The following is a 529,406-nucleotide window of genomic DNA, read 5'->3' as shown; positions in this document are numbered from 1 at the left end:
CTCGCTCTCTCCCCCTCTCTCTCTCTCTGATAAATAAATAAAATCTTAAAAAAAAAAAAAAAAAGAAATGTCAAGGTCAAGAAAGACAGCAGCTAAGGAATTGTTCCAGATTAAAGGAGACTAAAGAGTCATGAGAATTACATGCAGTATGTGATCCTGGACCTGGAAAAATGTATGTAATTTCAAAAAGTTATTGTTGGAGAAACCAACGAAATTTAAATACAGATGGTGGTTATGTAAGAGAATGTTCGTTATTTTAGGAAATACATCCTGAAGTATAGGGTTACAGGGCTGTGTGTTTGCATTATGAACTCTCAAACAGTTCTGAAAAAGTATGTGTGTATGTGTAAAAGTATGTGTATATATTATATATTTATACAGAGGAGGAGAAGGGAGAGAGCGTGGGGCAAACATTAACTATTGGTGCCTCTAGAAGATGAGAGTTTCTTGTACTTTTTTGGAACTTTTCCGTAAGTTTGAAATTATATCAAAATAAAAATCATGCCCCCAACCTTGAAAAAAGACCTATGGGAACAAACACCAAAATAAACCTAGGAAAAAGCAGTGTTCCAGAACGCTTGCTTATAAATTTAGTATGACTCTGTCCTTCCAGTCATTCAGATCTCTGTTCCTCTGTTACCTTGTCAGAGGAGCCCTGGTTGGTCCCCTCCTCTAACATAGCCCCCAACCACCACTGTCAGACCCTGTCCATCATATTACCTGCTTTCTTACTCTCATAGCACTTTGTTAGCATGTAAAATTATCCTTGTTCGGGGCGCCTGGGTGGCTCAGTGGGTTAAGCCGCTGCCTTCGGCTCAGGTCATGATCTCAGGGTCCTGGGATCGAGCCCCGCATCGGGCTCTCTGCTCGGCAGGGAGCCTGCTTCCTCCTCTCTCTCTCTGCCTGCCTCTCTGCCTACTTGTAATCTCTCTCTGTCAAATAAATAAATAAATCTTAAAAAAAAATAATAAAATAAAATAAAATTATCCTTGTTCATGTATTTGTCCTCTCCTTTATTTTCTGCCCCCACTAGAATGTAAACTTTGTAAGTATAGACATCTTTTTTCTGTCTTAATACATCCCCCAATAGAGTGCCTAACATGTAAGAGGCACCTTGGAGGTTTATGTTCCATGAATGAACAACCAAACAGATCTATATATCTGAGTCTCCATTTTTTCATCTGCAGGACAAGGGGGCTCTATAATTCAAAACCCAGACTCCTTCCCAGCCCTGACACTAACAGAGTCTGGCAATGTAAGAGTTTAGTGAGCATCTAAAATGTCCTAGGCTTTTTTTTTTTTAATATTTTTTTTTAGACATAATCTTTGTACCCAGCATGGGGCTCAAACTCATAACCCTGAGATCGCAAATCGCATGTCCTACTGACTGAGCCAGCCAGACACCCTGAAGATGCCCTAGGCTTTTATTGACAGGCTCTCACTTAACCTCCGCAATAATCCTGCAGCACTGGTGATGGTACCCTTGTTCCACTGATTCATTTGACAGATGTGGACTGAGTGCCAGTTGCCTACGAGGTACAAAGGAAACAGTAATTAACACAGCAGTCCCCCGCCCTAGTCCCATGTAGCATGCTGCATTCACAAGAGCTGACTGAGAAAACCAAGGCTCAGAAAGGTTGCCCAAGTTGTTGTAGTCACACAGCCAGCACAGGGACAGCTGGGAAGGTGACCAACATCTCGGTCCAAAGCCCAAGCTCTCCAATTACTGCTGACAAGCCACCTCAAGGGAAGGAAGTTTCTGTGAGTCAGCCCACTCCTCAGGTAGCTCCCTCAGAGCTGTCACACCACCTATGTCCTGTGACCTAATTCTCACAGTGCCCCTTTCATCGGCACGGAAACAGAGCGTGCTATATCTTAGCTATTGCTGATTACATTTTTGATCATTCCATAGCCTCTTGGTCCCATTTACTTCAGATAAGCAAGAGCCTGTTCTGCTTCACTGGCCAAAGGTCAAGATAAATTCAGCCGAAGAAATCCTCTAAGTTGGAGATGTGATCAAATAGCCTTGCCAGAAAAATAACTGAAAAAGCAAAAACTCAGAAACAAAATTAAAACCCACTTCAAAGAATGTTTAATGAAGAGACTGAGCATGAAGAATTAAAACAATGTAAGGGAGTGGGAAAACTTCCTGAAGGGTGTTTAATTTTTCTTCAGCTCATTGATCCTTTCCCTCCTTGAAAGCTTTCTTTGCCAATTAATCACTCAACTCATTACCAGGCCCTGTTTCCCTGTTTATAATTTTCAGCCTCAAGAATCCCTCTGTAAGGACCACAGTAAATTTTCCTGGTTAGCAAGACAAACATTTGTCTTAGAGGATCAATTACTATGCTGGGAGGTCTCAAATTCCTGGGATTTAGTGCATGCTTTTGCCCTTGATTTGTTGGGTGACCTTCGTTTCTCTGCCTTGGTTTCTGAAACTACACAAGGAAAACAATGTTACCCCCTGAGTCGTGTCCTGAAATTGCTCTGGGTTCCCTGTTGGAAAGTAGAAGAGGGTATTTGGCCAAGGATATGATTTATCTATGTCCATAAATGCTCTCCTTCTTCTGGAAGTTACTTAATTATGTTAAGAATTGAAAACGCATTCTCTATGGGCATCTAAAGTAGATTCCTTTCAGGAATGTCTAGCGGGTGAGTGAATAAAAGAGACACATTAACAGAGTTTTGTTATTCCAAAAGAAAATGTCCTATCTCCACTTTTTTGTGGCCACAAAGTTCAGAGTTAGGGAGAGGGGTGGACAAGAAAGCAGTATTGTTCTTTAAAACTACGACTCATAGTTTGCTTACCCACGAGAAGCTTTTTTGTTGCTGTTGAGTCACCTTTTTTCATGTGAGCCAGGCAGCTAACTGACCACTGGGTGGATGATGAAATGACCCACCTTTGCATTTAGTGAGTTCCCTGTCGTTAGAGGTAAGAATAAGCTGGATGTACTCTCAGCAGAGGGCTGGGTAGAGAAAGTTCAAGCATCAGGAGAGAGCTTCAGCTAAGTAACATCCCTTCTCATCCAACCCTGAGACTCAGGGATCTTGGTCCCTTTCAGTGTCACAGCTCTTCTGAATAGATGGAGCTGTGCAGCAGCACTTGGGGATAAAGGTGATGACAGATGAGCTCATGGGCAGATTTGAGATTCAAATCCCTGAAAGAAAGGATGGCTTTATATCTGCTACAAAGCATGAACTAGAATTAGGATCCCAGGAGAAGAGGCTAAGTAGGGTACTGTGTATTTGAGGACACACATTTCAATAGGGAATGCAGCATGGACCATGAACTCCAGCCTAAAAGGAATTTGGTGTGGCCACTATATTCTCTCTGGAGCTTCCTCTGGAGTTTTCAGCCACAGATGCCCCATCACTGATTAGAGGAGGACCCCCAGTGTCAAAGATCTAGAGAGTGTGAACACAGTGGTGGAAACTGGGGCAGTATCAGCTATTAATCAGGCACTTATTTTTAGAATAAATTATAACCACAATAACAGTAAGATTTGCCAATTGTTGCTCATCTGCTATGTGCAGGCCTGACGCACGGTCTGCTTCACCTGCATAGTTCTTCAAGCCAGGTGCTATCTGCCTATTTGACAGATGGGGAAACTGAGGCATACAGAGAGAGGAAGTGCCTTGCCTTGCCAACGGCAGTGCCAGCATTCAAACTCAAGCCTGTCTGACTCAAGATTCATGTTCTTTCCATTGTGTCCCCAGCCTTCACTTAAAGCTAGGAACTTAAATTTTAAAAAATAAAATAAAGGTAGGAATTATTAACTCCATTTTTGCTGATAGAAAAACAACTCAGAAAGTGGAGGTAGTATCAAACAAACTTAAAACTGACTGGCTCCAGACCCCCGCCGGATGGCCTGTGAGGGGAATTGTTGTACTTTGTAGAATGCCGAAACTGGGGGCAGCCCCTAGGGTTGGCTGATCACATGCTTTCAGTCTGTGAAGGAGAATCTGACTCAGAGGTGGGAAGTGAGCAGCTCAGGGGCACAAGGCAAGGCAGTGGCAGGCAGGACAAAGAGCCCCTGTCCCCGGACTCTGGGCTGTGCTGAGTGAATTGCTTTCGGGTAGATAGGTGCTGACCACACTCTGGATGTCTTTGGGCCTGGTATGGAAGCCCTGCCCAGAGGCTGGGATGGAGGCATGTCACCACAGAGGATCCAAGAGGCTAGTGTAGGCTGGATGTCTGGCAGGGAAGCTGACTCTCTGTGTGGGGATACGAACCAGCAGGCAGGGCCCTGGGATCAAGGTCACCGGCCCAGCAGCTACCCACACTGGTGAACCTAGGAAAGCTAGGGGGAAATCAAGTGGGGGCAAACAACAAAAGTAAAACTTCATTTGGGAATGTAAGCCATTACCTCTGAAATAGATGCCCCTGCTCATCCTGCTCCTTTTTGAAAGCTCTGCCTATAGTGCGAAGCCTCTCTGAATCTATCTGAACTCCCTTCTTTCTTTTTCTTTTTTTTTTTTTTTAAAGATTTTTTCTTTATTTATCTGACAGAGATCACAAGTAGGCAGAGAGGCAGGCAGAGAGAGAGGAGGAAGCAGGCTCCCTGCAGCGCAGAGAGCCTGATGTGGGGCTCGATCCCAGGACCCTGGGATCATGACCTGAGCCGAAGGCAGAGGCTTAACCCACTGAGCCACCCAGGTGCCCCTGAACTCCCTTCTTTCCTTCTGGCTGCAAAAGCCATAATGCTGTCTGCTGTTTCTAGAAGCCACTTAAGTGCCAGGCCCTAGGCACGCAGACTCTGGTGGTACAGAGTAATGCACGGTAATCCGTGCATCCTAGAATTTCCGTAAAGGAAACTCAGAGCAGGGTCAGTCTTCAATATAGCTCCCTCTGTTGCCCAGCATGGTCCAAGTTCATGAATGTTCTGTTTATTGGATCATTACCATCCATTCTACTCATGAACTCTCATTTTCATGAACTCTCATTTCAACTGGAATTCTACAAATTACAATAGAACTGCATCTAAACTTTACTGGCTATAATTGCTTTTTGCTTTCATGATTCAGGATGTAGTTTCACATCTCACAGAGTGCTAAGTCAAAATAATGAGTTTTGGGGGCACCTGGGTGGCTCAGTGGGTTAAAGCCTCTGCCTTCGGCTCAGGTCATGATCCCAGGATCCTGGGATCGAGCCCCACATCAGGCTCTCTGCTCAGCAGGGAGCCTGCTTACTTCTCTCTCTCTGCCTGCCTCTCCACCTACTTGTGATCTCTGTCAAATAAATAAATAAAATCTTAAAAAAAAAAAAAAAGAAAGAAAGAAAGCCATCACATCATCAGCCTTGTTGGAGTGATTGATTATTACTGTTCGTGGTAGCAATCATAGCCACTTACTGAATGGGAGCAGTCTACTTCAGTGGTGACAGTGAGCTAGGGAGCCCCATACCCTGGGTTTGAATCCATCATGAATTAACTGTGCAATCTTGGACAAGAAACTTAATCTCTCAGAGTCCCTGTTTCTCACTGTGAAGAGGAAATAATAATAGACCTGCATTTTCCCGGTATTGCACTCAGAGGATTTGATGCCATGATTTCTTCACAGGGATTATGGGGTAACAAACACAGTAGTTCCTATCTTTAATAGAGAAGTTTTGCAAAAGATACACAGAGGTTTGCCTGGCAACTATCTCTCACAAACCCTGTAGGAGTTTGAGCAGACTGCCCAGGAAGCGCCTATAGGTTACATGAATTAAGGGCATATATTTTTTAAACAATAATTGAGGCAAAGAGCAGTTATAGAAGACAAATAGATTTATTAAACAGGATTCTACTCATTGGCAATGGGCAAAAGGTAATTTCAACTGGCTTAGGGGAAAAAATGAGTGGGGGAGGGAGCTGATTGTAGATAAGACTGCATCCAGGAGCTCAAGCAAGAGGACCAGAAATCTGCCCTGCTACAACCCTGGCACTGCTTTACTTGCTGTTGACTCTGTTCTGGGCCAGGTGCTCCCTTCAATGGTGGCAAAATGACCACAGCAGCACCAAGTGGACATTCTACAGTTTAGCCATCCTGCCTCTCACCCAAAATTTCAACCCAGCTCCCTGGATTTCTGATGGGCCTGGCCCACATCATGTGCCCCTTTCAACTACGAGGCCTGACTGGTCAGGCCTGAAGTCACTTGGAAAGAAAACAGATATGGGGCTGAGCCCATGGCCAGATGCCTTTAGTTCCTCCTATTTCTTTCAGTTTCTGGATCCTTGTTTCCATCTTCAGCTGGTCCATACCTTTCTAGGCTTCGCAGCAGCACCTCATTCTGGCTCCAGGGAAGAAATGGCCACATCATCTAGAGAGGTGTTCTAAATTGACTGGGGCCTCTCTGTTGGCTTAAAAGTAGATTCAGGAGACACCAGTTCCAATAAAGGGGGACAGTGTGGTGTGTGACAACAGGATGGCAGAGGAGTTGTTATTTTATGCACCAATTACAATTAAGAGCGGCTGTCTTGAAGAGGATGCAGAGTCTAGACTCAGAGGGAAAGGAAGCCATGATTGATTAATAATTCCTGCCAGGAGCACTAAAATAGGTAACTGTGGCTGACATGCAATGTATTTGCCACGCCTCATTAAAGAAACAGCATGAATCACAGAGTGCAACAGCCCTGTTCATAGTCACCTTCGCCTCTTAGTCCTGTGATCACAGTGTGGTGACTTAGCCTTATAAGCAATAATTCCCCATTTGCACAATGAGAATGTTTATCTTGAAGAGCTTCTAAAAGAATCAATAGAGATAGTGTGCATGAGGTGCTGACCATGTTGCACCACAAATGGAGGCTTTGGTTTTTAACAGAGGTAGGAAGTCATCCCATTTTTCCAGGGGCCTCTTCTCAAAAGTGCCAAAATTGCCTATGAAATCTTAGTTAGGAAAATTTTCATGGTTTGAACTTCTTTTTTGAAAGATGCACTCTTGGTTCCATATCCTTATCTCAACTGGCCTTGGAGGTTCACTGCATCTAGGCACAACTTCCAGCAGCCAGCATCTACTTCTCGTTGCCTTTCCTGCCAACAGCACCTTAGCCAGCACCACCATATGAGAACTTGCAAAGGGTCTGACTTATCTTCCTAAGATCCCACATGACCTTGTCTTATACCAAGGGACCCACTTAATGGCAAAGGATGGATGATAGTGGGCACACAATCACAGGACCTGTTGATCTTCCCATGGAATGTATCCCTGGAAGCTACTGTTGATCTGCTAGAATGTTGGAAGGGCATCTTAAAAGCAAAGTTAAGATGCCATCCTAGGAGTGATATCGTTTAAAATTGGGAGTGTTGTATTTTTTATTGAGGTCAGAGTCACAAAACATAAAATTCACTGTTTTAGCCTTTTTAATGTTACAATTCAGTGGCTTTTAGTACATTCATAATACTGTGCAGCCATCACCACTATCTAATTCCAGAACATTCTCAGAACCCCCCAAAGAAACCTCATATGCATTCAGCAGAGCAGTCCATCCTTATTTCTCCCTTTCACCCCAGCCCCTAACAACTAATCTGCTATCTGTCTCTGTGGACTCATCTATTGTGGACATTGACACAAATGAAATAATACAAGACGTGGGGTTTTGTGTGTGTCCTTCACTTAGCATAATACTTTCAACATCCATCCATGTTGAAATGGAGTCAGTATTTCATTACTTTTCATGGCCCAATAGTATTCCATTGTCTGGATATATATTTTGTTTATCCACTTACCCACTGATAAATATTAGGTTGTTTCTGCCTTTTGGTTATTGTGAGTAGTGCTGCCAAGAAATCTTTGTAGAAGCTTTTGTTTGAACATCTGCTTTCAATTATTTTGGGTATATACCTAAGAGTAGAATTGCCAGATCACATGGTAATTTTATGTTTAACTTTCAGAGGAACAGCCAGACTCTTTCCCAGCAGCTGCACTATTTTACATTCCCACCAGAAATGTATATTAAGAGTTCCAATTTCCTGATTTCTTTGCCAATATGTGTTCTTTTTCTTTATTTTTTTATATTTCTCATTTTTTAAAATTATAGCCATCCTAGAGGGTGTGAAGTGATATCTCATTGTGGTTTGGATTAGTATTTCCATCATGACTAATGATAGCAGGCATCTTTTCATGTGCTTATTGGCCATTGCTGTATCTTCTTAGGAGTAATGTCTATTCAAGCCTTTTGCCCATTTTTTAATTGAGTTGTTTTGTTGTTGTTGTTGAGTTATAGCACTTCTTCATATATTCTAGATTTTGTCTTATCAGATACATGGTTTACAAATATTTTTTCCCATTCTGTAGGTTACCCTTTCAACTTTCTTGATTATACTCTTTCATACAGAATTTTTCATCATAATCAAGTTCAATTTATCTGTTTTTTTTTTTTTTTGCTTTGCTGCAATGTCTAGGAATTTATTGCCAAATCCAAAGTCATGAAGGTTAACCCCTGTGTTCCCTTCTAAGAATTTTATAGTTTTAGCTCTTATGTTTAGGGCTTGGATCCATTTTGAGTTAATTTTTTAATATTGCATGAGATAAGGATCTAATTCATTCTTTGCATGTGGTTATCTAGTGGCTCCATCACCACTTGTTGAAAAGACTATTCTTTCTTGGAATAGGGTCTTGGAACCCATTTTGAAAATCAGTTGACCATGGATATATGGATTTATTTCTAGATTCTCAATTCTATTTTGCAGTGATTGTTAGATCTATCCTTATGCTGGTAGAATACTGTTTTGATTACTGTAGCATTTTAGTAAGTTTTAAAATTGAGAAGTGTGAATTCTCCAACTTTGTACCTTTCTCAAGATTGCTGAATTTTGTAAGATTCTTTCTCTGCATCAACTGAGATGGTCACAGGTGTTTTTGTTTGTTTCATTCTATTAATATGGTATATTATATTGACTAATTTTTTTAAGATTTTATTTATTTATCAGATAGAGATCACAAGTAGGCAGAGAGGCAGGCAGTGGGGGACGGGGGAGCAGGCTCCCTGCTGAGCAGAAAACCCGATGCAGGGCTTCATCCCAGGATGCTGGGATCATGACCTGAGCCGAAGGCAGAGGCTTTAACCCACTGAGCCACCCAGGAGCCCCATATATTGACTAATTTTTATATGTAGAACTACTTTCCCATTCTTGGGATAAATTCACTTGGTTGTGGTATATAATTCTCTGTATATGCTGCTAAAATCTGTTTATTAGTAATTTTTGAGGATTTTTTGCATCTATATCTTAGGGATATTGGTCTTTAGTTTTCTTTGATATCTGAGTGCTTTGCAATCAGAATAATGCTGGCTTCATAGAATGAGTTAAGAAATGTTTCCTCTTTGATTGTTTGGAAGAGTTGAGTGAGAGGATTGGTGTTAATTCTTGAAACATTTGGTAGAATTCACCAATGAAGCTATCTGGTCCTGAGCTTTCCTTTGTTGGAAATTTTTTAATTACAGATTTAATCTTTTTGTTTGTAATGGGTCTGTTGAGAGTTTCTATGCCTTTTTGAGTCAGTTTTGGTATTTTGTGTGTTTCTAGGAGTTTGTCCATTTCATTAAATGATCTACTTTGTTGGCTTGAAGGTATTCATTGTTTGCTCTTATTATCCTTTTTCATTTCTGTAAAGTTGTTTGTAGTGTCCCTACTTTCATTCCTGCTTTTGGCAATCTGGCTTCACAGTCCCGACTCTTAACCACCATGCCATTTGTTGTATCCATTTGCTTTCTTAGTCTTGCCAAAGGTTTGTCAATTTTTAAAAAAATTTTCAAGGAACCAACTTTTGATTTCATTGATTCTATTTTTCTTTTTTCTTTTTTTTTTAAGATTTTATTTATTTATTTGATAGACAGAGATCACAAGTAGGCAGAGAGGCAGGCAGATAGAGAGAGGGGGAAGCAGGATCTCTGCTGAGCAGAGAGCCGGATGCGGGGCTGGATCCCAAGACCCTGGGACCATGACCTGAGCTGAAGGCAGAGGCTATAACCCACTGAGCCACCCAGGTGCCCCTCATTCTATTTTTCTATTCTCAATTTCATTCATCTCTTCTCTTCATTATTTTCTTCCTTCTACTTGTTTTGGTTTAGATTCTCTTCTTTTCCTAGATGGTTCATAGTGTTGTTCAAGCCTTCTATTTCTTTTTTATGTTTTCTCTAGTCATTCTATTCATTATGGAAAGTGAAGTGTTGAAATCTCAAATTATTGTAGAACAATCTACTTCTCCCTTTAATTCTGTCAATTTCTATCTCCTATATTTTAGAATTCTGTTGTTAGGTGCATATATGCTTAAATTGTTATATCTTCTTAATATATTGACTCTTTTATCATTATATAACATCCTTCTTTGTCTAGTTACAATTTATATCTTAAAGACTATTTTATCTGATATCAGTATTACCACTCCAACTCTCTTTTGGTTATTGTTTACATAAAATATATTTTTCCATCCTTTCACTTTCAACCTATTTATGTCTTTGGGTCTAAATTAGGTCTTTTGCAGATGGCATATAGACCATTCTTAAAAATCTATTCTGCCAAAGTCTGTCTTTTAATTATAGAGTTTAAACCATTTACATTTGTTATAACTACTGATGAGGATGGCCTTACTTCTGCCATTTTGCTATTTTTTATATGTCAGTATGTTTTATTCCTCATTTCCTCCATTACATTACTACCTTTTGTGTTAGATGTTTTCTAGTATACCATTTTGATTCCTCTCTCATTTATCTTACTAGATGTATTTTTAAATTATTTTCTTAATTAACATCCTACTTCATAAAAATCCATTTCAAGTTAGTACTAATCTCAATAGTATGTTAAAGATTGATCCTACATAATTCTGTCCCCCCACTTATGTTGTTATTGTCTCAAATGACATCTTTATACATTGTGTGCCCATCAATATATTTATATTGTTGTTTTATGTATCTTTAGCTAGGAAAAAAATGAGGAGTTACAAACCACAAATATCTTAATACCGACTTTTATATTTACCCCTATAATTACCTTTACCAGTGTTCTTTATTTCTTCATGTTGACACAGTTGCTATTTAATGTTTTCTCATTTAAGCCTGAGAGGTCTCCTTCAGTATTTCTTGTTGAATAGATCTACTAACAATAAACTCTGTTTTTGTTTATCTGAGAAAGTCTTAATTTCTCTTTCAATTTGAAGGTCGGGTTTCTTAGGTATAGAATTTGTGGTTGACCATTTTATTCTTTCAATTCTTTGAGTATGTTATGTCATGAACTTCTGGCCTACATGATTTCTGAGGAGAAATTAGCAATCAATCTTACTGAGGATGCCTTGTATGTGATAAATTATCTCTCTTGCTACTTTTAGGATTCTATCCTTGGCTTTAAGCAGTTTATGTGTTTCATTGAGGATCTTGAGGTTTATTGAGATTCTTGGATATGTATATTCCTGTTTTTCATCAAATTTGCAAAGATTTTGGCCATTATTCAGGTATTCTTTCCATTCTTTTCTCGTTGCTCTCCTTCTGGAACTCCCATTGTACATATATTGGTATACTTGATGCTGTACCACAGGTCTCTTAGGCTCTATTCATTTTTGTCTATTATTTTTTCTTTCTTCTCTTCAGACTGGGAAATCTCATTGACCTGTTTTCAAGTTTGCTGATTCTTTCTTCTGCCCGCTCAAATATTCTATTTATTCTATTTCAGGATTTTTCATTTTCATTATTGTACTTTTCAGCTTTAGAATTTCTCTTTAGTCCCTCTTATAATTTCTATTTTTGTATTGATATTCTGTATTTGTTGGGCTTTTTTAATGTTTTCTATTTGTTGACCCATCATTCTCATGGTTTCCTTTAGCTCTCTGAGCATATTTTAAGTAGTTGATTAGTAGGTTTTTAAAAAATTTTTGGCTTTTTTTTTTTTTTAAGTAATCACAATATCTTGGCTTCCCCAGAGCACATTTCTGTTAATTTCTTTTTTCCTGTGTATGGGCTACATTTTCTTGTTTCTTTGTATGACTCATTTTGTTGTTGTTGTTGCTGAAAACTGGATAGTTTGAATATAATGTGGCAACTCTGAAAATCATATTCTCATTCTTTAAGGTTTATCATTGCTGCCTGTTGCAGTTGTTATTTGTATGCTCGGTTCTCCTTTCTGAATTAATTTTGTAAAGTCTATTTTCTTTGTTATCTATAGCCACTGAAATCTCTATTCTGTGAGCTTGTCCTAAGCTAGTGATTTGACAGAGATTTCCGTGACTATACATGACAAAGATTTCTATCTTTTGCCTGGAATAACATAAAATCTCCTAATGTATATAAATAGACTCTTGTGTGTATGTTGGGCCATACCTTCAATGCTCAGCCAGGCATTTCATTATCGTGCCTTGGAGAACCTCAAGGTCAGCCATAGGTGAGAGCTTAGAGCTTTCTCAGATCTTTCCTGAGCATGTACCCAGCCCTGGGCATGGAGATGGTCTTCTAGATTTCCAGCTATATGTGAGAGCTTTTCCAAAACTCTTATTCCCCAAAGTGTCTCAATCTCCAGTTTTGTCTATAGTCTGTTCCAACTATTTTTTTAAAGATTTTATTTATTTATTTATTTATTTATTTGACAGACAGAGATCACAAGCAGGTAGAGAGGGAGGCGGGGGCCAGGGGGAAGCAGGCTCCCCGCTGAGCAGAGAGCCCAACATGGGGCTCGATCCCAGGACCCCAAGATCATGACCTGAGCTGAAGGCAGAGGCCTAACCCATTGAGTCACCCAGGTGCCACCCTGTTTGTTCCAACTATTATCACTTGCCTCAGTGGCAGCATGTTTTACATTTGCCTTTAAATATTTTTGACAAATGTCCCCTAGGTAGTCCCTCGGTCCTGAGAATTTAATAGTAGGTGAAATAAAGGTAAGTCCTTTGGATTAGTCTTTCCGGTAGCAACAAGACAGACAAAACAACCAGGATTCTTTGAGAATTAGATCCATTCTGTTCACTTATATACTCAGCACCTATATCAGGAATGTAGGCAGTTGTCTTCCAAGCCACTGCTGAGTCAGGGAAGTCAAATTACCCCAGAGCTCCACTTACTATCAAGATTCTGGGGGGGAGGGGTTCCCCCCCTCAATTAAGCATTCTCCTGGTTGTTGTAAACTTTTCATTTGTTTCTCAAGTTCCAATAAGGTGGATTCTCACAACTTTTGCCAGCTTATTTGCTCCTTTTATGTAGGAATGAGATTTTCTAGTTTCCTACTCTGCCATTTTCACTCCAGGGTGCTGTCTTTTAAGATTCAATGTGTACTTCAAGGGGTACCTGAGTGGCTCAGTCAGTTAAGCATCTGACTCTTGGTTTTAGCTCAGGTTATGATCTCAGGGTCTTGGGATAGAGACTTACATTGGGTTCCCTGCTCAGAGGGAAGTCTTTTTCCCCTCTGTCTCTCCCTTCGCCCCTCCCCCTGCTCATGTACACTCTCTTTTTCTCTTTCTCTCTCTTTCAAATAAATAAATAAATCTTTTTAAAGGAAGATTCAACATGTACTTTGAAATAGCAGTCATTATATGGTGCTGGGACTCCATCAGGTAGAATACATGGGAACCAAGGAGTGGAAGTAGAAGGGTCCTTGTCACCATCATGTCCAATGACTCACTTCAGGAATTCCTGTAACTTTTGGCTCTGCTAGAGTAGTAGTCTTATTCCTGGCTGGATGGATTAATGGGGAGGAAGAACTTCTCCCAAGGACACCTAAAGCTATGGCTGCCCTATGTCATTTTAGCCTCCTCATACCAACAGAGCAGGAGGCAAAGAAAGGAGTTTCTACACTGAGAAGGATATCAGATCCTAATTATCATGAAGAGATAAGCCTGTTCATAGATAGTAGAATCAGGGAAGAATATGTCCAGAACTCAGGGGATTCATTAGGGCTGCTCTTGGTGGAGGAGCCCAGAGACTGCCCAGAGACTATCAATATGGGCAATTGTAGCAACTATAGTTTGGCCAGTGTATAGTGACCAGGGGCTCAGAACTTCCAGGGATGTGGGTCCAGTTATTTCACCAGACTAGCAACCTCAATATGCAGGAGTGCTGTTCAAGTGCTGTTGTCTGGAATGAGTAGTGATACAAGGAGATAATGAACACCAATTATGACCTTGGAGACAACTGCAGCAGTGAGGCCTGTAGCTTGTCCCACAAACCCGTTTGTGTTCTTTGTAGAAAGTATAACTGGCAACCAGCTAGAAGAACTGGTATCAGCAAGGAGTGGAACTTAATGTAGGGCATCAGCACCCCACCCAAACCTCTCCAGGTCTTACCATTTTAGTGCAAGCTGCCCTGACTTCCAACTACCAGCACCTACATCTCTACCTGGCAGCTTTCTCTGGCTGCTGAAGCTTGCTCTAACCATAAGCATGGTGGTCTATTACTACCAGAATATTAATAAATATCCCCAACCTTCAGCTGCTCCCCCTCCCCAGATAGGATATCACTAAAGATATCAGGACACCACTGTACTCTATGCTGGCTCCCAGAGTTCCCTGTGAAATTAAGCTCTAGTTGCCTACAGATCTTGTGTGACTTGTGTGATATTACCTACATTATTGGCTCCTTCCCTCTCTATCTCAGTTCCTACTCTCATGCAAGTGATTCCTGGGATGAAATAAACTACTTGCACTCAAATCCTTGGCTCAAGATCTGCTTCTCAGAGAACCCAGGTTAAGACAAACCATGTCTGTCTTTTTTCCTTCAAAAAGCTTAGTCTCTTCCTTCTGACTATTTTCCTTTCCTTTTAAGCCTAAACATGGTGGGCACTTAGATGGACATAATATTTTGCTCATTGCATTTGCTTATTGCCCATTGCATTTGAATGAAAAGCCAAAACCAAAAGCCTCTTTAACACAGTCTACAGGACCCTGCACGATCTGACCTTAGCTTCCTTCCATTCCCCCTTAGGCCCCTGTCCCTTTCACTCACTGGACCCAGCCCCATCCAGCCTTCCTCCAGATTTATAACATACTGTTTCTTGTTCCACTGCAGAGCCTTTGCACATGTTCTTGTACCTGCGATGATCTTTCCATCATTTACCACTTGGTAAATTCAGATTTTAGCTTTAAAACCACTTTTCCAAAAAATTGTCTTCTCCAAACCTCTAATATAAACCATTTCCCTTCATTATTCTCTTTCAAAGAGCATTGTTCTTCTCCATTTTCTGCTTATATTAAGTTGTCTTCATATATTTTTTGGTGCATTTATCTAATTATCTTTTTTAAATTTTTTACAGAGAGAGAGCAGGGGGTAGGGACAGAGGGAGAGGGAGAGGGCGATAAAGAGAATCTTAAGCAGGCTCCATACCCAGATACAGGGCTCAATCTCACAACCCAAGCAGAAATTAAGAGTTAGACACCTAACTGACTGAGCCACCCAGGCACCCCTGATTAATATCTTTCTTTTAACCAAAGTGCACAGACTGTTGAGATGGGTTGTGAAAGTCTCCAAAGCGGATGGGTGGCAGTGATGAGGCTCTGAGTATTCAAAAGGAGGCAGGGGGCCTTGCAAGGAGCACACAGAACTCTGAGGCCTGGCATTTACTCCTGGTGATGGGGATATTCAGGTGGGGGTGGATCAGCCCTTCAGAAGCTTTGAGAGGCAACTTCTGTATTGACTCTATAAGTCCCTCTAGCTAGTGCCTCATTTCTCTGTTCCTCTTGACAGAAAAAGTCTACAAAAAAATTGTCTTCACCTCCTTTCTCAAATTGCTCTCCTCCCAGTCTCAAAATCAGGCTTTTGTACCCATTACTTCACTGAAACTGCCCATCAAGGCCAGCGATGGCTTCCAAGTTGCTAAATCATATGGTCAGTGGTCACTCCTCATTCTTTCTTGATTGATCAGCATCAGTGGACAATGCTGTTGACTCCCTGCTTCCTGAAGCACTCTTTCTCCTTCCAGATGACCACACTCACTCCCTTGGTGATCTCATTCTGCCTAGTGTAGGTCTTAAGTGCTTCTTATCAGTTGACAACTCCCAAATCACTATCACTATCTTGGACCTCCTCCCTTGGGCTCTATACTCCATGTTCAGCTGCCTGCTTCCCATCTCCACTTAGATAATTGTATATTTTGTCAACTTTAACATGTCCAAACCAAACTCCCAATTCTCTCTTCACCCCAGCCTGTTCTTCCTGTATTTTTTCCACCTCAGCAAATGGAAGCCCCATCTGTCCACTAGCTCAAAACACTTGTGGTCTCCCTTGACTCCTCCCTACAACCAGTCCACCAGCACTCTAAGAGTTTCTCCTGCTTTTGCCTTCCTATAGTCCTTTCTCAACCCTGCAGCCTGAGTGCCCTTTCAAAAGGTGAGTCCAGCCATGTCAGTTCTTGGCCCACAAAACTCTAGCTACTCCCATCTATTCAGAATAAATCTGAAGTCCCACCACCAGTGCACATGGCCCTGCATGATCTGCCCCCATCTCTCTTGTTTTGCCTCCTATCCCTCTTACCTCTCTCCCTTGACTCCAGCCCCACTGGTTTCCCTGATGGTCCTTAAATATACCAATCTCACTTCTGCCTCAGGGTTTTTGCACTATTTCTTTTTTGCCTGCAGTACTCCCCACAGATACTTCCAAGGCTCGCTCCTTTATTTCTTCAGATTTCTGCCCAAATGCCATCTTTTGTACTACACCTTCCTCCCGCATCCCACATCCTCAGAACCTCCCATGCCTTTCCTCTGCTTTATTTTTTCAAAACACTTCTCACCATCTACTATTCTTTATATTCAATATTCTAATTTGTTCTGTATTCATTAAGTTCTGTATTCTCTACATTCCACATCCTGATTTATTATCCATCCTCTCTTCTCCAGGCTAGAATGTGAGTTCCATGAAGATGGAAGCTAGATGTCTGGTTCACCTCCATAGCCCTCTGGAGCAGAGTCTGCTAAAGGAATGAATCAGGCTGTGCTCAATATTTATAGAATAAATCAATGAGTAATTGGATAAATCCAGTGAATAAGTGGATTTATCATCATTCTCATGTGGACCTCAGGAATATATTAAGGAAATCATTTAGTAATTAGAGTTGTGAAATAGGCTTCTGTTTTTTCTTAATCATTTGTCTGTTATGAAAATATTTTATATTTCATATGTAGCAGAGCAGCTCTGTTACTGTGATTCATTGAAAGTCAGCGCATGGGGCACCTGGGTGGTTCAGTCAGTTAAGCATCTGCCTTCGGCTCAGGTCATGGTCCTGGGTCCTCGGATCAAGCCCCACACTGGGCTCCCTGCTAAGTGAGAAGTCTACGTTTCCCTCTCCAGCTCCCTGCTGCTTGTGCTCTCTCTCTGTGTGTCAAAGAAATAAATAAAATCTAAGAAAGAAAGAAAGAAAGAGAGAGAGAGAGAAAGAAAGGAAGAAAGAAGCGGGGGGAGGAAGGAAGGAAGGAAGGAAAGTAAATCAGCCTGTGCATAAGGATTTGGGAAGAAAGAAAGAAAGAAAGAGGAAAAAATACTTTGTAGTTTTGCTACTCTAACTATGGGGTTATATAAACATTCATTTATTTAACATTATAACTTGTTTGGAGACAACTATGAAGTATGTGTGTGTCACAATTAATTCTAAGTACACTTTTCCTTGGGCTTTTTAATGAAGATTTTATTTATTTATTTATTTATTTATTTGAGAGAGAGTGTGTGTAAGCAGGGGGAGTAGCAGAGGGAGATGGAGAAGCAGGCTTTCTGCTGAGCAGGTAGCCCAATTCGGGGCTCGATCCCAGAACCCTGGGATTATGAGATCATGACCTGAGCCAAAGGCAGATGCTTAACCAGCTGAGCCACCCAGGCATCCCTTCCTTAAACTTTTTATTTTACTTATTTTTATTTAGTAAAAACATTGTTTTATCATGATGTTGTGCTCGAGTTTAATTTTTGTGTGACTATCACCTGAAGAAGAAATGACATTTTCTTCAGAGTGGAACTTTAAACTGAATTTCCAATAGCCTTCACAATGTCAAACATAGTACCTTTGGCTGAACGAACTTCAGTGAATTGGACTTAAAAAAAACCAACACCATTGGAACCAAGCACTTTTCTATTTGAATCTTGTAATGCCATCGATAGAAAACTATGATCATTTGGGGCTCCTGGGTGGCTCAGTTGGTTGAGCGTCCCACTCTTGGTTTCTGCTCAGATCATGATCTCAAGGTTGTGAGGTTGAGCCCCACACCAGCTCCACACTGAGCATGGAGTCTACTGGATATTCTCTCCCTCTCCCTCTGCCCCTATGCCTGCCCCACACCCCCACTCATGCTCTGTCTCTCTCTCTTTCTCTGTCTCCCAAAATAAACAAATTTTTTTTAAAAAAGCCATGATCATTTAATAGTTCACAGTGTTCTTTTTTTTTTTTTTTAAAGATTTTATTTATTTATTTGACAGAGAGAGATCACAAGCAGGCAGAGAGAGAGGAGGAAGCAGGCTCCCCGCCGAGCAGAGAGCCCGATGCGGGCCTCGATCCCAGGACCCTGAGATCATGACCTGAGCCAAAGGCAGCGGCTTAACCCACTGAGCCACCCAGGCGCCCTGTTCTTTTTTTTTTAAAGGTGTTTTTTTTTTGTTTGTTCGTTTGTTTTAAAGTAATCTCTACACCCATTGTAGGGCTCAAACTCACAACCCTGAGATCGAGAGTCACATGTTCTACCAATTGAGTCAGCCTGATGCCCCACAATGTTCTTTTTCTAATGGAGCTAATAGCTATCATTGTCATTTTCTTTTTCACATGTACACACCAAGAAAACTGAAACTGAAAATGACTGAGGTTATTTTTCAAATACAAACATTCGATATAGACAAAGAATCATGTTTCAACTGGGATTTTACAGAAATACATCATCTCTGACTTCCTGTTCACCCCTTTATGTTTTAAAGGCAGAAAAGCAAAACATTCACATCCCCAAAGATTTGCTCCTCCTTAAAGCCTGGTCTTGTTAGTAGAGGGCAAAGGGGCCCTTGTTTTTCTTCTAGACCTGAGTCTCTGATGCCATCTCCCTGTAGGACCTTGGGCAAGTCCTGTCTTCTTGTTGGGCCTCATTTTCTCCCTCTGTAAAGCCTCCAAGGTCTTCCAGTTCTGGTGTTCGTGGTTTATTTCCACCTGGGAAGATGGCCATGGTACTGATATTTGACCTCACTGGGAAAATATGTCAGATAAGGAGGCCCTGCTATCTCTACAACCTTCATATTCACCTCCATTCCCTCACATGAAACCCAATGCCAGAGTTTTGGGACAACCTCCCTCATTGATAAAGTGTCCCATAACTTCTCAATGAGCCCACACACTGTAACTGCAATGATAACAGGCTATATCTGGCTCGTCCGGAATCCTGCCCATGTTCCCCAGAGTGCTATGGCTATCCATTATCTGCTGAACATGAATGACCAGAGGCAGAAAAGCACAAGGAGCCTGTGCTGTTGAGAAGTGGAAGTGATTAATTTATGTCGCCTGCTCCAGTGCTGGTCTTTAGCAAGTGATAGGCAGAATGTATGTTGACAGCTGCCTTGGAATTCACACCACACCGTCAGCTCTCCGCAGGAAACAGATTATTTCAGTGCAGCTCTCAAGCTTGTTGACAGCTCGAGCTTTCTGATAAGGCTGTCAGAAGATGAAAAGGACAGTCCCTAGGAAGTTGAGAGCTTCCTAGCCATGGATGGGATGTAAAAGAGGTTGCAAATGCACCAAGTGGAGAGACAGGGACTGTCATGTTCTCCATGATGCTATCATAACCGAGCACAGCACCTCCCCTTCCTGCTCAGAGGTTTGGGGCCAAGGCTTATCTACCAGGCATCAGTTAGGGCCACAGAGGCAGTGAAACAAAAGGGAGGTAGAGAGCAAGGTAGTCTAACCATTAAAAGGAGAGCCAGGACTCAAGAGTCAGGAAGGGGACAAATCCAGATATGACCAGAAAGAGGAAGGAATTCAGGGCAGGGAGAGAAGAATTCACCATGGGGGGGAGGAGATATGCTGACAAGAAGTGAAGATCAAATCAGATTGGAGGACCGAGATACTAACTGGTCACTTTGATAAGCCTGACTGGATGAGATGCCTGGTGTGTTTTAAAAATGCCCAGCAGTGGAGCACTTATTGTGTCTGCCGTTAACACTTAACTGTCGAGGACGGATGAGCACCTGCTCAGGAAGGCTCATTCAGAAAAATGGAGATGCCTAAGGGTCATTCCTCCTACTACCCCAACCACACACAAACTTAAAATGAAAATACCTCTTGTTAACTCCCACGAGAAAAAAGAATATTCTTCTAACTTCAATTATATTCTTTATACCATACCCGCTGGAGAATCGGAACTACTTTTAACCACTTGAGTGTTGCTCTCTAGGCCCATTTGAGAAGAAGCCATAGAGTGGCAGCTCTCCAATCTTTCTTCTCAATATAGCCCAAGCAATAAGCTCTCTCAGGCCCCTTTGGGCCATCCATGTGATCTTCTCTTTCCCACAGAATTTCAGGTAGTTGAACTGCAGCCCTGGAGAAAGTGTGTAAGCTGTATGGCTGTGGAAGGAGCCCACAACTCTGACCCTACCCACTCAGCTTGCATATTCTCTTGATGGCTCCGCACCTAATCTTATTCCTGTTGATTCAAAGTTTTCGGGCTGGCCAGTAAGAGCATTAAAAGCTCTTCCCCCACCCTGCCCAATAGCTTGAGGCCGCTGGGGCTTTGGCATCAGTCTGAAAAGATACTGTTCTCTTTTTCTACTCAGAGCATGTCCCAGGAGAAAGCCTGACCTGGGTGGGGTGATTTGAGGAAGCTGGATGACTGCCCAGCCTCTCATGAGTCAGGTGTTCATGGCCTCATTCTTTTGTTCAAAGTAAATTCCTGGAACGTAACCCGTTTTCTGATATCAATGCAAAAACACCTTCAGAGCCAAGTGGTGTCCTTTGGGGTCACATCAGTGGACCCAACAGGCAGCCTGCTCTTCACAAGGAGAGAGGTGGGCAAGCAGAGGCAGGCAGGAGTCCATTTCTGTGGGGCCTCCAAGGCAATGGTGAGGAGTTTGAATCTTGAGCAATGGAAAGTTATTAGCGAGTTTAAAGCAGTGACAGGCCATGATCTGGTACTCATTTTTAAAAGATGCTTCTGTCAGCAGAGTGGCTAAGGGACTGGAGGGAACAAGCCGATGAGGGAAACTGGTGAGGAGGAGAGTCATTCATTCTCCAAGTAGGTGCTGTACTCCAGCTCTGTGGGCAGAAGGCACTGGGGATAAGTCTCCCTACCTTCCTGTAGCACAAAAGGCAGAAGGAAAACAAATGAATAAAATTCAGCAATCAAAGAAAAGAGATCAGTTCAAACTGGGATAGATGTTCTTCAGAAAATAAAACACATGCTATGATAAAGAATGACTAAGGCGTGAGGCGACAGTCATGTTAGGGGGTAGAAGGGATGGCCCTTCTGAGGAAGTGACATTCTTGCTGAGACCTAAATAATGGGAATGAGTGAGTCATGTGACAATGTGGAGTGGGGATGAGGGTGGGCTGGTTGAGGCAGAGGAAACAGCTAGTGCAAAGGCCCATGTGCAACTGGGGGCTGGTGAGTGAGGACTGGGTCCTACACAAGCATGGAGAGGTTGGCAGGGGCCAGTCCAGGGAGCTCTTTGACATCCGTGGTTAGGAGCTTGGGCTTTAGGGGGTGCCAGGATGGCTAGGTTAAGTTTCTGACTTTTGATCTCTGATCAGGTTTGATTTTAGGATTGTAAGTTCAAGTCCCAGGTTGGGCTCCAGGCTGGGCAGGTAGCCTACCTAAGAAAACAAAAAAGACAGGAGTTCAGGCTTTATTCTGTGAGGAGGAGAAGCCATTACAGGCTTTCAAACAGAGGCACCAGTGAGCAATGAGCTACAGCCCTCTCGGACCAAATCCAGTCTGCTGCCTATTTGTTCATAAATTAAGTTTTATTGGAACTCAGACTGACCCATTCATTTCCATATTGTTCATGGCTACTTTCATGCTAAAAGGCAGAGCTGAAATTGGGAATGAGACCACCTGGCCCACAAAACCTAAAATGGTTAGTCTCTGGCCCTTAATAGAATAGTGTGCTAACCCCTGATCTAACTGATGTTTTCAGAAGGTTATTCGGCTCCTCTATGAGGTAGGGCCATGGAGTAAGGATTCAAGGTACTGCAGGACACAGAGGAAGGTGAGGACTTTTTTTTTTTTTAAGATTTTTATTTATTTATTTATTTAAGAGAGAAAGGGAGAGAGAGAATGCAGGGGGAGAGGCAGAGGGAGAAGGCTGATGTTCTCTCCAACATCAGAGAGATATGGCTTGACTGGTGGGGTCATCACTCTGAGAGCACACTGCTCTAAAGACAGAGATGATGTCTGCACAGGGAATGCTGCCTGGTGTACTGTGGCCAGCCAAGCCGACTCTGCTTTGCCTGGTGAACTTGGCAAGAGGAGTTAATCGTTGCTCGTGGGGCCTCCACCCAAACCATAACTGCCTTTTGTCTGCGGCACCTCGTCACCAATTTGGGGCTTAGAGACAGTGCAAGCCAAGCAGCTGTTTCCCATTACCTGCTTGTCCCATTTCAGCAGCCTGTTGTGACTGCCAAGCATGCCCACACCACTCCCAACAGAGGGAGAGACACTGTGAGAAAGGGATCTCATTTCCAAATTTTAGGGCAGATTGGTTTTGTTTTGTTTCTTGAGAAAAACATCAAATAAGTGAAATAAGTTGTGCATTGTGTTAAAAAAAAACTAACCCCAAACATCTGGGTTCTTTGTACCATGGGAGCTTATTTTCATTCCTTTGGTTGTAACTGATAAATATTCACAGAATAATTGAGTTGGTACATTTTTCAGGAAGAAAGCCATCTGTGTTACATAAAGAAATGGTGAAGATGAGGGCAGGGCAAGAGAAGATTCTGGGTGACAGAACAACTATCCCTAAGTAGCTCACTATAGGTGGATGGGCAGAATGTACTTCAAATTTATTTTGACAAGCATTTACTGAGCACCTACTCTTTGCCAACCACTGCTAAGTGCTGGGGAATCTAGGTTGAATAAAACGAGGTTCCCCGGGGTCATCTGAGTGGCTCAGTCTGTTAAGCATCTGCCTTTGTCTCGGGTCATGATCCCGGAGTCCTGGAATTGAGCCCCACGTCAGGGTCCCTGCTCAGCCGAGAGCCTGCTTCTCCCTCTGCCTGCTGTTCCCCCCTGCTTGTGCTCTCTCTCTCTCTCTCACTCTCACTCTATCTCAAATAGATAAATAAAATATTTTAAAAATAAATAAATAAAAACAAGATCCCTGCTGTCTGGGGCCTCACAGTCCAGTAACAAATAGAACAGCGACAATATGGCAAAACAAAAACAAAGCACTTGTAATGGCTCTTTCATTCCTATAACATCCCTCTCACATGGGAATCATCGTTCCAACTTTAAATTGATATTTGGAGAATAAATGCTGGAATCGGGATTTGAAACCATGAGAGTCTTTCCCTGCCTCTCAGATTGGTGGAACTAGAGCAATCAGTGTAAGCTCCACCAAGGTAGGTTTCAGCTTAGGAACAAAAGGGGCTGCTTTGGAAGGTGATGAGCTCTGAGTGAAGGGCAGTGTGTAAGTAAAAGCATATGGAGGCATGGCTGGATCCAGAGCCTCAAAGGATATTGTCAGAAATTAGTCTCTCTTCACATCTTGGTGCCACTTTCCCCTAGTTTGGCTCCATATCAAGTAGATCCTTCCCCCATAGAGTGGCCATGGTGCCCCAGCACCTCTAGGCTAACCTTTTAAGTGCTCAGTAGCCTCAACAGAAAGAGGGCAATTTTCCCCAATAGTTCCAGCAAAAGTCCCAGGATCAGCTCTGGCCTGACTGAGTCACATGGCCATCTCTGAGCCAATCCCTGCAACGATGAATGTAGGACCCTTGTTGAGTAAATTCACCCAACCACATGGACCGAGAGCGGTCCTTGTTCCCATTTTCTGAGGTCCCTCAGCACAGCTCTTCTTAATGTTATGAAGGTACTGGCTCTTTGGAAACTTTTGGTAGTTCAATGGGCTTGGCTGGTCACTCACTGTGACTTTGAGTAGATACCATCCTCTCTCTCTCTGAGCTTCATCCATAAGCTAGGAATTCATTGCACCTTGCTGGCTGTAGCATGATTAAATTGGTACTCACCACAGTGCCTGGCCCAGGAAATGATTTCCAACACCCCCAGGGAGGGACTTATGTGAGAGGAGATGTGGGGGCCCAGGCTAATCTCAGGATCAGGATGCAGGGATGGGTAAGTGTGGGCGGCCAGTGATTTGGCCAGGTTGACAGTTGTTAGGTCAGGTCTAAATGCACGACGGATGCTGCATTTCTATATTGAGCTCCTGGAATAGGAGTCACTCAGACAAGGGCTGTTTGTAAAGGCCCAGCCAAGTCTGTTTCCCTCTTCAGCTTCTCAAGCTCCAGCCGGGATCACCAGAAAGCAACATTCTCAGAATGAACTGGCTCAGCTCCTTGCAGAAATACTGCCAGAAAAGGACAATTAGCTATGGGCTCTTGGCTTTTCTAGGGGTCTGCCTTAGACACAACTGAGTGGGAGGAAACACACATTCAGGGTCTTCTTTGTGGCACCATTAGAGGAAAGGTGGGACAGCGTGGCGCAGCAAGCCTGAGGCCACAACCAGGCTGCCTGTGGTGGATCCTGGCTTGGCCACTTGCCAGCCCTGTGACCCTGAGCAGGACCTCACTTTTCTTATCCGTAGAACAGGAGAGATGATAATAAAAATTGTATCTGCCTGAAAGGTTGATTGTAAGGATCACACATATTAGCTCAAACCACTTTACAAGTCAAAACACACTGCTGTCAGCAATTTCATATGGTTAACCTAGAGTTCTTGATCCAGAGTATGTGTTAACTATTGACATACACTATCTGTGGCCCTCACAACAATCTTACAGAGAAGGTACTGTCATGTCTGTGCCACAGGCCAGAGAGTAGAAGGGCAATGCAGCCACCTTCATGAAGGGTGCACTCTGTGCCAGCCAGTAGGAAAACCGAAGGTCAGAGAGGAAGCACTCCATCCCCAGAGACCCACAGACACAGAGCCGGGCCTGCAACCTGGGGCTGACAATTTTTCTCCGCTTACACATTGCTGGCTCCTGTAGCAGGATTGTTTCTAGAAGACATGATCTTTTATTCTAACCAGAGTCCCTTATATGAGGATCTACGTGATAAATTTCTCTTAGAAGTCAATGCCAAGAAAAACAAATTTGTCCGTTCTAATGAGTGGTAACTTTCCTGTTATCCGAGAAGCCTCTGAGGACAGGGAAGATACCTGGGCTGGTTTCCAGAGATAGGTGAATTTTTATTATTATTTTTATTATACCTACCATGCTGGGGCATTTATTGTGTACTAAGACATAGCACTAAGTGCATTACATGAGCAATCTCCTTGCTACTCCAAGTGTAATCCATGGACCAGCAGCAATGGCCATCATCGGGGAGCATTTCAGATATGTAGAATCTCCAGGCCTTCTTGAATGCTGCTGAATCCAAAACTGCACTTTAACAAGATGGACAGATAACTTGTAGGTGCATTTCCTATTGAGGCATCTTGCATTGTGGCCTTTAATCCCCACCACATCCAATGAGGTAAAGACTATTGAGGCCATGTGACAGATAAGTAGTTGATTTAGTGAGGTGAAGCCACCTGGCTCAAACCACACAACTGGGATTCTAACTGATTCTGGAGCTTACACTGTTACCAGACCCTCGGAAGTAGGAGGAAATGTCATGAGCAAAGGCCTAGGGCAAGACTGAGAACCTTCGGACAGACAGATTATCAACAGTGTTCCTAGCGACCATAAAGCCCTGGACACCTTACCCAAAGATTCCAGGAACTTAGACCTGGCAGAACTCCTACGTGCCCAAGTTCAGGTGATAGTCAGCAGTCCCAGAACCAAACCCTAACGTGGAGGTGAAGAGGGTAGGCTTTGGGGTTGAATCAAAACCCACCAGCTAAGTATCCTCAGGCCTGTTGTATAACCTCGCTGAGTCTCAGTTTCTTCACTTGTAAATGGGGCCAGGGGTATCCATTGTGTCAAATAACAGGGAATATAAAACAATCTCATGGCATTAAATTCCTTCAACCAGTGTGTAACAAGGTTAGCATAATAAATGTTAACTGCAATGAATGAATGAACACGCACACACAAACACACACAAGGGAGCCCTCTTATTCATAGCATGGAGTTCCCAAAGGAGGCACAAATAATTTGAAGCTGACATAATGAGCTGAATTTTCCCCCATGCAATAGAAAGTGGGCAGGCAATGTTCAGGTGAAAAATATGACCTTGCTCTTGAGGCTGCTTAGTGGATGTGGTCCAACCCCATGGGGGTCCTGCTCTTCCCAGGATGTTTTTGTACTGTCTTTGCCTAGTTTGGTATCAGGTAGTTTGATACCAAACTTTGCTTAGTTTGGTATCATGCTAGCTTTAAAAGATGAGTCGAGAAGGGTTCCCTCTTTGTGATGATCAGTTTTACGTGTCAACTTGGTTAGGCTCCAGCCCCTTGTTATTCGGTCAAACACTAGGTGTTGCTGTGAAGGTATTTTGCAGATCTGATTAATACTCATAATCAGATCATTTTAAGTAAAGGAGTTTGTCCTAGATAATCTATGACATCCTGCTTCAGTCAGTTGAAAGGCCTTAAAAGCAGATGGAGGTTTCTTTGAAGGAGAAGAAATTCTGCCTGTGGACTACAGCTTCAGTTGATACCCAAATCCTGACAGCCTGCCCTATGGATTCCAGACTTGCCTAGACAGCATCCACAGATATCAATTCCTTGCTAATTCCTTGCAGTATATACTCATACAGACAGACAGACAGACAGATGTAGACATACGGTTCTGTCTCTCTGGTTGAACCTAACAGCTACAGACTTTGGAACCAGAAGGGATTCTGGGGGAATATAATCTCAAGGAAGAGTTTTTGAATTGGTTCTGGGTTTTCTAAAATTGGTTCTCTAATGTGATTATATTTAAAAACACCAATGACTCTATTTCCATGGTAAAGAGGATGCCAGTAGACCATGGTTTGATGCGGCAATCCAGATATGCAAAATATGACCATTGCATAATACAAGGAAAGTATGTCTGGAATGTATGAGATCCATTCGGATGTCTCTTAGCACCATCATATCCTGTGGTTAAAGGAAATGGAAAACCACAACAACCCAATTCAGGGAGAGCTACTAGTGGCCTAGACCATTCAGGAGTGAAGATTTGGGTCACCCCACCTGATAAAGAACCATGAGCAGCTGAGGGCAAATAGAATATGGAATATGGAATGGGTAATAGAAGTAGGTCATTATAAACACCAGCCACAATCATCTGACCAGTTGCAGAAACAAGGACTATTATAGTTATGAGTACTTCTTCCTTATTTCGTTATAAATATGTTTGTATAGATCTATTAGGCAAATATTTTTGTTTTGGTTATGGGTCCATGTTCCTTGGTCCATGTGTTATGCCCCCCCAATAATGGGTCCGTGATTAAAAGAGCGAGACTGATACAAAGCGAAGGTCAAGCAAAGCTTTATTTCGCACCAGGCATCAAGAATCAGACTGACCAGCCAGGGCTGCGCCTCTTACAGAGAGGATGACCCTTCTCTGTTTCACAGACTAGCTTTTAAGGGCAAAGGCCATGCAGTTGGACCTGGCCACGCACAGGTGGCCAATGAAATTTTAACACACGGTGAAAGCTGCACAGTGATGCTAGGTGACCAATTGAATTAAAATTTACCCTATAGTAGACATTTGACCCAGTCTATCACCTTGGTTAGAATTGGTGCCCAAAAGACTCTCAAAGGGCGGGGCCCATACTCCTTGGTAGCTAGGGAGACAGTATGCAACCCCCCCACTGATCGGATGTCTCCACCTGGCCTGACCGACCCTTGTATCTGGCTTTGTTACCTGGGGCTGGTTTCCAGGACTTGTTTTTAAGTAAGTCCCCTGGGAGAAGGGGAGCAGGGATAGTTTAAGGGTTAAACGACATTATTGTTGTTTAACCCTTAATGGAAGCCTCTGGTTAAATAGGTCCTTACACATGTCCACTTACCATCTAACATAAGAAGTATTAATAATAGTTAACTTAACATCATGTTATTTAAGTTACAAGATATCAAAGAGTAGAAAACACAATTGACCATAATAATGCAATGTTTTATTTGTTGGATTCTGTTTCACTGATCGAATTCTGACTAATACATGCCTCTTCTATAGTCAGGAAGAGAATGTGTAGAATGGGTAATGATTCTTATTTGAGTGTTTGGTAGATTCTCCAGTAAAACTACAGGAGCTGAGAGATTTCTTTTTTGAGAGTTTTTAAAATTATTTATTTTATTTCCTTAATAGTTACTGTGCTGTTGAAATTATTTCATATTGAGTGAGTTGTAGTAGTTTGTGTTTTCCAAGAAATTGGTCCATTGTCTAATTTATGTAGGTGGATGTTTTGTACCATTCCCTTATTATTCTCTTGATGAAATGCAAAGAATGTAGTAATATCCTCTATTTCATTGCTAATGTTGATAATTTATGCCTTTTTTTTTTTTCTGTCTGTCTTGCTAGAAGCTTGGCAATTTTATTTATCTTGTTCAGAGCCATATTTCTGTTTGGTTAATTTTCTATATTTTTAAATACCTTTCTGCCCCATTTTATTGAGACATAAGTGAAATATAACATTATATAACTTTAAGGTGTGCAATGTAATGATTTCATGTATGGACATATGCTGAAGTGTAAGTCTATCATCCATCATCTCACATAATTATAGGGATTTTTTCTTGTGATGAGAACTTTAAGGTCTACTCTCTTAGCAACTTTCAAATAAACAATACAGTATTGCTAACTATAGTCACCATGCTGTATATTATATCCCCAGAACAGGAAGTTTGTACCCTTTAACTCCCTTCATCCATTTCTCTACTCCAACAGGGACAATCACCAAAGTATTCTGTTTCTATGAGTTGTTTTTTTTTTTTTAAGATTTCAGATTCCACATAGATGTGAAGTCATATGATATTTTTCTTTCTCTGACTTATTTCACATAGTGTAATGCCTTCAAGATCCATCTGTGCTGTTGCAAATGACAGGATTACTTATAAATATATATGTGTATGTGTACATGTATGTGTAAATCACATGTTCTTTATCCATTCATCCATTGACAGACCCTTAGGTTGTTTCCATATCTTGGCTGTTGCAAATAATACTGTAATGAATATGGGAGTACATATATCTCTGAGTGATTTCATTTCCTTCAGATTTATACTCAGAAGTGGAATTGCTTGATCATATGGTAGTTCTATTTTTAATTTTTTGAGCAAACTCCATACTGTTTTCTGCAGTGACTGCACCAATTTTACATTCCCACCCACAGCGCATGAAGATTCCTATTTGTCCATATCCTCACCAACACTTGTTATTTCTTGTCTTTTTGATATTATCCATCCTAACTGGTGTGAGGTGATATCTCATTGTGGATTTGGTTTGCATTTCCCTGATCATTAATGATGTCAAGCACCTTTTTATGTACCTGTTAGTCATTTGTCTTTTACTTTATTTTATTTAAAATCAATTGATTGATATATAGTATATTATTAGTTTTGTATTATTTAGTTTCAGAGGTAGGGTATAGTGATTCATCAGTTGTGTATAACATTCAGGCTCACTACATCAGGTACCTTCCTATATGCCCGTGACCCAACTACCCCATCCCCCTACCCACCTCCTCTCCAGCAACCGTGTTTGTTTCCCAAAGTTAAGAGTATGTCTTCTTTATAAATATGTTTCTTTGGAAAATGTCTATTCAGATCTTCTGCCCATTTTGAAATCAGATTGAAGTTTTTGCTATTGCATTGTATGAGTTCTTTATATATATGGATATTAACCCCTTTTCAGATATTTTTTTCCCAACTGGTAGGTTGCCTTTTCACTTTCTAATGGTTTCCTGTGCTATGTAGAAGCTTTTTAGTTTGAGGTAGCTCCACTAGTTTATTTTTGGTTTTGGTGTCAAGGGCAAAAAAATCATTGCCAAGACTGATGTCAAGGAGCTTACCCCCTGTATTTTTTTCCCATGAGTTTTATATTTCAGGTCTTATATTCGAGTCTTTAATTCATTTTGAGTTTATTTTTGTGTATGGTGTAAAATAGGGGTCCTGTTTCATTCTTCCGCATATGGCTGTCCAGGTTTTCTAACCATTTATTGAAGAGAGTATCCTTCCCCCATTGTATATTGGCTCTTTTATCATAAATTAATTGACCATATATACATGGGTTTATTTCTGTTCCATTGGCATATATGTCTGCTTTTATGCTTATAGTATACTGTATTGACACTATAATATTGTAATATAGTTTGAAATCAAAAAGTTTGATATAGATTTTATCTATTTTTAATCTCTTTGATGTCTATTACTTAGTAATTTATTCTTTCTGTTCTGCTTTGGGTTTATTTTGCTCTTTTTTCCTAAGTTCTTGATATGGAAACTTAGATTATTGATCTGAGACTTTTCCTCTTTTAAAACTTATGCATTTAATTTGTAAATTTTCTTCTCAACACTATGTTAGCTCTTTCCCATAAATTTTGATATGTTGTGTTTTTTCATCCAGTTCCGTGTACTTTTTATTTCCCTTGACACTTCCTCTCTAACTCAGGGATTTCTTGGAAATATGTTTTTTAGTTTCCAAGTGTTTGGAGCTTTCCATGTTATTTTTCTCTTATGAATTTATAGTTGATTCCACTGTGGTCAGGGAATATATCCTGTATGATTTCAATTTTTTAAAATTTGTTGAATTTTTTATGATCCAGGATATAGTCTATCTTGATATATTTCTGTGGGCACTTGAAAATAATGTATATTCTGCTGGTGGTGGCAGAGCGTTGGTTGATGGTGTTGCATTTTATTACACATCATTGCTGATTTTCTGTTCAGTTGTTTTAGCCACTGTTGAAAGAAGAGTGTTGAAGTCTCCAACTGTAATTATGCATTTGTCTATTACTCTTCTTAGTTCTATTACTCTGTTTAGTTCTATTTTTTGCTTAATGCATTTTGCTGCTCTTTTTTGGTGCACACACATTTAGGATTGCTCTGCCTTCTAGGTAGTCTGATTCTTTTATCATTATATAATGTTCCACTCTGTCTCTGGTAATTTCTTTTCCCCTGGAGTCTACTTTACTGGACATTAATATAGACTTTCCTTTGGTTTAAGAAATGTTTTTATGTTGTGTCTTTTTCCATCCTTTTGCTTCTAACCTGTCTATATCATTATATTTGGGTTTTTTAATTTTTTTTTTATTTGAGTACAGTTGACACACAATATTACATTAGTTTCAGGTATCTCTACTTGGAGAGTAGTGTAAGAAGCATGTTGTTAATTTTTTTCTTAAACTCTGTTATTGACATATTCTTAATTAATAATACAATTTAATTACCATTTTAGCAATCCAAATTAAGTTATAGTTGCATCCTAGTTTCTGTCCATTTCTCCTTTTTAAATTTTTTTAATTTAAATTCAGTTTAGTTACCATATAGTGTATTATTAGTTTCAGAGGTAGAATTTAGAGATTCATCAGTTGCACATAACACCTAGTGCTCATTCTATCAAGTGCCCTCCCTAATGCCCATCACCCAGTTACCCCATCCCCCTACCCTCCTCCCCTCCAGTAACCCTCAATTTGTTTTCTATGATTAAGAATCTCTTATGGGAGCATCTGGGTGGCTCAGTGGGTTAAGACTCTGCCTTCAGCTCAGGTCATGATCTCAGGGTCCTGGGATTGAGCCCCACATCGGGCTCTCTGCTCCGCAGGGAGCCTGCTTCCTCTTCTCTCTCTCTCTCTCTCTGCTTGCCTCTCTGCCCACTTGTGATCTCTCTCTGTCAAATAAATAAAATCTTAAAAAAAAAAAAAAAAGAATCTCTTATGGTTTGTCTCCCTCTCTGATTTCATCGTGTTTCATTTTTTCCTCTCTTCCCCTATGGTCCTCTGTTTTGTTTCTTAAATTCCACATATGAGTGAAATCATGATATTTGTCTTTCTCTGACTGACTTGTTTCACTTGGCATAATACCCTCTAGTTCCATCCACATCATTGCAAATGGCAAGATTTCATACTTTTGGGTAACTGAGTAATATTCCATTGTATATATATAGACCACATCTTCTCTATCCATTCATCTGGCTCTTTCCATAGTTTGGCTATTGTGAACATTGCTGCTGCTATAAACATCGGGGTCCATATGTCCCTTTGAATTACTATGTTTGTATCTTTTGGATAAATACCAAATAGTGCAATTGCTTGGTCATAGGGTAGCTCTATTTTTAACTTCTTGAGAGACCTTCATACTGTTTTCCAGAGTGGGTGCACCATTTGCATTACCACCAATGGTGTAAGAGGGTTCCTCTTTCTCTGCATCCTCACCAACATCTGTTGTTTCCTGAGTTGTTTATTTTAGCCATTCTGACTGGTGTGAGGTGGTATCTCATTGTGGTTTTGATTTGTATTTTCCTGATGCCGGGCAATGTGGAGCATTTTTTCATATGCTTCTTGGTCATTTGTATGTCTTTGGAGAAATGTCTGTTCATGTCTTCTACTCATTTCTTGACTGAATTTTTTTGGTGTTTGGGTGTTGAATTTGATAAGTTCTTTATAGATTTTGGATACTGGCTCTTTATCTGACAAGAAATTTGCAAATATCTTCTCTCATTTGGTAGGTTGCCTTTTAGTTTTTCGGCTGTTTCCTTTGCTGTGCAAAAGCTTTTTATCTTGATAAAGTCCCAATAGTTCATTTTTGCTTTTGTTCCCCTTGCCTTTGAATATGTGTCTAGCAAGAAGTTGCTGTGGCTGAGGTCAGAGAGGTTGCTGCCTGTGTTCTCCTCTAGGATTTTGATAGATTCTTGTCTCACATGTTGGTCTTTCATTCATTTTGAGTTTATTTTTGTGTATGGTGTAAGAAAGTGGTCCAATTTCATTCTTCTACATGTGGCTGTTCAATTTTCTCAACACCATTTGTTGAAGAGACTTTTCCCCATTAGATATCCTTTCCTGCTTTGTTGAATATTAGCTGACCATAGGGTTGAGGGTCCATTTCTGAGTTCTCTATTCTGTTTCATTATCTATATGTCTGTTTTTGTGCCAGTACCATGATGGCAGGTTTGTAATATAGCTTATAGTCCAGAATTGTGATGCCTCCAGCTTTGATTTTCTTTTTCAACATTCCTTTGGCTATTTGGGGTCTTTTCTGGTTCCATACAAATTTTAGGATTATTTGTTCCAGCTCTGTGAAAAATGTTGATGGTATCTTGATAGGGATTGCATTAAATGTGTAGATTGCTCTAGGTAGAACTGACACTTTAACACTATTTTTTCTTTCAATTCATGAGCATGGAATATTTTTCCATTTATTTATGTTCTTTTCAACTTCTTCATAAGTGTTCTATAGTTTTCAGAGTAGATACTTTACTTCTTTGGTTAAGTTTTATCCTAGATATCTTATGGCTTTGGGTCCAATTGTAAATGGAATTGATTCCTTGATTTCTTTTTCTTCTGCCTCATTGTTTGTTTATAGAAATGCAAGTGACTTCTGTACATTGATTTTACTGAATTCCTGTATCAGTTCTAGCAATTTTGGGGTGGTGTCTTTTCAGTTTTCTGCATAGAGTATCATCTGAGAAGAGTGAAGTTTGAGTTCTTTTTTGCCAATTTGGATGCTTTTTATTTCTTTTTGTTGTCTGATTTCTGAGGTTGGGACTTCCAGTACTATGTTGAACAACAGTGGTGAGACTGGACATTGCTGTTGTGTTCTGGACCTTAGGGGAAAAGTTCTCTGTTTTTCCCTGGTAAGGATGATATTCGCTGTGGGCTTTTCATATATGACTTTTATGTATATCATTATATTTGAAATGAGTTTCTTATAGATAGTATAGAGTTGGTTTCTGTTTTTAAATGCATTCTGTTAATCTCTGTCTATTAAATTAGTTAGTATAGTTAGGCTATTTAAATTTAGTGTAAATAATGATTTATAGGGCTTCAGTCTGCCACTTTATTTTTTTGTTTGTTTGTTTGTTTTCTGTTTTCAATTTATTTGTTTGCTCTTTCTTGCCTGGTGGTGGGTTGCTTGAGCACTTTTTTGGAGCTCCACTCTGATACTGTTTCTAAGTATAGAAACACTATAAGTCTATATAGACTTTTTACTGGTTGTTCTAAGTAATGTATTGTACATACATAACTTATCAGTCTATTGATATCATCATTTTACCAGTTGAAGTATAGAAACCTTGTGTCCTTCATGTCCTTTTACCCTCACCTATTTATAATATTTATAATACAACTTTCTAAAATGTTTCTTCTGTATACATGTAGAACCACAGCAACCAGTGTTATAATTTCTGCTTCACCCACCAGAAAAAAATTGGGGAAGCTCAAAAGAAGAAGGAAAGTCTATTTTATTTACCCATAGTTTTGCTTACTGTGTTCTTACTTTCCTTTTCCTGTGTTTCAAAGTTCCTGACTATTATTATCATTATTATTACGTTTCTGTTTCGAGAACTTCCTTTAGCCATTCTTTTCAGGTAAATATGCTGGTACAAATTCTCTTAATTTCCCTTCATCTGAGAATGACTTGATATCTTCTTCATTCCTAAAGAATATTTTTACTGGTTATAGGATTCTGGGTTGACAGTTCTTTTCTTGAAAAATACTACCCTGCTGGTCTGGCTTCCATTGTTTCTGATGAGAAATCTGCTGTCATTCAAATTCCTTTTTCTTTAGAGGTAAAGTATAGTTTTTCTCTGATTGCTTTTAAGATGTTTTTCTTTGTTTTTAGTTTTCATAAGTTTAACTGTTATGTGTCTTATTGTGGATTTCTTTGGATTTATCTTATTTGAGATTCACTAAGCTTACTTCTGTTGCCAAACTTGTGAAATTTTCAGCTGTTATTTCTTTTCTTCCCTTCCTGCTTTATTTAGGCATAGCTGATATACAAAAAATAAAACAAAAACAAAAATAAAAATAAAAAACCCCTGTGTATAGTGAATGCATAAATTTGGTGAGTTTGGGCATATATACACACTTGCATTACCATCACCATAATCAAGATAAACATAATAAACATCTGATCACTTCTAAAAATTTCCTTGTGTTCCTTTTTTGTTGATTTGTTTGTTTAGTTGTTTGTTTTGTGGTAAGAACGCTTAGCATGAGGTCTACCCTCTTAACAAATTTTTAAATGCAACATTGTGCATTCACATTTCTTCTAGTGCTTTTTCAGCCCCATGCCCTTTCTCCTCCCCTTCTGGGAACTCTGATGACACAAATGTTAGATCTTTTGTGATAGTCCCACCAATCCCTAGTGCTCTGTCCTCTTTTCCTTTCCTGTTTATTTTCTCTCTGTTGTTCAAATTGGCTACTTTCTATTGTTCTATCTTCTAGTTCACTGATTCTTTCCTCTGTCCCCCCCCTTCTCTGCTGAGTCCATCTTCTGAGCTTTTTATTTAGGTTATTTTATTGTATTTAGAACTTACATTTCTAAAATTCCCATTTAGTTCTCCTTTATATTCTCTACTGCTTTGTTGAGTTTTTCTACTTATTTCAGTGATTTTGAGTTTATTCATAATTGCCCATTGAAGCCTTCTTAGTGATGGCTGTTTTAAGATCTTTGTCAGATTCTCTCCATCATCTTGGTGTAGGCATACAGTTGGGGTTTTTATTCATTCAATTTGAAATCATCCTGGTTCTTGGTGTGATGAATGATTTCCTATTGAAGCCTGGTTATTTTTGTATTATTTAAACCTTCTGTTTGGCTGGGTTTCTTTGCCACCATTTCCACAGGAGAAAGTAGAGGGGAGCACATCCTCATTACTGACTGTAGGAGCTAGAAGTCCAGGTTTCCCACTCAGCCTGCATTAAAATCCTAGGGGGAAGGTTCCTCACTACTGCTAGGTTGAGATGAGAGGCCTTGCTCCCCATGTGGTCTCTATTGACACTTTGTGGAGGTAGCTTTATTACTGCTAGGAGATGATGAAAGCCTGACCCTCCACTAGACCTCCTCTGACACCACCCCAACGGGAAGTGGGAGGAATACCTTATTAGTCCCAGATGGTGGTAGAATTCCAGGCCCCCTACTGAAGTAGCAGCAAGGAGGTATTAAGGACAAGCATAGATGAAAATCCCAGATCCCTGCTTGGCCTTCTCTGACATCGCCTCAGCAGGGATGTGGGATGCCTTGTTATAGCCTCACACATGTCAAAAATGTAGCTCCCTTTTACCCCTTTCTGATATGGTTTCTATGATGTTTAACTAGGGTAGAACAGTTATTGTCTAAAAATTTTCTGTCTTGCTCAACTGTCCTCTTCCTGGTCATGGGGCTAGAGAGAGCAGGCCTTTGTTGGGACTTTTTTTGTTTTTCCCCACTGGTGTTCCCAAGTCACCAGATTTTTCTGCTAAGTCTCTTTCTAGGACATTTTGATTCCTGTCTGAGCTTGGGGTGTCTGTGCCCACATTGAATGGGACTGTTTTTCTTATTTTGTTTTGCTTTTTGTTTTATGTTTTAGGGTTTATTTATTTATTTGTTAGAGAAAAAGCACACAAACCGGGGGAGTGGCCAGCAGAGGGAGAAGCAGGCTCCTCCTGAGCAAGGAGCCCTGGAATCATGACCTGAGCAGAAAGCAGTTGCTTAACTAACTGAGCCACCCAGGTGTACCTGTATGGGGCTGTTTTAACAGCTCTGTGAGTCTCCTGGAAGACCATGTGGGTGCTGTCTGCCCCAAGGGGCCTCCTGAACATGGACAGAGATAACCATGGTTTACAGACAGGAAGATAACATGGATAATGGAGGCAGGGGGCAGCGGGATGGGTCATTTGTACTTTCTTCAGGTATGTTTTTGGTGTTTAAAGGGTGATTTTGTTCACTCTTCACCATATGTCTAACTTTTATTATTTCTTTTGTTGTTGTCATTATTATGAAGAGTTCACAGATGTTTTAGGAAAAACATGAAACTAATGTTGATGAAAAAGAAGTTAACCTAAATCCCATCACCAGAGAAGACTATCAACTTTTTGGTGCATGTCCTTGCCATCTTTTACTTTGAATATGTATACACACAAGCATAAATATATGTATATCTGTTTTTAAAATCAAAAAGAATAACTTTAAATGTAGTTTTATTCAGTCTTATATTTTAAAATAATTTCAAAGTAACAGAAAGTTGCAAGAATAAGATACTAAGAACTCTCATATCCCTATTACCAAGATTCACCAAGTGTTTCCATGTTACCCCATTTCTTCACCCTTTTCTGTCTTTCTTCCAGTCTCTTTACTTTTTACTCCTAAATATTTCAATGTCTATTTTCTAAGAACAAGGGTGCTTATTTGCATAACCACACAGGACAATTAGCGTCATTAAAATAGTGTTATCTAATCTATAAACCATTGTTCAAATATTGCCAATTGTCCTAATAATATTTGTTTAGCTTTTTTTTTTCTGGTCCAGTACTCATTCTGAAATCATATGCTATATTTAGTTTTCATGTCTCTTTAGTTTCCTTTAATCTGGAACCATTCTTCAGCCTTTATTTGTCTTTCTTGACTTTAAAATTTTTAAGGAATACAGGCCAGGTATGTCACAAAATGCATCTCCATCTGGGTTTGTCCGATCTTTCCTCTTGATCAGACTCAGGTAATGCCTTTTAACAGGAATACCGCTGAAGTGATGTTGTGTCCTTCTCTGGGCATCTTTTTTTTTTTTTTAAGACTTTATTTATTTATTTGACAGAGATCACAAGTAGCAGTCAGAGAGAGAGGAAGGGAAGCAGGCTCATACCAAGCAGAGAGCCTGATGCGAGGCTGGATCCCAGGACTCTGGGATCATGACCTGAGCAGAGGGCAGAGGCTTTAACCCATTGAGCCACCCAAGTGCCCCTTCTCTGGGCCTCTTATTAAGAGGCACTTGATACTAGTTTTGGTAATAGTTAACTATGTTAACTATTATCTCTTGGTTAAAATGGTATGTACCATGTCTCTCCCTGTAAAGTTACTATTTTCTCCTTTGTATTAGTAGATTATTTGTGGAATGATACTTTGAGACTGTGTAAATATCCTCTACCTCATCAAATATTCACCCATAAGTTTTAGCAATGGATATTGCATGAATCAGTTGTTACCGTGATGGTTGAAAAAAGGTTATTTTCTCATTTCAATAATCTATTCTACATGTATTAATTGGCATTCTATTATAAGGATGTGGTTTCTCTTAATGCATTTTTCATTAAAAAAAAGTTAATGCTGGGGGGCGCCTGAGTGGCTCAGTGGGTTAAGCTGCTGCCTTCGGCTCAGGTCCTGGAGGGTCCTGGGATCTAGTCCCACGTCAGGCTCTCTGCTCAGTAGGGAGCCTGCTTCCCTCTATCTCTCTCTGCCTGCCTCTCTGTCTACTTGTGATCTCTGTCTGTCAAATAAACAAATAAAATCTTTTTAAAAAAATGTTAATGCAGGGGCACCTGGGTGGTTCAGTGGGTTAAAGCCTCTGCCTTTGGCTCAGGTCATGATCCCAGGGTCCCAGGATCGAGCCCTGCATCGGGCTTTCTGCTCAGCGGGGAGCCTGCTCCCCTGCCCCAACTCTGCCTGCCTCTCTGCCTATTTGTGATTTCCCTGTCAGATAAATAAACAAAATCTTAAAAAAAAAAAAAGTTACTGCCTATTGCAATATCACAATGCAGTTTTGGTACTAACTACCTAGAGTTATCAAAGGTTAAGGGCACAGCTTCCAACCATACTGTCCTCACTTCAGACCCCAAGTCACCCACTATTTTGACCAACAAGTTGCAAATTTGGGAGGTTCACATGACCCCCCTCAGGTTTGATGGTTTGCTAGAAAGACTCACAGATTTTAGGAAAGTGTTATACTTATGATTACAATTGTATTATGGAGGATATAGATTAGGACCTGCCAAAGTGACATAGCGTGAGATTTGAAAGTGTTTCTTCCCTACAACTCTTTGATGTTATCTGCCTGGTGCCAGGTGTTACGCTGAGTTAGGCAATGGAGACACAAGTCAGACCCAGGGAACAGATCTGCCGCCTGCTGATGAGAAGGAGGGAAGACCACACAGGCAGAGGGAATGGCATTACAAAGATGCAAAGACCATGTGGTGCTCTTTAACATGATTAGAACATTGGTGAGAACATTATATATAATATTGGGTGACGGCCTTGTGGAGAAGGAGGCTGTGCCCTGAAGTTTGTACCTTTCCCTGTGGGCCAGGAGGGAGCAGAGTCTGTGAAAGGAAGTGAGCAGGACAGTGACAGGATCATAGCTATGTGACATAATTAGATTTCTGCACATCACAGAGGATGGATTGCCAGGAGAGGAGCTTCAGAAACTGCCAGAGGTTTTTAGAGATGATGAAGGGTACAATCTAAAGTGGGAGCCGTGGGCACGCACAGCAGGGGTGGGTTAAGGTGAGGAGAGGTACTCTAGGAGAGGCATCAAGGAAACCACACTGGGGTGTGTGTGCTCTCTTGTCTGGCCCCAGATCCCTCTGATTAGAAGCCTTCTCATTGGCATCCATCTTAGAGTCCCATGTGCCTCCTTTTCTTATTTTACCTGCTTGCTAATTTCCCAAACAGGATAAACCCAAAGAAATCTGCACAAAGACATATTGTAATTAAACTTCTGAAAACCAAAGACAAAAATTTGGAAACTAGGTCAGATGCAGTATAGCTGATTTACAGAGTTAATAATAACTCCCACAAGTGAGCACAGAGCAGGAAACTCTTCATTAATGTGCTATTTTTGCAAGGTTTTTGGTATCAAAGCTATGCTGGTTTCATAAAAGGGACTTGGAAGCTTTCCTTTTTTCTCTCTGCACTGAAATGCTTTAAATAGCATTGAAGTTATCATTTCTCTAAGGATGTGGTTGAGCTCACTGATGGTCCTGGTAATTTCTTCTTTTTTTAATATCTTTATTAAGATGTTCTCATGAAACTGTCACTACAATCAACATGGCCTTAGATCTTACCCAAGTGACTTCTCCTGGGTCACATATCAGGTAGGTGACATCCCACAAAATTTCCTTGTGCCCCCTTGCAATCCACCCCTCCTCTACTCTTATCCCCAGGCAACCCTGACCTGCTTTCTCCTATTATGGATTAGCTTGCATATTCTAGAATTTATGTAAGTAGAATCAAAGAGTATGGACTCTATTTGGCTTCCATCACTCAGCCTACTTATTTTGAAACACACCCATGTTGTGTATCAGTAGTTCATTTTTATTGCCGAATAGAATGCATTATATGAAGATACACCATCTGTCCATACATTCACCAGTTGAGTGATATTTGAGTTGTTTCCACTTGGGGTCTATTATAAATACAGTGCTCTAAACATTCATATACCAGTCTTTGCACATATGTTACTTAGGAGTGGAAATATTGGGCCACACGGTAGGTATATATTTAACTTTTTAAGAAACTGCCAAACTGTTCCCAAGTGGTTCCATTTTACATTCTCACGAGCAGTGTACAAGAGTGGCAGTCGCTCTGTATCCTCACCAACACTGGGGTAACACCAGTCCTCCTATGAGTCTTTGGTGGCGATTTGACAACTTTCTTAATTTCTTCTCTTGATCTGAGGCTTGGGTTGCCTAGACAAAAGAGATGGGCATAACTTAGGTACTGGTGTTTCATTGAAGTTTAGGGGTGGGGAGTACAGATTGAGGGAAAACTGGAAGGGAATCAGGGAAGGAAAGAAAAGTGAACTCAAAGTGGTGCATTGTTGAGCTAGTCACAGGTATACAAGAAAACACAGTAGGTCACTCAGCCACCTGATGTCTCTAGAGAAGCCATATGCAACTGGAACATCTTGGAAGAGTCTATCGTTAAGAAAGGGAAAGGAATTTATCCACCAATGGTTTTCCATCTCCTGTTTTTCTTGGTCCAAATTTGCTTCATGGAGGCTTAATTGCCCTGAAGGTGTTGTGTGGCCCCTTTGGACAACAGCTAGGGAAACAGATCTGACACTCCAGAGCATAGTGTGGCCACCCCAGGGCACAGTGGTTGACCTGAGAACCAAGAGACTCTGGGCAACCAGTTTGGTTGGACCAGGACATCAGGGCCATGTGCATCTTGCAGTGGAGGTTAAGGGGATGCTGTGCTGGAGCCCAGATAGGGCTCTGTAGGAGGCTCCCACTCTGTTGCTGCTCCCACAGAAGTTAGGAGATGAACTGGTGGTGGAGCCAGAACTCCACTGAGCAAGAAAATGAGGCAGGGGTGGTGGCATAGCCAATGGAGTGGAACAAATTGAGTACAATATTCTGAGACAGTTTACATCTTAGTGCCTCTGATCTTTGACATAGCCCTGAGATGTAGGCAGGTATTTATAGCATGCATTTCAGAGAAAGGAAGTTGGGTCTTACCAAGTGGTTTGTCCAGGATCATATGTCAGATGGGTGACACACCTGGGGCTCTGTCTGGACCCAGTACCTATCCATGTGCTATAGAGATGCCATATTCTCAGACGTACATTTTGGAGACAGTGTCTGGTTTGGAGCACCTTCCAGATGTGAACGAAGCACATCTCAAATCTTCTGTTGGTTCATTTTTTGGCCAGTTTGGGGAAGTAAAGCTGCAGAAGGTCCATATAATGAGGCTGCCGTGGGAAGGAGGTTGGAGAATTTTGGGGTTTAGTCCTACTTCATGTGACCTTAGACTAATAATTATTCCCTTTGGACCTCTGTTCACTCAATCAGCAGTATATGAGAGTATATGCACTGTGTGCCATACATTGTGCTAATTGTAGGAAATATCAAAATGAGTACAATGGTCCCTGCCCTAACGAAATTTCAAATCCTGACCCTCCCCTATACTTGTGCCTCTTGTCAAGTAGTAGTCTCTTTCTCTTTTCCCTTGAATATGGGATGAATAGGGAAATATTGATCTGGCCAATGAATTTAACTTCTTACCCTGTGACTTCAGTACCATCATATGAAGAAGCTCTGAGCTAACCTGAAGAATGATGAGAGATATAGGATTAGCCATCCCTATCCACCCAGCTGACAGTCAGTCCTCAGAAGCACAGTCAGCCTGCTGGTCTGCAGTTAACCACAGGCACATTAGAGATCCAGTTAATACCTGAAGAACTGCCTAACTGAGCCCAGCCTACATTACCAGCCCACAGAATTATAAACTACATAAATGATTGTGGTTATAAGTCACAAATTTTAAATTGTTTTATTATACAACAACAGCTAACCAATACAACATGTAAAATGCTTAGCCCAATAATCACAGTTTAATGAATGGAGATGGTGATAATGATGATGATGATGATGATAGTGGTGATGATGACAGTATCTATGCTCAGGCCACTGTTGGGAATAGAAGAGAAGGTGATTTCATGACTTTTGCCCTTAAAGGAGCTCATGGCATGACATTATTCACAAGAAAAGAAGGCAACAAATAACGACTTCTAATCCACTCCCACTCACTTATTTGTTCTTCAAAGTCGTGACAAATCATGAAGAGCTCAAGCCCCTGCTGAGGAAATTTGAGTTCACGTCCACTCTGAAGATACACTGACAGATTCCAAGCTGGGATTGGGGAATAAGGGCCATTTTGGGAAGATCCTGCAGTGAGCAGGAAGGGTCAGGGAGAAAGATGGCCTAAAGGAGGGAGAAGGCCAATGTCAGCCTCTTCCTTAAGTCTTTCATAGCGCCCAGGACCCTCATAATAACTCTACAGGGCCTGGTGTGACTAGCCCTCTATCTTCTTTTATCTTTCTTCCCCATTCTCACTCTGCTCCACCCACTGGTTTCTCTTAGTTCCTTAGACATGACCTGACTTATCTCCCCTCAGTGCCTTTGCACATGCTGTTCTGCTGTCTTCCCTTCTTTCCTGTGTCACTTGTGCTCATCCTTCAAATTTCTGTAACTCACATATCTCTGAATCCTTAATCTAAACGAGGTCACCCTTAAATACCCACCAAAAACCTATGTTTTTCTTCTGTGGCAGCTCCATGGTTTATACTTGCATATGTAATATAGGAGTGATGATCTGATGGGCATCTATCTCCTCCACCAGACTATGAGCTCTGCTGGGTCTGTCTTACTCATTGTTATACCCAGAGCCTGGCCCAATGCATGGTGTGTACCAGACAAGAACAAAATGGATGTAAAATGAATGGATGCCCTTACGTGAAAACTCTTTGTGGCAGAATATCCATGCTCACTTAGACTCTGTCTGTCCTGAAATGACAAGAGAGAAATAGGGAGAGAACAAGGCCACAATCCTTAGAGTTCTTCCTTGGGGAAAAACTGGTCTTATCCTGGAAGTGTCACCAGGACTCCCAGCTCCAGTTTTGTAGCCAGAGGACACATTTAATCCAGACAATAAATAATCCATCCCAACAGCTCTGGTGGCTGAGCAGAAGGTCCTTAAGGAGAAACTAACACTGATGTGGAACATTGAGTTCCCCAACCTCAAGGACACAGAAATCTCCTGCAGGGTTTTAATCATCTATTTGAACAAGGAATGCTTCCCCAAGCCTTGCTTCATAAACAAGTCTGTGATCAGAGGCAAACAAACAGCCCCTGTGTGGACATCTGACGCCTGGAAGATTTCATCTGGGCAGCAATAGAGAGATTTCACAAAGAAACACACAGAACTAAAAAGCAAGGAAAACCTTTGTGGCCTTAGTCTTTTGTTCTCAAATAGGATCGTCACTAACATCTCTCCCCTTCCTTTTCCAGAATTCTTCTTGCAATTGGAGCTTCTGGCTTACATATAAATTTTTTTATAGTTTTATGTGTCCCTATCTTTCCATTCCTCCCACTAGACCTTAAGTTGCATGAGGGCAAAGGGTAAGGATAGATCTCATTCATCCATTTTTTCCTTGTCCTCATCCATAACTCATTGGCTGGCACAGAGCTGGCTCCATAAATGTTTGCTGGTTGGACAATGAACAATGAAAGGTTGAGTTACAAGTGGGATGGAGAGAGGGCAAACAGTCTGAGGATGGGCTCATGTATACTTTCTGTAGTTGGAAGCCTAGTAGAGAAATGGAGTGGAGATTGCATCTCTGGGTCAAGTCATGCCTGAAACCTTGACCATCACTGGAGTTTTCAGTCATTTGTGCCAGAATATTCCCTTTTTTTATTAACCCATGTCTACACTTTATATAAACACTCATAACATCTATATTCATGATAGTTAAAAACTGAAAATAGCCTAAATGTCCATCAGCAGGCAAATGAACAAATTAATTGAGATATAACCATATAACAGAGTACTACTCAGCAACCCAGCAATAAAAGGAGTGAACTACTGACATGTACAATATCGGTGAATCTTATAAACATGATGCTGAGCATGATAAGCCACATTCAAAAGACCACATACTGTTTGATTCTGTTTAAAAGAATTTCTAGGATGACTTAAAAACTATGATGAAATGATTCAGATTAGTGGTTGGTTGCCATTGGTGACTGGAAAGGGAAGTGAAGGTACTTCCCAAGGAGCTGGAAATATTTTATATCTTGATCTGGGTGATAGTTACATACATGTACACATATGTAAAAGCTGTACATGTAAAAGGTATGCATTTGGGGGCACCTGGGTGGCACAATTGGTTAAGCATCCGACTCTTGGTTTCAGTTTAGGTCATGATCTCAAGGTCATGGAATTGAGCTCCACGTTGGACTCTAAGCTCAGTGCAGAGTCCGTTTGAAATTCTCTCTCCCTCTGCCCCTCCTGCTCATGCTCTCTCTCTCTCTCTCTCTCAAATAAATAAGTAAATCTTTAAAAATGATTTAAAAAATAAAATGTATGCATTTTACTGTATGTAAATTACACCTTATTTTTTTTTAAGCTTTGGATTAGATTCTCTCTGAAGTCCGTTTAATTCTCTTGAGTTTAGGATCCTAGGGTAATTGTTCCCCATTTCTGAGTCCCTTTCGTGTCCTATAGCTAGAAGATATTAGGATAGAAATCCAGAGATCTGGGCAGTGGCCAGACAGAGTTGTGGGGCAGCAGAAACTGAGTAAAAGCAGAGGAAGCCAGCTGGTGGCCAGAAGAAGAAGCAGAGACACAAAGAGAAGGAAGAGAGGGAGGAAAAGAGGAATGAGAGACAGACAAAAGAAGACAAAGAGAGACTGGAAGAAGGGCAAGAAGACGAAGATGCAGAGTGAGACAGAGAGAGATGCACAGAGTCCCAGAACAGATGACAGAAGGAGACTAAGAGAGACAGAGAAAAGATAAAGAGCTAGGAACCCAGAGAGAGGATTTGTGGAGGGGAGATGGGAAGACGAAGAGGGAGAGAGAAGAAAAGGGAGAAGAGAGAAGAAGACAGACACACAGGGAGAGATAAGGAAAGAAACTTAGATTACTGTATGTGGCCCCAGCGAGGTAGCCATTTTGGCTTTTACCAGATTTCTCCACTCACTGCCATATCCCTGTAGGGACCACCGGATGCCACACCTGTCCTTGAATCTCTCCAAACTCCAGCTGTGCCTGCTTCCTGTGAAGAACTGCTTCTTTTGTGCTGACTTCCTTGTGTAGCCCTGAAAGTCCCCCCCAAAAGCTGTGTGGTTATTCTTCCTTTGTGTGCCATCCAGAGCGCAGAGACCTGCTATCATTAGGCTCATCTTCCAATCTTCCACACCTGTGCCCAGCAGGCAAGGGTCAACTGGTCAAGCAGACACATCAGTTCATTTTTCCTACCAGGAAGTAGTCAAGGGTGTTGCAAGATCCTTACACCTTTCAGTTGTGTTTGGGACAGTAGCCCCAGCCCCTGGGCCAACCCATCAGATCCTGGTTGTAGGGCTAGGAGAACCTGGTGGGGGCAGTGTCTGCCCCCGTTGGGGAGTTGTGTTGTTATACAAGACAAAAGGAGTGGTGAAATCAGGAAGCCCAGATCAGAAAGCAGTGGAGTGTCAGCCAAAGCACGTGGGTCCTAAATGGGAAAATCAATCACAGAGTGAGCCCAGAAGCATTCAGAAAGTGGAGCTTGCTTGGGCAAGAGGTACAGGGCTACAACTGAATTAAGTAAAGGTGTAGGAAGGTCTCTTGGGGCTGGTGTACTGGAAAGGCCCGTGGGCGGGCATGGTGTGTGTCTGTTACACAATTTCCCAGTGGCCATTGAACTTGGGCCGAGCAACCATGACCAAGATCCTCCTTCCTCCCTCTTCCTTCCAGGCAGCCAGAAAGCCCAGGGTACCAGCTGAGTGGATTAACTACTAAATCATCACATAAGAAGCCCAATTTAAGTCTTAAGGGATGGCACCAAGTATGGATTTTGCTAGACCTTCTCTCATCCACTGCCAAGATAGCTTCCTCTGAGGACAGCCCTAATCACATGTTGGCCATGCCTCAGTTTGGTATCCAAGATGACTGGTGCCCACAGTCTCTCCTATGGACTGACACTTGTCTGACAGCACAGCTCTGAGATCTGGGATTTTCCATCTTTTTGTTCCCAGATGGCCTCATCTGAGGCCCTAGACCTTTAGGAATGTGTTTTGCCTGGGTCCCAGGGGTGACGCTAATGAGTTCTGAGTTCTCTTCCGTTCTCCCTGGCTGGGATGTGGTTCTGAGTGTGGGTGGAAGAATTCTTGAATGTGGTTCTTGTTTGCATCTTTGGAAATCCTCTGGCAGGAAGAGAGGCCAGAACTGGGTATCTGTTCTAACAGGAGCTGCACTGGGGATTCTAGTTGACGGGGAGGTGGATCTTTGAAGAACTGGGGAGGAAACAGAAGTGGCTTTTATTTCTCCTCCCATCCCTACATTTGTTTCATGCTGTTGCACTGCCTGTTCCAGGGATTTAAAAAAAATTTTGGTCTACCACTCATTCATTATGTGACCTGGGGCCACCCACTTGCATCTCTCTCTGTGCCTCAAGTACTTCACCTGTCTCTGCTTCTTCCAACTTAGTGATTCAAGGCTTCTCTGAGCTCCAAACCAGCCAGTCCTCTGAAAAAAAAAAAAAAAAATCACTTTTTTCCTCACTTTCCAAAAACAAAGGACAAGAGCCAGTATGCAATTTGTTATTTCTTTGCCTCCAACAGTGAGCATGGTTTCTCAGCAGGCAGAAGTAGCATGATGGTCTCCTAGCTGTAGAGAAGAAGAAATGCTGTAACAATCTTGAAAGGGATTTGCAAACTGAAATGAGTGATGCAAATATGTACATCAATATCTGCCCCAAACCTCTGCCAGGCACCCCATGCTATATCCTCTTTTTTTTCCCCTGTGTGTGTGTGTGTGTGAGTGTGTGTTGATATATGTATTTGGCATGTATGTATTGGTGCGGCTGTATGTTGTGTGTGTGTGCATGTGCCTGGCATATGTGTTTATCAGTGTGGCCATGTGTCTTATGTGTGTATCTGTATGTGGAGCCAGTGAGTTATTGCATGTAAAGCCCTGGGCCTAGAATATAGTAAATTCTCAAAAATCTGAGTTATTATGAAAGCTTAGAACTTCTGGGTTGGTTTGTTTGGGGTTTTTTTTTTTTTTTACCTTATTTTTCTTATCAAGGTTAACATTCAGTAAAGTGCACAGATCTTAGCTGTAGAGCTTGACGGATTTTTGCATGTGTATACATGCATGCAACCATCACCCTGATCAAGATATAGGGCACATCCGGCTCCTAGCAGCTTTCCTGCAGCATCAGTATCTCCACTCTTCTGACTTCTGTCATCGTAGATATGTTGTTCATGGTTTCAGATGTCACATAAATGGGGCCACAGAGTATATACCCTTCCATGTCTGGCTTCTTCAGTTCAGCATATTGCTTATGAGAATCCATGTTGTGTTTGGCAGCAGCTTTTCTCTTTTAACTTCCAGAGTGGTGTGGCCTTATATGAACTTATCACCATGTGCTCATTCATTGTTCCATTGATGGCCATTCGGTCAGTTGCCAGTTTGGGCCATCATGAGTAAAGCTATGTGAACAAGGCTTTAGTGGACATAAGCACTGATTTCAGTTCGGTATCTATCCAGAAGAGAATTTCCCTGGGTCATAGGGTATATGCAACCTTGGTTTTAGAAGATGCTGCAAGTTTTCTGAAGTGGTTTTAAGTTACCATCCAAACAGCAATAATGGGGATTTCCAGTTGCTTCACATCCATCTACATCCTTGCTGTCACAGTGGGTTTCACCAGAGGCAGTTGCTGTGAAACTTGTCTGGGTGAAAGTTGTCTGGATGGCAAGGTATCTGTTAGGGGTCAGCACCTGTGAAAAGGAAGAGGAGGAACAGAACTGGGCAGAGGGAGATGCTGATCTGTGATGCAGGCCAACAGAGCCCCAGTCATCATTTCCATAACTCATGATACTTTTGTACTTCTTGGCCATTTGAATATCTTCTTTTGTGCAGTGCCTATTCAGATTTTTGCCCATGAAAAAAAATTGTGGTGTTTATCTTTTTCTTATTTTATTAAGATTTATTTATTTATTTATTTTGAGATAGAGAAAGAGAGAGCAGGCACTCAAGCATAGGGTTGGGGAGGGCAGAGGGAGAGGGAGAGATCCTCTTATGCAGACTCCTTGCTGAGCGCTGAGCCCTACTTGGGGTTCGATCTCATTAGCCTGAGATCATGACCCAAGCAGAAACCTAGAGTCTGATGCCCAGCTAACTGTGCTGCCTATCTTTTTCTTTTTCTTTCTTTTTTTTTAAAAGATTTTGTTTATTTATTTGACAGAGAGAGATCACAAGTAGGCAGACAGGCAGGCAGAGAGAGAGGAGGAAGCAGGCTCCCTGCTGAGCAGAGAGCCCGATGCGGGGCTCGATCCCAGAACCCTGAGATCATGACCTGAGCCGAAGGCAGAGGCTTAACCCACTGAGCCACCCAGGTGCCCCAGCCTATCTTTTTCTTACTAATTTGTAAAAGTTCTTTATGTAGGGCAGGTAGGAATTATTTTTCATCTTCTCTCAACCTGTTTTGTTTAGGAAATTTTTTTCTTATCTCAGGGTCCTGAAGATACTCTATTTTTTTTCTAAGTTTATCATTTTACTTTATTTTTTAAAAGATTTTACTTAATTATTTGAGAGAGAGAGAATGGCAGAGGGAGAAGCAGGCTCCCCACTGAGCAGGGAGCCTAAAGTGGGGATTGATCCCAGGACTCTGGGTTCATGATATGAGCAGAAAGCAAATGCTTAATTGGCTGAACCACTCAAGTGCCCCTTTACTTTAGATCTATGATCCGTCTCAAATTAATATTTGTATATGGTATGAGGTAGGTTTGTTTTTTCCCCATATGGAAATTCAGTTGAGCTAATACTATTCACTAAAAGGATCCTCTTTCCTCAACTGGATTATAGAGCATCTTTACTGTAAAGCAGCTAATGGAACATGTGTTGGTCTCTTTCTGGGCTCCTTATTCTCTTGACATTTGGTAGTGTTAAGTCTTCCAACTTTTTTCTTTTCTGAGACTGGCCTTGCCTATTCTAGGTCCTTTGAATCTCCATGTAAATTTTAAAATCAACTTGCCAGTTTCCTCAAAAATATCTGCCAGAATATTGATCTGCATTGGGTCTACATTGAGTTTGCAAATCTATTTTGGGAGACTTGATTGGCCAATCAGTGACTATAGTATAGTTCTCCATTTCATCCTTCATCAGTTTCTCTGCAATGTTTTATAGCTTTTAGCATAGAGATCTTGTACCTCTTTCATTAGATTTATTCATAAGTATTTGATGATTTTTAGTGTTAATATAAATGATATTTAAAGGTTTTCATTTTCTGGTTGTTGCTAGTATCTGTAGAAATTCAATTGATTGCGTATATTAATTATGTTCACCGGCCTTGCTAAATCTACTCATTCATTCTAACAATTTGCAGATTGTTTGGAATTTTCCATATAATATTATCATCTGAAATAATAACTGTACGTTTCCTTTCCAATCCTTATCTGTTTTATTTTTATTTTTCTTGCCTTATTGAAATGACTGGGTCTCACCCTACAACATTAGATAAAATGTTAGTGGTCAACATCCTTTTCTTGGTCCTGTCCTTAGGCGAAAAGCATTCAATATTTCACCATTAATGATGATATTAGCTCTGTGTATGTGTGCATGCATGTATGTGTGCATGTGTGTCTATCTGTGTGTGTGTGTGTGTGTGTGTGTGTGTGTGTGTGTGCTTGGCAGATTCCCTTTATCAGATTAAGAAAGTTCTATTTGATATTCTTTACTGAGAATTTTTATCATGAGCAGGCATTGAATTTTAACAAATATTCCTTCTGTATCTATTGGTTTTAGCTCACATCTAAGGTGCAGCTCTCAAAAGCTGGGACATGGCTTGTGACTTGGGTCAGGCCAGAGGTTTCTGAGGGAGTTGGGCCCTCATGGGGGCCAGACGAGATGATTGCAGGATGCCAGGAATGTGAGGTACCCCAAAGAGATAAGCCAGGGACACCTGCAGTCACCCATCTGAGCCTTCATGGATTCCTGCTCTGCTCATTCCCAACAAGCACTTGGAATCTGTTTTCTGAGCGGGAACCAGACCCTTTATGAGAGCCCTGTGGCAGGCATTATGTTAGTCATCATCGGGTAGCACTCGACACAGGTACTCCAGGGCCCCCTGGGATCGTCCTGTGTCATGTCTTCGTGCAGCTCTTAGAAGGAAGCAAATTTGGGCTAGAACCAGCAGGCCTGTGTCTCTCTCCTTTACTCCCACAGCATCTTCTGCCAGGGACCAAGGGCTCTTGGGAGCAGCTGGACTATGTACAAAGAGGGAAAGAACAGTGGAAAATGCATCAAATCATCCCCACCCTCACCATTTCATCCCCTGCCTAGTTGTCTTGTGGATACTTGGCTTTCCCAGTGCGGTCTGGGAAGACTTAGAAAGTTTCCTTCCAGAGCCCCAGGAAGCCAAGAACGGGAGCTGCCCCAGGCCATTTCTGTCCCTGGGTCTCCTTTCAAAGGATTTCTGGATAGATGAGAGAGATTGTGACTTGTGGGCAGTCAGGAAAGAAGGCCTATCGTTTCAGATTTCTGGCTTGGCTCAAAGATTCAAACTCTCTAATTCCCAGACTAGACGCCTCAGTCCACTGGGAATAAAGCTTTCTCTTCAAAGAATGGCCATCGTATTTGTTGCTTCTTGTTGCCTTTGCTGCTTTCCCTTTCCTGCTTTCCATAACAGGTCTCTGCCCCAGCCAGATTAATGTGGAAATTAGGATTTGGGGGTTACAAATAACAGAAACAGATGGCAGACTAGCCCACCACTCCAAAGAGGGGAAATTCGTCAGTTCACAGATCTAAAAATTCTAGAGGGAGAATCTAGGTGCTCAAACATTGTTATCAGGAATGTGACTCTCTCCATCTTTGGCTCTTGTTTCTCCTACATGGTCTTTATTCTCAGGGAAGCTCTTTCTTTACAATGGCAAAGATCTGGTCTACATCCTCCCAGGTTGGTAGCTACAATGGAAATACAGAACTCCTTTTCCATAGATGAGGCAAAAATACCAGGAAAGGCGCTCACTGGCTCAGGTTAATTGACACACCCATATTGAGAATCAGCCCCACTGGAAACACATAGCTAGAGAATGTGGGAAGGGTGGATCCTGAGAGGAGAAAAGGAAATGATTTGCAACTAGAATTAAATGTGCCAGGCAGGCAAAATCAGTGGGCACCGCCTCTTCCAACTGTCCCTGCCCATGTCCATGCTTTGTTCACATGTTTCCCTTTCTGGAATGTTCTCTTTCCCAGGCCTAATGTTTATCAAAATATAAAGACGAAATCCCATTACCCACAGAGGCTTCTCAGGGGAAGTGACACTGTGCTGGGGTCGGGTCTGAGGTTTGAACAGAAATGAGGCAGGAGTGGATGGACCAAAACCAGGAATGTTTCAGGGTAAGGAACCTGCTCATGCAAAGACTGAAGGGATCTGAGGAAGTGAAAGCAGCTTGGCGAGTAGAAATGGAGTGAAAGAGGGTAAGAGAGACGGTTGGCACAAGAGGGCTGTGGCAAGAAGGTTGGCTTTTATTCTACATGATATGGGAAGCTCCTGAAGGACATTAATCAAGGAGACTGGTGTTTGGGACAGCTCTCTGGGCTATAGAGTGGAGATGGCAGTGGGACAAGTTTGGAACTTGGGAGGCCAGTGTGGTCACCCAGGCTAGGGGTGATGCTGGTTCTGCTTAAGGTGGTATCTTTGAAGAGAGAGGAGTGGGCGGATTGGGGTGGGGGAGAAGGGTTGGGATATATCTAGGTTTCTGGCTTGAGCAGCTGTGTGGATGGGGTTCATTTACTGCCATGGGGAAAATGGGAAGTAACAGACATTTTCTCTAGATAAATACCCAGAATAGATTTATACTCACACTTGACATAAATTGCACAGAATTGCTTTGATTAGTGCTCTTTTCTCAACTGAGCATCTTTTCCATATCACTAATATTTCTTAATAGCATCCTTGACGATAACCGTGAACTATTCCATATGACATACTATAATTTTTTTTAAACTCCCCCATGTGGGAACTTAAGTTGTTTCTGGACTGCCCATTTAGAACTTTACTGGCTGTCAACTTGCTTCATTTCTCAAGTCATCAGTCCCTTTCATCGGCAACTTTCCCAGGCCCAGGGACCGCACCCTCTCTCTGCTCCTTCCTTCCGTGTCTGATGTTTTGGCCACTAGATGGTGGTGTCGCCTCGTATCTTCTGGTGGCTCCTGCCCACTCCAGTCTCCCACAGGAGTTCCAGGGAAGGGCACCCAACCTCCCGACAGGGGCAGTGGCTTCTGAAATATGGTATTCAAATTACTGCTGGGGCCTGAAATGGTTTGAGGGGGTGCTGGGACCTACATTACCAAAGCTTATTTCCTTGTTTTTAGGAAAACAGTAGGTTTTCGAATTCATTTCACAGTTACCATTATTATTTAGAATAGGGTTAAGTTAAAACAAAATAATAATAATAATAATAATTTAACTTAAGTTTTAAATTTAAAGAAAACTCATAGTGCAGGTAGCACACAGATAAATCATTGGCTTCATTACAAATCATGGGCCTAGATGAGAAGCTATGATGGATTCCTGAAATCTTAGAATGACTGAATTTTAAAAGCCTGCACCCTAGAAAACATCAAGTCTTAAACTCTTGGAGCCCTGGAAGTAGAGTTTTCAAGCAGCAGTATCTTTGGTCGGATTTTCAAAAACACCACGGAAAGACAATATTTAATAAAATAATCATGCAATTCCTAGAATCCATGAGAACTTGGGATCTGAACCTCTTGGAAGATTAACCATAAGGGATCGTAGGCTCCTAGAGCACGAGCATGAAGAGGTGTGCCTCAGATCTCTTCTTGGGCAGAAGAGAAAATTGCAGTCCAAAAAGAGAGACTAAGAGACGTGCAAGAAGCTCTGCTGAATGGTGGCCCTCAAGGCTCTGACCCTCTTACTCCTGCTTCAGTCTCACCCTTCCCCGGTGACCACAGATCTTTCTCTGCCCCTTGATGCTCAGGGCTTCCAACTGTGGGGTCTCACACAGGGATTTTCACACTCTCTCTTTCTTTTCTCTTTGTCAATGCTTACTTACCCAGCTTCTTTCTCTATGCTAGCTAATCCGGATGGGTTCATTCACCCGTGCCACCTCAGATTAATAGGCAAAGGAGTAATTCACACAAACATGTGTCCTTTCTCACGAGTAACGTATGCTTCCTACAGACTCCTTGCAATCCCCAGGGTGCTGCTGAATTCAAAGCAGTATGGCCGGCCAATGAAACAGTATCTTGAGGGTCTGGTGTCTTTAGGTGTCCTTCACATCACCACCTACTTAGAGCCTCAATTTTTGTTCTTCATTCCTACCCAGAAATGAAGAGACTGGATTTGGGATTGCAGACTGGACACCCAGGGAAAACTCCTTGCTGTTATGTCCATTCTGACCTCAATGTTCAGATGCCCAACTGGAGATCACACTTTTAAGCTTCTAGAATTCTGAACTTTTATAAATCCTTCCCATCTTTATAAATCCTTTCCCATCAGCTCAGGTATCACTTCCCTTAGGAAGGCTTCCAGGATTATTCTCCCCATAAAGCTGAACATCTTTCAAGGGCTTTGTGTGGTACCCCACATTTGTCTCTCAGCTATATACTCCAAACTGTGTTCACATTAATCCCCATGGAGTGATTAGTCCCCAGTGCCCTTCTAACATCTTAGAATTATCACCCACACTTTGCCAACCCAAGGGTCCAGAGAGCTCAGTTCAAAATGCTGGAAACTGCAGAAAACCACAGGATTTATCAGAGTGATTTCTCCTCACCCCAGCTAGTGAGGCCATCTGGAAATGAGGGCCCAACATTATCAAGCTTTATGGTTTTACTGGTAATCTGGATTTTTAAAGTAAAATCTACCAATTAAAAATGTTGATAATAAAGTTAGAGGATCCTGCACCCACATTACTGAAGGTATGAAGTCAAGTCAGTTTGAAAGCATGACTCCCAAATTCTTTGAGACTCCTTACATTAAGACACAAAGTGTAACATAGACCCTCCTTCCCCTGAATCTGGACATTTTAGTCCCTTGACCAAGAGAGTATGGCAGAAGTGTCATATTTCTGTGCCAATTTCTGGGACACTGGCTTTTAGAATCCAGCAGCCCTAAGCAAATCCCAGCAGCCTGGGAAGAGACCCTTTGGAGAAGAATGAGACCCCACCCTCCTCTCCAGCTGAGCTGCCCCCAGCAGCCCTGTGTCTGTCATCTTGGAAATCAGTCTTCTAGTTGAACAGCCCCAGGGCACACTGCTGGAGCAGAGACCAGCTTTCCCCACTCTTGGGAACAAAATAAAGAACTGACCTTTTAAAAGCTACTAAGTATAGAGATTGTTACATAGCCATAGATAACTGAAACATGGAGGGAGCTGAGTTCAAATCCGGGCTCCCTTAGTCACGGACTCTAGGATCTCAGAACTTTTTCCTCCCTGGACTAAGTTTCCTCATTTAGGAAGTGAAGCTGTGGTCTGCCGTCAAGCATTAGTTAGAACGTGCAATCTCTCCCATGCAGCTATGGAGTAGCTGGGGAGACTGTGGAGTAGCATCACCCCTTGGAAAGCAGAGGGCATCATCTAGGGAAGCCAAGATGCTCAGACCCTGTGCCCAGCCATGGCGCCCCTGACCCACATTGGCAGCTGATTTGTGAGGGCAAGTGATTGGAAATAGCCCAGCCATCCATGAGTGGGAGAAGGACTGGTGAACCGCAGGGTATTTAGAAGCTGCCAGTGGATGGGTTCAAGCTCTGTGGAGCAGTGTGGAGCAGCCTCGCTAACTCGAAGCTGAGTCAGAAACCCAAGCTGCAGAGTGACTCACCCAGCACAGCCTCATTCATAGTTTGATAACAAGCAAACACCAGCAACATTTAGAGGTGCAGATGTATGTTTGAAAGCAATATGGAGAGGTTACAATCCAGATTCAGGGGGTGATCTTCCTCAGGAGGGAGGGAGAGAAGTGTAATCTGTGAGCGATACCCCGGCGGCTCCCACTGTATCTCTACTGAGACTCTTGAAGACCGAGGAGGAGCGGGAGGAAGAGGAGGAACACGTTAGAATTCAACAGAGCTGAACAAGGAATCTGTGGACACTTTTTATATTATTCTCTGCACTTCTCTTTGCGTTTGAAATATTCCATATTTTAGAAGAGCAGAATTCACAATGAAGGATTGAGGCAGGTGACGATTGAAGACTCTTCCAGTTTGAGTGACCAAGAAGCTTACGGCAGTCCACGGATGAGGCATCTGTGTCCCCTACTTTGTCTAGCACACAGTGGCTCTGGATCACATCTCCCAACCCTAGAACTGAATAGCTAGTATGGGATCCTCACCGTGGCTACTTCTAGAGTGTGTGCGCACACATGCATGCATGTGTCCATGCCCCATCCTTCCAACTACCTCCTGGTCATGAGGCCCCTCTTCCCTCTGCATATTTCCTTCCAGGGCTATGCAAGAAGCTGCTCGTGTGGTGGTGCTGGTTCAGTGGACTGAGAGCCTGGATCCCTGTGTGGTTCCCCAGGCTCCCTTGCCTCATTGCTGTGTTACCTTGAGTTTTCAAGTCCTTATCTACAAAGTATGTATAGGGATATGTCCACCAGTCTCAAGTTTTCTTCTGGACTCTGGCATGCTCTTAATCTCTAAGCCCTAGATAGCCGCCCCCACCAATGAGACACTGTTTCTTGAGCCCCTGTTTATTGAACACCTGATAATGGGGTTATCTCACTGAATCCCCACAACAGCCTCCTGATGGCTCTGACAGATGAGAAACCTGAGGGTCAGAGAGGCCCTGTAGTTTACCCTTGGAAATGTAGAGGAGCTGGGGTTTTTAGGAGTGGAGGGAAGAGGCCTGCCTTTGCGTACGCCTCTGCCCACCCAGCCTTCCAGTCACGCAGACCACAGTTCCTCCCACTCAGCCCCAGGCTCTGGATCCCCACCAATGCCTGAATCCTTCACCAGGAAGGTTTGGCTGGACAGGACTCTCGCCAGATGGACTTTGGCCGGCCAGGAGCTCTGGGAGCTAGGCCTGGGGAGGCTGGGGGCAACAAGCAGAGGCCCTGAGATCCCATACATACCAGACCCCTCAGCCCCAAGGCTGCCAACAGTCTGGCCTCAGAGATACAGGCATTGGATGGAAGAGCCTGCATGCTGTACAGAACGCATCATCCATTTCCTCCCCTGTAACACGACAGTACAGCTCACATCTGTTGGGTACCAGGAGCCAATACCCCTGTGTGAATCTTTTTTTTTTTTTTAAGATTTTATTTATTTATCTGACAGACAGAGATCACAAGTAGACACAGAGGCGGTGGGGGGGGGGGGAAGCAGACCCCCTGCCGAGCAGAAAGCCCGATGCTGGCTGGTCCCAGGACCCCGAGATCACAACCCCTAGTTGAAGGCTGAGGCCCAACCCACTGAGCCACACAGGCGTGTCCCTCCACCCCCTGTGGGAATCTTATGCGTAGTAATTAACTGCAATCTCTCAATGGTCCTATCAAGTCCGTTCTGTGGTCACCCCCATTTTACAGATACACAAGCTGAGACACAGAGAGGTCAGGTAACTTCCCCAGGCCACACTACCAGGGAACAACAGAGGCAGAATCTAATACCTGGAATTCTGTCCGGGAGTCTATACCCTAAAGCCCATGACAGCCCTGTCCTCACAGCAACCAGACTGAGAGGCTGGACTCTGACCATTCCCCTGATGCAGATGAAGAAGGTGAGGCTGAGAGTTTCTGCTCAGGCTCAAGTCTCACTGCTGGTCGTGATGGAGTCTGGGCCGGAAGCCTGGCTACTAAGAGGGTGCGGGGAAGGGAAGGAGGAACTAGAGGGTAAGGGTACTGGGGTAAAGGAGTGGTCCTTTCCTTCTGGGGAGCCCTCCCTCACTGCAGTGCTCCCCAGCCCCTCCTACCTGCCATCTCCAGTCTCTCCACACAGGACAGGGGAAGCCTGGAGGTGACAGCAAACCTGGCACAGGGTTGAGAAATCTGCTTTGTAAGACCGCCGCTCCCTGTAGGGTCCTACTTCAACAGCCCAGCTCCTGCCTTGTCAGCCACTTTAAGGCAGCATGGCCCAAAAAAGAGAGAACTCAAATCCTGGCCCCACCATCGCTTGGCTGTGTGACCTTGTGCAAGCTGCTTGGCCTCTCTGAGCCCTCGTTTCCTCCTTCATGAAGTAGAACGGACCTCTCTTGAGTCATTGGGCCAAAGAGGAAGTCTTGAGATTGTCGGGGAAAAAGCTGGCTAGATGCGGCTTTGCCTTATCTCAGCTGGAGCTGCAAAGCTGAGAATAACAGGAGACAGGCACCCCCACAGTCTGAGGAGAGGTGTAAGAGAACATTCTACAAAGTGGCCCATCCTCCACCTACAGTCTCAGATCAAGAAGAGAGCTTGGAAGAGTAAGGTTAGAGGCTGCAGGTTGAAGCATCCCCCATCTCATGTGAAGCCAGGCAAAATCCCCTGATTTCAGGACCTCTAGAGGACCAGGGAGTACATGGGTAGAAACATCTTCCCTGTGGAGCATGAGGGGCATAGGACTGAGACGCAGCCCCTGCCTGGACCAATCTAAAGGGATCCAAAGGCCGCCAGCATAGGCAGAGAAGAGACAGGCAGTTTGTGGTTTAAGAGGGGGCTAGGAATATGGCTAAGCTGAGCTTGTCCTCGGCGACCCATCCAAAGAGAATTGGGATGAGGGGACTTAAGTAGAAGTGGATTTTGTGGGGTGTCGAATAAAGGCAGGTGCCTAGGGGCCTTAGGAGTGACCATGCCAGGTGGGGTGGGGGGTTCCTAAAAACACACAAAGCACCCCTGAGAGTGAGGACCTATGTGGAGGCAGCTGCCCTGAGAGAACGAGATGCCAGGTAACAGTAACACTGCCTGAAGGTCCCTTTCTTTTTTTTTATTATGTCTCATTAGCCACTGTTGAGCATAGTTTTTGATGTCGTGTTCAATGTTCAGTGATCCATTAGTTACATATAACATCCAGTGCATATCACAACGTGCGCCTCCTTAACACCCCACGAGTCCCTTTCTGCCCCCTACCACCGTGCACCCCCCACCTTTGAGGAGCCAGGACTGGCCTGCAGGACTCACTATCAGACCTTAGCAGTGATGCAGTGATGCAGGTCTCCATTTGGACATAAAATCCAAATGTTGATTTAATTTTGACCAGCTGGACTTCCTAAAATACCTAAAATGAGACCTCTAATGAGGCCGAGGCCTCTAATGGAATGGCTACAAGGTCTGTGGGACATTGCTGAGGGGTGGGGAAAGACCTCCAACAGACCTCATTTAAAAGCCCTGAGGACAGAGTAAAATGGTTTCAACTCGCCCCCTCCTGCCATTGCCCAGTCCTCCTTCAGCTCCCAGCCCATCAGGTAAAGCCACTGCCTGGCATCATGGGGCCCACTGTGAGCGGCAGGCTTCCGCTGACCTGGGGGAACTCTCAGTCCCTGCCAGGGGCTGTGCCTGAGAAATTCATGGCCCGCCCATTCCCACGGTGGCCTCCCAGGAAGTCCTGAGAATGTTGACACCTTCAAACCCATGAGATGGCCTGCCTGTCCTCTGACCTCACCACACCCTCAACAGGTAAACCGCGCTGCTTACATCCACTCAGAGGAGACCCAGGCTCAACGAGGTCCATCTCAGGTAAGAGGCCAGTCCACATTCCTTTTGTTTGCTTACTTGATTTTTAACTGTGTAAAAATGTACATAACATAAAATTTACCATTTTAACCATTTCTAAGCGTGCAGTTCTGTGCCAATAGTATATTCACACTGCTGAGGAATCATCTCCACCATTGGTCTCCAGAACATTTTCATCTGCCTAAACTGAAATTCCATCCGCATTAAATACTGACTTCCCGTTCCCTCCTCACTTCCACTCCCAGCAGCCTCCATGCTGCTCGCTGTCTCTGGGAATTTGACTGAGATACCACACAAAAGCGGAATCCTACAGTGTGTGTCTCTCTGTCCTTTTGTGACTGCTTAATCTCATTGAGCACCATGTCCTCAGAGTTCATGCATGTGGTAGCATGTGACAGAATTTCCTCCCTTTTGAAGGCTGAATAATATTCCAGTGTCTGTATATGCCACATTTCGTTTATTCATTCATCCATATCCATCGATGGACACTTAGACCCCTTTGACCTTTTGGCTACTGTGAATAATGCTTCTGGGAATAAGGGTGCACAAATATCTCTTGGAGACACCGCTTTCAATTCTTTGGGGTACCTAACCAGAAGTGGAATTGCTAGATCCTCTGATGATCCTATTTTTAGTTTCTTGAGGAGCCACCATACTGCTTTCCAAAGCATGGATGCGCCTCGTCACATCCCCACCAGCAGTCACGTACGTGCCAACGTCTCCACAGCCTTCCAACATTTGTCATTTTGTTTTCAATGACAGCCACGCTCAGGGCCATGAGGTGGTATCCCTTTGGTTTTGATTTGCATTTCCCTGCTGTCCAATGATGCTAAACATCATCCCAAATACTTCCTGGCCATTCCAATGTCAATGTCTTCTTTGGAGACTTACCTATCAAAGCCCTTTGCTTACTTTTGAATCTGGCTAGTTTTGGTGGTAGTTGTTGTTTTTGTTGTTGTTGAGTGGTAGGTGTTCCTTCTGTGTTTTCTAACACAGGCAATTCATAAAACTTTCTCCCATTGTGTTGGTTGCCTTCCTTTCTTTTTTTTTTTTAAATAAACCTTTGATTAAAGTATAATATGCATTCAGAAATATGCTCAAAACACAAGGATACAACTTGATGAGTTGTCACAAAATGAGCACACCTGTGTGACTGCAAGTTCCCTTTCATTCCCCGCTTCCAGTCTCTTCCCTTCCCTTCCCTTTCCTGGGCTACGATCCCAACTTCTAATACCATAGATTAGTTTTGCCTATTTTTAAACTCTAATGAATGGAATATTACAGCATGTAATTTTTCCCCTTGGCTTTTTTTGCTTTTCACTCTTGGAGTTTTTCATCATCACCATCACTGTAATTTGGTCTCATTCATTGCTATATAATCTTCCACGGGTGGGTCTGCCCCAGATTACCCTTTGACCTATTGATGGACATTTGGGCTATTGTGCCAACTTTCTGAAGCCACTGCCAGTGAAGAAACCTCTACCTGTGCCTGTCGGCACCTCCAAGCAGGCTCTGGGAGGAGGAGACGATTATGCTCCCCATCTAAGGGGAGGAACGGGAGGGTACAAGGAGAGACTGGGACCGCCTGCCAAGCCCAGAGCTGGCGTTCTGCCCAAGACTGACCAGCCTGCCCCAGCTGAGGCCGGCTCACACCCTTTCACCATCTCCTTTACATCACACTCTGTCTGTCATCTGCCTGCGCTTCCCTGGCGAGCTCCATGAGGAAGTTCAGTGTCTAGGTGTGCTGCCTGCCTGACCACACCGCCTCCTTCTCTTCTCTCCACCAGTCTGAGAGGCCTCCAGGCTGGAGGGCCTTCCTCTTCCTCGATCCTAGGCCAGCACGGGGCCTAGCCCAGCATCTGCTGTGTGGGATTCTGGTCAGGAGATCCAAGGTGGAAATCAGTGTGGTTGGGCCAGAAGCCCTGGGTGTGACAGTGCTGCCAACTCCACGAACGACCTTAGCCAAGTCACTTCACCTCCATGCCTGGGTCCCCCCTTTGTACAGCGCTGTGGTTGTGAGGTTATATAAGTTAGTCCCTGAGAAGTGCTTGGCTACGTGCCTGGGTAAGTGACTCTGTTTATCACCACCATTCACTGTTGTCATGGAGATGAAGGAGGCGTCCATCCCTAGGTCCTACAGCTAGAGCTGGGTGTCCTCCCTGCCCGATCAATTACTCTTTTGTGTTTCTAGTCTCCTTCCAGCTTAGGGAAGTAGCACCTTCCTGATAAAATCTTCATCCCTAGCAAACTGCCCCTCTCCCTTGCGAACTGGAGTGTTGAGGCTCTCTGAACCAACAGATGGCTCCTCTCTCTCCCCAGGGCCTCAGGTCTGATTCTAAGCTTTTCAAAAAAATTAAAAAGTTTTAAAAGGTGATAGACGTCTTCAATTTAAAATGTGAAAGTCTCGAGATGAAAGCTGAAAAAAATCAAGCTTCCTCTCTCTTTCTCTCAACCCTGGGCCCTTGCCACCCAGTCTCCTCCTTTGTATATGTTTCTAGAAAGAGTCTGCCAGACAGGAATTACTCCTGCATTTACATTTCACACAAATGGAACTCTCTCCACAGACATTCTTCACTTTGCTATTATTTTTTTTACAGCGAAAAAAGCAAAGCAATACCAAACCATTACTACTTTTAATTTTTTTATTTTGAAATAGTTCAAGACTCATAGAAGTTGCAAAAATAGTACAGAGAGTTCCCATGGACCTTTCACCCAGCTTCCCCCAGCTCCCTGTACCCCCCCCCACCCCATGATAACATCTTACATAATCATAGTGCATTGTCAAGACCAGGAAATTGACCTTGGTACAATTTTATTAACTCAAAATCAGACCTTATTTGGGTTTCACCAGTTTTTACATGCAATAATTGTTTTGTTTTGTTTTGTTTTCCGGGGGATAGTTCAGTGAAATGTTATCACATGGATAGATTTTGTAACCATCAGGATATAGAATTGTTCCAGTCACCAAAAGAGACTCCCTCATGCTAACACTTTATAATCATGCCCTTCCCCAACTCTTTCCCCTCACAACCGCCACTCTCTTATCCATCACTGTAACTATGTTACTTGACAGGTGTGTATAAATGGAACCATACACTGTGTAAGCTTTGAGGATTGGCACTTTTTGCTCAGCATAATGCCCTTAAGATCAATTTGTTGTATTTATCAATAATCCATTCCTTTCTATTGCTCCGTAGTATTCCATTTAATGGAGTCCCACTTTTTGGGTATCCAGGCGCCCGTGGAAGAACATCGGGTTGTTTCCGGTTTGGGAAGATTACAAACCGAGCTACCATGAATGTTCACATACAGGTTTTTGCATGAACGTGGCTTCCTTTTTCTAGGATATGTACAATTGCTTAGGTGTATGGTAAATGTATGCTTAACTGGGTAAGAAACCACCAGAACATTTTCCAGAGTGACTGCACCTTTTTACATTCCTACTGGCAGTGTTTAAGAGTTCCAGCTGCACTGTGTCCTTGTCAGATCTTGATACTGCTCATACTTTTTTATTTTAGTCGTTGGAATAACTTTGTGGTGCTATCTCCTTGGAGCTTCATTTGGCATTTCCCCAATGGCTAATGATGGGGAACATGTTTTCTTACATTTATTTTCCATCTGTGGATCCTGTTTGTTGAACATATATTCTCTCTCTTTGTTGAACCATCTGTTCAAATTTTTTGCCCATTTTCTAATTGTTTTCTTACTATCGAGTTTAGAGTATTCTTTATATATTCTAGATACAAGTCCTTCTTGAAATAGAAGGTTAGCAAACACTTTCTCCTACTCCGAAGCTTGTCTTTCATCCTCTTAGCAGAGTCTTTGCAGAGCAAACACTTCTGATTTTGATGCGGTCCAATCTATCCATTTTTCTTTTTAGGGATAGTACCTTTGGCATCACTTTAATGTTTCTCGTAGATCTTTCCCTATCAGCATTTACATGCATTTACAGCATTACTTCCTTGTTATGTTTTTGTGGCCACGGGTATGCCAATAAACAAATAAAACATAACTTTATTTCACAAGTGCCTATCAGGGGACCTGACTGTTCAAACTTGTGTCATTATGAATAGTAATGCAGTAAATCACCTGAGCCTATACTGTTCTCATGCTGTGGCTTCCACATGCCTGTAGGATAGATTCTCACAAGTAGGGTTGCTGGTCAGAGGGTTCAGGCATTCATAGTATCAGTAGTATCTTCCCCTGGCCCTCCCACGAAGATGTCTGAATGGTTAACTCTGCCCCCCACGTCTTACCAACACAGGATTTTGTCAGCTTGTTTGGTGTTTACCAATCTGAGTCGTGAAGAATCATTTCTCCAGATGGTTCTAGTTTAGCTCTCTCTTTATGAGCTCTTGTGTTTTCCTTCCTGTGAATGTTCAGTTCTTCTGTGGTACTTTCCTTCTTGGCTTCTGGCTTGATTGATTAGGAGCTCACCCTTCACTTTCGGAATGGGGCAGGCTGCAGGACACAGGAACTCTCTCCCAGACAAGTCCTCATATGCTAATGGGGCTGAGACCTGGGTTCATGCTTTGCTCCTTACCCGCTGCTGTGAGTCTCACCCCAAGTGGATCAGGGTACCCATCTAGGAAATGGGGATAAGAATAGCACCTACACATAGGACTGTTAAGATTTCTGGACTAAATAGGCCTTAGAACAGTGCCTGGTCCACAGTGGGTGGTATAGAAGTATTAGTTCCATAGTTAATTCTAGTTAATAATAGTATTGGATTATATATTTGAAAGTTGCCAAGAGAATAGATCTTAAAAGTTCTTATCACAAGGGCACCTGGGTGGCTCGGTGGATTAAGTCTCTGCCTTCGGCTCAGGTCATGATCTCAGGGTCCTGGGATCGGGTCCTGGGATCAAGTCCCTCATCAGACTCTCTGCTCAGCAGGGAGCCTGCTTCCTCCTCTCTCTGTCTCTGCCTGCCTCTCTGCCTACTTGTGATCTCTCTATGTCAAATAAATAAATAAAATCTTTAAAAAAAAAAGTTCTCATCAGAAGAAAACAAATTGTATCTCTATGTGGTGATGGATATTAACTAGACTTATCCCGGTGATCATTTCCCAACACATACACATATTGAATCATGTTGTACACCTGCAACTAACATAATGTTCTATGTCAGTTATATCTGAATCTTTTAAAAAAGACATGTTAGCATGTTAGCTCTTTTATTGTCATCTGAAGGAACAGGATTTCCTACAGCCCTCCTCAAAGTGGTTATCCAGCCTGCTCTGGACTCTCCCAGTGTCTGGGGGATTCCTGCCTCCCGGACAGTTTTGTTCCAACTCAGAGGTTTGCAGACAGCCACCAGACGGCTCACATTGCCAGAGGAGCCCCTGTGAAGGCTGCTTCCTCATGGTGGCTGCAACCTGTCACCTTTGATTGCTCTGTCCCTGAGGGAGATCCTACTGCCATCTCCCTCCTACATGCCCCGTGGTGTCATGGACAAGCCTATCTGGAGCTTGACCACGAACAGGGTAGGGACAGGAAATTCTGTAGTCAAAACTAGGGAAGGAACTGCTTGGATATTGTGACAGGGCCCGAGAAAGTCCCCCTGCGTGAGGGTATTGGCCTGGGTCACATCTCAACAAGAAGATCAGGGCATCCCTCCTGCCCTTGGCCTTTTTCCCTCATGACCTTCTGGGACCCTCATCCTCCGAGAGGTGAGGCAAGGGAAACCCAGGGAGGACCAGTTGGGGAAGCAGGTCAGTGTCCCCACCAAGAGCTTGGGTTTAGGCGTATTGATTTGAATCCTGGTTCTTGACTGTATGACCTTGGGAGAATCATTTCACCTCTCTGAACCATGGTTTCCTCATCTGTAATACAGTGCTGACAGAAGTCTTTGCATCCGAGAGTGGCTTTGAGTTAAACGGGATAGTGTCTGTGAAATGTTTAGCTTGTGCCTGGCCCAGAGAGGTGGTAATGGTGGTAGTCTTAGTTGTTCCTGTTGTTATTGAGGACAGGGATCTCAGGCCTTTGTAGCTACTTGTGCCCTCTACCTGGAGCACCTTCCTTACTCCTTCCACCTGACTAATCCCATCCACATTTCAGGTCTCAGCCTAACCAAGGACCCACCATGAGTTGGGTCCTACGAACCTGGTGGGGAGTAGCACACTGCCTCCCCCCACAGAACGTTTTCTGTAGCTGCTTCTTACAGGGGCCAGCCTGGGCAGGAATCAGATGACTTGGGTTCTTGTTCTACATCTCCCAACTTCCTGGGTGCTCAGGCAAGGCATTTCTCACAGGCCTCAGTTTACTGAACAAGGGGTCTAAGTAGAGCCCTGAACACTTTTCCCCCCTCCCCACAGTCAGCATCCTGACCATGACGGGCACACATCCTCTTTTCATGTGGTTGTTGGGCCAGAAGATTCCCAAGGGCCCCCATGACTGCCTGGAGATAGAACAAGTCTTTCTGGCATCTCCTCTCTGCTCTGCTCTCCCAGGGGTGTCATTGGGAACAACTCAGCCTCATTGACTCATGGGGGCATCCGCACCAATTCACTCATGGGAAATTCCTCACTGCCTCTTCACCAAGGGATGGATTTCCTGGGAAGCCATTACCATGGCCACATGTTTATTAAGGAGAGCCTGCATTCCCAAGAGGTCCCAAGTATCTGAGAAGTCCTGCCTTGGGGGCTTTCTACCAGACCATGAGAGGTTGGGGTTTATGTCCCTGCTTTGCTCTTACGTGAGTTGATTCTCTTGCAGTTTTTTGTTTGTGTTGGAAGACCTGGCTCAAAGGATTGTGTTGGGGCAGGGGGAGGGCACTTATTGATTTTTATAATGGCAAGTTCTGGGCTTTCAGGCATGGCTGGAGCCAGGTCCTCAAATGATGTCCCCACTTGACAGATGAAGACACTGAGGCCTACAATTTGTCTGAGTACCTAGCAAGGAAGCCTCTTCTCTTGACTCTGATTTCCTCTGTGTTGCTTCATTCTCAGTCAGGCTTACCCTTGTTGATGGGAAGGAAGCTGCCAGCAGCTCCAGGGCACTCTTAATCAGCAGACAGAAAATGCCTATTTCTCCCAAGCGTTTCAGGAGAAGTGCCACAGATGGCTGTCCCTGACCACGCTGGGGACACCCAGCCATCCCTGAACAATGGGCCGGAGGATCTAGGCTGTGAATGGTCACACATGTGGCATCCACTCACCTCTGATGCATAGTCCTTTGATGGGAGCTACCCTACTTGAGCCACCTAGAGAGCTATAGAAGGGTCTAGACACATGGGGGCTTGGCTTGGGGGTGTCCCTGGAAGCTGGAATCTTTGGGCCAACTGTGCTGGACAGTAGAGGCCTGGGGGTAGAGCAAGGAGGACTCTCCAGGCCCCATGACTGAGTTGGGTAGGAGCAGGTGGGAGGGGGTGGTCTTCCTCATCTTCTCAGAGACACCCCAACACTGTACCATCCTCTCACATAAGTACACATAACCACACCAACTGGAGTACAGCCCCTGGCACATTTACTAGACACCTACTATGTGCCAGGCACCTAATCAGGTGCCAGACAGACATTATTTGGAATCCTTGCAACAATCCCAAGAGGGAGCAGGTATATGCCCATTGGACAGATGAGCTGAGGCTCATAGAGCTGGTTTGCCCAAGGTATAGATCTGGTAGAGGGGGTAGATCCAGACATAAAAAGGTACTTTGTAACTCAGTTTGGGCCAGGAAGAGAACTGAAGCAGCTCCAATGTAGAGAGGATTTGCAGAAGAGGGGGTTGTGGCTGGTCAAGCTGGGCTCTGGGAGTAGGGGACTCCCAGAGGTGAAGTTTTCAAGAAGGACACCCTTCAGCACAATCTGGAGGGTTTCCACTAGAGAAACTGTAGTGAGGAGGTTGAAGGGTGTGCTGAACTGCAGACACAGCGTGGACAAAGGCCCAGAGGTGTGAAACTGCAAGAAATGTGTACTAGAATGGGAACTAGAAGCTGCTGGATATTTCTGGGTAGAACACAGACAGTGGAGGGGAGAAGTTGACGCTGAATAGAGGGAGGTACCAGCTCAGAGTCCCTGGGCCTTAGAGCCCCATGGGGCTGGCCTGCAGAGCCTACCAACCACCAGGACAGTGGCAGGAGCAGCGGGACTGAGCTCATTACTAGGACAGGAAAACCGAGGAAAAAAGAGGCCCAGGACCCAAGAGTTTGAGTGTGTGGGATTTGTGGGTCACCTTCCTGGTCTGGATGGGATAGGGAGGTCCAGCTTTTCCCTGGTGAATGGTGAATGGCAGTGAATGCCACCACCACTAATCGAGCAGCCACTATGCACCTCAGTGCCCTCACTCTCTTGACACTCTGAATACTCAGCAGAGACCCATTAAGGGGCAGGTCATTGTCCATATTGTTTAGAGGGAAAGCTGAGGTTCAGAGAGGGAAAGTAACTTGCTCTAGGGTACACAGCTGGAATAAGGCATAGTAGGACTTGAACCCAGGACTTCCTGACTCTTTCTCCTCCGGGACACCCATCTTCCCTGAGCAAGCTTTAGACCATGCTTACCTGTTGCCACTGCACCCCTGGAGATATCTTGAGAGCCTTTCACTGACAATGTTTGCTCGGTTGGCTTCTTTAAAATTACTATAGAACTAATAAATGCTCATGGTAAAAATATTAAAATAGTACAGAAGAATCCAAAATGGAAAGTGAAAAATGTCTTACCTCTCTGGCCCCGAGAGCAGACGTTGTTGGTGCCTGGCTCAGATTCTCTCAGGCCCCTTCCCCTGACTTCTTTGCGCCTTGCTTCTCTGCACTTGGCCTGTGCCTGTGATTTTCTCCAAAGGACTGTCCTTGAGTTGCTAGAGACACTGTGCCCATGTGTGCAGAGAGTTGGGAGTGTCTGGGAACTCATGACCCCTCCCCAACCTTATGAGGCCTCTGGCCCATGACTGGCAGATCGAAGAGTCAGAACAAACTCTGAGTTGTTACCTAGTTGTATAAATAATGAATGCGATATCATGTGCAGCAGGGGGAATATAATCAATAATATAGTATTAACTTTGCAGGGTGATAGACAGTAACTAGACTTGTGAGGACCATTTTGTAAAGTATATAAATATAGAGTCACTATGTATGCTGAAAACAGGATAATATTGTATGTCAATTAAACTTCAGTAAATTAAAAAAAGAAATATTGACCAACTTTTTAAAAACCATACACCTATAAGGAGTAACTTACCCTGAAGCCTTCCTGCAGGATCAGCCTGGGGCTGCCACTTTGCCTGGTCACACCCCAGTATGTTTCTCTTCTTCCTACCAATTGCCCCCTGGGAGCACTGCCATATTGAGTCACTCATACACGAATCCCGATCCCAGAGTTGACTTTTGTAGAAAACGACTACAGCAGGTTGCAAAAACAGCTCCTTTTCTTCACCTCTCCCTGTATCCATGCCTTGGCTCATCCCTTGGCAGCCTCTGTCCACTTAGATGCTGGGCTTGGCCATGTGACTTGATTTAGCCAAAGGAACATGCAAGCAGAGGCTTGAAAGCATTTTACACAATCAAGCTTGCCTACTCTTGTGCATCTGCTATTGCCATTACATGTCTAGGCTAGTGGGCTGGAGGATGAGATACATGGTACCAAACTGAACCGCTCCAGTTGTCCTCATCAAGGCCATCCTCCATCAGCCAGTAGCCAGCAGACCCCAGACATTGAGCAAGCTCAACCATGATCCGCAGAGTGGCTTGGACCTACATCTAGAGTAGTTGCCTCCAGGCTAGTGAGCAATCATTGCTTATTATTGTATGCCACTGCCAGTTTGGGGACTATTTGTTACATGGCATCATTGCAGCAAAGCTAACTAATACACTTTCCATTCTCTCAGGTATCTTTGTGGTTGATGGGTTACACACATGTGAAAGCATACTTCCATGCTATTCTTGCTGCAGACCACTCTTCCCCTTGATATGATCTTGGCCATCCTCCCCTTGGCACACATGGTTCCCTCTGAGTCCTTTCAAGGTGTGCATGGTCACCATTTATGTGAACATGCCAACTTATACCCAGTCCTTTACTGATAGGCATTTGGGTTTTACTGTATTTTCAGTGTAATACATGCCCCTGCATTGAGACCCTTGTGCATTCATCTTTGAGCACTTACCTAAGGACCTACATAAGGAGCACTTACATAAAGATACAGTTCTCACCGTGAACTTAAAGATCAATGGATATTTGTATTTCAAGGTTTGGTAGATACTGCTCAATTGTGATTTTCACAATCCCAAACCACCCTCCAATATTGAATCTGTCAAGGAAGGACAAAAAAAGGCCTGGGGGCTTAGGGGGCCAGGTGGAAATACAATGCAAAAGATGAGCATTCTAAGTGTTTAGAGCCTCTATCCAACCATCCACTCATTCCTTCATCCAATAAATATTTATTGAGTACCCACTATGTGCCAGGTGAAACAACTAAACAAGCAAAACATTGAGGATATTAGGTAATGATGCTACAGAGAAAAATAGGCAGGGAAAAGGAATAGAGACCACTGAAAGGCAGACAGAAGGATGAGTTGTAATCTTTAAAAATACAGCAAGGGGTCTATATCTGTTACAAAGGACCACAGATGGGTGGCTTAAATAACAGAAACTCGTTTTCTCACAGTTCTGGAGACCAGAAGTCAGATCAAGGTGTCAGCAGGGTTGTTTTCTTCTGAGGTTCCTCTCCTTAACTGGTAGATGGCCATCTTCTCTTTGTATCCTCACATCCGTCATCCCTCTGCACATATCTGTGTCCTAGTCTGCTGTTCTTATGAGGGCACCATTCCTGTTGGATTTGGGCCCACCCAAATGAGCTCATTCGAACTTAGCTAGCTCTATAAAGACTCTCTCTCCAATTATGGTCATATTGTGAGGTACTGGGGGTTAGGACTTCAACATGATTTTTTGGTGGGGGTTGGGGACAAAATTCAGCCCATAACAAGAAGGCTTCACTGTACCTGGAAGTAAGGAGTGATGATGGGACTGAGGGAATGAGGCCCTCCCTTTGGATGAGCATTCCAGAGAGAAGAGCAGAAGTGAAAACTATAATGGAAGAGCATGTCTGGTTGTTTGAGAAAGAGCAAGGAGATGAGAGCAGAGAGAAATGAGTGAAGGAGTAGAGCCCTGAGGGGTCCCAGGGAACAGATTGTTCCTGACCTCATAGGTCATGCTGGGGACTCTGATATTCATTCAAGGGAGGCTGGAGCCACAGGGGCTTCAGAGCAGAGGAGGGATGCAACCTCGCTTATGCTTTAACAGAATCCCTCCAGCTGCTGTTTGGAGGAGTTGAAGGGGGTTGTGGTTGTCATTAATGCTATTCACCAGGTGTTTTCAGTTCTTCTTATCAGTGTTGCTCTTCCCTGACCCTTTGAGGCAGGCATGACCTATGACTTGCCATGGTTAATGAAGCATGAGCAGAGTGATGTCATCACTTCCAGTGGAATAGTTGAGTATACTCAAGCTATACTCTCTCTTTCCCCTTCAGCGGTGACTGGCAGTATTCTAGAGAGTCGGAATCTAAACTGGGTGCCTCACCAACCTGGTCCCAGATGGTAGATCGTGAGGATATGAAAGAGAGCTTCTAACCAGAGGAACATGTAGCAGGAGCAAGAAATAAACCTTGGTGTTTACACCACTGAGTTAAGAGGATTGTTTGTTACCACCATATAACATAGCCGGTCCTGACGAATAGAGGAACAGGTGGAAATGAAGACACAGTGAAGTGACCGAGTTGTCCATGTGAGAGATGATGGGGCTTCAGGCACGGTGATGCCAGTGGGGATGGTAAAGACAGGTTGGACTCTGGTCATATGTTGAAGGTAGAGCCAGTAGGATTTGCTGACCGACGGGATATGGATCATGAGAGAGAAGAGTCAAGGATGACTCCAAGGTTTGTGCTCTGAGCAATAGAACGAAGTGGAGGAGCCATCAGTTAAAGTTGCACAGACCAAAGGAGGATGGAGCCATGTGGACTTGGGGAGTTCTATTTAACTGACCTAGTGGAAGAGGGGAAGAGGGCTATGTGTTGAAATAGGAGGTTTTCTGTGGAGACCTGAGATCCCTTCCCCCCTCTAAATATGGGGCTTCTGAGGAGGTGGAATTGGTGCAAACCACTGGGAATGACACCAACACACAGAAGTAGTTGGTATTATGATAAATTAATCATTAATGACTGATTCAAGGGACTCCAGTCCCGTCCATTTTTCCCCCAGTGGGAAGTATGGCTGATGGAGGCCCAGCACAGATGGATAAATAGTCTGCCCTGACAAGGATGGATCCGACTTAGTGCTGTCCCAACTGACCGAGAGAAAGATGGCCACTCTCCACAGCCCCACAATGCTTCACAGCATCAGGGACTGCCCACGAGCTTCATACAGCCCCTGGAGGTTATTATCAGCATTCCTAGAGGAGGAAAACACTGCAGTCCAAGTAGGGAAATGACTTGACCACCTGGGAATGCAGCCTCGGGCTCCTGCCTCCACACCAGCTGCTCTCCCAGTACATCCTGTGGCCTGAGGGTCTCACACTTGGTTTCCACAAGGCCCAACCCTGAGAAGCACCGTGGTGCATCTCGGTAGTTGGCAGACTGTGGTGTGTGTGTGTGTGTGTCTGTGTGTCTGTGCGTCTGTGTGTCTTTTAAAGCAGGGGTGTGCTTGCTTTGAACTAAAACAGAACTGCTCTAGGTGGCACTGAGATGGGGCCTGTCCCACCTCTGCCCCTACCCTGCTTTCTGCTATGGCTGCTCCCAAAGGACCCTAGGGGATGAGCTGAAGATGGTGGGCACACTGGAGAGTCCAGGTTAGAAGATGTGGATTTATACATCCAAAGGAAACCAAATCACCATCTCAGAGAGATCTGAAACCCCGTGTTCACTGCAACATTATTTACAATGGGCAAGGCATAGAAATGACCTAAATGTCCATCAACGGATGGATAAAGAAAACGTCACACACACACACACACACTAGAATACTATCCAGTCATAAAAAAGAATGAAATCTGTGACCACGTGGATGCGCCCTTAAGGGCATTCTGCTAAAACAAAGAAGTCAGATAAAAGAGAAGGACAAATAGTGTATGATTTCATTTGTATGCAGAATCTTAAAAAAAAAAAGAAAGAAAGAAAGAAAAATAAGCCTAACCAAACTCATTGAAAAAGAGCTCATACTTGTGGTTACCAGAGGCAGGGGTTGAGGGAAGGAGGAATGGGATGAAGATGTTCTAAAAGTCCAGAGTCCCAGGTGTTAGAGAAACAAGGACTAGGGACGTCACGTATGGAGTAGTAACGGTAGGTAACACTGCTCTATGGTATACTTGAAAGTTGCTAAGAGACAAAATCCTAAAACATCTCATCACAAGGAAATAATATTTTTTTCCTTTTTTCTTTGTGTGACTCTCTGAAGTGATAGATGTTAACTGAACTTAGAGTGGTGATCATTTTGTAATGCATGTAAGTCAAGTCATTATGCTATACTCCTTAAACTGTATGTTAACTGTATCTAAAATTGGGGGAGGAAATGTGGATTTTTGGTTTGACTCTGCCACCACCTTGCTAGGTGAGCTTGGACAAATTCTTACCCCTCTCATTTTCAGGGATCTTTTTTTCTTTTTTCTTTTTTCTTTTTTTTCTGTGTAATGAGATACTGGACCAGAATGGTCTCTGTCCACATATATCTCATCGTATTTAAGTGAGAGAAAATGAACTCAAATTGGTTTCAATTGTTAAAAAGGAATTTATTGATCCTTGTAATTGAACAACAACAACAAAAATATTCAAGGCTAACTTGGATTTTAGGTCCAGCTGGTTCCCGGCAGGAGTGTCTCTTTCTTCCTTTCTCAGCTCTTCCTTCCCAGTTAATGGGTTTGTACTTATGCTCTCCCCTTGGGATAGCAAACCTAGCCCCAGCAACTCCAGGGTAATATCCTACCCTTATGCAGTCCTCAAGGAAAGTGACAGCTTTTTTCCCGAACACTCAACTAAGTCCTCTGCCAGTCCACATGACAGCTAGGTGAAAACAGAGAAAAATGAGCAGGCACAGTCCTATACCAGGCAAGGGGCTTAACAAGCAAAACGTAAAAACAAATTTTACCTTCCATTCACCTCAGCTGAATGTACTTGCCCAGTGTACAACCTGGACAACTCTCCACAGCAGACCTGGCTCAAGCAAATGGTCTGGGAAGGCTCTCTTTGGCCAGGCTTGGGTCATCCCTGAACCAATGCGCATCCCTGAACCAATCACTGTGGCTTGAAGGATGTGATATTCTGACTGGCTGGACCTAAGTCTCAAGGCCTCTTTGAAGCTGGGAGTGAAATGAGCTATTAAACCACCATGGCCTGAGAGAGACTCTGATTCCTAGGTGGAAAATAGGGGGCGAGTGGAGGAGACTCTAGCCAGAAGAGGATTCTGGGTGGGCAGAGCTAACTGAGGCCCTCCAGTCTTTGAGGAAATGAGGCTGGAGCACTAGGCAGGGATGTTGCAGCAAGGATCCATGGCCAGTCCCAAGAAGGGGACGGGTAAGGGAGCAGGAACAGCTCAGTGAATGTTTGTGGACTAAAGTAGCGAGAGTTAGGACTTACAGGAGCTGCCTGGCATCTGCCCATGCTGTTTCCCTCATCCTTGAACCAGAGCACCCTAGTTCCCCACTTTGATCCTCACCCACCCCATCTCTTCCCACTATAGACCATGACTTCCTGTATAACTACTTCTGTTTCTCTGGGCTCAGTGAAGCCTGGCCCTGGGGATGCTCCTTCAAGCTTTCCAGTCCCCCACCTCTCACATGCCCCCAACTTCCATTCACCTGGCCTTGGCCATGCCTATGTGGCTGAGCTGGGAGAAAAGCAGACAGAGGAGGAGCGTGTCCTAGGTCCAGAGAGCTGTAAGGGGGCAAAGGCACCATGAGAAGGCTCACAGAGTGGGAAGACCATGGGGGTAGATCCAGGGGAGGAGCTGTCAGGGCTGTTCAGAGATGGGCAGCTGCCTGGGAGGGAGTAACCCTCACCCACCATCAACAAGAAGTGTGGAAGTAGCAGGGGAGTGTGCTGTAGAAGTGATTTTGGAGAAGTCTGAGCTTGACCAGTCTGCCGTGCATTACCAGAGGGCCCTTGTTTAAATGCAGATTCCTGAGCCCTGCCCCCAGAGATGCTAGCTCATTGGGTCTTTGAGGTGCCTGGGAATCTGCATTTAATGGCAACTCAGGAAATTCCCATGGGAACCACTGGCCTGGGAACATCTGGGAGTTTTTCCCAGCTCTGAAGTTCTGGGAAACCATCTGTGCCTGGAGGTCAGGATCAGCCAGTGTTACCCAAGAGCTTTCTGGCCTTCCCCTTAAGGTGGGGCTCCCCAGGAAATCATGAGGATGGCATACTGTGGGAGGGAGGCTGTCTGAGCTTGGGGAGGGACCTGAGGGTCAACAGAGAATCCTGGATGGGCGGCTGGATGGGTGGAGTGAGTGTAGGTTCCCTTAATCCAGTGTTAACAACAGGGGAGGGGTGGGGACTGTTGGTGTGTGGGGACCACAGAGACTGTGAAGCCACTCATGCCTTCTGGGGACACATGTTCTAAGTTTTAAGCCTGAGTGATGCAAAGGGAAATACAGGCACAACATGGAGGGAAGTCTTGAAATCAAGTTCACAGGCTCAGCACTGTGTGGTTGAGGGCGGGAGGTGTCCCAGCTTCCTATGGGCCCAGTGGTGGCCTGTCACTGAGGACGGGGCATGGAAGGAAGCATCACGTGCATGTGATGGGAGTGGATGAGACAGGTGGGTTTTAAACAGGGAATAGCATGAGCTGAGATGTGGTTTGGCAGTATTGGTGCAGATGTGGAAGCATCTGGAAGATGTGGAAGGCTGAAAGGCAGTAGTAACGCCAGACATGGCCGGGAAGTAAAATTCTGAGCACTTTCAGGGTCTGTTAAGGCTCAGCTGGAGCAGAGGCCTGAGACTCTCACTCTCAGAGGCAGACCTTCATATTAACTGCAGGTCAACAAATACCTACTAGACATCCGCCACATTGGGACTGTTCCTGTCTTTACCCAGTGTAGCTGATGATGGATGTTCAGGCAGACTGACAAGCCATTGCAGGAAATATTTTGGTCCAGAGGACTTATTCCTGTCCTCTGACCCAGCCTGGGCCCTAAGAGCCTATGAGCTGTCCTTAGGGACCTCAGACCACTCTGCCCTTGGAACTAGGAGAAGACCCAGGTGTGTGAAAGAATTGCTCTGCAGAGAAATCCCAGGAGAGTCAAACACATCTCCATCTCAGCCACTGACGTGGATTGAAGCATGCTCTTACAGGCAGGCCTTACTGCGTGGAGGGCGTTACCCACGGAGCAGTAGTCTGGAGGGGCCTTGCCAGAGCACTTTAGAGAGATCATCAACCTTGCCCCTCATTTAACAGAGAGGGCAGGAGACTGTCTGAGGCCACACATCACCAGCTGGTGAACACAGAACTGGAACCAGGGCCTTTGTACTGGGAAGCAGTGACTTTGCAATGGGCAGCAGAGGCACAGCATGGAGCAGGCTTTTCTAATTGGTCCCACTGCCTTAGACCCAGCCTCAGGTCCTTTGTAACAGGTGCCCAGTGAACGTCTCTCAGATGTTCACTGTTGCCTCCAGAGATGGAAACCCTGTGCCATCCCTCCTTGGCATTGAAAGCGCAGTTTCCGACATCCTTGGGAAGAGATGTATATCCTTCTCCACTCCAGGTCACCCTCAGGCCACAGGAGGCTGAGGGTTAGGACCAGGTGGGGACACCCCAGTGGAGGAAGCAGGAAGGCAGGCAAGGGGAGGCAACGAGGGTGTGGGCTGGTAGTGACAGGCAGAGCCAGGCCCCTTACCTCGCGTTCCCTTGGATAGTATGATATAGTTACTCCGCAAATACCTCGCGTTCCCTTGGATAGTAATGATAATGGTTACTCCGCAAATACCTCGCGTTCCCTTGGATAGTAATGATAATGGTTACTCCGCAAATACCTCGCGTTCCCTTGGATAGTAATAATATAGTTACTCCGCAAACCCCTTGGAAGGGGATGCAAAATTGGGTGGGTTTGTGCACTGGAGTTAGGGATGGGGGCTCTCAGATTTTAGTTTTTAGAGTCAGATACGTGAAATACCCTACAATTCTAAAAGGCAGAGTCACGGATTTGCTTTTTTCACGCGTGCGGGCGGTATGCTGAGCACTTTTCATGCTCTGTGTATGGTGCGGTGGGTTAGAGCACCCCTCAGGGCCAGCATGCTGAGCAATCCTATCTTAGCCATGGGTTCGTGTATGACCTTGGACATGTAGTGTTGCCCTAAAAATGCTCCAGAAGGGTTAGTTGTTTGTATCATCTCATTCTTTCATAAAAGCCCAATGCCTGAGGTGTTATGGGCTGCAAGTAACAGAACATCCATCTAGGAGTGGCCTAAATGAGAAATTCAGAGGTCACTGCAGAGATGGTTCTGCATTTCAAGGACATCCTCAAGGACTTCCTCATGAATGCAGACTCCTTCCGTCTTTGTGCTCTGCATCTCATTAGCAAGTGGCCAGACATATTGAGGGGAGGGCCCAACAGGTACCACTGGCACCAGGTGACCCACGCAAGATCCCTCAGTGCTTGTAGTCAGAGACAGAGGTGCCAGGAGCATTTGAGAAGGTAGAAAAGACCTTGCAACAGAATGAATCATTGATCCCACTCCTTCAGCATCTGTGCATGGATGGAAGGTCTCATCTAGGAGGGAGTACACTTTCCTGCCCTTGACTTTGGACTTGACCATGTGACTTCCTTTGGCCAGGAGAAGGAAGCAGATGTGATAAGGTGTCAGTTCTGGTAATGGACCCTGAGGGATCTGTGTGCTTTTCTTCACCTGCTTGCTTGTGTCTTTTCCACCACCATGAGAAACAATTCCAGCTACCCACTAGTCCAGGAAGAATGAAAGGCACAAGAGGCAGAGTTGTCCTGGCCACTGCCATAGACCCACAGGGTCAGCAGAGCCACCCTAGCCACTGCACCCTGAGGCAGACCACCCTGCAGAACCCAGCCTAGCCCAAAGACCAATAGAACCATGGATTCATGTGAAAAGATGGCTCTTGTTTCAAGCCACTGAGTTTTGGGGTGGTTTGTTACATGGCATTATTCTGCCATCACTGACTGATAGATCCTCCCTAGTTAGATTGTTGTTCAGAGATCCCAGCAATCCCATTAACTGTCTGCCTGGCTCCCCTCTACCTGAACCCCCTTCCTATTATGAACCCATCCCCTCACCAATGGAGTCTCGGGGCAGGGAGGGGGGGAAGAGCCCATCTCCCACCCTGAAAGCCAAAGGGGCAAGATAATCCCTTTTTTTTTTTTTTTTCCTTCCAGATTCCCTGAGCCATGGGACTCTGAATGTTTTGTGACAGGTGCAAAAATGCAGGGGAAGTGGAGCAATTACTCGTGGAGGTGGTGGTGGCCACAATTCTTCTAGCAGTGGCAAAGATCCAGTTCTCACCAGTGTTCTCAGCTCATGCCCTCAGAGGTACCACTTCCACCATCCCTCTCCTGGCTCTTACCTGTGTTTCTGAGCCTCATCCTCCTGACTTCCCAAAGATTCCATGAGCCACCTGACATCCTGCTGATGATTTCTTTTTCCTCCTAGGATGGCCAGGCTTGACCTCATTGCGTGCACACCTGAGCCCTATGGGTATACACTGGAAATGGGTTACTCAATCTGTCCATGCCTCAGATTCCTTGCATGAAATGCAGGAACAATAATAATAGTACCTCTTTCACAGGACTGAACCCAAGCACTCTGTGCTGAGAGCCTAGGATGTCACAGGCACTCATATGCTAGCTGTCATTATCCCATTTACCCTAGCTTCCAGAGAGCTCAAGGGAAAAAAATATAAGGGTTCTCAAAGCCACACATGTCTCTGTCTCCTTTAAAGTTATCTCAGGTGCTCCTGGCGGGCTCCATCCATGGAGCACGTGACCCTTGATCTTGGGGCCATGAGTTTGAGCCCCACCTTGAGTGTAGAGATTACTAAGGGAAAAAAAAAACTTACCCCAGAACCCCAGAGGGCCACACCCACCTGTCAAGGAATGCTGGAAGTGACAGTGATGACAGTGACAGTGAAGCTAGCTAACACCTGTGTCGTGTGTTTTCACTGCCAGGCCCTTTTCCAAGTGCTGACAAATTTTATTGCATCTAATTTTCACAACCACACCACGAGGGAGGAACTGTTATTTCCCCATGTTACAAATGAGAACACTAAGTAAGGTGCAGAGAACTGACATGACTTACCCAAGGTCACACAAATCATAAGCAATCAGCAATCTGGCTCCAGAGTCTATGCTGGCAGAATAAGCCATGGAGACCACAGTAGGCACTCAGAAGTGGTTGCTTGTATGCAAGAGACAGAGGCAGAGGGCTCCCTCCCTCTTGTACTTAGTCTGCCTCCATGCCCACTAGGACTAGAAGTCCTGGCAGCCTCGGCTGAGTCATTGGCCTTGGAGACCTGCAGATTTGGGCCCACGGTCGGAGCTAGCCAGGAGAGCCAGTCCTTAGCATGAGGCTGTGGTTTCCTCAGGTTTCTGCACTACAGGGCTGCTGCAAGTGTTGTTGGGGGAGGGGGACAGTCTCCCTCCAGGGGCAGAAATGCAACCTCTCCACCCTCAGCCTCCACCTCCACCCCAAGCCTCTGGGCCTGGCTGTGCTGCCATCTGCCATCTAGACACTGGGATTTGTGCCAGAGAGCAGCTGGCAGCCCGATATGACCAATGGGGCTGAGGTCACTTGCCTGGGGCCTCACAGTTACTCAGTGGTGGAGCCAGGATTTGAACCCACGTCTGCCAACTCCAAAGCCTCCAAGGCTGTAACCAAAAGGAGCATGTGGCATCTGTTAGGCTCACATCCGGTCAACAGTGGCTTATATTTGTGTTCTTTTATAACAAACAATTAAAAAAAAAATCGCTGACTTTTATAGAGTGTTAGTTACTGAGAGCCAAGCCCTTACAGGGGTGACATCATATAATCCCCTCAGTTCCCCTCAAAAGGCCAGACCATTTTCAGCCCTGTTTACAGAGGACAAAACTGAGGCACAGGGAGGTAAAGTGACACAGTGGCCATTTGCTTTCCTTGCCTGCCTAACATTCTCCGCCCTTTTTCCTGGGAGGAGCACCCCAATTTTCTTTTGGGGCACCTGCATTCTCTCAGTGTTAGCAATCAGGTCAAGATGGTCCATCAGGGTGCCCTGCTCCCCTCAGACTAATCGGCACGTGATCCAGGCTTAGCCAGGGTGATCCTGTCTCCTGGGACTTTGACTCTTAAATCCTGCGATGTGTCCTCACCTTGAAGATGTGTGTCTACTGATCCTTGCTCCTCTCTTCCCCTTATCTGAGCCCTACAGATCTTGAGACTTTGATTCCGAGAGTGAGCTCCGATTCTCCCGATAAGGGCCAGGGGTCTTTGGCAGAAGTCAGCTGAGCTCATTTCCATTGCTTGAAAGCCTGAGTCCTCACCAGTACAAGGGAGCTCCTGAAGTTCACACAGGCAACGACCGACTCAAACCATTCTTAGCCACTGCCTGGGGTTGGACCTCTCAGGTGAAACAGGAGCAAACAATTCTGGGGCCCAGGGACTCTGCCCAAAGTGGCTGTGAAATTTCCATTTTCTGCCACAATTAACCACTGTTTTTGTAAAAGGGTAACATTTTGAATTCTGCAGAAGTTGCTTTTCACTGTCCTTAATCTTCAGCCTTCACAAACCCCACAGACCAGATCCTGGTATCCCAAAAGGTGTATGCACCCCAGTTTAAGCTACTCACCTGAAGGACATTTGCTGCACACTAGGCCTTTGCTCAGAACACTTCCCCCTCCACCAACCGCTCCGGAGTCCTTGGCAGAGTCTGGGCCCACAGGAACCCCTTCAGGCTTCGGGGTGGACACGGTCCAGCCTGACAGCACTTCTCAGAATCTGGGAGATCTACTTGCCTAGTCCTCCCTGGCTCTAGGCATTCTCACCCTGACTCCACTATTTTGTCATATCCAAAGTCCCTCTTGTTCTATCCTTTCTTAATGTTTTGTGTTAAATTGACACACATTCATTCTTTACTTAAAGCCATTAAAACCTCGGGAGGACTTCATTCATCTCCCTGCCGGAAGGGACACTGGTATCGCTGTGCATAAACTGAGTACAACAGAGCCCAGAAGACAGGGTGCATTCCAGTCCAACCCCACAATGAGGCCTGCCCCAGGTGCCACATCAGCCAGGGCTTTGCCAGGGAAGCCCGCAGGGGCCAGGGAGGTGTTAAGGATGCCCAGCGCTGCACTGACCCTTCCTCCCCAGTCGGCATCAGAAAGAAGGGTCCAAAGCGAATCAGAAAAGAATCCCTGTCTCTATGTGGGGGCTGATGTGACTTCAGGCCAGGTCGTGAGCCCCATCCTTCTCATTTCAAAACACACAGGGCCTTGTAACGGAGAGGCAGAGTCTTGTCTAAGGCCAAATGAGGTATCAGAGGAAGAGACTGGAAGGGAGCTCTCCTACCTACATCCTAATTCTTTCCATGGTACCTTGCTTTTTCCCTTTAAAACATTGCAGACGCTCCCAGCCACTCCTGATGATCTGGGACCACATTTTAATCTCCAGTAGGCCCTCCCCTCCCATCTATTGTTTTGGGGCCCTCCTCCTCACCCCCACACCTCCACTGCACCCACAGCACCAGTTGGTGTGGGCTCTACAAATGCAAACTCATTTAAATGTCAGCTGGAGCAACATGGAGCTAGAAAGGCAAACAGGTGACAAAAATAGAAGTGACAATCACAGTATCCTAGACTGTCAGCGGGCATTTCCAGGCCCTCTTAACCCTTCCAGGGGCAAGTAGCCCTTTAAGAATCAGGATAGTTATGAACTCCAGTCCAGGGAAAATTCAGGCACACATTTTGCACGAAGTTTTGGACGGGTCATGGGCCCACCCCGTCTTGACAGGGTTCCAAGGAAGAATTTGTTTGAAAAAGTGACCTGATGCCAAGAATTTGGAAACAACCGAAGTAACTGGTCTCGGTGATTTTTCAGGCAGCTCCCAGTTAATGAGCCGTGAAGAAAGGCTCAAGTCCACTTCAGAAGCAGAGGTTCAGGGTCCATCTTTTATAACCAGAAACTTCCCCCCTCCCCAACTTATCTCTTTGGGATGGGAGCCTTAGGTTTTATCTTAAAGGCTGGGGCACTTCTGTAGCGTCAGTAAAACTTGGCCACTTTGAAGAGGATCCAAGGTGAACACTCAGCAGGGGAGGAGACCCTCATCTCCATTCCCAGCCTCCACAGCTGGGGCCCCTGCCCCCTGCCTGCCCTGGCCCAGGACGCCATCTGCAAGGAACACAAAAGCGGCCACGCCCTCTGGCTTATGCAACTCTGAGGTCCTGGCCAAGGTCCTGAGTGGCCTTAATGTGTGCCTTGCCTTTGTCACCTCTGTTCCCCCCTTTCACAAAAGGAGAGAGTGGATGGTTGGGACCAGGACCACCCCACACTCTGGGGTCTTGGCATCGCTCCATGTGAAATCTCTGTCCTTGGGGTGGCTTTGCTTCTCAGCAAGAATTTGGGTAAACAATGTCCCCCTTGAGAAGAAGTGGTAGGGACATTAGGGCATTAGGACTGGAAGGAGAGGCTCCCAGGACAGGAAGGATGGGTGATTAATGAGAAGGGAAGGACGGATGGTTAAGAAGTGCCTGTAGGGAGAGCAGCAGAGTACGGACGGTGTCTGTCCCAGCCCCAGCAGTCCGGAGACTGGAGGGATGGGGGCCTAGGAGGGTGTCATGTGATTGGGAAGGGGCAATTTCCACCTGCAACTGGGGGCTGCCATGAAACCTGATCGGATGGCATGGTGCTAATGGCCTCAGGGAGCCAGCACGATGCAGGTGAGGCTGAGAAGCCGGCTCCTGCGGCAAGCAGGAGGAAGAGGCATGTCATGTCTGCTGGGTCCTCGCAGTGGCCCCCTTGCCCCCTTGGGGTCTCCTGCACAGTATTCGCCATAGAATGCACTCTCTGGCCAGGACTGTTGGGCTCCAATGTGGACCCAAGTACAGGATCCGAGGAGGACAGATGTCACGTGCTTGGCCATCATGATGTGGGGCTACTCGTCTCCAGTGAAGCTGGGAATCAGAGAGAGGTGGTGGGTGTGGAGTGTCCACCCAGGGTCAGGGAGAGAGGTGGTGGGTGTGGAGTGTCCACCCAGAGTCAGGGAGAGAGGTGGTGGGTGTGGAGTGTCCATCCAAGGTCAGGGAGCAGCCTTTTCCTCAGGGCAGCTGGCAGACCCAGTGGATGACCTCCTTGGACCACTGTTCAGAGGTCGCAACTCAGATGCCTGTTGCTCTTGAAAATGAGGGTATACTCCTGGCTGGTGGTTGCCTCTTCAGCCCCAGGACCAGTCCTCCCACCGTCGAGGGGCAGAATAGCAGAGTGACCATGAGTGTAGCCTTGGGAACCAAATCCAGGTCCAAATCTAGGTTCTGCCACTTCCCAATGGTAAACCTCTGAATCTCCGTCTCCTCATCTATAAAGGGATTCATATACATCATTGGCAAATAGCATACCTTCTGCTCTCTTCTCCTGCATGGACAGTAGACATTGCTAATCAATCGAGGCATCTGTTTTCTCCTTTTGCACAGCAGAAAACTTTGCGAATTGATCAAGGTATTGCTTCTCACTGAGCTTCCAAATCCTTGTGTCCAGAGCTCCAGGCAGCCACTCCCAAGAGATAAGATTTGGCATTTGAGATGACTGTTGTAATGCCTATAGAGCACAATTCCTGGCACACAGCTGACCATGTATAAAGTCAGTTACCCTTCAGTCTGTGCTCATGCAGGAATCCTCATCCATTATCTCCAACTTCTGCTTGCTCACCTCCAGTGACAGGGAGCTCACTATTTCTTTAAGTTGGCCATTCTATTGCTGGACAGTTCTGATAATTAGAAGTCTTCAAATTTCCCTCCCTGAGCCTCTTCTTTCCCTCAAACAGTCTATAATTCTATGGCAAAATGCTCCCTTTTTTCCTGGATTAGCTGCCATTAGGGATTGAGGTGATTTATTTTTAGGTGATAAATTTAAACCACCTGATGAGTAAAACCTTCTCTCAGCTTGCATATATTTGATCCTAGACTAGCTAAGCAGCTTCTGTGTTTGATGGACACGTTTGAGGGAGTATGTGAGCGTGTGTGTGTGTGTGTGTGTGTGTGTGTGTGTTAGAATGTGTGGGTGAGGGAGAGATTGAGAGAGAGAAAGGAAAGGGAGGGGGATGTATTTTAAAGCCTCCTAATACACCAGGCCAATGTCACTCCTTATATAAACCTAATAGCTTCTCTGAGGATTGGGGTTGCTTTCAGGGCCCCATCATTAGCTGATTAAACCTGATTATTCTGAGGGTAGGAACAGTGAAGAGGGACATGAAGTTACATAACTCTCCATTTATTTGGATTTAATCCATGCTTCTAAATTTAGGAGATGGAAGGCTTCAAAGATGAGCCCCCGTCACTCAGAGGTGGTGCTGGGCTCACAGGGGAGGTGTGTCTGGTGAGTGCTGGAGCCCCATGTTTCCCGGGGGCACCGGGGGGGGGTGGGGGGGTGGGGTGTCCTGTGGTGGTCAGGACAAAAGCCCAGTCTCTCACTGCCAAAAGAGCTTGTGTGGGGGCCCAGGACTCTTCACACCCCAGAGCCTATGAATAGGCAATGCAGATGGGGAGGAGGGATGGGCTGGACAGCATGGTAATGAGGCAGGGAATTGGAGCCCATTGTCCTGATGGGCTGGGAAGTTCTAGGAAAGCCTAGACAGTTGTGGTCACCCCTGGGGTACAGCTGGTGTTTCAGTGTGGTCCAATGTGGCCACTTCCAAACAGATCTCCTTTCTGCTGGGGCTCATAGCTTCGCTGTTCTAAATATTTCATTCAGGGCACAGAAAATCATTATGTCATTCAGCTTGTACCCTGTCTGAGGGCCCGGCATCCTAGTGAGCACCTCTCATGTGGAAGATAGCACACATTCACATATGTAGGACGCTAATTGTTCACAGATGGTCTCCCAGGACGCTTTAACAGAATTGTTATTAAAATGCTTTTCTGGAAGCTGGAAGTCAAGTGACTTGAGCAAATGGAGCCTTTTTCTGATTGGCGCAAAGGCAGTGTCCTGGCTATTGCAGCAACTGGGCCCTAGCTGAATCCAACTCGGAGTTCAGTCATTCAGGAAGAAGCAGCTGCAGAGCTGTGACTACTCACTCATTCAAGGTCTCAGAGACTTTTCCCAGGCCATTGCAAAGAGGTGATAACACTCCGTAATAGCACAGGAGATAAGGTGCAGATAAAAGCACTTTATTAACTTGAAAGAATCCACACCCATTTAAGGAAGTGCTATGAAGTCCTGCTATAGCAGAACATGAGCCAGGCTTGGGCTCAGCCACTTTCCAGCTCTGTAACAAGGGATGAAGCACTTCACCTTTCTGGCCTTCAGTTCAATCTGCTGGAAGATGGAAATCAGGCATCTCCACCACCATTTAAGAGATCAAATGGAAAATGATTATGCAAAGTCCTCTCCCAGAGCCTAGCTCACAGTGAAGGCTCTAGAAAGGCTTAATTTTTAGCTCAACAGTACTCTAAAGTATCCAGGCCACTTGAACCTGGTATTTTTGAATGTGGCATTTTTGTTGAAATCCTATGTACTTAGAGCAAAATTCAGATTCAATATCCTGATTTTTTCTTGCATGTCTTACTCCCCACCCCACCCCCCAGTCTCATCTTGGCCCTTACCCCTCTCCCAGCTCACTGCACTCCTTGCTCTTTCTTGAACATGCCAGGCCTGTCTACCTCAGGGCCTTTGCACTTGCTGTCTCTCTGCCTGAATGCTCTTCTTCCCATCTCATCTTCCCATGACTGGCTCCTTTTAGCCAGTCAGGTCTCAGCACAAATGTCACCTCCACAAGGTAAGTAGGCCCTGGAGCTTTCTACCACTCACCTTGACTTAATTTTCTGCATTGTCATTTATTAATTTCTCTCACTTTCTTTCTTTGCTCGTTTATTTTCTGTCTTCACCACCAACATCTAAGTTGCACAAGAACAGAGATTTTTGTCTGTCTTGTTCCCCACTCTATCCCAAACCACAGGTGTCTGGTAAATGTTTGTTGATGCATGAACAGTGTTTTTAACCACTATGAAGAGAAGTCAGCTCCTTCCAAGCACAGCGTGCCTATCTCCACTTCATCCTGCCTTGCTCTCTCACTCTTTCTTCTCCCCAGCTCCCTAGCTCTCCACTGGATCCCTTCTCCTTTTGTCCATGTCTCTCTCTTCCTGTACTCAGTGACTTCCTGTGCTCTTTCCTGATTCCCTGGCTTGTCCAACAGAGAGCTTAACACATCTTGTTCTTTCTGTTTTCCAGATTCGGGTGACTTTAACCTTGCATCTTTCTTGTCTTTTGGAATCTCTGCCTGTCGGCCTGGGTCCTCTTCTCTCTGGAGAAGGGGGCATGGGGAGTCCATGTGAGAGTCATGGGTGGGAGGAGGTTTTAGATGACTAGGGAGCCTCTGGCCTCCAGAGGTACTAAAATCCCCATCCCTGAGGCTGTGAACAAAGGTCCAATAACCACTTCCTTGAGATCCTCCCAAGGCTACCCTCTGGAGAGAGCTGCACCCCAACTACTGCTGCCACTGCCGACAAGGTTCCTCCTCATCTTAAAACCAGGTTTTTACAAATCTGCTAAGCAGGGGCTTGAGCAAATTGGTTTGACTTATGCCAACTGTTATTCGGACCAACACACTTGAACAGCACTTACTTTACAGTTTACAAGTCTTTTTCCGAGGTCATTTGTTCAACGAATGTTAACCCCTTGGGTGTCAGAAAATGGTCCTAGTGCTTTTCATACAATTTATTCATAAAGCAGGTACTAGGATTATCATTATCCCTGTTTTACTGATGAGGAAACTGGTCCCGAGTTAGGTTTACTATAAAGCTCATTGTCTTAGTCTGTTGGGGCTGCTACAAAAAAATACCACAGATGGGTGGCTTATAAACAGCAAAAAATGTATTGCTCACAGTTCTGAGGGCTGGAAGTCTGGATCAAGTTGCCAGCCTGGTCAACTGAGTGCCCTCTGCTAGGTCATGGACTGCTCGGAGGTCTCCTCCCCTGTTGGAAGGGGCTAGGGAGCTCCTGTACTTTTAGAACAGGAATCCCATTCAGGAGGGCTCCACCTTCAGGACCTAATCACCTCCCAAAGGCCCCATCTCCTAACACCAGCACTTCTGGGTATTAGGATTCAACATAAAAACTGGGGGGAGATACATTCAAACCATAACACCTAGAAAACTTAAGTTTTCAGTTTCTCCTGCGCATAGACTCCTTCCTTGTGCCCAGATCGTGCCCCAGCACTATGTTTGCTGGTCACATGTGCAAAATTTGCAAAAGTAATACATTTCATTGGTCAGCTAAGACTGGTGTCTCTTCCTGCTACTAATCTCACCTCTCTCTGTGTCTCTCTGTCTCTCTCTCTCTTTCTCAGTAAGGTTGGAATGGCTGTGGGCATTTTGGGGACCCACCTTAGGGAAAACTAGATTGGAGATATATATTTGAGTTCACTGAGATAAGGGTGTGTGGCTTAAAGTCATTTCATACATAGTCTAGCTATTGCCAGCCATCTGAGTATAGAAGACAGCTTCCAAGAACACCCTCCAGCTCCCGGTGCCCACTTGTCTGGATGGGTCATGTGAATATGCTCTACGTCACCCAGCACAGAGAGTATGCAGAAAGTGAAGGAAAATTCGGTCTGGAATGTGAGAAGCCAGAAGCTGTTCCGTAGAAACTTCTCCCATCAGACATGGGAAATTGTGAATGGAAGCTTTGCTTCTCAGTGCTGTGTCCTGGATGCCTGATCCAAACCCAAGTTCTCTCCCTGCAGGAATAGACTGGATAATGAAGCATATACAACCAGAACCACAATCCTTTTTTTTCTTCTTCTTCTTCTTCTTTGGGAAAGATCATGCAAAATACAATTTATCAGAATTTCTGTGTTTATGGGGCACAAAGTTAAAGCTGTACTAAAAACAACCAAGGTGTCTATAAGGGGTCACATAGGAAAAAGCTTGATGGAGGTTATTCCAAACTTAACAAATTGTGCTAAAATGTGAGTGTATTTATATGAAACAAAATATTTCCAGTGTCACACCTTGTGACACTGAAACATTCCTAAATGGTAATAAAAATTTTCTTTAACAGTCCATGTTAGAGGAGAGACTGAATTATCTTTTAAGTTCCTGTAAACAATACGACAAAACTATCATCATATAAGGGTGACCAATGAAATGTTGGGGGAAAAGGATTATGAAGGTATGACAGGAAGCTGATTAGTAAAAATACTGTGTTACTCTTCCGGAGTTTGTCATGTTTGTGGCAGTTGTTAGCTTTCTGATATTTTCTATCTATCTAGATATTTCTATCTAGATATATTTCTATCTTTCTATGACTCCTCTGCTCATTCTAAATCTCACCTTTTGCACCCTATTTTCTATTCTTAAGGGGCCCCCCAAACTCTACTGGTTTTACGTCTAAACTCTATGGCACAGTTACCAGGATAGGCAGGCTTCCTGACGCAAATACAAGCTCATAACAATCCGTATTCTTTTTCTGCCCTTTAGGGCACAAAAAGTAACTCACAAATCACAATGGCAGTGGCGCTAGCGGTGCAGCAGAACGAGGGCAGGGTGAGTGGGGATGCTACCGCGGTCGTGTGGGGCGGCAGCGCGGTGGTAGTGGGGGGAGGCAGCGCGGTGGCTGGATCCCCGGTGGCGGGGTGGGGGGCGCAGGTTGGGGGGAAGCAGCTGGATCTGGACTCGGTTCCGAGTGTCAGCAGGAGGTGCTGACAAAGCCGGAGGTGGAGAGAGCTTGAGCCGGCCGGTCTGTTCTTCCCTCGCAGGCGATGACAGGAGTCCGGGTTCTGGGAAGGCTGCTGTGGGCGGAAGGGGGGAGCGCCAGTCACCGGCCGACTGGCCGGCAGCCGCAGCCCCCGCGCTCCCGCAGCGCCCGCCCCGGGGCCGCCGCCCACGCGGGGCCTAGAGCAGCCCGGGAAGTGCGCCCGCGGCCCGGCGCCAGCTGCCCGCCGCGGCCTGCCCGACCCTCCCCGAGCCTTCTGCGCCGGCGGCCGGCGTGGGCGGACACGTGCGGCCCCGCGTGCGCTCCCCGGCCCCGCGCGGCAGCCAGCTCCGGGAGAGAGAGGACGACGGAGAGGACGGACGCCTGCAGAGATGGGCCAGCGCCGGGGCCGCGGCTGGGGTCGGGGGGCGGGGAGAGTCTCCGTGTTCCCCGCCCCAGCCGGTGCCACCTGCACTGCCTTCTCCCAGTGCGGGCTGAAGATAGCTCCTTCCTGCAGGAGCCCGCCGCGGCTGGGGGAGCTTTCCTAGGGCTCAGAAGATGACAACAGTGAGGATAAAATAGTAATAATCATAAAGGCAAACTCTGGCGGAGGGCTGACTCCGTGCAAGGCACGGTTCCCAGCACGCTACTCATATAATCTATAATCCCCGCCGCAAACCCATGATGGTAGCTGGCTCTTTTATTGGCCCCATTTTACCAGTGAGGAAGGAAAGGTAAGAGGGACACTCCTATTGCTGGTTGTTATTACTGCTAGTAATCATAAAACAATGCCTTATCGGCAGTAGCGATACCGATGGGGCGATGGCTTTTGGAGGGCTTGCCCTGTGCAAGCAATTGACAGACAGGAGCACACCAGATCCCTGTAAACTGTCGCCCTCTTACAGAGGAAGACAGAGTCTCAGGGAACTAAAGTCACTTGCCCACGAAGACACTGTTGGTCAAGGGGCAGGGCTGGCACTGGAACCACGTTCCTGAAGGGGCCTCTCATCTGTAAGTTGGCATCACCTCCCTTTGTCCCTGTCCTTAATCAAGTAGGGCAGTTATGGTCTGTGACCACAGGGTGATCGTGCTAAGGCTTCTCCGGAAACGGGGCTGCTTTGCCCAAGATTACTGGGCAGAGGAGGAACCGGACTGAAAGTAGGGCATGAGACTCACCACTCACCACACATTGTCTGGAGCCTGTTTCCTGTCTCTGAACTCAGGTGAAGGACCCCAGAAGAGTCACTTCTTGTAAATGTCCTCCTCTTATAGATTTTGGTCTGGCCACCCTGCCAAAGACACCTGTCTTCCCTTCCTGCCAGGTCCCTGATGGTCTTGCCATCCCCCCTTGACCCGCCCCCCACCACCCGCCCATCACAGACTCTGGAATTGGAAGGCTTCTGAGGACTGGGCACCATGCCCACTTGCTCAGAAGCCTCCCAGTTGTGGCTGCAGCCCACTCTGGAAAACCCTGTTTCCCTCCCATCCCTTGCAGACCCCTGGCACCCCGGCCCAGCCCAGAGAGCCCCTGGGACTTGTCAGAAATCTGGATCATGGAACCTGATGAGGCAGATGGGGAGGGACCATACAAGGTCATGCAGCAACCAAGAGGCTGAGGCCATTGTCTTCCACCTGTAAGGGACTGGATGTGGGGTTTCTGGCCTCCCACTCCTAAAGCTGGCTATGGGGCCTAGCAGTGTTGCCCAGCCTCTAGCTGCTGGAACATAAATTAAGGACCAAACTGGGGCTCAGCGTAGGCCCTCAGTGACTGACCCAGGGCTGACTGGGATCCTCTGCACACTGATGTCTTCCTCCTCCCACCACAGCCTTGACCTGAGAGATCTCATTCCTTGGTGAGGTTGTAAGGCAGTAAGGTCTTCTTCGTATGTGAGGGGGGTGTGCCAAGAACTCCTGAATATGGAAGAGGCAGTGTGGTGGGTGAGGGAGCCTTGGCCAGGCCCTGAATGTTATCGGGCCAAGTGCCGGGGGCCAGCTGGCCAGGGACAGAAAGACCTAGAACCTAGGACTCAGGCCTCTGCCTCCTGCTGCAGTGCTCTTCCCACACTCTCTGTTCCACACTGTGAAGATGTCTCACAGAGAAGATGTCTCTCAGGGGGCTCTCTGAGTGATGGATACATGTGCCTTCTGTAGACAGGTTTTGGGTTTTGTTGTTTTTTTATTTGTTTGTTTGTTTTTAAGTATTTTTTAGAGCATTTTTCGGTTCAGCAAAACTGAGAGGAGTGTGTAGATTTCCCATCCCCTCCAAGCCTACCCATGCACAGCCTCCTCCAACAGATTGGTACATTTGCTGCAGTGCTCGGACCTACACTAACATGTCATTGTCACCCAGTCCATAGTTCACATGGAGGTTCACTCTAGGTGGTGGGCATTCTGTGGGTCTGGACACATGTATAAAGACACGGATCCACCATTGCAGCAGAATACTGAGTTGTTTCACTGCACATCCTCTGTGCCCAGCCTATTCTTTCTTGCCTCTTTTTTTTTTTTTTAACTGTATTTCTCCATTTGCTAAATACAAATGACTTCACTGAGGTTTCTGCTGACCTTACAATCATGCCCGGAGTTTCCTTCTTTAAGATGCTCTTCCATTCCGGGCATCGGCAAGGCTAAGGACACGGGCTGCATTTAATTCCGTGCGTTGTATGTCTGCGTAAACATAAGCCCTGTGTGATGATGAGGGCTGAGCACATGAGAGGTCCCAGGAGCCAGTTCCAGCACTGACTGGAGTGCCTAGTGTGTGCCTGACCCCACTGTACAATTTCATCCTCACAGCCACACTCATGATCAGTAGCTCTAATTCACAGATGAGAAAACTGAGGCTCACAGGTCCCAACGATAGTAAGCATCAGAGCTGGGGTATAAAGCCCACGTCTGACTGAGCTGACATCTCTGCACTTTGAAAAGCAGACAGCATTTTGGTCTCTGAGGAATTCCTCTCTTGCACCGTGGCCCTGGGGATGGAGATTCTGAGCCAGTATGGAAAGACCCTGAAGACACAGTTTGCCTCATGACTGAGCCCCTAAAGGTGGAGTGGGAGGCCTCAGCAGCAGAAGCCTCAGAGGGAAGGGAGGGTCGTCCCAGCTCATGTCCACAGGACAGATGTCAGCAGAAAGTGTACACCCACTCAGAGGAATGCACTGTCACATTCTACACACTCACATATGCACACTCTTACCCTCACGACATTCAAAGTTCTCTCCTCACCATTATCACATTTAGGCCTCCAATCAGGGCTGCCTCCTACAGTTGCCCACGCTGTGCACTGCACAATTGTAAGAAGGACCAGTCACAAGGACTGTGATGTGAACAGCACCCCCTGCAGTAGTCTAACACAGCGGCCCTGTTCACAGTAACCTGGGAGTGAGCCAGGGAGACTTGGCCCATTTTGTAGCTAGTGGAAACTGAAGCTCAGAGACAGCCAGTGACTTACCCATGGGTCAAAGAGTGAGTCAGTGGTTGGAACAAAATCTATGTCATCCTTTGTCTCCCTTCCCCCAGGCATTTCACAAAGAATTCTTCTTTCTTTCTAAAACTTTGATTTACTTTTAAAAAACAAATCATTTTTAAACTTCTATCTCTTTTTGAAGAGGAGCCCTATTCATGTGATATGGAATCTTAAGGATCCAAAAGGGTATAAAGAGAAAGCTTTCCCCACCCACCCCGACCTCCAAGCAGCCACGGCTGCTGTCCTGTGCACCCTTCCTGTGACCCACAAGTGGGCATGTACAGTGCTGTGCACACCTTGCTGTTTTCACGTTATATGTCCGGCAATGTATGAAAACGTTTCATGCTGTGGGAGTCTTTGTTTTACCTGTGAACAGAATTCAATCATGTGGAGGCCTTGACAGCTGCTTAAGAAGGACCCACTGGTATTCGCTCAGGATGCTTCCAGTCTCTCGCTCAAGCAAACAATGCCAGATGGTCTCTGCTCCTCCGGCACATGTATGCTTTCATAAATCAGAAAACACACCTGACCCGTACATTCTTCATTTCCTTAAAATCGAAATGTTCCATTTTTGAAACAAAATTAAAACATCATGAAAGGACACATCATAAAATACAAGAGATTGCCCAGCCCTACTTCCTGGAAGTGACCAATAGTTCATATTTTTCATGGTGTGGCTTAATATATATGGTTGGTTGTAAAACCAGCCACAATCTCTTACACCTCTTTGTCTCCATGCGCTTTCCCTTGTGGCTTTGCAACTCCTCCCACTGAAAGTCAGAGTCTGTTTCTCCTTACCTGGAATCTAGTGTTGGCCCTATGCCTTGCTTTGGCCATTAGAATGTGGAGGTGATGGGGTGCTGGTTGCAAGCCTAGGCCTCAAGAAGCTTTGCATGCTTCTGCTAACTCTCTGGGAGCCTTGCTGCCCCATGGGAATAAGCCCAGGCTAGCCTGCTGGAGGACGAGAGACACTTGGAGCAGGGGCAAGTCATCCCAGGTGCCCCAGTCAAAGCTCCCGAGCCACTCCTTGAAATGTAACCTGACCTCTCAGCTCCAACCCTACCCCCTACCCCATGCCAGCTTCCCCAGCAAAATCAGAGCCCTCCATTCAAACCAGGGGTCAAGTGTAGGGGCCTAGGGGGCTCTATAGAGGTGAGGGGGACGGGGCTTGGAGGAAGCCATATGTGCCCACTCAATTTGTATTGGATGGAATTGGAACTAAAGTCCACATGTCTTTTGAATGAATTACATATAGGAAAGAGAAAAGAAAGGGCATCTGGGTGGCTCGGTCGGTTAAGAGAGCAGAAGCCTTTCCAAACACATCTTTGGGAGAAGAGTTGTAAGATGAACACCAGAGATTGCCCCCACCCCTCCTGCCTGCTTTACATGGTCTCTCACTCACTCCACACACTTTTGTTGAGCACCTACTAAATACCTGGTGCTATTCTAGGTTCCAGGGATTTGGCCATGAGTAAAACTGACACATTCTCTGCAAGTTACATGCTAAATGAATGAGATAGAAAATAAGCATTTAAGCCCACGATTATATAATATGTCAGGGATTATATAATATGTCATATATAATATGTCACGATTATATAATATATATAACATATATATTATATATAATATTATAATATCATATTATTATAATATATATAATATAACATATAATATATGTTATATAATAAGTGTTCAGAAAGAAAGAAAGCATGATGAAGAGACAGGGGTGACGGGATAGCCAAGGAAGGCCCATCCAGGAAGGGATATGTGAGCAGACACTAGAACGATAACAAGGAGTGAGCCCTGCAGACAAGAGGAGAGGCATTCTAGGCCATGGGTACAGCACATGCAAAGGCCCGGAGGCAGGAGTGAGTGTGCAGAAATGCGGGAGGAACAGCCAGGAGGCAGGTTTGGCTGGAGCAGAGTGAGCCAGGGGTGCAGGGAGTGGCAAAAGAGTAGAAGTGTCTTCTGTCACTGCATTCTCTCCTCCAATCCTCAACACCACCACCACCACCACCATCTGCAAACAGACCTCTGCATCCTTTTTCCTCTTGTACAAGGCTAGTACCTTCTCCGAGGGTCTGGATCCCATTTAGCACTTCCCGCCTGCTCAGATGGCTCATGCCTCACACCAGCCCTAGATTCTTAGCACACATCCTTCCCTTTGCCTCCCATCTGCCCCACTCCTTCTCATCGGGCTATGAGCATCTTTTCAGGTCCAGGCAGGCCCTGCATTCCCTTGAAGGTTTCTCTGGTGCCCCAGGCTGGGTCGGGAGCTCAGTGGGCTCCTTCAGTTGCCTGAGCTTCCCCTGTTGACAAGTCATGAGCTCGCAGGGCCTAGAGAATGTCTTTGCATACCCAGTTCTGAGTATAGGGTTTGGCCAGGTGTGCAGATGACACTCCGATGGCTTCAGGCTAAGACCTCTGGCTCTGCAGGTCCCCTTTCTCACTGTCTCCCCAGCAACACAATAACACACATGCACGCAGAGGTTTGGGGAGCCCCAAAGCTAAGGAAATCCTGTAGCTTTTGAAGCATTTAGTTAGCACCTACTGTATACCAGGCACACACCACCACAACACTAGCAAGGGTGCTGTAGGTGGCCTTGGCATGCCCCTTAGCCTCCTGAAGCCTTGGTTGCCTCAGCTGGAAGGAAAAGATAATGATACTGTCCACCTCAATATCATGTAGACAAGGAACAGGCTAAACACCACAGACTGGGGCTCATCCAGGTGGGCAAATGTTCGTCCCAGTGGGCAAAGTACTGGTCAGGAACCAAAACCCAAAGAGATTTGTGAAAATTAAATAAGTTGGCTTCTCCAAATCTTAGGACATTTTTCTCAATTTCATGTCATGGAATGGATGGAATTGGAACTAAAGTCCACATGTCTTTTGAATGAATTACATATAGGAAAGAGAAAAGAAAGGGCATCTGGGTGGCTCGGTCGGTTAAGCGGCTGCCTTCAGCTCAGGTCATGACCCAGGGGGCCTGGGATGGAGCCCCACATCAGGCTCTGTGCTTGGCGGGGAGCCTGCTTCTCCCTCTCCTTCTCCCCTTGCCTGTGTTCTCTCTCTCTCTCTCTCTCAAGTAAATAAAATCTTTAAAAAAGGGGGGGAGAAGAAGAAAAACAATTCATGCTGATTACTCATAATAGCTGAGATATGGAAACAACTTAAGCGACCATAGATGGATAAAGGGATAAGAAGATGTGGTTCGCATATACAACGGAATATTATTCAGCCATGAGAAGGAAGGCAAGCCTGCCATTTGTGGTGGCTTGGATGAAACTCGAGAGCATGATGCTAAGCCAGATAACTCAGACAGAGAAAAACAAATACTGCATGATCTCAGTTGTATGTGGAATCTAAAAAAAGTCAAACTCAGAGGAACAGAGTAGAGTGGTAGTTGCCAGGGATCAGGAGCACGGAAAATGGAGAGCTATTGATCAAAGGTAAACTCCCAGGCCTAAGATAAACAAGTTCTGGGGATCTAATGTACAGCACAGTGATTACAGCTGCTTGAATGTTCTCACCACTAAGCACTTTAAACTTACAAAATGTCATGTGTCCATTTTATCTTCAGCTGGAGGGGGAAAACATGAAGGGAAAGAAGGAACGTATGCTGAAGTGTGTAATAAGCCATCAAGGAAGTGATAAACCAAGATGAAGGAGTGAACAAAATATTTCCTCCTAGCCCAGGCTTGCCCTTTGACCCTCTTAAGCATGTCTTTTGATGTTGTTAATTTCAATCAGGTACAACCTGTGTATTCCTTCTTTTCTAGTTGAGGGCGACTTGTCCCCTGTTGGCGATTCCTTGCCTTTCGAAGGCCATGAAGACTGCCTCCAACGCTTCACGCAGCAGTCCGTCATCCACATTGGATCATCTTTATGCACAGAATGGAGTAGAGGTCAAGGTTTGTGGTTTTCCATATGATGTCCGGTCATTCCAGCATGACGTGCTGAAAATCACTCCTTTTCCCCACTGAACTGCTATGGTGCTTTCTGGGTAGGAAACCCTACCAGGCAAAGAACGCAAGAAGCTACTGCCTCACAGGACGGCAGGGGTACACATTCTGTAGATTTCATGGCAAATGAGAGAAGCCAGACACAAAGGAATGTGCTGCATTATTCCATTTATGGGACGTTCCAGTGACGGGGTGATGGTGGATGCCTTGGGGTGGGGCTGGGCCGGGCTAGGGATCCTTCCGGGGTGTGGAAATGTTCTTTCTCTCCACCTGGGTGATGGCTCCCCAGATGTCTGCAAATGAAAACAAAGTCAGTGAGCTGTGCCATTAAGAACATTCTTTTACCCCTGGGGATAAAAATATATGTTTATAAAAAATAAAAAATTAATTAAAAAAAATAAAAGAACATTCTTTTAAAATTCATGTGCAAACAGCCACCGCTTGTATGCTATACACTAATTTAAAAGAACGTTCTTGGAGCAAAGGGGAAGAAATGCTGCATTCAGATAGAGGATGTTCACTGGGGAAGTTGTGAAGAGGCTTTTCAGAGCTGGAGAAAGAAAATGAGAGGCAGCCCCTGGAAGCTGGCCTGGCTCCTCGCTGGGCCGTGCTGTTCCCCTGTGGGACGTGAACAAGCTCACAAAACACCAGCCTCAGCTGAAGTCCCTCTGGGACAATGAGAGAGTGAGACACAGCAAGGCCATGTCGCAACTGTGTCTCAGCATAGACAAAACAGGGTCTCCGGGCCACCCAGGCAAAACAAAACACCAGGCAGCCCCTCTCCCTGGGCCTCTCATTAAGCTAAAACAAAAACATATTTACCAGTTATCATCTTTATCAGCATTATCATCTTTCAGTCTCCCTTCTCTATAGACGACATGGATTGAGATCCTCAGTCGTACAAGTGCTTCTGCTTTCTGGCAGTATCCAGTCTGGCGAGCCCCTGCTACCTTAGGTCCTCCCCTAGATCACCCAGCCAGAGCCCAAATCCTCTAATAGGTTCTTTCTAGCACTCTGCAGAGAACCCACAGTCCCCGTGAGTGTTTCTTACTTGCTGAAGCAAGAAGCAAACCCACACTGTTTAAAGGCAGGTGGCTCCGGGTGGCCTGGCTGGAGGGCATCTGGACATTTGACCCAAGTCCTGCAGAAGAATCAGGTGTTTGCCCCGCAGAGAAGGAGGAAAAAGAGATCTGAGCAAAAGGCGTAGATGAGCAGATACTCTTGCAGAATGTGGAGGGACCCTGTCTGTGTACAGGGCTGGGGTGGGGGGACAGAGTGGGGGTAGGCTGGGGCAGAACATGAGTGTTGAATGCCACACTACAGAATGGGGCTGAGACCAGGGTGAAGACCATAAGGTCTGACCCTGGCAGAGTGAGCACCTCTTTCAGCTTTGCACTCTAGACATCTCACTCCACTCCCCCTAATCCTGACTCCACCAGAGTTTCTGGAACTACCTCTAATTCAGGGCCAGCCCCAGCCCTGAGCCAGCAGCTGGCCAGGACTCGGTCCATGGGGATATCAGTGGGCAGAGCTGTCACCAGTGCCATCTCAACAGCCAGCCCCTTTCTGCCACTATCTGTAACTGCTTCTAGCCTTCAACTTGGACCACACATTGTCACCCCAGTTCCTGGCTACACCAGGAGTCATTATAGAATCGTGCACAGGGGACCATCAGTCTCCCACCCCCACTTGCCAACCCCCCAGGCTACTTGGCCTCTGCCCTCGACCCCCCATCCCTCCGCTAGGCCCTCCTGTCAAAGACCCAGCCTCGCTGGTCAGCTTGGGGCTCAATTTGGGTCCTCTCTGACCCCTGGCTCCTAGAGGCAGTTTTCTCTTTGGGGGTCTGGACCCACTTGCCTGGTTCTCTTCAACCCTAGGCCTCTATGGGGCTGACCGCTGACTGGTAAGCCTGGAATGCTGGGGCTCAGGTAGGCTGTGTTCTCAGCTTTATGTTTTTCTTGGGTGACCTTACTTGCTCTGCTGGTTCCTATGACCTTGAGACCCCCAGATCTCTCTCCCAGTCTCCAGACCACTGAATCCTACCATAAGATAGATGCTTTCATTGGAGCCCCCAGGACTCCCAACACCCATCTCAGGCTTGGTTCTTTGTGTCAAAGCTTCATGCTCTAGGGATGCACTGGGAAGAACCCCCAGGAGAATCTGGTAAGGGCTCCGGGGAAGCAGAATCTGGAAGAGGAGGAAGCTGAGCAAGGACCCCCCAGAGGGCAGCTCTGGCCTGATGCCCTGGTTGCTCTGGAGAGTAGATCACATCACAAGCCTGCCATGACTGGAGGCAAGGGGGTTGGGCTTTTGTACTCTTGTGTCCATAGTCCGGTGCTGGGCTTCCCCGGACCATTCCAAGCCGCAGCTGGGTCCAGAAGAAGGAGCCTGCCTAGGAAGAGATGCAGGAATGGAACATGCCAGGACACAAATCCCATCCAAGCAGGTGGGGAATACAAAGGGCCAGGAGGAGACCCCATCCACCATCCCTCCAAGCTGCTTCCCCTTCCGGATTCGTCACCTCCACAAGTTGCAAAGTCTGGGACCCACAAGTTGCAAAGTCTGGGACCCAGGCCCCAAAACAGGAACCACCCTCTGGCCCTGTTCAGGTGTGTTCAAGCATCTGGGCCAGCTCCCCACTCTGTTACCTGCATTGGGAGGTGGCACAGAGAAGCCCAACGAGGCCCCCACCCAGGAAGCCCGGTCTATTAGGACCAACAAGTAACAGGAAAAGAGATGCCATCACTCCTTCACCACTACTCCACGTGGGGATGGAATTCTGCTACAGGGGCCTAAAGAGAGTCAGTTTAGAATTGGGGCAGAAAGACAGGCCTGGAGCCACAAAGGTGTCACAAAATCAGAAGGCATTGATCAAGAAGTGAAGGAATGACTCAAGCAAGAGGTAGGAGTACAGGACGCAGCCCGTTTTACCAAGAATTTTCACAACTTTATTCCATATGCCTCCTGCACTGTTTTTTAACCTAACAATTTTCCCTAAAGAATTCTCATTTAGGGGGCACCTGGGTGGCTCGGTGGGTTAATCTTCTGCCTTCAGCAGCTCAGGTCATGATTCTAGGGTCCTGGGATCGAGCCTTGCATCAGGCTTTCTGCTCAGCAGGGAGCCTGCTTCCCTCTCTCTCTGCCTACCTCTCTGCCTACTTATGATCGCTCTCTGTCAAACAAATAAATAAAATAAAAAAATTTTTAAAAAAGAACTCTCATTTAAAGAAAACAAAAAACTTAAATAAGTTTATTGCAAAAGGAAATTTTGTATTACCTCAAGCAGAAAGTGACTAGCACTTGGCTAGAAAGAGAGAGAGGGCGTTGTCCAGGACACATGGATCTGGGGCCTGGTGGTGGGGGAAGAGGACAGGAGATGCACATTTGGGGTGATGGCAGCCTGAGCCCCCAGGGCATCCCAACAAGTTAGGGAGCAGAAGAGACCAGATGAGCAGCAGAGGGCCATTCTGCAGCTGAGGGGTCCCTATAGCAGGCGGTGCACGGAGCTGAGGGAGAGGGGCTGCCCAGGAGCTGGTCCCCTCACAGGGAGCCTAGAGCCCCTGGAGAAGAACATACAGCCCACCGTGGATTACAGAAGCACCGCATCAGATTCCCCCTTTAGGAACCCAGCCTCAGCATTTTGCCAGAAAATGCTTTTCCTACCTCTCCCATAAAAGTAAACTTTCTTTAAACAAAAATATTTTTTAGACGAAAAAAACCAGTGATGATTGATATCTTTCCAAGGGATTAAGTAACTAAAAACCAGCTTTTACTTGATGCAGAAGTTGATATCTTCAACACATCCCTTTCCAAAAATAACAATAACACAACACAACACAAGCAGGGTAGGGTGGACACCAAAGCAGGAAAGTTTCCAGAAAAATAAAAAAATATTTGTCTAAGGTTTTAACAACCAAACTGACACCCCCCTGACCTTGGCTTCCATGCTCTAATCAGAGCTAACAATGGAGTGAAGACAAGCCTGTTTTCCCCGAGGTACAGGCGGTGTCAGCAGATTAACCAGTGGGGTGTCTGATCCTCTCCAGCTTCACACTCCTGGGCTGGTCGGCAGAGCAACTCTGCTGGTTGGTTTCCTCGCTTGAGTTTGGGGTGTCTGTACTGCCCCACACGGTAGATGGCCTGCTGTTCCAAGAGACCCCAGGTCTGACCACAACGGGCCAGTCTCAGTGGATTTTAGCTAAGGACCTCTAACTCCTTGGGCTGGGTCATGGCTCTCCCCAGCCTTCCAAGACTCCCCTCCTCGAGATTCAGCCCTTCCCTACATGCTGCTTCTCGGGGTTCCCCACCTGAACTTTAACAGCTGCTGTTTCCCTGTCTGGTACACTCTTAACCGCCACTTCTCCCCAGTCTCCACGTAGTCAAAATAATACCATCTCCCAAGACCCAGGTAGCCAAAGAATCCAACTGACCGTCCACAGTCCTGGTTTATACCTTTGGGAGGCCCTGTGATTATTAACAGTGTCCCCTTTTGATGTGGTTTTGGAATATAGGTGAATTTTGGTGGGGTAAGGTCCAGAGCAGATAGCCAAGCAAGAATTCTTGAGACGTCTTTGGTGCAAAATGGTGGTTTGTTAAAACACGAGAACAGCAACCAATTGCAGCAAGAGCTCAGACAGTGGGGTCTGTGAGGGGTGGCTGATTATATATATACACACATGGGGTTGGGGGAGTAAGGAAAAAGGAAGTTTTAAAAGAACTTTCATATGCTAAAGAGGACCTACAGGGTACCCTGGTCCTGCCATTGTCAAGTTAAGGTTGTTTTTCCCCCTCTGGCAAGGCATTAACATTAAGATAGTTGGGAGATTCCTGGAAGAATGTGACACAGGTCCCACCCAGGAGTGGGGGTTGGGGAGACTGCAGGGAATCAACTAGTGCTTTGTGTTCAGCCAGCCTTCTGAGCCCTCATCACTTTCACTTTCATAAATATGTATCCTGGCTCAGACAACAGATTGCTTAGTCACCTGACTGAGGCCCAGATCAAATGCCTTCTCTAGGAAGCCACCCCTGATTTACAGAGCAAGGTCTTCTTTTTCCTCAACTCGCACAGTCCCTGAATACATCACACACATTATGGTGGGCACTCTCCCCTGGTGGCAGGCCTTGCTCCTCTGCTTGGAGGAGGTCTCTTTATTAAAATACGATCTCTGTATTGAAAGCATTTACAAACATAGTATTACAGGTTAGACTGTGTGTCCCCCAAAAGATAACATTGACCTCTTCATCCCTGTGAATGGCATTTGGAAATAGTCTGCAGTTTTAACCAGGTTAAGAGAAAGTCTTTTGGGTAGGTCCTAAGCCAGTATGACAATGTCCTTATAAAGAGGGGAAATTGGAATACAGAGACAGAGACAGGGAGAACCCTACCGTGTGACGGGAGGAAGGTGTCCACAAGCCAGGGACGCTGAGGGCTCCCAGCAAACACCAGAAGCTGGAAGAGGCGAGGAAGCATCCTCCCCGAGAGCTGTCAGAGGGACCACAACCCTGCAGACACCCAGCTCTGGGACTTCCGAGCCTCCCAACCAATGAGACAATCGGTTTCTATTGCTTTAAGCCACCCTGTTTGGGGTGTTTTGCTATAGAAGACTTAGGAAATGAATACATACAGTAACCCCTCTTTTAAATAACTGCTTCATTGAGGTACAATCCATATAGTATAAAATTCACCCTGTTAAGGTGTATGACCCCACAGTTTCTGGTATATTCACAGAGTAGTATAACTATCTCCACTACCTGAATTTAGAGTATTTTATCATCTCCTCCCGCCCCTGCAAAAGAAACAAAAAACCCACTAGTTAGCAGCCACTCCTTATTCAGGCAACCACTAAACTGCTTTCTGTCCCTGTGGCTTTGCCTACACTAGATATTTCATACAATAAGCGGCATTTTGTGATTGGCTTCTCTCACTTGGCATGATTTTCTGTACTTTACTCCTTTTTATGACTGAATAATATTCCATTGTGTTGCTAGACCACATTTTATGTACTCCTTCATCAGTTGAAGGACATTGGGGCTGTTACCACATTTTGGCTCTGACGAGTAAGGCTGCTCCATGATTGTTCATGTACAAGTTTTTGCATGGACATGTATTTTATTTTCTTGGGTAAGAAACTTTGGGAAAGAAAAAAATTTATTTACCTATTTGAGAGAGAGAACACAAGCGCAGGGAGAGGCAGAAGGAGAGAGAGAAACTTTAATAGATGGTGCACTGTGTGCAGAGCCTGACTCGAAGGTCGATGCCATGACCTTGAGATCATGACCAGAGCCGAAACCAAGAACTGGATGCTCAGCTGAATGAGCCACCCAGGGGCCCCAGATAAGAAACTTATGGAAAAATAAGGCCTGCACGTGGTAAACAAAACTGACGGAGGTATTAAATAAATAAATATATACACATAGAGAGAGAGAGAGAGAGATGTGTATATATATATAGATATATCTATATATATATACACTCATACAGTTAAAAGCCACTCCTTCTTTCTTTCCTTTTTTTTTTTTTTTAAGATTTTATTCATTTATCAGTCAGAGAGAACGTGCCCATACAAGCAGGGGGATCAGCAGGCAGAGGGAGAAGCAGCCTCCCTGCTAAGCAGGGAGCCTGCTACAGGACTCCATTTTAAGACCCCAGAATCCTGACCTGAGCCCAGAGTAGACTCCTGATGGAATCACCTAGGTGTCCCATAAAATAATAATTTTCAAGAGGTTGGACACCTTCAACTTTAAAACCAGCCAGACTAGGGCTGCCTAAGTGGTTCTGTCTGTTAAGTATCTGTAACCAGCTGAGGCAATGATCTTGGGATTGAGCCCTGAGTCTAGTTGGGGGCGTCCCTGCCCAGCTGGGGGTCTGCTTCTCCCTCTGCCCCTCACTCTGCTTGTACTCTCTCAAATAAATAGAATAAGAAATAAAAAATAAAACCAGCCAGATTAACAAAAGTAATCTTTCTGAATTATGAATTTAGGGTTATGGTATAGAAGGGTTTTTTTTTTCCATCTTGCTGACACAAAGACAGGCTTAGAAAACAAATTTCATTGACTTTGCACCCGTTGTTTTCCAAAAGGACAAAGGTTTTTTGACAAATCAATTTTATTATACAGCATGTCTTAAAAGTGGAGAGAATCAGGTGAGGGCAACTCTATCCCAGCCCTGACACCAAATTAGCCTGGTGACCTTGAGAATGTTATCTTCACTAGGTAGCAATTTGCTTAACAAGAAAGGGAGAGGCTAGATAAAACTGAGAGCCCGAGATCCTCAGCTTCTCAATCAAGCTAATCTCTGTTCTGGATGGTGCCTACGTGCCTGTTGGTAGACAGGGAGTCCTCACTTCTCATCGGAAACCTTCACCTCAGGCAAGCAGTGAATGTCAGGTTTACCTTCCACACCTCGCTTGAACTTGAAGTGCAGACACAGGGTTAATGTCATATTTCATCATTCAGATGGCCCTTCGGGGACCTTATTTGCCTAGATAAACTAGAACCAAGCTTCTTTAGCCTGTGCAGGTACCTTTGGCAGAAGTTTCCGGGTGGGGAAGGGATCCGGGAGTGGCCCAGGGATTACAGATGAATTAGCATTTCTTTCCCTGGCTCATTACCGGTAGATAAAGGCGCCTCCCGCAGCTCCCAGCAGGTTGGGAGCAGGAAGTTGGGTGGTTTGGGCGGCAGGAATCTGGCTCCACAAAGGCCCCTGAAAAGCCATTGTTCCAGGGCTTAAGAGGGCCCTTCTGTTGGCAGCTCCCTCAGGTCTCAACTGGAGCCAAAGTCTTCACCCAGACGCTGATAAACAACACAGTCGGTGCCAGAATAAGCTTCATCCACTCCCCTGCCAGTCACTCCCCTGCTCCAGAACCCTCAATAACTCCCTGTTGCCCACCCACTCTTTGCTTGGCACTCCGCAAGTTGACCACAGTCCAGACCAATTACCTGGCTAAACCTATTGCCCACTACTTTGCAGTGTTTTATGGTAGCCAGCATCTGCCTGGCATCTCATCTGATCCAGCCACTGGGCCAAGGGCTATGTGAGCATCATCTTGTTTCATCTTGATGGGCATTCTTAAAGCAGGTTTTGTCCCCCTTGCGTAGATGGTGAAACTGAGCCCAGAGCAGCTAAAACAGTCTGCCTAATGCCTCATAGTCAGAAAGTCAACCAAGAGCCAATGCAATCCCTGGGTGAGGTCTCCCTTGCTGTCTGAGGTTGGGGCCCGGTACCCAAAACTGATGCAGGAGAGACATTAGGGTTCAAAGCCAATGGCTAAGAAAGAATTCTCGGGACATCTTGGGTGCAAAAAGTCAGTTTTATTAAAGCACAGGGACAGGACCCATGGGCAGAAAGAGCTACACTAGGGTTATGAGGAGTGGTCCATTATTTACTTTCAAGTTGGTAGAGGTCTCGGGGATAGCAAAAGTCTCTAAGGAATTCTGGAAGCAAGGTTTCCAGGATCTCAAGGGAGCTAGCTGTTGTTGGGAAGAAGTCATTTATTACAGTCTAGCAAAACCTTAGTCATATGGATATCAGTGTATATCAGATGTGTATCAGTGGATCATATGCTTGGGTGGGGGTGATTGCCAACAGGTATCTTTGGAGGTTTAGAGATAAAGGAAATTTCTAAAGGAATTTTTATATGTTAAAGTAGACTTACGGGATCCTGGGGGGTTGGGCTAAGGTTGCCTTTTGACCTTAGCAAAGTATTACCATCGAGGCAATTGAGTCCCTGGAAGAATGTCACTCTGCCTGTTTCAAGGACTTGTTAATGGGCTGTAGGTAGTAAGGAAATTTAATAATTTCTCTTCTGCTTTTGTTTCCCACATGAATAACCAGTGTGAGCAAGGCAGAAATGGAGGGATTCTGAGGGGGTGATGCTGAATGATGAGAGGGGAAAGCTAGGTGACAAGGGGGAAGAACAGAGAAAGACAGAGAAAACAGCAGACAAAGGCCTTCCTTCTGGGTTCCGTTCCTTATCTGTCAAAATGTGGGTGTATGTGGTGAGAAGGTGTTACTTTCTGGTTGTGTGATTTTCCTTGCACCCTAAAACACCCAAAATTTCTTGGAATCTGCCCGCAGAATCAGCGAGCGAATGGTGGATGCCTCTTTAAATGCTGCGTCCTAGGTGCCTTGCTTGCCTCACCCCTAGACCCATCAGGCTGCTGGCTGCAATCACCTTGCAACCTGATTCAGGAAATAAATAAACAGACTGGCTGAGATTGGGGAACTGGGGGTGGGGAGGACTGGAAAGGGATCTCCTGGCAAAAGTCAGCCAGACCTGAGCAAGGGTTGCTCCCTCGAGACAGGGCACGGTCTCAGTACACTTCCTTATGAATCAGGTTGGTCTTATGCATCTTGATCCCCTGCAAGGCCCAGGTAGCAATTTGAGCGTGCAACTCCCAGGCAGCCTGTTTCGCCAGGAAAATGAGGACTCTTTTTTCCATTTCTAGGCTCCTTAACACATCTCTGGCAACTGCGTTACATCTCATTGGCTGGTTTTCATTCTTCTTGCTTTCTTGCCCTATCATGTCCTCTTCTCTCCCTCCACACTCTCTCTTCTCAGTACCCCCTCCCAAATCCCCCTCTCACCCCTGCTTACTTCTCTATCACACCTTGTCTAAATGGTCTTTGACATAAGAAGCCTATCAGGGGTCAGCAAGGGCTTCAATGAGATGGCAGCCCTTGAGCTGAGCTTTTGGGGGTGAACAAGAGTTTATCAAGTAGAGAAGTAAGGAAGGAGCGAGAGCCCCACATGCTTCAGTACAAGGGCTGGATTCATACAGGCCAGCTTTGATTTGTGGCTTCTTTACTCTTAATCTCTGTGATCTGGGCCCAATTGTATCACCCCATCAACCTCAGTTACCTCATCAGTAGGATGGGAATTTCTCTATCACTGAGAAGGGCTGAGCTCAGGCTGCAATGAGAAAATTTCGTGGTCCAGGCCTGGTGCCTGATTTACAGAAGGCACTCAATAGAAATTTGGTAATGAATGAATAGATATTCCAGGCAGAGAGGACAGCATAAAGAAAGGTCTGGAGATGAGACCAAGCACAGCATGTTTGGGAAATGGTCCTCTTGCCAGAATCTGTGGCAGAGCCTGGTCTTACTGGCTTCCTAGAGCCAATCATGAGCAACTCTTTCCAACACTGCATTCAGTGATGTCAGCCCAGGAGCTTGGAATGCACCACCATGCAAGCCTTTGCGCTGTGGAAATTGGCAAACACTGTAGGTCAGAGCTTTCCTTCCCCCTCCAGTGAGCCATGAGCCGGTTTACCAGTACACCAACCCCTGTAAACTCGGGAGACAGGCTAGGGTTAGATTTCAAGGGGCCTTGGATTTCAAGGGACTGGTGATGTTCTGTCCACTCTGTTTGTTGTAGGACTTCAGAGAGACTGTTTAACCTTACTTGACCTGAGAAAGATGTGTTTTTTAAAACCAAAGAAGTCCATGAATTGAATTCCTAAAAAAAATCCAAGTATATGACCACTTTACCGTCACATAAGTCTAAAAAAAGACCATCAGTTTAATTTTTTTAAAAAATCATTTATTTCTATTGATTAGCAAAACTTGAATTAGAAAATCACTTAATTCCCAAGTTGAAAAATCGGGTTTTTAACAAGGAGAAATGGGTGTGGGAGGCCCAGTGTGAGAGGGTGGCAACAGCCAGGCCATACATAATTTTGTGGGAAAGGATGTAGACTTTGATCCTGAAAGCAGTTGGGAAATCACTGGAGGGTTTGAAGCAAATTAATGGTATGATCAGATTCTGGTCTTGGAAAAGATTCTTCTCACTCCTCTGTGAAAAGCCTGGATGGGGCCAAAATGGATTCAAAGACACTAAGCAAGAGATGATGGGGAATGGATAAACATTTTTCTGGAAAGTCAAGACCACTGTTCACCTTACTTCCTTTTTCTCCCAAGACACTTGAATAGACTACATTTCCCAGCCTCCTCTGAAATTAGGAGGGGTCATGGGATTCAGTTCTAGCCAATAGAATATGAGAGGAAGTGATATAAGCCACTTCCTGGTCCTGGCCCTAGACACCTCCTATACAATTGTGTAGATTGTTTCTCTTGCCCTCACACCTTTTTGCCAAGGATCCAATGGAGGACTCCAAGGCCTGGGTACTGCAGAGCCACAAGCTGGAAGAAGCCTGGGTCGCCGATTGGCTTTTTGGAGCAGAGCTGCACCATCTCCCTCCACTGGACTGTGCTGAAAGGAACAAAGATTCCTTGTGTTAAACCATGACATCTGAAGTTGCTTGTTATAGCAGCTGACCTGACTTGTGTAGAGGGAATGGAAGCAGAGATAGGTGCACACACCTGACAGCTTTTCAAGGTAGAATTGTGGGACTTGTGATTGGTTGGAAATGGAATGAGGGAAGAAGAGGCATTAGAGACAATGTTTCTTGCTGAACAAAGGTGACTTTAACTGAGAAAACACTGTGGGGAGACCATCAGGTACATCTGAGACACCGGAGTGGAGAAATCAAGAGACTCTTCTTTTGGCCTCTGCAACCCAAAGCAATTTGGAAGTACATTATGGTGGCAAAGGCCACCTGTCACTAATGGTGGGACAGACACGGGGAACCTCTCTCTGTCTGTGGAGCCATCATGCTATCCTTGGCCGAAGCCTACCCATGAGGTCAATGGAAATGCTAACTGCTTCCTTTCCACTCTAGCACACACCCCACCATGTCCAGACCTGACCCTCAGCTATAGCAAGGCTAATGTTGAAACATAATCTATTCTTTTTCTCCCATTTCAACAAATATTTCCTGAGGAACTACTAGAATAATAATGTTAAACTATCATTCATGGAGCACTTAGTATGTTCCAGACCTTATGCCAAGTGCTTTACTACATGACTGTGTTTAATCTTCAATCAACAGAGATGAGAATTATTAGTGATCCCATTTGACAGGTGGGAAAACTGAGACTCAGAGAAGTCACAGGCAGTCCCTCACAATTCAGTCCCTTACAGTTCTTATTCCTCTCAATTGGGTAGTGACTGTTTTCTGCCCCCCAACACATTGGCACATCCTGGATCCCACGTCTTTTGTCTTTAAGGAAGCCTAGGGCCAGGACACCATGTTTCATTTCCCTCCCCCAGAGGGGACTGTCATTGTGCCAGGTTGTAGGGCCTAAATTACTGGCCCAACCACTGTTGGCATCATAAAAAAATCATATCACCAAATTATGGTACCTGATGAACACAGATCAAAGTCACTGTTCTCAGAATAGGGCCTTGGGCCTAGTATCTAGAGCAGTTCCTGGGCTAGTTTAGAAACGCATTTGAACCAGCTTAGCCCAAAAGCAGGGTTTAAGGCATCACAGAATCCAAGGGAAGGTTGAACCAAAACCTAGAATCAGGTACCCAGATACCACCACAATACTCTCTACACCACTTACCTTCTTCTTGAGAACTGTCACAGCACGAAATAGGTGATTGCCCACCCGAATTCCCTTCTCATTTAAAAGAGCCCTGGGGCACCTGGGTGGCTCATTGGGTTAAGCCTCTGCCTTCCACTCAGGTCATGATCTCAGGGTCCTAGGATCAAGCCCCACATCTGGCTCTCTGATAAGCAGGGAGCCTGCTTTCCCCTCTCTCTCTACCTGCCTCTCTGTCTATTTGTGATCTCACTCTCTGTCAAATAGATAAATAAATAAATAAGTAATAAATAAATAAAAGAGCCCTGATTCAGGGGCACCTGGATGGCTCTGTCAATTAAGCATCTGACTCTTGATTTCAGCTCAGGTCATGATCTCAGGGTCATGAATGGAGCTTGGTGTCAGGCTCCACGCTGAGCATGGAGCCTGCTAGGGATTTTCCCTTCTTCTTCTTCTGCCCCTCTCTGCTCACATGCTCTCTCTCTCTCTAAAAAAATAAAATAAAATAAATTTCTTTTAAAAAAAAATAAAAATAGGGGCGCCAGTGTGGCTCAGTCCTTAAGTGTCTGCCTTTACCTCAAGTCGTGATCCCAGGGTCCTGGGATTGAGCTCCACATCGGCCTCCCTGCTTGGCAGGAAGCCTGCTTCTCCCCCTCCCACTCCCACTGCTTATGTTCCCTCTCTTGCTATCTCTCTCTGTCAAATAAATAAATAAAATCTTTTAAAAATAAAAATAAAAAAATAAAAGAGCCCTGATTTTGTTCAGCAATGCACTCAGTTAAATATTCTTTTCCAGCTTCCTTTACTGTAGCCATGAGACGTAGTTTTGATCAATGAGATGTTAGCAGATAACTGCTGTGAGCTCTGGAAAGGTTTTTCTTCTTCTTCTTCTTCTCCTTCCTCCTCCTCCTTCTTCTTCTTCTTCTTCTTCTTCTTCTTCTTCTTCTTCTTCTTCTTCTTCTTCTTCTTCTTCTTCTTCTTCTTCTTCTTCTTCTTCTTCTTCTTCTATAAAAGGCATTAAACACAGTTGGCCTAGTCCTTCTCCCCTTCATCCTTTCATGAGTGCAGATATGATGGCTGGAGCAGCAGCAACCATTTCATAGCCATGAGGAAAAGGCTAGAAAATCACTAAGTTCTGGTTCTGACATCATTGAGTGACTGAACCGATGCCCATGATCACCTTACTCTAAATTTCTTATCATATAAGAGAAATGTAAGTTTATTTATTAAGCCATTGATGGTCAGATTCATTTTGACTTGCAAGCAAAAGCTGTCCTATTGGAGACGATTGCTATGACTTTCACTGGGGCTGCATAAGTGGAAGCATAACTGCCCCTGGCCCCTGAGTTTTGCATTTTACAGTATCTGAACTCAACATTCTAAGTCCCAAGTTCAGAAAAAACATTCCTAGATGAGGACTCATTGGCCCTGTGTAGATTGCTTATGCCTGGGCCAATCACTGGGCCAAGGAGGGCAGACTGTGACTGGTCCAGTTGGTGCCAACCCCTAGACCAATCAACCACAGCCAGTACAGGAGTGGGAGGAATTCCATGTAACATGACAGTAAGAAAGGCTCTGGGCAGCTTAACCTATCAGTGTGTGCTCTGGTCACCTAGCAGAGGGGACGGACCTAGTCATCCCCACTTATCCCTTCCCGCTTTCAGCCATTCCACCATGTTTCTAGTCCTTCATGGCATGTGCTGCATGGTGCTGGGCCAGGGCAGAGTTGTAACGGGGTCCACCATCTGGCCCATTGTCCCAGCCAGACCCCTATGGCTGCCTGGCTTTATGTAGCCTTTGGACTCAGTTTATTGGATTCCAATGTGTACTCTACCTCTCCCTGGCTGGTGACAACCGTCTCCCACTGCAGTTTAGTGTCCTCATCTATGGCGGGTGGGGACACTATGCTAATCGGAGCCCTCTCCTGGCTTCAGTGAACTTCAGAGTCAGCAGACCAGATTCCGTTGCCCAGCCTGCCCCTTCCTGACTGTGTGACCTTGGGACAGCCGCCTTGCTTCTCTGTGTATGAGCTCTCTGTCTGTAGACTGAGGGGATAATCCTGACCTCCTGGGTTGTGAGGGTAAGATGATTCTGAGATAACTCTGGTCATATAGGAGGTGCTCGGTAAATCCTAAAAATAAAAATGTAATGGCCCCAGGGGAATGGCGTCATAGGCAGAGGCTCCTGAGACCAGCTGCCCAGGAGGACATCAGGCGCTGGGTGGGATCCAACACCCCCAGCCCCCAGCCTGGAGATGCTGCTGGGGCCATCAGATGGAACAAGCAAAGGGTCTCTGACCCTGTCGCAGGCCCGCTTAAGCTCATGGGACTGGTTGGCAGATGTGGGTCAGTGGTGCATGCCAGTCCCCAGGGCAAGGGCGACAGAAAGCTGTTCCTGTCCATCTGAGGGCTGGCAGCCACCAGGGCCACATCCACGTCACAGAGAGAAACCAAGGGCAGCACTTGGGTCCTTCCACGACAGCTGCTAGCCACAGAAGACAGGCTGACCCTCTCTGTGTCCCCTGGGAGCTGGGCAGGCCTGGGTGGGTGGACAGTAGCTCCAAGCCAGGCATTTAGGCAACCCAGCCCTCCTCAACAGCAGGCCAGGGGCTATGTGGAGGACAAAGCTTCCTGTCCACGCTAGGCACCTACCGCCACCTTCCTGGACCAGGCGCTGGGCTGGGGTTGCTGAGAAGGGCTTGCTCTGTTTGCAGGATCCTCAGTCACTTACCAATGGGAGATAGTAACTAGAGGTTGAATTGGAATATCTCTCTTTATCAGGCATCTACTGTGTGTCAGGCACAGTGGCACATCCACAAACATGCCATTATTGCTCACCGTGACCCTAGAAAAGAGAACCTATTATTATCCCCATTTTATAGAAAAGGAAACTGAGGCTGGGAGAGATGGGCTGGCTTGCCTGGGGTCACACTGTCAGACAGTGGAAAACTGAGATTCCAGACCAAGCCTGTCCAACCCTCAAGAGTGTTTTCTTTCTCATGTATGACAAAGAGTTGAAATGGCGTCATGGTGTCATGGGAAGCAGTTAGGTTGGGGATCAGAGAGAGCTGCTCCTTGTTCTCCCCAAATCCCTACAGCCTGGCATAACTGCCTGCTGAAACAGGTGCACATTTCTTCCCTCTCCCCAGCTAAGCTTCTCAGCCACCTCCTGGTTTCTGTTTAGATGCTTCCTCCTCTGGGAAGTCCCCCTTGATTTTCCCCAGGTTGTGGCTCATTTTTCGTCACCCACAGCCCCCTCTGTCTGAACCCATCTGTCTGCCTTGGAAGAATCTGAATTCCAGAGGGCAAAACTATTTCTGTCAAATCCTCCACAATATCTTCAGGGTGTAGCAAGGTACTTGGCACATAGTAGGCCTTCAATAAGTAAAAGACTTTGACCAAAAAGAGCACAGACCCTTGTGGAGGGGTTGGGGGGGGGCGGTGGGAGGGAAAGAAACTGCATCTCTGGATGAAGGGGAACAGAACACAACAGACCACAGGAATCCCAGAGGTCCCAGGGACTGCCACTCAGGACCCTGTCCCCCACCCAGGGTGAGATGAGTCCCCAGAGCCCAGCCCATTGAATTTTTTCCTGCCGACTCACTCTGTGATTCATTCTCAGCCCCTGGCATGCCTGGGTCTACCCAGAAGCCACGGGCCCCAGTGCTAAGTATAGTGACTGCAAAATGTCCCCGTGAAATTCCAGGCAGAGCCAGGGGGCTGGTGGCACATTCCACAGAGCTTCCTTGGGCCCTTCTGCGGAGCTCTGAGGCCTGAAAGGGAACCAAGCGTGCTTCCAGTGAATGGCCTGGAAGGGCTGAGTCCTCATCTCAGTGCTTTGACCAGAGGCCACAGAGCTCAAGGGCAAAGGTGTCCAATGTCAGAGGAGCTTGGTGTGGAGAGATGGGAGTCTCTTTGAATGACATATGACAATGGAAAGGGGCTTGTCAAGATTCAGGGCAAGCCCCTCTCCCTGGGAATCCTATTGGACAATCCACACTTTCTTGCTGAGGGCTGGGGTCTGACTCCCTGTGCCTCGCTAAGAGATAAAAGCATCCCAACTCTACACTTTGGGCCTCAGACCTACCTGTATCCTGCCCTTCATTGGACAGGACCCCCAGCCCTCTCCCTGCTATGCAGCCCCCTCCACATTTTTTCCTGTCTGCTCTGTCCCTCTCCCAGAGATAGGCAAAAGACCCCCAACAGGACGGGGTGGAGGAGAGGTTATGAGACATATGGGAGAAGGACCCCTATCAAATCCCCACAGTTTCTTCCTGTCTTCTGTACACAGTAGAAACTATATATACACCATGAAGGCAGTGAAGGGGATCTTAAGTTACCTTGTTGACCTGGATGGAGCCTGTGGCCCACTGAGACCAGCAGATCTTGTTCACACGAATATGTTCTCTGGCAGGTGTCCCCCAGTCTGCATTTGGGCAATTGGTTTCAATCCATTCCTCCTCCACTTAGGTCTTTCCAAATAGAAGAAACCACATCTCCCTTATCTTCATTCAGAAGCCCCAGTCTCACGGCTAGATTGTCAGTTCAACGGTGGTGGGAAGGAGTTGTCAGCTCACTACATTCTCCCAAGCACCAAGCACAATATTGCTCTCTGAGGCAGTGAGATAGATCTGAAATATATATATATACAACACACACACACACACATATACAAAAGAGAATCATAACAGTTCAGAGAGTGATAATTTTAAAATAATAAACCAAGGCATTAAGTCAACTCAATGGGGAAAGAAATTATGCTTTCAACCAATGGAAAAAATAGGATATCAGGGGGAAAAAAATCTCAACTGCTACCTCACTCCATATACAAAAATCAGTTTGCAAATAATAAGAATTATAGGAGGAAGAAGAAACTTCAGGGGGTTATGGATACATCTAAGGCCTTGTTGATGGTGATGGTTTCATGGGCGTATTCTTAACCCCTAACTTGTTGAATTGTATACATTAAATAGGTACAGCTTTGTACATGTAAAAAATGAATCAATCTGAAATGGATCATAGACTTAAATGTAAAAAGCAGAACCAAAATTCCAGAGGACACAGAGACGAATATCTTTGCTACACTAGGGAAGCAAAGCATTAACCTAAACCAAAAAGAAAAAGAAAAAAAAATTGGATCTCATCCACATTGAGATTTTCTGCTCATTAAAAGACACCATTAACAAAACTAATAGACAAGACAAAAACCGGAAAAAATAGTCAGTGTGTGTATGTGCCTGCGTGCATGTGTATGTGGTCTGACAAAGGACTTATTCCCAGAACATATAAATAGCTATCAATCAACAGTAACCAAATGCACAGCCCAGTTGTAAAAAAACAGAAGACTTGAACAGATACTACAAAAGGAGCTGTACAAACGGCCAGTAAGGAAAACGGGGCTAGACCCCAAGGATCTACAAATTATCTGAGTTCCCATTAAAACCAGATACCAGCATGGCTGAGAATCTCCTGGCTGAGAGTTTTTTGTAAAGCTTACGACCCTGAGCACCGCGGTGTGTCGAGGTGAGGGTCACTACAGCTCTCCCGCTCTGCTGGAGGAAATACAGGATGGACAGATCCTCCACAAAAACTGTCGGGCAGTTTCCGATAAAGCTGGGCAGGTAGGGAGTTTTTCGAGTTGCCTAAAACGAAGCACACGTCTGTGGCATGACTCAATCATTCTGCCGCTAGCTATTTACCCGGAGAAATGAAAACACGGGCCTGCACAGAGACTTGGGTGAAGGTGCTCCCAGCAACTCTGTTCTTGTTACCCAAGACAGAAACAAACCAAAGTCTATCACCAGGGAAGTGGATAAATAAACTGAGGAACAGCCACACGATGGAATACTACCCAGCAGCAACAACCCACGGCCACGGGCAACGTGGATGAATCCCGAACATCGCCAGCGGAGGGGAAGGAGCCAAACCCCAAAGAATGCGTCTTGCACAAATCCTTTTATGTGAAACCCCAGGATGGGCAGAGCTAGCCTATGGTGAAGGACACCAGGGCAGCAAGGGGTGACCCCAAGTGGTTAGAAGGGAAGTTTCCGCAGGTGCTGGAAATGTTCTGTGTCTTGCTCAGGTGAAAATTATGATGGTGGGTTCAAGTGTAAAAACACATCAAAACGAGCACTTAAGATGGCTGCAATTTATTCTCTGGTGATGATATTTTGCTTCAGCAAAATAGATCTTAAAAAAAAAAAAAACCTGGCTATTTCGTTTTCTTTCTTTCTTTCCTTTTTTTTTTAAGAGAGAAATCGTGGGGGGCGAGGGAGGGGCAGAGGGCAACAGAGAAAGAATGCAGGCAGATTCCCTGCTGAGTATGGAGTCCGATAAGATCACAACCCCAGCTGAAATCAAGAGTTAGATGCTCAACCAACTGAGCCACCCAGGCACATGTATGATATATTTTAATATATCTATTAAAATAAAAAAATTGGGATAACTCATATCATCCATAATAAATTTAAATAATAATAACGTAGCAAACTGGGCAGTTCTGTTACCCAGCTCAAGAGGTAGAACACCACCTGGGCACTTGGGTGGCTCAGTCGTTAAGGTCTGCATTTAGCTCAGGTCTTGGTCCGGGGGCCGTGGGATCAAGCCCCACATTGGGCTCCTTGCTCTGTGGGAAGCCTGCTTCTCCCTCTCCTATTCCCCCTGCTTGTGTTCCCTGTATCACGGTGTCTCTCTCTGTCAGATAAATAAATAAAATCTTTTTAAAAAAAAAAGAGAGAGAGAGAGAGAGAGAGAGCATCACCACTCTCTTGGAATCTTCACATTTTCCTCCCTTTCTCAGAGGTAAGCACTAGCTGGAATTTTGTGTTCACTATTCCTCTGCTTTTCCTCTTAATTATAATGCCTCTACCCAGTTCCTTAAATGGGTTATTGTTTAGCAGGTCTGCTTGGGGACACCATATAAAAGGGATTGTTCCATCTCTATTCTTCTGACACTTGCTTTTTTCACTTACATTGCATCTCCGAACTTCATTCCTGGTGTATGAACCTGCAGCTCAGTCGTTATCATTGCCATATAGTATTCTGGTGTGGTGCTACAGTACAATTGGTTTATCATTCCCCTGTCTATGGACATGGGGTTATCTCTGGTACACATGGGCACATGTATTGTCTAGGGTATAAACACAGGGAAGGAGATCCTGGGTTATGGTAAATGCATGTCTTCAATTTACAAATGATTCCAACTTCACTAGAAATTACCGGATAGTCTCCAAAGTGACCCAACACAACTCTTGGTAAGTTACACTGTCACCACAAAGTATAAAAATTCCAGCTGCTCCACATCCTCACCAAACTTTGGAATTATTAGACTTTTAAATGTTTGTAAAGGAGGATAAGACTCAAACTCAGATGCCTTGGAGGCCACTTAAGTAGCCAGTGATTGGATGGGGGGCACATCAAGGGAGGTGGGGACTACAGCAAACTAGAACACGTGCATCCTCTCTGAAAGACGTGGCCTTGGCTCTGTCCCCTGACTATGGTTGGGAGGGAATGCAGAACCCAGGGCTGCCAGAGTTCTGGAATATTCCAAAGAAGCCAGAAATCCAGATTTTTACATGAAATCTGATCTTGAAATGTCAGCAACTGTTTCAGATTTGTTTAAAACACTATATTGTACCAAGTACATGTGTGTGCCAAACCCTAAGTATTCTAATAGATAGAGTTCATTACAATTCAATTCCACTTAATTTATAGCTATTGGAACTTACTGGAACTTTGGAGAGTGACCTCAACTCTCCATGGCGTAAGTGCTGATGTGCTCTATAGATTGCCATTCTTTATTGGTGGGAGCTCACCATTTTCTCTTCTGAATTTATTATTCAGAAAGCTCAGATTTCCAGAAGCCCACTGTCTCAAAGGAACAAGGGTAATGAGATACTGTTCCAATCTGCCGTTAAGTTAAACCTTATTCATTTCAAGCTACTGGAAGAAATCATTCCCTTCTTCATCACTGTAGTCCTCCTGTAACTTGTTCTCCACTCAGCAGCCAGATGGATTCTTTCCGAATATAAATCAGATGGTGTGCTTCCCTTGCTTGAGCCTTTCAGTCTGTATCTGCCATCCTCATGGACAGTGCAAACTCCTGTCTTTGCCGCATACTCTCCAAGCTCAGTCTCAGTGTCCTGTGCAATGCCTTTCCCCTTCATTATCTCCCTTTCCTCTGATTTTCTGTGGCTGGTTCGTTCTTAGCCTCCAGGTCTGGCATAAATCTCACCTTGCACAAAGGCCTCCCTGACTCTTTATCTAAATAGCAAACCACTCCCTGTGGTGCCCTCCCTCAAGGCCCCCTGGGGATGTCCTTCTTTGCACTCCACCATCTGGAATCATCTGACATCATTTGGGTCCCTGTTGCTAGCGACCTCCAATACCACGGGGTCAGAATCTGTTCCATGCCGCACGACCCATCCCGCCCCCGTGTGGGGCCTGGCATATTAGTAGCTTTTGTGTGAAGCACCTACTGTGTGCAGGACCCCTGCCCTGGGGGGAAACAGAGCATCATCTTGGCCCAGACCTTGGGGAGAGAGGACTGAGGAGATAAGGCTAAATCATCCATAAAGATACATTGTGCAAGGCAGGGGCATGGGCCAGGTGGCCTGACAGGGCCCAGTTGGCTGTTTGCAGCTACCAACTATTCCAGTGGGTTACTGCAGCCTGACAGTTCAATGTTCTAATGTTCTTTCCTGGATAGAGGTAGAGGTGAGAGCAAAATGTGGCAGAGAAGAAACGACTTAGGGGCCGATGAGCACTGGGCACAGGGTCAGAACCCCAACCCTATGGTCTTGGGAAGTCTCCCTGGAGACAAGGGATGGACACCCCCGTTCCCACCATTAGGGAGAAGTCAGCACGCTCCTATGTGTAAAAGAAGTTGGTCGATGCTCTGATGCACTGGCGGCCGGTCCTGCCAGGAGTTGCGAGGCCCAAAGGAAGGAGTGGACGGGTAGGGACTGGGGTGCCTTCCTGGCAGATAGAAGGGAGTAAGCAGGGGCCAAGTAAGCAGGTAGGCGATGGGGGGCTGAGATGCAGGAAGGTACCAGGGTATCCAGGCCTCCCTCAGGCCCTGTGATGTTCCCATCTGCCCTCTGACAGCCCTGGGATTTAATTTAAATGCCCTCCTCTCAACACTCAGGGGACTTCCTCTCTGAATCTGAGATACTGCACCTGTGGGCTTTCCTGTGGGAGACGGGGGGAGGGGGATGGCTCATCCCAGGGGATCACGTGACCTCTCTGCAGGCTCAGTGACCTCCAGGGGCCACCCTGTGGGCAGTGGGCTGGGCAGGGGAACATGCCTAAGAAGGTAGGGAAAGGATCACGTTTATGGAGCACCTGGCGTATCCCAGTGAGGTTAAGGGAGTTGCCCAGGGTCACCCAGCAACAAATAAGGAGGCTTGAACTCAGTTCTTCCGATCCCAGGTCCTGGGGTCATGATATAATGTGCCAGCAATCTGCCCAGTACTGTGTGGGAATCTACACATGTAGAGGTTAGCACATATGATCCTTGTAGCAGCCCTGTGAGCCAAATAGAGTGACTACCTCAGGTTTTCATAAGTTAAGAAATAGGGGTAAATGGTTAACTCAGAATGACAACGACACTTCTAGTAATAGCAGTAGCAATGAGAGCGAACACTTACACAGTGATTACTCTGTGCCTGGGACCGACCTAGGTGCTTTGCATATGAAGCCAACTTTTTTTTTCTTTTTGATTTCTTTCTTTCTCTTTCTTTCTTCCTTTCCTTCCTTCCTCCCTTTCTTTCCCCCTTCCTTCCTTCCTTCTTTTGAGCACAAGCTGGGAGCAGGGGCAGAGGGAAAAGGAGAAGCAGACTCCACGTTAAGCTGAGAGCCTAATGCGGATCTCGACACCATGACCCTGAGATCACAATCCCAGCCAAAAGTCAGAGTCGGATGCTTAACCAACTGAGCTACCCAGGTGCCTCTGCAGCTAACCTTTTTAATTCTCACAGCCAGCCTTCCCAATATAACTCTCCCCTTCCACAGCGCCGCCACCCCCACCACCCCCCCGCGCCCCGCCACCAACCCACTTTACAAATCAGAAAACAGAGGGAGTAGAGGTTAAGTCTGAGCCCAGGTCTGTCTGAGTCTTGAGCCTGGACTATATGAGTCAGCTAGTGGCCCAGCCCCCCATGTTCTGAAACAACCAACTCAGACTCATTCTGCTGTCCTGGAAGGCAGCACCAAGACCACCTTGAGAAGTGACTAGTCCCTCTTCTCAGGGTGGGGGTGGTATGCAAACTGAGGAAGTCAAGGATGCTGTGGGATGGGGTCTGGATGGAGGTGCTCTTTGCATTCTGTGCAGTGTGAGGGGAAATGTCCATGTTTCATAGCCCGCTTTGACCCCCCAGCTGGTGGCTTATGCTGTCGAAGTAGGGACCAGCGGGGGCACAGTGGGACTGTCTCAGAACACATCAGCCACCCCAGAGGGGTGAGCCCCAAATTCTGGAAGCCCCATAGGGCCCAGTCCTGCCCTGCCCTTGCCTTTGGAAAGCAGTGACCTCCCCTGAGCCAGGGCTGGGCACCCAGGAGTGCCTGGCAGCCAGCAAAGCGGAAAACATTGCTCTAATTAGTCCAATATGTGCGCTATGTGCAGTGCGCATCTGGGACAGCCCCCAAATGTTGGAGGTTCCTGTCCCACAGTGGCCCAGCTGGGCCTGCCTGCTTGGTAGGAAGCCTGAGGCCTGCCAGGCTGGAGACTCCTGTGGGGCCTCCTCCCTTCCTTTTCTTCCCCTACACAGGTATTGAGCATCTACTGTTTGCCAGGTACACCCCGTCTTGGGTCCTAAATGTTGGTGTTCATATCTTAGTTCCATCTCTTAGAGTTCCTGAGGTGGGGACTGCCTCCTCTCTTCCAGTCTTCTGTGTTGGACAGCAGGGCTCTGACAGCTCTGGTTTCGAATTCAGGGACCACCCTTTGCTCACTGCATAACCTCAGGTCAGTAAAATGCTCTGTAAAATGGGCTGACAACTCAGCCTGTGCCAGGCGTGGCCATGGGGGCCCCTTTCAAGGTAGGTTAAAGTCTCACCTCCTTCTGGAAGTCCTCCTGGACTTTATGGATCCTCAAACCCAAATAGCTTCTCCCTGCTGGACTTTGGCAGTGCCTGCCCTCACCACACACTGGGAACCACTGGGGCGGAAAGGCTAAGAGATTCCTGAGCTCAACCCCTCCCTCCACATGTTGCCCAGGGGGAACTGAGACCCTCCCTGGGGGCTCGCCGGAGATAACACAGCGAACTAATGGCATACTAGAGCTGAGGCCTCAGGACTCCCTTTCCAGTGCTCTTCTCCAAATAGCGCTTTCTGGAGGCAACTCAGCTGGTGCTGGAGAGCCCTGCTTGGTAGTCTGACAATGAGTCTGAATCCCATTTGCCCCACGTCTCAGCTAGGGGGCCTGGGCTGCTCATTTCATCTTGCCGGACCTCAGTCTCCGAATCTATAAACGGGGATGAGCGTTATATTGTTGTTAGAATGTTTGTTGCAGCCGGCCCATCGGGGAAGCCCAGGGTATGAGGTTCACTGGCTCCTCTGGGCCTCGTCTGGGAATACTCCCCGTTCTGGGAAGCCAGAGGTGAGGATGGTCACGATGAGCATGAGAAAGACCGTGGGCCCTGGAGACGTACTGGTTCAAAGCCTGGCTTTGTTCCTTCTCAGCTGTGTGACATTGGGCAAATTACTAAACCCCTCCGGGCCTCAGTTTCCCCATCTGCTAAAATAAAGTTAATACAGAAACTCTCCTTATTGAGGGTGGAGTAAGTTAGTATTTGTGAAGTGCTTGGAGCAGTACCCAGAGGCCTGCTTACCGGTTAAAGAAAATCCAAATGTCCACCTTGTGTCCCTCTCCCTGATCCATACACCGTGGGAGACCCAATGCCTTCCTTCCTAGAGGGTTCATGAGGAAGTGGTGGAGCCCACGGGACGGGGCACCTGAGACATTGGCCCCTGGCCCAGTCCCCACTCAGCTATCTCTTGGGTGGAGGGTAAGCTCTGGGCCCGGCAGGGGGAGGTGCTGAACAGCAGTCACTGAGTGAGCAAAGATGGGAATGCCTGTGTCTACTCATGATCTTTTTTAAAAATTCCATTTGAGTATGTGCTCTCTAGTGTCCCTAATAGGCTAGTTCAGTAACACATCTATACTTGTAAGTAAATACTCCTCTGTAGGGACTGTGTGCTCATTCAGGCGTGGAGACCATTTGACCTAAATTAATAACAGTCATTGCCAGGATGCAGACTCCACACGGAGCCCCTCACCTGCATCTTCTCACTGGACCCTCCCATGACCAGAGGAGGTGAGTGCTGCTGTTGCCGCTCCTTTCCAGGGGAGGCAAGGAGGAGAGTGAGGTGAGCCTTCCAAATCCTGACGCTGGAGGCAGCCCAGGGTTCGCACCCCCACAGGCTGGCCCCAGTGTCTGGGACCAAGGGCTGAGCAGCTGATTTTAACCTAAAAGGTCTAAAATGAAAGAAACGATCACCTTCATGAGGACGAATTTTCTTCCTGCATTCCCTAACAGGCTCACACACATCACCACCAACTAACTTGTTCTCCTTCTGGCTTGTTAGCGAAAACCTGATGTTCCTTCTACTGGCATTAACTGTGGCCCCACTTCCTGTGAACACAGAGCCCAGCTTGGTCAGCAGGCGGAGTGGCCTCCCGTGGCAATGACCCAATCTCGAGTTACATCCCCTTTTCTGGATTCACAAGGCTCATCCCCAGCCCACCCTGCGGTGGGGACGGATTTTTGCTGGCTGCGGTAGGACCGGAAGGGAACACAGAGGAGCCGAGCCCAGGGCTGGCATGCAGTAGGTCCATTTGTCTGTCTGTGGGCGGCAGCCCATCCATCTCTCTGCTCCCTGGCGCTGGCTGGTGGAGCCCGTCTGATACCTCTTTGCAGTTGCTCGCAGGAGGGGCCAGGAAATGCTTCCTGTGAGAAGAAATGGAAGAGCCAGCTCTGTGAGGGTCCTCTTCTGTGAAAACAAAATGTCCAATCCAGTCCCCAGAAAGCAGACCAGGGGTCAGATTGGGTCCCACTGTTGGCTGAGTTCAGAATTAAGCTCCCAAGGCAATTCTTAGGACATAAGAGGAAAGCAAAGGGACTGTGAGAGGCCAGTGCCTCTCACCACTCAAGCTCATTTTACAGAAGGGGATACTGAGGCCAGAGGGACACTGTGAGTTGGGTAGACTCTCTGGCAAGCCCGGGGTGGCCTGCGTCACCGGATGACGAGCGTGGACAGAGCAGAGCCTGCCCCTCGCCAAGGACTGAATCCTGACCATGACCCTGCCCCAGAGCTTAGAGGAAAGGGCTTCAAGGACGTGGCAGGAGGAGGTCCGTTGCCTGGAGCCTCAGAGGGGCCTTGGTCTGAGGAGGTCCGTTGCCTGGAGCCTCAGAGGGGCCTGGGGATCAACCATGGCTTGGTCTGAGCCATCTCACCCCCTGCGGCGGGAGGGAGGTTCGGGAGCTGGGGTCCTCCCTGCAGTCCCAAGAACAAGGCCTGGCCGCCTGGTTCAGACAAACCTGCCTCAGCCCTGGTGCTACCCCTTCGATGTGGCCTTGGGCCGGGAGCAGCTCCTCTCTCCAAGCCTCAGTTTCTCCATGTGTGTAACAGGAGTGATAACAAAGTGACAGTTCCACTAATAACAGCAGTGCCCGTCCTGCAATGCTCACCCACTGAGCACCCAGGCGGTCCTGTGGGGCGTGTCGAGGACTGTCATTGTCCCCATTGGCAGTGATAAATTGGAGGCTTTTTTTTTTTTTCTTTTTTGGAGTAACATGCCCACCTTTGCACAGCCTTTGGCCCAAACAAACAAACGAACCAACCGATGTACAAAGGGTTAGTGTCATGCCTGACCCAGGGAAGCATTGTGGAGATGGTGGCGTCTCGGTTGCCGTTGTCGTTATGATTGTGACTCGGTTTATGGTCTAAACACTGCAGGCTCTGCAGTGCACAGAAATGCCCCTGAGCTCCAGAAGGAGACATCGGTCAAGGAAGTGTGGCCTGGACACGGAATCATTCCGTCTCTCTCTCTCTCTCTCTCTGAGGTGGTAATTGTCGGTCCTTCTAGGACCTAGTGCCTCAAATGAAACATATTTGCCTTTGGGCACCAGTGCCCTTCTGCCATCGTCCTGTGCAATGCCTGTTTCCTTATCTTCTCTCAACCCCCACTTGTCACCCTCTGCGGCAGAAGCCACCATCCGCCCGTGCGCAATGCCTGCCCCTTTGTGTGTGTTCTAGCAAAGTGTGTATGCTTCCAGTTTTCAGGACGCTTGTTCAGAGGAAGTCATTCATACAGAAAAGGGCAGAAAGGACGCCCCCGAGAGGGTTATGAATCCTCACAACCCGAACCCACCCATGTCCCCCAGATCAGGAAGCAGCAGCCTCCAAGGGCTGTGTCACCAAAGCTCCCACGTGCCCCTCACCCCCCAAAAGAAGGGCCACCTTCCTGACTTCTCACACCATAGAATCGCCTCAGCTGTTTGAACTTTATACCAATGGGATTGCGTGCTGCATACCCCCTCAGGTCTGGCTTCTTTTACTCAAGAGCATGCCTGCAAGATGTATGCAGGTTGGTGAAGAGTTCACGCCAGTTCATCTGTTCTCTTTGCTGTGTGTTCTTCCCTCACATGAAACCACTACAGAGCATTTGCCTGTTCTCCTGTTCGGGACGCATGGAGCCTTTCCAGCAAATGGGGCCACACATTCTTGAACAAGGTTTCCGGCGATCGTAGTGTGTATCTCTGTTGGGTAAATAGCTCGCAGTGGAATTGCCAGGTCCCATACGTGTACGCTCAGCTTTGGTAGTTCTGCCAAAGTTTCCAAATGCCTGCACCATTTTACACTCCCACCGGCCGTGTGGGAGAGTGTCAGATGCTCCACTTCCTCACCAACCTGCTTCTGTCTGTCCTTATCACAGCCAGTGTGATGGGCGCACCTGGAATGATAATTCTTGCAAACGATCATGTTTCACGGTTCTCATTTTATTTTACTCTTTTCCCCCACGCAGCCCCTGCATCTCTCCTAAGAGCTGGAAGCAACGGCTGAGCACTCTATATCCACCAGGATTCAGAGCTTAATCCTATGTCTATTACCTCACTCTAGCCTCCCAGACACCCTACGAGGGAAGCACCATTTTACCGAGGATGAAACTGAGGCCCAGAGAGGGAAAGACCCCTCCCCAGACACAGCTCATCGTTGCAGCTGGCAGGAGGGGAAGGGGTCAAGGTGAAAACCTTCAGCATGACTTAGGGGTGCTGTGACCTGACCTCTCCTTTGCTTAAAAGGTAACTGAAGGGCAGACGGGGTGCCTGTGCTTGTCCTCACTGCCCTAATTCAGGGAAAATCCTAGTCCTTCCCCACCCTCAGTCTTCCCATCTATAAAATGAAAGTGTCAGGTGTCAGGCACAAAGAAACACGTGTCTGCTGCACTAAATGACATCCACGATCTCGTATGTGACGGGGTCTGGACGTGTTATGCCGTTTGCTTCTCACACAGTCCCTTCAAACTACATATGGAAATCTCGCGGTCACAGCCAAGGACATTGAGTTCCAGAGAGGACACAGTCAGGCAGAGTCACAGAGCAGGTGACAATGCTGGGATTTTGAACTCACATGACTCGCTGGTATGCCCGATCCCCTCAAGAATCCCCTCTTTGGGGCTTAGCTTTGTGGAAGTTACAAGAGTGCTTAGGTGTTGGAATGTGTTTTTAAATTGTTAAAAAAAGATATTGTTCATATTTACCCCAAATTAAGAGGCAGCAGATTGTTAGCGACAGAGTTATCATGTTTCAGCAATTCATTCCTAGGTGTGTACTTGAGAAGTGAAGACCTAAGTCCATATAGCGGTATTTATAGGAACATTATTCCTAAGAGCTAAAAGTTAGTCACAAAACCATATATCTATTGATTAATGAAAAAACGAAATTCAGTGTAGACACACAATGGAATATTACTTGGCAATAAAAAGAAATATGGTCCTGACCCATGTCATAGCATCAGTGGACCTTGAACAGATGATGAGAAGTGAAAGAAGCCAGTCACAAAAGGCCACAGATGGCAGGAGTCCACTTGTATGGAAAATGCAGACAAGTTCAATCAGAGGAAGTAGATTCATGATCGCCTAGAGCTGACGGTGGGGAGGTAGGGATGGGGAGTGAGTGCTAAGGGATGCAAGGTTTCTTTTGGCATGATGAAAATATGCTAAAATTAGATAGCAGTAATAGTTGCACAATTCTGGAGCTATGCTAAAAAGCACTGAATTGCACATTTTAAATGGATGAATTTTATGGCACAGGATTCTATCTCAGTAAAGCTGTTTTTTAAAAAAACTAAAAAGTGGGGCGCCTGGGTGGCTCAGTGGGTTAAAGCCTCTGCCTTCGGCTCAGGTCATGGTCCCAGGGTCCTGGGATCGAGCCCCACATCAGGCTCTCTGCTCGGCAGGGAGCCTGCTTCCTCCTCTCTCTGTCTCTGCCTGCTTCTCTGCCTACTTGTGACCTCTGTCTGTCAAATAAATAAAATCTTTAAAAAAAAAAAAACAACTAAAAATTAGTGTCTGATCATGAAACATGCTGGACAGGACACCCTCCAGAGGGCTTTCTGCAAGCTTGTTACTGCCTTCACTCCCCATAGCCTGCTTCTTGAGTTGGGCAACATGCCCCTTGCCACCCTGTCCTGCCAAATGTTTTGAGTGCATAACAAAGGGTCATCGGATTGAATTCGGTGTCCGGGCTTTGCTCCCTGTGGTCTCATTTGCAGGAAAAATTCTTGGCCATCGTCCTTGTTGTTTGTCTTTCTAGGCCCCGAACCATTTTTTTTGGCTCCGTCATTTTTTTGTTTATTCATCAAGCATTTATTGAGCACCTACTGTGTATAAGGTTCTGGGATGGTCATGAGACAAATAAAATCCAGTTCCTGACCTCTGGGAGTAAACATGCTGTCAGCGAAAGAGACCCAGAAAGAGAAATGGGGGATCCAATATACATCTCGCCATGTATTTGATGACTGTTTATTGAGTACCTACTAGATACTGAGCATATGTTATGGGCTGGAGACCTCATGGTGCGAGAGAAGCAGCATGGCCATGACTTGGGTGCCCAGACCCCAGCTGCACTGCCAGGGTTCAAGTTCTGACTCTGCCACTCACCAGTTATATGACCCTCTCTGTAGAGTGGGGATGAAAATAACATCTATGTTTCAAGGATACAGTTAAAACGAAATGACTCCACATATGTTAAGTGCCTGGAAAGTGCCTTGTCCCGACTAAGGACCAGGCACACGCCGGCCATCATCACAACTGTCTTTGTAGTTCTGCTAGATGTGGACCATCTGGGGGAAGACTTTCAGGTAATGGTAGACAAAGGATGTCACAAGCAGAGGGGACAGCTTGGCCAGGGGCCTTAGGCAGGGCGATGGCAGGGGCAGAATGCACAGAAGTTGTGGTAAGGATGAGAGATGAGATAGATTCTGTGGAGCCTGGGAAACCCCGGTTCTCTCTGTGCCCACCTTGCATCTACTCTGACCCGGGGCAGGGGGGCGCTCCCTCCAGGCCTCTAAGCAACCTCACAGCCTTAAAGCCAGGAAAGGCCTCTGGAGCCAGCCCAGGGGGAAGGGGCCAATGCACGTAGGTAGAGAGAGGCTGGGGACAGAGCTGGAAGCCAGCTGCCAAGGGTCCAAGTGGGCAATGGGCTTCATGGATTTCCTCCATCCATCATCACTATGAAGTGGCCCTATCATTATTCCCGCTTAACAAATGAGAAGTCTGAGGTTTGGGGAAAGAAAGCACCTGGCCAAGTTCACCCAGCCAGGGAGGGGAGGTGATGAGGCTTAAACCCAAATCTATCTCCCTGATCCCCACATCCTTAGCCCCCAAACTGGGGAGGAGGGCGGCGGCTGCCCAGGCTGGAGCCTTGCGTTAGGGTCAGACTTAAGCCTTGCATCAGACTAGGATTAGACTTCCCATGAGTCCCAAGAAGCCCCTGCCTCTCCCTGGGCCTCAGTTTCCTTCTCTGCAAAATGGAAGCAGCAACATTCTCACCTACCAGGTAGCCCAAGGAGCCTATGAAAATGCCAGGTGCCATCAAAGCAACCGGGACAGACACTCTGTCTATGTGACCTCAAACAAAGCCTTCTGCTCTCTGGGCCTTGGGTCACAGATGGGGAAATGTGATTCAACTGTGAGAGCACTTAAGTTCGTTTCGGTGTTACTGTCTAGAGGGGAAGCATGCAGACTGAGCAGGAGTATGGTTGCCAGATTTAGCAAATAAAAATAAAGGATACCCAATTAAGTTTGAATTTCAGATAAACGTCACACACTTGTTTTGTATAAGTATGTCCTCATGTAATCGTTGGGCTATACTTATCCTTAAAATATAGAATTGTTTTTCTGAAATTCACATTGAACTGGGCCTCCTGTGTTTGATCCTAAAGCCTTCATGGGGGTAGGTTGAATGTCTGCCCAAAAGACCCACATGTTGGTCTCTCCACACCAGAAAAACATGGCCATGAGAAGCCAGAGGCTTTGCAGTAGAGGGTAGGAAAGTCAGAAAGTCAGCGGGGGAAACAAATCTCCCCCTCCAGCACCCTCCCTTCCTCTGTTGTTGTTGTTCTGAAACTCACCCCTGCTGTTGGCTAAGCATTGGCTCCCTTGCTCCCTCACTCCATCCGCTGCTGGGGGCCTGAAGAGATGTGATGTAAGATGAGCCTTTATCAGATGGGCAGGCTCAGAATGGCTGCTTGGGTGCTTGGGACCAGGGTACGGGTGGGTGGGGCCAGTAGCCCCAGGGACTTGGAAGGCTCCAGACCCCGAGTAATTCCTGCCACCCCCTCCTGCCTGCCACTCCTCCACTGACTGAAACACAATGAGCACCCTGGGTTGAAGGGTTTGAGGACACCCCGTGCCCTATGATCTGGGCTACAGCTTGGGTGGGGTCTCAGAGCACTCCCTTCTCTCTGCGCCCTGTTTCCCCCACCTGTGAAATAGGGTTTAATTTCTCTGAGCATTCCAGGCAGGGAGGGGTTGGTTTCCTAAGCCCCTCTAGCCTGTGCCTGGTGCACAGTGGTTTGCTCCCTGTCAGTGTCCCTCTGTCCAGCCAGACCGCCTGCCCTGAGTTCCTCACACATGCTCTGTTCCTGGGCTGGTTGCATAATTCAGAGGCCCCCTAGTTCCCATTCAAAAGCCAGGAACAAAGTATCATTAAAGGGACTAAGAGAAAAACTTCTTCCGTTCTTCCATAATCTTTCTTTTTCTCTATTCTTTCTATCCATCTCTTTCTCATGGGGCTACTTAGTGTCACACCCCCTTGAGTGCAGAAACGCTCATGGGGAACCCACACCTGCACCTGGCGTTGCCCCACAACCCAGCATTCACATGCCCACAGACTTCCAGCTTGCCCTTCCCACTGTGCCTGAACCCAGACAGGGGCGGCAGACCAAACCAGACATCTCACCTTCCTGGGCCTGCCACCGCAACCCACTGTGACAGGCAACCCACAGGGTACTGTACCTTCGCTGTTGGGGCAGTATCCTTCTGCACTAGGTACCCACCATGTGCCTTCTGCTGTTGTCAGCCTGGGGCCAGAAGACCTATTGCTCTGCCCTTCACTGAGATGCCGTGGGTGTGGGACCTTCACTCTCCCTCTGCCAGTACCCAAGCCCCTGGCAGAAGACACATCAGTGGGATGGGGTCTGGGGAGCCAGGGGGTGGGGTCCTGGCAGGACCTTGAGTGTCCTAGAGGGGTGGCAGGAGGTGGGACCACATGCCCGCATGCCCGCCGAGCCTCCAAGTCCCCCAGTACACACTCCATGTTGCACTTCAGCAACACAGATTCAAAGATAAAAAATTGTGATGAATCTCAAGGCAGCAACTGGGAGCTTTAAAATCCAAGTACGGGGCTCTTCCAAGCAACTGCACTGGGCAGGTACCCATCATGGCGGCCTGTGCTGCTCCCTCCTGCTTCCTGGCCTCTGCAGGGGCTGCTCTCTCTCTGCCTGGAATGCTCTTCCCTCCCTTCCTTCCCCAATTCACTCATACACACTCAGCGCTGGTCTAGGTAACCCCACCCCTGCGGGGTCCTGCATCCATTCTCCTCCCAGATGGAGGCTTAGGAGAGCAGGAGACAGGTTTTAGCTGTTTGTCCCCAGAGTCCATAGCGCCTATCATCCAGAAGGCGCTCAGTAGTATGAAATGAGTGACCAGCTGATTGAGTGGCCAGGGGGAGGTGGAATGGGAAGTGTGTACCCCAGGCCCTGGAGACCCGCGAGGTGGCTGCCCGGGAGCCTCAGGAGCCTGGTGTGTCTGGGAGAATGTTACACCCTGGGTCAGAAGGCAGGTGAAGGGCTGGTGGGAAAAGATGCACAATGTCAAGTTGGGGTCAAACTGTCAAGAGCCTTGAAGGTTAGGCTAAGGATTCAGGCTGTGTCCTGGAGAGGGCAGAGTCCTCCCAGGGGAATCTAGCAGGGGCATGCTAGGGTCACAGCTGTGCCGAGGGCAGGCGGATTGGAGAGGGTTAAGCCTGGGGGCAGGGAGCCTGGTGGAGGCTGGTACGATTGTCCAGACCCGAAGGACATGAAGGAGGAGGGAGAGCAGAGCCCTTCAGCAGCTGCCCCAGGGCTGGGTCCCACACAGCCTAATCTGTTTCTCTGGCACATGTTAGAATGAGGTGCTTAAATGTCATGTGGCAGCCGAGCCCCATGCTATGGGATTATGGTACGCTGATGGATGACTCGGGCCCCAAGGAGCATGCAGCCCCCTCTGAATCTCATGGCGGCCACGGAGCTTTTCTCATCCGATCTAGGGTCCAGATTTAGCTCTGAGTTTGAAACCCCACTCCTAGAATGAGAACCCTGGAGATCTGGCTGGCCATCGGAAGAGGGAGCGTGGAGAGAGATGGGCAGAGGAGAGTAAGTGATCATTCCAGGAGCCTGGCAGGGGCAGAGTCTAATCTCAGTTTGAAGGGTTTGCCCTCTGAACAGAGTGGCACCCTAGACAGGCAGAGATGCTGGGGTTGGGGAGCAAGTCAATAGAAGGGGTATGAACACCAGGTGAGGGCAGTAGGTGGGGAATCCAAGATCTCTGAGTTTACTGGGTCCCATTCAGTTCTGAGTGATGTCCCGGTTTGGGGAGAGACTGTGGGCTAGCCCGTCCCCATGTCCATGCCAGGACACAGCTGACTGGCACCCAAAAGGAAGTGGGGAGCGACTTGCCAGATCCTGGTGGAAGTGCGAGGTAGTCAGTATATCAAGAGTATAACAGAGAACTTCTTAAATGAGTTAATTGACTAAATGGTGTTTCAGAACTGCCCAGCACCATGGTAAGGCCCTGGGAAGAACAAGACAATCAGATGCTGCTTCTGCCCTCAAGGAGCTTCTGGTACCTTCAAGACAAAAAAGGCCATTGACTTCACCACTGGGATGCTGGAGGAGGGAAGCTTGAAGCTAGAAGATGCTTTGCCTTGAGCAAGGGGACAACTGGGGCCTCAGTGTCCTCTCTCACCCTGGACAGAAGCAGGGGTTCTTAGCCCTGCTGGAGCCTAGGATCCTGGGGGCTTGTGACCCACCCCCAGAGCATCTGATTCTGTAGGTCTGAGGAGGGGCCAGGAAGGGGCATTTCTAACAGGTTCCAGAAGCTGCTGCTAGTGGTCCTGGGACCCCGCCTTGAGAACCAGCATACTCAAGGAAGGGTTTTCCGACATTGCTTCAACCCCATAACCTGTCTTCATGAAACCCTACTCCTATAAGCAGCTCTAAAAGAGAGGTGCAGGGGTATGGGGGAAAGCGTGGACACCTTCCCCCATTTGGGTGACAGTTAACCGCTGTTGTGTGTTCTCAGCAGCCCGGAGGGAGGGCCCCAGGGACATCACAGGCTTCAGACAAGGTCAGCTGCCTACAAGATGACCTTGGGTAAAGAGCCTGTGCCCTCCCTGGCCCTCCATTTCCCCCTCTGTGGAATGGGTCGTGGAGGGGAGTGCGAGAGCCATGGAGCTGTGGGGCGTCCTGTCGGCAGTTGGGCTGTCGGCCTTCTCCCTCCATCCTTGGGCGGCTGCGTTGGCTTCTGGGGCTCATGGCCAAGAATCCAGCTGGATTCGGCCCCCAACACCCCAAACCACAGGCATGTGCCGCCCCCACCGGGGAGGAGCAGACCCCTGGCTCCTGGCTTTGGGACAGGGTGGATATTTCCAGTTACAGAACCTCCCAGAGCAGCGGCTGTCTGGGGTATGCTTATCCGTCTGCCCACCCCTTGCAAAGCCCCTCAGGCAGAGGCTGTCACGGGGGTGTTGTTCGGTGTTTTGTGGTGTTTTGTTACCGAATTCTTGTTCTTGAAGAAAGGACCCACTGTGTCAGGCGGCAGCGCCTGGAGGCTGGCGGGGCAAGAGGGTCAGCCTCCTCCCCCCTCCTTCCAGGGCTTGTTGCTGAGGCTAGAGAGAGTTCCAGGCGCTCAGTTTGCCTCTCCCAAACTCTCCTTCCTCTAAGGGGCATTTTCCAAAAAGTCACAATACTTCCTGATGCCCTTGTCTTGTGCTTGGCATTCGAGGTCCCTAGAACCCAATCCCTCCTCTTTCTTCCCACTCCTCTCTGCTCCCCAGACCCAGAAGGGCTTCCACAAGCCAAGTAGCCAGATCTGCCACTCACACACTTTCATTTCCACCTTCCAGCCTTTGCTGGGGCTGGGCCTCCCACCTGCTTTGCTCTCCCTTCACTTGAGAGGGACCAACAGGCCCAAGGAGTCCAGGACTAAGGTTTCCAGAATTCATGGCTTCCAGGGTCCGGGCTGGGACTGTCCCAGACAAATGGGATGAGTTAGTTACCCTACTTCTCTCTACCTGTACCAAAGCAAGACCCTACTCACCCATAGCAGGATGGGGGCCCAGACCCAGAATGGAACACAATTGAGAGTCCAGTGATCCAAGTAGACCCTGGTCCAGGTGACGCAGCATCCTCCCAGGTACAAGGCTCTGCCCATCCTCTCCCACCCCACGCTTTGCTTCCTGGGGTCTGGGATTTGTTTTACAGAGAGAGAAGCAGATGTTAGGGAAGTCATGGGGGCAGAGACAGAGCCAGGAGGGGAAGCCAAGGGTGTGGACTTAGACGTGAATTTGAAGTCTCCATCCGTTGATGCTGCTGTGTGGAGTTGGGCAGGCCACTTCCCTTTCTGAGCCGTTTCCCCAACTGGAAAATCAGCCTTTGATACTATACCTGTAGGGGCATTAATAAATAGCAGATCATATTATAATGAAGTTTAACCAGTAGCCCACAGCAGAGAGAGGATCTGGAATCCTGTAGGCCAATGACGTATGTTCCCTGCATATTTAGGATGTGAAACTCTGGGTCCAATAGAAGAGACGTCCCCTCCCAGGCCCTGATACCACTCAGGGTTTAAATGTACAGCAGGACTGGGCTGACCTCATGCCTCCTGGGATGCTCAGGAAAGGCCTCTTTGAGAAAGTGACATTTAGGCTGAGACTGAAAGAAAGGGAATAACAAAAATCTGGGGGAAGTACATTCCAGGTAGAAGAAACAGCCAGTGCAAAGGCCCTGAGGTTAGAACTAGCTGGATGTGGCTGAGGTCAATGGGGTCAGAGTGGGAGACAAGATCAGGAAGCTCAGGGTGGGTCAGGTCATACAAATGAATGAGTGCAACAGATGTGAGCCTAGAGAAATCCTGGGACCCACCTGGGGTCACACACATCCAGCTCAGGAGTATGAGGCTGACGTGGGAGTCATGCAAGATTGGGGATGGGCCCTCAGAGCCTCCCTCAGAGCCCGGCTAGCCTGGGCCCAGCAGAGGATGATGCTTTTCTAATGCTCATGTGCCAAAGAATGTCAGGGTACAAGGTGTTATCCCCCAACACTCCACTCGGCTAGGGTAGGGCACCTAGATCTGACTCAGATACAGCCTCAGGATGGTGGCCTAAGCAAGGAGCAGATCCAAGATCCCCTGGAGATACAGGACAGAAGGCAGAGAAGGGCCAGCCACACTTTTTGGACCAGAGGACTAGATTCCAGGTGTTTCCGGATAGCATGTGATATGTCAGCAAGATATGAGAGTGAGGGTACTCGCCTACTCATTCCTTCATTCATTCATTTATCCTTTTACTCACTTGATTCACTCACTCACTCATTCATTCACTCAAAAAACTTTAATGAAGTGCCAGGCTCTGAATCAGAACTTTATTTTTAGCCACAGTGCCTCAGCTCCCAATAAGACTCTTCCAAAAAAAAAAAAAAAAAATCCCAAGATGGACTTATCCCTGAGAAAGGATCCCCAGAGGTGAGGACATGTGCACAAAGGCTGCAGGCGGTACTGGGCTTCAGGTACAGACTGCAAGGGCACAGTGAACTGTCAAAGCCTCTAGTGGCTGGGAACAGGACGGCCCAGGCATGATTGCATCACAGGGTACAGGGAATTGTGGGAGAGTAGGAGGGGACGAGGAGGTGTGAACAAGACTGGGGGACTTGATGTCATGGATGCTGGGGAGCCACCAAGGGAACGCTACTACTGGCTCCACAACTCCAGGCCGCGTCTGAGCTGAGCCCAGGACCCCAGCACCCTGGCTCCCTTTGACAGCTCAGCCACTTCTGCTTCTCCCTTCCTCCAAACCTGGGCTCACACTTATCTTTTTCCCCCCAACGGCCAGTCCCCATAAATCAAACCTGCTCATCCTTGAGTTATTTTTTTCACTGCGGAGACATAACCTTGCACATGCTTGGCCTAGAGCCACCCATTTGCTGGAAGGAGATATCAAGGCTCATGTTGCTCAAAGCTCTACTGGCCTCTCCTGCCCCAGCAAAGCTGGGAAGGGCAACTAAGCTGAGAACATTCCTATACCTTAGTCATTAAACATGTACAGAACAAGGGGCGGGCCCATTGAGGGGCTCAGTGCCCACTGGTGGTGTCAAGAGAACAAGATGAGGCTCATTCTCCACCCCAATATACAATCAAGTGAGGTAAGGAAGGTCCTCAGAGGACCTCCCTCATTTACATAGAGGTGGAGCCTTTAACATCTTCACATTTCCGTCTTAAGCCCCCCACTTTCCTTTCTCAGTTCAGCAGGGTCTTATCCTGGTTGAAGTAACAAGGGTATTAATGTCCACTAAAGCATTAGCCGAACAAGAGGATGGTAGGTGATAAGCAAAGTGTTAACTGAGAGGTAAGGTGTTTTGCTGAAAGTAAAGACGTAAGTTTGCTAATTAAGACATTAGCTACAAAACAAGAAGTTAGCTCATCCCTAAGGTGTGAGCCCATGTTTTAAGATCTTGGCTAAAAGTCAGGGCTGGTGAATAACTTGAGTGTTAGTTGATAACCAAGATGTTGGCTGAAACACTGAGCTGTCAACCATAACTAAGGTTGAAGCTCAGATGTTAATGAAAAAGACAGGTTTTTGGGGAGCCTGGGTGGCGCAGTTGGTTAAGGGACAGCCTTCAGCTTGGGTCATTTCCAAAGGATCGAGTCCCGCATCGGGCTCCCTGCTCAGCGGGGAGTCTGCTTCTCCCTCTGCCCCTCCCCCTTCTCGCACTTGCTCTCTAAAATAAATAAATAAATAAATAAATAAATAAATAAATAAAATAAATAAAAACTTTTTAAAAAAAAGGTCAGGTTTTCATAACTCAGTCATGAATGACTGCCCAATTATTGAGGCAGAAACTCTAAGAGATAGTTGTACACCAATATTCATCTCAGCATGATTCACAAGAGTTAAAACCCGACATCGATGGATGCCTGGCGAAACACAATGTGGTCTAGCCGTCCCATGGAGTATTCTTCAACCATAGGAAGGAAGGGAATTGTGACCCTGCTACAACATGTAACCTCAAGGACATTGCGCTCAGTGAAATAAGCCAGTCACAAAAGGACAAACACTAAGGTAGTCAAATTCATATGCACAGAAAGTAGGATGGTGGCTGCCAGGGGTTGGAGGAGGGGAATGGGCGGTTAGCGTTCAGTAGGGACAGAGTTTCAGTTTGGGAAGACGAAAATGTTCTGGAGACAGATAGTGGGGATTGCTGCACAACACTGGGAATGTACTTAATGACCCTGAACGAAACACCTAAAATGGCAAATTTTATGTTACGTCTCTTTTCCACAGTGAAAAAAAAAATGACAACCCACTTGGCAAAAGGAAAGAAATATGGTAGCCAATAAGCACATGGAAAAGATGCTCAACATTACTAGGCAATGGGGAAATGTGAGTTGAGCCACAATGCCATCCCAGCACACATAGCCTTTGGAGCTAGAGTCAGAAAGACTGGCCACATCAAGGGTTGATGAGGAGATGGAGCCCTCAGAACTCTCACGCACAGCTGGTGGGGTTGTGAAATGGCACAATCACTGTGGAGAACATTTGAAGGGTAAACATCTGCTCACCATTCAACCCAGTAATCCAGCCCCTTGGTAGGGATACCTAAGAGAAATGGAAACAGGTGGCCACACAAAGACCTAGGTCCAAATGTTTCTAGAACTTTTATCTTATTAACCCCCAACCTGGAAACCACCTAAACGTCCCTCACAAGGATCACTACTGACAACAAAAGGGAACAAACGGCTCATGGGCACAACAAGGAAGAACCCTGAAATCATTTTGTTGAGCGGGGGAGGCTAGACCCCAAATAGTACACACTGAGTTATTCCATTTATGTGGAAGTCTAGAAAGGACTAATCGAATTGATAGTGACATGAGGGGTAGAGGTAGGAATGGTCCACAAAGAGACACGAGGGTAATGTTTTTGAAGTGATGACTTGCATCTTGATTGTGCCATTTGCTCCTCTGGTGTATACCTTTGTCAAAACTCAGCAGAGCATAGATGTGAAAGGGTTATGTACTATGTCTCCACCTGACTGAATTCATATGTTGCAGTCCTAAACCTCAGCCTCTTAGAATGTGACTCTGTCTGGAGGTAGGGACTTTAAAGAAGTGATTAAGAGATGCCTGGGTGGTTCAGTCCATTAAGCATCTGACTTTGGCTCAGGTCATGATCCTAAGGTCCTGGGTTCAAGTCCTACATTGGGCTACTTGCTCAGCAGGGAGCCTGCTTCTCCCTCTGCCTGATGCTCCCCCTGCTTGTACTCTCTCTTTCTCTCTGACAAGTAAATAAAATATTAAAAAGAAGGGTGGAAAAGGTGATTAAGTTAAAATGAGTTCTGTATCGACATTCTTCCAAAGAAGACATACAGATGGCCCACGGGGACATGATAAGTTGCTCATCTTCCCTAATCATCAGGGAAAAGCAAATTACTACCACAATGGGATATTACCTCACACCTGTTAGAATGGCTAGTATCAAAAACAAAACAAAACAAACAAACAAAAAAAGAAACAAGTTTTGGCAAGGATGTATAGAAAAGGGAACCATTGTGCACCATAGGTGGGAATGCAGATTGGTGCAGCCTCTATGGAAAATGGTATGGCAGTCCCTCAAAAAGTTAAAAATAGAATTATCATATGAGCCAGCAACCCCACTTCTGGGTATATATCCAAAGGAAATGAAATCACTATCTCCAAGAGACATCTGCGTCCTAGGGCTCACTGTAGCATTATTCACAATAGCACAAAAACAGTCAAAGTTTCCTTAGATTTGAGGCACAAAACAATCTACGTTTCCTTCAGTGGATGAATGGACCAAAAAATGTCCACTGTGCATAAATACAGTGGAATATTATTGAGCCATAAAAAAGGAAATCCTGCCCTCTGCCACACTGTGGATGGACCTGGAGGGCATGATGTTAAGTGAAATAAATCAGAGAAAGGCAAATACCATATGATCTCACTTACCTGTGCTGTTTTAAGAAGTCAGACTCACAGCACTGGAGAGTCGAAGAGGGGTTGTGGGGGGCCAGAAGGTCAGGGAAAGGGGAAATGTTAGTCGAGGTCACAAACTTTCCATCGTAACATGAGTCCGGCTGAGGATCCAACGTAGAGCGTGGTGACTGTAATTAACAATCCTGTATCGTGTACCTGAAATTTGCTGAGACGGTAGATCTTAAATGTTCTCACCACAAAAAAGAGGTAAGTATGCGAGGTGATGGATGTGTTGACTGATTTTATTGTGGTGATCATTGCACAACATATACATATATCAAATCATTATGTTGTATACCTTCAACTTCTACAGTTTTATTCGTCAGTTATAACTCAATAAAGCCGCAGAGGGAGAGAAGTTAAAATGAGGTCGAATGGGTGTGCCCTGATCTAACAGGACTGCGTCTTTATGAAAAGAGGAGATTGGGACCCAGAGGCATGGATGGGAGGGATGGATGACCACAGGAGGACACAAGGAGAAGGACATAGGCCTGAGAAGAAACCAACCCTGCAAACACCTTGGTCTTTGAACTTGCCAGCCTCCAGAACAGTGAGAAAATAAATTTCAGGAGCTGAAGCCCCCCTAATCTATGGTATTTGTTATAGCAGCTCTAGTAAGCTAATCCAGGGTTATATACATTTTAATGTATATAAGTTACAGCTCTATAAAATAAAATTAAAGGAAAAGAAAAAGAAGAGCAAGGTTGGGAGATAGCTGGATTGATTATATGGTAACTCTTCAGGGCTGGGACACCCTGGCACTCGGCTCCATTCCTAGCAAGCCTTCCGTAAATGCAAAAAATGCTAACTTAAAGTCCCCAAGGTGCCTGAAGTATTAAGTGATCATGGAGGTGCTCCCTTCCCTTCTCCAAAAGATTCTGGGATTTTTAAAAATCCTCCCCAGTAGGAACAGGAAGCAGAATTGTGGTTGGCGGGGGGAGGGGGGGTTGGAGGGGCTGGAGGGGCAGGGGAGTAAGGACTTAGCATCTAGGGGGTGCGGAGTTTCAGTTTGGCAAGAGGGAAAGAATTATGGAGACGGATGGTGGAGACAGCTGCAAACAACATGATGAATGTGTTTAATACCACCAAACTGTACCCTTAAAAATGGCTAAGACGGCACCTTATATGTTATGTGTATTTTACCATGATTTTCAATATTGAAGGAAAAAAAGCTTCTCCAGTCCAGAGCAATACTTACTACATGCCAGATTAATGTGCAATAATGGTCAAAGGACACAGTGGTTTGCAAACCCCATGAGGCAGTTGTTTTCTTTATTTGAAGATTTTATTTATTTATTTATTTATTTGAGAAAGAGCATGAAGTGGGGGTGGGGGGTGCAGCTGGGGAGGAAGAGGTTTAGTAACTGGAAGCCCAGGGGATGCATCTTGGTTGTTGTGGGGGAGGGTGGTCACATCCCTGAGACCCATGGAGACGTGGCCGCCCTGGAGAAGGCTGTGACCTTGGGCATTCCTCTCAGGCCTCCTTTTCCTTACTTCATGTCATGTCTTCTGGGCAGCTGGCCCTGACCCCAGCAGGTCGGAGGGGGTCCCCCTGGGCTGCTTATGGGCTGCTCACTGAACCTCCTGCTTTCAACTATGTGTAGACCTTTCTTGTCCCCGCAGACCGTGAGCTCTGAGCCAGCTCCGGCCTTCCCAGTGAGCGCCCCCATGACAGCCACAGTTACAGGGAGGCTGGACAGGGAGGGGGACAAACACAAGAGCTAGAGTCAGACCTGTCATCAGCTCTCAGCTCACGTACCTACTTACCATGGGACCCCAACAAATCACCACATCGTTTGGAGGCCTCAGTTTCCACTTCTGTCAAATGGGGCCACCCAGGATGGTCCTGACTCTCTGACTGCAGATGACTGGACGTGGATTACAGAGGCCCCGTGGATGGAGACGGTGGACCAGGAAGGCCTGGGGACTCTCTCCAGCAGAGTCTCAGTGGGCTTCAGGGAGGAGGACATTCCCTGAGCAGGTCTTTGAAGACCACCACTGGGAGGAGTCGTACTAAGAATCATCCTAATGATCATAAGGGCAGGCATTTCTTGAGGCCATGCTCTGTGCTAGGAACTGTTCTAAGTGCTTTTCACAGATGCACTTATTTGAAACTCAAAATACCCTTGAATTTCGTCCCTCTCATGAGCCCAATTTACAGGAAGGCCAAAGCCCAGAGAAGCTACATAATTTGCCTAAGTAGGAGTTCACCAAAGTAGGGCTTTGCAAGCTAAGGGGACAGCCTAGAGGAAGGTGCAGAGATAAGACACAGACCAGTGCGTGGAGTGCTGGTGGTAGGTTGACATAGCATTGTTTCCCCACAGATCACACCTTCCTGTATTTTTGCCCTGGTATAGCCCCCTCCCCCGCAGACTCCCGGCTCAGCCTGGTGACTTGCCTTGGTCAGTGGAACAGCAGCAAATGGGATGTCCACAGATGTTTGGAAAGAGGGATGCCCAAGGCCCATGAAGACTTGCGCTGGGAAATGCCGGATCCAATGGAGAAGCTCAGGTTAGCCTGTTGGAGACGTGTGACTCAGCCACCAGTCCCACCGCCAGACCTAAGGGATGACATCTTTTACCCTCTGGCCCCAAGGTGTCTACAGCTGCCTGAGTGAGCCCAAACAAAGCCGCAGAAGTGTCCAGCTGCACCCAGATCAGATGGCGGGGCTAGTAAGTGGTTGCTATTTTAAGTTTCTAAGTTTAGGGACAGTTTTAATGCATCCATAGATCATTAAGACAAACTTCTAAGTGTCTGGTGTTTCAATGGCAAGAGACAGGCAATGTGGTACAAGGTGACATAGCAGATGACTATAAGGTGTCCTGCCCTGGGGAGCATCATGGGAAGAAAAGGCTTAACTGGGGAATTCTGGGGCTCTGGTTCGCTGACATCTGTAGCCCCCTAAGGAGGTATCAAGGATTTGCCCCCTCCTCCAAACTCCGGACCGCAAAAAGAAGCCTAGCCTCCCGCATCACTATTTCCAAAGTACCTTGGTATCCTCAAAGGCTGTTGGCTCCCCTATTTATCTAGCACCCAGCATGAGTCCAGGCATATAGTAGTTGCTCTACAAATAGTCAAATGATAGAGGATGCGCAGGTTCTCATGTCCCCATTCTGTTCTCTGAGTCACTGTGGTAATACTACATTTCTGCTGCCTTGGGATTCAGGGTGTGTCCTCCCCAAGAATGTATGGATTTGTTTGTCTCTCTCATTAGACCAAATCGGGGGTCTCTTCTGGCCCCCCTCCCAGAGGCCCCCCCTCTGATCCCCCTTGGATCTTCCTGGGGAATGAATGGGGGTGTCTGTATCCATCCCCCAGGATGGATAAGGTAATCTGCCTTCCTCCTTAGATGTTATGGAATGTCTACCTAGTCCCTTACACTGGGCAGGATTAGCCAACCTCCCCTTTGGGACTGGGAGATCCTTGAGGGCAGGGTGCCCACTTCATCCAGCCCTGTAGCGCCACACACAGCACAGGACGTGGCCCTGAGGCTCTGCACCGTTATTTTATGTGTGATATTAGTGACTGCATACTCCCAACAACACAGCAGTCAAGGAAGGGACAGCATTTATTAAGTGCCAACTGTATACTTATCCTCATTTGCAGCAGTGGGATGGAGAGGGTTTGTTTTTATTTTGTAGTATGGTTGACATACAACATTATATTAATTTCAGGTGCACAACATAGCAATTCAACAATTCTATATGTTACACAAAACTCACCACCGTGTGTCACCATCTGTCACCATTCATTATTGCAATATTATTGACAATACTCCCAATGTTGTATTTTTCATCTCTGTGACTTATTTGTTTTAAACTGGAAGTTCGTACTTCTTTTTTTTTTTTTAAGATTTTATTTATTTATTTGACACAGACAGAGCACAAGTAGGCAGAGAGGCAGGCAGAAAGAGAGGGGGAAAAAAAAAAGAGGGGGGGGGGAAGCAGGCCCCCCGCTGAGCAGAAAGCCCGCTGCGGGGCTCGATCCCAGGACCCTGAGACCATGACCCGAGCCGAAGGCAGAGGCTTTAACCCACTGAATCACCCAGGTGCCCCAAGTTCGTACTTCTTAATACCCTTCACCTATTTCCCCCACCCCTGGCAACCACCAGTTTGTTCTCTGTATTTATGAGTCTGTTTCCATTTTCTTGCTTGTTTATTGTTCTTCTAGATTCCACATATAAATGAAATCACATGGTATTTGTCTTTCTCTTATTTCACTTAGCATAATACCCTCTGGGTCCATATATGTTGTTGTAAATGGCAAGAGCTCATTCTTTTTTATGGCTGAGTAATATTCCTATGTGTATATTTAGAAATTATATATATATATATACACACGATATGAGATATATATATATATATACATATTATATATATAACATATATATGTTCTATAACATATAACATATGTATATGTATATCTCACATCATGTTTATCCATTCATCTATCTGCAGACACTTGGGCTTCTTCCATACCTTGACTGTTGTAAATGATGCTTTGGGGTGCATATGTCTTTTTCAATTAGAGTTTTCATTTTCTTTGGGTAAATACCCAGTAGTGGAATTACTGGATTGTAGGGCATTTCTATTTTTAAAATTTGAGGCACCTCCATACTGTTTCCCACAGTGACTTCACCAATTTTTCTTCCCACCAGCAGTGCACAAGCGTTCCTTTCTCTCTACATGCCCACCAATGCTTATTTCTTGTCTTTTTGATACTAGCCATTCTGAGTGGTATATAGGTAAGTTCTCAACAGTCATCTCCTTCACTCTGCACAAGTGCCCATCTGAGCTCTGAGAGGGAAAGTGACTTGCCACCTCTGCCTGACTCTCAGATTCATTTCCCAATGCCATAAGAACTCATAAGAGGAGTGGTGGTGGGAGGAGGGGGGGCAGTTTATCTCTAGAGACATCCACTGAGAAGCCCTTCACCCGCCACCAACAGAATGTGGGCTCTAATGCACATGATATATGCCTGTTGAATGTAAGGTGGAATGGATGAATGTCAGGCTCGCTGGTAGCGCTCTGCAAGCACTCACTCCACTTACTGAGTGAGTGGATGGATGGGTGGTTGGATGGATGCATGCATGCACAGATAGCTGGGTAGATGGGTGGGTGGATGGATGGATGGTTGGATGGATAAATACATACATGGATGGGTGGACAGATGGGTGGGTGGATGGATGGGTGAATGGATGGATGGGTGAATGGATGGATGGGTAGGTAGATGGATGGATGGATGGATGCATGCATGGATGGATGTGTGTGTGGGTGGGTGGATGATTGTCAAGAGGATTCCTTAAAGGCTCCTAGCCTCTGACCTTAGACAGGAGGCCTGGAGCAGTCTGCTTCCCTGCCCCCAGCACCATGTGTTCTCTCTTTCCCTTCTTATTTCTCTGGCAGAGCCACCTGCTCACCTCTGTTTCTGCTTTGGCAGTTATTGTTTCTGCCTCCCTCTGTCCCTTGCCTCTCAAAGCTAGTTCCATGATCCATTCCTTCAAGGACATTTCTTGACTGAGGAAGGAGCATAGATGGGCTATCTTGGTTCCTTTCTAGAGGGTAGGTTCACACTTCAAAGGGGGCAGTCTTGAGACACCTGAATCTGAGGACTTGGTGTATGGTCTGGCAGCATCCAGGATTGGGGCTCAGTCTGGGGCTGGGCTTAAAGCTCATTGTGTAACCAGGGAAAAGGCTCAGCTGAATCTAGAATAATGTGTCATCCAGGGATGAAGTTAGTGCTCAGTCTTTAACCAGGAACAAGGCTCAGTTTTTGACCAGAGTTGGGGTTCATTTAGGAACTGAGATTAGAGGTCATCTAGGGATCATGATCAGAGCTGAAGATAGTCTATAACCTGCATTAGGCTTCAGCTGGGTTAATGTTTGGGATCAGATGAGGAAAAAGATCAGGTTTGAGTATACAGTTGTGATCAGGGCTCAGTTCATTCCATGAACCATGATTAAGGATTAGTCTAAAGTTAACATCAGAGCTCTGTGTAAGACCAAGGTCAGGCCTAATTCTATGGCCAGAACTAGGGCTCAGTCTGCGACCTCAAACCCAAGTCCTTCTATGACCAAAGTCAAGGCCCAGGTTATGATCAGAAACAGGGCTCATCCCTAAAGGTCAGGACACAGTCTATTTTTAGGGTGAGGGCCCAGGCCATGACTAGGGTCAGGCTTCAGTCTGTGATGAGGATCAATGGAAAAATTATGAACAAAATAGGCCTTATCGGAGGGAAAAATTCAGGCCTTAGGCCTATTATAGCTAGGACTGGGGTTCAGTGTGGAACCAGGGCCAGAGCCAGAGCTCAATCTGTGACCAGGATCAAGGCCCAAGTTATATCCAGATCAGGGCTCAGTTTGTATCTGAGGCTATGTTTATAACCAAGCTATGATTGGCACAACAAGTCTGTCTGAAACCGTGATCAGGACTCAGCCTACATCAGTGTTTAGAAAGAAGCTCCTCGATGGATTTCTAATGACATCAAAGAGTGAATGCAGCTTCCAGAACAACTTAGCTCTCTCCCAAAATGTGGACCCCTCAGGAGCCAACTGAATGTTTCTTCTATTCCTTAGAAACCTAGCTTCTTTCTAGCAGGCACTATCCTGGTACTCCCCATGCCACGAGGGGAGCTGTCTCAATGTCCCCGCCCAGACCCTGTCTCCCCCATCCCTGCCAAGGAGCCTCCTGGCTCCAGGGTTATTAAGGAAGGAATCTGTGGGAAGAAGAGGGTAAACAAAATCCGTCACGCGGGGCTGGGGCAGGCGCCCGTTCCTCCTGTGGCTCCACCAGCTGACTCCGAGGGAAAGCAGCAGCCCTGAGCCGGTGATGTTGATAGGAGACTTAAAGAAATCCAGAGGGAGGGGCCCTGGCAGGGCCCACCTGGAAGGAGGCCCAAGATGGCAATTAAATTAATTCTGGTATATGTCCCAACAAGCGCAGAAGCAAGGGCCGGGGCCAGGGTCCATTCGCCGAAGGCTCCAGGAGTTTGTCATAATTATAGGGAAAAATAAGTTTCAGAACTTACGTAACCCCACTGCTTGGGCCCCAAGGGTGAGGCCCAAATTGTTTTTCTTTTCCAGGAAATGCACACACTGCAAAGCTGCACCTGCACACCAGGGTCAGCTCTGTGGTCACAGGACGTGAAAGAGCACAGAGCAAGAACTTAGTTCTTCTCCCCATTTCTCAGATGAGGCAAAGTGAGGCTCAGGGAGCAAAAGCTCTTTTCAGAGTTATGTGATGGGGACCATCAAGCCCCAGAACCCTGTTGTGTTGCCTTAAAGCCTCTCCACTGTGGAACTGTGGACAACCAGGGGAAGGGGAGACTCATTCCAAGGAGCAGAGCTCTGGAAGGCTTCCTTTAAGGAGGAGTTACAGCTGGTCAGGCTTAGAAGAGGAGTGGCATACCAGGCAGAGGAAACAGCAAATGCAAAGGCATGGTGGCTGGAAAGAACACGGCATGATGAGAGGAAGGGGTCATCCCATCAGACTGAGCGCTTGCTCAAGGGCAGGGCTGGAGGAGGAAGCTGAGGCGGGGTGGCAAAGAGCCGCACACACAGCCACAGAAAGTTCTCTTATTTAATCTCACACGGCCCCATGAGCTACATGCTTTCATTGGTCCCATCTGACAGATGAATAAACTGAAGCTCAAGTGATTTTAGACATTTGTACAAAGCAACACAGCCAGAAAGTGGTGTAGCTGGGATTTGAACCCACATCTATTGCGTTCAAAATTGCTTCCTTAAACACGTTTATTTCCTGCTTTCCTGCACCTCTCCTCCTCCAGCACTTTCCCAAGCTTCCCAATTCTGCTCAGCCTGGGTGCCAAGGCACAAGATGCCTTTGGCCCTGGGTGGAAAGCCATCAGGATAGCCAGGAAAAGAGGAGGAACAATGGGACCAACAGTGCAGGAGCAGGGTAGTAGCAGGGAGCTGGTTGTGGAACCCAAGCCTCTACAGGGCTGTCTGCAGGGTGAAGAAGCAGAGAAGTCTGGGGGCACAAGACCCAGGGCGGTGGGTGCGGGGTGGGGGTGGGGCAGTCCAGTTCAACTATGGGCTCCTCGACCAGGAAGTCAGCATCCCACCCAAGAAGCTATCTAGGCCAGGCATGGACAGAGAAGCAGGAGAAGGCATTTCTGGGTGGGTCCCTCTGCATCTGCATATCAGGTTCTCAGGAGCCCCTGCTTCTCCTGGGGAAAGCCATCCCTGGTGTTCGGCAATTGAAGGATGTCATCAAATGAAGCTCTTGGAAGGAGCAAGGCCTGCCCGAGGGATCTGTTGGCTTTCAGAGGGTTTCCCTCCTTGAAAACAGCACCCGAGTAGAAGCTGAAAAAAAAAGTCCTTAGCTTATGGAGCCCTCTCTGTGGGTTCAGTCTCCTCGCTGAGCTGGAGGCACTCAATAGCACAGAGAAGGGCAGCGACTGACCAGGCATCTCGTAGCACAGTCCAGGTGGGTCTCCTGGAGAAGGGGTGTGTCCGGGCTCAACCCCCCAGCCCAGGCCCTCTCATGTGGGTCAGAGGATCCTTGATGTTGCCCTTAATCAGGAATGAGAGTGTTTGTTTTCAGCTAAATATTTCCCCCAACCACAGACAAGATGGGACTGCACATTCCAGATTCCTGGCAGCTTGGGAAACTGTACTGTGGGTCCTGCCTGGTCACTTCTCCTCCTCCTGGTGGCCTCATGCCCACCCCCAGGGCCCTGGGGTTTGGCTGCCAGCTCGGATGGGGTTTGGCTACTTGGGGCAAAAGGTGCTGGCAATTTCCAACTGCCTGTCCTTTACCTGTCCTTCCAGATGCCACTATTCCCTCCCCTCAGATCTCATCTCCATAGATGCTAACTTCGGTCATTGGAGTTTCACCAGACACAGTGAGAATAAGCATTCCAGGCAGGGGAACAGCATGTGCTGCAGCCCAGAGGTGTGACGAGGCTGCAAGGGTGCAGCTTCCTTGGAGAAGGCATGTGATCTCTGTAGCTAAAGTAAGAGGCTCCTGGCCAGCGAGGAGGTGTGGGTGATGAGACGGGGCAGGCATGGGCTGGCTTGCTGAAGGCCCAGAGCACTGAGGACCTGTGTTTTATCTTACAGCCTCAGGGAGCCATAGAAGTTAAGCAGGGAGTGCCAAGGTCAGAAATGTGTCCCTGAGAGCACCCTTGGGCGGGGGGCCACGGGGGTGGATTACACAGGTGGGAGTGCAGCATCCAGGAAATCAGGGAGGAAAGTAGAGTGAGGGCCCAAACCAAGCCAGGTGAGGGCCCCTCCAAAAGATGAGATCGGCAGCATGGTGCCATCAGCTGGTCATGAGACTGGCAGACATGTGTATTAGGGCCCTGGTTTTACAGAAGAGAACATGGAGGCTTAGAAAAAAGAGACTTGCCCAAGGTCACTTGTCCAGGGAGTGATGGAGCACTGTAGACTCCAAGTCCAGCATGGTTTGTCTCTCAAGCAGCCTCCTTTACCACCTGTGCCTGGGATTTCGGAGGTGATTCACATCTCCAGCCAGGGCCCTGGCCAGAGGGGGCACATCTGTACCCCCGTTCCCTCCAAGGCCCTGGCTCCCACCACCCCTGAAGTGAGCCCCATTCTCCTGCATGGTCTGTTTCTCCCCTTCTACTCTTTGGTGGGGTCCATTTTGAGAAGTTCAGGGGTCAGCCTCCTTGCTTTCAACCAACTTAAATTTGCCCTTCCCTCTCCAGCCCCGTCCTAATTTAGGCCCCCATCATTACTCACCTGAACAACAGAGCAACTTTCTCCCAAGCAATGCACCATTGACTCCCCTGCACTCTACCACCTTAGTGACACCAAACTGTTGCCCAACAGCATGAAGAGCATGCACTTCAATATGGCCATGACTTTGTACTTGCTGTTCTCTCTCGCTAGTTCACGTTTCCTGGTGAACTCCTATTCATCCCTTGATACCCAGCTAAAAACCACCTCCTCAGTCTGCCCTCTCACACTGCTACAGACAGAATCCTCTCTCTCTGGTCCAGATCCTAGGGAGGTTGCTTGTTCATCTGCCCCACCACCAGGAAAGGCCTTAGGGACCTGTCTCATCTCTGCCTCCTTAGCATCCAGAACAAGACCAGGTATAGAGCAAGTACTCAGTAAATGCCTACTGTGGCTGATTAGAGAGAGATGAATGAAGGCACGAGTAAGTAGATGAAGGAATGTCTCAGTGCTTACACTCCAAAAGCACAAATGGTCAAATACAGGTTTTAAAGCCAGATCCCCACTCTGCCTTTGGCCCTCTGAGCCTTAGTTTCCCCTCCCATACATTGAGGGCAATCAACCTCACTATGCAGCCTAAAGAACACATTAAGTCACACACCAGCACAGCCGGGCCCTGGAAAGCATGCTCCATGATGTCAGCCGCCCTATTTGCCTCCGCCACTTACCAGCTGTGTGAGCTTGAACAAATTACTTGACTGCCTCGGTTTCCCCTACCGGAGAATAACAGTGCTGACCTCCTAGGGTTATCTGGAGGATCAAAAGAGGAAATGCATGTAACATGCTTACAACAGAATGAGGCCAGTGTTGAGAGCCAGGCACACACTTGTTTCCTAAGCTTGTCCGTGAAGCACCTGACACAGGCTGTGGGCTTGACACGGGTGAGTGTGCTGGCTCTCTCACCCCCCACCTCTTCCCTGTGCTGCAGGGGAGAGGGGCTTCTCATGAATCGTCATAGCCTCATAGCTACAGCCCCAGCCTACAGAAACATCAGGGAACTAAACGCAGAGGGATCTGCTGTTTTTCCAAACAGAGATCACACGCAGACATGGAGCAAGCCCCCCATAGCAACAGTAATGGTGCTCGGTTACCAGGTTTCCGCGGAGAAGGGAGGTACAGGTCATGCTCAGAGGGAACTCCGGCTTAATGGGTTTCTGCCTTAATAGGTTTGAGCTCCGAAAGCTCTCTTCAATGTGCTCCTTTTGAATTCCAGATCCAAGTGCTCCCTTCTACTCTGCAAGGCTGATATTGCTGCAAGCACGACAGCTTTGTTGTGTGCTGTTGTTTGTGCTCTAAATACCGGATCATTTGCTCCAATTATGACTTAATCCCTTTAGTCCATGACAAGAGTATCATTCCCAGTGGGCACAGGAGGAGATCGAGGCTCAGAAAGGTTGCCCAGCTAGCGCAGTGGTAGGAATTGAACCTGAGAGTGAGTGTCTGACTCCGAAGGCAGTGCTTTCAGCACTGGTTCTCAGCACTGGCTACACACTGGCATCAGCTGGGGAGCTTTGCAAATGCTGGCTGTGGGGTACGGCCTGGACAGCTGGTTTTAGAAAGCTCTCCAGGAGATCCACCAGGTAGCCAGGCTGGCAGGAGAGGTCCAGGGGACAGAGGAGCATGACCAGGGGAAACGCATCTAACACAAGATGCAAAATCTACAGGGCACATGAGTGGTTCAGTCAGTTAAGTGTCTGCCTTCGGCTCGGGTCATGATCCCAGAGTCCTGGGATCGAGTCCCACATCAGGATCCCTGCTCAGTGGGGAGTCTGCTTCTCCCTCTCCCTGTTTCCCCCACTTGAGTTCTCCTCCCTCTCTCTCAAATAAACAAATAAAATCTTTAAAAAGGTGGGGGGAGAAGATACACAATCCGCGTGGCTCTAATCCCTCCCCCAGCAAAGACAGGATGACCCCCTGTGCCTTGGTGAGACAGCTCGACCCAGCCTGCCAGTGACAATTTCATCATTAAAGACCAGACCCCATCCAGACACAGGTCTAGAACTTCCAGAAAGCTGCAACTCTGCCAAGAGTCAGCAAGAAGGAAGTATGTCTTGGGGCAGAATTTGTTCTAGGAGCCCCTACTGACCCCCCACTCTCACCTGGGCTGGAGGCTTAGCATGTGGTCCCCTGATCTGGCCTGGGCATCTGTCCACTCTCATGGTTCAGCTTGGGCACAGCTTTCTCACCTTTTAGTCCTTTATTAGCATGGGATCATCGCTTCAAAGGAAATCTCAGCAATTTGGTTTCTCCAGACTTTGACTGGAGCCCATTCATTTTGACGTCCCAATGAAATGCAGTCCACAGCCCCTCGAAGAATTTAAGTTCTAATCCTGGTTCTGCCACTTTTGAACTGAGTGGCCATGGGCTGGTTGCTTAACTTCTCTGCATCTCAGTTTCATCATCTGTAAAATGGGCACTTACCTCATACTCAGACAAAGATGACCAGGATTCAATGAGATAGTAATGTAACGTTCTTAGCCAGTGGCCGGCATGCAGGAAGCGCTCAATAAAGACAACTGTTACTAGCTTGATTGTAATAAGAGAGGGATAGCAAACCCGGAGTCCCACAGGTCCGCAATGGTCCTGGGGATTCCTAGCCTATGTGGCCCACAGCTGTGAGGCTGTGTCATTGTCCTGCTGCTGGAGATGGATCCCTGGCGGTCATTGTCTGGATCAGAGGCTGGCCGGCTCCTCCGGATACACTGCCCACCTTCTCTCTGCACTGGCTATAATAATGAATAGAATGAACCTGAGTCCTGAGAAACCCACCAGGAGCCACCAGCCCTCACAAGACTGCTATGGCTTTCTTGTTCCATTCCCCACTGCCACTACCCTAGTTCTTATTCCCACCCTGCCTCGAGCCTCAGGCCCACGAGTGCTTTCTCGACCCAGCTGAAGCCACATAAATCATTTTAAAACCCTGTGATCATCTGGTTACAATTTTCCATGGTTCCCCAGTCCTTCCATCTCAGCCAGCCTCTAGAGGCTTCTTGTGACCCGACCTCTCCATGGTCCCTGGCCTCTGCTATGTGTTCCGTGCATCCCACACCTCTTGGAGCTGCCCAAATGTGTCAAGCTTTCTCTTGCCCCTGAGCCTTTGTATATGCTGTTTCTTCTGTCTCCTGGAATCCCTATTCCCTCTCTCCTCCGCTGACCAACTCCTGTCCATCTTTCAGCTCAGGAGGCTGGGGCCTCAAATCTTTCCTTTATGGGCCTCCACAGATCACCTGGGCTTCCTCACAGCATAGTGGTTGAATTCCAAGTGCGAGTGTCCCCAGCAAACCAGAGAGAGGATATACTGCCCTTATGGCCTTGAAGTCACATGGCATCACTGTCTTTATCACAGGCCCACCCAGACTTAAGGGGAGAGAATATGTGGCCCTCACCTGTCCAAGTGAGGAGGGTCCATAAGTCCCATCACAAGACGAGACTGTGCAATGGGGAGCTGGTGGTGGCCATTCTTGGAAAATACAAAATGGCACAGGGGGGAAGGTAAATGTCACAACCACATAAGCACAGCAACGGGGGACCCTCTGTGTGGGGACAAATGTCTGGGACCCTCACTGTCTTACAACTAATGCCTTGGTGGATGGTGTGGCCTGGCTCTGTTGGGGAAACTTGGCTGTTAGGCCTGTCTGCAAAATGGAGGACGTGTGGGGGAACATTTGCAATGTAGCAGGTTTTGAGTTGGAAAACATTAGTGATCTTAAAAGCTGACAGCAGGACGTGGGCCACAAGTGACTGCAAAGAGGCAGGAAAGATGGGAAACTTTGCAATTATGCCGCAACTACACCAGGCCAGCTAAGGATTGAGTCCTCTGAGGTTATCAGGAGAAAAGGGTCCGCCTGGCATCTACCCTTCGGAACACGGAAGGGGCCTGGGTTCTGGGTTGCTCCTCCAGTGGGTTTGGGTGTGCACACATTCCATGCAGAGCTTACAGAAGGGAATTACAGGCTTGGCAGGGTAGGGTGCCGGCAGGGGCGGGACGAGCCCAGATGTCCTATCTTCTTTCTCACCATGGGCCTCGCCTCTTTTTTCCTCCTCCCGGTTGAACCCAAAGCATCCAGATTTCCAGACTGTGAGGAATTCTTCAGGACCCCATGGTTTGGTCCCTGACCCAGATTGTGGCTGTTTTCTATGGAGAACCCCCACTCACCCTCAGGCGTTTGGTTGCCCATGTGGGTCTCCTAGGCCTCCAGCATTGACATCTGTTGTCTCCTTGCCCAGGAAAGGCAAAGCTATGTTACTCAGAGCATGTCCTCTCACCTCTCCGAACCACTCCTTAACAGCAGCCCCTGAGCCGCTAGTCTTACCGGGCTGTTAGGGACTAACAACACAAAAGTGCTTCGCATCGGAACCGGAACCAGCTGTGTGGTCAGTGCTCAGTGTCAGTAATGCAGCCCCAGTGCCAAGACCAGAGCAGGAGTGTGGAAAAACAAAGGGTTTCAGGATCAGAAAGCATGAGCTCTTCTGCTTCCAAGAGTGAGCAAACCTTTCACTGAGGACTTATCCAGTACCCATGGTATGCTGTGCCCCAGGCAGTAGAGTGGGCACAATGACACACACAATGGGTGCGGCCCCCGCACTTGAGGGCTCACAATCTGGATGGTTCCAGAAACAGGGGGTGTCTAAGTAGACACCTGCAAGATGAAGAATTAGCCAGAGAATGGGGAGATATGGTCTTCCATGTAGAGGGAACAGAATGCACGAGGGCCCTGGAATCAGGGATACAGAGATTTCTGGAGCACAGAGCTTGAGCCCAGAGGCAGAGCTAGACAGGGAATAAATAATAACAAAAACAAAGAAAATATGCAAAAATGTTAAGAAGTGGTAATTGTTGAAAAGAAAACTAAAGCAGGAAAGGGACTGAGTGTGTTGGGGTAGGGACGAGCACTGCTATCTTAAATAGGGGAAAGGCTGTACTAACAAGAGGACCTTTGAATAGAGGCCAAAGAAGTGAGATGGATTCATGTGTATATGGGGAAGAGTATTCCAGGCCAGGGGAAGTAAGTGCAAAGGTCCTGAGGCAGAGGTTCCTATACCTGGGAGGAATAACCAGGAGGCCAGTGCAGTGGGAGCGCAGAGGAGGGGAGGGAGTCTCCGGCATAATGGGGCACAGACTGTCCAGGCTGTGTGGGCTACTGAGAGGACTTCGGCCTTTTCCCCATGGGAATGGTGGGACTGTTGAGCAGAGGAAGGCAAGAGTTGACTAGGTTTGAACTGGATCCCTCTGGTCCTGTGAGAAGAGGCCGAAGGGCAAGAGAGGAAGCAAGAGAGATTCTGGTAGCTCAACCACATGGTACCGGTGGGTATGGTAAGAGGAGATTGGGTTCCGGGTAGGCTGGGAAAGTGAAGTCATTAGAAATCGGAGAGAGAGAGAGGGGTGCCTGGGTGGCTCAGTTGGTTAAGCATCTGCCTTTGGCTCAGGTCATGTTCCCAGGGTCCTGGGATCAAGCCCCGCATCAGTCTCCTTGCTCTGCGGGGAACCTGCTTCCCCCTATCCTTCTACCTACTACTCTGCTTGCTTGTGCTCTCTCTGTCAAATAAATACATTAAAATTCTTAAAGAAAAAAGAAAGCCAGAGAGAGAGAGAAGACAAGATGGAGAGGAGGGGGGAGGGGAGAGGAGGAGAGAGCGGCAAAGCCATGGTACACATACCTGTTCACTCCTGGATTCCTGACAGGCCTCATTAACTGTAACCTTTTCCCCCTCGATCCCAGACTGATCTTCAGACTCCTCCTCAGCCCAAATCTACAGGCTATCACTCCCACCAATCAGAGTCGAAGACCCAGTGAGGTTGGAAGGCAGTCTTGGCTCACACAGGGATGGAAACCATTATTTGTGGGTATCTCCCACGGGCTAGTTGCCTTTTCCGAAATTAATTTATTATTATTATATTCAGCTTTACTGAGGTTGTAACTGACATATGGTAGTTGCTTTTTCAAATTCTCTCATTTTAAGGTCCACATCAGAAACTGGGGTGTTGGTGTTAGTATCCCCATTTCACAGATGAGGAAATGGAGGCTCCGGGAGGTCCAGAGACTGGCCCCGGAACTCTCTTGTTAGGAAATTTAGCATCAGAACCCAAACACGGCTGTCATTGATCCCCGTGCCAGCATCAGGTCCCCACCAGAGACACCCTTCCCCACCCCACTCAGGCCTCACTCCCATGCCTGGGCTTCCTGGCCCTGCCAGGACTCTATGTTCCAACAGGTTGGTAGAGGCAGGTGTGGGCAAAGCACACCTGGAGGCTGAGAATGCCTCCTGCCAATCCTCAGGCCAGGCAGGATGGCACGAAGGGGTGCATGCTCCAGTGTCAGGAGCCAGGCGCTGACTGGGGTCTGGCCCAGCCCAGCCCAGGGGCTGAGGGCTAAGTGAGGCCAAGGTCCTCGGTTTCTTCTCCCCTCTGACGCACATACAAGTTCAGAGTCAAAAGTTATTATGTAAAGAGTAGAGCTGAGGACATGGCATCATTGGTGCCTGGCAATGGGGTCGTTCCCTGTCACCTGGGCCACACTCCTTCTCCATCTTCCACATAATTAGGAAGTCGATATATCTGTCTGTCCCGATGGACAGTGGGGTCTCTAAGAGGCTGTGATGACTTAGGAGGACAAAGAGGCTCAGGATTTCATAGGGGCCTCCAGAGCCTGAACTGGGCTACTGCTCTGTCACTTACCTGCTGTGCAGCCTTGGGCTAGTTACTTTCCCTCTCTGGGACTCTTTCTATGTAAAAAGGAGATAGTAATAGTATCTACCCAATAAGAATTTTGTGAGTGTGGTGAGCGGCCATGCACATGAAACATTAACACATTATTATTATTATTATTATTACTATTATTATCATTATCATTATTATTATTACTCATTCCTGACTCTTCAAGGTTCATATGGCTCTGGGCAGGCACCCAGTCAGTCTGTGGAGAAAAAGTGCAACCACCCAAGGTGGTACTCAGCTAGAGGGTCACGAAGAAGAGAAGGGAAGGAGGAGGGAGCTAGGTAAAAAGCCCATGTCAGCAACGGCCTTGCTGTATGACCTTGGGCAAGTCTAGTGCCCCTTCTAGATTCATACATGACAGCCCTCCTGGCTTGGCAACTCTGTGACTAGACTTTTTTTGGGCACCTACTGTAGGCCCAGCCCAGGGCCAGGCACTTGGTAAGGCCTTGATATCAGAGTTAGAGGGAGGCTTGGGATACCTGGGCCTCCCAGTCTCAGAGGGGTGCTTGTTTTCCAAGGAGGAGGACAGGGTCTCGTCATTGGGTTTCTGCCACCCCATGCATGTGCTTCCTACCTCCCACTGGTCTGTAAGTTCCAAGGCTGAACCATGCTCTCTCTCAGTGCCCGGCAAGGCCCAAGCCTCAGTACCAGGCCTGCTCCTCCTCCACCTTCTAGTCTCAGGTTGGGTTTCTCTTGCTCCAGGAAGCCTTCCTTGACTCAGGCTCAGTTAGCTGCCTTCCTGGGCCTCCTCAGGGCCCATGCTTCTCCCTTCCACAAGCTGGTCAGGTTTGGGGTCCATCTCCCTCACAGACAGCTATCTTGGTAGGTGGGGGCCGTGGCTGGCCCATTGCCACAACCTGGGTCCTCGCAGAGGACTGGCCACAGCAGGGTTGGGGAACCCTTGACGAATGGTGGATGAATGAGCGGAGGCCGCCTAAGGCTCCCACCTCAGAAGGAAGGGATCTTTGACACCACCTTATGGGGTGGACGGTGCTGAGAAATGGGCCGAAAATGAGGAGGCCCAAGGATCCAGATCGAAACCCTGGCTCTGCCTTGTGCCATCTGGGCAGACTCCCACACTGAGTCTCTGTTTCCTTATCTGCCCAAAGAAGCCAATTCTTACTGCCTCTCACGCAGGCCCACGCCAAAGCCTGGTCCCCTGCAGTCCTGGAGACAGCATGGGTGTGGTACTGAAGGCTCTGTGCTGAGTGAGTTTCCGTGTGCTCCCCACCAGTCATGGGCTCCCCCCAACCCACGCTGCCTCCCGGGCTCAGCTTCCTGTCGTCAGGCTAGCTCCGCACCCGTCCAGCCTCCTGTGCTAAGCGAGGGTTAAGAGCCCTGCAGTGGCCTGTGGAACCAGCTGGTTCCAGCAAAGTGTCTGCAAGAGGCCGAGGAGAAATCCAGGCAGGCTGGGTAGCCCCTGCCTCTCCCACCCTGGCTGGGCAACCGCAGAAAGTGACCAACACCTCAGAGCCTCCGTTCTGTCACCTGTTACAAGGGGACGCTCAGCATCATCTCAGGGATGGACAGAGTTACAGACAGAGAGCCTTGCATGGCTCTAAGGAGAGGGAGCTCTTCCCTTTGCTAATGTCTTTGGTCCCCTGGAACTCGGAGCAGCGCTGGGTGTCCTGGATGCCTCTCAGCCACTTGGTACTCTGTCCTGTAGCAGACCAGAGGCAAGTCTCTGGCCTGGAAATCTCCCAACGTATCAGCATCTAGAGAAAAGGATAAAATCACAGTCTGTCTTGTATTGTAGTTGTCTTTCTGGCACCTTCTGTTTATAGCAGCCATTTCTCACATGTGACAGAGTTTTTTCTTTTTAAATCTGCTGACCTAAGCAACGGTGTCAAGTAGCAGCTAGGAGTTCAAGCCCAGGGAGTGTGGGGCCAGGGGGTCCCGGTTCAAATCCCAGCTCTGCGTGTTCACTGCCACATGCTCCCAGACAGTTCTCGCCTCTGCCCCCTCGCCTGTACAGCACAAGGACAGCCCCGGGACCCCTGTCTGGCCTGAGAGCTGTTCTGAGGGTTGATGCGTGCAAAGTGCTTATTAGAGCTGGGCCTAGGGCAGTCAGGTTACCTTCTGCCGCAGAAAACATTTTACCAAGGGAGTTGACACAGAGCGAATGTGTTGGGTAAAGCTGGTGACTTGCAGAAATCATGGCCTGGGAAGCACTGGCCCAGGCCACCCGCTCTGCTTGCTCTGCCTGCTGTTACCTGCCTCCCTGGTAAGCCCCCTGGCAGCAGCGTCACCTTTAATCCCTAGGCTGGTAAACATGCGATCAGATTTCCCAGGCTTTGTCCTGTTACTTGGAGAGCTTCTCAGGCCCTGCGCCCTCCTCCCAACGGTCCTCCCCACCAGCCTGACTCCAAAAGCCCCAGATTCCCTCAGCCACGGACCTCTGCCTCAGTTTTCTCATCTGTGAAATGGGCAGTGAGACCTACCTCTCACCCACTCAATGGGCACAACACTGCTCTGACCTTGTAAGCGGTGATGAGAAACGGAGCTGCCACTCTCTCACGCGTTGTTGCCGTGCTTTGGCTGCCTTAGACACCCGCTGCGGGGCCCCAGGCCCATGCCCTCTACTGCACTTACTCACCTCTCAGCCTGTTCCTGAGCTGGGACCCTCACCCAGAAGGCCCTTCCCATTCTTCGTCCGCTCAGCTTCCCCAGCACTGTGAACATACCACGGTGTGGGGACCAAGGGCACGACCTGCCCCCTGACAGGTGGGCTGCGCAGAGACCAGTCAGACCCTGTTACCGACTGCCGGGGGGCTGGGGAAGGGCACTCCACAACTGCACCGACCACATGGGTAACCATCGCCTCCTCGTGAGGTTATCCGGGTAACCTCATTTGCCATGTGCCTGGCAGACACACTCAGCCTCTCACTGTGTTCACTGGCCTCATGCATCTATGTGAGTCCGAAACGGGGAGGAAATCCTGCCTTCTGTGGGGTGGTTTCTGGCACTGTCTTTGCTCTTAGCACACACGGAAAAATTGACCCTACCGCATCGTCTCCGCACACAGCTCCCTTGGCAGGGTGGCCGGCGCTCCTCACCCAACCATCTCCACGGCCCCCACCTGTCCCCGTAACTTCCGGACCCTACATCTGACCTGCTCCCCCCACCCCGCTCCTGCCCTCTCACTGCACCTCACTGTCCTCACCTCTCCCGGCCACTTACCCTCTGCCCCCACCGGAGCCAGGGCCAGGCCCCATGACGTCTGATTCCCCACATATGCCTCGTGCTTTCCCAGCTGGGCCTCCGGCCCAGAGGCCTCTTGGGCCAGCCCTGTCCTGTCACCTGCTGAATTCTTACTTATACTTCAAGGCCTTGGACTCGCCACCTTCCTGGACAGAGCTAGGGGCCCCAGGTCAGCCAGGCCTGCCCCTGAATCATGGTTTCCACCTCTGATGTGCTGCCTGATCTTGGCTAAGTCACCTTTCTTCCTAGAGCCTCAGTTTCTCCAGCTGGAGATTAAGGATAACACAATTTATCAGGTGGTTCTGATGCTCCAGGCACCCAGCCAAACATTTCACCAGCATGATTTCATTTTCTCTTTCCAGCTGCACCCTGACGTGGGTGACGACTGTCATTTAAGAGCAATGACTCTGTGTCAAGCCCTGGTCCAAGCGTTTCATATCTATTCATTCATGTAATCTGTAAAACAAAGCCAGAGTGTCTCTCTCTCTCTCTCTCTCTCTCTCCATTTTACATAGCAGAAATTAAGTCATGGGATGGTGAAGTGACCAGCCCAAGGTCACATCCCAACAAATGATAGAATGGGGCAGTCTGGTACATCTGGTTAGATGTACTAACCACTTAGTGATGTGATATCTACATATACCCATTTCAAATAAGGAAACTGAGACCCAGAGAGGGAAAGTGATTTGTCCAAGTCCAGTGGCTAGGGCATAACAGAACTGAGTCCCAGGCTGGATTGTTCCAAAATGCACACGCACTGTCCTATTCTGTGCCTGGCACAAGGCCAGCCAGGTACTTAGCAGAGCCTCTGCAGGGAGGGTTGAATGGGGCTGCCACTGTCTAAAGGAAGATCGCTCTCCCTAGGAATCTATGGGCTCCACTTTGGGACCTCTAAGCCTTTCTGCCTAAGCAGGGAATGAGGTAACTCTCCTAACCTACCTGGAGTCTCCTCGATGAAAGGGGCTTTGCTTCATTCATCCATCTACCTACCCACCCATCCATCCTTTTACCCATCGGCACACACCCCCCTCATCCATCCATACCCACCCACCCCTCCATCCATTCACACACCCCCACCCACCCATCCACCCATCTCCACCCAAATATCCATCCACCTAGCCATCACTCTACTTTCTATCCATATGCCCATCTATCCATGCACTCATCTACTCTCCCTTCCTTCCCCTACCCTTCTCACTTTCCTACCTTTCTTCAATCCTGCATCCATCCATCCATCCATCCATCCACCTTTCCATCTATCCAGTCAGCCAGCATCTTTCCCATGCTAGGCTCTGTGCTGGACTGTGCTGAAGACTCAGGTCAATTGTCCCCCATCCCTAATGTCTAGAACTTACTCCCCAGTAAGGGAGACCAACTTATAATTTAGTGGGACATGATGTGACAAATGCTATGTAACTGAGGCAGCGTGAAGGGCTGTAATAGACCAGAGAAAGTGGAGGACTCCACCTAGGAGTCAAAGAAGGAGGTACCCTTTGAAGGACATCAGTACTGGTCCGGGCTCTCCAGAGAAGCAGAACCAATAGAAAGTACATATAAAAGAGATTTAGTTTAAGGAATTGTCTTTTGTGATTATGGAAGCTGGCAAGTCCAAAATCTGCAGAGTGGGCCAGCAGCCTGGAGACCCAGGGTCTGGATCCTGCTGATGAAGAGCTGATGCTGTGGTTCAAGTCTGAAAAGCATCTGCTTTGAGAGGTTACTTTTTTGTTCTATTCAGGCCTTCAACTGATTAAATAAGACCCACCCCCATTTGGGGGACAATCTACTCAAAGTCCACCTTTTCAAATGTTAATCTCATCCCAAAACCCTCTCACAGAAACATCTAGACTAATATCTGGCCATATACTGGGGCACTGTGACCCAGCCAAGCTGACACATAAAATTAACTGTGATGGCAGCTTATGTGAGAAGAAGAACAGGGGTTCAGACCTTTCTAGGCAATGGAAACATTCCTCGCCTTGGTCCAGGGGTGGGACGTGGCTGTGGGACAGTGAGCGGTCCACCAAGGACAGAGAATGTGGACAGGAAGAGGGGCCGGCAAGAGCCGTGAGTGGGTGACTCTGTCTGACACACAGCAGGGGGCATATGCTGAATTCTCACTTCTCAGACAGATTTGGGGGAAATGGGCTGGTTCACAGCTGACATTGCCTATCCCTTCCCCTTCCCCTTCTTTGGGGGCCCTGCCAGGCCCAAGCCGGATGTGGTGGGCAGGGAAGAGGGCCTGGCAGGCCCAGGCCGCTTCAGCTGCTGCCTCCAGCTGCCCCTGGGTTAGGGACCTTGTCCCAGCTATCAGGGAGGGGCAGGCTGGGCTGGCTTCCCTTGTGCTCCCCACCCCCTCACTCTGATTCTTCTCACCCCACCCCCATGTCTCTGTTTGCCTTCTCTGTTCTCTGCCCTTCTGTCTCCGGCTGTAGCTGCTTCTCCCCCCGCCCCCCACAACACCTCTCTCTTTTTTGTTCTCTCTCTCTGCCTGTGTGGTACCGGTTCTCCATGTGGGTCACTCTCTCTCTCTTTTCATCTCCCAGATAAATGAGGCACACATCAATGGCTTTTTGCCACCCAGACATTCAAGTATCCCAAACACAAAGACCATCCAGCTGGAAACATCTCAGAAACCACCTTGTCCAATAGCCGGGATCACTGAAGCCTTTGAGTTTTTCTTTTTAAAAAGATTTTATTTATTTATTTATTTTATTTGTCAGAGAGACAGAGAGAGAGCGAGAGCGAGAGCACAAGTAGGGGGAGCAGCAGGCAGAGGGAGAAGCAGACTCCCTGCCAAGCAGGGAGCCCGATGCGGGACTTGAACCCAGGAGCTTGGGATCATGACCTGAGCGGAAGGCAGACACTTCACTAACTGAGCCACCCAGGCGCCCTAAGGCCCTTGAGTCTTGCCCAAGACGGCTTAGCAGGTGGAAGGGGGTAAGGAGTGCTGTCCACCTCCACGGACTCCGTGCAGGCCATCCTTGGAGCTCCCAGTGTCCAGGACCCTACTTTCTCTGCAGCTCCCACAACTAAACCCTCAGAATAGCAGCAGAAGCTTGAAGCGGCAGTAAAACCCCAGGCTCGCAGGAGGGGCCCGTGGCTGAGGGCCGAGAACACTACTTGGTGAAGAATGAGCTCCTTGGAAGTTTCGGGGCAACTGAATGTCATGGGGCATCCAGGATGAGGTGGCTGGGGGGGGGGCAGATGGCACCTGCGTGCCTCAGTTTCTCCACCTCTGTCTCTGCCTCAGTGATGCCTCCAGTCCTCGGAGGCTGGGGCCTGGTTCCGGGATTTCAACCCTGGCTTTAGCCTCTTGTTTCTCTGACTGATTCTGTTGCATTCACTCCGGAGAAAGAGCTTAAGAAGTTCTGACCAGCTGATGTTGTGATCTTGCTAACAATGCCATCCAGAGGATGGGAGGTCTAGACCCTCACCCACCATTGCTGGGGGATCCCAGGCAAGTCCCTGACTTTCCCTGTGCCTCGGTTTCCCTAGGAAAATAATTTCCCTGGGAAATTATTTTACCCCAGAGCCCTTCCAGCTCTGACATGATTCAAATGTGGGAAATTTTGGCAAAAATCTCAGCCCAGCTATCTAAGAGCAAAATGCCCTCCCCTACCCCCACCAGTAGAGACAGAGAGAAAAGGAAAAGCAGCCTGAGCTCTTGGGGATGAATTAGTGGGCCCAGATGCCAGAGCCCTCCTGAAGTGGCCTGCTTGCTGACACTGAGGGACACCAGCTGATGGGACTCCTCACCTCTGTATTCTTGGCTGGAGCAACCTCTCACTGGCCCTCTCCAGGCCCCCAAGTCTAACTCTTTTGCAGGCACCCTCCAGGCTCAGCTCAAATGCCTCTCCTTCCAGGAAGACTTCTCCTTCCAGGAAGGTTCCTCACCCAAAGGCTATCATCCTTTCTCCTTGTCCCTCCCTCCTTCCTCTCTCTCTGGTTCTCTGGCTGATTCCTTCTTTCTCATTCCTTGTCTGTCTGTCTGTCTCTCTCTCTCTCTCTCTCTCCTCTCTCTTTGTTCCCATACCTCTCTGGCTCCCTGTCTTTGCAGCTCCCTCAAGCACTGACCAGCCAGATCAAACTCAGCACACAATCCCCCTGGCTCTCTCTTCTCTGGCTTTCAGCATTTGCCTTGAAGTCATGGGTGTGAGCCCCCCAGCCATGGGCTAGGACTCACTCACCTCCTCTTTCCAGACCTCAGCGCCAGCCCCTCTACAAGCCTTGCTCCTCCGCGCCACCCTCCCGCCAATTGAATCCCACATCAGGGCTCTGACAGGGCACACGGCCTGCCTCGGGGTCACACAGCCTGAGAGTGGCAGTGCCAAGATCAGACCCAGGCCGTCTGACCCACCTTCCCAGCTCCTGAATCACCCCACCATATCTCCATATAGAGTGGGACCCTTGTTCGGCCAGAATCCACTCACAGCAGGTCTCTCCAAAGGCAGTGGGGGCCATGGGAGGCAGAGAAAGATGAAGACTGAGACAGAGAAACCACTGGGGGTAGGGAAGGGAGGGACCAACAGGGCCCTTGGTACTTGGCAACACCGAGATAAGATTTCCCAGCGGGGCCTGCCCTGAGCTCTCTCTGAGGGTGACCTGAATTGGCTCTTCCTGCAGGGTTCACAGCTGTGTCAAGCCAGTGCCTCGTGCCTGAGTGAAGACGTGCCTGGGGGAAGGAGCCGCCCCTGGCAGGATGGGCGGGGGCCTGTGCCAGTGCCCAGGGCCGAGGATCCCTGGTGGGTAGGCAGGCAGGGGCGGTGTGGAAACTCTGAGGGAAGCAGCTGCCTCTCCCCCGGGAAGGGGAGGGAGGAGGTGAGAAGAGAAGGGTGGAGGACACAGGGGGAGGGGGGGGATGGCTTCCTCAAGCCCTTGTCCTTGGGGAGGACATGCCTGCCTGTCTGGGGCACGAGCTGACCCACTGATTGCGTCCACACCCACATCCCAAAGCCTACCCAGCCCCTGCTCGGGACTCCAGGATGCTCCCTACTGGCCCTGGGTCAGCTGGCCTCCATCTGGGGGTTGTACTCTGCTCTGACCAGGGAGGGAAGACACGACTTACCTCCCTGTAGCCAAGTGAGATTCCCAGCACCTCACAAAGCCCACTTCCCATCGGTCATTAGACCTCACCTGCCACAGCTGCTGCCACGTCCTCTGTTTCACCCCGATTCTTCATACTTCATCACTGTGGGATCCTTAGGACCCCATTCAGACCTTGGCATGGCATGTATCCAGCACGTGCTTGCCAAATGAATGAATGAATGAATGAATCCAAACAAAACCAGAATTAAATCTCAGATGCTCTGGAACAGTAGTCAGTCCTGCCTCTGAGCAGGTATAATGGTTACCTCCGAATTCCAGATAAGAAAACTGAGGTCTAGAGACGAGTCTGGCCCTCTTATTCAGCATTGCTTGTCTCACGGCCAGGAGCTGCCTCACGGAACCACAGTCTGCCCTGTGACTTGTGCGTGGTGTTTCCACGCTACCCATGCAGTGGAGAGAGGCCACCGATGGATTTGGGGCTGGAGTGGTTTGTCCCCACTGGACCACCTTCCCACTCAGTGCCATTTCAGGGTCCCTCTCTGGGCCACCCGTGAGAGCTGAGACAGCCCGGGGGCTAGCCCAGCTGCATGGTCTCTTTCCCTCTCTGCTCACACCAGAGATAAAGGAGCTCGGGAGCCACCGCCTTCAGTGCTCAATAGGGGTTTTTTGTTTTTTGTTGTTTTTTTTTTTTTTTGCCACTTAGGAGGTGGCTAATCCCACATGAGCTCTTTAACCTCTGGGAGTCTGTCCATCTGTCTTCCATCTGTATGTAGTATGGGAACCCAGATCACACCCACCTGCACTGGTGAAAGTAATATTAGCAACGTAAGTTTGAGCTGAAGCCTTTTCTGGGAGTACTGTACAGCAGGGAAACATGAGTGAGCAGGAGCTACTCATACCAGCTTGGTGAACCTCAGAAACCCACTTCAGAGGGAGGAAAGGCAAGTTCTAAGAGGAAGTATTCAGCGTTGAACTTATCCAGGGTACAGTTGTGTTAAGGTGTCATGTTTCTGCTCATCGTATGTCCCATCTGTGCCTTGTCCGTGAGGGTGATCAAGGTGGACAAGACCCATACGGTGGCCCAGGAGGCGCAGATCTGACTTGAAGAGGTATTTTCATAGTCTTGCCCTGGGGTTGCATCTGCCTTTGGGCAACTGACCTGATCTCACTGAACTCAGTTGCCTCATCTGCAAAATGGGGAACCCCTCTGTTATACAGGGCTATGAGGACTCGGGGCGCTAATGTCCACGAAGTGCTCAGCACATGCCTGGCTCACTCAGGTTCTCCTCCAGAGATAAAGGGCCTTAACCACTAATGTGGGGGGGGGGGCACAAAAGAGGGGAGAAGCTGTGTGAGGGCTCTGGGGCTCAAGGCCCCTAAGCTAGGGCACCCCCAACCCCATACTAGTGCATCAGCAGTTCGGGGCCTCTGAAGCTCCCTCCAGGCAGGAGGTCAGGCCCAGAGACACTTCGCTCCCCAGCAATCCCTGAAAATCCCTCCCCATGTAACTCACGGGCCTCACTAATCGGTCATATGGTTGAATTTGAGCATAGAGACTGAGACACACAACTCAGTACCGACCTCCTCTTACTGTCGTAAAGCCCTAGGCTGGAAGGGGGGTCTCCTCCCAGTGGGAAAGAGATGCCAGCTCCAGAAGTCCAGAGCATTCTAGAGAGCCACGTTGAAGGCTGGTGCATTGTGTCTGTCCGGTCTCCCAGCACCCACTTACAAGGCCTGGGATTAGGTTTGGCTCTGTGACCATGGCCAGTGCTTCCAGCTGTGAGCCTTGGTTTTCTCGTCTGTCAAATGGGGACACAATGGTGCCCACTGTAATCAGATGTCACATGGACATTGTTTGGCTGGGATGGAGGTAACTTTGCCCTTAGTATCAATCAAAAAGGTCATCTCTAGACCCTCCTTGAAACAGGACCATAGTTTTAAGCACCACAAGGTCTATTTCATCCACCGCTGAATCCCATGGCCAGCATAGGCTGTGGCACACAATATAGTGTGTGATCAATTGCTTTGTGTCAAGTAAATGTGGAAGGATTATCTCAGGAGGTCTCTGTCATGGGCCTGAGTCCCATATCGGACCTAATCTTGGGTGGACACTATCCCTCACCTTCTTCTTCTCTTGGCCATCAAAACCAGCTCAAATGCCACCTCCTTATGGCCCTCCGTGATTGCTTCCAGGCAACTATTTTTCTCCTTCTAGGAACTGTTGTCCTCCACCTCAGTGCCCCTGGCATGTTTGGCCATGTATCATTTGAGGCTCTGGGTGATGTGTGATACCCTTGCTAAGGAGGCTCCCCCAGGATTCAGTGACTTTGTTCATCCATCTGTGGCCCACAGGGTTTTGGAGCTCCCCAAACGACCTATTGCATGGATGGAGTTCTTTCTCTGCTTACCTGTGACGGGGCCTGCTTACTGCCCCCACCCCACCCCCGGGCCCCCTCCCTGCCACACAGCCGAGGTCAGGCATCCTGTGTCCCATAATGACTAGCGTGTGGGCAAGTAACCCCCAGGTCGGTGGTATTCTTCCCTGTTCACTGCCTGTGTGCCTCCAAATGGGCCCCGGTGATTCTCTTTCCCGGTAAGCACACCCTTGCATCGTACCCCTAACTCATGCCAAACAGGGCTGACCTGTGTAACCGATAGGATATTGCAGAAACGATGGCGTGTGACTTCCGAGGTTAAGTCATACAGTATTACAGCTTCCACCCTGCTCTGGGACCACTTCCTCTGAGGAAAGCCCGCCACCACGGAGGCAGCAGCCTGTGCAGAAGGACCATGGTTTCCCACCAACAGCCAGCACTGACTAGCCAGCCTTGCGAGGGGGCCACCTCGAAAGCCAAGCATCTGCCCCGGGCTAGACTCCTGATGAGAAGCATCCAGCAAAGCCTCTCTGGGATTCCGGAGTCACAGAAAACATGAGATGTAACCAACATCTATTGTTCTTTGGGGCGATTTGTTACACAGTGATGGATAACGATACAGATAGCCGAGGCCCCCACCACATTCCTTGGAGTAAGTGGAATTTCAGGGGGGAGCTGCCTCTGGGTTGCTGCCAGACAGCTTGCAGCAGGTGCAGGGGCCTGACCCTCACCCCCAGACCCAAGCCTTGGGGAGGAAGAGAGACCTCACTGACCTAGGCTCCAGGCTGGTAACTTTCTGTCCTTTGGAGGCAGATCTTGCTGTTCTCAACATGGTCACTCTGGGGCAATGTGAACGGTGCTCCCCAAAAGCAGAAGGGCTTCCCTGGTGATTCGCAGTGTTCACGGAGAGTGAGCGTGTGATTAATCAGAAGCTGCCGCAGGGACTGCTGGGAAACCAGATCAGACTCTTGTTCTGTTTTTTGTTTTTGTTGCAGCATCAAACCCCAAAAGTCTGAGCCTCTCTGAGTTCAGGCACGCCCAGTTATGACTGGGACACTCTCTCTGCCAGGTCCCAGGCCGGGCACTCAGAAGTGAACCAGCCATGCTTTCTGGCTTCTCGAAGCTCAGCGTAGGCAACTAACCTTGATCAAGTGCCTCCACCTATAGGTGCTAAGGCCAGTACGATTCTCCTCAGAACCCACTTCTCGCCACCTCCACCACTCACCTGGACCACTTCAAGGGCCCCCTCCCTGGCTGCCCCAATGCTGCCCTTGACCCCCTGTGGGCTGTTCTCCGGATGGAACTCAACGTGGTCTTGACAAACAGTAAATCCCATCATCTGTCACTTTCCTGCTCAAAACCCTGCACTGACCCCGCCATAAAAACTGAAACTTACTTTAATAATGGAAGGATCTGGGGTCACCACGTGACCACTCCAAAATCATGGACAGTGAGACTACCCAAAATTTGGGCCTTTGGAGCTTCACAGCTCCGCCTGTGAAGTCTTGCCTCGACTTCTCCAAGGTGTTTGAGTTCACGTCCTATCAGGGGAGAGAAGTACGGGTTAGCCATACCACACAAACCAGCAGTCACCACAACGGTCCCAGAGTCTTCATGCAAACCTATATCTTGTCCACTGTAACCAATATACCCCAAACACCCCTCAAAGGGACAACTGAATGTGCGGTTCATCCACAGCAACGCAGGGACTCTCTCAGACGTCAAGCTGGTGACAGAAGGCTTACCTGAAAGAATGGCCTCTAGGGTTCCATCCACAGCAAGTTCTAAGACCGCCTTACCCAATCTGCAGTGATGGCAGCTAGAACTGTTCTTGCCTCAGGCAGGGACAGGGGTCCCCTGGAAAGAGCTGGAAATATTCTGTATATTCTGGGTGTGATTATATATGCTCATATTCACCAAGCTGCAGACTTAAGACTTGTTCACTGTGGGCGTGAAATGCCTCCATTTAATAAACTAATCAAATGAATAAACTTTTTAAAAAGTCAGTGTCAGGGGAGGGCCGCCTGGGTGGCTTAGCAGGTTAAGCGTCTGCCTTCCACTCAGGTCGTGATCTCAGGACTCTGGGATCTAGTCCCGTGTAGTGCTTCCTGCACACCAGGGGAATCTGCTTCTCCCTTTCCTTCTGCTCCTCCTCCCCCTGCTCATGCTCTCTTTCTCAAATAAATAAATAAAATTTGGGGCATCTGGGTGGCTCAGTGGGCTAAGCATCTGCCTTCGGCTCAGGTCATGATCCCAGGGTCCTGGGATGGAGCCCCGTGTCAGGCTCTCTGCTCAGTGGGAAATCTACCTCTCCTTCTGCCCTCTGCTCCTCCCCCTGCCACCATTCTTCTATTTCTCTCTCACTTTCAAAAAATAAAAATCTTTAATAAATAAACAGAAAAAATCTTAAGAAAGAGAAGAAGGCAAATATGACAAAATATGCACAGCGGCTGAACTGGGATGGACTATATTCTTCTAATTGTTCTATGTTTTAGGACATTTTTATAATAGAAAGTTGGGGGTACAATGAATAAAATCTAGAGTTCTGGGAGATGAATTCTTGCCATTTGCGTCAACGTGGATGGAATTAGAGTGCATTATGCTAAACGAAATAAGTCACTCAGAGAAACACAAATACCATATGATTTCACTCATCTGTGGAATTTAAGAAACGAAACATAGGGGAAGGGGAGGGAAAATAAAGTAAGATAAAAACAGAGAGGGAGGCAAACCATAAGAGGCTCTTAACTACAGGACACAAACTGAGGGTTGGTGGAGGGGAGGGGGGTGGGGGGCTGGGGTCACTGGGTGATGGGCATTAAGGTGAGTACGTGATGGAAGGAGCACTGGGTGTTCTATGTAACTGATGAATCACTAATTTCTATCCCTGAAACTAATCATACACTCTCTGTTAACTAACTAGAATTTAAATTAAAAATTAAATTTAAAAAACAGAAGCAAGACAAAAATAAAAAATAAAGTTCTGTGAGGTTCTATGTCACCCAGACCCTGCCACCCCGATCTCATCTTCTGCACACTCCCCCCTCCCTACAAGCATATGTGCTCACACAGGCGCGCATGCGCGCGCGCACACACACACACACACACACACACACACACACAGCTTCCTCCCTTGGGACCTGAACACACCAAGCTCCCTCCTGCCTGCAGTCATTGCCCTCACTAGTCCCTCTGCCTGGAGCACCCTTTCCCTAGACTGCCACACGACTGGCTCTTGTCACTCAGCTCTCAGCTCTGCTCCCAGGGGACTCAGGAGCACAGTGCCATCCCGGGAAACCACAGCACTTTGTGACTTTCTGCAAGGCCGTCCTCAGCGTGTCAGTGATACCTTCCCTCGGGGACCCGGATGGTGGACATGCTATCCAGCGCCCGGAGCTGGGAGAACGAGCCAATAGCTGCCTCGCTGAACAATGGCATGTCCCTTTCTTTTCTCCAGAAGGAAAACCTTCTCATAAAGCCCCTAGTAGCCTTTCTCCTATGCCTCATTGACCAGAACCTGGTTCCATGGCCACTCCAGGCCTGTCACAGACTATGCAAAATGGGATGGCTGGGGTTGCATATTCCACTCCATTTTGTCCCCTGGGGGCGGTGGAGGTAGGAGCATGTTATTCCGTCCCCCAAAAGCAGAGTTCTCTCGGCCGGGGGGAAGGCCAATGCCCATTGGGTAGACAATGCCAGAGAAGGTCCTTTGCCTGTTTCTGGAACTTGGAGATGAGAAGGCTCGTTATCTGTACCTTCTTTTAGTGGGCAAATACTGGATTAGAGAGGCAGGACGTACCCAGCCCTGGCTGGTCCAACACCAAATCCTAAGTGGAGAGGCTACAAGGGCAGCATGGGCAAAATGTCATAGAGCTGCAGGAAGGGAGCAGTTCCATCATACCGGGAAGTACAGCAAGGCTTCAAGGAGAGTGAAGCCCTCGGTGGTGTCTGGAGAGTGCAGGGGATTTCCACCAAGGCTGGACAGAGCGTCAGGAGTGAGGGGAAATGTGTGAGCATAGGGCCAGGAGGGGTGGGGTATACGATACACTTGGGCCGTGAGAATGGAGGAGAGCAATGCAAAGAGAGGCTGTCCAGATTTCAAGGTCACCTGGAAGGTCAAAGGAGGGCCTGTTCTTTGACCTACAGGCAGGTGGGAGCCACTGAAGGTTCTAGGGAGCATTGCAGAGTGAACTGAGAAAGACCTGGAGAGGCAAGGAAATCACATCCCACCTGTTCATAAGGGGCCCCCCTTCCCTCCTGCCTTTTGGGGTACTGCCATTTACTGCTATGTCAGAACACTCCCTGGGTAGTGGCCTCATGCTGAGAACCACACTTACTTCACATCATACCAAATTCCCGCAGCCCCCTGGGAGGATGGCATTTTTGAAGAGCCTTGTCCACGACAAACAGCTAGGGAAGGCTCTGGCCACAGTGTCCTGGAAATCGAGGGCCTGGGCCCCAGCCGCCCTATGTCTTCCTGACCTAAAGCCTCACATGTCAGGCCAGCCTGGCTCAAGGGCTCCCGGGACCCACAGTGGCCTACCTCAGATGACTCTATCTCATGTCCAGCCTATTCCCAAGGCCACGCCTACATTCCCCGTCCCTGCCTTGGCCCCAGCACTGGCTCTATCCCTCGGACCCCCACCTCCCTCAGATTCCCACTTTCCTCTGACGGTGCCGCAGGCTGGGCAGAGGGAGCAGAGCCTCAGAGAGGCCAAAAGAACAGGCCCAACACCAGGCACCTCCAGCCATGCCCAGGGCACAGCCGAGATGTGGGCACAGTTTTGGTCTCCAGGAACCCTCACACTGGGAAGAAGCACTAAGAGTCCTCCTGAGGAGCCCCAGGGAGGTCTGTGGTGAGCAGAGGTTCTCCTCTACTGTGGACAGAAATGATTCTGGGCATCACTGGGATGGACACAGGGAGGCAGCTCGCTATAGCAGAATGGACAACAACTCTGGGCATGCTGGGTTTCAAAAGCCTCCCAGCTGATGTCTTCTGGGCTATTCTCCGTGTGGGAGAGGGAAGACTCACTGCCTCTCAAATTTGTTCAGATGTGGAGGCCTAAGGGGCCTAGATCTTGAGTCTCCACTGCCTGATGTCCCCCCATTAGGACATGGGGCTTCCTCCGACTTTCATCTGCTGTCACTTCTTGGACTGAGGGTTCCTGCTGCCTTGGGATGCTCCCCTTAAGGCTGGGGAGGTGGTAGGAGGCTCAGGTACAGAGACGGCTAGCCCCCTGGTTCAAGGAGCTCAGGAGTAATCACACAAAACCCATGATGGCCAGATGGTTTAAAGAGCTCTGCTCCCTAGGTAAGGAGGAGCCGTTAGCTCTGCCTGGGGGACAGGAATGTGGCCCCCCAGAAGGACTATTTACACAGACACACAGTGGGAAAATCCAAAAGGAAAAGTCTCCTTACCTATGGCCAGTCAGATGAATTTATGGGAGGTGGAAGGGAGCTGAGCTGGAAAGAAAGCATTAGGAGCCTCTGAAGGCTGGGCTGAGGGGCTTGATTGCTTGGAAGACAATAGGGAGCCACCAAAGATTCTTTAGCAGGAGTGACATGTGAATTGGCTTTTCCCCAGGGACTCAAGTGGTGGCAGAGGAGGGTTCTGTCAGAGGTGGGGCAGAGGGGCAGAGCCCAAGTCAGGGACAGGGCCTTGGGCTCCCCTTTTTAGGTGAGAGTCTCCTTGAGTACCCTGGGCCTTCTGGCAGTGACTGACTTACGGCTGACCAGGTGGGATATTTAAGCCCCAGTGAAGGGCAGGAAGAAGCAGGAGAGAGCAGCTTCTCGGTGACCCAAGAGAGCAGGACTTAGCCCTTTTCTGTGCAGATGGGGCACCTAAGGCCCAAAGAGGAAAGACCCACACACAAGTCTGTGGCGGTGCTGGGCCCCAACCCAAGGCTGGGGGCTCCTGACCTTGGGCTCTGTCTACCTGGATGGACACCCCCTTCCCAGCCCTCTATGGAGTCAGCCTGCCAGGATTAGGATTCCAATCTTGCTTCTTCTCCCCAGGTTCTGTCACAAGTAGGGAGATCACTCCATTTCTCTGTTGGCAAAGTGAGGATGAGCAGAGCTTCATTGAACTGCCGTGAAGATCCAGTGAATTGATGGGGTAAAAGAGCAAAGGGTCAGGGCTGGCACACAGCAAGTTTTCAGGGACATTCCAGCCACTGTCATCCTTCCTCTTCCCCCCTCCCCTTCTCTTCCTTCCTACCCTCACTCCCACATGCAACCCTTTCCCCAATTTTGGTTTTCCCTTCCGTAAAAAAATAGGTGTCCACCTAGTCAGGTGTGTTTTATGAAAACAGAAAAGATGAAACTCACAGTTCCCTGGGAGATCTGCCAGCTGAGGGGAGCCTCTCACACCCCCACTGCTGTCCACCAAGGTCCCTCTCCACAGGATCTCGCTGCTCTTTCTCACTGAACAGCCAGGTGTGAAGGCAGCAATCAGAGCTCCATGGTCCAGGTGAAGATCCCAAAGCCCAGAGAGATGAGGTTACTTGCCCAAGGTCACACAGCTTGCATTAAGAGTGTCCTACACAGAGCCTTTGTACTGGCTCCCAGTGCTGTGCTGAGGGGCATTTACAAGGCATTATCTCCATGGCAGCCACTGTCCAGAGTGTAATCTTATTTACTCACCAGCCCAGAGATGGTTGCAGCGGAAGGTGTTAGTTAGCCTCAGCTGTATAACAAACATCCCCAAACTAAGGGGCTTAAACAATCATGACATATTTGGCTCACAGTTCTGTGGGTTGGAGATTTGGACTTCCCTCACCAAGAGGTTCTTCTCCTGGCTCGGCAGGGCTCCCTCATGAGTCCTCATGGTGTCTTGTCCCCCGGTGGGCCACCCTGACTTTTGCACATGACAACAAAAACAAAACCTGCAAGGACTCTTCAGGCCCAGGCTTACAGCTTGCACAGGGTCACTTCCGCCATATTTGATTAGCCCAAGCAAGTCCCCGGGCTGGCCTCAAAGCAAGGGCAGCAGGAACAGACTCCACCTCTTGTGAGGATTGCTGTAAAGTGTCATGGCCATTTTCCCAAGCTATCACATGGATGATGTCTGTTTTACAAAAGGGATGGCTGGACTGCAGGTCCAGCGTCCCCTCCCACCAGTCCAGGCCTGTGCACCTCAGAGCACAGAGAGGGGGGCCTCACCAAAGAGGCTACTTTGAGGGGTCCCAGGCTGGCCGGTGACAAGCAGGGGCTTGACTCAAGAGGAGGATTAAGGACACTAAATCCATCCCTCAGGCTTGAAGCCTGGCCAAAGTAGCAGGGCACTGTTCCAAGGGCAGGCCTCTGAGGGAGACGAGCCCAGGGGCCCCCACCACCCGCCACCAGGCTGCCTGGCTCTAGCTTCACCAGCCTGTCCTGCGGGGACACCCGGCCCACCCGGGGCTCTGATGGCTGACCACAGTCCTTGCCCACGCTGTCAGGACACAGGGGTACCACACACTCACACCCTCAATAATGTTTTCCATGGTTGTCATAGGGCTGGGGCTCCTGAGCCAGCCTGGATGGAAAGCCATCCTTCCCATGTGCCAGGTTGGTTTTGAGACCTTGGGTAGGTTACTGCACTCCCTTGCTGAGCCTCAGTTTCCTCCTCTGTAAAACAGGATTGAAGAGTATGCTTTCCTCACAGGGACATGATGCGGATTGGAGAAAACAAGCATGTAAAGGACTTCTCTCCAGACCGGATAAATGTGACATTGTCTGGAGAGGGCAGCCATCTTCAATTATGGTCTCGCGTCTGCGGTCCCGTCCACAAATCCTGGAGTGCAAATGTGATGGGGGCTACGAGAACAACACAGCACCTAATCCACATAGTACCTATCAGCCCGGACTCACGGGAGCCGCCGCTCTAGCCCACCCAATTGCCAATTCTACTGGGAAGCCTATGCCTGTGAGGGGTATACGGGCGAAACAAAGTTACCAGGTAGCCACCAAATTCATTTTCTGATTTTTGTTTTTCAAAAAGTTGCTGGCTATGGGAATTAAGGATTATTTGGATGGTTATAATTATTAGTTGCGATTCTCAACCACAGCCACATATTACAATGAGCTGGTTAAAATGCAGGTTCTTGGCCTCACGCCAGACCAAAGGAATCAGAAGCACCGGAGGTAGGCTCCAGGGAACGGGCATATATATTTTTTTTAATTTTTTTTTAAGTAATATCTACACCCAGTGTGGGGATCATATACACAATCCTAAGATCCTGAGTTGCATGCTCCAACAACTGAGCCAGCCAGGTGCGCCAGAATGGGTACCTTTTCTTTTCTTTTCTTTTTTTTTTTTTAAAGATGTATTTATTTATCTTGGGGGAAGGAGGGGCAGAGGGAAAGGGAGAAAGAATTTTAGGCAGACTCTGCGATGAGCTTGGATCCCAATGCAGGGCTTGATCTCACAACCCTGACATCACAACCTGAGCAGAAACCAAGAGTTGGACGCTCAGCCCACAACCAGGCGCCCCCAGAATGAGTATTTTTTTTTAAAGTTGCCAAGGTGAGTCTGATGCCAAGCCAGGGATGAAATGTATCTTAGAGATTGTAAAACAGCATGGTGGGGAGAGTGGGGCTTTACTGGTTTAGGAAGATCAGGGGAGACTCCCCTAAGGGTGGGACCAAGCTTGAGCAGAGCAGACAGAGGAAAGGGAGGAAGAACTTCCCCAGCAGAGGGACTAGGATGCACAGATGCCCCCTACCTCCAACCCATGACAGGGGGACCCTTAGCAACCAACCAAACCATGGGAACTGCAAGGTGCCTAAGGCGGCTGGAGCCTATGAGGGAAGGGCCCCAAGGCTGAGCTGTCTCCTCTGCTTCCTTTCTGGTGGGGTTCTGAGGGGAGCTTCCAGACCAGGGTCTTTCCTGAGGCTGAAATCTGAGCACATGGACGCTCTATTCCCAGAGGAAAGCGAGCAGCAACTGTTCTTCCCTTCTCAGCCCAGGGAGGGGATAAAGTTAAAATCAGAGTGGGTGCAAGGAGCTGCTCAGACCCATCAACACAGCGGTTTTCAAATGCTTTTATTTTGTAAGTTATTTCGGTACCTTTTTGTCAAACAAAATATTTTCCCACTGTCCCAGTAATGGATGGAGCAAAGAGCTGGTAACACTGGGGGGTCTGGAGTCCTGTCCTCCCTCAACCTCCCCCAAGTCTCTCCACATTCCCTTGGGACTCTGTGGGACTCAGCTCAAAAACTCCAGGGAATCAAGGCTCAGAGAGGGGGACAGCAAGGTAGCCCAGGGAGTTCCTGTCATGAGGGCAAGGCTGGGGCAGGATCCCAATCCCCGACTCTCTTTTCTGTGCTCTTCTGGCCTGGATGGAGTTCCCCAAAACTTTGTCCCTTAGATCTCCCTGTACAAGTGTTTCTTTGGCCACATCTCACCTGTTAGGTATGGGTTGAACTGCACCCCCCGTTCCCCACCAAAGGGATACATTTCAAGTCCCACCTCCCAGAACCTGTGAATGTGACTTTATTTAGAAATAGGGTCTGTGCAGATGTAACCAAGGCAAGATGAGGTCATTAGGGTGGCCCTAATCCAATATGACTGGTATTTTTTAAAAAGAGGGAATTTAGGTTCTTGGTGACTGGTCCCCAAGGACATGGGGTCCCGCAGAGTGAAGATTTAAGTCCTAAGTTTTAAGTTTTGATGGCAAAACATAAGAAGTTTGCGGCCAGGATTGTGATGGTATGGGAGAGAAATGCAGAAGGTGTAACCAGGACCCTAAACAGAGTTCTCCCATGGACGTCTCACTGAGACATTATGCTACTATATGAAAAGCCTTGCTGTCGCCGACAGGGAACTATGAATGCTCCCAGTGGACCTATAACCGGAGACAGCGCGCAAGGCCAACTTGATGGGAAGGAAGTGGGCAGATCCATGACAGAACTGCTGAGGCCTGTGGACAGCAGGTCCGGTATGAAATCCCTGTGCAGCTATCTCCTTCCTTTCTCCAGCCCCATTTTCTTTTACATCTTATAATAAACCAAGCACAGATATGCAAGCAGGGCTGCATATACAGAAGCAACCTCACAGCTAGCCATGGACCCTCTCTTTTATTACGCGAAAGAGAAACTGAGTCTCAGAGTAGTCTAGGAGTGGAAGGGTGGTTGCCAGAGGCTGGTTGGGAGTGGGGAAGGGGCAATTATTGTTTAATGGGTACAGAGTTCTAGTGGGGGAAGAGAGAGAGAGAGAGAATCCTAAGCAGACCCCATGTGCAGAGCATAGCACTGGGGCCTGATGTGAGGCTCGATCTCACAACCCTGTGATCATGACCTGAGCCAAAATCAAGAATCAGACACTTAACCAACTGAGTCACCCAGGTGCTCCAACTACAATGAATGTTTTTTAAGTAAAAGAAGAAGCCGCAGCAGCGGAAGAAATTTAGGACACAGGGTAATGGCCATGGGAAATCAGGGACACGCAGGGAGAAGGCTTTGTGACAGCAGAGATAGAGATTGGAATGATGCAGACACAAACCCGCGATTGGTGGAAACCACCAGAAGCTAGAAAGGGGCAGGGAAGGACAGATACTATCTACCCAGAGCCTCAGAGGGAGCAGGACCCTGCTGACACCTTTATCTTGAACCTCTGGCCTCCAGAACTGTGACAGAGCAGGCTTCTGCTGTTTTAAGCCAGCAGAGTGTGGTACTTTGTGAAGGCAACCCTAGGAAATTGAGACGCCCTGTAAGTCATTCCTCGTTTAATTTCTTTCCCTTCGAAAGGGCTCATTTTTAAACAACGTGCATACGTTTTGCTCAAAAGTAAATCTCCCATCACTGCTATAAATGGAAGGCCACAGTCCTTTCCATAAATAGAAGGCGCCTTAAAAATAAAGACAATGAAAACCAGGCAATGGTGACTCTGATCTGGGGATGCCTTTGTGGAAAAAGGACATGAGAAAGTGGCAAAGGGTGTTGAAGACACACAGGTGCCTACCTCACTGAGACTTCTTGATTTATCAGAGAGAGAAAAAGGAGAATTGAAAAAAGAAAACCTGCCTGTTACCTGAAAATGTCACATTCTGAGACACCTCTAAGGATAAAGAATTCTGACATCTTCCGTTTATGTTTGCGGCCACAGAGCCCAGGAAGGCTCAGTAACTTGCCTAAGGTCACACAGCATCGGTGGCCAAGTCTGGATTTGTGCTGCATCCCTATGTGCTTTTCTAGGAAATGACTTCTTGTTTCCACCCAGCCACCCCAGGTCGTGTCTGGGTGGCTAAGAGTTGAGCACATGGAGCAGAGTGGGGCAGGAAACTCTGAAGGCCAAGCACATAGACACAGCCTATGTGTTCTAATCCCATAGAAGTTATAACCAAGTGAAGGGTATGCTTCGAGTGCCTGGACCTGGATAAACATTGGCTCACACCAAGGGTTAACCCAACAGATAAATATAAATCAGATTTTTCTCTTCTTGCGCCATTGGATCACCTATACTGAAAATCAGGGTCCATGCAGGTAGCTGTCCCACATCCTGTCACATATGGTCACATGCTAAGCAACTGAGGTCATGGGGCATATCTCCCAAATCAGGTATCTCCTTCACCATTGTTCTGACCCTGAGATCATTTTCTTCCTTCTCCCTTTGCCTCTCCCTCTTCTCTTAACTAACTTCCATTGCCTGCTCGGGCCTATGAGAAGGAGCAGGGCTCAAAACTTAGAGTCTGATATGGTCAGATTCGAATCCCAGCTCTGCTGTGTGGCCTGGAGTCAGTGGCTTATCATCTCTGAGCGTCAGTTTCCTCATCTGTGAAATGGGTTCCCTCTGCCCAGGTTACTGGGAAGAGTCAAGAAGACAGTGCTTGTGAGCTTAGGAGCTTAGAAAATGCTCATTCCCTCCCCCTGCCAAGACTGCAAGAGATGAGAGAGGTCTTCTCGGCACTGCTGTGTGCCCTGGGACCAGTCACTCACCCTTTCTGAGCCTCCACTTCCCTGGGGAGCCTCAGAGGGCGCCTAGGGCCACTCAGAGCTGAGGGATTCTGGGATTCCAGGAGTGGAGCTGGGGTGGCCTGTGAGCTGGGGCCCACCCTGGCTGGCTCAGATGACCAGTCCCGAGGGCCCAATCAGGCCAGCCTTGGATCAGGCCATAAGTGGGAACAAAACAGTCAGGGAGCTCGCCTCTCTGTCTTTGTTTATTGTCTGGGAGCTGGGAATATTTTGAATTGTTGTGTTTGGGGAGGGAGGGAAAAATAACCAAATATAAGAAGGCAGCCAGTGAGAGGCCCGGGCAGGAATGCAGAGGAATTAGGCCTGCCTGGGTATGTCTGGGAGATGGTGATGCCCCCAGAGGCCCCCACACCCACTAGGTCAAGGATTCTCATCTCTGATGAACCATTCACAGTGCCTGGAGAAGTTAATTTTTTTAAAAGCTTCATGCCCAGTTACATTAGGGTTTCTAAGGATGGGGCTCAGACAGCAGGGTTTTGTAAGCTTTCTGGGTGACCATAACCAGCATCCCCAAGTTTAAGGGCGAGTGCTCCCCACAGCAGCAAATCGGAAGCCTCTGAAGGGCTTAAGGACCGTGATTGCTGGGCCTCCAGCCGGGAGTTCCTGAATCAGGACATCTGGGCCTAGCCTAGGACTGTGCCTTTCTCACTAGTTCCCAGGTGCTGCTGCTACTGGCCTGCTGGCCCCACTTTGAGACCCTCTCCTCCACACTCTCAGGACTCAAGATGTTGTCAGTGGCCTGGGGGCATTTGCCTGGAGCTAGTCAGACATTCAGGATCTTGGGCCCCACCCCAGCCCGTGCTGTGCTGTGCTGTGGAATCAGTCTGCATGTGAACGACAGACCCAGGTGACTCCAAGCACTTTGCCGCTGGAGGAGGGCCAGGCAAGGTCACCTCGGCTAACCTTTCCAACTATAGATGGAGAGACTGAGGCACTCAAAAGTGAAGGCCTCTGGGGGGTTGTAGAACCATTAAGGATGTCCTAGGACTTGGATCCAGGTGTCTCCAGGGCGAAAGGGGAGGGAAGGGAGCTCCTGTGGGTGGAACTAAATTCAGTTTCGTCGGCTGGCCCCATTAGCCCCAGCTACACAAACGGTTCGTTTTGCAGGGTGCATGTGTGTGTGTGCGTGTGTGTGTGTGCGTGTGTGTGTGTGTGCGCGTGCGTAGGAGGGGGTGATCCCTTCTGTGGATGTGTCCAACAACTGTAGATAGCTACAGCTCCATTCATTCGTTCAGCAGACGTTTCTTGGGCACCTACTGCAGGCCAGGCTTCACTCTGGGTCCTGGGAATATGGCAATGGACCTGGCCGACAGCCCTGCCTGTGTGAAGTGGGCAGCCTCGATGTGGAAACAGAGCTAAACAAGCCAACATAGAAATGATCAAGGTACATTCACAGCTTATGATGGAAATAAAACCAGGCCACGGCATCATGCCCGGAGGGAGGCGCCGGTGGCTGTATGAGGCCCAGTGGTCAGGGAAGGTCTTGAGGGAAGAGACACTGACGTTAAGGCCTGAAGAATGGGAAGGAGGCAGCCCTGGGAAGGTTTGAGGGGAAAGTATTCTGGGAGGCGGGGGCAGGCAAAGCCAAGGCCCAGCAGCAGAAGGAGCTTAGGTTTGAGGAAAAGCCTGGGAAACCAGGGTGGTGAGAGCGGGCAGTGGGGGTGGGGAGGAGTGTGGGGAGTTGGGATGGGCAGGTCTCAGAGGCTGTGAGGAGTGTGGGCTTGGTGTCAGCTTGGTGGGGGTTGTGGAGTGTCGAGTGGTTTGAAGGAAGAAAGAGAAGGGAGTGAGTCTGAGGATCTTTCTTCTGATTTTTTTTACTGAGGTATACACTGCATTGAGTGGAATGCACCTGGCAAAAAGACACAGCTCTGGGGTGTGCGTTCACACCAGGGCTCAGGATAAAGCCATCTGGCCAGCCCCTCCCTCACCCCCAGGGGTAATCCCAGCGCCCTTGTCCAAGACTAGAGACACACTTGGCCTGAGGAGTCATCCATGTGGTCTGTGAGGTTCTCTCACCAGGGCTGGAGTTTTCGAGAACCCCCTATGGTTTTACACATCTCAGGAGTCCTTCATCTGTGTGTCTGTTTTTCCATTCTCCTGTGGGTGTTATGCAACCAAGACTGTTTCCTTTTTGTTGTTGTTGTTAATTATGAATAGTGCTGCCATTCACAATCTTCCCCAAATCTTGGTACAGACGTAAGTTTTCATTTCTCTTCGGTCAATGCCTAGGCATAGAACTGGTGGCTGTAGGCGAAGTGGATTTTAACCTTATAAGAAATCGCTGAACTGTTTTTCCTGGTGGCAGCTGGGCCATTCCACTCCCCCACCAGCCATGGAGGACAGATCCAGCATCCCTCTGGCCCCTGCATGGAGATGGGCCCGGGTCAGGGGCGGCAGGGGGTGGGGGTGGGCAGGAGAGGAAGCCAGGAAGGCAGGAAGGAGGCCCTTGCAGTTCCCAGAGGGGAGACCATGGTAACCTGGCTTGGGGTGGAGCCGAAGCATTGCATTGGTGACTGAATAAACAGGCACGTGGGACCCCCTACCCTGAATGGCTGTGCCCTGCCCTCACAAGTCCCTTGTCCCTGGGAACAGATTTGCCTTTCCTGTCAAGGGAGAGGAGGAAGTGAGTCCTTGGAGGCTTGCCACCTACAGGCCACATCTGGCAAGCATTTCCTGGGATCTTCCGTGCTCTAGGCCCTGTGCTCGGTGCTGTTGGGGATGCCTGGCTTATTATGGGTGCTACCGGTTCAGGGCTCCAAGTGTGGCTGAAGCCCGGCGTGCAGGAGGGCAACGAGCAAAGTGCTCTGGGGAAGGGAACAGCATGGAGGAAGGCTGGAAGGTGGGAATGCTCGGAGCACACACAGGGGGGAAAGTCTGTGAGCATTCTGGTTATCCCAGTGTCAGGCACCAGGCTCAGCGGTTCATATGAATCTTCTCCACTTCATTCTCACAACCCTCTAGGACATAGAGATGAGGGTTAGCCTAGCTTAACAAATTACGAAACTGAGGCACAGAGAGATTTCCCCACCATGATTCAATCTAGGTCACACAGCCCGTGAGAGATGAAACTGGGGAGTGCAAATGGGCAAGAAGAGGATAGGTAGGGGGGAAGCAGATTCCTGAAGGTTTGAATGCTCTGATAAAGCCTCCATGGTACACGGGTCCATATGTACGCATTCAGCAGTGTAGGCAAATGGGTATGCCTAGAAGGTGCCCAGGAAGGGGACTGCTCAACAGTCCCATCGTGGTCCTTTGTCTCTCTAGGGAATGACATTCTGAAATGCTGAGCGGATGACCTTCGACAGGGCTGGGTGTGGAGGGGCTGCCCTGGGCTGGCCTGACTTGCAGCAAGCATCTCGACAACTCTTGTCGGTCGCCTGATAGATGAAACAAATGATTCTCTGGCAAGGGACTAAAGGTTTTTGTCCAAAGTCCTGGATCGATTTTATTTTATTATTGCCAGTGGCTGAAAAAACAGCATTATCAGGAACTTCTCAAAATCACATTCACTGCCTTTAAGTTAAGGACGGTGGAATGCAGCCTGAAACTTGGCTGTCTTTCCTCACATGCCCTCCGTGATCTCTTTCCGGCCATCGATTTTCATTCTTGAAATGGCAGGAGTTAGTCCCAACGGGATTTCAGGCTAATGTGTGGCTTCTGAAGGAAATCTCTGCCCGGGTTTCCTTGAAGTTCCCTTCTGGCCGCCAGCACTTTCCGCTACTTGGTGCTCACAATCTCTTCCCAGAGCTGCCAGCTACAGGGGCAGGACCAGCGCACGAAGTACACCCCGGGTGTGTGGCCTAAATGAAAGAACGATCCAGGTGGGGACTCTGGCACCCTGGGGGTCTCATATCCCCATGTGAGGGCCTGGCTGATGTCCCTCAGCTCCAAGGGATGGTGGACAGGTAGATAAAGGGCCCAAGGGGGCTCCATCTTGCCATTATCTAAATGGGGAATCTCCCAGCCAGACCTTCAGATTTCTTTTAAAGATTTTATTTATTTATTTGACAGACAGAGATCACAAGCAGGCAGAGAGGCAAGCAGAGAGAGAGAGAGGAGGAAGCAGGCTCCCTGCTGAGCAGAGAGTCTGATGTGGGGCTTGATCCCAGAACCCCGGGATCACGACTAGAACTAAAGGCAGAGGCTCTAACCCACTGAGCCACCCAGGCGCCCCCAGACCTTCAGATTTCTAAATCGTGAAAGCTTCCAAGGTTTACTTCATGAATATTAAAATGTTTAAAAAATATTTTAAAGCCAAAAAAAGCACATCTGGGTTCAGTGAAGGGCCCCGAAGTTTGAGACCATTCCTCACGATGGCTTAGCAAAGCAAGACTCACTGTCGCATGTCGGTTATAGGGAAGCTGACCCCCAGAGAGTGGACACACAGGCCCAAGTCACACAACTGGGCAGCAGCAGAGGGGGAAATGCAGACTGGGGGGGGTCTCTGACCTCCACGGGCAGCTCTCTCCAGTCCACCCTATACTGCCCCAGGTCCCCCGTCCCCCAGCCCTTCTCCACCTCTTGGACCAGCCAGCTTTCCTTGGGGTTGAGGTTGGAGCCCTTTCTGGCTTCTCTTCCCCTTCCCCTCTTCCTTCCCCTTTCCCCTGCTTGTTCTCCTTCTTGGCTTGGGTTTAAATTCTAGCTCTATGACTCACCCGCTGAAGGACTTTGGACAAGTTATTTAATTTCTCTGTGGCTCAGTTTTCCCTTCTGTAAATGGGGGACATTAATAGTACAACCCTCCTAGGGTTGCTGTAAGGAGTCAGTGAGTTGAAATACACAAGGGCCTTGGGCCGTGCCTGGCATGCAACTAAGTTCTCTCTCTCTAGGGGTCTGCTAAATAGAATAAGTGTGATAAACATTTCTTGAGTGTCTACTGTGTTCCAGGCCCTCTGATGAAACCCAAGACTCAATGGGGGCACCAAGGACAAGGCCCCACCCCTCACAGAACTTACACTCTAGAGGAGGAAGACACAGGGCTCGATGAGCCTCATCTGCACATCCCATGCCGGCACAATCTGCAATGGGCCTTTCCAGATTGCTGCCCTGGATGGGCCACTCCCCCTCACTGCTCCTGTGGCGTCTACTGCCTTTGCTCACTCTCTGTGACCCTCAGCTGGCCCATATCACCTCTGCCTAGGGCCTAGCCACTCTTGCCAACAAGCTTTGGCACAGTGGCTTCCTCTGCTTTTCCCTCCCTTCCCCTCAACCCCTTGGCTTAGGCAAAGCTGCCTCTCCAGAGTCACTTAACCACATTACGACCTGCCACTTTGCACTGCGTGCAGTGACACACTCAGGGAGGCTGGGGGAGTTGTTGCTTGCCATCTGCTCCTCCAGCTCATGGAAGAGCCTCAGTCTTATCAGGAAGGAAGGGAGAGAAATGTGAGAACAAGTTTGCTTCTCTCCAGCTTTGCTTTTCTCACCCATAAAAGAGGAGCAGTCACCATGAACTCGAAGGACCGAATTGAGCAGCCTAGAGATGGATGTCACCTGGGGTGGCTGGGTGCTTCCTAGAGGAAGGGGCAGCAGAGGACAGTGGAGAAGGGCAGGGGGACGCCCTGGAGGAAGGCACGAGGGGCCGACATCTGGCTCAGCTGCAGCTAGGGGTGAGGTAGCCTGCTGGAAGGTCAAGATGGAGGTGGACAGCAGGGGGCCTCAATGAGGAAACCACGCAGAGAATAAGTGTCACCTCTCCACTCCTTAGCATCCCTAGTGCTCCCTCTGGGGCTGTTAGGAATCTCCTTCAGGCAGTGGATCCAGACTGGGCCAGGTACAATGGGGATGGCTCTCTGTGGAGCCCGTATTTCTTCCTTGACTTTCAGTCTAAACGGTGGAAGGAGGCATGTGTTCTCCACACAGGCTTCCAGGTGCAGAGAGGGAGGGAGTGAGAGGAGAAACTGGAGAGTTTTCAGAGAGGGGACAAGCGTTGCCAGAGGTCACAAAGCACTCTTCCTCCTGCCCAGACAGGGCATGAGTGTGGAAAATGGATTCAGAGGAGCCGCTCATGCAAATAACAAGAATAATGGCACATTCCCCATTTTCATTTAAAAATAGGCACGCTAGTGACACTTGGCTCTTCTTAAGTGCTGGGTGCTGTTCTGAGCTTTTTACACTGTTAACCTGGGATCTTCAGAACAACCAGAGGAGATAGGTTCTATTACATTTATTTCCATTTTACAAATGAGGAAACTGAGGCACAGAGAGCCTGAGTAACCCAGCAGGAGCAAAGCCAAGAATCGGGGGTGGGGGGTGAGGGCTGTTGACCGCTTCACATCACAGTCTCAGGTCACCCTTAGTTCCTCCCGGAAGGCAGCGGGGGCGGGGTTACTGTGCCCATTTTTCAGAGGAGCAAACCGAGCTTCCGGGGAACCTGGATGATCGCCCGAGAGGAAGCGGCGGAGCAGTTTGGCCCTGACCACTCGCGGAGCCGCAGGCCCCTCCCATGAGCCAGGTGGATGGGCGAGTGGTGGGGGCTGGCGGCTGCTGTTAGGGGAGGGGGTGAATCGAGGCCGGGGGCTCCCCTGCTCTTCATCCGGAGTCAGGAGGAGGCTGAGGACCGGCTGTATCACTTGGCACCAGCGTTTGCAGGGAAAGGGTTTCCTCGAAAAGTGCGCTCTAATGGGGGAAAAGCAGTGGGCCGAGTGTTGGCCGCGCGGCACGAGGGTGTGTGCGCGCGCGCTCGGCGAGCCCGGGCTCTTTGTCCGAGCCCGTGCGCGCGTGCGTGTGCGGTGTGTGCGAGTGTATGTGTGCGCGCGTGTGTGTATGTGTGTGTCCGCATGGGGGGCGGGGCTGGGCGTCCGGCCCCGCCCCGGCCCCGCCCCCGGCCCGGCCAAGCTGGTATTTTTCCACCCAGCAGGATGGGTGATGCTGAGAGCTGCCTGCTCAGACAACAGACACGCGAGGTCAGGAAGAAGCCGCTTATAAATTACCGCTTCCTCCGCGCCGCCGCCAGCGCCGAGCTCCGGGCCCTGGCCGCAGCCCCGCTCGCCTGCCAGCTCCGAGCCCCGAGGACCGCGAGCCCAGACACCCAGCCACGCGGAGAAGGAGCGAGGAGCGCGGACCCCGCGGGCCGGATTCCGAGCAGGAGGGCAGCCCCCGGCCGGTGGAACCGAGTGCAGCCGAGCGCAGCGCCGCGGCCGCCCCAGGTACCCAAGGGACAGGGAGCTGGGCGCGCGGAGCCCCCTCTCTCTCCCCGCGCTCCAGCCAGCCCCGACCTCACTGCCGATTGACCCCCACTCCGGCGTCCCTCTCGCCACCGAAGGACGGACGGAGGGTCGCCCTCTCAGACCCGCTGGCGGGGCTGTTATTGTTTCCCCAGCGAAAGGGCTTGGGCTTTTCGTGCAGGCGGCAGGTGTGTGTGTGTGTGTGTGTGTGTGTGTGTGTGCGCGCGCGCTGGTGCCGATGTCTCTGTCTCACTGGGTGTCTGTATGTATCTCCATGTCCATGTGTGTCTGTGTGTTTCCGAGGGTGGCTGTTCCTTCATTTCTCCAGCAATATGCACTCGTGTGTCCCAGTGTATGCCTGCTGTTCTGTGCCTTCTTGGGTTGTGCGTGTCTGTGTATTCTGGCGTGTCTGTGATACCTGAGTGTGGCTGTGACCGTGTGTCTTAGGATGTCTGTCCCGGTGTGTGTCTGGTGTGAACCTGTTTGTATGTGACTCTGTCACCCAGTACCTGGCTGTGCACGTGTGTGTCCCTGATTGTGGCTGTGTCTCCGGGCCCCTGGTTGCAGGCGCTTGTGTGTCCTCGGCATACCTGAGGGAGTGTCCCCAGTGCCTAGAGGGCTGAACAGCCAGAGCTGATTCTCCAGGGCCGGCACTGATTCGGATGAGGTGATGGGGGGGCATGGCTCCAAGGGTGCTGCCCGTGTGTGGCGTGCAGGTGGCAGTGCCAATGTCCAGCCGTCTTGAGTGGCAGGAAGGAGGCCCCGAGGGCCAGCTGGGGGCCAAATGGGCAGCAGGCAGGGACGGCAGGACACATCCTTCTCTGGCTTTTTCTCCTTCCTTCTGAGGGTTCCTCTTTTAAACAAGAGGTTCTCTCGTTCCCCCTCCCATCAGGGAAGCCAAGTAGAGAATCTTAGGAACCTTCTGCGATAGCCCCAAAGCTTTAGCCTAAACTGGAGGGGAGACCTGTGGGCCACCCCCTGCCCCGGCGTCCATAGGGAGGTGTGCGCTGGGCAGGGCCACCAGCCTGGCTATTTTGGTCACTGCGTGGCCCCTGCCAGATCCTGGCGTCCCCTAGGACCAGCCCCACAGCTTGGGAGTCAGCCTGGGCCCCCATTTCCTGCCTGGAGAAATAAATCAGCTCAGTAACTGCCCAGACACTTGAATGGGGGTCTTAGGGCTGAGGTTTAGTGGCGCGTGGCTGGCTTCGCGTGGCTCCACGAATTTGGACTTCGGTAAATTGGCCCACGCTTTAGCACTGCTGGCGTTTAAATAAATGTCATGGAGGAGATCTTTTTTAAATTTCTTTTTAATTTTTTCTTGGCTAGAAGGGAGGGGATCTCATCCAGAGTCTCCCAGCCAGAAGGAGTTTATTTTTGTGAGAAAGAGCGGGTGAGTGCTTAGCAACCGCCTACCTCACTCTCGACCAGGGAGTCATCCTGGGAGTGTGGGGTGGGCATGAGAAGGTGCGGGGGTGGGTGGGGGAAGGAATTGCATCAGGATGGTGTTGGGGAGACTAGAGGGATGCCCGAGGGCCCAGGCTAAGAACCACCATAGGGTGGGATCGGCAGAGTGACTAGAGGTCTTAGGCCTGGCTCAGGCCCTACCTACTTGACCTTGTGCAGCCTTTTTTTTTTTTTTTTTTTGCCTCAGTTTCCTCATCTATAAAATGGGTGGAGTAGACTGGTTATGGGATAAATAGGCACTGAGAGGCAGGAGCCTCTCAGTCCCCAGGGAGCTCTGTTCAGTTACTGTGCCTCAATTACTGTGCCTTCATCAGTAGGTGACCTTGGGTGATTCTCTTGGCCTCTTTGAACCTCAGCTTGGCTGTCTGGGCAGCAAGGACGCCAGTGCCGGCCTCGCTGTGTCCTTGAGGGGATTGAGGGAGATGAGGATGAATAAGCCTGCGGTAAGCTGTAAAGCCGGCCTCGGCTTCGTAGCTGCTGATTAGAGGGTGTCACGAGGTCTCAGGTCACTGGTATATGGCAGGGCCAAGGTGCACTCTTGAGCTTTTGTCTTTCGGGGATACCCTTGTGCTGGCTCATAGTGCAGTGGCAGTAGATGTCTTCTGCCCAGTTCTTTCCTCTTGTCCTGCAGTGATCGGGTCACATCTGCTTCAGAGTCAGGAGGCCTGGTGGAAGTGCCCATTTTAGAGATGCACAAACTGAGAGCTGCCCAGGGGGCTGTGCCTTGATCGTACTGTGGATGAAGTGGGCATCAAAGGTCTTTCCTCGGCCAGCTGTGAGTTTTGGCCCCAAGGAGCTTTAATCACTGATGTGCTGAGGAGTTGAACTTGGACAACTGCCGTTGAGACCGGGGGAAAACAAGAGACAAAAGATGCCCCAGTCCTCAGGATTGGAGAGAGAGTGCGTGGGATCCACTCACCTCACCCCGTGATTCTGTCCCTCGTTATTCATGCTCCCTTCCGAGTGCTTTCTGGGGGAGTTCTTCCACTCTTCCTACACAAGTGTCAGTCCACAGGAGGCTTTGGACACTGATGACGGTATTTTCTAACTCCCAGCTTGTTTGCCTGTCAACCTGTCAGAGGACTTGGGAGCTGAACTTCTCTGAGAGTCTTTCCAAAGGTCCTGAAATGATAAGACACTTGTGAGTCATTAAACGCATTCGTGTGTATAGGAAAGAGCTGACAAATTAATTATAAGAAGCAGAATGCAGCTTAGAGGGGCAGGAATAGAGGGCTGGCCTTGGAAGTCCAGGGGCACCCTGGCAGTGCAGGCTGATCAACTCACCTCTGCAGAAAGTCAGAAGCGAGAGTCAGATTCTTTGGGTCTTCTGTCCTCTGCAATGGTCAGCTTATCTTGGCCCAAGTGTGTGTTTGAATGTATGGGCTCTGGAGAGGAGTTGTGGCTGTGGAAATGCCCAGGGGGACCTTCGAGTGTGAAAGAGAGCTCTTCTTAAATGTCCCTCACTAGCTGTTTAATAAATCTTTTTTTTTTAATTTTATTTATTTATTTGACAGATTACAAGTAGGCAGAGAGGCAGTCAGAGAGAACGAAGCAGGCTCTCTGCTCAGCAAGGAGCCTGATGCGGGGCTCCATCCCAGGACCCTGGGCTTATGACCTGAGCCGAAGGCAGAGGCTTTAACCCACTGAGCCACCCAGGTGCTCCGCTGTTTAATAAATCTTGCTAAAGTCAGCTCTGGCCTGGCCCTGGATTTGGGGTAGAATATTGGCTTTCCAGGTGCTCAAAGCCCAGAGCGAGATAGGGCAATGACCATGCCATCCAAGGCATGCTATGAGGACTCAAGTGACCAGGTATGTACTGATGGCAAGGTCATAGGCACAGGGCACTTCAGCCTCTTAAAAGAGGTGATGTCAGAGCTGGCATCTTCTGTGAGTGGATGGGTGGAGGAACAGTATGGGCTGGCGTTTTGGGCAGGAGCCATAGCAGGTGCAAAGGAACAGTGGCATGAAATAGCCAGGTGTTTTTGTAGAATAGGCCTTGCAGGGTTCCTGCCCAAGAAAACGGGGACCCGGGGGTGGGAGGGTCTGAGCATTGGGTAAATGGGCTTGAACTTGATTCTGAGGGCAGCAGGGATAGAATGGCACCAGACTGTGTTTGGGGACAGCAGTGGAAAAGCTAGTTAAACCCAGGAGCCCAGGAGACCCCCTGATGATGAGTGGGGAACTAGGCTAGGGTCCAGGAAACCGAGGGTGGCCAGGCCACCGCTGGTCAGGGCACAAAGCATTTTCCGTGCCAGTGAATCTTGCCCTGAGCTCTTTTTGTAAACACAGGGTGAAGGCCTGGACATGCTGTTTAATAGGTACACAGGCCATTAACTTACTGGCTTTGACCTCCCTGGGAGCATGAAGCCCAGGAGTCTTTAGGGTGAATTATGTCTGCCCTGGACAGGGCTTTGGGGTTTCCCCTCCCACCTTACCTAGTCAGAGGCTTCATTTGGAAAACCTGAGCTAAGGCACAGGGGTTATGGGTGGCTGAGAGAAAGGGCAGAGAGAATGGAAATTGCTGTGCTGTTTCTGAAGCTCTGTGAGTCAACCAACTCCCTTGTAAAAATCAATGTACAAACAACAAATCACCCAAAACAATAAAAGGGAAGGGGAGTGTAGGGGGCCAGGCAAAGAATGACTCGAGTTGTTATTATTATTTTTTTTTCCAAATTAAAATTTCCAGGTCTAGCATGGACACACGGACTCAGTCCCTACGGGGTGGAACCTGGGAATCTGTATTTTTAAATTTTGTCTTTCTTTTTAATTAAAAGAATTTTTTTTTAATTGTGATACAATTTACATATCATGAAATGCAAAGATTCTGTTACAGTTTGATGAATTTTGACAAATATATATACACTTGTGTAACTGCTGCCCAGATCAAGATAGAGAATATTTCCAGCTGTGAGGTTAGTTCCCCTCCTGGAGGTGACGAGTTTCTGATTTTTGTCACCCTAAATTAGTTTTGGCAAGCCTAGAACTTCATGTAAATGGACTTGTGTGGTGGATAGCTCTTTAGTGTCTGGCTTCTTTTCTGTTTATGTTTTTGAGATCCATCTGTGCTATGGATTTTATCATGGAATTTATCATGAGGTGATTCCTTTTATTGCTAAATAGTATTCCATTGTATGGATTCACCTATTGATGGCTATTGGGGTGGTTCCAGTTTGCAGTGATTATGAATAAACCTGCTCTGAGCATTCCTGTACAAGTCTTTCAGTGAGCTTATATTGTCCATTTTTCTAGGAGTGGGACTGCTGGGTCCTAGGGTCCACAGATGTTAACTTCATGAGAGATTGTCAAAGAATTCTTTTAGTTATATAAATATACGCCTCGGGGCACCTGGGTGGCTCAGGTGGTTAAGCATCTGCCTTTGGCTCAGATCATGATCCCAGGGTACTGGGATCGAACCCTGCATTGGGCTCCCAGCTTAGCGGGGGAGCCTACTTCTCCCTCTCCCTCTCCCTGGCTCATGATTGCTTCCTCTCTCTTTCTCAAATAAATAAATAAAATCTTTTTTTCTTTTTAAAAAGATTTTATATATCTATTTGACAGAGACAGCGAGAGAGGGAATACAAGAAGGGGCAGAGGGAGAGGGAGAAGCTGACTCCCCACCAAGCTAGGACCTGAGGTCATAACCTGAGCTGAAGGCAGATGCTTAATGACTAAGTCCCCCGGGTGCCCCAAAATCTTTAAAAAATAATAATAATAATACACCTCAAGCAATACAAAACTGTTTAAACTAAAAGTGATCCTCAGAGATGATTAAAAAAAAGTACACTCTAATCTTCATTCTGTCTTTTTCTCTAATAACAGTAAAGGCCCGTAAGATTATACATTTTCCTCTGCATACAGCTTTAACCGTGTACCTCAGCTGTCTACAGGAACATAGATGATCCTTTTTTATTACTTGCTAGATCAGTTTTCATTTCAGTTTTGATTTCCTTGTTGATCTAGGGCTGTTCAAGATGTGTTGAGCAAGCTAGCTGTAGTTTTGTTTTGGTGTTATCAAAAATGGCATCATAGTGTTCTTGCTTTGTCACTCAGTCTTCAAACAACGGGCCATTGTGGAACTGCTGCTTGTCGGAACGTACAAATAAATCTGCTAGGCCACCCTGAATGGCTGGTCTGCATTTGGGAGTCACTGACCCATTCCGGCCCGTGTTAAATCACAGCAAGCGCTGCCAGCCCAGTGAATGCAAAGCACCCCCCCCACCCCCGCCGCCCCTGCCCTGTGACTTTGAACTTCCCTGGTGGGCAAAGAAACAGGCCAGGGCTGCTGGGCATTCTGAGTTGGGAGGGAAGTGGTGCTCATCGAGCACCATAGATGCCTAATCTCCTTACTGCATTTAAGGCCTGTGCCTGACTTCAGGGTTCTTATGCCCATCTTCTGGATGAGTTCGCCCAGTCTCACAAAAGTGACTTGCTGCTGCTCACATGGCTGGGTTTGAATGGGAAGGGGAACTAGATAGAACCTGTCCTTATCCCCTGGCAGCACAGCAGGGGCACGCTGAGCACCTCCGGGGTGTCAGGCAGGAGGCCAAGGCCAGGAGGGCAAGGATAAGTAAGACAGCCGCCGTGCTCAGGTGGCTCAGTCTCAGGGGAAGGAAGAAGAGCTATATCAGGAAGAGGTTCATGAACAATTCCAGGCGTCTTAGCTAAGGGCAGGCAGTGGTCCGGGCAGGGAGAAGTGGGGAAGGTCTGAGGAAGAGTGGTCCTCTGGCCAGGGAGTATGGAGACTTCAGGACCTGCGAGAGAAGGCTCACCGCCATCCACTTTATGGACCTGGAGACTGAGGTCCAAGCTAGGCTGATAAGCTATCAAAAGGGCCATTGTTCCCAAACTTGCCTCCAGTCAGAGATTCTGTTAAACCGGTAAATCAGAGGCAGTGTTTTTACTTGTGCCTCAACTCCTGATGACCACGTTCACAATTCACATCCTAATTTTAACACAGCTAATGGGAAGGTGGAGTGAGATTCCTTAGGACTGGACTGCCCGGGAGACACCTGCAGACACTGGGGTGGGGGGGGGGTCTTGGGCAGCTGGACCTCCTGGCTCCTGTGGGCAGCTCTGGCTCGTGGCCATGGTGTGGGATAACACCCAGGCAATTTGTAAGAGGGCTGGAGGGCAGGAGAGTTGAGTTCTTCTGGTTTTGCTCACTTGGGTCCTCCCCATTAAGCAGAAGCTTGGACCACATTTCTGAGGGGTTCCTAGGGTGGACATTTGGAGAGACCTGCCCTTCCCCCACTGCTCTTCTTTGCACACAGTAGAAATGCTAATCACTTGCTGCCAGGTCCCACCATCCCCTTTCCAGCAGAAAGTGTTTAACCCAAGCCAGGTTGCCTGCCTATTGCCGGGTGCAGGGTGGAGGGGTGAAGTGGATTTCAGCAAAGTCATGCTTGGTGGGTGAAGAGCACCGGAAGTGGGCGGTCCTGAGGGCTCTGCCCTCTTGCCCCATAGCCAATTGGCACCTGGAGGTGATGGCTGCTGAGATCTCAGGGAAGACCCAGGCCATGATTTCAAGGACATTCATGCTTTCACCAGATGGCACTTGGTTTCTCCTCTCTAGGGGTAATATCCCTACAGCTTGAGACAATAGGCTCCTTGCCAGCCTCTATGCCTTCTAGGTCCCTCTCCGTACAGTCCGTGTGCATGTTACTCTAGTGCTCAGAGGTCTTCAGTGGCACCCTAGTGCTTTGTGAAATCAGGTTCACACTCCTTGGCCTGACATGAGAAGCCCTGCAGGATTTGGCCTGTGGCCAGTGTTCATCCTCATCTGCTACCACTTCTCCCCACCTCCTCGTGATTTGGCTGGTTTCTGCTCCAAAACCGAGCCTCGGGCTCCCTTGGTTCTGCCCGTGCTCATGCCACAAGGCCCTTCCTTCTCCTCTTTCTTCTTTTTATTTTCTTCAATTACTATTATTTTTTTTAAAGTAGGCTCCATGCCACCATGGGGCTCAAACTCAAGACCCTGAGATCAAGAGGCTCATGCTCTACTGACTGAGCCAGCCAGGCACCCCTCTCCCTTCTCTTCTTATTCCCCCTCTTCAGGTCGGCTTGAAGTTACCTGCTTCATGAAGCTGTCCTTCAGCCCCTTAACTGTGCCTGGCACATAGTAAGGACTCAGAAAGGAGCAGATGAGACGAAGTATTATGTCCATCACCCCACCTTGCTCAGAGCCTCTGTAGCACACAGTTAGGTCTTTGTGGTCTTGCCTTTTATTTGTTCACCTGACTGAGTTCACATCAGGAGAGATAGATGCTTCAGTGTCCAGCCTGGCACACAGTAGGTGCTCAGAACGCAAAGGCTCTCTGATCTCCTCTTACCCTGAAATAAGAGCCTGTAGTTTAAACATCCGAATGGGTACGGGCTTGGAAATTACGTTCACCCATATCTCCATCCATATGTATTGGTTCTAGGGCCTGGGGATATGGCAGGTGAACCAGACAAGACCAAATCCTGGCCATACCCTCATGGAGCTGATCATAAAATAGTTGAGAATGAATTATCCCAGCAGCCTGGGGCACCAGGGTTTCAGTGTAGGATCAAGTTCCAGGTTTGAAAAAAGAATACCAGTTGCTGCAAAATGGTCTTCCGGGGCAGTTCTGGACCACAGACATGTTTTGTGTTGCCCATATAGACCAGAGTTCTAGAATTTTCTAATTCAAGCCAGTGTTTTTCAGTGTGGTTTTTCTTTTTCTTTTCTTTCTTTTTCTTTTTTTCTTTTTTTTTTTTTTTTGCATCTGCTTCTGGTCATTGTCTGGTGTCTCTGAACATCTGGACATAACCACCTGGCAGCCCCCCTCGGACTCTCTGGCATGCCCCAGTGCTCCCCACACCAGTCCCCCCACCGGCTGTTTCTTCTGTGGGGCTCCGGAGGCATAGAAATGTGTTGTGTTGCCAGTGGCTCCTGGGCAGGTGGAGGCATTCTGCTCCGTTCATTCACCAGGGCTGGCAGCTGGAGGTGTAGCAGAGGGCTCTCTGTTTCTAGCCCTCCAGGGGGGACCCTTTTGCTTTCCTGGGTAAGGGGTGGAGTCACAGGCTGGAGCTGGGGAAGTCCAGGCGGCTCCCACAGTGCTCCATGTAGGTCTCAGTGCACCCCCACGTCAGGCTGAGACCCACACCTTCCTGGGCAGCCCCTCCACCGCCAGCCTCTGCTGTGAGTTCTGGGTAGTGGGCTCCGGGCAGAGAGGGTAGTTTGCCCCCTTGAATGCTAAACATCACCAGCCTTGGGCCGAGAAGCTCAGTGGCAGGCATACTCTGCCAGAAAGAAGCCCCAAATCTGAGACCTGGGATGTTTTCAGTGTATCTTGTTTCCTTGGCTGAGCCCGAGAATGAATTCCGGGGATCAGTACCTATTCTCTAAGTCTCACTGCGGGATCTCGGAGGGGTCCTCCGTAGTTGGAGGGCTCAGAGGCACGGGAGAAGCTTTCTGCCCTTTCCCACATTTCATTGCCTCTGACCCCTGCTTGTGGATCCCCCAGCCTGGGGGTGGTTGCTATACCTTGGCTCAGTGCTGGGGTATGGGGACAATAGCAGTGATAAAGACATGTACCTGTGCTCTTCAGACTTGAAAGCCATAAATATGCTGAGAGAGCTTGTTAAGATGCCCCTTTCTATGTGGGACGACGGAACGGAGCCCGGAGATTCTGTACTTTCCCAGGTAGTTGTCAAGGCTGCTGGTCTGGGGACCACACTTTGAATAAAGGAAGTCCATCCCAGCTCTTGGACGCCTATGGCCCTTCCCTAAACCAGGCCAGGTGCCTGGTCTAGATATTCTCCCCACCCATCCCAAGAGATACCATTATTCCCATGTTGCATGTGAAAAGTTGAAACCCCAGAGACTGTGGGTAACTTGCCTAAGGCCACACACCTGAGAGGCCGCTGAGCCCGGGCCCTCTGGGCCAGCACCACTTTGGAAAGGATGCTTGGGGAAGCCGTTTTCTGCTGAACAGTATCCACGGTCCAAAAGCCACAGGAACATTTTAGGGCAGTCAAGTCGGATATAAGTCAGGGAGAGTCCAGGGCCAGCCCTGCTGAGCTGACAGCAGGGCAGCCCGAGGCCATGTCAGGATCAAGTCTAAAGTGGGACTTACTGGGTACTGGCATTGCTGCCTGGTGTGGGGAGCCATTGAGGGATGCTCAGAGCTCCTAGAACATAATTGTGGATCTGCTGGAACCCAGGAAGGCTCCTTCTCACTCTTACACAGAATCCCAGGGCAGAGGGCTGCCTGGAGGCATCGGCAGTGGGATGGGTAGAAGCTGGGACCTAGTACGGGAGTTCTTTAAATGCTGGCACATTCTTGCAGCCCGGATCTCATTGAGGACTGAGGTTGCTGAGATCTTCTGCTTGGCTAGGACTTTGTTTTTACACAGGGCATCTGCACCAAGCAACTGGAAAGAGCAGAACAGATTTAGAGTCTAGGTTCTGGAAATGTGGTCACGGGATGTGAGGTCCGGTAATCACCTAGGAGCTTGTTAGAATGTAGAATCAGGAGCCCCACCCCAGACCTGCTGACTCAGACCCTGGGGGTGGGACTCCGCAAGTTTTAAGAAGCCTTCCAGGCTTATCTTTGAGAAGGGCTGATTTTTCCATCTGCTCCCAGGTGCCCAGGGGCCCAGGAGGGTCATTCCTAACCTTTGCTTTAGGCCGAGGGTTCCTGGGCTGCAGGGGGACCTCAGGTGTCATTTCATCTATGCTCCACTTTTCTGGTGGCCTGAATATCAGTTAATGGGGCATGCATGAAGTTAACACAGCATATCTGAGGTAGAGCATAGGTCTGGATTCTTAGAGCTGCAAGTGGTAGAAGTTGGTTCAAACTAAAAAAAGAAGGGAGGGAGAGAGGAAGGAAGGAAGGGAAGGAAGGAAGGAAAGAAAAAAGAAAAAGAACATTTACTGACTCTTAATTGAAAAGCCCCAGGGTCATACTTCAGGCATGGTTAGATACAAGTGCTGAGATATGTCATCAGGACTTTATCTTTCTGTCCATTCCTGGACTCCTGTGTTGGTTTTATTCTCCTCGGGGTACTTTCAGCTGCATAGGATGCATCCCCACCCAGCATAGCCATCTCAGCCTAGAATGAGCGTTCTTTTTTCCCAGTATTCTTAGAATGAGCCCATGTTAATCACTCTCAATGCCCATGCTTGGCCAGGTGCTTGTCCTTGCGCCAAAGGTCACAGCCCCTCTGATTGGCTAGGCCAAGCTCGCATGCCCACCCAGAACCCCATGGGCTGAGAGTGGGTGTGAATGGGTGTCCAGCTGGATAGGAGGCTGGGAATATGAGGCTCCTCCCAGAAGAAGGAGGATGGGTGCCAGCAGGTCGTACACACGGGGACTTAGTGCCGTTCTTACCCTCCTCTTTGAGCTGGGTCGCCCTCATGCAACTGCTAAGGTCTCGCACCAGATATAATTACCCTCCTTTTCCTGGGTCCTTCAACATTTTGCTTATAAATGTGCATTAGACATGCTACCTTCATCTTTTCCCTTTGTCCCTCTTCCCTTGATGTAGTCAGGGATAGCAAGTTACACGGTCCCCTGGCACCCACACCTGTTGTGGACATTACTAATCCACACCTGCCTTCACAGCGCCATGTGTTCCCCCAGAAAACGAAGCCTCTATGACGTCCGTGTTACATGTTGGCCTTTACCATGGGGTTCTGGGCTCCGTGAAAGCAGGGCCCTCAGCTGTCTTGTTCATTGCTGGGTTCCCAGGGCCTAAAACAGTGCCTGGCACATAGAAGGTGCTCAAGAAATTTTAAAAAATATATATATATTTTATTTTTAAGTAATCTGTCCCCCCAACATGGGGCTCGGACTTAGAACTGCAAGACCAATAGCTGCCTGCTCTCCTGACAGGCAGCCAGGTGCCCCTTACGGAATTACTGACTGAATATTCCTACCCTACGGTGCCTTGAACGCTGGGCATCTAGGTGAGACCGTTGAATGTGGGGGCGCTGCCATTGCAAAGAGGCTGTCTGATTTGGGGGACCAGGAGCTCTGCAGACTGCTAGGGCCATGTTTCTGAGTCTGAGGAAGGGGCTCCAAGGGAGGGCAGGGTCTCAGGTACATTAAGGAAAGACTTGTGTACCTTCAGGCATCTTTCTGCCCTCCCACCAGGGGATAATGGCCTTCCCTGCTCTGCTGATCCATATACCTGTTCATTGAAATGTGTGATCTTAGTTGATAAGAAGCCATTTCCTGGTTTTCTGAATTTTTATATTCTAGGAAACCAGGGGAGCCTTCCAGCACAGCTCTGCTGGTGGAGGCTGAAGCAGCTGGGATCTTCCCCAACTCACATTTTTTTCCCAAACTGAGTGCAAAGAACAGGAGGTGTTCTATTTAAAAAAAAAAAAAAAAAAAAAAAAAAGCAACAACAACAGAAAAAACAAGGCTTCTGGGGTCATTCACATTTGGGGACTGCTTGGCTCAGCAGAGTTCAACAGATTTCCTTTGGCATGGTGATCTTGGAGCCTTTAACCAGTCAATGAGTTATCATCTTTTCCAAGAATCTGGGGCCCTCAGGTCCTCCATCAGCCCCTCTGTCTGGCTATCGTGTATCCTTGTGCTCACAGGGAATAGTCTTTCACAGTCCTGGGCCCATGGCTAGGCTTCTCTGGGGTTCCCGGGAGTGCACGCTTCTGGGGCAGGACAGGGCGGGGCAGGGGCTTAACGGTTGCTGCCACTAGTTCTTAACTGCTGACAGTTTGAGGATCTGGGTGTGTGAGTGTGTGTGCGCAGTATCTGCAGTTGTGCATGTGAGCATGTATGTGTGCAGGGATGCGGGGACACCCCAGTGTTGACTTGGCCCCTCCCGGTGTGCAGTCGCACTTGAAAATGACTCTGGGTCCTGCATACAGTCCCAAGCTGACCAGATCTTGTCTTTCCTTCTTTGCTTCCTCTCGTTGTTTTAGGTCCAGACCAACAGCCCTTGCTGAGGAGCCTCCAAAAGTAAGTGACATTTGACCTCTCCATGGTGTTGGTGTCTCACCGTGTGGGGTCCTCAGGCCCCAGTGTTCCCTCCAGGCTTGAAGAGGAAGCAGAACCCCCAGGGCTCCAGGACCTCATCCACAGGTCACCTCTGGGTGGTGGATTCATGGCCCAAGTTGGCCCCCTCTGCCTGCCTGTGCCAGGGAGACAGCCCTACTGATGCTGAGCACTGATGTCGGAGTCTAGCCCAGACCCCATCCTGGCTCTGCCACTGAACAGTGATGGAGAGAGCCCTCGCACAGGCGCACGCGCGTGCAGGAGGGGTGGGACAGGGAGAAAAACTTGAAGCAGACTCCCTGCTGAATGCAGAGCCCCTCCCTGCCGGCTGATCCCACTCCCACCACCCAAGGGATCAGCACCAAGAGTGGGTGACTCAATCAGCTGAGCTACCCAGGCGCTCCTAAACTTTTTCTTTTTAAAAAACTGAAAACCTTTGGAAGAGTAGAAAGGAGGCTACAGTGAACTCCTATGTAACTTTCACTGAGATTTTCCTTCCCCTTGTTAACATTTGCTACATTTGCTTCATTTCTCTGTGTACGTTATAAAAATACCCCATTAAAACTCCTTTTTTTCTGTTGACTCATTGGTGAGTAAATTATAGGCAGTGCCCCTTTACCCTCCTAATCCTTCGTATGTGTTTCGTAAGAGCCAAGGCCCTTCATTCTCTTATATAAGCACATGCAGTTATCAACCCCAGAACGTTTAACATTGACACAATTCTGTTACCTAATCTACAGACCTAAATGACGTTTTGCTGATTTGTCTCATATTTACAGAAGCTCCCTGCCCCCTGCCCTCCAGGTTCAGGATCACAGTGTTTTTAAAAGGGGTTTAATGGGGGCGGGAACCTGACTTTTCTGCAGATGACTTCTTCACCTTGATCTAAAACATCCTTACTAGCGGGGTTTTTGGAATTCCTTTCGTTATGGCTTTGGTAAGAAATAGATTTTACGACAGGATGCCACCCGTGCTTACCCATACACACATGCTTGAAAGTGAAACCAATCCCACAAAATGATAACTCACATTTTCAGCATCTTTAGGGCTCTGTTCTATTCTCTTTTATAAAAATGATAGTTCTGACCCGTTGAGTTGATTCCATGACCCACCATAGACTCTGCTCTGGAATGGGAAAACCATAGCTTCTTGGGCAGAAGTTTCTCTCAGGAGGGAAGGTAGTGCCCTGACCAAGCCCCTCCTGGTCCAAACTCAAGAGTTCGGTTGATTGGGGGGGTCACCTAACAAGCCAGGACTAGAAGAAAGGCCATGAAGACCCTGGCCCATTGCAACCCATGGTGGACCTGACCCCATCCCTAAAATCAAGCATCCCTCCTCTCCAGGCCCCGTGACCCTGTGGGGACCTCCTGTTCTTTATGCTATGACATGAGGCAGGTGTATCAGTGGTGGCTCAGGACACCTCCCCTGCTAGCTGCTAAGGAGACATGGAGTTCTCGTCCATGTCAGGCTCCAGAGGCATTGCCATACTGGTCACAAATGTCACTAAGAATAATCCCAAACACTTAACTAAACTCTCTAGCAGCACCCTTGATTCTCTGTCAGAGAGATTTACTGTGTAGTGGCTCATTTTCGCCCACAACAATCTTAGGATGGGTGCTGGTTCTTCTTGTAAAAACGGCAGGTACATATATTGGGCACCTATTGTGTATCAGATACTGCTAGGTACTTCACAGACCTATGTCCTCAGAGTAGTCCTAGGAGTTAGACACTGACATTATCTCCATTGTACAGATGGGGAAACTGAGGCACAAAGAGGTGAATTGACTCTCTCCCCCCCACCCCCACCAAAGTCACAGCAAGGAAGGATTTGAACCCGCCCCTGTTCTGACCCTGGTGTGCATACCAGCCAGTACTGCTCTCCCTTCCCCCCAGACTGGGAGCAGACTCCTGGGCAGGCCTATTCCCAAGGCCTTGTACTTGTTAATGAGTAGCCTGAGCAGTCCAGGAAGCCAGATGCCGGCTACTATGAAGCTGGAGTGTAGGTTCTACTTCCAGATAAAGTCTTTTGCAAGGTGCCCAGCCCCCATTGGGGCGGGCAGCTTTAGAGGCTATGCCCAGATAGAAGCCAGCCACTGTTCCTCTTCTCTGAGGTCTGCTGATCCATCCGCACTTCACAGGAGATCCCTGGAGGCTGAGAAGTGGGTTTGCTCTCAGGCCTGTGTGATGCCTCCTCCACATGGCCCTCGTGGCTAACTCTTTCTGAAAGGGCACCGTGGCCATTCGGTATGGCAGGCAGCAGGATTTGGAGGGGGTGGTCTTTAGGGAACCCAAGCTGTCCCCTCTGAAGCTGGAGCTCTACCAGGCATGTCGCTGTGTGGCCATCCTCACTGAGGCCTCCAGGTTCCTATCTGAAAAAAGGGATGGCAATCAGTCACTCTAGCCCCTCCCAGGGCGTGCACAGCTGGAAGGTAGCTGAGACAAGGATGTTGCTCGGTTGTTAGCCGTCTCTGAGTTACTAAGGAATCAGCCAAAAGACGAATTCCTGGTGGGGACAACCCATGTTGTGGAAAGTCCGTGGAACTGGAGAGTCAGTCCTGGATTCAAATCCTGTCTCCATCCTTTGCCAACTCTGTGACCTGAAGAGGAGAGTCCCTGAACTCCTCCAAGCCTCAGCTTTCCCACCTGTAAGATGGAGCAGTGAGAGCACCCAGGAGTCTTAGACAGCGAGTATGGGATCAGGGGTAATGGTCTCTGTCGTGATGGAGTTTTGAAGCGTTTAACAGGCCTAACAAAATCTGTACCCAGCACCCAAGTACATGTTCTAATTTCACCTCCCTGGCTGGGATCCCCTAGAGCAACCCACCTTACTCACCTCACCTGAAGATCACATCCACCCTTTGGTGGCTGTGGTCCTTTTAGCTGGAGGGGAGCCTCTCTGGGCTTGTTACAAGAATGCCCACGTGGCTTCTAAGCCCCGCCCCCTCCTGGACCCAGGCTTGTAAACTCCAGCAGGGGAGGGGGGCGTTCATACGACGGATCTGTGACCCCTCCGCAAGCATCACCCTCTTTGCTCGCTCCCTGGAGGGGCCAAGGCAGTGAGAAAATGGTATTTACTGTTGGTCTGCCCTGATCATAAAAGTGATGCATTTTAAAAAACTGAGATCTATTTGACCTACAACATTTTGTAAGTTTAAGGTGTTAAAAAAACATTGAGATCTGATACATTTATACCCACATGTGATTGTCACTGTAGCCTTAGCTAACGTTTTTGTTGGGCCACAGATTCTCATTTCTTGTAGTGTTGGGAAGTAATGTATTTTTAATACAGAAAATTTGGAGAGCACAGAAAAGTCAAAAGAAGAAAATAAAATTCATCTCTGTTCCTGCAATGCAGACATAACCATCTCACAGTGAATTTATAAACACGTGGGTAAATACACATTTCCTTTTAAAGTTGAGGGGCGCTTGCCTGGAAGGGCTCAGGTGGTTAAGTGTCCGCCCTCCGCTCAGGTCAGGATCTCAGGGTCTTGGGACCAAGCCCTGCATCAGGCTCCCTGCTCAGGAGGGAGTCTGCTTCTCTCTCTGCCTCTGTTTCTCCCCTCTGCTTGTTCTCTCTCTCTCTGTCCCTCAAATATATATCCAAAAAACTTCTAAAAAATTAAATAAAAATAAAGTTGAACTCACAGTGTGGCCATGTTGGGGGCCAACTTCCCTCGCCACCCCCCAACATGTTTCTTAGTGTTTTTTCTGGGTCTTACATCTTATAAGTCAGGGTCAGCAGATTCTTTTTTAAAGGCCTGGATAGGATGTATTTTGGGCTTAGGGGCCTATGGTTTTGCCTCCACTGATCTCAGTCTTACCTCTACTATTATAGCCAGAATGCGGCCACAGACAAAATGCAAATGAGTGGCTGTTGTTTCATGCCATTAAAAAAACTTCATTTACAAAAACAACCTGCCAGATTTGGTTCAGGAGCTGAAGTTTGCTGAGCCTCCGCCCCCACCCTCCCACCCCCCACTCCCGTTCTTAATTAGTTTTGATTTGTTTGGGTAGACCATCATTTATTTAATTAATCCCTAGTGATGAGAGATTGGCCACTGGTAGTTTCTTTCATGTAAACCACTGTGCTGTGAACATTCTTATTTCCTTTCTGTTTTTAATTGTGGTAAAATACACATAACACAAAATTAACCATCTCGACCATTTTTAGGTCTGTAGTATAAGAGTGTTAAGTATATTCACATTGTCATGCAGCCAATCTCCAGAACTTTCTCATGTTGCAAAACCAAATGCAGTGACTATCTTGGGGTATCTTTATGCATCGGTCTGGTTGAGAAAATTGGAATTGCTAGCCTGGAGGGAGTGTGCATTTTGAAGGTGCTGGGCGCCTGTTGCCAAATCACTGACCCTCAGAAATTGCCCTAATTGAAGCCTCTGCTGATCTTCGGTGACAGCCCGTAGGCCACAAGAGGGAGTGGAGCTGGCCACTTCCCTGGGGAGCCCCTGCCTTCAGGGCTTCAGGGAACAGCAGATTTAAAACAACCCATGCCAGAGAAGCAGTAGCCAGTCTGCCAACCTTCCTCTTTTGGGGAAGAAACTAAAAAGTCAATAAACAAAATGTGTTAGGAATACTGGACCGTTCTTGGAGGTTGATCATCTAGATAGACCCTTTAGAGAGAGGAGAGATGTTGTTAAGACCAACTCAGCTGTCCAATGAGTCTGGGTGTCAGTGGTGTTTGGCCTCTACCTTGCTGTGTGACCCAGGCAGGTGACTTAACCTCTCTGGGCCCTCAAATTCTCTGTAAAAATAGACATTAGGTAGAATCTCTCCTCTCTGGTTGAGGATCAGGAAATAAGGTCTACAAAATTTCCTCACACAGTGGCCAGCACGTTGCCCGTACCAGTACCTGGTGGCTGTGATAGCTGTTCTTACTGCTGCTGTTAGGATTACTTTTAACAGCTCTGTTAGGGTGGTCTGAACAAAGAGACAGTACTAGCATGTGCAGCCCTTTGCAGTTCTCAAGAGAGGTTTTCCATCTTAATACTTGCAATATTTTGTAGCATAGTTATTACTGTCCCTGTGTAACAGGTGAGAAATTTGAGGCTCACGAGGTCAGCGGCCAGCTCGAGGTCAGCTATGTGTCAGGACAGGGAGCCCGGGCTTTAGTCCACACCTTTGGCTTATCGTCCGTTCCACACAGCAGCTGCTGGACACTGGGACTTCTGGACGACCAGGGCTAGTGGGAGCTGCCTCTTCTGGCCTCACCTAGGTGGGAAAGCTTGGGCCTTCGGTGGAGAGAAGATTTCTTTGGTTTATTTTCCTGTCTTGGCTCTTAGCCCCAACAGTGGGCACATGGGTTTGCTTTTCCCCCCACCCCCCAAGGAGAGAGGTTACAATACTAATGGGTGTCCCCCACCCCACCCCCGACACACACACCACCATGCGATTGTCCCGCTGGTGGGACAATAGCTGGATGTCCTACCTTTTAACTCACTTCTGACACTTTACCTGGATCTGCGGGTTAATGATTCAGCCCTCCAAGGCTGACCCCAACTCCCACTACCTGTTGTAAGTTTCAGATTGCCACGTGTGCTTTTCGGCCCACTGGCTAGAAATCAGAAGTTCACACGACCTTCTCCTTGGGTTTGATTCATTTCCTAGAGCAGCTCGCAGAACTCAGAGAAACGTTTTATTGACTAGATCAGTGGTCTGTTAGTAAAGGCCGTAACTCAGTACCACCACAAGGAAGAGATATACAGGGCAAGGAGTGTGGGGAAGGGGCGTGGGGCTTCTCTGCCCTCTCCAGGTGCTACTCTCTTCAAATCTCCTTGTGTTCCCCAGTCTGGAAGCTCTCCTTTAAATTTTTACGGAGGCTTCATTACTTGAGCACCATTGATGAAGTCATTGGCCTTTGGTGATTGAACTCCATCTCCAGCCCCCCTCCTTTCCATGAAGGTCAGGGGGTGGGACTGCACGTTCCAACCTTCTAATCACAGGGTTGCTTCTCCTAGCAACTAGCCCCTAGCCTTAGGTGCCTTCTAAAAGTCATCGTTAACATAACAAAAGACACCTTTCTCACTCTCACCACTTAGGAATTTTTTTTTTTTTTTTTTTAAAGATCACACCGAAGAGTGCAGGCTCTAGCAGGATTTGGGGGAAGGAAGAGGGAGAATAGGGCTCCATCCCAGGACTCCAGGATCGTGACCTGAGCCAAAGGCAGGCGCTTGACCATCTGAGCCACCCAGGCACCCTTCTCATCACCTAGGAAATTTGTGAGAGTTTCAGGAGCTCTGCCAGCAACTGGGACAAAGACCACATACGTAGTTACATTGATTCTAAATCACCATATCGAAGTTTGTTGTTGTTGTTGTTGTTGTTGTTGTTGCTGTTTCCAGAAACCGGCAGGGCATTTCAAAGACGAGAGCTGCCTGCCCAGGTGAAACCTGAGAGGGGTTTAAGGGAAGTCTGTTCTCAGCCAGCAGATAGTATTAAGTCCAGAAACCCACGTTCCCCAAAACAGGAGCCTCCTGGGTCCTAAGGCTAGAGATACCTCTGGGTTTGGAGGGATTGGCTGTCCCAGGGAGGGTGCCCTGGGTCAGTATTCAGACCCAGCTGCCCCCAGCACCACCAGCAGCACTGCCTTTATCTACCCACTTCCCACCAACTTGCTGGGGGACCTTGGATGAGTCATTTCCCTTTTCTGGGCCCTCATTTTCCTCGCGCATAGAACAAGGGTCTGGAATCATTTCCCCAGGGGATTTTCTGGGGTCTCAGCTTTGGACATGAATCTCAGGTCTGCCTACAGTGATGGTCCTCCCTCTCTGGGTTGGGTGTCTCTGTGGGGCTGTATACTTGGACACGTCTTCCCATAATGGAGTCTCACCCCTCAACCTATGGCCTTCATCCCTAGGAGTAGCGGAGGCACTTTCCAGTCACTGGCCCCTCTGACCCTCATCCCCAGCCTGACCCCAATCCCGCATTGCCTTGCATCCCCAGATTCCCCCATCCTTGTTCCTGTCATCACCCCTGAACTTTTGCTCTGTGGGTCCCATCAGGGTTGCCAGGTTGTGAAGGGTGCATGCCTCCCTCCCTCTGTCCTGCCTCAGTGAGGGGGACATGGTTCTCATTTCTGTTTTCAGGTTGAGTGGTGCTCTGGCCTTCTGTCTGGTTGCTTCCCAGCCTTCTCTGGGACTCCTGCCTGCCCCCACTGTGTCCCTGACCTGAGAGCTTTCTCTGACCCATTAAGTTATTAAGTTAGAGGCCTCCCATCTAAGTACTAAATAGGCCCGTCCCTGCTTGGCTTCTGAGATTGGACGAGGTCAGGCCCAGAAAGAGACAGACCATGTTTTGATAGGGACTCATGATCTATGGGAAGGATGCCACGATCGATGAGCAGTGTCTGTCAGGGAAGCAGGATGGGTGAAGGCAGCAATCCGGGACGGGATGAGGTGAGGACTTCAGGACGGCCTTGGGAGTGGACATCTGCTCTGCAAAAATTGGAAACGGAGGAGCTCAGAGGACCTCAAAAGATCTGTGCAGCTACAGGGCAAGCAGCTTAGAGCATGCTGGTGGGAGAGTGTGACCCCAAAGTCCCAGAATCTTTAATTTGTACTCAAGTTGAAGTTTTCAGACCAGGAGGCCAGAGCTACTTGATGCCTCTCATGGCATGGATGTCATACTTTGTGCTGGCTACATACTTTGTCCTTGTGTGTGTATAGCAAGGATCCTTCCAGACGCTCTGAATAAGGTTGCTAGGTGAAATACAGAGCATTCTAGTTCAATTAGAATTTCAGATAAACTGAGTCATGTTTTGAGTTTTAAGGATGTCCTTCGCAGGTATGCGTATCTGCGACAAGCTTACCTCCTCCATGTCACTTACCCAGCTGCCTCGGAGGCCGTGCCCACAGGCCACTTGAGGTTGTGGCGGGTCCCCGTGAACCTGTTGCAGCAGTGCCTTTCCCAGCCCAGGTCCTCCTCGATAGGAGTCCTGGAGGTGTTGTCTCCTTGGGCATCTGTGTTCTCCAGGTAACCAGAAGGGTTAGCCTAGTTGACTTAGTACGAGGTATGATTTTGACCTGGAGATGTCTATTGAGCACCTGTGATGCCCGAGAACTTGAGGGTCCTGTCCTCATCTCTGCCGTGTGCTGGGCCTGGGGCAGACAAAGTTGTGATGTTCTCTGCCTCATGGTTGAAGAAGCCAGGCTCAGGAAGGTGCCCTGTGACACTGCTGCGGCCACGCAGACCAGGAGACAGATGGGCTTCTAGGCCCAGGCTCCCCACCCTGTCATCCTTCCATGGGGTGGAGGGGCTGCTCCGTGGGGCCCTGCTGCTCTTTTTGGATTATTCCCTCCAGACTTCTGTCCTGGGAGGAGCTCACAGCTGAATGAATTGAGGCATTTACTCAGCATTCAATGTGTCCATTCCCTCAGGTGGTGAGTACTTGCAGAGTGCCTGCTGTATAGAGGCCCACTGCTGAGCAGTGGAGATAGAGTAGAGTGAGGAACGAGGCAGGAAGGGAAAGATGGCACAAACCATTATTCGGTTGCAAAATGGAACCAGACCCCCCCCCCCCGACCCACACCCCCAAGTGCAATTGATGTGAACAACCAGGAAGTCAGGGCTTGTCTCAGGGTAGAGGAGGGAAGCAGTCTGGGAACATGAGCGCTTCTCCTCATGAGCCTGTCTGCCTCCACCATCCTGTCCTCTCCATCCTTCATCCTGAGGAGCATTCTGAGGCTCAGAGACGTGCATTGACATGCCCAAGGTCACACATCACCTTAAGACACCGTAAGCCTCCACTCCTACCATAACCTCCCTTTTTGTCCTGTTGCTTACATATTAGGGGTGATTTAGTCACATTAAAAAGTCCAGATATCGAGTAAACTCTTCAGCCTAAAAGAAATTAACTAGAACAGCCCCTGCTCTGGAAGGTTCCCTGGGGGCAGGAGCTGCTTCGAGGCAACCGATTCCTGTCCAAGTCTCTGGCCTTGCCTGGGGTCAGCTGGGTCCCCTGTGGCCAGGCCTCAAAGCTTCGTGGCTGAGGGGGAGAAGGGCCACCCCCACCTTTTTAAAAGAAATTAATTTTATTTTACATTCGTAAACATGATGACAGGTGCTGGTGATAGAAAGGACACAGTGTCAATTTTTAAGAATCGTACTGCCTAGTGAGGGAGACATAGGTGAATGTACAAGTTATACTACAGTTTAGTGTGAGCCTTTTTTTTTCCTGTCTTAATGAGAAACGATGGTCATACATCACTGTGTGAGCTTAAGATGTGTGGCGTGATGGTTTGTTGTAGTACCTCGTGGAGTGATGACCACAACAGATTGTGTTCACATCTGTCTTCTCATAGACAGACACTCCCACCTCCGTAAGGTCGTGGGGGTGGGGAGGGCAGACCTTTTGTTTTCCCTCTGGCTTTTATGTTTCATTTGAGAATCATCTGTATTTTCAAACCCCTTCCAGCCCTGCTGAGTGGGGGAAGGCCCAGGCAAGAAACTCTGATGCCTGGGGAAGTTTGGGGAAAACCTGTAAGCATCTGAAAACCGAGAATTGAAAGTCTGTTCATTCAGTCAGCAGAGACTTGAGGACTTTTCCTGTGGCCCAGACTCCAGGCCACGCCCTAGGGACCCAGAGTTGAGCCTTTCTCTGTCTGGCCAGTGAGGGGACAGAGTAGCTGTGCATTGGTGGGGTCGCTTGAAGGAGCTTTGGGCACATAGAGTTCACAGAATGTTCTCAGAGGCCTTGAAGGACAAAAGCCTGCCAGGCAGACCCAAGCAGGGGAGGGCATTTACGGGTAGAGGGAAGCACCCCAGAAAAGGGAAGGCAGAGAGTGTAGTGCAGCTGGGCTATAGTGTCTCGCTCTGCGGGGAGCAGGGGGGAGGAGAGGAGGTGGGTGGGAGGTCTTGGCTGGTGACCCCAAACGCCCTGGTGAGTGCTGGGGTCTTGATTCACTTCGAGGAGCTAGTCTGGAACCCGAAGTCCTTAGTGAGTGCTGCAGGTGCCCCCTTAAAGGTAGTGACTGTTGTTTGGTTGTCTTGACAACTGGCTTCTGCTCAGGAGGAGAAACAGCCCAGCCCAGCCCTCACCCCAACAGGCTTGCAGGAGCTTTGCAGGCGCTGCCAGAGGTCCTGGGAGGAAACCCACTCTAATGAGATGTCTAACCTAGTTTTGATGACTCACGTGGTTTGAGGAGCATGTGAAATGCCTTGGGAGGGGGTGGCAGTGCCAGCAGACCGGGCCACTTGTGTGTCACGGAACCCTGGATACAGGAACTGTTCATTTGACATTTCCCTTTGGGACTGAAGAGCCCCGGGTGCTTGTTCCTGCCCCCAGTCATTGTTGTCGTTGATTAACTGCGTGAAATGAAAGGAGGCTGTCCACGGGTGCCCTGTTTCTCCTGAGAGCAGATCCACGCCTGTACTGAGGCACTTCCTCCTACCTTCCCTTGTGTAATTTGGGGTGGCCCATTTTACAGATGATGCAACTGAGGCCCCAAGGGGAAGTGACATTCCTGAGGTCACTGCTTGCCACGGACAAGTAACAGAGTCAGGCTCCAGCTGAAACCTTTTAACGTGACGCAGCAGAGGCAAAAGTGGAACTCAGCAAAGGGGATTTGGGGAACAGTGTCTCACAGGGGGTGTGGAATTCAGACAACAAGGCTGGAGAGGACAGAAGGCCCCTCCTCTCCACTGATCACGCTGGGGAGGAATTATGTAGAATTCTACCATAGGGGGGTCAGCGGGAACCAACTGACCAAATAAATAGATGAGTCAGTTTAAAAGGACGGATTTCTTGACTATTTATAGTTGTGGCCTGAATCTCAGGTATCCTTGTCCCCAAGGAGTAAAAGGAGACTTTTCTGATCTGCTGGGCTGTCTAGAGGGTGAATAAGCTGATTAAGTCCCCGGGCTGCCCCTGAGGATGGGACAATGCAGGAGGGTCAGGCTGAGAGGAGCTCAGAGGAGGTCTGGGCGGGGAATGTGCCCAGGGCTCAGTTTCTTCCCTTCACAAATTCGAATTCGTTATTAGCTTCTTAATTGCTCTAGGTAGCCTGAATTGAAATGGTTAACATTCTTTCTAGCCTGAGAGGCCAGTATTTAGTAATCCCTGCAGGTATACAAAATGAAATAGGAAGGTCCTTGTACAAAGCTGCCTCCCAGAGGTGGATTTTTTTGTCCAGCTGTTGTGAAGTCTAGGCTGGCGTGGGACCTGTGATCTGGGCCTGCTCAAGAGACCTGGATTCCGATCCTATCTGGTTAACGTGCAAAATGATACCCTACTGCTGGCCTCAGTTTCCTCCTGTGTTAAGTCAAGTGAAGAGGGGGACTTCCTGGTGTCAAAGGCCAGAGCCAAGAGATGTCCCAGAGCCCAGTGGTTGAGGACCCACGGTTCTGGAACCCTGCCTCTTCCTGGCTGTGCACCTTCGGTCAAGTCACTCAACCCCTCTGAGCCTCATACGGGGTAAGATTCTTCATCTCACAGGAGAGTTGGTAAGGACTGGGTAAATATTCGGCACCCAAGTGTCAGGCACTGAGCTGGGCACACAGAGTCGCTCAAACCAGGGAGCTCTCCAGAACTGACTCTGCCATGCTCACATTTAGAGTGCTTTTTTGTTCCGTGAGAGTCTCTGAAAAATGTCATGAAGTCTCATTACTTTTGGATTGATAATAGGAGAAAAGCAATCAGGTAGAATCAGTGAAAAGTGGTTTAAAATGCAGTAAGAAAAATATTTAGCATGATTAAAAAATTACTACCAGCTAGAATATTATCAAATGCCCAACAGAGTGCCAGGCACATAATGTTAGCTGTAACTATTTTTGTTTCCAGGATGTAAGAACAGTTGGAATTGGAACAGAAGGTTGCTATGACGATGGTACACTAGGGTCCTTCTCATTCGCTGTCTCTAGGGAGGAGGCCCACCCTCTGCCCTGGAGCATCCCCTGGGCGTAGGAGGAAGAAACTAGGACTACAGCTGAGGAATGAGCAACTTGTTCTTTGGGGAGATGGATGGGGGATGGTCAGGGAAGGCTTCCTGGGGGAGGTGTCATTTGAGAATGGAGAGGAGCAAGGATGTGCATTCTGGGGGCCTGAAATGGCCTGTAAGAATGCACCAAGCTGTGAAAGCACAGGGTCTCCCAGGCAATGATGTATAGAGACAGTAAGTTCTATGACCAAAGAACCTCCCCTCGCTTTAGTTCTGCTAAAGGACCCTCCTTATTGCTGGCGTTTTTCTGGAGTACTCCATCTCTGGGCACGTGGGCTGTGTTGGAAGGGACATTGTGACCTCGTGAGCAGATATTCTGAGGCCCATAACCAACGTGCTGGGCATCTTTTATACTCTCTAGGGCTTCCGATGTCCCCAGTTTCCCAGTGCCTGGGGTAAGTCATGTTTGCATGTCCACCTGTGTCCCATCTGCTCACAGAGCCTCCATCCCCTTACAGAACCTTAACTGGGTTGTCTTTCTGTGATTTCAAGCTTGGGAGGTCCCCAACAGCTTCAGTTACCTAGGAAACAGTGTCCAGGGAGTCCACTCAGGAGAGAGGGAGCAGAGGGCAAATGTGAGAGCCCTTCACTGCTCCAATCTGAGTGGTCTAGCTGGAGGCCTGGTGGGAACAAGGTCTTTCCCGAGGGCGTCCAGCTTGGAGTGGGCCATGGCTCCCCTTGCCAAGAACTGTTCACCCAAGCCGCCCACCCCAGACCACCAGTGGGGTCTTCTGTTTACTCACTGCCTCCGACCAAATCCTGGCTTGGTAGAGCCTCTCAGCCCCTGAGCTGACCCGAGGTAGGTTGCCGGGTAAACAGGCAGGGCATTCCCTTGGGGTCAAAGACCTCTGTGTGGCGTGGGCCTGGGAAGGAGCTCCCCAAATCAATAAGGAGTTGAGCTGGCCCTAGGCATCCAAAACAGTAGGAGCAGGCAGGGAAACTGGAGGCCTAGAACCTGAGTTGAAACACTGGGGACCAAAGCTTTGACACCTAGGCCTCAATTTTCCCACCTGTAAAACGGGCCCATGAGATCCCGATCACGGTGTCTAATTTTCTGAATTCGTACACATCCACAGAAGAAATTGGGGTTTAATATGGGTCTAGTCCACCCTCGGGCTGGCAGACCTTTTACCATAATTGCTTTTGTCTTGCCTTTCTGCTAGCTGGCAGTTCCCTGAGAGTGGCTCCCTCATGAACCGTGTTTGCCTTCACGCGAGACATCTTAGCATGACCCATCTGTGCGCCTGGCCCAGTACTGGGTGGTTTACATGCATCAGCTTGTGTAATCACCCCTGCGCCCTGAGGGGGTGGTGCCGTTATCAGCCACAGTTTAGGGATGGGGAAACAGGCACAGTAGGCTGCCCAGAGCCCCACAGCAGGGCCCAACTCGGGTCTTCCTGGAAAGCCCCCTCCCTCCTCTTTTCAAGCCTCAGCCTGCTTATCTCTAAACTCTGGGCTTTGGGGGTTTGGAGCTGATTTGTCATTCGTTAATGATGGCCAGTTGAGGGGTCTCAGGCACCCAGGGACCTCCAACTAGGACCTTTGTGGTTTTGAGGCTGCTGCGAGTTGAGGGGTCCCAGAATCTGATTTCCGTAGCTGCAGCCAATCTGGGGGATACCACCAGGCTGCTGCTCCTCCCAGAGGTCATTTTCACAGCCATGCAAGGAAGCTGGGAGGCTGCTGGGCCACTCTGCTCCAAGTGGCCTGTCGGCACCCCCCCCATGGTGACGCTCTGCAGCGCACTTCCCAGCAGTGTTTGTGGCACAAACTTGGCACGAACCAGGCCCCAGGCCTTGTAACTTCCGCCTCTCCTGCTTGGCCAGCACCACGGCCATGGGGCATGGACAGGTGGTCTGGGGCTGCAGGCCTTGGTCTAGCTCTCCGACTGGGGGCAGCTGCCTGAGCTCTTCTCCTGACCCCACGCTGAGGCAAGCCAGGGGAGGAGATAGGAAGGCCCACATCCGTGCCCAGATCCCCCAGGGCGCCACCAGCCCATAGGACCTACATAGTCCCATAGTCAGCAGGTATTCTGGGAGGGTACCCCACCATGGAAGAGGAGGCTGGATAGAAGGGAAGGGGCAGCTGGGAAGAGGCAGGAGTGTTTGGGGTGGTGGGGGCTGTCCCATGTCTCAGAACCAGCTGACCGGCATTCGAACAGTGGTCAAATGGTTCTGGTTCTAGAGGGGATCTGGAAGGTGCCCAGTAGGGCACCCAAGCTGTCACTGGTCTCAGGATCCTCATGTTGATAGCTCACACTTTGTTCAGGTACTAAGTAGTCTGTTAGCTCATGCACCCCTCAGCAACCCTAAGAAGTAGGTGCTACTTCTGTCCTCATTCTGTATTTGAGGAAACTAAGTCACAGACAGGTGTATCTGTGGTGTGCGTTTTCTTCTGCTGGAGAGGTAGCCTTTGTAGAGAGACATGTGTGTGCACATGTACACCTATGTGCACATGTATGTGGGAGGGATGGTTATGGGATCCTGTAGGTGTGTGCTGTTAAGGTCTGCCGGTCAGCTGGTTGAAACCACGGCCCAGGGAAGGCCTGGTGCTGCCTTGGTCAAGCAGTGGTCACTGGCAGAGGTGGGGCCTCACCTGGGCCTCCTGGGTCCTTCCTGCTATTGTCCTTTGGTTTGGGGAGCTGACACTTCAGCGACAGGTGCCTGCTTCTCCGTTTCAGAAGGCCCCACCTGTTGCCTCTTCAGGGAAAAAAGGACTTCCACTGTGCTGGGGTAACAGCTAGGGGCCCCCAAGTTCCAGGCAATTTGCCCAGTACTTCGTGTCTCTTTGGACATGCTGCCCAAGGTCTGCTTTGCTGGGTTTGCCCCCTGAGTGGAGTGGGGAGTCTCTGATGCTTGTCCCCCCAGGATCACATACCCCACTCAGCTCCCTGCCCCAGAAGTCACAGGTCATCCATCTGCCAGCCCCAACCTTGATTTCTCAAATTCTTTTTAATTTCAGCCAGCATAGAGGAAGCATTGCCTTGTCCCTGGTTCAGATTCTGTCACTTGCTCACTGGGTGACTTTGGCCAGGTCCTGTTTCCTCTCTGAGCCTCGGTTTTCTTACCTGTAAAATGGGCTACTGTAAAGGTGCAGTGGTGAAAGGGAATAGGGGAACCTCTGGCGGATTGTCAAATCTGGGCACATGGTTCTGGGGTCGTCCTGGGACTCAGACTTGGGGCTGGCAGAAATGAACCCCAGCCGGCCCAGCCCCAGCTGTTCCCAGTCCTGGCAGGGGCTACGCAGACAGTGTGTGCACACAGCCATTGCCTGTTTGCGTGTCTTACCATCAGGCAGTGAGAGTCTCCTTCACTGGTTGGTTTTGTTGTACATGTTACTAATCATCTCCCAGTTCAATAGCACCACTCTCCCAGCCTCACCTGATTCTAGGGCTTAATGAGGAATGACCTTGAAGATTCAGAGTCAGGAGGTCTGGGGCAGGTCCAGGTATCTGGATTTTCAGCCAGAGTCACGGGCAATGGCGATGTTCAGGCAGCTGGGTTTATCCAGCAGCTCAGCCCAGAGACTTCGGCAAGGAAGTCTTTCACAGGTTATGGGGACCACTTTACATATGAAGAAACTGAGCTTTCCCAAGGAGAACTTTGACCTTTGTCCATGGTTGAAGTCTGAGCAAGAGCCCAGCCCCCAGTGAATGGTGAGGTGACAAAGCTAGAGGCGGCAAGGGGGAAAAAATGGGACGGGCGGGAATGGTTTCGTGGAGGGGTGACACTTGGGCCAGGTCTTAAAGGTGGGTGGGATCCTCCTAAATATAAGGGAACCCACAAAGCACAGTACTGAATGGGCTAGTGAGAAAAAACAAGGAGGTCCCGAGACTGGGGCAGGACCGGAGGGATAGGTAAGGTGGCAGAGATTGGGGCCAGTGACAGTGTCAAAGGATCAGGAGCTTTGGATTCCAGGTGAGGAAATAGATGATTCTCCAAGCAGCTGGGAGCCACCGATAATTCTTGAGGGGAAGGTGACATGGTAGGCAGTGGGATGAGCTAAAAAGAAGCTTGGCTGAGCTAGGGGGCACGCCTCTGGGGAATTCCCAGTAGTTGAGGTGGCCTCATTTTGTGTCGCTGCATGGGTGTCTGGCCATAGGGAGGCACCATGCTCATTGCAAACATAATCGGGCCACAGGTGGAATTACAGTGGGAGGTGGAGGGAAGTGGAGGCCGTCTGAGGGTTGTCCTGGGAGATGGTCTGCACCATGTAGAAATGTCCTTCCCTTGAGCCCACCCCACCCCCGATACGGATTTTAATGCTGAATTTTCATCTAGCCGGGCAGTAGCTGCTGTTAGGCACTGTCTTGTAGCCTGGGTGTTGCCCCTGCGGCCACACCACTATCCGCCAACCCGACGGGTCCAGCCAGGTTGGGTTTGCCTTCAGCTTTGCCTTCAGCCTCTGGCACCCACTGTGTTCCGCTGGTCGGGGATGCTGGGAGCCTCCCTGCCCTCCCTCATCTCCTTCCAACCTTGCTTTTCCCTCTGAAATGAGTTTTCTTCAGCTCCAATGGCCCAGCTCTGAAAGAGGCTGGTGGCTCTTGTTCATTGGCTATGGGTCCGGGGCCTCGGTTTGCTTATCTGGAAAGTGGGCTTGCATGTGCACCTGCCAGTATCCTAAGGCCCCTATTTTTGCACCTTGCGGTTTTTGTGTGGGATCCACAAGAAGTCTCCAGTGGATCCACAAGGAGCCTGCCAATAGGATTTGGCAAACCTTTAGGAAACCAAGGAGAATTCACTTCAAAGTCAGTTTGGGAACATGCTTGGGGAACATGTTGTTTCATGAAAAGTGATTTCCTGAAGATTGAGAACTCCTCTATCAAAAGAGGGCAAAGCAGGACGCCTGGGTGGCTCAGTGGGTTAAGCCTCTACCTTCAGCTCAGGTCATGATCTCAGGGTCCTGAGATCGAGTTTGCATCAGGCTCTCTGCTCGGCGGAGAGCCTGCTTCCCCCCCTACACTCTCTCTGCCTGCCTCTCTGCCTACTTGTGAACTCTCTCTCTCTGTGTCAAATAAAAAAAAGAAAGGGCAAAGCTTTGTACAGACTTGACTGTTTCAGGGGAACTGTGCTCAGATGCGGGGGACACATCTCCTCTCTGTCTGGCTCACGCTTAATTCTATTGGCAGCCCTGCCCAGTCCTTAGTGCTGCTGCTGTCCTGTGCGCTCTCCACCGAGCTGAGGAACCTTCGCAGCTCTGAGGTATTACATATTTACTCCTATGTTGAGTGTGCCAAGGTTGTGAGCCCTGAAGGTCTGACAAATATTGATAGTGCTGGGCCTTCTACCAGGTGTCAGGAAGCTGGCCCTGGGTGACAGTAAGCAAACAATTACAAGATGGGCTGGTGAGCCTGGGGACAGAGGTGATGTGAACCACAGAGCCCAAGGAAGGCACGGGGGCATCCTCAGGGCCATTATCCTGGGGAATCGCTTGAGGATTGCCTATGCATTACTTGGGGAACAGTGTGCCAGGCTAGGGGAACAGAATGAGCCAAGGCATGGAGGCATGAGAAAGCCTGGGGGGGTGTGGTTCCCTAGCCCCTGGGGATCTCAGGTGGGCTTTGGGTGGTGGAGGACACTTGAGACTTGACTGCCAGGTAAATGGAGGAAATTCAGGCAACACACCCCTTTGCTCTGAAACGGAGCACTGGCAGCAGACATGACGAGCTGAAGACCACCATTGTTCCACAGGCACCAGACTACCCCTGAGCTAAATTTCTAAGTGGATGTGAGGTATGAGTGCAGCCAGGAAGGAAGAAGGTCCTTCCTCATTGAGTAGAGACATGTTTAAAAGAGGAACCATAATAGGGACCTTGTTTTTTATATACATTTAATGAGCAAGGAGCCTGCACACACTGTAGATGGGAGATTATGCCCATCGTACAGGCGGTAACACTGAGGCTGAGAGAGGCGTCTTCTCTAGGCCGTTTAGCAAAGAGTGCTTTGGCTGTTTCTATGGAGATGTGACTTCCGGCAGAACCCTGGTGACAGAGTTGGAGGTGACTGACTCTGAGTGGGTGTTGGGCCACAGGCGTGCCCTTCTCTGGCCTTGTCACTGAGGGCCTATCTTTCTCCAGTTTCTATAGAGCCAGGGAGGGGCTGCCCTGTTTGCTTTTCACCTCCAGTGAGAGGAGGGCGGCTTTAGGGTTCTTAACAGCTTAAAAGGGGAAGTCTGAGGAAATGGAAACTGAGCTTTTCTTTTCTTTTTTTTTTTTTTCTCATGTCTTTTTTTGTGACCTCCAGAAATAATCCTGGGTTCTACAGAGCCTGCCCCAGGACCATGATAGACCCTACCCCACCCCCACTTCCGGCCAAACCAGGCTGAGGGCTGGGGTGATGGGGACACAGACGGGAGGAGAGTGACAGGCTGTGGCTGGTGAGTCAGTGCCAGGAGACCGTTGCCTGCTGACTCACTGCCCCGTGCACCAACACAGGCCCCTGAGCGTCCCCGTTAGCCATCATGGCGGCCCTGCCCGCTCTCCTTAACTTCCTCTCCTTTTGTGAAGCTTTTGGTGTGGCGGCACACGCTGGAAATCTACCACGCAGCACTTGGTTCCTGAGCCTGCTCAAACAGAATCCATGAGGCCGGTCTGTTCCTGAACTCTGGCGTCCTCCCGGAGTCCAGATCCAGCCAGGCGGTGAGGCCCAGCCTGGAGAGTGTCAGGGCCCTGCTCCGTAATGCTCCTCTCCTTCGCCCTTGACCAGATGTATAATTCCTGTTCTCCTCCTGAACTTGTAGAATAATTTCTGTGTTACTTGGACAGAACAAGCCCCTCCCCTCTGTCTCTGGACGTTAGTACCTTGGGGGTGGGAAGGTGACCTCAGATCCCCCTGCGGTGGCCCTGGGCCACCAGGGTAGTAAGTGTGTGGTTACCACGGGATGGTTGGGGCCTTTCCTACCCACTCCCCGAGGTGAGTGAACCCCTGACATCCTGTAGTAGCAGACGCGCTCACCCTGTTGTTCTTTCCAAACCCATGGGCTTCCCCCATGGAGAGATGAGGGGCCCGACTCAGTGCACGAGGGTATTTTTTTCCTTTGTGGCACCAGTGTTGTGGCCCTTAGCCAAGGGGAAGGAGGTCCCGCCACCATCCTTGGCTTTTCCCTCTTGATTCAGCCAGTCCTACAGGTAGTCAGCTCATGACGGGGGAGCTGGGTGGCTCTGGGGTGTTGGGAGTAAGGACTCAGTTTCCTCAGTCCCCCCACTAACGAGTCCCCATGAGCAGCAGCTTACAGGGAAGAGCCAAGCATGGGTCCTTAAATCCCCTTCCAGGGTTGAAGGGAGAAGTTGGCCAGTCAGGAAAAATCAGGGGCTGTAGCCACATGGTGGAGTCCTTACTGAGCACAGAACTCTCCAGGGGCTCCCACTAGCCTCTGGCTAAACCCAGCTTTTAATCCTGGCCTCCAGACCTGGCCTCCTCTATGCGTCACTCCATGCCCTGTTTCATTTTGCTCTATGTCCCACGCTGGCCGCCTCTCCCCGGTCCTTTACCGTGTCCATTGTGGCCCTTTTGGTACACACTATTCCCTGCTCTGAGAACGGCATTCCCCCAGATGGTTGCCAGACAGACCTCAGTTCCAGTGTGGTTGAGAGCACGGACCCTGAAGCCCCTTGCCTGGGCTCAGATCCCAGCTGTGTGACTTTGGGCAAAGGACTTCCCTTCTCTGGACCTTATTCCTTCATTCAGGCTGCTGAGAAGAATAAATGAATTGCTGCCCCAGGGCCAGGCCTGCCTCCTCCATGAAACCTTACCTCCTCAGAGGGGCCTCACTGACTCCTGGGTCCCTGTCACCTACATCTCATCCTTCGTTGTCTTCTGCATGCTGGTCCTGTCTCGTAAATATTTACCTCCCCTTCTAGAACATCAGCTCGTGGGGGCTCACCTCCATGCCCCCGGTTCCTAGACCGGTTCCTGGCACCTCATCGGGTAAGCTTCTTGGTAAATGTTTATTCAGTAGTCCCTGCTTGCCAGAGCTACCCTTGCTCTGTTTTCAACCCTGGACATCCGACATGCTAAGGGGCAGTACTAGGCCCACGTGACCCAGTGGAACCAGAACTAGGCATAGCCTTTTGACCCCTAGTCCATTGCCCTTTCCCCTGACTCAGTGTCCTGCTTGGCCAGTGCCCGGGTCTCCTCTATGGTACGCATGGTGGGTGCCCTGCTCACCTTCACCCCCGGGGGCCACACCCCGCTCTCCTGTCCTCTCTGCTCTGCCCCTTCCGCAGCCCAGCCTGGTGCTTTCTTCCTCCCCGCTCCCATGCTATTTGCATGTCCTCTTTTTTTTGTTTCATCTGTTGACTGCCTGTGGTTCTCTGGGCTTTGGGTCAGTGCCTGCCAGCTCCAAGGAGATAAGAGAAATATTTGGACCCAGTCCCCAAGACCTTTTACCTGTAAATGTTTTTGTGAGAAGAGGATAAAGTGGCAGCACATTGGGCCCACATCCTGCCCGCCACCAGTTTGTCCCAGAGGCCAGTTCTATGCAAAACCTCTTCACTTTCCCCCACCTTTTCCTCTGTAAACCGCAGACTGAGGAGTAGGACTCGTTCTGGTAGGTCCCTGTCCAGAGGTTACATTCCTTCCGGGGGCATGGAGGCAGGATCTGGGTGCAAATCCTGACCTATGGCCTCGTGGCTATGTGACCTGGGCCAGACCTTCCCCTTCTATACACTTAAGCATCTTGACCTATGGAAAGGGGGGCTCTGTGAGGCTTGGGGAGAAGTAGACACTTAGACGGGGTTCAGGGCCGATCATGTGACAGGTAAGGTGTTACATGAGAGGTCTCTGAGGATAGACCTGAGTTTTTGTGAGGTGGGGGCTTTGCAGTTAGATGAGGGAAGGGGAAGGCCTTACCCACAGATGCTGAACCCCAGGTAGCTCACAAGCTCTGTCCCCAGAGATGACATGCTAAAAACAATTCCCCAAACAGATTTCACTTTCACTAGGACCAGAATGTGGTTGCTCATTGTTTGGCTTTGTTCCGGACAAAACAATGCCAGGCTTCCTGGATGACCTCACTGGGGCGAGCTCTTAGGCCCGTGAGGCTGGGCTGGTCAGCATCTCCAGGCAAGCCTGCCCTGCCCTTTGCTGTGGCCACCTTGGGTGACCTGGGGTGATGGTGTGACCAAAGAAGGCACACCATTTGTGTCTGGGCCATGCAGTGTGTTAGAAAACTTAGGTAAGGCAATGGGAGCTGAGGAGAGCCACCGGTGGCTGGAACCTAAGCTCCTATTTGCCACAGACCCTACTCTTCCCCAAGGCCTCCCCGCTGTACCTGTCTTTCACCTGCCAAGCCTGTAGGGCCGTTGAGATTTTCAGACATGAGTGATCCCGAGATACAAACAGATAAACAAAACAGAAGGTTACAGACCCCACGATTCAAGCCAGTGATTAAATCTTTTGAAGGTGTACCTTTTTATGAAAAAGACAGAAAGCCTTTTTTGGATTCATTTCTACTTTCTCTTCAAAAATAGCTCCCTCGGCACAGGCTAAAATACCGCTCTTACCCATGCCTTGTGTTTTTGGTTGGTTGGTTGAGTTTTTTGGCGCTTACATACTTATTCTTGTATTCAGTTCTAAATGAGCCCTTCCTAGGGCCAGGATAGTACCTAAGGAGCCTTCGGCAGACGTTACTAATTGATCCCAGCCCTCCTACTCACTGAGCCTGTCCCTTGCCTGGAGTCTATGGACACAGGACTGGAAGGAGCCCCTTTGGATCTATCAGAAGTCTGGAGGCTCTCCTTGGCTGCTGAAGGAAGCCTCTGGTCCAGAGCGCCCTGCGTCCCGGCTATCGATTGATGCCACTTCCTCAGCCTACCCAGTCATCCCTAAGGCCCCGGGTCCTGTCCCCTCTGTGTCTCATGGCTCCTCACTTCCCTGTCCACCATCACCTTCTTTTCTGATGTGTCCAGTCCAGCAGCTTGAAGCTGAGTTAAAAGCTTCACTCTTAGTGACCAGGCCTGATGTCACTCTGTCAGCATGCTAAATCCAAACCAGCCGAGTGCTTGAGAACGCGGGATTGAGGCTGAAACAAACCTGGGAGCCATTTGAAACTTCACAGGACTTGCACTTGCTGTGTGATTCTGGCCAAGTGACTTCACCTCTCCAGGCCTTGTCAGTAGTACAGGGATGGTAATGGCCCCCAGAGAGGTGGTTAACTGAGAAAATGCTTGCAAAGCACTTAGCCCAGTGCTAAATAAACGTGCCTGTAGTCGTCGCTTAACCGATATAGCTTGTCTTTTTCTTCCTTTTCAAAACACTGAGGATATGATGTCTGCCACACAGTATTATAAAATTCCCATGTGGTCAGCTGTTTTCTTCAATATTTATTATTTATTAATATTTATTAATCACTTCGTATGTATCAGGCCCTGTGCGGGACGTTTTATAGGCAGCCCCCTGTTTAATCCCTATGAGGTGAGTTTTAACCAGTGAGGCCCAGAGAGGTGGTTACTTGCTCTGGGTCACATGGCTGGGTCGTGGCCTCAGTGAGCCCAGGCCTCTAGCTCTGGAGTGGACAGAGAAACGAGGAAAGGCGAGGATAAAGACCTGCTCTGGAAAGCTTGATTGCATAGAGAACCCAACAGGACAGGGCTGGCGGGGCCTGTGGTTTCCCCAGCAGTAAAGTGGCTGGATCCTACAGATCTCCCCTGGGGATTCTAGGAGCCACTTGCCTAACCCCCAGAGTTTTATGGAGAAATGCTGGCTAGGGAGGCCCAGAGGTGGATCTCAGAGGCTGACTGTGTGCTGGGCACTTAATGGGATGGCAGGTATTCTAAAGAGGAAATAGCAGAGTACCTGCCGCCTTCTTTTGAAAACCTTGTAGAAGGTCCTGAGTGGGTAAGTCAGTGACCATGAGAGATTGAAATCCTCATTCTTTTCCAGAGAGAGCCTTGTGGGAAGCCGATTGTTTTTACTCAAGAAGGTTTGAGTTCTGCAGGGGAGGGTGAGAAGTTCCCAGCTTCTTGGGCAGCTCCTCCAGGAAAAAAGACACAAGGGCTTGGCTAACCGCCCCCCCCCCCACCACCCTGGTCTGGGACTGAGGGGAAGACAGCCACAGCAGGGTCTACAGCTTGGTTCAGAATGCAACTGGCTGTGGTGGTGTGGGCACCTGGGGCCTGAGGGCTTGGGAAGGCGTGGGATGTGGGCAGGGTGCCCAGTCTCTGGCTCTACCCTCCACCTCTGCGTCCTTTTCCCTCTGGCCTTAGCATCCCCAACTGCAAATAGTGCAGAGGGCTCCTCCTTTTCTAAACTTTGCTCTGTGCCCCAGGCATTGGGCAGATCATGCTGGGTGGTTCTGACTTCAGCCTTCCTGGGTCCCTAGCCTCAGGCAGGCCTCCCACTTCTCTGCCTGAGCATCAACTTCCTTCATGGGTGAAACAGTACCAAAAAAAAATCCTTTCCACAAGAAGGCTGCTTGAGGAGTAAATAGAAGACTATTGACAGCTCCGCACAAAGTCAATAACCAAAAAATCTGGTGGTTGTAGATCGGGGCAGAGCAAAGGAACATCCGATAGATCCACGGTGGTGTTGGCTCACATCGCAGGCACCAGGTGAGATCTGTGCCCAGACGTGCTAGAGCTGACCAGGTGACCTGCAGGTTGGTCCTCAGGCACAGCCAGTTCTGGCCGTGACCCCTGGAGCAGAGAGACAAGGAGAGAATTTCAGCTGGGCAAGGAGGGAGCCTTTATCCTGGAGCCTCTGTGTCAGAGCGGATTCTAATGCCGATTCTAATCGCTTCTCGCTGTAATAACCAAAGAGGAAGCTCTTAAAATGGGGAATTATGTATCACGGTCGCTACAAAATAGCCCTGGGACTGGCGCCAAGGAAAACAGCCCTTGGCGGTGGCCGACAAGGCAGCGGGCTGCTGGAACGCCGTGGGGGAAGGGGGGTCTTGTTCCTAAGCACTTACTGCATAGTGGGGTGGGGTGACGGGGGATTCGGGGGGCTTCTTCGTCAGTTCATGGAGATGGGTGGAATTACTCCAGGGAAGGTGGCGTCTGAGATGGGGACGCGCTGGCAGAGAGGTAGGTGACAGAGCTGAAGGTTCAGGCACATGACCGTTACTGTCACTACCAGCTGTATGACCTCAGGACTGTCGCTGGCCTTCCTGGGCCTTGCTGATCTCACCCTGAGTAGAACTGAGGCCTCATGCACCCCAAGGTCAAGGTGGGCCCCAGTAATTACAGCAATAACAACAGCAATATAGCAGCTACCGTTTTTTTAAAGTTTTTTAATAAACATATAATGTATTATAAGCCCCAAGGGTACAGGTCTGTGAATCACCAGGTTTACACACTTCACAGTAACAGCAGCTACCATTTAAAGAGTGCTTGTTGCTTGCCAGATGCTGTTCTAAGTACTTTCCATACATTCCAGGCCCCCATTCAGTCCCATGAGATGGGCATGATTATGCCCAATTTATAGACGGGGACACTAAGGACCAGAGAGGTTGGGTAACTTGCTTGAGGACACCTAGCCAGGAAGTGGCTGTCAGCTTCTAGCCCAGGGCTCACACTCTTATTTCTACAGGGGTCAGGCTGCCACTGGAGGGCCTAGAGCACTGTGTAGGGAGCCTAAGGTGTGGGATGAACGGAAGCAGTTCTGTGGAGCCGGTGTCCCAAGGAGAAGGGAGAATGGGGAGATTGGGGGCTAGGTTGCATTGAGGAGTTTGTGTTTCCTTCCAGAGTGGTGGAAGGTTGGGGGGGGGTGCATTCTGGTCTGATTATGCTCTAGATATTGCCCTCAGCTGCTGTGCTGAGAACAGTGTTGGTGTGGGGTAGGTGGGGGGCGGGTGGTAACGGTGTAGCAGTGGGGAGACTAGGAGGAGGCTGCTATGGATACCCAGGCAAGAGCCGTCAGGGACCCCTTGATGGTTCCCCTGGCGACAGAGAGACACAGGTGGATGCTGGGAATGTACAGGAGGCAAGAGACAGAAGCCAAGAGGCTTTCTGCAGTGGGCTTACACCGGCATGAGGCTGGGTAGACACCCCAGAAAGGCTTGGAGTAAGTTCTCCTTGAGAGGGAGGTGGGATGCCTGCGCCTGGATCTGGCCTCATCAAGGCATGAGTGAGTCTTGGGTAAGGAAGGAGCCAGAGGCAGGGCTGTTGCCAGCTGTGTGTTCCCCGAAGACGTTGGGGGGGTGAATTTGTGGCAGAGATGGATGAGACCGGTGATGTGACAGAAGGACCCATCCCTGGATGCACATCTGCATGTGACACCCCCATAATGCCAGACATGCGACAGGCCCCAGTTCTGCCCCATTTGAGTCCTGTCCCACATCCCGTCCTGGCTCAGCCACAGACATTGGGAAGATGGGGTCCCGAGTGGAGAGGGGGCTGGAGGTGTCTCCTCATGGGAAACCAGAGCCCAGAGCAGAGGGTCTTAGGGAACTTGCTAGCCCCATACCCGGGCTTCTGCAGGGTTTTCTGAGCGCCAGTCAGGCTGAGGGCTTTCAGGGTAGCCTCAGGGACGCAGACCCCAGCTCCTCGTGTCCTATCGGGGAAGGATTTTCGCCATTCCCAGCTGCCTGTGTGAGCAGAAGCCGGCCACTTCCCCCCTCCTCCTGGCTGACCTTGTGAAGTGCCTTGTAGCCCCAAGATCCAAGGGGAGCCTGAAAGAGCGGAACCGACCCTCTTGGTGAGGAGGTTCAGGGGTCATTCCCTGAAAAACATCTTCATCAGGAGGGACTTGAGTCCCACATCCTCCAATTATGCTCCCATCCAGCCGGCCCACAATGGGCCGCTCAGATAACCATCGGGGGCTGCACAGATTAATGCTGGAACAATGCTGGCCGCTGGGGCTATTTTTACAGTAGCCCTACGCCTGGCCGAACCCCCACGTCGCCTCGAGGGAGCAGGGCAAAGAAAGGCTATGCGGATGCCGCCGCCAGTCTGAGCTCCAGGAGACAGAGGAAGGGCTCAGCGAGCACCCGGCGGCTCCAGGAAGCCTTTTCTTGGTCTGCTCATGGCCAGATAGCAAAACAATCGGGGTCCCCCACCCCGAGCCACGGAGAGGAAGGAGGCGTGGGGGAAATGGGGATTCTGTTGAGCTTTTGTGCGTCTGCTCCTCCGAGCAAGGCCCCCATGGGCCCGGCTGCTGGGGCCAGGCCAGCCCATCCTCCCTCTGCACACCCCAGGTCCGCAGGCAGCCCCCGCTGCGCCCTGCCCCAACCGCCACCTCCGCAGGGCAGGGCGCGGAGGCTGGCGCATTGGAGTTTGTGCTTAGCCGCTGCTGCTTGTGGACCCCACGCTGGGCACCATCCCCCCCCCCCCCAACATTGGTTTTCCTCCTGTGCCTCAGGTTCTGGGCGCAGCAGTAGATAAGACAGGTCCTAGTCCCACAGAGCCTCTGTTCTTGTCGGGCCTGGGAGACTGTTAGCAAAGAAGCAAGGATTCAAACAAGACATGATTGGGTGGTGCTAAGCCTTTGATAAGGCAGACTCAGATCCCCACTGGAGTTGTCCTGTGAGCTGGGTGGTAAGCTGGCCCGGGTGTGCCTGGGTGATGGGTCCAGATGATGGTTTCTTGTAAGGAGTGTGAACCTAGGTAGGGTGTCCCAATGCCCTTCACATGTTTTGAGACAACCTAGGAATTTCCACTTTGCTCTGTTACATCAGTGTCGGCCTCTAGTGTGGGTTATGAAGACAAGTGGGACCCCAGGCTGTTTGGCTATGAGTTGGTCACCTTTGTTTGCAGGCTTTTTATTCCGCAGATGAAGAAGCTGAGGCTCAGAGAGAGGTGGGTAGGCCCACTAGCTGTGGCTCCCACAGTTCAGCTGTCTCCCATGGCCCTCTGCCATGTGGGGGTAAAGCCCCAAAGGCAGCCTTTTCCCCAGGGCTGGGACTCACCGTGCTCAGGGGTGGGCTAAGGGCCTGAACAGCTCTTGGGGGCTGAACCCAATAGGGAGTTAGAGGGCAAGGGTGCCTGGATGGTATAGGAGTTAGAGCAAGCTCCAGAGAATGGGTAGAGAGGGATGGACAGACAGATTGACCTGCATTTTCCCATAAATGTGGAGATGTCACTGGTTAATGAATTGCAAATATATTTCAGAAATACCCATTTTCCATACTTTGATGGAAGCCTCCTTTTCAAATATGGTTCCCATTCCAGCCTGAAACCCCATCCCTTACTCATTTTATGTTTATCCATTCTTTAGAAGCTCAGAACCAGTGCCTCCCGTGGCCAGGCACTGTGCTGAGTCTGGAGTGAAATGGGAGCCATCATTTTCTAGGCAAATGTGAGATGCAGAGACAGTATCTGCTCATTGCTAGAAAATTCAGGCAGGCTGTTTTGGGGAAGTTACCTTAGAATTGCCCGGAGTGTGTCATACTTCGTAGAGAAGATGCCAGGGTTCGGGGAGTGGGGGAGGTGTCACACTTCTCTGCCTTCAGGTGTGGAATAAGGTGTGAGAATAAGGTGTGACATTTGGAGATGACCAGCATTGGGTCCCTGTGCTTCTATTGAGCAGGTGCCTGGGGAATGGAACCTGTCAATTCTGACTCTTGAGGTCCCTGGTCACCCAGAGGGGTCTGAATCACGTTGTTGTCAGAGCAGTGGACAGACAGGACCAGGACCCTTGCCACAGGCCTGGGCTGGTCAGAGCCCACCAGCCCGTGGGCGGGTGAAGAGATGCGCCAGAGATGAGCAGGCCGTCCCTTACTGAGTGCACGTTGGCCTCTGTTCTGTCCCCCACAGAAAGCGAGGAGGACATGGCCACCAAGGAGAAGCTGCAGTGTCTGAAAGACTTTCACAAAGACATCCTGAAGCCTTCCCCGGGGAAGAGCCCAGGCACGCGGCCAGAAGATGAGGCTGAGGGGAAGCCGCCTCAGAGGGAGAAGTGGTCCAGCAAGATCGACTTTGTGCTCTCCGTGGCTGGCGGCTTCGTCGGCTTGGGCAACGTCTGGCGTTTCCCGTACCTCTGCTACAAAAATGGTGGAGGTAAGGCTGGACTGGGCAGAGAGCGGCCATCGAGGAGACGGAGGGGCCAGACCACAGGGGCCTCTCCGTGCCCCGCTTTCCCAGGCCCCCACCTGGACCTCTGCGTGCCCACCCTATCCCACACCACCTAAGAGGCCAGATGTGAGCACGATTGAGAACCAGGTGACATTCTCCTCAAGGTCTTACTGTGCAACCTTGGTTAGGTCCCTGATTCTCCCTGACCAGCTGGTTGATCCCCTCGGACAAGAGGCAGTGAGGCCAGGACCATGTTTCCCACAGATTGCCCCAGATCCATGTGCCTTTGCTTGGGCTTTTTCTAACTTAATCTGAAGGTGCTTCAAAAGTAAGCTTTGTTCCCCCAGCCCCCGCCCCACCAACTCGGTAAATGGAAAACCAGTATCATTTGCCATGATAGAAAGATACCCAGGGGAAAAAAAAAATACAGTCGAGATATTTTTAGTTCTTTTTAATTTAAAATTTTCTCCCCTTGGACTGAGATATAATTGACGTGTAACACACGCTAGTTGAAGGTGTACAGTGTAACGGGTAGATAGACAATGTATATTGCTAAATGATCACCATAGTTATTAGTTACACCCATCACCTCACATACTTCTGACATTTTTTTCTTGTGATGAGAGCTTGAGGTTTACGCCCATAGCAGCTTTCAGATACGTAGTAACAGCACTATGAGCTATGGTCGCCATGCTGTACGTCATGTCCCCAGAACTTACACCTTGAAGTTTGTCTCTTTTTGACCACCTTTGAAGATGATTGTTAAAAAACGTAAGGACTCTGTCTGGGTGTTTGGTGAGTTGGCCAGTTTGGGTTTGGGTTTTGTTTTGTTGCTTTTTATGCCTGCTGAGGGTTGTGATCTAGAATCTTCTTCCTTTTGGAGGCGTCAGAGTCCAGCAGTACGTGACTGGGCGAGACCTTCTCCCTGGTGCAGGAGAGGGCTCCAAGAGACCTGGGTAGGGAAGAATGGCTCAGTGCTCATGATGGCCGCAGTCAGAGGGTCGAACGGCCGCAGGTGGCGTGCTGCAGCAGCCCAAGTTAGGAGAACCAGTTTTTGGGAAATTCTGCCTTAGAGCCTGATTTCTTTCTTTCCTTTTTTTAATCTTAAAAGATGTTTTTTATTTATTAGAGACATAGCGAGAGAGGGAACACAAGCAAGCGGAAGGGGAGAGGGAGAGGGAGAAGCTGGCCTCCCGCCAAGCCGGGAGCCCAATACAGGGCTTGATCCGAGACCCCGGGATCATGACCTGAGCCAAAGGCAGACACTTAATGACTCAGGCACCCCATAGAGCCTGATTTCTTAACCTTTCGTAGGTCTCAGGCACCTTTGGGACTCTGATGAGTCCCAAAGCTCCCCAGAACAAAGCACATAGCCATAGACCCAAGTTGCCCACAGTTTCAAAGGGTTTATGGACCCGCCAAAACCATTAGCAGACATTAGGTAGGGCACTCACTCCAGTTCTTGGCCCTCACTCCTCCCCCTGGCTCCCACCCTAAGCTGGAGATGCCCCCCTCGTGCTTCTCATCACTGCACCCTTCCTCACTAGTTCTTCTCTTCCTGCCCTGGGCGGGCCTGGGAAGGACAGGTGAAGGCTTCAATGAGGAAGCCGTATTTGAGATGGATGGATGCGGGGAAGGCAGGCAGGTAGTTGGAACAGCAGAAGCAAAGGCTCAGAGGCTTAAAAATCACCTGGTGCATCTGAGGGAGGTTGAGAAGGCCCACTGGAAGGGTGATGTCAGCTAGACAGATGGGCAAGGCCTGGAGAATTTTCCAGCGGGTCCAAGACTTTGGCCTCCATCCCTCCTGTCCCTCGCTCATTCTCTTGGATCTCATTGGCCAGGAGGGCTTGGGAGTGGCCCCCGTAATAGACACAACCTGACCTTCACCCCACTCTGCTCTCTCTGCAGGTGCATTTCTTATACCATATTTTATTTTCCTGTTTGGCGGCGGCTTGCCTGTGTTTTTCCTAGAGGTAATCATAGGCCAGTACACCTCTGAAGGCGGCATCACCTGCTGGGAAAAGATCTGCCCCTTGTTCTCTGGTGAGTATGGGACAGAGGTCACTTGGGGCCTGGTGTTCATCCAGCACATTTTTATTGAGCACCTGCTCTTTGGTACATTGGAGCTTCATGCAAGTCCACTTTTTTATTTCCGTGATGCAGCTGCCCACAGGAGCTGCTCAGTCTGTCTTGGCTGTTCCACCTCTCTGTTGGTTTGATGAGCTTGCAGCTGCTCAGCCGTGTAGTGTAGAAGAGAAGGGCTCATAATCAGGAGTCTGGATGGTTTCAAGTCCCACTTACTCCCCTTGTGTGCTTATTACTTCATAGGGTTGCTATGAAGACAGAATGACAGAGCTACATAAAAGTAGCTTCATACATGCTGTAAGCTCCAAACGAATTGGTAGCTTTATTATTACAACATTTAGTCCTGTGCCTGATATCTAGTATGCACCCATAAAATAATCACTATTATGCTTATAATTGGCAAGGATGGGAGGATGTGTGGTTTGTTCATTCATTCATCTGTATAAATCCATCCATCCATCCAGTACACTTTTCCCATTAGTCAATGGATAGACCAGCCATCCGTCTTTCCAGCTATACCCATCTACTCATTCATCCATACATTCATCTACCTAACCTTTCAACCAACCACCATCCATACATCCATCAACAAATTGGATATCCATCCATCCATCCAGCATCCATCCATTTGGCTGTCTCTCCAACCAACCAACCAACCAAAAACCATCCATCTACTCATCTGTGCACCTGACCATCCAGTCATTGAGCTCCTCTTCCTCTATACATCCTTCCACTCACCCAGCTTAACAGACCATCCATTTTTTCACCCATCCATCCATCCATCCATCCATCCATCCATCCAGTCATCCATTCATCTACCAATACTTGCTCGTCCTTCTGGCCCTCTGGCCCCTTCTAGCCCCAGGCCTAGGGATACTGGGTTTGTCTATATGGCCACAGTGGGTCTGGCCTCCCTCCTGATGCTCCTTTTGCTTGCCCATACCCACAGGCATCGGCTATGCCTCCATTGTGATTGTGTCCCTCCTGAACATCTACTATGTCATCATCCTGGCCTGGGCCACTTACTACTTGTTCCAGTCCTTCCAGTCAGAGCTGCCCTGGGCACACTGCAACCACAGCTGGAACACACCCCAGTGTATGGAAGACACTATGCGCAAGAACAAGAGCCTGTGGGTCACGCTGAGCGCCAGCAACTTCACCTCGCCTGTCACCGAGTTCTGGGAGTAAGGCCAGCCTCGTGGAAGGCAGAGGGGAGGATGTGGGGGGGGGCAGAGAAGATAGCCCACTCCCTCAGCTTCTCCCCAGGAATGTGTTTGTCACTATCTTGGCATGGGTGGTGGGGTGGGGGAAGGAGGGTGCGGATCTGGAGATAAATCCATGCCTTTGGTCTCAGACAGGCCTGGAACCAAATCCCAGTGCTGCCATTTTACTGGCTGTTTGACCTTTAGCAAGTCACTGCCCCTTTCTAAGCCTCAGTTTCTTTAACTGTTAACTGATGAGGGGAATGAATCATTTCTACACCTGTATGCAGGTATATGTACTTCTGTTGCTGCATATGATAGAGTTTTCTTAGTGTATTTTAGAAAAAATACAGTTAACCCATCAAACCTATTGCCCAGAGGAAAAATGGGTATACGAAGCTGACGTAGTTACTCAAGTGAAAAGGTGAGTCAATAGAATGAAAAATACGTATCAGTTAGCTTTTGCTGTGTAACAGTAGCCCCCAAACTTGGCTTTCAACAACGACCATTTATTTGGTTCCTGGTTCTGCTGATTGGCAGTTTAGGCTGAGCTCCACTAAGCAGTTCTTTCCTTCTTTGTGGGGCTCCTGTGTGGGTCAGACAGCTGTAGGACATCAGGATAGCTCTTCTGGGGATTAGCTGGCTGTTGGCTGGAGGGCCAGGGGCAAACTGGTCCATGGGGCCCATCACCCAGCAGGCTAGCCTGGCTTGTTCACAGACGGCTCAGCATTCCACACACCACAAATGGGGGAGCCTCTGTGCAGTAAAGAGTTTTTTTCAAACCTTTGTTAGCATCATTTTCGCTCATGTCTCATCAGCCAAAGAAAGCCACAGACTAACCCAGATTTAGGAGGTTGGGGGGAGAGGCTCTGTCTCTTAGGAGAGGAATGGAGAACTATAGGTCTTTCTACAGTTGACCATGATGATGTCAGTATAGATGTAGGACAGACATCAGGAAGGCGGAATGTGGAAACCTGATGTTTGGGTAACTCTTAGCTGACATACGGAGGAGTCCATCGAACATAGTGCGTAGAGGCCAATCGAAAAGCATTTGTGCATTACTTTTCCTTGCTCGTCATGAGCTGAACTTGGGGTTCAGCACCTGGGTATGGCCCCGATGATCCCAGTGATGAGGTCGAGAGCCAGGGGCAGGAAACAGTATTAAGGATGGGAGGGAGCTCCCGAGGTTCTTCCCCACCTCCAAGAACCCAGCCCGGAAATGGACCCACGGGAGAGGGGGTGGCCTGCCCCCTGGTCCTAGCCATGCTTGAGGGCCCAGGGCCGGGAAATTGTAGGCAAGCAAGGGTCAGGTGGGGGTTCAATCTAGGGGGTTTCTGTCCCTGTCATTGAGCCTGAGGTCAATGCTCACAAGTCCCTGGGTCTGCTTGAACAGGGGCTTGTTCTTGGTGTGTACATATTTTCCACCCGCAGACAAAGAGCACGTACAAGAACATTCATTACCCTCTCCGTGCCACACCCTCTGGCGAGCTGAGTTTACAGACAAAGAAGTGTGGGCACCTCATTCTTCTCACTTGAATGGGTCCTGAAACCACAGCCCTGTCTGTCCTAGGCTGTTCCTGGCACGGCCTGATCACCCTCGGCCCACCCTGCCCAGGACACGGCACCCAACCAGCCACTTGGGTCCTTCCTGAGGCCTTACTGCCTCGGGCCTGGGTGGGCTTGCCTGGGCTTGAAACCTTGGGCCCTCACTTCTAACTTCACCGGGCGCTGTTGCCCCTCTGGGCCCTGGTGACCTCACCTGTGCTTGGGGAGATCTTCACACTGCCCGCCTGGCCTTGTGGTGCTGCCCTACCTGAACGAGACTGAGCAACCCTGAGAAGCTGCTTGAGAAATGTGGGCCATTGTTACTGTTAAGTGCCCTCATAGTGGATCCAACTGCCCTCTAGGGACATTTAATTCAGGTCACCTGACCTTCAGAGAGACTAAGGAGTGGCCCCTTGGAAATGCCCTTGCCCACCCGCTCCACCCCCGCCATTGCAAATGGGGCTGTCCTGGCTCATCTCTGGTCTCACAGGCCTGAGGGCTCTAGGGAAGGGGTTCCCATGAACCACGAGATCTCAGGCGATCCGGTTTTTCTCCCTGCCTTTTCGCCTACCTGTCCCCTACATTCAGCCCTCCTGGGGATCCTCCAGCTCCTGCCTTCCAGAATCCCCATTCTGAGCTCCCAGGCTACCATTCCTGGCCTGAATGCCCTGAAGACAGGATTTATCTTTGAAAACATCCTGGGCCTACAGGCAGCTTCCCAGGGCCCACAGGATCCAGATGGGCTTCTCAGCCCACAGAATGCTGGCCGCCTGCCTGCCTCCTACTCCAACCTTTGGGTCTTAGCCAAGTTTTGTAAGCCCACCTGAACATCCACAAATAACTTGCCATCTTTTTGGAACCCTGAGGAAGACCAGGGTCCACAGAGTAGGAGCCTGGAATGCAGGCTTAGTTGAGGAGACCAGGCGCGTCACCTGCATGAGCAGAGGCTGAGGCCAGTGAGTGGGCCAGGGTCTTCAATGTGGGGCAGCCCTGGGCCAGGTGCTGCAGGTGAGAAGGGCCTGGTCCCTGGCCTTCCAGAACCTTCCCTTCTCTTAGACATGAAAAAGGGAGAAGGAAAGAGAACTAACATGGAATAACCAGCTCCCATGAGCGTTGTGCCTGGGACTGATGCTTCTCATTGGCATTTCATCTTTCCAGGGGCCCTTCAAGTAGGGAAGTACATGGGAATCCTCCCAAACTCCTGCCCACCTCAAATCTCACATCCAGTTCCCAGATGCTCTGGGCTCTCCCTTTCAAGTACACCCAAAGTTTGACTCCTCTCCCCACTTACACTACAGCCCCCCTCCCCAGCATCACTCCCCCAGGCCCCAGCACTGGACTCTTCTCCCCTGCCTTGCCCTTGCAGCTGAATCCAAACATGGCATTTTTCAGCTCAGAACCCTCTTGTGGCTTTCCCCATACTATGATCTCACTCAGCCAGTGGGGATTCAGTGAGTGCTCACTGGATGCTGATTCTTCTTATGAATTCTGTGTCCACATCCACATGGCTGTGTAGCCTGGTGCAGCAAGTTAACTACCCTCTGTGGCCTAGTTTCCTCATCTGCAAATGGAAGGGCCATAGGAGCTGGGCTTTGAGGCATTAATAGGAGCTCACTAGGCTGAAAAGGAGAGCAAAAAGACATTGTGGGAGGAAGAACAGCCCACACAGAGGTATGGCATTCTGAACACATGCAAGTGTTTGGGGACCGTAAGTCATGAGTCTGGCCAGAGGATAAGACACATGGGGCCAGGAGAAGGTTTGAGGCCTTGAATGTTATCCTGGTAAGTTTGAGCTTTGTTCTCCAGAGGGGGAGCCATGGAAGGTAGACAGGAAGGTGAGTGACATGACAATCTGCTTTCTTGCTACTGCTCAAGGAACACACTAGTGGGAGAGAGAATAGGACATACATTAAGCACCAGCAATATACAGGGCCTCAGAGGGTTCAACCATCAATGGGTCTGGGTTCCCTTTGAGGTGAAACAGCTTACAGGATTTCCCCCCAGAGTAGCCACTGACCCTCTAGTGCCTAGCTCTGGGGTTTCCATTAGGAGAGGCTTGCCAGGACATTATTGAGGTGTCATTGACTAGTACCAGGTTAGGCAGCAGAGCAGTGAGGATACTTGCAAAACTCTCTACATCCCTCAAGCCAGAGCCCAGCCCCAGCCATTGTTTCTGTCCACTTCTCACCTGTAGCAGACGTGTAAGTCCTTAAGGTGGACCAATGGCCGACGGGTGTTTGGGAACTCCTTGGGAATCAGAATAGCAAGGTGCTATGAAAGCTGAGACTTCCTTATGGCCCAGTGGACAGGGAAGGAATTTGCTGATCATCCCTGCCAGCTGCCCTCCCCCTCTCTCATTTTACTAGCTGAGAGAGAGTATGGGTGATGTCCAGTTCCCTTAGAGCAGGGACACTGCCTCTGGCCCCCACAAGTCCCCACTGCATGGCCTCAGGGCAGTCACCTCCTCTCTGAACCTTGAGGTCACAGTCTGGCACAAGTTAAAGAGTGACATGCTAAGGATAGGGCCTCCAGTCATGGCTTATTGGGTATGACACTGAGGGCCAGAGAAGTTAAGTGACTTGCCCAAGGTTACACAAGCAGCTAGATGGAAGAGGGCTGCCAGCCCTCATCTCTGACATTGGGGTCTGTGTCCCCACCAGCCACAGGTCCACGGTCACAGGTAACACTGTGCCATGTGTGTGCGACCTACTCTCAGGTCACGGGGGTCCCCTCTTGGCATGGTCCCCCCCCCCACAACACCCACCCCATCTGTAATGCTAAAGCACCATTGTCAGCAGGAGCCAGTGAGATGACCTCTTCCAGAGCCCTGTGAAAGCCACCAGGCCCCCGGAGATAGTCATTTCACACTGGCTTTATAATTCGACTCAGAGTTGATCTGATGGAAAACAGAGCTTGTGCCCCTGGTTAACCTCATCCTGCTGGTCCCTCCTCTGGGGTCCTCACTCTATCCTAAGGGCCCTGCTTCACCCCAGCCCTGGAAAGCAGGCGGGGCCAAATCTGGCCCCATGCCCTCCATCAGGCCGGAGCCATGCCTTCCTCCCTGGTTCCTCCCGAGCCCCCCCGGGAGCTCAGCACGTATCATTAGACTTTATTAGAATCAAAGAAATGAGTCATATTTGCAAACAAGCCGTGCTCAGCCAATCTTCCCCTGCAGCTGTCGGAAGGAGGAGGCGGTGGAGAAAGCCTTGTGTGGCCCCATGCTCAGGGCGGACGGGCTCTTTTATAATTGTTGCCTCCGCCAGTCTCCAGGGAAGAGCCAGGGCCAATAAATGGCTGGCCGGCAGTCAAAAGGAAACGATTTGGCCCACTCGGAGGACGTATTTACATCTCTGAGTGCTGGCTGGACGGCAGCGGGGCGGCCGACTCACAACAGACGTCCAGGCGACTCTTTTGGATCCCACCCTGGAATGAATCATTACTATTCTTGGACAAGAATGCAGCTCACCTCTGGGTCTCCTCCCTCTGGATGAGCAGTGTCAGGAAGCCTGGGATGCTGGGGGCCCTCGTGAAGGGCAGCATAGGACCAGGCACACGGGTGGCTGGTCCCCAGGGTGGCATCAGAAAAAGGGATTCAGGCCCAGGGTTGTTTTTTTTTTTTGTTTTTGTTTTTGTTTTTAGTCTGGGTCATTTCAGGTGAATTCCTGAACCTCTCTGGCCTCAGTTTCCCCATCAACCAAATGGGTATGATTCATTTACTCCGTTAATGTCTGTTGAACAACTCCTCTGCGCCAGCCACTGTTCTGGATCCAGCAGTGATCAGACACGGGCCCAGCCTCCAAAGGAGATGGCATTCTAGTAAGACCAATGGACATTAAATGGATGGCCCCAATAAAATTGTAATAGAAAAGCAGTGATCAATAATGAAAAGCAAAGCCAGGGCAGGGGAAGGAGAGTGACTATAATGATGGCCAGGAAAGGCTGTCCTGGCGAAGTAACATTTGAACAGGGACCTGAAATGACGCAGGGAGGTGGTCGTCATGTCATATAACAAGTGACTGACAAACTTTTCAAAGGTCCTGAGGCAGGAATGTGCTCAGTCTCTTTAGAAGACACTGTGGCTAAAGGGGCCATATGGGGGATGAGGTTGGAGATGGGACCAGCACCCATGAACTTGTCCCGTTGATAACCTGTGGTCCCAGTGTCATTAATAGGTCTGAATGGTAAGAGTATTTGGTCACCTTATTCAAGGAGGCCAGAAGGGATAGGGCAGGTTAGGAGGGCCTCTTAGCCAGGTAGGTAGGAGCCATGGGAGGATGTGGAATGGTGGAGTGGTGTCCACCTGACTTGGGTCTGGACAGATTCTCTCTTGATGAGAACAGACTTGGGGGGAGGGTGACCGTGGAGGCAGGAAGACAAGTGGGAAGGCCACTGAAAAAGCTCTGGGAAGCAGAAGGGTCCATAGAGGAATGGTGGCAGTGCTGGGGACATGTGGCTGAATTTGGGGTACCATGCCATCTCCTGGGGTGGTTAAGAGACCGCTGAGGGGCAGTGCACTATGGCTGTTCTCTGGGGCACAACACTCTACAGTTTATTGAGCCCTCTCACCACCACGGGAAGGCCCAGCAGATCCCTCTCCGCCACTCTGTGGCTGAGGCCCTGGGAGTCCCACCAGCAGGGACCTGTGGAGGGTCTTTCATGCGGGGTCCTTTCAAAAAAGGATTTGGATGGCCCCCACACTCTCCAACCTCCACGGCTACCCAGAGCTATCTTTGGAAAGGATGTCCGTCATTTTGGCCCCAAGCCCACATTGGGCTCTATTTTGACAACCCCTGACTGATGAGACACATTCATTCCATTCCTAGAACGTCTGTATGGCCCATTACAAACATTTTCAAGACTTTTAAATAATTTTTATAAAGGTGCTATTAAAAACATTGAATCATTCATCTAAAAACATCAAACATCCAAAGAGAAAAACATTCAAGTACAAAAAAACGATACCCAAGGCCAAGTGCATTCCCCTCCCCCGCGTCCCACCACCAGGTCCCCCGCCCCATGAGCAGCAGCGTCTAGTGTGTCCTGCCAAAAATAGTCTGTGCGCATTCAAGCACAAATGTACATCCACCCCCTTCCCTTTTTAACACAATAGGGCACATGCCATAAGCCCCGTTCACCTTGCTTTCTTCACTTTATCTGCAGGATATATCGTTTCTTATCTGCTCACTGGGAGCTTTCCCACTGTCTCGCAGGCCCTGCGGCATTGGAGTTCACCTTGTGTCTTCTCTGTGCTGCTGAGCCCCTACTGATGGCCACTTGGGTGGTTTCCAATCTGTTGCTCCTATAGACAGTGCTGTATTGAATAGCTTGGGGTGGTCCCTGTCGTTGGCCACAGGTGCAAGAGTAATTATGGGAGAGAGGCTCGGGCATGGAGTATGGCTGGGTCAAAGAGAACATTCCTTATGGTGCCACCAAGAGGCATCATGAACTCCTACAAGAAGATGACCACCGGCCTTGGAGACTTGGTTTCCCAGCTTCCGGAGCTGGTCGGCTGCCCAGAGCCAGCCTGCCATCTGTCATAGGCACCACTGGTTTACCCTGCACAGGGGTAGGAGGAGCTTTAGAAAGAGTGTCCGTGAACCGACCTTGCTTGGTGTGGTCACACAGGGAAGGGAGGAGCTCAGGCTCTGGGGTTTCAAGCTTCTCAGCTGACTTGCCCAGAGGAGACAAGAAAAGGCTGGGGACCTTCTCAGCATGAGCTGAGCATCTACTGTGTGCCTGTCTGTGAGATCCTTGTTCTCAGGCTCTCTGAAGACTGGTAGGCAGGCCAGACGTTTTCACCTGAAGGTGACATCTGGTGTGAGGGGACGGCTGGGGAGACAGACGGGGACTCCAGTCAGTTGTGTGCAGAGCAGCGGGAAAGGCTTCCCTGGCAGCATGAGGACCGTGTAGCTGGCATTGCAGCGGGCCCAAAGGTGTGGAGGTGCAAAGTACTCTCCCTGACGCTGCCCATTCACAAGGAAGCCTTGGGCCGCTGCCCAGCATGCCCTGGGCCTTCATTGAAGGCGCTGAGCTCGGTAGACTGCGCAGGGAAGGGCTTTTTGTTCTAAAGCAGCTGCAGCCGCCAGATCCACGTGCTTGGCAGGGCCCCAGCCGGGATGCGGTTGGCTGACAGCCTGCCTCAGGGGATGCCCCCTGGCTTGAGGCTTCAGGGGACCCTGGCCCATAGCAGGGGCCTGGGCAGATTCTTTTTAAGGTTTCAGTGTTATTCTGTCTGCTTATTGGAGGAGCAGTGTGGGGCAGTCTGCAGAGCACAGGCTTTCGGAGTCTGACAGGCTTGGGTGTAGGGTGGCAGCCTTGCCACCCGCTGGCTGCGTGTCTGTGGGCAGTTGAAGCTTTCTTGCCTCGGTTTTCCCCATCTGTAACATGGGGCATATGAGCTCTAGTCCTTGGATCAGATGATAAGTTGGAAAGGCCTTGTGGACCTTCTGAGCACACACCATCAGAGGTGTCCAAGGGGAGCTCCTTAATGTCCGGGTTCTCACCAAAAACAAGGACAGGAATACTGGCCCTTTTTGAGGTGAACGGAAATACTTCATGACTTGGTTCTGAGTGCTGTGTGAACTTGCTGGTATCCTCAGTTGAGTCCTTGGTTCATTCACTCAGCAGGTATCTTTTGAGACCCTACTGTGTGCTGTGCACTGTTCTAGGTGCTGAGAGCACAACAGTGGCCCAAAGAAATGGCCTCGCTTTGGATGCCACTTGAGATGGGGATCTTGGATTTATTCGAGGTCCTTATGTTGAAGCTTCTCTACGGGGTGGGGCTGGGGTGGAGTGGGAAAGGCAAAACAATGAAGTATCCTCGCCCAGCAGACCTTCTGACATCCAGAGCCCTGACCACAACTGGCTGGAAGCTAGGGAATGGTCTGGAATGCATTCCTAGGCAGTGGCCTGGGGGCAGGAGCTGTTATCTGTGTTTTACAGGGCGTACAAAGTCACGCCCCCTCTCTGCCTCTCTTGCTGGTGTGTGGCCTCCAAACCAGGAGCTGACTTTGGTTAGAAGGAATCCCGGCTTTTCATACACAGGGAGCACAAGCTCCCTGTCTCCCATGTTCAGCAGCCTGGGGAGCCAGGGGAACGGGGCACCCTGATGTCCCTGAGGCTGGATGCCTCTGTCCTTAGTCACTGCTGCAGTATCCGCTCTGGGACAATGGGGACAGTGTCTTGGCACCGAGTTTTGCGGCTTCTGGCTATTAGCACCCAGTGCAACCCCACCCCGACTTCAGATGGCATCAGCCCCTCAGGGACGTGTGTGAGTAGGTGCTCTCACACATCTTCTGCAGGTCAGTGAGGTTCTCGGACTCCACAGACCCAGCCTCTGCTGTGTGATGCTGGGCCAGGCCAGCGAGCCTTCTCACTGTCTCCCTGCCTCTTCTCAAGACCTTCATAACCCTGCAGAGTTGGGGCGAGGAGCCTCACTGCTCAGGTGCTAGATGCTGATCTGGGCATCTCGAGGCCAGGACGGGAGTGAGTGCTAAGGGTTACCCAATGCTGGCTGCATCCCAGACCTTGTCGTTGGTACTTCGTGTGGGTTTTCTCTTAACAGCGATCCCTGTAAAGAGGTGGGTAGGTGCTCTGCAGCCACATACAGAACAAACACTTTGCCCTCTTGAGGCTTACATTTTCATGGATATTCAGATATGAAACAGGGGTGAATAATAACAAAAGAGGGGTGGGACAGAGAGTCGGGTAGTTATCCCCATTTCACAAACAAGGAGATTCAGGTCCAGGAAGTCGGGTAACTAACCCAAAGTCATAGACTTTCACATGGTAGCGCTAAGTTTGAACCCGGTGTTTGGCCCACAGTGGACACTGAAGAAGGGTCTGCTGAGAATCGATCACATGGGAATTAGTACGCATTTAACAGATGAGGAAACTGAGGCATAGAGATGTGCTTAACTTGCCCGAGGTCCGACTGGGTTGAACCCAGGTTCACCTGACATAGGACTCTCAATTTGTCCCCTTTGTTGACTTCTCCATACCCCTGTGACCTGGGTGATTGCCGTTTCAGAGACCCCTGGGGATTCCAGGGCTTGGAAAGGCGAGGGGGCTTGTGGAAACACACCCAAGCCAGGGTTTCAACCCTAGCCTGTTGGGAGCCCTGGCCTCAGCTCTCTGTGTCCCTGGGCGCAACCTGACTTGTGGCTCTGTTTGCTTGAAGGCGCAACGTGCTGAGCTTGTCTTCTGGAATCGACGACCCTGGCTCCTTAAAGTGGGACCTTGCTCTCTGCCTCCTCCTGGTCTGGCTGGTCTGCTTCTTCTGCATCTGGAAGGGCGTCAAGTCCACAGGGAAGGTGAGTTGTGCGTCCATCCCTCCCCTGCCTCAGCAGAGAGTCTCCCCACCCCCCAGACCCTCCTGCTTGAAACCAGCCCAGCCCAAAGAGCCCAAGTATGTTGCTAAAGCAGTCCTCTGAAAGAAAGTAAGGCCCTGATCTGTGGCATTTGCCCACATCCTGGTGTATATACTCCCACCATGTCTGATTTCACATTCCCGGTAGTTTAACTAGTTCACAGAATTCCTGAAAGTCAGATGGTGGGCTCTCTGGGGTCTGCGTAAGCTCCCTACACTCCTGGTTCCCATATCCAGGTGTTGCCAGTGCAGATTTAGCAAATAACAAACAGGGGTGTTGATAAGTTAGCAGGTAGCAAGGTGAGTTTATTGTTAATTACCAGCAGTTCACCCCAAACACAGACCCTTGCTTTGCAAAGTGTGCCCTGACTGGCAGCTTCAGCATCCCCCACAGACTTGTTAGAAATGCAGACCCATGGGCTTGCCCCACACTTGGAGAATCAAAACCCACGTCCGAACGGTATCCCCAGATAATCCAAATGCACGTGGAGGTTTGAGAAGCACAGAGTTGGAGTTTGGTTGCAAAGTCTGGTTAACCAAATTATCGTACAACTAACACTTCGGCTGGAAATGAAGATGACAGTAATTAAGGAAAACTTCTCACTGCTGATTAAGTTACTTGCTCAAAACCAAGATGTTAGTTGTTAACCAGACCGTTAGCCATTGCTGAAACATTTGCAGCTGATTTAATAGGTTACATGAAGACCAGAACGTTAGCTATTAACCCGGGTGGTAGCTGATTATTAAAATGTTAGCTTACAGTTGAGGTTGTAAGTGTAACTGGTATATTTCCAATAATGAAAAGGACAGCCTGTAACTAAAAGACTGGCAAGTTAGAGCTGAACAGTTACCCGATAACCAGGACGCTAGCCAGTATCGTGGTCATGGTCACTGTGATGACAAGGCAGTGCGGAGGGTTCTGGGGGGATCACTGCAGTGGGGCTCTAGGCCAGAGAAGGAGTTGGCTTACCTGCCTTTATATGAACCCCACCTATCATTTCCCTCCTATCACTTGCATCTTGACAGGGGAACATCCCTTTAAGGTCTAGAAGCCCCCAAAGGTCTAAAGAGTAAGTTAAGGTGGCATTTGAGGTACTGTGGTGGGCAGGGGGTGACATCTCCCGGAGAAGGGGCCTTTTTGCTGCCCTGGAATTTACATTAAGGACCGTGCTCTCCCCAGATGAAGAGCCCCTTGAAGTGAAGTTGTAGATCAGAACAGATCCCAGCATTTACTTAAGGGCAAGATCTGGGTTCCCAGGAGAGCAGAAGCAGAATGGGGACAATTCTGGAGCAGGGCCCTAAAACCCAGTCTGGAAAGGAATCAGGTCAGGGTGACGTTATTGCACTGGTTCAGGCAGGAACAGCGCCCCTCGAGCAATCCCCACAGGCGCCTTGGGGTGCTCCTTCACCCCTTTACCCCCTTCACTCCTCCTCCATCTTATGTGCAAAGCATTTCCTTACCACCTTTGTTCAAATGAGGAGGGAGCTGATCTGGGAGAGGTGAAGTGGCTTATTCAAGGGCACTCCCTCCCCTCAAAGCCCTGGCTTTCTCTTGTGCAGAATGGGTGGAGGTGAAGACTCTAATAAGGTATGTGGTGCCTCCAACACCAGTGCTTGGCACAAACAGTGTTGTAAACACCCATCGTGTCTTCACTGTGCTCTCCTATTTCCCCACATGGAGGTGAGTTTTTCTGGAAGTTTCTATGGAGCACTTATCCCCAGCCGTGCTGGAGACATGATCGTTTCCTGATGTACTCATACATTTTGAGCCTCTACTTCCTGTCAGGTACTGTTGTAGGAATAGAGCCAGGGGATACGCTGGGTGTCCACAGACAGACAGAAGTCTCTGTGATCCGGGAGCTGAGAGATTTGTTGGTTGCGACAAGGTGAATGTGTAAAATACATGGGAGTCAGTGGGGACTGAAGAGTAACGTGGTGAGGGAGAACAGAAAGTTCTGGGGTACGCTTTTTTTAAAAATTTTTTTAAAGATTTTACTTATTTATTTGACAGAGAGAGATCACAAATAGGCAGAGAGACAGGCAGAGAGAGAGGGAGGAGGAAGCAGGCTCCCTGCCAAGCAGAGAGCCGGATGTGGGACTCGATCCGAGGACCCTGAGATCATGACCTGAGCCGAAGGCAGAGGCTTAACCCACTGAGCCACCCAAGTGCCCTGGGATGCACTTTTAAATGGGGTGACCAGGCAGGCTCACCAAGGAGGGTAACTTTGGGACACAGATTTGAAGGAAGTAAAGGGTAAGCCATGTGGCTATCTGGAGGAGAAAATATTCCAGGGAGAACAGCCAATGCAAAGGCCCTGAGGTATATCAGACCCAGACCTATGGGGGAGCCCCCAGTCTGATGGAGGAAGCTGTGGTTTCCGAGAAAGAGCGGGCAACCTTTAAGATACAGTGGTGCGAGGGGGTGGGGCAGGAGTTTAGAATCAAATGAAAATGTAGAGGGTACTGGGCTGCAACTGTGGCCAGTTGAAGACGTGACTTGACAGAGGTCCCCCTACCCAACCCCGCCCCTGGAGACAATCTCCTCCTCACGCTCCAGGCCCCTGAGGGGCAGGCATGGCTCCCAGAACAATAGCAGAGCACGGGCCAGCCCAGAGAAGCCAAGACAAACACAGTAAGGCTCTGTGGACTTCCTTGAGCTCCATGGCCGGCCTGCCTGCCCGCCTGCCGCCCGCTGCCAGCCATGGCTTTCAGCCCTGGCCGCAGACCAGGTTCACGGCCGCCGTGGGGGCTGGGTCCACGGGGCAGCAGGACAGACCTCATCCTGGCCCTGGCCCTGGCCCCGCTTCAGTGGCTGATGCTGGTCCAGCGGGGGGTGAATGGAGGAAGAGTCTGGACAGCTCAGGACCCAAGTTCAAGTCACTTGGCCTTTCTGAGCCTCGGTTCCCTTTTTTTGTAATTGTTATCATTCCAAGGGTCTGAATATGCCAGGGCTTCATTCATTCAACAAAGAGCGAGAATGGCGGCAAAGGCTATGTTGCGCATGCGCGCCATGCCCCGTTCTTGGGGCTGTCGATCACCGCTGGTTCCATCAGCCTCACATCCAGAGGTGTCCGTGGCCAGGCTGGGATTTGAACCCAGGCAGACCCAACTCCCCACCTGGGTGTCCTGCATCCTGCATTCTTTCCCCTCCTAATCATCCCTTGCTGCCTGCCCTCTCCCTCATCTAGCCAGACGGTAGGGCATGAAGCCAGGATGGTGCCAAGTCCAGACCATCACATGGGAAGTTAAGTGCTGGGGACCCAAAGGGGAGTACCCTCGCTGATGTGACCACAGACGTGCCCTGAGGCTGCGCCCCCAACTCTTCTGCCCCATATGTGAAAACAAACCCGGGGTAGGGGTGGCCAGTCAGAGTCGGACCTGGTTTGGGATCTCAGTTTTGCTCCCACCAGCTGCATGAGTTTAGGAATGTACCCTTCCTTCTCTAAGCTTTGGTTTCCCCTTATGTGAAAGGAGTTGGTGATTCCCCCTCTGACACACACAGGGCAGCCATGAAGACCCTTGGGCCCTGCCTAGATGCTGGGCACAGATACGTGGCCCCACCTCTAGGAGCCTCCATCTCTGGGATAAGTGACCCCTACTGCCCAGGCCTTTATCCCCAAAAGGAAGTTCAGGGCAGCGGGAGACTAACTCGTCTCCCTCCTGCCTTCTGGGCCATCCTGAGGGGAACGAGGAAGAATTGTCCTTGCAAGTTTCCAGGGAAGTTGGGCCACAGGGCTTTTGGGTCATGGGCTCAGAGGAACCACAGAGGCTTGCCAGTAAGAATGGAAAAATACCACGTCCCGTGGCAAGGCCTGCTGGGCCACCACCAGAGGCCCACTGGCGGCGGCTGGCACCAGCCTCTCCCAGGAGGATCCCGGGGGAGTCACGGAAAAGTTGAGAATGGCTCTCAGGGGCTTGTCCTCAGAGCAGCAGAGTTTGAAAAACAAGGGTGTCTTTCCAAAGAGGCGGATGAGGTGGTGTGACTAGGCAAGGCTATGTGAGCAGGAGGGGCTGTCCTGTCCTGGATCAGGGGATGGACTGCGGTAACACACACACACACACCAAAGACACAGGACTCCGAAGCCAGCTGGCCGAAGACATATCCCACCTCGACCACCTATTCGCTCTGTGACCCCAGGGCCCCTGATGTCACCTCTGGGGGCCTGTTTTCTCCATGGAAAATGCAGTTAAATGAGTTACTACACCTAAAGCTCATAGCCTATACCTGGCACACAGCAAGTGCTCCTTAAGTGCTTGTTAAACAGATTTGATACATGAAAACAAGGAAAGCCACCCCCATCCCGGGTGGTTTCCTGTGTCCCTGACACAAAGCCCTCTGGCCAGAGCCCTGTTGCCCAGCCCAGTGGGGCCTGGCTGGCTTTGAAGTGGCCGCCCTCTGGGGACAGCCTGCTGTCAGCAGTTAATTGTTTGTGGGCCTCTGGGTGTGGTTTGCAGCAAGGCCCAGAGGTGGGAACCGGTGGGGGGCCTGTCTGCAGGAAGGGAGGAGCAGCTTGTGGGGGGGCATGCTGATTTTTCTTTCTTTCACCCTTTCTGTGGCTTCCTGACCTGTTCCCACCCTCCACGCCTGCCACCTTGCCCTTGGGAAGTTGGGAGGGTTCTCTGCCTCAGGAGAAGATTGGGGGGCTGGGGAAACTGAGGCCCAGATGGAGAAAAGTCGTCAGGGATGGGGGAGGAGCAGCAGAGGTAGACGTAGGGCCCGCCCTTTAGCCTAATGGGAGCGGCAGGAGAAGAATCCTCCCTGCGAAGGTGTCTTGAGGCTGGCAGGTGAAGGTAGCACCTTTATTTTCCTCCTCAGACAGATGGGAGCTGAAGCCAAACCGCCAGCTGGGAGGTGGCAGAGGTGGGATCCAAACCCCAGCCTGGGGCACCCCTAGCGGGTCTTCCCTGACACTCTCTCTCCCCCTGGAGTGGCAGAGCTGGATGGAACGTCAGACCTCATCTGGTCTGAGCCTCCTACTTCACAGGGGGGGAAATGAGGCCCAGAGAGACAGTAGCTTGCTCAAGGTCTCACAGCAAGCCAGTCACAGAGCTTGAATTCCAACCTGTGCCCTTGGGGAGTCCAGGCTTCCTCTGGTCATTGGGAAGGTTGAGTGGAATAAAGCACCAGACATGAAAGGGGTTTTCCTGCTCTGCCACAGTTGTCTGCGGGCAGCAGGCTCTGGGGCACTTTAGTGCTGTGTGACCTGAGGGCAAGCAGTGGACACTCGGGGCTTTGGTGTCCTCACCTTCAAGATGAGGTTCTTAATGAAACTTGCCTCAAAGGGTTAGGATGGGACCAACTAAGTACAACAAAGTAACTACTACACCTAGAATAGTGCCAGGCATACAGTAAGCACTCGGTAAATGCTGCTTGGTGGTGGCTGGCCAAGGGCAGCTGAGCCAGGCAGGCCATGAGAGCTTTCCTCCTGCCCTCTTCCAAAGGCCCTTTGTGGTTGTTTCTACTCACAGGGATGTCGGCTGTCCCAAGAATTGTGCTCCATCAAGGATTCCTGTGCCAGATAGGTGGGGTTCAAGGCTCGGTCACCCTCCATAGGTGTCTGGTACTTATGTGGGCCCCAGAAGTGCCCTGCAGTAACCCAGCTCCGCCCCCAGCTCCCCACACCATTGACATGTTCACCCGCTCTCTGGGTGTCAGTTTCCTCACCTACAAAATGGGTACACTTGCTGTGTAGTCATCCCTTTCTAGTCCCCTGGTCCCCTAAGACCCTGAGGGAGTCAGGGTCTCTGCGACCCAGTCTTAGCATTTCAGTTGGTCAACAGGAACTTACTGTATGTGCTGCATCGGTGAAGTCAAATGCCTCATGCCTTTGCTCAGAGTGAGGTGGTCCACCTCCACGGGCTCTGGCTGCGGCTCCTGTGCTCTGGGCATGACCCAGGCGAGTCTTCAAGCCCTGCTGAGCTCCCCGTCCCTCCTCTGTCAACACAGTGGCTGGCACGCCAGTTTGTGGGGCAGGGCGGAGCGAGCATCAAGGGTCCTTGTGCCCGGGGAGCCCTTGCTCTGCTGGCACCCTGCTGGAAACACCAGGATCTCACCGTCAGTTCAGAGCCACGCATCTTTGAGTCCCTCCCAAGCGTGAACCCTGCCTGGAAACGCCTCCGTTGAAGGAACAAATAGGGAAGGATCCATCCAAGAGAACTGAGGGCATAGGGTGTTTGGAGACCAGGTGGAGGAGAGGAAGTAGGGTGGTACCTTGGCCATGGAACAGTCCAGGCATCTCTGGTGTCCATCTCCAGTTGACCTTGGTGTCCATCTCTGGTGTCCATCTCCAGTTGACCTTGGGCAGCCTGGGATGTGCTGTGTTATCTGGGGAAGGCTGTGGGGCCTCTTGCGGCTCCAAAGAAGTCGGGGGGCCTTCCAGGTTTCCTGGCCAACGGGCATTAGAGCTTCATTTCCTCCCAGAAGTTCCCTGTGCTGCTTGCAAAGTCACTGTCGACAATAAGCCCCATTTCTTGAGCATCTACATGCCAGGTGGTGGTACAGACAGCTCCCTGAACCCTTGCCTCACCTCTGGATGGAGGTCTTCTATTACTGTAGTCTCCATTTACACATAAGGGAACTGGCCCAGAGAGGTGAAGCATCATGCCCAAGGTCACACAGCAAGCAAGGGGACAGAACTGGGGTTTGAACCCTCCCCTAACTGGTTCTTCACTCAAAGAGTCCTACTGACAGTTCTAATGTTAGCTGATACATCCTGGCACAGGCTGACCACTGGGCTAAGCCTTTTACATAGAGTAGACAGTTTTATTTTGCATTTTTTTCTTTTTTTAAGATTTTATTTATTTGTCAGAGAGAGAGGAGCGAGAGCAAGCACAGACAGACAGAGTGGCAGGCAGAGGGAGAAGCAGGCTCCCTGCCAAGCAAGGAGCCCGATGTGGGACTTGATCCCAGGATGCTGGGATCAGGTCATGCCTGAGCTGAAAGCAGCTGTTTAACCAACTGAGCCACCCAGGCGACCCTGCATTTTTTTTCTTAATTTGCATTAAGAAAATTCTTTCTTCATGTCTATTGCATGAGGGCAGAGAGTCTGTTTTGGCCACCACTCATACTTCCAAGGCTTAGCTACTCAGTATTGTTTTCACTGATTCTCAGTACATCTATGAGGTAGGTGACTGGTATTATACACAAGTTCCAGGGGAGGCAGCTGAGGCCCAGAGAGGCTAAGCAGCACACACAGGATCAAACAGCAAGCTTCGGTTCCAGACCCCTGGCCTCGGAGAGGATGCTTGAATTCGACAGCAGTGGTTGATGCCACGGGCACACCTGAATTACTCTCTCCCGCCCACCCCCACAGGTTGTCTACTTCACAGCCACTTTCCCGTTCGCTATGCTCCTGGTGCTGCTGGTCCGTGGACTGACGCTCCCCGGTGCAGGCGCAGGCATCAAGTTCTATCTGTACCCTGACATCAGCCGTCTCGAGGACCCACAGGTACCGCAGGGCAGCCTGTCCTCCCACCCAGGGCCGGGCAGGGTGTGGGAAAGCTAAGCTGACGCGCAGTTTCTTCCAGTCTTGGGGGCGCAGTTCGAGTTGGGCCATCAGCCCCCAGTACTTTTCCGGCTGTGCTGTGGCATGTTGTCCACCATGCTCGCAGGCCTTTCCAGCTGTGTGTGTATCTTTTCATGTGGAGAACTGCTGAGGCCGGCCAAGTATGGTCTCCTTCCAGCCCTGTGCCAGGGAAAGGGGCAGGGTTGGGGAGGGTCTTTTGATGAGCTCGTCTCTTCCTTGGCCCTGGCCTCTGCCCTCAGTGGCCTAGAGGGCGGCATTGTGGGGAGAGTTGGCCCACGAGCGCTGCTGGCTTCCTTGGCTGAGGTTGGAATTCAGAGTTGGTGCTGAGCTCAGGGTCTAGGGGCAGATACTGAGTGTCCACCTCTTGGCGCTCAGCTGCGTGACCACAGGGGGTTGGAGAAAGCCCTGGGATGTCTGATTGGCCCATTTGAGGGCCTTTTGCCACCAGGATCCTCAGCCTTCAGGTGGCCTTTGAGGTCCTGTGCTGCTTTGGCTCACTTCCCACTGCCCTCTTGCCCTGGGCAGAATAGGGGCGGGCAGGGGATGGGTTGGCCAACATCAGAGGACAGTTGGGAAGGCAGCTTTGTGGCCATCAAGAGCTGCTGGATGAAGGTTCTGGAGAGCGGCTTCGCCTGCATAATCCATTAAGGAGTTCCTCCCCGCTCCAACTTGTGGGTTCCCAGACGATAGGAATTACAGTAATAATAGCAGCCTTGACTTAACAGTCTTAGCATGTATTTGCACTGGGCTTAATCTTTATTCTTAGAACCTGTGTAGTAGTGCAGCAGAGCCCATTTTATGGATGTGAAAACTGAGGCTCCAGGCGGGAGCCCTCTTGCTTGCATTCATTTCATAGTTGGAATTCCTGTCCATCTGCTCCAAAAGCCCTTCCTCGTAGTCCTGATGCTGAGTGACTGGGTTTTTCTTCGACTTCTGGGCTTCCTTGCAGCTCAATATTGCCTTGAAAGACACCTTACATTCTAGCATAAATGCTTTGACTGCAGTCAAGAATCTGCACATTTTGAGGTGCAGTCCTTCAGGTGGCCGGGAACCTGTACCGTCTCCTCCAGGAAGCTGGCTCTAACAGCCCCTTCTCTCTCTTCTTGGCCACCCCCACCCAAACCCTCACAGGTATGGATTGATGCTGGGACCCAAATATTCTTCTCCTATGCCATCTGCCTGGGAGCCATGACCTCTCTGGGGAGCTACAACAAGTACAAGTACAACTCGTACAGGCAAGTGTCACGCCAGCGGGCCTGGTGGACCTTAGAAATAATGATGTTTAAAGAAAAAAAGAGAAGAAGTAGGGAGCGTGGCTTCCTTGTGTTGTGAATTAACTTGCTCCCTGACATATGTGTAACTTAGGGACTGTATGCTGCTGGGATGCCTGAACAGTGGTACCAGTTTTGTGTCTGGCTTCGCAATTTTTTCCATCCTGGGCTTCATGGCACAAGAGCAAGGGGTGGACATTGCTGATGTGGCTGAGTCAGGTATGGTGGTATTGGTGGCAGTGGTGGTGGGCACTGCCACCTAGTGTGTAAGCCGAGTACTGCAGGCATGAAGCCAGACCCCAGGGGGCTTGGGGGGGGGACGAGCCTGGTTTCCGAAACGGACCCCCCCCACCAAGATGTCCCCCAAGTATCAAAGAGTTATTTTAAGCTAAATTTTAAGCACTTGCGTTGCAATTCGGCTCAAGGGTTAGCAGAAACGAGGGGGTTGGGTAAGTTGGGGAATATTTAGCTACTTTTGTGTGGTCTTCCCTCCCTCTCCTTCCCCAGCAAACTCCTGGTTTCCGCAGCAGAAACCACTTTCCTAACTCAGGCCCAAGCCAGCCACCAGCCGGCATTCCATCACCACCTTCTCAGCTTTGGTTTCTGTATTTTGCACTTTGCTCCCAGCACACTCCCTCTAGCAAACCCGTTCATTCATTCCACGATGTTACTGGCAGAGTCTGCCCTGTGTCAGGCACCACCGTAGGCAGCGGGAGAGGGAGAGACAGTGGGCCTGCTGGCCACCCTCTGGGACGGTGACAGATCCAAGTTGGGCGTAGGTTGGGGGGACAGTGTCACCCCCTCAGGGTGTGGGATCTGTTGGTGGGGTGCTCCTTCCGGAAGTAGAGGAAAGAATCTTAGAATTATGGACTCTGCCGAGCCTGGGATCCTAGGCTGGGATCCTGGAGCTCCAACAGGGTGGGTCTGGAACCTGAAAATGGTGAGGTCTTCAGTTGCTAGAATCCTAGAGCCTCAGTACCACAGTATTCTAGGACTTGCCCCTGGATATTCTAAGTCCTAGAATCGCAGCTATAAAGTGCAGTGGTTTGGATATGGGATTAAGAACCATAGGCTCCCAGGATCCCCACAGTCTACCCTTGCCCCTTTTCCACCTCACTCCTATCCTGCCCATTCATTTGGCGCGTGATCATCAGCTGCCTGGAAGGTTTTGGTTATTTTGTACACGCTCTGTGCTGCACCTGACCTTCCGATTTCTCAGGACCTCTCTGGGACTACACGGAAGCAAGTGAGGGTCTGGGGTAGAGGCTTCTCTCAGGCCCAGAGAAGAGACTAATGTCCTAACTCCAGGGACCAGTGTGGACCAGAGTCAGGCACAGCTGGAGCCCTTGCCTTGGCATTGCCCTTACCCTCATGGGAAACTGGGCGGTGTCCTTCTCCTTCAGCCATAGAACCCTAGCACTGGGGCTCAGGGATACCTCAGCCTTGTGCATTTAGACATCTACACGCTGTGCAGTTGAGGAGACCCATGGCTTGAGCTTGAGAGCAGGAGGCTTGCTTGGGCTGGTGAGGATCAGGCCTCTGTGCCTTGAGGACTGCCCCCACCTCCTGCCTCCCCACCAACCCTGGATGCCCATGACAGCTCTGGTCTTCACCTATGTGAGAAAGCATCTGAGCTCCTCTGACCTTCTCTGCCATCCTTACACGTACCCCAGAGTTGCAGGACAAGGGGGGCAAGTCCCCAGCTCAGCCCCACACATCTCTCCGTTGCCCCCAGTCCCAGACAGCAGCTTTCCAACCCCAGGAGCCCCCAAGAAGCAGGCCGGAGACTGAGGACACAAGAGTAATTCTAGAAAGATCCACACCTACTTGGGAGTGTGGCCGTTCCAGTGATGAGGGGGAGACAATTTGCAGCTCCTTTGCATGGCTTTTTCCAGTCGAGGGCCGACCAACCAGTTGCAATTGCCAGGAGCATGGAGTGAATCTGGTGGTGGGATATTTATATCTCTCTCTCGATATATAAAATAGATCTTTTTCTGTGGACAACTAGGTATTTTTGTATATGTCTACATCATCGCCCTAAGTGGTTTGCTTCCTCCTGTCCACTTCAAAGACCTTGTCGTTTATTCCCCACGGTGATGTCTGAGCAGCTGACACATCAAGGGTGATTATTTTCTCTAATAAGCTTTTTAACGAGCACCATATTGAGCGAAGTGCATTTGAACCAGATCCTTATTTAGCCGAACAAAGTGCACGCGGCGCGGGCAGGGGCGCGTTCTCTGCTCGCCGAGAGGCATGCGTTGGTGCTCGGAGCGGCTGCGTTCCTTCAATGGACTTCTCTCTCTATAGTTCACCGTGCGCTTTTAGAGAAAGATGCTCAGACCCTCTCCCAGAGGCTGGCTTGACAAAGGCAAAACTGAAATACAGAAACGAGCGCGTTGAGAAAACCTCCACCAGGCCCAGGCGGGCAGCAAGGGGGTGGGTGGGGGGGCCCCATTTTACATCTGTCTCGCAGTCGGCTGGACAAGAATCCCCACACACTGAAGCCTGCTGGTGGGCCAGAGCTGCCCTGTAGGGGCCCCCGAGGTACCCATGCGGCTCCTGCCAACTGGGGCTTTGGGGTTGGTACTGGCGCCCCTTCCCTCACTTCTCACGGGATTTTCTACGGCCGCAGCCTGCGGACACCAGGTCATGGTCGGGTTTTCCGGAGTCGGCTAGACTCTGGCCGGTAGGGAGGGCTAGCCCCTGCTGCCACAGTTGTGGTTGACGCCCGACGGTGTGGTCTCTGGGTCCAGTTTATTTTCAAGTTTTTGTTTTTGTTTTTGTTGTTTCCATTCTTAAACCAGTCCTTGGGTTTCTGATGTCTGCTCTAAATATCCCGCCCTCCAGGCCTTTTTTGTCTTCACGTTTCTTGACTTCTTAAAATTATTATTGCTTTTATTTATTTATTTATTTTTTTTTTAAAGTTGTGGATTTTACTTTATTTTTTCAGCCCAGGCCCTTTTAGGCCTCCTTTCTTTTGCTGCTTCCTACTGTCTTTTGCGCCTGCAGGCCTCAGTTGTGGTCCCTCCCCTTGGCTTCTCCCCTCAGGCCCACTGGAGACAGGAGGAGACCTTTCCCTATGACTCTGGAATGTTTCCAGTCAGAAAGGTGCCCCCTGAGCTGCCGGGGCTCCTGTCTCCCACACCCTGCCTTCAGATCTGCCAGAGGCCCCTCTTTAGAAACCAGAAGCCCTTTCCTAGGGTAGTGGTCTTAGCATCTGAGAATCTGAGCACAAGAAGGCACCTTGGGGAGGCATTTCTGGGGTCCTGTCCCTCACTTCCCAGGTGGGTAAACTGAGGGCCCTGCAGGGGCACGTGGTGATGTAAAGAGGAGGTGGCGGAGGGTCTCCTGAGCCCGGGGCCTGGCCCCAAGCACACCTCCCTTCAGTTTTGGGCCTTGGCTCTGCTCAGGTGGGGTGCTCACATGCACCCCTGAGGAGATTTTGGCTCTTCTACAGTGTTTTATCCATTAACTCAGAAGTCGAAACCGTCTCTTTACAAACGGGGGCTTCAGTAGTTCAGATAACCAGGTCTTTCCCCCTTGGCTTCCTTCTAGCAAATGTTGGTGTGGTTGCTCTGGTGGGGTGGGGGATGGCGGGGCTCCTTTTTCAAGCCAGTAGACTGAGTTCCAGGCTCAGTCCCGTTTCTCGCCTGCAAATGACCAGTGTCTGCCAGATTCTTTGAAGCCATTGGTGCTGCTGCCTAGGAGACAGATGATAAAACGGGGCCCCACCTGAGCCCCAGTGCACCCCATCTGAAAGAGAGGCAGGCCTGGGCTCTTCCCCTCCCAGGCAGAATTCAGACCCGGCTCCTCCCTGCATTTGGGGTTTGGGACATCGCCTCAATCCCGAGTGTCTTTGTGTGAGCTCTGGCACCAGGGTGGCCCGGTCACTGATGTTCCTCCCCCTCTGCCCCTCCCATTTTCTCTTCCCTCTAGGTCCTGGCCTGGCCTTCATTGCATACCCCAAAGCTGTGACCATGATGCCGCTGCCCACGTTTTGGTCCATTCTCTTTTTTATTATGCTTCTCTTGCTTGGACTGGATAGCCAGGTGGGTACGGGTCGAGGGGACGCCCTGTGGAGGGCTGGCCCATGGGGACCGGTGTTCTGGGAAAGCCCCTTCCCCTTCCAGCCCTCACATCAGACTTAAACCAGCTGAAGCCCACAAGGCTTCCTCTAGGACCACGGTTGCGGGGGCTGGAGGGGCTGCCGGGGAAGAGCTTCAGGGCAGCAGGAGGAGGACCTCTGGCCTAGAGCTCGAGTGTCTGACCCCAGCCAGGAGGAAACGGACACTTGAAGGGTGTGGTTAAAATGAAGCCCTGGATGGGAAGGAGAAGGACAAGACCGCATGGTGATAATGTGTTCCCACGGAGGGTCCCACGGGGGGCCGTGAGTGACGCTGCAGACAGGCAGTCCGGGGCAGGGACAATAGTTAGGGCCCAGGCCATCCCTGGTTCTCCCAGTGCAGCCAGAGCACCTACTGTTCGGTGAGGCCTGGAGCCCACGAGTTGTTCCCCACGTGGGGAAACCGTGATCCTCCAGGGCTTAGTGAACAACTAAATACTGGGGAGCCTCGCTCAGACCCACACTCTCCTCTGGCCACCCAGCTTCTACCCTCCCACGGGAGGAATCCATCTATACCAACTACCCCACATGTGTCTGTTCCCTGCATGTCTTATCTCCTCCATTCCATCCGTCTGGGGCTCAGGCCTCGGGGGAATGTGAGGGAGAGCCAGCGAGAGGCCAAGTCTGGCTTTGGAGTCACAGTCATAAACCTCCATGCTGCTGTGTGGCATTGGGCACCTTTCCTCCCCTCTCTGAGACTTGGTTTCTCATCTGGTAAATAGACGTGATTGTATCTCCACTGCCTTGTATGAAGTGTGAGGCACAGACAGTGAACTCCTGGATACCTTCCTGTGGAGATACGTGTGTTCTCCTTGGGGTTGTCTCAAGAGGACAGTTCAGAGCACAGGCATGGCTCCAGGACGGGGGAGTTAGGATGTGCAGGGCAGGCCGGTAGTATGCCCAGACCGGAACCCTGCAAGCGGTGGGCCAGCATCTGAAAAGCAGGCCTTTTTTAGTCTCCTGGGTGGTCTGGGTCTCTGGCCACTGCCTGGGAAATCACTGGTTAGCTGGGACCACGTGAGAGGTGAGGCCCGCTGCCAGTTCAGGAGAGGGCGTGACTGCCCACCCCTGGGCAGCAGCCTCTGCACCAGGGCCCAGGGATGGGTCCCTGTGGACTCAGAACCAGGTAGGAGGACCATCTTAGAAGGTCAGACTGAGGAGAGGAGGCAGTCTGCCAGCAAGGTCAAGAACAGAGTGAAGGATTTGGCAGGAAGGGGACTCAGGATTAGCAGAGAGAACAGAGTGGAAACATTCGGGAGCCTGAAAACAAAATACTTGTGCAGCTGGTGGTAGGCCTGAGCTGTATGAACAGCGGGAGGACTCCATTAATCATCGCTCGTTAATGAGTTTGGCCTTCAGAGGCCCCAAGCAAATGGCTTTTGTAACTTCTTCCAAAGCTCTTAGCGAGAAAACAAAAAGCAAAAACAGAGGTTAATAAGTGACAAAGCATGACATCTCCATGGGCCCCCAGTGGGCCTCTTGGTCTGTGGGAGCTGCTTCCTGAGTGTGAGAGGCAGTTTATTCATTAGGTTTTCTCCTTGGGAAGCAGGGGGAGCCTGGCTGGGGATCTGCACCTCTCAGTTAGGCCTCATGGTGGCCAGCAAGCTCGGGGCATCGAGGCCAGCTCTCAAAGCCAGCCACGGTGGGGGGTGGCTGGGACGTTTTCCACTCAGAACGCCTTCCCGAGCCAAAGCTCTGTCCTGTCGCTGGACACAGCTGTTGCCCTGTTGAGCCCAGAAAACCAAGTCTGAGGAAAGAAGAGTTTGGTCAAAGCCACACAGAGCTGGTTTAAGGAATGGGCTTGCCCATTGGGCTTCCCTGGTCTCATTCACTCCCGTGCCACCGGCCTTCCTTGGAGATCCCCCAGAATAGCTTCCTCCATGGAAGTGCAGAGATCCCCAGGCGCCCTCAGGTAGGGGCCTCTTGCTGATGGAGTGGGACCCTTGCACGTGAAGGAAACACCCTCCCAGATGCCTAGCATCTTGGGGGAGCCCTCTTGGGCTTAGCATCCACCGTGCATTGTGTTCTTTGTGCGTTGTGTTCTTTCTCCGTGAGATGGAGGAGGGTTGTTGTGAGCCTGGAGGCAGACGTTTGCACAAGAGAGCAACCAGCACAGCGGGGGAGGAGAAAGCTGGTCCATCTTCCCCGGAGCTCACTCAGCCTCTGACTTGGGTTCACAGCAATCATGCAATTGGCAGTTTTTCCTCTCGTGATTTCAGATCTTTCTCAACATCCCTGCTGAGTAGGCAAGATTCCCCCGATTATACAGGGGAGACGACTGATGCTTGGAGAAATCGGGGTCCCATGACTGTTAAGTGAGGGAGGTCTGAAGAAACCGGCGGAGCAGGGCTGAGGGTTGGGCACAGCCTTCTCCAGAAAGGCAGGGAACTTGGAAATGAGGGGCTTCTGCTGGTCTTGACCCTGACTCACAGTTGACACTGCACCTTCCGGTCTTTAATTTCCCCAACTCAAAAAGGAAGGAACCTTTGTTTCGAGACTCCTTTTGAAGATGGATCTTGGTGCTGGCTCGCTGTAATTTGGTGGCAATATAGAGTCAAAACCCCGTTGGCTGACACATCAATCACAGAGGTCAAACCATCAGCCACTTCTCTTTGGGCCCCTTTCAAGAGCCTCTTGCTCATCTTTTCCCTGAATTCCTGGCAACAAAGAATCCTTTTTCCAGACCCTTTCTTTCAGCCATGAAAGGGATTTGCTCCCTGTTTGTAGTCCTTGATCCTCCTGTGATACATCCCAGAGGAGTTAAGTGGTTGGATTTTTCTTGTAGGAATGCTGGGGAAACATCCTTCCTTCCCAGATGCCTCGCGCAGATGAAAGAACAGAAGGGTCAAGGTTTTAGCTTGCAGCTTTTAAAGAAATCCAAGGGACAGGCCTGGGAGGGTATGTTGGTTGGCAGGGAGTTTCGGTTCTAGTCACCAAAACGTAAAGTGTTTCTGTGCACCCTTCAGCCCTGAAGCTTCCCCAAAGATAGAGGGAAAGGAAGAGTACTTGCCCAGGTCAGCAGCCGTAGAAGCCCGGAACCCATCCACCAGGCATCGGTCAGACCCATGGCGATAAGGGACTGCAGGACCATTTCATGTTGCTGTTTAAAACAGACAGCTTTCCGTGTAATGGTACAGATCAGTCTCCAGGTTACAGTTTTAGTCGCAAAGATGGAAAGATCTAGAGAGATTCAGAACATCCTAGCACATACCCAAGGAAAGTCCCCTTAAAATGGGCTGCTTCCCCTTTGGGAACGCAGGGTTGGGTTCCTGGCGGGGGGCACAGTGAGCACTTGGCTCGCACAGGTGGGCACTGGGATTCTTCAATGGACCGTAGTCCCCGTGGAGCTAAAACCACTGTGTGAATGTTGGGGAAGGTGGGACCAGCAGGCGGGACTCCCCAGGCAGAGCCCACCAGATCAGGTTACTACGTTTGGACTTGACCCCCCAACCTCCAGGCTACTCTGTGTGTGCTGGGGACTCTGCTGAGCACAGGAAAGGTGCTGGGCACCCGGGGCTCAACCACTGTCTTCTCTTCTGCAGTTTGTTGAAGTCGAAGGACAGGTCACGTCCTTGGTCGATCTTTACCCATCCTTCCTAAGGAAGGGTTTCCGTCGGGAAATCTTCATCGCTTTCGTGTGCAGCATCAGCTACTTGCTGGGGCTGGCGATGGTGACGGAGGTAGGTGGCTTTCTCACTGGCACAGGGGACCTCCTCATTGTGGGGCTCTTGGCGACCTACATGCACTTCAAAGACCAGGTCAGGGCTGGGCTGAAGCCTGTCAGTAGAGGCAGTGGCTGGGTATGAGCCCCAGGGGCAGAGGATCTCCTGGCCCCACCCTGCTCAGGGATCCCACTCTGCTGGCAGGAGCGGGGTTGGGGGGGTGTACCTTGGCCTACTTTGTGGGCAGCAGGAGGCAGCTCAGGATCTAGCAATTGACCCAAACTCCCTAGCTCTTTCTCTTGTTTCCATGGCAACACCATGCCCACGCCCTGCCCTCTGTCCCTCCCTCCCACCCAGGAGGCCTGGGGGAGGGATACTTGAGCTGAAATCTATTTTAATAGCAGCTTTTTTCATCCATGACCGTGCAGTGGCCCTTCTCAGGCCTGGAGGGAGGTGGAGACATTAGGGGAGGTAAATGCAGACCTGGTAAAAAACTTCGGGCAGTGCCCCGGCCTATCTGGGTGACTGGGAGGGTGCTCTGTGCAGAGGGTGGGCCCGGGCCACGAGGAGGATCCATCCAAATGGGAAAAAAGAAGCTGCATGAAAGGAGGCAGGGAGTGTCCAAGGCAATAGTGGATCCCCTAAGAAGAGGCAGGCCAGAAAGATTCTTGTGCTGAATAACAGAAGCATGAAGGCCTGGCCTAGCCGGCTGGCCCATACACCCTTCCCTACCAATCTCCCCCCAGTCTCCAGCAAATCACTGCATTTGCACCATAACTCAATTTGGGTTTCACATCACCACTTTTTCCTACCTGAAATACAAATATTTTTTTTTTCTGAAAGTGCCTTTAAGTGTGTGTGTGTGTGTGTTTAAATAAATAATTTTCTTTTCTTTTCTTTTTTTTTTTTTTTAAGATTTTATTTATTTATTTGGCACAGAGAGAGATCTCAGGTAGGCAGAGAGGCAGGCAGAGGGAGAAGCAGGCTCCCTGCTGAGCAGAGAGCCTGATGTGGGGCCCTGAGATCATGACCTTAGCTGAAGGCAGAGGCTTAACCCACTGAGTCAGCCGGGCACCCCTGAGTATGTGTTTTTAATTAAACTTGTCAAACATGAAGTTGAGCATCTTCGTACATATGTATCTGGTCATTGTGGTCTGTGCTCATTTTTCTCTTGGGTTTTTTATTTCTTAATGATATGCCAAAGCTCTCTATATATTAAGAGAGTTGGATACCAAGTAGCAAAACAACGTTCTCTGGTTGTTTTCTTCCAGGGTGGCATGTATGTGTTTCAACTCTTTGACTACTATGCAGCTAGCGGTGTATGCCTTCTGTGGGTTGCATTCTTTGAATGTTTTGTTATTGCCTGGATATATGGTGAGTACAGATTGCTGTGTATCCTTTCTCAAGTCTCTGCTTTGGGTCTCTGTATTTAGAAGCTGCCAAAACAGAGACTTCTCAGGGGAATTCATTTGGAGTTGAACAGGAAGGCCCTGTCTGGACCTTTCCCCCTCCAGGCTGCCCCTTTCCTGCAGAAATAAAACCATTGTAGCCTCATATGTATTCTCCCCATGCCGGAGATGCAGGCTGTGACTGTATGTTTTGACAAGCACAGAATTTGGCTTAGCAAGGGTCTCCCTATGATTTACTGCTCTGGGATCCAGGCGTGGTCCACTTCAACCCTCTTGAGACCTTGAATTGGCCACACCAGGATTTGGGGTTTGTCTAGGTTTGCCAGAAAAATAGAGGATGCCTGGTTACATTTGAATTTCAGATAATTTTAGATAAACGTCTGTCTGCCACTCTTGGGTCTTCATGGCATCGAGTAGCAGGGACCTAGAGCAGACCCCAGGGACACCCCCCCTCCCCTCAATGGCCCTTGAGCCCTTGCTGTGCAATTCAGATGCTAGTATTGGACTTGGTGTCATCATTTGTCTACCTCTGTCTCTCCTAGGCAGCGATAACCTTTATGACGGTATTGAGGATATGATTGGCTATCGGCCTGGTCCCTGGATGAAGTACAGCTGGGCCGTGGTCACTCCAGTTCTCTGTGTTGTGAGTTCTGCCCTGCCCGGCTGTGGGTGCTAGCCTTTTCTCCTTGGGGCTTGCTGTTCTCACCTGCTAACCCATCTCAGCACCTGCTAAGTGCTGGCCTAGAACAAGCCCAGCGATGCCTCTGCCTGGGAGAGGTGGGGCCGCAGGCTGTTCCCAAAAGCTACGCTGAGATGAGTTTTGAAGGATAAGTAAGACTTGGTGAGGAAGAGAAGAAAGGAAGGGCATTCCTGGCAGAGGAACCAGCACATGCAAAGGCGAGGCATTCTGAAGGAGGAAGGTGTATGGGCTCGTGTTGAGAAATTCAGGGGGTCCACAAGAGAGCACATAACCTTTGCCCAAGCCCTTCTAGAACTCCGTGAGCGCAGTTTGGGTCACTGATTAAGTCGAGGGGCCTTTGGGGGTATCAAATGGGGACAGGTCATAGATGTTGAAAATGGGGTATTTCCACAGTGGGGTGGGGGTCAGAGGAAGTTCCATCCGAGAGATGCTGTGGACTCTCCCAAGAACAAGGAAGCTTCGTACTGGCCCCGGGCCCAAAGGCAGTGATATGCCGTGTTCCTCTTCCCACCAGGGTTCTGTTGCCCGCCGTCTTGGAATGTAGCTTAGAGCTTATGCAGGCACCCCGCTTCAAACTCCCACTCAGGCTCTGGCCAAAGAGAAGCCCTCTACTTCCCAGTCATTATTTGAAACTAGTCATGAGCTTTGGAGCAAACCTCAGGGGAAGACATCTCCCATGCCATTCTTGGCTCATACCGTGGGGAGTGCAAATGGCAGAAATGGTCCTTGCATTTAGGAACTAGGTGCTGAGAGGTGAATGGATCCTCCTCTCAGTGACCCCACTCCCAGGCCAGAATAAATCCACACTGCCCTTAACTCACCGTGTGGACCTTAAGCAAGTCCCTTACTTCTCAGGGCCCCGGTTTACCATGTCATAAAGCAAGGACTCTGCAGTGGGAGGTGAGTGGCTGCTGTGGTCTTCTTATCCGAGGTGTGTATCTTCCCCACGAAATTCAGGAAACCATAGCAGCCAGGAACCACAATGGGCGAGTTACTGATATAGATGAGTTGAGTTCAAAGCCTGTGTTCTTCTTTTTTTTTTTTTTAAGATTTTATTTATTCATTTGATAGATAGCAATCACAAGTAGGCAGAGAGGCAGACAGAGAGAGAGGAGGAAGCAGGTTCCTGGCCAAGCAGAGAGCCAGACGTGGGGCTCGATCCCAGGTCCCTGGGATCATGACCTGGGCCGAAGGCAAAGGCTTTAACCCACTGAGCCACCCAGGCGCCCCCAAAGCCCGTGTTCTTATCCTCACTTGACACTGATTTGTGAGAAACTCCTCTCAACCACTCTGACCATCAGTTTCTTCTCTTTTCCTCCCCAAGGAGTTGGATAGATCAGAGGTAGCCTGCATTCCCAGGTGGTAGGATAAGGTCACCCTTGTGGAAAGAGGAATATGAATGGGCAGGCACCAAGCTTCCTGGTGCTGGGAGAGCCTAGAGCAGGCTTTTCTGACCCTGTTCCTTGTCTAACCTACACCTTACCCTTAGGGACAGGAACAACAGGGCCAGGCATACAGTAGAGGCCTAGTGGAAGACATCTGCAGTCTAATGCTCTCCCTTCCCGCCTCGCTAATTCTGATTTCTCTAGATTGTTTTCCCGATAACCCATAGATAATAGATACTAGTATCTAACCCATAGATAATAGATACTAGTAAAGATTCAAGTCGTGTTTACACTGTGGATAACTCTAAGACAACCCTGGGTTATGCACGGAGATGCTGGAATTCTGACTAGAAGCAGAAGTCCTGGGCCTTCCCAGCCAGCCTTATGTGCTCTTGTCAGGGAAATGTGCATTTGGCTTTTGGGCTCAGAGCTCACTCTACCCCACCATTCATGGATGCTGAGAGCCATCGGCCTTTGGCATGGGCTTGGGGCTCGACACCCAACTAGGCAAGGCCCAGATCCCCACCTGGTCCTAGGAGGCTAGGTCTGGAGGTCAGGGATGGACATGGGTGGGTGGTGGGTGGTGGCAGGGGAGGGAAGGAAAGACTCAGAGCCATGCAGCTAGCATTTATTGAGCGCCTAGAGCTGCCCCAGGTGTAAGAGAAGACGACTGACTCAGTTGGGTGGGGGAGTGTGTGCTGAAGAGGTAATAACCACATCCTTCCTGGGAAGGGAGAGAGTGGGCACCTGACTACTTCTGGGCAGGGCCTTGGCAAGTAAGGCAGGACCACGAGAGCTAAATTAGGAATTGAGGGGGACGGGTGAAGGGATCTAGTCCGAGAACAGCCTGTTCTAAGGCCCTGGCTTAAGGAGCTGGAAGGATTTCAGGGCAGTTGGAGTATGGATACGGGAGGAAGGGGCAGTGGGTAGGTAAGGGGTGAAGGGACACGGCTCTTGGCTGATGTTGCTGGTCAGGCTGAGGAGTTTGGACAGCATCCTGAAGGCACTGGGAAGTCCCAGAAGGGTCCTGAGCAGGGAAGCAACTCGATCAGATTTGCCCTGGGTGGGGGTGGGGGGAGGGTCCTCAGCAGAGTAGAGAAGGGTGTGAGGACCCTCTGGTGGAGCCTGCCCTGGTTCCCGACGCTCCCTGCCCCCGGATCCCTCCTGACTGTGCTCTCTCTCCACAGGGATGTTTCATCTTCTCCCTCGTCAAGTACATCCCCCTGACCTACAACAAAGTCTATGTGTACCCCACCTGGGCCATCGGGCTAGGCTGGAGTCTGGCTCTGTCCTCCATGATGTGTGTCCCCTTGGTCATGGTCATCCGCCTCTGCCAGACGGAAGGGCCATTTCTTGTGGTGAGCCCCAAGGGCCGAGGCCGGATGTGGGAGGTGTGGGAGGGCAGGGCGGTTGGGAGGGTGAAAGCCAGCTAATGGCTGTTGGCTGTCGGTTTGCTGTGTGACCTTGGGCACATTGCTGCCCTCTCTGGGTCCTGCACCCCTTGCCTGCCCCACGGAGCGATTGCGATTGGTGGGACGGGCCAAAGAGCAGTTCACATCTGCAGTTCACATCTGCAGTGATGTTCAGAGCAGGGCTGTGGGCAGGAGGAGGAATTTGCCAGGCAGAGAATGAGATGTGGAAGGCCGCGATGCCACGTAACAGCCTTGGGCCGCAGTGACGTGTTCTGGGGGTGGGGGTGGGCGATGGCGCTGGACAGGTGACCATGGGTTTGCGTGCCAGGCTTGGAGCTCAGGCTTCATCCTAGGGCCATGTCACTAAAGCCATGGTAGGAGACAAGGAGCCAGGAAGGAACCTCCACCCAGAGGCCTTCTCTTACCCTGAAGCCAACTCATGCTGGTGTCCCCTTCCCTCCATCTGTGGCCCTGTCTGCTGCCAGAGATGGAGCCTCAGGCCCCCAGGTCCCTGTGCCTGCCAATCTCCCACCCCAAGTTCCCCTCGTTACCACCAACCCCTCAGAAGTGTCTCCCAACAATACTGCAGATTCCAGCCTATGGCAAAAGCTGGGGCTCTTTCCAAGAAATCCTTTTCTTAGAATCTCCCTTAACCTTTGGGTTTGGGCCAGCTCCAGGACTACACTGTTTTGCTCTGGGCTGTTTTTATTGTTATTCTCTTAAAAATCTGGAGCCAGGATGTCCTGGGGCCCTGGCTCCCCTTGGGCTGGGCCAGTTTCCTTGTGGGCAGGGGAATGGCCTGGAGGTGGTGGTGGTGGGGGGAGAGGGGTGGCCCGGGCAGACTGCGAGCTGCTGGCCCTAGACAGAGGAAGTAGGCGGGGGTGTGCCTGGGAGGAAAACAGGCCATGAAGCTGGGATCTGTCTGAGCCAGGATAGCTCTGGGGCCCTTGGGGGGTTCCTGCAGCATCCACCCGTTGTAATTTCTCAGAGGACACAGGAAAGGACCACAGTGTTCAGCCAGAATACTGGTAGGCCCTGTGATTTGTTAAAATCCTGAACTACTGGGTCTGGGGGATGGCCCTGAGCCCTCCACTCGGTGGGAATTTCCAGAATGTCCCTACTACCCAGAAACTAAAGAGGTGATGGGGCACAGCAGAGGGTCTTGGATGTCTGTTCTGATTGATCAGTGCCCACAGCAGTCGCATTATTTCAACCGTGGGGTGATGAGGGGGGACGCCTGACGCTTACTTGTGTCCCTTCAAAGCCTAGTTTTAAAATAGTGTCCCATCCCAAGTTTAGAGGTTTGATGAGAGTGGGGTTTGTGCAGGGGAAGGAGGAGGGTGAGGGTGAGGCCGCCACCCAAACTTGCACCTACAAACCAGGTGGACAACCCTAGCCCCCTGCCCTAAAGGCATAGGAGCCACCGTCAATCTGTTTGCGATGGGCCACTCGACCTGTCTCCCATCTGTGCTTCCCGCCATGAGCGTCTCTCTGGGCTGGGGGTGCAAACCCAGAGCTCTGTCCTGGGATGACTCCAGGTCCATCTGCTTCTTGTCCCGTCTTCTGGGCATGCACCTGTGCAGAGAGGCGGTGTGATGGAAGGAAGCCGAACCGGCTCTCTGGCTGCCCTTTCCACCCTTTGCCCTTTTTCTGGGCGACCTCCAGGCCAGTTCCCCGACTTCCAGTCAGGGAACCCAGGCGAGGGAAGCCCTCAGGCAGGGCTGGGAGGGACCTGGAGAAGGTGATTCCAGAGCTGCGGCAGACAGCCAGGCCTCCACTGTGGCCTGTTGTTAGGAAGAGGGAATATGTGACCCTGGGCTTTCCAGATCTTCCAAGTTTTTAAGAGCAGATGGCAATCTGGATTTTCCAAGTAGATAACAGTAGCTTTTAATAAGCAGCTTAAAAAATGGTAATATACTTAAATGGAATGTAAATGCCTAGTAGGAAGTAAGGCGGCTCCTTCTTCACAACTGCTTCCAGCTGAAAGTCTCTGAATGGACACTTGCCAGGAGAGGAGCTGGGAGTCAGGAGTTCTGAGTTCCAGTCCCGATTCCACTGTTGGCTTCCTGAGTATCCTGGGAAGGTCTTGGCCTCCCTGAGTCCATGATCAGGCAATGAGCCGAGGAGGACAAAACTCACCATGCCCAGAAATGATGGGATGATTGTCACACAGTCTGATCTCTGGCTCCTGCGTCTTTGTCAGAAGATGCAGCTCTGACATGGGCAGTGGTCTCCCAGCTCCCAGTAGGGAGAACCGGGTACCCACGGGGGTGGCAGCGGGGGGAACCCGAGTGAAAGAAGGCCGGAAATGCAGTTGGCAGGTGGCCAAGGAGTTTAGAGTTTCTCCTTGGGGAAGGTGGGAGCCATATGAGGCTCAAAACAGCTATCCAGCCTCTGGCCTACGAATGGCAAAAACTCGGGCTGCCTTGCAAGTCAGAGAAGTCGGGGGATGGGAATTACAAGGAGGCATATTTCAACTTCATGGGAGAAAGAAGTCAGAGCTGGGAGGTGTGAGGTCCCTGTCCCTGAGGTGTGCAAGCAGGGGGTTGGCCAAGGAAACTGCTGACAGGATTCTGCCCTGATTCAAGGCCCGGAGGGACCTTAGAAGCACCTTAGCTCAACCCCTTCATTTGCCGGTGGATGTTGTGGGGGGTCCAGAGAGGGTTTGTCTACTAGTTTGTCCAAGGCCAAACAACCCACAGGTGGGACTCCGAGGTGGGAGGGGGCAGAGAGGGGAAGCTGGCTGCCTGACTTTCCTCTCTGCTTCTGTCTCCTTCCTTCTCCAGAGACTCAAGTACCTGCTGACCCCAAGGGAACCCAACCGCTGGGCCGTGGAGCGCGAGGGGGCTACGCCCTACAGCTCCCGCCTGGCCGTGAATGGCGCTCTCATGAAGCCCACCCACATCATAGTAGAGACCATGATGTGAGCTATTGGGCGGCCGGGCTGCTTCCCTGCTGTTTACTAACATTAGATTCTCATAGGACCAGGTTTACAGAGCTTTCTATTTGCACTAGGATTGTTTTTTTTAATTGTCACAGAAAATGTTACTCTGTGTGTGTGTATGTGTGCGCGCGCGTGTGTGCATATGGGTGTGGGTGTGGGTGTGGGTGTGGTATTGTGCGTGTGCGTATTTTTGTTTTGATTTGGAGATATTTTGTACAAAAAGAAAACCCACCGGCAGATGTCCGGGGCGAGGCAGAGCTTTCATACTGAATTAGATGTATTTTATGGGAACTTGGTAAATTTTTCTTTGTATTTTTTTTTAACATATAATTATATATACATTTAGAGATTGTCACACTCTTTTACCACTTGAATTGATCTTCTTGCCAGCAATAGATCTCGTTTTCAAAAGCAATTCTTCGGTGCTTGCGTAGCTGGCAGAAAGTTCTGCCCCCAGAAACACAGGGTGGAATTTTCCTGGACAGTAGCCCCATTTTTAAAGGTGTAGTAACTTCCTGAGCTGGTTCAAATAGAAGCATACAGCTGGGGAGGGGGAGGCCCCTTGAGCTGGCCAGACCCAGAGGGGCTAGAGGAAGAAGGGCCACAAGAAGATGCTTCATTACGTTTGTCTTAGCGAAGAAGAGAGATGCTAAAATAATGAATCAACCCCTCAGATGAGGGAACTGACTTAAAGCAGACAGATGGGGCCATACAGAGAGTCAGATTCTCTAGAAACTGCTGCACCAGGAGCAAAATCCCACCTAATACTTTGAGATCGAGAGTGGATACTCAGAAGGACTGTCAGAGGGAGTGTCAGGACCATTTGTCCAATGGGGAGCGGCCAGAGCCCCCAAGAGGGCTGGTGAGGCTGACACCCGGACATTCAGGAGCCTTCAGGAGGCTGACCGCTCGGCTGCTGCCCAGAGCATCCTGGTAGAGGTCTAAGACCAGCCCAGCGGGAGCCAGCGGTCTCGGGGCTCCAGACCTCACACTGATGGGTCTGTTGCATTTTAATGGGGTTCTTTCAGGTTCTGGCCGTTCCCCAGCTGACACCTTTCGCAGCTGCGTGTAGGAGAGAAGCATGATGTATTCGGTGAGGGACGAGGGGTGAGCCAGTGGACCAAAGGGTGTGGACCCAGGCATTCAGAGAGGCCTGGTGTCAGGGAGGGCTGCTTTTCTTTCCTCATCTCTCCCCCCTCAGCTCTGTCCTCATCTCCCAGAGGCTGGGAGACTCCTGACAAGCAGCCCGCCCAGGGCTGCCCCATCTCCTAGCTGGGAGTGCCAAGAGTGCTTTTGGAGACTCCCTGAATCTTGGATCCGGGCAAAGTGCTCCCAAACCCTCCTCCGCATTCAGGCACAAGAGCGGCCCTTGGTGTTGACTTGGGAGATGGCACAGCTCTTCACATCATGACTCCTGCAGTAGCCCGTGTTAGAAGCGCACTCTGGGGGCAGCGAGGAGAGGAGGTGAGGGAGCATTTTCTAGAAAGACGGGATTGTTCGGGGGGCCGGCACCCCAGATCTGGTTTGACCAAGAGCCCTATTGAGAGTGGCATCCCTCTCTGAACCAGGAGAGGAGGTACTGCACCTTTAAAATGCTGAGACGGACACGTCTCCCCTGAAGCCCCCATTTGGACCTAAACTGTGCCATTTGAACTGTCACTTTCAAGTTCAGAGTCTAAACTTAAACCGAAACATTGTCACGCACAAACTACGGTGACTGCCTCGTGGAGTGTGGGGAGTGAAGTCCAGCTCAGGTTTGGGTTCTCTGACTCCTGGAACCCTCTCCCCAGATTCGGGAGGGGAGGAGCCTCCAGTGTCCCCCGTCCCAAGGGGCAGAGGAAGTCCTGAACCTTTTCTCTTTGGCAAGCATTCACATTTCACTGTTTCCAAAGCATATACTCTGCCAAACAACACCCAGTTCTATTCCAAACTGTTAACAATTCTGTGTTCCTGTTTTTCTATGTATTTATGGTTGCCGCTGTGTCTGATTTGATTTTTGTTGTTGTTTCCTAATTTTACTGAGTAGCAATGTGACCTTTTTTCCTTTGTCTCATGGAACTTAGTAAACTAACCACTGTCGACGATTGGGGACAGGTGATGTGTGGGGATCTGGGGGGCTTGGCAAGCTCTGGCTGCCCAGGCATTTGTGGTCATTTCAGGCTACAACATCTCTCCTCCGGTGAAAAGCTCCAGTATTTTGGGTTGGTAGGCAAATTGCAACATTCTGGAAATGGCCTGAGAAAGGCCTCTTCCAAGATTCGAAGACCAAATTCTAGACCAAAGATACATACAGACCAAGTCCCCAGGCCCCGCCTGGAAGGAAGGTCAGCCACTTTCCCCAAGCCCGTTCCTTGACAATCTCCCAGTGCTCCTGTCTCCAATTGGCCCCTCTTGTCTACTCCCCTAGCCCTTGTGTATCTGCAGAACTTGGCTCTGTGAGTACAAGGTGTAATGATGTGTGACTTTTATATGTCTCCACATAAAGGAAACTTGTCATTGGAGCTCATGACTCTGGTCCTCCTGTCTCTGGAGAACAGGTGTTCCGCCCACTCTCTGCCTTGGGATGGGTCAGAAATCCCGGTGCCCCCATGTAGCGCAGTCTTGGCCTGCTCTGAGAAGGCGATGCAAGGGAGATGGTTAAAGGCCTTTTTGAGGATGCAGGAATGGGGAAGGGGCTCTGGATAAATCTCACCCAGGGAGGTGGTTCATTGAGCCTGGCAGGGGCCGTGTCGGTCCCTCCAGTGGACCGCCCTGCGTGAGCAGTGTCACCCCAGTTGGCACCCTTGTAAAATGGGGGAAATGAGGCCCAGAGTGAGCAAGAGACAAGGCACAGTGAGTAGGGACTAGAACCAGACTGTCTGCAGTCAGTTCCAGTGGCAGGTTCTCCAAGGAGGGGGAGGTGTGGCGAGTGGTGAGTGCAGCTCCCCAGTGTTCTCCCTGAAGACCAAAGACGAGCCTTTATGAAAAAGGAAAGAGCTCTGTCCCCCAGCATTCAGGGACGAGGAGAGCAGCACCCCCCACCCTCTCACCATCCTCGGGCCACCCAGACCTCCCACTGTGGCTCTGTGGGAGAGGTGGCCGCCCACCATCCAGCAGGAGAGGCAGCACCCTTTCACCCTGGCTCTGCACCCAACAGCCCTTGAAGCTAGGAATTGAGATCCCGATTGCATGTGAGGAAACGGAGACCCAGTGAAGCCACCCAGTGGGTGTACAGGAGGCAGAATCCCTTAGGCAAGATTGAGCCTGAGGCCATGCATGACATTCCCAGGCAGCAAGAAGTGGTCCTGGAGGATTTCTGGGCGATACACAGTCCCCTCTGGACCTCTGTGCCCTCATTCTCACTCCAGATGCCCAGTGCACCCCCCTCAGAGAAGGTGCTGAAGCACGAGGGGAGTTAGCCAACCTCAGCCTAGCACGGGGTGATCTGTGTTTCCCAGCTGCCACCACACAGAGGTCCAGAGCCCAACCAGCATCTCCCCAACACTGCTCTTCTGAATGGGGCAATGCTCTGGGCAGCCAGTGCTTAAGGCAGAGGTGCCTCCCTTCCCCCAAGCCTCAGACACAGGCCAGGAAGGATCCGAGAGAACCACCGAGGTCCCATGAGGTTGCATCTGCCCCTGAGACCCAGTGTCAGGCAGCCCCAGGCTGGGCTGTCCATGTGGATCCTGTAAATAGCACTGTGCACAAATTCAACAAGCATGAACCAAACCACATCCCAAATACCAAACTCAGAGAGGGGCGGGAACACCCTGGAAGCCAGAGAACCACATTTCCCTCACCCCCAGTACCCTGTTAATGCCTGGCCCTCAGAATGCTCTTGTTTTAATAGGAAGCTGTGCTTCATTGTTCTTCTGTGGGTGTCACTACAGACATGTTCTGACAGTTCCCCGAGGGATGGAGCATCTTATTATATATCCGGCTTCAAACTGAGATGTTGGCTCCATTTCTTTCTTTCTCCTCCTCCCCACCCCCAATTAATTTTCGAATCCCTAGCAACTGTGACTCTGTATTTAGCACAAGAGAAAGCTGAGAACGTGGGTCTTGCCTCCTTCCAGAAATACGTCTGGCTCATCAGGACTTTTTTTTAAAACTTCAAAATATTTTTAAGATATTTTAAACTTTTGTAAAAAAAAATAAAAAAAAAACAACCAACGAGACTCTTCTGAGGAGGAACATTTGTATCTGAATAAGATCCTTGATGTGTAATTCAGTCTTGCAGTATACAAGCTTTTGTGTATAAATGTTTTATGATATGAATCCCTGTATTTTGCAGGGCTTTCCTTTTTCCTCTTTTGCTTTTTAGATAAATATGTATATCGATATTTTAAATTCATCTTTGCTTTTTTTTAGAGGAGTTTGTAATCACCTTATAACATGAAAATAAACATTTCCTTTTTAAAATCCAACACGTGTGCATTCCTTTTGATGAGGCTGTCAGGAGGGAGGACACTCAGGACCCCAGAAAATAAGTGGTTGGCTCAGATGTCCTCTGCTTTGGGAATCATGTACCCAGCCCATTGTTACAGACTAGGGCTCAGCCTCAGGGGGGTCAGAGGGCAGGTGATTTTACTGATGAGTGTGGGCACCTTCAGGGAAGCCTGCTGGGTCCTTTCCCCAACTTCGTGAATGACCAAAAAAAAGATCTCCCAGTAACTCATTATTTATAGATGGTGTTAGAATAATATACCCCTCCCCCAGCTCTTTTGCTGGCTGTTGGCCTTTCTGATGGACTCTGTCCACCTTCCTCCTCCTGATGTGCCTTGGCCTTAAAAATTTTGTCAAACTGTAGCTCCATCCTTGACTCCCTGTGACTCACGGCAAGTTACTTAACCTCTGTGCCTACTCTCATCACCTGGAACATTGGGATGATAACAGAGCCACCTCCAAAGGCGGAGGATCCAGAGTATTCTCAAAAAAGCATGCAGGAACATGCCTGCATGCAGCTGGTGTGTAGGGCCAGACCGTCTCTCCAGGGAACCACCTGACCACACCTCCCTCCTGTTTTGAAAGGGCCTGAAGCTATCGCCCAGCTCTAGGAGGAGGAGCCGTGCCCTGTGTGCAACTCGATTTTGGCTTCCCTAGCCCAAAGGCATCATTGCACTCAGTGTGGTTCAGCTAACCTAGCACACCTCTGGAGATGGGGCGCTCACTTCATCCTGCATAGTTGATGGGAAGAAGCTCTTCCTCAGTCCACATACAGCTGTGGTTCCCGGATGAGGCCTGGCCGTGACCTCAGGGTTTATCATGCCCCAGCTGTCCTATGAAGACAGGGCCATACCCAAGCCAAAGGGGCTGCGTATAGCAGACCTGCCACCCACTTGCCTCCTTGGCTTCGCCCTGCAGACAGAATAAAACCCACAGTCCCCACCCAAACCCTTCCCATTGGGCCCTGCACACCTCCCACCTGGTCTCCCCACTCTGCTTCTGGGTCCCCTTTCTCTTCTGGAACCCACCAAGTTCATTCCCACCTCAGAGCCCTTGTACGTGGCTGTGCCCTCTGCCTGGGACAGTTCTTCCTGGTCTCCACAGGAGACTCCTGTCTTTAAGGTCTCACCCCAAATATCACTCAGAAAAGTCCTTCCTGACCCCTGAGCTACAGCTCTCGCCAACCCCCACCCTCTTCTCTATGCCCATGACTGGGTTTTTTGGGTTGTTTTTTTCTTCACTGCACTCTCTACCTCCTGAAATAATCCTTTACAATTTGCTGCCTCGTTCACTGTCTGCCATTAAAATCTAAGCCCCATGTGGACAGGGCCTCATCTGCCGTGTTCATGTTGTTTTCGTTTTCCCAGGGGCTGGAATGATGCAGAGCCCAAGGAGACCTACAGAATGGATGAATGAATTAAAAGCAGGGAAGATGTCATCACCTCTAAACCAAAGCTGACTATGGCCAGCCTATGATTTTAAAAAAACAAAACAAACAAAAACAGACACCACAGTCTAGTTGCATTTAAATAATTTTATTAAAAAAAAAAACCATTCCAACAGCACCTCACCCACCCCCAGCTCCTAAGTCCCTGCAGCCCCTGCAGAACAGATTTATACACGGGCCCCAGACCCCAAATGGCCTTGGCAATGCAGCCCCTTGGCATGTGCTTCCCGAGAGCCCTAAGAAAACCCCATGTAGAAAAATACTTTACAAGGAATATGCTCTAATCTCAGCCAGAGAAAAATACAGCTTTTGGGGGTGGAAGGGGAAGGTCACAGGAGCTGTACCCAAAATGCATAGGCAGGCAGGATGCTCAACGGGGACGGGCATCGGGGAATGTCAAGTCTGGGATCAATGATCCCCATGAGAAGCCAGAGGAAATATTGCATATGAGAAGGCTGGCCACGCCAGGGGCCACTGGTGGCCTGGTTGCATACATCAGGGGGGATGGCAGAGGCCTCAGCCCGAGGAGGCAGGGGGCCACCAGTCGGGGGAGGGGGGCTACTGCTTCCCTCACCCGCAGTCGAACGCAGTTCTCCTGAGCTGAGAGGCCCTGGGAGTGTGGACTGTCCAGCCCCATCCCTTGCCAGAGGCCCAGAGAGGCTGGGCAACTTGCCCAAGCTCACAGAGCTGCAGCTTCCAGTGGCCATGTCTCTGTGGCCCCCAAGCTGAGGGGCTTTTGCTTGGTGCCCCTTGGCTTTTGCTCGGTGCCCCTATGCTGGGGGGGAAGGCAGTGCCCTTTCACCCCAGGGTGGGTGTTTACACAGGAATCCACAATAGCAGAGGCAATGGGCAGTCCAGCCCTGGCATGGAAGGCTCCCCAGGGAAGGCAGGGAGCGGGGAAGTGGAGGGAGAAGACAAGGGAATGCAGGCCCTTGGGCAGAGAGTGGGCAGGGTGCCCTGTGGGCATGGTTCCGGCCGTGACAGGGAGGCCCATACCTGCTCAGAGACTATCCTCCCCTAGATTGTCCAGAGAGGGTCATACCAAGGGGGAGGGGTCACAGAGCGAGCAAGCTGCAACCCAGAGCAAAAAGAACAAGCCTCTTGACTCCACAGCATGGAGGATGCAGATGGGAGTTGATGCCCCATTTTCCTGAGACCCCCATTCAGAGCAAAGCAAATCCCCAGACCTGACCTGGGGATCCAGACTGCCCACTTCCATCTCTGGGGCTGCAGCCCAGACTACCAGGTGCAGGCCTCTGCCCTTCTCAAAATCAAAAAGGTTTCTGGTCTGTGGAAAAGGAGGACAATGACTTTAAGGAATGCTGGTGTTCCAGATTTCAAGTGGGAATAAACTTTCTTAAATGGCCCCTTTGGACACTGTCACCTTTGGGCGTGAGAATGGCTCACCTCTCTCCTACCTGCCTACCTTTGCCTCTGGGCCTCCCTCTCTGCGTCTCTCCTCCTTCATGGGATTGAAGATTGGAGAGGACATATGTCATCTTCCATGTGATACCTCTATGGTCTTCCCATCTCCACTGAAATGGCAGGTGAATAAAAACTCCTAGGTCTTTTGTCCCAGATGACTCCCTCAGATCGCGAGGGGCCTGGCCTGAGAGGGGTATATTTATATAGATCTGTGCCTACACCTCCAACAAAAGCAGGAGGGGCTGAGAGCCCAAAGCCTGACACCAAGCTGGCCCAAAGGGCGAAGAACTGCAGGTCTCAAATCCTGGAGGCTTCAGACCAGAGAGGTGGAAATGAATCACTCACTTTCAGAATCAATAAGCTGATGATTCCTGGAATTCAGTCACCCCAGCTCAAGAGCCTCTTAAGTGGGGAAGCCAGCAACCCCAAACACCAGAATTCTGGAGAAGGGAAGGGGCTAGGCTCCCACCCTGAGTGGCATCCCTCTTGGTGGGAGGCTGTCCAGAAAAATTGCCCCCCCCAGCCACACCCTAAATGCTCCCCCTGTGGGGCAACTAACTACCTGAGCATGTGTGGACCCATTGCCCAGACGCCTCACACCTCAGTCCGTGATTGCACCGGGGATATCAAGTTCCAACTTGCTCACCTCTGTGACAGGGAGCTCACTCCTCCTCTGCAACTATACAGCTCTGCTGGGAGAAAACACTCCCAATGAGCTGGGCTCCCTAGCTCCTAGGCTCCTCTTCTCCCAGCTGAGCAGCCTTTTTCAACTCCTACTGAGTGGGGCTCCTCTGGGCATCCTGGGAGTCCCAACATGGAGAAAGACCTAGATGTCACTCCAACTGGGGCAGGGACCACAGAACCGGAGAAAAGAGACAGATTCCGTCCGTGGCTCAGAGCCTGCCAGATGAACAGATGGATGAGTGAGCGGCCAGGTCTCCAGCCCAGTTACAGGTCTGGCGGCCAGGATCTACTCCAGCAGCCCCTGGGGTGTCCAGACCACGTGCTGACTTCAGAGCATCCGGGGGCTGCTGGGGCCCGGTGCTCGTGGGGCTCGGCTGCTCTGTGCCAGAGGGTTGCGGCTGATGACCAGTGCTAGGACGTCGCCTGCCTCCGCCAGGAGCGGCACAGCCAGGCAGCAGTCAAAGTCCCGTGTGCGAACGTGGTTGACCTGTGGGGAACACAGCCAAGGGGACAGATGGGCATCAGCGGAGCCCAGGCTGAAGTAGGTAGGAATCATGAGGTGTCCTCAAGGGTGGGCCTGGGCCCAGCCCAGATACAGGGTCCATCTAGAACACACAGAGAGAAGTCCTCCTTCATTGAGCACTCTCTCAATCCCTCTGGTTAGGTTTTATCAAAGGGAAACCCCAAAGGGGGCGCCAGGACATCCTTCCTACTCCTCTAACACCACTCCTCTCCCTTTTTCAACATGGAAGAGCAGAACACACACTCAGCTTCCTGCCTAGAACTGGTGACGTTGCTTTGCTTCTTTGACTTTTTATTTCACAGTGACCTTCTATGTCAAGCAAGGAGTGCTGGTTTTTCATTCCTAATGACACGAAAAGCTTCCTTTCAAAATAAATCCAAGTCGGAAAACCTCTGCCACCATAAAGGAACCATATTCGGTAAATGTAGCACCAACACAGCAGAAATCACACCAGGGGAACAAAAGCAGCTGGAGCATAGGAAAAACACCGCCGGGTGGTGGGACCAGTGCAGTTCCAGAGCTTTCCTTCTGCTCACGTGCATTTCCCAGGCTCCCTTGCCATTAGTGGGGCCATGTGACCGGTTCTGGCCAATAGGCTGTGAAAGGGAGTGGTGGGTGTTGCTTCTAGGTGAAGGCAGGAAAAAAACCCACGGGTGATTTTCCAGTCTCCATTACCATGTCAGGTGGTGGAAGGCATTTGCCAGAGGGCAGAGTCCCCCACCAGCCTGGTGGAGCAAGCCCATGCCGGCCCCCAGTGGACAAATAAATGTTTGTGTGTTAAGACACTAAGATTCGGGGCTGGCTGTTATTGCAGCGTAACAGAGCCTGACCTGACTATAGGAGTGTTGTCATTCCCTTCACGTAGGAGGAAGCTGGGGCTCAGGGAGAAAAGGTGACCTGCCTAAGGCCACTCAGCCAGGGTAGAAGTGGGGCTCCTTCCACTGGAGGCAAGGAAAGGTCACACTATCTATGGTGCCCTCAGCCCAGCATTACCTGAAGGACCCTGTCAAAGGGCCGGAGGCCACCACGTTGGGCTGGCCCATCAGGGCGCACAGTGTGGACATAGACACCCTTCTCCAGGAGGCCATCAGAGACGCTAAAACCAAAGTCATTCCGCAAGGGGTCCTTGTGTAGGGTCACCTGGGAGCAGAAGGAAGAGGAATTCCCTGGAGATCTGACCTTTGCCCCAGCTCCCCACAGCAGCCCAAATCCCTTGGTGTGGAACCCACACCAAGCCCCCAGCCCAGCTGCGCTCCCTGCCGTTCTCCATGGCACACACCCTTCGGTTCCCGGCACCAGTCACAGTGGGGAACCTGGGGAAGGGGTTCCTTCTCAGTTCTTCTTCAGTCCTCTCCCTTCCCTCAGGAGAATGTCTCCGTGGGGTATTGACAGGTTTCCACCCCTCTAACACTTGCTCATCTTTCAAATTTACCAAGAAGCTCTGAGCCTTCTAAGGGCTACCGGTGGAGAGGTTTCTTCTCCATTTTTCTATGTAGTAACCTACAGATGGCAAGGGAGGCCGGCTTCTCCTTTAAGGAAGTGGTGTATATATGTACACCCCGTGCCCAGCCCCAGCGCCCACCTTGTGCATCTCTAAGGGTGTCGGCAGCAACAGCTCCTGCATCTCTTCAGGGGACGCTTGTACCTCCTGGCCCCTCCGCCAGGGCTGGTGGCTGGGTCTGCCCTCGAGGGCCACACTCTGCACCGTGCCCGTCATGATGGATGCCTGCGGATACACAGTCCTTCATGGCGATGCCTGTTTGCCTGCTGTTTGCAGTCAGAATCTGTGGACAACTACTCTGTGTCGGCCTTCAAAGTCCCAGCGGTGCACAGCATAGACAGGGTCTATGGTCTCCTGGGCTCTTGGTCTGAGCATGGGCGGGGGAGGGGATCCTCGATCACACCCACAATCAGAATACTAATTGTTGGCCCTAAATGAGTAACGCTTACTCTCTTCTGAGCTCAGTTCTACTCACTATACACACAGAACCCATTTTGTTCTCTACGATACTACCAGACAGGCAAATACCATTTTGGCGGCGGTAGCAGGGGGGCGGGGGTCCATTGTATAGGTAAGAAAACCCAGGCTAAGAGATATTATGATTTGAAATCAAAATCTGGTTTCAAAGTCAAGGATCTTAACCACTCTGCTACCTTGCTCATCACAAAAATAAATAAGATAAAATCACATATGAAACCGCAAAGAGTTTACCACTCCAAGAGTCTCATTTAAAGATCTTAAAGGATGAACTCAGAAGCAAGAAGAATGCAAGAAGCAACAGTGAGCAAAGAAGTTAATTGCCTTCAACCGGAATGAGTACTGACTAGAACCCCACATGAACTAGGTGAGCAATTTATAAACAAGCAGGGAGACAAGAGGAGAGAGTTTAGAGGGAAAGGGGAGCATTCTACAGGCCCTGTCTCGTTAAGGAGAGGGCACAAAGGCATTGACTCGACTTCGCTAGAAAAAGTCAAATGTACCTGATCTTTCCAAAAAGTTAGTCTGTCCATAGAATGGAATATTATTTGGCCATAAAAAGCATGAAGAACTTATACGTTCTACAACATCAAGCTAAATGAAAAAAGTCAGACATGAAAGGCCACATACTGCATGACCTCATTTATAAGAAATATCCAGAACAGGCAAATCCATAGAGACAAAAAGCAGACAGTGGCTGGGACATGTGGGGTTTCTTTTGGGGATGTCAGAAATGTTCTGGTTGTGTAAATGCAACATCGTGAATAGCCGGTATTCGTGATTCTTCTTAATTCATTCTTTTTACTTTTAATATTCAATTTACACTTTAACATGGTAAATTTTAAGTTATGTGAATTTTATCTTAATAAACAAAATTTTCAAATTAGCATCATTAAGAAGGTGCTGGACTAAAATTAAGAGAGACTGAAAAGGCATAATAACAAGGTGCCAAGCATGGACTGGGCGCTGGTTTAGCCAGACCAGGTATAAAGGGAAATTTGGGGTCAACTGTGAAAATCTACATATGACCTTGGTATTAAAAGAGATGAAAACATATTAGATAGTTATTTCTCTGTATGGAAAGAAATGGAGTAGCTGTAGTGTGTACATCATGGTTTCACTATTCTAAAAATACACAGACTCTCACTGAAGCATTAACAGTCACGATCTATGTGTGGTGGGAACGTTGTGTTCTTATATTTTATTTTGCTTATTTTAGTTTTGATTTTATCTCATTTATCTAATTTTGCACCATCCACATATATGGCTTCTGTAATAATAAAATATTTTAAATTTAAAAATTGATTATTAAAATAAATGAATTAAGGATAATCACTAAAAGAATAAAAATTATAAAAATGACTGTTTTGGTGGTGGAGAGAGTAAAGAGGAATAAGAAATTTATCAATGCTAGAAAAGGAAAAATAGTAGATTAGAAATACAGAGAAAGTGGGATACATAGAAAGAATTAATTGGATGCTGGAATTAAGTTTAATTATATTAGTAATCATAATAAATATAAATGAACTAACCTTTAAAAAAAGAAAGGTTCTTGGATTGGGGGAAAAATCAGCTACATACAGCATGAAATAGATATGTTTAAAATGATAAATGTACATACTTAGTAACAGTAATTTTGAAAACAAATTGTTAAAAAGACAGGAAACATTAATAAAATAAATCTGGTGGAACCATATTGTTATGGGGGAAAATGGAATTTAAAGTGGAAAGTACATAGGGATAGAGATACTGATGAATAATAAAGAGAAAAATTCACCAAAAAGTTCCAGCAAGCATTAATTTATATGAAACTAGCAATATAGCCTCAAAGGACAGAAAACAAAAATGACAAAATGTCAAGAACTTGCTGAATCTCCACTCATGATAATTTTATAATACCATCAACAACAACAATAAAAAAAGATAAATAAACCATATAACATTTCATAAGAATGCTGATTTGAACAAGTCTATGAACAATCTTGATCTACAGAAAACCCTACACCCAACAAAAGGGAATTTGCATTGTTTTGTAGGCATACATGAAATGTTTACTAAAACTGATCACATACTGGGCCACAAATAAGTCTCAACAAATGCCAAAGAATTCAAAGAATATGGAACACATTCTCTGGCCATAGTACATATGAACTAAAACCCAATATGAATTGGTTTTAAAATTTGGATTTAAAAAACAAAACTCGGGGTGCCTGGGTGGCTCAGTGGGTTAAAGCTTCTGCCTTTGGGCTCGGGTCGTGGTCCTAGGGTCCTGGGATCAAGCCCCGCATGGGGCTTTCTGATCAGTGGGGAGCCTGCTTCCCTTCCTCTCTCTGCCTGCCTCTCTGCCTACTTGTGATCTGTCTGTTAAATAAATAAATAAAATCTTTTTAAAAAAATAAATAAAATAAAAAATAAAAAACAAAACACTCCACTTCTGTGTCATTCAAGGGCTTAACTAAAATCATAATAAAATTTTTTTGAAATATTTGGAATTGAATGATCCATAAAAGCATCACAATCAAAATTTGTGGAATCCAGCCAAAGCAGTGTCTGTGGGTAAAATCATAGCTTAGGATGCACAATGGTAGAAAACATAGTAAACACAAATGAAGAAGAAGCTAAACACAGAAATGAGTAAGACAGAAAACTACGAAACTCATGAGAGAATTAACAAAGCCCAAAATCAGTTCTTCGAGGAGCATAGTGATTTGTAAGACCAATGGAGGAAAAAAATCAACGATTAAAGGGGCAAAAGTACAGATAAAGTGAAAGTTTAAATTAATGTTCTCAGAGCATGAAGGAGTTTCTGAAATGACCCAGCGGGATCCTTCCTAGACCTTCCTGGGCAGCCTGTTCCACCATGGGCCATGCTGACCCCGCACAAAGCTGTATTCACTTCTCAGTTCCCCCAAGCCCTCATCCCCTATGCTGTCCCTGACGCTGACATCCACGTGCTCCCACAGGGCATGCCCACCACCACATCCCCAGGCCGTACCTGCACACAGACTCGAAAACCGCCCCTCGGCATCCAAACGTGCGCTCACACACATCTGCTGTGAAAATACCCTCCGCATCTGTGCATACACGAGCATGCTCACATGCACGCACACACGCATGCCCCTGCTGCACACGCGTCTGCATGTGCACACACCTCCATGCGCCATGCCAGTGCTCTCCATCACACCTCTGTATGTGTCCATGCACAGCCTGCATGTGTGTGAAGACACCTGTACACGGAGGGCGCCAAGTGAGTGTGTGGTGCACACCACGCACGGGCAGGATCCCATCAACATGCTTGTTTCCAAAGGCACGCGCATCAGTAGTGTCCATGCACGGGGGTTCCCCAGGAACGTCTGCGGGGTGGGTGGCCCTACCTCCAGTTCCCTCAGCAGCTCTGACTGACCACATGACTCCAGGTCTTCGAGCGCTTCCCCAAACATGCGCCAGAAGCCCTCCTCACGGGCAGGGCCGGGGGCTGGGCTGTAACGTAGGAACCAGAGAGGGTCAACTCCCGGTGGGCAGGTGGGCGAGCAGGCGGGTTGGGGCCTGAGGAGTCTTCGGGGCCCCGGGGCCCAGCGTTGGGCTCGAAGGGCCTTAGGGTGGGCGGGCAGGCGGGCGGGCAGGCAGGCGGGCAGGCGTCCTCGGTGGCAGTGCTGGGGCCCCAGGGCAGTGGTTGGTGACACGGGATGGGGGGAAGAAGACGCAGTTAGGGGCGACCAGGACTGTCGGTGGCCAGTTAGAACAGGGGCAGATGAGACGGGGTGGAGAGCGGTGACACAGGACGCCTGGGAAGAGAGACAGACGGACGGACAGACAGACAGACAGACAGAGAGGAGATCCATGGTGTAGCCCCAGAGGACGGGCCCTGGCCCCACCCAGACACACGGCATTATAGCACAGTGACAGGGACAGAGTTGGAACCAGCGAGGACACAGATGGATGGAGAGGATGGTGTATCTGGGCTTGGGGAAGGGTCCAGGTCACCCCACGGCCTCCACTGTTACAAGCCCATCATCAGCTCTAAAATCGAGGCTTGTTAGAATGGTAACAAGTCACACTGGCATGCTTCCTAGTTCACAAAGCCACTTGCCACTTACAAAGTCCCAGCCACTTATAAAGGATGGGTCTGCAAAGCACTTTCTTATTAAGGCCCGTGAACTTTTCTCTCCTAAGGGGACTCAGGGAGGATGAGGTGCCATGGTTGCCTCCCGTCCTTCCCATTTTAAAAATGAGAAGACAAAGGCTGAAGGCTATTCTCTCCATTCAAACCAATCCCACAAACATTCCCTGGGCCAGGGTTCTGCAGGGCCCAGGGCTACAGCGGTGAATAAGGTGTAGCCCCTGTTCTCCCGTTTTCAAGATGCTGGCAATTCGGTCACAAGGTGTGCAGCCATACCCACTGGGGGCCAGGCACCCAGCTAGGAGCCCTACCCAGAAGGGACAACAGCCAGGCCATTAACCAGGTGCACACAAGGCAGCCAGTGCCAGGAGGAGGCTCACAGGAGCGGTTGGGGGCCAACGGAGGGAGGGATGCCTTGTGCTTGGGAAAGTGAAGGGAGCCTCCTGCAGGCAGGGGAACATAAGCTGGGTTTCCAAGGCTGCAGAGGCCTTGGCCAGGAAGAGAAAGGGAAAGCACTAGAGGCTGAAGGAAGTACCCGATCCAAAGCACAGGCACAGGACAGGTGGCTGGGGCTGGATGAGAAACAACGTTTCTCCATAGGGCCTGCTCTTGGCAGGAGTCACCTCTGGGGGTCATGCGGTGTCCTTCAAAGCCAATGCTACCAAACCACATCCATGGCCAGGGCGAGTGTTTGGAACCCAAGGGCCTTTGCAGGAGGCCATCAAGCCATCTGGGCTAAGTCTAAAGGGTCGGGTTCAAGTTCTGAGCTGCTCATCTGAGAATAGGAGATCACCAGACTCTGGAAAGGCAAACACCTTCCATGCCTTTGCCACTGCTGTGCCCTCTCCCTAGGGCACCCTCATCCCCATCTCAGCCTGGCCAAGGCAACACTGCCTGATGTCCCCTCTGCTCTCCTGAGAGGTGCCCCTCCTCGGGAGCCAGACAAGACTCTCTGCTGTCCCCACCACTGTGGCAAAGGGACCGTCAACCCAACTGAGCCAGGAGACCATGACTGCCTCATCCCTCATGGCCTTCCCACCACAGACCTAGTTGGTGGCTCCCAGTCCTCTTCCTCCTCCTCGGGGAAGCTCTCATCTGTGGGGGCCGGGGTATAGCTCGTCCTCCGGGGTTCAGTGGGTGGGGGGCTGCTTCTCAGCCGGCTGAGCCGCCACTCCTGGGGGGTCACGCCCCGAGCCACTGTCTGTGGAGTGTAGGAGCCTGCCAGGTGGAGAGGGAGATGTCTGTAACTTACCTTCCTTCCCGCCCCTTTTCCAGCTGTGCTGGATGACCCTGGATAGGTCTTTGCCCACTCTTGCCTGACGTGACTACCCAGAGTCCCCTGAGTGCCTTGCCACCTAGTCCCTACCCCCAGAATCCCCTGGAACTCCTGATTACCCAGCAGAAGAGTTAATGGCCAGGGTTCCAAGTAAGTCCCTGTCCCGGCTCCACTGGGCTTAGCCTGGCTGCCTCCTGCCTGGGGAGGAGGTTCACTATTTAAACCATTCCTCTCTGCCTGCCTTTGGGAGCTCTCAAGACCCTGCCCCAGAAGTAAGCTAAGAGATGCTGATCAAGGACAAGACATGGGGAAGCAGAGACCCAGGGAAGGCAAATATACTACCAGTGAGGCCCAGTGCTGGGAGCCACCCAAGGCCACTTAGAGGCCTTGCTCCACTAGTTCTCTGAGCTGAGCCTTAGAGAGGCCAGAAGGCCAGCTGCTGGGGTCAAATGCCCCCCAAACCTCAAGGCCACCCATGGGTCTCCACATGCATGGGGGAGGGGCTTATGGCCTCACAGGGCAGCCTGGATGTGTCCATCTTAAGGCTGGTCTTGTGGGACAGGGTGGGAAGGGGCTTTCAAGCTTCCCATCTTCAACTGGGTGCAATAAACATTGCTTGGGCACCTGCTGTGTACAGAGCACTGGGGCTAGGAATGAGAAAGACGAAAGTAAGGCCAACTTGGTCCTTAACCTCAAGGTGGGGAACTCCACGGGGCTATGGGTATCAATCAAAAGATGTGCAAAGGCCTGAGTTCCATGCTCTGAGCAGTGAGGGGCCCTGAGAATGGCCAATGGGGTCTTGGTGGGGGTGGGGTCTGCCTTCTGGAAGTGGCCCTGAAGGATGAAGCAGGGAGAGGAGGAGAGAGAATGAGGCAGAGAGAACAGCCCCTGCCAATGTGTGGCAGCTGGGGTGTCCAGAGAGAGCATGTCACTGGTCCTGGGGCCCCAAGGCATTACCTGGGCCCCCAAATCCACCCTCTGTGGCCGAGCTGTCCCAGGACTCCACAGCGCTGTCCACGCTGGGGACAGCGGGTGAGAACCGGGCTGCCAGCAGGCCTCCTTTGAGTGCCTCGGGTGGATCCTCATCTGCATCACTGGCCTCGCTGAGGCTGCCTGACTTGCGTCGTGGGAGGGGCCCTAGGACAAAAAGGGGGTGTCACCACCACTGGCCTCTGACCTCAGAGACACAGAGACACTCCGTGAGCTTCAGTTTCCCCATTTCTGTCTGGTTTGTCTCACAGGCACCGAGCCCCCCTACCCCCAGCCCCGAGCCTACTGCTGAGCAATCTGATAGAAGGGAAGGGGCACTCTAATGGGCAAACCCATTTCACAGATAGGAAAACTGAGGCTGAGTTCTCTGCACTTGGCCCTGGGGAACCTCTGAGGCTCTGGGTCTGCACAACACACCCAAGGTCACATGGTGAACAACAGTGAAGCCCAGATTAGAAGGCAGGCCCGAAATCTCAGGCTCCTTCCACTGCAGCTGGTGGCCTCCCTGCCAAGGCACAGGGCTCAAATTCAGGGGAAACTGAGGAATGTACACGCTACAACCCTAAGGCAGAACAAGCAGCCTTGAGAGGCAGGCAGTGATGGAGAGGGTGGCTCAGACCCAGACTCTGCCCTACACAAGCTGTGACCTTGGGACCACCCCTCCCCTCTCTGAGTCTGGTCTCCTCAGCTGTCCCAGGTGTCTTCCCAGCTCCATAGGATCTGGTGAGGATGCCATGAGGTTGGGCACATGAACCTGGTACAGAGAGATTTCCCTTCCTAAAAGGGTCAATGGCCCCAGGGGCAGGAGGGGGAGGCTCACGGTCTAGCTGCTTCTTGATCTTCAGGGTGACAGTCTCGCCAGCCACCTGCAGGAGATGGATGGCCTCACTAAGAGGCCGGCCCTTGAGGCTAACACTGTTGATGGCCAGGATACGATCCCCAACGTGGATAGCGCCAGTCCTGGGGAGGGGGGCACAGGACAGAGAATGAGAGACATTCAAGGCTTCGGGGAACTCAGGAACCCCCAGGCACAAGCCTGATGGACCTCAGTTAAACCCAGCTGTAACAAAAAGCAAGTGTCATCTAGGGTAGCTAGAGGTACAAAGTCTAGAATTTGGGGGATGTAGGGGTGGCTCAGCCAGCAAAGCATTCGATTATCGATTTCAACTCAGCTCATGATCTCAGGGTTGTGAGATTGAGCCCCGCATTGGGCTCCATGCTGGGCAGCCTGCTTAAGATTCTTTCTCTCCCTCTGCCCCTCTCCCCACTCTCTCCCTCTCTAAAAAATAAAAAATTAAAAAAAAAAATTAAGTCTAGAATTTGGGAGGGAGGGGATGATTTGCCTGACTCTAAATTTAGGTTCTGGAACTGTGCCTGGCTTTGCCCACCCAGATCCCCAGGAGCCCGGGAGCGTAAGTTGGGGGCGATGGTGGGCTGAGTGAGGGAGGTCAGAGCTGTCTGTCCCATGTGGCTACTGGGTCCCGAAACGTGGCTAGCCCAAACTGAGATGACTTGACTATATAAAATACACAATGGGTTCTGAAGACAAAACATGAAAAAAAAAAAAGAATATAGAACTCTCATTAATAATTTATATATTGACTACACGTGTTGAAATAAATATGTATTTAGGATTCATTTTATTTGTTTCCTTTTATTTTTCTAATATGGCCACCAGAAAGTTTATACTGAAATGTGGGGATCGCATTACATTGCAATTGGTCAGCACTGAGCTAGATCAGCCCGGCGAGGAGAGACTGTCTGTCGCGTCCTGGGGACCCAGAACCGGTTGGCACATGGGAAGTACCCAGGCAAGGTGGAATGGATGAGTGCACTTGAGATAGGAACCAACCACACTGGTCGCTGCAGTGGACCAGCAGGGGGCGTTCGAGGAACAGGGAGCCCTCCACCGATGCTCAGTGTTCCTCCCCACTCCCTGCCCTGCTCAATCCTCTTGCTGCAGCCAGCCTTCTGTCCTTCTCCAGGGGCCCAGCCTGTCTCCCCACCCCATGTCTGGCCTCCCTATAATCCCTGTGGGGCCCTGTTCCACCTCTGGGGCCCAGATTCACCTGCTATCCCCAGTCTGGACAGCCTGCGACACCCTCTTCTCACAGCTTCCCCAGAGGAGAGGACAGCAGGGAGGCCCCTAATGCCTCCAGAAAAGCTCCAGGCTGTGCCAGGACTGAAGGCACACAGCAGGGGCTCTAAAAAGGCTCACCATGCTGACTTTCCAGAAATGCTGAATCTCCAGATTGGGAGGCAGGTCTGCCAGAGGGGGGCTGGTCTGCCTCTGTGGAACTGAGGCTCAGAGAGAGAAGGGACAGGCCTGATGCCACCCAGGACTTCGACTTTGGAACTGACGTCAGAATCCACTTCGGCTGTTCCCAGAGTCCAACCCCTGCCCTGTGACGGTCCGCATGTATCCCACAGGACCCCAGCTCACCTCTCAGCTAGACCACGTTTGGTGAGGCCTGAGATGACAATGGGGTCAAAAGGCTCCTCTGTGCCCGAGATGGTGATGCCCAGGGGACCCCCGTAGCGTTTCAGCTCCACTGTGTAGCTGATGGCACCTGTGGTCTCTTGCTCATCTGCAAAGGCGGTACCCATCAGGTGGGGTGCAGCGGGGCAGGACCCTGGAGCTCGACGCCCCCAGCCCCCAGTGCCCTGGTGAAATTAGTCCCTCAAATTCATCCATTCACTCATCTATCTACTCGTGCCATGACTTCAGATGGCACTGCCCAGGGACCCTGAGGCCACCTCTGCCTCCACAGATGTTTTCTTGCACCCAAACCCCATGGAAAAAAGAAGAAAAGGATCATGAAGCCAACATTCTAAACTATAGACTTCACCCCGGACACAAAATAATAATCATGAGAATAAGAAGAAACCAGACTTTGGCTTTTCTTTAAAAAAAGATGATGAAGAAGAAGAATCTGCCCACAAAAGACCATCCTTCCCAGGGCAGGAGTTGGCAGCTGAACCTCTGAATAACGGACTGGCTCTCCAGGGGCCACAGCCTCATCCCTCCCTACTGCCTGCCCAGACTGCATCATTTTTTTCTTACCCCTGTCCAGGCCACTCACTCCTGTCAACTGTCTGATCTCAGAGGTGTCAGAGTCGACAGCCTTTACTTCTTCACTCACACATGGCCCCCACACTCCCTCCCCATCCCTGCCCCACCCACCCCCTTGGCTCACTGCTGCCCCCCTGTGGGCCTCCTCTGCTAGGCTTTGTGCTGGCTGCAGAGGGTCCAGGCTGCCCCAGGGACCCTGAGATGTTGGTGCGGGGCTCCCTCCTTGCATCTGCTCATTCAAGGAGTCTCCCCCAGCAGCCTGGCAACCACCTCCTCGGCCAGAGGGAGCCCCGAACTGAAAGCTGGAGCCCACTGCTCTGGTGTAGGGACCGAGAGAGGTGGCAGGGCCAGGTGGTGGCCATACCAGAGTTGTCCTCGTCCTTCCGGATCTTCAGTTTCACCAGGTCCTCGCACTGCCGCAAGATTTGCACAGCATCCTCCATGGGGCAGTTGTCCAAGCGGATGTTGTCGATGGCCAGCAGCTTGTCACCCGGCTCAAGGGTGCCGGTCCTGTTGGAACAGGAGTGGGAGACGCAAAGAGCCTGGCACGTGGCACTCCCCCTGGACTGTTCCCCTTACCCTGTACCCAGGGCCATTCCTACCTGTGTGCCACACTGCCCTTCTTGATGTCAGAGATGATCAGGGGCTCTCCTCGCTTCCTGCTGGTCGCTGGGACGGGGGAGTGGCAGGGGGGAAAAGAAGCCATGAATCCAACCTTTGATGGCCTCAGCCTTGAGGAGTGGAGTTGGGAGGGCCCAGGAGTTGGGGCCCGAATACTAAACCATGTGCCATGTCCCACTGCTTCCTGCCTGGTGACCGTGAGCTAATCAGCCCCCTTTCTGCCTCAGTTCCCCCTCCACAAACGGGGATGATGCCAAAGAACTCATGGAGATGTCATGAGATTAAACCAGAGAGGCAAAACCTAACGTGGATCCCGCCACATAGAAGCTGCTGGTTCCACATCAGCCCTTTTCCCTTCTGTTCAGGCCATCTCCCAGCAAACTGTAAGCCCCTTTAGGGGCAATGTGTGGCTGGCACTCCCACCTAGCACAGGGTGGGCCCCAGAACTGGGTGACCCATCCACAGTTGAGTCTTCCCTTCTCCCAGCGGCAGGAATTGCTGGTTGAACGGCTCCCACAGGGCTCCCTCTCCGGGTATTGCCTTTGGCCAAGAGCGGCCTCAGCCAAGGTTGTACAGCTCCTGGGTGTGGCCTGGTCCACACGGTGGTGCAAAGGCCTGGCTCCCAGCCTCATTCAGGACAACCTTCAAAGCCTTCCTGGCCCTAGAGCTCTCCATGGGACTGGTGGCATTACAACCACCATCTCCGTCCGCCCAATCCCCATCCCTCACCTCACACAGGTGCTGATTCCAAGAGCCCTTCTTGATAACCCCTCTGAATGAAACTCTTTAAGAAGCTCTTTCTGGGGGAATGTGACCTAAGACAATGGGTTCTTACATGAGTAACTACGTTTTCTTGAGAAAAAAAAAAATCCATCTGGGCTAATTTTCCCATTAGTGAACAGATGGTAGGAGCCCCTTCTAGCCCATGTGGCATCTTTGCAGATGAGACAAGCACATCCCTTCTAATTATCCATTGAGGAAATAATGTAATAAAATTGTTAAGCCCACCTCAAATGGGTACCCTTGTGTCATGTACAACCTGTGCAACTGTATCTGGCAGCCCTATCCAGAGTTTAAACTCCCATCTCCATTGAGTGGAGTTTGGGGTAGGAAGGAGCTGCAGCAGCAGCCCTTTTAGATAGCTGCTCTCTGTCAAGCCCATGGTGGGGACCGAGGATCATTTCACAGACCTGACCCACATGGTTGGTGCCTTATAAACCACTTAATCCCACCAGAAGTCCCAGCTGGTCAGGAGACTCCCATTGTGCAGAATAGGAAACTGAGGCTTCCAGCAACTAGGGGGTGTCACCCGAGAACACAGAGTGGAACACTGCAGGCAGAGGGAACTCAAGCCAGCCTTCCCACCAGGAGCATCCCCTTCTCCTCTGAGCTGGAGATGTGCAATTTCCCCCAGCAGACGGCTCACTTGGGGCAGGGACTGAATGGTGGGGAGGGACTCACAGCCAATGGTGATGCCCAGCTCCACACCACGCCTCTTGGGCAGCTTCACGTGGAAGGTGCCACTGCTCGGGATGACGGACTCTGCGTGCAAACACATGTGGATGTGTGTGAGACCCAAGGAAGGAGGTGCAGGGAGTCCCAGCTTCCCACCCATTCTAGGCCAGCTGGGAGAGACTGCAAAGTCACTGCCCCAACCCCATCCTGCTTCTTCCACCTGACAGTGGAGGGAACTGAGGCATGGTGAGCTGTCCTTTGTCTCAGACAACCTATCCGATCAGAGCAGATTTGGGGCTGGCGCTTAGACCCCAGGAATGCCAGCCAGGGGTTTCCCCAGAGTGAAACCCAACCCAGTTCACATCCCCAACAATTTACTGAGCACCTACCATGTACCAGGCAGGGTGTTTTTACATGATTGAGCTCATCTAACCCAAACAATATTCACTGTAGTGACTAGTAGGACTAGTCTCAGTTTCACAGTTGGATAAACTGAGGGGGGGGGGGCAGAGAGTCCTCTCCAAAGTCACAAAATGTCCATATCACAAGACCAGAGTTCTAACCTGAGTGTGTTTGGGGTTCTTTGCCTAAGGCCTGCCAAGGGACATGGAATATTTTCAGCTCCTCTCTGCCCTCCCTTAGGTCGTGTTTTGGCACAAAAATCCCTCACCAGCCCTCAGGCTGGCATGTGGGATTCCTGCCTCCCCTTCTTCCCTGCCACCACTGGTGTTCAGGCACATGCCACAAATGCTCTTGGAGAAGGTCACCAGGTCGGAGAGGGATGGGGCTGGAAGAGCATGGACATCCCCAGGCAGGAGCAGGATAAAGGGAGGAGGGCGCACAGGATCCCAAAGCGTGAGGAGGAAGGTAGGGGCCCTCACTCACCTGCCACATCAAACTCGACCTCCAACACGACCTTGTGGGCCAGCGCCGCGTTCCGCAGCAGCTGGTTGGCTTCCTCCATTGTCCCGTCCTCGGTGGCAATACCGTTGATGGACAGGACCCGATCCCCCACCTGCAGCAGCCCACACCTGAACCCCGGGCAGCCCCACAGAGAGAAGCCACTCTGTTACCATCACTGCCAATCCTGGGGCACGGGAATGCCATGTGGGGGCGGGGCTGGGGTCTGACTCACAGCTCCGCTGAGGTCCCATTATAGAGCCCCAGGCAATCTACCTGATGACTCTGGCTAAGAGAGTGAAATCGGTGGGCCTCAGTTGTCTGTCCAAGGGGGAGGACATGTGCCTTATGAGATACGTATATAGGGGATCCTGACTAGAGACACACAGGGGTTCAAGTCCTGGGTCACTCACGAGTTGTGTGACCCTGGGCAAATGAATCAGCGTCTCAGCACCTCGGTTTCCTCAGCTATAAAGTGGGGCTGGTGATGGAATGGGTGGGATGATTAAGTGGAGGACCCCCGTGAAGCCAGGCTTGCCATGGGACTCAGTTGCCCTGGCTGTCTGTGAGCCTCCTGAATCGGAGGGTGGCAGGCCCAGCGGGGCAAGGGCCGCTGGCTCACCTCTCTGCAGGGCTGTCAGGCTCGATGAAGCGCACAAGGGGAGGGGATGACAGGGTCTCGGTGGTGAAGATGCCTCCCTGGAGCTGGAGGCCAAAGCCGCTGAGGGGGTCTCCGCAGAGCACGACCTCCGTGGTCTCCGTGTGCACGATCTGTCCCCCAGGCCCTACTGTACTGGAGGCCAGTGACACTGTGGGACAGGCAGGCATGGCTCTCAGATGGGCAGTCCCACCTGAGACTGCTGAGAGAGCGCCTCCTGCCAGCACCAACCCATGCCCAGGCTTAAGGACCTGGAGTCAGAGGGGCGAGTGAGTGCGGGCCCTGTCTCCCTCGGCCAGCAGAGTCACAGTGTATCCTGACGCACGCTCTGCCCTGGGCCAGTCCCACCCAGCAGGCCCGTGACAAGGATGAAGGAAGGACACCAGCTCCTGGGACTGCCACGTCGTAAAACAGAGTTTCTGAGGGGTGCACTGGCTCGTGCTGTTAGCTTCGTTGTAACGCTCTCCTAATACCACAGCCCATGGTACGTTAATTTTGAAGACAGCTTTATCGAGATATAATTCACCCAGCCTAGTATTCACCATTTTAAAGTGTACATTTCAGTGTTTTTTTTTTTAAAGTATATGAACAATGTTGTGCCACCACCAGCACATTTGGAGAACACTTGCATCACCTCAAAAAGAAACCCTGTCGGTTACTGGCCCAAATCCTCCCATCTCTCCCAGCCCTAAGCAACCACTAACCTATTTGCTCCTGTATAGATTCGCCTCTTCTGGACATTCCACGTAAATGGAATCCTATCATCTGTGGCCTTTTGTGTCTGGCTTCTTTCATGAAGCATGTTTTCAAGGTTTATCCATATTGTAGCATGTATCTGGAATTCGTGCTTTTTTTATGGCCCAATAATATCCCATTGTAATGAATACACCACATTTTGTTTATGCATTCATCTCTTAATGGACATCTGGGTTGTTTGCACCTTTTGGTGAAAATGAATAATGCTGCTATGAATATTCATGTGTAAGTTTTTGGTTGAACATGACATATGTCTTCATTTCTGGGCATATACCTAGATATGGAATTGCTGGGTTGTATGAAAACTTTCTATTTGATATATTATGTTACTTAATGTATATTGTTTTACATTCTGTATATGAAATACATTTGTATTATTAACATGGACATTAGATATCATTTATTAAATATAATTTATCATATTAATTCTACTTCTAATTATATTATACTATTATATCTTTATTACTATTTTGTTATACTTTATATTACACATTACAATATGTGTAATATACTATAGGTTGTTGCATATGTTGTATTATTATATTTGTATTTATTATATTTTCACTGTTACATCCCTAATAATAAGAATGGTGCCTGGTACATAGGAGGTGTTCAGATTGTTTAATTAAATAATTATCATCAATAATAATAATGATAACATTTTATTACTCATTTATCCTAGGAAAAGGACAGATAAGTGGTCCCAAGAGCCCCCAGCCTCGCTATGCCCCTGCCTATGAACAGCATTTCTGAATCTTTTCACCTATACACTCCCAGCTTTGGTGGTTGACAAAAGTGGTTAGTAAAGGCATATTTTACCTCTCATCTGAGTCTGAAATCTGTTTCCCTTTTCACCCTGGCTTCCAGGAAGCTCAAAACCATATTTCAGATGCCAGGTGATTTATACTCCTCTTTTCCTTCTTTTGGCTCGCTTCCAAATGGCCCAGTTTGGCCTTTCATCCTTCCTGGGGGTCTCCGCAGCTCACCTGGCATGAGGCTGGATAAACTTTCTACATCAGCGAAGGAAGGACTTTTCCCAGGAAAGACTTCAAAAATCTTGGCATTTTTGTGATTTTTGCTACCTCCACAGGTCTCCTGCATTATCATTCACTATTATTTGTCTTCCATTTATTCACTTTTTAAAATACTTAAATACCTTCATTTCAAAAGGTAACTGTATACATAGTGATTGTAAATAAAGAGAAATGCCTTATATATACAAAAGGGAAGTAGAAATATATGTTTGTGTGTATACATATGTGTGTATGTGTATACACACACACATATAATAAAAATGAAAATTATTACAAACTATTACATCCTGGATGGCTAGTCTCAGGCCGACACGTCTTTGTCTTAGGGAAAATTAAAAAATGTCAGAGGGGCGGTATAGATACAACCACACCACACTCAGACTTTCTCCTTGAATGAATGAATCACGGAATAAAAGAAAATGAAATGGAGTTACTGTGAGAGCTTTATGCACATCTGAAAAGGTATCCTTTCCTTGAGACACTCTGCCATCACCATCTGGGAATTTTCTAAAATCAAAATACAAAACTAAAATATACAAAGTGACTGACATCCCTCAGGTGCATCCTTGTGTTGCAGCATCCATGGCAGCCTGGTGGGCCACTCATGCTTTTTAATGACTCTACACACACACCTGGGACCCTATCCCAAATATCCCCATCGTTTGGCAAAGCTCTCAGCTATACAGGCAGCCCAAAGTGGAGGGAGGAGACCATGGCTTACTTACACGAGCTCTTGTGTTCCCTTCTTCGCTGCCTCCTCCTTCCCATTGTGGTCTGAGGGCTCATGGGGTGGGATCCGCGGGGAAGAGTGCTGGGGTTGGTGCAGGGAAAGGCATGATTCATGGTCGGCGAGGAAAAGGGAGTCGAGGACAAGGCTGAGGAGATGAGAGCACATCCCTGTGAACCCTGGAAGGGCCCTCCGCCCTGCCACACAGTAGGTGCCAGGCAACCACCCCATCACGGAGAGACACTAGGACACCTTTCCCCTTTCACCTCAAACACTGCTTATGTGACCTCAGGCAGGTCTCGCCCACTCTGGGCCTCAAAGACTGCAGGGTTTTCACAGCTGGGTGAAACCCAGCTGCCAGGGATAGGGGGCCATCTCATCACTAATATGCTACGTGATGCCAGGCAGACCTCCTAATTTCTCAGAGTCTTAGTTTCCTCCCCTATGAAACATGCACAAGCCCCAGTGAGGTGGGCACATTACATCGGCTCTGGTCCTGGCCAGCAGGTGTGGCCCAGGTGGGCGTCCTGCAGTGGCCGGGCCGGGGGCTGTGACAGGAGAGCACGCAGGGGTCCCAGCGGTGTGGCTGCTCACTCCTCTGCACCTTCACTGTGGCCCAAGGAAGAGGAGAGAGAGGTACAGGCATTAGAGACTGAGTCTGGACTCACCATGCCCCCCTGGAGCCACACTCCCATCTGCAAGATGAAGTGAGGATAAGCAGGACCAGACAGCCTGAGTTCCCCCCAAGCCAAGCCAAGCCAAGCCAGGCATTCAGATGCTGCTCGCATGTCCCGGATGCCCACTATGTGCCAGTCACCGTGCTCAGCATCCAGCCAAGCAACAGCAGGGATGGGAGGGAAAGCGGTCCCAGCCCGAGACCTGGCCCATCAGCTTTGAGCAGTGCAGCTGGCAGACGGCATCAGGCCCCCGCACTTTCAGGATCTCCTGCGGTGCTGTGGCCTGGGCAGTCTTGGCCACAGGGGCCAGGGACCGAGCAGCCGTGGGCACTGGGCTGGGCCATTTCTGCCCCCTGCTGGGCTCTCAGGGACAACATGTGCCCCAGGGCCCCTGTGGGGTTGGCCAAGTTTGGCTCAGACCTATGCTTCAGACAGGCTACTCTGGCTTCCTCCTCTCCAAACTTTCACACAGCTTCCCCCCAGATGAAGTCTCCGTGCTCCTTCTCCATCCACTTCCCAGGGGACCCCAGAGATCATGCCTCTCCCACCTGCCCCACCTGATCCTCCAAGCCACCTGCTGTGAAACACCTCCTCCCAGACTCCCCAGGTCCTGTCTTTCTTAGCTCTTCCTTCCACTTCAGGGCTTGGAGGGGGCTGTGGTCCAGCCTGGTGCAGGGTATCCAATTGACTCCGCCCCCTGTGCAGCGTCTCCAATCCTCACACAGGGGCGTGGCCAACCCTCGGGCCAGCAGCCAGGTCCCTGAGATAAGTCACTTTGGCAACTCTGTGCCTCATAGTCATGATCTGTATAATGGGACTAAGAGAGTGGCTGCCCCCCCCCCGCCTTCCCTCCCCCCCGCCCCCGATAATGGGAAGGATCTGAATGAGTTAAGACTAGGATGTGCCTCCAGCAGTGCCTGGCATGTAGCTGAGGCCCAGTTAATGAGGGCCTGGAGAGATGTCGGCAGCCCTGTGCCCTGTGGTTCTCTGAGCATCAGCCGCCTTTGTAAAGTGGGATAACAGCACTACCGCCCTCACAGACTTGTCACAGGAGGAAAAAAGATGACCCACGGGAAGCCCCAGTGCTGAGCCCAGCCCACAGCAGGTATATTGTAAATGGAGTGGGAATGAGTCACTCTGGTTCAAGCCCCAAAGCCTCCAGTAGTGGCTCTCACTGTGGCTTCACAGGGCCTTTGCAGACCCTGGCAGAGATGTGTCTGCACAGAGCCACAGAAATGGACCCTCCCCACCGCCTATCTCCCCACATTTTATTTGCGGGATTTCTTTCTCTCCCAGATGATCAATTAGGCTTGCGAGGGATGGGGTGGGCTGACTCCATCCTTGCCCATACACTGTGTCAGGCCTGGAATTCACAGCCTGACCCCCCAGACCACAGTACTGGGTTGTGCCCCTCTACCTTGTTTGACCCCTCCTAAGCCTGCACTCCCACCTACAGATGAGACAACTGAGGCTCAGAGATATAAAGCACCTGTTCCGCTGGAGCAGTGCTGGCACTGGTACCCAAAGCCCAAGGTTTGGAATGGTGGAGGCACTTCCAGGCTCTGAGTGCAAAGCTGCCTCCTTGTGACCATCCTGCCCCGGGTTCGGCTCAGCCCTTTGATCTCTTAGACCACCCACTTCCTCTGCCCTTGAGTGCCTAGCCCCCAGCTCCCTGCTCCAGTCTGGAGACCCAACTCCTCAAAAGTTGGGGGGGAACTCTAGACCCTCCTGACTCACTAGCTATCTCCTCTGGGCCTGCCGAGGACCCCAGTGTTGAGCCCCAGATTTAAGATCTGAGCAGCACAGAGCACAGAAGGACCGTCCTCTCCCTTAGGCTAGCCCTTATACTCCTATTAACTTAGGCAAGAGTGATGGAACTTGCTTAGGGCCACCCAAGCCAGTGGACTGTCAACTCAAACATTCAGGGTGTTCCTCTGCCCTCCTCCCCCCTCACTCAGCTGCTGCCCTTGACCACCTGAGCTTCCCAACAGGAATGGACATTTGCTTCAGTACATTGTAGCCTGCCCAGGCATCTGGGACCTCATGCACCCTTCCCCATCAGCTGTCAGGTTTGGGTCTGGAGACCCTCCACAGGGACCCACCTGCCTCTGAGGGCTTCAGGGGCCGCCGACTTTGGGGTGCAGGCAGGATCTCCAGCCGCACTCTCTCCACCACACTGGCCAGGAGCTTGGTGGCCTCAAGCAGCGAGCAGTGTTCCGTGCTGGTGCCGTCGATGGACAGGATGTGGTCTCCGGCATGCAGGGCCCCACTCCTGGCCAGGCGGGAGAGGGAAGGGGGAGGCTGGTCCGGCCCAAGGGCGCTCTGGACCACGGTCTCTCCCCCTGAATCCCAGCCCCCTATGGTGGCAGCCCCCAGTATGTGCCTCACCTGTCCACCACGCTGGCAGGCTTGATGCGGTCAATGGTGATGACTGGCTTGTTCCGGTGGGAGCCAGTGGTAAGCGAGATCCCCAGGGCTGACCCAGGCGTCTTGGTTATCTCCACTATCAAGGGCCCTGAAGCATTGGCCACAGTATCTGGCACCAGGAAGGAAAGAAGAGTTTGAAATGCAAATACTGAGCACCTGCCTTCCCAGCCTTACTCTGCAGTCTTGGTGTAATCCTCACTGCTGGGTAGGGATTACTGCATCCATTTCACAGATCAGAAAACGGACGCATGTGGAGGCAAAGGCCTTGTCCAAGTTCACACAAGCCCTCAGCAGCCGAGGCAGGACAGGGATTCGGCTCTGAGGGACTCTTGACCCCAGGGCTCTGCCGGACGACACTAACTAAGGTGCTCACAGTTATGTAGGGCCTGCGGTTCACCGGCCCCAAGCTGTGTGTTCACAACCACTTTTCTGCACTCAGAAAGGACACCCCCAGGAACCCACCCAGTGGCTTGAAAGCAAATCCTAGCTCCTTTTGCTCTCACCTGCCCCCAACCCCAACCCCTGCCACCGGGTCCAAATGTCAGCAAATCAGACCCATTCAACTTTCATATTTCCTGAATGTGACCCTTCTATGCTTCCTCGGCAACCAGCCTGGTCGGGCCACAAGCTCCTCTCTCTTCCACAGCCTTTCCCATCCCTCCCTGATTTTTTTGTTCCAACAGAACTTACTGCCATCAGACACCCTCTGTATTTGATTTATTCTGTTTATTGTCCCTCTCCCTCCCTATGAGCTCCGCGAGAACTGAGACTTCATCTGTGTCGCTCTCACCTGAATCCCTGGGGCCTCCAACAATGCCTGGCACATAGCGTTTATTGCCCAAGAGGTGCAGAGAGGCTGGGTGACTGGCCCAAGGTCACACCGCCTTTGCTGTTTGGAGGATCTATGCCTGAGTCCCCTCAGCCCCTGGGTCTCGTCCTGCCCCAGCCAAGTCCTCAGGCCCCGGACTCACCTGGGATGACCACATCATACTCCACCTGGAAGAGCGCCTCGTGGCTGCATTGCCGCAGTGTGGCAAGGGCAGAAGCATGGCTGGCCCCGTGCAGCGGGATCCCATCAACGCTGAGCAGCCTGTCCCCCACCTTCAAGGAGCCCTCCCTGCAGGGAAGGGCCCGGTCAGCCAGCCCAGCTCCGTACGAGCGCCAACAAGCCGAGAGGCTGCTGGGAAAGGAGGGGTCTCGGGGGCCAGGCAGCGGGTGAAGGAGGAAGCGACGGCACAGTGGGGGAACGCATGGGGGAGGCTCTAAGGGAGCACCCATGAAGCTGGGAGGTAAAGAGAGCTGGGACCAGCTCTGACATGTTCCACCCTGCTTGGTGCTTAACACGTCCAGAGCCCCGGCTCAACCCCTGTGCAGGGATGCCCCAGGGATACAGGAGATTGCCAGGGCCACAGGAGATTGCCAGGGCCCAGAAGGGACACTGGCCCTGCCAGGGCCCCACAGCATCAGGGGTGGGGCAGCCTGGAGGCTTCGAGGTGCCCATCTTCAGGTCCCTTCTCCCTGCCCCCACTCTGGTTTCTCAGCAGCGGTTCTAGCCTGGTGACAAATGCGCCTAGGAACGAATTTGGCAGGGGCCCCCAGGAGAAGGGCCCAAGTTGGGGTTCACCTCGGTTTGGGTCAAATCCCCACCCTGGAATGCTTGTCCCAACAGGTGGCCAAAGCTATTCTGGGAGGTACTATGAATAGCTCGTCACAAGGCCCCATCCCAAGAACGGGTTTAGACTTCTGACAAGGCTGTTCCAGGCTTCTCTTAAAATGGCCAAGAATCTCCCACTGGGGAGGTCAGGGGGTCGGGTGCTGGAAACTGGGCATGTTCTTCTCCCACGTTCTCTCCTCCTGGCCCCGCCCGCCTGGCCCTTCTGGGCTGCACCACGGGCAGGATGACATGGCCACAACCCAGAGGGTGCATGACAGAGGCCATAGTGGTGCTGCTCAAGGTGCCCCAAAATCTCTCAAGGCAACTCCCAGGAGCTGTAGTACCAGCCCCATTCCACAGATGGGGGAAATGAAAAGCCAGGAAAGGGAAAAACACCATAATGCCAAGGCTTCCCTCCCCACCCCTGAGACAGTAGCACACCAGGAAGGAAAGAGCTTGGTCTCTGTCATTTGGGATGGAGTCCTGGCTCCACCAACAATCCCGGGTGACTCTGCAGCAGGGGGCAGCATCTCTCTGGGCCTCAGTTTGCTCATCTGGAGAATGGGCACAATGGCTTCTAGTCTGCCTTCTTCATGGGGGATCTGGGCATAGCCAGGGCAAGAAAAGGCTCCCTCCGGCTCAGGCTCACCTGTCAGCGGGGCCGCCGGGCCGGACGTAGGTCAGAACGAGTGGACGGGTCTTGTGTAGGTCTTCATGGGCACCCCCTGGACAGAATTCAACAGGAGGTGGCAGTCATCTGCCTACCTCAATACCTAGAGGCCCAGACTCAGCCCCTAAGCCGGCACCCTTCATTAAACCTGTTTGAGGGCCTGTCCTTGCAATTCACAGGCCCTCTTTCAAGATTCCAACTATAAATCCCCACAGGGGAGGACAGAAAGTAGTGACATGACCAAAATCCTCTCTCCCTCTTAAATTATTTGCTTCTCTTCCTATGACCTCATCTTATTCCCCTCTCTGCCCTGGTTTCAAGGCAGCTCCAAACTTTGTTCTCAATCTCACTCCCAGCAATCATGCACATATCATTGTTTGACAATTTTTCCATTTAACATTTGACTTAATGGTCCTCGGTTCTTTAAAGTGAGAAACCATCTATCTATTAATCTATCTATCCATGTACTATATATCTGAATCTATAACCTTACTAAAGCAAAACAGAACACGTATGGAATCAACATTAGCCTCCTTCCCGCCCCTTGACCCCCAAGTGTGACTCTTAGACTGACCTCTGAGGACAAAGCCAAAGCTACTGCCCTCCTTGTACAGGGAGACGTCCACGGTCTTTGTGATGATCCCTGGGCTGTTCTCAGGGGCTGGAGAGAAAAGGAAGGCTCCTTTGAGTCCCTCAGTCACATGGCCAAGCCAAAGACATCCCCAAAACTCATTTCAGGAGAGCTTTACAGGGAGGGTAAACTCCCCCCCACCTCTGCCCATTTACAGGTAGGACAAGTAAGACTGCAAGAGTTCTACCGAACTCACACTTGAATCCATGGCTATGGGCTCAGGCCAGGGTTGAATTCTAATTATTCAAATCTTAAGACTTTCGACCAACTTTGAAAATTCAGAGGTAGGCTAAACCCTCGGCCACCGTACTCTGCAGGCTGGTAGGATGGAGAGTGCAGTAGGACAGGGAACAATCTTTTTAGCCAACATTCCCCAAACCTTTCCCCCTTAAGGAAAAGCATCTGAACACTAAATACACAAAATGACACTGGTTTATAAACAGGGCCCTGTCACCTCCTGGTGACAGCATACTGCAGTGGTAGGCAAAGTCCCAAGATGTGACTTAGATGTCTGTGGCCAATCTTCAGGTCCCACCCACTCAGGTCCTTAGCTGGCTTGGTCCCCACCACCCAGGTGCTGGTGGGGAGATAGCTGTGTCTACCCACGACTGAGGCAGTGGAGAAAGTTCCCCGTCCAAGGGCACCCACCGGGCGGGGGCAGCTCATACTCCACCTCCAGCACCACGCGCTCGCCCACATTCTTGAGCAGGGTGATGATCTCATCATGGCGGAGCCTGGTCAGATGGATCCCATTCACTGACCGAATATAGTCACCCACGTTCAGCAGATCACTCCTGGGAGCAAGGAGGCAAGAGCACATGCATGGTGACAGGTGCCAGCACTCACAGCCCCTCTTTTGTTGAATCCTTACGATCTCTGAATCCCTTATGATCTGAAGCTGTGGCTCAAAGAGGTCAGACCTTGTCCAGGGTCACACAGCACGTTAGTAAGAGAGCGCAAATTCTAACCTAGACCTGTCTGATACCCAGCCCTGGCATTGTCCCCTGCTGGTGGGAATCAGCCCTCCTGAGGAAGGTTCTGACCAACCCTGAGGAGCCTGCAGAGTGGCCGAATCATCTCCCTCTTTGCTAGTTCTTAAGCACTCACCCTGGGTTCTGACGGCTAATACATTCTGTTCCACTGGACACTTACCAGCATCTGCTCTGTACGAGGCCCAGACAGGCCCAGAAAGGCCAAGCCCTAGGTCTATGGAGCTCATGATCCAAGGGAGCGACACAGGTAAGAGGACAGGAAAATCCAGAGCAAGGTATCCACAGGTGGCACCCAGGGCCATGGAGCAGATCAGGGCAGCTGTCTTGCCCTGGGATGGGGGGCCTCCCAGAAGCAGTACCAAGGGGTGAGCAGGAGTCTGCCAGTGAGGAACAGGCCTTCCAAGAAGGTAACTGCATGTGCAAAGGCCCAGAGGGCCTGGTAAGAGTGGGATTCTGTGGCCGAGTAAGCCCCTTGTGTAAAGAGAAGAGAAGTGGCTCCATGGCTCAGGGGTTAGAGCACTGGTCTTATAAAGAGAAGAGAAGTAACTGGGTCTAGAATTACAGCCTGCCTTGGAAGCTTTGCTCTGAGAAGCATTTGGCTGCTCCTAGAAAAACCTGCCTGATCGCTTTGCCTGTAACTCTGGTACATTTTCCACTGGCCTCTAGCCCCTTCCTACTACCCTGCCAAGCCCCGTCCTCACCTGGCAGCGAGCCCCCCGGGTCTCAGGTTGGAGACCCTGGGCTTCCCATCCTTGTCGGTGCCACCTGAGATGGTCAGGCCCAGTGTACTGCCTTCCTTCTTGATCAGCTCCACCATGGTGACCCCACGGAACTCCTCTGTCAACAGATGAGGGGGTGAGCAGTCAGCACAGGGCAATTCCAGACCCCCAGCTCCAGTAAAAGTGAGACCGACACTTGGTAAACGGGGCATCTGACCACAAAATTCTGGGTATCATCTCCTTTTTACATCAAGGATCAGAGAGGTTGAGGGACTGGTCTAAGGTCATAGAGTGAGTAAGCAGCAGAGCCAATGCCATCTGATCCTGACTCTGAGCTCTCCATGCCTCCAGGACAAAGAGGGAGGAGGCTCATTACCTGGAATGCTCTGTCTGCGGCACGCCAGGGCCACATCGGTCCCTCCTGCATCCTTGCCTCCTTTGGAGTAAGGCCCGTCGTCTACAAGCAAGAAAGAGAAAAAGCCCCGAGTTGCACTTTCATTTCCGTGCAGGAGAATGCTTTCAGCCTTGGGAATCTTCTGCTTCGTGGATGTGGCCTGGAAGAGGGGGTTCCTTCCTGCCACTAGCTCTCTGCTCTCACCAAGTCTCTGCTGGGGCATCCTCATGGTGCCCCCCAACCCAGAGGCTCCATCTCTGCCCTTGGGCTGAACAACCTTCTGAACAGCAATGCTATACAGGGAGCTTCCCAGCCGTTCCGTGGTTAACCATCCCCAAAACATTAATTATGGACAAGATTATTCCACCATACAGATACAGGAGCTCAGGATCCCAGCAGGACAACGCAGGCCCCCAGGCACACCACTGGGGAGCTGGGCGATTTGGATTAGATTGTGGGTCTGCAGACTCCACCACCCAGGACTGGGCTTGCACACCCGCTGGGACTGGCAGCTCACTCACACACGGGCACCTCCACACAGGAGAGACAGTGCCAACCATGAGCAAACTCAATCTTGAATGGACCCAATTAACACGTCTTCGTGAGGACCGCACATGAGGGTCTGCAATTCATAGTGTCAGACACTCTAGGCAGCCAGAGTTAAGTCTGTCTCCTTTAATTCTAGAAAACACTCCCCTGTTATTTTTCAAGTGTTGTTTTCTTCCCCTCTCTCTTAGGAAATGCTTAAAGGAAATTCCTTGGGACTGCGTTTTTCTCTCCCATGACCCATCACCTCTCTCCATCACATTTCCTACTTTAGTATCTCTCAGGGATGTCTCATCTATAGTAACATCTGCCTTTTTAATGCTTGGAGAAGTTCTTCATAGATTTCAAACACTAGGAAAATAGACTAGTACAACACAGAGGTTCTCAAAGGAGGGTCCCTAGCCCAGCCCTACCAGTATCACCTGGGCACTCATCAGAAATGCAAATTCTCGGGCCCCACCTACCACAGAGTAAATTAGAAACTCGGACGGTGGAGTTCAGCAGTCTGCATGGGTGTGTGTTTTAGTGCATTACCCCAATTTATATTTTCATCTATTTATTATAGACATCCAAATTAATTCTTTGTGGCATGCTTTTCTCTGGGTTTTGGGAAATGTGTCTTGACCACCACCGCAATCAGGATTTAGAACATTTCCATCACCCCCCAAATTCTCTGTTGCTGCCCCTCTATAGCCATTCCCTGCACCCTCCCCCTGCACCCCTCACCTCCCAACTATCACTGGTCTGTTTTCTCTCTATATAATTCTGGCTTCCCTAGAATGCCATATAAATAGAATCCTACAGTGTGTGGGCTTAGGAGTCTAGTGTCTTTTATTTAGCATCATTTGAGATTCACACATGTTTTTTCATGGATCAGTAGTCTGTTGCTTTTTATTGCTGACTGGTGCTCGATAGCAGGGAAGATGTACTGTGTGGTTAGCCATACACCGGCTGAAAGACATTTCCACTCTTTCCAGTTTGGGGTGATCTCTCAGGAAGCGTTAATAAATATCTACATACAAGTTTTGATTTGAACATCACATTCCATCCCACCTGGGTAAATATCCAGGAGTGGAATTCTGGGACATATGGTAAGAATGAGGTTAACTTTGTTAAAAACTACCAAGTGGGTCCGGCTGTTTCACACTCTCGCCAGCATTTGGCAACATTAGTTAGGGTAATTCTTTTTTTTTTTTTTTAAGATTTTATTTATTCACTTGACAGAGACACAGTGAGAGAGGGAACCCAAGCAGGGGGAGTGGGAGAGGGAGAAGCAGGCTTCTTGCAGAGCAGGGAGTCTGATGCAGGGCTTGATCCCAGGACTATGGGATCATGACCTGACCTGAAGGCAGATGCTTAATGACTGAGCCACCCAGGTGCCCCACATTTATTATTTTTTAAAGTTTATTTATTTATTTGCGAGAGAGAGAGAGAGAGAGAGAGAGAGTGTGTGTGTGTGTGTGTGAGAGCAGAGGGGAGGGGCAGACAGAGAAGGAGAGAGAATCTCAAGCAGACTCTAGGGTAAGTACAGAGCCCAAGGCAGGGCTCCATCTCATGACCCTGAGATCATGACCTGAGCAGAAACCGAGAGTTGGTCGCTTGACCCACTGAGCCTCCCAGGCTTCCCTCTATATTGAAATATTTTAAAACAAACCCCAGAAATGAGGAAATTACCCCTCTAAATATTTCAGTATGCATTTAAAAAATAGGAACATATTTCTTATCCAGCAAAAATACCATTATCACACCTTATAAAATTAAAATGATTCCTTAATTATTAATTTAATACCCACTCCATATTCAAATTTTCCTAATTCCAATGAGTTTTTAATTTCAACAAGTACATTTTTGGTTTTGGAAAGCTTTGTTTGGTCCTTTTGCTTATATCCTCATTCTGCTTTCATATGTTGTCCTGTCTTTTTCCGTTGTGTCTTACAGGTCTCTAATAATTTTAAATCTTTTCAGTGTTCATCTGTTATTCAGTATTCTATTTCTCAGACCCTTAAGAGCTGTTTCTGCTATTTGGGACATTTGATGACTCTCCCTCCCAGGGAACTATTTCTTCCTGAGTTTGGTAATTGTTGGACTGTGAGCTCATCTTTGGTGGGGATTTATCTGCGGGACTCTTATTAAGCCTGGTTGCAAGCCAGTCCCTCCATGGTCCAGAGAGAATTTGCAATTCCTTCCCCTCAGTGCCTGCCAAGGCATTACCCACACCCTGGTTCAAGGATTCTGGAATCAGGGATGTACTGTGAAATGCAACCTCCAACAGAAACAAGGGGCACATCTCAGATCATGAATTCTCAAAGGAGACCACCCAAGACCTAGTTGAGACAGACATGCTATCTCTTTGGTAGATGTGTGGATTTTTTCTAAATCCCCACTTTCACTGAGGGTGAAAAGGTCTTGGCTTTCTGCTGGGGTGTGAATTCCAACTAGGGAAGGGATGAGGGCATCATCTCCTGTATCCTTAAGCTATCAAAACCCAAGCCCTTGGTTAGCAGACCAGCTAACACCCTCATTCCTGCTACCACGCCAAAAGTCTCAGCATCAGCCAGCACTCATCCTACTGTTTTTCAGTTTTCTCTTTGTTTTTGATTAGGAATGTATAGAATTTATAGATTAATCTGTGGACAAGTGATATCTTTATAATACTGGGTCTTCCAATCAATGAACATGGTCTAGTCTTTGATTTATTTTTGTCTTCTTTAATCTCTACCAAGAATGTTATATACACTCATGGGCAAAAATCTTGTACATCTTTCTTTAAATATATTCCTAGATATCTTTAGTATTTTTTAATGTTATTGTAAATTGGATCACTTTTCAAATTTAATTTTCTAATCATTTGTTGCTGGCATATAATAATACAGTTGATGTTGTATTCTGACCTTTAAAATCCCCATATTAATTCTAGTAGTTTATCTGTAGGGTCTTTAGAATTTTTCTGTCATCTGTGAAAAGTGACAATTTTATTTCTTACTTTCTAAGCTTCATACTTTTTTATTTATGTTATTTGCCTTTTTGCACTGGCCAGACACCCAGTACAAAATTAGAAGTCGTTATACAGACCATGCTTATCTCCTCTGCTGCTAGCCCTCTTCATTTCCTGTGAATTCATCTATGCATCTCAAAGGAGTTTGAAGCTGGAAGGTTTCAGGTTACCTGCTCCGGGAGAATCCCAGAGCCCATGCTAACCCTCAGCACCCCCTTGTCTTAGGCCTTGTTCATACTCTGGTTCTCTTCTATGTCCTGATAGGTGAGGGGAAGGGGGCTAAATGCGTCATGCACCAACCATCCACACTATCCCCTTCTATCTCGTGCACTTGTCACAGCAGCCCTGGTGGGAGGCAGATGCTATCATCACTTCCACTTGACAGAGGAGAAAACTTGCAACACAGAGGGCCAAAGTCCTTAGCCAAGGCAGCTTCTGCAAAAAGCCAGGACCTAACCCCAGGCTCCTTGCCCATGCCACCCCATGTTGCAGGCTCCCTGGACCAGGTTATTTTTTTCACACTCCTTCTCCAGGTCCTTTCTCAGCACCAGATTGAGCTGGGCAAAGACAAGTTGACAACCCATCAAGCTGGCAGGCTCTCCCGTGCTGCCCCAGGGGACCACCCCTCCCAGCACCAGGTATGCCCCTTGGGCTTCCACAGATTCCTTGGGCCTCACTTGAGACTGCACATGCCCTCCCGCCAACCCTCCACTCTGGAGGAAGAGCTCTCCAGCTGCCGTCATCCCTGCAGCTCCACCCTGGCTTGGCCAGGTATTAAGGCTGGGCTCAGGGTTCAGCCCTGCCTGAGGGCAGACCCTGGCTCAGTGATTCACCAGCTGTGGAAGGCCACTCCTTTTCCCTAAGCCTCTGGCCATGGCGAGACCTAACTCAGGAAGCATGGTTATAGAGAAGAATCAGTCCTGGCAAGGGGCAGAAGCTGAGTATCCCATCCCATCCCATCCCTAATCTGACATTAGGGTTCAGTGGGGGTCAGTCTGGATCAAGGTCAGGGCTCAGCTTGAGTTCAGGGTCAGGGCTCAGTCGGAATCAGGGACAGGGTTCAAACTACAGCACGTTGCTCAATGTCTGCACTACTAACATCTTTTTTTTGCTAGATAATTCCATGTGGGGGGGGGGGGCTCTCTTCTGCATCGTACAATGGTCAGCAGCATCCCTGCCCTCTAATTGCTAGATGCCAATAGCACCCCACCCCATCATGACAACCAATAATAACTCCAGACATCGCCAAACGTCCTGTAAGGAAACAATATTAGCCCACCTGAACCCCCATTGAAAATCACTGCTCTAGAGTCTGTGTGGGGCTCAGGCTGGGACTGGGACAGGTTCAGCACGAGGTCAGGGTCATGGCCCAGCTAGGATCTCAAGAAAGTGAGACCCTTCACACCTGCAGCTCTAACGGCTGAGAAACCACCCAGCTCCCCAGCACTCTGCATCTACAGACCAAGCCTAGGCTCCCTTTGCTTGCCAGAAGGTAGTAAATAACAAATCAGACAGCAGTTAAGCCCAGAATCATTTCCAGGGCCTCCGGAGTTGGGCCCCCAGCAGCTTCCCTCACTAGCCCCCACCCCCACCTCGCTCCCCAGGCCCATTATTCACACCAGCCACCACCAATTCAGGCAACACGTCATTAAGTATAATGCCTCCCATTACGGTTCCCTAATTTGCACTTCATTTAGATTCAACAAGATGTTTCTGAGCTAATAAAATTAAAAAGACTGGGTTCTATCAACTATGTGACAGCAAAGGTCTCTGGTATTTCATGCAGGCAATTCTGGAATTAAAAATCTGTCTTATCCCCTGCAAATGAGATTCTGCCACTGGAAAATCCCTCTCTCTTGGGCTGTCCTGGGAAGACCAGAGATAAGCTTGTTGGCTCCAGATTTGAGTCTGGGGATGGGGGAGTGGGAAGATTAGCTCCTAAGAAGAGGACAAGAAAGCAGAGGGTCAAGTTCACCAAATTCAGAGCAGTAGGATCCCAAAGAATGGAGCATGAAACAACAGTGGGTTAAATGTGGTGTTTTGAGCCCAGATACTAAAAACAAAAAAATCTAGAAACCTAGAGTGAGGAACGGTGGGATCCCCAAATGTGGTTCCCCAAAGGCTGCAAGATGTTGGCTCTGAAAGTGAGGGCCCATGTTCTGGGGTGTCTCTGAAGTGTCCTCCACATTTGTCTTCCAGACAGCCTCTCCTCCCTTTCTACACCCCAATATTCAGATTTTGCTCCACTGAAGTGCACGGTGCCAAGTTGGGCTGCAGTGACTCCCTTGGGACAGAGGTGTCCGGTCTGTTCATCTTAACTGAGTGACCCCAACTCCCTCCTTTCTACAATTTTTTGCTGGCTTTGAGGGAGCCAGCTGTGAGCATCTCTCATCCTGGCTATCAGGCAGGCATGACTATGGGCTGCAAACCAGAATTCATATAAGTGTGTGCAGACAGAGTTGGTGGGCAATATATGGGAACTTGAGAGACTGCTCTCTGGGGAAGGGACATGCATTTTAGTCTGTGGCTCTGATGATCTCTCTTGGGAGACTAAGGCCCCTCTGGACAGCTAATTGCTAATTAAGAGGCTTCTGGATATCTAAGACCCCCTTCTATATTCAGGAAGGCACTCAGGAGGAACGCCACAATATTTATGTTGATGCCTGTTCAGCAACACTGCTCCACTTTCACAAGCATCCCATGGTGTGAGGAAACTAAGGCAGCATTCAAACCAAGAATCAAGGCAGAGTCAGAATTTCCAATCAGCTGTATGACTTAAGTCTCTATTTCTCTATCTATGAAATGGAAGTGTATCCCCCCACCCATTGCTGGCTCCAGCCAGCCCAGGCTTGAGAATGTGAAGGAATTATATTATTTATAGAAAACCCCATGGGGGTTCAGACCCCAGTCCTCCTCCCTCACAGAACCTGCTCGCTCTCTCCCGCTCTCTTTTTTGTTCTGGGACTTGGTAATTACATGCTTAGAGATGAAGGCTTTTCAAAAACATCTTTCCCACCAATTTTCAGCTGGAAACGTGCATAAAAACAGAGATATTTTTATCCGCGTGTTTCTTTTTTCCCCGTCTCCTCCTTCCAGCAATGGGCAATTACGAGCTTTTGCCTTCAGTCAATTCGTCCTGTAAGAACTCGCTTCCGAGGGAAATGCATTTCCACAGCAATGCCAGCCTGTCCCGCCCGGATGCGGGCTGGCCCCATCGGGAGAGCAGAAGGGAGCGAGGCAGTGCTTAAGAACAGAGCTTAAGTACACCTGGTCCCGCGCCTAGCACTACAGCCAGGGGTGGTTGGGTGCCTTTCTTTCTTATTTTATTTCTCTTGAAAGCTTTGCTAATTTGCCTTCATTATCCCCGTTTCTCTGGGGCCCCAGGGAGCTATTGAGCTTTGACAAAGGGAAAAGGAAGTCAGCCCCTGGCCAGGATGCCTTTGCCAGGATCCCGCCTCAGCAAGAAAGGGGCACCGGAAGGCAGTGCCACAGACTCAGCCATGACTGAGCCTGGTTCTCCGGACCTCCAGGAGGCAGCATTCAGCACATTTCTCGTTTACTGAGAAAACAAGACCCAGGGGCTCAGCCTGAGCAGAAGAGGAAATGAGGACCAGCCACCAGCAGGTCCAGCCCAGCCCCATCTCCCCTGAGGAGGAGAAGGGGACTCCTGGGTCCAACCTTAACTGTCCCAGTGGCCCATGGCTGCCCCCACGGGCAGCGGCTGCTCGTCGTTCCAGCACACCCCCGAGGGCTCTGCCAGTTCCAGCTTGGCTGCTGCCACCTGGGCAGGCAGTGCTGCAAAAGGAAGGATGGACTTTGGCCTTAGGCCAACTTCAGATTCTGATTCTAAACCTTATTGCCTGCTGGCTAGGAAACCGGGACAAGTCACCTCTCTCTGAGCCTCAGGCTTCTCCTCTGTGCATTGCGAGGGCTCACCTCCAGGGGCAGTGTGAGCAGCGAGATGATGGAGTTTACACAGAAGCCATGAAACTTGGTAGTAGTCTCCCTGCCCCTGTCACTGACCCTGTTAAAAAGGTTTTCGTCGATTAATAATGGCAACTCTTTCCGATTAAGCCCTGTGAGTTGTCCTGGGTGCTTCATAAGCATTGTCTCGTTTCATCCTATCTTCTGCAATGGTGTGGGGAAACTGAGGCACAGAGGTTAACCAACTTCCAATGGTAAAGAGCAAGGTCAAGATTTGAACCCAAGCCATGTTCTGTGGCCTTTAAAACGATTACCACTTTATCCTCACAAGACTCCTATGTGGTGGGTGCCATTATCATCCCCATGTTACAGAGGAGGAAACTGAGACACAGAGAAGTCAAGGGAACTTCCAGCGCCACACAGCTCCTAAGTGGCAGAGCCACGGGCCCCCTCTGGCCTCCTCCTCCCACCCCATGACAGTCCTGGGGAGACTCGGATAATGCCTATGGTTCTGCAGTCACCTCTGCTCCAGGCAGCAGCCCAGCCCCTTTGGGCACTGCCCACAGAAGGATGCCCCTCTGGCCATCGCAGGCTGGACCAGAGCATATATGGGGTACAGGTTGACCTCAGAGTGACACCCCGATCCCGACTCCCGACAGCTGACAAGTCTCCCCAGAGGCCAGCCTCCCACAGACAGAGTAGCAGGGAAAGATCAACTTGGCAACAGGATGACCCCTCTTTCTATTCAATGCATGTTTATAAGGGAAGCAGGAAACATACCAAGAGATTTTAAAAGTAGATGCCCAATTCACTTGCTGCCAAGGATTGGGAAAAAAAGAACACGGAAAAGGAGTGCCAGGCCCACACTCTGCATGTGCTAACTCATTTAACTCTGCTGAAAGCATGGGGAGGGAGGCTTCGGGACTTCCTCGTTTACAAATGCAGAGACTAAAGCCCAGAGAGGGCACTCAGCTGGTGAACTGCAGAGGAAGGACTGGAATCCAGAACTTCCTGGCCTCCCAGCAGGCCACAGCCTTACTCCTCGACTGTGTCTTCTCCCTCTAAACACAAGGCTAAGGGACCCGTAGGGGGTTCTAGAGCCCGAAGTGGCCCCGATAACACGTGGGATGAGGGTGCAGCCTCAAGTCAGGCCTCCGTCTGCCTCTTCTGGGCCTAGGCTCTCCCACCTCACCCTGGAACCAGCAATATTAAGGAGCATGACCTTAAACCTGGGCTACCAGTGGAACTGTTTAATTTCTTGACTGTGGTTGCATGGGGCTGTAAAAAGATTCAATTCACTCTGTGAAGAGTAAAAGCAAAATTTCTCACCACGGGGCACCTGGGTGGCTCAGAGGGTTAAGCCTCTGCCTTCAGCTCAGGTCATGATCCCATGGTCCTGGGATGGAGCCCCACGTCCGGCTCTCTGCTCAGCAGGGAGCCTGCTTCCTCCTCTCTCTCTGCCTGCTTCTCTGCCTACTTGTGATCTCTCTCCCTCTGTCAAATAAATAAACAAAATCTTTAAAAAAAAAAAAATTCTCACCACAACTGACAGTCCCTCATCCTCCCTGACTTTACCTCCTAATACTCTCCCCTTCACCAGCTCCACTCCAGTTTCCTGGTCTTCCCACTGTTGCCCACACCAAACTTGTGCCCACCCCAGGGCCTTTGCACTGGCTATTCCCTCTGCCCAGAAGATTCTTCCACAAACTACCCCTGTCACATCCTTCAGGAATTTGTGGAAATATCACCTTCTCAGGAAGGTAGGTCTTCTCTCATACCTTCCTTCCCTGTTTTACCTTTTTCATGCACTCAACACCATGTAACAGACCCCACTTAAAAAAAAAAAAAAAAGTCATGATCTCATTTACTATCTGCCTCTGCCCACTAGGATATCAGGTCCGGAAGGCTGGGTTATGTCTGTCTGTCACTACCATGTCCAGCATGGAAAGTATGGCGTACGGTAAGTACTCAGTAAATAATCTGGAATTCAATTCCTACTTACAGAGGAGAATGGGGATTGAAGAGGTGAAATGAGTTGTTCAAGGTCACGGAATCAGGAAGAGCCAGAGCCAAGATGCAAAGCTGGACCTCCTGGTTCTACATTGTGGCCTCTGCGGTCAAGGGCCTGGGGTCCCCCCATGGCCACAGGCCCTCCTGTGCAGTAGGAGGTCAGGCCCCCCTGACCATCCAGATGGTTATCGTCAGAGTCCCTCAGAGGATGCGCGGCCCAGGCCACAGCAGAAGGACTACTCTCCCTTATCCCACACACACACATCCTGCCTGAGCCTTTCCAGGCCCCACTGGGTGGCCAGGGCTCACTGAGGCCCAGTAGGCCCTGGGAACAAAGACCACTTTGTGGCAGGGAGTGAGAGAATGAACACTGAGGGCGTGGGGGCTACAACTTCCTGCCAAAATCTGTATTTAGGCCTACTGTGCACCCAAGTCTGGGCACATCCCTTTCCACAGGGGCTTAGGGTTGATGTATGGTGAACCAAGGCTCCCAGAAGCAAGACTGGACATATGCAGGCAGGAGTCCATCAGGGGCAGAGAAAGGGCACTGAGCAGTGTGTTCCACAGACCCCAACCCTAAGCATGGCTCTCACTGAAGAGCTCTGCATTATGGCCTGATTTCTCAGGGCCTCAGCCTGCCCTGCGAAATGTGGGGGGTATATGGAGTAGCTACTTGTTGGATACCCTGTCCCCCCTGCTCCTGGGGAGACCACATGACCAGGCCTGGCTGGTCAGTCAGAGGCCTCAGTCAGAGGTCAGTCAGACCAGAGATTGGTCAGGAGGGAGCATTTGATCTAAGTTGGGCCAACAAAAGGTGGCCCTGGGAGGTTTGCTGGAACTATTAGAAACAGGTTCTCTTTTCTTAGAGATGACTGACCTGGTTGACCTTAAACTCAAAGGTTATAGGGACCTCTGTGTACCTCCCTAAAAAGAAGCAGAGACCCAGAGTCCTAACGATGTTAACTGAGTGCCTGGATCCCACTGTGCTTAAGCTCCATCTTTGGATCTTTCTGAAGAAAAAAAAAGAAAGTCTCAGTGCTGACATCAGCCGTGGCAGGTAATCATGAAGTTCATGTGGTAATTATGAAGTTCTGTGGAGAAGAGGTGAGGGTAAGGATGGCAGTGGTGAGGGTGGGGGTCAGTTAAGTCAACAGAAAGAGAAAAAGCCAGGGAGATCAAGAAGGGCCTTAAACACCAGGATAAGGAGTTGTGATCAGATTTGAATTTTAGCAAACTCCCTCCCACGACAGCACGGAGAGGTGGGATAGAGGCTAGAAGGCTGAGGAAGAGACAGGCGCAAAGGTCCAGGCAGGCAATGCTGAGGTCTAAGCCCAGGTGGAGGCCATAAGCCCATGAGGTAGGGGAAGATGCCTCCCCGGTAGTCTCCCATGGGAAGTCTCCAGGGCACTACTGACCTGTGGCTCTGACCACTGCAGGACAAGACCATCCCACTCACCTGAGCCTTAGGTCAGGAGGACAGATATACCCAGGCCAGGAAGGCAATGCCTCCGTTTATAGTGTAGTCCCTGGGAGGGAGCAGAGACAGAATAGGTGAGGTCAAATTCCAGCTTTGCTACTTCTGGCCGTGTGGCCTTGGACAAGTCACTTAATACCTCCATGCCTCAGTTTCCCCAGCTATGAAATGGAGAGAAGAGTAGTACCAAACTCACAATCTTGTGAAAATTAAATGAGAAAACACACAGAAAGAGCTTAGAACAGTGCTTGGCACAAAGTCAGATCTCAAGAGCTGTCAGGTACTATTATTTTTTATTATCTGGGGACCTGGGCGTGATCCTGTCTCTGTTCCTTGCATTGGGTTAGGGGTGGGAGACTAAGTTCACTGAGCAGAGGGATCTGGGTTATAAAAGTCATCTGGGTGCCAGTCCTGGCTTGGCCATTTCACTGGTAGCTGTGGGGCCTTGGGTGGGCCACCTCCCCCACCCTGAGACTATTTCCTCATCTCTCCGTTAGGACCTCAGCCCTTGCCCTTGGAACTATTTCAAGGGGGTACCATCAAAAGTATGTTAAGTGTGGGAAGGGACTGACAGGAAAGGATGACCTGCTCCTGGCTCTTGACAAGCTGGGGGAGGGGGTGGTCAGGGGAAGAAGGCAGCCCAGCCGGGTGAGGCTGGAGAGACAGGCAGCCAGACAGAAGGATGGAGCAATGGTGTTTGCTCCAGAGCCCCTCCCATGGGGCCAATCCTGGCCCCACCTAGAAATGTGGCTGCTGTATGACACCTGCCCCACGGTACTCCCAGAGTCCCAGGGCTCACCAACCAGACCCCGGGGCCAGGGCTTCGGCCAGCCGCCAGCAGGTCCAGCTTCCCGCCTGCTCCAGGAACGCCCTCCACACCACCCTGAGCTCGGCCTTTGCTCTCACATCACTGGGCAGGGAGCTCACTCCCCCTAGCTCATGCCCATGCCAGGGCAGGACATGCCTCCCTGAGGCACCTCTGAGGGGCTAAGCGCTGCCCTCTACAACTCCAGACCTACCTGCTGCCCGTGCCATGTGGACAGCAGACAGCCTGGTGAGCTCAGACCCCAATCTCAGGATGGCAGTCAGGGTCAGACAGAGTCCTGGGTGGGCTGCCCCCGCTCTGGGGTCCAGGGGTCCCTGCCTTGCACTCTCTCCAGGCTTTGGGTCTCTGGGGAGTGGCAGTCCCAGTCTCCTCCCAGGGAGCTCCAGAGGGCTCAGCCCCATCACTCTGCCTGTTGGTCCCCAAGACTTACCAGCCTCTCCAGGGGGCTCCCGGCTGAGCCCACACAGCATGTCCGCTATTGTCTCCTCCGCTGCCCACCAACTCCCTCCCCTCGGGAGCCACGCTGCTCAGCCCTCCCTCACCCTTCCTCCCCCTCCCCCAGGGAGGGGCTGTGGGAGAGAAGCTCACAGCTCCCACTGGCTGGGCACCAGTCCATCCACAGCAGCCGGCGGCTCTCTGCTTAAAGGAGACACAGCCACTGGCTGGCTGGCTGTTGGAATCCTCCCACACCCCACCCCCACACCACCCCTGCTATGCCCACAGTCTGAGTCTGGGTGGGGAGCTCTGGAGAGGGCATACCAGGGTCCTCCCACTAGGGCCCTAGTTAGACAGACCCGGGGGGGGGGGGGGCTAGTTCTGCTCTGAACTGGCTGGCCCTGGGACTTTGATAAATGACTGCTCTCCCAGGCCTCAGTTTTCCCATCTAGAAAAGAGGAACAGTGCCTTCCAAACTTTTTTGTAGCAGATTCCAGTAGAATCTTGCACGGAATGCCAGAACCTGGGCCAGATAAAGGGCAACCATATGCCAGAGAGTGTCTGCAGGTCTCAGGTTAGAAACCCCTGCGCTCAGAGTCCCCTGGTACTCTTTCACGGACATTCCAACTACCTCTTCCGGTCCTCAGTTTCCTTTTCTGGCAGACGTGGTGTGGGGAGGATAAGCCTAGCAGCCTCCCACGTGGAACACCCCCACCCCCCAGCCTTTGGGGAACACGGAGTGAGCTGGGCAGAGAATCCGCCTGCCTTGGGCTTGACCGGCAGGGGCAGCTGTCCACAACTCCAGCCCCAGCTGGGCCTCAGTCCTGCACACTCCTAGATTCCACCACACCAGCTCAGGACTGACCCTGACAACCCCGATGGACACACAGGGCCCCTCCTCCAGCTGCTCATGCTCCCCATCCCACTAATGTGTGTGGGCACCAGCTAAGGGCTGGGCACCACATAGGTGCTGGGACAAAGGGGGGCTAAGAGCGACACAGGGTCAACAGCCTGTAGGTCTGACGACATTTCTCCTCCTGCTGGATGCAGCAAAGAGCAAGAGATGACGTCCTAGCCCCCATGGCTATGTGGGAACAAATGGGGCTCAAGTTTGTTCTGTGTCCTATAGCGAATGGAAATGTACAGCACTGTGGTTAGGGACTGGGTGCTTCCTCAAGGTCCCCTCCCATTGCCCACTTCCAAAGGGCACCTGCTTCTTTGGGTGACTTCACGTATGTCCCGGGGGGGGGGGGGCAGGCTCCATGTTCCAGGCAGAGTTGTTGGGCCAGCAGTGAGGTCAAGGTCTCAGCCACGGAAGGGGTGGTGAATACTAAGTCAGAGAAAGGAGCCCTGAATGGGGAGGAATTTGCTGGGAGAATGGGGGCAGGCAGGGAAGAAGGCACAGGCTCTCAGCGTGGTCTATAGTACCCAGAAATAGTCAGGACAAGGCGTTCAGTGAGGACCCTGTGTATCAGCAGGACACAAAGGGCCACTCTGGGGTAATCCCAGCTCCATACTGCGCAGGAAGGGACATGGCCATTCTCAGCCTGTAAACTGCTCTTAATAGACCCTCACCCTTTTCCCCTAAGGGCTTTAGTGCCACACAGCCCTCCACCCCATATTTACAGCCCCCTCAGGGTGGGCGGCTGCACAAGGCACAAGACTTGAGAGCGACACCATCCCCTCTTCTAAGAAAATATTTGCTCGCCCTACAGATGCATTTCAATGAGCGATTAAGATAATCTGTCTCTTCCTGCTCCTTTGGAATTTACTCTTGCGAATGAGAAGCTCCTGGAAAGGTCACGCTGTGGGTTATGGGAGAGCTTCCAGGCAGTGTTTCTCTGAATGCCTGCCGTGCCAGGCCCTGGGGACCAAGAGACCAGGAGACACATGGGAAACAGGGTCTTCCCCTGCCCTGCATCCCTGTCACCCCCATGGAGCACATTTTCACTTGATTTTTATCCAAGAGTAGATTTGGAAGCAACTGTTGGTCCATTTTGGAACAAGGCAGGGTTTAAATAAACATCAGGTACAAAGGTTAAGCGACTTGCCCAAGGTCACCCAGGGGTGGAGCCAGGTTCACACCTAAGGCGTCTCTTTTAGAGGGCGCTGCTGTGTGCCTCTCAGGATTTCAGGGGCTTTAAAGGGGTCTGGAAGTGCCGAAGGGGAGCAGTTAGCTCTGTCAGGGGTCCACTGTGGAGGGATTTTGAGCATGACTTTGAAGAATGAGAAGGAATGAGTCAAAGAAGGGAAACCGTGTGGTTGGTGCGCACTCAGGCACGCCATCTTGTGTGAGCAGTGAGGACACCAGGTGGGACACAAAGTCAGGTCACCAAGGGTCTAGTAAGGTCTCACTCCTTGGAGGAGTAGCAGATAAGCAGTAGCCTCACAGGAGCTCCTCAGCTTGCAGACTCTCAAGCCCCACCCAGGCCCACAGAATCAGAATCTGCATTTGAACAAGCTCCCCAGGGGACACACAGAAGTTGGAGAAGTACTCTGTCTGGAGTTTGGTTTTCATCCTGCAGGCTACAAGAGTCCTGGAATGGACGGTTGTAGAGCCAGAGCCTAAGAAGGCTCTGTAAGGACCACAGACTGCAGCACCCCCTGAGGGAGAAGGGAGGAAGGCCTGGCAATGAGCTGCAAGGGTCCCTTCTGGGAGCTGAGAGCAGGCGAAGCTGCTTGGTCCTGCTCCAAAGACGACCCTCTCATCCAGTGCACACTGCCAAACTTCAGGGAAGCAGAGGAAGAGGGGGACGGATTGCTGGGTGTGCAAGGTGGCTGGAGGCCAGCCTGGCGGGCACACCCTCCATGATCAGCAGAGGCCCTGACACCCGCACGTCTTCAGGTTTTGAGACATCTGGAGGACGGACTGCTGTGTGACCGGCGGCATGTGTCCAGCCCTCTCTGGACCTCAGCTTCCTCGCTGTACAATGGGATAATTAAAAGCACCCTAGAGTTGGGAAGACTATATACTCTTAAGTCAGAAAGCACTTCTCCATCCACCTTCCTGTCAAGACTCCAAAACCAAAACTGTAAAACAGACCAGAAAGCAGACCTTTACGGTGGCTGAATGCATAGGTCAGGGGCACTAGCGTTCAAATCCCAGCTCGGCCCCCTTTGAACTATGTGACTCTGGGCAAGTCACTTCTGCACGAGCCTCTGCTTCCCACCCATGAGGAATGAGGGGCAGAGACTTGGAAGGCCTTCATAGACTGTTGACTTTGCTGGAAGGGCTTTGCAGACTGTGACTTCCTCCCTACGCAGCGCCCGGCCTGTGGGGCCCTTCTTGGTGTCTCTTAATGGAGCTCCATAGGCATCATGTTCTGGTGTGCCAGGCTGTCCTGACAGGACACACCACAGGACTCCTGACATCCCTGCTACCCCCCCACCCTACCCAGAGGCAGGGATGGCTGCAACTGGAACTGAACTGACCCCACGCCACACAGACAGGAAAACCAAGATCCAGGTGGGGCTGTGTCTGGGGGCCCTCACCCAAGCAGAGGGGGGTCCTGGACCTCAGCCTCCACCTTTTCTCTCAGACCCAGGGGCTGAGTCCACCATAAGCCCAGGAGAGCTGTGCGAGCCCGCTGCCCACCCCACCACTGCCCCTCTGCTCCTGACTGACAGCGGGAAATGAAGTCTGGGTAGGAAGGAGGCAGAGATGGTGATCTAAAGGCAAGACAGAGGAACTCGTTACTGCTGTTCCATTGCTTCTTCCTCCTTCTCTCCTCACACCACCCCAGAGGCCAGGCCAGGACAATGGCTGCCCCTGCCTGGTTGGTAAACATTTCCACAAGGTGGGTCCCCATTTTACAGATCAGGAAACTGAGACCCGGTCTATGATTCCAGCACCCACAGGGGAGGCACTAGCTGACCCCCTCTTAGGGTGCTGTTTGGCTGCAGCCTCCTCTCTGGTGAAGCTGTTCCACACATGCCCCATTGTCCCTCACCTGACTTCAGGGCGGGCTGTGCCACGTCAGTGGGCTGTGGTCCCAGACACCTACCAGTTCCCAGAGCCCTCCATGGCAGCCTTCCCCCCTCCAGCCCTGGAGGGCACAGGGGCATGCCATCCAAAGAGACTCAGGTGATAGGCTGTGTGCTCTGACCAAGGAGGAAGGCTTTAGGATGTGAGAGGAACCTCAGCTGACTGTTCTTTAGAACCAGGCGAAGAATGCCTGTGTCCTGGGCCTGACGTTCAACATTTTATACTTATTCCCTCATTTCATCCCACAATAACCCCATTTCAGAGATGAAAAAACAAGAGCCCAGAGAGGTGAAGCCACTTGCTCTTAGCCACACAGGGGGTGAGGATTGAACTGCGATTTGAATCCAGGTCCTCCTAATACCATCCACACTAACACCCCCTGAGAAAGGCACACTCAGAAGCCCTCTCAGAAACCTGCAGATTCAGAAAGGACAAAAGGTCTATGGGGGGAGGGGGAGGGCCAAGCTGCTGCTCCTCGGGAGTCTCTGGGAATCTTATGACTGGAAAGGGATGAGAGGCAGCTGCTGAGGCAGCCACAGAGAGATGAGGCGTGGGTGAATGCAGTCACCCAGCACCTTCACTCCTGGTGGTTATTCAAGAGTACCCCATCTCCGCCACTGCTCACAGGAACGGGAATGGGAATGTTGTTGGTGAAGCTGCCCTGTCTCCATCCGGCGGGAGGGGACAGGTAACACATGGCAGCCACTCCCCACAGAGTATGACACAGCAGTTAGGAACACAGAGGATGGATTTAGGAAGTGAACCATCCAGTTAAAGAAAGGAAGGAAGGCGGAAAAGGGGGAGGAAGAAGGAGGAAGGGGAGAAGTGGGGAGGGAGAGGGAAGGAAACCTGTCACTTCATCTCTGTAGCTTTTTCTCACAGAAAGCACTGTGAGGGTGTACACGTGTGTAAAAACCTGTCTCACAGAGTGATTGGGCATGGGGACAGGACACGAAGGAGAAAAAAAAACTGGATAAAACAGAGCCAGAGTAGGTGCTGGACTCGCGTAAAAACAAAAATTTTAACAGGTACCTCAAGTGGCACGTTAAGCAGTTGGAGCTCTCTCCTGAGGACACTGGGGAACTATGGAAGAGATTAGAGGGGGAGAGGGATAAGTGCTCTAGAAAATTAACTTGAGTGGGTGAAGAGAGTCCCTCCATGGGGGCAAGGGCCCCAGCAAACCTCAGTCAACCCTTAGCCATGCTTCTCCGGGGTGTGTGCAGGGGGCGGGGGGGGGGTCTGCTGCTCAGGCTCTGCCCACCTGCCTTCTCACTGCCTTTCAAACGAAAAGAGCAAAACATGAAAATAAATGGGCAAGTTGTCAGGGCTCAGCCCTGGGAAAGAGCAGCACTATGCATTCCAATCTCAGGATGTCAGTGCCCCCACTGGCAGCAGCCCCTCCCTATCCTGCCCCGGAGAGAACCCTGGGCTGAGTGTCCAGAGACCAGGTTCAATGCCCAGCAACTGCTTACCCAGGACCTCCTCCATGCCAAGAACATCACATATGATGTCAGAACATCAGCATCTATTGCAGAAGGAACCATACCCAAAGAGGATCTGCTGTAAGCCCAAACACAACAAAGGGGGCCAAAGAGTCAGGGCTGCTCAGAGGAGGAGTCAGGACCTGTTCTGGAGGAGGAAATGCACAGAAGGGGGCAATTCTGGCACTGTGGCCACCATGTGCATGACATGAGATTAGAGTGGGCTCTCCTGAGCTCCCTTCAACGAGATGCTTCAGGGGATGGACACAGAGGGCAGCCACCCAGGACCAAGCAGTCAAGAGCGGCAGCTGGAGCCTCTGCACAGTGGAGCCTGATTACAACGACGCCCCAGTGCAGCTGGCAGTGGATGAGGTTTTGGGAAGGATAGGCACAGTCCTCAAGCTGTGCCCTCGAGGGACTCAGTGGAACAGGAGACAGGCCTTGGGTTCCAAGTTCAGCCTTGGGGCAAACACTATGCCTGGAGCCCCACCTTCTAGCCTCTAGGTCAGGAATTACCTTTGTCCAAATACATATGTCCCAGAGAAAGAGAAAGGGCTCACGTGTCTGAAGTGCCTGCTGGGTCCCTAGGACTTGATGTTTAGTGTCTCCTGGATCTTTCAAGTCCTGCTGCTCCCCATTTCACAAGGAGAAACTGACAGTCTGGAGCGGAGAAGAAACTTGGCCAAGGGTCAGATTTCAGAATCAGGTGTTCCCTCCTTGGGCCTTTTTTTTTTTTCTTTTTTTAAAGATTTTATTTATTGGTTTGTCAGAGAGAGGGAGAGAGAGCGTGAGCACAAGAAAGGGGAGTAGCAGGCAGAGGGAGAAGTAGGCTCCTCCCTGAGCAGGGAGGCCAATGCAAGACTCGATCTCAGGACCCCAAGATCTGAGCCGAAGGCAGACTCTTAACCAACTGAGCTACACAGGCACCCCTCCTTGGGTCCTTTTCCTTCCTTCTGGAACTCTCCCCCACCCTGCCCCATCTACGGATAAAAATCCGTAGAGCCCAAGCTAAATGCTGTCTCTACCAAGAAGCCCACCCTGACCACACCTCTTTCCTGTCTTTCCGTTAATGCATTTGCTCACCTGTTCTTTTCCACTAAACAGGGGACCCTTGACTATCTTGCTCATTGATTTCAACCCTATATCCAGGGGCGGCCTTGTAGACAGTAGATGTGAGGATGAATGAATGGGAAATGAATGATAATAGATATACATAATCTCTAGGTTGCTATGTTGGAAAGAAACCCATAATTTATCCCCTCTAACACTTCAATCAAACATAGAAAACCTTGCTGCTTTCGGACATGGCTAGTATACCTCCACAAATGGGGAGCTCACCACCCCAGGGCCCCAGGGCCCCAGGGCCCCAGGACCCCCTGCCCCAGGACTGCCCTGCCTAGAGTTAGATGCCATGTCTGGACCCAGGTGATGGCCTCTGAGCCCCAGGAGAAGAGCCCAGAGTCTGGACGTGGCCTCCACCATGGGTCCTGCCAGTTCCCCTCTCATTCCGAGGGCCTCTCCTGGAAGTATGGCTGGAAGAAGGGGTGGGGGGCTAGGCACCTCAGGAGTCTGGGGCCATGCTCACACATGTGTCTTTAATCCCAGTGGATTTCAGCATGCTTTCACCTCCAGGGTATCCAGACCAGGCCCATGAGGCTGGGATAATCATGTCTTTTTACAGATAGGAAAACTGGAGTCCAGAGGGGCAAGAGAAAGAGGAACTCAGGGGTCTGGCTCCAAAGCCTTAATCACAGTCCAGTAGACAGACACATGTTCTCAAAAGGGCTTTGTGTGAGAGCTTCATTCTCTTCCGTGCCCTCCTGGGAGACCTGAATACTAGAGGAGAATCCCAAGAGTCAGGGGCGGATGTGGAACCTCAGGAAGGGTGGTAATTTGGGAAGGTCCACCCAAGGGTCCCGCACAGCCCATGAGGTATACCAAGAAAGCCAGGGGGCGGGTCTCCCACAGTTGGAGCTGTGGGGTGGGGGGTGGGGGGCTGCAGGGTTGGGGATGGGACCTGGCAGAGGACACTTATTTGAGGATGAGATTTGACCCTGAGATTTCTGGGCCAGTGCCTGCTGCCTGCCAGCTGAGGCCTCCCATGTCCCACAGCCCCTCAGCACTGTTTGGGAAGAACCATTGGGAAGTTGCCAACCCGTGTCCGGAACTGGCTACCCCCCTCTCCAGTGTCGCCTCCTCTACCCCAATCCCCAGCACCAGGTACTCTGGAGCCATTTCCACCTCCTCATGGTCCCACAGGAACACCCCTCCCTCATCCCTTGCCTGCCTGGCCAAATCCAGCAAGTCCCCACTATCTCTTCCCCCAGGAAGCCTTCCCTGATCCTTTGGCTGGCTGATGCCTCATCTGGTCCCCAACATCTTTGGGCGCCTCTCAGTCCCAGTTATGTCAACTCACCAGACATCCTATCCTCTTCTTTGCCCATCTGCCTACAGATAAGCCTGACGCCAGAGTGGTGAGGAACATTCTAGACTGTCCCCTCCCAGCCTGTTAACACCTCCTCCTGCAGTAAGCAATGCCATGGGACCCTTAGTGGAGCCCTGGGTTCAAGTCCTGACTCTACCTCCGACTGGTTGGGTGACCTTGAGCAAAAGGGGCCTCAACCTTCTCTGATATAAAATAGGGGTACACGTGTGGGCTGGAGCCAGAGTCAGACCTGTGGTCTCTGGGGGGCCATTCAGCTCCAACCTCAACTAATCTGCGGCCCCTCACCTTGTCTCTGACTGAGGCTCTAAATGATCCTCAGCCTTTTCCAAAAACCCTCCTTGACAGATCCATTCTGCAAACAGGGCACCAAGCCACAGAGAGAGGCAGGGACCTTCCCCAAGGTCACCCCCAGGGACCCTTAGCTGCCCCAGCTGTGTGGCAATGAGAGGTTGCCGAGAATGTGCCCCCTCCCCGGCCCGCCCACCTGCCCACACATCTGCTTATGAGTCACCGTCACCTCGGCCAAGACAGCAAAATGCGGGGGCTACAGAGAGAAAGTCAGCACAAGGAGAGCAAATGGGTGAATGAGGGGAGGCTTCCAGCTGCTGGGGAGCACAGTGGGGGGCGCAGAAGGGAAACTGAGGCCAGAAGGAGCAGCCACCCACTCAAGGACCACAGAAAGTGGGGGCGGCCTCAGTCTCCTGTCTAATGGACGTTCATTCTGCTCCATCGGGCCATTTCCTCAGGGAAGAAGGCAGGGCCCACAGCTTTCACAATTATCCAGGCAATTAAGACAGGCAGATGGTCCCGCTGGACCGAACATTCAAGCTGACAAACGGAGACAATGCTGGGACGTTAGCTGACAAGATCAGCACTAGTTCCGGCGGATGGGTGACACGGCAAGGCGAATGTGCCATCGGGACTGTCCACTGCCCAGAGTCAGGGAGGGGCCCAGCTATTCTGCCAACTCAGACTTCCCCAGACCCTTGGCTCAACTCTGGGCTCTGCCCTGTGAGAGGGACCCATGGACAGAGTTGGTGACACCCTGAGAAAGGGGTCTGCTCAGCTGGGAGAGGCAATTTGGGGGCTCCACTGCTGTCTCTGCAGGGCTGTCTTGAGGGAGGGGAGGAGAGGGAGGGTGGAGAAACCCTGAGGGAGCCTGGGGAAGACAGACCAGCAGCCACATGCTGGGCATGCAACAGAAGGGTCCCCTCATGCCAGCAGGGCCACCAGAGAACTGACCACTTAGAAATGCTCCAGAAACGGGATTGGAAGTCAGACTACAAGGGGAGGCAGGGGGCGGGAGGCCACATATTCCATTTCCTTCCTAGCGAAGCAACCTTGGAAAGTCACTTCTTTGGGCCTCAGTTTCCTCACCTGCAAAATGGGGCAACCTAGTTCACTACTCACAGGGCTGTTGTGAGGATAAGAAAGCACATGTGAAATAGGTGGCATGGCGTACAGTAAGTGCTCAATAAATGCTTGGGGAACAAAGAACAGGTCCAGAAGTTTATCCCTTATCTTCCTGATAAAAATAGAAACCCCATGGTCTCTGAGACAGCGTAGTTGATCTGAACCTCTGGTGCCCTCTCCCACCCAGAAACGGAGAATGCCAGAGGCCTAGGAGCCGGTTGCTATTCAGGCACTGGGGGGTGGGGGCTGATTTCCAGGAGTCAGATGTGAGACCCCAGTGCAGCTGCTGCGCTGTGAGAAATGCCCGGAGCCAGATGTGGAGGCAAGCTAAAGAGCCTCATCACAGAGGGGAAGGAAGGGGTAAATAATTAATCACAGATGTGCACCATGGAGAGGGCACAGGCAGTCAAAGCTCAGGAGGGCATGGCACAGCCCCCGCCCTTTGTCCAGGAGGTGCCCTCTAGTCAGCAGACTACTATCCTTAACCTTGGGGTAACCTTATTATCCCTAAAATTGCCCATTTTTCCTCTAATACATCCACTGGCCTGGGAGGCCAGATGACACAGCCTTGCCCAGAACCTCGCTGAGTGCATCTCCTCCATCCTCCCCCTTCAGCCCTTCTGCTCTAGCTTTGCCCACCTGGGTATGAACACCCAACATGTTCATACCTCAGGACCTTTGCACTGGCTGTGGCTTCTGCCAGCCACATTCTTCCACTGGGTAGCCACATGATCTCCCTCATTCCATAAGGACTTTGCTCTAATGTCACTTTCTCAGTGTGGCCTTCCCTGAATACCCCACTTAAAACTGCACGCTACTATCCACACACCCCATCCCCTCTTTCTGCTTTATTTTTCCCCACAGCATGCATCACTGTCATACATTTATCTTGTTCCCCTGCTATCACTCTTAGAATGTTAGCTCCACAAGGGCAGGGACTTGGTTAGTTTTGTTCCCTACAGTCACCCCAGGGCCTAGAATAGTACCCAGCCCATTACAGGTGCTAATAGATATCTGCTGAATGAGAGAATGGCAAAGGATATTCTGCTGCCTCAACATCCATTGATTCTGCCCTCTGTAGCCCTAGCCCCTTGCCTCTCACCTGGACCCTACCCCAGCCTCCTCCCTGCATCCTCCCTTGCAGTCTGCACAGTAGCCAGAGCCTGTGCTAACACTCAAAGCTGTCCTCCCCTCTCTCCTGCTCGGGGACCTCCCATGGCTCCCACTGACCTCAGGACAGAGTCTGAGCTCCACAGTCTCCTGCCTCCTCCGCCCTGCCTCTCTTCTCTCCTTATACTTTTCACACTGACTAAAGCTCTCAGTTCCCTGAGGCAGATCTTTGAAGTTTCGAGGTATTGTACAAGCTAGTCCCTTTGCCTAGCCAACTCCTACTCATCCTCAAAAACCCCCACTCTGGAGGGCACCTGGGTGGCTCAGTGGGTTAAGCCTCTGCCTTCTGCTCAGGTCATGATCTCAGGGTCCTGGGGTGGAGCCCTGCATTGGGTTCCCTGCTGAGCAGGGAGCCTGCTTCCCCCCCTTTCTCTGCCTGCCTCTCTGCCTCCTTGTGATCTCTTTCTGTCAAAAGAAAAAAAAAAAAAAAAAAAACAACCTTCTGGGAGATTTCCTTGACCTCCCTCAAGCACAAGCATTGTTTTCTTCTCCACGTACCAAGTGGACCCAACCACACCCCCACCACCGGAAGTGCTGACATCATCTACATATCATTTCCCCCTCCTCACAAGCCCCCTGGGTCAGAAACCGCAAGTAATCCCCTTCTGGGTCCCTAACACTTAGCACTTTGAAAGTTTCATCTCAGTTGTCCTTGCAGCCATCCAGCAAGGAAGGTTCTAATATAAACTCCATTTTACAGACGAGAAAAGTGAGGCTCAGAAAGAGGAAGGCACTTGTCCCAGCTGCAGTTAGATTTATACCTGGCAGTTGGCCCCAAGGCCTGTGCTCTGTATATCCTGCCTCCCTCACATCAACACACATCAAATTAAATCCCTCATTCTTTGAAATTGAACAGCCCATTTTATGCTCCCAGAGGCCCAAGCAGAGCCCCAAAGGAAATCTCGCTGATCTGATCTCCCAGAATTCTCCTGGGTGGGGGCTGTCATTCTGCCCAGGTTAGGAAGGAGGGCACAATGGCCTAGGAATATCTGTGTTCTCTGTGGGCACTGAAGTCCAGCACACGCACATCAGAGTCAGGCCAGCACTACAGGCCCCTACCCTTCCCAGGCCTCAGTTTCCTCATGGTCCAGATGTGGGCACACTGACACTATTGGGAGTGTCTAAGACCATGCAGGGGTGTGCTCCTATCCACGTATCCACAGTAGTAGCTATTTCCCCTCCTCTCTGACTGAAATCAGGGAAGCTGAGTCAGGACTGAACACCTCCTTCTCCCAACCCCAGCCCGGGTGGGGAGTACAGCTCCCAAGTTTGAGTAAAACCTCAAATCCCAGTTGGAGGGACCCAGGAGGGGTCTCATCTGGCCAGATGGCCCAGGGACCCCCTCTTAAGCAATCACAGGGAAAGGAACATAAGGGTCTTACCCAGAAAAAAATGGGAAACAGAAAGGCCTGTTAGAAAATATGGGCTGAAAATATGGGCTGGAAATGGGAAGCTATGTCCTCAGACATCCAAAACAATATTTGGGGCACCTGGGTGGCTCAGTCGGTTGAGTGTCAGACTCTTGGTTTCGGCTCAGTCATGATCTCAGGGTTCTGGGATTGAGCCCTATGTCAGGCTCTGCACTCAGGATGGAGTCTGCTAGAGACTCTTTCGCCCTCTCCCTCTCCCTCTGTCTCTCCCCACTGCTTTTGTGCTCTCTCTCTCTCTCTCTCTGAAATAAATAAATAAATCTTAAAAAAACAAAACACAACACAACACTATTTTGGAAATGAAGACTGAAGAAACACCTCCCCTTCCCCCAATCTCTTAAATCCTTCTCCCTTAAGCTTTTATATTTTCACAAATGGATGCAAAGCCTCACTGCAAGGACAAACAAGTTCCCTGTGCCGCCAACAGAGCCCCTCCCCTTTACCCCATAAGGAAGTGGAGATGCCAGACAGGAGCCGGGCACACGCCAGGCACGGTGTGCCCCCCCATCAGGGTATACTCCCCTCTGTTTTGTTAGAGGTTCGCTGGTCCCAGACACCACCACCCTGGGGTCAGTGACGCATACAGATGAGGAAACAGAGGTCCTGAGTGGGCCACACAGGAAGTAAGAGCCGGGGTAGGATGTGAATCCAGGTCTGCTGGAGACAATACAATAGTTCCTCTCCAAAGGCACAGAACCTGAGCCACAGAATTCAGTTGGCTAAATAATAATCCTGGGGAAGCTCAGATCTGGAGCAGCCCTTGATATATCTGTCTATCCCTCCAGCCTGGGAGGATCCCACCAGGTTCTCAGGGTCTGTGGACCTCAAGAGGACAATAGCCTCAAAGCGGGAGGGGCTTGTCCCCTGGAGGTGATCCCAACACCGGAGTCCCTGGGAAGCCCCAAGACAAACTCTGTTCCTGATACTCCCGAAGTTTCAATTGCTCCATTGTGTGGAAGGGGCTTTCGAAGACCTCTAGGGTTTCAGACCACCAGGGCGGAGCCTAACGGGCTTCTGTGGCCCCCAAGGATGCTGCTACCCCTTGACCATTCCTGGGGCAGCTCCTCCTTATGCAGGTTCCTGAGTCTAGAAAATGCTCATGGCAGTTATGAGAGCCGGCTCGAGAGAGCCTCTGTGTGTCACCTGTGTGTGTAGCCTTGGGAAAGTTACTTAACCTCCCTGTGCCTGTTTCCCCATCTGCACAATCACCAACTTTGCAGAGTTGCCGCAAGGACTTAATAAGTGAACGTACTGCCTGGCACACAGTGGCGCTGAATTAAAGTCAGTCACTGTTGTTCATATGAACAGCATGATTATTCTTAGCTCTAGGCTGCAGCATAGAAGTGTGAACCCACCATCTCCCACCTCCCCTCCCTGTTGTAGATGGAGAAATGGCCGCCCACGGAACCCATCGATGAAACACAGGGTCTTCCAGCCTGGGCAGCTTGATTCCCAGCTCGATGCTCCTCCTGCCCTGACTCCCACCCCAGCCTTTCCCCCATCCTTAGTCTCCTCCCAGGGCTGCCTGTGCAGGGTGGGATCTTGAATACAAAGGGGCTCCGCCTACACTCCATCTCACCCAGGGTCATGTCCTGCCTTTATCCATGACCCTCCTATCCTGAATGCCTGCACACAGCCAGTTGGCCCTAAACGCATACACAGAGCACCCCTGCCAGCCCAGCTTGACCAGGACAACTTCACGGCCCAAACGGAGGGGAAAGGAGAGGCTATTAGGGACATGCCATGTGAGAGGGGCGACGAAGGGTACTGTGGCACAGGAAGGCAGAGAGAGAAGGGGACACTCAGATGCAGAGAGGGACCATGACAGAGACAAAGAGGGAGAGGGACAGACAAGAGCAACACAGAGCGGGAGAGAAAGACAGGGAAAAACAGGTTGGGGCAGAGAGAACCAGATATGAGAGAGAGAACCAAACAAAGAGAGACGGAGAAAGAGACAGAGGCAGAGAGAAAGATGGAGAGACAGAGGGCACAATCAGAAAACAAGAGTCCATTAAATTAGATGAACGATTGGGGGGAAAAAAAAAAGATGGACAGAGAGTTAGAGAGACTCAGGGAGACAAAGAGATGGTGGGGGGCAGAGAGTACAAAGCAGAGAGAGATTGAGAGATGTGGAAGGTGGCAGAGAGAGGCCAGACACACATACAGATTCAGTAAGAGCCCTAGAACTGAAGCAAAACCCAAACGGCACCAGAAGAGATGGGGCAGGAGGCAGAGACAGGGCAGGGCAGGAAGCCCCAGATCCCCAGGTGGGGGATGCCCAGCCTCTGCCTCCCAACCAGATCTAGATCTAGCCACCCAGCCCCTAGGCAGGCAGCAGGGCTGCTCCGTGCCCCACCCACCCCCGTACCTTTGGGACGCCGCCTCACCACGCCCAGCCGCCACTTGAGCGACACAGCCAGCATTGCCCCCTCAGGCCCTTGGGGCCCAGGGCCAGGGACGTGACCCGCCCAAGCCGGCTGCTCTCCGGGAGCCCAGCGCTCCTCTGTGCGCTCCTCTGTGCGCTCGCTTGTGAGCCGCCTGTGCTAACTGGCAGAAGCTGGGCGCTCCCAGCCTCCACACTCCTGAGTTGTTAAAATAGATAATCCTCCCCAGAGCCAGCAGCGGTGGCATCGGCGGTGGCATCTGTGGCAGCAAGTTCTTTCCTCCAACCACAGCCCCAGCCTGGGGAGTGAAGCACCAGGATGTTCCAAACACTGCGACAAACCTTCCTGGGGCACTCGCCACCGCCCCCCACTCCCCAGCACCCCCCCAACCCGCCACAGCCTCTTCCTTCCCAGCGCTCACCCCGTCCACCCCTTCTTCCACCCAAATCTGCCAATACCCGATCCTGCCCTCCCCAGGCTGTGCTATTTGATGCCCCCACGCCTTTGCATTTGCAAGGCCCTCCACCTGGGACACTTGTCCTGTCTGGCTTGGCTCCATTGGAATTCTCTGCCTGGGAATGTCTGCTCTGCCTTCAGAGATCCCTCCTCGCTGGAAGCCCTAGCCTGCTGGGTCTTGATAATGCTTTTCAGACCCCCTGGAGGTTGTCCATCGCTCCTGAAACCTGGAGCTCCCAGAAACAAGGACAGGGTCCACTTCTCCGGTCTTCCCTACAGTCAGCACAGACATTTACTGGGGTCATCAGTGTACAATGATGAGACCGAGGCCCTGCCTCTTCACTCCTTTAATCACCAGGGACTCTTGTTGGAAACATGGGATAAGGAGAAAATCCACCCAGCTAACTGCGTGGAGAGGGCAGGAGGACTGGTGAGTGCTCCAGGCATTCAGCGAGAACTGTAAATGCATCTGGCATCCCTTCCTCTTACTGGACAGAAAAGTGCCAATCTACCAAACAGAGAGTGAGGGGAAGCCTCACAGAACGCAAGTTTTTGGAGATGGGCACACCCGAGTTTGAATCCTGACTCCATGTGCCCCACGAAGCCTGTTTGCTCATCTAATGGGGCTAACAGTCCGTCTCTGATCTGGTGGGACCTTATGAAATCCTGTGCAAAGAGCACTTAGTTGAGTCTGGCACACAGTAGGTGCTTAATAAATAATAAGTAGCGGCTATTAATATTGTAATAATTCTGCATGGAGTCCCCAGTACAGATGGGAAATCCATGGAGGAGATGGCCTGGCTGAAGTCAGACAAGGAAGTCAGGAATCCAGTGCTTTCCACGAACATCACAGTGCACCAGGGTGGTCCTAGGGTCGTCTGCATTTTCCAGATGAGGAAACTGAGGCTGAGAGAGGTACAAGATAGCCCTGGGCTCACCCAGCAGGCAAGGGGCAAAGCAGGGTCTGAGACCAGACACCAGACTACGCCACCTCCACCTCCAGGCCATAACAAATCTCTTGTTAAGCCCCTGCTGTGTGCCAGGCTCTGTGTGGAGCCCCCTGCCAGCTCAGCCCAGGGAGTGAGGTCTCAGGCCGGAGTCATGCACACTGTTGAGCAGCGGAGCTGGGGCAGGAGCCCACATGGTCTGAGCCCAGAGCAAGAGCTCTAGCCAAGAACAAGGCTGCTTCCCGCCTGCATCCCTGCCTTTGGTGAGAAGGCAAATGGCCCCAGCAGTCTCCGGGACCAGTTGAGATGGACACGAGGAAAGGATAGCAATAAATAAGGATGTGCAGAGAGGTGGCACTGGGCCCCAGGGTGGGGAGAGATCCAGTGGCCTGGCCCGGGAGGGGTTCCAGTCCCCAGTATCTCCTGAAGGATGCTTAGCAAATGTCACAGGCCCCACAGGGGAGGATGTCTCAGGCCAGATTCACACATGGATAAAGAGGTGGGTCGAAAAAAAAAAAAAAGAGGTGGGTCGGCCCAGCTAGAGGTCCCACTCTGCTCACCCCAAAGCCCCCTCACAAGCTGAAGGGCCCACAGCTGGAGCCTTGAGACTTGGGTCACACACACACACACACACCTGGGGATGGAACCCAGCTCGGACACTCCCCACCGTGTGGCCTTTGGGAAGTTTCCTTTGGTTTCCTCAGCAGTGAAATGGACACAGTAATTCGCTTCACTCTCCCCCAGGACTGTCCTAGGTCAAATGAAGAAAGGGAGCCTCAAAGGGCGATGGGGGCTATCCATGACACCTGGCACAGACAGAGGGCCTGAGGGCAGCAAATGCCACAGAGCACAGTCACGGGAGTGCTGAAGGCCATGCACTGTGGAACCAGCCCACCCGGGTTCAAATCCCAGCTCCCCCACTTTCAGGCTGCATAACTGGGTGGGTCACTTAACCTTCCTGAGCCTCAGTTTCCTTACCTATAAAATGGAGATAATTATGACGCGTACCTTACACATCGTGAGGATGAAATGGGCGAACACAAAGATAAAGCTCCTGGCACAGTACCAGGCTCTCAATAGGTGCTATTATTAAGAGGGCTGTTGGGAGGGGCAGGGGGTCTCCAACTTTGGTTTAGTGGAATTCAGGCAGACCTTGGTGCCTCAGGCGAATGAGCAGGCCCACTGAGCTGCCCAGGTGTCCCGGGAAAGAACTGATCCTTCAAAGGAATCAAGGGAGATGGGCACAACCCCAGAGTCCCAATGAGTAGGCCCCTGCGCGTGGTGGGGGCTCTAGAGGGAGGACTGTGGAAAGGAGGAGGTTTACTGCTCTCTCCCCAAGTTCAAGGCGTAATGGGTCGCCCCCGCCTAGAGGCACAGGAGACACCGAGAAGTCATGCAGGCCCAGCTCCTCGGAGCTAATTTGGAAGGTGGCTCCATGGGGCCCAGAAGACCCAGGTCCTGCTGAGCAGCTCCCTGGCACTGGGCTGGATGCCTGGAGGACATGATCCCTGGGCTCTAAGAGCTCCTAACCGAAGATGCTGCTTCTCCCCGAGTCTCTTTCCCCATTCTGCACCTCACGGGGCTGCAGGGAGACAGACGATCCCACATGTCAGAGCATCTGTATGCAGTAGGTGCTCAATATGTACCTCCTTCCCCAGTGCAGGCCAACTTCTCCAGGTGGTGAGCTCTCTGACAGCTGGCCTCTGCACAGATCCCTGGAGGGGGTTGTTGTTCGACATTCTGTTCCTCTTCCCTCCTGTTATCCCTGGGGAGCTGCTCCCCTCCCGTGCTCAGTCTGGGTAGAACTTGCCCCCCAGCTCCAGGACGAGTCCTTGACCCAGAGCTTGCTGAGAGAAGCCTCCCACGTCGCCCACAGTGACTGGCTCAGGGATGAGCACATGACCCAAGTCAATCCAATGAGAGGCTATTCTGAGACTCGGGGAAACTCCTTCCTCTGGGGGAGGGAGGGCAGAAATGCAGAGAAACGGTGTCAGTCTGGAGCCACTCGTGGTGGAGAAAGAGGAGAGGGAGGATTGAGGCTCTCCTCATCAAGGGCCCTGATGAGCAGGTCCTCCTGGCACCTGGAACCCACCACACCTGAAGTCGGTAACATTCCTTTCCAGCTGCTTTAGCCAATAAATTCCTTTCTGTGCTTAAGCCAGTTTGGGTTGGATTTTTGGTAACTTGGACCCCGAAGAGTTCTGGCTCGTCCAGTGCCTTCCTCATCTCAGAGCCCCAGATTCCAGCACAAACCAGAGCTTCAGCAAGTGCACAATGAATGAATTAATGAATGATGAACAGAACACAGATGGACACACTCCCCAGGTGGCCTTCTGCGGAAGCCTCTGGGCCCTGCACCTCAGACAAAAGAGGCCACAGCTGGATGATGAATTCCTAGATGCCCCTGAGCGATCTGCCTGGCAGGCCCGGCCAGACAACAGAGTCAGCAGACAGGAATGGAGATGTGGGGTTCTGGTTTCCAGGCACATACCGCTCGTCTGTTATCTTGGCCACAGCCTGCCACGTGCCGCCCTTCCGTGGTCCCCAGATTTTCACAGGGCTCCTTTTACAAAAATGGCAGCCCCAGGGAGAGGGTGGGAGAGCACAGAACCTCTTAAAGGAAATGTGACCGGGGTGAACAGCAGCTCAGCCCAGAGGAAGAGCCAGGAGGCCTGAGTTCAGGTCCAGCCCAGCCCTAGACTACACTGTGGGCCTGGGCAAGTCTCTGTTGTCTTCTAGCCCCACCCTGGGTTATACTCCAGAACCCCTGCTGTGCTCACCCTACAGGTGCCATCTTGCTTCCTCGTTCCCAAGGCCCAGAGAGGTTCCTCCTATGGCTGCCGCTGAGCCAGCCAGGTTGGGATTCAAACACAGGGTCATTGGACTCCTCTCAAAAATGAGCTGACAAAACCCAAGGATGGGCTAAGAGAAGGACACCCATCACAGAGGGATGGAGATCAGCCTCTAGTCCTCAGATTCTGCTTTACCCATTCCTGCCTCAGCCTCACAAAGCCCCAGAAGCTGCGGTTGCTACCACCCCTCCCTGCTTCCAGAAACAAATTAGCATCTCATCAGACATGCCTTTAATCTTCTCAGGGCCGGCCCTTTCTACCCTGTGGTCCAAGTGGTGACATTTCTGCCACCCAGCTCTGCGGATCTAAGTAAGACAGAGGCCCCCAGGTCCTGCATGCAGGGGACGGGGTGTGTGTGGTGGGGGAGACCCCTCTTCATCACTTCTCCAGGCTAGGGGAGGGAGAGGATGAGGGCCATCTATCCACACGTTCACTCATTCAATGGACATCTATTAAGCACCTTCCGTGTGTCAGGCCGAGAGGTACAGCCATGAACAAAATCAAGGATATTCTAGTGAGGGAGGCAGAGAAGAAATGACCAATGTAATAATTAGGTAAATGCTGCAACATGTTAGAGCTGAAACATGCTAGAAATAAATAGAGAAGGGGGGGAGTATCCGAGTAGAGAGGAGATGCTGCTGATCATAAAGGGGTGGTCTCCCTAGAGCCCAGACTGTAGTCTCTAAACACCTTGTCCCACTAAAAGGGCCCCCAGGACTCCTCAGAGAAGCAGCTGATTCCAGGACTGGGGCAGGAAAAGTGACAAGATGATCCTGGAACATCTTTGAACCACCAGGAAAGTAAGGAAATGCTTAAACTGATGGGGAAAGGTTGACAGGACACAGAAACCAGCTTGAGGGGCTCCCACTGGTCAACTCTGGGTCACTTTGAGCATCGGAAAAAATAACGACTGCAAAACTGTAAAAATCCAAGTGCTCATGATTCTCAGAAGGAAAAAACAATCTGCCCCTTTGGAGGTATTGATGGCACCAGATCCTTATTCTATAACACAAAAAATGAAGGTAAAAAATGAAGCATTTATTCTGTCCTCTTGTATGAAGAGTATAGGGGAGAACCTACTAAGGAAAAGTCATTCTTTGCAGAAAAACCACAGCAAATAAGTGTAGAAGAAGTAAGAGAATTAGAAAACTGCCTCTTTGCAATCCGAAGGAGATAAAGGATGTAGCACTGACCATCAGTGGAAGGCTGAAAGAGATCCTATTACAGAAAGCCAAACAGACAGCCCTTGAACCCCTGGACCAATCTTAGCATCACCAAAAGTGGAACATTCTGGCATTATGTGCCTCCTGATAGGATGTGGAAGGAAGCCCACAAAACCATCCGTGACATATTCCTGCCTACAAAATTAGACCTGAATTAAATCCAGCTTTAGACTCAAATACCAGCTGACAAGCGAGTACAGGGGACAGAAGAATGTATGAAATGACACCACGAGGCCTTTCTACAAGACAAACAACCCGGTTTCCTTAACAAGTAATTAGGGTAAAAACAAAACAACTACAAGAACAATAACAACAACAACAACAACAAAGTAGGTGGTGGGGCGTGGATGTGGTTGCTACAGATTAAGGGAGAATTAAGAAATCCATCAACCAAATACAATCCGGGGAGCTTAGCTGGACCCTGATCTGAATAGCAAGTTTGACAAGACGTTTGGGAGCCGACGTGGGGGGGGGGGGGAAAGTGCGCAAGGATGGAGTATCAACTGATAGGGGCCAATCCTGCTTAATTCTGCTGGCTTGATCCTGTTCTTGTAATTTTATTTAGGGAAAAGTCTATCTGCTGAAGATACCGTTGGAACAAAAAAAGACTGAGATTGTGCCTTAAAAATGCCCCAGGAGTATTCCTGTGTTATATGTGCCATTTACAAATGAAGTAAAATTGTCAATTATTTCAAATCAAATAAAAATAAATGGGGGGGCATAAAAGGGCTCATTGAGAAGGTGGCATTTGAAAAAAGTCTGAAAAGGAGGGAGCCATGGAGGGACTGCTCCAGGACAGAGAGGACAGAACAGGCCTGGAGTAAGGGGAGGGGTGTGAGGGGTGGGAGAGGGGGTAGAATGAAGGGTCTCCTAAGGTCTCTGGCTTTCCTCTGAGGGAGGTGGGAGCCAATGCAGCATTTGGAGCAGAGGGGGAGGACGTCTAACTGTGATTTAGCACCGTACTCTGGCTGCTGGCGGGGGAGGGGAGAGGCGGGGAGACAGGGAGGAAACCACTACTGGAGGCCCAGGAGCAACAATGGCCACTGGACCAGGGTGGGGGGTGGGGGATATAAGCAGTGATGACACAGGCAGAACCCAGTTCCTCCTAAAGGTCCAGCCCCCTTCCTCTGCCAAGGTTAAATGTTGGCAGAATGGCAGACAGACTTTTCTTTGGTCAGGAGCAAGAGCCTTGGGATCGAGAAAGCCTAGGCTAGCTGAGATGCTGGCCCCTGCTCTCTGTGTGTCCCTTCCCCACTCTGGGCCTCAGTTTCCCCATTGGTAAAATGAGGATAATGATTAAGAACTCGGACAATCATCAGGCTGCTCTGTGGAGACAACAGAGAGGAGAATGTCCCACAAACTGGTAAGGGCTGGGCTTGTGTCACAAGAGGGAAACAGCCTTTACCGGCTGCCTAGCTCAGGTGCAGAGCTCAGGGTTCTATAGGCATCAAGCCTTACCCTACCACAGGTGATATCCCCTGGGGAGCTTAAAACAACTACGGCTGAATCAGAAGCTTTGCGGGTATGAGGGTGGGGAATCACTGCTTCCTTGCTGCTCTGCAACAGATGGGGCACTGACGTTCAGAGAGGCAAAGTGACTGCTCCAGCGTCACACAGCCTCTCCAAGTGGCAGAGGAAAGATTTCCAACAGAGCCCAGCTCCCCTTCCCTTCTCCAGACCCCCTCACTTTCACCAGACCCCCCTCCAAGGCCAAGAGCCAGAATGCAACCCCACAGGAGGCTCAAAGCTTGCCAGGGGAAGTGGTTCATCTGTCTGAGAGTTCTGAGACATCCCCGAGCCAAGACATAAAACGCCACCAAGCATTTTCGGCATGGGCCAGGGCGGCTGGCTGACAGGTGCACCAACAGGGCCACCTGCCAGGAAACAGGTGGCTTGCCTGTTAATATTCCTGGCTCTGCCTTCACAGCACAATAATTAGGAGCAAATGCTTGGGCAGGCACCATTAACAAGGCTACAGATTAAGCCGTGGGGCACTCGGGCAGAGGTTACAGAAATGCCGCCATCTTGGCCCTATAGGGGGTCCTTGTGTCAGGCTGTGCCAGCACCAGCTACCCCTTCCCATCCTGATTCCTGGGCCTCACTCCCCACACCTGCCCACGAAGTCCTAGGGAGAGGATGGCCTGGTGGGGAGGTTTAGAGTCCAACAGCACTGGGTTCTAATCCTGCACTGCTTGGCCCCGGCGCTTGTGTGTCCAGAAAGGGGGTACACCTGGTGGATGAGCCAGCTTCATGCTATAATGCAAATCTGAGGCCTGGGAGGGCTCTGTGTGCACAAGACCTATCTTCTAATTATGTGCTGGGCGTTTGCTTTCAGATTACAGTTTCCTGTCTGAAAAATGGGGATAAAAATAACTAGCATTTATTAAGTATTACTCTGTGGTAGACACTGTTCCAGCTTTTGCAACAATAACCCCCTCTGTCACCCCACGAGGTGGGGACTGTGATCAGCCTCATGTTATGACCGCGAAGACCAAGGCGCATGGAGTGGGACAAAGGGCCAAGATCACACAGCTCAGAGCCTGAACCCAGGCAGGCTGGCCCCAAGCCCACCCTCCAAACCAACTCTGCTGTTCTTTCTAAACACAGACGCCTCTGTTACGGTCTCCGCGCGAGCCTGTGGGTGGGTGTGATTAAATACAGCAAATGTGGCGAAATGAGCACTGGGGGCACAGCACCACCCACGGCCGAGCTCCAGCAAGCTTCTGGCAATGCTGGCCTGTGGGCCCCTCCACCTTGTTTCCTACCGCGTGGCTGTCCCTGCGGGCCGAACAGCCAAGGTGCCTGGACTTAGAGGCAGATGGGGCGGGACCCCTCCCTGACCCTCGGCTCTCCCTCTGTGGCGGCATCCTCCTGGCATATCAGGGGGTTGCTAAGGTTCATCCGGGTCAGATGTGGGAGCTGGTATAACATCCACTCTCTTTCCTTGGCACCAGCCAGTGAAACACACACCTGGGAAACTGAGGCAAGAATCAAAGGAAGGGGGCAAAGATTGGGTCCATCCTTGGGGATACACAGTGCCACACGAGGGGCTCTTGTCTCCATTTGGCATGTGAGGAAACTGAGGCCCACAGTGGGGAAGGAACAACTTCAAGGTCACGGCCCCCACACAGAAGGGGCCATGTAACGCTTAGCTGCTCTGGGCCTCATATCCTGGGCTATAAGAGGATGATATCATGGCAGTGCCCTGGGAGAGAGAGCAGGTAGGTATGAGGCCCGGGGAGGGAGTGATGTCCCCAGAGGTCAGCAGGTCTATGTCCCCCATCCTGGCGAAGAGAAGACTGGGTGTACACACGATGGGGAACTAGCCCCCGCACCTGACCTCATCACCAGTACAAACCTTATCATGCCAGGCAGTTCCTGCTCCAAAGCCAGACTTCAAGCAGAGGGAGAGAAAGGAGGGGACCTGGGGGCACATGGCTGGCTATCAGCAGTGACTATAGATGGAATGTTTGGGTCCTCCCAAAATTCCTGTGTTGAAAATCTAAGGCCCAAGGAGATGGTATTAGGAGATGGGGCCTCTGGGCAGTGATTAGGTCAGAAGGGTGGAGCCCCCATGAATGGGATTAGTGTCCTTAAAAAAGAGGCCCCAGAAAGTTCCTTCTCTGTGACTAGGGAAAGGTACAGACCCCAGTCCTCAGCACCCCTCCCTGTTTTATTTATTTATTTATATGTTTGTTTGTTTGTTTTTGCCTTAGCATTTCTCATGTGACAAACCTCTTTCCCTTGTATTTATTTATTGCCTTTCTCTCCCACACCAGAGACCACCTCCATTGTGGGCTCGGTCCCAGCACAGAGCAGGTGCTCGACAATGATTTGTTCAGTGAGGCATTCTCCTGCTCTTTGCTGGCTGTTGGGCCCGCCTGAGGCCAGCTGCACACTTTAGGATGGGAGATTCATTCCTCTTGATGCCCCCTCCACGTGGGGCAGATATGTGCTCAAAGTCACGCAGCAACGAGACAGGGCTGGGATTAGAACCCAGGACCTTTGGTTCCAAGTACGCTTTTGATCTGTTCCGGGACCCTGACAAAATATTTACAGGGAAGAAGGCGGCAGGCCCCCATAAGGATTCCTGACCACAAGTCATCTGAAGTCCTGGCCACCACGTGTGCTCCCGTGGAGTAAGGCCAACCATCCATCATGGCTAGATTAAACGAGTTTATTAAGTGCCACCACCTTCCCTGGGGACACTGCAGGCCTCTGGGCTGCTGTGTCACGTGGCATCCAGGGATTGAGAGACACCAAGAGTTTCAGGCTGATGCCACTCCAGAAAAAAGGAAAACTTGGGGTCAGAGTGGGGTCACTATGCTTGTCAGGGGAAGGGGATCTTCTTGTCCCCAAACCAGGGTCTGCCTGGGGCTTGGGCAGCAGAGGCACTGAGAGAAATATAATAATGATGAGAGCAGTGACAGTCTGGTACCATTTATTTCCAGACCCCACACATTCAACTATACCCCATTATTCATTCACTCCCCGACCAAATAGTTTCTGAGCAGCTTTTGTGCTCCAGAAGAGAATAAAACGTGTAACACTTACATTCTACTAGCAGAAACAGACAATAAACAGAATATGCAACAGAATATACATTGAAATAAAGCACAATGAAGAAAAATAAAGTGGGCTGGGAGAATTGTGTGTGGGGGAGACTTCTTTGAGCAAGTCTTTAGACAAATGGAAGAACTGGGGGATCCAGCCCTGCAAAGCTCCAAGCCAGGCAGAAGATGCAGCCAAAGCAAAGGCCCTGAGGCAGGAATATGCCTAGCCTATTTGGAGATGATCAAGGAAGCCATTGTGGCTGGAGCTGAGTGAGTAGATGTCTCAGAGAATGTCAAGGGGTTTACAGAGGCAGAGGACAGAGGACCAGACTGCGTGCAGTGAGGACCTGGGCTTTCCCTCTGAGGGAGGTGGGAACTATGGGAGGATGTCGAACAGAGGACTATGATCCGACTCAGGTTTTAACAGGAGCCCTCTGGCTGCTGGGGAAGAATAGATGCTGGGTGGTGAGGACGGAGGCAGGGAAACCAGTAAGGAGGCCACTGCAACCAGACAGGGAAGAGACGCTGGGGCTTGGGATGGGGTTGGGGGGGCGGTGAGATGTGGGGAACCCAAGGTATGTTTGTTTTATTTTTTAATTTTTAAAATTAAATTTTTTTTTTTTTTTACTTTTTAAGACCACAGTATTTTTAAAGAAAACAGCTAACTCATTACAAACACACATAATCCTTGAGCCAGGAGACATACATCTTCTTTACAGGAAAGTAAACCAAGGCTCAGAGAGGTTAAGTCCCTTGCCCAGCGTCGTACGGTGAGGAAGTGTCAGAGCTGGGATTATAACTCAGCCCTCTGGCTCCAAAGCCTGTGCTTTTTCCATCATGACTGACGATTCTTCTCAGGGCCCATGGTTGACTCACACAGCAAGAGGTCCCAGGTCTGAGATCAGAAGAGAAGCATCCCTATATCATCACTAGCTCCCAGGTCCACTGCAAAGCATAGTTGGGAAGAGGATCAGAGGGACATTTATGCGGGAGGGAGGGAGAGAGGGGGGAGATCAGACAGGTGAGTAAGAGAAGAGGCAGCCTGGGATAAATCTCCAGCTCCCCAGGTCTGTTTGTGAAGGACAAGGGGAGCACAGCACGGGACATCTGGGGAGTACTCCTGAAACACCTCCCGAGAGGCAGGGTACAATCAGAGGACCCGGGTTCCCATCCCAACTCTGCCTTCACTAGCTGTGGGACCTGCAGCCTATCACTAAGCGTCTCTGTGCCTCAGCGCCTCACCTACTAAATGGGGCTGCTGTGGGGGAAACACATGGGAAGTGCTCAGACAGCAAAGAGGCCCTCAGGATCCCAGGGAGGGGACACAAAAGAGCCTCTTCATCCCACCGCTGGCTGTCCCCACTGCTGCCTCCTTTGGAGCTTTGCCTCACACCTTCTTCCATCCTTTAGAGTGACTCAGGCCCATCCCCTGCCACTAACTCAGAAGTGACAGCCATGACCGTGTCATGCCTGCTTGCCCAGGATTATGACTTCTGGAGAAGAAAAAGATGAACGCCTTTTCTGAAATGAGGAGATTGACTAAATGACATAGGCGAAGTTCGGATTCTTGGCATCATCCTGTGCCAGAGAGAACTCCTGGTCCAAACTGCACTCCACCCATTTTACACAAGGAAGACTGAGGCCTAGGAGGGAGGGGATGTTTCCTGAGCCACCAAACTCCCAGAGACACAGGGGACCCAGGCAGGGTGATGGTGGTGGCTGGTAAGGACAGACAGGACCCTGTGGGGCCACGCATTCACCGTCTGGGCAGGGTGATGGTGGTGGCTGGTAAGGACAGACAGGACCCTGTGGGGCCACGCATTCACAGTCTGTTTGCGTGATCAGGGAAGAACCAGCGGTCTTGGGGGAGAGGCCTTGAGACACCCTGAGGGAGGAGGGCTTGGGGAAGCAGCTGTTCCCAGATCAATGTGGAAATACTTCATCATTTTCATACCCAGCCATACTCCGGCAAGGCCTGGGGGGCTTCCTCTCCCCCTTCCTCCTCCTCCATGTGTGAAGTTCCTTCCTAGAATCTGGCTCCAAGATGCAACCTTTACATGCATAGTCCCTCCAGATCCTCACAACTACCCTGTGAGGTTGGAAGAAGACAGTATTAAGGAAATGACCCTCAGTCCCAGAGAAGTGACCTGCACAAGGTCCATAGCCGGTAAGCGGCAGAGCTGAAAGCTGAGCCCAGGACTGTCTGACAGCAAAGCCTGACCTCTTGCTGCTCTAGCCTTTATGTTAGGGCCTCCCTCTCCAGAGCACTGCCTCCCAGGTGGCAGGCTCTTCCTCTAGATGTTTGGGGAGCAAAATCAGCCCAGCCTAACAGGTGGCTCCAGATGTCCCCACAGGGAGCAGACGTCCCCTGCAGGGAGCATGTGATGGCAGCGGGGGGGGGGGGGGGGGGGGGGGGGGGGGCTGAAAAAGTCAGAGGGTGTAGGGGCCACCCCTGGGGTACAAAGAAATGCTGACATTGCGGGGGTGGGGGTCCTGAGCTGCTTGGGGCCTGGATTAGGGAGTGTGAGGCAATTACAGCCTCAGCCATATGAAGAGCAGAGCTACACAACGTGGCAACCTGTGGACCTGTGCCTTTCTGGAGCCATTTTTCAATGGACAGCAATAGGTAAACTCAGACTCAGAATAAACGGTTAGCAATGGGTACAGCAATTTTACTTTGCTACAGCATCCAAGCGTCCAGCCCATGGCTTCTGTTTTTCATGCCTCTGTCATTTTATTTCATTTTGCAATATTGCCAGTGTAGTTCCCACACGTATCTGTCTCCAAGAGACTGAAACTAAACAGAGAATACTGGCCTCGCACCAGAAAGTCTGAGAAGCCCTGCTTTAGAGGAGCTAACTGGTGACTGGAAGCTGTACCTGGCCCAATATGCAGGTCAATGTAAAATAAAGCTGGAACGCACCTGGGTGGCTCAGTGGATTAAAAAAGCCTCTGCCTTCAGCTCGGGTCATAATCTCAGGGTCCTGAGATCGAGCCCCACGTCGGGCTCTCTGCTCAGCGGGGAGCCTGCTCCCCTTCCTCTCTCTCTCTGCCTGCCTCTTTGCCTACTGTGACCTCTGTCTGTCCAGTAAATAAATAAAATCTTTAAAAAACAAAAAACAAAACAAAAAAAAAGCTGGGATGTAAAAGCTGAGCTTCCAAAAGGACACTACATTTTTATGTGTGTGGAAGCGGAAGTCACTTTTTTTAGCAGACGGTTTCTCGGCCTCCAGCACTACTGACATTCTGGACTTTGGAAAATACTTTGCTACGGGGGATATTTGACAGCACCCCTGTACTCTGCCACTAGATGCCAGTAGGTCCCCTCCCCAGTGGTGACAACCAGAAGTGTCCCCATTTGCCTCTAGGGGGCGAAATCACCCCCAGTTGAGAACTGCTGGCTTCGATGGTCTGACTGGGTGTGGGTGTGTGTGTGTGTGTGTGTTATCCCTTACCCACCTTTCTCACTCACATGGCCAGACATCTGTAGTTTGAAAACTCTGGTGTCATTCATTACTCTTCAGGGGTGCCTGCTGGATTTCCCCTCCCTAAAGCTGGCCCAGAGAAGGGGCAAAGCTAACACTGAGGATGAGTCTAAGGAGGTTGCCATGGGAACCAGGGCTCTCAGAGCTGCAGTCCATGCAGGGGTGAAGCTGCCTTCAATGCCTCCTACCTACCTCCCACCTCCAACTCCCAGAGCACCAGGAGCAGTAGACAAGATCAGCAGGTGGACAGAAACCACAGTGGCCAGCCAGAAGAAAGGGGCTCAGTGCCTGACAGAGAACCTCAGGTCAACAGAGTTGGTGAGGAGGAGGGTGGTGCTGAAGCTCCAAATAGGAGACACCAGGGGGCACTGAGCTTGTTCAAACCACCAGGTATTTGCACCCCAGTGCTGGGAGGATGCTGATTCAGAATGACCTGGCAGGGCCTCAGGGTCTGGATTTTTTTTTCTTAAGATTTTATTTATTTGACAGCCAGTGGGACAACAAAAGAGGGAACACAAGCAGCAGGAGTGGGAGAGGGAGAAGCAGGCTTCCCGCTGAGCAGGGAGCCCAATGCAGGGCTTGACCCCAGGACCCTAGAATCACGACTTGAGCCAAAGGCAGACGCCTAACAACTAAGCCACCCAAGTGCCCAGGGTCAAACTCTTTGCTCAGTGGGGAGCCTGCTTCCTCCACTTTCTCTGCTTGCTTTTCTGCCTACTTGTGATCTCTTTCTCTTTTTAAAAAAATCTTTTAGGGGCGCCTGGGTGGCTTGGTGGGTTAAGCTGCTGCCTTGGGCTCGGGTCATGATCTCAGGGTCCTGGGATCGAGTCCCGCATCAGGCTCTCTGCTTGGCAGGGGGCCTGCTTCCCTCTCTCTCTCTCTACCTGCCTCTCCATCTACTTGTGATTTCTCTCTGTCAAATAAATAAATAAAATCTTAAAAAAAAAATCTTTTAAGAGGGTGGGGGGCACCTGGGTGGCTGAGTGGGTTAAAGCCTCTGCCTTCTCAGGTCATGATCCCAGGGTCCTGGGATCGAGCCTCTGTTCGGCAGGGAGCCTGCTTCCTCCTCCTGCTCTGCCTACCTCTCTGCCTACTTGTGATCTCTGTCTGTCAAATAAATAAATAAAATCTTTAAAAAAAAAATCTTAGCAAAAAAACACATGTCTGTGCTATGGCCCAGCAACTGCATTTGAAGGTATGTACCCAACAGGAACAGGTACACATGGTTACCAAAAGACACGTTCCAAAATATCCACAGCAGCATTCCCCCTAAGAGTCAAAATTGGAAACAACCTGGTAGTCCATCCACAATAGAAGAGATGAATAAAGATGGTGGCATATTCCTGAAATGGAATACCACACAGCAGTGGAAAAGGATAAACCGTCACTACACACAACACAATGGATGGGACTCAGAAACTTGACACTGAGTGACAAAAGCTGGACAGAAAAAATGAACACTATAAGAGTTCATTTACATTAAGTTCAAGAACAGATGAAAACCAACTTCATTGTGTAGTGATAGATACAAGGTGGTATCACCATAAAGACAACAAAGAGAAGGATCAAGTAGTCAAGATGGTCCCTCTCAGTAGAGGAGGGAGGAGGACACAATTTGAGATGAACCCAAGGGGAACATTCTATTTCTTAACCAGGGGGGCTAAAGGGTGTTCGCTTTTCATCATTCATTATAGTACACCTCCAGGTTATACCCACATGTATATTTAATGATTTTAAATAAAAGGGGGGGAAAGGGGGTCTCTGTCACTCCCAGCAATGCTGAACCTCCAGCCTCGGTTGAGGTCTTGGAATGAGCATCTTAAACATGCCCCCATATCCATTCCCAGGAGATTCTGATTTCTAAGGCTCTGGGGCCACAGGAGCTTAGTACACGTTGGACTAAGGAGCCCAGACAGCCAGCCCCCAACTGACGCAGGTCCTGCATCTCAAGGGAAACTGGGAGGGAGGGGGAGTTGGAGTTCCTGGGTCCCTGAATTCCCATCGTAGCAGGGAGGGCGGCTCACTGTGCCCACCCTGGATGCCAGGCCAGGCCGACAGCCCCTTAAGGAAAACGAAAAGAATCTGAGGAAGCAATTAAGGGTCTGTCATCAGGGAGCCAGCTGGCACCTGCTCAGGCATCTGCTAAGACTGTTCTGTCTCCCCACAGCCCAGGCGGGAGAAACGGGACTGGGGAGCCATCAGGACCACCCTGTATGTGACAAGCCATAAAAGACAGGGAGCTGTGTGGATGTCATGGCCAGGACAGGCTGGCACAGTATCTTGAACCCACAGGTCATCATGGGAGGGAGGGTGCTACCCCCCAGCAACCCCTGATCTATATAACAGGGAGCTCTGAGAGGCTTCCCTGAAGGAAAAATGCTTGGGACGAGGTCTGCAGGATGAGTGGGAGTTAACCAGCCAAGGTTAAAAGAGCAGCATGGGCAAGGGTCCTGAGGCAGGAAAAAGACTGAACAGCCCTGAGGGCTCCCACACAGCAGGTTTTCCAGCACTAACTCAGTTTATCCTCAGATGACACGGGTGCTATTATTCCCATTTTACAGATGAAGAAACCAAGCTTTAGAGAGGTTAAGTAACCTGTACAAGGTCACACAGCTCCTAAGTAGCAGAGATGGGATGTGAACCCACCGCACTACACTGCCTCTCATTCAGCTTGTTTTCCCCCAAGGAAGGAAAGGAGGCCAGTGTGGCTGGAGCCCAAACAGCACAGGGGAGACCCCAGAGGGAAGAAGCGGAGGGCCAGCAGCGTCAGGCCACCCAGGAGGATGATGAATTGGTCCTGGAGGACCAATTGGTAGGGGGAAGTTGTATCATCAGATAGGTCTTTTAAAGATGCTGTCTGGCCTGGGTGAGGAGTCGAGCAATACAGGACTACCAAAAAAAAGCACCCCCTCAGTTACTCAGCTTTTACTGAGCAGCTCAAGCACCCCCTCAGTTACTCAGCTTTTATTGAGCAGCTCAAGCACCACAATATTCTGTGAGGTCCATTTGGACTCCCCAGTTGATGGCAAGGACATCTCCAATATAAGCACAAGAGCTCTACTGACTTTGATGAACGGGAGAAAGCACTTTCTGGCATGTGCCCAAAGATCCCCACTTAAACCACGAATGACTTCCCTGCAAAGGACTGCCAAATCACTTCCACGTTGTTTCGTTCCCATTTTTGCTTTATTGAGGTCGATTTCATTGCGATCAAGTCCTTCCTAATTAAAATGTGTAATGAAGAGTTCACTGATCAATCACTTTCTTTGCACACCGCACGTACTACCAACTGGGGACAACCTCCACCAGGGATGTCCCATTCCAGCCCGGACTCCTGTCAACCCCAATTCTCTTGGGTCAGATTCTTGCAGAGCTTCCTGTCGGCATGGAGATTTGCTTCTCCTGTCAATTTTTAGGTCAATAACTATTCTTACTGTGCACAGTTTTATCCAATGTCAGTTTTATTTTGTGTTGATTATTTCTACCAGCGATGCTCATGACAGATTGGATCAGAGACAAATGGTTTGTGTTTCTTTCTTAGGAAATCCATGAAAAATTGAAACATGTTTGTGAGCAGAAAAATAAAAGACTACTAAAGATAGCGAGATCCAGGGCGCCTGGTGGCTCAGTTGGTTGAGCGACTGCCTTCAGCTCAGGTCATGATCCCGGATTCCTGGGATGGAGTCCCACATCGGGCTCCCAGCTCCACAGGGACTCTGCTTTTCCCTCTGACCTTCTCCCCTCTCATGCTCTCTCTCACTGTCTCTCAAATAAATAAATAAAATCTTAAAAAAATAAGTTAGCGAGATACAGAGACAGACTGACAGGGAGAGATAGGAAAACACAGAAACAGAGACAAAGAGACATATGGGTGGGGAGGAAGGAGCCCCATGAACTCCCAACCACTCAGGAGTCAAAGATCAATGTCCAAACTGGTGGGCCCTGCCTCCTCTCCAGTGGAAGTCTAAATGTTCCCACCTCCTGGCCCAGAAGCCCCTTCCCTTCTTGACATTCAGCTGGGGGTTTGCTCATTCCATTACTCAGGAAAGGTTTACCAAAATAAGAAAAAAAAAGTCACTCAGATTGTGTCCTGGGAGACAGGGCCTCTGGACAGATACTGACCAGCTACCACTATCCCAAGTCCCAGTCAGACCAGTTCCAGCCCTCAGCCTAGAGCCAGGGAAATCCCAGTGAAAGGAGAACAGCCGACGCGGCAGAGGGAGCGTGGGGACTGGGGCCAGGCAGGCTGGGTTCAAGTTCTAGCTCTGTCAGTTTGTCCACATCAGATCTCAGCTTCCTCATCTGAGAACTGGGGGAAAACAGCCACTTGCAAGGGTGCATGTGAGGCTGGGGTTCCACGTGAGAAGCACCTAACAGGTCCCTGTGTCCCAATGGCATCTGTGGTCCCCACGCCACTGGGCTGGCTAAGGATGGCACTCTGGCTCTCAGCGCTAACTACTTGCAACAGAGCAAAGGCCCGATCCTCACCCCTGGACCTGTGGGGTGAAGAGGATCTGAGCTTGGGGGATCCCTCCCCCTCTTCAGGCGCACCTTCAGGCTGGTGAGCGGCCCTGCTGCAGGGTGAGCTGGCCCCTGTGCTGGTGTTGACTGCTCTTCTCTTGCCTGCTGTCTCCAGTCCATCACGAGTGGTTGCTTGCATGAGGCTAGGTGTTAAAAAAGCCTCTGAGGCTGAGTCAGCAGGAGAGAGCGCGGCAATCAATTAGTAATATCCGCCTCGGCCTTGGGTTGGAGAGCCTGACTTTTTGTTTTCTTCATCTTTAGCTGGTGCAGAGCAAAGACACAGGGCACAAATGACTGGGTTTGAGATTCAGCTACACCACTGCATGCTGGTGACCTTGGACAAATCCAGTTAACTCCTTGAGCCTCAGTCTTTCACTGGAGAAATGGGGAGAATATTGTGATTCGTCTCACAGGACTGTTGTGAGGATGAAGTGAAATGGTGTATTTGTAGGTAGTGATAACATTTTATGAACGAATGAGGTTTTTTCCATTCTTCCTTATTAGGTGAGTCAAAAGTGAAGTAAAAGAGCTCCGGACTGGATTGTTTTTTGTATTAGGTGACCCAGGCCAGCTACTTTCCCTTAATCTCGATTTATTTTCCTTATCCATAAAATGGGCCTACTTCTTACAAAATGTTGAGCATATATTTAGCATGCAAACGCAGTGTCCCGCTCCTGGGGAATTATCCCAGAGAAATGGAAATGTGTTCATGTAAACACTTGTATGTGGGTGTTCACAGCAGCTTTACTCACAGGGGCCCCAAACTAGAATCCACCCAAATGTCCAGGAACAAGAGACCAGATAAAGACACTGAGCTGTACCCACTCCCTGGATACACTCAGCAGGAAAAAGAACAAGGTGCTGACACATGCAACAGCCTAGATCAATCTTAAAACACACTGAATGTGCTGAACTTGGCAGAGACAAAAACTAAATGCTGCAGGAGTCCATTTATATGAAACTCCAAAAAAGACAAATCTAAGAAAAATGGACAAAAAGCAGATGAGTAGTTGCCTGGGTCTGGCAGGAACAGAGGGTGGCAGGAACTATTTGAGAAGGGCACAGGAGAACTCTGGGGGGTGATGGGAATGTTCTAATGATACATGGATTGTAGCAGTGGTTACACAGGTATATATCTCTGTCAAAAACAGATCAGACTCTACACTGAAAATGCACGCACTTTATTGTGCATAAGTTACACCTTGATAGTTTTTTGGGCTGGGGTGGGGTGCTGCAAACTTCCCAGAGCTGGTCTGGGATGAGATCTCACACAGCAATAGACATGCAGGAACTCTATCAGACTGGAGAGTACTTTACAAGTGGTTATTTCTATGGGTGCTACCAAAATTGTGGTTATTTCTATGGGTGGTACCAAAAACAAGAGCCCAGCAATGCACCTTCCATTGGGATTCCTTCCTCCACAAACGTAAGAATATCATGGCTCTGGAGCCAGGCTGACCAGGACTGGAACTCAGCCTCCCCCCTTCCGTAACCCACTATGCAACCTGGGGCAAAGGAATGGTTTCCCTTCCAGAGTCTCAGCTTTCAGATTATTCCTCTCATTCAAAGTCAGCAAAACTCCCAGCTCTGGGCTGAACACCAGGCATGCAATCGGCCCTCATCAAATGTGGACTTCTCCAGAATCCCACTGATGGGGAGACCAGTGCCAAACTCAACAGCCTGAAGACCTTGCAGGACAGAGGCTTGTTCTGGCCACCCCTGAGGTCCAGCTCCTAGAGCAGATGCTGAGCCAACACTCTATGATAGTGAGTGAAAACCACATCGAGGTCCTGGTAGCCCCAGAGGTTCTCCTCCCCTCTCCCAGTGCTGAGGCCATGTGGCCTCTCTTGTCCTTCCCTGAGTGGTTCTCCTAGCCTTAGCTGGGAAGGGGACAAACACACTTTTACATTATCCTATAATACTTAAATACACACTTTCGTTGCTCTGTGACTATTCATTTTATGTGCCAAGTTGGTTAGACTATGGGACCCAGTTGTTTTGTCAAATACCACTCTAGAAGTTGCTGTGAAGGTATTTTTGTAGATATGATTAACACTAACGATCAGTTGACTTTGGGTGAAACAGATTATTCTCCATGTTGTGGGTGGGCCTCATCTGATCAGTTGAAGGTCTTAAGAGCAAAGACAGGTTCCCCCAAGAAGAAAGAGAATTCTGCCTCAAGACTTCAGAATGGAAACCCTACTTGAGTTTCTGGCCTACCTAAGCTGCACTACAGATTCCTGTCTGCCAGTTCAACAATCACATGAACCAATTCTTTAAAATAAAATCTCCTTCACTAGATAGATACATAAAGATATAGAACTCCTACTGATTCTGTTTCTCTAGAGAACCCTGACTGATAAACTCTGAATCCACTTTCCTCATCCAAGTGAATGGAGGTGTCCATTGTGGACATCAGTTTTTCTACCCATCTAAAATCCAGGTGTCCTTCTTCCGGTAACAACCCCTCGATTTTGCTCTGGGTGGGGAGAAGCCCTCCTCCACCCTCGGTCCATATACTTCATGGGGCTGACCTTGCTTCTGAGGTGGGTATAGCCAGGTTTAGTCAATCAGAGCAGTCCATTCTCTAAGCCACAGTGACTCGCTAAGGAATAGAATACATGACCCAATACTGTTCAATGGGACACAGCCCCTGGACTTTAGTTGGAGTTCTCTGTGCATTCTTTCCCCCATCAGAATGTAAAATGATGGGATACCTGGGTGGCTCAGTCAGTTAAGTGGCTGCCTTCAGCTCAGGTCGATTCCAGGGTGCTGGGATCGAGTCATGCATTGGGTTCTTTGCTCAGCAGGGAGCCTGCTTCTCTCTCTTCCTCGCCTGATACTCTGCCTGCTTGTGCTCTCTCTCTCTCTGACAAATAAATAAATAAAATCTTAAAAAAAAAAAAGGAATGTAAAATGACAGTATCTGGAGCAAAGCCAGCAGAACAGAGAAAGAGAGGCAAGGAATGGAAAGATCAAGCCGTGAGGTCATCCTTTGAGTCCCTGGATTCAACCCTCCTTGAAGTTGATGTGAGTATTTAAGGTTTCTCCCTGGCTTGGGCCTGTTGGGATTGGGTTTCTGAACTTTAAAACCTGGTACCACCTCCTGCAGCAAGCTTGAACCTAGCTTCTGTTTTGGACACTCGTGTGCAAGCTTAGAAGCAAAGTTGATGAGCAGGGCAACAGAGGAAAGGCTGTGAAAGGGAGGGAGAAAGAGTGGGAGAAGGGACTGAGCACCAGGGCTGCCAGGGCACAGGCTGGAAGAGAGAAGAAAGGATGGTCGGGTGAATGTGACGTCATGTTGCTCTATGGGGTGTCATGTAAGCTGCTCCTTGTCCCTCCAGGGAATCTTTAGTAAAGTGACATTTACACTCCCACTCTCAGTGCATGAAAGTCCTGCTATTCCACCTCCACACGAACACTCAGTATTGTCAGTCTTTTTAATGTCAGCCCTTCTGGTGGGTATCTTCCTGTGGTTTTAACTTCCATTTCCCTTTGTGAAATGCTGTTGAGTACCTTTTCACATGTTTACTGGTCATTGAGATCTCCTTTGTAAATCACCTATTCAAGTCTCTTGTTCAATTTGCTATTGGGTTGTCTGGGTTTTTTTTTTTTATTGATTTATAGGAGCTCTTTATATATTTAGGATATAAACCCTTTGCTGATAGGACATATATGCTAAATCTGGCTACAGGTTGGACACAGAGACCATAGGGTACTCGTGGGACTTAGGTTTATCTGGGATGGGTCTAAAAGAGATCTTTGGACAGGTCATGAAGTTTTTCCGGCTTGGATGCTCTAGGAATCTCTGACCCTCACTTCTAGATTACATGGAGTATTCAAGCGCAAGCCGGCGACAGCAAAGAAGCAGGAAGGAAGTGGGAAGGAGGATGACAGAGCCAACAAGGATTTGCCATACGCCAAGACCTGTGCCAGATGCGTCACTTGCTTCATCTCACTCCTCCTGCTGTCCTGGCCTTCCTGGAACATGCCAGACTTGTCGGCACCTCAGGGCCATTGTGTGTGCCATCCCCTCTGCCTGTGCAGTTCTTTGCAGAACTGCCTCCTTCTTTTCATTCAAGTGCATGCTCAAATGTCACCTCCCTAGAGAAGGCTTCCCTGAGCACTGCAACTGAGAAAGCATCTCCACCATCTCTGTGACCCGACTCTGCGTCACTGATTTTCTTCCAATGGACTGTTGTTAGAGCGCACATCTACCTGCTGGCATGGTGCTTTGCTGAACCGCACATAGAATATAACATCTGTCAGGACAATGTACTAGTCTGTCTTGTTCACCACCATATCCCCAGGGCCCAAGGCAGTGCCTGTCACCTAGCAGTGGCTCAGTAAACATTTATCAAATGAATGAATGAATGAGCCTCACAATAACCCCAACAAGTAAACATCAACACTTTTCCATTTCACAGATAAGACTCAAAGAAGTGAGGTAACTTGGCCACGGGCTTCAAAAACGTGGCAGAGCAGGAGTGGAACCTGGTGCTTCTCACTGCACGGAAGGCTGGCCCTGCCCTCCTGCCCCACTCTAGGTTTTCCTGCAGCTTGGGGGGTGTGGTAGTTCCATGAATCGGAATTCTGTCTTAGAACCAGATGAGCCAGGTCAGAGGCACTGGGGAGAACGGACTGCGGAAGGGATGGTGTGGAGGCTGGGACCCTTGCCAAGTTGCCAGCGCACAAACCGGAAAACACGAGGCCCCCCACCATGGCCCCCCACCATGGTCAGCCCATCTTCAGAGATGTCCTGAGAGTCCCCAAGTCCAAACACTCCTGCAGAGCAGGAACCCTTTTCTTTTTTTTTTTTTTTTGAGCAGGAACCCTTTTGACAGCAGCCTTGATGGGGAGCTCAATACCTCCTGGGACAGTCCAGTTCAGTCCAGTCTTGCCTGGCTTCAAGGGAAGACAAAGATCCTAGGGCCTGGCTGGTAGGTCTAAAGGGGGAAGCCCAGCACCTCCAGAACAGGGAACTCAGTGTTGCTGGATCTGGGACAAGAAATTAGGTTCAAGAAGGAATCGTCAGCTCATGAACCTGCTCACCAGACTCCACACACACACACACAGCCTGCTTCAGAGCTACATAGCCGACTGTCACTGCCTGCCTGGATCCAGGTGGAACAGTACAAGGGCAATAATTTATTTATATGTCGTGCATATTTATTAAGGAGAGGTAAATAAATTAGCACCCTGCCATCTGCAACCACCAGCCTACGCTAAGTTTCTTCCCTCCTCTGCCACCTTGGGAGGGGCCATACCAGCAAAGCCCTGGTCCTGGCAAAAAATGGGCTCCTTTCTCAGAATGATTTTCTCCAGGGTTGGAGCCGCCCTGGAATTACAATTTTTCTGAGAAAATGGACACAGGGTACTACTGTAGGCCATTTCCCAATAGCTGATCTCCACACACCCCCTGACCCCAGCAAGCCTGGGAGGTGGGCATATTTTCATCCTCGTTTTATAGATGAAGACAAGGAAACTCAGAGACATTAGGTCACTTGCCTAGGGTTACAGAGCAAGTGAGTGGAGAGGCTGAGCTCAAGCCAGGGAGCTCCAAAGAGTTCCACAGTGTGCAGGGGAGAAAGGCCAGAGCAGGAGATGACTACGTTCCCGGCTCTGGAGACAGTTGCCCCAGGACTCACGCTGGTCCCTTCACTTTCCTGACCCTTCTCTGTCAGATGGGAAAGTAAAACACAATAGGATAAACAGAAAGTAAAACACAGGGCTGTGTGGAGGATCAAATTGCCACCCAACCTGAGGGGCCTTCGTGCCCACCATGGAAGCTCCGACTCCCCTGCTGAGGGGCTCAGACAGACCCTACCCCTGCCCCAGTCTGCCATGTGACTCTGGGAACACCAAGGAACTCTCAGAGCCTTGGCCTTCTCCTCCGCAAAATGGAAAAACCACTGGGCAGGGAAGGGTGCAGGCTGTGAGGAAGAGGATCTGACAGGTGTGGAAAGGCTTGTAAAATGCAGGTCTGGTGGGAGGTAGGCAGTGGGCTAGGGTCAGGGACCCTGGGGAGGAAGGAACCCAGAATGCCAAATGGTGCTACAAAGCCCAGAGAGGGGTTGTTGCCCAGGGTCACAGCACAGCAGTCATGGCCCTCATGAGCCTCAGACCATCCGTCTCCCACGTCACGGAGACAGAGCCCAGAGCACTGAGCCCTGCATCTCCCAAGCTCAGCCTAGATCTGAATCTTTTATGAAGCCTCATAAATCTCCCGGAATCGCTCCTGCCCAAGCCCACACGCCCTGCCTCACTGCCTCTGCCTCCCTGCAGGGACTTTTCATTAAATTAAGTGCAGAATCCGACACAATTGCTTTTGATTTTCCCTGAGGGGCCACTGGCCACCTCCCTCCAGGGAGCCTATGGGGCCAGAGCTGCTGCAGGGTGCTCGCACACACCCCCATACAAACGTCATAGAGATTTCTAGATAAAATACTATTTTTTAAGCTGATTTTCTATCTTCAGAGCTGACTAGTAAGCCCCTACTAGGTGCCAGCAAAACCTCCAAATAGCCCCAGGAGGCAGAATCAGCCCACGTCACACAGAAGGATAGTTCAGAGCAAACACGGGCCCATCAGACCCCCAAATCTGGGGCCGAGTGTGGTGGGGGGAACTGGTGATGTGTGGACTCAGCCTGTCCTAGGGCTGCTGTCAGAGGGAACAGGTGGGAGCCCCAGAAAGGAGACAGGTTGCCAGGCAGCAGCTCCGGGGCATTCTAGAACAAGCAAATCTCACCTTTTGACTTTCTTCATAAGGGGGAGCAGCAGTCAGAGCAGCTAGTTCAACCAGGCACCTACTGTGTGCCAGGCACTGCAAAGGCTTCCCATGACTCTCAAGAAATCCAAACATCTCCCCTCCACGTGCCAGGACTGCTGGCCTCACCCCATTCCACTCTCCCGCTCTCCCCCTGCAATGCCGCCACACTGGCCTCCAGCCCTCAAACATGCAGAGCGTGCCCGAGGCCTTTGCCCTCACTGTTCCTTCCACCTGGAATCTTCCTCTCCCAGCTCCTCCCTTAACTGGTCCCAACACAGGTTATCTCCTCCAGAAGGCCCTCCGTGACCACCCATCACCCTCTTTCATCTCAGTCCCTCTTCTTGTCACAGGGGTAGCTCTTTTCCCCAGGGACTCTGATTTATCTCTTATTTATTTCTCTACAAGTTCACAGCTTTCTCCCCTGTTCCATTAGGACAAAACCTGTCTTATTTACTACTGTATCCCGACACTCAGAACACTGGCTGCACATGGTAGGTCATAGTTAAACAACCACAGAATGAAAGGAGAAAGGAAGGAATCACACTACACGGGGTCTGAATGCCAGGGCCAAGATAAGGGCAGGAGGGAGGCAGCAAGTGCCTGTGGTTTGGGCAAGAGGATGACAGCCCTCCCCTCCCCACCAGAAGTTGGTTTCCTCCATGGAAAGTGCTGGGGGAGAGGGGTTACGGGAGGAGGTGGATTCCCAGAGGGAGTGGGGAAGCCTGGTGGGATACGGAAAGGGAGAAATGGCCTGGAACGGAAGGAACAGCAACCCTCCAGGAGACTACACAGCCATTAAAAATGACAAGTGTAAGAAACAACATCTGCAGGGGGGAAAAGCCCACGCAGAATTACATCAAGGCTGATGACAACCACAGGAAAGCGGAGTCTTACCGCAGCCTCACTGATACAACAGTAGAAACAACCTGGCTACCCAGCCATGGGGAGCAGGTAAATAAACTGCCTGGTACAGACATCCCAGGGGACATTCTGCAACTGATCCTATAAAACTAAGCAAAGCAAAAACCAACCAAACAAACAACCATAAAATGGTGTATGTCAGATGATCTCAACAAAAATAGTGGGAAAAAAGACTGGAAGGAAATACACCCAAGTTATCCCTGGACAGCGGGCCGATGGAGGATGATTTTCATTTTCTTCTTGGTTTTTCTTTCCAAAATAGCTTACATTTAAAAATAATTGCATATTTAATCAGAGAGAAAATAACTTACTCTAAAAGGATACTCTCGGTGTGTGCCTGGGTGGCTCAGTAGGTTAGGTGTCTGACTCTTGATTTCAGCTCAGGTCATGACTTCGGGGCAGTGAGATCTAGCCCCCTATCAGGCTCTATGCTGGATATGGAATGTACTCGAGAGTCCCTCTCCCTCTCCCTCTGCCCCTCCCCCTGCTTGTGCTAGCTCTCTTTCTCTCTCAAATAAATAAAATAAAACCTTAAAAAAAAAAGATACTCTTTTTAATGATAGCAAGAAGCTAGAGAAATGTGTACATATTAGTGCTGTATGGAGAAGGAGGGGCTTTGCAAAATTGTTTTTTAACTGATATTGCTGTGTTTAATTATTTAAACTAGTTCAAACACCCAGTGAACATTTTATAAGTGTTATCTCTTTTAACTGGAGACAGAAGAAGGATGAACCCTGAAACTGGTCAACAGGAGGGCTAAGAAATGAGTGCTAGCTCAGGCACTGAGTGGGGCAAAGCTCTTCTCTCTGGGCCTAGGTCTCCCAGACTGTAAGATGGCATCAACTACCCCATTGTTGTTGTAGAACCCAAGCCTCGATAGAAAAGGGTGCACCTGTGCCCAGCACTTAGTAGATGCTCAGTAAATGCTGCCTTCTGCCCTCCAAGTAAGGGAGATCCCAACCCAGGGTCCCAGGGTCCTTCCAACTACTTTAGCTTAACAGGTGGGCAGAGACTAGTCCTCAAATCCTTTTGATCTCGTATCCTATGTGTATCAAAATGCCTGTGCATTCTTCTGCAATAAAATACACATTATTTATGACTTACCCATGTGTTACCATGTCTATGTATCACTCACATTATAAACACAGACAAAACTAGAAAAAAACTAAAATGTGTTAGAAAACAAATGTAAACTGAAGCTCTTATTAATTTTTTCCATCTCTTTCCCCAAGAGACCGTCCTGGGTGAGGAACCCCCAGCCCACTCTGGAGACCACCAGCTGAGCCCCTGGATGGCAGAGACCCTTGAGGTCTCTGTTAGCATATAGTGTCCACAAACCGCCAGCACTTAGTCAAGAGTTTCTGAGGGACGTCTGTGGTTCAGGCTGGTTTAACTCCTCAAGAAACAAAACAGTCAAAGGAAAACCACTCAAACCAGAGTCTGACCCCTCGGGTCTGAGGAACCCTGACCTCCTGTGGGACTCTGCGCTCTCCCTCTCTCTGGACAGTCTCCCCACCTAGAATCTGAGGGAGCTGGACCAACTGGCTGCTCAGGGAGGCTTCTCTCTGCTGTCCTTAGGCATTAGCCCCTAGAGCCCCTTCCCACCCACGTGAGGGAGGCAGCCTCTCCCAGGAGGCTGGGAGGCCACAGTGATTTATACCCTCCCAGGGCCAAGCCTCACTATAAAATACAGCTGTCCCCACCCTGCTTGTCCCCTAGGACTCCTGCCAACCACAGCCAGCTGCCCATGAACCCCCACACATAAACCTTGAGGCCCAGTTCCATCAGCACAAAAGGCAAGCAGTAAATTTGAGGCCCCCGGTCTCTGACAGTGAAGCTTCCTGGGAGAATACATCTTTCACCCTAGGATAAATTATCCTTGCTGGACTAGAGAGGGGAAGCATTTTGTTCATACAGTTGAAAAATGGTTGTTTGAAGAGCACCCCTATATGGGTTCCCCAGCTGGGCTGCCAGCTCCCAGGGCTATCCATCCAGGGGTCTCCAGCACAGACACCTCTCAGCAGATCTCTCATACTCATCCCCCTACAATCCACCCCTGCCAGCTCCCTAGCTCAGGGAAGGGCACCAGCATAACCCCCCAGGCCAGGCAGAACCCCAGCCAGCAAACTCTGAGTGCCATTGAGGCCCAGGCTTCCACATCTGTCCACTGCCACATCCATTCTGCCACATATGTCCCTCTGCTCTGGGCTTGCAGTCTCCCCTCTGTGGAGCAGCAGGCCACAGGCCAAACGAAAGCCACCATCTAGCCCTGGGACCTTGAAAATGCCAACCCACCTCAAATTTTGTTTTCCTCTTTTGCAAAATTACACGAATCCCAAAGGGCAGTACAAATCTGAACAGCCATTTTGGAGAGCTGGGTGGCACCGGGTGCTGAGAACCGTTTGTTTCTCAACCCCGGGGTCTTGGGGCCTTAAGTTCCTCTTCAAAAAGTACAAATGTTTTGGGGGCGCCTGGATGGCTCAGTGAGTTAAAGCCTCTGCCTTCGGCTCAGGTCATGATCCTGGGATCCTGGGTTCAAGCCCCACATCAGGCTCTGCTCTGCAGGGAGCCTGCTTCCCCCTCTCTCTGCCCGCCTCTCTGCCTACTTGTGATCTCTCTCTGTGTCAAATAAATAAATAAAATCTAAAAAAAATAATTACGAATGTTTTAATCCCTCCTCGTTAGGGACAGCAGATCTCATGATAAAAGAGCAAGGTGCAGAAGTATGTGATGGTATGCCGCTATTTGTGCATAAAGAAGGAAAAGGGTATGTAGGCAAAGTGCTAGGAACAGGTGACCGAGTTCCCTTTGGCCGAAGGGGTGGGGGCTCAGCAAATGGGAGCAGAGGTTTGAGAAAGACCACTGATGTGGTCATAAGTTTTTCATCTGAGCCACGTGACCCTGAGTCCTCATGCCAGTCTGCCCCTGATGGACAGTTGGTTTTATTTTCTTTTCCCTCCATGACCACCACAGCAAAATGTCCCTGTCCATGATGCTTTATGCATCTGTGCTAGATTTGTTTCTCTAGACTAGAAAATACTCATCACACTTAGAAAAGGAATAGCTGGGTCAAAGGGGGTAAGTGCTTTTCAAATTGCTAGATAATTTGTCAAACTGTCCTCCTATTCGCCTCCCCTTCCTGAAGGTCAGTTTCTCCGTCCCCCGTGATCTCACCAACACTAGACGCTATGGATTTTTTAACTCCCTCTTAAAATGGATACTGTGCTGTTGTTTCTCTGAGGATTTTCCTCATGCTAACAGAATAATCCCCTAAAATGTCGAGGTTGGCTATCTTTCCATTCACTTTCTGGCCATTTGTGTATCTTCTAGTAACTTCCTGCTTGAATCCATGACATTCCTCCTAGACTGTGTTATCTTTTCTTACTGACTTGCAGGAGATCCTGATATATACACTCAACATTAATCTTTACCTGTGATGTATGCTGTAAATACTTTCCCTCCTGATCTGTGGCTTGTCTTGGAATCTTAGGAACAGTGCCTTTGGTCATATATAACTTCTACATTTTTATGTAGTTCAATTTTTCAATCCTTTCTTTCATAGTATCTACTTTTATAGTTTCAAGGTCCTCTGATAAGGCTGATAACCCAACCTTGCAGGATTGTTAGGGGGAGTGGAGACAGTGTGAATAAGGTACCCCACAGTATGGAGCAGACCCTCCTAATCTGGTCACTTTGGGGGTCTCCCTGCCTCACCTTGCCTTCCATACCCTAACAACCAGAAGTAGCTTACAGAACACGCCCCGCTCCTGCTTAAAAACACTTCAGCTTCCTAAAGAGGACGAAGTTCAGACTCCTTTAGGGGCTGAGTTCAAGGTCGTAAACACAAACACCACTAAGGTTGAGCAAGTGAGTGAAGGCATCAGTGGCTAGACAGGGAGAGCCACAAACATACCCCCAGCCTGCAGGCGATAGCAAAAATACAAGTCCAGGGTTACCAGATCCTCTGAAGAAAGCTGCAGATCTATTCATTTTTTTAATATCAAATCCCACCCCCCCAACACCGCCCCACACACAGACACTCAAAATTTAAAGACAACCAATTTCTTTATGCCACTGTCACGTCAAGCAAGACCCATGTGTGACCAGGGTGTGGCCATCTCTCCCCTCACAATGTGTCTGCAGCCTGAATCGTGCCCATCACCCCCCCCGCCCCCCCCCACACAGAGCATGCAGCCGACATGCCAGCCACACTGTACAACTGTGTCCATACCAGGTTCTTCCCGACTCTGCGCTTTTGCACACACTGATGTCTTGGCCTTAAGTGCCCTTCTCTTCCTGGCCACTCACACTTGCTCTTTTAAACTCAGGTCACAGGTTATTACCAATTCCCCAACCCCAGGCAGAATTCCACACCCCTTCCCTGAGTGCCCCATTGCCTATGACTCCTGGAACCAGAATTCCAAAAGAAGCAGCCAGGCGTCACAGAAGGAACCCTAGTTTGGGAGAAAGGCACTCCTGGGGTAAAAAATCCTGCTTTGCCACTTCCTAGGAGTGCATCCTTGGGCAAGTGACTTAACCTCTGTGCCTCAGGTTCCCAAATGTGAGATGGAGATAACAAGACCTACATGCAGATCAGGTTTCCAGGAATATAAACTGAAAGGGTATAAGAGAAGTAGCTAGCATGTAGTATGGGGCTTAATAATGAAATTGAAGGATGAAGGAATGAATGAAAAGTATAAATATTTCCTCAGAATGCTTGAACACACCGGCGAGGCATGGTCCTGCTCAGTGAGTAATGAGGCACTGCCCCCACCATGCCCGTCGCCGTCCCACAAGCACACTCTACTGCACAGCTGGCAAAGCCCTTCCCCATCTGTCATCTCTGGAGCCTCATGACAGCTCTCCTGGAGAAAGGTAATACTCCCATTTGATAGAGAAGAAAAGTGAAGCTCAGAAGGGCAAAGCATAGAGGTTTGTTTAGAGAATAGAATGAGGACTCCTGGGTGGCTCAGTCAGCTAAGCATCTGCCTTCAGCTCAGGTCGTGATCTTGGGGTCCTGGGGTCCATGTCACAGACACCCAGCTCAGCCTTTCTCTCTCCCTCGAATAAATAAATAAAATCTTTAAGAAAAAAAGAATGGAATGAAGTGGGGACTGCCCAGTAGGCAGGGAGATGCTGTTCCACTCCACAGGGAACCCTGTGCACACCAAGATCTCAGGCCAAGTCACAGCCCTCTGAGCCCCAACATCTTCGCCACTAGGCCACTGTGAGTGAAGGCTGTGAACACGGTCAGCCCAGAGATCGTTCACAGGAGATGCTCAGAAAGTTGTGTTCTTCCTTCCCCTTCCTTTCTCTATTTCATGCACCACTCACTTAGTGGGCACCTACTGTATACTGGCCCATAAGCTGGGTGTTGCTGACCGACAGATGGCCTAGACAAGGCTCTTGCCCTTGGAGCTCTGTGTGTAGCAGAGGAGACAGATGAGTGGACATAGTTGTGCTCCAGAAGGGAAGGGGCCAGGACAGAAACATGGTGGGAGATCCTAATTCTGCTATGTTGAGGGGAGGGAGACAAGAGGAAGCTGGCCCTTGGCCTGGCCTGGGGTTGGAACAAAAGGAAACAATATTTTGCCAGATGGAGGGGAGGGTGGAGGAGAGGCACCCCAGGCAGAGTGGCACCCTGAGCAAATGACTAAGGAGGGAAGAAAGGTTATTAGAACCAGATGGCAAAAGGCCTTGAATACCAGAGGCTTCCAACTCCAAAAGAAACACTGCTTGACCCTTGGGATCTTTGTTTGGATCAGTGTTTAACATTCTGGAGTTGGGAGGTAGCATGTAAAACTCTGGGTTTTTAGCTTCTCTAGAAAAATCAGATCTGGGATGCTGAGCCAGAGCGCCTATAAAGTCTACATTCTCTGTTCCCCAGACTCATTTCACTCCCTTCATCCATAAATATTTACTGAGCAACTACTATGTGTTAGGCAATGTACTGGTTACTGGGGATAAAATGGAGAATAAGAAAGACACAGCCACAGCCCTCATGGCACTTGCATAGTAGTGAGAGAGAAGGGCAACACACAAGGATAGAACATAAGATCAGGCAGTGCAAAATGCTAGAAAGGAAAAGAAAGTTATGGGGCTAAAAAACTGCCATTTCAGATGGGAGGGTCAGGGAAGGCCTCTCTGAGGAGGAGACCATTGCATAGATCTAAATGAAGTGAGTGAGTCGTGCACAGGCAAGATCCAGCAGAAGGAACAGCAAGGGCAAAGGCCCTGGGGCCTTCTTCACTCATCCTTCGGGTTACTTGCCTTGCCCCTTTGGGCATGTAAGTGTAAGACCCCTCCTGTAAGCAATGGAGCACATGAGAAATGTATAAACAAATGGCAACTACCCCCAATACACGTTTCAGATAAAATACCTCTGACCAGTGGTGAGAGAGACAGAGGAAATAGAGACAATGAATGGAAGACATGGTTTGATTTGTCTCCAATAGGAAGGCAATTTGCTTCATACATGAAACATTAAAACCTGAGCACAGGACAGAGAAACCAAGGGTAGGAGCAGGGAAATCCTCATTTCCTTCTTCACCAGCTGCCTCATCGGCCAAGTCCCGCACAGTGAGAGGCCAGAGTTGGGGGAGAAAGAATAAGAATGCTCAAGCTTCCACAATCCTGAAGCTGGTTGTTGTTGTTGTTGTTACTGCCGTATTTTGTTTTTTTTCCCAAGCCAACCTGGGCTGCTGCTTTAGAAAGTCAACTGCAAAGGAAACACTTTGGTGGGTTTTCCTTGTTGTCCCCTTCCTAAGCAAAATTAAAGTGTCGATTCCTTGTCTCTTTACCCACAGAGTAGAAGAAAAGGAGGGCATTATTGCTCTAAAGAAGGAAAGGCGAGGGAAAAACAGACCTACAGTCTTCTACCAACCTTCTGGACTGGGGTGGGGGAGGCAATTCTGCCAACCGACATCACAGCCCATGTCAAGGGACAGAACTTCCGCCACTCAAAGCTTTATTTGCATTTTTAGAGATACAGGGAAACGTTGGCAATCGGCTCCAAGGTTGACATTGCAGTTATTAAAACCAAACAAAAGAGACTTTCCCAAGTCTGGCTGGTTCTTCTTAAATTTATCCGGGCCCTCACTACCTGATTTAAGGCAATGAGCAGATGTTTCACAGCAGGAAGTCCATTAGCTCCAGATGCCGCCGCTTTGTTCAAGACGGGCACACAAATGCACTGGCAAACAAACACACACACACACACACGCACGCGTGCACACACACACATAGTACTCAGGGCAACAAACATTCACAAGCTCCCCTTCCAGCACTTGGCATGCCCGCATGGACCATTTGTAACCTCTGCCTGCAGTTCTGACAGAGAGAGGAGCAGCGGGAGTGAGTAGCCAATCAGATCCTGCCCCATCGTCTTTCCGTTGTCTCCTAGGTAACCGGCACAGGGACACATTAGCTAGCTGGGTACCACAGACACACACACACACACACACACACACGCACGCACGCACAAGTCCATAATTGCAGGGACACCGGATGTGCCTGTCAGAACCCTAGACAGCTCCCCAGAACGGCATTCAATGCCTTTGGTCCCTGCCTGTCTGGCAGCCTCAGCCCCTACAGCTTTCCCACCTCCGCTCCTTTACTCGTGCCATTCCTCTGCCTGGCGTGCCTCTCCCCACTGCCATCTCCATCAGTCAAAACCTTGCTCTTCTTCAGAGCCAGCCCAAGTCCTTGGTCAAGAATTCCAAAGGTTCCCAACACAGAATAAAATCTACACTCCTTCCCCTACAGAGATCAGGCCTTTCATGATCTGCCCCTAGCCTCACTGCTCATCACTCTCCCTCTCCCTCGCTCTTTGCTCTTCCTCCAACAGGTCAGATTGGTCCTCTCTGTACGACGTCCTACAGACCAGGGCTTTTCCTGGTATTTGCCGTTCCCTCGCCTACTAGTTCTGCCTTCTGCTCTTGGCATGCCTGCACCTTCCTCCTCTTAGTCTCAGCTCAAAAGTCACCTTTCAGAGAGGCTTTCCCTGACCACCCTTGGCTACCCTATCTAGAGAAGTCCCCTCCCCAGGACTCTCCACAACACTACCCTTTGCTCTTCTGTAACCCTCATCTCACCTGAGACTCTAGAACTGTCCCATTCCTATTTATATTTTCTTGTCCTCTGACTCCCCTCCCTAGAATGTGTAGTCTGTTACAGCACTGTCTTTGTCTTGTTCATGGCCATATCCCCAGGCCCCAGAACAGGGCCCAATAAATATTTGTTGAATGAATAAAAAGTGATTTCCTCCTCACTGCTCCTGTATTTCCCCATCTCTCTAATAAGACGAAATGACTTCTATTAACCCTCCTGGCTCACATTCCAAGAGTCCATTAGAGAGCAGAAAGGACTGGCATAAGGAGGAAAATTAATCAGGCCACACCACGGGAAGGATCTGCCAGTGGAGAGCTGACCTGCCCCGTGCTGCCACAGCCCCCTCCTCTGAGCAGCCTGCCCACTCAGAATTGTCGGTGCCTTTGACTTCACATTCTTCAAGCACTGGGCACCTTGAACTTCTGCTATCTGAGGGACTGGGGGCAACTCAAAGCTGAGGACTGGATTTCATTTTTTGGATCCCACACAGGAACCAGCAAGAGCCTGGGAATTGGGGGGGGGGGTACGGGGGAGTCCTCTGGAAGCATTTACTGCAGTGAAGAGAGGGAAAAAATGTGTCACTGTCTACAGGACCACAAACATCAAGGTGGAATGTCATTAGAACACAAGTTGCACATGTACACACACACGAACTCAGAAACATCATGAAGCTATAATCAGAGTTCCCCAATCCCACTGGCTGCCTGAGTCACTCTTCAATGGACATGACTACTTCAGGTTCCAAAAACTGCAGAGTGATCTGGACACGTGTGCTGTGCAAGTGTGCAGGGAGCACAATGGGGAGCAAAACCACACTTGGGGTCAGCCTCCTTGGGGAAGGCCGGATGGTGGATTCAAGAAGCCACATACCCGATTGGATCCCCCAACCCTAGCTTGGGAGATCCTGAAGGTGGCTGCTCATAACCCAGAAATCCACCCTGAGTCCAGAGTTACTCCAATGACCAATGCACCAGCTCATTTCCTCAAATATAAAGTTAAAGCAGATGTAAAGATCAAGAAAGGAACAGCAGGATTCCCGTTTCTTGAGTATCTACTATGTACTAGGCTTTATACTAAAATCTGTTAACACTGATTCCTTAAGACCTCCCTGCAAGGTTATGCTTCCCACTTTATGGACTGGATGGGGGTGGGGAGGACTGAAGCCCAGAAGAATTAAGTAGTATGCCTAAGGTCACAAAGCTGGCAAGTGGAGAGGCCTAAGTCCAGGATAGGAGTCTGGTCTTCTTTACCCAGGGCCTTAAATGATACCACAGAATAAGCAGGTAAGCGGCTTTTATCTGAAATGTCCCTCCCGCTGACTCTGCGCTGAGGATACCAAGTCCGTATCCCTGTCTCTGAGTCTCTCTCTCTCTGTCACACTTAGGCTTTACTGACCTCCCACCATGAGCCTCTTATCAAGCTGGACACACATATCAAAGCTTCTCATTTGAGATCCAGCCCACAGGAACCAGTGTTCCTGTGGCCCAGAGAAAGCCAGGGATTTTGTCTTTTTAAAATAGTAATTTCCTGCCAGTGCAGGTGGGTGCACCAGCCACCCTTTGATTTAGTGCTGAGCTCAAGGATCAATCTCATTAAGATTTTCCAAGGAAAACTCAAATGCCTTCTGGCACTGACGAAGGGAGAAGTAGCCTCCTCTCATAAGATGTGGTCAGTAACAGGCAAAATGATTGTAGATATCCCAAGACCCACATGCCTCTCACATGTCCTATGTGAGCCTCATGGATACCCGAATGCATCTCAAACATGACACCCACCTCCCTCACACACACATACCACCCACATGCCTCACCCATGCCCCCCCACACAACATATACACATGTGGTGGGGGTGGGGAGTGTGAACCAGGAGCAAAAAAGGAACATCCTCTGTCCCAGGACATCACAGCTCCCACTTCAGAGCCTACTCTGGGCTATGAGCAAGGCCAGGCCCAAGACCTCGTTTCATCCCCCTAGGAACCCCACAGGACAAGTGTTAGGCTCTCCCCTTACAGATACAGAGAGAAAGAATGACTTGTCCAAGATCACAGACCATGCCTGTGGTTTTCTGAAGGGCCAAGCTCAGACTAAACATTGGTCATGGGCATCTGGCTTTGCAAGGTAGCCTTTTCCATCTTCCTCTTCCCTCAGCCCCAGGGAAGGAAACCCGGGAACCCTCTGTGCCCTACAGCTGTCCCATCAGTACTGACTCAGGTTGGAGGAGGAGAGGAAGGTCTGCCCCTTTGCTGGGCAGAGGTAGCAGCCTGCCAGGGTCTTGCGGGCACCAGCTAAGGCCTGAGGAGGGTCTAAACAAGACTCCACCGGCTCTGCTTTCAAGTCCTCTGAACCTAGGGCCACGTGGAGTAGAGGTTACAGACCTGACTTAACTCTGTGAACATGACATTGCTGTCACCCTCCTCTTCCCCTCCCCCAGACCCCACACAGGAGCTTCTGACCTGGGCTGGAAATGGATCCTTTCCTATGAACTGAGCAGGGCCCAACTTAGGGGGCAGACAGAAAGCGATTTGGGGGGAGGGGCGTATCGGACACCACCAAAATCTTGTTGGTAACAAAGACCTAGGTTCATATCCCAGCTTCACCACCTACTGGCCCTGTGACCTTGGGCAGGAGGCTTCGTCCCTCTGAGGCTCAGTGTCCTCACCTGGAAAGTGGAAAGAATGACAGCGCCCTCCTGAGGGGGTGGCTGTGAAGGTTAAACACGGGAGCAGATGCGCTCCAGGGTGCCAGCAGATCCGCCATTATGCCCCCCTAAGTGAGCAGAGGGTGGGCGGCTGCCGTTCCCACCTCACTCTAACCCTGACTCACAGTACTAGCAATTCCTAACTAGCACCGAATCCGAACTTTCCTCAGCAGTGCCAGGGCTTGGGCGCGGGTCCTTCCTCCTCGCTCCACCACCGCGGTTCCGACAACAGGTACAGGGTTGGAGCAGCCCCGGAGGCGCCCTGGCGGAGGGGGCTGCGCCGCAGCGCTGCGGCAGGGCCAGGCCGGGGCCGGGGTTCGGGTCAGTGCGGCCAGATCTACCCCCAACCCCCGCACCCTTTCCAGCCTCTCGCCTCTTTGCAACTTTGACGAACTGCAGACCATGGGGTCGGCGCGGGGGTCCTGCCGGGGGTGTGAAGGAAAGTTGGGTCCCGGCGACTGCAGCGATGGGATCCGAAGTGTCCCCCGCCGAGAGCACCCGCACATTCCGACCCCGGCAAACTCGCCGGGCGCAGGAAGGCACGTGGTGCCCGCTCCGGAAACCGGACTCGCGAGTGGGTCCGGGGCTGCGCCCTCGAGGGTTCAGAGTCTGCGCTCCAGTCTCAAGCGGCCGCCCTGCCCCGGGTCCCACCTCCGCGCGCCCTGCGGAGCGGCCCCGCAGGTTTCCCCGGCCGGGCTCCGCTCCGCACCTCGTGTCCTGCGGTGACCCCGCAAGCTCGGCGCCTCGAACGCGGCCGCCTGCCCTTCGCCTCCCGCGGAGACCCTCAGCCGGCGCCCCTCCGCCCCCGGCCAGCTTGGCGCTCGGCCCGCCCTCCTTGCCTCGCGCCGCGCCGGTGGTCACCGGCCTGGGCAGCGGCCGCGTCCTACCTTCGTCCGGCAGCCGCTGCAGGCAGAGCGCAAGGTTCCTCCGCCAGCCCCGCATCCCCGCGGCCGCCCTGCGGCCCGGCCCGGCCTCGCCAGCCCGGCCCCGGCCCCGGCCCCGGCCCCGCCCCCGCCGGGCCAGGCGGCGCAGCGCAGCGCTGGGGAGGGCCGCGGGCCCGGGGCGCGGCGGGCATGGGCGGCCGCCGAGGGTCGGGGAGTGCCCAGGCGGCCGCCAGGCGCTCCGCTCGGCTCGCGAGCCCGCGGCTGAGCAGCGACGCTCCCCGAGAGCGCGCGCTTTCCTCGGCGCTGGGGGGCGGGGCGGCGGGCGACGGGCGGGTTGGCGGCGGGCGGGGGACGGGGGGCGGGGGGCGGAGGCGGGAGCGGAGAACCAGGCTGGAGGGGGACCCGGCGGGGCGCGAGCGCTCTCGCCCCCGCCGCTCCCCTCCCACGGGTCCCACCGCCAGCATTTCCAGGCTCCCCACCCCTGCGCTCTCCAAGTCACAGCCTAACAACGCTAATCACCGCCAATTAGCCGATGAATAAATGAGTGAAACAATGAATGCGTTAAATAAATGGAAAAGTGCGTGGATGAGTGAAGAATCGGGTGTATAGATGAGCAAGAAAATGAGTGCCTGAATGAATGAATGAGTTAGTGCACTGATGAATGAGAAAATTAATGACCAAATAAATGGGTGAAGGAATATGTAAATAAGTGACTAAGGGAATAAATGAATGAATCAGTGAATCAATGAGTGACTGAGTGCATCTTGGCGTCAAACCGGTGAGACGCTTCACAGAAGGCCTCACCCCTGCCCTGGGAGGGAGGCCTTTGGGTGGCATCTTGCAAAGGAGGCAGGGGAGGCCCCGTGAGGGCAGGGCCTGTCCCTGGACTCAGAGCAAAGGCTGAGGCCAACAGGAAGGTCAGTCTGTGTGCAGGCTTTGTCTACTGGACACAATTACAGTTGCCCTCCATCTACCTGGCAGCCGTTGAGCTCACCAGGTCTCAGAGATTCTGGAAAGAACAGCCAGGGAAGGGGCACAAGAGGGTCCTATCCTCAGAAGTCAGATTTGCTTCCTGTATGGGAATGGGGAGGAGGGGAAGGGGAAGGTGGGTGTGCAATCCAGGCAAAGGAGTACTACACTGCCATAAAAAGGAGAACATTCTTTCAAAGATGACAAAATGAAGAACAGTATTTATAATATGTGCAGAAAACAAGAAGGAAGGCTCTACACTCATACTTGCTCAAGTATGGGGAAAATTATCTCTAGTGGAAACAGTGGTCCCTTCCAGAATGGAAATCACATGACCAAGAGCAGGTGGGAGAGACTCACTTTTCACTGTGCCTCTTGAAATTTTGAACCCTGGAAATGCATTATGTAGCCAAAAAATAAGCTAAATTTTTAAATAAAGTTTCACAACAATATTTTTTAAAATATCTATCCCTCAGTAAAAGCTGTTTCCTCCCTGGCCAAACAAGTCAGCCTATTTGCCTGGATATCCTCTCTCCCACATCTAGCTCAGAGAGGGAGAGGGCCTTCATGGTCATCAGCAGAGCCAAATATGAATATGGTGGTCAGTGCAGAGCACCTTCTACCCTTTGTGAATGTTGGGAGGAAAACAAACATCCTCTATTTGAATTCTGGGTTTGTCAGTTTTTAGCTATGTATCTTTGGGCAACTTACCTCTTTTTTTTTGAACCTCACATTCCCCACCTGCAAACCAGAGGCCATCATATTATTCTTCTAGAGTCTGGTAAGGCTGGGGTCAGGTACTTGTATTCCAAAAGGTAGTTCAATGATGCAACCCCAGGCACCTTGACCCTATCAGTAAAGCCACCTAACCTTTGGCCTTCAGAGGTACCCCTTTTGTAAGGTGAGGGTAACCTTTTTTTTTTTTTAAGATTTTATTTATTTGAGAGAGAGAGAGTGAGCAGGAGCAGAAGGGAGGAGCAGAGGGAAAGAGAGAAGGAGACTCCCCACTGAGCAGGCAGCCTGATGTGGGGCTCTATCCTAGGACACTGGGATCATGACCTGAGCTGAAGGCAGACGCTTAACTAACTGAGCCACCCAGGGTAAGCTTTTTTTTTTTTTTTAATTTATTTGACAGACAGAGATCACAAGTAGGCAGAGAGGCAGGCAGTGAGAGAGAGAGAAGCAGGCTCCCTGCTGAGCAGAGAGCCTGATGCGGGACTCGATCCCAGAACCCTGAGATCATGACCTGAACCGAAGGCAGAGGCTTTAACTCACTGAGCCACCCAGGCGCCCCAAGGGTAAGATTTTTATGTGATCTTAGATCCCTAATACTTGAGCAGTGTTGGTATAATTAGCCCTATTTTACAAAGGAGGGCACTGGGGTTCAAAGAGGTTAACTGTCTTACCCAAGGTCACACAGCCAGGAATTGTCAGAACTGGCATTTAAACCGAGATCTGCCCAGCTCCAAGCACCCACAGACAGCGCTGCCCACAGAGACAGGGGATATATTTATCCCCTGTTTGTGCCCCTAAGACCCTCAGATGGGTCATATCCCAGCCCCGTATGAATTCTCAATTATTAATCACTTCACTAAGTACGGCGCAGGCCCGGGGGTTAGGGCAAGGGAGGGGCAGATCTGCACTCAGGCCCCAGTCTGCGGAGTGCTGACTCCAGAACTTGTCTTAATGGCTGTGAGATTCTGACAAGGGAGTGAGCCTCCCCGGCAGCAGAATTGTGAATCACTGCTGTCTGCACCCAGATTGATGAGCTCCACAGCCTCGCGGCCTGCTGCTCAGAGGATGACAGAGCAGGGATGGCTGAAGAGAGGGAGGTAAACATACCAGCACCAAGGTCAAGAGATGCCGGCAGAGGAGGGCAATGAGAAGGGCAGGGCACAGGAGAGGTGCTGCGGTGGCAGGAGAGAGTAAGAAGGGGCATGAGGAGGATGGACAGCGTGATTGAGAGGAGGGTGTTCCAGTTATCCATTGTTGCAAACCAGGCCACTCTAAACATCAGGGACGTAAAACAACCATTGTACAATGGCCATAAACTCTAAGGGTCAGGAATTTGGGCATGGCAGAGGGGCTGTCTCAGCTCCATGATATCAGGGCCTCAGCTGGGAAGATGCAAAGGCCGGGGATGGAATCATCTGTTGCTTCACACTCTCTGGTGCCTGAGCGGGAATGGCTCAAAGGCTGAGCTCCACGGAGATGGTCGCCCCAAGGGTCTGCCAATGGCCTCTCCATGTGGTCTGGGCTTCCTCACAGCATGGCAACCTAGGGGCTCACAGCAAGGTATACCAGAGCAGGTGTGCCGCTGCTCAAGGGGGAAGCCTCGTTCCCGTTCATAGGCTAGCCTCGGAAATCATCGAGCATCACCACCTGTTCTCCTTGAGGCAGTCACAAGCCTCCCAAATTCCAGGGAGGTGACATGGACCATCTCTTGTGGGAGGAAAGTTGAAGGATCCAAGTATTTTTGAAACCTACAGAAGGGAGGATATGTGAGAGGAAAGAAGAGGAGGGAGGATAACAGAGCAAGCCCTGTCCACTGGAGAAGAAGTAAGAGAAAATGGTCATGTGGAAGAGATGAAATCCCTTACTGGGAGGAGAGATGAAAGGAGTCATAGTAGTAGGAAGAAAAGGGAAGGGAAGGGAAGGAAGGAACGGGAAGGGAAGGGGAAAGCGGAAGGGAAGCAAAGCCAAGCTGTGATTCGATGGGTGGGGAGGTAACATAAGAATAGTAGCAAGAGGGGTCCCTGGGTGGCTCAGTCAGTTAAGTGTCTGCCTTCGGCTCTCGTCATGATCCCAGGGTCCTGGGATAGAGTCCCACATTGGGCTCCCTGCTCAGCAGGGTGCCTGCTTCGGCCTCTGCCTACTGTTCTCCCAGTTTGTGCTTGCTCTCTTGATCTCTCTGTTTCTCTGACAAATAAATAAATAAAATCATAAAAAAAAAAGAATAGTAGCAAGAAACATTAACAGCAGCCTGGCCAGGAAGAAGGGCAGTAGGAATGGGAGAGGCCCTTCTACAGTAGGGAGAGGAGAGAGAGACAGTGTGCAAATATGAAGAACAGTATTTGGGGAATAACAGGAAGTAAAAAGTAAAAATGGTAGCAAGTGAGCAGCAGGGGGATGTAATCAGAGGAACAGAAAAAGGAAAAGGAGCAAGAATGGGGGAGATGTGAATTAATGAATGAGAGCGGGAATTGGAGTAATAGGAGGGTATGTGGCAGAGTGGTTTAGGACCTGGAACACTCCAGAACCTTGTACCTGCTTTCAAATCCATCCCAAGCTGCATCTCTGGTGAGTTTCTGAGCTGTGTCTCGGTCTTCATATCTGTAAAATGGGGATGGCAATCCCAATCATAGCTCCCTGATAAGGTTGTCACAAGGGACGGTGAGTTTGAAGCATTTAGTGCCTGACTCAGAGTGGGGCCAATGTAAGCATTAGATGCCATTCCTAGTTCTATTAATACCCTAGAAATGGGAGAGGTTCCCTGAGCAACAGAAGCAGCAGGGGCTGCCTGTTGGCGAAGTTAAGTCCTGCTGACTCAAAGGCCTGCCTGGCCTGTTGCTGAATCTCTGATGACCAGGGTATGGCCCCTCCTCAACAGCCTAGCTCGCCACCCAGCACACTTGTTTCAAGGTGCCACCCAGCACACTTGGTTCATGGTGCCCCCACCCCATGGCCTCTGAGCAGCTCCCGGGGCAGGAGGTAGGGGGAGGACTGTAAACCCTGCCGTAGGCAGGAACCAAGAACCAAAAGCAGGGATAGAACTCAGCCAAGGTCACTCACCAAGGCATGGCAGGACCCGGGGTGCACCCAGGCTTCCAGGCTCCCCCTCCCAAGGCCCTCAGAGGAGAAAGGGCACCTGTGTGCTTGGTTCCAGGTGGTCAGGGCTGGTACACTAGAACCTTCTTGACTCCCAACTCTGACTGCATTTCATGGGAACCTCACAGCCTTTGGTTGGGAGGGCAGCAAGCACAACCCAATCTGATGACATGTGGGAGCTGAGCAAACCACTGGGGTGCAGAAAGGAACAAATAAGACTTCTCTTTCTCCCTGTTAATAAAGAAAGCAAGCTTTACTGGTATTTAATATATGATTTGAGTGTCATACATATATTTCATTTGTAAGTATGTGCACATTTTGGGGGTACACGCTCCCCAACTGTTTTCCCAAAAGTGTGTGAGACCACAGAAGTTCAGAGAACCCTGGCAAAGATAATCACACTGTGCAATCCAGCCTGTCAGGGGAAGGTTACGTGCAATCACCCACTAACAATTGCGCTGTAATGACTGCAGGACCCCACCAGGGCTCCAGAAAGCCAGTGTGTTCTGGTTTGACTCCTGAACAGGACCTCACAACTCTGCTTCTCTTTTTCAAATTTGAGTCTGGGACTGGCTTCCATATCATCCCTGAGCTTTTATTCCACTCCTCCCCTGATTATCGTTATCAAACAACCGGTAATCCTCGTTTTCAATACGTCCTTGCCCCTCCAAGAACATTATCCAAATAATCCCAAAGAGACTGTGCGGAAGCAGCATTGAGCACTGGAAAGGAGGACAGCTTCACAGTCCCTCAGGCCTAGCTTCAAATCTCTGCTGCGCTGCTGCCTTCATCCACTCACTGGTTATTTGTTCAGCATCTACTACATGTGAGGCATGACACAAATTCCTTGCTCTTATGCAGCTTATATCCTATGGGGACAGCTTATTTGCTGCATGACCTCAGGGGGTCAGTGTACCTCTCTGAGTGTCATTTACCTATCTGTGAAGCGGGGCTCATAACCTCCAACCTTGCAGGACAGCTGTGATGAGAGGAGGTCTGGGGCCTGGGGCATTTGATGGGAGGCATCCCAGGTGCCTGGGTTCCTGGAAGGGACCTCAGCCCAACCCCCTTATTCTGCAGCTCTTGACAAACGGAGTCGAGAGAGGGGCAAAGACTTGTCCAAGGTCACTCATCCAAGGTGGGGCAGAGCAAGAGCTGGAGTCCAGAGATCTTCTCTTGTTCCTCTTTCTCCGAGTCTGAAGCTGTCTCTGTGGTCCAGCCAGGACTGAGGGGAACATCATATTCCTGTGTGGAAAGAAAACACTCTGACTCCAGCGCCTACTTTCACCTTGTGCCAGCCTTCAAAATCCAAAGCCAACCTTTCCCCCTCACTTCACCACCAAGTGGTCATTGCGGGGAAACATCCCCAGTTCCCTTTGAGAAACAGCAGTATATGTAGTCTCCTCTAGGACTTTCATGGATTCCTGTATCACACTGAAGTGTTTCATCCATTTAGAGTCCTAGAGGAGAACATAGGCAGTAACCTCTTCAACATCGGCCACAGCAACTTCTTTCAAGATACATCTCCAAAGGCAAGGGAAACAAAAGTGAAAATGAACTTTCAGGACTTCATCAGGATAATAAGCTTCTGCACAGCAAATGAAACAGTCAAAACAGGTAACCCACAGAATAGGAGAAGATATTTGCAAATGTCGCTATAGACAAAGGGCTGATATCCAAGATCTATAAAGAACTCTTCAAACTCAACACCCAAGGGTGCCTGGGTAGCTCAGACAGTTAAGCATCTGCCTTCAGTTCAGGTCATGATTCCAGGGTCCTAGGATTGAGTTCTGCATCAGGCTCCCTGCTCAGTGGGGAGTCTGCTTCTCACTCCCCCTCTGCTCCCCTTTCTTGTGCTCTCTCACTCTCTCTGTCAAATAAATAAATAAAAATAAAATCTTAAAAAAAAAAAAAACCCTCAACACCCAAAAAACAAATAAGTCAAAAAATGGGCAGAAGACATGAACAGACACTTCTCCAAAGAAGACATACAAATGGCCAATGGACACATGAAAAAGTTGGTGCAGCCACTTTGGAAAGTAGTGTGAAGATTCCTCAAAAAATTAAAAATAGAGCTACCCTATGACCCTGCAATTGCACTACTGGGTAGTTACCTCATAAGGCACAGATGTAGTGAAAAGAAGGGCCACATGCATCCCAATGTTCATAGCAGCAATGGCCACAACAGCCAAACCATGGAAAGAGCCAAGATACCCTTCAAGAGATTAATGGATAAAGAAGATGTGGTCCATATATACAATGGAATATGACTCAGCCATCAGAAAGAATGAATACCCAACTTTTGCATCCACATGGACGGAACTGGAGGGGAATGTGCTAAGTGAAATAAGTCAAGCAGAGAAAGTCAGTTATGATATGGTTTCACTTACTTGTGGATCATAAGGAATAGCACAGAGGACATTAGGAGAAGGAAGAAAAAATGAAGGGGGGGAGTCAGAGGGGGAGATGAACCATGAAAGACTATGGACTCCGGGAAACAAACTGAGGGTTTTAGAGGAGAGGGGAGTGGGAGGATGGGTGAGTGGGAGGATGGGTATTAAAGAAAACATGTATTGCATGGAGCACTGGGTGTTATACACTAACAATGAATCATGGAACACTACATCAAAAACTAATAATGTATTGGGGCGCCTGGGTGGCTCAGTGGGTTAAGTCTCTGCCTTCGGCTTGGGTCATGATCTCAGGATCCTGGGACTGAGCCCTGCATCAGGCTCTCTGCTCAGCAGGAAGCCTGCTTCCCCCTCTCTCTGCCTGCCTCTCTGCCTACTTGTAATCTCTATCAAATAAATAAATAAAATCTTAAAAAAAAACTAATGAGGTACTGTATGGTGACCAACATGATAAACAAAATAAAAATAACATAATAATAAAAGAAAAAAAGAAAGGAACAGCAGCATCTAGAGTCTGGGCTAGAGTCCAGTCTCATGCCTGGAGGCCCAGTCAGCCCAGCATCTGAGTCCAGTATAAATGACTCTTCTTTAAATACCTATCCAGTTTGGTCACAGACATTCAGGGAAAGGCCCAGCACAACATGGGGAAAGGGTGAGGAGAAGCAAGCAGGGGCAAGAATCAGTCTTCCTTTTCTTTTTTTTTTTAAGATTTTATTTATTTATTTGACAGAAATCACAATTAGGCAGAGAGGCAGGCAGAGAGAGAGGAAGGGAAGCAGGATTTCTGCTGAGCAGAGAGCCCGATGTGGGGCTCGATCCCAGGACCCCAGAACCCCAGGATCATGACCTGGACCGAAGGCAGAGGCTTTAACCCACTGAGCCACCCAGGCGCCCCCAGTCTTCCTTTTCTTATCTCCAGAAGCTTGTCTCTAGCTACAAGCCTGCACATCTCACGCAGCAAAGGAAAACCCTGATCCCTGCCCCACCCTTTTGTTAAAAGACCATTTAGTAGGCACACTGGGAGAAGTCTCACCCTTCCTCCAGCTACAGGGGCTCACCAAAGGATGATTTCATTGAATCCACAGGGGTCTCTACTCCCAAGAGTCTTGGGATATATCCCAAGCTTTTAGTTCAGATGACTGTGGGTTATAGCCCAGAAATAAGGGGGACCCCACAGGCAAACCTAGACTTAACAAAAGTTGCAACCCACACTTGAATCAGCTCAGCTTCTGATTGGATTAAGATGTTAGGCCCCAACTGCAGCTATGTCAAATGAAAGGGCAAAGTCTTATCTGGAGAAAGGTAACAACAGAAAGATCCCTTTCTACTTCTCATGTACAATATCTGGCATTCAATTTAGAAAAAAAAAAAAAACTTTTTTCACCAAACACATAAATAAACAGTATCAAAAAAAAAAAAAAACCTGATAGAAATAGATCCAAAGATGACCCAAATATGAGTGTTATCAGATGTGGACTTTAAGACAACTGGGATTGATATGTCCAAGAAGATGCACCAAATGAAGAATTTTATCAGAGACCTGGGATCTGTAAGAAATAACCAATTGGAAATTCAAGAGCTGAAAAATACCATCACTGAAATTGAGAGCTCAATCAGTGGGTTTACAGGTGACTTTGCACATCTGAAGAGAGATCTGTGAACTGGAAGATAGGTCAGGAAAATTTATGCAGAAAAACATCTCCAAAATAAAGAGGAGAAATAATGGAAAATACAGGAAAGAGACGCATGGGGTGTAGTGAAGAGGCAGCATGGAACAGAAGCAGTAATTCTGATAACAACCATGAATCTCCCAAAATCGGTAAAAACACATCAAACCACAGTTCACATAAACCTGAAGCAGGAGAAATATAAAGAAAACCACACCCATATGCCTGTAAGAGTAAAACTGCTAAAATCCAAAGGCAAATAAATAAATAACTTAAAAGCAGTCAGAGGAAAAAAGATACTTGACCTTCAAAGGAACAACATTCATACAGACAGTGAACTTCTTGGTAGAAACATTGTAAGGTGGAAAACAACAGACAGCATCTTTTAAAGTACTGAAAGAAAACAACTGCCAATCCCAAATACTGGACCAAGGGGAAAAGAAATCCTCCAACTGTGAAGGTAAAATAAAGATGTTTACAGACAACTTAGAAAAACATGGCCAACAGACCACATAAAAAGATATTCTATAAAGAGTTCTCCAGCAGGTTAACCCTGGAAGGAAATATGAACATGCAGGAAGGAATGAAGGGTATATTTGGAATAAACTGAAATGAACCTTGATCCTACAAAAAACGATAGCGATGTCTTCTGGGGATTCAAAATTATATATCATTAAAATGCATGACAACAAGGGAAGTACAGATAAGGAGTTAAAGGAGTATAAGGTCCTAGCATTGTCTGTCATGTGATAAAAGCATGTTGTAATATTAAGTAACCACTAAATTATCAGAGAGTAAAACTAATAAACTAGCAGAGGGGGAAATGAAATAATAAAAAGGAAAGAGAACAGGAAACAGAACATATAACTTGGTACAGATGGGAAACAAAGAATAAGTTTGTAAATATAAAATGGAATCAATTCAATAAATTTTTTAAAAGATTTATTTATTTATTTATTTGACAGAGAGAGCACAAGTAGGTAGATAGGCAGGCAGGGAAAGGAGGGGAGGGAAAATCAGGCTCTCTGCTGAGCCGGGAGCCCGACGCGGGGCTCGATCCCAGGAGCAAGGAATCATGACCCAAGCCAAAGGCAGTCGCTTAACCGACTGAGCCACCCAGGGCCCCCAATTCAGTAAATATTTTTAAACTCCCTACTAAGTGCAGAGACAATGCTTAATGTATAATATACATATAAAGGGGTCACAGTCCCTTGTACCTTATCATTTAGTAGGGATTTGAAGGAGAGGGAGAAATCTTGTTATATCCTATTGAAATTCAAGTGAGGCTTCATGAGGGAGTAATATTTGAGCCAGACCCTTAAGAATGGGAAAGATTTTCACAGGAGGTGGAACTGGCCTGCTAGGAGGATATGGGCAATATAACCAAATGGCCAGAGGTCAGGAGAGCACAGCAGTTTAAATGGAACAGAATATTGGCACATACAAGTCACAGGAGAAGAATAATGGAGGGCTGTTGGGCCAGAGGAGAATCATCCCTTTGCTGCTAACCCAAGGAATGAAGATCATATTCCGTATCACAAAAGCAAATATCTAGAAGGGGTCATAGTCTCAATGCTCCCATTATATGGATGAGAAAATTGGGACTTGTAAGCAAAAGAAACTTTTTTAGTACATGCATAACATGGACTGATGTGGGTTTTAGAAACCACATTCTTGTGGCCTTTGGTGAGGATGGATTGGAGAGGCAAGATCAGAAATGGGGAGACCAACGAGGAGGTTTGTGTGATGGTCCTAGTGCGCAAAAGAAGTCCTGTCCTGGGGCAATGACCAGAGAGAGAGAGAGCTGTAGGCTCATAGGGGTGACATTGTGTGATGTAGCTGTGCTCCAGCAATGAAGGCTGGCTAAAAAACTCCATGTGTGTGAGTCAGGGTTCTCCAGAGAAACAGAACAAAGAGGATGTGTGTGTGTGTGTGTATGATTATATATACATATGAATAAGAAATTGACTCATGTGGTTATGAAGCCTAAGTCCAGACCAAGGAGAGCCAATGATATGAATTCCAGTCTGAGACCAAAGAGCAATGTCCCAGATCAAAGACAGGCAGAGAAAAAGAATTCTTTCTTACTCAGCCTATTATTCTATTTAGACCTTCAACAGGTTAGATGAGGCCCACTACATTGGGGAAGACAAGCTGCTTTACTGAGTCTACTGATTCAAATGTTAATCTCATTCAGAAACACCCTCATATGTGGACACCCCATAGCCAATCACGTTGATGGATGACATTAGCCATCATGCCATGTTAGCTATAGGACCTCTAGCCAACATGCTCAGGGAGAGGCCCTGGCCTAGGCCTAGAACATGCAGTGTGAAAGCACCCCCTAGAGCTTGGGATGATGATCTTGTGAACCTCCTGGGAAAAGGAACTAGCATGTATCAATCCTTGGCAAGTTTGTGCCAGGCTAAACACAGGGCTAAAGCATGATCTTAGTTAATGATCAAAAATCGTCCTCAGATGAGGGTCTACATTTTTTTTTTCCCTTTAGAGATGAGGGAACTGAGTCTCAGAGATGTAAAGTGTAGCAGAGCTGGAACTCAAAGTTTGTCTAACTCCAAAGCTCACATTCCTTCCACAGCATCTGCCAGGGCATACAAATGACTGAAACCCACATGTGTTAGTTACAGTAACATCTCCTGCTTTATCAAATATGATCTCTGTTAATTTCCCACTCATGTGAAGTTCAAAATCACCTCCTCTAAGCAGTGATTCAGAAATGGAGTTTCTTCCATGTTGTGACCCCACCATCTCACCATGGTCATCTACATTATGCTGGTGAGAAGGAAAATGGGAGGCAGGAAGGTCTCAAAGGGCTTTGGAGCCCAGGCCTGGAAGAGGCTTCCTTCCGTCCCATGAAGTGTATATATGTAGAGAGACAATGCATGGTCTTAGGTTAGGTTTCCTCAAGACAAAACCTTAGTCAGACTGTTATGCATGTATTTACTTATGGAGAGTTCGATTGTCACTAGAAAGAGTGTGTTTGGGGGAGGGGGTAGGGCAGCAGGATGAGGCAGGAAAGAAATCACACAAAGAAGTGGTTTCTGGAAAGGTCTAGCCTCAGCCTGGTCCCACAAGTTGCCCTGGAACATGAGCAATACTAGAGGGGATGTTTTATCGTCCCACAGGAAGAGTGTAGCATCCCAGAAATTCCCCAGGGACGCTCCTGTTGGCTGAAAGCCATTCTCCATGGAAAGGTGCAGCTGGGAGCTGTTCGCAGCCAACATTTGCAGAAGCCGGGAGGCGGTGCGCCACTTTGGTGATGGGGATCTGGGTGGAGCACCAGCAGCGTCTACCGCAACAGGAGAGAGAGAAAAAGCTTCTACCGCAGAGAGCAGAGGACCAGGGTCATGAAAGATAAGCCAGAGTTTTCCCCAGTATTGATACCTACTGTGAGATAAGTGCTCTCCACACATCTGAGCTCATTTTGTCCCTAGGCTAGCCTTGTCATACTGTATGTTAAGGATCAGACTCTCACGGCCTCAACTGTGACCTCTTGAGGGCAACTTTGGGTCTATTTCACTTTCAGTCAATGCTCCTTTCTCCAGCTCCACGCTATATGACAGGCCCACAGGTGCCAGAATCTCTCACACGAGTTCCCAAGGAGTTGGGGAGCCAGTGAGGGACACAGACAGCTAGGTAAGTGGGTCACCACAAGACAAACTGGTGGAGAAATGCCCCCAAAGGCGTCCCCTGCACTTGGCCCCGTGCTCAAATTTCTCTTGAGCAGAAGAGATGCTAGGTGTTCACTGAATGAAGGAGAAGAGGTCCCCAAGGACTGGCTCAGTCCCTGGCATGGAGTAGTCTGCTCAAGGAAATCTGTAGAACGGCTGTCCCTGGGGTTGGTTTGGGGCTCAGAAATTACTATGCTTTCTGATCACTCATCTGTCCTGGCTAAGCTGGATGTTGAGTTGAACGTGTCTGTTCAGACCCCAGAGCTGCCCAACTGTCTGTGGCCCCCACTCCAGTGGACAGGCCTATTGCCAGAACCCAGCTGCTCTCCACTCCCCATCCTCTTCCTCATGTCTTTGCAGGAACAGGATAAAAAAATGTTACTTTGGTTCTTCATCCACTGTAATCATTATCTTTGTCAGCTGGGGCTGCCTCAACAGAATGCCAAAGACTAGGTGACTTAAACCACCAAAATTTATTTTCTCACAGTTCTGAAGACCAGAAGTCCAGGATGAAGGTGCCATCAGGGTCAGTGTCTGGCAAGAGCTCTCTGCCTGGTGTGCAGATGGCTACCTTCTCACGCATCCTTAATGGCCATCCTTAATGGCTCCCCTGAAGAGAGAGTGCTCTGCTGTCTCTACCTCTTCTCATCATGAGGACCCATCCTCATGACCTCATCCAACTCTAATCACCTCTCTAAGTCCCCACCTCCAAATACCATCACACTGGGGTTAGGGCTTCAGCTTGAGAATTGTGGAGAGAGGCTGGGGGGGACACAATTCAGTCCACAGCCCCCATCTACTATGTGTTGGCTCAGGGCATAAAAAGTCAACAAGAGAGACATAGTCCCTGCCCTTGTGGAGCTTACATTCTAGCTGGAAAGGGAGAAAAAAATGGGAGAAAAGTTAAAATATATATGAGATACAATGAGTGATGAGGAGAACATAAATCGGGGGGGGGGGACAATGCGGGGCTAGTGTTTAAGGAGAGATTTGAGTGGTGAGAAGACCATCATGGGACACATGGAGCCCTGAGGAACGGCCCCAGCAACTGGAAGATCGGGAGGCAAGAGATGGCAGTCAACAATGAGGTCAGAAAAAATGGCAGAACCTGATCCCACAGGCTCTGGAGGCCCCCATAAGGCATTTAGATTTCACTCTAAGGGCAACTGGAAACCACAAAGGGGGTTTAGGCAGGGGAGAGGTATGGTCAGATTTATATTTCTAGAAGTTCCTTTGAGGTTTTGGGTGGGCTCCATTCTGCAAGGGAGTAGACTTCAAGAGGGATGAAAGTGGGGTGGCAGATGGAGGCCGGGTTGAGGTCTAGAACTGAGCTAGTGGCCTGGGGCAAAGCAGTGGCATTAGGGACAGAGAAGGTGGGGAGTTACACAGCAGTATCACTATACAAGGAAGCTGATACAGAAGGAAATAGGTTGGAGTACACTGAAGGCAGAGTCAACAGAGGATGCTGATGGTTTGCTTGTGAGAGTGAGAGTTGGGGAGAGGTCAAGGAGGACCCCAAGGTTTCTGGGTGTACAGGGTCCCCTAAATCTCAACAAGGAAGAAAGAGTCCAGGAGGCTAGCAAGAGCACAGGTCTGATGGAGAAGATCAAAAGTCCCATTCTATTTGCTCTGACAACAGAGAGTCATTGAGGACTCTCCAGGCAGGACAGTGACCTGGTGACAGTGACGAAGGGGATGCTCTCTTCACTAAATGCCTTCCCTGCTGTGGGACTTTCCCAGAAGGCTGAACTTCAACAAATGTCTTTTTGTCCATTTTGTTCCCGGAGAGAAACAGACCATATCCCCCCTTTTCCAGTTGCTAGGACACTAATCTCTTTGAGAAAGGCGTGGGAACATCTGGTTGGTGGGAACAGTGCTTCTGGGAATCTCCTTTGTATCTGTGACTCTATTGATTCTCCCGGTGCTCCAGGGTTCTCCAACTAGGCAGCGTGGCGGCTCACGGCCAGTCCTGCGGGCAGCAGAGAGGAGAGCTGGCAGAGGGGAACGGAGTCCCTTTCAGTGAGCACTGACTGGATGCCAGGCCTGTGCTGAGGCACTTGCCTTTGTGTGGGAACCATCATTTATCCCAAAGGGGCCAGCGCTCAGAGAGAAGAAGTGGCATCCAAGCTTTAGCTTTCTTTCAAAGGAATATACTGGTTTTGCATCTGGTATCCTCCATCTCCTCACTAGAATTCCACGAAGCTGATCCTTTGTTCACTCCTGCACCCCTCGTGCATCGAGAAACGTCTGATGTGGAATAAGAACAGCACTTAGCATTTGCGGGGTGGTTCCTAGCTGCCTGGCACTTTGGTAAATGCTTTGCATGTCTTACTTCTCTTAGACTTCAACATGACTCCAGGAAGTGGATATTGTTTTGTCCCTGTTTTACAGGTGAGGAAGCTGAGCACGAAGAGATGAAATAGCCTGCCTAAGAAGTAGCGGAACTGGTGATCCCAGGCAGTCTGGCTCCAGAACCTGGGCTCAGAGCAGTAAGACAATTTATTGAATGAATCAATGACCCTGCCCCTGACACACAGAAAAACTGTGTTCCTCACTAGGACCTCCCATCCCCCTCCTTCATACAACAGTGGCAGGCTTCCTCTGCTGTCATCTTTGTGGGGTATGGACTTCGGGGGTGGGGGGGTTAGGTTTCCCCACTGCTCCCTCTGGACCACAGGTGGATTCTGCTCAGAACCACCCAAGTGCAAGGCTGCTGGCTTCCCTTCAGGACATGAGCAGATTGCAGGCTCCGGGCACTTTCACCACCACAGATGGAGTGGGTAAGTAGGGGGCTGTGTACCCACTAAGTCAGAGCCAAGAGATGCCTCAGGGCTCAGACAGTGTCCTTCCTGCTTCTCTGTCAAGCAATGGTCCTCATAGGGTACCAGTGAAAACAACCAGACCCTTTCAGCCTCCGGCTCCTTGTGTAGACTCTGCTGACCTCATCCCTCATCATGGCCTCACCTCCCCTCTTCCTCAATTCAGAAAACTGTTCAATATTCTGAGGCCCAGGACACCTGGCTCTTCGACTGTTCTTCCCAAGTCTATTGATTAGAACATGAACCTATGCTCTGACTCAGGGTTTCAAACCCAAAAGGCCAGACTCAGAAAAATCAAAATGGCATTTGAAACTTACCAATCCTCGCCTTGGAATTGAGAGTTCCTGGCATTTGAAACTCCAAAGTCTAGGCTTTCAAAATGGAATGGGTGGTGCTGGGAGACAGGGAGAGGACCAAGGATTCAGGGATAGGGTAGGGTGTGTGTGTGTGTGTGTGTGTGTGTGTGTGTGTTCACATGTATGGGGGAAACATCAGTAAATATTTGTGGATGAAAGGTTAACAAAACCTTTTCCTTCTCTTAAGAATAGATTTGACCTTGGGTTAACGTACTAGCTCTGTCAACCCTAGAAACCAGAAAAAAAGGTGGAATGTTGGCTGTGTTGCCAGGCAACATTGCTTATGTTAAAAATGGCTCTTGACCGGTGAATTACATCTAGACTAGAAGGACAATGAATGAATGAATTATAAGTGCCTAAGAGGGATGCCATAATGTTGAGCTTTCTTGTGTACAAAGACTCCTAGAACTGGGTGTGTCCTTGCAGGCACCCTAGAAGCTTTGATATGGAGCTGCTGTTACAAGAGACATAGGCTACTATGGCATGAGTCTGGATACCCACACTGGCCCAATGTACATCTCATTTCCTGGGCCAAAGTCGTCACCTGGGGACCAAACATGACTAGCTCTTGGACTGCTGTGGAGACTCCTGGGAATAGGAAAGTCCTGATGCTACCCTTAAGCAGGCTATTCTTGGACTGCAACAGGCAGGTCCTATGGTCAGGTATGAATTTCATTGTTTCCATGAATTCAAAGAAGACGCCTCCCCCCATAGACTTCCTCCGTTAGCTCATGTCTCTGCTTCAGTTACAGCTAGCGAAGCACTTGGAATAGTTAACTTAGCTAGAGCAACATCTAAAGGAGGGGAAGGCAATGCTCACTACTGGCTTAGGACTTCAACATACTGTATAAGACTTCATATCATCTCACATCACTCCATTCAGGTGAGGATAATCATGCTTGTTTTATAGATTAGGAGACTGAGACTCCCAGAGGTAGAGACTTGCTGAAGGCCATGCAGAAAACAAATGGCAGAGCTAACATCAGATTTAAGTGCTGATCTCTTGGGGTGCCTGGGTGGCTCAGTGGGTTGAGGCCTCTGCCTTTGGCTCAGGTTGTGATCTCGGGGTCCTGGGATCAAGCTCTACGTCGGGCTCTCTGCTCAGCGGGGAGCCTGCTTCCACCTCTCTCTCTGCCTGCCTCTCTGCCTACTTGTGACCTCTGTCTGTCAAAAAAATAAATACATAAATAAAAATCTTTAAAAAAAATTAAGTGCTGATCTGTTGGGTACAAGCTGGCAGGTCTTGTGGGCTATTGTGAACCTCAGTCTCTCCCTAGAAATAAGTGGATGTAATTACACTACCATACAAGGAGGCCATGAGGCTTGAGAAAGTCCACTTTTCAATGTCAAGTGCTAAGTGCAGCAGAATTTAAAATCTCCCCCCTCTATCATCATCCTGTCTGATGCCAACCCACCCCAGGGCTCTACTATCTAGCAACAGTCTGTAGTTGCCATTGGCTGCATGGCAGATGTCCCCAGTTCTGCAGAGCAATGTTTCCAAGGCACAGATTATCCCAGATCACAGCTAGAACAGAGGTCCTGGCTGTGTCAATAGCCAAATCTGATTTAAAATGGGGACCCTGATTGCCAGCATTCCAGAATCACCTCTGGCAAATGTGAGTAAACATAGCTGTCATTAAAGCAGTTAGAGAGAGTCCATTCGTTCAATAAATATTTGATGAACACCTGCCACATGTCAGGCATTGTGAATACCATTTTCTATGAGCATGCATAATCCTTGCCCTTAGAGTTTCAGTCTGGTTAGGAAAACAGACATTGATCAAGTAACCACTCAAATTAATGTATATTTTTTCAACTCTAGCAAATGTTGCAAAGGCAAATTGCAGGGTACTACAAAAATTTGTAACAGGACATCTGTTGTAAACTGCTGTTGTTATTACCCACCAGCCTCATTCCCTCATTTTCTCAATTTTCATTTGGGGACCCATGTTTCTCTCTCATCAGCCCATGTGATTCAGATGGGTATGAGCTGAAAGTAGACACATAATGCCAACCAGTCAGAACATTCCACTTCCTCACCACTTCAATGATTGGTCAAAGATTTGCATGTGACCTAAGTCTGGCCAATGAGATTAAACTCTGGGACTTTTTTAAGGACAATTAGGGAAAGTAAGTTCTCTCTGTACTGGGGTTTCTAAATTTAGAAAGGTAGAAAATCTGGGTCTGCCATGGGAACCCCACGCCCCCGGGACAGACTACCTAAGCGTGGAGTCCCACAAAAGAAAGTTGAGAGATTTGTCATTAGGCAGCTTCCCGTGTCATCTGAGACCCGAGGTCCAGCTCTATCTGAAGCCATTATCCCTAGGCTTTTCTGTTAACTGAACCAACAGTCACTGTTTTTGGCTTAAGTCAATTTAAGTTTGCCTTTCCACCACTTGCAATTGAGAGCTCTGCCTAGTACAGGACCAAAGGATCTTGGAAGACTTCCCTGAAAAGTGACATTCAGACTGAGTGCTGAAGGACAAGTAAGAGTAAACTAGGCAAAGAGGCCAAGTCTGAAATCAGGAGTTTTGGACCTTGAAGACCTTAAGAAATACAAAAAAGGGGAGGGCCCTCATCCTGTGTGCAGAAAAGGCATTCACAAAGGGAGATCATCGTGGGGAAAAGGCAAATCACAAATCACACCTAACGCTTCAATAACACATTGTCTTTTGTTCCAATAGGGACAGAAATGCTCATCTCTATTCACTTTTGATAAGACCTACCTACGTTATAACAACGAGTTCCTTTTGCAGACAGAAAGATGCCCTTCCCTGCACTGGCCATTCCCAAGAGGGCAAAGCCCAGGCATGCCTTTGAAGCTTCTCTCCTTCTGGCTTTGGAGGCAGGAAGTATTTTTTTAAAGGGAGGAGGAAATTAAAATAAAAAGTAATAACAGACCGAAAATGGGGCCTGTTTCAAATGCAAATAACCATTTCTTAATTTACCAGTTTTATAACACAGTGTAATTTTGTGTTTCAGATTTTTTAAATTTTTAAGTGTTAGTTTTTTTCATTATGAAAGTAATATAACCACATTTTGGGATATGCAGAAGAGAAAAAAAAACCAATTCTTTATAATCCCCTCATTTCCACTCAACCAAAGTTAGTTTCTTTGGTGTTTTTCTTCCTTTTGTTTGACTAGTTCCATGTAGTGTGTAGCCCAGCGCTTTTCAAACTCTGATATACCAGCAGATCACCTAAGGATTTGTTAAAATGCCAATTCTGACTCAGTAGGTCAGAGGCAGGGCCAGGGAATTTTAATAAACTCACAGGTGATGTCACTGCTGGTCCTGGACCACACGCTGAATCACACAGAGCTGGGGTAAACCCCAGGCTGTGTGGTTTTAGGCAACCCACTCAGCCTTTCAGCTCCAGTTCCTAAGTCCTGGTTCTTGGGGGGGGGGGGTCTGCCACTGACGGTAAGAGACGTCCAAGGCACCCATGACTAAGCACTGCCAAAATGTCACTGGGAGGACTATGTGGGTTTGAGGAGCCACTGAGGTAGGAATGAGATTCCTGAGGAGCCCACTCCAGAGGGAAGCTCTAAGGAGGGTGAACCAGTAACTTCAGGGCTCTGTCTTACTGGGGCCAGAGTGGAACTGCTCAGGGTGTGGAGCAGAGGCAGAAGCTGCCACCCACATCTCCCATTCTCCATCCTCCTATCATGCCCGCCCCTCTGCCACACGAAGGTCACACAGATTTCATTAATCTTGGCTGCTGAAGTGAGACAGATGATTTCAGTCTCAGCCTTGCCCCTGTCCACTGGATGTGTTCCCAGCTAAAATCTTAGTTTATTAAACCCTAAGGTGTCTGGTTGGGAGGGGGCCACTTTCAACAAGAGATGTGTGTTAAGTCTCCACAGTTCTAGGGAGAGCTGATCATCTCCCTTATGCCTACCACACACAGCATCTGCTCCTCTCCCCAGCATCCCACAGCAGAAAAGCGCCCCCTCATAGCCTGGCGCTTGACGGTCTATGATCTGATCCCTTGTAGCTTTCCTGCCTCATTTTCTTCTGCCCCACACTCTAGCCACACTGAAAGGTTCCCAAGCCCAACTTCCATGCCACTGCCGTGTTACTTCCTCTGCATCAAATGCCCTTCCCTACCGTGATCATCGAAGAACGAGCTTCAGTTTATCCCTCGGAACCTGTCACAAGTCTCCTTTAGAAGCCTTCCAGAACCTCTCATGCAGTGGCTGACCTCTTGCCCCGAGCCTCCTTCGTGCCGTGTCTTGACCTTCGTCACGTGTCTTCGTGCACGGACCTGACACGGGGCACAACTCTTGATACCAGGTGGCTTAGGAAAAAACGAGGGGGAGGATTCATTGGTTTGCCTATGGGAAAAGTCCTGGTGGTAGAGCTGGTTTCAGACACAGCTGAGACAAAGGATTAAACTGTGCCCCTGGAACCCTGCTTCTAGCTGTGGATTGGCTCTGCCTTCCTTTGTGTGGGTTTCTTCCTCACGAAGTCTCTCACAATCGCACACACCGCCTCTTACCTCTAAGTTCCGGGAAAGACTTCACTCTCCCAGTAGCCCTGCAAAAGCCCCAGAATCAAGTCTCAGTGTCTGGCTTGGTCACGTGCTGATCCTTGAACCAATCACTGTGGCTGGGGGAATCAATGGCTCTCATTGGCCCAGCCTGAGTGACGTAGCCATCCCCGAAGCAACAGGTACTAGAATAGGGAGGGGCCGTTTTTGGAGGGAAATCGGAGCTCTGGAACCAGAGGCCAAGTAGGCGCCAGGCAGCCCAAACCCGTTAAGTGCCCACCTTGGATGTCTTAGAGCACTTTTCACATTGTATTATTTGTTTATACCTCTCTCCTCCAGCTAGTTGGGAATGAGGGTCTTTCTAATTTCTAATTCCGGAACAGCATTCCAGCCTAAGGGGCAAGGAGCTTAATAAATGGCTATTAAATTGTCATTTTAGACATTGCCTTGTGGTGTGACCTACATAGCAAGTAAATCAGAACAGGTTTTGACAACGAGTTTTGTGATATGTATATTAAGATAATGCTTCCTGACAATTTTTTAAAATTATAAAGTGAGTTTTTTGCTCAGTGTCAGTGCCCATACTGGGCGAGTCCGTGGGTCTCTCGTGGAATCCTCCGGATGCTGGAGAAAGCAGGGCACCCTCTGTCCTCAACAGGCGCGAAAACTGAGGGGCCCAAATCACTAAGTAGATTATCTGAGGTAACACAGTGGAATTGGTGGGAGTTAATCCCACCCAGGCTGACTTTCCAGGCCTGGCTGACGGCTTGCTGAAGGGGTTATCAATTCAGGGGGACACAGAGAGAGAAAGATCTCAGAAGCACCTTCTGGGGCTTTTTGGAAATATTTCCCTTCGTTTGGGTTCCCTCAGAGGCAAACCCCGAGATGAAGATTGAAGTGTCCATGCTTCACTTGGGAGGGGATCCAGGGTACGCTGCTGAGAAGAGTGTTCGAGAGTGTTTGAGGGAACCCGAGAGGGGAAGGCAGCCAGTGGTGCAAGTGCCAGGCATGGACACCGCTGTGAAAAACTGGAGCGGAAGGCCGTGGAGACCAGCTGAGGGCCAGGGAAGAGCTCAGAGCTGTCCCACCCCAGGGGCAAGGGATCTGGCCTGTTTTACCCTGACTCTCTTCAGCCATTGGTTGGGGCTGCTCCCTGGGACAATGCTTTGCCAGGCTGCCCAAGGCTAGAAAAAGGCCTCGCCACACCAGATGGACAGGCCAGGGGCCTCACGGGGGGCACTGACAGAAGCTGCTGCCACCCTCCTACTCCCAAGCTGGAAGTGGCTCTTCAACAGAAAAACAGACCAAGATATTTTAAATCGGGGCTGCACCAGTCCCCCAACAGTGGAGCACATCAGGCGCTCACCTCATCCCCCAGAGCCTGGGAAAGCCTGAGGGGGAGGTGCTGGAAGAACCAGTGTTTCCCCTAGGCTGTTGCTTCTTCCTGTTCTCCCTTCACTTTTCTTACTGTTTCCCTCAAGTTTTAATGAGTGTCACACAAAGAGCCTCCTGAAGAGTGTCTGGAGGGTTTGAAATGTGGTCCTGGGGTTCGGTAAACAACACAGGTTGATTCTTTTTCATTTCTTCTAAGAAAAAAATGATCAAATATTTTAGACAAAGTGGAAGAACAGAAACGTCGCAGAAACCCATGTACCCACCCACAAGCTTTAGAGCTAGACCATTTCAAGTTGATTCCATCTTTTCAAGAACCACCATTAGAGGGGTGGAGGCAGGAGCCCAAGCTTCCAGGCTCCACTCTGCCCTTCTCGGCTGTGGTCTTACAGGTTCATTTCATTGAGTCTCAGTTTCCTTTTCTATGAAATGGGGATCATGGCAGAACCTACCTTAAGGGGAGAACAAGCTAATGAGGAAACATAGGCAGTCGGTGCCTTTTGTTCTGGTGAAATGTTTCATTGATTTCTTGATAAGCCTGAGAAGTCTTCATCTTTTTTCCTTCTTCAATGGCTGCAATCTTCACTCATGATGTTGGTAGCACAATAGAGTTCTTAGTGAAAAATGAGTATAGGCAAGGCTGGCCATTTCTCAAGTCTTGTCAGCAAGCAAGTACAAGGATATATATACTTTTTGCTATTCTAGGAGGGGGTCACATAGGTTAGCTCATGAGCGAGTATGGGTCTGTTCCAGTAAATATTCACTTATTTGCTTATGCAGGTGTGCGTGTGGGGGGCAAAACATGTGCATGAACTTCGTGTCAGTGGATACTGTCCCCTGACACACTTTTATCTGGTTACATTTTTTTCCTGTCCTGGCTAATTTTGGGTCATTTTTATCCTGTTATAGTAATATCCAAATATCCTGACATTCCTTCAAAAATCCTCCAGTTTTTATTTTCTCCTTACTGCCAAGAAAAAAGAGATAAAAAGACCTTACATTCTAAGTCACACACCCCGGGCCCTTCAAGAACAACTTCAGAACAGAGGGGCATCAGTTAGCTACTGCTGTGTAACAAACACTACAGTCTCAATGGCTTAAAACAATGAACACTGTTGCTCCTGAGACTACAGGTTAAAGCTGGGTGATACTTCTAGTCTCAGCTGGGCTCACTCACATGTCTGAGGTCAACTGAGAGTCCTGTAAGGAGCTTTTTGATCTGCTCTGGGCCCTCTTGTACTTTTGGGGGTCAGATGGCTGGAAGCTGGTCCAGGATGTAAGCTGGGACATCAGGGCTCGTCTCCAAGTGCTTTTACATCCAGCAGACTAACCTCCTTTGTTCACATGGTATGAGAGAGAGAGGAAGTGTGCAAGTACTCACAATTTACACCACTCACACCATCATTTCTGCCACATTCTGGCCAGAACAAGTCATGAGTTCAGCTCACTTTCAAAGTGGTAGAGAAATAGACTCATCTCTCAATGAGAAGGGCTGCAAAGTCATATTTCAAAGGGACATGAGGACAGGGAGGCCATTAATACAAAGAACCTACTACAAAAGGGAAGCGTTCTGGAATGGTCAGCCTATCTCCTTTGCCACTACCCACAGCTGAGGCATGTGGGTCTTCAAATTGGCAGGTTCAGCCTTGCTCCAGGGAAGAAGGGAGGGAAGGAGGGAAGAAGGAAGAGAGTACTGGGATCTTGGTAACACTATGTCCCCTCCCCATCCTCGCCAACAGCCAAGGGTCTGGGAGGGATTCCCTCTGGCACTGAGTGTTCCAGGCATCCAATTTGGAGTTCCTAATACTTAGTGAATCCCTGAGACAGTGCTGTAAGTTGGTTTAATAGGGCATTACTGGTGCATAAACTAGCAACTAATTGTTTAGCATATTTACCCACGTCTTTAAGCAACAAGATAAACACATGCAGTCTGTTCCACTGTCATTGCTGCCATGATGATCATGTTCATTAATCCCTCTTTCAAGAACCGTATGTTAAAGGGTGTTCCTTGTCTTAATTCGGGGTGCCTGAGCTTTAGGGGACTCCATCAGAGGGAGTTAAAGGCGGTATCCCTCCAGTCTCACTGACCATCCTGTGGACTTCAGAGTCTCCTCCATGCCAGCTTCCCCACCAGCTTCTGCCTTGTCCCTGGCTGGGCACTCAACCGTCCGTTGTCATCCCCCATGCCAATCACTTGTCTGCCTGACTTGGGTGACAGCAGCCCTGGGAGTTAGATTTGGCTCCAAATCTGGGCTCCACTGTTCTTCTGAGTTGCTTCGGGACATTTTTAAAAACCTCACTGAAACTCAGCTTTCTCATCTGGAAAATGGGCATTAGATGATCCAGATTGCTGGTGAGGTTCACTCAGAGTAAAAGAGGTTCACTCAGAGTCAAAGATGGCAAAGGTTGAATAATCTGGCCCCTGTTCCCTCCCTGAACTCTTCCGCTATTCAGCAACCTCTCACTCATTTTCCTCTGGCTACATGAGCCTCCTTGCTCTTCCAGGCAGGCTGCTTCCTGGGGGCTCTTAAACATGCCATTCCCCCAAGACAGCCACATGACTCTCTCCCTCACACCCTTCCTGCCTTTGCTGAAACTCACCTTCTCCCTGTCTGCCAGGTCTGTCTAGAGAACTTTGCGACACTCCCCATCCAGCTTCCCTGCTTGATTTTTCTCCTCATTACTTAGCACTGTATAATTTACTCCACAGTTCATCACATTCACACATCGTCAAAAGCAAAAGGAGCCATTAGTTTTGTACCACATAGGAGAAAAAAATACCACCAATTAAACCGTAGAACAATGCGAAGACACCATTGAAGGCAGGATATACTCTGATTTCAGACATGTTAAATGTGAGGAAAAAATCCCTGTCATAGAATTGATGAAATATGATGTATTTTACTTATTTAGGTGGTTTCTTTTCTGTTCTCCTCACTGAATGACAGAGGATCTTTGCCTGTTTTGTTCAGTGCTGGGTCCTTGGCACACAGGGCACTGCCCAGCACCTGGGAGGTGCTCACGCAATATTGTTCAACGTTGAATGCTGTCTCTTCACTTCCTAGAAAGTGCAAAACCTTAGAATTGCCTTAATACTGCCCAAATGGGTTGTATGAATACCTGGCGCGAGATACAGCATGTCAAGAAAGGGATCAGGTGGAAAAGCAGCCCCCTGGATAGTGGGAGGGAGGGAGCTCTACACATGTTGTAAATGCTCACTAAGTATTTATTCATGTGTGATTCGATGGTCTGAGATGTCTTGGATCCCAAACTAAACACTGGTGTGGGGCCTCTCCAGAGCGTGGGAGCAAAGGGCTTGCCTCTGCAGGAACTCATTGCTACAGTGTGGATGGCGCCCCCTAGGGTTGGGGGGCACCCTGCTTGAATGGTCAAACACAGCCACCCTGGCTTCATGCCTCCTCCCTGTCCCCGGGATGGGACCCAATGAGAGAGGGGTGTGAACAAGTGAACATGGCGACTCATGGGACCTGTCACAGGTTGGGGAGTGGCAATTCGTCCCATCCTCACCAAGGGCCTCTCACATTCAGAATTGAGACAGTCCAGGAAGGTCACATTCTGTGTGAATTTTTAGTCAGTGCTTTGTAAAAGCATTAATGAAGTCTAATTTTAAATGCAAAACTGGAAATAATACAAATATTTCCCTTTACACACACACACACCAGTAAGTGGAAGGAAATTCAAGAGTCAAACACTTTCATAGAGGGCAGGCCAAAAGAATTTTAAGTTGCCCTGCGCTGCTGCCACACGATGGCGCCACGCCAGCCACAGACAGAAGTTGCCTCTTTCCTGTCCTTGTTGGCCTCTAATTCTGAGTGTTGAATTATGCAAGGTCTTTAGGAACTCTTCCCTCACATACCCCTTGTTGTCTTGTTCAATGCATTCATTTGTTGATTTGTGCCATTTAAAATATACCACTTTGTGACACCATTTCTTCATTATTTGCTCTATAGGAGCCCCCGAACATGGAAATGGCCCAGAGTCCGTTGGCTCTGAGAGGCCCCAAAGATTTATTTTCATTGACCCAGAAGAGGCAGCATCCTCTTGGATGAGTTCCCCCATCCATACATCCCCGGAGACTTCCATGTGCACATGCATGAAGCAAATACTCCCCCACACATACCCTAGGAAAGTCTTCTGCTGGAAACCAGATGTCAGAGATGGACCAGATGGGCTCTTAAGCACCTAGAGGCTACGGGCTCCCAGGGGAGACCTCGTGGAGCAGATGATGTTTGAGCTGAGTCTTGACCTTTATTGGGTTGAGAATGTGAACATGAACATAAAATTATTAATTACTCACCCAAGTCTTTGTCTCATTGGCAGAACTACAAGCTTCTTGTGATCAGGATACACATTTTATTCATTTATTATTCTGCTCTTCTATTTAACATAGGAACTGGAAAGTGAATTAACTATGCAAAGCCCTGCCTGACATGTAGTAAAGACTGTGTAAGCATTTGCCACCGTTATTGGTCATGGTGTTATGTTGCAAGTAACCAGAATCAACTTATACAGAATGAGCGAGTGATGTGGTGGGAAAAGGCTCAGATCAAAGACCTAAGGTTTGGATTTGAATCCAGGATGTGTCCCTGACTAGCTCTGATCCTCAATTCAATATTGATAAAATGGGGATAATAAAATCTTTCAGCCCTGGCATTTTTATGGTGAAATGAAATTTGAGAACATGGACAGAAAGCAACCAGACTGTGGAAGGTGCTCCATGCTAACTCTGTTCACCCTTCTCATGTTATGGCCCCCTAGCACCTAGCATAGGACTGGGGGTGTGTATGGGCTCAATAAATGTTTATTAATGGATTGATAAGTAATAGTCTCATTGCTTTAAGAATATTAGTCATGAGGGGCACCTGGGTGGCTCAGTTGATCATGAGTCTGTCTTTGGCCCAAGTCATGATCCCAGAGTCCTGGGATTGAGCCCCATGGGAGCCATCTTCTTCCTCTGCCCTCTCCCCAGGTGCTCATGCTCACGCTCTCTCTTTCTCTCAAATAAATAAAATCTTAAAAAACCAAAGAATGTTAATCATAAGACATGTTCAGTGTCTTAAACTCTTAGGCAGGAATGGGAAGTATCTGACTTAAGACTCTGCTCACTGCTCAGCACCCAAAGCAGACATTACTAATCAACCATGAGATTCTACCAGTTAGGACTGGCCAGTTAGGGTCAAGCACAACTGGCCAGACGCTTCAGGTGAGGGCAGTGAACAGAAGTGAAGAGTTGGCCCTCCTATGGGTCCAGGGGAAGAATAACCAGAAGCCTTCCTGCAACTCACTTTGGCTTTGTCCAGAACTGGTTGTGAAAAAATAAACTAGCTTCTGTGTTGACTCGCTTACATGAAGAGAAACCCAATTTCTTTATGATAAAATACCTCTCACACTAATGAGTCTCCCTAGAGTCTTTACAAATTGGGGTTTGATTTGGCTTTTTGTTTGTTCTAAATTACCAGGAAGACTTTTTTTTCTTTAAGTGGCAGGAAGCATCATTCCATCTGAAAAAAATCATCATGATGCCTCTCTTTCCTGGGTGGTTGACTCACTTGCTTGGCTCCAGGAGGCGCTGCCACTCAGTTCTGGTTAGGGGTGGTGCGCATGCCAGTGTGTGTGCACGCTCACAAACCACGGGCACACACACACACACGCACACACTCATGCACACAAACACCTGCTAGGGGCAAAAACACGCCATGCTTGAAGTGGGTGTGTCCCCCACGCCTGGGGCTGCCGACAGAAGCCTTTCTGCAAAGGCTTGTTAATTCTTAGATGGCGGGGTGTGAATATCGTCTGACATTTCTAGCGCGTCTTCTCTGCGCTTCGTCTCGCCCACACTGAACCATGCACCTGCAGAAGGGAGCACGAGCGTGCTTGGAGCAGATGTTGTGTGCCCTGGGAATGCTTAAATATGTACTGTAACGAAGGCGTTTGTTATCCAAACACAGGACCAGAGGGAGGAGGAGCTGGTGGGGGGCATTGCTCTGGCTTCCCCAAGTCTATGTCTGAGTGACCTGGGTGGGTAGCCTGTTAAATCCCAGGCTTGGATAAAAACAAAAGGCTATCCTGGCTTTATTTTTTTAAAACAAGCTCAGGGAGATGTTAGAGTTTATTATAGGGGGGGGGGACCCAAACAACACATGGGCTGTGGAGTCAGAGAACCCTGACTTTGAGTTCCAATTCTACCATTTAACTTAATGGGTGAGCTTAGGTCAGTTGTTTAGCTTCTCTGAGCCTCCTCACCTGATCTCTTAAAGGTATTTACCCCTCAGGATTGTGGTCAAGGCCACTAGGTTAGTGATTCATAAGCTGGATGCAGTGCTGGATATTATTTTCTTTATTTGAGCTGCTAAGTTAAGAGTGGCATGTCAGGGCAACTTTGTCCTGATACTAGAGATACTATGAACCTTTTCTAGTTGGCTCTGGTTCTCAGCTTCCTGTCCCCAGCTCTCGCATTCCTGTGTGTCGTGGGGGTGGTTCCACAGGTCCACTCCCCTGCAGATCCAGCCCCTTCCCAGGCCTTGAAGGGAAAATGTATTATGTTGCTCAGTACTTTGCTGGTTGCAAGTGATGGAAAATGGGAACTTACTGATTTGTGTAATGAGAAAGTTCAAGGGTCTATCCGACTTCCTGAGGTTAGACACGAGGCACAAACACGCCATCTGAACTTGATTTTACCCTGTCTCTGTCTTCTCCACTTTCTCCAGGTTGGCTTCATTCTCAAGATTTTCCTCATGGCCACAAGATGGCTGCCGGCAACATTGGTTCATACTTAGCCTGAAAAATGTAAGTCTCTGTCCCAGCATTCTTAGCAAAATCTTGAGACATACTTTGACCAAGCAAGGTGAGGAGAGAAGGAACTAGGCACCGTGTCCAAGGAATGCATCCCACTCACAGGCTGATGACACCGGGCAGGAAGACAGTGTGCAAAGTTACCTCCCCAAAGAAAACTTGAGGGTTCTTGCTCGTCAAGGAGCGTAGGATGCTGGCAAGACACACTGCAACCATCTACTACCTGTTTCAGCCTGAAGCTGTGGTCCAAGGGGCTCAGCATTGAGCCTTCTCATTGGTGCACTCCCCTGGGACCCAGTGTCCCTGCTCTGACCACAGGTCCATGACTCAGAAAGTGTTGGGAAAATGAAATTAAAGTACCGGCTTGGGTGTTGTGAGTGATCAATGGGGTTATGTAATTAAATGCTTACTTAGCTCATTGTTTGGAGGCAGTGCTTTATGCCACCAAGGTTATTTCCATCTCTGGGATGCAGGAGGAAAGAACGTCTCTGCCTCCCTGCAGGGAGATCGGGGCCTTGGGGCTGAGTTCTGGCCAATGGGCTGTCGGTGGGAATGGCATACATACTCATGTCCAGGCCTGGCTGCCTTCCATGCTGCCTCTCTCCACTGCCCATCTGGTGGAAGCAAAGTGCTCCACCAGAAACTGAAGCTGCCTTCCGAACCAGCACTAATACCTCAGTCACTGTGTGGAGGCAAGCCCCCCCAGGAGATCAACTGGCCCCAGGTACATGGGACTTTGTGAAAGCAACAACCAAACCTTTGATATGTTACATCAGTAGTTCTCCAAGTGGGGGGGGCATTTGATAATATCTGGAGACATTTTGGTCTCTGTTGAGAAGTGGGGTGGGGTGAGGAAATGGCATCTAGGGGGTAGAGGTCAGGGATGCTGCTAAACACCCTACAGTACCCAGGACAGGCCACCGCAGAGAATTACTTGGCCCCAAATGTCAATAGCACCAGGGTTAAGAAACCCTGCCTTAAAATATGGACACCTTGAGAGAAAAGATTTGTTATGGCCCTATTTAGAACCCTCTAACAGCTTCTATCACACCCAGGAACAATTCTGGACCCTCCCTACCTTGATCTATAAGGCCCTGTAGGTCTGGGATCCTGCCCCGACCCTCCTACCTCACATCCTGTCCTCTCCCCATCCCTCACTCGATGCCAAGCACCTTTGCTTCATCTGACCTGACCTCTTTTAGACCTCAAGGCCTTTGTACCTGCTGTTCCCTCTGTCTTAAATGCATTTCCCCCTGCTCTTCCAATTATGCAGGTACAAGTTACAGGTCACCTATTCAGAGACACCTTCCCTGATCACACAGTCTGTTTGAGATTCCCTTCCACCACCTCATGATTCTCCATTATCCCACCATATCACCATTATTGGTGATCACGACAAACCCGATCTACAGTGCAGGAACGTGCTGGTTACCCGGGAGGGGACGGATCTGTTTTCCCTGTGGAACATGAGGACACGAGGAGAGTGCCATGCCTGTGTCAATTATTTCTGTCTCTCCAGCACCTGGCACAACAGCTGGTGCCCGTGCAAGGTAAAAAATAAATGTGTTGAATGAATGAGTAGATGAGTAATGGGTAGAGAGAGCAGAGTCTTTGCAGTCAGCCACCCCTGGATTGAATTCTGGCTCTTCCACCAGCTGTGAGTCATCTTCCATCTCCAAACCTCCCATCTGCTCATCTGTAAAATGGACATTAAGAATCCCATCTCCCAAGCTGCTATGAGGATATAGGAGAACAGTGTATGCAGAGTGCCGGCATGATTCCCAGCACAGAACAGACACTTGTAAGATGTGCAGTGAATATCAGGTACATGGATAAACACACTTCCCTGTGTGCTCTCATTTTGAGGATGAACACTGGGAAGGGAGGAAGGAAATGGAGTTGGAATGCCAGAGCCCAGTTTATCCAGCGGCTTCTGCTTCTCTCTTCCTCAATGACCCTATTCTGTACCCCACCCCTTCCTGTAAGACCATGACCCTCATCCTAGTCTGCCCAAAGTCACAGGACCCAGCCTGAAGCCCGGTTTCCCTGCAGTCTGCCTCTCCTTTGCAAGATCCAGGAGCAAGGCAGCCAACACTAGGGTCCCTCTAGTGAGAGTCACAGCCCCTCCCTGTGGGTACCTCCCAGTCCCTGCCTCTATCTGCATCCATCTAGACCATGCAGGAAATGAAAGTAGGCAGCCATCCTTTGCAATAAAGAGCTCCATAACACCCTGTGATGTCTGCAAAAAGGAATGTGATTCGGGGCCTCTTTCTTTCAAGTACAGTTTCATAGCAAACTTGGGGCCATAAAGGAATTCTGAAGAGTGAGGACAGCAGGCAGGATGCAGAGAAGGGGTGAATTGGAGAGGTGGGTGCAGGAACCCCACCTTGTGAGACAGACAGGCGTGTGAGGTTAGGAGCTCCCACATGGTCTCAGAGTGGACATGGAACCTCTCTGAGCCTTATTGCCCTCAGCTGTAAAATGAAATGGCAATAGGCCCTGCCAGGTTAGGTTATTGTGAAAATCAAATGAGGTAAAACTTGCATAGCTCCATTTGACTGTGGGCTGACCCGGGTGACTTGCTTCCAAAGAGTAGGTATGCCAAGGGTTAAAGATGCCTTATTAGTAGAGAAACCTGCAAATCGAGCCTCAAGCCAGGTGAACAAAGTTAACCTCAGTGATGAGTGACTTCAGCAGTCCCCAGCAGGCTTCACAAGCTGGCCTCTGAGCAGCCTGAGCTGGACAGGGGGATACACACAAACAAGCTTTCTCTTGTCCCATCTCTGCAGCCAGGCTCTCCGGCCCTCCTTTGGCACTTCTTAATGAAGCCCCAGGCAGTTTACAACCCCAGGCTCTCTGGGGTGGAGATTTTACAGTCTCTCCTCCCAACCAGCACCTTGGCTCCATCAGCTGTCCTTTTCCAGACTGGCCATGGAGCCTGTTCTGGGTTGAAATCTGTCTCCTCCATCAAATGGTGTATTGAAGTCTGAACCCCATTATCTCCAAATGTGGCCTTATTTGGAAATATGGTCATTAACATATGTAATTAGTTAAAATGAAGTCATATGGAAGAAGCTGGGCCCCCTAATCCAATATGCCTAGCAGACTTACAAAGGCCTTGTGAAGACAGACACGGGGAGAAGACCAACCAAAGACGGAGGATTGGAGTGATGCTTCCACAAGCCAAGGGACACCAAAGATTGCCAGCAAACCTCCAGAAGCTAAGAGGAGGTAAGGAATGACTCCCCAGCAGACCGTAGGGCTGTAGCCCTGCTGTCACCTTGATTTCACACTTCCATCCCCCAGAACTGTGAGACAGTATCTGTTGTTTTAAGCCACCAAGTCTGGGCCTGGGAAACTACCATGGGGCCAGAAGGAAGGGTCTGCTTTGCCCCACTTCATGGCCTTTACCATCCTCAGAGGTATACCCCGATCCAAACATTGCCAGGTCCCTGACTTGCCTTCTGTGCCCCTTCTCTGGAGCCCCTCATTTGGCTTCAGGCCTCCCTGTTCCCTCCCACCAGTGGGGATGGTGTGGGGGTGGGGTTGAGTGTGGTAAAGCATCTTCCCCTGCTCTTCTCCTCAGAGGCACTGGTTGAGGTAGGGGGCAACACTCGGGATCCCATGATGGGCCTTTTTCTCCAGGTATAGAATTCTTTGTACCCTTTGTGTTCAACTGTGGCCTCAAGCACCAATTTCCCAGGTGGCAGGACAAGCCCCACTCACCATCCCTTTACCCCAGATTTGCAAGCTCAGGTGGGTTTTCCAGACCACCAGATAATCCTTGTCCCACCCCAGCTGTACCTTCAGGCTTCTGCTGGTATTCACCTGCTGGGCCCCTTGCACCCACAGTGACCTAACGACAGGTGCCTCCTTTAGAAATATTCTGGGGTCTGCTCTTATATAACATTTTCTCCCTTCCTCAGTAGAGTTAAATGGATGAATGAATAAATGAATGAATGGAAATGCACTGCGGGAAGACAGTGTGATGTTCCGGAATTAGACTGCCTGGGTTCGAATCCTGGGACCAAGACTAGCTTAGTCAAGTTACTTAACATCTCTGGCTCTCAGTTTCCTCATCTACAAAATAAGGATAATAACAATACATACTCTTGAAGTCATTGTGGGGATTCAGTGAGATCTTGCCAACAACCGATTTGGGGCCTGATGCCAATAAAGGTTAGCTTCTTCGTCATCCAGGGCCCAAGTCTCGGTATCTTTCTGCCTCATCCTGTGTCTGTGCTTAGAACCTAATTTCCTTAGGTCCAGCCTAATCTTTTTCCACCCACTGGGTTCAGCTAATTCATCCAGTGCTGAGTAATTTATTATCACAGGCAGTGCTCTGGAGACAGACCAAAGGTTAAGATGCTATGGGCTAGACTCATGGGGGAGAGGCACATTTTTAGTCTGAGGAAACAGGATATGTAGAAAAATGGTACACATGCCAAAAGGGGGCTGGGATGAAGAACCTCTTAACTGCCCATTAAAGCCTCAGATAGCAACACAGGTGGCAGCCTGCAACTAAGCGGCTCTGAGACTTTGTGTTGGAAAAAATGACTCCAGGACCCCCTTTAAAAAGAAGAGCGTGGTTTGGTGGCCGTGTCCACAGGGAACTAGCTGCTGTGTGTTTCAGAAAGTATCCTCTCTCTCCCTTCTTTAAAGCACCTAGGAGATTTGACAAAATCCACTTAAGAGATGAGCAGGAAGAAGATAATTGGTCTCCCACCCAGTCCCACCCCCTGGGGACCCAGCAGGGGGACAAAATGGACCTCAGAACGCTGCAAAATATGCAGCGTCATAACACAGACTGTCTTCAAGTGTGTGCCTTCTGCTGTGAGAAAACCAGCACTGTGCAAAAACTTCTGTATTCTCCAAGTGATGCATGCACAGCGCCCGTCAGCTGGCAAACCGTTTCTGTACCCTGGATCTCCAACATCCTTTGGGTCCAACCGGGTGCAAGAGCTGAGGCACAGAGGGGTGAGGCGATGTTCTCAAGGTAACTGAAGGGGTGCAGCTGGGACCAATCCCAGGCTCCTTGGAGGACAACCTGTGCTCTCTCTCACCAGGCTGGAGTACCTCTTTTCCTCTAGAACAAACCCAGGTCTGTGGTGTGTGGTCTGGCATCCAGTTGAGAAGATGACACCCTAGGAAGAGAATGATCTGGTAAAGAACATAAGGGGCTGTGGCCTCAATTTTCATATTTGGTAGCAGAAGGCAATTCCAGATGGACCCAGACGTTTGGAAAGCATCGAAGGAAGAATTTGAGGAAACAGGATATGGGAAAAATCACGGGTGTGTTCAGAGGGCATTTCGATCAGTCCAAGATGAAGCTTTCTCTGCTTCTCCAGACCTTGAAGTGTGTGAGGCTGAGGGAAATAACGGAGGTTCCTTGTTTTTTTTCTTAGTAATTTCAGTGGCTTGGTAGGAATTAAAGTCAGCTGGATGCCACTCTGGTGAGAACTTCTGGTAAAGGTGATGGTATAAACCTGCCTAACGAGCATGAGGATGACAGCAAAGGACCATGACAGGCATTACACAGAGAAAGCTAAACCCTTGGGGTCTTCTGGGCATCCATAAACAACTAAACTTTCTTTCCAGCTGTCCAAGATCAGAACCCCTTGAATGGCATCATTGCCAGCGGTCAGCTGGGCAAGAAAATTAAAGTTCATGATTTCCAGTCCGTCTTTGTCTTCTCCTTCTCCCCCTTTCCCTCTTTCTTTTATGTAATTCCTTTCTAGCCATTTTCAGATGGTTCCCCTCTTGACAAGGAGTAATGTGCACAAAATTAATCCAGTGTCTTTGAGTTATTCTTTGACTCTAGGCTCCAGCACAAGCTAGCTGGCAAAGGCCCTCTGGCATGTCACTTAACCTCTTGGGTCTTGTTTTTCTCCACTGTAAAATGGGGATAATAGCTACCATCTCTGGGGTTATTCTAAGGATTAAGCCAGATAGATAACGCATGAAAAGAGTTACACACATGCCTGACATCCACTAGTGCTACTGCTAAACTCATCATTTCTATCAGATTCCTATGGTAGCTGTTGTCAAAAACTGACCTCAGTGCCTCAGAGCCAAAATAGAACGCATGGAGAGTTTGGGGTTAAGAGGAACGACAGCTTTATTGCTTTGCCAGGCAAAGGAGGCTGCAGCAGGCTAAGGCCTTCAAAACTGCAAGCCCTCCCAAAGGATCTGGGCTGAGGTGTTTTCTAGGGAAATCAGGATCTAGCTGGTTTTGACAGGAATTGTGTATGTGCCGCCAGCCTCATTTGTCATGTCTTTGGGGGTGATATGGAGTTCCTGAAAGAAAAAAGCTAAGAAGGGAGGAGGGGAGGTTTGGGGAAGAGAAAAAAGGTTGTTTAGTTTAAAATTAAGCCTGGCTGAAGCATTAGTGCAGCTATTTTGATTTTTGTTCAATTTTGTGCTTTTAAACCATTTCATAATGAATTACCACAGATTTAGTGGCTTAAAACAACATAAATTTTCCTATGGTTCTGGAGGTTGGAAGTCTGAAATGAGCCTTACAAAGTGTGATATTATGAATTATAATAAATCTACATTTGGTCTTCAGCCCACTTCCTGACCCAGATCTCCTAAACCCTTGGAATTTCCTAAGGGAAGACAGCAATAAAGGAGTCTTGTTTTGTTGATGAGTGACTTTTGGAAAGCACTGAAAGAAAAGACAGGGGCTGGTTGCTTGGAGAATCATAACCCAGGTATGATTAGAGGGTTGGGATGCTCAGTCCCACCTCTGACCTTGGTGGAGGTCTCTACAGTAAAATGTAGGTCTCTACAGTAAAATGTAGAGATTGAGTTCAATCACTAATGGCCAATGATTTAATCAGTCATGCCTATGTAACGAAGCCTCCATAAAATCCTCTAAAAAAGACAAATTTCGGAGAGCTTCCAGGTTTGTGAGCATGTAAAGATTTGTGGAGATTTGTAGCTTTCTCAAAGAGGGCAAGGGATCTCCATCCCCCTTCCCACATACCTTGCCTTAGTTTATCTTTTCCATCTGGCTGTTCTTGAATTACATCCTTTTATAATACAAACCAGTAATCTAGTAATGTTTCTCTGAGCCCTGTGTGCTGCTCTAATAAATCAATCAAACCCAAGGAGGGGTTCATTGGAACCTCCAATTTAGAAGCATAGGTGACAGCCAGGACATGGAATCAGTATCTGAAGTGAAGGCACCCTTGTAGGACTGAGCCCTTAACCTATAGGATCTGAGGCTATCTCCAGTTAGATAATGTCAGAATTGAGTTGAATTGTAGGACACAAGATGCCACTGGAGAATTGCTTGGTGGTGGGAAGACCTGCACACATTGAACTGGGGTGCGGAATCGCTGCAAGGCTAGAACCTAGGGGTCATGGTGCTATACTCCTAGAAGTTCTGGAAGAGGACTTCTTTTCCTTCTAGAGGCTGCCTGTTTTCCCTAGCATGTGGTCTTTGATCCTTCTGCCTCCTTTATAAGGACCCTTTTGATTACATTGGGCCCATCCAGATAATCTCCCTATCCTAAGATATTTAATTTAATCATGGCTGCAAATTCCCTTTTGCCACAGAGGTAACATATTCAGAGGTTTTGGACATTAGAAGATGGACACCTTTGACCAGGGGTCATTAGGCTGTCTAATACAATCATTAATATTTTTACCAACACTAGCTCATTTAACTTATTTCATTCTCATTAAGTCCCATGAAGTAGATACTGTTTTATTCCCATTTGGAAATTGAGGCACAGAGAAGTTAAGTAACTTTCCCAAAGTCACATAGCCAGTAAGTGCAATTGGAAACCAGGAAACTCGCCTCTGGAGTTCATGTTCTTACCAGCTGAAATATGTAAAGTGGCACATAGTAAGTACTATATTCATGTTACCTATTATTATTGTTATTTCTACCAAGAGTAATATAATAATCTTCTATAATATAATCACATATGGTTCTTGTGAGAACTAGATAAGTTAACCTGTGAGAAGCACCAGACAGTGCCAGTCATACTGCAGATCTTCTAAAGGCATTTAGATCTTTCCAGTCCTACCAACCCGCCTTTCTTTTCACCACGAAGAATATTTGTGGTCACTATGCCCTCCCCAAGATGGCGCCACCCCAACCCCAAAATCCGCCCCACTCAAGATGGCGCCCATTGCTCGAAAGCGGCATTCGCCCTTCTCAAGATGGCGCCAACACTAACTCTTGTTATCCTTTCTCTTTCTTCAAGATGGCCTTAACACTGGGCATTCTTTGACTCTCTCAAAATGGTGGCAGGTGCAATACGCACAACATCTGACCTTTCCAAGATGGCGCCGGCGTCGCATACTTACCGTCGCTATTATTACAGACTCTTCCGGTTGTGAGGAACGCAGGCATTTGAGGCCTGCGGGAGACATTGCCGGCTCCAGCTTTTTGCTGAGACACGCTGGTGGCAGAATGGACCGGAGGAAAAAGCCTTTGGATGTTACGGCCTCCTCGGTGAGTGCGGGTACAGGTGATGCTACGGGGCTCCGAGTTCTCATCTCCAGTAGACAAGAATCTCGACCTTGTTTCTTCACTCGGGAGACCCAGACCTGGCCTTCCCTCAAACAGGAACCCGGACCTGGCTTTTCTCGGATGGGGACTCGGGCCGACTTTCTTACTTACAGGACGCGGTACTTGGCTTTTCCCCTCGGATACAGGACCAGGATTCCCTCTATAGATACAGACCTGAACCTGGTGTCTTTTCCTGTTTGAGTGCCCCTGCCTTCCCCCCTGCGGCAACCCGGCCAGGCCTCCTTGCCAGTCCTGTCTCCCTCTGTGCTTGCTGTACAGACACAAACCGCCTTCCTCGTTTCCTTTCCACTCCACGGACTAGAAGGGGTCTCCCAGAACATGAGGGAGGGTGACTTATTCCCGGGGATCCGAGAGCGCCCAGCATCCCGACCAGGAGCTAAACAGTGTGAATGCACCCATAGGTTGCAGTGCCCGCGGGTTGTAAGGTCTAGCGGGATGTAAGCAGTTTTTGTTAAATTAGTTACTTACTTCTAGGGAGAAAACCTGCTCGAGTACGTTTCTGTGCACTATCTCATTGAATTCTCCCAACTGCATTAGGGAGTAGGTGCTATTAATATCCGTGTTTTATAGCTGATAAATTTGAGGCCCAGTAAAGGAGGTGGCTATTCCCAGCTTACATACAGAATTCTTAGAGATAGAACTGGTGCACTCAGGCTGTTCCTCACCAAAGCTATTGCCTTTTCTGTTACATCAGAGCAAATTGCCTAATATTTGATTTAATCTTCAGTTTACTGCAAAGTATTAGGATGCAAAAGGACTGCAAAGGAAAACTACTACGTGTCCCAATATTCGGATCTCTTTTTCTAGTCTCATATTGAAAATTAGTCCTAGTTATTATGGTTCAGCATAAGGAACCAAAAAGCTGTAAATATTAAGGTTATTCTATCTGTCAGGTTAAAATAAGCCATAGCCATCGTAGAAATGCCATCTGGAAATGGACAGTACTCAGCGCATCTTCCTCTTAAAACTCAAAAGTGGTCATAGAAGAGGAAAATGTGTGGCTATAAAATTGTTGCAGTTAAGAAGACTCAGAAGAAGGAACCAAAGTTTTTGTGTTTAGAAACTTAGGGTATTAGGTCTTAGGATGAAACTGCCCTTAGCATTATTAAATCTCTGCCAAGGCTGCTTTTAAATTGGTGTCTTCCAAAATAGAAATCATTGAACTCAGTCATTTTGATTTCCCTTAAAAGTCAGTCTGTGATGCTGGGTTCTATAAGTATCTGATTTATAGGGAGCTGTATCCGGACCTTTAAAAAAGGAACTGGCATTTTGTATTTCTTTGCAGAGTAGACAGTGGTGATAGGTATAAGTGAGAGGTAGGCATGGATATTCACCCAGGAGCCCTGTTCTTTCCTGTTTTTGAACCCAGTGATTCAACCAAACTTAGAGTTTCCAGAACATACATAAACCTGGAGATCTTCTCATTCACTCAGTCCACTTTATTTCTAACTGTTGAAATCTTGCCGATGTTTTTTTTAAAAGTTTATTTATTTATTTTTAAGATTTTATTTATTTATTTGACAGAGAGAAATCACAAGTAGATGGAGAGGCAGGCAGAGAGAGAGGAAGGGAAGCAGGCTCCCTGCTGAGCAGAGAGCCCGATGCGGGACTCGATCCCAGGACCCTGAGATCATGACCTGAGCCGAAGGCAGCGGCTTAACCCACTGAGCCACCCAGGCGCCCCTAAAAGTTTATTTATTTAAGTAATCTCTACACCCAACATCAGCCTGAAACTCATACCCTGAGATCTAGGAGTTGTGCTCTCTTCTGACGGAGCCAGTCACACTCCCCTTGCCTATCGTTTAAAGCTCGGCTCAAGGCTGTCTCTGATCACTGTGGACAGAAGGAAATGCCCCTGTAGCTGAACTTCTGTGCTTTTTATTCCACCACCACCACCCCTTTTTAAAGATTTTATTTTTAAGTAATCTCTACATACAATGTGAGGCTGGAACTCACAACCCAAGATCAAGAGTCTCATGCTTCACCCACTTGAGCCAGTCAGGTGTCCCTGTTTTCTTTCACTCTTAAAGTCATTTATTACATTTTACTGATATTATAAGTTACCTTTTTTTTTTTAAAAATTAGGTTGTAACTCTTTGAGGCATGGGAGTGTGTATTTCATGTTTGTATCCTGCTCTTTAGTGCTCAGATAGTTGATGAACAAAGATATTTTTCTGCAGAAATAATAAATTGTGATGATTAAATGAGGTTACAGTATAAAAAAGCCAAGTAAAATGTCAGGCATGGAGAAGGTATTTTAAATTGTTAGTTCATTTTTAAAAAATAATTTATTTGTCAGAGAGAAAGCACAAGCAGGAGGAACAGCAGGCTTCCCGCTGAGCAAGGAACCTGATGTGGGACTCGATCCCAGGACCCTGAGATTATAATCTGAGCCGAAGGCAGCTGTTTAACCGACTGAGCCACACAGATGCCCCTTAAAGTTATTAGTTCAATCTGAATCTAACAAGTGCAGACTTCATTTACTTTGCTTAATCACCTTCCCCTTAGCCCAGTATTGAAGGTTAGGGTAGAAATATATTACCAAGAGAACTGGAATGCTGTAGGAGTTGGTTTTATTTTGTACTGGATTATGAATTCAGAGACATTTAATTTTGTATCCATTTTTGTGCATTTATAGGAACTTTAAATTTTGCTTTGAGAATTAGAATAATTTGGAAATCTAGTCACTCATTAGAATTAACTAAATGTTTGCTCATTGGTTTTATTCTAGTTGGTAGACCTTAAGGCTGAACTCTTCCGAAAACAAGAAGAATTCAAACAAGAAAAACTTCTAAAAGATTCCGGAGTTTTGGGAAAACCAAAAACAACTAATAAGGTAAAAATAAGATCTGGTTATCTCCATTAATTCTAAACATGGGGAAATTATACCATACCTAGGTTTTTTGAAAATGTCCTTCTCTGCTACATATAAAAATTAAGAGAAAATCCCTGGTAGTTGAACATCTGCATAAAATGTTTTATATTAAAATAGAAATTAGAGCATTTAAAAGCACATTATAATACTGTAATTATGCAGCACTTCTTTTGCAAGAGTGCGTGTTTTAATTAGTGGTTTGTGTACATTCTTAGGAAAGATCAGCTGTATAGGTATTATTAATACAAACAGATAAACAATTAGATGATACAGTAATATAGTAGAAAATATCAGGGTCTTTAAGAGTTGTGACTAGGTTATGGTATTTATCACTTCTATTAATCTATCGAATTAAGTGTAATCATTCAGGAGATAAGAGATAAGTAATTCTGTAGACGTGTAAAGGAATTCTTTATATAATTCAGGGCTTTTTTTTTTCAGCACTAGCTTTTCCTTGTATAGTTTGTCTGCATGACAAAGGTTGGCTCTCATATCTAGTTTTCTTCATAGATTCGTAAGGTTAATCGTTTTTCTTCTGATGCGTAAGTAGAGATTTTTTTTGCAATCACTTGGTTCTGTTTTGTCTTTTTAAATAAATATGCTCCAGAAACCTAGTATCTGGAGCAAACAGAATGCAGGAGTTTCAAATCGAGCTGAGAAGGATACAGAACAGAAGATCGAGGAACAGAAGACTTTAGACAAAGCAAGGTAAAGTTAAGCTGTGCTAACTATAGTTGCCTCTGGGGCTACTCAAGCAGAGAAGTGAGAGTTCCACTTTTACACTTCTGGGTTAAACAGTTTTAATTTTGTCATTTTTTCAGCCATATGCTCTATAAATATAAAATAGACACTGAAAATAATATAATTTGCAGATGTATTTGTAGTCTTATAAAAAGAGAAGACATAACCTCAGTCTGAAAGATGAAACAAGTTTTCATCATCAAGTTTTCAAGGCTCCCACTTTGAGCCTTTAATGGGCACTAAGATGGTCATCAAGTGTTTAAGAAGTGTCCACATAGTGGTGTGGTTCTGGGCTACTAGGTAATATTACAGTAGCATTTAGAAACTAAATTATCCCCCTTTTTATTTTGAAAAACTTGAAAACAACAAAATAGTTGAAAGAAGAGCACGGTGAATCTTCTAATATTCTTTTTTTTTTTTTTAAGATTTTATTTATTTATTTGACAGACAAAGATCACAAGTAGGCAGAGAGGCAGGCAGAGAGAGAGAGAGAGAGAGGGAAGCAGGCTCCCTGCGGAGCAGAGAGCCCGATGCGGGGCTCGATTCCAGGACCCTGAGATCATGACCTGAGCCGAAGGCAGAGGCTTTAACCCACTGAGCCACCCAGGCGCCCCTCTTCTAATATTCTTTACCTAAGTTCACCAATTAATGTTTTTCCTCGTTTGTTTTTGCTTCTCTCTCTCTCCCCTGCCTTGGTGTATGTGTACGTAGAGAAACTTTGGTAAACATCATGATACTTTGCCTCAAAATATTTCAGTATATATCTCCCAAGAACAAGGATGTTGTCCTACATCACTATAATAATGCTATCATACCCATAAAATTTAATACTAATAAAATAATATTATCTATTTTATGGTATATAGGCAGAGTTCACCAGTTATCCTGGTACAGTTAAGTCCTTCATAGTTTTGTTTTTTAATTTAATCCAGAATTCAAAGATTGCACATTGCATTTAGTTTTCATATTTTTCTTTATTTTTCTCTTTTAAGGGGGAGAAATTTTGTTTATAGCACAACTTTTTTTTTTTTAAGTTAATTTATTTTTTTCTTGAGTAATCTCTAGACCTGACGTGGGGCTCAAACTCACAACCCTGAGATCAAGAATTGTACACACCTCCAACTAAGCCAGCCAAGCAGCCCGGATGGTGTATTTCTTTAGACTCCTTTAATCTAGACTAATTCCCAGGCCTTTTTGTTGTCTGTTATCCCATTGCTGTTCTTGAAGAGTCCAGACCTGTTGCTCTGCAGTGTATGATTACAGTCACGTTAACTGTTTTTGGTTAAGAATAAAATGTATATGGGCGCCTGGGTGGCTCAGTGGGTTAAGCCGCTGCCTTCGGCTCAGGTCATGATCTCAGGGTCCTGGGATCGAGTCCCGCATGGGGCTCTCTGCTCAGCAGGGAGCCTGCTTCCTCCTCTCTCTCTCTCTACCTGCCTCTCCAACTACTTGTGATTTCTCTCTGTCAAATAAATAAATAAAATCTTTAAAAAAAAAAAAGAATAAAATGTATATGATGTGTTCTTCCTATTGGATCACAGTAGGAGGCTCACAGTGTCAGTTTGAGTTGTTATTGGTGATGAAGGTTGATCACTTGGTTAAGAAAGGCCTGCTAGATTTTTCCACTGTAAAGGTGCTCTTCCCCATTTGTAATTCATAATCTAAGGAGGGAAACTGAGATTATGAATATCTTGTTCACCAACATATTTCCACATAGTTATTATATTGGTGATTTCTAAGTGATGATTTTTCTAATTCTTTAATTCTATCTTTATCTTTATTTTCATTCCATTTATTAACTGGCATTCCTCTGTAAAGAAGAACTCTCCCTTATTTGCAGTGTCACCCTAGATTTAGAGAGAATCCCCAATTTTTTTTTTTTTTAAAGATTTTTTATTTATTTATTTGACAGACAGAGATCACAAGTAGGCAGAGAGGCAGGCAGAGAGAGAGAGAGAGGGAAGCAGGCTCCCTGTGGAGCAGAGAGCCCGATTCGGGGCTTGATCCCAGATCCCTGAGATCATGACCCGAGCCGAAGGCAGCGGCTTAAGCCACTGAGCCACCCAGGCGCCCCCCAAGTTTTTTTTTTTAATGAAATGATCATCTTTGTTCTTTTTTTAAATTTAATTTAATTTATTTGATAGATCATAAGTAGGCAGAGCGGCAGGCGGGAGTGGGGGGAAGCAGGCTCCCTGCTGAGCAGAGAGCCTGATATGGGGCTTGATCCGAGGACCCTGAGATGACCTGAGCCGAAGGCAGACGCTTAACCCACTGAGCCACCCAGGCACCCTGAGAATCCCAAGTTTTAATGTCTGTCATGACTCATGTGCTTTTGATTTATTGCATAATAAAAAGTGCAGTTGCAAACAGTGGTCACTAAGGTTGCTCAACTCTTCTGGGTCTGAAAAAAAGAGAATATTAGCACATTTGGGACACTGTTTTTCTTTGCATTGAACTATTCCCAGCAGACTTGGGGTATATTAATTTTTGAGACATCTTTCTCACCTCCTGGACATATTCTCAGAAATCCAATTTGTTGAAGAGTAAAGTTTCATTTATACATTGGTAAATGTTTTCCCAGATACTTTGCTATGATTTTTTTCTGTCCAGTGACCTGTTAATGTAATACTTTGGCTTCTCTGCACTTGTGAGGGGTCAAGTCTTTCCTTGGTTGGCAGGATTTCTGAGTCTCCCAGAGCTCAGAACAGACAGGGGCAGTTCCAGAAAGGTATAAGGCCTTAGGCAAGTTACTTCTCCATTGAGACTTTTCTTATCTATGAAGTGAGGTGGTGTCTACTCAGCTTATGGAGCTCTTGAGGGATTAAAGGAGATACATAGTGTCTGGCACATAGTGATTCCAGATAAGTATTCCATACTCTTGCCCTCTGAATTCCATCTTACTGAAGAAATTTTTCTTTGAAGTCTCTAATTACTTCCTCATCTACTAAATCCAGTGGCCATTTCTCAGTACATCTTCCTTGATCTCCATTACTCACTTGTAGACTCTCCTGCCATATTCTGTTACTGTATCCATACTCCATATCCTTTCTCACATGTTGATGTACCTGCCTTTCTCTGTCCTTATTTTGTGCCTCTCTCTCCTGTGCTCAGCATCCTCCACAGCTCTGGTCTCTGCTTGAACATATTGAGCTCATTCCCACCTCCTCTTTACTCTGCCTCACTTGCTTTCTTCCCAAGATCCTGTCATGGTGGACTTCTTGCTCTCTAGGCCTTAGCTCAAATGTCACCTTCAAAGAGGTTTCCCCCGGCTACCTTTTCTAGTGTCCACCAGTTACTCTGTTCTGATGCCTGCTCTATGTGTTTTGTTTTTTAATTAAAGTGTTATTTTCATGGGAACAGTAAGATTCTACACAGATTATTACAGTAAGTCCCCCTGATGTAGGGCAAGTTAACCTTTTGGAAGTTGAAGGGCCTCCGGTGGTGACAGCTGCTTTTATTTCCTCCCCTTCTCAGCCCTTGTCCAAAATCCTCATTCTCATTGATTTATTATTGTCCTTCTCCCCTTCTATAAGAAGAACTATGTGAGTGTGGGGAAGGAAGGAGGCATGGAAGCAGTACTTGTTGAATGAATGTGCAAAATGGGAGAGGACTCTTTCTGACCCAGATGGCAGAGAAGCAGATGACATAACTGACGGCATGCTTTCGTGTGTGGTCTGGGTACTCTCCGTGATAATCCTAAGAGGCAGTGGTGTTTTTTTTTCATCTATTCCAGATTTAGGAATTGGGACTACAAGAAAGGTGAAGTAATTTGAAGTAATTTGTTCCAGAGCACATAGCTCTGTGACCAAGGGACTTTATTGTCTCAGAATGCCATTAGAAATGAAAATTTCCGGGGCGCCTGGGTGGCTCAATGGGTTAAGCCTCTGCCTTCAGCTCAGGTCATGATCTCAGGGTCCCGGGATGGAGCCCCACGTTGGGCTCTCTGCTCAGCAGGGAACCTGCTTCCCCCTCACTGCCTGCCTCTGTGCCTACTTGTGATCTCTCTCCCTGTCAAATAAATAAAATCTTTAAGAGAAAAGAAAAAGAAATGGAGTTTTCCATTGTGATTAAGTGTGATTCCTCACAAGCAAAAGCTCAGGTGACCTTTTTGGGACTTCTCTTTACCATCATTAAGTATTTCTAGAATAAAGAATTGCCAGCTGTCTTAGTCTGTGTCCACTAAAAAATAAATGTCACCAGAATTAACATGAGCAGAGAGGCGGCTTTATTGAAATACCAGGGCTGATGTTTGTTTTTTATTAGCTATGTGTCATGAATAAATTATTCATGCTCTGTATAAAACAGATATCATATATATATATATATATATATATATAACATTCTTTAAATTCAATTAGTTTACATATAATGTATTATTGGTTTCAGAGGGATAGGTCTGTGATTCACCAGTCTTGTATAATACCCAGTGCTCATTACATCACATGCCCTCCATCACCCAGTTACACCATCCATCCATCCTCCTCCCCTCCAGCAACCCTCAGTTTGTTTCTTATGATTGAGTCTCTCATGGTTTGTCTCCCTCTCTGGTTTTGTCTTTTTTTTTTTTTTTTTAAGGATTTTATTTATATTTGACAGAGAGAGATCACAAGTAGGCAGAGAGGCAGGCAGAGAGAGAGAAGGGGAAGCAGGCCTCCCGCCAAGGAGGGAGCCCTATGCAGGGCTCAATCCCAGGACCCTGAGATCACGACCTGAGCCGAAGGCAGAGGCCCAACCCACTGAGCCACCCAGGCGCCCCTCTTGTTTTATTTTTTCCTCTCTTTTCTATGATTGTGTTTTATTTCTTAAATTCTACCCATGAGTGAGATCATATGGTAATTGTCTCTCTCTGATTGACTTATTTTGCTTAGCATAATAACCCTCTAGTTTCATCCATGTCATTGCAAACAGCAAGATTTCATTTCTTTTGATGCCTGCATAGTATTCCATTGTGTATATATACCACATCTTCTTTATCCATTCATTTGGTGGACATTTGGGCTCTTTCCATAGTTTGGCTATTGTGGACATTGCTTCTATAAGCATTCGGGTGCACGTGCCCCATCAGATCACTCATTTGTCAGGTATTGTATTTTTAAGAGACTTATAAGAAGTTGGTCTTTAGCCCCCTTAGAGAAGCCTAATAAGCCATAGATGATCAGGGACCCTTGTCTGAAAACAGTAATGCAAAGAGTTTACCTTGAATTTGGTGATCTGTCTAGAAGGTTGTATATAGAAAATGTTTTTGTTTAAATATCTCCTTTTATTTATTTATTTATTTATTTTTTGGTATTTAATTCAGGTTGCACTTTGCATTTGCATCTGGAATCTTACTTCATTATTTATTTTCAGGTACTGATTGAGAACTTGTGCCAGGCATTGTTTTAGGCCCTGGGATACAGTCATGAATAACAGAAACATGGGTCTGACATTTAGTTGGCAAATCAGGTGTCACTGGATCTGAGTATCCCTTTAAGGTGGAGTGGTCAGCTCAAGTTACAGCTGCTGCACCATCAGACTGGGTTTCTCTGGTGCAGGGCGTCACAGTCAGACAAGATTAGCAGGAATGGCAGGTGTTGGACCATTTCTAATACTTGTCTTTTTTTTATTCTAGGGAGAAATTGGAAGAAAAAGCCAAATTATATGAAAAAATGACTAAAGGAGACTTTATAGGTAAATACAATAATTTATTTATACTTCTCTATTTTCTGTAACTCATACAGCCCTATAATATTTTGTTATTTGTTAAAATAACCATAAGAACGGGGAGGAAATTTAAGGAATAATACAGATTACTTCCTGTGCTGGCGAGACCAGAAAATCTGCAATAATTGCTGATTGCCCAGCGTGTACCAGGCTATGTTAAGTGCTCTGAGGGAACAAACAAGATTCTCTGCCTCTGCCCTCAAGGGGGTCATCATCAATGGAGGCCAGTGGTGCAAAAGAAAGGTAGGAAACAAGGTCCAAAGAGACTACCATTATAAACTATTATAGCTATGTTAAAAAAGATTAGGAGGGGGTTATGGGTATACAGGGTGTTGAAGTTATCTTTCCTTTTCTCTGTTTTTTGTTTTTTCTGTGATGTGCCTGTAATTGCTTCTAAAATAATAAAAAGATCCCCCTTTCCTCATACTGTCCAGAAAAGTAAAACCCAGTCTACATTTAGATAGGAGTAAAGAGATTTTATTTTTTTAAGATTTTATTTTCTTTTATTTGACACAGAGAGAGAGAGAGTGGGAAGAGCAGAGGGAGAAGCAGACTCCCTGCCGAGCAGGGGGACTGATGCGGGGCTTGATCCCAGGACCCTGGGATCATGACCTGAGCTGAAAGCAGACACGTAACCGACTGAGCCAGTTAGGCACCCCAGTAGAAGAGATTTTACAAGGCAGTGTGTATTTTATTGCCAAAAGGCATTTGGGGAAGTTCTTAGGGAGAAGGTAGGCTCTGATAGGGTCTTAAAGGCTTTGAATAGCTGGAGAAAGGATTCTGCAGGGGGAGAGTGGTGAGAGCAGATCTGCAGAGGGAGGAGAGGGCCAGTGTTGGCAGGACGGATTAGTGTGACTAGGCCCAGTGAGCTGGAAAAGGGGGCAGTGGGGCAGCAGGAGAGGCAGGGCTGGAACCCTGGTCGTTGGCTACCCATACAGCCAAACTCCCTCTTCCCGGATGGCAGAGGCATGTACCCTGCATGGCACTTAAGCCCCGTGTGGGAGAGTCAGGCACTCTTAAATTAAGCTAGGGTACAGCAGAGGGGCCCTGTCTTCTTCCTTAAGAAGCAGCAGGGTGTCCGTTAACCAGGAGGCCTCACTATTATGTGGTCTTACAACTCTGCTCTGGGAAAGTACATCTCTTGGTCATGTGAGTTATGTTGTGGCTTTAAGAAAAATTAAAATCTTTTACTTTTGATTCAGACTTGACTTGTACTGTTACTCTAGAGACCAGGTCCAAAGGCCTGTGGATGTGGGGATGTGGTCCGAAACAGCAGGCTTATCTTATGATGGGCATAGTGTCCCTGTGTGTTTGGGCAAGTTGAGTTTTGAGCCTCAGTTATTCTCCCCTGTATGCTGGGGCTTAACACCAGATACTAGGATAGTATCTGCCCCGTACAGCACAATACAGTCCTCAGAAAAACTGGAGCAGCTCTATAAAATCCAGCGTAGTGACACTTCACATCAGCCTTACTGTGAGTACGTCAACTGTCCTGGGCTAAATTAAAGTCATGGAGTGTTATTTAACTTCCAGTGTATTAGCTCAGGCAGGTCACAAGCTACACGTCTCTGTGTGCCCTGCAGATCCTGGCACCATGCCTTGCCTGAAAGTGCTGTTCGTTGGGTTGAAAAGAATTCAGATGACTTTGTTTACCCTATACAGTGATGCTTAAAACACCGTACCACCGCAGTGTAATTAGGGTTAAGTAAGGTAGCCCCTTGGGGGAGGAATACGTAGCAACAAAGGTCTGTTGCTCCGGTCCGGCAACATGATCACTGTAGTTCTGCATCGACATGTCACTGGGTGGACAGGTCTCTTGAGATCAAATGGTTTGATCTTAAAATTGCATTCTGAGACCGTATTGCTCACTCATCCTATTGATGGGTCAACAGAAGACTTTAAGCACTTGTAAGAATTTTTTGTGTGGTCTGTGTTTCTGATGGCCTGTTTGCTGCTTCCCCGTGAGGTCCGTGATGGCTCTGTGTCTTTGAAGTGTTTAGGGGGAGGAGGAGGTAGTGAATGCATCCACTAGTCAACTGTCCAGGGCTAGCTGCCCAGTGGTGACTGTGACCACTTCATAGCAGTTCCATCTGCTTTGAAAAGAATGTCAAAAATCTAAAAATTGGGGCACCTGGGTGGCTGAGTCGTTAAGTGACTGCCTTCAGCTCAGGTCATGATCCCAAGGTCCTAGGATAGAGTCCTGCATTGGGTTCCCTGCTGGACGGGGGGTCTGCTTCTCCCTCTCTCACTCCCCTGGCTTGTGTTCCCTCTCTCACTGTGTCTTTCTCTGTTAAATAAATAAATAAAATCTTCAAAAAAAAATCTGAAAATTGATTTTTCTGTCTTAGATGAAGAAGTGGAAGATTTGTACCTTGTGGATTTCACTCAGAAGATCATAGATAAACACAAAGAAATGGAGGTGTTTGGTGCCAATAGAGATTCTAGAAAGGCAGCAGAAAGAGATGATGATGAAGAAAATCTTTCTGAAAAAGATATACCTCCTCCCCAGGACCCCAGTGAAGAATGGTTGGTGATAATGACACAGTTTGGTCATGTTAACATTCTCAGACTTGTGTTTACCTTTTTTTCTTTTTTTTTTAATTAAAAAAAAATTTTTTTATTAACATATAATGTATTATTAGCCCCAGGGTACAGGTCTGTGAATCGCCAGGTTTACACACTTCACAGCACTCACTATAGCACATACCTTCCCCTGTGTCCATAGCCCAACCACGCTTTTTTTTTTTTTTTAAAGTAGTCTGTACACCCAACATGAGGCTCTAACTCACAACCCCAAGATTAAGAGTCCCTTGCTCTATGGACGAGCCAGTTAGGCACCCCGACTTGTATTTATTTTCCAAAAGTGTATTTGTTTGGATGTTGTCAAACCATTTTTCCTTATTGTTCCCCAGTTTTCTTTCTTTTAAGATTGGATTTACAGATGCAGAAATAATAACTCTGAAGAAGAAGTAATCACAAGATAGCCAAGTATAAAAGGCATTAATACACCTGTTTCATTGGCATGGAAGAGTTGTTTAGACAGAAGCATGTTCTTTTGTTACCCAGGTTGCCCATGCCATTATTCAGACATGATGAGTCACTGTCTAGCTGGTGGTGATGTTCATTTCCATAGAAAAGAGGCAGACAGAGCTGGTCCAGTAAACCTTACCTGTGACTGGGACATTATCTGGCAGTGTGGTATAGGCACTGGGGACCTTGGACCTGTGTAACATTGGCTCCATCTTTCCGTGGTAACATGACCACTTGACCATGATCAAGTTCCATCCTTGCTGAGGCTCGGTTTCCTCACCTATAAAACAGGTGATTGTGTTGCCTTCAACTCCCTTCAGGAAGTCAAGCGTATTCTGAGCTACCCAAGAAACTGCTGTCTGTGGGGAATAAGCGGGCATTTGGTAAATTTTTGTTGAAATTATCCTGAATTTTATCTACATGTAGGTGAATGATGGGGAAGCCAAACTTGTCTTTTCTTTATGAGACTGATACATCAATAAGAGACCAGAATGAAATCATCCAAAGGGAATTTTCTCTTCTTAACACTGTAAGACTGGTACTAACCCTGCCTGCCCACCCTACTGCCTGTGCAGAGCCTACCCATCTTCCCTTCCAGGCTCAGATAGCCTCATTATTGGGGTCTTTATTAGAGACTGTATTAGGATGGTTTGCAGCATTTGACCTTTGGTCAGCCATTGGCCCTGCTGGCAGGTGTGGGTTCTGAGTGTGAGAGCAGTGCCAGCTGCTGAGGATCACAGGGACCTCGAATCTTTGTAATACCCGGGGTGTCCCCAGTGGCCCAGAGATAACATTCACATTGGGATAGAACACGTATTTTGCTTAGCTGCTTTCTAAAAATTTATCTTGGGGCGAGGTCTTCTGGCTGCATACTTGCTACAAGCAACCCAAAGAGAAGCACGTACAATGCAGTCGCTCCCACTGATGCTTTTCCTCTTTGTTTTCATGTGAGTGAATTCTCCCTCACCCGGACCCTGGTAGCGCTTAGATGCGCTTCCTGTTCCTTTGGGTCTTACCTCTTCTTTAGTACTGGCACACAACTAGCCTCATTACCAGAAAAAGATGTGAGACAAACTTTGGATCCTTTTCACATCCATCCTGCTATTTTTAGGAAGTGTTTCATGGGCATGTGCCATAACTTCCCCCCTTGGAGCTCATTGAAGATGACATGACTCTGAGTCGTCCTTTATTATTCTTGTACCTCAAGTAATTGTTTCCCTGGGGCTTGCTCCGTGATTGCTGATTACACAGAGCACTTGCTGACTACTGTCTTGCCACTTATGTTTTGATGGGATCTGTACATTTTAGAGACCTTCTCCAGAAACAGAATAGCCTATGATTGCTTTTCATAGCAGAAATCTCATCTCCTCTGAAAGGTTTAATGTTTTTTTTCCCCCTTACTAATGCCGTGTGATTACAAGCAATTTGTCAGTGATTTGAAGAGTTTGGAGGGCAATTGAAGGTGTCACATGCCACCATATGGTGAAGGAAGACGCACTGCAAGCAGTTCTAACGCTTTTTTTGTTTTTAAATTAAGCTCCAGAATTGTAACTAGTTGTAAAATCCTTTTGGTAGTTAAGTTCCAGGTGGTGGAAAATCTTGCTGCAAAAAATATTGTAAATAATTACTCAGACCATCTGGCTAGATGATTTTCTTTTTCGGTTCATTAGAAAAAGTGGGGGGTAGGGAGGAAGAATGAAACTGCTTTCTAGAGTTGGAGGTTTTATTTCTTGTGGTAAGCAGTGTTAGGACAATAGTAATAGATTCTCCAACATTGTTTTCAAATCATGAGCTAACAATTGGAATCAGCATGTGTAAGAGGAAAGAAATGGCCAACAAAAGCAAAGCCACATATGTGAGACTCTGACCTTGAGCTGCACTATCAGTACTGACCCCTTTCTGTGTATTTAGCACAAAAATGGGAAATTCCTTTCCCATAATTAAGCAATAAAAAAAAATCTGTTGCATCATGGTGCAATTAAAATGTTTTCCATGAAAATCTGTCCATATTTCCTGTTGTGGGAAGTTGGTCTTTCATTTTGCCTTTCCATCTGCCTGGTTCCCTTGGCTGTCTAGTTTGGGCAAAGATGAGGAAAGAGGAACTGAGAGTGAAAGATAATAGACTGGCCCACCGCTAAGATGCTTTTGCAGTACAAGTGCATGTTGCTTTGCTTCCCTCTAATTAATGGGTCCTCAAAATATCATGACTTGAGAAATTTCTAATTGGAAAGAAATGTACCAATTAGAAGAAATAAAAGAATAAAAAGTGAAATTTGGGAAGACTGAGAAAATGAACACGTTGAAAATGGTACAGAGCTCAGTTTTTCTGATGCTAATAAAATAAATTGAAATTGTCTAAACCAGATTGAAGTCAGTTCTGAGATGTTGCAGCAGGGGTCTGTATGGGTTATTAATTTTTGAAATCAGATATACATGATCAGTCATTTTCTGCAGTTTCTAAACTTAGGGTTTAATAAAGGGCATAATGAGTTTATTGTGTGTCAACTTTAAACTTTAAAAAGCATTTTCTTATCAGTAGTAATGGTCTCTCAGGTGGAGGGTTTTTCTTGGTAGTGAGGCTTACATTAATTTTTTTACTGTGCACCAACTCCCTAACTTTAAGGAACCATATGTCATGTACAGAGCTGCCTTCACATGTTTTCACTTTTATTTCAGGGTGGATTATGTGGATTCTTTGGGGCGATCTCGGCGCTGTATGAAAAAGGATTTGCCAGATTTGCTGGAAATGGATAAAAATCTTCAAGGGAGGCTGTAAGTATGTGATATGTGAGGCTTTGCCTGGGTTCTGAAATGCAGACACGAGGATTGTTTTTGAGTGAGGCTGCTTTTAGTTTATTATCTTTGATGGTCCAATGAGGAGGTTCTCTTCTTAACATATAAAAATATCTACTGAGGTGTTCTTTTGTGGCTAGGTACGTACACAGTCCACACTTGGGACAACATGAGTAGTCGATCATCCATACTGTGTGGCTACTAAAATGGATGCGTTGGAGTTCTATCTGTTTACTTGGAGGGGTGTTGGATATCAGAACGAAAAATAGAGAATAAACCCAATCCAACAAACCTGCCTCTGTGGAGAAAGGTGTTTAGGAATATATACTAGGTTCCTAGTGGGAGCAGAGAGGTTGTTAGTCTATTAACTTTTTCTTTGTACATTTTTGTATTTTGAAGGGCCTGATAGCTAGATTTTTTTCTACAGGGGCCAAGACACATCGAAGAGATAACTTGCTCCTATGCTCGAGGGAATAAAATTCCCCTCACCAAGGGCAGTTTTTATGAGGAAAATGGTGGGAGAAGGTGCACTGTATCCAAATCCTTCAGGTTCAGATAGGCCTGGGCTCAGTGCAAGGAAGGAAATGAAGAAGCCCTGAGCTGTCTGACAGAGGCCGTGAGGTGTGCCTGGGCAGTAACCTTATGCAGCCTCCTCAGTACTGGGCAGGTGACTATGCAGAGGCGGCTCAGGTTCCTCCTTCCCTGAGCCAGGGTGGGAAGGAAATGGATTTGTCTCAAGCGCCGAGAAAAGATCCTGGTGTGCTCTTGTAACAAGTTGGCTGCTTGATTATAGAAAGGTGAAAACCTTCTTTGTAATTTCCCAGTGATATTGGGTCAGAAACTTCTGAAAGGAACTGTGTTCTTTATCAACTAGAGTTGCTTGTCTGTGATCCATCCTACTGAACTGAAGCATTGCTGTCTCATGTCTCTGAACTAAAGAGTTTTGTTCTTTTCCATTACTAGTTTCGTTAGTCCTGCTAATGAGAAAACCTTATTATCTGAAGATATGAGAAAAGAACTTCAGCGCCAGCAATGGGAGGAAGAAGAAAGAGAGGCCTTGAAAAGGCCAATGGGACCCATACATTATGAAGACATTCGTGAAAATGGTATGATCATCTTGCAGCTTTTTAAATCTTTTTTTTTTTTTAATCGTGAACTAATGGTAAGCATAAAGGGAAACATTCATAAAGCAGCAGCTCTTATGTAGAAAGAAAAGATTCCAATTTTGAAATTGAAAATATCCCCTTTGTTCACTTCATAGCCTAAAGAATACTCATATTGGAAATTTCTTTCTAAAAGAGGGTCTATTAATCACGAGGAGGAGATTTTTTTGGCTTAGCTGCTTTTTTTTTTTTTTCTAACTTGTGCTAGATATCACTGAGTTTCTTTCCCTTTTTTTTTTTAAGATTTTATTTATTTATTTATTTGATAGAGATCACAAGTAGGCAGAGCAGCAGGTAGAGAGAGATGGGGAAGCAGGCTCCTGTTGAGCAGATATCCTGATACGGGACTCAATCCTAGGACCCTGAGATCATGACCTGAGCTGAAGGCAGAGGCTTAACCCAGTGATCCACCCAGTCACCCCATCACTGTGTTTCTTTTTGCTTTGGTAGGAAAGTTAGCCTGAGTCTAATTCATTAATCAGGGAACTCTAATCTTTTGAATAATTTGACTTATTTCAGAGGCCCGGCAACTTGGTGTTGGATATTTTGCTTTCGCTCGAGATAAAGAGTTGAGAAGCAAGCAGATGAAAACATTAGAGATGCTACGTGAACAGGTAAAAATTAAATTCAGAATTGATGTTGAGAAGTGTTTGAGCAGTTGGTTTCTTTTTAGACAACATAACAAAAACAACCTAGTATTTATTTATTTAATTAAATCAGTTTTTAAAGATCTTATTTATTTGAGAGAGAGAGAATGAGAACAGGTGGGTGGAGGGGCAGACAGAGAGGGGAAAGCAGACTCTCTGCTGAGCAAGGATCCTGATGTGGGGCTCAGTCCCAGGACCCGGAGATTATGATCTGAGCCAAAGGCAGGTGCTTAACTGACTGAGCCACCCAGGGATCTCACAATCTATTTTTTAAATTGGTACTCAGAATGGCCTTTTTTTTCTTTTTTAAGAAATGTTATATTTAGGGACGCCTGGGTGTCCCAGACTCCTGGGATCAAGTCCTGCTTCGGGCTCCCTGCTCAGCAGGGAGTCTGCTGCTTTTTCTGCCTGCTACTTCTCCTGCTTGTATTTGGTATCTCTCTCTCTGACAAATAAATAAAATCTTAAAAAATAAAAAATGCTATATTCATTTCATAGTTAATATTCAGAGCAGTGATGGACAGAAGTGCATCAAATAAACTTCGAATGATTGATATTTCTGATATTTAATAAATACTATTATAGCCATAGACCAGATACTTTATTATTACTTTTTTTTTTTTAAGATTTTATTTATTTATTTGCAGAGATCACAAGTAGGCAGAGAGATAGGCAGAGAGAGAGGGGGAGGCAGGCTTCCCGCTGAGCAGAGAGTTCAGTGTGGGGCTCGATCCTAGAACCCTGAGCAGGACCCTGAGATCATGACCCAAAGCTGAAGGCAGAGGCTTTAACACACTGAGCCACCCAGGTGCCCCTACTTTTTAATTGAAATAAAATTGACACATAACATTTTATCAGTTTCAGATGTATGACATAATTATTCAGTATTTGTGTCTATTGGGAAATGATTACTGCTTTGTCAAGTTAATATCCATCACTGCATAGTATAAAATTTTTTTTCTCTCAATGAGAACTTTTAAGGTCCACTCTCCTGGCAGTTCTCAAATATGCATTACAGTATTTTTTTTTAAAGATTTTATTTATTTATTTGATAGAAATTACAAGTAGTCAGAGAGGCAGGCAGAGAGAGGAGGAAGCTCCCCACTGAGCAGAGAGCCCAATGCAGGGCTTGATCCAAGGACCCTGAGACCATGAACTGAGCCAAAGGCAGAGGCTTTAACCCACTGAGACACCCAGGTGCCCCTGCATTAAAGTATTATTAACTGTGGTTGCCATGTTCTATATTACATCCACATGACTTGTTTATTTTATAAGTGGAAGTTTAAATACCTTTTGATTCCCTTCACTCATTTTGCCCATTCCCCACCCTGCCCCCACCACTGGTTCTGTCAACTGCCAGTCTGTTCTCTGTATCTATAAGATTATGTTTTGAGATTTTTGGGGGTGTGGAGGTTAGATTCCATATATAAGTGAGATCATATAGTATTTATCTTTTCCTGTCTGACTTATTTCACTTAGCATAATGCTCTCAAGGTCCATCCATGTTGTTCAAATGGCAAACTTCCCTTCTTTTTTATAGCTAAATGATATTCTGTTCCACATATATGTATATATATAAACACACACACATACACAAATACACATGCCTTTATTCATCATTGATGGACACTTAGGTTTTTACCATATCTTGGCTATAATTCTACAGTGAACATGGGGGTGCAGATATCTTTCAAATTAGTGTTTTCATTTTCTTCAAATAAATATGCAGAAGTGGAATTGCTGGATCATATGGTAGTTCCATTCTAATTTTTTGAGGAACCTCCATACTGTTTTCTGCTGTGACTGTCCCAGTTTGCATTCCCACCAACAGTGCATGAGGCTTCCCTTTTTTCTACCTCTTTGTCAATACTTGTTATTTTCTGTCTGTTTGATAATAGTCATTCTAACAGGTGTGAGGTTGATATCTCACTGTGATTTTGATTTGCATTTTCTTGATGATTAATGATGTTCATCATCTGTTTATATGTCTGTTGGCCGTCTGTGTGTATTCTTTGGAAAAATGTCTATTTAGGTCATCTGGGTTTTTGTTTTGTTTTTGCCATCTGCCTGTTTTTTAATTGGATTGGTTTTTGTGAGTTTTTCTCACTTTTTTTGGGTCGGGGGTACTGTGTTGTATGAGTTCTCAGTATATTTTGGGTATTAATCCCTTATCAGATAATATGATTTGCAGATATTTGCTCTCGTTCAGTAAGTTGTCTTTTCATTTTGTTGATGGTTTCCTTTTGTTGGGCAGAAGCTTTTTAGTTAGATGTTATCCCACATGTTAATTTTTTGCTTTTGTTGCCTTTACTTTTGGTGTCACATCCAAGAAATCATGGCCCAGACTGATGTTAAGGAGCTTACTGCTTATGTTTTCTTCAAGAAGTTTGATAACTGCTTATGTTTTCTTCAAGAAGTTTGATAGTTTCAGATCTTATTATGTTCAAGTCTTTAGTCCATTTTGAGTTAATTATTGTGTATGGCGTAAGATAGTGGTCCAGTTTCATTCTTTTGCATGTGGCTATCCTGTTTTCCCAACAATTTATTTAAAGAGATTTTCCTTTTCCTTTTCCCATTACATACTTCTGGCTCTTTTGTCATAATTAACTGACCATATATGCTTGGGTTTATTTCTGGGCTCCCTTTCGTGTTCTCCTGATCTCTGTCTCTGTTTTGATTACTGTAGCTTTGTAATATAGTTCAAAAATCAGGCAGCTTGATCCTTCCATTTTTGTTCTTCTTTCTCAAGAATGCTTTGGCTCTTCAAAGGCTTTTGTGGTTCCATATAAATATTAGGGTTTTTTCTATCATTGTGAAAAATATTCGTTGCAATTCTGATAGAGATTGCATCAGATCTTTTGATTGCTTTGGGTAATATGGACATTTTATCAATATTAATTCTTCTAATCTATGAGCATGCTGTATTTTTCCAGTTCTATGTGTCTTCAGTTTCTTTTGTCAGTGTGTTATAGTTTCCCTTGGTTAAATTTATTTCTAGGCATTTTATTCTTTCTGATGTAATGGGAATGTTTTCTTAATTTCTCTTTCTGATAGTTTATTATTAGCCTATAGAAGCACAACATTTTGTGTTGATTTTTTATGTTAATTTTGTACCCTGTAACTTTTTAAAAAATTTTTTATTTATTTGAGAAAAAGAGGACAAGCAGGCTGAGGGACAGAGGGAAAGGGAGAAGCAGACTCCCCACTGAGCAGGGAGCCTGACGTGAGACTATATCCAAGGACCATGAGATCATGATCTGAGCTGAAGGCAGATCCCTAACCACCTGAGCCAGCCACCCAGGTGCCCCTGTACTCTGCATCTTTACTGAAGCCATTTATTCTGATAGCTTTTGGGTGGCATCTTTAAGGTTTTCTATATATAATATCATGTCTACCGCAAATAGTGAGAGTTTTATCACTATTATTTATCAGTATGCTATTATAGTTTCATGAAGGTAATTGCTGTTCTATTTTGGTGTTTCAGACTTTAAAATTATAGCTGCTCAGAAGTAACTTATGTAACTTTGATGTTTTAAATTTGGTTTTAAATATGGTACTTTTGGAGTGGCCTGTGTTAGAAAATAGAGAGTTATTTAAGGGATTTATTTAAGGGATTAAGGAGTGGAACAGAATTGGTTGGTTTCCTTGAATGTGAAGATTCCAGGATGCTCTGTGAATACTCGCTAAACTTAGAAAACACGCCAGAGGGCTTGTATAAGAGGACCTCTGTGTTTTGAAGATCTCAAGGCTAGCTTCCCAGAGGTGGCATGAAAAATGAATTAATTAGTCTGGTTTTTTGTTTTGTTTTTTTAAAGATTTTATTTATTTATTTGACAGAGAGAGATCACAAGTAGGCAGAGAAGCAGGCAGAGAGAGAGAGGAGGAACCAGGCTCCCTGCTGAGCAGAGAGCCTGATGCGGGATTCGATCCCAGGACCCTGGGATCATGACCTGAGCCGAAGGCAGAGGCTTAACCTACTGAGCCACCCAGGCGCCCTAATTAGTCTGTTTTTAAAATAAATTATTTTATCCCTTTAAGCAGAAATATTGTGAATTTGTCTTACAGTAAATGTTCTCATTTTCTTTTGTATTCAGACAACAGATCAGAGAACAAAACGAGAGAACATAAAGGAAAAGCGAAAGGCAATGTTAGAAGCAAGACTTGCTAAACTCCGACAAAAAAAGATGAAAAAGTCAAAAGAAGATGGAGCAGAGGAAGAAAATAGAGGTATATCATGGTTCATGTATCTGACCTTCAAAAGGAAAAATTTTAGTTCCATTGATGTCTCAACAAATAGGACTGGCGCTATGGAAATGAGCCATTTCATTTTATTCTCTAAGCAAGCAGAGTACCTCTGAGGTACTGCCAGGAGTAGGTTTTTATAACCAGAGTGGGGCCGGATGACACTCCAAAGAAACTTTTTCTATAGACAAAAGTATTAACAAAGAGGGCATTGTGTTACTTCAGAGGATGGGCATGGTTTAGTAACTGAGACTTAGAGAAGAGAGGTTTTAAGATGAAGTTTAGTTGTGCACACGTTTCTTTTGCTATGGCTGTATGTTTTTTGTTTATTACATGTTAATTTGTTTTAAAGAAGAAGTATATTCACAAAATCAGATAAAAGAATTGACAGGTATTGAGTCTGGACAGTTCATGAAAGGTCACAGTGGAAACACTGTTACTTGCTGTGTTCCTGCTGGCTTGCTGCCTGCAGCGGGAGTTACCCTGTTCTGGGGGCTAAGCTGTCTGGATTAGCTCACACAAGATGGAAGTCTGTTTTCTGTTTTAATGCTTTAGAGGTGGTGGGTTTCCAAGCAGGTAGTAGCCTTGCTCCAGACGATCACCCAGTCCTAGCTTCCTCCTCTCTTCCTGCATCTGTCATTCCTAGAGTGTGCTCTACCTGTAGGACAGAAACTTGCTCTCTGGCACCTGTTCACAGTCCAGCCCCAGGAAAGGGGAAAAGGGGATAGGAACCAGCTGCTTCTTTAGGAATGTGAATCAAAAGCACATGCCACCCACACATTTACATCCCACTGGCCTGAATACAGCTATAAGGGGCTGGGGAATGGCCTGTCAATGAGGCAGCTGCATCCCCGGACTGAAACAGGGGCTGTTCTGTTCCCAAAAGGAAGAAGGGGGTGTGTGGGTATCAGGGGCATATGCCAGCCACTCCAGCCCTCACAGAAACCTGTGCCAAGCCACTGGCCATCTTTTGATTCTGAGCACAGCTTCAGTTTAGCTCTGAAAGGAGACCAGAAACACTGAGGAATTGGGCAGTCATCTGTGCCATTTTATATGATGCTAGGTCCCTGAAATGTGTTAAGCACTGCATACTGTTTCTCTATTTTTACTCTACTCCTAAACATCTGTCATTTCCACAACATGTGAAGTGCCACCACAGTGGTTTTTTAAAAACCCATTTTCTTTAAAAATCTGACCAAAGTGACTAGCCTGTAGCCTGTTGCCATGCTTCAGCTCTTCATCACCCTAAATCCCCTTGCTTTGTCTGAGATTCTTCAGTTGAGTTACTAGGGATTTATGGTCCTTCAGTTGGTCTGGGGAGTCAAAGAGACTTTGAAATTCATCTAACCTGGGTTTGGATCCTGGCTCTTGTCATTTTCTCCTTGTGTGGCATTTCTGAGCTTAATTTTCCTCATTTATAAAATAGTACTACTGAAGTACTACTTTTACATTATAAAATAGTAATACTGACTTTGTTAGGGTTATTACAAGAATTACACGAACTGTTGTATACAAGATACTGAGTCCACTGCCTGGGCCATGATAGGTGCTCATTAAATACTGGTTATTACTTTTACTCTCAAGATTAGCATGTTCTATTTAATGTTTATTTTCTAAATAGCTTTAAGCTTTATTATAATAATGTGTTATTCCCTTGCAAAAAAACAGATGTTATTGGACCTTTGCCACCAGAACCAGAGGCTGTGCCAACTCCACGTACTGCTGCCCAGAGTAGCAAAGTAGAAGTCATTGTTCAGGAGAGGAAGGATACCAGGCCCGGAGTGCCCCATGTTCGAGAGTGGGACAGAGGAAAAGGTAAAGGGGTGTGGGCTTCAAGGTGTAAATCCTTCCAGTGATGGGCCTTGCTCAGAAGATTTTTCTCGTTCATTTCCATATGATTCTCATGAGTCTCTGTGGTCTCTCGAGGCTTAAGGAATTCTCCAGAAATTTCAGCTGAGTTCTTCTTAGGACCCAGACACTAGCTTATTTGTAAACAGGGCCACTAGAAAGTGTGATCATAAAAGACCAGGGTCTATAATACATCATTTCAAAGTGACAATTTTTTAGAAGCACTGGGTAAAGTTTTTTTTTTTTTAAGATTTTATTTATTTATTTGACAGACAGAGATCACAGGTAGGCAGGAGAAGCAGGCAAAGAGAGGAGGAAGCAGGTTCCCTGCCGAGCAGAGAGCCTGATGGGTGGGGCTCGATCCCAGGACCCTGGGATCACGACCTGAGCCGAAGGCAGAGGCTTTAACCCACTCAGCCACCCAGGTGCCCCTGGGTGAAGTTTTTTAAAATTTGTGCTACCCTCATGTGCCTTTACAGTTTTGGAATGCCCTTTCTCAGGAGTCACTTTTGAAAAATCTTATAAGGTTTGATATTTTAATGTCCTCTGTGTTTTTAGCAGTCTCTTTTTAAAAAAAAATTTTATTTTTTTAATTTATTTTCAGTGTACCAGAATTTATTGTTTATGCACCACACCCAGTGCTCCATGCAATATGTGCCCTTCATAATACCCACCACCAGGCTGACTCAACTTCCCACCCCCCGTCCCTTCAAAACCCTCAGATTGTTTTTTAGCAGTCTCCTTTGCATTCAGTTGAAAATAGTCAGTGTGCCACAGTATTAATTTGGATTTGCATATGGTTGTGTTGGGTCATGCAAAATTTCCTGTAGGTACACCATGGTGCCCACAGCAGCTTCTTGTTGGAGGCTATGATTTATGTCTTTCCAAATGAGATCATTACATTAGGATATTAGCAGGGGCACCTGGTGGCTCAGTGGGTTAAGCCTTTGCCTTCGGCTCAGTCATGATCTCTGGGTCCTGGGATTGAGACTTCTGCTCAGTAGGGAGCCTGCTTCCCCCTTTCTCTGCTTGCCTCTCTGCCGACTTTTGAGCTCTCTCTGTTAAAAAAATAAATAAAATCTTAAAAAAAAAAAAAAAAAGAATGGTACATTAACTCATGCTATATGAGCTGGTGAGATCCACGACTGAAGTAAAAGATAGGCAAATAGGTGAGTGCCTTAGGTTAGTGCTACTGTTAGAAGCAGAGCTGAAATACCAAATGAGATTTGGACAAGTGTCTTTTTGTGTCTTCTAAAACTCCGTAAAGGCCAAAGTTTGTGTCTCATTGTGAAGTACCTACATCGTGTCAAGCAAATGTTTTGAGGTTTGATTTTTCTAGATTACTCTCTGAAATACAATTTTAGTGCCTTTTTGGCAATACTTCCAGAACCTACCAGCCTTCTCCACAGAGCCTTCCTCGAATCATTCCCCATCTGGTAGTAAGCATTCCCTTTTCTTAGCCTGCTTCCTTTTATTTTTGTAGGCATTACATAGACCTTGTATTATGTTATTGCTATCCTTATTCTCCAGAGAATGGGAGTTGACTTTTAATATATAATAATTGAAAAGTAGTAATGGTAAAAGTTCACCTGATTCTGTAATCAGTTCTAATAATACTCTTTTATTTTTACTAGAATTTTCCTTCGGGTACTGGTCGAAGAGGCAGGCAGATCTCCGGGCCGAGAGAGATCCTGAGTTTGCTCCACCATCAGATTATTTTGTGGGTCAAAAGAGAACTGGTACCTTCGGTAGCCAGACATGGAACAGATCTGCACCTGCACAGAGTGATCCAGGACAGTGCTCTGGCCAGAGCCATGACCCCAGTTCTTCACATACATCATCCACTCCTGCCCCCAGCAGCCCACCACAAGCCCCCACAGTCACTTTCGAAACTCTGGATGATATGATATCATATTATAAACAAGTGACATGAACTTCAAAACCATTCTCGCTTGGGTCTATAGTACGATGGTGCCTTTTTCTCCCAAATTGGGGAAAATACAACTTTACAGATTGAATTGTATCTTTCTCCTCCTGTTCTTTCCCTAGAGGATACAGACTTCTGTTGGATTTGTCAGCAAAGAAGAAGCTGAATGGTACTGTGGGAATTCTGTGGCCACTTGGCTGTTCATTTCTTTCTGATTGATATGAAGAACTGTCCTTCTGGATTTATGTGTAAGCTGTCATAACATGACCCTAAGGAGTTTATAATCCTGTTTCCTACCCACTTCTTTGGCTTATTTGATTTAAAGGTTCCATTCCTTTCCTTTTGCAAATACAGGCATGCAGCTTTCTTTTTTCCAAGGATTCAGCTTCCATATTACTTGATGGAGCGTCTGTCAGGAGGCATGTTTGCCTGTCAAAGTGGCAAATGAGGAAACACTGTGCAGGGCAAAGTAATCTAGTCTCCAAGAAGACCCTGAAGCTGGTGGACTATTAAGCAATAATATTTAAAATGATAAGGAAGACCAGGGAGTAGAACCTCATAATCCAAAAGGGTAGGAGGTGAAGTCACTTATATTGTCACCACACATGCCTGGTGGGTATTCATTAAGTGTGTGTGGAGTACCTGGGGCCCATGTGGAGGCTGTCGGACCGAGTCAGAGAGTGAGATGCTCTTCAGCTTAAGGGTTACTTTTTCAGCTCGGCCTGTCTCTCTGCTGTGCCCACTGTAGGCCCTCATCACTTTCAGGAGCCACATCACCTCAGAAGTCTTACTGAAGTAGATCTGGGCTGGAGTGCGAGGCAGGGAGGTCCCTTCATCTTTACTAACAGTGAATTAGTGAGCAGAACTCTGGAAGCCTTTTCTGTACCTGAATACATTCCATCCTCTGCCTCCTGCACCTCAGTGTCTTCATGGCTCCAGACAAACAGTGGAAGTTGGCCACCAGATCTTCCAAGTGCCAGAAGGAGCCTATACTCCTGTGGGCTCCAATCCACATAGTCTCATTATGGATTGCAAACTGGAGCCCAGAAAAGGTCAACAACTTGTCCAAGGTCATGTAGCATCCAAACGGCAGCTCTGGGACTTATATGTAGCTTGTTTAGGCTCACGTTTGCTCCAAATTCAGTTTCTCCACCGCCCTGTGCTCTCAGTGTTGTCACTCCACTATCAAGTAGTACTAGATGAAAATCCCAAATTCTTGCAAACTTAACCTCTGAACTCCATGTCAAGGGCAAAGTTGCCTATCCTAAGGGTCATTCTGTCAGTCTGATCAGGCAAATCTCTTTTTAAAAATACACATTAAAGCCAACTGACCCAGCCATCTTTTTGCAGAAATTGGTAAGCTGATCCTAAATTTGTGTGGAATTGAAGAGGCCCAGAATATCCAAAACAATCTGAAAAAGAACAAAGTTGGAGGACTCTCACTTTCTATTTCAAACTTACACCAAACTACAGGAATCAAAGCAGTGTTGTACTGACAGGAATAGTACCTAGATCCATGGACTAGTGCTGAGAGTCCGAAAAGAAAGCTCTGTTTCTGTGGTCAGTTCATATTTGACAGTGGTGCCAAGGCCATCCAATGGGGAAAGAATAGTTTCTTCAAAAGATGATTTTGGGACAGCTGACTATCCACATGTAGAAGAATGAATATGGATCCCTAACACAGCCGATAAGCAAAACCAACCCAATGTCAAAATGGATCAAAGGCCTAAACATAGGAATTAAAACTACATAACCAGCTGAAACAGCTTTTGGGCACAAGGAGAAGAGACAGAAAAAAAATATTGGAATAGTAGAAAGAAAAAAAATAGAATTATTAGTTATACTGGGAACATTGGAAAAATGGAAGGAAGGAAGGAAGAAAACAGACAAATGAGAAAGATGGAAAAGGTTTGATTATAAGGTAGAGAAGGACTTGGGCTGTATGTGGAGAGGGGATGGGAAGGCTGGTCAGGCAGCAGTAATCCCTGTGGGAGCCAGTGGTCATGAGAGGGAACCCGAAATAACCTTTTGTTGCTCAGGATGGCCCAACCTAGGGTGGATGGTGAAGCAGTCTGCACGTTGGCTCATGGTCACTGTCGACTAGGAACTGTAAGTCAGATTTTCTCTAGGATTTCAAAACTATTTTAACATTTCTCATCCTGTCTCAGCATACAGGTTGTTTAGTGTTTCAGGAGCCCAGTTAGTTACATCCTCTTGCCTTTCAGGCCCAGAGTTCAGGTGTTAACACTTTCAGTTTTACCATTTCTCATGGGCCTGTTTTGTAGAGTGAGTCCAGCAGATGGCGCCAGCATTCTCAAGACTTCAGATTCACTGCAACAGCACCACCCAGTAGAAATATGATGTAAGCTGTTTTCAGTTTTCTGGGAACCACATTAAAAAAGTGAAATTAATTTCACGATATACTGTATTTAATCCAGTATTTAAGCCAGTATATCCAAACTAATTCAACTAGTTCAAATTTAATTATATTTAAAAATATCCAGATATTTTATATTTCTTTGCACACGAAGTTTTAAAAAATCTGTATATCCACCAGTGGTACATCTCAATTCAGATGTTAAATTTTCATCAGGAATACTTGGTCTATATTTGTATTTCTTAGAAAATACAGTGAAAAGGTAGATTCACACACCCAAGTTCTATACACACAAACATTTCTAAGTTTGCCAGTAACTGTATCAAATATCAGGGTTTTTTTTTTAATTTTTAATTTTTTATTAACATATAACATATTATTAGCCCCAGGGGTACAGGCAAATACCAGTTCTTAATACAATTTTACTTCCTTAGTCATACCACATTTCAGATACTCAGAAGACGACGCTAGTGCTACCGTCCTGCATAGCACACCTCTGCATGATCTGTTTTTTATATGCTTTATGATCTGACTACACGTAATCCTCCCATTAGTAGCTAAAGGACTGATAAACATTTCTTCCAGTCATGCATTAAGCACTGAAGCTATTCTTACCGCAATGTTTAACTCGGAGGCAAGGAGTCATGAACTCTTTTGTCAGAAAACATGACCACACCTTACTCGTATCTTTGTAGAGCTAAGCGAAATGTTTTGGATCAGAAATTGCTTTGAATTATTTGTTTTCACTGTAATCTTTCCTCTAGGCCTTTGTGTGTTTTGATACAGTCCCTTTGAATTGGCTAAATAAATCATTTTGTTCGCTTGCAAAATTCCCGAAGGAGAAACTTTAAATCCATATACATGAGATTCTTGCTATGTTTAGCCATACATTTGCCAAAGACTTGTGGGATCATTTATTTCCTCTTAAAGCCACAGTGCAGCCTGCAGGATGGTTTTCAGCTAACCTTGTTGTGACATCGAGAGGAGGCAGTAGAATTTAGAATTTGGAACAGGGGTCAGTACTGGTCTTTACAGTTAATACAACATAGAGGAGCCACGCCATATGTGTTTCGTTTCTTTTTCAGCCAGTGAATTGAACTAAGTCAGTTATATGTCAGGCAGTTTGTGTAAAAAGCTATATGGCTAAGGTAAGTGATGATAATTAGAATTGTTGACCTGCTGGAAACAGAGAGAAAATGAACTCCCCAGGCCCTCCCGCCCAGCCTTTTTGAGCTGCCTTAGTGAGGCATTTAGCTAGTGTAGATTATGGACATCTAGCTTAATGTCTAATGTTTGGGGTTGGGGGTAGAGAATGATGTAATAGGTGTACATTATTGTGTAGGAAAACTGGAAGATTAATGAAATGAAGCAAGATGTTTTAATGAAAACCTGGCACTCAGGCCCAGTATTGATCTGTTACCATGTTTCTTAATAAATCCCGGGCTGCATTTATATACACATGCATACTAAGTGCATTTTGTCCAGTGATGGGAATGGTCAGATATATTTCTTCTTTGTCAACCTCAATTTAAACAGCTGCTTTCTCCACCACATTTCTAACTGCCACGTTCTTCCTGACTCTGAAGCTCACCTGCTTAGTGGCAGTTTTGCCTCGTGGTAAGTGTTTTCACTGGGGTACGTTGTTTTCTGTTTCTCTTTCTGAATGTTTTTAGCAGTGAAGCTTCCATGAACTTGAACTTGGGGGTAGTTATAGACACTTGACCCCTCAGTGCCCCTTATCCATCACCATACATACAGATTTCCCTGCCCTGCCCCACACCTCTCTATGCATGTTGTTCAGGATTGTTTGTGAAAACTAAAAACACAGAAGTACATCCTGTTCACAGCCCAGGTCTCCCAGGTCACAGGTACCTCTGAGAACAGTACTGCTGTCTTTATAGGGGACCCAGGATTGATTGTCTTCTTTTCAAAAATGAATTAACTTTTTAAAATCAAGGTTTAATTTATATATAACATTAGTTTCAGTTGTACAACCTAATGACTTGATATTTGTATATATTACAAAGTGATCACTGTAATAAGTCTAGTTACCGCCCATCACCATACATACAGAATTCTTTTCTTGTGATGAGAACGTTTAAGATCTACTTGCTTAGCAACTTTCAGGTAGGCAATACAGTATTAACTATAGTCACCGTGCTGTACATTACACTTCCATGGCTTGTTTATTTTGTAACTGGAACTTTGCAGTTTCTGACTCCCTTCTACCCATTTTGCCTACTCCTGCCCCCTGTCTCCAGTGACCACCAGTTGGTTCTCTTTTTGTGAGCTTGGCTTTTTGGCTTTCTGGTTTTGGGGGTTTTCAGATTCCACTCATAAGAGAGATCATATGGTATTTGTCTTTGTCAGACTTCTTTCACTTAGCATAATGCCCTCATCCATGTTGGAAATGGTGAGATTTGCTTTTTTGTGGCTGTGTAATATTCCATTATAGCTATGAATCACATTGTCTTTATCCATTCATCCATCAGTGAACAATTAGGTTTCCTTCCTGTCTTGGCTCTTGTAAATTATGCTGCAGTGAACATGGGGGTGCATATATCTTTTCCAGATGGTGTTTTTGTTTTCTTTGAATAAATACCCAGAAGTGGAATTCCTGGATCATACAGTAATTCTATTTTTAATTTTTTGAGGAACCTCCCTATTGGCTTCTATAGTGGCTGCACCAATTTACATTCCCAATAATGAGTGTACGAGGGTCCCAGTTTCTCCACATTCTCTCCAACACTTGTTATTTCTTGTCTTTTTTTTATGATAGTCATTCTAACAGGTGTGGGATGATATCCCATTGTGGTTTTTGATTGCATTTCCCTGATGATGAGGAATGTTGAACATTTTTTCATATTCACAAAAATCATCTTTACCTTAGAAGAGGCTTTATAGCTCTGCTTCCAATTATAATCTACATGAGTTTTAAGGGATGTGTGATCAATGTAAACATACCATTAAAAAAAATAATTTTATTTATTTATTTATTTGAGAGAGAATCAGAGAGAGAGCATGAGCAGGGAGGAGAGGGAGAAGCAGGCTCCCCGCTGAGCAGGGAGCCTGATGCAGGGATCAATTCCAGGACTCCAGGATCATGACCTGAGCCAAAGGCAGATGCTTAATCGACTGAGCCACCCAGGTGCCCCTAAAATAATGTTTTTAAAACTGAGCTGCTTAGATATTTTTAAAAAAGATTTTATTTATTTGACAGAGTGAGATCACAAGTAGACAGTCAGGAAGAGAGAGAGGGAAGCAGTCTCCTTGCTGAGCAGAGAGCCTGATGCAGGACTTGATCCCAGGACTTTGAGATCATGACCTGAGCCGAAGGCAGAGGCTTAACCCACTGAGCCACCCAGGCACCCTGCTCAGATATTTTTAATTGCTACCTAATAGTTCGTCAAATTAGTCTACATTGTTGTTAAACACGTCCTCAGTTGTTGGCTGACTGCATTATTTCACTATTAAGAATGAAGAGGCTGTAAGTATCTTTTTGTTTGGCTCAACCAGCATTGATCTGTACTAAAGTAGCTTCTCTCCCTCTTTTAAACCTCCCTCCACCCCCGCCTGGCATTACTTTCAGGAGTGAGATCACTTGGTCAAAGGGATGATCATTTTTATGTTTCTTGATGGGTCTTGCTGGGAGACCCATCTTAATAAGGGCCTTTCGTGTCATGACAAATCTCCCTGGTGGAGGTTGCAAGTGGCCGGCAAGAATGCTGCTCCAGGATGAGGTGTGACCATGAGGTTTCAGTCTCCTGTATAAACCTTCCTTGGTGGCAGGCACTTAAGCTTAATCGTGTGTGGTGGCCCCCACTCTGCTTCCTGTCAGATCACTTCTCTCTCTAGCTCAGCCCTCTCCTCCTCATCTGCTTAGAGAGCTCAAGCATCTGTCCAGAGTATGCTTTATGTACTGAACAACAGAAAGCACACTGTCTTCATTTTCCTAGTCCCATCTCCACTTCCTCATTGCACTGAACAAGGGCTCATTCTCCTGCCTGTCCTAGCCGACAGCTGGGCTTGCTCACAGACTGCAGGCATGCGGTTACATCTGCACTGATTTCTGTCTTTACCAAAGCATTTCTGATTAAAACTATAGGGAGCCAGAAACTAGAGATAATAGCAAAGAAACCCAGGACCAAATGACCTGAGAGAGCTAAGTTTGATTTTGTTTTTAAGTATACAGTTATATGTACTTTTAAAAAAGTATTTTTTTATTTGAGAGAGAAAGAATATGCACAAGCTGTGGGGTGGGATTGGGCAGTGGGAGAGGGAGAAGCAGGCTCTCCACTGAGCAGGGAACTTGACTTGGGGCTCAATCCCAGGACCCTGGGATCATGATCTGAGCCAAAGGCAGATGCTTACTCAACTGAGCCACCCAGACATCCCCAGCTGTATGCATTTCTAAAAAGTATATTCTTGGGTCAGTGTCAGTAATGGGAGGGAAGGATGCCCTTTTCTTCTAAACCTATACCCAATGTCACCCCTCAGCTTCCTTCTAACTCCCAAGGCCTGTTCACAATTTCCCTACTTTTCACCCCTGTTCTGCATCCCTGGCAGTTTGCTGTGTCTGTGCTTTCTTTCTTTCCTTCCTTTCTTTCTTTCTTTCTTCCTTTCTTTCTTTTTCTTTCTTCAACAGGCAGAGATCACAAGTAGGCAGAGGCAGATGGGGGTGGGGGGTGGGGGAGAAGCAGGCTCTCCGCGGAGCAGAGAGCCCTATGTGGGGCTCGATCCCAGGACTCTGGGATCATGACCTGAGCCGAAGGCAGAGGCTTTAACCCACTGAGCCACCCAGGCACCCGTCTGTGCTTTTTAAGTACCCTTCCAGGTGCACCAAAGACTGGGAGTCCCTCTTCACTGTAGGTAGAAATCAGGGTACTGTGGGTGCGGCCCCTCTCCTTGGCTAATGCCTACAGCAGCTGGGCTGCTCACACTCCCACTGCACTGCCAGCGCCTGGGAGGAGCACCCTAGAATACGGATGCGCCCTCTGTGTCCCGTCACCTGCAGGATGAAGTCCGGGATCATTGTCTCACAGCTGGCCCGGTTCTGCCCCTCCTGCTCCACACTAACCCACAGAATGCTCTGCTTGCTTCTTGCTCCCCAAACTTGCCAGTTTAGAGCCTCCACCTCGAGCAAGCGTTGTACCCACCACCTGGAATGTTCTCCTTTCCTTGTTCGCTAGTCTAACCTGTTTCTGGGTCAGTTTCTGTCATTTCCATTATGCAACCTTCTTCACGCACTCCAAATAATTTCCTTTTTCTATTTAACATTCACTGAGCACTTAACTGTGCTAGGCATTGTGCCAACTCTGTATAAGCATCGTCTCACTTAATTCCCACAATCTGGGGAGGTGGGGACTAGGGCCCTTGAGATCATCACAGAGATCAAGTTCCAAGCTCAAGGTCACCATTGCCTGAGCTCTTAGCTGCCCAGCCACACTGCCTTCTCTGGACTTCCATTCTGCCTTGCAGAAAGCACTCTGACTTGTCATTGTAGCTTTGTGTGTGTGTGTTTCTCCTCTTGGATCTGTCCTCTGGGACAGAGCAGCCAGACAGAAAATGGAATGAAGGTGGCACTGGGCTGTGGTCATCTTCTATATGCTTTATAAACTTCTCACACAATCTTTTTATTCCTTTGTGGGAGGTGATTCTTGAAACTTCGCTTATGGCCATCTGCATGGGTCCATTAGGCTATTCATGGGACTTTGATGCCACAAATATTTTTCAGCTTCTGGTATATAGCAGCACTGTATTTAGTAATATAGACATTATAAGAGGGAGAGAAGACATGACCTCTGCCATCCAGTTGCAGAGATGAGATTTACCACATGGGATATAACTGGTGACTGAAGACAATACATTTGAATACTTGATCATATAACACATGCAAATTCTTCGGTAGGACATAAAAGACGTTTTGGCATCTGATTCGAGACCACTTTTCCAACTTTATCTGCTACTTTCCTGGAGACCCCAGGCATACTGATATGGTTTGCAGTTCTCTGAACCTACCATGCTTCAAGTGCCTCTGCTCCCTTGTACATCCCATTCCTTTTGCCTAGAATGACAACTTCTGCTCATCTTTTATAACCATCTTCAACGTTGCTTCTGTTAGACCTTTTTCTTTGTACATTTTTCTATAGTGTGACCCTTATCATATTGTCTATAAGTCAGTTTTGTAAGTCTGATGTGTCTGTTAAACATTGAGCTGCTTGAGGGCAAGGCCTGTGTCTCAGTGATGGAAAAATGAATGACAGAATTAAAATTGGATACATACAAAGGAGGGTAGGATGATGTTCCAACATGGCTGGTGGTCAGGAATCACACCTGACTGCAAAGATAGAGATCCAAACAAAGGGGCTCATTCTCTCCTGTGAAACAACTTTAGAGGTAGGTAGCCAAGTGCTGGTGCAAGGGTGCTGCTGTGTCATCAGGAGCCCAGGCTCTGTTGCTCTGCTCAGCCACCTTCATGCGTGGCTTCCCTCTCCAAGCTAACTTCCTGGCTCTAAATGGCTGCTAGAGCTACAGCCACCTCATCCATTCCAACTGAGAGGAAAGAGAATGGCTGTGAGAAAAGAACAAAGTTCTGTCTGTGAAGGTAGCCTCCTTTAAAAACATGGCTCAGGGCCACACCTAGCAGCTCCACTTTCATCCCATAGGCCAGGATTTAGTCACATAAGCACCTCTAGCTGAATTTGAAGAGATATGTATATGGTGGTAAATACAGGTCTGGGCACCTGGGTGGTGCAGTTGGTTAAGTGTCCAACTCTTGGTTTCAGCTCAGGTTTCAATCTCAGGGTCATGAGATCAAGCCCCGTGTCTGGCTCTGCCCACTGTGGAGTCAGCTTGAGTTTCTCTCTCCCTTTCCCTCTGTCCCATTACCTCTACTGTCTGAAATAAATAAATCTTTAAAAAAATACAGGTAAATATGTTATAAATATAACAAATATTTATGTTGATTGTATTTATTATAGCACTTACATAATTAAATGTAAATGTAAGTAAATACATGATAATTATTTAATTTAAAATGACATTTCTTAAAAAAAAAATCAGCTTTTAGATCCATAGTCTTTTCTCCAAAGAAGGTATAAATTGCTCCATAAACACATGAAAGGATGCTCACCTTTATTAGTCATTAAGGAAATGCAAATCAAAATCATGATGAGATACCACTTCACACCCTCTAGAATGGCTCTAGAATCAAAAAGACCTATAATAACAAGTGTTCACAAGGACATGGAGGAATTAGAAGCCGCCTACATTGCTGGGGGGACTATAAAATGGTATAGCCGCTTTGGAAACCAATCTGACAAGTCCCTCAAAAAATTAAGCACTGAGTTACCACACGACCCAGCTATTCCACTCCTAGTGTACAGCCAAAAGAATCGTGGTGAGGATGTCTGTCCACACAAAAACTTGTACAGGAATGCTCACAGTATTACTATTCATAATAGCCCCAAAGTGGAAGCAACCAAATTGTCCATCAAATAATGAATGGATCAACAAATTGTGGCATATCCACATAATGGGATATTATTCAGCTATAAAAATGAATGATGTAACTGACACATGCTCAACATGGATGAACCTCGGAAATATGCTGAGTGAAAGAAGCCAGTCACAAAAGACAACATAGTGTATGATTTCATGTATATGGAATGACCAGAACAGGCAAATCTATAGAGACAGAAACTAGATTAGTGGGTGCCTAGGAGTGATGAGGAATGTGGAGTGACTGCTAATGAATTTCTTTTGGGGGGTGATGAAAATGTTCTAAAATTAGATAGTGGTGTCCGTTGCAAAACTTTGAATATACTAAAAACCATTGTACACTTTATAAAAGGGGCGCATTGTGTGAATGATATGTGTGAATTATATCTCAATAAAACTGCTTTAGAAAGCTTTTATCTGTTTGGAAGATATATCTTCATAATTAACCTCAAAAGAAATGAACTGGTAGGGGGTGGGATGGGGAGGATTTCCTCAGACCAGTTAACATTTCAAGGACTGTATTTGTCTTCTCTTCATTGGAGTCCTGCCTTTAAAAAAAAAAAAAAAAAAAAAAAACAACTGCCCTTCTTGGTCAGGGTCAGATCCCTCTGGCTAGTCGCCCAGATGACTGAGATTCTGAGTGGTTTCTTTGTTCTACAGACTTATCATTTAAAAAATGAAGTATTTTTCTGAGACTCCAAAGCTGAGGAAAAGAGATGCTAGGAGATCAGCAAATAGACATAGGAAGCCACTTATCTGGAAACCAGGATGTCAGAAGGGCTTGCTCTGTGGAACTCTTGTTCCTTGGAGATTTTGTTGCTGATAGATGGGCAGAGGCAGCTGAAGGGCTGTGAGGAAAAACTGTTTGGAAAGCTGTGCTGGCAGTCTGCACACAGGCAACTCCTGCCTGACCAGGAGTTCTGTATTGTCCTCAGGGAAATGGGAGAGAGAATAATCTTATCCTGGGTGGTCGCACCAGATCGTGCCTATGAACCTACTCTGCAAATGGGAGTGGTGCACCCCAGGGGTGAACTTGGAGTGGCTCCAGAGGACGCTGTTAAAAGGTGAAAGAATGAGGATTGTCTGACGGGAGAAGAGCACCATGGACATGGTGGGGAGTGGTTGTCAGGAGGGAAGGTAGAATTGACAGTGATAAGGCTGTGGTAATAAGGATTGTCAGAAAGCTGGCCAGCAGTCCTACCTCAGCTCTAAAGGCTGACACTATAAGACCCTCTAGTACATTCCTAGTTTGTCTTTGGGGCCATTTAAGTTAGACAGCAGGGACAACTGGCCTACACTGCATGGGAATGTCAGCAAAGGTGATTCCCTTAGGTCTGCCTTTCCTTCATGTTCTGGATTATTTCTTTCCTTCCTTTTTTCTTTTTTTAAAGATTTTATTTATTTATTAATGTATTTATTTGAAAGAGCGTGCACACGCACATGAGTGAGGGAGGAGGAGAGGCAGAGGGATAAGCAAACTCTGCTCTGAGAGTGGACCCTGACATAGATAGGACTTAATCCCAGAACCCTGAGATCATGACCTGAGTTGAAACCAAGAGTCAGACGCTTAACTGACTGAGCGACCCAGACACCCCTGTGTTCTGGATTCTTGAGCACCTTTTGCAGAGTCTCATGTTCTCACAAAGCCCCTCAGGAACTAAAAGAAATAAATCATTTTTGTGTAATGCAAGACCAAGAAGTGACCTCACATTTTTGTCAGTGCAGTGATCCATTACTAAAGAATGTCCTTACAGGGCTCTTTTTGATCAGATAAATGAAACTTTCAGATCTGATTACAAAACCCTTGAAGTCTATTTGTGGATTTTCCCAGCCATTTTTGTGCTTATTAAATTGTGCTTCATACTCCCTTTCTTCAACCAGTGGTCTATTTTTTATATATATTAAGAAGACAAGAACAAAACACAGTCTAGGAATATGGCAGGGTAAAAACCACCAGAATACCTAATGGTATTCAGCTGACTCAGACATGATTATGCTTTCTGCTAACCCACATATGTCTACTTGATGAGCACTCAGAGCCCTCAAGAAGTTCCATTAAAATGGGAGAATATTTATTATATAGTTCATTGATTTTAAGGTACGTGTTTTTTCCATTTTAACATCTCTTAAATTGTGATATATCTTATAGTCAATGGCATCTTACATTGATTTTTTTTTCTATCTTGTAAGTTGGAGAATCTTACAATCAATTACATCAAACCTTGATTTGATGAAATGTGGCAAATATTAGTCATTGAATTGAGAGAATTTATATTCTCCTCATTCTTTCCCGTCTGCCTTTGGATGTACATGCTGAATAATCGCATGCCCATCCTTGCTTTGCCACCAGGAACTACCACATCACCGTCTTCCAGAGAGCCAATAAAACATCTTTTTTGTGTTTGCAGGTTTTAATTCATAGACCACAAGCAGATCTTCCACCCCCAGATCTCTGACTTTAAAAGGTACAGTGGAACCTTTCTCCTTTCCATTCTTGCAGCACCCCAGGGTTCCTCCTAGAGGTACTCAGTTTGTATGACTGTACCTGGAACCATTTCTGGAATCTGGTTATCTCCAAGGCCCTTCCCAAAGTAACCCACTAACGTGGGTTCATCTGATGTTGTCTCTGGGAGGAAAAAGGAGGAAGGACATCCCTTTGCCTTCCTGTGTGAGGAGGAGTCTTATTCTTCCTGGATAGGACCTGCTGGTTCAATGACCTATAAAGGCCATTTCATCACTTCCATTCTGTCTGTCTCCAAGTCTTCACCCTAGGTGAGAGCTGTCCCTTTTGTTTACCTCTCAAGGGGCTCTGACTTTCTATAGCTGCACGTCCATCTGGTCTGAGATGGACAGTATTACCTAGCAGGATGCACACTGTACCAACATGACTGACATCAAGAGCAACCGAGAATTGTACCAGCAGTACACAGCCTCGGCTCCCAGGCTGCTGGCCCGCATCTCCAGACTGCTCATCAGTTGCCGGAACGCAGGCATTTCTGTACCTAAGGGCATCAGGAACATCTTTGAGTTCACTTGGGAAGAACTCACTGCGGACCCCATGTTGCCTACCCCATCCAACATCGTGGGCCTAGAGATCAGCATTGGACCCCCACCCGTGGTGCTCATGGAATTAACCCCTGCACAGGCCCCTGTCCAGAAGAAGCCACCACCAGTACCACCACAGCAATTGCTACCCACATCCACTGGGTCAGCAAGGTTCACCCAGTCTCCCACCCGTGGCCACCTAGCACACTCTAGCCAGGAGACCCTGCACAGATTCCAGCGGCAGTCCATCCACCTGCTGACAGAACTGCTCACCCTGAAGATGAAGGCCATGGTGGAGTCCGTGTCTGGTAAGGCTGGCTCACCAAATTCTTTTGTCTGAGCCCAGAAGGATCTGCCCAGACCAATGTGTGTGTGTCCACCACAGCCATCACAGACAGGTATCTAAGGATATGCTGGGGCTAGGTGGCAGCCATGGGTCTGCTGTAGGAATCCAACCCCTTCCCACAACCCCCTCAGGAGTCATCCTCCCACCCCTTTCTGTTCTCCAGTTTTCCATCCCATTTCCTCAACATTGCTGAATCCAGACTGGAAGGTAGGCTGTGGAGAACAGTGTGAGGCCAGAAGTACTGAAGAGTGAGTTGTAGAAATGATGCAGAGGTGGAAGAGAGGAAGCACCCAGGAGGAGGGGGTAAATTGAGAGGACTAATTAGTGGTTAGCAAGATCATCCATGGCAAGGGTATAACCCCAAGATCAAGGAGGGGAAATAAAGCCATACCAGTAACTGAGCCTTCTAGATATTTCTAGAGGCTTCTAGATGTTATTTTACATACTAATGGCATCAGTGCCCTGGTCTGTGGGTAAGGAAGAAAGAAGGGTAAGCAGGGGAAGAGAGCAAAATACCACCTGACAGGTTTGGAGAGGTCAAGACCTTCCATTAGGAAGACCCTTATACTTGCTTACCCTAGAGTAGATCTTCCATCTACCGTTATTTCCTTGGCCATTTACAGAGGTCCTTTCCTGGAAGCATTGGCCCCATGTGAGAGGAAAATGAGTTGCTTCAATGATTCTTTTAGTAGGTGCCAATCCCCTGGATATCACAAGGCGCTTTGTGGAGGCCAGCCAGCTCCTCCACCTCAATGCCAAGGAGATGGCTTTTGACTATCTGATCGGCACAATGGGAAGAAGTAGCCGGAGTGTTGGACAGATGGGGAAAGGTAGGTACCCAAGCTTCAGCCATTAGGTGGAAGTTCAAATAGTGCCAATAAGAATGCAAGATAGAAAGGTCAGATCACCATTTTAAACATTTGACCTCTCCAGAAGTTGAGGTGGGTTCTTAAACAGAGAGATTCTAGAGCAACAGAGATTCTTAAATGCTGTAATTGAGTATGTAAAATGGTGCAGTTCCCCTGGAGAGCAGCTTGATGGTATCTGCAAGGCGGGAGATGATCTAGCATCTTATAGCCCAGCAATTTCTCTTCTAAGTCATCCCCTAGAGCTGTGCTTTTCAAACTATCTGTGGTGAAGGACCAATCTGTAAAATTGCGAATCTCATGTGGATTGACCTTTTCAAAAATATGATGTCACAGTAATGTCAGATTACCACCAAGTTTTCTAAATGTTTACTCTTAATTTTTGAGCTCATCTGGTCATGGCCTGGTGTGGATTCACAGCAGTCCACTGGCCACACTTGAGAGTCACATTTGGCACACGTGCAAGTCATACCAAATGTTTATTGCAGAACTGCTTAGAATGGCAAGGAAAATAAAATTGGAAGCATTCTAAATGTCCCTCGACAGGAGAAATACAAATGATAGTCTGTTTAGACAATGGAACATAGTGAGCAGTAAAAACCAAGCACTTGTAAAGCATGGGGACTGTAGACAATAATATTGTAATAACTTTACATGGTGACAAGTGGTGACTACACTTACTGTGATGAACATTTTTAAATAAATATATTTTTAAAGTAATATTTACACCTGATGTGGGGCTCAAACTCATGACCCCAAGATTAAGAGTCACACACATCACCAATTAAGCTGGCAGGGTGCCCCCCTGGAGCATTTTGTAATGTACATAAATATCGAATCACTATATTGTACAGCTGAAACTAATAGTGTATGTGAACTGTACTTCAATTAAAAAGAAAATAATAAAAACCAAAACCAGAACTAAAACACAGAGATCAATATAGTTAAATCTCAACAAATAGTGTTAAGCAAGTAAAGCAAGTTTTATAAAGATACATTTGGTATAATACTATTTAAATAAAAATTTAAAAATAAGTAACATTGCATATGAGTACATTATGCAAAGTGTAAGTATAAAAGCGTGAAGGGGATTGCTAGGCGCAAAGTTGGAGGAAGTGTGCTCTGGAGAAGGGTGAAGGGGAACAGGATCTGGAAGACACAGCCATTCGGTCCTGTCTAATGTAGCTCTTAGGTGTGATGTGTGCTGACAGCCCAAGCAGTTGGAGATATGCATGTAACTTCCGACTCACCCAAAACTCAACTACTAATAGCCTGCTATTGACTGGAAGTCTTATTGATAACATCAACATGTTTGATTAACACGAACTTTGTATGTGTGTGTACCATACATTGTTTTCTTACAATAAAGTAAACTAGAGAATAGAGGATGTCATTAAAAAATACCTAAGGAATAGAGGGGTGCCTGGGTGGCTCAGTGGGTTAAAGCCTCTGCCTTCGGCTCAGGTCATGATCCCAGGGTCCTGGGATCGAGCCCTACATCGGGGGTCTTTGCTCAGCAGGGAGCCTGCTTCCTCCTCTCTCTGCCTGCTTCTCTGCCTACTTGTGATCTCTGTCAAATAAACAAATAAAATCTTAAAAAAAAAAAACCCTAAGGAATAGAAAATACATTTACAGTACTTAACCATTTTTATCAGAAAAAAATTTGAATATAAGTGAATCCACACAGTTCAAAACCCATGTTGTTCAAAGGTTCATTTTGAATGCCTAAAAATCATGCTCACTGTTAGGAGGTTTTGTGGGGAAGCAAAAAACATTTTATCTCATCACCATTCACCCTTACCTTCCCACCTAGCATCTCTCCCTGTCCACTGGATGTTGTCAGGATTCCCTGGATGGTCAGAGGCTCAACATCTGATAATATACATGTGCAGTACAAATAAATGGCACAGTAAAATTGCCATCCTTGGGGGAAAAATGAGCTTCATGAGGTCAGTGGAAGTGATGTTGGGAAGCTGCTCAGCTCCCACGCAGAGCCTCTGATACTGCCTCAGTGGAGCAGAACTAGTCAACTGCTGGAGACAGGAAGCTTGTCTGGGGCAGTGACCCCATGGAAAAAGGATGATTCGGTTATCAAAGGGTTAAAAATAAAAGCTGATAAAGGGGGGCACCTGGTGGCTCAGTCGGTTAAGGTTAAGGCTTACCTTAACCTTCTGCCTTCAGCTCAGGGTTTTGGAATCAAGCTGGAGTGTGGCTCCCTGCTCAGCGGGGAGCCTGCTTCTCCCTCTGTCTCTGCCCCTGCTTGTGCACTCTCTGTCTCTCTTGCAAATGAATAAATAAAATTTTTTATTTTTTAATTTTTATTTATTATTTTTTTAAGATTTTATTTATTTATTTGACAAAGAGAGAGATCACAAGTAGGCAGAGAGGCAGGCTGGGGGTGGCGGGGGGAAGCAGGCTCCCTGCTGAGCAGAGAGCCCAATGTGGGACTCTATTCCAGGGACCCTGAGATCTGACCTGAGCCGAAGACAGTGGCTTAACCACTGAGCCACCCAGGTGTCCCGGATAAATAAAATTTTTTACCTTTGGATATTTTTGCAAAGGCAAATATGGAGGGACTTGCGTTTTATTGCTCTATTGTATTTATTTTTCAGGAAAAAAAACCACCCCACCTCAAAAAAATGACACAGTCATTTTTATTGCTTTAAAGAATTAGTGTGTGTTTATAGTACCAATAAAATTTTGTTAAATACAAGGTAAAATAAAATTATTTTGACAACATTTTTTTGAGAGAGAGAGCGTATGTGAGCATGGGAGGAGGGGTAGAAGGAGAAAGGAAAGAGAGAATCCCAAGCCGACTCCATGCCTAGCGCAGAGCAGGACTCAGGGCTTGATTACGAGATTGATTACTCAGGGCTATGATTCCGAGAATCATGACCTGAGCTGAAATCAGGAGTTGGACACTAAACAGGTGCCTCTATTTTGATAACTTCTGTGTTTTTTGAGCCTCAATCTAAGTATGCTTTTTTCTTTTTCCTTTTATTAAACATTTTTACATTTTTAATTTTTAAGAAGATTTTATTTATTTATTTATTTGAGAGAGAGAGAGAACACAAGCAGGGGAAGGAGCAGAGAGAGGGAGAAGCAGACTCCCTGCTAAGCAGGGAGCCCAATTTGGGGCTCAATCCTGGGACTCAGATCATGACCTGAGCCAAAAGAGCCACTTAAGTTTTTAATTTTAATTCCAGTATAGTTAACAACGTGTTATATTAGTTTCAGGTGTACAATATAGTGATTCAGTAATTCTATACATCACTCAGTGTTCATCATGATTCAGTGTACATTAATCCCCTTCACCTGTTTAATTCCCCCACTTAATCCCCACCTCCCCTCTGGTGACTATCAGTTTGTTCTCTGTATTTAAGAATCTGTTTCTTGGGGCGCCTGGGTGGCTCAGTGGGTTAAGCCGCTGCCTTCGGCTCAGGTCATGATCTCAGAGTCCTGGGATCGAGTCCCGCATCGGGCTCTCTGCTCGGCAGAGAGCCTGCTTCCCTCTCTCTCTCTCTCTGGCTGCCTCTCTGTCTACTTGTGATTTCTCTCTGTCAAATTAATAAATAAAATCTTTTAAAAAAAAAAAAAAAAAAAAAAGAATCTGTTTCTTGGGGTGCCTGGGTGGCTCAGTCATTTAAGCATCTGACTCTTGATTTTGGCTCAGGGTCATGGTATTGAGCCCTGTGTTGGGCTCCATGCTGAGCATGGAGCCTGCTTGGGGTTTTTTCTCTCCCCCTGCCCCTCCCCTGCTTATGTGCTCCTCTGCGCCAGCATCAGAGGCTCTGCATGGGAGCTGAGCAGCTTTCCAACATCACTTCCACTGACCTCATGAAGATCATTTTTCCCCCAAGGATGGCAATTTTACTGTGCCATTTATTTGGACTGCACATGTATGGTTATCAGCATACATGGATTCCTGCACCTTGTGTTCTATATAGAGCTTAGAGATCCATTTCATTTGAGGGGGGATACTGTCTGATGGTCTGTTGCATGGGTAGGAAAGTCCCACCCAGCCCAGCTACCCACCCTCAGACCTGCCCATGATGCCCTCCTACCTGAATATAGTGTTCTCTCACCTTGAAAAGAAAATGGTTTTCACCATTAGCATTCTTCCTCATAAGGTGCTTGAGCATTCTTGCAGGATCGCAGACTTTCACCAGTGATACAGTGGTTTCCTGCATCCCTTGTGGGTTGTGGTTAATCTGGTGCAGGAGAATTTGCAGAAAGCTGAGCTGAATTCTGGAGAGGCTTTGATGATTTCTGCATCCTGCTGCATTAGCAGACTGTTCCACCATACTCACTAGGAAATCTCTCACTTTTTGGCATGAGTGTTCCAGATACTCCTCTTTAAACAAGTCTAGAGTTTGAAAAAAAAAAAAAGTCTAACCAATAAAATATAAATGAAGGTGTGATCCATTTCTCTTAGAAAAGCACTGATCCAGGAAGGCCTTAAATTAGCCCTCATGGGGCATTAAAAAGAAGATTCAAATCCTGTTGATTTATTTTACATGACTTCTCTTTTTCTGGACCATCTTATTACATGAGGTAGACCAAAGCTGTAACTGGGTTTGGAGTAGTCATCCCTTAAATCTATAGCCAGAATATTCCCCTTGCTAAGGTAGCATGTCCTTAGTGGTAATGGTAAGCCTGCGTCCTGCCTTTTCTCCTATCCAGTACATACTAGTCCTGCCATGTCATGAAAGAAAACTCCTCCTTGATTTTTAGTTGATGGCAATATTATTAAGTAAAACATATACAAAAAAAGAAAGCAAATAATCTTGCTATCTTTACATAAAGCTATTTTTCATTTTTGTTGTCTCTTTTGTGGTTTTTCCATCTGTTTCTCCCTCTCTCTCTCTCTTTCTCTCCAAAAGTATTTTAACAATACTGCCATTTTCCTATTTCTCAGTTTCCTATACTGAGACACAGATGTTTGCCATCATGGTTATATGCTTTTAATAATTGTCATTTTAAGTGGATATAGACTTTAATGTTTATGTTCTGTAATTAACCAAATGCTTATGTTTTCAGGTTTCTTACCATTAGTATAATATGCATTGTAATATGCAACTTTGGTTTCTATTGGTTATAAAGACTGATTTCCTAGAAGAGGGATTACTGGAGCAGAAAGTCTCAGTATGTGTACATCTCTTGCTAAATACTGTTTTCTAGATGGATTTTGTCTACACTAGCATGGTTAACCAGTTTTATCCTATCTTTATCAGTGTTAGCTTTTGTTAATTTCTGCTAAAATAGAAAATACTGAAAGTTGGTCCTGATTTCAACTTTTGGATCACTAGCGAAGGTTATTTTTTGCCTGTGTGCATTATCCAGTGTGCAGTCTCTGGTTACAGTCTTTGCCTATTTAGGAGGTCATGTTTGCCATTTTCTTTATGAATTTGAATGAACTGTAATAAATTGCTTAACATTTCCTAACAATTTTATGCCTAACCAGTGAAATGACCATATTTGGGGGAAGAATGAACAAATGATTTGATGAGGTTTTTGTAAGTGTGATCAAGATTTTCTACTAGTGGGGTGCCTGGGTGGCTCAGTGGGTTAAAGCCTCTGCCTTCGGCTCAGGTCATGAACCCAGTGTCCTGGGATCGAGCCCCGCATCTGGCTCTCTGCTCAGCAGGGAGCCTGCTTCCCTTCCTCTCTCTGCCTGCCTCTGCCTACTTGTGATCTGTCAAATAAATAAATAAAATCTTTAAAAAAAAAAAAAGATTTTCTACTAGTGATGGGGGTACTAATTTTTTTTTAGACCTGAGCTGAGCTCAAGAGTCAGATGCTTAACTGATTGAGCCACTCAGGAGCCCCAGGGGTACTAAATTTTAATTCTCAAGTGGTCAGATATCATTTGATATCTGACATGAGACAGTGTGATTCTGCAAGAGACTGATCTGTTGAAGAAGCATCTGATTTCTGTGCCTTGGACAAGGGAATGGACTGGTGTTACTCTCGCCACCTAGTGCAGCATTTATGTCTGCATTTACCCTCGCAGTTATCCTGTCACCTTTTGTGGTGTCCCTGCTTCCTGCACTGGTGTCATTTCTCTCTTAAGGGATATTGTAGTGGGGGGAGGGTACTGTAGAAAGGAATCTCAAAGATTTCCCTTAGTTTCTATGAGCCTCCTCATGCATTAAAGAAGCCTTTTTCTTCCAAGATCTGGTTGTTTTGTAACAACCAGGGCACTTTAGAGTACCTACTCTACCACACCACTAGAACAGAAAGTCCGTATTACATTTTTGGTTAAAAAAAAAAAATTGATTCATCTTCCCCTCTGATTTCCATGAGAAACTAGACTCCCGGAATCAAACTGAGGGTTTTAGCAGGGAGCGGGGGTGAGGGATGGGTGAGAGCCCAGTGATGAGTATTAGGGAGGACACGTATTGCATGGAGCATTGGGTGTTATACACAAACAATGAATCATAGAACGCTCCATCAAAAACCAATGATGTACTGTATGGTGAGTAACATAATAAAAAATTATAAAATAAAAAAATAAAATAAAAATTGAAAAGTTGAAGAAAGAATCCCTTTGTGTTCCACTCCAGATTCCTTCATGAACACTCCAGCCATGGGAGTGAACATGCCTTACCAGCTTGTTTATGAGTCCTCCACTGGCTGTCTGAGCTTCTCCCTCTCAACTGGAAGAGAAGTCAAGAAGAAAACAGGTAACAGAAGATCCCATCAAGACCTCTTAGCCAATCTTTGGGGGTGGAGCTGGAGAGAGGGATAGAGGATTCCCAGTGTAGGTTGATGAGATGGCTTGATTTAGTTTTCTGATAGGAAGGATTAATGGCTGTCTTGGCTGTTGGCTGAAGCTATTGACAGATTCTGTCTCATGAAATTTGATATATCTAACCCAGCCACTCCGCAATGCAGTCTCATCATTTGACTGTTTACATGCCCTCCATTTCTGGTGGTGTGATTCACATCACATCATTTAAACACGTCCCTGATTCACCTAGGACAACATCCCTATCAAACCCACCTCTTCTACACCTTCAGTATCCCAAACTCATCTCCTCAGAGAGAGATCTGTGTTGCTCCTGCTCTCACAGTAGGTTGGACAACCAGTATCTGAAGAGAGGCATTTGGATGCCAGCCCTAACAGAATGTTCCAATTGGGCCAGTTAAGGAAGAAGAGAAAGAGAGAGGGCCCTGCTATTTCCACTGAGGAAGACACAAAACAGAAAGAAAGGCTTAAGAGAAAGAGAAGGTGGCAGATGAGACCAAACAGTATAGCAGCAACCATGCAGCCAGAAGCTCAGAGGAGAAAGAAGTTGGAGCTGGAGAGGGCAGGGCAGGGTCTCATGGAACTTCTGGTTATCTCCCGACCACTTTACTCAACCAGCTGTGATGGCAGATGGAGGAATGGGGTAGGCAAAGGAGGCATGTATTTGCAAAGAGGTAGTGGGAGGATCAGATAAGGTGGGAATGTTCAAAGACGGTCCATTTGATTCCCACAGACACTGGAGGTAAGCCTGGAAGTTGAGAAGTTTGGATATTACTTCTGACCCATCCTCATGGCTGTGTGATTTGCCTTCTGCCAGGCCTCATCTCTATATCAAGCTGATCCTATATCCTTTCAGTTAGTGAACAAATGTTTAGTGAACAATTACTAGTTGTCATTCACTGTTCTAAATCCTGGGGGTACACATGTGGACTCTAAGACAATACCCTCCCAAATGGAGCTGACTTCTTTAGCTTCCTTGCTTGAAGTAGATTCAGCTGTCCTGTTTCCCCAGTTCCTTTACCCCTGCAGTAACCCACAGCATCATTTCTAACATCCTACATTATGTGCTCCTGGTTTTATTATATCCACTCCTGAACTGGCCATAATTAAACACAATCCCTTTGAGAGAAAACAAAGTTATCTTCAAGATACACAGAGATTTCATGGTTTTTCTAATCACCTTGAGGGTGATGCTTTCTGTTTGTCTCTTTGTCTGTCTGGCTGTTTTCCTCTGCTACCCTACCAAGATGTGATTTGTCATCATGATATTGCATTGTTCTCACTAGATGTGTGTTCACAGTGCTGCATTTCTTATAGGTTCTTGATGTGTTCAGAAATTCATCTTATACATGCATGCTAGAATGGATGGTTAACTTTTCCTAATAGTTTATAAGTAACCATGTGATGTATCTTCCCCAGGAATGTCCCAATTTATGCTTATTTTCCTGACATAACAATTAGTGATGCCCATTTTCACTCTAAAAATTACTTTCCCAGTTTGGACATATTGTAGAATTATTCTGGCTTTAGACCACTTTGAATTTTGGACCTCTGTTATCTGTTCATGCACATGTGCTATGATACCTTACCAACTGCCCCCTTTGCAGTTCTAGGGCCAGGCACACTTGGAGCAGACAGGCTTCAAGAGTTGAGCGTACTCCCTGAGCTATGTCTGGAAAATAACCCAGCATTATGAAGAAGAACTGAGAGAAGTCTATTAACAATGGTTCCTGGCTGGAACAAGAGGCTGTCATCCTCAAGAACTCAGGGCACCTAGGGCCAAGCCAGACATGAATGGTCAGACTAGAAGATGTTCCAGGAGGTCAGCCAGCTGCTAGCTGGGCCTCTGGTCTTTGGTGGCAAGAGGATTGGGGGAAGAGACCAGAAGCCAGTCATGGTGCAGATACCAGAGATGGTATTCAAGCACCAGCCAGAAAACCCAAGGCTTGATGACAGTGAGAAGACTTCATTCTGAGGTGCTCAGGGCTCAGTGGGAGCCTGAGCAGAGGCTTTGGCTTAGAAACAGTTTTCATTCATGAAGTTGAGCCTGCAAATATTAAGTGAGAGCATGTGGCTCCAGTTGGGTGTGCAGCAGAGGCTCAGAAACATGTGGACCTCAGCAGATGTCCCTGGAATTTCAGTCATGGAAGACCACCTCCACGATTTCATGTCACCATATCCTTACACCAACTAATACTTGCCATAAGGGGTTAACTGTGAAAATAAGTGCAATAGGCACAAAACATTGCCACCCACAGATTTGAGCAGGCAGAAGAAAGAATAAGCAAAGTTGAAGATAGAACTGTTGAAATTACTGAATTTGAAAAACAGAAAGAAAATGTTTTTAATAAAATGAATGGAGCCTAAGGTTACCTGTGGGACACCATCAAGAAGAATACATGTGCATTGTGGGAGTCTCAGAAGAAGAGAGAAAGGGACAGTGAGAATATTTGAGGAAATGTTGGCTGAAAACTTCCCAAACTTGATGAAAGATGTGAATATAAACATCAGAGAAGCTTGACAGACTCCAGGCAACATGAACTCAAAGAGACCCACACCAAGACACATTATAACTTTCAAAAGACCATGACAGAGAACCTGGAAAGCAGCAAGAGAAAAGCAAATCACTACATCCAGGGAATTCTCAACAACATTATCAGCAGATTTCTCATCAGAAACTTTGGAAGCTGCAAGGCATGTGGCCTCTGGGCATGTATATTCAGAGTGTAAAAAGGGGGGGAAAAAAACCCAAAACCTGTCAGCCAAGAATCCTATGTTCAGCAAAACTGTCCTTCAAAAGTGAGGGAACTATTAAAACTTTCCCAGATTGTCAAAACCCAAGGGAGTTCATGATTGCCAGACCTACCCTTCAAGAAGTGCTCAAGGGAGTCCCACAAGATGAAATGAAACGACACTAGACAGTACCTTGAAGTTGTATGGAGAAATAAAGATCTCAATAAAAGTAAAGATATGGGCAATTATAAAAGCTAGTATTATTATAACTGGTTTGTAACTATACTTTTTGTTTTTTACATGATTTAAGAGACATACATTTAAATAAAAATTATTAGTGTAAAAGTATTACTGTAACTCTGGTTGGTAAGTACAATTCTTATTTACTACATAATTTAAAAGACATACATTTAAGAGCATTCTTATTTTGTGTTTTGGTGCACATAGTATGTAAAGCTGTGGCCTTGTGATGGCTGAAAGGGTTGAGGATGAATCTGTAAAAGAGGAGAGGTTTTTTGTGTTACTAAAGTTAAGCTAGCAAAAATTCAAATTAGAGTTTTAGAACTTTAGGATGTTAAATATAAGTCCCCATGGTATCCCCAATGTAACCACAAAGAAAATAGCCATAGAATATACCAAAAAGCAAATGAGAAAGGAATTTAAACCTTTTATGACAATCAATATAAAGGAAACAGTATTGAAAGATATGAGGGACAAAAACCATAAGGCATATAGTAAACAAAAACTACAATAACAGAAGTCCTTCATCAGCAATTACTTTAAATTGAATGGATTAACCTATCCAATCAAAAGGCAGAGATTGGCAGAATGGATAAGAACACATGATCCAACAATATGCTGTCTATAAGAGAGTCACTTGAGATCCAAAGACTCAAACAGGTTGAAGGTGAAAGAATGGGAAAAAATCTGAAAGTAATGATGTTTTATATGTTGGCTAATTGAATTAAAATTTCTCAAAAAGGAAAAAAGAAAGGATGGAAAAAGATATTCTATGCAAAGAGTAACCAAAGAGAGCAGGGATACAAGTATCAGACAAAAAACTTTAAATCAAAAATGTTTTCAGGAAACAAAGAACACACTGTGTTAATAAAAGTTTCAATACAACAAAGAGATAATATAAATGTTTGTGCACCTAATGACAGACCATAATACTATCTGAAGCAAAAACTGACAGATTAAAGACAGTTCTACAATAATGTTTGGAAATTTCAATACCCTTCTCACAATAATGGAAAAACAACCAGGCAGAAGATAAATAAGGAAATAAAGAACTTAAATAACACAATAAATCAATTAGAAAACAACAAAAACAATATACATTCTTCTCAAGTGCACATGGGCCATTTTTCGGAAGAGGCAATATGTTAGGCCACAGATTGTCTCAATCAATTAAAGGAGAGTATCTTTTCTGACCAGAGTAGGATGAAGTTAGAAAGCAATAATGGAAGGAAAATTAGAAAAAAAAATCACAATATTGTGGAAAGTAAATAATACATACTTTAAATATTTTACTTATTTTTAGAGAAAGAGAGAGAGAGCAGGGAAAAGGAGGTGGGAGAGGGAAATTCAAGCTGACTTGCACTGAGAGCAGAGCCTGATACGGGGCTCAATTTCATGACCCTGAGATCATGACCTGAGCCAAAATCAAGAGTCAGATGCTTAACCAACTGAGCCACCCAGGTGCCCTGTAAATAACATTCTTAACCAACCAACACATGAAAGAAGAAACAAGAGCAGTTAGAAAATATTTAGAGATGAATGAAAATGAGAACATCATAAACCAAAACTTACAGGATACAGCAGAAGTAGTACCAAGGGAGAGAATTTATAGTCACAAATGATTACATTTAAAGACAAGAAAGATATCATATTAAAAAGCCCAAATTTACAACTTAAGGAACTAGAAAAATAAAAATTAAAACCAAAGCTAGAAAAGGAAAGAATAAAGATTAGAACAGAGAGAAATGAGAGAATTAAAAAGCCACTGAAATCAAAAGTTGATTCTTTGAAAAGATCAACATGATTGATAAACTTTTAGCTAGATCAACTAAGGAAAAAAGAGATAAGACTCAATGACTAAAATGAATTGAAAGTGGGTACTCTACCGCTGATTCTACAAAAAAAAAAAAAAAAAAAAAAGATTATGATAGCATACAATGAACAATTCTACACCAACAAATTGGATAACTTGCATGAAATGGACAGATTTCTAGAAACACAAAACCTACACAAACTGAATCAGAAAGAAGTAGAAAATTTTGATAGACCTATAGATACTAAAGAGATTAAATCAATAATCAAAAATCTCCAACAAAGGGGCACCTGGATGGCTCAGTAAGTTGAGCATCTGATTCTTGGTTTCAGCTCAGGTCATGATCTCAGGGTCCTGTGGTTGAGCCCCACATCGAGCTCCCTACTCAGCCAGGAGTTTGCTTGTCTCCCTCCCTCTCTGCCGCTCCCCCCAACTCACACTCTCTCTAAGGTAAATAAATAAATCTTAAAAACAAAAAAAAAAGACTCCCAACAAAGAAAAGTCCTAGATTTGACAGCTTTCGTGGCAAATTCTACCAAAGATTTTAAGAACTAATTACAATCATTCTCAAACTTTTCCAAAAAATGAAGAGGGAACACTTCCAAACTCATTCTGTGAAGCCAGCATCAGACAGAGGCATTACAACAAAAGAAAACCACAGACAATATCCTTTATGTTGAATCAAAAATATTCAACAAAACACTAACAATAGAGTTCAACAGCACATTAGGAATTATACACCATGACACCAAGCAGGATTTATTCTTGGAATGCAAGGGTGGTTCAACACACAAAACTCAGTCACAGAATGAAGGGGAAAAAAACACAAGATCATCTCAATTGATGCAGAAAAATCATTTGACAATTCAACACCCTTTCATGATTTAAAAAAAGTGAATTAAATAGAAGTAAACTACCTTCACATGGTAAAAGTCATATATGAAAAACATAAAGACATAAACATCATACTCTGTAGTGGAAGACTGAAAGCTTTTAAGATCAGAAACAAGGCAAAGATATCCACTTTCACTCCTTTCTATTCAATACCAAACTGGAAGTCCTAGCCAAAGCAAGATTGACAAGAAAGGGGAATAAAAGACATTCAAATTAGAAAGGAAGAATTTAAATTATCTGTTTGCAGATAATATGATCTTTCATACAGAAAACCATGAAGATTCTACACAATAAAACCTGTTAGAATAAATGAATTCATCAAAGTAGCAGGATATAACACACAAATCCATTCATTTCCATATGCAAACAATGAACACTCTGAAAAGGAAATTACAAAACAATTCCAATAGCAGAAAAAAGAGCAAAATATTTAGGAATTAACTTAACCAAGGAAATGAAAGACTTGTACAATGAAAACTGCAAAGCATTGCTGGGAGTAATTAAAGAAGAAACAAATAAATGGAAACATATGCTATGTTTATGAATTGGAAGAGTTAAGATTGTTAAAATGTTAATACTATCCAGACTGATCTACAGATTCAAAGCAATCCCTATCAAAATCCCAATGATTTTTTTTATAGAAATAGGAAAATTTATCTTAAAATACATATAGAATCTCAAGGGACCCCTGAAGAACCAAAACAATCTTAAAAAAACAAGAAAAAATTGGAGGACTCACATTTCCTGATTTCATTACTTACTACAAAGATACAGTAATCAAAATGGCATGGTATTGATGTAAAGACAGATGTATATACCAACAAAATAGAAGAGAGACTCCAGGAATAAATCTTTGTATATATGGTCAGTTTTGACAAGGATGCTAAGACCATTTAATGGGGTATCCAGTCTTTTCAACAAATAGCACTGAGAAAACTGGATTTCCACTAGCAAATGAATGAAGTTGGATCTTTACCTAAAACCATATCTGAAAATTAACTCAAAATGGAACAAGGTACTAAATACAAGACCTACAACAATAAAATTCTTAGAAGAAAATATAGGCAAAATTTCATGACACTGGACTTGGCAATGATTTCTTGGATATAGTACAGCAACAACAACAAAAAATAGACAAATTGTGGAGGGCATATATTGCATGGAGCACTGGGTGTGGTGCATAAACAATGAATTCTGGAACACTGAAAAGAAATTTAAAAGATAAAATTTAAAAACAGACAAATTGGACTTTGTGAAAATGTTAAATTTTGTATGTTGAAAGACACTATCCATAGAGTAAAAAGGCAGAATGGGAGAAAATATTTATAAATCATATATCTGATAATTATAATTCAGACTAAATCAACAATGGGTATACAACAGTGTAAATGTATTTAATACCACGGGGCTGTCCACAGTAAGAATGGTAAGGATGGTAAATTTTTGTGAAGTGTATTTAACCACAATATATATATAAAAAAATAATTTCAGTCCAAGTCTCAGTTGATATACACTACCCTTCATTGAAGGTCTGAGGTTAGCCAACATCAGAAAAGTGTTACAGTTGATTGAGATGGAGTTGAGACATTCTGCCTTTTTGTTTGTTTATTTGTTTGTTTGTTTGTTTTTGAGAGAGAGAGAGAGAGAGAGAGAGTGTGTGTGTGTGTGTAGGGGGGTAGGGGATAGGCAGAGAGAAAGGAGCAGACTTCCCACCGAGCGTAGAGTCTGATGCAGGGCTCCACGAGGGATTCCATTTAGGACTCCACATGGGGCTCAATCCCACAATCCTGAGATCGTGACCTCAGCAAAAAGCAAGAGTCAGATGCTTAACCGACTGTACCACCCAGGTGCCTTGGGAGAGAATCTCAAGCAGGCTCTACACAAAGCTGGAGCTTGATGGAGGGCTTGATCTTACAACCCTGAGATCATGACCTGAGCCAAAATCAAGAGTCAGACACAACCAACCGATTGAGCCACCCAGTTGCCCCTGAGACCTTCTGTCTTTAATCAGAAGTGTCAGAAGAGAATCACTTCAGCCCCCATGGCAGTCATGTGCACAGGCCGTCCTGGGGAAACATGGCTGGGCTCATCACTCTGCACACATTTGTTCCTTATGCATGCTTAATTGACTTGCAGAGCAACGTCTCTGTGTTACAAGTGACCTGCCAGGGATTCCTGTACCTGGAAACCATGAATGATGCCCACAGTTACTTTGACCATCCGAAGATACTGCTCTCCTGCTCTCCCTGCCACCGCATCCCCCATCTGAGCATGATGTCTTAAGAAACCACTCCCTAAAACCCCCTCTCTAACCTCTTACTCTCCAGTAACAGGTAAATCAAAAAACTTAGAAGACATAACCGTGTCGTCCTTTCCACGAGGAGCTGGAATGTCTGCCTCTGACAGCGTGGAGTTCAGCGATCCCTGCCCTGAGGTCCGGGAGAAGCTGCAGGAGATGTGTCGCCATATGTGAGCACCTCAGTGGTTGGGGGCAGATGTGAGAGTTGTGTATGACCACCAGCTACCTGTTTGTGCATGAAGGGGAATTCACAGAAGTGCCTGAGCAGTGCCAGGAAGCGCTAGCTACCCAGTGCCCCCAACGACAGTATCAGGGGTCATGGCTGTCCCTCACACACTCTCCCATTCCCAGTCTCTCCCCCCACACAGTCCTTTTCAGTCCTTACTACAACCTGATGAGGAAGAGGAGGTATGCCCATTTTGCAGATGAGGAAACTGAGGCAGCCCAAGCAGATGGGTAGGTAAGCCATTGCCAGAGGTCCCGCAGTTTGGTGGACCTGACACCAGGGAATTGATCTTTGCCTCCTCACAATTTGCAGGGCTCCTTACACTTTTAAGGCTTTGTGCCCTGAACATTTATTTCTTAACATAATTTGTCAGATGTTTTCTTATAACAATAGCAGCAGCAAAAATCCTTTCAGAGGAAAAAAAAAAAAACATTGACATGGATGATTAATGATATCTATGATTCTGGGTCCCACGAGTCTTAGCAAGTTAGTCTATATTTCTCCAAAGATTCAGACCATTGGTCATAAAGGATTTAAAACCTAGCCCCATTTAAGGCAGACGTCTTGGGCTCCCCTGGGCCATTAATGCAGCTACAGAACACGCGAGGAGGGAAACCACCCAGCTTGCCCCTTATTGTGATATTCTGGAAGGAAGCTCTTTTATAACCTCAGGAGTGGGGAGTGTGCAGCACCTCCAGTTCCCCTACCAGGTCCCCCTTCTGTACTCGGTCCCACTCCATGGGTCCTTACCCTATTGCTGAAGGTAGAAGTTAGGCAGAGACTAGCTTCAGAGGACAGTTTCCCAGTTCTACCTAAAACTCCTGCTTTTAAGGATAGGGGGGAATGGGGCAGGCAGAGGTGCTCTGGGGACAGGGAAATGGGATGGGAGTCTTGGGAACTGGGCAGGGGCTGTAGAGAGAGTGTCCCTGGTGAGTAAGAGCCAAGTGGCTAGAAGATATGTTGGTCTCCTTCCCTGCAGAGAAGCGGAAAGGGCCTCGTGGAAAGGGAGGACTTTCTCCTGCCCCCTGATCTTTCGCAACTACAGGGCAAAGGTGCCCCCTCATCTAATGTCAGCCCCGAAAGGGGATGCTCAGACCCCGAGCTCCCACCACCCTCACCCTTCAGGTGCTCAGACCTCCGCTTCCACCCTTCACCAGCCTCCCGCCTACCACCACCCTCACTTTGTCCGGCATTCTCAAGAGTGGAAGGTATCCAAGAAGATCATCAAGTTCCATTACGCCTTCTATGATGGGTCCTCCTTTGTGTAGTATCCTTTTATTTGCTGCTGCCCCTTCTCCCCAGCAACTCAGCTCCAGAAAAGCCCTGGGTTTGAATAAGCCTGAGCGTTTACTTTGGCTTTTCAACTGACCAGAAAAGCCTGGTGATGTGTTCTTTAGGATATTAGGCATTTTTTGTTCAGGTCAGAGAGGGCTCCCTTTGGAGAATGTCTGGGTGGGAAGCAATGCATCAAGAAGCCGCCTCGGACCCCTGTGTTCCTTGCAGGGGTCCTGTTGCCCACTCCCCAACAGACAGTGGGGCTGGACCGGATGCCCAGCCCATTTGGCAGCAAGGCTCTGAGGCTGATTCTAGGTTTTGCAGTCTGAGTTGGATGAGACATCAAAAAGAGGAGCCACTAAGCCAGACATCCCTGTCCCTTCCTTGTAGGAATGGATGGTGTAACTCACTTCAGTGTCACAAAAGGAATTTGGTGGCAGAGCCAGGCCTTGATTCAGGGCCACTTCACCTCTATTTAGGTCTGTCCTCCTGGCGCAATTGTTTGGCCTCCCAGGATTCTTTCGTGGAGCAGAGAGCAGGAGATGGGGGGAAGGAAGATGGCCTTGTTTAATAATAAAACCACAGGGTACTCGGTGTCCCATACCTTTGGAAGAGAGGGAGCTCTCTGAACTGTCAAATAGGCTGCCAAGCCAAGCCTGCCCGCCAGTAGCCCCCCTCCCCGCCCCCCGCCCTCACTTCATTTGGCCTCTTCTCCAGCTGAACTGGGAATTCAGAATTTAAGTGCCTTGTCAAAGGCATCCTATTGTTTCTCTGACCGTAAATGAATCCATTCATCACACTCCTCTTGGCCCTGCTTCCAGGGAGGCCTGTGATATTGAACACAGCAAACTCCTTCCAGGGTAACTGCTGCTTACTGGGAGTCATGGGCTCTCCCACCCCCCTTTCCTGATTCTTCATTGCCTTGAATAGGATCATCTCCCTGAGCTCGAGAAACTGTGTGGATTCTGTTGCTATCAGCAGAACCACAGTGGGTGACCTAGAGCACAGCCCTCCTCCTCTTCCCTCTGTCCCAGAATCCCGAGGTCCCCTCAGGTGGGACCACCCCAAACCTGCAGGCCCTGCTACTGGCATGCTTGACCCATATGCCACCAGTGACCACATCCTATCCTCCAACGCATTTCATCTTTAAAAGTCCCAAGAGGCTGGGTTCTAGGCCCAGTTCTTCTTGGTGTCCCTGCCAGGTCACTTCATCTCTCTGGGCTTCACTTGCCAGAAAGCTGCCAGCCCCAATTGGTTTGTTCTTTGTCCACATCACACCCCAGAACCATCCCAGTATTCATTTCATTTGGGTGTCATTTCCTCCATTGTCAGCATCTCCCAGATATCTTCCCACAACTGCTGATTCTCCCATCAAACTTCCCTCAAAGCCTTTTTTCCTATGCACGGACTCATCATACTTAAAACAAACTTTATTCACTGTGCTTAGCACTGTTCCCTTAGAAATACTCTGAGGTACTTATTTTTTTTTTAAATATGAAAAAATGTACATTGCATAAAATTTCTCATTTTAACCAGCTTAAAGTGTGTAATTGAATAGCATGAACTATACTCATAATGCTGAGCAGCCATCTCCACAACCTAGTTCCAGGGCTTTTTCATCACCCTGAAAGCAAACCCCATGTTTGTTAAGCAGACGCTCCCCGTTTCCCCTCCCCTACAGTTCCTGGCGACCACTAACATGCTTTTTGCTTCTTTGCATTTACCTGTTCCAGATAGTTTGTATAAATGGGATCATGCAGCATGTGGCCTTTTGTATCTGGCTTCTTTCCCTCACCATTATGTCTTCAAGGTTCATCCACATTTTACTATACAACAGTGCCTCCTTTTTAAAATTGGGGTATATCCAATTGAGTGGCAGTCAATGCATTTACAGTGATGCTTCCATCACTTGTCTCAAGTTCCACAAACTTTTCATCACCCCAAAAGAAAACCCTAGGCCCATTCAGCCATCACTTTCTGTTTTCCCCTACCCTAGACCTAGCAACCACCAATATGTTTTTGTCTCTTTTGATTTGCCTCTTCTGGACATCTTAAAAATCCTACCATATGTGACCTTTTGTGTCTGGCTTCTTTCACTGAGCATAATGTTTTCAAGGGTCACACATTATGGCACAACTCACAATTTCCTTTTTGTGGCTGAATAATATTCTATTATATGGATGTTCCACTTTCTTCTAATCCATTCATTTGTTTATGGACATTAGGTTTTCCCCACCATTGGGCTACTGTGAACACCTGTTTTTAATTCTTTTGGGTCTATACATAGGAGTGGAATTACTGGGTCATATAGTAGTTCTATGTTTAATTTATTTAAGGCCCTCCAAAATGTTTTCCCCAGTGGCTCTGTGCCACTGTGCTATATTCCCGCCTACAATCTGTAAGAGTTCCAGGTTCTCCACATTCTTGACTATACTTGATATTTTCAATTTTTAAATTCCAGCCACTCTAGTGGATGTAAAGTAATATCTCATTGTGGCTTTGAATGGTTTTCCTAATAAGTAATGATTTCAAGCATCTTCATGTGCCTTCTTGGCATATCATCTTTGTAGAAATGTGTATTCAAGTCCTTCACCCATTTTTTTATTGTCCATTACTTATTGAGTTCCAAGGGTTGTTTATATACTAGATCCTTATCTGATAAATGATTTACAACTTTTTTCCCATCCTGTGGGGTGTTTTTTCATTCTCTTGATAGTATGAAATACTCTTTCATTCTCTTGAAGTATGGACATTTTTAATTTTTATGAAGTCCAATTTTTCTTTTCTTTTCCTTTCTTTTTTTGTTCATTCTGCTTTGGGTTTCATATCCAAGAAACTATCCTTATGCCTGTATTGTCTTCTAAGAGTTTAATGGTTTACAGGTCTTACGTTTAGGTCTTTGATCCATTTTCAGTTGATTTTTACATATGGTGTGAGATCAGGATCCAACTCCATCCTTTCTCAAGTGATATTCAGTTGTCCCATCTCTATTTCTTGAGGAGACTATTCTTTTGCCATTGAATGGTCTTGGCACCCTTGTTGAAGATCAGTCAATTGTTGATACATGAGTTTATTTTTGGACTCTCAGTTCTAGTCCATTGATCTGTATGTCAGTGCCACAGTGTTTTGATTATTGTAGCTTTGTAGTGAAGTGTTGAAATTAGGAAGTTTGACTCACCTTTTTCTTTTTTCAAGATTATTTTGGTTATTTGGGGTCCTGTGCAAGTCCATATGATTTTTAAAATCAAATTTCCTGTTTTTGTAAGAACAGATGAAATTTCTATATGAATTGTGTTGAATATCTATAGGTCACTGTGGGACATTTTGCCATGAACTGCCAATCCTTGAATACTAACAACAAATTATGTGAAATGCTCTATGAACAGCTGCAAGAATAAAAAAGTGATGAACCAAAGGAAATAATGTCATTTACACTAGCATCCAAAAGCATAAAATACTTTGGAATAAATTTAACCAAGGAGGTATCAGACTTCTACATCAAAAACTATAAAATACTGTTGAAATATATTAAAGAAGACTGAGATAAATGGAAAGACATCCCATGTTCATGAGGGACAACTGGTTTCTGTGTGTTGATTTTGTATCCTGCAACTTCCTTTGTGTGTTTCTAGGATTTATTTTTTACAAATGGACTATATCACTTGTAGATACACAATTGTTCATATACATCTCTTATGATGTGTGTGTTTTTTTTATTTCTGTAAAGTCAATAGTAAAGTCTCCACTTTATGATTTTAGGAATCTGAATTTTCCTTTTTCTCTAACTCAGTCTAATTAAAGGTTTCTCAATTTTTTTGATCTTTTCAAAGAATCAACTTTTGGTTTTGTTTGTTCTTCCCAGTGTTGTTCTTTTCTCTGTTCTATTTTTCTCTTTTCTAATCTTTATTATTTCCTCCCTTTGGCTAGTTTTAACTTCAGTTTTCTCTTCTTTTTCTAGTTCCGAAGGTGAAAATTATGGTTTTTGATTTGAGATCTTCTCTTTTAATGTGGGTATTTATAGCTATAAATTTCTTCCTGAGCTGCTTTTACATCATCCCATAATGCTGTTGACATATTACTCCTTTATTAAAAATTATAAATGAGAAATTATTTCAATACACAAAGACCAAACTACAACAGATTATTTCATAGGTTCAAGATTTTGAGACATTTTGGAAAGAGTTTTTTCTAAAGTATATCTTTTCCATGGCATGGCAACATCATTCTTCTTTTAAATAGTTACTGGACAGGCATCAATTTTTACATCACCTATATTAAAAATTTGTATATAATTCACAAGTTGTAACTGAATCTACAAATTCTACCAAAACTACATTTTTGCAAAGATTCTCTGGGCACCTAATTGAAAGAATGAGTTTGATAATTTTTCAGTGAGATGACCTTTGTTATCAAAAACTGCTGGATTTGCAAATACTTTATCAAACACATCATGAAAACTGGTAGCTCCTAAAGCCCAATATTTGGAAACTGATTTTGAATCTGAAATAATGATGCAGTAAAATTTATCCTTGTCCTTCCTTATAAAGTTCAAAAGTTCCACCATCCCTAGAATGAAAGATATTGATGTCTCTGCTTTTTTCACTTCATCTTCTCTTATACCGGCAACTTCCAAATACTTAAAAGATTCTGCCCTGAACCCTTTTTCATAAGAATTTTGTAGAAGATTTTTCTCTGGAGTGCACTGTACAATCCAGGTGTCACTATTGTCATCTATGATTGTATTGTCAAAACAAAAAATGAGCAGTTTTCATGGTTCCAAAAGCAAATTTGAGTTACCAGTATATTGTGTTCTTGTGGGGATGATTCTCTAAGCACTCAAAATGAAACCAACATAGTATTTCCAAGACAATTAGTTTTACTTCAGAATAGAGCTTATGTTAAACAGTCATGATAATCTTCAGCTTTAAATGTCAGCCAGCTTCTACGTACATTACTCCTACTCTGTATGCAGAGAACAAAGTCTTCTGGTTTGGAGCAAAGAAATGGAGATTTCCTAACTCCAGCATTATTACAGTGGAACACCTGATAGTCTGCCCTGAATGTAGGTGTGAGCACCTGGTTGGGGGTCATCCCCTGTGAAGAGCACGTTGGATGAGGATGGGAGCACGAGACTGGGACAGATTCCCAGGGCTCCTCAGTGTCCCAGCCAAAATGTCAACTGCTGTCCTGGCCTCTGTGGCTGCTTCCTCAGACTCTGCCCTCTGACCTCATTCCCATGCCTTATTCCATAAGTTTTGATATATTGTATTTTTGTTTTCACACTTTCAGCTGTTTTCTAATTTCCCTTGTGATTACTTCTCTATCCATTTGCACCTGAGAATTTTCTAAATTTCCTTCTGCCATTGATTTCTAATTTCATTCTGTTGTCAGAGAAGGTACTTTCTATGATTCCAATCTTTTCAAATTTATTGAGACTTGTTTTGTGGCCTAACATGTTGTCTCTACCAGAGAATGGTTCTGTGGACTCAAAAAGAATGTGTATTCTCTATTGTTGGGTGGAGTGTTCTGTTAGGTCTAGTTGGTTTATAGCAGTGTTCAAATTCTTTATTTTCTTTATTGATCTTCTGTGTAATTGTTCTATCCATGATTAAAAGTAAGGTAGTGAAGTTTCCCAACTTCTATTGTAGAACTATTTCTTTTTTTAACCCTGTAAGTTTTTGCTTCATATTTTTGGGGGCTCTGCTGTGTATATGTCTATAATTGTATCTTCTTGAGTTATTGACCTTTTTCTCAATGTGCAGTTTTCTTCTTTGTCTCTTAAAAAAATTTTAAAGTCTTTTGTCTCTGATATAAGTATAACCACCTCTGCTTTCTTTTGGTTACTAGTTGGATGGAATATCTATTTTCCACCATCTGGCTTTCAACCTAGTTGTGTCTTTGTATCTAAAATAAGCTTCTTATAGACAGCATATATATATTTAAGCATATATATGTATATATATTTAAATGGATTTTAAACATAATCCATTCTGTCAGTCTGCCTTTTTGTTGGAGAATTTAATCCATTTTTATTTAATGTAATTGCTGATTTGGAAGGGCTTGATTCTGTCATTTTACTATTCATTTTCTATATGTGATATCTTTTTGTTGTTGTTGTTCTTGTGTTCCTATACTATTACCTTCTTCTCTGTGTTGAACTGATTTAGTATGCCATTTTTATTCTCTCTCATTTTCTTTAGTCCATATCTTTTGGTTTTTTTTTTTTTTTTTTTTTTTTTTTTAGTGTTTACTCTGGTATAATGGATTGAATAGTGTCTCCAAAATGTATGTTCATCTGGAGCTTCAGAATGTGATCATATTTGGAAGTAGGGTCTTTGCAGATATGATTAATTAAGATTAAGTCATATTGGCTTAGGGTGGAGCCAAATCCAATCAAGAGAAAACAGACACACAAAGAGGAAAGAAAGAGATGGGCCCTGTCAACACCTTGTTTTCAGACTTCAAACATCCAGAACTGTGAGAGAATAAATTTCTCTTGTTCAGGTTATCAAGTTTGTGGTCTGGATATTATGGAAATCTGAAGAAACTAATACATTTGATTATTACAGCTGACAACAAACTAGTTAATACTAATACCAATTTAGGCTTAATAGTACACAAAACTCTGCTGCTAAACAGCTCACCCTTCCTCCTTTATGTTGTTATCATAAATTACATCTTTATATATGAATGTGTGCCATTAACATAGATATACAATTAGTGTTTTGTATCTTTGTCTTTCAACTTAGCTGGGGTAAAAAGAGAAATTATAAACCAAAAATACAATAATATTGGTTTTATATTTACTTTTATAGTTACCTTTACTGGTATTTTTTTTTTACTTGTATTGCTTTTAATTATTATCTAATATCCTTTCATGTCAGCCTAACATTTCCTATAGGGCAGATCTACCTATGGTGAACCGCCTCAACTTATGTTTATCTAGAAAGTCTTAATTTCTTCATTTTGTAGGATAGTTTTGCTCAATATAGAATTATTGGTTGATAGCTTTTTTTTTTTTTTTTTTTTTTTTTTTTTTGGCTGTTTAAATATTTCATTCCAGTGCCTTCTGGCCTCCATGGTTTCTGATAAGAAATTGTCCATATCTTCATTAAGTATCCCACATACATGATGAATATCTTTTCTCTTGCTGCTTTCAAGATTCTTTGTCTTTGTCTTTTGGCAGTTTGATAATAATGTGTCTCAGCATGGCTCTCTTTGCATTTATTCTCCTTCCAGTTTGTTAAGCTTCTTGAGTGTGTACAGTCATGTCTTTCATCAAATTTGTGGCACTTTTAATCATTATTTCTTCCAAATATTCTTTCTTCCACTCTTCTCTTTCTCTCTTCTGTCCTTCTGAGATTCATGTTATGGATATGTTTGTATGCTTAATGGTCTGCCATGGATCTCTTAGGCTCCATTAACTCTTCTTCATTCTTTTTTTCTTTGTGCTCCTCAGGCTGGTTAACTCTACTGATCCATCTTCAAGTTTACTGACACTTCTGCTCCAATATGCTGCTAAACCCATCTAGTGATTTTTTTTCATTCCAGTTATTGTACTATTCAGCTTTAGAATTTCCATTTGTTAATGTTTATGATTCCTATATGTTTATTTTTTCCCCCATTAGTGGGGAAGCATTTGAAAGCAGTTGAGCCCCGGTGCTAACCACTAAAATTCTTCTGGGGTACTATTGAAATTCCTGCTGTAGCTGTCCACACCATATTCCTTTAGGCTGAGACCAGTGCTTCTTGGGGTCACCTTAGTAGGAAATGAGCAAGGAGATGTTGCCTCCTCTCCTAGACCGATCATAAGGGGAGGCAGTTCTGACAACATTAGAAAGATACTTCATATTTCAGGTACAGGTTCTGCCACTTCACTGTTCTGTCATGTGGGATGATCATTTCTTTGCACCTTGGATTCCTCATCCTACAGATCCAACTTGCCCGATTTGTCTGAGACTTTCCTGGCTTTAGCACTGAAAGTCCCACATCCCAGGAGGCCCTACTCATCTGTGAAATGGAGATAATACTACCTACCATAGGGTGGTTGTGACAAATGGAAAGAAGATACAGGAAGGCACATGGGGCATGGTTTTGCTCCATAATTATTTAGTTGTTACTTATTCAAAGTGCAGGGAGGGTCTTTGAAGACTGAGAATGATGCACCAAATAACTATCATTTTGACATGAGATCTGGAGCACCTGAGAGCAGAACCTGGAGAGTTTTCTGTTCTCCTTGACTATCTGCCAGCTATCCCTCTGGAAACATCGCCATGTGTCAGATCCCCACGTGCTGCAAAGGAAGAACCATCACCTGCCTCTTTAATGATACACCTAGCTTCTTTCTGGCTCTGCTCAATGCTGAAGGACAGGGCTGTGTTCAGTACAACATGAAGGCCCGGTGAGTGGTTTGGGGGAATCCTGGCCCCATGGAAGTGTTTCTGGAGGTTACAGAGGAACACACTGAGGTGGTGGTCCACAGGAAAAGGAGGGGCCATCAGTGTCCAGAGGCCTGGGAAGGCCGTGAGGCAGGGCTAAATTGGGACCTGCATGGATATAGGTATGTTGAGGGCTGACCTTTGCTTGCTAGATCCATGTCATAGCAAAAGAGAAGTGCACCTTCCCAAGTCCTGCTCCACTTGTACCCCCAGAGCACTAAGGTCTGGATTGTTGGCTGGATTCATGGGAAGAATTAGTGGAGAAGAGTGTTTTATACCAGAAGTGAGTGAAGGAGAAGCCATGGGTACAACTTCCATGGGGGTTTTTAAGAGAGGCACATATTCTTGTCAGTCAAAAGTCAATGTCATAAGGAACTGTTTTCAGAAGGAATGACTTATTCTTCTGCTATAGATGTTCCCATTCCCATTTTGGTGCCTGAGATCTTATACACCCAGGCTTTTGGGCACATATCTCATTTCTTCTCTTTTGGGTTTGGCCTGAGCCTCTATTATCTCTCTCAAACCTGCCCTTTCTGACTGACATTCCTATAGCATCAACAGATGTGTCAACAGATGTGTCAACAGAGGTGTCAAACCATATTAGGCAGAGGAAGTGAGGCTGCCCACTGGCCATCAGGGTTCTTCTAGTCTAGGACAGAGTCTCAGAGCCCTGCCTGCCTATAGTCTGTGGTGATGAGGCTTCCCTCAGGGGCTTGACATCAACTTCTCACTGCTATATTTCTTCTAGTTGCCCATACGTCTTGGTCTTGGATGAGGAAGGTGGGACTGCCAATGACTTCAAAGGCTACGTAGTTCACAAATGGAGCTGGACTTCTAAGACAGAGACTTTGCTTTCCCTGGAATATAAGGTGGGCATGGACAGCACAGGTGGGGGGGCTTCAGCAACCTTTTTTGGGCTTCCCATCATTTAGAGTCAGAGTGCTACCTGTAAGGCAAATACCTTACCCTCAGGAGCTTTATAATCTCTTTCAAAGGTTCCTCAGTTGATGAGTAGTGGTTGGGAGCTGGCTGAGGTAAACTTTTCACCAGTATACAGCAACTGTTGGTTCAATATCTGTCCTATCTTGTTCTTATTGTTAATATTACTATATTCTGATGGTTTAAATACCCCTCACTTTATGAAGGAATCATTATAGTAGTCGATAGCTTTGTTTTTAATGCCTATACATGGAAATAAGAATAGTTAGTAATTCTATGTTGGTCTGCCCAGTTTCTTTTATATCTTTACTATGTCACAAAATAAAAAACCTGCAAGTCAAAGGTGGCTGATGGACAAGTCTTTTTTTATTATTCATTTGATTGTTCAGACAGCCATTCATCAAAGATTAAATAATAAATTAATAAAATTTATTTTATTAAGTAAAATAAATTAGAGTGGAATTACTATTATTAAATAATAATGATAAATTTATTAATAAAGTAACTAAATGTGCTTGTTACTTATTTAAGGCAGAATTTCTCATCCTTGGCAGAAATGACATTTTAGGATGGATAATTCTTTGCTATAACTATGCATTGTAGGATATTTATCAGCAGCCCACCAGATACCAGTAGTATTACCTCCCCAAGCTGTGACAGCTAAAAATATCCTCAGCCATTGTCAAATGTCTCTCGAGGGAGTATTTGCCCTTGATTGAGAATCACTGATCTAGAGGGTATAAAGATAAGTAAACCCTCCAAGGAACCCCAAAGTCCAGGAGATTAATAAGAATACAAGATAGATAAGAATAAGGGCAATGAGAGAGAGACAAATTCATAGGGTTGGGATTCAGAGAAAGATCACAGAACACAGAATATACTCAAGGTGGCTTGATATTAAGAGCCCCAGTGTAAGTGTTATGGATAGAAGTACTCTTGAAGTGTGTGGCAGGGCTCAGGTGCCCTACCCATGATCGTCTGTCTCATGCCCGTCTTGTTCATCCTCTGCATTGGCCACTGGATTTTCATCCTTATATCCTAATTCCTATAGATCAGACCTCTGCTCAGAAACATTCAATATCTTGAACATATCTCACCCTTCCTATCCCTTGACCTGAAATGTGCCCCCTCCTCTCTCTGTCAAACCAAATTTCCCCTCCTTCACAGCCCAGCTCATGCTTCTTCTCCATCATGGCACTGCAGTCCACATCCATTTCTCTTTTCTCACAGTACCCACATCCTGGGTTAGTCATATGATAATTAACCATGCTCTGTTTGCATATCAGAATCCTATGGAACCTTAAAAAATGAAGATCCCCAGGCACAGCCTCAGAGAGATTCTGATTCAGGTGGTCTGTTATAAGTGTTAGATTTCTGTAGTTTTCACAAGTATTTCTGATACTTGGCCATGTCAGAGATTGTCAGTCTAGGAGTGTATTGAGTTATTGTCTTAATATTAAGCTTTTTGTAGCTCTATGAAAAGTTTACAGTCCATGACAATTATAAATTGGTTGCAGACAGGCACCACATATTGTGTATCACTGTGACTTAGTGGACAAAATGGAATGGGAGCCTGAGAAGCCTTGTGCCAGCTAGCCAGACTCTGGCTATGAAGCTTTGTGAAAATCACTAAGCTCCTTTGAGTCTGGGTGGTCTAATCAATGCAGAGTAGGTCTGCCTCACACTGCTTTTGTGGGAACTAAATAAAATAATGGCAGGGAAGTTGCTTTGACATCACTAAAGTGTTTTGGCAATATAGTTCAGTTCGTTGTTTTATCCCCTGGAGCTACATACAGAGAAAGGCACAATAGGGCTGGTGCAGTCAGGAGAGGCCAGGAAGACAAAGTGACCCTTGAGTTGCAACAGCAGCATGTGTGCATGTGATTCATGTGGATAGAAGGGGGAAGGGAAAGCATTCTGGGCAGAAGGAATAGCATCTTTAAAGGCTTAGAGTTAGGACTTACTGTGGCAGCTTTAAAAGTCCACAGGTGGTGCTTGTGAAAAAAAAAAGGGGCAGAAGATGTATATGCTGTGGGGTGGAGGTGAGAGGTGTTGGATGTCAGGCTGAGGAAATTGCTTGCTGTTTTGTAGGCTGCAGCGGCCAGTTTGTTTTCACCCAGATATTAACATTTCCAGTGTTCTTCATTCCTCTCCGAAAATCCAAGTTTTTCTCCAGTATTCTTTCTCTTCAGTCTGAAGAAGTTCCTTTAATCATTTCTTGAAGTACAGATCTGCTGACAACAAATTATGTTTGCTTTCATGTTAAAAATGTCTTTAGGAAAGGATATCTTTGCTGGGCATGGAATTCTGGGTTGACTGGTTTTTTCCCCTTCCTTCCAGCAATTTAAAGATACTTTTCTACTGTGTATGTCCTACAAAGTTTACAATGAGAATTCTGTAGTTATTCAAATCATTGTTAATTTTTTTAGCTGCTTTCTAGATTTCCTCTTTAATCTGATTTTCTAAGTTTGACTACGGTGTATCTGGGTATGGTTGTCTTTGTTCTGTTTGGGATTTCTTGAGCTTCTTGAATTTGTAAATTTTTGTCCTTCACTGAATTTGGAAAGTCTTGTGTCATTGTTTTAGGGGAAAATGTGCTCAATCTCTCTCCTTTTCCCCTGAGACTCCAATTACATGTATTTTAGAGATTTTAATATTGTCTCAAAGGTCTCTGAGACTCTGTTAATTCATTCTTTCTTCTTTTTTAAAAAAAATTTTTGAGAGAGAGAGAGAATACAGCCAGGGGGAGGTACAGAAGGAGAGAGAGAAAGAGAGAAAGAAAAAAAAAATTTTTTTTAAGGCTACCTTGTGTGGACGTTCAAGTTGACATTGCCTCTTAAAAAAAAAATTATTTATTTAAGAGAGAGAGAGTAGGAGCAGTGGGGGGGATCTCAAGCAGACTCCCTGCTGAACATGGAGCCCATCACAGGGCTTGATCTGACGGTCCTGAGATCATGATCTGAGTGGAAATCAGGAGTCACTCCTTAACCTACCAAGCCACCCAGGCACCCCCAGAGAGAATCTTAAGCAGGCTCCATGCTCATTGTGGAACCCCATATGGGGCTTGATCTCACAACCCAAGATCATGACCTGGGCCAAAATCAAGGGTTGGATGCTTAACCAACTAAGCCACCCAGGCACTCCAACTCTGTTCTTTTGTTCTCAAATTGGATAATTTCTATGGATCTAAGTCTCAAGTGCACTGACTTTATTCTGATATCTTCATTCTGCTGTTATGCTAATCCTGTGGCTCTTTAAAATTTCATATATGTATTTCAAGTCTAGGATTTCCATTTAGTTTTTTCTTTATATTTTCTATTTTTTCTGCTTAGATTGTCTATTTTTTATTTATTACAAATATATTTTCCTTGGCTTCATTGAATACAGTTAAATTAGCTACTTTAAAGTTCTTTTCAATTTCAACATCTGGGACATACCACACATTTATCTGTTACCTTGAGAATAGCTCACACTTCACTGGTTCTTTACATGTTGAGTAATTTTAGATCATTGACATTGTGTATGTTGTCTGAGGATCTGTGGATTGTGGAGTCTGAATTTTGGTATATTTCTCTGAAAGGTGTTAACATTTTTGTTTTAGCAGACAGTGATCTTGGTCAGACTCACACCACAAACTCTGTTTTACCTGCAGGAGGCAAGAGTTCACATCTCAGTTCAGTTTTTCTGTTTCCCTATAAGTGAGCTGTATGGAGTCTTCCCTGCTTATGCATGATTCAGGGATTAGCCAGGGATATGGATGGTTTATTCATAGAATTTGGGCCTCTATTTCTTTGGCAACATCCCTTCTGGAATTTTATCCTTACTTTTCTGTGATTGTAGTTTCCACAGGTTCAGTCTTTCCCTGGGCCAGGAAGATAGTGGTGTTTTGGCCATGACTGTGGCTTGCCTTCAGGCTAAATCTATAAAGTAGAAATTCATTCCTATGTTGGCCCTTTCTTTTAAGTTTTGATTCTTCAAAATTTGCCCACTTTTGTTTATTCTTCAGAGTCTTTGGGATGTTGTTTTATTGTATTTGTGTCAAGTTCTGTGGTTGGGTCAACCTGGTAGGAACTGACTCAGCTATATTGGAAGTACAACCAGCTGGTTAGTTTCTAAGTTGAGGGCTGCCATGTTTGGGTCAGCTGTGTGTAGAAAGTTGACTAGAAAGGGAAAAATCAGTGGATGGGCTAGTACAAAGACTAGTTATGGAGTTACTAGTCAGACCTGACATGATGAAGGGTAGCAGCAACATTTCTTAAAGGAACCATTTCAGTAGAAGGATTCAGTGGCATTCAAATATCAGCTGTAGGGGCTAAATAAGAGGAGAGAGGAGTATATATGACCACAATGGAGTATATGTCTGTGTGGAAAAAGAAGTTTCTGAGAGAGTCAGAAATCAATGTAGTTTTAGATGTGCTGATTGGGCTCAGTGGCTTCTGTGATATAATCCTCTCTTAGGGTGAGAGATTAGGGATGATGGATATATGTGATGAGTTGGCTCATGAATTCCCAAGAGATGAGTAGTGGATGAGCTTGTAGAGCACCCATATTTGGGGCATGGGGGAGAGGAAGAGAAACCGCCCAGGGAGTTGGCATAATAAAAAACAGTTGTACTGTGTTAAGCCCTCTGCATGTTTTATCCTATGAAATCTGCTCAGTGCCTTAGGAAAAAACTTGTGTTACAGCCCCCAGGTTCAGAAAAGCTAACCAACTTGCCTTAAATTGCTCCACTGGTAAGTAGCAACACTGGTATTTGAAACTTGTCAAACTGTAGCACTTGAGCTCTCAACCACAGCTCTATTCTACACTCCATAGAAGAAGAACAGGAGAAGGTAGGGTTTTTCCTTAAGTGGGAGTGATCAACAAGTTTGAGGATGTCAAGACACTTGGCAAGAAGACAGCCATGGATCAGATGTTTTCCAGATGTTGGAGAGTGCTAGCACACTGACTGCAGAGTATGAGGAAGGGACTCGGTGCGGAAACTGAACGTAGACCTTGGGGCCAATAAGTGGAATAGCAGAAGGAAATGGAAGGACCAAAATAAAGAGTATTTCCTTACTACAGAGGAGTCTGGGGCACACATAGGTCAGGGACACTGAAGACAGAACAGTAGCAGGTGGGGCTATAGATTCCTAGCCCCTTGGGTAGGGTCACTGTGCACACATAACTCTCTGCACATGTGAACCATCCAGGGACCCCGTGGGATTGCACTGCTGCATCCTGACAATATCTGCTCATGTGTTTTATGGACCTATGTGGCATGTGAAGCCACTTCCATAATCTTTATCTTGTTTGAACCTAATACTAGCCTTTCAACTCTTCCTGTTGAGGAATTTGAGCTTCAGAGAAGCTGGCTTGCTAACAGAGTCTGAACTCGAACTTACTTCTAGAACACAAAATTTTCAGTAAGGAGTGATTTGCTGGAAAGGCAGCTCATCCTCCCTCTTTCTGTCTAGGACTGATACATAGGAAATTCTCCCTTTTTGGAAGTGACTTTTTAAAAAAGCTCCTTTGGCTCCTCAGGGTAAGAGTAGTGACATATTTGGGGATTGAGGGGAGGGGACTGAGCATGTGTAGCTCAGCCCCTGCTGGGTTTGCCTTTGTCAACTGCCCAAGCACCCACAGAGTGCACTCCGGTGCCTCCTGCCATGTTGTCAGCTTCCCAAGGCAGCTCTGCATACTCTAGAGCAAGGCTCATAGTCAGACCTGGTGCCTGGGTGCACATGTCTGACTCATAGAGAGTGTAGGCTTATGACCCAAGCTGCATCGCCATCTAGTTCTGCTAGAACCAAAGCTGATTTACCTCCAGACACCTATGTCTCTTTCATAGTTGGTTCTAAGCTTGGGCTGGAAAGGGAAGGAGCAGGGATGGGAAGGCATCAGTTACTTTTTCTGTCAGTCCCCAAAGACAGACTGGAATTCTTTCTTCTCCATGAAAGCTAAATTCCAACTGAAAAGATCTTACAGCTTTCTTGGCCCCAACCCAAGAGGAGTTTTGTGCTTTGTGGTGGAAGGGTGGATAATAGAAACAGAGATTCCCTAAGTACCGTTTCTTCTTCTGCAGGTGAATGAGCAAATGAAGCTGACGGTGCTAAGCCAGGACTCCATCATGGTCACCTTCACCTCCCTAAATGAAAGAATAACACTCTCCGTTTCAGCCAACAACTGTCCCCATGGGGTAGCACATGAAAAACGGGTAAGTCAAAGCAGACCAGGTCCCCAGGCCTGACCCCAGGCTGCCTCACTGTGGGCTGCCAGTCCATATCTCAATGCCTGTGCTCCTCCTATCCCTCTATCCCTTATCCCTCTGCATGGGGCAGGGCCCTATCTCTTTCTCTGACTAATGAGTGAACTGCTATTCATCATTCACTGTCTGATGTTAGCACCGCCTTCTCTGTGAAACTTCTATCAATTAGGAGTCTTTCAGTTGTAATAGCGTCCAAAGCAGATTAGCTAACATGGAGAGAAACAATATTGGCTCAGAAAACTGAAAAGTCTGTCAGTAGGCAGCTTTAGGCATGGCTGGATCCAGACTCTCAAATGACTCCATCAGCTCTTCCCGTCCCTTGGCTCCTACTTTCCTCTTTGTTGGCTTCACTCTCAGGGAGTTTCTCTCCTTATGGTGATAAGATGGTCGTGAGCATCTCTGGGCTCACGACCATCTACCAGCTTCGTTCTTCCTAGGAGGAAAAGGACTTCTCTTTCCTAAGTGCCCCAGTAGAGGTGGCAAGACCAACATTGCTGCCTCTGCCTGAAGCAGCCCGCATGACCAGGAGAACATGTTGCTCTCACAGGCCAGGCTCAAGTAGGATGGCCATCCTGAAAGCCAAAGGGTGTGATCAGCCCCAGCTATGCCACCTGGCAGGAACATCATGGTGCTGTTACCAGAACAGGGAGAGATGATACTGGAAAGAATAACTACCAATGTGTGTTGATGACCCTCTCCACCACTCCCTTTCCCATCCCTAGGAGAGTCTGCCTCTCCCTCTGCTCTGCCCTCCCAACCATGACTCATCTCTATTCTAGCACTCCTTTATTTATAAACCCATTTTTTCTACCAGATTGAGATTTCCCTATGATTCCTACTAATGTCTGTTTACCCAAGGCTTCAGCACAGGACTGCTTCAGATTAAGTACTTACTAAATGTTTGTTGGGTGGGTAAGAAAATGGTGGAGACTGGAAGCCCAGGTCTTCTATTCACTGGGTCTTATTACTATGTGTCTGATCCTGAATCAGCATCATGGAGATAGATGGAGAGGATGAGGGCACATGGTCCCCAGTTCCTGAGGGGTTTCTGGTCTAGCTGAGAACACTTGACATATACCGTGAGACTGGTGTAGACAAGGGTTCATTGAAGGAGCAGGCCATTTTCATTGCAAACAGGGTGCTTTGCTGGGATTAGTTCACTGCGGAAGGTTCTTGGAACAGGGGCAGAAGACACCATCTAGTTTCCGCCGGCCCAATCCCAGTTTATACCTGCCAGCCTGGAGCAATTATTAATAACGTCCTCTTTCACTCTCAAAAGTGTCTTGGTTTGGATGCTCATTTATATGATCATCCACAGGGCAGTTCACCCTCCCCATTTTCCTATCTAGGGCTGAGCAAGGCTTTTTTTTTTCCCCCAGTGTGCTGCAGGGACATTTGCCAGCAGCATGCCACAGGCTCATAGACTCACAGAGCTGACAGAGCCCATTAGGAACAGCTAGCCCAATGTTCTCACTTTATATGGGGACATGGAGGCAGTCATTTGTTAGGGACCCATGCTATATGAACAAGATACAGAGAACACCTGTGTTTCTCTCAGAGGAGAGGATTGCACCTGTTTTCCCACTGCCTTTTCATTTGAGCAGCATTTCAACTTTATTAATTCATTAAATAATTCAATAAATGTTGATTAGCACTTGCAGTGTGCCAAGTTGGCTGTTGAGATGTAGAAATGGAAGAAATCTCACTCCCTCTAGTCTAGAATATTTTCTGTCTAATGGAAGGGGTAAATGTGCCAGGGAGAGGGGCACCATGGGAGCCACTAGGGTACCAGGAGAGGGTGTTCGTTAAAGGGACTGCAAAGGAGCACCCAGGAAACTCAGATGCCTGTGACTTCAGACTGCACTGATTACTTCAAGAGCAAAAGAACCCCAAGTTTTGACTCTATTTGGGCTAAGATGATGATCATGCTTATGGGTGAGTCCACCCTGCCCATTTGGTTCTATGCCATTACTCTAAAAATCGCTGTTATATGACTAAGCACTCCTGATGTATGAGGTCCTGTGTCTATATTTCTTAAAAACCTTTTATAATGTGTTTTAAAAAATGTGAGCTTAATTTTCTTACCAAAGGCAGTAGTTATTAGAGAATTGTTCTTTCCCATAAAATGGTAGTAATGCTTCGTTTTCCTAACAACCTCTTATCTGGTAACCACTGGAGCCTGGATCACAGCTAAGAACCAGGATGTAAGCAATTAAAGACACCCATGAACAACCAAGAGAGATCACTCTCTGCCCATGTACCAAACATTACCTCTGGGCCTAGGAAAGCCCCTTTATAATTCAAGTTTTATTTTATCTTACCTGAATCCAATCTTAGAAGAGAGAACTAGAAGTCCAGGGCTGTGTCGTCTAATGTGGTAGCCACACGTCACAAGTGGCTACTGGAGACATGCAATGTGACAAGTCCAAATGGAGATCAGCCATAAGAGAAAATATGCATAGCATTTCAAAAACTTAATATGAAAAGAAAATGTAAAATTTCTCTTGAGAAATTTTTTGAGTTTGAGTATGTGTTAAATCAGCCACTTTTTTGATATATTAGGTTAGATAAATATGTTTCTAGAATTAACTTCACCTTTAAGAACTTTTTTATGTGGCTACAGGAATGTTTACAACCACACGTATAGCTTGCATTTTATTTTTAGTGGACTGTGCAGGACTAGAAGGGGACATCTTCATCAGGAAAACTCATAGATGCATTTTGACAGTGTGAGAGAAAGCTGGAAGGTTATTTAAAGGGACATCACAACTCAAAAAGTGTAACTGTCTTGGACATTAAACATAGGGCTAAGCAGACCAGTACATTAAAACAGCTTCTGGAAACAGTGCTAGGTTCTAGTCAGTAGTCGCTGATGCTGACCCAGAAGACTGACTTGCCTTAGAAGTGTCAAGGTCATAACCCCTTCTGTCTGAGAACAGATTTCAGACTAGATAAACAACGGCAAATGAGGAACTATCAGATTTATTATAGGGAACACAATTTCCAAATGTTGACTTTACCTGCCAGGTTAAGCATCTTGGAATGCTTTTACACGAAATCTGGAGGCCCAGAAAATTGGCTCATGTTTGGTTCTCGGACTTCCTGAGCTGCAAGGGGCCCCGGAGAAAATTTGCTGACTGTGCAGGCTGGCCCAGGCTAGGAAGAGCCCATAGAGCCTTAGGCTGGTCCCTTCCATTTCTAGGTCTCAGTGTCCCCATCTGTACATGTAAGGAGGTGGCTTCCACACTCTCCTGCTTGGGACTTTTGTAGTCCGGGCAACTTCTCCCTAGGTCTATGTGTTGGGGTTGGGTATGGTTCATCAGCAAAATCCATGGCAGTCTAGAAAAGCTGATGGTGGGAGGTAGAGTGACCTCCTCCCACTAAGTTTCTGTCACTGAGACACTTGTTAAATGGCTTCCCCAGAAACGCATCACCTTGAAAGGAGCCACCTATCAGAGCGACAGGCAGAACAGCAGCCCCAGCTTTTATGGCCCTGCAGCCAGGCTCCTCACTAAATATTTCTATCAAGCAGCACTTTGAGAGTGAGGCAACACCTCAATTTAAATGTTTTTTGTTTTTTGTTTTTTGTTTTTAGCCCAGAGCATCACCTCAAATCCTTTATGGAAGCAGGCTAGGTATAAATTACAAGTAAATAAATAAAATTAGCCTAGAAGCAGCAGCTGGGGCCAAAGACCCGAAGGATGGTTGAGGCTTTGCTATTAATTGAGGGCATCCTTTATAGAAGTCCTGCCTGTAGGGTAAAGAAGGACATGTAGAGTGACCATCAGTCTTCAGAAAATCTGTCCACTGTCCACCCCATTCTCTCTACCTGAGGCTTCAATTCCACAGAAATTGGACCGATATGCAGGAATTCACTGAGCAGAAGGGGAGAGAGGTGTGTCTCCGCAGAGGGGACAGCACCTCTTCCAAACAAGAGCAAAGCCTAGTTGTTGGTGGGCTGGGCTAATAGCTCCTGGTGGGGAGGCAACAATGCTTTCTCTTCCTTGGCCTTTACCCAGCTGCTGACCCGCGTGGATGACAAAATATTTAAGATGAACCGGGCTCTGGCAGAGATCAAGAAGCGGTTTCAAAAGACAGTGTCACAGTTTATGAATTCTGTCTTGCTGGCAGCAGGTAAGGGGCAGAAAGGTGGGAGATGCCTATCCGATAACTTCCTAAATCTTGAGTCACCTCCACTGCTGAGAACAACTTTTTACCACTCAGGGAGGTGGGGGGGCAGGGTGATTTCCTCATTGATAGAGGGGGTGACAAAGCTTGGGCCATTGAAGCAGATACTTGCTCAGGGCCATGTTGCAAGTAATGGTGGCCTTAGCCACCTTCAGTTTCTGAGCACCATCCTGTGTGTCCTCAATATTTCCCTGGCTGTTTTATTTTCCTGGGCCTCCTGTCATTGTTCTGTAACTCTCTCTGAGCCACTTGCAACTGGTTCACCTTTTGGCAGTCTCTCCTGTATTGTCAATCAGACATTTGCAGACCCTGTTCCTCTCCTTGCAGACAATCTCAGCAGAAAAGAAACAAGCAGCCAGCTCAGCAGGCTGTCCCTGTTAGGCTACAGGGCACCCTCAGGGCCAGCATGGTGACCCCAGGACCCCTCCCATATCTAGGCTCTCCTGCTGATGGGCCTGGGGACAAAGGAAGAGTGACTTCCATTCTATGCCACCCCCTGGTGGGTTACCAGGGAACTGTTCTTGAAGGAGTTTCTCTCATCCCTAAAGACTCAGTTCAGCTGTATCCCTCCTCCAGAGAGCCTTCTCTGATTTCCCCAGCAGAATGGGTCTTATATTCCTCTGGGTTCCCACAGCACATACAAAATGTACTCTAATTACAAATCTTACTACCTAGCATTGTGAATATTTCTTTGTTTGCCCAACCCCCCTGTACCCCAACTTGGAGTTCTCAGAGGCAGAGAACCCTGTTTGGGTCATCTATATATTCCCAGCATCCAAGGAATGTTTTGTAGGTGAATGAAGGAATGAAGATCCCAGGCCTCAGAAGTTTTCAAGTCTAGTAGGGATCTAAAACAAGAATACAAATAAATACAACAAAGAAAGTAGACGGAATGACTTAAATCCAGAGATATAGGGAACAGCATTCTCAGGAAAGAGAACAGTATGGATGCATTGTGTACCCAGCCTCTATGAGTGCAATGGAGGACACAGAGCTGAATGAAGCACAGACTTCTTGGTGGAAGAGGGATCTCAGTTGGGTCTTGACGAATGAATAGAAACAAGATTGATTTGTTCCTACATTCAGCCGGCATTTACTGAGCCACTAATTGTACTAGGGTTGAAGCTCTGTGCCACAGAGTAGAGGGGAGGCAGCCCAGCCAGAGAACATGCAAGGGTGGAGGAGTAGCGTGGAATATGAGCTGAAGGCAGGGCTACTGATATATAGAGCTCCACGGCAGGACAGGAAAGTTTGGGCCATGAGGGAGAGTGACGTGTCTTCTGTTAACAGGGCTGTTCACCATAGAATACCCGGTTAAGGAAGAGGCAGAAATCAGTCGAGCCAAAGTAAAATCGAGTCCCTATCTTGAGCGGAGCATCAAGCCAATTTCATACCCAGGAGAAGCCGTTTTATTACGATCTCAGTCAGCCCGACCTGAATCCTCAACTGGAGAGTCTTTGAAGGAAGAGCATGGGTCTGCTTCTATAAGCCCCACTCGGAGGAAAAGCATCAGGATCCAAGCCAAAGCCGTGGTCACACCCAGGTGGGCTTGGGCCAGCATTTCTTCTAGCCTCCCTGTGTCAGGCATGGTGATGGGCAGTAGTCTCACAATGGGGAACAAAAGAGATGAGGCCCCTTTCTCTGGGAGCTGACATGTTAGGGGCAGGAGAAGATAGACAATAAACACATGACTGAATGAAGTCATTTTAGATAGTGATAAGGTCTAGGAATTAAGTAAATCAGGGTCATAGGTTAAAGCAGAAGTTGGCAAACTAGGGCCATTCACCAAATTTGGCCCCACTGCCTGCCTGCCTTTTTATGAGGCAGCCCCCCTGCCTGCCTTTTTATGAGTTTTTACCTTTTGAAATGCTGGGGGGTGGAGAAGGGAGATCAAAATAAGATTAATGACATGCACAATGATAAAAAATTTAAATGTTAAGATCCATAAGTAAGGTGTTATTGGAATCGCCACGCCCACTCATTTATATATTGTCCATATCTGCTTTCCTGCTAAGGCAGTAATGTTGAATAATTATGACTGAGACCATCTGGCCTGCAAAAACTAGAATATTTACTATCTGGGCCTGTATAGAAAATGTTGACTAATGCCAGGGGTGGGAAGTGACTGGGAAATGGGATGGCATGTGCTAAAGGACATAGCCAGGCCAGGAAGGCATTTCTGAAGAGGTGGTATTTAAATGGGGACCCAGGGTGAGAGATGAGAAATAGGCAGCCACAGAAAAGGATGGGGAAGGAACAGCAGGCAAAGGGTAGAGCAAACAGAGACGTGCGACAAGAACATACTACCATGCTGGTATGTGTGAGGGGGAAGAAAGACCAGTGCAGAGCATGGTGATGAAGACGGGGCAGGGCTGTGAATTGAAGATAGAGAAGCAGGCAGGAGCCAGATCAGGTGGCCTTGTTAGTAGAGTAGGAAACCACCCCATAACTTTAAGACAGGAAGTGGTATCATCTGACTCATGGTGTTTTTTAACTTAAAATATATATATATTTTTTTCTATTTTAATTTTATATAATATTAATTATATGCATTTTAATATTATATTAAAATGCTGGGGAGGAAAGCATTTTGAGGAGCTCATTCAAGTATTTTAATATAATATTAGTAGAATATTTCTATATAAAAATACAGGAAAATGAACAAATCCTAAGCATATAGCTCAATACATATCATGAAGTGAACACACCTTATAACCAAACCAAGGAATAGAACATTACCAGGTCCTTAGAAGTGTGCTCTTGTCCTTGCCCTCCGAAGCCTTCCTCCTGAAAGGGAAGAGTTCTAGCTTCCCGTTAGTGGGTTTTTTAAAAAACTTGACTGAATTCGAACTATTCAGTATGTGTTCTTTGGCATCTAGCCTCTTTTGCTCAACATTATAATTGTGAGTTGTGTGTTGCAGTAGTTTGCTTATTCTCGTTGCTGTGTGGTAGCCTATTACTTGAATACATTGTGAATTATGCCTCCTAATGTTAATGGATTTTTGGGGTTGTTTACAGTTTTGGTAATGATAAACTTTTCTAGTGTTAGCATATGTCCTTATTTATGGCTGGTATATGCCTGGGTGTGCGATGGCTGTCCTAGAGTAGGTACATATCTCACTTGTAGTAGGGCCTGGCCATTTTCAACATGGCCATGTTCTTGGGTGGTGGTATCAAGTTCGACTCCAACCAGCAGCAGTGAGAGCTCCAGTTACTCCACATCTTCACTATGCTTGATGTTGCCAGTCATTTTAATTATAGCCATTCTGTAATGATGATATGGGCTTTCATTTGTATTTCCTTGGTGACTGTAGAGGTTGAGTACCTTTTGTTTGTTCATTGACCATATTGGATATTCTCTTTTGTAAATGGCCTGTTTAGCTCTCTCATCTATTTTTCTACTGGTCATTTGCCTTTTCTTGATTTATATTTTGGAGTTATTTGTATGTTGTGGGTACAAGACTTTTCTCAGTTTTACATGCTGCAAATGATCTTACACTTACTCTGATAATGATGTCTATTGAGTAAGAGAAGCTGGCAAACATAATGTCCAATTTTTAATATTTTTCTTTATAATTAGCTTTTTATATCTTATTCAAGAACTTTCCCTATTCAGAGACGATGACAATATTCAATGAAGTAACTTTTTTAGTAACCTTTTTAACTTTTACATTATATTTATCCTCCACCTGGAAATTTCTATGGTGATGTGAAATAGGAACCAAGTTTTAATTTTTTTCCACATATAGTATATATATATATGTGTGTGTGTGTGTGTGTGTGTATGTATAGATAGATAGATAAATATATGGATATAGACATAGATATATAATATACAAATATTCCAATGTATATAAGAGATTGTAATTTCCCCCAATGTTTTTTGGTGCAAATTCTATAAAAAATTAAGGGGCTCTATATGTATAAATCAGGGGACATTTTCTGGATTCCCTATTTTGCTTCCTATTTGTCCAATCTTTTACCAATACCAAACTATCTAAGTATTACAGCTTTGTAGTAAGTATTGATATACAGGAGACTAAGTACTCAAACTTTGTTGTTCTAAATTTTTTTTGCTATTTTTTACCCTTTACTTTTTCATATAATTTTATAATCGCCTTGTCAGTTTGAAAGATGTATCTTATGATTTCAACTAGATTGCTAATGTCTTTGTAATAGAGTATTTCAATCCAGGAACGTGGTATATCTTTTTTATTTTTTTTATTTTTATTTTTATTTTTTTTAAAGATTTTATTTATTTATTTGACACTGAGAGATCACAAGCAGGCAGAGAGGCAGGCAGAGAGGAGGAAGCAGGCTCCCTGCTGAGCAGAGAGCCCGATGTGGGACTCGATCCCAGGACTCTGAGATCATGACCTGAGCTGAAGGCAGCGGCTTAACCCACTGAGCCACCCAGGTGCCCCAGTATATCTTTTTAAAATTAAAATATAGTGTATTATTTGTTTTAGGTCTGTGATACATCAGTCTTACACAATTCACAGCACTCATCATAGCACATCCCCTCCCCAAGGTCCATCATGCAGCCATCCCAGCCCTCCCACCCCCCTCCACTCCAGCAACTCTTAGTTTGTTTCCTGAGATTAAGAGTCTCTTATGGCTTGTCTCCCTCTCTGGTTTGTCGTGTTTTATTTTTCCCCTCCCTTCACCTATGATCCTCTGTCCTGTTTCTCAAATTCCTATCAGACCTACATGATATATCTTTTTATTTATTTATTTATGTCTTCTCTAATCTCTCTATAGTTTGTAATTTTCAACATAGAGTCTTTCATTAGGTTGATTTTAGGGTATTTAATAGTTTTGTTGCTATTATAAATTACGCTATTTTTTTAATTTTTAAAGATTTATTTATTTTGAGAGAGAGAGAGGGAGAGAGAGCATAAGCCAAGGGAGAGGTAGAGGGAAAGGGACAGAAATCCTCAAGCAGATTCCCCACCAAGCATGGAGTCTGGTGTAGGGCTTGATGCCAGGACCCCAAGATCATGACCTGAGCCAAAATCAAGAGTTGGACACTCAACTGACTGAGTCTCCCCGGTGGCTCTATAAATTATGTTTTTAATTTAATTTTTCTATTTGTTGCTGCTTACAGAAAGGCAGTTGATTATATCTCAATTTAAATTTACTTTTAATTTACTTCCAGTAAACTTTACTCTTTTTGGTGTAAAAGTCTGAGTTTTGATAAATGCATAGAGCTGTGTAACCACTACCATAGCCAAGACACAGAATGGCTCCATCACCTCCCACTGCCCACCCCCATACTCCTTCGTGTGGCACCCTTCCATAGTCAAACTCTTCACTCACCCTTAGTCTTCAGCAACTACTGACCTGTTCTTTGTAGCTATCGTTTTGTGTTTTCTAAAATGTCATAATTGGAATTATACTTTGAGTCTAGTTTCTTTCACTTAGTATAATGCATGCAAGATTTATCCATGTTGTAGCACATATCAACATTTCATTTATTCTTATTGCTGTGTAGTATTATCTTTCAGGGGGCTTCAACACTATCCCCACATTCAGAGATTTACCAGAACTCATGGGATACAGCATATAGTTGCATGAATGTGTGAGGTTTATTATAATGAAAGGATATGTGATATCCCCTTTTATTTCTTTTTTTTTTATTTTTTTAAATTTTTTTTTTAAAGATTTTATTTATTTATTTGACAGAGAGAGATCACAAGTAGGCAGAGAGGCAGACAGAGAGAGAGAGGAGGAAACAGGCTCCCTGCAGAGCAGAGAGCCCGATGCGGGACTTGATCCCAGGACCCCGAGATCATGACCTGAGCCGAAGGCAGTGGCTTAACCCACTGAGCCACCCAGGCGCCCCATCCCCTTTTATTTCTGATAGTAATTTGGATCTTCTGTTTTATGTTGGTCAGTCTGGTTATAGTTTCATCAATTTTATTAATCTTTTCAAAGAATCAGCTTCTAGTTTCATTGATTTTTGTCTATTGTTATTCTGTTTTCAATTCCATTATTTCTGCCATCTATTTTTTTTAATTTATTTTTTATTTATTTTTGGCATAACAGTATTCATTATTTTTTCACCACACCCAGTGTTCCATGCTATAATACCCACCACCTGGTACCCCAACCTCCCACCCACCCATCAATTCAAACCCCTCAGGTTGTTTTTTAGAGTCCATAGTCTCTCATGGTTCACCTCCCCTTCCAACTTCCCCCAACTCCCTTCTCCTCTCTAACTCCCCATGTCCTCCATGCTATTTGTTATACTCCACAAATAAGTGAAACTATATGATAATTGACTCTCTCTGCTTCTCTGCCATCTATTTTTATCTTCCTTTTGCTTGTTTTGTGTATAAATTGCTTTTTTCTAGTTTCTAAATTGTAAGTTTGGATTATTAATGAGGCCCTATTTACTAATATGTATTTAATTCTGTGAACTTCCTTTTAAGTATATTTTGCCTGAGTTTTATAAATTTTGAAATGATGGATTTTAATTTTTATTACATTTAAAGTATTTCCTAATTTCCCTGTGATTTCATCTTTGGCTCATAGGTTATTTAGAATCCAATCTCTAATTTCCAAATGTTTGAGGATTTTCTAAGTATCTTTTTGTTATTTATTTTTAGTTTATTTCTGATATAGTCTGAGAAAATATTTTATATGATTTGTATTCTTTTAAATTTGCTAAGGTTTGTTTTATGACCCCAGAATGTGGTCTATCTTGGTAAATGTCACATGTGCACTTGAAAAAAAAAAATGTATTCTGCTCTTTATGGGTGGAGTCTAAAGCAAATCAACAGAGTATCATTGACAAGTGTCAGTGAGGTCCAGTGATAGTGTTGTTTAGTTCCTCTGTTTCCTTGCTGATTTTCTGTCTTCTTGTTCTGTTGGTTACTGAGAATAGAGTGTTGATGTCTCCAAGTATGATTGTGGATTAATTTATTTTACCTGTTTCTTAAAATATGTATGACTGTTGAAAGCAAAAATTATAACATTTTTGAGGTGTATAGATATATGTCTTCAATATATTCAAATTTTATCCTATTTTTACTTCAAGACTCTTGGAGCCATATTGTTAAGTATAACGCATCTGGCTCTTTTATTATTATGTAATTTCCTCTTGATACCTGGTAATTTTTCTTTTCTGAAGTCCACTCTGTATAATAATAATACACTCACTTCAGATTTCTTTTGATTAGTATTTGCTTGGCAAAACTTTTCCATTCTGTTACTTTTAATCTATCTGTATCATTATATTTAAAGTATGTGTCTTATATATAGCATATAGTTAGGTCTTATATTTTTATCCAATATAAAACTCTTTTAATTGGTGTATTTAGACCATTTACACTTACTATAATTATTGATATAGTTAAATTTAAGTCTATTATTTTATTATTTTTCTGTTTATATCTTGTTTTTGTCTTTTGTTTTGCTTTGTTTTGTTTTTGCTCCTCTCTTCTCTCCTGCCTTCTTTTGAACTGCTTGAATATTTTTAATATTCCATTTTGATTTGACTATTGACTTTTTAGTATATCTCTTTGTATTTTAATTTTCCTTTTAGTGTTTGCTTTAGGATTTACATTCTACATGCCTTACCTTAAAAATCCTATTTAAGTTTAATATTGCCACCACTTTAAAGGAAATGTAGTCATCTTACAACCATCTGTTATGTCTCTTTATTCTCCCCCCACTATAGTATGGTTGTCAAATATATTATATCTACATATATTGAAACCCCTTAACAATGTTATAATCTTTCCTTTCAGCAGTCATAAACTTTAAAGAACTTAAGAAAAATAGTTTATTATATTTACTCAGATATTTATATTTAGCCTCCATGTATTTGAGTTCTTTCCAACTTTCCTCTTGTGATTGAGTTCTAGCTTCAGAGTATTGTGGTCTGAAAACATGCAGGGAATGATCCCAGTCTTTTGGTACTGGTTGAGACCTGATTTGTGACCCAGGATGTGATCTATTCTGGAAAATGTTCCATGTGCACTAGAGAAGTATGTGTATTCTGTTGCTTTGTGATGGAATGTTCTAAATATATTTGTGATGTCCATCTGGTCCAGTGTGTTATTTAAAGGCTTTATGTCCTTGTTGATCTTTTGCTTAGAAGATCTGTCCATTTCAGTGAGGGGAGTGTTAAAGTCCCCTACTATTATTATATTATTGTCAATGTGTTTCTTTGATTTTGTTATTAATTGGTTTATGTAATTGGCTGCTCCCATGTTAGGGGCATAGATATTTGAAACTGTTAGATCTTCTTGTTGGACAGACCCTTTAAGTATGATATAGTGTCCTTCCTCATCTCTTATTATAGTCTTGGCTTAAAATCTAATTTATCTGATATAAGGATTGCCATCCCAGCTTTCTTTTGATGTCCATTAGCATAGTGAATTGTTTTCTACCCCCTTACTTTAAATCTGGAGATGTCTTTGGGTCTAAAATGAGTTTATTGTAGACAGCATATCAGTGGGTCTTGTTTTTTTGTTTTGTTTGGTTTGTTTGTTTTAATCCATTCTGATACCCTGTGTCTTTTGATTGGGGCATTTAGCCCATTTACATTCAGGATAACTATTGAAAGATATGAATTTAGTGCCATTGTATTGCCTGTAAGGTGACTGTTACTGTATATTGTCTCTGTTCCTTTCTGGTCTGTTACTTTTATGCTCTCTCTTTGCTTAGAGGACCCCATTCAATATTTCCTGTAGGGCTCGTTTGGTGTTTACAAATTCTTTTAATTTTTGTTTGTTATGGAAGCTTTTTATCTCTCCTCCTATTTTCAATGACAACCTAGCTGAATAGTATTCTTGGCTGCATATTTTTCTCATTTAGTGCCCTGAATATATCATGCCTGTTCTTTCTAGTCTGCCAGGTCTCTGTGGATAGGTCTGCTGTCAATCTAATATTTCTACAATTGTATGTTACAGACCTCTTGTCCCAAGCTGCTTTCAGGATTTTCTCTCTGTAATGAAGACTTGTAAGTTTTACTATTAGATCATGGGGGGTGGACCTATTTTAATTGATTTTAAGGGGTGTTCTCTATGCCTCCTGGATTTTGATGCTTGTTCCCTTTGCAATATTAGGGAAATTCTCTACTATAATCTGCTCCAATGCACCTTCTGCCCCTCTATCTCTTTCTTCTTCTTCTGGGATCCCAATTATTCTAATATTGTTTTGTCTTATGGTATCACTTATCTCTCAAATTCTCCCCTCATGGTCTAGTAGCTGTTTATCTCTCTTTTGCTCAGCTTCTTTATTCTCTGTCATTTGGTCTTCTATATCACTAATTCTCTCTTCTGCCTCATTTATGCTAGCAGTAAGAGCCTCCATTTTTTTATTGCGCCTCATTAACAGCTTTTTTTATTTCAGCTTGGTTAGATTTTAGTTCTTTTATTTCTCCAGAAAGGTATTTTATTTCTCCAAAAAAGGAATTCTCTAATATTTTCCATGCTTTTTTTGAGCCCAGCTAGCACCATCATTCTGAACTCTAGTTCTGATATCTTACTAATGTCTGTATTGACTAGGTCCCTAGCCATCGGTACTGCCTCTTATCGTGTGTGTGTGTGTGTGTGTGTGTGATTTTTCTGCCTTGTCATTCTATCCAGATAAGAATAGATAAATGAGAGAACAAAATACTAAAAGGGTGGCAAAGACCTCAGAAAAATATTCAGTAATGAAATCAGGAGAGACCTGAAACCAGGGGGAGAAGGAAGGGGGGAAATATATATATATAAATAACTGGTATATGGGGCAGAGCCACCCACTTGATTTTGGGTGTATTCTGGTCTCTTAGAAGAAACTACCTCCCAAAATTTTAAAAGAAAGAAAAACATATATATACAAAAATAAGGGTAAACATGATGAAGGAATGGAATATGACTGTAAAGATGAAAATTTAAAAAGATTCTAAAAAAGGAATTGATAAGATAAGAAGTTGGTTGGAAAAAGAAAAAAAAAAAGAGGAGAGAATGTGATCAGACTGGAGACTAGAACAAAGCCATGCACTAGACTTAGGGTATATTTTGATCTATGAGAAGAAATTGTATCCCAAAATTTTAAAGAAAAGAAAACCCTATATGTATACAAAAAATAAGGTTAAATACAACGAAGGGATAAAATATAACTGTAACAATGAACATTTTTAAAGATTTTTTAAAGGTATTGATAAGATAAAATAGTTAGAATAGTTAAAATAGTGTTAAATATGAAAGAGGAAAGGTTAAAAAATAGAATAAGAAAAAAATAAAATTTTAAAAATTTAACTTTGAAAGACTAAAGGATCATAGGAGAAAAGCCATGAATTCTATGTGTTGCTTTCCCCTAGCTCTGGAGTTCCACAGTTCTTATTGATCAGTGAACTTGGTCTTGGCTGGATGTTCTTGCTGATCTTCTGGGGGAGGGGTCTCTTGCAGTGATTCTCAAATGTCTTTGCCTGAGGTGGAATTGCACTACTCTTGCCAGGGGCCAAGCTAAGCAATGTGCTTGGTCACACTAGGTAGCTTTTGTTCCGTGGATGCTTTCTGTACAGCTTTGGAGGATAAGAATGATGATGGTAGCCTCCAAATCTCTGGCTCAGAGGATCCAAGAGCTCAGGGCCCCACTCCTCAGTGTGCCCTCAGAGAAAAGCAGTCAATCTCTCCCATCTCCCTGGTCTCCAGCCGTACTCCGTGCTAACCTGGCCTGTGACTGAGCATTTCTGTCTCTGGCACAGAGCCCCATTTGGAGTCTCCAAACCCAGTAGATTACTGTAGTGTGCTTCTGCACCACTCCTCCTGGAGGAAGAAGGTGAGTCTCTCTGGACCTGCCACTTGTGGGGTCCCTGCTTGAAGAACAGTGGTCCAACTGCACCTTGGATCACAGTTTAAGGTAACCCTTAGAAAGCCCCCTCTGTGGCTCCATCTCTGTAGCCGGCTTCCCCACTTAGGTACCTGGAAGCTCTGCCACACTCAGGAACTCCCAGTCTTTCTGTGACCCTGAGGGTCCTGAGACCACACTGTCCCCACAAGGGCCCCACCCCTGCTTAGCCTCTGGAGCAATGTCCCTCAGCAGAGCAGACTTCTAAAAGTTCTGATTCTGTGCTCCGCTGCTCCATCACTTGCTGGGAGCCCCCCCCCCCCCCACCAATCACGGTCTCTTTTCCCGTTGCTTTGGATTCACTTCTCTGCCCTTTCTGCCTTCCAGGAAATAGTCAATTTTCTGTTCCTAGAATTGCTGCTCTTCTTCTTTTCTAGCTCCTGTTGAGTTTGTAGGTGTTCAGAATGGTTTGATAACTAAGTAGCTGAACCCTGGGACCTGATGATATTTCAGTCTCCCACTCCTCTGCCATCTTGTTTCCTTCTCTTTTAAAAAATTTTTTGAGGAACCTCCATACTGTTTTCCAGAGTGACTGCACCAGTTTGCATTCCCACAAAATGTGTAAGAGGGTTTCCCCTTTCTCTGCATCCTTGCCAATGTCTGTTGTTTCCTGTATTGTTAATTTTAGCCATTCTGATGGGTGTGAGGTGATAGCTCATTGTGGTTTTGATTTGTATTTCCCTGATATTGAGTGATATTGAGCATCTTCATGTGTCTGTTGACCATCTGAATGTCTTCTTTGGAGAAATGTCGTTCATGTCTTCTGCCCAATTTTTAATTGGATTATTTGGTTTTGGGCATTGAGTTTTATAAGTCCTTCATATGTTTTGGATAATAACCCTTTATAAAATATGTCATTGGCAAATGTGTTCTCCCATTCCATAGGTAGTCTTTTAGTTTTATTGATTTTTTCCTTTGCCTTGCAGAAACATTTTATTTTGATATAGTCCCAACAGTTTATTTTTGCCTTTGTTTCCCTTGCCTCAGGAGCCATATTTAGAAAAATGTTACTATGGTCAATGTCAGGGAAATTACTGCCTGTGCTCCCTTCTAGGATTTTTATGGTCTCTCATGTCATATTTAGGTCCTTAATCCATTTTGAGTTTATTTTTGTGTATGGTGTAAAAAAGTGATCCAGTTTCATTCCTTTACATGTAGCTGTCCAGTTTTCCAAATATCATTTGTTGAATGAGATTGTCTTTTCCTCATTGTATATTCTTGCCTGTTTTGTCGAAAATCAATTGACCATGTAATTGTGGTTTTATTTCTGGACTCTCTAAGGTGCTCCATTGACCTACATGTCTGTTTTTTTGCCAGTACCATACTGTTTTGATTACTGCAGCTTTGTAATATAACTTGAAGGTGGGATTGTGATACCTCCAGTTTTGTTCTTTTTCAAGATTGCTTTGGATATTTGGCTTCTTTTGTGGTTCCATGCAAGTTTTAGGATTATTTATTCTAGTTCTGTGAAAAATGCTGTTGGTATTTTGATAGGGACTGTGTTAAATATGTAGATTGCTTTGAACATTTGATGGACATTGATGGACATTTTAACAATATTCTTATAATCCATGAGCATGGAATATCTTTCCAATTTTTTGTGTTGTCTTCAATTTCTTTCATCAGTGTTTATAATTTTCAGAATGCAGATATTTCATCTCCTTTTATTGTTTATTTCTAGGTATTTTATTATTTTTGGTGCAGTTGTAACAATTGGGATTGTTTCCTTAATTTCTCTTTCTGCTATTTCATTATTAGTGCATAGAAATGCAATGGATTTCTGTATGTTGATTTTGTATCCTGCAGTCTTACTGAATTTATTTATCAATTCTAGTAGTTTTTTATGGAGTCTTTAGGGTTTTCTATATCTAGTATGATGTCATCTGCAAATAGTGGAAGTTTTACCTCTTCCTGACCAATTGGATACCTTTTCTTTTTGTTGTCTGATTTCTGTGGATAGGACTTCCAGTACTATGTTGAATAGAAGTGGTGAGAGTGGACATCCTTATCTTGTTTCTGACCTTAGGAGAAAATTGCCCAATTTTTCCCACTGAGTATAATATTTGCTGTAGATTTTTCATAAGTGGTCTTTATTGTGTTGAGGTGTGTTCCTCTAGATGAACTTGCTGAGGATGTTTATCATGAATGGATGTTGTACTTTGTCAAATTTTTTTCTGCATCTATTGAAGTGATGATATGGTTTTTATCCTTTCTCTTGTTGACGTAATATATTGTGTTGATTGATTTGTGAATATTGAATCACCCATGTATTACAGCAATAAATCCCACTTGATAGTGGTGGATGATTATTGTTGGTTTGCTAATGTTTTGCAAAGGATTTTGCATCTATGTTCATCAGAGATACTGACCTATAGTTCTCTTCTTTTGTAGTGCATTTGATATCAGGATTTTGCTAGCCTCAGAATAAATTCAGAACAGCTTTCCTTCTTCTATTTTTTTTAATAGATTGACAAGAATAGGTATTAACTCTTTAAATATTTGATAGAACTTACCTATGAAACCATGCGGTCCTGGACTTTTGTTTGCTGGGAGCTTTTTGATTACTGATTCAATTTTATTCCATATTTGGTCTGTTCAAATTGTCTGTCTCTTTCTGATCCAGTTTTGAGAGGTTATATGTTTGTAGGAATTTATCCATTTCTTCTAGGTTTTCTAGTTTGTTAGCATAGTTTTTCATAATATTCTCTTTTAATCTTTTGTATTTCTGTGGTGTTGGTTGTTATTTCTCCTCTTTCATTTCTCATTTTGTCTATTTGAGTTCTCTCTCTCTCTCTCTCTGGTTTTGTTTGTTTGTTTAATGAAGGTATATCAATTTTGTTGCTCTCTCAAAGAACCATATCTTGGTTTCATTGATCTGTTTATTGTTTTCTTAGTTTCTATTTTATTTATTTCTGCTCTAATATTTATTATTTCTTTCTACTGGTTTTGGGTTTTCTTTGTTCTTTACTAACTCTTTTAGGTGTAAGTTTAGTTTGCTTATTTGATTTTTTTCTTGTTTCTTGAGTTAAGCTTACATTACTATATACTTCCTTCTTAGAACTGCTTTTGCTGCATCCCAAAGATTTTGGACCATTATGTTTTCATTTTCATTTCTTCCCATGTATTTTTTTAATTTACTTTTTCATTCCTTAATTGATCCATTTATTATTTAGTAGCATATTGCTTAAACTCCATGTATTTGTAGTCTTTCCAGGTTTTTTTTGTTTTGTTTTTTATTTCTAGTTTCATAGCATTGTAGTCAGAAAAGGTGCATGGTATGACTCCAGTCTTTTTCAATTTGTTGAGACTTTTTTGTGGGCTAACATGTGATCTATTCTGGAGAATGTTCCATGTGCAGTTGAAAAGAATGTATATTCCGCTGTTTCGGGATGGAATGTTCTGAATATATCTATTAGATCCATTTGATCCAATGTGTCATTCAAAGCCACTATTTCCTGTTGATTTTCTGTTTGGACAATCTATCCATTGATGTAAGTGGGGTGTTAAAGTCTCCTACTCTTATTGCATTACTAATAATTACTTCCTTTATGTTTCTTATAAGCTGCTTTATGTATTTGGGTGCTCCTATGTTGAGTGAATAAATATATACAGTTATATTTTCTTTTTGTATTGTTTTCCTTATGATTAATTATATAGTGTTTTTCTTGGTCTCTTGTTACAGTCTTTGTTTTAAAGTCTGTTTTGTCCAGTATAAGTATTGTTATCCTGGGTTTCTTTTCAATTCTGTGTGCATGATAAATGCTTCTTCATCCCTTCATTTTTAACCTGCATGTGTCTTCAGGTCTGAAATGAGACTCTTGTAGACCATTAATTTAAGTTTTTGGTCAGGTATATTACTTATCTCCACTTTGTTTAGGTGTCTTGCTGTGATTTGTCCTGTTCTTTCATTTGGGACATATTCCTCTGCCTCTTCATTGTGTCTCACTTTTTTGTCTGTTACTGTGTGTTAGGAAATTCAGCTACATCTCCTGCTCTCAAAAGTAGTGGTCTTATGAAGAAGATGTCCTCTGGTGCCCCGCTATGCAGTGTTCCCTATTCACCAGAACTGGCGCTTTAGGACTGTCTAGTGTATGTGTTCTGTGTACCCTGCTGTTGTGGCTGAGCCACTTTGCCTTCAGTCTAGTCATCTGCAATGGCTCTCTTTACCTGTTGTGGGCAGGGTTTGGTTCCTGGTTTTTAATGGGGTCTCCCCAGGCCTGAGTTAAGTCAGACCAGGCATTTTCCAGAGATGCAGTAGCATTGATGTAAAAGATGCTTTCCCTGTGTTGTTCCCTGAGAAGCTTTTTTTGGTGGCAGAGCCTATAGTCAACCTTTAGTCTACTCCTGGCCCATTGCTGGGCCACAGTTAAACTGGTGTGGATGGTTATCTTCCCCTCTCCCTAAGGCAAGGGTCACTTTGGAGTGGTGCCAGTCCTTGTTGGGACTGCTTCCATGTTGCCAGCCATGTGGCACTGCTTTGGATGGGCTCTAGCCAAGATAGTATTAGTGGGAACCTCTCTGAAGGAGAACACAGGACAGTGGTGTTACAAGGTCTGAGAAGGTTTGCCATGGGAGGGGACCTACAGCCCTTGGAAACCATGACCTGCCACGTTAAAAGAGGTGTATATGCAGAGGTGTGTGGGGGTAGGGTGCACTGTTAGCAAGTTTGGTAGCAAATGTCAGCATGTTGGCACTGTGCTAGTTGTAGCTATCTGTGTGTCTAAGCTGGGGGTAGGGAAGGGAAATGGCACTTGCCAGCTTCTTTGTTCCTGGAGAAGTCTCCCAACAATGACTGCCCCTTTAGCACACACTCTGAGATTGGTAAACAGATCTCCTTCCTGTTTATCTTGGGCAGTTTTCAAATGACAGCTTCTCTGCTGTATCTCCATGGGACTCTTTGTTGTGCTGTGTCTTTAAGGGCAGGGACTCAGTTTCCTACTGATAAAGTTCTTGAACCTAGGTGAGGTTCAATGGGGTGAGGTTCAGACCCGACGGCTAAGAAAGAATCCTTAAGATGTCTTTGGTGCAAAAAGGTGGTTTATTAGAGCATGGGGACAGGACCCGTGGGCAGACGGAGATGCTGCAACGTTATCCTGAGGAGTGGCTGATTATATACACAGGAGTTGGGTAGGTGAGGACAAAGAGGGTGATGTTAGTCTCTAAGGAATGTTGGAAGCAAAGTCTCCAGGACCTTGAGGGTCTAGCTATTGCTGGGAGAAAGGTTATTCATTACTAGTAGTAAAAATTTTCTTGTGAGACCCTTTAGATGTATATCAGTGGGCCATATGCTTGGGAATGATTCTTGACACTATCTTGGAGATCTAGAGATAAAGTTTCACATTTCTCCTATCAAGTGTCCTTGTTAGTGAGATTTGGGTTTAGAAGAAATTTAACTTTAGGGCTTGAGGAACTGAGTTATTTGCCTGGAAATTGTGCTATTGTTAGATAGCTTCTTTGTTGTAAATCTCTAGGACATTGGTAAACCAAGGGAGACTGTCTTGCAGGATTGTGATCTCTGCAAGTTAACTATTTTTCTTTTAGGGCATCCAGAGGTGCCTGAGGAATGTCACACATATTACTGAGGGGAGCGGGTGGAGAGGGGGTGCAAGATACCAGCTTTTGCTTTGTCCTCAGCCAGCCTCCTGCTCCCTCATCACTACTGTCCTCTCCCAGCTCTCCCAGAGCTGAGCTCACTAATTTTTAAAGTTCCAAGTGTTAAGCCCCACTGATTTTAAGAACACAAAATTCAGCTCATCTGGTTTCTAAAGCCAAAAGTTACGGGGATTTTTCTTCCCTTTGTGGGTTCCCTGTGATTCGCGTGCCTGATGTGAGGGTCTATTTCTTTCCCCTTTTTTACCCTGTAGGGTCCCTCCCTCCATTTAGTTTCTGACTATGTTTCCACTCTTCCCATCCTCTTTGATATGGCCATATCTCTACATTTAGCTGTGGATAGTCTATTTTGCCAGTTTTCGGGTTGTTTTCTGAATCTATTACATCTATATACACTGATATGGGTGTTATCTAGTTGTATCTGTGGGACAGGTGAGCTTAAGATCCTCCTACTCTCCCATCTTGTGCATTTATTTTATTGTAAGTGAAGTCAAGCATCTTTTATAATTTCTTTTTTCAATTTTTTATTGTGGTATAAAATGCATGTAAAATAAAAATTATATATCACATTTAAGTGTATTCATTTCAGTGGTATTAAATACACTCATACTGTTATATGACAGTCACCACTGTCCATCTCAGAACTCTCTTCATCTTATAAAACTGAAACTCTGTCCCCATTAAACACTAACCCCTCATTTCCTCTCCCCCAACCTCTGGCAACCACCCCTCTACTTTGTTTTTATGACTTTGACTACTGTAACTACTTTATATAAGTGGAATCACACAGTATTTTTGTGTGTGTGACTGGCTTATTTTATTTAGCATAATGTCTTCCAGGTTCATCCATGCTTTGGTATGTGTCAGAATTTCCTTCTATTTAAGGGCTGAATAGTATTCCATTGTATATATAGACCACATTTGGTTTATTCATTTATCTGTTAATGGATACTTTTAAAAAACAATTTAAATTTTTCTTTTAAAAAGAAAGGAAAAAGGGGGTGGGGAGAGAGAAACAAACCAAAAGAGACTCTTACTGATAGAGAACAAACTGAAGGCTGATGGAGGGAGATGGGTGGGGGATGGGCTAGATGGGTGATGAGTATTAAGGATTGTTAAGATGAACACTGGGTGTTTTATGTAAGTGATGAATCATTGAATTCTTCTCCTGAAACCAATATTGCACTGAATGTTAACTAACTAGAAATTAGGTAAAATTTTAAAAAGAAAAAAAACAAAAATTTCTTTCAGTATTTTGTAGTATTCGTTATGTGAGTCTTTCACTATCTTGGTTACATTTATTCCTAAGTATTTTATCTTTCTTGATGCTATTATAAGTGAAATTATTTTCTTAATTTCCTTTTCAGATTGTTCTTTACTAGTGTATAGAAATATAACTGACTTGTGCTTGTTAATCTTTTATCCTGACATTTTACTGAATTTGTTTATTAGCTCTTATTGTTTGTGTGTTTATGTGTGTGTGCTCTTTAGGATTTTCCATATATAAATCATATTATCTGTGAATAGAAATAGTTTTATTCCTTATTTCCAATTTAGATGGCTTTTATTTCTTTTTCTTGCCTAATTGCTCTAGTTAGAACTTCCAGTACAGTATTGAATAGAAAAAGTGAAAGTGTACATCCTTGTCTTATTCCTAATCTATAAGGGATAAAACTTTCAGTCCTTTAATGTTGAGTATGATGTTAGCAGTGAGTGTTTCATAAATGTCTTTCATCATGTTGAAGAAGTTCCCTTCTAATCCTAGCTTGTTGAATGTTTTTGTCCTGAAAGGGTGTTTGAATTATCAATTTTTTTTCTGTATCAATTGAGAGGATCTTGTGGTTTTTTATCTTCATTTTATTAAGGAGATGTGTTACCCTGATCGATTTTTATAAGTTGAACCACCCTTATGTTCCTTAAGTAAACCCTGCTTAGTCATGGTGTATAATCCTTTTAATAGGCTGTTGGACTTGGCTTCCTAGTATTTGTTTCATTGAGAATTTTTACATCTATATTCATAATGGATATCCACCTGTATTTTTCTTTTCTTGTCTTTGGCTTTGTTATCAGGGTAATGCTTCCCTCATAGAATGAGTTAGGAAGTGTTCTTTCCTGTTCCACTTTTTAGATGAATTTGAGGACAATTGGTGTCAGTTTTCCAAGTGTTCGGTATTATTCAAAACTGAAACCACCTGGGGGCACCTGGGTGGCTCAGTGGGTTAAAGCCTCTGCCTTTAGCTCAAGTCATGATCCCTGGGTCCTGGATGGAGCCCCACATTGGGCCTTCTGCTCAGCAGGGAGGCTCCTTCCTACTCTCTCTCTCTCTCTGCCTGCCTCTCCGCCTACTTGTGATCTCTGTCTGTCAAATAAATAAGTAAAATCTTAAAAAAAAAAAAAAAAGTGAAACCATCTGGTCCTGGGCTTTTCTTTGTTAGAAAGCTTTTTTGATTACTGATTCAATTTTTTTTACTTATTAGAGGCTTATCCAGATTTTATAATTCTTCTTCAGTCAGTTTTGGTAGTTTATTTCTAGGAATTTATCCATTTCACTTAGGTTATCTAATTTGTTGATGTATTGTTCATAGTAACTTCTTATAATCCTTTTTAGTTTAATAAGATCAGTAATAATGTCCCACTCTCATATTTAATTTAGTAATTTAAGTCTTCTCTCTTTTTTCTTAGTCTAACTGAAGATTAGTCAGCCTTACTGATCTTTTCAGAGAGCCAACATTTTTTCGTGGTTTCTCTATATTGCCTTCTATTTCTATTTTCTTTATCCTCACTCTATTGCGACTGATTTCCTTCCCTCTGCTAGCTTTGAGTTTAGATTGTTTTTGTTTTGCTAGTGTAATGTTAGGTTTGGTTATTGATTTGAGCTCTTTCTTTTCTCTTAATCAATGTATCCTATAAAATTCTGTTATTTGGGTTGTTTTGTTTTCATTAATGTCAAAGTATTTCCCAATTTTTCTTGTGATTTCTCTTTGCTCCATTGACTGTTTAAGAATGTTGCTTTGGAATGATTTTTCCAAATTTCTTTCTGTTAATGATTTCTAATTTTATTCCACTGTTGTTAGAGAAAATATTTTGTATGATTTCATTCTTTTTTTAATTTACTGGGACTTTTTGATGGGTGAATATATAGTTTATGCTAGAGAATGGTCCCTGTGCACTTGAGAATAATGTGTATCTGCTATAGTTGAGTTAAATAATCTATCCATATCTCTTAGGTTAGTTGTCTACAGTGTTCTTTTTTTTTTTTTTTTTGACAGACAGATCACAAGTAGGCAGAAAGGCAGGCAGAGAGAAAGGGGGAAGCAGGCTCCCTGGTGAGCAAAGAGCCTGATGCAGGGCTCAATCCCAGGACCCTGGGATCGTGACCTGTGCTAAAGGCAGAAGCTTTAACCTGCTGAGCCACCCAGGCACCCCTACAGTGTTCTTTAAAGTGTCTATTTTCTTGTTTATCGTTTTTCTAGTTGTTTTATCTATTATTAAAAATAGGCTGTTAAGATGAATGAATAAAGAGGATGTGATACACACACACACACACACACACACACACACACATACATATAATGGAATACTATGCAGCCATCAAAAGAAATGAAATCTTGCCATTTGCAACAACGTGGATGGAACTAGAAGGTATTATGCTTAGCGAAATAAGTCAATCGGAGAAAGACAACTGTCATATGATCTCCCTGATATGAGGAAGTGGAGATGCAACATGGGGGGTTTGGGGGGCAGGAAAAGAATAAATGAAACAAGATGGGATTGGGAGGGAGACAAACTGTAAGAAACTCCTAATCTCACAAAACTAAATGAGGGTTGCTGGGGGGTAGTGGGGGAGAGAGGGTGTGGTGGGGTTATGGACATTGGGGAGTGTATGTGCAATGGTGAGTGCTGTGAAGTGTGTAAACCTGGAGATTCACAGACCTGTATCCCTGGGGCTAAAAATACATTATATGTTTATAAAATAATAATAATTTAAAAAAATAACAAAAAAATAGGCTGTTAAAATATCCAACTAGAATTAGAGTAGGATTTTCTGTTTCTCCTTTCAATTCTGTTAGTTTGTGCTTCATATATTTCGAGGCTGTATTATCATATTGTATACATATTCATAATTGTTGTATTTTTAATGAGAGTGACCCTGTTCTTAATATATAGTGCTTTATTTGTCTCCTGAAATAATATTTTACTCAAAGTATACTTTTGTCTGGTGTTAGTTTAAACATCCCTGTTCATTTTTGGTTACTGTTTTCTTGGAATTTGTTTCCATCTTTTTTACTTGCAACCTAGTTATATCTTTGGGTCTTCTGTGGAGAGCATATAGTTAGATCATGGGTTGTTGTTTTTCTTTTCCATTCTGCCAATCTCTGACTTTTGTTGAAGATTTCAATCCATTTACATTTACAAGTAATTACTATTAAGGACTTACATCTTCCATTTTATTATTGGTTCTCCATAAATCTTATATATTTTTTTGTTCCTCAATTCCTCCATTGTTGACTTTTATTTTTGTTTCTTCTTTTTACATATGTTGGTGTATGGTGTGATGCTTAATTTTGTTCCAACTTGATTAGGATAAGGGGGAAACGGTATTGTTGGGCATGTCTGTGAATGTGCTTCTGCACTTGATCTTAGCCAAAAGGCCAAGAAGTGATTGTGAATGTGCTTCTGGAAGACATTGGCATTTGATTCAGTAGACAGAGTAAAGAGATTCATCTTTACCAATGGGGATGGGCATCATCCAATCCACTGAGGACCTGAATAAAACAAAAAAAGCAAAAGAAAAGTGAATCCTTTATCTCTATTCTTGAGCTGGAAAGTCCATTTCTTCCTGCCCTCAGACATCAGAGCTCCTGGTTCTTGGGTCTTTGGATGTTAGGACTTACACAGCAGCCTCCCAGTTCTTAAGCCTTTGGCCTTGGACTAGGAATTATACCATTGGCTCCCTTGGTTCCCAGGTTGTTGGACTCAGATTAAATTATACTACTGGATTCTCTGGCTCTGCCACTTGTAAACAACAGATTGTGGTAATTTTTGGCTTCTGTAATCACATGAACCAACTCCTATAATAAAAATCTTCTCTGATATATATCCATATATATCCTGTTGGTTCTGTTTCTAGAGAGCCCTAGGTAATACATATAGTTTTCTTAAAAAGATTTTATTTATTTGTTTTATCTGAGAGAGAGAGTGTGTGTGTGTATGTCTGTGTGTATGAGTGGGAGGGGGGCAGAGAGAGAGGGAGAGAGAGAATTTCAAGCAGACTCCTTGCTGAGCATGGAGCCCACATGGGGCCCAATTTCATAACCCTGAGCCAAAAATCAGGAGCCAGACACTTAACCAACTGAGCCACCCAGGTGCCCCACATACAGTTTTTGTTCCCTTCTTATTTCCTTTTCTGTATAGTTTTTAATTATTTTCTTAGTAGTTGGTCTGGGGATTACAATAACAATCTATCTTGAATTAATATAAATTTAGCTTCAAAAGTCTACAAAATCTCTACTCCTATACAAACTCACCACCCCACCCTGTTGTTTTTGTAAAAAACTACATCTTTATGCATCATGTGCCCAACTAACATAGATTTATAATTATTGTTTTATGTGTTTGTCTTTTAAATCATATAGGAAAAGAACAGAGTAGTTGTAAATATAATTATGCTGATTTATATTTACTTATATAGTTAGCTTTTTAATGTTTTTTATTTCCTCATATAGTTTCAAGTTACTGTCTAGTATTCTTCGATTTCAATCTAAAAGCACTTTAGCATTTCTTTTGCAGCAGGTCTACTAGTGACAAAATCCCTCAGCTTTTATTTATCTTGGAATGTCTTGACTTCTCTCTTATTTTTGAATGATAAATTCGCTTAATACAGAATTCGTTGTTGGAGAGGTCTTTTTTTTTTTCTTTTAGCACTTTACATATGTCATTCTGGTGCCTTCCAGCCCCATGATTTTTTATGAGAAACTGACTGTTAATTTTATTAAGAATCCCTTGTAGGTGATGAACCATGTTTGTTGCTTTCAAGATTCTCTTTTTGTCTTTGACTTTCAACAATTGTATTATAATGTGTTTTTCTGTGGATCTCTGAATTTATCTTACTTAGATATTGTTGAGCTTCTTAGAAAGACATATTTTGGAGAGTATTTGGCAATTATTTCTTCAAATATTCTTTCTGCTCCTTTCTTTCTTGTCCTTCTGGAACTCCCATTGAGTGTATCTTGGCATTCTTGATGGTGTCCCACATGTAACTGAAGCTCTCCTTATTTTTCTTTGTTCTTTTTTCTTTCTGTTCCTCAGACTGGATAATCTTAACTGGCTTGTTTTCAAGTCTGCTGATTCTTTTTCCTGACTATTCAGATCTGCGGTTGAATTTTTCATTTCATTTATTGTACTTTTCAACTCCAAAAAATTTCTAGTTAGCTTATTTTATACTTTTTATTTCTTCGTTGATATTCCCTGTTTGGTAGGACATTGTCTTCCTGGTTTCCTTTAGTTATTCATTCTTAGTTTCCTTAGTACTTTGGGCATAATTAGGACAGTTGATTTATAGATCTTTATCTAGTAAGGACAATGGCTAGAATTCGTCAGGGATAGTTTTTCTTCATTCCTTTTTTCTTGTTTCTTTTAGTGCTTCATTTTTAACATCATTTTTAATATCATAATGTGGTAATTCTAGAAATCAAATTATTCTCTCTTTACAGGGTTTATTTTTGTTGCTCATAGTTTGTAGTTGTTTAGTGACTTTTCTAGACTACTTGTATAAAGACTACATTCTTTGTCATGTGTGGTCATAAAGTCTCTGTTTAGCTTAGTGGTCAGCTAGTGAAATTTGACAGACTTCTTAAATACCTGGAGCCAAATAATAAATAAATTAATAAATTAAATTAAATTAAAAACACTCTCCTAGTCTTTGCAGATTAACTGTGTTAAGGTACACCCCTTCAGTGCTTTCAGTCAGGCTGTTTACGTCTCTGCTTTGTCCTTCATGTCCCACATTGGCAGAGACCAAATGTCATCCAGCTATGAAAGACTAGAGTATTCTCAGGTTTCTCTAAACATGGTTCCAACCCTGGACATGTATGTGCCCCTTTAGATTCCCTAGTATATGTGGAAACTTTCAAAGTCTTTATACCCACCCCTCTGTGTATTGTTCCCCCAGCATCATCTTCCCAGGTTTTTTCATTTGTGTGCCATGTGCCTGTCTGTTATCCCTTAAACCAGGAGACTGTATCTCCCATACTTCCTTTTAAATGATTTTAACAGATGCTGTCCAGGAGAAAGTTCCAAGGTGAGCGAAACAAAGGCAAGCCCCTTAGCCAGTCCTTTAGGGAATCTCCAGGCATGCCAAACCACATAATCACAGTTCCTTGAGAGCAAAATCCATATTACCCTCTCTGGTATCAGCAAACCACACTAGGAACATGGGCTGCCACCCATGTTCAGTTAGATGCCACCAAGGTGGGGAACAGGGGATAGGAAGTGAGTAAGTTAAAACACCACAGTACTCTCTTACCAAAATATAGCAGTTTCTTTATTCATTAAGCATTCCTTGACTGTGGTAAGCTTTTAAATTCATTTCCAGAGTTCTGATAAAGTTGATTCTGACAGTTTTTGCCAGCTTAATTGTTGCTTTAGTGAAGGGACATAGATTTGGGGTTCTCTATGCTACTCTTATATTTTGCTATGCCACTCTTATATTAGTATAATTTTAAAAATCATTTTTGGGGCACCTGGTTGGCTCAGTTGGTTAGGCATCTAACTCTTGATTTCAGCTTGAGTCATCATCTCAGGGTCATGGGATCAGGCCCCATGTAAGGCTCTGTGCTCAGCAGGGAATCTGCTTGAGGATTCTCTCCCTCTCCCTCTGCCCCTGCCCCTGATTGCACTCTCTTGCTCTCAAATAAATGGGCGAATCTTTTAAAAAATCATTTTTATATAATTTTCTGTGAATTGTGTATTCGCTTGTTCATATTTTGCCAGGTTATTAACTTTTTCTAACTCATTTACAGTATTTTACTTAGTAGGGAAACTAACCACTTGTCTGTGATAGAAGTTTCATATACATACTTCCCAGTTTGTCATTGGTCATTTGTCTTTGTGATGGTCTTGCCACTCAGGTTTTTTTCATTTTTCTTCTGTGTAGTTAAATTTATCAGTATTTTTCTTTCATAGCCTTTGGACTTAGGAATCCTAATTATCAAAGGGTTTCCCTACTCTAAAACTATAAGATGATTCAGCCCTATTTTCTATTAGAATGTTCATGGCTTAATTTTCTCACATTTAAATTCTTGATCCATTTTGGATTTATCTTAGTGTGAGTTGTGATTAGCAGATCCAACCTTTTTTCTCCAAGATATTCATATTCTTAAAAAAGAGATATTCTTAAGTTTAGCAAGTATTTATTAGTTAATCAGGCAGCTTCTGTGAAAATATGAATAGTTAAATTACTGGCATTGATCTTGTTTTAGGTTGACCTGGTTTTTAATCCTAGCCCTTGTCATTTAATCATTGTATGAACTTGGATAACCCATTCACCCAGTGGGAATCTTCTGTTTTCCAATCTGTAGACAGTGATAGTTGTTTCTGTCCAGACTATCACATAGGGTTATTACAAATTTAGCCAAGACAATGTCTATGCCAGGGGCTGTAGGTGCTTACAATGCTAACCACAGTGTAAGACAGTGGTAATGATAAGAATAAAATCATAGCAGCACTTTGTATTTGAATGGTATTCATTCCTACCTAAATACAATAACACTGAGACAATCCAATGCAATGCCTGGCACATAATAGGTACCTAATTAGTATTTGTTTACATATTTATTGAATTTCTATTGACTCTATTGAATCTACTATCTGCCAAGAACTATTATTTCACTGAGCAAAACACTCCAAACTCATGAACTCATGAAATTTATGTTCTGTTGGAATGAAGAAGTACAATAATCAAAATAAATAAAATGTATGATATGTGCTCTAGTGAGCAATGCTAAGGAGAAAAAATAGCCAGGGAGAGGGAAAGAGTATCAAGGGTTGAGAGGTGCAATTCCAAATAGGACAGTCAGGGAAAGCCTCTCTGACAAGTTGACATTTGCACGAAGATATAAAGGAGGTGGGAAAGAAAGTGAGTTGTGTGGTGGCTGCCCAGGGGGAAAGCCAGGCAGGCAGAAGGAACAGCAAGAGCAAAGCCCCAAGGCTGGGGGATAAGCAGAGGTTGGAGCAACTGAGCACAATAAGCAAAGGTGAGAATATTGGAGAGGGCAAGAGACTAAGGAAGGAGACCAGAACATGTACAGCATGGGAAGATAAGCTTTTATTCTGTGAAAGATGGAAGGCCACTGGGGGGTTTCAAAGAGATTAGAGACATGATATGACTTGGGTTCTAACAGGAGCCATCTGGTGTGTGCAGAATAGATTGAAGGGGGGCCAGGGAAGAAAGCAGAGTGCCATTAGGAGCCCTTGCAGGCATCCAAGCAAGAAATGATGGTGGCTTGGGCCATGTCAGTAGGAGTAGGGGAGAAGGAACGTGGGTGGATTCTAGATCATTCATGAACATAGAGCAGACAGGCTTACTGGTAGATTGGATGGGATGTGAGGTGTCAGAGAGAGAAAGGGGTTCAGGATGACTCCAGATTTTTTGTTGAGTGGATGAAGGAGTTACCAGTTTTATACCTGTGGAAACTGAGGCACACAGAGTTTAGGGGGCCCCATCCAAGGCCTGAGCCCTGGCCTACTGAGCACTGGCCCATTGTCCCTCATTGCAGAGGAAAGGCTGGAGAGATGCGCAGCCCCACCAGGTGGGCAGCCTCACCCTCCGACTGCCCACTGGTGCTGCGGAAGCTCATTCGCAAGGAAGACATTCGGGCTGGCTGCAGGTGCATGGTGAAGGCACCGCTGGTCACCGACGTGGAGCTAGAGCGCTTCCTGTCTGCACCCCGTGACCCTGGCCAGGTCCTGGTTTTCGGGATAGTCTCAAGCCAGAACCCCACCAGCACCGCACAGCTCCAGTGGCTGCTTGACACACTCTATAGTCACCGGCAGCAGGGCCGTGCCTCACCCTGCATCCAGGTGGGTCCTGGGCCCAGCTGAGGAGGTCCCAAGGTCCAAGCATCAGGAACCCCAAGGGGGAGACACCCACAGGGATGCTAGGACTGAACATCTGGCAGAGAGACTGTCCTTCAACCTCAGCACATGGGCCCCCTCTCACTTCCTTTTCTTTTTGGGGCCTTTGCATATACTCTTCGACATGCTGTCTGCCATGTTTTGCCTCTCTTCTCTCTCTCTGACTCATCCTCTTGTCCTAAGACGAATGTCACCACATTGAAGTGGGCACTCTTTCTGACTAAGAACTTTACTGCCATTTTCATCCAGAGCACTCCCCCCCTAGCTTGTGGTTATGTATTGGGATGCATGCTTGGGGCAGAGATGGACTCACCAATGGATACTCAAGAAACAAGAATGTTCACAGACTATGGCCAAGTTCCTACTGTGTGCTGGCCTCGTGCCAGACCCCCAGAGGGGCCTCCCAGCATGGTGAAGCAACAGCTATAGCAGCCCTGAGCAGGACCATGAAAGGCCAGCTCCAGGGGCTCAGGAGCTGGGAGCAGGACCTGCCACCTTCAGAGAGCCAGGGAGTCTCCCAGGATGAGAGGGTTTGGGCAGGTGGGTGAGTGTTCCTGTCAGAGGCAGCAGCCTGTGCAAAGGTGGTCAGGGGGTCCCTGTTCATTGTGGTTGACGTCTCAAGGATCTGTCAGGGGCACATAGAACACTCCCAGTCCTATCCTGGCTACAGGGTCATTCCTGAGTCTCATCATCATTCTCCCTCAGTAGCCATCCCTAGCAGGGTTAGCAGAGTTCAGGGGTAACACAATCCCCACCCTAACTCGAGCAGAGGATGCTGTGTGAGCATGTCAGCTTCATGTCTACCTGCTAACTTCCTTCAAGTCCTCTGGCCCTATGTCCTCTCTGGTCCACCGTCTGCCCCTTCTTCCTGCTTGGCATTGGAACCCTTCTGATTAGACTCCAAGCTGGTCTTGTACATCCAAGCTGTATCTGTTTTCTAGAGTCGGCCCCAACTTACACAGACTTAGTGAACACTTATTGAGTCCTGCCCTATGCTCATTGCTATATAGATATAGGATCCCTGCCTACGTGGGAACTTAGAGGTGCCTTTAATCTACCTCAAGGGCATTAGTTATCTGTAAGCATAGAATGCACAGCAGTCCAGCCCAGCATGAGTAGCGTGAATGGGGACGGGTCCTGACCTTGAATCTGAGGGAGGAGTGGGCAGCCCACATTTAAGGGATGTGGAGGATGGATCTGGAGAGAGGTGTTGGGTTTCGTAGCGACTCTGGTTTCACCATTCCAGTGTATGTGATTAAGGCTGAAATGTTCCCTAACATTATCTTGCTCTGAAAGCTAGAATGCCAGATACAGTTCTGGATTTCACATTTTAAATTGAAACATTAGGCAGGACAGCTGGAGGCACCTGGAATAAAAGGCAGATAAAACCAGGGAACATTGTACATTAGCCATTTTAAAGGGTGTGTCAATGTGGTGTGTCACCACATTGAAGTGGGCACTCTTTCTGACTAAGAACTCCAGAAAGGAGGAGGGGGAAGAGACCAGCATTACTCTGGATTGATGAGGCCCCACCTTGTGATGTAGGTTTGACTCAGGTCCCAGCACTGGATCTAATGACAGGGAACTGTCCAGAGAGGCAGCCAGCAGTGGGTAGAGGGTGGAGGAATCCTGAAAATGGGGACACCCATGAATATGGTATGCCTTCAAATCTCTAGTAGGGCTTCTTCCAGGCAGAGGGAACAGTCAAGTTCTGCAGACCCTAGAGGGTGGAGCTAGTGGCTGTCATGTGGTGAGGGGCAGTCATCTCCATGACACCCTTCACCAGCAAAAGGCCCTAGATAGACCCAGATGCCTCGATGGTCATGGCAATGGTCACGGGAGGTGTGTGTGCAGGAGTTGAACAGCCCATTGAACAGGAGTTGGGAGGTGGTGTTGAATGGGGATCTGGGACTTCACAGGAAGCTGGCTAGCCTGAGAATGCAGAAATCAGTGCATCCTCTTGGCGTAGGATGGATGAGCGCTTACTTCTGTCTTGGCAGTGTCGGCATGACCCCTACCGCCTGCTGCGGTATGACCTGGACAGCTCCCTGCAGAAGGACCCACCCCTGCTGGTGAAGAAGTATGCTGTGTTGCCAGGGATGATTCTGGTGAGCTGGGGCCCACCAGGAATACAGCGCCAACCACTTGCCAACGTAGTCTCCTGCAGTCCCTACCCTTGTGGAATCAGAAATGGGAGGGGAAAGGAGAGAGCATCTGTGAGATCTGAGGCCCAGAGAGCTGAAGGCCTGACTGAGAGTCACCCAACACACAGAGTCAGGGTGGGAGTCCAGTCTCCTGTTCCCACCTGACCCCATGCATCCCTCATCCTGGAAGACTCAAGGGAGCAGGCCATACCCAACCTAAAGAACCAAATTCTCTTCATCTGGTTTGTTTTGTTTTGTTTTAGAGATTTATTTATTTACTTATGAGGGGGAGGGGCAGAGGGAGGAAGAGAGAAAGAATCCTCAAGCAGACTCTCCACTGAGCATGGAGCTTCATGCAGGGCTTGATACCAGGACCCTGAGATTATGACCTGAACCAAAGTCAGGAGTCGGACATTTAACTGACTGAGCCACCCAAGTGCCCAAGTGCTCCCTTCTTCATCTGTTTTTAAGTAACTTTTTACCAAAAACAGGGGATTGTAAAAAAAAATATATATATATATATATATATATATATATATATATATTTTTTTACAATATATATATGTATATATATACATATATATACATATATGTATATACATGTATATACATATATATACAATATATATGTACATATATATATATATATATATATATACATACATATACATGTTATGCCCCAATAATGGGTCCGAGATTAAAGGAGCGAGACTGATACAAAGCAAAGGTCAAGCAAAGCTTTATTTCGCACCAAGCATCAAGAATCTAACCGAATGTTCAGGGCTGCACTTCTTACAAGAGAGGGCGACCCTTCTCTGTTTCACAGACTAGCTTTTAAGGGCAAAGGCCATGCAGTCAGGCCTGGCCACGCACAGGTGGCCAATGAGATTGTAACACACACAGGAAACTCCACAGTGATGCTAGGTGACCAATTGAGTTACAATTTACCCTAGTAGACATTTGAACCAGCCTATTACACCTTGATTGGGATTGGCGCCCAAAAGGCTCCCAAAGGGCGGGGCCCATACTCCTTGGTAACCAGGGAGACAGTATGCATCCCCCCACTGATCAGATGTCTCCACCTGGCCTAACCCACCTTTGTATCTGGGCTTTGTTACCTGAAGCTGGTTTCTGGGACTTGTCTCCAAGTAAATCCCCTGGGGGGAAGGGGAGTAGGGACAGTTTCTAAATAGGTCCTAACAATACATATACATATACATATACATATACATATACATATACATATACATAATATATGCACCATGTATGTACTGGACTCCTGCTAGATCCAGCACAATCAGAACATCTAGGCCATACCCGTGGTGTGCCTTTGGCTTTTTCAGTCTTTTTTCTGACTTTGGGGTTCTGCTTTTGTAATTGTGATTTTAACCATTACATGAGAATCTGTCATTTGATTTCTCTGCCTGTGAGCCTTTTGTTGGACATTTAGGTTTTTTCTGGGTATGGTTACATAACAAATAACATGCTAATGGATATCCTTGCACAGAAATCTTTAGACAGATGTCTATTTGCTGGAGCCTGACATTAGAAAGTGGGGGTACAGAGAGCAGTAGGACAAGATCCCTGCCCTCCAGAGGCTCCCATCCCATGGGACCAGCTGATCAGTGCACAGGGATAAGTGGGCCAGCCAGCTGTAGGTGGGTGTGGTGGGACCCTCTGAGCAGGAAGAAACACTTGTGTGTGAAGGGGCATCTGAGCAGGTGGGCTGGCAAGGGCAAAGGTTGGAATGGTGGGGCTGCCCTCTGGCTTGAGAGGCCTGGGTGGGGAACAGGCTCAGCCACACCTGACTGGGCAGCTTGAGGAAGGCAACACCCTTTCCCCCACCACCAAAACCACCAGGGAAAGGCCTGGCTTCATGCATAAGCTCTGAGGGCCCCGGGCACGGGCCTGAGATTCAGTGCTGGTGTGCTGAGGGCCCCTCCCACCATGTGCTTCCTGTGTATCCACAGATGTTCGCCGGGGGGAAGCTCCTTTTTGGTGGCTGTGTTTTGAACGGTTATGGCTTCAGTAGGCAGAATCTGCTGAAACAGATCTTCCAGGCTCGACAGGACTGCAAGATGGGCTACTTCCTGCCAGACAACTACAAGTTTAGGTAAAATGGGAAAAACTTGGGATGCAGGACAGGCACGGGGTGGGCCTCATTATGGGAGGGACACTGGTGAGGACAGAAGCTGGCAACAAGCAGAAGACTTCTCAGGTTAGCAAGGGGGAGTGAGGTCATGCTGTTGGTTTCTCTGAAACACAAGTTGAAGAGAAGGTCCCTCTGGAGAAAGGGGAACATGGGATGGTTTGCCCAGTGCACGGAATCATGAAGACACGTTTGAGTAGGCGTCCTAGTGATACCTCCACCTTTTTCCCCATCATGACCTACCCCATCTTCTTGTGTGTAATCCCTGTCCTGCTTCTCTGTTTACATCAGGACCTCGTAGATAAGGGTCCCTCATGAAGTGAGCTCAGGCCCTTGGGAAGGGAAGTGGGGTGGTGCTGGCTTGAGACTGCCTCTTGGCCACTGAGTGTAGGCTTTTCAACCAGGTGACACCCATCTATTGAGTGCCTCCCAGGCACAGCTTGGGTGAGATGAACAAGGGTTGGTCTCTTAGCTCAAGAAGCAGGCAGCCTTGTCCAGGGAAGGAGCCCACAGTTTATGACATTGCTGGAGGCTATGTTAGGAGTGGATTCTGAAATGCCTGGGTTGTACAGTGAAAACCTTACTGGGTCAGGGGTCCCAAGAAAAGTCAGGAGCCCCAACTCTGGTCTTTATAGGCCGGGGGACCATTTGCCTTCCTAATCCTCACTGTCCTCACCTTTAGAACGAGGATGATAATTCCCACCTCTTATAAAAGTGTGTTTGCCAAAGTGTCATATAAACTATAAGGTGAGGGCACCTGGGTGGCTCAGTCATTAACTGACTGCCTTTGGCTCAGGTTGTGATGCCAGGGTCCTGGGATTAGGTCCCATGTGGGGCTCCCTGATCAGCGGGAAGCCTGCTTCTCCCTCTCCAAGTCCCCCTGCTTGTGCTTCTGCTTTCTCTGTCTCTCTGTCTCTCTCTCTCTCTCTGTGAAATAAATAAATAAAAGCTTAAAAAAACATAAAGTGAGGAGCAAACACATATACAAAGCATTACCTGCCTGAACACAGGGGCTCCCTGTGCCTGCACCCCTAGCACGCAAAATCCAGACAGCAACCCTACCCCACTCCCACCGGGATCCCTCAGCTTTCTAGGAGCCCTGGAGTCAGTTTTTCCCCAGCTCACTGAGTTCGAGCCATGCCAGAACGTCTGCCAGACCCTAAAGAAGTTCCTCTAGGAGGAACTGTAGCTGTCACATCCTGGACCACTTACTAGAGAAGGCAGGATCCCCAGGAGCCCAGAGACATCAAGAAAGGCAGATGCTGCCAGGTGCAGAGAGCAAAGTCACTGAGCCCCCACCACCTGAGACTGGAGGACGGCTTGGGGTATCTTACTGACAGTCCCAAGGAAAAAGAGAAATGGAGGCTCTGGTTCTGCCCAGGTTCAAGAAAGAACTACACCAAAAACAGAGGGGGTAGGAGGATGCCATCCAGAAGGCCCAAACTGAGGATGAGTGGAAGCCACTGGAAGGTGCCGAAGACAGCAAGCAAAGGCATATTCAGAGACATTTGACTAATGGGGTGTTTGGGCGTGTGGTAGATGGGGAGTGAGAGAGGCCCAAACTAGTGACAAGCAGATATAGCTCTTTATTTGGCTGCCAGTGTCCTTACAAGAACCACTTACCCTCCCTGCCTCAGCTGCTTTGTCTATAGAGCACGAATTAGCATAGTTTTCACTGCACTGGGTCCTGAGGATTGGATGAGTCAGGTATGTGTGAGATCCTGGCACATCACTACCACCTGTTGACACGTTACAAATTACAGTTGTGACTGCTGTCACCGTTACTTAATGAATTCTAGGCTCCTAATTTGTTATATGCAAGGGTTCGGAAAGGACTTCATGCTCAAAAATTGAAGATTTCAGTAAGTTTTTAGGAAGGGTGGCGAGAGAATTAACAAACTACACACACATGGACACACGGAGATACACAGACGCACACACAGATGCAGACAAAAACCCACACATATACACACACACACAGACACACAGACACACACAGACACACTCATGTGTGCACAGTCCAGGTTTTTGCAAGTGGAAAGGGGAGGATTCCTGAGACTATAAACCAGTAGGACTCCTCTTAATTCTAGAATGGCCTATTAAGTTGGCAGTTTAAAGGCACTTAGAGAAAAAAGGGAATGGAATTCAACAAGAAAATGTTGCCATAACAACAGTTCTTTTATCTACATCTGTGAAAGGAACCACCTCAAGCTCAGTGGTGTAAAACCACACAGCCATTTCCTATTATTGTCTCTGAGGGTCTGGGGGCTGAGGGGCTCAGCTAGGTAGTTTTTGCTTGGGTTCTCTCATGTGGTCATGTCAGAAGATGACGGTGGCCGGAGTCATCTCAAAGACTTGCTCATTCCCACGCGTGGCCGTCCCTGCACTTGCAGCCAGAACACTTATATCTGGCTTTTCCGTGTGGCCTGGGCTTCCTCAGATATGGCAGCTGGGTTCCAAAGCGAGTGTCCTGAGATGCAGCCAGGTGGGAGCTGTGTTTCCTCCTAAGTCAGTAGCATCCTCTTGCACTGCCTGTGGGTCCCTAGGGCCAGCCCACACGCCTCTCGATGGGAGAGATGTCAAAGAATTTCTGGACGTGTTCTATAGCCAGCCACTTGTCCAATTCCTCTTCCAGAAGGGTAACTGGAATAGTAGTGAGATGCTGTCAGCCTAGAGTATCTAACTTTAAGGAAGACACTGGGTGAGATGGCTTGTGAGACTTTGGTGAGATCCTTACGAACAAGGTAGATCAATGTGGCTCAGGCAGCTGCTTGTTCGGCTTGTTCTGCTACACCCAGCAAGTGGTGATCAGGCAGAAGGGCAAACCTCTGTGTTCGGCCTGTCCACTCTTCCCCAAAATATGTAACTTGGATGTGTTCCTGGAAGGCTAACCGATTAGTTGGCCCCTAGATGGGGAAGGATGACAGAATGGAGGTTTGCAGTAAGCTCAGCCGCCAACGGTGGTTTGGAAGGAAGTCGAGCAAATGTTCACTTTTTGTTTTGAGAGGTATATGGTCAGTGGATGTGGAAAGTGCCAGCGTAATAGACCACTTTGTTGAAAAAGCATCTTAGAAGTCAGAGTTTGCGGTGTAGCACAAAGGAGATGCAGTTTCTGGAGTGCTACTGTTTTCATTTCTGGGTCCTCTGTTACAAGAGGGAGCTGGCAGGCACCCTCACATCCAGAGCTCTGGTGGGAGGGTGCCCTCACTGTCCCTGGGTGGGAATAATTTCTTCCTTGCCAGAGTAGACTTTCAGTGTGCTTGGTTTTGTATAGCTCTAGTGCAAGGATTCAAGGCAGGGACGTGAGAGGGAGAGGAGACAGGTCTACAGAGTAAATGCAGTGAGGTGGGCAGAGCTGGAGGACAGATCCAGAAGGCCTGGGCTGCTCACTGGGCACTCAGGGGGGCCAGCCACAGAGACAGCCCTCAGTCTGGATTCGGGGTCTGTGAGCCCACCATGGAGGAGCAAGAGCTATGAGCAGGAAGAAGAGCTAGGTCTGTCTGTGGCCAGTGAAGGAGCTTGGCTGCCCAGGGAGGCAAGTCTCCCCACTGAGGCCTGAAAGCCCCAGCAGAGAGTGAGATGGCTCCCTGCTGGGAGTAGATGGGTTGTGGCAGAGCAGAAGGGGAGGGGCAGGCCAGGCCAAGGATAGCTGAGGGGAGATTCATGAGGGCCTGACAAGCCAGCTCTGCCCTGGGGAGCAGGCGGTGGGTGGGGAAGGGGCTGCAGGGCCTTCTGCACCTGTTAAGCCGGGGACAGCCTCAAAGGCCTACCTCCCTTTTTTTGTGTCCTTTGCTCAGCCCCAGGGCATGGCATACAGAACCCTCTTGGGCGTTTTCATTGAATGATGACCTAGAGCTGATTTTTATCCCTGGGAGGCAGAGGTCAGTTCAGACTGAAGAAGGATTGCTTGACAGAGTGTCCACTGATAACCAGCTACCCTGGTCATCCAGCCGCCCCATATGTGCCTCCAGTGATGGGAGGCCCCTCTCCCTGGAAGCAGCCCCCACTTTTAATGTAAAAGTCCTGCCACTCTGAGTGCCTGCCCGGGCTTGTGCTCAGCACTGGGGATTTGGAAGTGAACACGATCTCTACATGCTTCACCTTGGCCGATCCAAAGATGCGGAAATCAATGAGAAAATGAGTGAAGGGGACTGATCCTTAGAAGAATGCAAGTCACAACTACAGTGAAATACCACTTCGTACCCATTAGGATGGCTACCATCAAATAAGCAAAACCAGCACGTTCTGGTAAGGCTGTGGAGACACTGGAATGCACATGTGCCGTAGGCAGGACTGTGACATAGAACAGCAGCTGTGGAGAATAGTACGGCACGTCCTCAAAAAGTCAAACAGAGAATGATGATCCAACAATTTCAGTTGTGGGTAGATACTAACAGAATTGAAAGTGGGGTTTCGAAGAGGTATTTGTATACCTGTGTTCATAGCAGCACTATTCATAACATCCAGGAAGAGGAAGCAACCCAAGCGTCCATCAGTGGATGAACGGATAAAGAAAATGTGGCCTGTGCATACAGTGGACTATAGCCCAGCCTTAAAAAGGAAGGAAATTCTAGCATAGGTCACAACACGGATGCGACTCAAGGACATTATGCTCAGTGAAATGAGCCCGTCACAAGAAGACAAACACTTACCTGAAGTCCCTAGAGAGTCAAATGCACAGAGAAGAAAGGAGGGTGGTGGCTGTCAGGGGCTGGGGGGGGGGGACAATGGGGAGTTGGTGTTTACTGCGGACAGAGTTTCAGTTTGGGAAGATGAAAAAGTCTGGGGGTAGATAGCGGTGATGGCTGCACAGCCATGCAAGTGTACTTAACACCGCTGAGCTGGGCATTGGCAAATGGGTCTATTTTATATTATGTACTTTCAATCACAACTTAAAAGTGGAGGGTTAGGGAAGATGCTCTGTGCGTGCTTGCAGCTGAGGGAGGGGGAAGGAAAGGGGCTGATTTGGTCTCCAGAGCCCACCCTCCCCACTCTGGTAGCACCAGGTCCCATTCTCCATCCGCCCAGGGCCAGGCAGAGGAGACCGTCTCCCAAGCTGCCAGCATGTTTCATTTGCCAACACAGCCCCAGGCCTGGTGGAGGGCCTGACCTGGGGACACTGCTGATGCTGCCCGCATCCTGGTCACCCTGACTGTCTCATTGTGTAACCTGCTATCGGTAGCTCTTACCTAGGATTCCTTTACCAGTGTCCCACTTGGCTGGACTCCCATTTCTCCATTTACCTGTGCTTTGAGTTCCTAGGAAATGCTGAGCTGTGACCCATCCAGGGTGGTGGACATGGGGTTGGGGACAGGAGGAAAAACCCTTAGCACCACCATGGTGCTCAGGAAGTCCCAAGAGACTCACTCCCAGGATCTACTTCCCTAATACCTCTGTCCACCCAGGACCAGGAACAGGGGAGACTGCTCAGCCCATACCTCCATTTTTTATCTTTCTAGGGTTTTCTAAACAATGGAGGATGCCCTCCTCTCCCCTCCCCTGCTTGTCTTTTGTCCCTGAAATGCGCTGCCCTCAAGCAAGTGGCATAGAAGGGGCTCAATAGATAGGAAGAAACAATAAATAAAAGGGCCTGTCCTGTCTCCTATTGATTAGTTTCCTAAGACTCCTGTAACAGTGGTCCACACACTGAGTAGCTTAAACTGAAATGTATTGTGTCATGGTTCTGGAGGCCACAGACAGAGGTGCAGGCAGGGAAGTGCTAGGGTGCTAGGGAAGGCTTGGCTCCAGGCCGGTCTCTGGGTAGTTCCTTGACTTTATGGCAGCATTATTACTCCAGGCTTCACGTGATATTTTCCTGTCTGTGTGTCTGTGTCCACATTGTCCCCATTTTTTAAAAGATTTTGTTTATTTATTTATTTATTTATTTGACAGAGAGAGAGAGAGAGAGAGAGATCACAGGTAGGCAGACAGGCAGGTAGAGGGGGGGGGGAAGCAGGCTCCCTGCTGAGCAGAGAGCCCGATGTGGGTCTTGATCCCAGGACCCTGAGATCATGATCCTAGCCGAAGGCAGAGGCTTTAACCCACTGAACCACCCAGGCACCCCCCCCTTTTATTATAAGGACACCAGGTATGTTGAATTAGAGGTCCACCCTACTCTGGTATAACTTCCTCTTGACTCATGACATCTGCAGTGACCCTATTTCCAAATAAGGTCACAGTCTGGGGTACTGGGGTTTAGGACTCCACCAATCTGTGAGTTTGGGGAGGGGACACAAGCAGCCCATAAGGCTGTGCATGATGGCTTACTTCCCTGGCCTCCTGTGCTCTCTCCTTTGCTCACTTTATGGAGCCCTCCTGCCTCTCTGATGGTCTGTGCTGGGTGCACAGGTGTTGCTGACATAGAGTTAAGGTGATTCCACCGAGGCCAGAAAAACCAAGCTCCAGGGGTCTCTGGGTCCCCAGGGGTCAGACTCTTCCATTACTCACCCTGGGGAAGAAAAGCCCCACACCCTTTTTCTGTTGGAGCTGGAATGTTAAATGGTAGCACCAAGCAGTGCTGCAAACTCGGGACTCCCTCTGGCTGTGCCGCTGCTGAGCCTTGCCCTCCCTCCCCTGCCTCCCTTACAGCATTCCAACCGCCACCCCAGTCCCAGAAGACCCTGACTCAGCCAAGAAAGCAATATCGGAAGATATCCAACAAAGCTTCTCCTCGTTGGCCATGGGGGACAAGGTGGAGGAGTCCCCTCCTGAAGCCGAGAAGAAGTAGGTGGCCACCCCAGCCCTGGGGCCGAGGGGCCCTCCTGTGGTCAACAGAAGGGGCATGGCTCACAGCAGGACCCCTGGCTCTGCCACAGTCCACAGAGTTCCTATGGGGCTAAGTGGCTTTGGGCAAGTCACTTCCCCCTCCCCCCTCCCCTGGGCGTGGGTCATCTCCAGCCATCCCTGATCTGGCCCATTTCATCACCACCATGTCCAGCTGGGCACCAAGCCTGCTCCCTGGAGCTGCAGGCAGTGGCCTGGGTGGTAGAGATTGAGGTCTTGTGTAGTCTCTGCTGTGAAACCCTACAACCCAGACCATCAATCTGAGAAGGGTAGACACTGCCTGTTGTCTCCCTACAGGAAACTTTCTAGACCTGTCAGAAGTCTACTAACTTGGCCACATTGACTGAAGCGAATTACATATTCTGTAAGAGTGTAAAAATCACACATTTTTATGAAAATAGAAAAGCAAACTTGTGAGCCCCTAGAAAGGTCACAGGTACCGCTGGGACCTCCAGGTTGGAGCAACATGCAAAGGGCTTCAGCTGTGCAAGGCAGAGGGCCAGGCCCACTTCTGCTCAGGCCAGGGCAGGGCTCTGAGCGCTGTTTACACCAGTTCTCTCCATCCATTTCTCAGCATTTGCTTCTCTCTATTTTGATTTTTAGAATGAAATCGCCTGAAGTGGATTTGCCTGTTCTCAGCAAAGTCAGGAGGGGCAGTAAGAAGGTGGTCCCCTGGAAAAAACAGGCCTCCAAGCGGTGATGCTGTCCCTGTGGCTACCCAGAGCTCTAGGCCTGGACACAGCTCCTCTCACGTCCACCCAGCCCTGCCTCCCGACTCCCCTACCCCCTTTCTCTGAGCCTCTGCATAATAAATAAGCATGTCTCCAGCATCTGGGTGAGGCCGTGGGATACGCTGGCTCCTACAAGGCCCCTCAGCCCTGTTCTAGGCTGAATTCATGGAAACTTGGTTTCTCTGACCCAGAGCTTCCTCTGTAACCAGTTAATCAGCCAGAAAATCCTACATTCCCAAGGAAACAGATGTCTCACTGCAAGGGGGCCAAGCCAAAGGGTATATTAACTCTGAGGAGGTCGTGGATGGGACTAAAGTGTGCCCTCCGACCCGTAACAGGGTGGAAAAGGGCTCTGCTTCTGGCCCAGGTGGGTAAGAGTGGATGAGAGAGAAGAGGGAGGAGAGAGACCGAGACGGAGAGGAAAAACAGATGGAAGAAAAGACGGAGGGAGAGATAAGAGAGCCACTGAGAAGTGGGCAGGGCAAGGACTGAGGGAGGAGGAAACTAGGGAAGAGGGAGAATAAGGGAAAGGGGCACAGAATGGGATGGAAAAGATGGCGGCAGACCGCATCTGGGGACCCTTTGGTGGATCCCCAAAGCCAGAATTCCTGCGGCACCCCCGTGTGTAAATGTCCCCATGTAGGCCAGCCTCAGTACTCTTTGGTGGATTAGACACCCCTTCTCGAGCTGACAGGCCTGAAGAGTCCTTACCAGCATCAGGAGCCCTGAGATGGCAGCCCCCTCTGCACCTCTCAGGGGTTGACTACCTCCCCGGTGGCAGTCATCAGCTCTGGGTCTGTTTGTCTGAGTCTCCCGAGAGCCACTTGCCAGAGCAGGGCCTGGACCCCAGAGGGTCTGCCTGGTTCTCCACACTTTGAAAAGAGTTTAGGCCCTGATCTGTGGGCTGTGTTTGGTGAGGAGCTCTACACTTAACTACTTGTGCTCCTTTGGAATAGATGTTTTTCTCATCTGAATTTTTTGAGGTTTAATTTTTATCCTTTATATCATTCAAAGGCTTGTTTTGAATTATACATATATTCCCCTAAAAATGGATTTGAAATGACATCCTATGTTCTTAAGCCTGCATCTCTTCATACATAAGGGTTTGATATTTTCTAGGGGTCCTGGGCATCTAACTACTCTCCCCTCCATAACCCCCTCTCCGAGCACAAGGGCATATAAGGATTAGAAGGCAAGGGAAAACAAGTCTACCTCTGTCCTGGCATGCAGGCACTCTGAAGTCCCTCAGGCAGGACATTGAAATGGAGACACTGGACCTCCTACCTTCCTTCCCGAATTGAACCCTTGGGCCTGGATGTTAAGTTGTGTACTTCAGAAGCTGTGTGCCCAGGGACCACATAACTATCTCTACAGGGCAGGCCCCAGTTGACTCAGGGTGCTTGCCACATTGAAAATGGGCCCAAAATATGCAGACTTGAGAAGGGAGGTCTCCCACTTGTGAAATAGGGCCCAGTGAATATCCAGTGCTACATAATCAAATTGTCCCTTGAGAAGGGAGAAAAGGAGGAGCCCCTTTCTCCAGAGAAACACCAGGAGAGGAGGATAAGGCTTCACCCCCTCAACAATGCCCTCAACAAACGAGGTATGATGGGAAGATGTGAAATTATCTGAGAGAGTCTTAAACTCTTGTCTCACTAGAGCAGCTAGACTTTTCCTTAAAGCTCCCTCCTGTCATCTTCCTTGGATTAGGGAGGTCCAAGCCTTTCTAAAGCAAAAAGATGTAGCATGACTTGAGTGGACACTCCAGAGATGGCAAATACATGTCATCCATGGTACTGTGTGTTCTGCCCAGGCCCCTGCAGGCATCATTAATCAATCACAACACTTTGGACTCAAATGATGGTTCAGAAAATATCCTTAGCACAAAGGTCCAGGCAACCACTGCCAGTTAACTACCAATTTTTGCCATCCATGGAGTAGTCCCCTCCTCTATCTGGATGTCAGTTTTTAGAAAGATTTCTTGGGGGAAGTGAGGGTGAAATTAGAGCCAGAGCCTAGATGTAGGTTTTGTTAGGAGGACTTGCTGTGTGCTATCTGTGCCAGTAGGGAAGTAAGGAGTAACCCAATTACTCACCTCCTAGATACTCAGTCCATCGGGGGACACTTAATGGTCAGTAACCCCAAGGCGTCTAGGAAATGGGAGGAGGATGCCCTTATCACTGAGCACTCTTTCCCCAGTTGTCGTTCCTGGTGACCCATTAGAAAGCTCCCCAGAAAAGAGAAGATTATGATGAATAGAATGAAAGAAAATTATAACTGGAAGGAAAAGCAGGGATTAGGGCATCTAATCTCTCACTTTATAAAGAGGGAGACTGAGACTCTGAGAAAGGAAGGGACTGCCAGAGGCCATACAGTCAGCGTATGGTTGCATTAGACAAAGACCTTGGTGCTGAATCCATTCTTTCCCCTCCTGCCAGGGCCAGAGGAAGAGGGAACCAGGCAAGACAAAGATCAGACTTCCAGTTCCAAAAATAGTATGAATTAAAGGGCCTGAAAACATTACATTGTGGGGGGCACCTGGGTGGCTCAGTTGGTTAAGCAGCTGCCTTTGGCTCAGGTCATGATCACAGCATCCAGGGATTGAGCCCCACATCAGGCGCCCTGCTCAGCAAAGAGCCTGCTTCTCCATCTTCTGCTGCTTGCTGCTCTGTCTACTTCTGCTCTGTCAAGTAAATAAATAAATAAATCTTTAGAAAATTACATTGTAAACCACATAGAAATGTTGAATAACATAAATACTCTTTTAATGCATATGGGAGCTCACACAGTAGAAAGGAAAATCTACAGGTGGTGAAAAAAAGGACTCAGGAAACCAAGTAGTAAGCAAGCACTCAAACCATGGCTGTCCTGAGGCTGTTTTGTTCATCCCAATGACCCAGAACCTGGGCTTTCTGGTTGTAGAGAGACATGAGACAAAACCACCTTGGGCCTGAGCAAGATACCAAGCTTTAAATAAGACTCCCAAATATAAATCTGGGACCCTTGATATAAAAGGACATGGGAATTTGAATATCTTAACCTTAGAGGAAAAAAAAAGTTTTGGTTAAGGATCCCCCAATGATGTATAACCCAGGTCTGTCTTCAGAGAGATTTTGGGTTTACACATATATACATGCTGTCCATGAGGTCTAGGAAACCCTAAGAATGGTTGGTGGAAGCAAACAAATCCTCTCTGAAGATGTTCATTCTCAACCTAAATTTCATAGGATTCCCACAGAGATAATCCAGTTGAGCGTGAGCTAAAAATCCAAAAATTAAAAAATATAAGCTAAAACAAATGAAAATATCAAACACTAAATTAGCCATCCAAGATTTTGTATATTGGACTTGTCAGACAATATAAAGTGTTTTTATTTAAATAAACAAAGGAATTTAAACAAACGAAGGAATTGAAAACATAAGCAAAGAACAAGATATAACTAAACAAAAAAGAGATGGCCTGAATTTTGCTTCCAAACATGTCAGAGTAACTGGTACTGGAAGGGGTCCCTTGAAAAATAATAAGGCAGGAGAAAGTTCTGTAAACCCCTAGCTTTCTGTCAGAGATGTTTCCTGGAGCATGGTTCAGGGTATGACAGTATTGCTTAACTGAGGAGAAAGATCAGAATTTTGGGAGATAGTGGTGATTGGAATTTGTGGAGCAGGGTATCAGAGAAGAAGAGTTATGCAGAAAGAACTCTAGAACTCTGCCTAGGGAATCTCCTTGAGTCTTCAACTGAATGCTAAACTGCATATATTTAGGGCATGACTTCATGAGGCCAGGTAAAGAACTACAGGGGAGGTGTGAACTGATAGTTCACAGGGTTGGGAGACATTAAAGTTCTAACCAGTCAGAAGTAGACACATGGGCCAGTAACTTCTTTATCATCAGCCATAACAACTTCTTTCTAGATACATCTCTTGAGGCAAGGGAATCAAAAGCAAAAACAAACTATTAAGACTACATCAAAATAAAAATCTTCTGCACAGCAAAGGTAACAAAACTAAAGGCAACCTACAGAGTGGGAGAAGATATTAGAAAATGACATATCTGATCAAAGGTCAGTATCCAAAATATATAAAGAACTTATAAAATTCAACACCCAAAATCAATCTAACAAAAATGGGCAGAAGACATGAACAGATATTTCTCCAAAGAAGACATACTGTCGGCCAACAGACACACAAAAAGATGCTCATTTGTCACCATCAGGGAAATGCAAATCAAAACCACAGTGAGATATCACCTCATACCTGTCAGAATGGCTAAAATAACACAAGAAACAACATGTTGGCAAGGATGTGGAGAGAAAGGAATCCTCTTGCAGTGTTGGTGGGAATGCAAACTAGTACAGCCCCTGCAGAAAACAGTATGGAGATTCCTCAAACAGTTAAAAATAGAACTACCTTATGATCCAATAATTGCACTGCTGAGTATTCACCCAAAGAATACAAAAACACTAATTCAAAGGGATATGTTTATAGCAGCATTATTTATAATAGCCAAGATATGGAAGCAGCCAAAGTTTACATCAATTGACAAAGAAGATACACATATATATATTCAACAGAATATTATTCAGCCATAAAAAAATGAAATCTTGCCATTTGCAATGACATGGATGGAGCTATTATAAAGCTAAGCAAAACCAATCATCAGAGAAAGACAAATACCATTATTTCACTCATGTAGAATTTAAGAAATAAAATAGCAAAGTAGGGGCTGGGGGTAGGAAGAGAGAGAAAGAGAGATAAGAAACAGATTCTTAATTATAGAGAATAAACTGATGGTTACCAGAGGGAAGGTGGGTGGAGGAATGGGTTAAATAGGTATGGGCTTTAAGGAGTACATTTGTTATGAAGAGCACCAGGTAATGTATGGAATCGTTGAATCGCTAGATTGTACACCTATAATTAATACAACTAATGTTAACTAACAAGTTAAAAACTTAACCTCCCTCCCCCAAAAAAGTAGAGACCTGGCCTTTCAGTGGAAGCCAGTTCATATGAATAGGGATAAGCTGGTCTTGGAGTAAAGGCTAATCTAGACCCCCCTAGTAAAATTTAAAAACAATTTTTTTAAGGATATTTTCATTTATTTGACAGTACAAGCAGGGGGAATGGAAGGGAGAGGGAGAAGCAGGCTCCCACTGAGCAGATAGCCCACTGTGGGGCTTGATTCCAGGTAGGATCATGACCTGAGCTGAAGGCAGATTGTTAACTGACTAGTCCACCCAGGTGTCCCTAAAAATAATTCTTGATAAAACTATAGGGACAGAAAAAAATAGATGAGGGGTTGCCTTGGTTGGGGATGACCATAAAGGGCATGAGGGGTTGCCTTGGTTGGGGAGGGCCATAAAGGGCATGAGGGCACCTGGGTGGCTCAGTTGGTTAAGCAGCTGCCTTTGGCTCAGGTCATGATCACAGCATCCAGGGATTGAGCCCCACATCAGGCGCCCTGCTCAGCAAAGAGCCTGCTTCTCCATCTTCTGCTGCTTGCTGCTCTGCCTACTTCTGCTCTGTCAAATAAATAAACAAATCTTTAGAAAATTACATTGCCTTTAGTTTTGTTACCTTTGCATTTGGGGTGTGATGGGATTCTTTTATGTCTTATCTATGGCAGTAGATACCTGACTGTATACATTTGTCAAAACTCATAGAACTGTACACCAAAAAGACTGAATTTTACTATATGGCAGTTACACCTTAATTTTAAGATTATAAGAACCCTTAAAAGGATCAAGCTGATCTTCGGGTATAAAACTTTGTATTTTCGGGGCGCCTGGGTGGCTCAGTGGGTTAAGCCGCTGCCTTCGGCTCAGGTCATGATCTCAGGGTCCTGGGATCGAGTCCTGCATCGGGCTCTTTGCTCAGCAGGGAGCCTGCTTCCCTTCCTCTCTCTCTGCCTGCCTCTCTGCCTACTTGTGATCTCTCTCTGTCAAATAAATAAATAAAATCTTAAAAAAAAAACTTCGTATTTTCATATGAAGAACTAAAATTGTAAAACTTCTGGAGAAAATATAATTTTAAGGCAGACAGCAATTTCCTACAACAATACTAAAAAAGTAATGAAAAGAAAAATAATGGACTGCATTTTATCTAAGTTAAATATTTTGGCTCCTAAAAACAAAAACAAGAGCAAAAAACAATACTTTCCAAAAGGAAATGGAGCACCACAAATTTGAGAAAAATACAAATTTCTGGAATACCTAAGAATTCTTACAACTCAATTAGAGTATAAACCTATTTTTTTCTAACTAAGCAAAATATTTGAATAGACATTTTGTAAAAGAAGACAGATGACCAAAACAAAACCAAAAAAACCCACACAACAAGATGTCTATCATCAGTCTTTTAAAGAAATGCAAATTAAAACCACAAATGAGATACTACTAGATACTTATCAGAATGGCTACAAAATTTTAACTGAAAATTTAACAGCTATTGGCAAGTATATGGAGCAATTAGAACTCTCATACATTGCTGATGTGAATGTAAAATGATACAAGTACTTTGGGAGACACTTTAGTGATTTCTCATAAGGTCACACTTATTATATGACCAGAGGAAGGAATTGGGTTGCGGAGCAGGCTGCAGACCCCATGGCATGAGGAGTGCCTAGAGGGACTGGGTTGATTAAGCCCGAACCCAAAGCCTCAAGGAGTCTTAGTCACAATGTTGCCATCTCTGCAGGGCTATCCCAGAGCTTGACTGTAAAAGAGAAGTTATAGAGAGGTTTCAGCATTTTTTTTAATTGAAATATGATGAAGTCTTTTAGGCTGAAACCCAAAAACCATAGTAAGAAATCTCCACAAGGACCATTTTGTCCAAAGACTAATGGGGCCAGAGCTAGAGCCATCAAGGCATCTGGTTTATAGGATAGAAACATCCATTGAGAGTAATTCTAGTTTCTGCCAATATGGCAAACTGGCGTGGACTTACTGGCTCCTTCCCTGCAAATCAGCCCTGGGGAAACTAGCCGATATGATCAAGAAAATATGGTCTCAAAGGCCAAAATAACTAATCATTTACTGCAAAAGAAAGAGAGACACTGAACAAGAAATACCATCTGAAGCAGAACTGAAAGATCAGGAAAAAAAAAAGTAAGCAGAGTCAGCTTACGTAAGGAGACAAGGAAATATTTCAAGAACATCCCCCATATGTAATAAAAGATGAAGAACCAATGAATGGGTTGGAAGATGAGACTGTGCGGCTCTCTGAGAAAACATCAGGAAAAGCTGACAGTATATAAAATAGAAAAGAAACACTGAAAGATGTGGAGGACAGAAAGAAGTGTGGCTAAACCCAGATTATGAGAGTCCCAGAAGGGAGAGAAAGTAGAAGTGGAGGAGAACTACCTGAAGGAATAATAAAGATTAATATGCCATAACTAAGTAAAATAAAAGACTTTAGAATGAAAGAAATCAGACTGCTAAACAGAAGAGATAAGGAAACCTCCCCACACACACATAGTAGAGTGAAGTTTGAAAAAAATCAAAGAGAAAATTCTAAAGAAGACCAGATGGAGCAGACCACTTAAAAAGGGTAAGAATCAGATTTTTTCACAGCAACACCAGATGCAAAAAGAATGCAGTAATCTTTTTTAAAGAATCAAAGGTAAAATACTGTAAGTGTGGGGGTAGAGAAACTAAAGGGACATGACAGTGCAGTAAAATATTTAGCTGAAAGGTAGAGTAGTTATTGATATGGTTAAGAATTTATGGTGGAGGGGGAGGAGTCAAAATGGCGGAGAAGTAGCAGGCTGAGACTACTTCAGCTAGCAGGAGATCAGCTAGATAGCTTATCTAAAGATTGCAAACACCTACAAATCCAACAGGATATCAAAGAGAAGAACAGCAATTCTAGAAACAGAAAATAACCACTTTCTGAAAGGTAGGACCTGCGGAGAAGTGAATCCAAAGCCACGGGAAGATAGACTGTGGGAGGGAGGGGCCAGCTCCCAGCAAGCGGCAGAGCAACGGAGCATAAAATCAGGACTTTTAAGTCTGTTCCGCTGAGGGACATCGCTCCAGAGGCTAAACCAGAGTGAAGCCCACGCAGGGTCAGCGTGGCCGCAGGTCCCACAGGGTCACAGAAGGATCGGGGGTGTCTGAGTGTCACAGAGCTTAAAGGTATTAGAACAGGGAAGCTGGCTACAGAGACAGAGCTCTCAGCTCTGAGAGGAATGAGCTTTCAGCTCAGGGTTACCTTGAACTGGTCCAGGCTCGGTGAGCTCAGAGCGGGGCTGGAGGCCAGGAAGATGGGAGTAATTGAGCGCTGTTCTCTGAGGGCGCACTGAGGAGTGGGGCCCTGGGCTCTCAGCTCCTCCGGGCCAGAGACTGGGAGGCCACCATTTTCATTCCCGTCCTCCGGAACTCTACAGAAAGCACTTAGGGGACAAAAGCTCCCAAAAGCAAACCTGAGCTGATCACTCAGCCCAGCCCCTGGTAAGGGCGGTGCAATTCCACCTGGGGCAAAGACACTTTCGAATCACTACAACAGGCCCGTCCCCCAGAAGATTAACAAGAAATCCAGCCAGGACCAAGTTCACCTACCAAAGAGTGCAGTTTCAATACCAAGGAGAGCAGCGGAATTCCAAAGGAGGAGAAAGCAAAGCACAGAACTCACGGCTTTCTCCCCATGATTCTTTAGTCTTGTAGTTGATTTAATTTTTTCTTCCTTTTCAATTTTTTTTCTCTTCTGCTAATTTTTTTTAACTTTTACCCTTTTCTTTTTTAACATTTTTAAACTATTTTTATCTAATATATATATATTTTTTTTCTTTTTTATATTTTTTCTTTATTCGTTTTCTTTTTTTAATTGTTTCTTTTCTTCTCTCTCTCTCTCTCTTTTTTTCTTTCTGAACCTCTTTTTACCCACTTTCTCCCCCCTCATGATTTGGGATCTCTTCTGATTTAGTTAAAGCATATTTTCCTAGGGTTATTGCCACCCTTTTAGTATTTTATTTGCTTCTTCATATACTCTTATCTGGACAAAATGACAAGGCGGAAAAATTCACCACAAAAAAAGGAGCAAGAGGCAGTACTGAAGGCAAGGGACCTAATCAACACAGACATTGGTAATATGTCATATCTAGAGTTCAGAATGACAATTCTCAAGGTTCTAGCCAGGCTCGGAAAAGGCATGGAAAATATTAGAGAAATCCTCTCGGGAGATATAGAAGCCCTTTCTGGAGAAATAAAAGAACTAAAATCTAACCAAGTTGAAATAAAAAAACCTATTAATGAGGTGCAATAAAAAATGGGGGCTTTCACTGCTAGAATAAATAAGGCAAAAGAAAGAATTAGTGATATAGGGATCAAATGACAGAGAATAAAGAAGCTAAGCAAAAGAGGGACAAACAGCTACTGGACCACGAGGGGAGAATTCGAGAGATAAGTGACACCATAAGATGAAACAACATTAGAATAATTGGGATTCCAGAAGAAGAAGAGAGAGGTGAGCAGAAAGTATATTGGAATAAATGATTAGAGAAAATTTCCCTAATAGGGCAGAGGGAACAAGCATCCAAATCCAGGAGGCACAGAGAACCCCCTCAAAATCAATAAGAATAGGCCCACACCCCGTCACCTAATAGTAAAATTTTCAAGTCTTAGTGACAAAGAGAAAATCCTGAAAGCAGCCCGGGAAAAGAAGTCTGTAACATACAATGGTAAAAATATTAGATTGGCAGCAGACTTATCTATAGAGACCTGGCAGGCCAGAAAGAGCTGGCATGATATCTTCAGAGCACTAAACGAAAAAAACATGCAGCCAAGAATAATATATCCAGCTAGGCTATCATTGAAAATAGAAGGAGAGATTAAAAGCTTCCAGGACAAACAAAAACTGAAAGAATTTGCAAACACCAAACCAGCTCTACAGGAAATATTGAAAGGGGTCCTCTAAGCAAAGAGAGAGCCTAAAAGTAGTAGATCAGAAAGGAATAGAGACAATATACAGTAACAGTCACCTTACAGGCAATACAATGGCACTAAATTCATATCGCTCAATGAATGAATGTTAATGGGCTAAATGCCCCAATCAAAAGACACAGGGTATCAGAATGGATAAAAAACCAAAACCCATCTATATCTATATGTTGCCTACAAGAAACTCATTTTAAACCCAAAGACACCTCCAGATTTAAAGTGAGGGGGTGGAAAACAATTTACCATGCTAATGGACATCAGAAGAAAGCAGGAGTGGCAATTCTTAGATCAATTAGATTTTAAGCCAAAGACTATAATAAGAGATGAGGAAGGACACTATATCATACTCAAAGGATCTGTCCAACAAGAAGATCTAACAATTTTAAATATCTATGCCCCTAACATGGGAGCAGCCAACTATATAAACCAATTAACAAAATCAAAGAGACACATCAACAATAATACAATAACAGTAGGGAACTTTAACACTCCCCTCACTGAAATGGACAGATCATCCAAGCAAAAGATCAACAAGGAAATACAGGCCTTAAATGACACACTGGACCAGATGGACAGCACAGATATATTCAGAACATTTCATCCCAAAACAACAGAATACACATTCTTCTCTAGTGCACATGGAACATTGTCCAGAATAGATCACATCCTCGGTCCTAAATCAGGCCTCAACTGGTATCAAAAGATTGGGATCATTCCCTGCATATTTTCAGACCACAATGCTCTGAAGCTAGAACTCAATCACAAGAGGAAATTTGGAAAGAACCCAAATACATGGAGACTAAACAGCATCCTTCTAAAGAATGAATGGGTCAACCAGAAATTAAAGAAGAATTGAAAAAATTCATGTAAACAAATGATAATGAAAACACAATGGTTCAAAATCTGTGGGACACAACAAAGGCAGTCCTGAGAGGAAAATATATAACGATTCAAGCCTTTCTCAAGAAACAAGAAAGGTCTCAGGTACACAACCTAACCCTACACCTAAAGGAGCTGGAGAAAGGACAAGAAAGAAACCCTAAGCCCAGCAGGAGAAGAGAAATCATAAAGATCAGAGCAGAAATCAATGAAATAGAAACAAAAAAAAAACAATAGAACAAATCAACGAAACCAGGAGCTGGTTCTTTGTAAGAATTAATAAGATTGATAAGCCCCTGGCCCGCCTTATCAAAAAGAAAAGAGAAAGGACCCAAATAAATAAAATCATGAATGAAAGAGGAGAGATCACAACTAACACCAAAGAAATACAGACAATTATAAGAACACACTATGAGCAACTCTATGCCAACAAATTTGACAATCTGGAAGAAATGGATGCATTACTAAAGACATATAAACTACCAAAACTGAACCAGGAAGAAATAGAAAGCCTGAACAGACCCATAACCAGTAAGGAGATTGAAACAGTCATCAAAAATCTCCAAACAAATAATAGCCCAGGGCCAGATGGCTTCCTGGGGGAATTCCACCAAACATTTAAAGAACTAATTCCTATTCTCCTGAAACTGTTCCAAAAAATAGAAATGGAAGGAAAACTTTCAAATTCATTTTATGAGGCCAGCATCACCTCGATCCCAAAACCAGACAAGGATCCCATCAAAAAAGAGAACTACAGACCAATATCCTTGATGAACACAGATGCGAAAATTCTCACTAAAATACTAGCCAATAGGATTCAACAGTACATTAAAAGGATTATTCACCACAACCAAGAGGGTTTTATTATAGAGCTGCAAGGTTAGTTCAACATCCACAAATCAATCAATGTGATACAACACATTAATAAAAGAAAGAACAAGAACCATATGATCCTCTCAATAGATGCTGAAAAAGCATTCGACAAAGTACAGCATTTCTTCCTGATCAAAACTCTTCAAAGTGCAGGGATAGAGGGCACATACCTCAATATCATCAAAGCCATCTATGAAAAACCCACTGCAAATATGGGTTTCTCAATGGAGAAAAACTAAAAGCTTTTCTGCTAAGGTCAGGAACACAGCAGGGATGTCCATTATCACCATGCTATTCAACATAGTACTAGAAGTCCTAGCCTCAGCAATCAAACAACAAAAGGAAATTTAAGGCATCCAAATCGGCAAAGAAGAAGTCAAACTATCACTCTTTGCAGATGATATGATACTATATGTGGAAAACCCAAAAGACTCCACTCCAAAACTGCTAGAACTTGTACAGGAATTCAGTAAAGTGTCAGGATATAAAATCAATGCAGAGAAATCAGTTGCATTTCTCTACACCAACAACAAGACAGAAGAAAGAGAAATCAAGGAGTCAATCCCATTTACAATTGCACTCAAAACTATAAGATACCTAGGAATAAACCTAACCAAAGAGGCTACGATCTATACTCAGAAAACTATATAGTACTGATGAAAGAAATTGAGGAAGACAAAAGGAAATGGAAAAATGTTCCATGCTCCTGGATTGGAAGAATAAATATTTTGAAAATGTCTATGCTACCTAAAGCAGTCTACACATTTAATGCAATTCCTATTAACGTACCATCCATTTTCTTCAAAGAAATGGAACAAATAATCCTAAAATTTATATGGAACCAGAAAAGACCTCGAATAGCCAAAGGAATATTGAAAAAGAAAGCCAAAGTTGGTGGCATCACAATTCCAGACTTCAAGCTCTATTACAAAGCTGTCATCATCAAGACAGCATGGTACTGGCACAAAAACAGATGCATAGATCAATGGAACAGAATAGAAAGCCCAGAAATAGACGCTCAACTCTATGGTCAACTAATCTTCAACAAAGCAGGAAAGAATGTCCAATGGAAAAAGGACAGCCTCTTCAATAAATGGTGTTGGGAAAATTGGACAGCCACATGCAGAAAAATGAAATTGGACCATTTCCTTACACCACACACAAAAATAGACTCAAAATGGGTGAAGAACCTCAATGTGAGAAAGGAATCCATCAAAATCCTTGAGGAGAACACAGGCAGCAACCTCTTCGACCTCAGCGGCAGCAACATCTTCCTAGGAACATTGCCAAAGGCAAGGGGAGCAAGGGCAAAAATGAACTATTGGGATTTCATCAAGATCAAAAGCTTTTGCACAGCAAAGGAAACAGTTAACAAAACCAAAAAGACAACTGACAGAATGGGAGAAGATATTTGCAAACAACATATCAGATAAAGGGCTAATGTCCAAAATCTATAAAGAACTTAGCAAACTCAACACCCAAAGAACAAATAATCCAATCAAGAAATGGGCAGAAGACATGAACAGACATTTCTGCAAAGACATCCAGATGGCCAACAGACACATGAAAAAGTGCTCCATATCACTCGTCCTCAGGGAAATACAAATCAAAACCACAATGAGATATCACCTCACACCAGTCAGAATGGCTAAAATTAACAAGTCAGGAAATGACAGATGCTGGCGAGGATGCAGAGAAAGGGGAACCCTCCTACACTGTTGGTGGGAATGCAAGCTGGAGCAACCACTCTGGAAAACAGCATGGAGGTTCCTCAAAATGTTGAAAATAGAACTACCTTATGACCCAGCAATTGCACTACTGGGTATTTACCCTAAAGATACAAACGTAGTGATCTGAAGGGGCATGTGTGCCCGAATGTTTATAGCAGCAATGTCTATAATAGCCAAACTATGGAAAGAACCTAGATGTCCATCAACAGATGAATGGATAAAGAAAAGGTGGTATATATACAGAATGGAATACTTTGTAGCCATCAAAAGAAATGAAATCTTGCCATTTGCAACAACATGGATGGAACTAGAGCGTATCATGCTTAGCGAAATAAGTCAATCAGAAAAAGCCAACTGTCATATGATCTTCCTGATATGAGGAAGTGGAGATGCAACATGGGGGGTTAAGGGGGTAGGAGAAGAATGAATGAAACAAGATGGGATTGGGAGGGAGACAAACCATAAGTGACTCTTAATCTCACAAAACAAACTGAGGGTTGCTGGGGGGAGGGGGTTTGGGAGAAGGGGGTGGGATTATGGACATTGGGGAGGGTATGTGCTATGGTGAGTGCTGTGAAGTATGTAAACCTGGCGATTCACAGACCTGTTCCCCTGGGGATAAAAATATATTATATGTTTATAAAAAATTAAAAAAAAATAATTTATGGTGGAAAAATTTAAAAAAAAAAAGAACTTATGGTGGAAGAAGGCAGAGTAGGAAGCACATGAATCTATTTTGCCACCTGGACATGAGGACTTCTGTGGGGAATTCTAGCAAACATTTAAAGAGCTAATGCCACTCTTTCTCAAATTTCCTAATGCATTCTATAAGGCTAGCATGACCCAAATACCAAAACCAGACAAATATATTACAAGAAGTCTGCAGACAGGTATTCCCTATAAACCTTAATATCTATCCTCCCGCAATAAAATACTAGCAAACAGAATTCAGCAGCATATTAAAGGAATTATACACCATGACACCAAGTGGGATTTATTCCTGGAAAGCAAGGATGACCCAAAATTCAAAGCTCAATCAATGTAATATACCATAGAATGAAGAGGAAAAAGAAACTATGATCATCTCAAGGCAGAAAAAGCATTTGACAAAATTCAACACACTTTCATGATAAAACACTCACCAAACTAGCAATAGAAGGAATCTACATCCACATACTAAAAGTCTCATATGAAAAACTTACAGAAAACATATTCCTTAATGAAAGATAACTGAAAGCTTTTCCATAACTGAAAGCTTTTCCCCCAAGATCAGGAACAAGGAAAGGATGTCTGCTCTCACCAGTTCTGTCCAACATAGTACTGAAAGTTCTAGCCAGAATACTTAGGCAAGAAAAATAAATAAAAAGCATCCAAATTGGAAAGGAAGAAGTAAAATTATCTCTGTTGGCAGATGATACGATCTTATATGTAGAAAACCCTAAAGATTCCACAAAAAGCTTTTAGAGTTAATAAATGAATTTATCAAAGTATCAGGATACACAAAAATCAGTTACATTTCCATACACAAACAATGAGCAATCTGAAAAGGAAATTACAAAAACAATTGCATTTACAATAGCAGCAAAAAGAGCAAAATACTGAGGAATTAACCAACAGGGTGAAAGACTTGCACAATGAAAACTATAGAGCATTGCTGAAAGAAATTAAAGACATGAATACATGAAAACATATGTAACATTTTATGGATTGGAAGATTTAGTGTTGCTAAGTAGTCAATACTACCCAAAGCAATCTAAGATTCAGTGCATCCCTACCAAAATTCCAATGATTTTCTTTTTTTTGAAAAACAGAAAAATCCATCTAAAACTCATATAGAATCTCTAGGGACCCCTGAATAGCCAAAACAATCTTGAAAAAGAACAACACCAAAGGACTCTCACATCTTGATTTCAAAATTTACTACAAATCTACAGTAATCAAAACAGTATGGTATTGACATAAGGACAGGCATACAGATTAATGGAGTGGAATAGAAATAAACAGAACAGAAATAAACAGAAATAAACCCTTGCATATATAACCAAGTGAATTTTGACAAGGGTGCCAAGACCATTCAAAGGGGAGGGACAGTCTCTTCAACAGATAGTACTGAGAATCAGGATTTCCACATGCAAATTAATGAACTTGAATCCTTACCTAACACCTTATATAAAAATCAACCCAAAATGGATCAGGGATCCAAATGTAAGACCTACAACAATAAAACTCGTAGAAGAAAATCATGACAACATTGGGCTCGGCAGTGATTTCTTAGACATGACATCAAAGGCACAGCAACAAAAGAAAAAGTAGACAAATTGGACTTTGTGAACATTTTAAAAATTTGTGCATCAGAAGACACTATATAAAAGTAAAAAAGGCAACCCATAGAATGGGAGAAAAATGTTTGAAAATCATAAGGGATGAATATCCACAATATATAGAAAACGTCTGAATCTGATTCAGAATTGACAAAGGATTTGAATAGTCATTTTTTAAAAGATTTTATTTATTTATTTGACAGACAGAGATCACAAGGAGGCAGAGAGGCAGGCAGAGGGGGTGGGGGAAGCAGGTTCCCCACTGAGCAGAGAGCCTAATGCAGGGCTCGATCCCAGGACTCTGAGACCAGAGCCTAAGGCAGAGGCTTAACCCACAGAGCCACCCAGGAGCCCCTGAATAGTCATTTTTCAAAAGAAGATATATAAAAGAAAAAAAATGTTAAAAAGAAGATGGCACAAAGGGCCAGTGCTCACATGAAAGGATGATCAACATCACTAATCATCAGGGAAATGCAAATCAAGACTACCACCTCGCTGCCATTAGAATGGCTTCTTTCAATGAAACAAACCAAAACAAAAGAACCTAAAAACAGCAAGAGTTGGTGAAGATGTGGAGAAACTGACTTCTTGTGTACGCATGGCGGAAATGTAAAATGGTGCAGTTACTATGGAAACCAGTATGGTGGTTCTTCAAAAAATTAAAAATAGAATTACTAGATGACCCAGCAATTTCACTTCTAGGTATACACCCAAAAGTATTGAGAGCAGGGTCTCCAAACAAACATTTCTACATTCGTGTTCATAGCAGTATTAGTCACAAGACCTACAATATAATAGCAAACCCCAAGTGTCTGTCAACTGATGAGGGACAATCAAAATGTGGTCTACACATGCAATGGAATATTATTCAGCCTTTAAAAGGAAGCTGATTCTGCAGTTTGCCACAGCATGGGTCAACGTCGAGAACATGAAGCTGAGTGAAATGAGCTAGACACAAAAGGACAAATACTGTATGATCCCACTAATGTGAGATCCCTGGAGAAGTTAAAACCATAGAGACAGAAAGTAAGAATGGTGGTTGCCAGAGGCTAGGGGGGGTGGAGAATGGCAGTTACTGTTCAATGGGTAAGAGTTTCCATTTTACAAAATGAAGAGAATTATAGGGATGGATGGTGGTAATAGTTGCACAACAGTGTGAATGGTGTGAATGTATTAATACCACTGCGCTGGACAGTTCAAGATGCTTAAGATAGCAAATCTTGTGTATTTTATCTTTAAAAAGGTTTTTAAAAACTTGCAGCAAATGTTTGTCTTAATGAAGACACTTTAAGTGCATCTTCTGTAAAGTTAGAAACAAGACAAAGGTACTATTGTCAACACCGCTATCCAAAAAATATAGAAAATCCTGAACACTCTATGGAAAGAAATAGAAACAGGTCAGGCTGCTATTCAAAATAGCAGAGACTGGGTGGCTTGAGCAAAAAACATTCATTTCTCACCGGTCTTTAGCCTGGAAGTGGAGAGCATGGTGGGGTTCCTGATGAGGGCCCTCTTTCAGGGCATGGCCTTTCCTGGGGTGTGCTTACAGAGTGATCTCCTGTCTCTTCCCCTTCTTATAAGGACACTATTTCAGCACGGGGGGGGGGGGGCCCTCAGGACCCCACCTAAACCTGATTGCCTCCCAAAGGCCCCACTACCAAATGCCATCCCATGGTGGGGATTAGGCTTTCAACATATGCATTTGGGGGATGGGGACACAAACACACAAAGGTTCAGTCCACAGCAAAGAGAAGGGTGTGAAAGGGAATTATAACATTGTCTCTGTTGGCAGGCGGGTTAATCTTTTACGTAGAAAAGTCAGCCAAGAATCAATAGGCGAACTGGTAAAACTCCTACCGATTTCCTGAGTGCTGGACACAAGAATCTAGTCAGTCCCCCAGGGAAGCAGCACAGCAGCCTTCGGGGCTGAGAAACAATGAAACCTCTAACAGTGGCATTAGTGCCAGGAGAGAACGCGGGCAGGAGAAAGCAAGAGTGCTTGCCCTAGAGAGGATGGGACCCCAGGAACTCAGCCCAAGGCCTGGAAGATAGAGAATAACTTCAAGGCCAGCAGTTGCCGAGCCCCTGACACCCCTCACCCAGAACCCTCCAGCCTCTCCCCCTTCAAAAATCAAAGCTTGCTACTCCTGCCATTTCCCTTGCTTTGAGATTGCGGGCAATAGACTTCGGTGTTTGGGTCTCCACTTCCTCCTCTGTAAAGTGGGTATGATGACAATAAAAACCTCTGGGAAGATGGGTGGATTAAACAGGATAATGCAGAGGAAAGACTTAGCTGGTGCTTGGTGAACATGGATGAGAACAAGTATTTATTACTAAGGCAATTAAAGAGCCCCCACCCTCCCCACCCCCAACACCAGCCTGCTGGCTGCCTCCCAGCCTCCAGTTCCATCAAGGGTTAAGGAGTTTGGCTGCTTGCCTGGGAGCAGGAACGAAGCCTTAGCCGCCAGCTTCTCCCTATCTGCAAGCAATCTCCTCCCGCCCCCCAGCTCAGGCCTTCGGAAATGAAAGCCCCTCTAGGCTGAGGCTCCTCCGTTGGCTGCATCATAATGACTTTCCCCAGGGAGGAGATGGGCCCTCCATTCCCCACCCCGCTCTCTCTCCCTCCCCAGCGCCGCAGCTTTCTCTTGCTTCCCTGGGTCCTGGGGCTGCAGGGACCCCCAGAGCTGCCCTGGAGCTGTCAGCTCGCATGTGGGAGAGAGACTGGGTTATTCCAGCTCAGGGCCATGTGGGGCAGAGGAAAGAGAAATAGGGTGGAGGAGCACTAGCTGGGGAATGCTGACAGTTTGGGGAGTACTCCGTCAGTGTGACCAGGCACCCTGGGTCTCAAAGAACGATCCATCCTGCCGTGGGTCTGCAAATTATGACCCATTAGTGAGCTGTGAATTCCACTGTGTGGGTTGTGATCTGCATTTTAAAAAAGAGAACTGGAATAGAAAATAGAGTGCATTGCATATAATACATTGACAAGCTTTATTTCCCTCACCGTGAGTGTGGTGGCTAAAAACACAGACGCCAGAGCCCATGTACCCAGAATGTGACCTCAGACACGCTAACCTTCAGGGCCTCAGCTTCCTTATCTGTTCACCGGGAGATCAGCACCCACGTCCTGGGTTACCTGAAGACCCAAAGGAGGGATTCAGAAGAGTTCAAGGAATGTGGAACTGCCATGAGTGATGGCTCTTTTTTTGTCCTCACTGGGTAATATGGCATTTTTCCTCCCTGGGAGTGTAGGTAGTCACAAAAGCTTCCTTCAGAGGATTTGAGGATTGGCTACCAGGCCTGCTTACACGGAAAATCTGGGGTGCAGCCTTGGCGAGGGGGTGCTGCTTTTAGCAAATTAGAAAAGAGAATCCTGAGGGGATAAGGACAAGCCAGAGTCCCCAGAGGCAGGTCTGCATGTGCACAGCACTCCACAGTGTACACCACTTGCTGGCCTCCCTTGCCCCAGGGCGTGCAAGTTGCTATGGCCACTGGGGTCACTGTGCCCATTTTCCAGATGAGAGCAGGAGCGTTGTTCGTGTGGTCACTGACCCGCACTGGCTACTCAAGCCCACCCCAACTGGGCTCTCTTTTTTGGTGGAGGAGTGGGGGCGGAGGATATGGAAACGATGGAAATTCCCCTATTTCCCAACAACTTGACAGCCTAAGGGAAGAAATAAACTTGGCCTCCCTTGTCATTGTCCATCCTCTGGCCCCAGGTCTGTAGGAAAATAAAGCATCACATAAAGGTAGCGCCCACGCAGCATTCGAGTCTGCCAGGAGCCCACCAGGAGCCCATCAGGGTCCTACATTTCAGCTAGCATGGGCCTTTACTGGGAGCAGTGTGGCTCAGAGATTCGCCTAACCGGGCCTCTGCTATGGCCAGAATGACAGCACAGGGAAGAGCGGACTCTCACTGAGGCTGAGCTTGTCCCAGGATCCTAGTGATGATGCTCTTAAGTGCCTGTGATGGCCCTGCTTTGCGCTGCATCTGCACCTGCGCATCTAATCCCACAGCCCTGTCATGCTCGGTTTACAGGTGGGTAAACTGAGGCTCAGAGGCTGAGGCAGCACCAGAAAGCAGGTTCCAGAGTCTGTGGATGTAAGAACTGAGCTCCACAGCATCGCGTACACAGCTGGTCCTCACAGGAATCCTGGAAGGTAGGTGTTATAACCCTGCCCTGCTCAGCCATCCAGGTGATTTTTTCATGAGTAGCTCTTATGAGTCAGGCCTCGGCGATGTAATGGCGAAAGGACAGGCAGAGACTGAGCCTCACTGAATTTACAGATGAGGAAACAATCCATTCTTGTCCTCCTGCTGTGTATCAGGCACCACGCTTACCTGCGTTAGCTTATTGGATGCTCATCTTCATGCCCTCCACACTCATCAATCTCCCCCACACTCATCTATCTCTTCCCATTCCAAATGGGAAGCTGAAATCTAGGGGTGGGAGAAGTCCTGGCCCGTGACCCCCACAGCCAGTCTGTGCTGGAGCAGGATCGGATCCAGCAGTCCATGCCCTGGAGACTGCCCCACTGTCCTCAGACATCCTCCCTGAGCTGGCGAAGTCTGGCTGCTCTCTGGCCAGCCGAGTGTATGAGAGCCCACCCCGCTCCCTCTCTCCTCCACTCCACGCCCTCTCTCTTCTCTCACCATTGTAACACCCTCCTCTCTGTCCTTCATGCATTCTTTATATGTTTCACTTCAGGGCCTTTGCACAGCCACTCTCTCTGCCTGGAAGCCTCATTCCCTGGACCCTCATGTGGTCAGCATCTTACTAAGGTGAGTCTCAGCTCCTCGGAGAGGTCCCTGCCCTCCCCACTCACGTGGTCCTCCACCTCCACTGCCCTAGGCCTTGCCAGCACATCACCTTTTATTTTCCTCTTGGTGCCTGTTACTATCAGGTTTTTGTTCAGTTGTGTATTGCCTGCCTCCCTAAATGGGGATGCAGGTTCATGGGGCAGGGTCAGGTTCTAGTTTTAGCCCTATGATATGGTATCACCTTGGGTAAGTCACTTCTTTTCTATCAACCTCGGTTTCCTCATCTGTAAAATGGACATACCAACACCTACCTCTCAGCACGTTGGTGAGGGTGCTGTGTGTTAACAGTGTGATGTCTGGTGCTCAGTCGGTGGGGATCACACAGTTGGTCGGGTAATAAAAGTACACACAACAAATTACCTAATTGAGAAATGAGCAAAAGAGCTGAACAGACCTCTCTCTAAAGACGATATACGAGGGGCTATGAAACGCATGAAGAGGTGCTCAATATCATTAGCCAGAGGGAAACACAAATCAAAACCACAGCGAGATACCAC

The 529,406-nt window shown here is 47.5% G+C and overlaps 4 protein-coding genes and 1 pseudogene across 15 annotated transcripts; 3 read left to right on the top strand and 2 right to left on the bottom strand.

Moving 5' to 3' along the window:
- Positions 1-181,329: 181,329 nt before the first annotated feature.
- On the top strand, positions 181,330-264,037 carry SLC6A6 (solute carrier family 6 member 6). Of its 5 annotated transcripts, XM_004738596.3 has the most exons (15): positions 181,330-181,634; positions 194,032-194,068; positions 221,742-221,984; positions 223,908-224,042; positions 225,034-225,268; positions 235,011-235,143; positions 242,513-242,647; positions 243,857-243,960; positions 244,091-244,215; positions 247,933-248,045; positions 251,662-251,799; positions 253,053-253,155; positions 253,733-253,833; positions 256,463-256,633; positions 259,474-264,037. In XM_004738596.3, exons 3-15 carry the CDS (start codon positions 221,756-221,758, stop codon positions 259,612-259,614), a joined length of 1,863 nt encoding a protein of 620 aa, XP_004738653.1. In that variant the 5' UTR covers positions 181,330-181,634; positions 194,032-194,068; positions 221,742-221,755; the 3' UTR covers positions 259,615-264,037. The 5 variants fall into 5 exon arrangements, with proteins under 5 accessions (XP_004738653.1, XP_012910364.1, XP_044919296.1 ...); XM_013054910.2 differs by lacking the exon at positions 194,032-194,068; XM_045063361.1 differs by lacking the exons at positions 181,330-181,634; positions 194,032-194,068 and adding an exon at positions 211,233-211,251.
- A 2,757-nt stretch (positions 264,038-266,794) lies between these two features.
- GRIP2 (glutamate receptor interacting protein 2) lies at positions 266,795-358,067 on the bottom strand. Of its 4 annotated transcripts, none has more exons than XM_045063357.1 (24): positions 357,826-358,067; positions 293,870-293,950; positions 293,476-293,611; positions 292,431-292,576; positions 291,726-291,812; positions 291,131-291,206; positions 289,799-289,944; positions 288,789-288,936; positions 288,503-288,672; positions 286,207-286,332; positions 285,722-285,871; positions 283,171-283,357; positions 282,534-282,679; positions 281,655-281,735; positions 280,175-280,241; positions 279,937-280,082; positions 278,943-279,087; positions 277,320-277,459; positions 276,467-276,646; positions 275,280-275,451; positions 273,488-273,593; positions 269,718-269,861; positions 269,129-269,275; positions 266,795-268,099 (listed from the first exon to the last, which is right to left on the bottom strand). In XM_045063357.1, the coding sequence occupies exons 1-24, from the start codon at positions 357,878-357,880 to the stop codon at positions 267,941-267,943; spliced, it is 3,141 nt and encodes a 1,046-aa protein (XP_044919292.1). In that variant the 5' UTR covers positions 357,881-358,067; the 3' UTR covers positions 266,795-267,940. The 4 variants fall into 4 exon arrangements, 3 of the variants coding, with proteins under 3 accessions (XP_044919292.1, XP_012910337.2, XP_044919293.1); XM_013054883.2 differs by lacking the exon at positions 357,826-358,067 and adding an exon at positions 306,093-306,223; XM_045063358.1 differs by lacking the exon at positions 286,207-286,332 and having other exon boundaries at positions 357,826-358,035.
- A 36,508-nt stretch (positions 358,068-394,575) lies between these two features.
- CCDC174 (coiled-coil domain containing 174) lies at positions 394,576-420,060 on the top strand. The gene is made up of 11 exons (XM_004738592.3): positions 394,576-394,729; positions 397,539-397,643; positions 398,290-398,390; positions 404,035-404,093; positions 406,475-406,652; positions 409,833-409,928; positions 410,913-411,055; positions 411,632-411,726; positions 415,854-415,986; positions 417,670-417,816; positions 419,484-420,060. Exons 1-11 carry the CDS (start codon positions 394,688-394,690, stop codon positions 419,780-419,782), a joined length of 1,398 nt encoding a protein of 465 aa, XP_004738649.1. The 5' UTR covers positions 394,576-394,687; the 3' UTR covers positions 419,783-420,060.
- Positions 420,061-420,318: 258 nt separating this feature from the next.
- On the top strand, positions 420,319-509,447 carry CUNH3orf20 (chromosome unknown C3orf20 homolog). 5 transcript variants are annotated; one of them, XM_045063354.1, is made up of 19 exons: positions 420,319-423,301; positions 423,740-423,770; positions 432,062-432,118; positions 432,458-433,006; positions 433,734-433,874; positions 440,477-440,596; positions 441,395-441,403; positions 448,669-448,810; positions 449,846-450,133; positions 458,393-458,542; positions 459,328-459,448; positions 465,583-465,714; positions 469,785-469,899; positions 471,244-471,496; positions 496,188-496,491; positions 498,546-498,653; positions 500,660-500,802; positions 507,427-507,561; positions 508,225-509,444. In XM_045063354.1, exons 4-19 carry the CDS (start codon positions 432,538-432,540, stop codon positions 508,319-508,321), a joined length of 2,727 nt encoding a protein of 908 aa, XP_044919289.1. In that variant the 5' UTR covers positions 420,319-423,301; positions 423,740-423,770; positions 432,062-432,118; positions 432,458-432,537; the 3' UTR covers positions 508,322-509,444. The 5 variants fall into 5 exon arrangements, with proteins under 5 accessions (XP_044919289.1, XP_044919288.1, XP_044919287.1 ...); XM_045063353.1 differs by lacking the exon at positions 423,740-423,770; XM_045063352.1 differs by having other exon boundaries at positions 423,690-423,770; positions 432,062-433,006.
- LOC106005027 lies at positions 454,217-454,909 on the bottom strand (annotated as a pseudogene).
- Positions 509,448-529,406: the final 19,959 nt, after the last annotated feature.

Source organism: Mustela putorius, unplaced genomic scaffold (assembly GCF_011764305.1).
Source record: "Mustela putorius furo isolate JIRA1106 unplaced genomic scaffold, ASM1176430v1.1 tig00003850_pilon_pilon_pilon, whole genome shotgun sequence".
Classification (NCBI taxonomy): Eukaryota; Metazoa; Chordata; class Mammalia; order Carnivora; family Mustelidae; genus Mustela; species Mustela putorius.
This window is presented reverse-complemented; position numbering and strand designations above follow the sequence as displayed.

Bases quoted from the DNA above. Each gene is read 5' to 3' on its own strand.
- CCDC174 (XM_004738592.3), top strand. From the start codon at position 394,688: ATGGACCGGAGGAAAAAGCCTTTGGATGTTACGGCCTCCTCG. The intron at 394,730-397,538 runs GTGAGTGCGGGT...GTTTTATTCTAG, and splicing joins TGGATGTTACGGCCTCCTCG to TTGGTAGACCTTAAGGCTGA. The intron at 411,727-415,853 runs GTAAAAATTAAA...TTTTGTATTCAG, and splicing joins TAGAGATGCTACGTGAACAG to ACAACAGATCAGAGAACAAA.
- SLC6A6 (XM_013054910.2), top strand. From the start codon at position 221,756: ATGGCCACCAAGGAGAAGCTGCAGTGTCTGAAAGACTTTCACAAAGAC. The intron at 251,800-253,052 runs GTAGGTGGCTTT...GTTTTCTTCCAG, and splicing joins GGCTGGCGATGGTGACGGAG to GGTGGCATGTATGTGTTTCA. The intron at 253,834-256,462 runs GTGAGTTCTGCC...CTCTCTCCACAG, and splicing joins TCACTCCAGTTCTCTGTGTT to GGATGTTTCATCTTCTCCCT.
- CUNH3orf20 (XM_045063353.1), top strand. From the start codon at position 432,538: ATGACTGACATCAAGAGCAACCGAGAATTGTACCAGCAGTACACAGCC. The intron at 433,007-433,733 runs GTAAGGCTGGCT...TGATTCTTTTAG, and splicing joins CATGGTGGAGTCCGTGTCTG to TAGGTGCCAATCCCCTGGAT. The intron at 448,811-449,845 runs GTGAGCACCTCA...CCTTCCCTGCAG, and splicing joins CAGGAGATGTGTCGCCATAT to AGAAGCGGAAAGGGCCTCGT.
- GRIP2 (XM_045063357.1), bottom strand. From the start codon at position 357,880: ATGCGGGGCTGGCGGAGGAACCTTGCGCTCTGCCTGCAGCGGCTGCCG. The intron at 293,951-357,825 runs GTAGGACGCGGC...TCTTGCTTGTAG, and splicing joins GCAGCGGCTGCCGGACGAAG to ACGACGGGCCTTACTCCAAA. The intron at 269,862-273,487 runs GTAGGGCCACCC...GTGTATCCGCAG, and splicing joins AGCTGCTGAGGGAACTGGAG to GCATCCATCATGACGGGCAC.